The 547,036-nt window shown below is 32.9% G+C and overlaps 1 protein-coding gene across 11 annotated transcripts; it reads left to right on the top strand.

The window, feature by feature from the left end:
- The first annotated feature begins 206,889 nt into the window (after window positions 1-206,889).
- On the top strand, window positions 206,890-514,318 carry LOC118190257 (muscleblind-like protein 1). Of its 11 annotated transcripts, XM_085813180.1 has the most exons (10): window positions 206,904-207,047; window positions 260,319-260,377; window positions 313,240-313,295; window positions 393,807-394,015; window positions 449,792-450,058; window positions 460,647-460,844; window positions 462,241-462,468; window positions 476,762-476,827; window positions 485,737-485,872; window positions 492,329-492,474. In XM_085813180.1, exons 4-10 carry the CDS (start codon window positions 393,836-393,838, stop codon window positions 492,457-492,459), a joined length of 1,206 nt encoding a protein of 401 aa, XP_085669306.1. In that variant the 5' UTR covers window positions 206,904-207,047; window positions 260,319-260,377; window positions 313,240-313,295; window positions 393,807-393,835; the 3' UTR covers window positions 492,460-492,474. The 11 variants fall into 11 exon arrangements, 10 of the variants coding, with proteins under 10 accessions (XP_085669310.1, XP_085669309.1, XP_085669307.1 ...); XR_015040246.1 differs by lacking the exons at window positions 260,319-260,377; window positions 313,240-313,295; window positions 492,329-492,474 and adding exons at window positions 505,296-505,380; window positions 514,182-514,318 and having other exon boundaries at window positions 206,890-207,047; XM_085813178.1 differs by lacking the exon at window positions 313,240-313,295.
- The last annotated feature ends 32,718 nt before the right edge of the window (window positions 514,319-547,036 follow it).

Below are 547,036 nucleotides of genomic sequence, written 5' to 3'. Positions count from 1 at the left end.
TCATTCATCAAATTGAGAAGGAAACTTCGCTTCTTCGAAACTTCAAACAGCTTGTTCTCTGTTTATATCAACACGAGAAATCCAAAAAAACCCTGACACGGAATATTCATATAAGTAACATTCTGTTCTCTATACAATATCTTATTCTCTATCACTAATGTGCCATTAAATTTCTTTATTTATTATTTTCATAAGATTCTAGCATTATACAATAGTTAGTAATAGTAGTAAGTCATGTGGTTCTTTTCTTCGTAACTATTCCGTAGAGACGCCACATTCCTTATCAGTAGTCCGTTCTTATCAGCACTTCACACCCTTCGGAGGGGCCGATGCTATTCGCACCACCGGTGCGATTAGCCGCTTAAGCTATTCGCACCAACATTAACCAAGCATGCGCATTGAGTTGTCAGATCCGTCAATTGAACCCCATCGAAAGGAATGGATTCTACGTACGCGAACTGTTGTAGTGAATCTTTTCTTAAAAAACAGGCGGGTTTCTACCTTGGCGTAGTTTATCATTTTTTAAGCGTTGGCGACTTTCAAAAGTTTAGAAAGGAAAACGGGTTCCTTTCCTTATAAAAAGAAGGAACACGTTTCCTTTTATTAAAGTATATATAAAAAAGAGCAGAATTTACGTTCGCAATGTTTATTGTTACAACTCGAACGCGAAATGAGCGAAAGTTTCTCTTCAGCCAGTGGCAACGTAGAGTCGAAAAACGAACTTGGAAGAGAGCGGTCGCTCACTCGGTTTTCTCTCGATAGAATTTGATACGTAGGGGGGATAATCCCCATCTTTTGATTTGAAATTAATCTCAAATTATGTATATATTGTAATATAAAAGATGCGTGTAAATAAAAGTCATTAAGACTTAATTGAAGTAGTGATTTGAATCGAATATAGAAATCGAAAGCTCTCCCAAATAGAACTATGGATTATAGAAATGACATATTTTAATGGTGCCTTAGCTAAAGTTTGCTTCTTAAAGACACTAATTTTTGCAAATGAACTCCTTTTAACTACACTCATGAACATAATCGTATTTTAGGATATTTTCTACTTCTTTTCCTTTTCTTTCTATAGACCCTTTCCCCCCTCTATTTTTTTTTTGGCCATTTATTTTAAATTTTATTTTGTCCCATCTTTTCTTTCTGGCCTTTTGAACTCGTACAAAATGTGCGAAGTTCCTTTTTACTTTCCTCAAATACGAAATTGCCCCCCTTTCTATATACCTTTCCTTCGCATCTATGCTTGATTTTTCGCCCATCGGTGCAGAAAGACTTAGCAGGTGCAAAACAAGACTTCTGTCTGTCTGTCTGTCTACCGCAGAATTCAACGAATTGAGAAAATTTTGTATCAGTATAATTCTTACATATTTCTGACACTGATTTTCTTCATTGAACTGGAGTATAATATTTCACACAGTGGAGCATTATTTGACAGTACTAAAAATCTCAGAGATATGTTTTAATATATGTTCTCAGTGGTATGTTACATTACATGCCTATATATTATTTTAATTTACAATATGACTGTCAAGCATGGAATATGATTGTCAAGATTTGGAATTCACAGTCAGGCTCACTGCTGTATTGCGACTGTTAATGTCAACTGTTAAGTGTGATGACTGATAAATGTTGCAACTGTTAATGTCAACTGTTAAGTGTGATGACTGATAAATGTTGCAACTGTTAATGTCAACAGAATACCTAGTCAGGTTCTTTATATATATATTACTTTAAAATCGCAGAAATGTATTAAAAAGATAAATTACTCACACAATACTGTAAACCCTTGCCAATGTAACGTTCCGCTTCTCTAAAGAACACTTGGTCACCCACCCTAAAAAGCAGGGATAGAGAACCCTCTTCTTGCCTCGGCCGGAAAGGGGGAGTGGACTTTTCCCCCTGGTCGCAGGTGGGAGTAAAAAGAGGAGAGACTGAGATGTGAAAGAGAAAGGAGAGGACGCTAGTTTGCGCGCTCTACTGTAATGAAAATGTATTTTAAAGTATTTTCTAAATTGTAATCTGTACATAGTTGTATATAAAGAAAAATATTTATCCTAGAACAGGTCTTGTTCATTGACGGCGATACGACTATGGTATAACTGGTGGCAGCGGCGGTGGGATTTTAAAAGGCCCACTAGTCAAACGAAGAAATGATGTTTAAATTCGACAGTGTTGAGTAGAATCAGCCTGATTCTAAGAAGTTTTGACAGCATTCTCGAGATTCTGTGCAGTTTAGAAATCTGCTCAAGTTCTGATGTTGATCTACATAAGTTGACGGAACCAAAATCATCCTGATTTTCACGTCGTATGAATCACCCTGATTCCAGTTGCTTTTGGTGGTCGTGTGTGCTTAATGCATGATATAATTAAAGAAAATAAGAGTAGACAATCTCCTATAACAAAAAAATATATTAAATACTAAATTACAATTTAAATTACATTGAAGAGATCAACACAGAGCTCGGAACACAGTTCGTGCAAGCGTCGCGTACACTTGTCCGACGAGAAGTCTGAGTGAGTAAAGATATCGCTTTGCTGCTCCGATTAAGAACTGGATTTTACACGTGGCGCCATCTCATGAATAGAAGTTGAATTATCTGTCGGAACGCCACAGTACTCCCCCCCAAGTACCATCGGTACGTTATAAGAACTTTGGGTTAAATTTAACCTTTCTTCCAGATCTGGTAGTTTTAGGTCGCTCTTTAACGGGATGTAAGCTTTCTTCCGGGAGTGATGTTGATGAGGAAGTTGTTGGATCTTGCATTAGAAATGCTGGTTTGAGACGATCGATTCCAATCACTGATTGTTTGCCATTGCAGATGATGGTGAAATGTTTCGGTGTTCGTTTGACAACTTTGAATGGACCATCATATGAAGGTGTTAAAGTTGGCTTAATTGCATCGTTGCGCACGAATACGTGCGAAGATGTCTCAAGCGCAGGATGTACAAAATAGCTTGGCTGGTTATGCGAAGATGCTGGGGTTGGGGAGATATTGCTCATGGTCTCACGTAAACGTTGAAGGAATGTTGGAGGGTCGATTACTGGAGTAGATTCCGGGTGAAAGAATTCACCTGGCAGACGGAGGGTTGCACCATATAACATTTCGGCACAAGTGCTACCAATGTCTTCTTTGAATGCTGCGCGAAGACCAAGCAAGACTAGGGGTAATGCTTCTGTCCAGTGTGTGCTACTGTGGCACTTCAGACCTTGTTTGAGAGATCGGTGAAAGCGTTCCACCATCCCATTTCCAGATGGATGGTATGGTGTTGTGCGAATATGGCGAATGCCAAGAAGAGAGGTGAGGGCTGCGAACAAGTGACACTGAAATTGTCGACCTTGGTCAGTAGTGATGGTGGTAGGCATGCCAAATCTTGAAAGCCACTGGGAGATGAATGCTCGAGCTACAGTTTCAGCGGATATATTTTCAATAGGAATGGCTTCAGGCCATCTTGTGTACCGATCAATACAAGTGAGGAGGTAAGTGTAACCATTTGAAGGAGGCAATGGGCCAACCAAGTCTAAGTGCACATGATCAAAGCGTCTTGCTGGAAGGTTAAATTGTTGAATGGGGATGTGAGTGTGACGGGATACTTTACACCGTTGACATCTAATACATGAACGAGTCCATTCTGTGATGTCTTAATTCATTGCTGGCCAGACAAATCTGTCTGCGATCAGCTTTTTGGTGGCACGGATTCCAGGATGTGCCAAATTGTGCAAGGCATTAAACACTTCACGTCTAAAATTGACAGGAATATAGGGACGTATTCTATTGTTCTCTATGTCACAGTAAATTTTAAGCGTTGGATCAATGTGCAGCGGTTGTAACTGAAGGGAGGTTTGTGGATTTGAGATTAGGTTCTTGAGTTCCTCATCATGCAATTGAGCTTTTGCAATTTCAGAGAAATCTGGGGTAGTGAGGTTGATATTGTTTACCCGAGACAAGGCATCAGCGACACAATTATCAGTACCAGAGACATATCTGATATCTGTACTAAACTGGGCGATGAAATCCAGATGTCGAAGCTGACGAGGAGAACATGAGTCAGAGTTTTTCCTAAAAGCGAAGGTTAATGGTCGATGATCGGTGAAAATGATGAAGTCGTGTCCTTCCAAGTTGTGCCGGAAGTATTTAACAGCACAGTAGACAGCAAGTAGCTCCCTGTCATATGTGCTGTATTTCCTTTCTGCAGTAGTAAGTTTTCTGGAGAAGAATGCCATTGGGGAAAGTCCTTTAGTGGTATGGGCTTGAAGCACTGCTCCTATGGCCGTGTCAGATGCATCTACCATAATAGAGAGCTGATCACTAGGTGAGTGATAAGAAAGTGTGGCTGCATTTGCCAGATCGTGTTTGCATTGCACGAATGCTGCAGATGCAGATTCAGTCCAAGGGATAGCTCGTTGATCATTTTTTTTTTGCTATTCTTCAGAAACTCATGTAGGCAGGCTTGTGTTTTTGCGGCATTTGGCAGAAAGCGTCGGTAGAAATTTAACATTGCTAGAAAACGCTTCAGTTCAGAGATGGTTTTGGGCTGAGGTATGTCGTTAATTGCTTTGACTCTTTCCGGTAAAGGTTTGACTCCGTTCTGGGTGATAAGACATCCAAGAAAGGAAACTGAGGGTTGACCAAGTACACATTTGGATGGATTTAGTTTTAATCCATGATCTTTAAGGCGAGTGAAAATCTGACGCAGATGTTTAAAATGTTCTTCCGCATCTGTAGATGCAACTAGGATATCATCAAAATATGGGATGCAGAAATCGAGACCAGACAGTACTTGGTGTATGAAACGCTGAAATGTTTGGCCAGCATTGCGAAGGCCAAATGGCATATATAAGTACTCAAAGAGACCAAATGGTGTAGTCACTGCGGTCTTGGGCACATCTTCAGCATGCACTGGGATCTGATGATATGCTCTGGCAAGATCGAGGGTAGAAAATATGTTTGTTCCATGAAAAAGATGGGTACAGTCTTGGATATGTGGGACTGGATATCTGTCAGGGACTGTGACGGCATTAAGTCGACGATAATCTCCACAAGGCCGCCAGTCACCATTAGACTTTTTAACCATGTGAAGTGGACTGGCCCATGGACTTTTAGATGGGCGAATGGTTCCCTGTGCTAGCATGAATTCAAATTCTTTGCGAGCAGCTTTTAGCATCTCTGGAGAAAGACGACGAGGCTTGGAAAATACAGGTGGGCCATGTGTTTCAATGTGATGATACACTTCTGGCTGATGAGTATGCTGCCCTGATTTGGATGGGTTTAAAATGTCAGGGAATTCTGCTAATAACCGATGAAACCGTGTGCTGCCCGATAAAACACTTATGTTGGTAGGTACGTTTGATATGTGAGAAGCTTGGCCCTGCGATGTCAGCTGAGTTGTAGCATCAATTAAGCAATTATTCTTGACATCCACTAGAAGGTGGAAATGTGTCAAGAAGTCGACACCAATAATTGCTTGAGTTACATCCGCAATAATAAAAGGCCAGTTGAAAGTCCGGCGCAAGTTTAAATCAAGTGTCAATAGTTTGGTGCCGTAGGTTGCAATTTGGGTACCATTGGCTGCATACAGTACAAGTTTATTAAGTTGGTGAGCATTTGTTTTAGTTCTCGGGAGCACTGATATGTCAGCTCCGGTATCTACTAGAAAACATAACTGAGTTGAACGATCAGCCAGTACTATTCTGTCGATGTGGCGGACATTCTGTTGGCCAGCAGAAGACCGCCCATTTAGTTTCCCGCTTGTTCAAAAGTGCATGGAGGGGCACACTTGCGAGCTTGAGAGCCAAAATGCATATGATAAAAACATATGCCACTTGTGGGTTCTTTGTACTGCGTTCGAGTATTAAGACGAGATGGACTCCTGCTTCGGGCACGAAATTTATTACGTGGGCCCTGATTTGATCGATTGTATCTCCGTGAAGCATGAAGACTTGCAGAGAGTTCAGATACTTTTTTGGTCAATTCAGCCACTTGTTGTTCGAGGGATGAACTGGAAGGTGCAGCATTAGCAGCACTGACATAAGCTGGAGTAACAAGTTCATTAATTTTGTCAGCCATTGCTGCTAAACGGGTTAGATCTTCATTGGAAGCAGCAAGAATTATTTGTATGTTATTAGGGAGACGCGAAAGCCATAGTGACTTCAACAAGTCGTCACTAAAATGGCTTCCTGCCAGATCACGCATTCGTGACAGCAAGTATGAAGGTCCCTGATCTCCAAGTTCAAGTCCTTGTAGTAAAGTACGTATTTTGGAAGATTCACTTTCTGAATAGATTTCAATGAGCCGCTGTTTCAGTTTGGAGTAATTATAACAATCAGGTGGTTTGAGAATTAAGTCATGCACTGAATTCAGAATATCAGACTCAATTGCTGCAACTACATGGTTGAATTTTGTAGAATCCTCACTAATGCGAGCGATAGAAAATTGTGCTTCGATCTGAGCGAACCACAATGAAGGATTATTTTTCCAGAAAGGCGGTGGCTTCACCGCAACGCGTGTGATTTGTGGCTCTGGTGGAATATCGTCGGGCATACTGATAGATAATTTTCACTTTAAATAATAAACACTTAACAGCACAAATATTGTAGCATGAAGATACACTATTGATATTTTACCATGATAACAATAAATATTTTAACCATGCAGAAAACATTTACGTAATGATACACACACAAATAATACAGGGTCAGCAATTACACACACAAATAATATTTTACCGAAATGCATTGGAAAAGAAACCCTTATTTGAGAAAAAAAAATGATGCGTTCATTTTGTATTGCGCGCGCAGAAAATCACCACTTCACACTGCTAAGGCACTTTCGAAGGAAAAAGGAAATCACTCCTGTAGCACATGGGAAAACAATTCACTACATTCGAACACTGAGAAAAGAATTTTGCCGTAGCACGTTGCACAAAAGTTACTGATGTGGCACATTTAGCGAAAATCACTGTTGTAGCACATTTGTCGTTGAATGATCGAAGAATTATTGCACGACTGGCGAAGTCAGCGGAACGGAACAGATCACATTGATGATTTGCTGAAGCTCCTTGCGATGATATGCACGACTTTGAAAAAAAAACACAAGCAATATATATCAATACTTCTAGAAATAATTGAAGGGGTACGTTGTAGCATACGTTTAATGTCCATATTCGTTGTTATTTTTAGTCAGTTCTTCAGAATGCACGTGGCTTAGGGTCGTTGAAAATCCATTGTCAGTAGCGTGCTCAGTCAAAAGGTCACCACTTTTGGTGGTCGTGTGTGCTTAATGCATGATATAATTAAAGAAAATAAGAGTAGACAATCTCCTATAACAAAAGAATATATTAAATACTAAATTACAATTTAAATTACATTGAAGAGATCAACACAGAGCTCGGAACACAGTTCGTGCAAGCGTCGCGTACACTTGTCCGACGAGAAGTCTGAGTGAGTAAAGATGTCGCTTTGCTGCTCCGATTAAGAACTGGATTTTACACGTGGCGCCATCTCATGAATAGAAGTTGAAGTATCTGTCGGAACGCCACATGCTTTCATCAAAAATCATCCTGATTTTTGTGTTGTAATCATATCAATTGTATTTCTTCGTTTGATCTAAGTGATATTTTAGAGAACCGCCACGGTTCTGCAAAACGAGTTTTTTTTTCATCAAAAATCATCCTGATACCTATGATTTTTGTGCTGTGATCATATCAATTCCAGTTTCTTCATTTGATCTAAGTGATATTTTAGAGAATCACTACGGTTCTGCACAACGAGTTTTCTTCATCAAAAATCATCCAGATTTTTGTGTTGTAATTTTTCCAAATTTAGTTTCTTCGATTGATCTAAGTGATAGTTTAGAGAACCGCCACGGTTCTGCACAACAAGTTTGCTTCATCAAAAATCCTCCTGATTTTTATGCTATAACGTTAAAGTTCCATGTTGTGAAGGAAGAGTCAGCACGCTCTACAGAAGTTGATCACGTAAATTCTGTGTTTGCGGGAATCTTGTGATTGCGAAGATCGTGTAGAATAGGTATAGTGTCAGTGAATCTTCATCTAACAAGTCATCAAACGGGGTAAGTACCTTGATTTTTTTCATTAAGGCAGTGACTTATCCTAAGTAGTTAATTTTGTTAAAAGTATATACATTGTCTTCCTTGCTATGCATTTTAACTCGTATGTGTGCGTATGTTATGGTGTTAGTTCATAATGATTACTCATAACAATTTGCATAATTGTTGAAAAATAAGGTAGAAATTCAGTAGCATACAAAGTACTGAAAGTCTTTTTACTGTTGTTATTCATTAGTCCTGTTTTAACATTTTTGAATGTAAGATCCAACCAAAATTAAATATGTTTGGAATTAATGTATATTGATTTTATTGTTATTTAACAGTATAAGAATTATTGACAATTTTATATTGGTTTTTTTAATGTATAAGAAAACACATTAGCACTACTGTAGTTGTGAAAACTGAGATTTACTAAATTAAGTACAGTTGAAATTTATTTAATTGGATTGATACTGATGTAGGGTTTATTATGTACTAATTGTTATTGAAGTTGTGATTGAATTACTTACTGTTTTTATTAGTATGCACTCAGGTAAAAACTTACTAAAACTCAATGCATTAATTCTGTAAATGTTACCATAGTGTGTATTAGATTTTAATAATATTAAGGAATTTCAAGCGTTTTGAAAATTGTAGTACTGAGTATACTGAATTCTTATTATATTAAGATTCAGATCATTTACGATGTTTGTAAACTCACTGTGCATTAATGGTTACTATTAATAATGATAATCTCAGTAGCATTGTATTTTTGATTAGTGTGTGATCATTTTAAGTACAGAAATTGAGTGTGGCACAAAGCTTAAAGATTTTGGTTAAAATGTCTTTCTTGGGAAAGGGAAAAAAGATTGACTTATATAACCTAGCGATAGAATTAGGAGAGGAGGCTACAATGAGTCGAAAGATTGTGGAGCTAAACTCTGATTCAAAAAAGTGCAGCGTATGACGAAGAGTTCGTTAAGGGTGTCTTCGAGAGAATAGTAAATGATAGGTTGGAGGAGGAGAGACTTCGAGAAAAAGAAAGAGAGGAGAGACTTAGAGAACAAGAGAGAGAGGATTGCCGGGCTAGGGAGGTAAGACAATTTGAATTAGAAAGGCTAAGGATCGAGGCAATGGGTAGATCGTCATCTGCGGTATCGGAAAATTCAAGATCGAGTAATAAGCAGTTTCATCGTGAGATACAAAAAATTATTCAAAAATTTGATTCGGATAGTGGGGATATTAGTTTGTATTTGACAATGTTTGAGAGACAAGTGAAGAGGTTTGGTATCGAGGAGAGTGACTGGGTAGCTGTTTTGTTAGCACTATTGCCCATGGAAATCGTTCAACTTATATCTAAAGAACCCGAAGAAAAGGCTTGCGATTACATATTTTGCTCTTAAAAAGATTCAAATTTAGCCCCGAAAAATTCCGTCTTAAATTCATTCAGCATCAACGAAAATCAGATGAAACATGGAGGGATTTGAGTTTTGCTCTGAGAAATTATTTAGATGGATCGTTAAGCGGTCTGGAGATAAACGATTTCGAAAAACTAAGGATTTGATGGTTACCGATCAAATGAAACGTCGAGTCGGCAGCGAAGTCAAAGAGCATCTCTTGGACGACTGGGTAAAAGTTACTTCGGCAGCTAAGTTGGCAGATATGTTGATGACTACGAAGATGTCAGAGGGATTCGGAAGAAATCAGCTCATCCGGGGTATCAAGACCGAAGGAAGAATGATAGGAATTTAACTGATCCTATAGATAAAAAGGAGGGTGACGAGAAAAAAAAATGTTTCATCTCGAGCAGAACAAATGAAGACCAGCCGAAACAAAGCATTTGAAAAAAGAAAGGCTTCTATGTGTTTCGAATGCGGCTCAGAAAATCACCTTAGGCACCAGTGCCCAAAACTCATAAAGGATAAATCACCAGCCATGGTAAATAACGTATACACATATAAAAGCGCAGAAGAATTGTTGTCTCCGTTTATCACGGACGCACGAGTAAATGGTCATTCTATTAAAGTGCTGCGGGACATCGGAGCGAGCCTCGATTTGGTGAGTCGTAACTATATCACCCCGGAAATGTTTACGAGAGAAACAGTCCTTTGGATATGGAAGCGAAATGTCTACCATTAGCATGCGTAGAGCTTGAGATGAATGAAAATGGGCTCATCCAAACTCAAGCCGCAATCGCTGGAGAGGATTTAGACAGAGGTATGTATATTCTGGGAAATCAAACCGCAGGAAGATTGCAATCACTAGTTCCAAATTCCATAAACGCCGTAGAAACGCGGGCTATGACACGAAAGAAAAATCAAAACCCACAGGAAGTGGCGGATCGGGTTTCGAGAAAAGCGACTTTTCGGAAGACGGGGTCAGTGAGTCCCCCACTCCAATCGACCCTACCATGGAAACGGAAATTTTGCTACCGCAAGCTGAGAACAGCGGGGGAGAAATTTCTCTAATAATGACTGACCGAAGGACATTTAGTGACTCCCAGAAAAGGTGTGAAACGTTAAAAGCGATTTACGACTCTATTAGTTCAAGAAATGGAAATCAATCATCGAAACATACTTACCGTATTGAGAACGATCTTTTGTTTCGAGTCCAAAGAGATCGTTATGGAAATGAGAAAAAATGCTGGTAGTGCCAATAGAATTTCGGAAGAAAATCCAAACATTATGCCACGAAAGAACTTCTGCTCATTTGGGGGTTACAAAATCGAAAGATAGGCTTTTACGATATTTTTTTTGGCCTGGTTGTTATAAGGAAATTGAAGATTACGTTCGTTCCTGTGACAAATGTCAACGAGCCGGGAGACCAAATGAAATTAAAAAAGCCCCTCTGAAACTAGTACCTGTCATTCAAGAAGTTTCTAAATTAAACATTGATGCAGTAGGCCCCCTGCCTGTCAGTTCAACGAGAAAACGTTACCTAATAACAGCCATATGCTTGCCGTCTAAATACTCTGCCGCTGTTCCAGTGAGTGATGTGAGTTCAGTTTCTGTGACGGATGCCTTGATTAATATTTTTAGTCGTATGGGTTTTCCGAAAGAAATCCAATGTGATCTCGGAACGTCTTTCGTAAGTGCACTTACTACGGAATTTTTCGATAGGTTTGGGATTAAGGTTAGTCATAGTTCGGTTAGCCATCCCCAATCGAATACGATCGAACGTTCTCATAGAACAATCAACCGACTCTTACGAGCTCTATGTCTGAAGCTGGAACGGATTGGGAAAAACACCACATCGGCGTTGTTTGCCTTAAGAACGGTAACCCATGAAAGCACCGGGTTTTCACCTGCCAAATTAGTGCATGGTGAATTTAAGGACACCCGAAACCTTATTATTTGAGCATTGGACGGAGAAGCAGAATGAAGAAAATCCAGTAACTGAATATGTTTTCGAATTGATTAATAAATTAAAACGGTGTCAGGAGATCGCAGTGCAAAGAATGAAAGAACTGCAAATTAAACGTAAACTATGGTATGACAAAAACGCCGTGAAGCTTGAATTCAAAAAAGGGGATTTAGTGTTGGTTTTCGCTACATCGAAACCGAATAAGCTGGCAGGCCAGTGGTTGGGGCCGGGAGTTATCGAAAATAAAATACTGGATACAAATTACATTGTAAAAATGTCTGGAAAGAAGTCTCATATTTATCATGTAAATATGTTAAAACCCTATTATAAAAGACCTGAGGAAATCAATGCTTTATCATCTGAAAGTAAGAATGAAGAAGGTGTGGATCAAGAGGCAGATTTTCCGTATCTAGATCCAAATCCTAACATTTACGATTTCGAAGACATAATCCAAACTAGCAGCTTAGAAGATCGGTTGGAACCTCGCCATGTAGATCAATTACGAGATTTACTAAAGAGATTTTCTAAGAATTTCTCCAAAGAGCCAGGAATAACGGAATTAGTAGTGCATGACATTGAATTAATAAGCGACAAACCAGTCAGATCTAGACCCTATAAAGCATCCCTAAGGCAAACGGAAATTGTGAAAACGGAGATTCAGAGGATGTTAGATTTGCACATAATCGAGGTAGGGGAATCGGACTACACTTCGCCTATGATTCTAGTGGAGGAGCCCGGGAAAGACCCGAGACCGTGTATAGATTACCGGCGCCTAAATGAAGTAATAATGAGTTCTTCCCCCTGCCAAATATAGAGGAAAGAGTGAAGCTTGTTTCGTCTTCCAGGTATATAACAATTCTAGATTTGGCAAAAGGATACTGGCAAATTCCTCTAAGTCCAAGGGCCCAAAGATTGGCCGCTTTTGTCACGACATTTGGGACATATAGACCACTGCGTATGCCATTTGGGTTGAAAAACGCTCCCTACTTTTTCAGTAAGTTGATGGCTGAGTTATTAAAAGGGTGTGAAGGCTTTGCTGTCCCGTATTTGGACGACGTTGCTATTTTTTCCAATACTTGGGAAGATCATATGAAGCATTTAAATTGCGTTTTGGGAAAAATAACTGCGGCAAATTTGACCATTAAGCCGTCAAAATGTCGTTTTGCTCAAAACCGTGTAACGTATCTGGGGCAAATCGTAGGACAGGGAATCAGACGACCAGCTGAGGCAAAAATTAAAGCAGTAGCTGATTATCCCACTCCGAAAACAAAAACTCAGATAAGGGCATTTTTAGGTTTGGCAAGTTATTACAGCAGGTATATTCCCATGTTTTCGGTTATAGCTTCTCCACTGACAAATGCCTTAAAGGGGAAAGCAAAGAAGGGGGAAATTCTTTGGACAAAGGAATGCGAAGACGCATTTATTCAGTTGAAGGAAAAATTAACGAAGGAATCTGTGCTACACGCACCAGATTTTAATAGAGAATTTACGGTGCAAACTGATGCTTCCGATTTAGGGATGGGAGTGGTATTAACACAAATGGATAAGAACAACACCGACCATCCCATCTTGTACTTAAGCAAGAAGTTTTCAGTAACGGAAGCTAAGTATAGCACAAATGAAAAAGAATGTGCATGTATAGTTTTTGCTGTAAAAAAATTGCATTATTATTTGGACGGTCCAAAATTTACTATAATTACCGACCACAACCCCTTGGTTTGGTTAAAAACTAATGCAGGCTCTAATCCCAGGCTAATGCGGTGGACGTGATCCCTGCAGCCGTATAATTTCCAAGTTATTCATTGAGCTGGGAAGAGCCATAAAAATGCTGACAGTCTAAGCAGGTCTGCAACTTAAAAAAAAGTACTTTAGCTTGTATTTATCTCTGTATTCTTTTGTGAATTTTATGTATTTTAATTGTGTCACTGGCCTTGATGTAATATCACGGTACTTCTATGTGATTTTTTTTTCTTATGTATGTGTGTAACTAACTCTTTATCTCAAATATACTTAAACATTTTGATGAGCAAAATGTTTCTTCGAAGGGGGAAGGAGCTGTAACGTTCCCCTTCTCTAAAGAACACTTGGTCACCCACCCTAAAAAGCAGGGATAAAGAACCCTCTTCTCGCCTCGGCCGGAAAGGAGGTGTGGACTTTTCCCCCTGGTCGTAGGTGGGAGTAAAAAGAGAGACTGAGATGTGAAAGAGAAAGGAGCGGACGCTAGTTTGCGCGCTCTACTGTAATGAAAATGTATTTTAAAGTATTTCTAAATTGTAATCTGTACATAGTTGTATATAAAGAAAAATATTTAGCCTAGAACAAGTCTTGTTCATTGACGGCGATACGACTATGGTACACCAACGCAGACTTTCGGCACGCGATTTTGTTCATACACGTTTTCTTAATTGTCTTAATTTAATTTGTTCACAGCAAGAATTTCAATTATACGTAGTACAAAGACGCGTTTAAGTGTTTCAATTTAATTTGTCTAAAGCAAGAATTTCAATTATACGTGGGACGCTGAAGAACATAACTCATAACATTGAGCTGTATTCTGCCAGAAAACATACTGATAAAAGGACTTGGTTTGTCTCTCCGGCAAATTTTGGTACAGGGTTGAATCCCCTGGTGGATCCCTCGCTATGAACTGTGACAGATGCACCCAGGCAGCCCTCTCCGGCTTTCTTAGTGGCCATTTAAGAAGCCTTGCCTTTCAGAGAGGTAAAAAAACACACACGATTTGTCCGAAATGTAACAATGAGCAGGCTTCTCCGGCACATATTCTTAGGTGTCTGGGTTTGTCCTACGACGACTTGGCTAAGTTTTCTATGCTAGTCTATGACCGTTTGAAGGTGATTAAATTCGTGGATCTCGTCTAGCAGAAGCTGGACTTGAGGATTAGCAATAACAACAACGCTGCAGAACGTAGGCCGCGTTGCGACACTGATGACCTGCAAAATCCTGATCTTTAAAGTTCTAATTCTCAATAATGCTCCAGGACAAAGCTTTCATATCATTGCATCCAGATGCACAGGTTTTATTCCGTCCATGGAACAGCATTTCGAAATCATGGAACACCCAACCAGTGAGTAGAGGCATCATGAAAAACTTTCGAAGCATATTATGTCATTCATGTTTATATGTCTGCAAATGGAAATGACAAAGAAAAGAACAACAAACTTTGGAAGCAATTCTGCATATACTCATTAGAAATGATTAAACTCGCATGGGAATAAGTGAATTCATCGACAACGAATTCTTACTGGCATCAGCGCTGCCAGAAGCTACCAACAATGTTAAAATATTTTATCGATCGAAAATGAAGCCAAAGAAATCGTACAAATTGCAAAACCAACAGGAGGCGAAGGATTTTTAGGCATGGAAGAAGGAGAATAGAAACATTAGTCGGAAATGATGATCGTGAAATAAAGAGTTTAATGATTTTGTAACTCCAGCCGAAGGTGAAAGCAGATATAACGAATAGGATACAGAGCCTTTACATCATAAGAAATTAAACTAAATATTAAAAAACTTGATGTGTATACCACATGACTTCCTTGTACGGAATATTAATTTATACGCATTTTTTCTTGCATTTCATTTAAACTTATTAGATTGAATTAAATCTACTTCGTCGATACCGCATAAACCACAACAGAATAAATGCACTCTTTAAAATTCACTATATTTATTTACCATAGCGGCAATTTGGCGCTAGGTTCACTTAACAGCGCTATATTTCGTTCATATCATAACTTAGAATGTACAAAATTTATATCATTTGAAAAATTATCTAATCGTTGCCACATGTTCTATTCAAATACTATAATAAATCTAAATCGATGTATAAAAGAAATTAAGCAAACAAAACAAAAAAAAAAGTTTTTCACAGACGATTTAGTATTTCTCTTTCAATCAATTCAGTTCTCACTTCGCGACAAAAAAAAAACATATAAAAACTCATATACGAAGTAAACCTTAAGCACTTATTTCCTCGAATGAATTCCAGAATGGATTAAGCATTATTAATTTTATAATTTGCAATAATAAAAGAAGACGTTATCTTTGTTATTGCGAAGCTTAATTTCTGTAGATTGGCAATACATCCGTTATTCTGCCAAGTTTCAAATGTAAATAAACAAGGCAGCCATTGCAAAAATAATTAGGCTTAACCTCTCTTAAACAACTTTTAAATTAAGATACAATAACACGCCGAACAAATATTAATTTAGAAGTCAAACAAAAAAAAAAAAAAAAAAAAAAAAAAAAAATCAGCGTTATATTTTCAAATTTTTGCAGGACTAATTTCGATGGCCATTCAGTCTGTAAAGTCATTTGTCAAGTCTGACGGGACCATTAATTCTGGCTTATTTTAATTTTCCTCATTGTTCCTCCCCGGTGCTTTAGAATACTTCCATCATGCTTTGCCACATTTCTAGATGCACCGATTTCTTTTTGGACTACAGACCGTATTTGTGAAAATGAAACAATTAAAATATGCGTTCGGCATATTTAGGGGAATTTAATTCGAAAGTAAAGTAAAATGTTTTTGAAAATTCACTATGTACTTCAGGTTTTTGACACCCAAATTGTGTGATAGACAGTATTATGGGGCTAATATGCAGTTCTGCATGGGTTTTATACTCACCGAATATGAAGCTGTGCCTCTAGAAAATCTGCATACTATCTCTTCTTTTTCCTATAATTATGACAAACACAATTTCTCCGTACGCAACACAGATACCAAAAGGAAGGGGAGGCAGTGGAAAGTGATTTCAAGTTATAGATATTTAAAAATTTTAAAAAAAAATGAGAAACGACTAACTTCAAGATTTAGAATTGGATTAAAAAAAAACACATTTTGCAGCTCTGTTTACAAATCATTTCGTTGAAAGTTAAACTTGTGTAAATACTTAGTAAAACTACTATGCCTAGGAAAAAACTGCAAAACTTTCAAAATTTTTAAAAAACAAATAATCAGATTTAAACCTGAGCTTTATAGGACTTCTTTTGCTTTTCCACTGAGGACACGAAAATTACATTGACAGTATTTTTATGACAATGTACTATGTCTTCCAGAAGCCCTTGAAAATCATTAAATTGATACCCATCACTGGTATTCTTTGGTATATCATCTTCAGCTACATGTTCGGCTTTTTCATTCCCGCAAATTCTGTAAAGTCCACTCACATAGGTAAGGGGAATTTGAATGTTTCTACTCTTGAGGGAAGTCAAAAGTGATTCAAAGACTATCTTTTTTGCTCTCGAAATATTCTTCAATAAGCGTCGTGAAGAAAAAAACAACCTTTGATTATGAAATTTTGAGCCAGGGTATTGTCTATTTTTGAAACCATTTGATTGCAAGATACATACCAAGAAGCTCCACCTGAAAAATAATGCATCTATTCCATTGACGATATTTAACACAGCAGTGCTTAAGTTCATCTTCGACAATGAAAAAATGTGCAAGACAAATCTTATCATTTTTCTTACTGCCTTCGATAAAACAAACGTTTTCGAAGTACTTTTCAGTGTTTTTCTCATAACTGATTAACAGCACTGGTTTTAAAGCGACCGGTAATGGGAAATTTCGAAGCGATAATTTTCATCGATGTACTCTACAAAGAATTACTTAAAAATGAAGTAGTAGGTAAAACTTGCCGAAACAGTAAGTAAATTTCTTCCAATAGCAAATAATGCTTCAAAATTCAAACGCAGATCCAACTGCAGTTTTGTACCCTCTAAATAATATGCAAAAGGATTCGCAAAGGACCTTTATCAAGGAAGTATGCTTGTCAGTACTGCTATTCCTTCTAATCGCCTTGAGAAACATCTAGAAATCCTGAATGGGAACAGGGAGCTTACTCAAGTTGTGTCCGTGTGTGTGTGGAATAGACAACACAAGTAATAAGGTTTAACTTTACCCTTTATTTCTTACAACGTACAGGAGCTCCAGCACTTCGTGATACAGTGATCAACACTTTTGGTCTAAAACGTAGAAAATAAGAAATATTCACTTAACAACTAACTTAACTAAATAAGAATTAAACTTAAATTCTGTACAGGGACTATTAACGCGAAGATTGGCCTTTTGACACTACGTATGTAGAGAGCGAAATGCAAAGTACTACAATACGTCCCGTATATCAGCAGGAACAAAGTTCTGGCCTTAAAGGCAAACATGAACTGAGACAGACATGCACACGCGTAGCAGGGCAGTAGGAAGGCTCTTATTCTCTCTTGGCTAGAAGTCACTTCCTATACAGTTTGCAAACTCATTAACATAAAAATCCTACTTGAGCTTATTCTGGAATGGAAAATGAGGGAGGATAACAAAGTTTAAAATAAAATAACTTAAACTAAATAACTTAAAATCCTTATATGCTTAATGATTTTTTTATTAAGTTGTAGAGACATTAGGTTAATTGTAAAAGCCGGAGAGATGAAAAATTAGCAACCGCCTTCGCCGGGAATCGAACTACGTACTTCTGGAAATACCGGTCCAGCGTTCATTACCACTACACCACGAAGGCACGCTAGGAAAGCGGGAGAAATTCTTAATATACTTCCCCTTTTAAAGGGCGACTGGGGTTTTTAGGGGACCCAGTGGCCAAATCCTGGGTGTGAAGAGTCATCATCCATCATCCTTTTGGTTCGGGCGCCACTGTAGAGACATTAGGTTAATTGTAAAAACCGGAGAGATGAAAAATTAGCAACCGCCTTCGCCGGGAATCGAACCACGGACCTCTGGAAATACCAGCCCAGAGTGCAGAACCACTACCCCACGAAGGCACGCTAGGAAAGCGGGAGAAATACCTTATGAAGTAAATAAAAAAATTAACCTTGAAGCCATAGTCAGTATTCGTATTTGAATCAATGTGTCAGCAGTTATGCGCATGTATGTTTGCCTAGAGATGACTGAAAACTGAAAGCACTCTTCCGGCAAATGAAAGAAAACCTTATTAAAATTGCATTTTTAAAACAAAAAATTACAAGATTATTCAGTAAAGATGATTATTTTTTCAATGATGGTGATAGAATATTGCGATCTCAATTTGATTTAATTTTCAAGTATTTCGATAATCCATTCAAAGTTATTTAAATAATATGCAAAAGGATTCGCAAAGGACCTTTATCAAGGAAGTATGCTTGTCAGTACTGCTATTCCTTCTAATCGCCTTGAGAAACATCTAGAAATCCTGAATGGGAACAGGGAGCTTACTCAAGTTGTCGTCGCTGTTGTCTCCAGCAGTACGCTCATTTTAAAGCTTCGAAGAAAAGAAAAAGCATACAGATCGAATTTTAATGTTGTTTTAAATACAGGATGGCCATAAAAAGACTTCCTTGACCTATGAATCTCTAGCGGTCTATCCGCTCAACCAATCGAAATATTTTTATTTCAAGGTATGAATTTAAGGGTGTTATGATTTTAAAAAATACAGTACTCACGGTTACGGTTACAGAGAAAAGAATTTGCAAATACCAACATCCACTTTTTTAAATTCATGAATTGATCAACACATTAAAAAACTATAAATGGCATTAGTACGATACACGTATGACGAAAATTGCCGGCTTAAAACATTTGTAAAAAAGACCAATGATAACACATAGAGGAGGGGCATTGACGTACTTTGAATAATTTACAGAGACAGACGGTAGAAGCATCAGTCACAGAACACCATGTGCAAAATACAGGGTGTTTATAAAGTCCCGGACCCATTTTGATGTTTAATAACTCATAAAATAATGAAGATATAAACAAACTTATGATATTTATTGATGGAATAACATATATTTTCCTTTTCAGGTTTGAATATCTTTACTTTTGTAAATATCGTCTGCTTATTAATTGCATTTTTCTCTCTTTTGGCTCCTTTCATCTTTCTGGCATTGTTAATCGCCATAATGTGCGCATATGGGTATTTGAAAACCCCCATGAATACCGTGAGGCACAAAGGAATTCCCAAAGGCTAATGTGTGGTGTGGACTAATGCACGACCGAGTCACTGGGCCTTTTTTTTTTACAGAAAAGACGGTCTCATCAGTCGTATACTTAGACATGTTGGAAAACTTCGTATTTCCACAACTAGAAGAGCTTCAGCCACACGTCTTTTTGCAACAAGATGGTGCACCACCTCATTGGGGTACCATCGTTCGTAGTTCTTTGAATGACCATTTTATAGGAAGATGGATTGGGCGAGGAGGTCCAATTCCTTGGCCACCCAGATCACCTGATATAACGCCGCTGGACTTTTTCCTTTGAGGATTTGTAAAGGACAACGTTTACAGGAGGAGAGTGTCGAACATTGATGACCTAAACGCTAGAATTACAACCGCAATAACCTCTGTGGATGCCGACATGCTTGCCGGTACCTGGTGTGAAATTGAATATCGACTTGATATTTTCCGTGCGACGAAGGGAGCACACGTGGAATTCATTGACAAGGGTCATGGAACTTTTTGAGTTTATCTAACCATTTATGTTATTAATTTTAATATATCTTTATTATTTTATGAGTTATTAAACATAAAAATGGGTCCGGGACTTTATAAACACCCTGTATTATTTATGAGAAACGTTTAATAAGCAGTGTAGCAAAATTGTTTCTTCAGTCATGATAACAGGATGACACTTATAGGAAAATAACGAGGTGAACTGACAAAGCAATTTTATCTGAACGGGAAAATTGCTGTCGAAGTAGTCCGAGATTTACGGCGAAATCATAAGCTAAGACAAGGCCAATGTTCCGTTAAAATTGTACGTGATTTGGTTTGAAAAAATTAAAGAAACTGGATGCATATACGATAGATGGATGTACACGATCATGATAGACCGCGATCCAAATAGAAGAGATAGGTTTTCATATCTGTTCAGTTCAGGGCTAAATTTCTAAGATTAGAAATGCCGGAGCCCTATGGAGGACAGTCAACAAAGAGGAACAAGAGTAAATAAATAAATAAAATGACAATTAAACTCATTTATAATTTTAAATTAAATAGTTAATTATTATCAAATTAATTAATAGCTATTTAATTATTATGTATAAATTGTTATTTAATAAATAATTATTACACAATTAATTATAATTTAATTGATAATTATTAGAAAATTAATTATTTTATATGAAAATAATTAAAGATTAAAGTAATTAAATAATTAAAATTAAATAAAACGTAAAGATATAAATTGAAATTTAATAAGCGATTTGTAATACAATTTTATTATTAAAAAAAATTTGCGAGATAAAATTTCTACTGAAATTGTTATTCAATTACATAAAAGAAGTGCCGCAGCCCTCTTATTCAGGGCTCCGGTGCGTTCCAGCTAGAATTATGATTTATTACAAAAACTAAGAATCTCCGGAGCAGAGATCCTGTGGGCTCTGGCCCAATTTAAGTTCTGATCGTAGGGGGTGGGAGTTCTTTTATCATCACAAAAATTAAATGTACTTAAAGTATAGCTCATGAAAATTCCAGGGCGAAACAGAATGAGGGTATAAGTCGGTGGAAACAAAAAATGAGGGGAATCGTGGTAAGAGAGAACTTTCTCTTTGACCGCGGATGAATGTAAAGTTGTTGGTTACACTTTTCGCCCCCCCCCCGTATTTGGTTACATTAGTGGATACTGTGGGAAGACGATGTATAGGACGTGCTTGAGCAGTTTATCTCAGTATTTCACTCTTATTGTACTCGCTGTCACTTAACGCACATTTAAGAACACAAATGTTTCTTCCTGCGAGGATACGATGGCATGGCGAGAAATTTACGCGTTCCTAAACAAACTCCCATAAATTTATTGCCCTTCTCAAAGGGAAAGGTTTTCGCATGTGAGTGAGGGGACTTTACTTGAACGTCTCATGTTCTCATGAGTTCGTATTTATAGGAAAATAGTGTATTGCAAAGTCTGCTTATTGTTAAACTAAAACGTTAGGAATTCTAAATTTTTTCCCTTTAAATTGTGCTTCAGTTTTATAAAAAAAAAATCTGATGTGTACACCACATGACTTCTTTGTATTGGAATATTAAATTATACGCATTTTTTCTTGCATTTCATTTAAACTTATTGGATTGAATTAAATCTACTTTGCCGACAGCGCATAAACCACAATAGAATAAATGCATTCTTTAAAATTCACTCTAGTATTTGTTTACCATAGCGACACTCTGGCGCTAGATTCACTTAACAGTAATAATAATTATATAACAGTTAACTTATATAATAATTTTATAACGGAAACTGACTTAACTGTTATATAATCCAATAATTATATAACAGTTAACGTATATATTTCGTTCATATTATAACTCATAATGCACAAAATTTATATCATTTAAAAAATAGAATTATCTAATCGTTGCCACATGTTCTATTCAAATACTATAATAAAGCTAGAATGATGTATAAAAGAAATTAAGCAAACAAAACAAAAAAGAAACAGTTTTTCACAGACGATTGAGTATTTCTCATTTAATTAATTCAGTTCTCACTTCGCGAGAAGGCAAAAATACATAAAAACTCAAAATTATCTATATTAAAAATTACGAAGTAAATCTTAAATGCTTATTTCCTCTAAAAAATTCCAAAAAGGATTAAGCATGATTTAAATAATAAATGAAGGCGTTATCTTTGGTGTTGCGAAGCTAAGTTTCTCTAGATTGGTAACAAATCCACTAGTCTCCTGTTTCAAATGTAAACATCAATGGCCGCCATTAAAAACAGGCTTAGCGGCAATTAAACAACTTTAAAATTGCTGATAATTCTAAAAATATTGCACACAGATTTACTAAAGGCATAAAATCCTTGACCGGAAGATAAATACAACATAATTCAATCATTTTTAAAGCAAAAAAGGTACAATTTACAAACATATAAGAGTAAAGAAACTGAGATCACTGAGCCGGGTAGTAGAGTGGATATATATATAAATATATTTATATACGTTTGGTGCGGCCGATTACAACCAAAATACGAGGTGCACATCTACATGTTATAGTAGTCCTATATAAAAAATTTCAACGTTCTGAGGCTACTCGTTTTTGAGTTAAGCGCGATACGTACGTACGCACGCACGTACGTACATACGTTCGTACAGACGCTACGAAAAATTCTCTTCAGAATTAATTTTAAATCAGTTTTATATTTTTTTTGAAGGAAAAGAGTCGATACGAGGTGCACATCTACATGTTATAGTAGTCCTATATAAAAAATTTCAACGTTCTGAGGCTACTCGTTTTTGAGTTATGCGAGATACGTACGTACGCACGCACGTACGTACATACGTTCGTACAGACGCTACGAAAAATTCTCTTCAGAATTAATTTTAAAGCAGTTTTATATTTTTTTTGAAGGAAAAGAGTCTTTTATTCTGTCCTTACGTACAGATATCACACAAAAACATCGTTAATTGCATTCGATAGCGGTCAAAATGGATATTTTCGTTGAAATATGCTGCCTGAAACTTTTCGTGATTACAATACTTCCATTTTACTTCGTACAAGGAAGTAAAAAGCACCGGAGCTCATCTTATTTAGGGCTCCGGTGCGCTCCGGCTAGAATTGTAATTTATCTTAAAAATTGAGAAGTACCGAAGCCGGGCTCCGGTGGTTTCCGGCGCAATTTAAGCACTGGTTCAGTTCGTAAAAGTATCCTTATTTACACATACGCGACGCATATTGCTTTCCAGTTAAAGTCCAATCACCTCTGACTAAATATTCTTTGTGATATATGTTTATAAAAGGAACTAGAATTTTAAGTCGAGCTCATTTTTTTACTCTTGATGCATACGAAATCCCATTTAATAAAATATATAATTCGTTGTAATTTCTTAAAAATTTATCTTTGAAAATAACCTAGATGATGTTCTTAATGAAATTACGAAACTGATAAAAATTCTCTTGAGCGTTGACATGACTACATCAGAGGCAGAACGCTGATTTTCAACATTGAAAAGAATGAAAACTTTTCTAAGAAGCACTAGGAATTCGGAAAGACTAAATGCGCTTGCATTTCTTTCAATAAAAAAAAATTTCCTTCGTTGTCATCCAGAGATCAATGAGAAAATTACTGATCTTTTTGCGCAAATTAAAACAAGAAGAATGGATTTCATTTTTAAATAAATAGATATAGATTGAACTGTAACAGTTTAGGTTAAAGTAATTAAGAAATGTTTGATTTTTTTCTCGTAAGCTTTCATAATAAATTTTCTTCTTATACATGTTTGTTTCCTTTTACACAATTTTAAAACAAAGGTTAAATTTTTTTAGAACAACACCCACACTAATTTTAGCTACGAGCCGCCACTGATGTTAACATAAACTGCAGTAATAAGTCTATGAGCAATGGGAAATATTAAGATCATTTTCAGATTAAGCAACCAAAAATTACAATTAAAAATTATAATTAAAACGCAGAATAAATTCCCAAACTTCTTTTTTTTTTTCTTCCTTTTTTTAATCTTTCATTGCTTTATAGTATCAGATCGTATATTAATTCATTCATCTGAAAAGAAAGACAAAAAATGAAAGAGACCTATTTTATTCAAATTTATCCTGGAAGATGACAATACATAATCGGGTTTAAAAAGTCATTAATAAATGTCATGCAAATATTTAACCATCTGGCTCCCCGTTAGTGACAATGGAGTCTGTATAGCAGCAATTTCCTTGTAACACACACTTGCAAAATTCAGACGGAAGTTAAAAAGGTTTCCTCCTATTTCAAGCAAAGTGTTATTGAGATTGCAATAAAACAGAATTATTCGAGATATCGGATGTTTCTATTATCCGGAATTGCTCACTATTCTTTCTAGACCAAGAAAAATTAAGTTTTCTGGTTAATTTATTTGCTTATTTTTAAAATTTTACTCTGTTCAATTAATGTAAAAAAGGGTAATGTGTTACCTCAGTTGCAAAGATTTAATTTTATATATAATACCTACGGATAGGACATCCAAATTCCGAAGTTCCACAAATCTTGAAAAATATTCAAGATTCAAAAACTCAAATATCTTCGCTTTATTCGTTATTAATATCTTTCGAATTGTAACCTTAAGAATCTCTAAAAGTTTTAACTCAAAACTTTAGAAACATAAATATTATTGACGTCCAATAGATTTTATTACTGAAAAAAAAAAATGAATGCGATTGTTCCAATTTTAGCAATTTTAATCGACGTAGATGACCATTATGGCTTCATAGAGAGCCTGAGTGCCACACTGTTAATATTTTCTGGAAAGAATTTAGCGCTCCATTTCGAATATTTATCTATCTGTATTAACTCTCTATCCTCTAGATTTACATTGATTTAAAAATTATTCTAGTCAAAAAGAAAGAAAAAAAAAAAAAAAAGAAACTGAATTGTTGTACAAAATTTTTTTAATAAATTTCATTGAGAAAATGAAATTTGAAGTTCAAGTTTTAATTATGCATTTCATTTCCTAAATTTTATTTGCGCCTCTTTGATTATTTTAGATACATTTTTAAAAATTGTATTCTTAAATAGTTTCCACGAAGGAAGGAAGGAACAGATTCCAGATTTGTTAGCATTCATATTCGAGAAAATTTGAAATTCATCCTATTCTAATCACATCATTCATTATTTTGCAGGAGTTAATAGAATAGCAGTGCATTACGCGATTTCTTTTACGGCAGTCAATAGTCATTTCTTCAGTTAATTTTATTATAGAAAAAATAAAAGTAAGATTAAGTCTTATTAAGTTTTTTTAAGTCTTATTTAAATTTTAGTGATAATATTTGTGGGCTTAAGCAAATTTGCGTTAGATATGAAAAAACTCAATAAACACCCATTTGTAAAAATACAAATGTTCAGCAATCTTATCCACTTGACAACTGGCAGAGCAGACTTTTAATACAGGACTTTAAGCAGAGCAGACTTTTAAGACAGACTGATGTGCAGTAGAATTCTAGTATATGTGCAAACTGCTATTTTTTTCTTTATAGTCAAACAAAATCAAATCTTTATATCTTAAAATATTACCTCATCTAAAACTTGAACTTCTAAATCTCATTGATTTAGAAGATAATATAAAGGATAAAATGAATAATATACATTTTTAAGAAGTTATGCACATCTGCAATGTATTTGTTTAATTTTAGGGTAATTTAAATAGGTTATGAGATTTATTTTACATAAAAGAAAAATTATTTTCTTTAATGTAGTGGAAATAAAAATTTAATTTGTTTAGTTTTAGGATGCTTGCGAGTGAAAATTAATTTCGTCGTTTAATTTTGCTTATAAAGGAAACTGGCAGTATGTTTAAATAAATAAAAAGTTCCTTATTTACACTCATGTCCATAAATTAAGGATAATTCGGAGTCACGCGGAAATCGAACTCTAAAATAAATATATCACCTGTAAAATCATTACACACATCTTCAAGAATCATATGCAAATTTCAGGAAGTAACCAGATGACACCGATGGTACGTCACAATGACGAGAGTGTAAGAGAGTGATATATAAGGAATACACGCAAAGAAGTAAAATTGTTCACAGGAGCTTTATAAGCATTCCAGTGCAATAACCGAATAGTTATGACACAAAGGATGCATTTGGATGATTTTTTACGTGGTAGAATTATCAGCCGTCTGGAATGTGGGCGTACCCAACTGGAAGTATCAGACGAACTTGGAATTGCCCAGAGTGTCATCTCCAGGCTTTGGCAACGATTCCAAGATGATGGTAATGTGAGTAGACGTTGCAGCACAGGTCGCCCCTTAGTTACAATGCCGAATGAGGACCGGTATTTGGCAGCTACTGCCAAAAGAAACAGGCGGAGCACAGCCTCAGACCTGTCTCGTCAGCTCTCTTCAGCCACTGGTACGACAATTTCAAGGCAGACCGTGTGCAGACGCTTAGTGTAGACTGGTCTATATGCTCGTAGACCTGTCAGATGCGTTCCACTTACTGCAACCCACTGTCGCCTGCGGTTAGCCTGGAGTAGAGAGCATGCATTGTGGACACCGCAACAGTAGGCTTGTGTGATGTTTTCCGACGAGTCCAGGTTTAGCTTGCAGTCTGATTCTCGCCGGACATTCATATGGAGAGCTCCAGTTACCCGTTACCACCAAGAAAATATCATTGAACGACACCGTTACGGTGGTGCAGGAGTGCTCCTTTGGGGTGGAATTATTTTGGGTTCCAGAACTGACCTATATGTTCAAATTGGAACCATGACAAGCCAAATCTATCGGGACGTCATTCTGGAACAACATGTACGTTTGTTTAGGGGCGCCATGGGCGCACAATTTGTGTTTATGGATGACCACGCCCGTCCTCACCGTGAAAACATCGTAAGCGAATGCCTTCAATCGGAGGATATCACCCGTATGGACTAGCCAGTATTCTCGCCGGACTTGAATCCAGTAGAGCACGTGTGGGATATGCTTGGCCGACGAGTTGCAGCCCGTCAACCTCCTCCTAGATGTCTACCGGAACTTCGGAGAGCATTGCTTTTTGAGTGGTATAATATCCCCCAAGATCAGATCGATAATTTGATTCTCAGCATGCCTAGGCGTTGTACGGACTGTATTGCATCGTCTGGGAGACATACAACGTATTAGTAATCATATCAACCATGTAATATTGGTTTTTTGTAAATAGTTTTTTTTTTTTTTTTTTTTTTTTTTTTTTTTTTTTTGTAATTTGCTCCAGGGAGAAAAAATCGCTAATTTTTTAATAATATCGAACATATAGCATCTTGTTTTCCTCTTGACGTTTTGCTTAATAAATAAGCTTTACAAATAAGTCAAATTTGTTTTGCTTCTAACTCTTCCTTTGCCTGATTTTACATTATCCTTAATTTATGGACATGAGTGTAATTTAATTGAAGTAGAAGGAAATGCATCTTTTACTCGTTTAGAGAATAAAAATACTCTTCTGTCTGTATAATCTTTTTAAAACAAAATCCAATAACAATAATAATGTTATGTCGCGAATTTCAATTATTAATATGTGTTTCAAGTCATTATTATTCTAATAATTTTATTTGTATTCATGTGTATTTTAATCTTAAAAAAAGTATTCTTAAGCTCTTAAGGTTTTATTTAACTTGTTATTCTTTGAGTAGGAATTGTAACTAAGGCGGAAAACGGTTGCAAGAGCCATCTGGTTTATGGCCTTTTTACTAACATTGGAGGCGGTTAACATAAAATTCCGGCATTGGTAAGATTTAATTTTATGATTTTTTTGAAAGCCTATGAACTCACAGAGGCTGAGAAACCGAGATTTCCTGGGCGCTTGCACCAGGCTAGAGATCATTCTGATTCTGACTTTCTAGAAGAGTAAGAGGAGAAAAAAGTGGGGCTTGACCCTTCGGGTCTTGCTCCCGCGAATGCCGTGTACCAGCGGGCTGCGGACTTGAATTTCTGTCGGCTTTCAGCTGATGAGAATTTTGCTCGAGTTGAGACTAAGTGCTTATGCAAAATATAGCTTTGCTGCTTCTTCGTTATATTTTCCCAAGAACTTTAATTTGACATTCTCGAGGTTACCTTAATACAGGTGTTCGTCCCGGATCTCCACACCTTTTTCTAATACCAGTATTTTTTTTCCTGGGGGTCTTGAATTTATTGAAGTGTTCTTGATTTAAAAGAAGCATCCTGATACCTGTGTTTTCCTTGAGTCTTGATTTTGCTGAAGGCGTAGCGTTCCTGATTTAAAGGCAGCTGGACTATCTGTTAACTATCTAGAACTCCGTATTAATCAGTCGATGATGGCATTCCCGATTTCTTCGAAGGATCAACAAAATGAGTTGAACAATCTGTTGAACTATTAACACTCCATAGTAATCAGTCGATGATGGCATAGGAGTTTAATGTATGAACTTCACCCTGTGAATGATTTTTCCTTTTTTGTCTTTTCTATTTAAACTAGTGAGTTATATAATGTAAAAAAAAAATGTACACCTAACATGAGTGTAAGATTTAAAATGATATATATGTTAAATTGCATCTTAAAGTTAAATTATAGGGGACTTAATCAGTTTACCTAGTTATCATATGTTTGAATATTCTAGAAATTAATAAATGTGTTTGTTATATATACTATGTTTCTTTTGTTCAATTTAGTGCATAATTTACTGTGGTCTGTCATGGCCCTCCATTTGTTTGAGCCGGGAGGCTTTTAAGAAACATGGAGTTTAATTGAATTTGGAGTTATTGATATTTCCTTTTGCATAGGTTACTCACAACGCAAACCTAAAAGCTAAATTGTACTGTACTACTATACGATTGATTAATAGATATGATATACGAATGTTTATACGATTGATTGATAGATATGATATACGATTGTTTATTTGATTCATCTTTTGATTATTATGAATTAGATTTGTTTTAATGTTTATAAGAATTTCGATGTTCTTATGAATGTTTTGAATTATTTGATTTTAGTTAGTTTGTCCGGCACAACAGTCAGTTAAGTTAAAGTTATAAAGGAATAAGGTATTAAAACACCAACATAAATTTTTTCTATATAACAATAATAATAATTTTTCAATTATTTGCAGTGCAGTAATTGCGTAAAATACAGTCCAGTTATCCGGATCTTTTAATTATTGTCTCGGATTTTAGAGATATTTAGTCGGGATCACTGTAATTCTAATGTAATTATTTTTAGAAACTTCTATAAATCAAAGTTATCTATTGGTTTCAATTGCGGAAATATACATTTTGCTGAAAGCAAAATTCTTGAATATAAATTCCCTTATTTGCATATAAAATCCTTTATCCGGATTTAAAATCTATTATTTCCGCTTCTAGACGTTGGAATTTCTATTTCATTAGAATAATAACGAATGCTTTCAATTGTTACTCTTAAAATCTTGGAACGATTGTCCTTGGATATTTAAATCACCTGTGCCCATTTGGAACGGATCCAACAATTTAAAGATTACTTCAAACTGCACTGCGTGTTTTAAATCCCACAGAATTAAGATTACACATTATCGTGTGTAACATTTGAATCGTGTGTAACATTTGTTCCCTCCTCCTTTTGCTGCACGGCAAAGTGTTTCTAGAAGAAGGATAACCTTAGATTAATCAGAGAAGTTAGCAGACTTTCTGACGTGTTAATTACCTGGTTAAATATTATTTCTAATTAGAGGAAATGCTTTCATAAGTGTTAATTTATTTTTACTCTTTTTGCCAATGATTGCAAAAAAGTGTCAAAGGATTTGGGAGCTTGTTGTTATAAGAGTAATTGAATTATTTAATAACATTGGTAATTTTTTTTTTAAATTTAAAAATCTGCATTAAAAGTTAAACTTACATTTTTATCATAAAATAATATGCGCGATTTAATTTACTTATTTTTTATGATTGTTTTTTAAATTTTGATAAAGATTAATTAGAGCTAAATATCTGTTCTTACTAGAGTGTTATTCTTTAATTAGATTTGGACTCTTTCTCCCTGAGAAATTCTTTCTCTCTTAGAAAATGGCTTCCTTCCTTACTGAATTTTTATTTCAAAAGTATTTTATTTAAATTTTTATTTCATTTTTTATTCAAAATTAGATTTGATTTTAGACAAACGTTTTCATACCAATTGCTCTTTTTATAATCATGAAAATTTTATAAATCATTTTTTGTAAACGGCAATTTAACTCAGAAAAAATGAAATAATGTCTGAGAAAAACAGTATAGTCATCAACCTAATGAAACAAAGATGCACTTCATGCGTGACAAAAATAGGAAATTTGTTAATTTAACTTAGAAAAGCTGCATTATATCTGATAAAAATAAGATATTCTTTGCTACTTTCCCAAATATAATTTTCATTTAATTTTGTGTTCTGCCAGTTTTAATCTCTTACCAATATTATATAAATATTTTAATTGAATATTTAAATTCCTTGTGCAACAAATAGTATAACAAAAGGCTTACAGAGGTTAGTAAACCAATATTATATTGTGAGAAGAAATTTCTAGAATATTATAGAAGTCCTCTTTCTTGTTGTCTGCTAAAGTATAATGGAATTCTTGAAACGCATGATATTTTGCATTGCCTAAATAATTTTATGAAGCTGCTAGTTCATAACTTCCATAGAACTGACGATACTACTAGAAGCCGCTCCTTAAACAGTGTACCAATTAATGCAGCTTGTAATTCGAATTCTGTTATCTGCAGGAGAAATTTCTTTCTTCTTCGCCTCAGTTTTCAATGTGTATTTACTGCATGGATTTGCGGTCCAACCGGGACAGTGGTTAGCGACGCTGACTGCCGCATCGAAGTTCCCGGGTTCGAATCCCGAAGAAGGCACGGATGCTTGTAAATGTATAGTATCTGTGCGGCATGGGAGCACTCCAAATATGCGGCGAGGCGAAAATCCTCTTAAGAGGTTGGTGGCAGGTTGGGAGATCTCCGGACTCGTCCTCCCGAAGTGCTCTTCATCAAAATTTTAGGGCGGAACTGAGCGAAGTCGTACTGTCGCCTATATGGTGTGTTCAGGGTTCTTGTCAACTACAAGCGCAATCTTGCACTCCTTGCCACGAAGAATTTCGTGGCTAATATTACTGTCAGACAAATGAGATAAGCCACAACAACATACTTCTTGGATTTTTCTCATTTTAATCTATAATAAATGATTTTTAAGCTCATATTCATTGCCGCTGGTTGTTTTCTAAACGTATTCTATATAGCACTCTTTATTCCGTAATTTAGAGAAGGTTTGAGATTGAAAACAAAGAATAGATACACAGCGGTTTCTTGCTAGATATTTCAAATAATAATAATGAAGTTGAATCCAGATTGTCTGCATAAATATATATCAAGCAAAATAAGCGAATAAGTTCGCCAATTCATTCGAAATATAAGTATTATGAAATGGGTTAATAATGCAAGATAAATATTAATTAAGATAAATATATAAAGTATAATGCATAACCTTTCTGCAAAGTAGTAGTCTTCAATATATTCGAATTCAGTCACGGATTTAAACATTTGAAATTTTAATCGATGAATTAATATGGACCTAACTTATTCAATTGTGCTCTATTTAAATACGTATTAAAGCGAACGTGCGTTAGGCTTCAAACTACCAGTTTACCACAAAAGGAAAGCTTATAGAATTTATTACACTTTAACAAACGCTACCCAATCTCTATGAAGTCACGTTCATGTGCTATCGCTCGAATACAGTGCGATTTACAGTTTCTCCTTAAGTTATTCAAGTGGAATGCCACAAATTCTCAAAATGTAAGTTTGCATTTTTCCAGTGGATAAACATGAATATTGATTTTTTTCATTAACATTATTCCCTTTAAGAATATCACTCAAACAACACATTGAGACATATTTAGTATTTCATGTATAAGTAAAAATCCTTTATTTATATGTGGACAATACATATTTACATGACTTTTATTTCTCTTATGGAAAAGAGTATTATAGGTTTTTATAAACTTTACCTAAACAAGGATTTCGTTTCTTGAAACATGAATTCGTAGAGCTCCTGTTATAGCTTGTGATACATTCGATTATGTTTTTAAGCGGCTCTTTTATTACACGACATTGGATTTATCCAAACCAAAACTACTACAACATATGACTACATTAGAATAAGAAAAATTTTCTTTTAAATTCTTGTATTGAAAATGTGCTGTTTAAAATGACAAAAGCAAATAGTAAAAGAAAAATTTGATATGATATTATTTCATTATAAATTAAACGTCCCGTGTGCTTATTTGATAGAGAATCAAATAGTCAAGACGTAGTTGCTGATATATTTCATTGGGTAGCTTACGTATTGCAGTAAATGTTGTCCCTCAAGTGGCAGTACTTTCTATTTTGTGAGGATGTGAAATCCACCAAATGACAACAGAAAAATTTCGAGAAGGTTTCCTTCGAAGAGTTTAAAAAAAAAATATCTCTCGCTCTTTCTATGTCTCTTCTTTTCCCTCGCAATAATGCCACATTATCCAAAATTAAAAATTCTCTCTATTCATTTTTGGAACGTAATTAATCATATACCAATTTTTAACATTTTTGATTGGGTAAAAAATTAAATAACTTTCTGTTTTTTACATAAAGTTACATAGCAGCAAACACATGCAAATAACTTCTTGTCTAAAGGAAAAAATGGAAGAGAAAATAATATTCCCTTTATTAAGTTTAAAAAAGGAGTCGAAAAATCTCTTTGAATTTTCCGAGTTTTGCATACGCACGCAAAAAAAGCTTGTTTTATCAAGATCTTGATGTCTTCAATGAAAATGATTACTCAAACAAATATTTCTTTTAGTAGAATTAAGATCCAAGTTGATGAGACATTTCTGCAGTATCATCTCTGTTGAATCTCGCTAAAAAATGAAAAATGTTTCTACATTTTAGTTATACTTTTATATTGCAGATTTTTTTTTTGTTCTACATATGTGAAATGTATACGTTTCATTCCTGGATAGATCACTTTCGATTCGGTAGCGTAAACGCTTGTGAAATAATAATTAATAATCAATGCAGCGATATGAAGATACACGCAAAGTTAAGTCACAGCTGTTGCAGGAGGAGAATCAAAGATGTCATATCCCTTGTTTAGGAAGCATTGCTAAGCCTTTCCCATAGATTTTATGCTCAAATTTGAATTACGAATCCTGTTAAATTCCACATTTATTTATCTTTTAACAGAATGAAAGTTCAATAGATTTCTGGATTTTGGGAGGATAATCATTCTATTCTTTGCTAGGAAACCTGTATTTTCATTTCCGTGTAATCCGCAATGCGCTCCCACCCAATGTAGTTCAAATGAGTTGGCAAGACTGTTCAAAAGGTATCTGCATTTATAAATACGTTTTGAGTCTCAAGTTCTGCTATTGGCAAGAACTTGATGAACAGATCTAGAGTCTGAGGATAACGGCTTTGAAGAAAGAAGTCTTACAACAGCAAAGCTATCGCAAGACGATATGAAATCTGACACATGTACTTAAACACCCATTTAAAACGTGTACCATATATAATCTGAAACATAATTTCACTGGAATCGGTTCCGGAATACTGTCGTCTTACTGTAGAAACCACTCACAGAATAAAAATTAGAACAACTAAAAATTTGAAGAAGCTCGGTAAAGTTTAGAAAGTTAGCTAGCTTCCCGTTTCCCATCTAAAGAGAACTTTGATTATGTGACGTTGATAGAAATTCCTAACGTGCACTCTATTCTTCAATATCCAAAATGATGTCCTGCAGTTTTCTGATAGCGTTGTTAGGTTGAGTTGATCTAACTAACAACGCTATCAGAAAACTGAAGGACAGTTATCAGAAACGCTATCAACGCTATCAGAAAACTACAGCCGAGTGGATCCGCGTAGCAAGCCAGCGTTAAATTGTAATTTAATTTTTAACGCGGAAAGTCTGCGATATAGAAAAGATAAAGCACGAGCCTGAAGCACAATCCTTGCGTAGAGCCTGCTGCAGTTTGACTATAGGTTGAATAAACATTTCTATAGTTCACAGTGAAATATCGTTGGATAAGATATGATTTCAGCAGTATGATAATTTCTGGTGAGAACTTAAATATGATCAGGTTGTATGTAATCCCCTTATGCTAAAGATGCGCTCGAAAGCTCTCGCTGTGTCCAGCGTAAGGAGTGCATTCTAGCATTTCTGTTGAAGTTCAGAACCCATAAATTCCATTCATCTCACAAGTTGCTTGGTAATCTCACAAATTGTTTGGCTGTGGAGAACTCATTTAGAAAACCGATATTGTTCATCAAGCAATTGATGTATAGAAGGTTGGAGACGTATCAAAATTATTCTGTAGAATATTTTACCATTTGACGAAAAGAGGCTGATAGGCCTTAAGATTTATACATAAGTATTGCATTTGAGTGGCTTTTGCAGCAGGAAGATTTTTAAAAGCTTCCAGCGCGTTGGAAGATAGCATTACGTGATACATGCGCTGAAATATGCTGGTCAGATGGGAGATGATATCGACAAGGTGGAGATCCCATCAATTTAGTATTAAAATTTCCTGATGATCATGATAATCTCAGCAGGCCTAGTGACATTTGATGCGTTCAATACAGTAGGAACGTTGAGCCAAGCATTAACTTCCATTTTCACATCGTTTATAAAGGTGGAATTCATGGGAATAATATTTGGAGTAAATTGCCTTTCAAGATGGTAAGCAAAAACACGGCTTTTTTTCCACATCTGAGTGTGTAACAGTATTGTCCGATTTACCAGTCGCACGTATTCCTTTTTATAGACTTCTGAAACATTGAAATCCACGTATACGTCTCCGCGCATGCAATGTCGCATGTATGCTCGAAAATATGCTATATATGCCAAAAACACAGCAATTCTACAGAATATTGAAATTGCGAAATAGTGGATAATCAGAGAGTACCTACTTTTCTTACCAATGTTCCTTTTCTTTCCTTGAACATGTTTTAACATTTTCTTTGATATGAATTATAAGCTTTGCCAATTTCTGCCTCCTCACTGATAGTTCCATATCTTTTGTGACTAAACTTCTATGCTCACGTTATGTTAATAATTATTATTTTAGCCATATTGTTTACTGCATCTCAATGTATTTTTATTGCTGTCCTCTAATAACAGAACTAACAGATTCACCAACCTTTGTATTTCTGACTTGTTACATGAGGTTTTTGGTCTTAGCAAATACCGTTCTCAGTTTTCATCCTCTTGCATGTATAGTCTTGAGACATCAGTTTTTTGTTTCAGTTATTTTGTTCTTTAAATCTCTTTCATATTTTTCATAACATGTTTTAATATGTGGGAATTAATGCTTCTAAAGTATTATTGATTGAACATTCAATAATATCTTTAGCCTGTGCACGTTTTCCTTCCATTCTTGTATTTCCTTTATATCTTGAAGTGGGTCCTTATTTGAAACATCTTTTAACCCTTTTTAATGCGCCAATAAAGTTCAGAAAGTGGTCTTTTTTCTGCTATTTTTTTTAACTCTTTATATTAACTCAAAACTCTTTTAAACTCTTTCTTTGTTTTAACTTAAAATTGTAGAGGATATATTTTGTTGTATTTAAACCTGAAAAGAAAATCTTTGCTCGGGTGCCTGAAATAATTTATTTCCATGTATACCCGCGTTAACTCGGTTGAGCGCGTTAAGAGGTTAAAATTTCACTTTCAAAAACTTTAATTTTACTGACGCGCATTTCACTTCACTTGAAACCTTTTATTACAACAAGAAAATCGTTTGATTTCTTGAAAAAAAAAAAAAAAATACAGTGAAATTTTTATGACTCAGCTTTGGTAGCGGCAGTGAGTTAGATTTAACGGTACTTTTCCGTTTCGCCGGCGCAAATCTCGCCAAGCAGACTTTATTGGCGACAACATACAGCACAGGCATAAAAAATGTTAGTTCTAAGAATTTTTTATTTTGAAGGCATAAGCATTTTAATATCGTTTAAAATTTTGTAAAAAGCCAATAAATAAAGACCATAAATTTGTAAAAAGACATTAAAGTTAAGAATTTATTATGCTTTCATGGTTCAACATCCTGATTCCAGGTTCATATCACGTGACCCTAATTGATCTCATCTCACGTAAATTACGCTACAAAAATCTAATTCTCTTAGTAATTATCTACATTAATTTCAAGTTAAATCTTAATTTTGAATGCAAGAATTATTTCAATTCGTACGACTAGCTTACTCAGAAATTATGTAAAACCGTAGTGCTTTGCTTCGCTAATGCATTCTCATTAGAATTGATGAATTTAACCCTTGACTTTGCCTTTTCTATATTTTCGCCTTCGGGTGAGCGGTGGGATTGCATAATAATTGACTTAATTACCACGAATTGCCTTAGAGCATAAACTTGAACTATCTGATAAAAATTCTATGTAATTGTATGTAAGTATTGAAAGAAAGAATCAATCTGATAAGAAATGGCTGCGATTTGTTTTAAAAATGATGCGTAAAAGGTTACCAGCGAGGATATTCCGTTTGGCATCAGTTGTACCATTATTGGCGACATTTTCGCCTGCGCCGGCAAAACGGAAAAGTACCGATTTAACATTAAGTTCGTACTTAATGATTCTCGCGCAATTTTTCAAGTGTGTTTTTTAACATTCTAACATATGTACTATAAACCCACTGTTGACTTCTATATACTTAATTAATATAGAATGTACGGTATAAACATAACACATGGCACATCAACAGCTAGTTTACCCACATCAACTTTATTTTCTCAACACAGCATTCCAACTTCATGCAATCCGTGTTGCCATATTATTAAAACACAATAATCTACAATTTAAACAGGAAAACTTAAAAAATGTTATAATAAAATTATTCCACAAATACCCATATTTTTTAGTTTTTCGGAATGATATTAGATTATTTATTTAGTTTACATGACAAATTTTGCTCGGTTATTCGAACAGCAGACTTTAAATTTAAAAAAAAAATATATATATGCAAAATGCAGGAAAAATAGTCTTTTTTGCACGATATCTAAACTGTAAAGTTTATAAAATTCCTCGTTATATAAATAACTGTGTAGCATAGCGGTATTTTAAATTTAAATTAATAAACATAAGAATACATCAATGCGAGTGGACTGTAGTTTAACTTTTATTTTTGCGATTTCAACTTTAGAACACAACACAGCAAAAAGTACAGCCTGAAAGTTACAGTTAGCTTTTGCAAGAATGCAAAAACAAAATGCGAGCTGCGCATGCGAACTGCGCGTTGCGAAATAAGATCGCACACACATGCAGACCACTCTGATGGCCGAAATAAAATTTTCTTTTCTCGTTATCTAAATAACTATAATGATTCAATGATTGATAATATTAAACGTCTTAAACATTTCTGATTTTATTCACGTTTTTGTGTATTTATGATTTCCTATTTAAAAGAAATCTTATTCCTTATCTTTTAAATGGATAACATTTTGACCGATACAAAAGTTTGTCGTTTTCATAAGTTATTTGATTTAATGAAAGTAGACAAAGTTAGTAGATGCTCTACAATAACTAAGCGCATATTCGTCGGAAATTATTCTAGGAAGTTTTGTAAGGCTGAATTAAAGCGTATGAATTTTCACGTCATTTGCATCGGACAGTGCGATAAGTGCATTACAGACCAGCATACAATATGCCCTCTGGACGAGGTACTTCTAAGACCCTCTTTCAAATACAAGGCACCTACAATTATACATGATGGCACATTATGTACAATGGGGGTAATTGCTTTCGACAATGAGAAATTTCCAATTTATTGTTACTTCAAAGAAACATCAGATTTCATTCAGAAATCACTCGCTTCATCCTGTAGAAGAAAAATGCTGATAATTTCAAAACACGGTGAGAGTAGAGCATTAGCTATTGTTTTGGCCTATCTGATGATAAAAGAAAAATATACCTGGGAAAATGCTTTGAAACTAGTTGGAAGTAAGACAAAAATTCGTTTAAATAACGGTTTTATGGAATGTTTAATTCGATTGGACAATAGACTTCGCTGTAAATTATTTCCACAACCAGAAGTGAAGTTGAAAAACCTATTAAATAAAACACCTTTGAGAAAAGATCCTATCAGCGATATAACTTATACTCGTAGGAGTTCTGAAATACCCAAAAGAATTTGCTGTGTAGCTCATTCATACAGATTTTACGAATGCATCAAGAACTTTATTTACCCTGATGAGAAATTTGCAGTATCCGATAATTACAATTTATACGAAGGAATAGCTTTGTTAAAAAAATCACCTAATAGACCTAAACAAAGCATTTATTTTGAAATAGATCAGATTGCTTAAATAGAGCTTATGTTACAAATTAGGTAATTAAAGAGTAATTAAGAGCAATAAAAGTGTTCATCATTAAGAAGCTAAAATGTTCAAGTTGTTAAAAAATAGTGTTTAACTTTCTTGTTTTATAAACCAATAAAGGAAAAAAATAATAAAATTATTTGCTTTTTCTCAATGTAAATGATAAATGTTACTGGAGTGAATTATTTCTTTTCATGACAGTGGTTGGAGGACTGACTAAGAAACTACCAAGTAATAGTAACAATGATTGGTCCTTGTTACTTATCTCGGGTCATATCTTCTTAGCGACAGATTTTTTTCGACAAGAAACAAAGCATCAAAATACACGTAATAAAGTTGGAAATAACAACAACAAAAAAAAAAAAAAAGAGAGAGAGAGAGAAGCTCAGAAACTCAAATTTACTTTAAAAAACTGCATGCTGTGTAAAAAACAAAATACGATAAAAAGAAAGTTAGTAAGTCGCATGTGGTTGCACAAAACAGAAGAAAACCATGCTAGAACTCTATTACCCGAATGACAGACTATCAGTGGCATTTCTCGGGAAAGAAATGAGTATTTTTTTAAAGTGTTAGAAAACAAAAATGCAGCAACAGAAAATATGGTCAACGGCTCAGCAGCATTTATGGATTATTGGATATTCGATGCAACAATAGATAAGATACTAATTCAATAGAGAATTCGGCTTTTAGAGAAATTATGTTTTAGTTCTGGTTTCGCCAACAGATGGCGCCACTTGCTTATTCTTGTCCAGGCTTTCTTATCTTATCTAAACATTATTTCCTATCTTGTTCATTTGCGGTTTTGCAGCTGAAGATGATGGTTCGGTAAAACCATCGAAACTAGTCCTGTGAAAATTTTGTAAATTAACGCTGATTTTTGTTGTTTGACTTCTGAATTAGTATTTATTCGGCGTGTTATTGTGTCTTAATTAATAGATAAGTTACCTGCCTCTCCAAAATTTTTGGCACAAAAAATTATTGCGAAAAAATGTGACAGAGGATAACTGATTAAGTACATAATACTATCATTGAAAAATTTTCCTTCTCTTAAATACTTTGGTACTCGTCTGTTACCCTGACCGGATTCAGAAATGTATACATGTATGCACATGTGTATGTAGGTATGTGATTATTTATTTGTGTATAAATACACACATACAGTGTCTCACAAAAGTGATGGGACACTTGTGCTTTACGAAAGGAAACTGTAGTAAAATAAATTAAAAAAAAACATGTAAAAAATTTTTGTGGGTGTGTTTCATACTTAAATTTAGTAACAATTGTTACATAACATACATTTTCTCAAAATATTAAAATATTAATTTAATAAAAATACAATTGTTTAGAACGGAGCAAAAAATGGCTCACGTAAGTGATGGGACACTTACTTTTCCATCAAATATTTATCTAAAAATTTTACTTTTTAAAAGGTTTTAATATTTTGTTGATTTCCTCTTACTTTTAAAACATGATTTAATCTTCTTGGGATGGATTCGACTAATTTTTTTGTGATTTCTGGAGTGATTTTACCCCATTCTTCTTGAAGCAATGATTTTAATTGTTGTTTTGAAGAAATGGCGTGTTTGCGAATTCTTGATTCCAATTCTTGCCAAATATTCTCTATGGGATTTAAGTCTGGAGATTGTGGTGGTGTTTTTATTATTTCAGGACAGTTACACAGCAGCCAGAGTCTAACGTTCAAAGCAGTGTGCTTGGGGGTACTTGTCCTGGTAGAATTTAAAATCGTTATGAAGGGTCAATTTTCGTGCTGAAGATTTCGAATTTTGATTTAAAATTTGATTTTCAATATACTTGTACTGATCCATTATACTGTCAATAAAAACAAAATTACCAACTCCAGCGGACGACGTACACCCCCATATCATAACTCCTCTTCCACCATGTTTTACTGTTGGCACCAAGTTCTGTTTGCGAATTTCTTTCCTGGGTTTTCTCTACACCAAGATTCTACCGTCAGAACCAAATATATTAAATTTACTCTCATCAGCAAATATAACTTCATTTCAGTAATCAGAGTTCTTATTTATGTTGGATTTTGCGAAAGCCAGTCTGAGTTTTCTATTCTTTTCACTTACGAAGAATTTTTTCCTGGCTGCTCTACCGTGATATCCAGCAGATCGAATTACTCTTCCAATAGTCTCAGAATTAACAATTACTCCATATAATGCTGGTAAACCAGCAGCAACTTTAGAAGCACTCATTCTTGGATTTTTTTTAATATTTTGAACAATAATTCGCTTTATTCCACTGGATAGCTTTGATGGTCGGCCAGGTCTTCTTTTATCCTGAATCACATGATTCTTTTTATATCGTTTAATGATATTGAAAACTGTTGAATGACTCATGTTAACTGTTTCAGCAGTTTCTCTAATAGATTTTTCACGTTCAATATGCAAATTAATAACTAATTTTCGAATTTCAGGAAAAGTTTCTTTTCGTTTAGCATTCATGCCTGCACAGAGCTAAAAAACACAAAAATTCCAAAACAAACTGGAGAGAAAGACTGCAGATGATTTTATAAATTATTGCTAATTGCTTTTCAGTAAAAATAAAAACTCAAAAAAATATTTTTATTGCAGTACGTTGTAGTATCTAATGGTGTCCCATCACTTATGTGAGCCATTTTTTTATCCGTTCTAAACAATTGTATTTTTATTAAATTATTATTTTAATATTTTGAGAAAATGTATGTTATGTAATAATTGTTACTAAATTTAAGTATGAAACACACCCACAAAAAATTGCTACATGTTTTTTTAATTTATTTTATTACAGTTTCCTTTTGTAAAGCACAAGTGTCCCATCACTTTTGTGAGACACTGTATATATACGTATACTGCGAAAAAAAAATCTGAACGTTTTCAGATTTTAAATCACGTCTAAAGGGGCGTTTTTTTAACATTTTGTGTGTTACCTTTAGTTATTAAATATCATGTTCTTCGCACTTAAACCATAAAATTCAGTTCAAGAGCAATATCGTAAAATAATTTTAAAATGAGCATATCTTTAGAATTTCCGATTCACGGTCTGCGCGCTGGAGATAAAAATACTTTTTCTGAACAACGCTGCCATTGCTCGCTTTGAAATTCTTGAATTTGTTGCTCAAAAATTCGTTAAAGGTTTACAAAATATGAAATCGATAATAAAACAAATTCCAAATTTCAAATTTGGGCTTCCAGACGCCCATATTCGCAATAAGATTACGTCATTCAAAATTGGCTGGCTCTAGGTATCGTTGTTTTATCACAATGCGAGAAACATACATACATTTATGAAGATTCTTCATTATTTAATTTCTTCAAATATAATACAGACGACAGTATTTTGTGGCAACAGTTTGAAAAGTGAAACGGACATTCAGAGTGATTCGACGCAAAATCGCAATACGAAAACAAAGCCCCTTTGGACTAAAAAATGGGATAGTTCTATATCTTCCGTTTTACTGGGCCAATTGGCGAAATTCAACTTGCGTTTTTCGTATCTGGAAAGTGCGACTTAAGGTATCTATTAAATTTACATATAGCGTTGTTTTAATATCGGTATTTTGACACAAAATGGGACTTTTTCTGAAATAACGTACCAGGTTTTTCAATGTTTATATTCTACGGCTCAAATTATGTCCAATATATAATTTTGTAAAATTTGGTGCGAAATTTACGGAGAAATTCAAAAATTTATCTTGGCGAATTTTTTTCAGTTTGCACCGCACATAATTCACTTGTCGAATTTCTTAATTTACAGCAACCTATTTTCCTTTCCGTTTTTTCATTGTACGAGCGGAAAAAAGTCATATTCATTGTTTCAAGTAATTTTAACAAAGTCTGTAAATCACATTTGGCGTTATTATCGCTTATAACAAATATGCCAAATTTCAAAATGAGCCAATATGTAAATTCACGTATATCCTAGGAAATTTTGAATAAAAAACTTTAATTTTTTGCAGGTATGCTTAGAAATAAATTTATTTTAAGATGATTGTAATAATTTTATAGATTATAATTCAAAATGTTTTTCGAAAGTTTTTAAAAATTATTTCAAAATACAAATTAAAAAAATAAATCATAAAAAATGGGCGAATTTTATTTGGAATGAGCCTAACTTTCGAATTCTGGAAGAAGGAATCAAGTAAGTTTAATAAAAAAGCTATATTAGTAAATATATACCAAATTCAATTAACACCGAGGAGCTAATAATTTGAGAGCTAATTTTTTAAAAACTACTGGAGCGAGTTTTACAACACTTGTTAGTTTGGCATAATTTGAGTCGTAGAATCGAAATATGAAAAATAAAAATGCATGTCGTTTCACAAAAAGTCCAATTTTGTCTCAAAATAAGTATATTAGAACAATGCTATATATAAATCTAATACGTATCTCAAGTCGCGCTTTCAAGACATGAAAAATGAAAGTTGAATTTTGTCAGTCAGCCCAGTAGAACGGGAGATGGAGAACTGTCCCATTTTTTTCCCTTTTCGCAATGTGCATGCGTATATGCATGCATGCACACATCCATCCACACATCGACACATACATATATTTCTGAATGCGTTCCCGATCACAGAAGAGTACCAATACTTTTGATAGACTAAAATATGAATTACCAGATAAAAGCCAATTCACCCAAACACGTAATGATAACTAATCAGAAACGAGTTCAGAGGTAGTATTTTTATTATGGGCCAGAGACCACGTGAGTTGACCTAACTTCAACTTTCTGCCACTTGTCACGTCAGTTTCAGATACGTTATTTCAAATGTCCAGTTTTTAAATGAATAACAATGCTATATATAAATCTAATACATATCTTAGAATAGTCGAGAATGAAGTTAAAAAAATGTTTCTGAGAAAAGTATGAAATCAAATGGAATAATCTTAATATAAAATTTTCAGATGATTATTAAAAATGTTTTTTAAGTTGATGCAGTAATTGAAGAATTATCTAAAAACATTCTCAAATTTATTAAGAATGATAAGCCATAATATCAATCGTAAATGAGATATGCTTGCTAATTTTTATATAATAATCTAAAGACATAGATTGTTACAAGAAAATGATGATAGATTTCGAAAATAATGACACATTTTTTATTTACCTCTAATGGGTAAAGATTTGGTCTCGACGCCAAATACTGGGAGCTCAAGTTCCACCAGTGGCAATGCTGTAAAGAAGTTGATGTTACTTAAAAATTACTTACGAAAAAGTTAATCGCTAACTTCCAATTAACAACATCATCACAAGGTTCATCATCATTAACAACATCAGAAGGCGTGGGTGTAATTTGTCTGTCCCTTCATAGGAGGGAACGGTGGCCCACCTATTAAGTGCCTCCATAATAAAGAGACCACCGCTTCTGACCTTATTAGGGGCTATTGTCTATAAACCTCTAAACCCCACTATTGAAAAAAGAAATATTCCCTTCTCCCTCGAACGCCCAAACGCCAAGGTTGTTCTTTGTTTCTCAGTTATTTAATATGTTGTTTGTTTAAATTTTTCCTATAATATATTTGCAGGAAAAATTCTTCGTAACAGTATTTTATACTGTATTATTATGCATTATTACTAAATTCAATAAACATGTGCAATATTACAAAATTTTTATTAATTTGATAACTACCCACCTATTTAAAGCATTTTGACGACTTCACGTAATAATTTTGTATAATACGACACTTGTTTAATTCGTTTGTTAAGAATTTAGATATTTTGTTAGAATAATGAACGCTTTGAAAACGCCAGAGAAGTAACTTTTTATTGAGACAAACATTCAAATTTCGGCAATTTAAGCAAACTTAAAGCCAAGCTATTTCTGATTCTAAAGAATTTTCCAAGATACAACTTAATGAATAGTTTTCCAGTTTGATTCTGGATAATTTCAAATACAGCTGAAGGGCTTCTAATGCATTTTATTGCTGCAGTACTATTCATCATGTGACTTGCGAATTATAATTTGACTTTATAACCATGTTTATTACATTGGTTTCTAATATTAGCTTAAAACGAAAGTATTCTTACGTGAGCTATCGGAAACCCTCCAATGACCTATTGGTACATCACGATCGAAAGTTTGGCGATGTTTATTCTAAATATTACGTAGCATAGCCTGAAGAGACAAAAATTAACCATACATATTTCAAGGATGAATAAATAATATAAAAATTTAGAAGATGAACGAGGATTTGATTCCGTATAATTTAAAACTGAATTTGAATTAAAATATCAATTAAAATCATTGAAGAAGATTGGGTTGCTGACATGGAAACTATCATCCTAGAAGACTGTCATCATGGAATGTTTTTTACTGGAAACTGATTCGTCTTCACTTTATATATGTGGAAAATTCCGAGTAGCAAGTCTTTTCGTTAAGAAATTACTTTGCATGAATATATCTAAATTTTTCTAAAATTAGGATTTTTAACATGTTGTTGCCTTAAACTGAGGCAGATGAAAAGAAGTTCCTAGTGTCCTAATTCATTACTAAAAGTTTTAAACAAAATCACACTATTCGTCCAGTAAAAAGTCCCTTCACCCTCCAATGAGCGAGTAAATAGAGATATTCGAAAAAATCTTACATTTAGCTATCAAATAGTTTATTTCTTCCCCCCATTAAGTATTTCAAATACCCACTTCCGAAATGTAATTCTGCACGAATTTCGTTTGACATTAAAAGAAGAGCTAATGCGAGCGGAAAATAGTGTCTTATTATTGCATGAAAGTAAGCATTATTTAAATGCAAGTGGAAGTTTAATTTGCGAAACTAATGATACTGTTACACTTATTTAATTGCTATCATTAGATGTTAACCAGTTTTTATTTATTTATTTATTTTTATTTATTTCTGCTTATAATCTAAAATTGGGTGTACTACGTAAATAAATAAATGTCTAAATACAGGGCTAAAATTGTTATATTAGAGTATTAAAACATTTTTCAGCTGTAATAAATATGTTACACAAAATCAAATAAAGTTTGGGAAATGCATATTGATATAACATAATTCTACTTTTAAAAAAACTTTATTTAACATTTTAATTCTAGACTTATAAATGAACATAGTAGCTCACAACACAAATAATTTTACAATAAAATCCCGATGTTTAATAATTTTTAGTCCAAAGGGGCTTTGTCCCTGAGGGACTATTGTTTTCGTTTTGAGATTTTGCGTCGAATCACTTTCTCCGTTTCCCTTTTAAAACTGTTGCCACCAAATATTATCGCCCTGTATTATATTTGAAGAAATTAAATAATGAAGAATCTGCATAAATGTACGTATGTTTCTCGCATTGTGATAAAGCAACGGTACCTACAGCCATTAAATTTTGAATGACGTAATCCTTCTGCGAAGATGAGCATCTGGAAGCAAAAATTTGAAATTTGTTTTTTATTATCGATTTCATATTTTGTAAAACTTTAAAAAATTTTTGAATAACAAACTCAAGGATTTCAAAGCTAGCAATGGTAACATTGTACAGAAAAAATATTTTTATCTCCAGCGCGTGAGACTGTGTATCGAAAATTCTAAAGATATGCTCATTTTAAAATTATTTTGCGACATTACTATTGAACTGAATTTTATGGTTTAAGGTAAAAAAAAAAAAGTCCCTTTGGACGTAATTTAAAATCTGAAACCTTTCAGATTTTCTTTTTAGTCCAGAGGGGCTTTGTCTCTGAAGGACTATTGTTTTCGTTTTGCGGTTTTGCGTTGAATCATTATAAAGGTCCGTTTCACTTTTCAAACTGTTGCCACCAAATGTTTGAGTCAAATGTTGAAACCAAATGAGTCCTGCATTATAATTGAAGAAATTAAATAATGAAAAATCTGCATAAATGTATGTATATTTCTCGCATTGTGATAAAACAACGGTACATAGAGCCATCGAAATTTGAATGACGTAATCCTTCAACGAATATGGGCCTGTGGAAGACCAAATTTGGAATTAGTTTTATTATCGATTTCATATTATGTAAAACTTGGAATTTTTGAAAAACAAACTCAACGATTTTAAAGCGAGCAATGGCAACGCTCTCTACGAGGGAAAAAAAAGAACTTTTATATCTCCAGCGTGCGGAACTGTGTATCGAAAATTCTAAAGATATGTTCATTTTAAAATTATTTTGCGACATTACTATTGAACTGAATTTTATGGTTTAAATGCAAAGAACATAATATTCAATAAATAAAGGTAACACACAAAACGTTAAAAAAAACGCCCTTTTGGACGTAATTTAAAATGTGAAACCTTTCAGTTTTTTTTATTATTATTGTTATTATTTTTATTTTTATTTTTTTAATTTTTTTATTTCATTTTCTATATTATAACGGGGATCTCCGTGCTTTATTGCCGTAGATCAAATTTCTGCATGATTATGCTTTAGAAGTTGGATCAATAAATATACATATAAAACGCACCGGCAGCCTCTTTTATTTAACCTGTAATGCTACCCTTCAATGTAATTAATAACTCTGGCTTTAGCATTTGAGAAATCATTCCAGATATTTCTCCAAAAGAAAGTAGTTAAAATTTAGAAATAAAATTATCGCTTTATTTATAATATTCTTTCATCTAGAATACTTGTCCCAATTTCTTTGTTGATGTAAATAATTTTCATTCATAATAGATACTTCTGACGCCATGTATTATGTACCACGGTGCAGAATAATCGTTTACGCGATACTTAACAATAAATTCTTAATAGTACAATCTTTCTAAAACTCACTGTATATGTAGAGAGAAATATGTAAAAAAAAAAGTGATACATGTATTTCTCCCATCTGGCACGGGAGGCTAAGATTAGGAGAGTAGTGGGGAAAATGCGGTAAGAACACTCCTCCAAAGAGGGGAGGAAAATTGGTCGAAACATCATTTGGGAGGAAAGACATATAAACTTTCTATTCGTATGTTTCTGCACTAGCCATCAGATCTAAGGCTTAAGATCCTTTTTTAAGTTCTTACTATGCATTCTGCCAGGAAGATGTTCGTATCAGTTTTGAACTCAGAAAAATTATTTTTAAATTTCAAAGAAAAGTAAACTTAACACAGAATTTTAATCAAGCAATATTATAATTAAAAAAAAAGTCTGAAAGGTTTCAGTTTTTAAATTATGTTCAAAGGGGCCTTTTTTTTAACGTTTTGTGTCTTACCTTTATTAAATATTATGTTCTACGTACTCAAACTATAAAATTCAGTTCAGCAATATCGCAAACCAATTTTAAAATGAGCATATCTTTAGAATTTCCGATACAGAGTCTCGCGCCCAGGAGATAAAAAAAAAAATTTTCGTACAGTGGTGCTATTGCTCACTTTGAAATCGTTTAATTTCTTAATCAAAAATTCGTTGAAGTGTTACAAAATCTGAAATCGATAATAAAACAAATTTCAAATTCAAATTAGGGCTTCCAAATGCCCATATTCTATGGAAGATTATGTTATTTAAATTTTGATGGCTCTAGGTACCGTTGTTTTATCACAATGCGAGAAACATACTTACATTTATGCAGATTCTTCATTATTTAATTTCTTTAAATATAAGACAGACAGAAAGAAGTACAGCGGACACCAAAACATCGCAACCAAACATGGGTAAAACTGGTATCGCCCCACTGCACTAACCATCTATGGAAGTGTACCCTGACCGGGCACGCTAACACCATGCTCGGGAATTTGATTACATTGCTACATTAATAGTACACAGTTATATATTAATGGTGCATAATTTACATTGCAGACAATATTGTCTAAGATATACTTTACACGGGTACTTTGCAGTTGAATGGATAAATACAATAATTACAATGGATAATTACAATAAGTTATTTACAGATGTATATACAAATTTCTTTTGTGTTTCGGTTTGGAGCTTTGTTGGAGGGGGAGTGTTTATGGTATGTGGTTCGTTTTTTTTTTTTTTTTTTTTTTTTTTTTGGTTACACGGTTCGCAGATTATAAGTTCATTCATAATGCTGTTCTTAGGTCAGCATACAGTTTATGAATTCATTTCATGGTAGTGTTGTTCCATAGTGTTCATTCCATAGTGTATTCATTCCATAGTGTTGAGTACGTAGTACTGGTGTATCTGTCACACATTGCACAGTATGAAGTAGTTCATAGTTCGTAGTTTGAGTAGTATGAGAAAAGTCATGGTTGTTTCAATAAATGGAGATATTTAAGTGTGTTTTCTAAAGGCACTCTTGTATAATATGAGAGTGAGAGTGGATATTCTTATTGTTGCGTTTTATGAACTTAAGAGGATTATTTTGGGTTGTAAGCTATGGATGACACAGGTCCAGTCCTTGGCGGTGTAGGAAATCAAAAATATTTTTGATGTTTTGGAAAACATTACTGTGCTTAATGATGAATCTTCTAAATTCTATTCCAGTATCGGTGAGGTGGCGAATGTGACGGGCTGACGTTAGTGGACATTGAAACATGTAATGTTCAGGGTCTCCGCTTTCCCCGCATATGCATCTATACGACGTAGCCATATTGCGATCATAAAAATACTTGGGGAAGGGACCGTGATCCGAGATGTACTGGGTGAGGAAGTAGGTTGAAATTGTGGTATTTTCATCAGCCCTGGGTAGTAGTTCGAATGTACGTCATTCTTTTGGTCCTTGTTCCCATTGACGTTGCCACTTTTCATCCGCCATTTGTTTTAGTTTGTACTTTAATGCTGATTTAGGCCATGGGATATGAATTTGAGATCCTGTTTGTTCTAGAGCTGCCTGTTTTGCTAGAAAATCGGCCCTTTCATTGCCTTCAAAGGCGTTGTGCCCTCTGGTCCATGACAGGACAAATTTCTTTTTTCTTGTGCTTATAATGTCTTAAATTTGCCGGGCTATAGGAGAATTTGTGTTCTGTTGTTTGATGGTATGTATGGAAGACTGACTGTCGGTGATTACGTAGATGGTATCTGTATTTAAGTCACTAAGTTGCATAATTCTGTTTAGTATGGCTATGAGCTCTGCTTGATATATGCCATTTTGCGGCCGAAGGTAACCTTGCCATTCGGAGTGGAGGCCTGTTTTTGTTTTTATGGTTACACCGCTTCCTACCTTATTTTCGATCTTTGAGCCATCCGTGTATGCAGTAAAATCAGTTGATGGAGGTGGCTTTTCGAGGTTGCAATGGAGATTGTGAAGACCCAGAGCGGGATGTCTGTTATATTTCGGTGGCTTTTCTTCATAGTCATGTGGATTGAAAATTACGCCGTTGTACGTGGAAGTTTTCTTGAGTTGTAGGATGATTGTGGACAGTGTGTCGATTTCTGTTTGAATTGGTAGTGGGGTTACCCCGGCTATTGTTTGTAGTGCGTTGGTGGAGGTTGTTTAGAATGATCGGGTCATATTGATCAAGAAAGGTCTTTGAATTGAATTAAGAGTCCGAATTTTTCTCGCTGTTATAGGAAAGGCCCAGATAGCAGCTCCGTAGGTGATTATTTTATTGACTACTGTCTTTAATAGAATTTTCATAATGCGATGATTAAGGCCCCGGGAATATCTTTTTTTCGCCCTTAACGCTTTTGCGATTTTGGCTGTGGTTAACTTCTTTTCCTGGAAATGCGGTATCCAATTGAGTTTCTTGTCTATGGTGAGTCCTAAGTACTTAATGGTCTTCACACATTTTATTTTATTGTTTCCAATTCGCAGCGTGGGGTTCCTGGTTATTCTTTGTCCTGGCTTGTGTATTATAAGTGCGTGCGATTTTATGTGTGATATTTGGAGTTTTATTCTATGACAAAGGTTGTTGAATATATTAAGGGTGGTGTTGCAGTTTTCCTCTAGTTGTCTTCGTGTAGATCCTTGGATTATGAAAGCAACATCGTCGGCGAAGGTTACAGTCCTTGTGTGATTTGGCCACTATAATGATCTATAATATTATTAAAGGTGATATTCCAGAGGTCCGCGCTCATACACGACCCTTGGGGACATCCTCTAGTTTGTTTTCTGGCAATTATGGTATTGTCTTAGATTACTACGCTTTCTCTGTTCTTGAGAAAGTCCGTAATCATAAGGTACAGGTTTCTTGGGCGCTGCATCTCCCTGAGGGCCTGTTTGACAGCTGGCCACCAGAGAGAATCGAATGCGTTTTGCAGGTCAAGACACAGAAGGGCCGAATTAAATATAAGACAGAACGATAATATATCGTGGCAACGATTTGAAAAGTGATACAGCTTTTTAAAGTTTTCGAGGCGAAATCTCAAAACGAAATTAATAGTCTTCAGGGCAAATTGCCCCTTTGGACTAACAAGATTCAAAAGTCTACATTTTATTTGCATTATTGATAAAGGTCAATATAACATTATTAATGTGAAATAAAACAGCAGAAAAATTAATACTCATATGCTCATATGATAATGCCTAAATTAATTTTTTTTTCAAATTAAAACATGCAGTGTTATTATTTAATTTAAAGAGAAAAGACAGATATATTTATTCAAAGGCTTTGGGGGGAGGAGAAAATATCACATTTAGACTCTTGAAGCTCTCTCCTTAGTTTAGCATGTCTGATTATGGAGAAGCACGCAAATGTTATCTACCTTTTGAGTATTTTCTAGATACTGTCTTTTTCTAGATAACTGAATAGGAAGATTCGCACAGGACATGAAAATTATGAGCATCGCTGCGCAGCATATTTCAATCTTTAGCCCTTGAAACTGTTTACAAAATCAAATTGTATCTGTTTATATTTACACGTTTCAGTTAAATTTCTTTGCCACCACTTCTTACATGATATCAACTAATTAGCTTCAGAAGAATATAGTGAATCTGAGCCCTAAATTCAGCCTTAAAGTTTTAGCTTTAAATTAGCCTTTCAGCCTTAAATTTTGAGTCGAATTTCCGGGTAACTGCCAAATTGCATGGTTTCACTCATCTGCTTGAAACAAGAGTTCCCAAACCTTTTTTTTTTTTTTTTTTTTTTTTGCGTCGACTCCTTTTAAAAGAATTGTTTTCTCCATCAACACTCTTACAGTTTTCTCTGTAATGTACAGTAAACAGTATAATTATAATGCAAATAATTGCATATAAATAATTTTGAGATAGCGGTTAAATTAAGAATATGAATAAAAGTTTTGAAAAAATATGTTTATTACTTTCATTTATTATTATTTTTGTGTTATTATTATTTTTAATTTTACAAACATAAACAACTTTTCAGAAACAAAATCATAGAGTTTAACTTCACAAAAGTTTTAATTAATATGATAGCTGCGCTTGATGTAATGACGCAGCTTCTTAGTGTTTGGCATAAACATTGCTTTGCATTTTGAATAAGATTTGTGCTTAAAAACCCTCCTTGAATGCAATCAACTCTTCATGATTCCCAGTATTGTATCCCAATCTTACAATCGTGATATCAGATATATCACCGTTTAGTGGTTCTATGGACTATGTTGGCACATTCAAATTTTCAGAGTCTGGAAAGTGAACATCAGAATCTTTAAAAATTTTCAAGTGGCTTATATATAACCATATATCTTGGAGATAGTATTGCGTTCTTAGTATTTTTTTGGATAATCCACCATTTTAGTGTTTTTATATTGAACTTACTATATAAAAATTCCTAAAACGATGTTATTGATGCTTAAAAGTGTATTAAATGATTTTTGTGTCTTTTTTCTCATATTTAGTTTATCTCTTTCGTATTGCATGTTAAAGCTATCTAACCATACGCAATTAATTATCAATTTTATTAAAATTTTTCAGGTAATCAATAGGATCTTGATTTTGCCAATCAACTGCTGGTGTATATTCTGCTATCTCCAATCGATTACTTGATCATTATTGATCTCCTTTGTAATTCCATCGACACCCGCAAGAAATCAGTACACACTCCGTTCGGAACCACTGACATAAAATAAATCAGAGGCCCATCATTTGAAAATTCATAGGTTGACCCCAAAGTAATTACGCATTTTAATATTTATAATAAAAAAAAGAACGAATTGTCGGACGAGAATGTAATTTTGTGCTAAAGTTCAGCCTTTTTTGGGCAACAGAATTATTTAATTAAACATTACTCTAAGTTTCGGATGACATTTAACAAAAGGAAGCATGCTTAAATGCTATACAGTTGCTTCATTACATCATTCTTTAATTGCATTAAATGCTGTATGGTTACATTTCTCATTGTCAAACGATCCATATGCCTTCCAACACAGGAAAACACATGCTGCAAACGTGTGATCACTCGATTCACTCATACACTACTGAGATGTCTTAAAAAGTCCATGGGCTCAAGTCTGACGGTCGAAGAGACCAGGCAGAGTATAGCATATGTATCTAATCATTTTCTCGAGGCCAAATGCCGTTATGAGGAACTGCTTCCCAGCTACATGAGGCGGGTCACCATCTAGCATGATTTTGACAGAAACCACGAACAAAGCTGCGGGAGAATGGCTCATATATAAAGTGAGTGAGGCATTTGTGACAGTTGAACTAGGAAGGGCATCAAATGGGCTTATAAATTCATAGGATCAAAACTGCCTAGAATAGACACTGCATAGAATCGGTACTGAGTAGCGCCACATGGCAGAGGATAGCCACTGGCATACTATACACATTTGTTTCCGATATACAATAGATACTTGTAAAGATTTATAATACAGTAAAAGCATACAAACAAAATGTCTAATATTTCTGTCTTAAAAACTAATGATCTAATAATTTTGTTTCAATAATTCCTTCACTCATATATAAAACGAAATTTTCCTTTTTTACTGAAATTTAATTGGTTTTATATTGTCACTATTTGCAAATAAAGTAGTTTAGGTTCATATATTTATGTGATGGCAAACAATCTGCATTTATATGTCTATTATTAAATATCATGGAAGTGCGGTCTTATATACATGACAAGCAGAACAGAAGACAGAAATCTAAGATAGCATCATCTTTCAGATTTTAAAATTATTATTGTTAGTTTTTGTTTGTCCAAGAATCGGCCCTATTCGTTTCGAATATCGTAACAACTATCCAGTCTCCCTAGTCTTCCACAAAAATTTGATTTGGCTTGGGTTATGTAATTAAAGCAAAGCCTCGAGTTCTATTTGCTCAAGGGGAGGGATGCCTTCGCGGAGGACTTTCTAAGGGAAACTGGTAGCTCGTATACACGTTACACATAAGGAAAACCACGAAAACGCCCATGCAGGCAGCCCGTTTACGGGATTCGAACCTCGGACCGAACTACCAGTGTTCGGCGACTTTACCGCTCGGCTGCAGGTGGGCCTTCCGCAAAGAACTTCGGTATATGATATAGTGATTTTAGTTAATTTCTGAAACACATGAAAAAGTTATGCAAAAATTTCAAGCATTCCTTGTTATCAAAACCTACTGAAAAATATGAGGTTTAAAATCTATTCACATAAAGAACACCGTTTTATTTCATTGACATAAAATGCAAGGCAGTTAAATTCTGACGTCATATCCGAAGATAGACTATTTCTCATATTAGAGAGCTCGAAAACATTGACGTTTCCTTTAACAGCAAATTAATTTTTATAGACCTTGTTAACACAGAATTTAACAAGACTGTACAGCAGCAATGTTGATTTACGTCCTCGCTGGCAGAAAATCAAATATCTCTGTAGAACCTAAGAAAAGAATTTAGTTCGAAAATACATTCTCTTATCACTTACCTATCTCCTGCATGTAGGAGGACATAAAAAACATAGTTTTTGTAAATAAATAAATAAAATAAGAAATAAATTCTCAGAGCCCGATGCTCCTAGGTTCGTTAAAAATAAATAGACAGCTGCCTAGAAATTGAAACCTCTAGAATCACAAATTCTCCACAGAGTTCAAAGCGTTTATCCAGAGCATCTGCTCTCCGTTTGTCACAAATAATGATAATTCTGCATTTGGTCTACTAAGGAAATTCAGCGTTATAAGAGTAAAGTGCATCTTTTAAAACCAAGCAATTAAAACTGTAACTAATTAAAATCATCTAGTCGTGCACTTATACTGAATTATTAAAGTTTTAATAATTTATTTAGATTTTAATTCTAGTAAATACTATTTCACTAAAATTAGAAAAACACAGCGTTAATTGCACAGCTAAGTACGAATGCAGCAGAACCTGCAAGCAAATTTTCAACGATACTTGAGTGACTCATCAATAGATGATTTTCAAGAAACACAATAATAATTACATGAAAAACGTCTTCAAAAATGCGAAAACACCGTTTATTCATTCTCTTATTTCTCTCTAATGTCATTTTTATGAAGAAACGTGTTTGCGGAAGAGAAAGCCTAAGAAAGGTTTTAAGGTATTTTCTCTCTCAATTTCTGCATAGCTTCGTGGTGTAATTGGTAGCATACTTAACGCGTATTAGAGAGCTCCGGCGAAAGCATTAGATATTTTTCACGTCTCCTATTTAAAAAAAAAAAAAAATTCTGAAAGGTTTCAGATTTTAAATTACGTCCAAAGGGGAGTTTTTTTTAACATTTTGTGTGTTACTTTTATTTATTAAATATCATGTTCTTTGCACTAAAACTTAAAATTCAGTTCAACAGCAATGTCGCAAAATAATTTTAAAATGAGCATATCTTTAGAATTTCCGATTCACGGTCTCGCGCGCTGGAGATAAAAAGGCTTAGTGTTGCCATTGCTCGCTTTTAAATCGTTGAGTTTGTTAATAAAAAATTCGTTAAAGTTTTACAAAATATGAAACCGATAATAAAACAAATTCCAAATTTCAAATTTGGGCTTTCATATGCCCATATTCGCAGTGAGATTACGTCATTCAAAATTCGATGGCTCTATGTACCATCATAGACGAGTCTATGTACCGCGAAGCAAAAAACTATCACTGAGAAGAAGACTTTTTATAGATGAATTAGTTAAAACAGAGGTAAAACCGTCAATGCAATTGATTTTGAGGCTATTGAAAAATCGATGTTTAAAATAGCTGCATATATGTTAAAGTTTAGGCTTCAGATTTATAGCAGATGCTTTTTAAATTAGAAAAACACTAATTTCAGGACTGCCGTCAAATTACCATTCGCGAAATATATATATATACATATATATAATATCCTATTTAATCACACAGTGATTTAAATAGGTCAAAGGGAATGAATTCACATAATTTTAATAAAATGTAGCCTGAATTTTTCCAACATGTTAAGTCATAAAATTTTGATAACTATTTCAGCGAGAATATTTGTAATGTAACTCATAAAAGTTTTACTATTTTTTAAGGTAATTTTCGCTTTAAAAAATTATTTTTTGTGTAAGGAATAATTTGCTTTTTTCATACACGACCAGTATAAAAATTTAATGAGAATGTTTTACAAAAAGTATCCGTAGCAATGATTGGTCGTAATCGGAAAGCCATTATATTGATGTAAATACAACTCCTTAATGAATTTTGTAATGAGTATAAATTACGGACTTGTATTGTATCACGATAAAATGCTTTTCTTCATCCTTCCGTTGATATAAATCTCTTAAATGAGTAAAAAAAATCAGCGTTAATCAGCTGGTTTTTACCGAAGTAGTTAATAAGACAAATTAACTTCCCCGGTTACGACTCAACATCATCAATTTTCTATTTTCCAATAACGAGAGCGCAAAGGGCAATAAATAAACTCTTTACATGACGTGAAATTGTTTTCTCTAACACAAAGAAAGAACTTCTTAAATCGTTAATGTCTATACTTAGTTACATGCGCGTGCGTGTGTAACTGCGACGAAAGTTCATATTTCAGAATGGGATTAGCACCATTGTTTTCTCGGTATATAGGAATAAAAAGTTTCCCTTTTAATTAGAGAATGATCCCCCCAAAAAACCTTCATTATTGTTATTTTTTGGAAGCCATCATAATGCATGAATACAAAGGATATTTGTTATTGTCCAACATTTTTTGTTGTATGATGTATTTCTTATTTCGAATATGATTTCCCTTTCTCCCCTTACTTTTGCATTTTTGTTTCAACAGAATTTATAATTTTAATGTGAAGAGAATGCTTTTGATTTTGTTCCTGGTATCCACTGAAAAGGAGTTTTAGGCTGCTACTTTTGTAAGACTCATTTTACAATCATAATCATTATTTGTCCTTTTATCAGCTGCATATATCTGAAATTTAAAGTTGATACCCTGTCCCTTAGTAGCCATGTCATAGCCACGGAAACCACCAAATCAGCCACTCATTAATTGTGACAGATCTTCATTTTTACTTCCATTTTGACCGCTATCGAATGCAATTTAACGATGTTTTTGCGTGATATCTGCACGTAAGGACAGAATAAAATACTCTTTTCCTTCAAAAAAATTATAAAACTGCTTTAAAATTAATTCTGAAGAGAATTTTTCGTGGCGTATGCACGTACGTGCGTGCGTACGTACGTATCTCGCATAATTCAAAAACGAGTAGCCTCAAAACGTTGAAATGTTGTATATAGGACTGCTATAACATGTAGATGTGCACCTCGTATTTTGGTTGCAATCGGCCGCACCAAACGTATATAAATATATTTATATATATATCCACTCTATTACCCGGCTCAGTGATCTCAGTTTCTTTACTCTTATATGTTTGTAAATTGTACATTTTTTGCTTTAAAAATGATTGAATTAAGTTGTTTTTATCTTCCGGTTAAGGATTTTATGCCTTTAGTAAATCTGTGTGCAATATTTTTAGAATTATCAGCAATTTTAAAGTTGTTTAATTGCCGCTAAGCCTGTTTTTAATGGCGGCCATTGATGTTTACATTTGAAACAGGAGACTAGTGGATTTGTTGCCAATCTAGAGAATTTTTTCAAGGAAATAAGTGTTTGAGATTTACTTCGTAATTTTTAATATAGATATTTTGAGTTTTTATGTATTTTTGCCTTCTCGCGAAGTGAGAACTGAATTAATTAAATGAGAAATACTCAATCGTCTGTGAAAAACTGTTTCTTTTTTTGTTTTGTTTGCTTAATTTCTTTTATACATCATTCTAGCTTTATTATAGTATTTGAATAGAACACGTGGCAATGATTATATAATTCTATTCCTTAAATGATATAAATTTTGTGCATTATGAGTTATAATATGAACAAAATATATACGTTAACTGTTATATAATTATTGGATTATATAACAGTTAACTTAGTTTCCGTTATATAATTATTATATAAGTTAACAGTATATAATTATTAATACTGTTAAGTGAGTCTAGCGCCAAAGTGTCTCTATGGTAAACAAATACTAGAGGGAATTTTAAAGAATGCATTTATTCTATTGTGGTTTATGCGCTGTCGGCGAAGTAGATTTGATTTAATTCAATCCAATAAGTTTAAATGAAATGCAAGAAAAAAATGCGTATAATTTAATATTCCAATTTAATTCCTCCAATACAAGGAAGTCATGTGGCGTACAAATCACATTTTTTTTACTTTTTAAATAGCCATGTGTTTTGTTACTGCACAAATTATTCTTCCAACTTTCCTATTTATTCCAATTTTTGCTTTAAAAAAATTCTATAACTCATATTTTTTATGCATGATTTTTGCATTTATAGGAGTTCTGAATATTAAATTCTAGAACAAAGATATGAACTTTTAATTAAATGGCATTAATTAAATGTTTTCACGGCGCTTCATGCAACTATATTTCATCTTAACTCTCAAGGATACATTTTTTCTGGACTATACTATTCCGAAATTAATATTCTTCACTTTGCTTATCTAAATAACTGCTTCTACAAGATATGGCCATACACCAAGATATGCCATATTGCTAGAAATGCTATGCTTGCACAAGATATGCTCATTTCTTTCACCTGATACATACACAGGGAAGAGCGATACCTAGGAATCTACATCCGTGACTTCGTCACCTGATCAGATAGAATAAATAAAAAATTCTATGAAAATTGGAGATAAAGTTGACTAACGGATTTACTGAGGTAAATGGTGGATGATGTACATATTTAAATTAAAATCACATTTACTCCAAAAAAAGTTTTAAAAAAATACAAGAAACAAAAATTATATACGTCATAATGAACTAAAATATCTATTAACAGATTATCTCAATTTCGGGTAGTTTAATCTGAAGAATATGTTCATTTGCACATAAAAGAATATGCTCATTTGCAGACTGAAGAATATAATCATTCGCACTAATTTTTAACACTAATTTCACTTACGAAACCAACGGTTCGCGAGTGAAATTAGTATTAAAAAAATCTGATGTATACACCACATGACTTCCTTGCACGGAATATTAAATTATACGCATTTTTTCTTGCATTTCATTTAAACTTATTGTATTGAATTAAACCTACTTCGCCGACAGCGCATAAACCACAATAGAATAAATACATTCTTTAAAATTCACTCTATTTGTTTGCCATAGCCACACTCTGGTGCTAGGTTCACTTAGCAGTATTATATTTCGTTCATATTATAACTCAGAATGCAGAAAAGTTACAGTGTCTCACAAAAGTGATGGGACAAAAGGAAACTGTAGTAAAATAAATTTAAAAAAAATGTAAACATTTTTTGTGGGTGTGTTTCATACTTAAATTTAGTAACAATTGTTACATAACATACATTTTCTCAAAATATTAAAATATTAATTTAATAAAAATACAATTGTTTAGAACGGAGCAAAAAATGGCTCACGTAAGTGATGGGACACTTACTTTTCCATCAAATATTTATCTAAAAATTTTACTTTTTAAAAGGTTTTAATATTTTGTTGATTTCCTCTTACTTTTAAAACATGATTTAATCTTCTTGGGATGGATTCGACTAATTTTTTTATGATTTCTGGAGTGATTTTACCCCATTCTTCTTGAAGCACCGATTTTAATTATTGTTCTGAAGAAATGGTGTGTTTGCGAATTCTTTATTCCAATTCATGCCAAATATTCTGTATGGGATTTAAGTCTGAAGATTGTGGTGGTGTTTTTATTATTTCAGGACAGTTGTACAGCAGCCAGAGTCTAATGTTCAAAGCAGTGTGCGTGGGGTCATTGTCCTGGTAGAATTTAAAATCGTTATGAAGGTTCAATTTTCGCGATGAAGATTTTAAATTTTGATTTAAAATTTCAATATACTTGTACTGATCCATTATACTGTCAATAAAAACAAGAGTACCAACTCCAGCGGACGACATACAGCCCCATACCATAACTCCTCCTTCACCATGTTTTACTGTTGGCACCAAGTTCTGTTTTCGAAATTCTTCCCTGGGTTTTCTCTACACCAAGATTCTACCGTCAGAACCAAATATATTAAATTTACTCTCATAAGCAAATATAACTTCATTCCAGTAATCAGAGTTCTTATTTATGTTGGATTTTGCGAAAGCCAGTCTGAGTTTTCTATTTTTTTCACTTACGAAGAATTTTTTCCTGGCTGCTCTACCGTGATATTCAGCAGATCGAATTACTCTTCTAATAGTTTCAGGTTTAACAATTACTCCATATAATGCTTGTAAATCAGCAGCAACTTTAGAAGCTCTCATTCTTGGATTTTTTTTAATATTTCGAACGATAATTCGCTTTATTCCATTGGATAGCTTTGATGGTCGGCCAGGTCTTCGTTTATCCTGAATCACATGATTCTTTTTATATCGTTTAATGATATTGTAAACTGTTGAATGACTCAAGTTAACTGTTTCAGGAGTTTCTCTAAAAGATTTTCCACGTTCAATATGCAAATTAATAACTAGTTTTCGAATTTCAGGCGAAGTTTCTTTTCGTTTAGCATTCATGGCTGCACAGAGCTAAAAAACACAAAAATTCCAAAACAAACTGGAGAGAAATACTGCAGACGATTTTATAAATTATTTCCAATTGCTTTTGAGTAAAAATAAAAAAAAAACCAAAAATATTTTTATTGTCGTACGTAGTAGTATCTAATGGTGTCCCATCACTTATGTGAGCCATTTTTTGCTCCGTTTTAAACATTGTATTTTTATTAAATTAATATTTTAATATTTTGAGAAAATATATGTTATGTAATAATTGTTACTAAATTTAAGTATGAAACACACCCACAAAAAATGTTTACATTTTTTTAAATTTATTTTATTACAGTTTCCTTTTGTAAAGCACAAGTGTCCCATCACTTTTGTGAAATCGAAATCGAGTCAATGGCTAGGCGGCAATTAGTAGGCAACTGCTACTTTAACCGTCTCTGTTGGTAAATTGCCCTAAGGCGTTGGTACTTAAGTTTTTAATTAAGGCGATTTACAGCGCGCCAACTAGGCGAAACTTGTCAAATTTTGTGAAATGTAGGTAGAGTGGAGGGAGAGGATTGGCAGGAGCCTGTCACGTGGGTGGTCACCCACCCAAGTTCAGACTCCGAGCAAAGCAGCTTACGCGTGCAATGAGAAATATTGGATATATTAATAATTACCAAGTTTTGAAACAGGTTATCCAGATTGGAATAATTAAACTAATATCGCGATCTAAATGAAAACAAATGGCATAAATAAGTGCAACAGATTAGCTAAACAATAATTCAAATTCATCCTTGCTGTAAAACACAGATTGGACAGTGGTAGTCACGCGGGGGTCACCCTCCCGTGAACTGTCCACAGCCAATGCATCTTGAAATAGTAGATATCACAATTCAGTGAAGTCTTGGTCTGAGAAATTAAACACTCAAGTTCTTGTACAACACTGAGGCACATGAGTTACTGAAACTATACACTATGTACATATAGGGACGGCGGTATTTGAGCGAAGTAGCAAATGGTGAAAAACATTTTACACTAGCAATAAATAATCAGAGCTTTGAAGATCCAGGTACACGGATCATGTCCATAAGTCCACAATATTACATTTGATATAACAATAAGAAGATTACGAAAATGACAAATATAAGATCAGTGCTTTGAAGATCCAGGTACACGGATCATGTCCATAAGTCTATAAAGTTTCAAAGACACTGGTAAAATGACACAATGAAGATAAAATAAAGATAATAGTACTATGTACAATATATACACATTTCACCATTTGCTGTTATGGAAGATGCCTCTTGCGCGCTTTGCTGCAATTTCTATAGTAGGATCATAATTTATCAGATCACGGATATGTTCGTATTGAGAAAGTTCTATTTTAGCATAGAAATTGTGGCTCGTGGTGAGAATTTGATCAGCTATGGGTTTTTATTTTTAGTTCTTTATGTATCTGCAGGTTACGTACGAACCATAGGGAGTCAACAATTTGTCTGAGTATTTTGTTATGAAAGACCTGTAGTTTGTGTCTATAAGTCTTGTACACAGTGGCCCAGATAGGCACTGCATAAAGTAGGGTGGGTCTTATTAAGCTAGTATAGATCTTCTTCTTGAGACTGATATTTAATTTAGCATTTCTTCTTATTAAAGGGTAAAGGGACATTTTAGCAGCGGTGGCTTTGCGCAAGGCATACTCCGTGTGTTCTTTGAATAACAGCTGTGAGTCGAAGACCACTCCTAGATACTTGGTACTTGAAACAATTGCTAGGGCTTGATCATTAATTTTTATATTTACATTCACAGGAGTGAACTTCCGATGACGTCTGAAAAGGAGAATTTGGCTCTTTGAGGGATTTACTTTTAATTTTCACTACTTTCCAGAATTCATCAATCGTGATGGGTTTGCTCATAGGAAAAACTCTTTTCAACAGACCAGCGGCACAGTAGTGACATAGATGAAACATGAGAGGCTTCCACAGGAATACGATGAAAAGTATATACGCAGTATATGTATCAGTCTTTATTTTTTCAAGGAATGTAATGGTCCTTTTCGAAGTAGGATTTGTTCTTTTGTATTTACAAAGTTTCGCTCTTTGAAAGTCAGTGGGATAAAAAAAATAAAACTTCTACAAATATCGGACATAAGACTTTATTTTGATAATACGCTGAGTTTAACATTTTCCCCTCATTCGTTTTACTTTTAATTTCTCATTGTAACAGAATCCTAGGACAATTATAAACCCCTTACTGAAACTTACTTTGCATTGAGGGAACCAGGTTTGTATGTTTTTTCTCTTTATTTTCAATGACAAATAGAACGTTTTTGTCGCAGTCATTTAGGTAAACTCATGCTTCATCAAGTTTCATAACGTATTTCTCTTTACCTCCTGCTAAATAGCATTCACACAGGGTTTGAGAAATTGTTCTGCGTTGAGCCACATGCCTCTGCAAAAGCTGGTGAACATTATGTATTTTAGTTTTTTTTTATTCTTGCTGCCACAGATATATTTAAAGACTCTGCGATTGATTTTTACGTCGGCGGATTTTGCCTTGTTAACAAAAGTTTAACATTAGAAATAGTACGTGCCTTTTTCGTGTATTTGTTTGGAATCTTCTTTCTCTGTAGAAGAAATGATCGACGGATTTTGCCTTTTACGATTAATTATATTGCTTATTTAACGCTTAGAAATTTTAATATTATGCATTTCGCAACGCTTCTGAAGTGTGGAATACGAATAATTATCTTTGAAAAGAATATACTTTGAATAATATCTTTGAATATACCCTTCAAACCACAACTTGTTTACCTGAGACATTTTGAAATGATAATAAATTTATAAGTAGCAGATGATATTTCTCATATCAGATAATAAGCTGCTGAAGAAATATTTCTCCCGAGAGATTTGTTTTCTTTAAATTCTTAATCGAAATCGTTCTAAAAATACGTAAACACCCTCTGGAAGTCTATAGTCACCGCTCGATTTTTGTAAGATGAATTCCAGAAATTCATGTTTTAGTTTCTTACAGGTTTAACAGTCATTAAATAAACTTTTTCGGCATATTTATATATAGTTAATTTAAAAGATATATTATGTAGTGTATTGAACTAGACGGGAACTACTGTAACTTCCATTTGTTTTCGGCGAACACTTCTATTTTTGAAGTTTATATACCTTGATCTCGTACTAAATGCTGAAATATAGAAAACAATTTTTTTTCCTAATGTAGTATTTTTCTCTGTTTTAAGCCTTGGCTTTTACAAGTAAATATCATCAGTATATTCCTTGTAATAAAATAATTTATTAGAAATGTATTAGAAAGTAACTCACATAATAATTCAGACACTAGAAAATTTGTCGAGATGTTTTGGCAAATGAAAACTCTTGTCATAATTTTTTATTTTAAATGAAAATATATCACAAGAATTATTGTCTGCATTTGGAAATTATTACTTGTTTAGCAAAATGTATTATAAGTCCCATACCCTGAGTTCCATAGCTAGATATGGTGCTCGTCAAAATTAAGGACTTTGACAGAAATAAAACTTTTCTGTTTTTACTTCCTTGTACGAAGTAAAGAAGTGCGCTAAAGTGTAAGTGCGCTAGGCCTAAGTGGCAGCTGTATTTACATTTGAAACTCATAGTAGTATAAGTAATTAAGTCAGCTTGTGCACCACTTACAGTATCGTTTTGCATAGTGGGACCAAACGTTAACTTTAAATTTTTGTGCATCATTAAAATTTTGTCTTGTTGCCTGTTGTCTAATTTGCAGGTTTTTGAGTAAACTAAAACTGTTTTTATTTTTAATGTTTTAAACTTATTCTGTTTTTACAATTTTTAATGAAGATGTTTTGAGTTTTTATGTATTTTTGCCTTTCTGTGAAGTGAGAACTGAAATGATTGAATGAGAAATATATCTCCGATGAAATTAGAGGAAATAAGTTTAAACGAAGCGCATCAAAAAGTGTGTGCATGTGGTGTCCGCATCAGGCATTTTTGTATTTGTCAAAAGATAAATACCCTTAGTTGCGAATTTTTACAATAAGTACAATTGCTTTGTTTGGAAATATATTTATATGTGAAAATTTTTTTTTCTACAGTTGAAAATTAATATATAAAAAGACAGGCTGATCAATATCTATAATTCGTGATAAAAATAATTTCTAGTTAACTTTTCTGCAAGATAACAAACTTTGTTCAAAATCGAAATGCCATGAGATGTTGTAGCTAAAAGCTGTACTAAGAAATAAAGAAGTTTATAATTATTTACATAAGAATATTTGTATTTTTCCTGTATGCATTTGGGTTGTCTTATTTATTCCCAAGTTTTGTCCTACATGGAAAGTTTTCGCAAATTGTTTTAGTAAGTTACTTAATGATTTATTCAACCCATTAGAATTATTTAAATGAATACCATTCTGAAAACTGAATATTTAGGTATCAGCACGTTTGAATTACAACAAACTAATATAACCAACAGATATTTCTTGCAAATCCAAAGCTTTAGATTGTAGACTGAAAATAAATATGAACTGCAATTTCATAAAATTTAAGATTTAGTTAAAAAATTTACATTTTAGTTATAAAAAATCGGCTCGTCAGCTGCTTTCAAATCGTGCATTCAGTTCGCATGCTATTTGATTTTAAGACCACCGATTTAACACACATTATATCAGAAGCATTACTTAATGTAAATTGCCATATCTGGCAGTTGATTAATTACAAATTGTTTAATTTATGGAAATTTTAAAATGATGGGAAAATGATCTTCCCTGTTTTTCAACAAATCTTTCTTTAACCTGTCTACTTATCTAACTTCTAAGTGAGAACTGTAAGAGTAGTAACTGCACAGGAGAAGGGATAAAAGTACCCTTTATTAAACCCTTTAAAATTTACAATGCATCAACTCGACGCTAACACACTATGCCTCCCTTGGGCGGTAACTGAAATCACAGAACTAAATTAAAAATTCGATGATGTGCACAAGTAGTAGAACTAAGCTACGGGGTCGGGTATTCCTGTTTTTTAAACCCGAGTCGAAACTAGTAGCAGCAAGTAAATGCAGTTATACCAAGTAAACCAGCAATAATTCCGGTAGTACAAGCTCAGGCAGCAGAGGTGACGGCAATAGCCTAACTCTCTATAACTTTCTTACTGAACCTCGGTTTTTAAACTCTTCCTTCACAAGGTACAATTTGCATTCCTTCACGCGCGCTACCAAATTTAAATGTTCTGGCATTGACAATTAGGGAAATGGAGGCTTATAAAAAATTTAAAATTAACCTTTAACTTGTTAGTTAAAATAAATATAAATCCCTACAAACCACTTAACAGTTTTCCCCAAACATCGTTCGGGTGCTTCGAAAGGGAACTTCCCTTATTTGCCTGTACACTGCTTGGGCAATGCATTTTCCTACACCAATCCGCTGTTTTGACCGGCTTTTTCACTTTTTATTCACTTTGCAATGTTTCTAATAAATGTCTCTAGACGTACAGGAGAGACTTGATTGTGAAACCAGTTTTTACTGCTTCTCGTTTAGGCGTTGTGTGTTGCGTGAAAAGGAATCACAGCCGAAAATGTGTCAGAAGAGAACCAGACATTTTTGTTCCGATTGTAATACTGGACTCTTATCTCCATGTTTTGAAATGTATCATACCAAAGCTGAATTCTGAAACGAAATAAAAATAAGTATTTATAAAGTACATGTTTTTTTAAAGTACATTTATAAAGTACATTATGACGTGTAAAGTGGTCTTTTCAGTTTTACACGTGCGTCAGAAAAACGCCAACTTTAAGTAAAAATGCTTTATTTTCGCCGTAATTAAAAATTGTCTTAAATTAATAAATGCAAAATTTGAAACAGTTTTGATTGCTGATTTAAATTCATGTAATAGGTTTGAATACAAATTTTTTAAATAAAAATATGCTTATTTTTGGTCACAGTATGGCAGAAAAATGAAACTGGTAAGTGGTTAATATAATATTTTTGTATGCTTATGGGTTCGTAATGGGCTGAACACACACAGAACCGATGCTAGTTTGATAGAATTTATTTTTGTAAAAGGACACTTTACAGTTTTTCCGCAAAAGTACTCGCACAACTCTTGTCAACATCACAGAGCACAATCAGTAGTTACTACCTCAAAATAAGAACGTTAAACACAGCACAATGGAAAGTGCATCTTAAGAGAGAAACTCGCACGAAGATTTCTCAGTACTTCGAAGTCTACTCTGAAGTAAAAAACCTGAGAAATGATGCTCTTTTTGGTCTTTTGTAGTGTTCCTCCAGTCGACGAGGAATCTCAAATACCTTCCTTTTCTCGAAATTAGTTAAAGTTAAATACGGCCGGATGCTGTTGCAATTACAGTTATTCAATTACAGTAGCAATAACAGTTATACAGTTAAACCAAAATTTCGCGATATGATCACTGTGTTCGGAGATTTTTAGTGACTTCTCGCCAGATTTGTCGACAAAAATCAGTCGTTAAAGCCAGCTTGGAGATAGCTATTTACCTCAATGTTAAATAAGCTTTTCTTGAAGCAATTCATGTTACACTGTAAAATCATAGCAATATTGATAACCTCTGACAGAAATGCAAATCTCACATCTTTATTTCATAGAATTTATCAAACATAATTTACTAATCAAGTATTATTTAGCACCACTTAATCCAGTGGTGTTATATTACTGGTGTTGGTGCTCAGTTGCAGCTAGAGTAGAGCACTAGGAGCTGGTATACTCACTACATAACTACTGCTATACTGCTATTCATTGCATAACACCACTAGAGCAGCTCAGCTGCTCTTGAGTCGGTTGATCAGACGAACATCAATTTAGACATTAAGTATATAACGCAGTTGCATAAAAATATAAAATAATCCCTAAGCATAAAGGATGGTACAAAAGGACGAAGTTACATTAAAAATAACGAAGAATGCAAATGCATAACAGTATTCATAAAATACAATACAAACGTTACGGAAGGGTAAAACATAGCCCATGATACTACGTAATATATAGCACACGCTGATCACTAGAATAGAATGTGGTAAAGTTGAATAAAAGACAAGTATTACAATGTTTCTATTTCAATAAAAATAACTATCGTGTCACGCAATGTGACCTAAGAAAATTATAACAGTTTGGATTATTATTTAAAAATATATAGAGAGATTATCGAATGGAATATTACAGGTCTTGTTACACTAGAAAAGGGAGCACGCATATATTCACTACATATTACACTACTTACTATGCAGTAATATACAATAAAAAGCGCAATAACAGTGCAGTACAAGATACACATATATTGTAACGCAGTGCAATACATAATGAACTATAAATACATAGAATTTGCAATACTACTATTATAATAATTCGCAGTACAAAATATCAATGTCTAGCACTCAGCCTGTAATCAGGCTGGGTGCTAGACATTTCGACGCCCGGTGCAATATCCGTGGTTTGTAAATTATGCTGCCCAAATGCCTGGCAAAATTTTAAAAATTTTGCTGCTGCTAAATCTCGCCGCCCGGTGCAGCAGCACAGGTTGCACTAGCTTTAGCGCCAGCCCTGACTTTGATGCCTAAAAAAATTATTTATACAATTGGAAGCATTGAAACAGCTCTATGAATAGTTACAGATGGAATAAATATTGAAAGAGTATTGCATTAAACAGAAAATTACAGTGAAAAGTTGGTTCGGTTTACTTGATTACAGCAAAGCACTTTAGGGCTATCTGCTTTGAGGAAGGAATGCCTTCCTGGAAAACCTTTCTAAGTAAAATTGGCTCGTATAAAAGTTACACATAGGGAAAACCACGAAAACATCCACGCAGCCAGCCCGTTGGCCGGGATTCGAGTGTTCAGCGGCTTTCCAATCACATGAAAACCGTCGTAAAAGACAGTTATTAAGATACTGCGACTATAATATCACACAAAATATCAAAAAATATCACACATACTATCATATCACACAAAATGTTTTACTAAGAAACGAATTGAACTTTTACTAGAAGACATGTTTAAAGCATCGAATGAAATGTTAATATGGACGTTAATCTACATAAATTTGAAAAATAGATAAATAAATAAAAAAATACGATGTGTGTGGGAGAGCACAGTCAAAAACATAATGATAAAGGGGTACCAGTATTTCCACAGTCATACATATTGCTGTTTCTTTAAGACAAATCAATGTAGATACTCAGGGAATGGCTCATTGCTAGTTAAGAATTGTGAAATACTGCCATTTTAATCAAGTCTTGTGAATTTGTTGAAAATATCTGTAAGTTCTTTTCCCAGTATCTGAAGTTGACCAGGTACTTTGACATTGCAGCATAGGTTGTCAGAAGATATTTTTAAAGTGAGTCATTGATTACGAAATATATAGATTGTGAATAAATAGATTGGAAGCAATAGCTTTTGCAAGCTCATCAGGCATATTATTGTCCAAAATACCCGTGTGTCCTGGTATCCAGCATAAATATGAATGACGCGTCGAAGACATTGCAAGAACTGCTGTACAAGTTGAATTTTCAACCAGTAACTGCTGCAATGCTTGATGCGGAATCTGTATACATGATACAGATTTGTTTTATACTTTGTGCATTAGAGACAGCTCCTGAAATTGCTAGACGTTTTGTCTAAAAGAAGAATTATATACACTTGGTTTACGTTACCACACATAAAAAAGGATTATAATTTTGAAAAGCACAAAATGCATTTCGAGTTCCGGAATCTGATCTACAGCCATCTATCTATATTGTAGTGTGAGTGGTAGCTAGTGCTTTTAGGAAGATATCTTCGAAATTTTTGAAGAGGGTAGAATGTGGTTGCAAAGGCACTTGGCGCTTCTCAGAATCCGAATGAATGAGCTGACGTTGCCAAATTTTAGTATTTTGATTAATGCAAACGACACGATTTACTGCTGCAACTCTTTGGACGGTTAGATATAGAAGTGGAATGGCAAAAGGCTTTGAAGTGCAAACGTGGGCGAGGTCCTGTAACCTCGTGCAGGAGGAAGGATCTGTGGGCACAATTTAATTGATTTTTCATAAAAACTGTTAGATTAAGTCCCCAGATAGAGACACCATGTGTTGCGTTTTCACTACGCACTAACACAATATGAGAAGTAAAGAGGCGGTTCCCCAAGCAGAAGCAGCTATTCTGGCAATTAAATTAGCTAAGTTTGCTTATAAGGTCTTCTTAGAGAGTCCTCGTGGTGTAGTGGTCAGCACGCTAAGCGCGTTATTGAGAGGTCCTCGGTTCGATTCCCGGCGAAGGCTTTGCTAATTTTTCATCTTGCCTGCTTCCCCCCCCCCAAAAAAAAACCTAATGTCACTACATGCTTTTAATTTTAGAATGTGCGGAAGCCAAGAGAGTTTGTTATCTAGTGCTATGGTTGAATACTGTAACTTCTTGACTGTTCTGATTGTTGAGTTATTTATTTGGGTACAGGGAATTCTTGATTGTTTGTGTCCATACCAGAACATGATAACTTGTGCCTTCTGAATAGCTATTTTTTATTTATGGTCTCTTGTACAGTTGTTAAAGTTGCTAAAGTGTACTTGTGCTTTGTCTTCCAAAAATTTCCTACATCAATATGTCATCAGCATACGCCTGTATATGTACATCTTCTTAATTATGGAAGATTTACAAGGTTGTGTCGGCGACTAAGTTCCACAGAACCGGACCAAATTTGATCGAGTATTGTGGACTGCACAGAATTCTTCTGAAATGCTCTTTTCAGATCTTGGAGGATCCGGAGAGACATTTCAATAGCTGCATTTGGGTGGCCTAAGGAAAAATACAGAGGTAAGTTTCAGTATGGCGAGTAAACTGGTCTATCAATTCGAGTGAATGTTTTGACATCACACATGTTCGAAATGGATGAATATTGTTATCCATTAGCAAAAATTTGAGCCAACAGCACCTCCAAAAGCCTTACATAAGACCTCGTACACATATCTCTGATCGGTTACAGAATTTCCGTCAAAGATATGCAATTCGGTGCAACAACGGCCATTTTCAATCATTCCACTCTAAATCATTAATTCACTTCCAGGGGAACAGGATCTTTCACGAATACGAGTTAGTTTTTCGCTTAAAATTCAATCTCATAAAGCCTTCTTGCAGTAGCAGAACGGAAGATTTGGGTTTCTATGGTAAACTGAAGGTCTTAAACAAATCCTTTAGTCGCTTCAAGGTTTTTTCAAAACGACAATGCTAGAAAACAATTTTCGGATGCAGTTGCTGCTCTTGGTCTCCTTGACCAGGCTGTCTACTACTTGATTCATTGCTTGAAACTGATGAATTCCACATTCACTTACAGTTCTAGGTATGGCATTTTGATGGATATTCAAATATGGTTGTTCTCCATTTGTTTTTGCCTCCTGTTCGTGTATGCCAATTAACTGCTACATTTGTCCTTCACTTCGCTGCCTTTAATTAATGAATGCTCTTAGAAACCACATTAATTTTAAACAAAACTATACATCCAAATGTCTATCGCCTAATTGGCATTTTTCATGCGCTAACATGTGCCAGAAGCAGAAATTTTGCATTCAGTTGAAGATAGTTGTCATAAATAACTACAACACTGGGAACTGTTTAAAAATTTTAATCAGCGAGCATATTTTACTGTTGTAGCTTTTTTTTTTTTTTTTTTTTTTTGACGAGTAGTATATACATGCGAAATATTCATACCATACACAAATTTTGAAATTTAACGTTTGCATAATTTCATAAAGGATAAATAATACAGGTTACAGTGTTATCCATAACTGCGAATAATAATTATTGACAAAATATTACTGAAACAAAATGTTGCGTATTTGTATAAATACTGAAAGTAGATTATTTAAATCGGCGAAATTACAATAATATTATTTTAAGTGCTTTAAAATATCAGCTTTGTGGATTATATTATGGTAAAGAAATGTAAATTTTTGCGTGGTACAGTTAGTCCTTTGTATTTAGAAGGCTGCGTGTAACCCTTTCGGTGATAAATATACTTACATTTACCTCTTCTTGTTTCATTCTGGCAAATGAAATAACAAAAACTTTTTCTCAAGTCATACATAACGTGCCATTTTCTGTTTTAACTTCACTGCTCCAGGTACTGCTTTCATTTCTTAGATATTTTTCATCTTTTCAAAGTTTTCTTATTTGTTCCTAAGATTTTTTTAAGATCCCATTGCCAGAGAAATGACAAATGCCATGAACTAGTTCGCTTTTGACAGTTATTAGCTTCTTCAGTACACTTCCTTCACCTGAAGCAATAAGTTGTATAAAATTATTATTTTTCTCATGAAAGACTTAAGTAAAATGTTTGTATCTTTACATTAACAAGATAAAGAAATTGTTAAAATAATTATTTAAAATAAGCGAACTATTTGAATGGCTGAATACAGTAAGAAATTACATCAGTTGGAAACACATATTCCATTAGAACATGAACTTTTAAACTCTCTTTCAAACAAAATATTTATTTAGAATCTAAAGGAATAATATTTTCAAAGTTAGAATTAAAAGTCCAATATCCATAGCTGCTATCTCACACGGAAACAAAGAAGATAAGACCGCAGCTTGTCTTAAACAAACGTAGTGCTCAACTTTTACGAATTCACAAATGACGCCTCATTTAATGGAAGAAACTTCACATCAGGCAAACAAAATAGCATATTGTGGGTTAAATATTCAGCAGGCGGCAAATTCAGACAATTTGCTAATTATCAAAGAAATCGTAAATCTCGTAAAATCTGAGCAAAATCAACATCGTTGTTCAAAAATAAAAATGAATTCGATGGGAACAAGATAAAATAGGCATACACTTAACTGCAAATAAACTTCTCAAAGAACACTGAACCATGATTCTGACTTGCGCATCTTATTAGATCACAGTCTAATCCAAAATCTTTGAGATCTCGATTCTTAATTAAGATTATTAATCAAAGTGTCATTATAGTTTGCGGTTAGTGAATTAATGAATGCGAAATTGTCTATGTGGCAGAGCAGTTCTCTCACGTACCGAAATCCGTATAAGCGATATCTTCTTGGAAAAAATAACAATAAGGTAAATATCCAACAAAAATATTGCGTACTAGAAAATGCACTAGTTCGGAAAAACAAAAAATATTAAATTTATAGCCGCTTTTATTTAACTTTCTTTAGGGCATTTTACGATATTATTGTCTTATTACCGTAGATGAATTCAACGTAAAAGTAGTACTGAATTACCATTTGTCCGATAAATATAAAAAAAAGTCAAGGCTCATTTTTCTGTAGTCCTTTAAAGCTTTCATTTTAGTTATTTCGTATATTATTTCTGTATAGTTATCTCATTTACTTAATATGTTCTTAGATATATTCTTACACAAAGAATACGATTGAAAACATTGATTTCATTATTAATTACATTATTATTTATAAAATATTTATTATTTATTAATTAATTAATTTATTTAATTATTAATTTATTTTAGAAGATTTTGCTAAATTAACAGCATTTAAAAATAATAAAATCTGTTGCTGATGAATACTTTGTTTTCCCCTTGTCAAAAGTCAAAAGCTGCAAAATTTGAATTTTGTTGTTATTCATCATCATTGCTTGGAATATTCTTTCAGATAAATGAGGTAGATAAAATGCAGTTTTAATTAATGTTGTTAAATTACAAAACATTTGCTTTCCAACAGTATTTTTACTTTCAAAAACATTATTTCTGAAAATCACAAATTTTTGGATGGATATTGGATTACAACAAAGCACGAGAAAGCTACCTGCCCAAGGGAACAGGTGTCTTTCTGAAATACTTTTTGAAGGGAACTGGTTTCCATTTACTCTACACATGAGGAAAATCACGAAAACTTTCATGATAACAGCCTGTTTTGCGGTATTTAAACCTGCTTCGAGCTACCAATGTTCAGCGATTTTACTACTCGGCCGCTGGTGGACCGAACCAAAGCTATTATGCTGTAAGGTGTGCTCTTGCATGACGTCACTGACTCCTAGTTTATTTAAAATCAACTTTTCCTCTTCTTTCTTTGTGTGTTCATTTCTCCCACTTATATATGTAGTATCTGTAAGTATGACACAACCACCAGAGGGCCTCACCGATGCGCCAGCAGCGAGGTGAAAGAGGAGTATGACAGAGACTCTTCTGACAGAGTATATTAAAAAACCTTGTGCTATCCCACGTGAAGGTGGTGAGATGTCTGTCTTCACGTGAAGGTGTAGAATAAGGAACTGTAGTTTTCCACGCGAAGGTGGTAAATTGGACTGTTTAATACATCAGCAAATGCGAGTAGGCACTAATCGGTTATGTGATAAGACTGGTAAAAGCTATACAGAATCCTCTCTGTATCAAACGGCACTTGTATTTAATCTAATTTGTACCTTTTCTGATTATCTTTATTAAATGTTCTGTGGTGTGGAAAACAAAGTTGGGATTGTTAATTAGCATCTTCAACTCCCCTACTACATATATTTAAGTGAAGTCAGCGTTGGGAAGAGCCTAACTTTGTTTGTCTACTGACCTTGGACCGAGTAAACTTCTGTCAGTGCTTCTACAACTTGTAATAAATACTGTCAAGATACATGGGTATTTTCTTCAGAAAGACTAGAAAAATTCAAAGTGTGATTATAATGTAAAATTTATTCGTCTTATACTTCTTTCTGAAACTTCACCCTAGTCCCTAGACATATGCCTATGCGCATTAAAATCGCACACTGCGTGACTTTTATCTTCTCAACTGGTATTCTTTATAAGAAACAAATACGTATTTCGTAAAATATTCCCTCATCACTTTCATTTTATTTCCTGCTGATGAAACTGGAACACGGAAGTGATATTCATTTTCTTAATAATCTAAATTTAGATTTACTTTTTTTGATAAGATGAATGTTAAGAAGAGTAAACGTATCTTAATAAGAGATTTTGTATAACGCAATTAAAACAGATTTGGCCTCTTAAATGTTATGTGGTACTATGCTTAAAATAAAGTACAAGTCCGGATGTTTAACTAATTTTGTTACTTGGAGGGAAGAAAGTAATAGATCTGATGGTAAAAATACTGGAACACTAAAAATTCATAACATATACTAGAACTGGTTCAAAAGTATTAGCAGTGTTCATCCTGGATAGCAAAGAAAATTAACGTAATGTATGCAAAACCGTCATGACATCTTGTTTAAACCAGTAATGAACCAGTAATAAACTTCCTATATGCAACATTAATTTGTTTTTAATTAATAATAAAGTTGTGATTAAACATGTATTATTTTATGGAATGTATTAACATTATGCGTTTTATTTTTTACAGCCGTCTTAAAATCGCTAAAAGGGCACTTTTTAAGCAGAAGAAACAAATGATACAGTATCATAATAATAAGAAGCCAAGTCACTTTGCGTATGAATTAACGCCTCGCTCTTATCCATTAGTAGGAAAGCTTTGTTTTTGAAATTCAAAGCAGAGTTATTTTGATATATTAAAGCAGTGTCTTCCCAACTGATGTACGCGGCACACAGGTGTACTAAGAAATATTTAACCACAAAATCCTAGAACCACTTCCGATAGGTGTTACAAAACTTAAAATGATAATAAACTAAATGATTGTTTCTCGTACAAACTTTACATCGGCTACGATTCGAATTTAATTGCTACGATAATCTGAATGCAGATCCACAAAACCTGAGGTCGGAATGAATTTAATGACCTTTTTAATAATTTACCTACACGTCAACATCTCTCGGCGGCTCCCTCAACAATTACTGCAAGCGGGGAGGGAGGACTTTTACATGCAAGGCGACAGAAACGCGGTGCAATATGTTCAGAGCAAAAATTATCCTACTTTTAAACTATGTTGGTTACCATTTAACTTGCTTAACTTCTGCTTTGAATTATTATCATCACGAGTGAACAAGAAAAGAATACAAAACTTAACTCTGTAACGGTTACATTGTAAAACTAAAGTTCAAATCCATATACAAGAATAACTATAACAATCCAGATTTGTTGATTCGGCAGGGATTAATGTTTTGCCTTTTTACAAAAATAAATCTGTCATTAAAAAATTAATTTAAAAAAGAATGGAATTACCGTAACTAAGCGATACACGACCGCTAAAATTATTATTGAAGTAGGAAAAGAGATTAAAGACAATTCCACTAACAGAGCTATAAAACAGATCAAAATGAAGGAAAAGCGAAGGTCAGAAAGAAAATTATGCTAAATATAAAAATATGCATATAAAAAAGAGTATACGAGAAATGGTCGAAAAGGCTACGTACAAACGCCCTTCTCAGAAAGTCATTATTGATGAAATGATGACAGAGGACACGGATTGATAAGGTGGTGGTGGTGGTGTATTTAATTATGGCAAAGCACACGAGGGCTATCTGCCTAAAGGGACGGATGCCTTTCGTGGAGGACTTTCTAAGGGAAACTGGCTCGTATACACGTTACACATGGGGAAAACCACGAAAACGCCCATGCAGCCAGCCCGTTCGCGGGATTCGAACCTCGGACCGAACTACCAGTGTTCAGCGACTTTACCGCTCGGCCGCTGGGGGGCCGGATTGATAAGGAGGCTATCAGAATCTCATGTTTACACTTGGATGTTTTAGCTTCGTTTCTCGTTTGGCAATCAAGCTGTCATTAAACGGCGGAAAATCTATTTGAAGTATTCTCAGTTTGGTAACCTTCATAGATATTATTTAATGCTTTCATTTCAACATAATCATGAATTGTAAATATTTGTAAAGCATCTTGTATTTTATATTTTTACTTTATGATTGTATCTTTATTATTAAAGTTTTTGTATTTATTTATGTATTTATGTATTTTGTTATTTCACACTGATGACTTTCACACTACCCGTCTGTCCATGATCGTCTCCTTGCTTGGTCTGCGATGTTGGCCCCCCTTATTACCACCTACCTCTCTAAACTGATGATTGTACTACTGCGATGTGCCTTCATGGCAATTTATGGAGCCGGACAAGCGGCCATGTGCTGCATTCTGGCAATATACAAACAGTCAGTCAGTCAGTCAGATCACGTTGCTTCACTTCGATGATAACTGACGTTCCGTAACTCCAGTTGATGGAAAATGAGACTATGGAATTGTAAAAAATATTCTCGATAAAGCCTTTGGTTGGACATGATTTGTGATATCTACTGCTGCAACTAACCCAAATCACTAGTTATCAGTGATTCCATTTTACGACTGAAAGAAATTAAATATCTTTCGTTGAAATAAGTCCTCATTTAAGAACAGTGTGAACAGAAAACAAAATATTATTCCTTATTTAACAGGGATACCAAAATTAAAATAACTTACTCAAAGCCAAATTGAATTCCTTGAATTGAAGCAGGTTATTTACAGAGTAGCTAACATAAAGTGACCACACGTCCCGATTTTGGCGAGACAGTCCCGCTTTTTAAAGGACTGACCCGCCGATTTTAAAAATGTCCCGCTTTTTAGAAAACATCTGCATTTCTTAGTTTAAATGTACTGTAAAAATTTATTTATTAATTATTATAGTGAATATAAAGAATAAAAAAAAAAAAAAAAAAAAAAAAAAAAAAAAAAAAAAACCACATATAATGCATGCAGAGTAAACTAAATTAGGCGATGTATTGAGTTAGATTTACTCGTGTTCGATCATTGTTGTTACGTCTTTTCAAGGAATATATATTGTCAACGGAGGAACAGCTAGCATTAGCTGAAGGGCTATTTGTTTCCCACACCATAAATCACAATCAAAGTTTCAGATCAATTGATTGTACGTCGCAAATTATCAAAACACTGTACGACAAAATATTTGCATGTGCAAGGACAAAACCGAAGCAATTATTTATAATGTTTTTTCAACATATTCGTTTTCACAATTGCTGAAAGAATTAGATAAATACACATTTATATCCATGTATTATGATGCTTCCAACCACAAAGATTTAAAATTATTTCCCAGAAGTGTTAGATTTTTTATCCAAAAACAGGAACTAAAATTAGAATATTAGATTTTGTTTCATTACCGGGTGAAACTTCATAAATATTTTTTGATTCAATAAGTACTATTTTAAAAAAGAATAATTTGAACAATAAAATTATTGAATATTGTGGGCATAACACTAACGCAAATTTTGTTGGAAAAGCTAGAAGAAGCATTAATTACGTGTTTACAAAACTTAACGAACGTTTGAACCAAAAAATTATTCCAGTAGGTTGTGCAGCGCACATTCCACACAATACTATTCAAACAGCATCTGACTTCCAGTGGATGTTGAAAATATTATTGCAAAGGATTTGTTCGTATTTTTATATATATACTGTGCGTGTTGAAAATTTGAAGGATTTTTGTGAAAGCACAGAAATCGAATATAAAAGAATTACTGGTTACAGCAAAACACGATGGTTAGCTCTTTTACCAGCTGTAGAAAATATTTTCAAAACATACGAACCATTCAAATCACTTTTTATCACAATATAAATGTCTAAGAATATTGCAGCTCTTTTTTGAAAATGACACATCACAAATTTGGCTTCAGTTCATCCACAACCAAGCTACATTATTTCACAATGCTGTGAAAATTATTGAAGGGGACAAAATCTCAGTTACGGAAGTGTCAAATGAAATCAATAATTTAAAAACAAAATTGCGAGAAAGAATTGATAACGATTACGTTCCTTTATTTATTCGAAAAGACATCACCAGGTTGGAAGAACAAGGTGCCATTAAACGACCAGATTTTCTGAAAGAAGTCAGAAATCTTTATAATAACTGCTTGGAATATCTTGAAGAACGGATAGTTCAATTCGAGGATATTAAAAAGTTTCATTGGGTGACTTTAAAAAAGAAGAGTTTATGGAAATATGTGGAAAAATCTTTTTAATATGTTAGTAACCATTTTCCGAAAAATAATATTTGCGAAAATAATATTTTTGATGAGGTGTCATTGTTAAAAAGATATATTACTGATGAAAAAAATTAAATGTTGACTGTCTGCGAATGTGAAAGCCGACAAAAAAATGGATGGAGTTTTTCCTTCATTTTAAACAGAATAATATTCCTTATGAAAATATTTTGAAAATCGGTGAACACGAGCTCCCCCCTTCTAGGAACAAATGCAGCAACAGAACGTGTTTTTTCTAGTATCAATAAAATATGGACAATTGAAAAAACGCAGTTGAACATAAAAACTTTAAAATCTGTATTAAGCCTAAAATATAATTTAATCAATTCATGTGAGAAATTTCAAGACATTTTATTAAATGATTCGAATCTGTTGCAAAGTATTCACTCGGATAAAAAAATATGACCGTGAAAGAAAATCATATTTTTTTAAAATAAAATATTAATTAAAAAACATAATATTCAAATTATTGTTTTTACAAATATTTTTATAGTTAACAATAGTTAATAATAAATATATTTTTGTATGTTTATAGACAAGTATATGAATGTATATAATAAAATACATTTTTTTTGAATTATTGGTCTGCTTTCATAACTAAATTATAATTCACGTTTCATTCCATTTGTCCCGCTTCGTCTCCATGAAAATGTGGTCACTTTAAGCTAACATCTTTATTAAACGGCATCAATTTTTTTTTTTTTTTTTTTTTTTTTTTTACGTAAATTAGCAAAGAGCTACTTATTACCGAAATTTAACGCATTTAGGTCGCTGGGCTAATCGATGACGGGATCAATCGATCGATGATAAGTATTTCAGAACAATATTAATTTTAATAATAATAAAAATTGGGCTTTTTGCAGTCATGGATGTGTGTAAACAATACTATATAACTGCCGCTGTATCAAAAATCTGGGTCGTGGTCGACCTGTTGGCTGTATACATTTATATTATATTAATTTCATAACTTTTAAAGTCCTAAAGTTGAAAATTTTGAAAATGAAATCCAAAGTCAAACACTTTGAAATCATCTAAAGCTTTATTTTTATTAAATGTTTCAAATAAGGACTTACAAACGCAAGTTTAACTTTCTAAATTAACTAAAGGTGCTAAGAAACTTCTAGTTTTCATTTTATAATCGCTTAACATTAGTGCAATTTGCATGCTGTTAAAATTTCTGCTTTCTCTGAGCTGTCATATTATTGATATTTCACTGTGCATCTGATCCCTTAAACCACTTTGCAGAGGCCACCAATGACGCTACTTGCTCATACGCAGTTATGGTGCGCAGGCTTGGCGACGTCAGAAAAACCTCGATCGCCACATCGAAGCCGAAATGTCTCGGCGGGCGAAAGGTTGGCAATGAATCTCCCTTTCCTTTCCCAACGTTAGTTTCGATTGCTATTTGGCGCCGCTGGAGGGCGCCATGCGTCTTTTTCGTTATTATTTTTGCTGCTATTCATCCGCTTTTCATAACGGGTTTGATGGCTCGAAACAAAGTCTGCGGAATTCTGTCACGTATGAAGAGTTAGTCACGTGTTTTGTTATTATTGCGTTAACTCTTTCGCTGTTCTCACCCGAAAGAGAGAAGGAGGGGGATGGTCGAAACTGAATTTTTCGTCGGGCTATTAATTTTAATATTGTGCCACACGAAGTGGTCGAACAGGAATTAACACTAGTCACGAATTAATTGGTAGTGTATTCTTTTTGGAGAATATGTGTTTGAAAATTATTCATATTACGTCGTTAGCTGCGCTGAACATTCGCAGTTCCCGTGCGGGTCAAATGCTTCGTATCCTGCATTAATTTTTGTAATGTAATGTAGCTTGCTCAGCAATACTGCTCCAACAGAAATTTCGCATTTTCTATGATTTTAAATATTAGGTTTCTGATTATTAAGCAGTTCAAAAACCTTAACCACCGACACGAACAAGCAACTTTAATTCATACGCAGTTGTGAAATATGTTTTTAATTTGGTGGAGTTTTTAAAGAAATGAGTTATATCGATGCTTAGTTTAAGATTTTTGTGCTAAATGTCTCCAAGGTTTGCCGCTCATTTTCGCTATATCAGTGATTCTAAGTTTCTTTCTTTCTCATACCATGTTGTCAAAAAATAATAATAATGCCGCCTTATAAGGTATTTTCTCCCTCCTTTCTGCATGCCTTCGTGGTGTAATTGGACGCATAAACATACTCGTCGCGTATTTGAAAGGTCCAGATTTCGAGTCCCGAGGAAGGCACTGCACATTTTTCACGTCTCCATATATTCTTCCCTAAAAAGACTACTCTGTAATCCATTGAGATTATTAAATACGTTTATTCGTGACCATCAAAGTATCTTAATTTCAGTAATAACCTAAAATATTTCTGTTTTTTTCCTCTTGGAGATAAATTCCTTAAAGCAAACTATGAAATTTGTTTGGAACAAAAGAATTATACTTTTATGTAAAACGATTTTTTATGTTTTTCTCACATTTCTGGACCATAAGTTTTATCCTTATTTCAGCATAATGTAATTAATTTACCCTATATGTTCATGTATGACACAATGTACTTTAAATTTATCATCATATTTCTAAACTATTTACACTAATTTTTCATTCCTTGTATGTGTTACAAACAACTATAACAAATCAATTTTACGTTGCGCCGAAGTAATTCATCTGCTTGCGGTCTTGTATTTATAATGTCGTAAATAATTCAAATGTATGCAAAACATTAGTTTAAATACATTTAGTTTAAAAACGTAAATGTAATAAAAGTAAATATTATAAAAGTAAATACATTTAGTTTAGAAACAAGATTAAAAATCGTTGAAGATGTTTCCAAAAATAATAATACAAAAGGTTTTCTGTCAATTAGCACTAAGGAAATTGACAGAAAAGTGAGATAAATTATTTGTATGTGTAAGATCACTCTGTGATCTTAATAATTTGATTTGTATCGGACGTTTGGCAACATTCGTTTCTTCCTTTCTTTTAAAATTTACATCTGTCATTTAGTAACACAGACCAATTCCATGACATTCTTCAGAATGGGTGTGTTCTATTAGGCATTAACTGTGGGCGATAAAATGTTCGCTGCGTCATTAAATGATGTTTGTTATTAGTTGTCTATTCATTTCTGCTTACCACTACCTTGCATCTGTTGAGTTGATTTGCGTTATGGAGTTCAGAAAATTGTTTGAGAAGGATGATGTATAGTTTGATTTACTTAATTAATGGCAAAGCAATCGAGGGCTAACTGCCTAAAGGAAGGGAATCCGTTCATCGAGGACTTTATGAAAGAACTGGATAGTATACATGTTACACAGGGGCACGGAAATGCCCATGAAGCCAAACCGTTCTCCGGCATTCAAACCCCGGACCGAACTACTAGTGTTCAGCGATTTAAACGCTCGACCTCTTTGAAAAAAAGAAGTAATTGTTACGGATTAAATTAAATAGTTAATGTTAGTTGAATTGTAAATTAAGTGGTTTTATTTCCCGCGCAGTGCAGCGCGTGACGAATATTAAAAGAAAGCTAAGCCGGAAAATTGAAAATACAAGAGCGCGTGCATGTAACATTTAATAAATATATCTTTTTGATTTCGAGAAAGTTCCAGAAAGTTCTCGCGCGCGATTTAAAAATCTTATAAAAAGGAGGAAAACCTCTCAATTCAGTTAAAACTTCAAAAAATAATTCCCCTGATATCAACTTAGAAAATTTCCCACCTCTGCCAAGAAGAAACATAACCCAAAATAGCAGTGAAAATATTAATGAGCAGAATGCTTCATCCACCAATCAGGACGCAGGTGTCGAAAGTGAGAACTTAGGCTCCGTTTCCGATTTCATACTTTGGCTGAAGAAATTATTCCTGCAAGGAAAAATTCTCTTCGAGCGATTCTTGAAATCTAAATCAATATTGGAAAAAATCCAAGTCGGCTGGGAAGCCTTTGAGCTTTTATCAAGCATCAATTATGAATTTTAGCCACATTAACAGTAATTCAAGAACTCACCTCACTGCCCCCAGCAGTTTAAACCTAGCATTTTTTAACGTCAACGGTATTCGCCACAAGAACGTTGAAGTTGCAAACTTCCTTAATCACCATAATATTGATGTGTTTCTAGTGAATGAAACTTGGCTCAGACCTAATGATAAGTTCAAGATCAATGGTTACAACACATTCAGGACGGACAGAGACCATAACAGGGTCGGCGGTACTATGATATTAATTAAAAGGCATCTGCGCGCCAACGAGTTAATATTCCCAATAGTAGCAGCATTGAAACCATTGCGATCGTTGTGCATTCGCGCACAAATGAGCCGATTGTCATCATCTCGGCTTATAATCCCCCCCGAAACATTCTCACCAACAATGACTTGCAAATTTTTAACAATATCACTCACCCTGTTATTATAGCAGGGGACCTGAATTCTAAACATCATAGCTGGAATTCTCAAAGAAATAACACAAATGGCAACAAACTTTATAGCTATGCTCTTACGAATGACCTTAGAATTTTTGGAACAACGGAACCTACAAGGTATCATCATACAGGCAGCTCGGATGTTCTCGACATTGTTATTACAAAAAATATCCAGCAAATCCCTTTCCTACAGGTGATTAATCAATTAACCTCTGACCATCTCCCTGTTAAATTTACTTACCATGGCTTTGAGAAGACCTTGCCTTTAAAGAAAATTATAAACTGGCAGAAATTCAATAATTCTCTGGAACAATTACCTGCACACCCGGCTCTTGCCGATATTGTAGACATTGAGTACAATATCACTAAGATCAATAGTAAAATTAAGAAAGTCCTTGATGATTCCACCAAATTCAAAGATTATAAGAAAGACAAGCTCTCCGACCACATCATTGAGAAAATAAAAGACAAAAACCGCACAGCAAAAATCTGGTGAAGAACAGGCGATCCCACTGTTAAAAGAAATCCTAACAGAAAAATTAGGAACGTCAAGACCCTCCTCCTAGAGTACAGATCAAATTGTTGGGACGATTTCTTAGACTCCATGGATTTCTCTCCGAATACAGTCTGGCGTATTGGAAATTCCTTAAGTAATACTAATAACAGAAATATTGGTCCTCTCCACACCAGTAGTGGAATTGCTTATTCTGAACATGACATGGCTGAAGCCCTTACGCAGCATCTAGAAAAGACTTTCACCAATCATGCCTCTAATAATGATGAGACAGATGAAGAAGTCTATAATTTCATTAACCACCTAGCTGACAGAAATTGTAATAGTCATTTCAACCCAACTTCTCCAACAGAAATAAGTAATATAATTAGCAACTTAAAGTCCAGGAAAGCTCCCGGCTACGATAGCATCACCAATACGGTTCTCAAAGCTCTCCCAAGAACCTACATAGTCCTCATTACAAACATAGTCAATGCTTGTATGAGGCTCAATTACTTTCCGCAACAGTGGAAGCACGCGCAGATAATTACGTTTGTCAAGCCGGGGAAAAACCCAAAGGACTTAAACTCCTACCGTCCGATCAGCCTTCTCCCTAGTTTGGGAAAGGTACTTGAGCGTGTGCTCCAAAAGAGATTAACTCAACATCTAGACGATAAGCAAATTATATGTAAAGAGCAGTTTGGTTTTAGAGCCGGTCATAGTACCGTGCACCAACTACTGAACGTTACAGAATTTATTGCAGACTCCTTCGCAAAAAAGAACACAATCGCCAGCTGCTTTCTAGATCTAGAAAAAGCATTTGACAAGGCATGGCATGAGGGTCACCTCTACAAGCTGCACCTTGTTCATCTGATCATCAGTTTTATTAAGCTCATGAAAAGCTATCTTAAAAACAGGACCTTTCAGGTAAAAATTAATGACTCTCTCTCTCTTCAAGAAAAAGAATTAAAAGCGGAGTGGCTCAAGGAAGCGTTCTGGGACCGCTTCTGTTTAATATCTACACGAATGATATGCCGGTTCCTTTGAATGCAAAAGTAGTGAAATATGCCGACGACACAGCAATTTCAATCAAGTTGCTAAAACAGCTCGCTGTAGATAAACTTGAAAGCGCAGTAAATATCATAGCACACTATTATGATTCACGGAAATTAAAAGTAAATCCGTCAAAGAGCCAAATTCTCCTTTTCAGACGTCATCGGAAGTTCACTCCTGTGAATGTAAATATAAAAATTAATGATCAAGCCCTAGCAATTGTTTCAAGTACCAAGTATCTAGGAGTGGTCTTCGACTCACAGCTGTTATTCAAAGAACACACGGAGTATGCCTTGCGCAAAGCCACCGCTGCTAAAATGTCTCTTTACCCTTTAATAAGAAGAAATGCTAAATTAAATATCAGTCTCAAGAAGAAGATCTATACCAGCTTAATAAGACCCACCCTACTTTATGCAGTGTCTATCTGGGCCACTGTGTACAAGACTTATAGACACAAACTACAGGTCTTTCAGAACAAAATACTCAGACAAATTGTTGACTCCCCATGGTTCGTACGTAACCTGCAGATACATAAAGAACTAAAAATAAGACCCATAGCTGATCAAATTCCCATCACGAGCCACAATTTCTATGCTAAAATAGAACTTTCTCAATACGAACATATCCGTGATCTGATAAATTATGATCCTACTATAGAAATTGCAGCAAAGCGCGCAAGAGGCATCTTCCATAACAGCAAATGGTGAAATGTGTATATATTGTACATAGTACTATTATCTTTATTTTATCTTCATTGTGTCATTTTACCAGTGTCTTTGAAACTTTATAGACTTATGGACATGATCCGTGTACCTGGATCTTCAAAGCACTGATCTTATATTTGTCATTTTCGTAATCTTCTTATTGTTATATCAAATGTAATATTGTGGACTTATGGACATGATCCGTGTACCTGGATCTTCAAAGCTCTGATTATTTATTGCTAGTGTAAAATGTTTTTCACCATTTGCTACTTCGCTCAAATACCGCCGTCCCTATATGTACATAGTGTATAGTTTCAGTAACTCATGTGCCTCAGTGTTGTACAAGAACTTGAGTGTTTAATTTCTCAGACCAAGACTTCACTGAATTGTGATATCTACTATTTCAAGATGCATTGGCTGTGGACAGTTCACGGGAGGGTGACCCCCGCGTGACTACCACTGTCCAATCTGTGTTTTACAGCAAGGATGAATTTGAATTATTGTTTAGCTAATCTGTTGCACTTATTTATGCCATTTGTCTTCATTTAGATCGCGATATTAGTTTAATTATTCCAATATGGATAAGCTGTTTCAAAACTTGATAATTATTAATATATCCAATATTTCTCATTGCACGCTTAAGCTGCTTTGCTCGGAGTTTGAACATGGGTGGGTGTCCACCCACGTGACAGGCTCCTGCCAATCATCTCCATCCACTCCACCAACATTTCACAAAATTTGACAAGTTTCGCCTAGTTGGCGCGGCGTAAATCGCCGTAATTAAAAACTTAAGTACCAACGCCTTAGGGCAATTTACCAACTGTAGTAGTAAGTACTGCTACAGGTTAAAGTAGCCGTTGGCTACTAATTACCGCCTAGCCATTGACTCGATTTCGATTTCAATTTAGTTAGTCAGTTATTTTAGTTAGCTTGTTGTTGTTTTAAGAGTTTGTTTAGAAAACTGCTCTTGTTGATTGTAGCGAATTCGCAGATTAGCTTTCTTTAGCTGTTTTGAATTAACTTCTGTTGAACATTTGAGTAGTTAAGATAACTACTGTGAGATATTGTAATACTGAAAGAATATCTGAGGAAATTTCTGTTGTGATAGTAATAAATTTTGTCCATTTTTTTCATCGACTTGTGCATTCAATTCAAACGAACCCGTACGCACGCAACATAATTAACAAAAGAGAAAAGTCAGGCAGGGAGACTTCGTCAGATGAATATTTTAGTAAATTGGGAGTTTTTGAAATTACCAAACAAAACTCATAACATGACGTTATAAAGTATTTCTCCCACCTTCTTCGCAAGCGTTTGTGGTGTGGTGGTCTGCACGCTGGGCGTGTATTCCAGAGGTCTGTAGTTCTCCCCCCTCCCCCCCAGCTTAATGCATAAAAATTTTTTTTCCGTATTTCAAACCGCCTCTTGGTTAAAGTTAAATATCTGACAAAAATGCTTCTTTTAATTCATTTTGCTTGTTAATTAATTAATTATATTTTTTTATTATACCTTCCGCACCTTTATGAATTCATACACAATATTGTAATTATAACAATATTAATAAACTACGAAAAAAAAAAAGAAATGCAGTCAACTCTAGGTTTATCAGTAGGCGGATTAACTGCGCTCTGTTTAAAAAAAAAAAAAAATAAGTTGTTTTATTGCACACTTGCAAAATCGCTATCATCGTAAAATAGAGACGAAAAAGAAAATGCATGGGCTATTTGCTGTGATAGCGGGTGGTGTCACAGCATTTGGGAATTGTTTCTTTCAATAGCAGTAAATTATTTAATTGTGCGTAGTTCGAAATACAAATGCGTTGTTAAATACTCCTTAAAAATAAATTACCTTTTATTTCGAATGCTGTTTTAATTTACGTAGCCAAAAAGTCATTCTCCGGACTAAACTTCTAAAAAATGCGTATAAATTATTAACAACATTTTGTATGTTAATTATTCACCTTTCCTGTGTTTAACTATACTCGGATTAACTATGATTTTGAGTTAACGGAGGGCACCAACCATAGTACACCCTACAGAATTCGGGAGTTAATTCAGATAAATGCTATGTAACAAATTTTATTTAACTGCACAAAAATTTCACTCAGATTTAGAAATAACTGTTTAAGAATGCAAAAGTAAGTTGTTGTAATGGGTTAATTAATTGTCAAACTTACAAAAACGAATTGGCGTGCTTGTATAAAAATAAAAATCCAATAAGAATAAAAAAATAAGAGCTTTATGTAGCACAGGAAATGTATAATAATAACTCGAATGTGTCCCCAAAACCCAGAGTCTAAGAATCGCAAAATAAAAGTCTGAAAATATTCTCAAACAATAACAGTAGTTAGTAATAAAAGTAAGGAAGGAATAAATACTCATAATATGATCAATTCTAATCTGAAGCAAAATTCCGTGTAAATCATTGAAAAAATTCTTTAATACCACATATAAACTGCTCCAACTCTAAACGTTTTAATTTAAGATTTTAAGAGCCTCAAACAGACTAAATCCATTATTCATACTGACAATCGCCATCATCAAAAATCATCTTCTTTAAGACAGCTCCATAGATGTTTCCACAGACCTATTACTTTCGGTATTGTTGCTGTTGTAATTATTTTCTAAATATTATGGAATTGACTGTATTGGTTTTGCATATAATTTACACTGTATTAAACATAAGGCTAGTAATATAGACTAGTAATTCCCAAATATTTCTTAAATTGTGCTTCTACTTATTGGCAACTAATGAACTAAAACCTCGTGAGACATTTAGCAGCACGTAAGTACACAGAACGAACAGTGTTTTAGTTCAGTTTAATCTGAATCTTCCACTAGAGATTAAAGACTGAGCTACTCATTATATTCTTGCACATTTATTTGCCTTTGTTTTAGAGGAGTTCAGATTTCAAGAACTAGCTAAAACAGTCTCGCTCTTCTTCAGGATGGACCTGTATAGTTAATGCATGACATTTTCACTGTAAATTTGGTTACTTTGTTTATCTCAGCTTATTAGGATGCTACTTCTTAACTAGATCTGAACTTAATAAGAGGGAAGAAGTTCTATCTTACCTTAAATAGGATATGATAGAACTTCTTCCCTTTTATAAGTAAACAAATGTTCGCTTTAATAAATGTGAAAAGTATAAATTCTAATTCTTTAAAAGGTCATTGATAATTGCAGAAAGTATGGAGAGTCTGTCTAATTTTCCTAATTTTCTCCTTAACAACAGAAACTTTCTTCTGACCTTCCTCATGGTTCTGATAAAAAAAAGGGGTTTGCTTTAATGGTGATAGAGTATTAAAAATAAGTTTATTTGTACCTTCTCTGCTAGTTGTCCTTGTTTATGCACGTACTATTTTTTACCATTAAAACAGAAAGTAAAACAAATTTAGTTCTATGCAGGGTTAATATGTGATGAAATCACGTGCAGTTTGAAATGTAGGATCGAGTTCCTTAAGGGGGGATACTTTTTGTTTTGCATGCGCATTCTGTGTACCAGAGGCTCGTTATGAGTGGCACATGTTAAGAAGGCACTATTGCATTTGTTTTAAAAGAATATCAAACTTAATTTCATGTATACGGAGCATGAGAATTGGGTACACGTCATTCTCAATTACCCATGTTAATTAGTGCTTATCATGTATGCAGCACAGACAACCGGAAATTTTAGGGTATACCGAACTGTAATCTACAGTATGCCGTTTATATTCAGTTTGGTTTGGTTTATTTGATTATGGCAAAGAACTCGAGGGCTATCTGTCCAAGCGGAGGGATGCCTTCGTGAAGAACGTTTTAGGGAAACTGGCTCGTAAACACGTTAGATATGGAGAAAACCATGAAAACGCTCACGCAGCCAGCCCGTTCATGGGATTCGAACCTCTGACCGAACTACCAGTGTTCAGAGATTTTATCGCTCGGCCGCTGGTGGGCCTCTATCCGTTTATTTTCGGAGTACTGCAGAGAAATGATAATTGATGTACACATACCGTGAAACAGCTCTCATCAGAGGTTTTTAATGGATGATATGCAGTTTATTGTTTCAAAAGAGATTTAATTAAAATAATAATAAAACTTACGTAGATTTTTTGTTTTTTATTTTGGAGAAAAAGCGTATTACACATATATTTCTGGGAAGCATAGAAGAAAAATCAGCTTGCATTCGTCGCAGTTGAGACTGAAAGATTACAGATGAAGATAACACAGCATGAAGTTGAAGAATTTCCAGTCTTTATTTCCACGTATATAAAATCAGCTCCATAGATGTTTATCCAATCAATAATGAAATCCGAGACATTTCTATGAGTCTATTATAATAAAACACGATAATACATTGATTGCAGGCAGTTTAGACGGGGAAGCAAAGCGAGGAGCTATTAGCAAGGTAGAAGTTAGCAGAAGAAGATGATGTAATTAGTTGTCAGGGGTATTTATACCAAGTTAGATGTACAAGTACAGCTAATGTATGATTGGTTAGTTATTAGCGTTACATAACTTCGAAAAATTTCGAATTTGGGAGAAAAGATGAATTTAGAGGAAGAGCACCAAATTTAGAATGTTAATTTTGAGGTCGCCAATTATTTTTTTAAGCAGCTATTGTATTTTGTTACATCTTATACACACACACACACATATATATATATACATATATAGAAGATTAAAACTTAATTTTAATTTTAGACACCTTAATGTCATTCATAAACAAATTCGCTCTTTGACTTACATTAAGTTATTGCATATGATACGCTTTTTTACTTTTAAATGAAATCTAACTTAGTCATTACCTTGTGGCTTCTTTGGAAATATGCTTAATTTAATGAAAATATTTCTAACCGCTGTATAACTTATCCTTGTCATTTGACGTTTTACTTCTACGTGAAAAATACATAAAAATTTGAAGAAGTGACACCAAATCTGTATATAATCTCTCAGAGCTGACAAAATTAATAGACAAAAATATAATTTAGTAATAACATTGTCTAGTAAGAAAATTAAGAGGCTTACATATACTTGCAAAATTTCAAACTGAAATCATCTGTCTTCTTACGCCTGCCTACCCCCTCTTCTCACCGCCAGTTAAAGATGTGAAACTTAGCCAGAAAATGTGAAGTAACGGGCGTGCCTTTCCTTTTTGTACGTCAGTTATGTCAGTTTTATGCGCTTCTCTTTACTGAGCTTAAATTATGTCAGTTGCGTTATAACTGCATCTTCATTTTTACATCAAAGTTATGTGGACTTATGTAGTGTATATATGACAAAGTATGTGTTAAGTTTGGCTTAAAATAAGAGACGTTTCAACAAAGTGTATACAACTGCTTATTATGGAGAACGAATTTCAGTGCACTGGTCTTCATATTCTATCTCATATTATCATCATAATAATTAATACAGACTGTTTTGACATCCATGCTGGCATTTCAATGGAAACAATGTACAAAGTTATCGTTAAATTTTAGCTCAATTTATACACTTAAAGAGTACGAAAACTCATCTACAGCTTCCAGTAAGCCATCGCGGTCATATTTATCATTTCGTTTTCATTCTCCTTATCCTTTTCTGGTTCTTCTGCTGGCTTTCATGTAAGAGAGAAACGGCCACTCACAAAGTATTTCCTTTTTTTTTTTTTTTTTTTTTAGATGAGAATAGATGAGAAACTTATTTTTATCAAAGTTGAAAAATTATATGTTAAAAAAAATATTTCATTGAAGAACATAAAAATGTTCAGAAAATATTAGTCCTGTACACAGGGAAAATATGTTCCAGGAGTTTTAAATAAAGAATACATTTTGAATATCGGAAATATTTAAAAGAAATACAAAAACATAGTTTTCATTGGATATGCTATTTTGTTTATATTGTTCCACTTCAGTTCACAGTATAAGGATATAATAAGAATATTTTCGTAAGATTTTACACAAATATTGAAGTTATTTAGTGTAACACTGTTTATGTTGAAAGTTTATGACAAGTAATAATTAAAAAAGTAATAGGTATTTTGCGCAAGCAGGAGAAGTAAAAATGAGCAACGCCCTCACCGGGAATCGAACAACGGTCCTCTGGAATACACACCCAGCGTGCAGACCACTACACTACGAGCGAGAGAAATACCTTATATACTTCTCCTTTTAAAGGGCGACTGTAGTTCAGGGGACCCAATCGACAAATCCTGGGTGTGGAGAATCATCATCCATCAGCCTTTATTTCGGGCGCCACTCTAGAGTTATTAGGTTATTTGGAAGCAGGAGACGTGAAAAATGAGCAACATTTTCGCCAGCAATCGAACCACAGACCTCTGGAATACGCGCCCAGCGTGCAGAACACTACATCAGGATAGCACGCTAAGAAGATGGTAGAAATACCTTATAAATTCGAAACTGAGATTTTAAAATTAGCGATCAAAATGCTGACTTTTAACTACAAAAGCATAGGGCAGGGATGTTTCCAACTCCTTGTAAATTTTGATAATAGAAAATTGTGCATTCACATCTTGCAATAAGATTAAGATTTAAGATAAGTGTCAATCTATCTTAATGTGCTTACACTTACTTTATTCCGACAATTTTTATTCACAACTAGCCAGTGTCTAATTGAATTTCAAAATAAAACATAAGAATTAAAATTCAGTTGAAAGATTTATTTGCAACAACTTTTAATTAAAATTTAAAATAAGCAAAATAGTGTCCTTCACTATTTGAGAAATTTCAAAATATTGAAAATTACATTTGATCTTGACAAAAAGGTCACTACACAACCGCTGTGTTCGCCCCAACATGCACGTCTACTACTACAAAAAATCCAGTGATCAGTTTTAATGTGGATGAAAGAATAAATAATTTCTTAAGCAAACTCATACAGGTTGCTAAAAGTGCAAGATTAAAAACCACTGAGGAAAAGCTTTCGCTTACATTTAAGTACCGTAGACATGACAGCTGAAGCATAATTTTAGATTTTTAATTCTTTGTAACAAAAAATTCTTTTGAACAAATTCGAACTTTCATTGGACATTTTCTTCCTATCATTTCAGATTTCCCACTGAGAACTTATCTGGCGAGCTGCCCACCAGCGACCGAGCAGCGATAAAGTCGTTGAACACTGGTAGTTCGGTTAAAGGTTCGAATCCCAAGAACGGGCTGTCTGCATCTGCATTTTGCCCATGTGTAAGTTGTATACGAGCTAGGTTCTCTTAGAGAGTCCTCCACGATGGAATCCCTACCTTTAGGCAGATAACCCTCTATAGTGCTTTGCCATAATCAAATAAATCAAAACAAACTAAACTATCAGACGAGCTATCTACGAGAAGTTCTCAAGTGTTATTGTTTTACTGTGCCGGACTTGTCGCGTTTTACGTGATATTTTAGGCGACACTTTAATAGATAATACCAGGCCAGCTAGCTAAGCGTGGAAGACTTATTGGGACTGGGATGTCATGCTAGAAAGTTGTAGCATCTGTTGCTCCCGGTAAGAATACGTCGAGTACGTTCACGTGCAGCTGATTTGGTAGCTGCTTTCTTCAAGGAAACGGGAATCTCTAACACACTTGATAAATCTGAAAATCACTACATGTGGGAAGATAGAATGAACGATGAATAAGGCGCTGACAACAGTGATGATGCTGACGACCTGCAAGCTGTAGCAGAAGAAAAAACACCAGACCAAATCCATCAGTACTAAATTATTTGTAGCCTAAAGGAGTAAGAGTGGCCAAAAAGAAGAGCAAGACGAGATTCAAGATATAGGCAAGTATAGAAATGAAGATATCTTATTAATTATTATTATAGATATCTTATTAATGTCTAAGATTATTAATTAATCTTAGACATTGTAATGGTAATATTACTATGCGTTTTTATTATTATGTATGTTTCTTTTAAATAAATAATAGAGTCACCGGTTTAATCAGAAATACTTTTCTTTTATTTTGCTCTTAGTGTAACCGCGTCTTTCGGAAATAAATTACTCGCATATTTTTATCGTCTCGATTTTACTACCATAAAATCAACAAAAAAGGGGGCAGACACGCGAGTAAATACGAAATATCAAAAACCTAACAAGACTCGATTTAAAAATTGGATTCCACCATCTAATCCTACTCTTAGACAGCAAAGAAAAATCGTTCATTGCTTTATCGGACAGTTTCATGGTTTCAGGAGAAATAGCTGATTAGATTGTTTGCCACAGTATCCTCAACTAATTCGCATTCATTTTCTTTTTAAGCTTAGCTTAATCTACATTCTAGTGTAAGTCGATTAGACAAAGGAAATTTCAAAATGAATTAACATAAAATAGTTTGTTATATAAAAAATAAAAAATAAATAAAAAAAAAAAACCCTTTAAAAGATATTAATATGTTATCGGTACATTTATTTTTGTTTATTCTTTAACATTATATGAGGCAAATGGGCCATTTTTGTGTTGCTGAATAACTGCTTTTACTGAGGAATATATTTATCTTTGTCTCGGTCTAATCACTGATAATTTTTCATTGCCTAGTAAAATTTATTTTCTGCAATTTGCATTTAGATACCGAATGATCCAAAAGTAACAAAAAGTAAAAATTCATTCTTCGAAGTATATATAGTAGTACGATACGATTTTCACATAAATGCAAAGAAATATATTATATTTTTTTAATAACTAAACATTTTATTGCTATAATAATTACATTTTTTTCTGATAGTTGATGCTGTAGTAATCCCAGAGAACTGGCGTTTATTACATGATTGTGTAACGATCGGTCAGTATCATCCTTATTTGTATCCTAACAAACTCGGACACGTACAGGAATTGAAACCTTTCGATTTCGAGAGATGTCTTGAAATTGCAAGCTGTTTTTTCAGCTAATGGAAAAGAATGAGGACTGGTTTCTAACATCTTATGAGCTGACGAGGCATACGTTTCCCATAATGGAAGTATAAATGTACCCAACTTCAACATCTGAGTGAGATAGAAAACACATGCGATTATGGAAACTTATTTGTGTCCGTCAAAAGGTCAGGATTTGCATCATAGCCGAGGATTATGCAGCGCTTTTAAGAAACAGTATCATTCTTTCCTTTCAAGAGAGGTTAAGTGCTGCATACATAATGCAAAATAGAGCGCCTCTGTACATGGCTTGCCAACACTTGCTGCAATAGATATTTGACCATGACTGTGTCCTTTATAGTGGCTATTTCCTACGCGAATGGCTTCCAAGTCCTCCAGACCTTAGAAATTTTGGTTGGGCTCTTTAAAAAGAGGTCGGCTGACGTTATTTGTCATACTGGAAGAAGTTGTTATCCATCATGTGATAGAAATCACAACCTCTACGATGTTGCGCAAAGTATCATGTGGTGATTAATGGCTTTTCTCATGAATGATGGCTATCACACTGAATTCTAGCTTCATTGGGAACAATGTTGCTCTACTATATGAATATCTGCCGCCTAGCTGACATGGTAGTTAGTGACCCTGACTGCTGTAACGATGGGCCCGGTCTCAAATCCCGCTAAAGGCAAACGAATAGTGTCTGTGCGGCAAGACGAGTTTAAAGTGCTCTTGAGAGGTTGGTGCTAGAGGAAGAGATGAGGGAGACCCTTTGACCGTCCCTGTGTTTACCTAAGGCACTGGGGTGGAACTGAACACTTAGGGCGGCGAGATTATACCTGTACGATTAACGGTGAATTTCTGGTGTTCCGCCGACTTCTGCCTGTACCTGTATGAATTTCTGCAGAATTGAAACATCACTTATCAGAAAGAAAGGAATTATTCTAGGAATAAAAGCTTTCAATATTAAAAAAAATACTACGCTTTTTTGTGCATTTCTGTGAAAATTGCTTCATGCTACTGTCTATACTTTTAGAATTGCTGAATTTTTACTTTTTATGATATTTTTTTGACCAACAGATACGTATTGTATAAAATCCGTAAATCTTTTCAGCGTGAAGGATCACCAACTTAAGATCTCAGAGACTGACAGCCGTCGCTTTGTAGGGGAAAAAAAAGAAGGGGAAAAAACGGAAGAAAATGAAAAAGAAAAGAACACAGATTAACAGAATAATCTTTAAAAAATCTAACCTCTCAATATTTTTTCGCCTTCAATCAAGAGTATAAATATTTCAGAACAATTGAGAATTCTATTTATGACCACTTCAGAAACAGTCGAAATTATGGCTAGTAACTGATGAAACGTTTTGATTACTCAATGATAATTTCCCAGAGAATCAAATGCTAGTCTTGTCTCTTCACATCCTTGAAATTTTCAGTGTCATAGCGCTTCCTTCCGCTCGCTAATGGTCTTAGAAAGAGTACAAAAGATCTGCATGCGAAGGACCTCAAAGCCAGCGCTTAATTTACTTAACACGACCTTCGAACTCTGAGAAATTTCGTAACTTCTACGTAAAAAGAAACATTTGAATTGAATATGTTGTTCAAAGTGCTTTTCCAACGAACTAGAAAAATATAAATGGACTTTCTTATTACCTTAAGCAAATATTGTGTCATTTTTTAATTTCTCGAATGTCCTAAAGATTCATTTGTACATTAATGAATTTAAATTGAAAAGGTGTTTTAACTGTTTATTTGTAAAAGGCATTGTAATGTCCTCGTAAATTCTTAAAAGTTTTAGCAAATTAAGTTTGAAAAGTCTAGAAAATTAGATTAGAAGATTATTATTCTTTTATCAGCGGAAAAAATGAACCTGTATTCTTAGAAGGAAATTTGTCAAACTTGAAATCTCAGTATTTTTAAAACACATATGCATGTATATAAAGACATGAACGTATAAATGTACTTATATAAAAGTATATAAAATAAATAGTAAAATGCTGTAAATAAGCAAATAAAAATATGTAAATGATAATGACGTTAGGCGATGCAACGCTGTTTGCATCGTCATCGTCTAACATCACCTTAGCGATTTTCCGAAATTTAAAAATGATATATTCCATATCCGCAGACAATCGATTCTCAGAACGAAAATATGTACGAGAGACTTACTCGTACTTAGAGAATAGATACATGAAGAACTCTAATTTGTGTGCATTTGTTCATACATGAACTTCATTAAATTGTAATCTAGTTATAAGTTATGGTAAAGAAGTGGTTTTGCGCAATTTTACAATAATTTATGGAAGAAAATACGCTTTTTTTTTTTGGTCCAGAGCTAACTAACTTAAAGCAAAAGAGAAATTTAAAGTTTGAAACCTGCGGCCAGAACTTAGAGAAATGTTTTAAATCGTCTTTTTATGGGAAAATGAGTCATACTGCATTTTATGCTGAGAAAATCACATGCAGTTCAACTGAGTTTCAGTAACTTGATTATGGATTATATATAAAGAAAAAAATAAGTTACAGTCAAAATATAATCAACAAAATAATATGTCCTACAACAATGATCTATACTACTAACTCATGCTGAGAGTTGTAAAAAACTGCGGTTGCATGCCATATGCAGATTAAGCAATGCAGCAGTTTGCTTTTTTTTACGTGAACATATTTATCCAAGATAGGAAGAAACATGTAGAGCAAACTCCTGATTTCAATCGGCAGTAGTCCGTTCTATTTTTCATTTTACTTTTGTGTATTTCTCCTTTTTGGCCTAAAAATAGTAACTGCTTATAATATATCAACTTAATGCAATCTTACATAACGTTGCAATGTAGGTGAGTTTTAACCATCGATTAAGATTTCAGTTGAAATCCGAACATATTTTGGTGAATCAAATCCTTCTGAAGCTCTCTCAAGCTATCTTTGAAATGAGTCGCACTTTCGCTTGCTTGCGTGAAGCTATCGTAACACTTCTGTCTGTCATCCATTGTGTGTTTTAAAATGTAGTAAACTTCAAGAAATGTCATGCATATTGGAAGCAGAATGCACTGATATTGATGTGTGAATCGGAATTTTCGGTAAAAGCATTTTGTCCAGAAATAAAATGCGTTGAATCTACAGCTATATTCAATCATTTTACTATCCAATACGCATTCACCACGCCACGCAATCTACAGTCATCGGCCATGATTAAAATTATTTGTCTCCTATCGCATCCTAAATTATTACATACATTAGAACTAATAAGCAATCACTGACTGAAATAATGTGTAAACAATCGGATGACTTTCTCTTAAAGTATACATTGCAAAATTTGATGAAACATCAAGAAAAATATTCGGATAAGTAGCGATATTATATGCATAAATTAAAATTCTGTGAAGTGGATCAATACGTAAGAAATACGGATAAAACTTGCAAACTTTTTTATTCATACAGAAGTACACAATACGAAAAAATAATTTAAAAAATAAATGAAAAATTTTAGATTTTATATTATGCCCAAGGGGGCGTTTTTTAAATCTTTTGTGTTCCACTTTTGTTTATTAAATATCAAGTTCTTCGCACAAACCACATAAAATTCAATTCAACAGCAATACCGCAAAATATTTAAAAACAGCATATCTTTAGAATTTCCGATAGACAGTCTGCCGGGCTGGAGATAAAAACTTTTCTTTCCCCGCACAGTGTTGCCATTGCTATCTTTGAAATCGTTGAGGTTGTTAATCAAAACTTCTTTTAAGTTTAGAAAACATGAAATGGAAAATAAAACAAATTTATTCGGATGGAGGACTACGTTATTCAAAATTTGATGGTTCTAGGTACCATCGCTTTTTCACAATGCGAGAAACATACATACATTCATACAGATTCATCATTATTTAATATCTTTAAATATAATACAAGGCGATAATATTTGGCGACAACAATTTAAAAAAATGATTCGCCGTTTATAGTTAAACGCCACAAAATGCCGGTTTGAGACTAATAGCCCTTCTGAGGTACCGCTCCTTTGGGCTAATAAAAAAATTATAAAATCTGAAAAATCAATTAAAATCGAAAATTAAGTTTTGAAAAAAAAAATGTCGAAATGATGCTGCTTCGGCAACTCCCGAAATTAAAAAAAAAAAAGAAAAAAAGAAAGCTGAATTTTATTAGAAAGTTTCCTTTTGTAATCAAAAACTCTATTTAGTCATTTTAAAGCATTTTTAATCAACTACCTAAAGCTGCATAGCAACTAAATTTAGCTGAACATTTTTTTTTTATTGTACAGAATCGTAGTATTTTTTCAAACCAGTCAAGAGTAGAAGGTTAGCAAACCTTTCTTGTTGGTTACCAAGCTTATTAGTAGACGTCCAATAAAGTTAGCTTTCCTACGCAGGTCTGTTTTCCTCCGTCCATGAAAAATGTGAAGGTCAATAGCAGCAATAAATTAGATACTGTCATGTAAATCAAAATAATGCTATATTTTATGTACTGCATATATCAAAATATGAAAAACACAGTCACTTGTATCAAACCTTAAAGAGTTTGCGAAAGTGTTTACATATTCACTAATATTATGCTTACGCAGATCCATAATAAATAACATATAAATAGAACTCACAGATTTTTCGTCTGGCATTTCTATAAACTATCCCTTACGCAGATCCATAATAACTCACATATAGATAGAACTCACAGGTTTTTCGCCTGACATTTCTATAAACTATCCCATTTTCTTAAAGGATGATCACGCACTATGTTTGGATTCAACACAGAAGTTTTAATGAAATTTAAATTTGAATTAAAAAGTAATAATTTTAAAACTAAAAAAAAAAAAAATCAGAAAGTTTTCAGATTTATATTACGCCGAAAGGGGCGTTTTTTTTTCATTTACAAGTACATAAACTTTGCGAGAGCATTTAGGCTAAAATATTTAAAAGCAGCATATCTTAAAATTTCCTATAGACAGTCTCGCGCTCAGTTGAAAATTTTTTATCCCGTACAGTGTTGCCACTGCTCGCTTTGAAACTGCTGAACTTTTTAACTAAAAATTCATTAAAGTCTCACAAAATATGAAATAGGTAAATAAGAACAAATACCAAATTCAGTCTTCCAGGTGTCCATTTTCGGACATATTCAAAATTTGATGGCCTAGGTACCATTGTTTTTTCACAGTGCGAGTAACACATATATTTATGCAGATTCTTCATTATTTAATTTCTTTAAATATAATACAGGGCGACAATATTTATTGGCTACAGTTTCAAAAGTGATTCGACTTTTAACAACTGCTTTTGGTGATTTGATGCAAAATTCCGTTTCGAGACTAATAGCTGTTCTGGGCTAACGCCACTTTGGAATAATAAGCGAAAATCCAAAAACTAAAATAAGTAGAATTTTCTTTTAAATATTCCATTATTTTCGATGTATCTGTAACCATAATTGTTCAAAACCGAAGAATTGAAGAAAATATTCAAATTAAGCCTTTTAATGACGCATCCAATTAATTTCTGAATACGAAATGATGCAATACTCGAGCTAAATATTTAAAACGTTTGAAAAACAAGAGCTTATTTAAATACCCGTAGTAGTAAAACTTGTCTTATGTTGTAAAAGTATTCAAAATAAAAAATAAATAAATAAAAAATGTTTTGTTTTTAAATTGCTGCAAACTCATTAAAAGATTTCGATGGATTTTTTTTGCGCTTTTATGAGAAAGGTTATTTTCTCATCTTAAAATTTTCTGCGTAAAAAAAAAGATATAAGTTTTATTAATTCGGCTACATATTTCATACCTAAATTTTATTCTTAAATTTAAATATTGCAGAGTAAAATATTATTTCAAAGTATTCTTTTAGAAACATTCTTCTTTTATTCCACTAACAAATTATTCACTCTTAAAAAATTCATAATATATTAAAACAATGTTTATCTAAACTGATATGGAACAAAACAATTTTGAATAACTATTTTTCCTCCTGCTTCAGTTCAGGCTCGTTTTCTCATAAAGTATCGAAAACAGGTAATATCTGTGCCCTTTTTTCATACAAAAACATTACTTTTAATGTATTCTGCATCAAATGTGCATAATTTTCAAAATTTCAGTCTTATATTTATTTTCATAAAAATGGCTTAAAGGATATTTATTTGCAATTAGGAAAAATATTAAATTTTGTTGTCACTTATTAATTATTAAACCATGGACGAAATTAGAAAGCGCATATTATAAAATTTGATTGCAAAAATATTTGCAAAAGATACAGGTTTTATAAAATGAAGTAAAAAAAAATAGTGTATAGTGTCTCAAAAATAAAGGAATATTCTCAGATTTAAGAATCTTTTTTTTATTGATATATTCTCAGCATGAGCTATAACAGGTGGCTGACAGATTCCTTCATATAAGAGCAAAATTTCATATCATATTGGTTAATTTTTTTGTTAGCCCAAAGGGGCATTTACCCGGAAGGACTATTAATTTCGTTTTGGAATTTTGTGTTGATTTACAGGCGTTGTTTTACTTTTCAAATTGTTTCCACCAAATATTACTACCCTTTATTGTATTTAAAGAAATTAAACAATGAAGAATCTGCATAAATGTATGTATGTCTCTCGCATTGTGATAAAGCAACGGTACTTATGGCTATCAAATTTTGAATGACGTAATCCTACTGCGAATATGGTTATCTGGAAGCCCAAGTTTGAAATTTGTTTTATTATCGATTTCATATTTTGTAAAACTTAAGGAAACTAAGGAATTTTTGATTAACAAACTCAAGGATTTCAAAGCGAGCAATGTCAACGTTGTACAGAAAAAACATTTTTTATCTCCAAAATGTGTATCGAAAACTGTATATCGAAAATTCTAAAGATACGCTCCATTTAAAATTATTTTGCCGATATTGCTCTTGAACTTAATTTTACGGTTTACGTGCGAAGAATGTGATATTTTAATAAATAAAGGTAGCACATAAAATGTTAAAAAAAAGGACCTTTGGAAGTAATTTAAAATCTGAAAACTTTCAGTTTTTTTTTAAATAAAAATACTTTTGTTTCTGATAATTTCTCATTTCTCGTGATGTTTCACAAGAAATAAAAACTGTCAAAACGATATAATTTATACTAATTCATTAATAACTGTTTGTTGTCAGTTAACGATTTCGGATTTTACTGCTTTTGTACACGATATACTGAGACTTTCATTTATACTTTAAGAAATGCGTTTACCTTTATGAATGAAATGCATAATAAGGTAACGAATGAAACAAAAAGTTAATTTGTGAAAATTATAGGTGATTAATTTTCATATTCAGTGATTGAATGGTATTTTCCTCCACCATTTCCGTTAAATTTAGATCGGTTAAGATGGATTTTACTATAACTAGGAGTTAAATGCTGTTAGAATGTTAGAAGAATTTGATATTTTTGCATATTGAAATCGAAAACTCGATCAAACTTGGTCCAGAAAGTATAAAGTTGGCGAGAGAAGACTAATTCAGCCCTTCTTCCATTCTACCATATTTGCCATCCTATTTTTACTTTCCTGTACGAAGTAAAAGAAGTATTTTAATGCGAAATATTTCGTGTATCATATTTTAAAAAAATTATCCAGTTTGACCGCTATCGAATGTAATTTTAACAATGTTTTTGCTTGAGATCTGTACGCTAGGACAGAATAGAGGACTTTTTTTCCCAAAACGGATTGCAAAATGGATTTAAAATGTATTCAGAAGAGATTTTTTTCGTGATGGCCTTTACGTATGTATCTCGCATAACTTCAAAACGAGTAGCCTCAGAAGGTTGCAATTATAAATATAGGATTGTTATAACATATAGTTGCGCACCTCCGTTTTTGGTTGCTATCGGCTGGACCAAAAGTATGTAAATATATATATACACTCACTCTGTTACTCGGCTCGGGGAGCTCAGTTTTTTCTATTCTAAGTTGGTAAATTGTGCATTTTTTGCTTTATTATTATAAAAAATTATTGAATTCTGTTGTTCTTATGTTCCGGTTAAGGTTTTTGTGCCTTTGATTAATCTGCATACAATAGTTGTATAATTATCAATAATTTAAAAGTTGCTCGAGTGAGACTAAGCCTAACTTAGCAGCCATTTTGTTTACATTTGAAACTTAGCAGAATAGTCAGTTTCTGCACCTTCAGCGTCTTTTTGTTGAGTGGGACCAAAAGTAAACTTTTAGTTTTGTGAACCAAAAAATCTGCCTTTTTTCCACGCCGGCAGAATTGCTTGTTTTTGCGTGGAAACTCTAATTTTAATTGTAAATTTTTTAATTGTTTTAATTGTATCTGGTGTTTTATGTTTTAATATACTTCTCAAATTTTAATGAAGATGTTTTTAGGTTTTACGTATTTTTGCCTTGCTGCGAAATGAGAACTGAATTCATTGAATGGGAAATATATCTCTAATGTAACTCGAGGAAGTAAATTTGAATGAAATGTAGCAAGAAATGCGTATTATTTTAATAGGCAGTACAAGGAAATCATGTAGTGTCCGCATCAGATCTTTTGCTTAAATGTTCCTAATACAACTACGGATTATTAAGTTGCTCATGTGGCCTCAGAAGAGGCTTGATAAGCTATATAAGAAAATAAGTTACTAAGGGCATATGACATATAATGAGCAGGTGAAACTCCAAGAAAGTGGGGACACCGTTGTCTCCTGTACTGTATGTGTGGCAGTCTAATGGAAAGCGATAAGAGACAAAAGTCACGCCGCGAAAAAAAAAAAAAAAAAAAGTAAACATTTGCAGTCAAAGCTAGGTTACTAAATTGCGATATCTAAGCATGTGAACGGCAAATGGCCTGATCAAATTATCTTCCGGAATGATCTGGTAATTAAGAACTTCTGAAAATTTTGCATCTTCATAGCTGAGTCCAGTTTCGAAGAAACGCTTATTAAGTAATGTGGTTTCACTACATAGGGTCGATTTTCATGTCGTCATGAATAAGTTCTTTTCTTAATGAGGTAATCAGCATTTAAAATTCTTCTCAAAATCTCACTTTAAATATTCCCTGTAGCAAGTACGCGGCCTAAAAAAATGATATGTTTGAAAGGACTGAATTAGTCTACGTAAGTGTCTTTTAATAATTTAGCTTAGAAATTCATTACAAATGTTTCTAAAGTTTCAAATTATTTTGCCCACTCAATCTAAGCAATGCTTCTTTCTTAAATAAAGATTTCATGTTTATTATAACCTTTGATTCTATGTACAATTGCAGGAGAATTTCTTAATCAAAGCCTTAGTATTGTGTTTAATGTTTAAATACACACATATAAGATCCCTTAATTCTAGAATACCTCTTAAAACATTGCTTTTTAAACAAGGACTACATGTAAAAAACATTTAATAATAAAGCCAGGACTGGTTTTAAGTTTTTTAATAAACCTACTTAAGAATTTCCGATTAAGAAATTTTTCTCGTTTAAGCTGTATTGCAGTTACATTGTATTGCGTTACGATGTGTCATTTAATGCTAATTTTATTGTTCGTAATTATTTGAGGACACTCAACCCGCCTAAAAGAGCTCTTCAGCGAAGATAAAAAGAAAACCTTTTTTTTTTCTTTTCAAACCGACAGTTTTATTGTTGAAAATTCAGCTACAAACCAAGGTTGGATTATTTAAGTATGGCAAAGCAGATTAGAACTAATTAACAACACAAGGAAAGGGATGCCACTAAATTATGTATAAAAGTGTAGAGAATTCAATGTTTTTCGGGGAAAAATTATAAGTTCAGAGATAAAATATGGATATTATTAAGAAGGTATTCTTCAGTGGCTAGAGGGTTCGTTTAAAAATAACCTTGCTGTTTCCAGTGGTGCGAAGAATGGTCCGTTGTTCTTTTGAAAAGATGCTGCGAGAGATGAAAGCAATAAGGAAGGCTGATGAACAGAGAGAAAGAAAAGAGATAAAAGACTCATGACGCCTTTTATTCCCCTAACCCCCAAGAAACAAAAGTTCTGAACACGTCGTATGATACAGAACATGACCATTTAAAAGATAATGCTAAATTACATAATATGATCGCATTGGAAATTGGGCTAAGTTATTCAGATCAACCGAAAGTACATTATCTTTTGCATAGTTTGTGTAGAACTACGGAGTAGCAGAGTCGCGTCCAAGAAAAATAACAGCAGACCTTTATAAAGCTTTGACCAAACTTAATAACTGACATAATATAGTTCAGCAGAAAACCTTTATTGAGCTATCTTCAAATCCAAATTCGTTCGTCAGACTGAAAGACTGTTAAGCGAAGTTATCTAGATAAAAACTTCCAGCCGTCCGCAGTCCAAATGTGACGAGCTAAACAGCAATCAAAATGACGTCTTCATTCACAGATGTGTGTTCAGTTTGTGTTCAGAAAGTCTTATCTGTCGTAATGAAGTAGCACATATATTTATCTATTAGTAGTTGCGAACTAATCCATCATAAATATTTTGACGTCACAAGCATTTCTTAAACCATTAGCAACAGAAATGGCAAAAGAAGAATTGAATTTTTTAGCATTTCTTATCTCGTTTTTCTGTGTTACATTTCGCAAGTTCCCAAACTTCCTGAATGCTGTAGTTGCATCCTGTTTCATATCATGCCGACATCATATAATATCGATTTTGCTACATTTGCTTTGCTACGATATACCGTACAAGAACGTCGCTCATGTGACATCCTGTGTTACCCGATAATGAATGCAGGAAGTTGACATTTATTCACCTATCACCGTTTAAGTTACTGATCATACGACAGAAGATACATTTTTGTGTACTTATACTTCCCATTTAATAGTTTATCTTCCGTGAATTTTTTTTTTGCTTTTATTCAGATCTTTAACCATATCCGAAACTTTATCTCCATATCCTTTAAAAGTATAGTATACCTAAGACTATAGTATCCATAGTATCCACAGTATACCTGAGAGTAGCATAGTATTAATAGTATATGCAAGAGATTCTTTGGCGTTTTACAAATTCTGATATTCTAGTTTACATTTATAGGAGTAATAAAACCAGCCAGTATAGTATACTTAACTTTTCAGACGCTTTTAAGATTTCTTGATCGGAACTAGAAAAAGGGGTGGTGTTTTCTTAGATCGAAAATCATTAAAATGTTTCATACTATAATGTTGCTCTGAAATTCTTTTCCAACACATTTTAATCAATAAAGGCAAAATCAGATTTTCTTATTCAATGAATGAATGAAAAAGGATTTCGTATTAAACCACTCCAAATATGCAATGGAAACATGTAACGGAACTTCACATGTAACGGCAAAGTGCATGAAATAACGATAATTATTATTATTCTGTAATTTCAATAAAATATATATGCCTGGTGCTTGCATTTCCTCGAATATCTTTCTTTCTCGAAATTTCAAAAATTCATGCAGCAACGATTAATTTATTTCTGGAGATTCGATATTATCTTTCGGAAATTTAAGGATATGGAGATAAGAAATCTGAAGATGCTGACCCTCAAGAAGGTATTTCATTTAAATTTTCACGTATAAGATTTGAGAGAACTTGGGATCCAGAATTGAATATTTGTTGTGTTGGTTACAAATGGAAAATAGTACTCTTTGAAAACCATTAGAAAAGATGATATAATCAAAGAAGGATTTACACTTTTAATCACAGTTAGCTCGTTTGCAGTTTAAATGATTAACTTGACACCAGAGGAACACCAGAACTCTAGCTGAACTACCATCAAACCAACCAGGGCTTTCAAAAGTTTCCGGACTTGCTAAAAATAAATTATGTATGTGTTTATTCTGTTTCTCTACTATATCTTTCACGACCATTTTCTTGCGAACATATGCAACGATTTCATCGATTCTTTCATGCCTCAAAAGCATTGTTAAAGTCAGTTTCTTTGAAGCTGCCATTTGTTTAAAATTTCCGAAATAGTTCCCAAACATCACTTTTTGAGTTTCATTTTCACCTGAAAGACAATGCGAAATCCCCGAGCTAAGTCGAGTATGTAAAGATGGTGATAGTACAGACTAACGATAACCGTATAGTTAAGTGCCAAGACTTGCGTGATGATCAGAGATGTGTAGCCAAAAGGAAAAACAAACTTCGGGATCATACGGGGTAGATTCAAAGGGTGTACTCCAACTGCGCAAACGAAAATCTCCCCTCGTCCTGGTATAGTCCAACTGCGCGAATCAAAATTTCTTCCCCCCCCCTTTGCCTACAGGGTTACAATTTTACTTTTCGAAGCCAGTTGTAGCCAAGAGGAAAATAAAAATAAAGAAATAGAATTACATATCATAATCACAAGAACAAGTAAAGAATATCTAACAAGCAGGCTAATTACTTGAATAAAAGTAATAAATGCGAGAGCTAACAGAGAAAATAAAAGGTATTGGTAAACATACATATTAGCATTACAAACATCTTTCATTAATTACAATATTAGAGGAAAGAGTATTACAATAATATTGTAAATCAAATAATTGTAAAGCATACCAATTATATTTTTTATAAATTACATCAATAATAGTCAAGATGTCTGAATTAGATTGGAAAATTTAATATAGTTCACTGGCGTGCAAAAGATTATTCTGTATCAAAGTGTGTTAAAGTGTGCTCGAAATATTTTTTGTTAATTAAAGTAATCATGTAAATATTTGCAGAAATTAATAGTTAAATTGAAAAAAAGCTTATCATGAAATCTATTATAACGACTATTATAATTATAAATCTATTATAAAGTATTTCTCCCGCCTTCCTAGTGCGCCTTCGTGGTGCAGTAGTTCTGCACGCTGGGCTGGTATTCCAGAGGTCCGTGGTTCGATTCCCGGTGAAGGCAGTTGTTAATTTTTCATCTCTCCGGCTTTTCCAATTAACCTAATGTCTCTACACTATTATAACAATCTATTCTAACAAATTATATTATTATTATAAATCAATTCTAACAAATTATTATATTATTATAAATCTATTATAACAACATTACTATGCGTTTGAACATTGACTTATAAAGAGTAAATAAACTTAAATTATTATGCTAAGACGTTTTTTCTAAAATTTATCTAGAAGAAAAGAATTAGATAAACAGTACTGCAAATTAATATAATCAATCAGGCCCCTCAATAAATAAAAGCTTATTTTTTTAAACCAAAAATTAAAAATTGGGATGCAAAAGTTTGGAAATATCTGAACATATAATTAATTAGAAAAGTATAATTAAATTAATAATAAGCTAATTAACAGCAAGATTAAGCTTAATTTCATTCAATCTAAAACAAGCAATTGATCAACTGCTCCGCATAACTGAAGCTTTATTTCTGTTTTACATAGATTTGCGTATAAAATGAATATTTGCATTTGTGAAACAAGTGAATAATGTACTGATAGTCAACAGCAATTAAAATAACAATGGTTAAAATAATGACTACTTGTCAGAAGGTATGCAAAGTTGCCATGGCTAGAGAAATTGAATGATTATAGAAAACTCATAAAGTTAAGCGCTATAGTGTGAAAAGAAAATTCTGGAATAAACATGTTAAGAAAATTAGATGGAGAAATAATCCTTAATTTATCGATATCCAATATAAACTCTATGCTTTTGGAAAATGTTACATATTATTTGCACCGAGGTATCAGTCACCGAAACCGAATTAATTTCTTTCCTTATTTTCTCTTATTAGAGCGATTTGTAAAAAGCTATGCTAAGGTAAAGATGAAAATTTTTGTAATATTTTTTAAGACTAAATTTAAAAAGTATTTTTATTTCACGAACTGAAATTTTTACGCTACATTTTTACACAGTAAATAAGTACAAAAAAGAAAGTGCTGGGGGATCAGTGGGACTAAAAAATCGGGTCGAACGACCAATGTTTAGTGACTTTTCCGCTTGATCATAAGACCTTTTGAAATTAAGCTGAACAATATATTAAAGAAAATAGAAGATACAGCACACGTAAGAACAAAAGTGGGCTAAATTAGAGATTTACATGTTTGGTGATTGAGTTAAACTTACCTGTATGCCATTATGAAATATTAGGAATGTACGAGTAGCATAAAAGCATCAGTGAAGAAGGCAATGGCAATCTAAATCATTGTAATCTAAATGTATAACATTATCAGTACCTGCTATTAATTTCAATACTGAAAAAATTATAAATGAATTATATTATAAATCATATGAACTCGTTGCATTATAAATTACAACAGTTAGAAATATTATTAGCGTGATTTAGCGACCGTCTTTGTTAACAAATAATTTCAAATAATTAATTTTACAAATAACTCAGCCTGAAACTAGGTTGGAAAATAAGCTGCATGCTGAAGATTCAGCTTTGCCAAGGTGTTAGAAACATCTTCATAACAGAGTTGCGATGCAAGAATTTGTAAAAATTATCATTTAAATATAAATTGGCATAAATACAATACAAAATATATAAATTCTACATACATGAAAACTTGAATACAGTGCAACAACTCGTTGCATTATAAATTACAACAGTTAGAAATATTATTAGCGTGATTTAGCGACCGTCTTTGTTAACAAATAATTTCAAATAATTAATTTTACAAATAACTCAGCCTGAAACTAGGTTGGAAAATAAGCTGCATGCTGAAGATTCAGCTTTGCCAAGGTGTTAGAAACATCTTCATAACAGAGTTGCGATGCAAGAATTTGTAAAAATTATCATTTAAATATAAATTGGCATAAATACAATACAAAGTATATAAATTCTACATACATGAAAACTTGAATACAGTGCAACAATATGTGAAAAAGGAATGGATTAAAAGGGAACTGAAAATTCCAAGATATGAATATAAGGGAATTCGATTTTTTTTGTTAATTATGAAAATCCTGCAGACGCTCATAATTATCAATTTATTAATTAAATGTGTATTAGAAATTAAATGTATGCCAAAGTACATGAGATAGAGTATTTGGTAAAACAGAATAAATATTTACACGTTTCTAGTATTAAAATATGGAATTTATAAGAAAGTTAAATAACCTTAAAATAACTTCAATGACTGAAAATGGAAAGCTTAATACGGGAATATATTGCAATAATATTAGTGTGAATTTAGAACGACTTCTTAAGTTCAATTTTTAGATTTAATAAAGAGAATTTTTTTGATTAAATTGGAACTGTTTACCTAAAATGGTAAATTTGAAATCAAAAACATTTTGCTATCTAAGAAGGTTTATTAATAAACCTAGACAAGAAACAATCTATCTAGACAAGAAACTTATTTAAGGTGCGCTACAAATCCGATATTTAATAGGCTGATTATGTATCCGTTTTATGTATGTCATTAATCTATCAATTTTATTATTCAAAACTGATATATATATATATATATATCAGCGACTAAAGTCTACAACTTGGAAAGTTTTTAATTCTTACAGAGAATAAAAAAGATCTGTCTCATCATTCTTTTAAGCATCATAAAACTTTAAAATGAGTGGAAAAGAAATTCATTTTTACTTTAGCGCACGCCAGACTTTAAATTAATATTTGTTTTGCATGCACAATTTTTTCAATATTGATAAACGAAAAGGCTTGCAGTCTCAATAAAATGTTCCATTAATGGCGGTAAATGACTTTTTGTAGCACACAATCTTCTTGTGAAAGAAAGAGGAGACAGGAAACGTCGCGCAGTTCGTGGATTAGATAAGAGGGGAACGGGGATCTTCGATCAAAATTCGCGCAATTCGTACCCTACCGATTCAAATTTGCTTCTTAAATCGTTTGGTAAACTTCTTACCCAATTCCTTTGTTGTCTGCGAATTCATGGATTTTCAGTCTGTGATATTTTTTAATTAGTTTCCCAATTTTTTTTTTAATTCGTTTTGCTCAAGTGTAATGGCCCTGAACACTTATCATCTTGAAATCGAACATAATTGTCTTTGAAATGTGAAGTCCATTCAGAATCAGTTGTTCTGTTTAATATCATCTCCAAAAGCCGTACAAAAGTGGAATGAGTTTCAGTAGTAGATTTACTAAGTTTCGCACTACATTTGAAGATAACATGTTTTCACCTATTGCCGATACCGCAAACAAAATAAAACAAGAGTTTAAAAAAGAACTCACTTGAAAAGTTTCTTCACCATTAAACCTCGATGTTAAGAGGTAGAATGTTGCAGGAGGGTTGCAGATTTATGATTCCGACTTATTCATGTCTATCTGGGCAGCCTTTATTAGTAACGTATACCTCGTGGGCAAAATTAAGAGAGGGGTTTTAAGTGATCTGGGAACTCGTAATTCTTCACGACATTCGCCGCTTGCTACAGAGCTCAGTGTAACGTTAGTTATTACAGAACCTAGTGTCGTCTCCAGTTTGTGAAAACAGTTTCAAGACACTGGATCCACATAGAGAAGAGTTACGCAAGATTAACTAACATCAAAAACAACGAAGGTGGATCGTTACTTGTCACTTTTAGCTCAGCGACACAGGACTTCTACAGTTTTACAACTCTCATGTGAGCTGTATGCTGCTACTAGAACCCGAGTTTCGCAGTCTGCAGTTGCTCGAAGACTTGATGAGATAGAGCTGTGTGCCAGAAGATCCGCTGTTTTCTTCCAGTTCAGTGCAGTATGCAAGAGAGATCTTTTAGCTTAGTGCAGATAATATATTATTACGAATTTGGTATTTAAAAAGCTAATGTTAGTTCAATTATAAATTAAATGGTTTTATTTCTCGCGCAGTGCAGCGCGTGACGAATATTAAAAGAAAGCTAAGCCGGAAAAATTAAAAATACAAGAGCGCGTGCGTTAAATAAATAAATATCTCTTTTTGATTTCGAGAAAGTGCTGGAAAATTCTAGCGCGTGATTTTAAAATCTTATAAAAGGAGGAAAACATCTCAGTTTGTAGTAGTTGCTTAATTTATTGTTGTTTAGAAAACTGCTCTTGTTGATTGTAGCGAATTCGCGGATTAGCGTTCTTTAGCTGTTTTGAATTACGTTCTAATGGACATTTGAGTAGTTAAAAGATAACTACTGTGAGATATTGTAATACTGCATGATAATTTGAGAAAATTTAAGCATTTTTGTTGTGATAATAATAAATTTTTGTTCATTTTTCATCGGACTTGTGCATTCATTTAGTAACGAATCCGTACGCACGCAACAATTTTTGGTGTCAGGAGTGGGGTTTGAATGCCAATAACAAGAGCGATGGAAGAGCAGTTAAGGCAATTGATAACAGCCTTTGCCTCGTTTAAAGAAGAAATGAAAGAAGAGATGAAATCAAGCCAAGGAAAGATGGAAGGGGCCGTCAACTCCGTTAAGGAAGAAATGAAATTGGGCCAGGAATCCGTTAAGGAAGAGATGAAATCTCTTAAAAATGAGATGAAAGCAGGTCAGGACGAAATGAAAAGAGAAATTACCTGCGTAATAGAAAATAAATTTGAGGCTATGGAAGGCAGAATAGACGCGGTTGAAACTAAAGTTGGACAAATAGAAGAAAGAGTTTCTTCGGTAAAAGAACAAGTAGAAGAAAGAATTTCTTCTGTAAAAGAACATATAGAAGAGAAAGTTTCTGCCGTCGAACAACAAATTGATGATAGGGTTTCTGCTGCCGTCGCCAAAGAAGTTGACAGCCTAAAGAAGTGCATAGCGACGGTAGGAAACAATTCTGAAAGTTTCAAATTTTTATCGATGCCTGCTCGTTCCGTTCTGAAACTATCTACATATGATGGGAAGACCTCCTGGCAGGTGTATAGGACACAATTTTCTATCGTTGCGGATGCGAATGGATGGGATTCCCAAGCTAAGGCCTGTCATCTCGCCGCTTCTCTGAGAGCAGACGCAGCGGATATCCTGCAAACGCTTCCCGAAAATCAAAGGCTAGATTTCGAAGCTCTATCCGGCGCTTTGGAGCTGCGCTTCGGCGAGAAGTGTTTAAAAGACTACAGCAGGCTCCAATTAAAATCTCTTCAACAGAAGCCTACCGAAACACTTCAGGAGCTCGCCACGGATGTTGAAAGGCTGTCTCATCTCGCCTTTTCGGAATGCCCGACAGAAACAAGGGAAATCCTGTCCTTGCAATACTTTATCGACGGCATCCGGGATCCCGAAATACAGAAGGCTCTACGAATGGCAGATGTGAAGGATGTAAAAAGCGCTCTGTTGTACGCCTTGAAATTGGAGGCAGCCCAGCAAGCAACTCTTAGAGATCGCTACCCAGTCAGAGCTGTGCGAGTCCACGACCCAGGGGACCAATTGATGGCTCGTTTAGATGATTTATACAGACAAGTCGATGCTTTGATACGGAGTAGCAGTGAGAACAAAGTGGCTGTAAGATGTTGGAGATGTGGTTCTGAAGGTCACCTACGACGTCATTGCAGAACACCCCAGGGCACGGATAATAAAATGGATGAGTTGACACGACCATTGAATGCTTTAAGACGGAATAGTGGTGAAACAAAACCGACCCTAAAGTGCTGGAATTGCGGTGTTGAAGGCCACCTACGAAGGAACTGCAGAACTCCCCAGAGCACGGAAAATAAGGCATACGATTTAAACAGACAATTAAATGCCACGGGAAGGAAAAGGACTGACAAGAAACCAAAGTGCTGGAACTGTGGAGCTGAAGGCCACGTACGAAAGAATTGCAGAACACCCCAGGGTACGAAAATTGAGAAAATTTCTGAGCAACGACGCAGGAAACAAATTAATGACCATATCAAGGAACGGAGGTTGCCAGATAATGAAAAACCTTGTTTTAAAGCACTTAAAATTTATACAGTGAGTGGCAACAGTAACGGACTGTCCATTAATGGGAATATCGATGGAGTTCCTTGCAATATGATCATTGACACAGGAGCTAATGTTACCATCATTAGGAAAGATTTCGCTGAACAGTTTAAAGATAAACTTATTTGGACGCCATCCTGTGTTACCCTTCAGACTGCGTCTGGTGATAAGATCGACATAACTGGGAAGTTAAACGTGAAAATCACATTTGGATGTGCCGCCTACCATCACACGGCATATGTGGCGGATATTACAGATCCATGCATACTCGGATTGGACTTTTTAAGGAAATACAATTTTTCCTTAGACTTGAAAAACAACGAACTGCTTTCAGGATCTGAAGACATGACTATCCATCCTAAGAAGGGATCTTCACCTGGAAATGCCGACGCTTTGCCCGAAAGAACCAGCTCGAGAAACAGCCGAAATCATGCTAGGGTCGAAAAGAAACACCAGACTACCAGCTATTCTCCATCTCATATGCTCTTCGGTCGAGACCTTCGTCTGCCTTGTGACCGCCTGTTTCATCGCCGCACGGATGCGCCTTCATCGCCTGAGGAACACATCCAAGATGTCAAGGCCCGTTTTGAAGTGATGCACCGTTCCGCACGAAAGCGAGTGAACTTGGCGACGGAGAAAGTGAAGACCAGATACAACGCGAGAGCTACTGGACATAGATTCAACAAAGGAGACAAGGTGTGGTTGTGGAACCCAATTCAACGAAAAGGACTGAGTCCTAAATTACAGTCACCTTCGGATGGTCCATATACAGTGCTGAACACGAATGACGTCGTGGTTCGGATCCGTGAGTCTTCGAACTCTTACGACAGGTTAGCTTATTACTATGGCCATAGTACGTAATGTAAATGATTGTAAATAGTATCAGACCATGGTCCTTTTTGTTTATAAGTGTGTATTTTATTTGATTTGTATTTAGTATTTGTTTTGTATTTAGTATTTGATAGCATTTGATTTGTTTAAGTTAGTTATTGCATTTATTGTTTATATTGTTTGATATTGTAATGTAATGTTTATGCCACAGTTGTAAGTTTAGCTTCCTGTCCAGGGATTGTACTGCCCGGGACGTGCAGTCCTTGGGAAGGCGGCAGTGTTACGAATTTGGTATTTAAAAAGCTAATGTTAGTTCAATTATAAATTAAATGGTTTTATTTCTCGCGCAGTGCAGCGCGTGACGAATATTAAAAGAAAGCTAAGCCGGAAAAATTAAAAATACAAGAGCGCGTGCGTTAAATAAATAAATATCTCTTTTTGATTTCGAGAAAGTGCTGGAAAATTCTAGCGCGTGATTTTAAAATCTTATAAAAGGAGGAAAACATCTCAGTTTGTAGTAGTTGCTTAATTTATTGTTGTTTAGAAAACTGCTCTTGTTGATTGTAGCGAATTCGCGGATTAGCGTTCTTTAGCTGTTTTGAATTACGTTCTAATGGACATTTGAGTAGTTAAAAGATAACTACTGTGAGATATTGTAATACTGCATGATAATTTGAGAAAATTTAAGCATTTTTGTTGTGATAATAATAAATTTTTGTTCATTTTTCATCGGACTTGTGCATTCATTTAGTAACGAATCCGTACGCACGCAACAATATTCTTTCCACCAGACTTAAGTGGAGCACCGTACTTTTTACAGATGAGTCCAGATTCATCCTGGCATACTCTGTGTTCGGCATACCTGTCTGTCTCCTGTTCAGTATGCCGTCACGTCTGTATGGTAATGAGATGGGACCATACCCCATATTAGGCTTATTTTCAGTTCGTCATCACAACATGGATTTTGGACGTCCCTGCATTATGAGCTTTACTGATAATCATCCGTACATAAAATGAATTGGGAATGGTACATGTCTTTCTCTGTTATTATACATTTTCTTAATTTTGCACACGAGTGTAGTTAGCGATGTAGAGTTGGGCCTAGTTTTGAATCCTGCTAAAACCATGGAGTTTTGTCGTGTACAGTGTTTGCGCAGCTTTAGAGTACTTAAAATACTGGCGAACTGAACATCCTTTAGAAAGCCTTGGTGATAGGCGAAAAATAGTAGAGGCACCTCGGTTCCATTTCCAATGTGTTTATCATCAAAACTGAGGCTGAGCAGGGCAGTTAAGACGGCGGAAACGCAATTCTCTAGAAACGCAATCCTGAAATTCTGATTCCCGCCAGCTTTTTATATTCTTTCTGTTTAACAAAGAAGCAGCTACAATAACAGTCCAGAAAATTCCGATATATATAGTATAACGTAACATATATGTTTAAATGTAAAAGATGAAACTTAACTTTTTTGCCGTAAAACTCAACTGAGCATGTAGAAAGACTCACAGAGCTAATATGAGACAATAAACCACTGTATTGATCGTCTTTTGTGTTTAGCGAAAAAATAAAAAATAAAATATAAGGCTTCTCTTAAAATGTTCTGAAATCATAACAACCTGAAATCTGAAATGTTTCAACTTTGTTCAGTAAAATATTTGACATAAACTACAAACTTAAATCTTTCATCACACGAATGAACAAATTTCAAAAGTTCATTGGCAATTCTAAGAAATGTTTTGAAGAGAGGGGAAAAAATTTTAACGACATTACCTACACATATAAAAATGAGCAGCCGTTGCGATTTTTGATAAATAAAAATTCTGATTTACATATTTTAATCTCTGGATCTGCAGAGTCATCTTTGACTGACATCTATTAGAAATGCGATTTTTCCATAAAAAAAAGAAACTGAAAAAAATTGGGGAAGTTATTTAAATAAATGAAGAAAATGTAAATGATACATATGCGTTATAGCGCTCAAGTAAAAAAAAAGCTTTCCAAGTAAAATTCCCAGGATAATTGGGCGAATAAACAAAATTGTCTTTTAACTCTTCCTAGTTCCTCTGCTACAGACCCTTGCACTGAAATGAAAATCTAGTAGAAAGAAATGTAGAAAAAAACTAAACTGAAAGTTCATTCACAGTACGACTTCTATAGTTACAACTAAGAATTTAACAGAACCTATATTTTTTCCTTGCGTGGTCTTGCAAGGTAAAATGCTTCAATAGGTACAACACAGTAAATAAATTTATTGACTACTTAATGTGACACTATATTATACGTAACCTCTAATCATAAACACTATTAAATGCAAGAATCACTCACCAAAACCAGTGCAACTAATAATAAGAAGTGGTTTACGAGAGAATCAAATTTTCCTGGTACCCTGTCAATACTCCCTTCTAAATTTACACCTTTGTCCTCTGTTTAAATTCACTTAATTTACATTCTGGTGAAGCTGACATAAGAAACATAAGTGCTGAGATAGAATTAACATAAAACCAACATTTTAATTGAAATAAACGCTACACAAATGGGATTAGTTTGACTTTACATTGAGAATGTAATCTGTTGGTGCTCAATACGAGATGTTTTTAATTTTAATCTATTCTCGAGTAATTCAAAATCGGAGATATTGTCAAAACCTTTGTAACTTCTGTGTCTAATATTAATTAATCAGTTATTCCAATTTAAGTTTCTATAACTTCTCCTTTTTGTATTCTTCACCAGAATGCAAATTAGCTTTATGCGTAGATAAATGTTTTAAATCTTTAGAGCTTCTGGCAACCGTATTTTGCTATTAGTATTTCTCATCAGCTCTGCTTAAAAGTGATATTCCGTTTTTAGCATTCCCGGTAGCCGATGTTTTAAATACTTTCGATAAAATATTTAAGTCAGCTTGTTTTAAGTCTGTTTAATCTTAATTTAATGTTTAAACTGTTAAGTCTGTTGTAGTCTGAAACTACGTTATCAACGTTTGAATTTAATTCTCTTTTGTATTAATCTGGCAATCCACAAACTGTGGAAATTTCGTTTCCAGCACAAATTATGTCTGCCCTGTTACATTAAGACTAAATAAAAGTGCTTATTTTAACATTTCTTCCGTCTCTTGTATGTTATTTGAAACGTAGCTGTAACTCGTTATTTGTATAATTGAGTCTGCAGGACTTAAACTTGCAGCAAAAGCTTTACAGCTTGAAGTGTCTGGTGTGCAAATATAGAAAAATAACACTTCTCTGACTCCAATGGAACCAATATTTTATTCCTTACGATGTTATAGATTCTTATTCATAAGATTTATTTACATTTTACATGCACGTAGCATCGCGTGACAAAAACTCGAAGTTTGTTTACTTCGTTCTTCGCGGAGACTAGAAGGTGTTGCCATTCCGCTTTAACTAAATTTCATTAGAAACTTAACGGAACTGAAGCGACACTACACACCCCCTTCCTAGTGACAGCGAAGATAATCTTTAAAGTGACTGGGGAACTTCACATGTCTGCCGGTTCTAGTAGTCTTGGTTTCATGATGAGTTTCTGAATTTTCTTCAGTGTTCTTGAGTGCAGGTGTTTCCCCAAGTTCCGCTTTCTTGGAATGGGATTTTTGAAAAGGAGTATCAGAATCTTGCACTAGGAAACATGGCTTTAGTCTGTCTATTGAAACTCTTAACTTTTCCTTGGATTTCAATAGCGAAGTACTTATCCTTTCTTGCTCTTACAGGATACGGTCCAAGATAGGCTGTAGCGACGAATTATTAATGTTGTTGTATAGGAATACGTGAGAACAGTTGGAAAGATGTTTAGAAACAAAGACTGTTCTATTTCCATGGGTGGTGGTAGAACTTGGCTTCATAGCTCTTATTATTTTCTGAAGGTTTTTAGAAAATTCAGACTGTTTCATATGAGGTACTGTTGAAAAGAATTCACCAGATAATGCTAAAGGAGTTCCGTATACAAGTTCTGCGGATGAACAACCTAAGTCTTCCTTGATGGCAGATCTTATGCCTAAAAGAACGAAAGGCAATGCTTCCAGTCATGATTTTGATTCGAGTAGATGACATTTGAGACTTGCTTTTAAAGTTCGGTGTTGTCTTTCGATCAGGCCATTTGCCTGTGGATGGTACGCAGTTGTAGTGTTTGTATGAAAACCAAAATATTTTCCTAAAGCTTGAAAAAGTTGGCTATCAAATTGCCCACCTTGGTCAGATGTTATGCGATTCGGAATTCCAAAGCGTGAAAACCAAGTATAAATCAAATCTTTAGCAATAGATTCTGCTGATTGATCTTCTAACGGTACCGCTTCGATGCATCGTGTATAACGATCGATGATGGTTAGAAGATATTTGAATCCCTTGCTAGGAGGTAGCGGACCCACCAGATCTATGTTTAAATGCTGGAATCTGTGTGGAGGTACTTTGAATTCTCCCAAAGATGAATGTGTATGTCTGTGAACTTTAGATCTTTGGCAAGATAAACATGCTCTAGTCCATAGTTGGCAGTCTTTATTCATATTGGGCCATATGAAACGTCGTGTTATCAATTTTATCGTGGATCTTATTCCAGGATGAGATAAATTATGGATTGAAGAAAATATTTTCTGCCGAAACTTTGCAGGGATGTATGGTCGATTATAATTTGTAGAAGTATCACAGTAAATTTTCTTGTCGCTGTCCGGTATAGGGATCTGTAGGATTTTTAAGTTTGGGTTGTTTTTTAGTGTCTCCAAGTCGTCATCTTCTTGACAGTCTACTATAGTTTGTATGTCTATTGCAGATGGTACAGAAATGGTGTCTATGCGAGAGAGAGCGTCAGCGACGGTATTTTCATGCCCTTGTATGAATAGGATATCGGTTGAGAACTGGCCTATATATGATAGTTGTCTAGCTTGTCGTGGCGAAGCTTTTTCCAAATTTTGTTGGAAGGCAAATCTTAGTGGTTTGTGATCTGTGTATATTGCAAAAGTTCGCCCTTCTAAGATATATTTGAAATGTTTTACTGCTGTATAGATGGCTAAGAGTTCTCTGTCGTAGGCATTATATTTTTATTGTGCTGATGTCAAATTTCGGGAAAAGAAACTTAAGGGTTGTTTTTCATTATTCACAATCTGATGTAAAACGGCTCCAATGGCAGTATCGGAAGCATGAGTTGTTAGCGATATTTCAGCCTTTTCGGATGGGTGAGTTAAGTTTGTGGCATGAATAAGTGCATCTTTTAAGATCTGGAAGGCGTTTCTTGTTTCTGCCGTCCAGGTTATTTCTTTTCTTCAGTTCTTTTTAACACCATTGAGCAATGTTGATAAAGGTTGTTGCAGTTTCGCACAATTTGGTATGAATCTGCGATAAAAATTCACCATACCTAAAAATCGTCTTAAACTAGTAAATGAATTTGGTTCTAGGAAATTTTTGATGGCATCAACTTTCGTTGAGAGAGGTTTAAGTCCTTCAGCTGACACTTCGTATTCCAGGAATGCAAGTTTTGTTTGACCAAATTTACACTTTGCCGCATTAATACACAAACCATATTCGTTTAGTCTCTCGAGGACTGCTCGTATATGTTTTCGATGAGTTTCTTCATCTGGAGAGGCTATTAGAATGTCATCCAAATAGCAAAACACGAATTCTAGTCCATTCAACACACTGTTCATGAAACGTTGGAACGTTTGGGCCGCATTTCGTAGGCCGAACGTCATGAATGGGAACTCGAATAAGCCAAAGGGAGTGAGAATGGCCGTTTTCGGTATATCTTCTTCGCGAACTGGAATTTGTTGGTACGCTCTAATGAGGTCTATGGATGAGAAAACTTTTTTTTCCAGCTAAAATGGAACTACAATCTGTTAAAAATGGGAGAGGGTATCTATCAGGAATCGTGACGTTGTTTAACGCTCGATAGTCTCCACAAGGTCTCCAATCACCTGATTTCTTCATAGCGAGATGTAGTGGACTCGACCAGTTACTTTTGGATGGCCTGCATAAACCCATTTGGAGCATAAATTCAAACTCCTTTTTAGCCGCTTTGAGTTTCTCAGCTGATAGTCTCCTGGCTTTAGCGAAAACTGGTGGACCTCTGGTTTCGATATAGTGTTCGATGTTATGATTTTTAACTTTATTATTAACTACATTCAGTTTTAAAAAATCCGGAAAATCGTTAATGATATGTTTATATGGATCATTTACGGCATTTAAAATCGGAATATTATTATTGTTATTTTGAAAACAAGGAGTTCCATTGGTTGTTAAGAATGTAGTACCATCAATCAACTTGCGATTTTTAGAATCTACCAAAAGGTTAAAATTTGCAAGAAAATCATGCCTATTATCGGTTTGTTTACGTCCGCAATTACAAAAGGCCATGTGAATGATCGTCTGAGTCCAAGATCAAGCTTGAGTAATTTTTGGCCATATGTTTTAATTTTCGTACTGTTGCAACTCAACTCTTGCTGAGATCCGATGGCTGAGTGACGTCATCTCGAACTATGAACTCTCGCTTAGAGATCACGAGAACTCGGGACTGAGAAGTTGCACGCTGCGTCTTGTGAACATTTAAACCTTTTCATTATGTAAATATCCTGTAACCGTTTGCGTCTTCATTAAATATGTTTGTGTTATGAAAGTTTATCATTTATGGATTATCCCTCTCAAGATTTTGAAGATGCACAACACAGAGGAATTTCAGCCCATTGGCCCTGGCCGAACCCATTGGAACAAGGTAAGCAGTTTTGTTTTACCTTGATTAATTAGTTAGAAGTAAGATAAAGAATATAAAATAATAATACGTACCATTTGCAGCAAAGACTTCTAATTTTGAGATGTTTTTTTTATTTGCAGGCAAGGGAGGAATGACAGAAATTTCTGCCCCAGTATCTATTAAAAATTGGGTAGCCGATTCTTTGTCGCTGATGAAAAGACGACTCAGCTGCACCCCTTGTCCCTCCGTCGTCAATGAGAGACGGGGAGCTGGTTTTCTGGACTATTTGTCTGTGATGTTGATGAGTAGCTGCAGGGTTGTTTACACTTAAATGACTTATCACCGAATTTTTTATGATAGTAACAAATATCACTAGATCTGTTACCACTGTAACTCCTATCTCGTGATTTGGATCGGTTACGACAATAGGGACGACTGTGGCGTTGCTTGTTTAAAGCAGAAACTTGTAAGCTAAGTTCACTAACCTGTTTTTGTAAACTTTCAATCGCTTCCGTTTCTACCGTTATGGATGATGCAGCAGCTATTTGGGGAGTAACAGGGTTTAATTCCCAAATTTTATCGGCCATTGTAGCCACTTTTGACAAATCTTCACTACTAACAGATATAATGCTACGCATATTAACGGGTAAACGTTTTTAGGAAAGTATCTGTTACTTTATCGCCAGCCAAATTACGCATCTCACACAGTAATTGAGATGGCTTTTTGTCACCCAGTTCTAACTCACTCAGTAATTTTTGGGTTTTTTGAGTCTCTGAATCAGCATATAATGAAATTAGTCTATTTTTAATTGCCTCATATTTATTATCTTGTGGTGGACTTGGCAAAATATCAGATACCTGTGACAAAATATCGGGTTCAATGGAACTTATAACATAATCATAGTTTGTTTGATCTGCACTAATTTTTGCATTTCTAAATTGTGCTTCTAGTTGAATAAACCATATTTTAGGATCTGGCTTCCAAAAAGGAGGAACTTTAACGCTTACCTTGGCGACAGATGGAATTGTTGCTTTAATTTCGGTTTCGTCTTCGTCAACCATTGTAGAATTCGATCACGCCGGGATACACCAGTGAAGTGTCTGGTGTGCAAACATAGAAAAATAACACTTCTCTGACTCCAATGGAACCAATATTTTATTCCTTACGATGTTATAGATTCTTATTCATAAGATTTATTTACATTTTACATGCACGTAGCATCACGTGACAAAAACTCGAAGTTTGTTTACTTCGTTCTTCGCGGAGACTAGAAGGTGTTGCCATTCCGCTTTAACTAAATTTCATTAGAAACTTAACGGAACTGAAGCGACACTACACAGCTTTAATAAAACGTTAACAACAACACCAGTGTCAGAAACGATAGGAATTTAACGTTTTATTAGTTATAGAATTATTTATAAGCGGCGTATATGTATACAGTCTTACATTTTTTGAAAATTCAGTTTGTCTGAATCTTTCCGGACTTCCACTGGAAATAGGGGGGATGGAAATAACTAAAGAAGCTGTCTTTTTAGATAGATTTAAAAGCTTAACATAGGCATTCTTGCTGAATTAAAAAAAGTAACATTATATCATTATTACAGAATGGGAAGGCAACAGCTTCCCCAACGCTCGAACGTATCTTAATTTCGAACGTGAAATTCGCAGAAAAAAGCAGTGTTTTCAGCAGCAGAAAAAAGCGAGTAATGCATACACCATCCCAGCCGGGTGTATCACTTTCACCGGCCCTACGGTAAGTACTGGAGTTTCGGTAAGTACTACGCTTTAATTCAGAAAGTATTTAAGCAAACATATGATGGGAAAATCTTAAATTAAATTTCCGAGCTAATTTTTAAATTCGCAAAAGAATTTTGTATTGTGAATTCTTTACTGTTTTTAATTGAGAAAAATTCAGTTTTGTGGAACAGAACAAAAGTAATTTGAATTTTTTGGAAATAGAGAAAATTGCTTTTAAGTTACCAACTGAAAATTAGTCCATCCGAAAGGAAAAGAATAAATTATAACATGATACCCGTGAAATGAACAAAAAAAATTTATTAAAATTTTTAGTAAATGTATTTTTATTTGATTAAGTACGTATTTTATTAAGTATATACTTTTAGTAAATATATAGTATTAATTAATAAATAGTTTATTAAATAAATGTTATTATATATTAAGTTTATATTATTATTATTAATTATGTATTATTTAGAAAGTACGCATTACAGTTTATTATGTGAGTATTAATTAGTAAGTATTACTTTAAGTATATTAGTAAGTGTTATTTAATAAGTATTTTATTTTCAATACTTTAAATATTTTATTAAGTATTGTTTACGCTATTTTATTAAGTGTATATCTACTTTTAATGAACCCGCACTAGAGTCAGATTCAGCTGTAGAATTGTTGAAATATAAATACTACAAGCTAAGAAGCTACAAATATTTCTTTTTCAGTCAGAATGAGCTTTAGAATTACTTTCGAATGATACTACTCAATTTCCGATTATTCTAAGTTTGAAAGCGATGTAATCAAAATCACATTTCTACTTGAAATGCAGCCAGATTCCTGAAGCGAAAAATTTCCATTAACCTAAAATTCTCTGAAATTATTTCGGAGAAAGTTTTAAACGCAAATACGCGAAAGGAAGAAACGTAAAAGATCAAATGTAACAACCGCATAATGAAAAATAAATTTTGTCCCTCTCGTTCATTTCTTTACGAATAAAATATTTCCTTAGATTAAAGTTCAATTAATTTACTTTCTCTCAGATGGATAAAATGAGCCCAGAACGATTTGTAATGTTTACATTTCTCATTTCATCATACCTGCATGAGATAAAAGTAATAAATATGAAGATAGAAATAATTATCTCGTGTTTATCATAGGAGGTAATCAAAGGCAGCTATGCATTTTTAACGCATTATTTAATCGCAAATTCCCATTTGTAAGGCGAATTGAATTTAAATATTCTCTTTTCCGTCTGAATGGAACTAAATGTTCTTCGGATGTTCAATTATTTTGATACATATATTTGGCCACATTCAGCAACTCTGTAATGATATACAATTTCGCAATAAAATTCTTCGTGATTGTAACTTTACCTTCGAAGAATAACTAAAAAATTAGAAGTTAGGAAAAAAGTGACAAAATTTAATTTCGATGACTAATTTACAGACGTTTTACCCATTCAAAATTATTAATGCAAACTCCTTTATTATTTTTGATAATGAGTAAAATGTTATTTTTTATCATCATGTAATCGTAAGAATTGATTTTATTCGTGGGAAAAATATATATTAAATATTCTTCTATCGATCAGTTTCCCAAGACTACCACTTGACTGTGAACAATATTCTGAGATCATAAACAAGTACCAGCATTGGACATTATCTCTCTATGATGACCAGCTTTACAGAAGAATCAAAATCATTTGTAACCAGGGGTGGCTGTCACTGAAAGGGTTCATTATATGCGATTAAAAATTCTACTTATGAAATCTAGTTACTGGAGGCTTGAGAGACAAAAAAACGCAAGATTTATTAGACATTCGATGATACAAAACAAATTATTCATAGAACTAGTTTAGATTAAGGAGTACACTTAATGACGTTAATGAACTTACCAGATAAGTTTTTGCATTTTTGTTGTTGGTCCTCGAAATCCTCGAAAGAAAATTTCGAATTATCCTCGAAAGATCTGACATATGTCAGATCAGCTCCAGAAGGTTGTTGACCGTCAAAAAGTCAATAACAGTTAGGGGGTCGGATGTTAAGTCCTCCTTAGAAAGTCCGATGCAACCCAGTATGAGATCTGGAGGAACTGGATAGTCACAACATTTTTTACAAGCGAGGTAAATTTTTCTGCCACTTTTAAAGGAAAGATATTTAAGGTGGCCACTTGTTAGTCTAGCCAGAGAAGTCTGGGAGCCACGATCACATTTGATTTCCAGTAGGGAGCCAGGGGATGTTCCTGTGTACCATTGGTGCGTAGATAAAATGCGCCACATTATATTAAGTTTAAATTAAAATGTTAGATTTAAAACTGACTTCTTTAAATAGAAAAATACAAAATCTTGAATCTTTGCGTCATTTAAAATATTTTTGTAGCTGGAAGTATATGTCTACCCCCAACTGTTGCAAAAGTAAAAGCCGCGTAAGGACTTTTGTGGACACGGTCCAATCCTCCATGCCTTCTCCGAGATTCAGACTCACGCACAAGGTTAGTTGCAAAGAGATAACAGCAGTGAGAGCTTGTTGAAATCCTTTCTGATATTCAGTTGCTGTAAGCGATGAAATCATAAAGGCGTAAAAGAAATGATAAATGATGCAGAATTTTATCAGACCAAATCGCTTATGACGGGACAGAAGCTAGTAGAGAAATGCAAAGAGAGAAATGACGGTGCGATTACATAAATTACCATCGAGGGGTCATTGGAATGCTTAAACAAGCTGTTAGATATAAGTTCTTCTGTAAAATTGATTATCTGTGTCTGCATTTTGTTCCCCTTTCCTGCAATTCACGCTTGAGAGTGTCTATAGTGCTTTATTTTCTTTACAGTGGGGAAATGCATGTGACCCGCAGCAATATTATTATTAAAAAATTATGTGTTGTAACGAATGAGAAAGGAGTATATGCAGGAATTAAATAGGATGGATTCAGAACAGACCGTAATAGTAATTTTTCTAGCGATGATTATTATCCGTAACGTAGGTGCCGAAGGCAAGTTTTAATGATCAACGACACGCAAAACCAACAGTTCCAGCAGCCAGTCATTGATTTTGAGCAGCTGAAAGGACTGATTTCATAAATTCTCGTGGTTTTCCCCATGCACAACATAAATCTGAATCAGAATCATATTCGAAAAGTCCTTTTGTGCTTGGGGGACTTTTTACACCATGTCATAAATTGATTGGCTTAATGAATTAGCCTCACCTTATATTGTAAGGCTAAAGTTTTTCTTTTTAAATTATATTTAGGCATGGTACTCTGATAAAATTCAGAAGCAGTACGAACACTGCAACCATTTATATGCATAATTTATTTTCTAATTTTAAATAGCAAAAACTTAGCAACTGTACGTATTATTTTAGTTCAAAATAAACAGTAAGATATTTGCAAGATTCCCCGCTGATTTTTCTTATGCAGAATCTGGTTTTTCGAATTAGGAATATTTACCATTTCTGCTTAATGTACTCATCAAAAGAAATTTTAATTTAAATTATTAATCTCATTAATAATCGAAATATTTCTCATCGGGGAGAGGATTAAATTTTTTAAAACTCCTGTGTTATTTTCAGGTTGGATAAAATCACGTCCCATATAAATAAATATTACAGCGAATCGATGATTTAATTTAGTCCAGATATTCTCAACAGAATGTTAATCTGTTCATTTGAAGTATCATTTTATTTGAACTTTTTAATGTCAATTTGCAAAAATCTCTTTCTACAAAATAAATGTTATAATTAAAATCGGTTTCTAATAACCTGTAACAGTTCAACTACAAAATTTCTAATTCTAGTTCTTGTGTACTGTATGAGATTTGTATTAAATATAAAATTTGAAGGTTATGATGAAATAATTTAGAAACAGAGATTGCAAGCATCTTCAAGTCTTTAATAATACATAATTTTAATGACAGGGCGAAGAAGATGAAGTAGGTGATACTGCATGCTTGGTGATTATTTTTATTTAGATATAATATAGCAATATAAGCAATAGAGACTGAGGTACCCGATGCTCAACAATTTTACATGCGGATATCACATATGCAGCTCGACAATTGGAGAGAAAGAGCATCAGCAAATAATTAGCAAATTAAGTTTTTGTTTTCATAGTTTGATGAAAGTTCTGGTTCGCAAAATTTACTATTATTATTGGCTAAAAGGTGATTGCGTTATTTGCGTAAATTTAATTTGTAATATTCTCTTAACTCCCCATTTTAATTTGGTTATTTTCCCTTTCCATCCTAAAAACCAGTAACTGTTTACAATAAAGATCTCTAATCTGCTCATTTCAAAATTAATCTGTAACATATGTTTCTTACATAACGCTAATGACTTAAATATTTACTTAAGACTTCAAGGAGTAATAATTTTAGAAAGTTATCATCAACAACCAAAAAAAAAAATAAGCTCATAAATTATTATGAACGAAGATTTCATCATGAACAGGTCTCACTCTCTCTTCGTTACTGCCAACTTACTAATACTTACTGATGTTGCTTCAAACGTATTTCAGAAATCTAGTATATGGTATCGATGCAATTCTTCAAAAACAAGCGCTATTTTAACGCCTAGTTATTTGTGGCTGCATATGTCTGAATTAAACTTCGTATTTATTTATTCACTAGCGGAAGTCCCCGATGCTAGTTATGTTAGATTGAGAGTAATGCATCTAACAACACAGAGAACGATACCGCTGTAATCCTTCTCTAATAACGATGCAAAAAAATACGATTGATATAAGTTTGACCGTCTCAAGCGCAACCCTGGTTGGCATTCTGCCAAAACACTCGCCCAAAAGGGGCGTATTACTTGCTGCGACGTGAAAGGTCTTCTCTTCTCCGGAAAGAGCTATGCTGGAGGGAAAGAAAGTCCCCATCCTTCCGCCTTATTTTGAGAATAATTCGGTCCATGAATAATAAATTAATGAATAATAATTTGAGAATAATTCGGTGCATGCGTGTTTGCGATCATGGTCGCGGATGAGCTGACGCGATATGGAACCAACATAAAAAACTTAGATAGAAAAATAAGAAAATTCTCTCTTCTTATATCAGTAACAATGGCACGCAGTTTATAATGATATTCGCCTTTCTAATCAAATAGTCGTAAAAGCTTACGTTCCATCCTAATTTCCAATATTTCACCAATATTCAATTTTAGCCCATTAAATATGGCAAAAAAATTTTCATAATTGATCAGAAATCAATAACGCGAACAAAGAAACAAACACACGAACAGACATTCTACTTTATATGCATAGATTTTTTAAAACTTACAAATTTTTGATTAACCGACTCTACGATTCGAAAGCGAGCAGTAGCAACACTTTTCGAAATAAAGCATTTTTATCTCCAACGTGCGAGACTGTTGCTACGCGGAAAATTGAGTGCGAAAATTAGCGCTTTCAGATTTTTCAATTAATATTTCGGCTGATTAAAGTCGTACGAAGATGGGAATAGCCGAAATGGCTTCCCAAGAGTTTTTGGAATCAGAAATAATGTATTTAATGTTTGGCAATGCTATTTTTATTTCATTGCAAAACTAAGAAATATTTTATTAACAAACTCTAGGATTTTAAAGCGAGCAGTAGCAACAACGTTTACAATTAAGCAGTTCAGCAGATTTTCATCTCCAGCTTGCGAGAGAGGCTGTTGCCACTCTGAAAAATGAGGGCGAAAATTATTGTTTTTCCGAGTTTTTAATTAATATGATTTTAGTTTTTTTTTTTTTTTTTTTTTTTTTTTTTTAAGTGGACTTCGACTTTTGCCAGGACCCAGACAAGAACTATGCAAAGTTTGGTGACGATAGCTATAATAGTGACTGAGTTATTAGAGGATACACACACAGACTTTCCTCTTTATATATATAGATGAAATATAGTTAATTTCATGATTTTTCAACAGTAGGTATTATTTTTATTTAAAAACAGATGCGAAATATTTGACCAGTATTTAATATTTACATTTTTTTATGTATTTTAATTTTTAAACAAGTTTTCATGTTGCAGTTTTTTAACTCTGATGTCTCCAATTTTTTAAACGATCATATATCTTAGGTTTAATATTCGAATTTCTATTACAGTGAGGAATATTTATTCGTGTTTGGAATTATATACTCACATATATGTAAAATATAAAAAATACGATGGCTTTGCTCTACGCGAACAGGCAACCTCTAATTAACTTTCCCCAATTTCAGGATCTTGCCCCTAGACCAGTACTTTCGAGAACATTCTGGCATGTTATGTAACCGCTACTATAAACGCAGAGTTCGCGCCATTTTTAGTCAGACCGCTTTCTCCTTCTTACTGCTATAAGACCTTTGCTTCCGCTCTTACCATCTGTCTTCCTTTGGCTGAACAATATGACGCAGTAAATTTAATCCTATTTAGTTTAAATTACTATCGCATATGTAATCTTGGAGAATCTGAAAGAATAATGATTGGCTAATTGAATAAAGATGTGGAATCAAAACAGCTAACTTCTTCTCTGTCATCATTAGATGCCTTGCTTGCCACAATAATGTCCGAATTTTGATGCCAAGCTTCATTATTTCTGTGTTTGACTGCCACAGTATGACATATATACTATCTAATATTTACTCGGTGCTAAATGTTTCTCCCTCTGAAACAAATTTGATTTCAATGTTTCATAGCTTTTACATTTCATACTTAATGTGCCTGAGCAAGTTTTCTTAACCAAGGCGGGGGGAGTGGATTTCATACTTTCAGGAGTGGAATATGGTCAACCTTTTATTTAGCAGTTCAGTATTTAGTTTTAGTTTCGGAATGTAAAACAAAATACTTTTATTCAAGTACTTCTATTTGATTAATAAAACAAGTTAAAAAATGATATAAATATAAATAATTGTATATGTATTTTTCAAGTTTTGGAAAGAAGAAGGGAGAATGAACTTCTAACAGTGATGAAAGGGGAGCACGGGGCAGAAAGGTTGAGAAACCCAGTGCTGGTACAGAATATCTTTTACATGTTTAACCGGAATCTGATAGAACAGACTTCAGGATTGTCTACATATTTATCCATTTAGCTTCTAAATTTCGATGTATGCTTGTAAAGATTATGTTAATTTTATCAACAGTTACATTTTAAGTTAAAGTTCCTTTCCTGTCAATTCTTAAATTGAACTTACTACTTCCGGCCAGAACGTAGTTTTAGAATCACATCTGAATACATAATGAAGAAGAGAGGTATTTAACCGCGAAGGTCTTCGGTATTGGTGAGAGAGTTACCAGGTATGTTGTCTACACGCGTCCGCCTTTTTAGGCTACTCTCTCATAAGCTATTATTACGCTCGGCCGTACTTTAGGCCCTTGATAGCTTCGCAGCCTATTAACGTTAAGGGGCCAACTCTGGTAGAATCTTGATAGTTTCAGCTATATCTCTTTAGATTAGTTTTAGTTTAATTCTTAGTCTCTTAAGTTCAAGCCCAAGTGTCGGCTTTTATTGTACACTCCAAGACGGAGTTCTGTTAAATCTTATTCGAATAATAAAGGGTTATTTACACTTCCATCTTGTTGTTTCCTGTCACACGAACTCAAGTGATTATTCGCTTATCAGTTTTTAAGATTCTTCACGTTCAACAGTAACTCAGTATTACACTGTGAGGAATTCTACATGCTACATAAATTAAACTACAGATATGCATATTCCGATTAACAACATTATGGGCACAATGTACATCTCACATTTTTACATTAAACTTAACATTAAACTTAATTTAGAAATCTTAATATATAGATGCTCTACTCTATATATTTATATATTTAGTTGGTTGATTGACTCAACTAAGGCAAATCCTGCACAGTTTGTCTAACAAGAAAAGGATATTTTGTAGAAAACTTTTAAAAGGAAATAGACTTGTAATCGCAGTATATATACAGGTGACAACCACAAAAACCTCTGTTCATCGGGATCCAAAGCCAGGTCGAGTTACCAATGTTTATTGATCTTATTCCTTTGACTAATGGAGGGCATTTAAATGTATTAAAGGTATGTATTTTATCATTTGCAGTGCATTAATTTAATCATTGTAATATTTATATATTTTAAAATTGTTAATACATTCATGGAAGTGTTTGCTTACCCGTACGAACTATTCACACCATTTATCAAGAAACAAAATCTTATTTTAATATCCTTCTTCATAATCTTCAAGTCAGTTTTTAAGTGATTTTTCACCTTTTGGGCAATAAATCCTATATCTAATAGTGAGAAAGTACCGTGAAAAAATTCTTACCAACTTATAAACCGTTTTGGATCTAACAGGATGAGAAAATTTCATAAACTTCAGTTAGGAAACGAAAGAAGTTAAAATTCTATTATTTTCAATTAAACAATCATATGACATTGATACAATTTTGTTATTTATTATCGAAATCCGGAAGAAAGGTCTGGGGGAAAAAATCTAGACTTTTACAAAATGTTGTTTCTGATTTTATATATATATGAAATGGATTGAGGAGATTAATTGTGCAGACAAAAGGAGAAAACTTGCAAACAAACTTAGCCTTAGCTACAATACGTAAGATATAAAATATATAAAGTAAGCTTCCAATTTCCACATTTTAATTTGCGTACTTCCCTTTGTTGTCCTAAAAATTGTAATTGTTTATATATTAACTATATTAACATAACTGTTTATAACATACGGTCTAAACTGCGTCATTTCAAAATTAATCCGCATCTTGAGCTCTTACGTAATGCCGCAATGCAGACACTTCTCATCAGTTCACTGAATAAGATTTATCTTAAATCCAAAATGTTTTGATCCCTCTAATGCTTCTGAATGCTTAGTTACTTTATCGCTTGCTTAGCTACTGCTAACATGTTGTGGCTAATTTCTGTCTATCATCCATTGTTTTAAGATGAGCTAAACTTTCAAAGAACTGTTGGGTACATATTGGGCCCATAATGATGAGTAAAGAACAGTACTACGCGGTAATAAAATTATGTGAATACAGCTACGTTTGTCTGCAAGTCGATCATACTATCTGCGTCATAAATCACCTCCAATCCCTTACAGCTATCTAGCTCATATATACAGGATGTCTCAAAAGGTCTTTGCCCAACTTAAAATGCTGGTCTGTCATACCATGACAGACAAGATTTACATGGGAATTTGTGTCCGAAAATGCGAACGGCGACCTCTAGAGGGCAATGTTCGCAAGCTTACAGGAGAGTGGGAAGTGTGATCATTTCAGGCGAGGACGTTGCTCGAGAAATATGAATCGGTTTACTAACTCAGTTCTTTATGAACATTTTGTGTGACATTTTGTGTGACATTTTATGGAAAGAGTCTTGCTTGATCTCATGGTTGACGTTCTAGCAGCTACACGCCGAAACATCTGGTTTCAGCATGATGAAGCTCCTGCACATTTTAGCAGCACTCTGCGGGAATATCTCAATAGGACATATCCGGAACGCTGGATTGGCAGAAGCGGCCCCTTCGTACAGTCACCACGATCCCCAACCTGATACCCTTGAACGTCTACCTGTGGGAATGCATGAAGTCTACGGGGTACGAGAAGAACATCGGACATGTATCTCGTCGCCAGATCGAAAGCGTGACCCATTTTGACGGGTCCGTTAATCCATGAGTGGACGTTATGAAGCATGCATTGTAGCGAATGGAAGTAATTTTGAACATCTTCTGTGATTAACCATGTTCTTTAATAAAAGTCATATTAACACCTCTTCCCACATCCTTTCCTTTTTCTCCTCTACACTTGCGAACACTGCCTCCTAGCCATTCGCATTTTTGGACACAAGTTTCTGTGTAAATCTTGTTTGTCATGGTATAACAGACCAACAGGCTAAGTTTGGAGACGATCTTTTGAGAAACCCATATATATATATATGTATATATAATAGAATGAAAAGGTTTATTGCATCGATAGAAGGATGAAAGACGCATATTCTGATTCACATCATTATTGGCGTAATATACATCTCACATTTTTGGAAACATCTTCGGACAATGGGCCGTATGTTTTAGTTGCAGGCAAGCGGAGAATTACGTTACATTCAGAAGAAAAGCTGAGAGAGAGTGAGTAAAAAAGGTTTTAGTTTTTCGGCGATCGGCAAAAAATGTACTTGTATTGCACCGTTATGTAAGATCGTATAATGCGGCTTAGATTGATATATCATAAACAGTTACTATAGTTAGGACAGAGAGGAGAAATACCCAAATTAAAATGAAAAATAAATTAGGTTATTCCCAACTAAAATCAGACGTTTGCTTTAGATATTTTATCTTACATATTAATTAAATTAAAATGCAGCTTTTGCCATTTTTAATAATTTATACCCCTAGTTTTATTTTACGGATTTTTGTTATTATTTGATTTTTCAAGAATTCTTTTGCCTCTTTATAATATGCAGTACCATTAATTGCTCAAAACGTTTTATTGATTATTCTTTTACTTGTTTTTATGTTGCCTGTTTAGTTTAATTTTAACTTAATCAACATTCTTAGTAGCATTATGGGCGGGAAATGTTAAGTCCATATTACATAAATTTTCTAATTTAAGTATATGTATATTGAAACACTATAATTATCATTTAGAAGTTAGATACTCCTTCCATTTATAATAAAAATATTTACTGATAAGCTTAGTAAGAATATGCAGCTGATCTTTAAAAATAAAAGTAGTATAGAATAAACCTGTTAAATTTTTAAGGATATCATCATAAAATTTTGGTAAATAAAAAGAAAAATGCCTCCTTCATTGGAGTATTGATAACGGCTAAAATTAAATTTTAGTAAAATAGTATATTAAGTTAGTTTTTACAATTTACGATCATTTCTCAACTCCCGTAAAACACAAAACGTTTTCATTACAAAGTTGCAATTTTCTGACTGTTGAGAAGTTGGATATTAAAAATACTGCGCGGAAGATTTAAACTCATAAAATATTCCATATTGTGATTCAAATCTAGAAATATTAAGAAGCGAATCCACTAAGGGACTATTAGGCACCGGTTGTGCCTGATAGTATATGCATGGAACTGAGACCTTCGAGTGTGTTATACTGTCTTTAATAATCATGGAAGAGCAGATACTCATACATATGCAAAGGAAGAGAAAAATGAAGTATGTTGCAAAGATTTCCTTCTGATATGTTTCATAAGGAAACTGAATCGGATAGAAATTTGTTTCAGTAGCTCACTATTCAAAATGCACATACTGCTTATCCAGATATTCAAAAAATTTGGATAATGAGGTAGACGTTTTATTAACAGTTAATATCAGTTGTAAATACATGTATTAACTGTAAACAAAATGATCATTTTTTTCTTTTTCCTGCACCGTAATTTTACTTCAGCAGTTAAAAACTGAAATCTTTTGTATTTCCATAAAGTAAAATAAAAAATACTTTTTCTTCTGTAAAATTAAGTCATAATGTTTTTTAGTTGCCTAAACGAACAAGCAATTTCTATTTCTACTAAATTAAAGCAATGGAATTTATTTTTCTCTTTCTAATAGAAAAAAAGGTGATTGGTCACAAACTGGCTGCCTGAGGAACACAAACGAAATTTTACACAAAGAAGTTTTACACGGCCTGCGAATGTATTTTCAATTAATATTATGTAAATTAATTAGCCTTACTATGATAAGAGTTTTAGGAAATCGTTCGAGATTTTGTTTTAATAGTTTGGAGTCCAATTTTATATAATTTTAATTACCGAAAACGAACATGACGCCCCAGAAAATTAATTGAGATATGAATTTAATCTGTGTTCAGATATTTGAATCTGAATTTTATTAACTTTTATTCGTACTTGTCAAAAGATAAATAACCTCAATTACGAATTTTTGCAATAAGAATAATTTCTTTGTTTCGGATATGTGAGCAATTTTTCTTCTGAATTTCTTTCTAAAAATTACTAAGTCTAAGAAAAGACCCAGATTGACCAATAAGCATTTATAATTCTTGATGAAGATAGTTTCTAGTAATTTTCCCCCGAGTTTGCAGACTTCATCGCCGAAATGTCATGTGGTTAGAGCTGAAATTTGCAAGAAATATGTTTGTAATCATTCATAATTTTTTTGTACGTATCGAGAAAAAGTTTAATAAATAAAACAAAAAATATTGACAGATTGTGTTCTCGCATTGTGATAAAGCAACGGTACCTAGAGCCATCAAATTTTAAATGACGTAATCCTACTGCGAATATGGGCATCTGGAAGCCCAAATTTGAAATCTGTTTTATTATAGATTTCATATTTTGTAAAGCTTTAACAAATTTTTGATTAACAGACTCAAGGATTTCAAAGCAAGCAATGGCAACGTTGTACAGAAAAAACATTTTTATCTCTAGCGTGCGAGACTGTGTAGCGGAAATTCTAGAGGTATGCTCAGTTTAAAATTATTTGGTGATATTGATCTTGAACTGAAATTTATGGTTTAAGTGCGAAGAGCGTGATATTTAATAAGTAACGGTAATACACAAAACGTTAAAAAACGCCCCTTTGAGCGTAATGTTACGCCCAAAGGGATTTCACATTACCCAATCTGAAAGCTTTCAGATTTTGTTCCCTTTTTTGATAAATATTTAGTAAATAAAATTATTAATTTAGTTCAAAAACTTTAATTTTGTTGAAAAAAGTCTATTTATTCTGTTAAAAAGATTCCGGACTACCTGCTTTCAGATCGTGCATTGCGCCCGCGTAAAATTTGTGTTTGAGGCCAGTGGTTTATGTCATTACAAAAACATTCCATTTTTCCGGAACTCACGTGACTTCACCAAATTTGTTTATTCTGCCTTTTGAAAAAGAGCATTTGTTACAGCTGAGAAATGACTAATGCAATAAACAAAGAACAATAAGGCTATGCATAAAATGTAATTACATTTTTATTAATGTTTATAAGCTGCATATTTGCCGAAAGTTGTAGATTTTTTTTCGATTATTTAAATCGAATAAAAATAAACACAATTTTACTTAGCCTTGAAAGAAGAATAATCGATACTGATAAATGAATGTCTGATTACCTCAAGTCCAAATGAGTGGCGTTCGAATGACTGGTATTCCGAATGTCTTAATTCAGATGAACGGAATACAAGCCATTAAATCCCGCATACCTTAAGTCTAGATGAGTGGATTGAGATTAAATTGTGTTCTGGATACATCAAATCCAGATAAGTGGAATCCGCATAACTGGAGTTTTGTGTTGTCGAGAGATTCTCTGCGTAGCTGAGAGATTATAATCTCATAATGCAGAATTTTTAAAGAGGATAGTTAAAAAAGCGGAAGTAGAAATATAAAGAACGGTCAAAGAAGCAAATTCCAGGAAGGAAATTCTCGGAAGAATACTTCAAGGATTATTACAGATCAAAATAAATTGAAGTAAACCTCAAGGGATTGCATGCAAATACCTCATCATTTTCCATGCGTTCTGGAAAATTTCCAAGATATAAGGGGGAAAAAAAGAGATTCCTTTTTAGTAGGAAAATTCGCTGAAAAATGTCAAATGAATCTTCAATCGATTCAAATTAAATTATGGAAAATATTCCCAATTTAATTTGTATTCACGCAACTGCGAGTTTAAGACACGCTAACTAAGTGTAGTTTCGTACTCGTTTTCATGTGATACCGTAATTGCTTTTAGCTAATATATTACTTAATTGCTTACCACATAACAACGTCGAATGTTATTAATAAAATCCCAACATTTTTTCTCCCATAATTGTTAATGTCACTTTTTAAATTTGAGTTAAACCAAGCTAAAGATTTACCAAACTGTGTTTTACAGGATATATAAATGAGAAAAAAAAAGCAAATATAAAAGCCACATATAAAATAATTACATCTGATAAAATAGAAAACTGATTCAGTATGTGTATAAAAATAAGTTGCTTTCAAAAGAGTCGTAATAGTAGAATTTTTAATTAAATCTTAACAAGTGATTTTCTTTCATTTGACATTTTTCCTTTTAAAAATATTTTAATTTTTATTGCTGTTTTATTAGTCAATTTATTCAAATTAAACTACGTGTAGGATAATTCAAAATGAATGACACATATCAAAAAATACCCCTGATCGTTGTAATAAATTTATTTTTTAAGTAAAGCTATAACATTATCAGGTTAAGTGTTCCTCCTTACTTGCTTAGGGAACATTAACTGTCCTGACTCGGAACAGGGAGCTTACTAAAGCTATGTTCAATAAACTTGGGAAGTAGACAATACACACAGGAAGGGTATACGAAACCCTTTATTTTTCTCTCTTTACAATAATTTCCGGTTTTCGGAATACAGAGACCAACCACATGTGGTCTGAACGTAAGAATATAAAAATATTAACTAAACTAACTTTGGATTAATCAAACAAGTGCCTAACTCCAAGATTGGCCGTAAATTAACAAGAAGCCGTATGTAGTACAGAGAACTGCTAACACTACGATACGTTTAAAATTATGAAGAGGATTAAACCTCTGGCCTTGAAGGCAACCAGCAACCGAGTAAAACTACTATGGCAAGCGGCCTGCTTCTAATAGCTCCTTCCTCTCTCTTGCTTGGCAAAAAGCCACAACTTAAGTACTTGGCGTTCGCAAGACAAATTTGCATAAATAAGTTAAAGCTTTTAATTCTGGCCGGAAGTAGAAAATAAGAAGTGATAGTAAAGATTTAAAATAATTTGGTGTATTTAATTATGGCAAAGCACACGAGGGCTATCTGCCTAAGGGGAGGAATGCCTTTCGTGGAGGACTTTCTAAGGGAAACTGGCTCGTATACACGTTACACATGGAGAAAACCACGAAAACGCCCATGCAGCCAGCCCGTTCGCGGGATTCGAACCTCGGACCGAACTACCAGTGTTCAGCGACTTTACCGCTCGGCCGCTGGTGGGCCCTGATTTAAAATAAAATAAACGTTAGTAAAACTTAGGATCCTTACATACTTTCCGCCAGAGTTAATTAGTTTGAAACTGAGGTCTAAAACGACCTTGTTGAAAACTTTTAGCTCTAGAATCTAACGCGAGGCCAATCTTTTACAAACATTTCTCACTAGAAACTAGAAATTAAAAAAAAGTCGTTTTTACATTATCAACTCCATCTACAATTACTTTTCATCTGTACTTGCATCTAAACAGGAGTTCTTAGTTGAAATCTGGTTCCTTGCAGAGATCTGGAAGGAAAACTAGTTTAATGAAATGTTACACAATTAAATGGCAAGTAACATGAATACTTATGTTTCTGTTTTACATTCTTATTTCATTCATGACGTTATTTAATTATCTCCCCGTGCTCTCTGACATGTGTTGTAAAGGAAAACACCAAACACGAACGTGTTTATGTACAAGTATTCAACACTACCGCCTGCAATCAAAACACTAACGTGTTAAAATTCAACATAACAAGACCTCATAACACACCTTATATTCATCTCTAAACCCTGAGGTACTATTCTGAAAGTGGCTAACTCTGAAGTGTAGCGTCAGAGAGCCTAATTACATTCATTCAACCTTTAACACATATTCACAATAATTTGCTCTTTTTACACGAATAAGTTAAAATTTTTTGGCATTACTTTCACTTTTAACATATCACAGTATTTCTTAACGTTTAAAATAACAGTTCACATTGTATATAAGGACATATTAACATGCCGTTAATTTTACGCATTTTAAAACATACATTAGTAGTACATTGTTAACTTCTATTCTTTTCCAAGCAAGTGCCAATTCTTCTACATTGAAATACTCCATTTCAAAAGTCTTTCAGACTAAAACTTCTTTCTTGCCAGAATCTTTTAAATAAAATTTTATACAATAATTTTTACAATTTTCTTAAAGTACCTTTCTCAAAGATTATCAAGGCTTTTACAATATTCAAGTATTTACACATTCCTATTATACATTAATTTTAGTTTTACTCGCGAGTAATTGAAAAACATAATACCAAAATAGGTAACAACTCATTTCTCGCGTTTTTGGCGATAAAGGTAGACTTCACATGAGGTAAAACGTCTTGAATTCTGCCACTTGCAGTAAGAATGAAAGCTTAACTTAAGGTTTCAAAGTAACATAAAGTTTTACTTATCTTTGTGATAATCGGACATCCTTTTTTCTGCCCAGTCCTGGAAGGTAGCGAAGATTACGGTTTGGTTTATCTTCCTTCTTGTGCGGGTTCGCCCTTCAGTTCCTTCCTCCATGAGCTTTCTTTTCCTTCCAGTTTGGTCACCCTTGAAGACCTTCTTTTTAGCCTCTGCCTGTGGTCTCGGCTGTTTGATGGCAGCTGGTCTTGGCGGAACCGGGACAACTCTCTCTCGTTCCTGCTTGGACCTCGTTGCTGGCTGTTCAAATTTTCCTTGTTTCTTTGCCTCCGCAGCTGGTGTTCCTTTATCAATTCGTCGACATTTGCTGCGTAGACTCCTGTCCGATGGGTAGATCTTACGTTTGGGAGCCGGGTTATAGTTGCCGTTATTTCTCCTGGCTCTCTTTGCATTCGTCGTACTTCCCCCTTCTTCATTCTGGGGGTGGTCGTGCTCTCTCTTTTCTGGTCGGTGGAACGGCTTCTTTTTCTTGTTACCTTCAATTTTCCAACGGGGAAACTTTCTTTTCAATTGCTCCTGCCTCCTAATGGCTTGCCCTTGTGATTGTCGTTGTTCCACCTCTGGAGCTTGTGCCTGCAGTGCCTGCCGTGCCGGATCCTGCAAAAGATCTTTAAATATTGGCATTTTATTACAATTATAGAATGGTTTTATCGGTGTCCGCCGATAACATCGCGTACGAAAACGTCGCGGAGAAAACAACGCAAGGCAAAAACGTCGTGGTACAAAACTTCGTGGGAGAAAGCATCGCAAAGAGAAAACATCGCAGTTCTAAAACATCGTGGTACAAAACATCGTCGTCGAAAATAATGCGGTTCAAAAACTTCGCAGTTTAAAAACATCGTCGTCGAAAATATCGTGGTAAAAAATAAAGTATCTACAAATCATCGCATGACAACTTCGCAGACATGCTATTTTCAGGTTTTAATAATTGTAAAAGGATGTTCCCATAATGATTTGTGAGCGCAAGATGTAAAGAAGGATAATTTTTATTTTCACATTTTTTATTAACCAATAAATTTTTGCTGAAAAAGTAAGAAGGAAACTTAAGCATAAAAAATTAAATGCAAATTATAGGTTATACTTTTCATGAAAAATTACCAGTAAAAACTTCATAAAAATGATTTATTAATGGCATTTGTTAGTTAACTATGTCGGTTTAAAATTCTATTAATTCTATACGTTGCATTAATTTTCTATGCTTAAGTTTCATTCTTATTTTCTCAGCAAAAATTTATTAGTTAATAAAAAGTATGAAAGTAAAAATTATCCTTCTTTACATCTTGCGATCACAAATCAATATGGGAATATCCATTTACAGTTATTAAAGCCTGAAAGAAGCACGTCTGCAATGTTATCGTCATGCGATGATTTGTAGATACTTTATTTTTTACCACGATATTTTCGACGACGATGTTTTTGAACTGCGAAGTTTTTGAACCGCTTTATTTTCGACGACGATGTTTTGTACCACGATGTTTTAGAACTGCGATGTTTTCTCTTTGCGATGTTTTCTCCCACGATATTTTGTACCACGACGTTTTTGCCTTGCGTTGTTTTCTCCGCGACGTTTTCGTCCGCGATGTTTTTGCCGCGATGTTTTCGGCTGTAACCGGTTTTATCTGGTCAATGTTTGCGGAGGTTTCACCATTCCTGGCTTTTAACACCACTACAGCCTGAGTTATCTTTTCTATGACATATGGTCCTTCAAATCGTGGAAAAAACTTGGCAGTTTTATCTTCTGGTGCTGAAGAAAGTGAATGCTTAATTTTTAACACTTCATCTCCTACTTTATAAGTTACTCCTCGTCGTTTCATATCATAATAAAGTTTCTGTTTTCTCTGTGCTACTTCAGTGTTCTTTTTTGCTTCTTGAATTAATTTTTCTATATCGCCCATTTTAAATTCTGGGTCTCTTTGTTGAACATAAAATAATTTATCTAACGGCGTTATAATCTTTCTGCCTAAAAATAACTCAGCAGGAGTTTTGCCCGTCGTATCATGTTTTGCGGTCCTAAGGGCAAAAGCTAATTCATTGACATAGTTATCCCAGCTTTTATGAAAATTTTTAACATAACTACGGATAATTTTCACTATATTTCTGTTGACCCGTTCCGCTATATTTGATTACGGCCGATACGGGACCATTTTTAAATGACGTATGCCCAGTTTTTGGCACATGTCTTCAAATATATTACTTACAAATTGAGGACCATTATCCGATATTACTTTTAGGGGCGCTCCGTATTTTAAAATATATTTATTTAAAATAGAATCAGTAACTAATTTCTCGGAGGCTCGTTTTAAGGGAACAATTTCGGTCCACTTACTAAAATGATCAACCATAACAAGGAGATACCGAATTTTATTTAACTGACTTTTTGGGAAAGGGCCCAATAAATCGATGCCAATTATTTCATTTGGAAATTCAGATTTAATGATATTTAGAAACCCGGCCGGGCGGAAATTAATATAATTAACTGCTTGACATGTTGGGCAGTACTGGACATACGTCCTTGTTAACTTTTGCAGTTCAGGAAAATAAACTGCTTCGCGTACGCGTTGGATGGTTTTTCGAATACCAGCATGAGAAGCTAATGGGCAGTCGTGTAACTCCTGCAGTATATTTAATCTAAGACTAGCTGGGATAACAGGTCGAAATTCGTTGTTGGAATTCGTAGTTTTTGTATAAAATAATAGACCATCTATTAGTTCGTAATGGGTTCCACAATTCTTGGTGGCTAAAATTTCCACAATATCTTGGTGGCTAAAATTTTCAGGATCCTTTAAATACTCATAAATGTTTTTAAATTCAGGATCCTTATTATTTTAAATTCAGGATTACAGTTTCTCGGGAATTTATCGTACATGCTGTGAGCATTGCCACCTTTACAGTATTACCTTCTTCATCTATTTTTATTCTGGATAGGGTATCTGCTACGATATTTTCCTTTCCGGGGGTGTGCTTGATTACCAGATTATACTCTTGTAACTTGAGTGCCCATCTTATTAAACTAGGGGATAAGTTTTTCCCTGAGTACAATTTAGTTACCGCCGCATGATCAGAATACACTGTTATTGGCGCCCTTCCAAAATAGACTCGGAACTTTTGCACTGCTAACAGAACTGCAAGTGCCTCTCTCTCAGTCGCGGAATAATTTCTTTGTGTTTGATTTAAAGTTCGACTGAAAAATACCACGGGCTGCTGATTTTGCGAAAGTACCGCTCCTACCGCATAATCCGAAGCATCCGTTGAAATTTCTAAATTCTCATCATTTTCAGGAAATTTCAAAACAGGGGCTTGCGTTAATGCTTGCTTTAATTTTTCGAAAGCACTATTGGCTTCGGCCGTTCACGAGAATCTTGCCTTTTTCCTTTTTAATTTTAACAATGGTTCAGCAATAGCTGCAAAATCTTTTATAAAGGACCTATAATATGAACAAAGTCCTAGAAAAGAAGAGAGCTTTTTCGCCGTATTTGGTGGCGGATACTTTTGCACAGCGATTATTTTTGATTCGTCTGTCTCGATTCCTTTCTGAGCTATTTTGTAACCTAAGTATTTTAATTCAGGGGATGCAAATTTGCACTTTTCGACATTAACTTTTAGACCGGCCTCATTTAATAATGAAAACACCTGTCTTAAATCCTGCACATGTTGGTCCAGATTATCACTAGTAATAATGATATCGTCTAAATAGATAAATGTGGACTTTCCAAGAACAGGCCTTAGCACAATGTCCATACATCGCTGAAATGTTGCCGGTGCCCCTGAAAGGCCAAACGGCATACGCAGGAATGCATAAGTGCCAGACTTGGTTATAAAAGCAGTCTTAGGCACATCTTCCGGTCTAACCCCTATTTGAAAATAACTAGTCGTTAAGTCTAACGTAGTCATATATTTCGTAGAAGTTATGTTCCTTAGAATTTCTTCGATAATAGGTAACGGATGTACCGGATATTTAGTCATGGAGTTTAATTTACGATAGTCAATTGCAAAACGCCACCTTTTTGGATGTGTTACCGGATACTCATTATTTTTCTTACATAACACAACCGGGCTAGCATAACTACTTGAGATGGACGTTATGATCTTTTTACGAAACATATCTCGAATGTGCCACTCTATAATCTTTTCTTTATTCTTATCATATCGGTATGGTTTGTGACGAACTGGCAGTGAATTTCCGGTGTCGATACTATGGTTAGTAACTTGAGTAAATCCGGGAATATCACTAAATAACGAAGCAAATTCACTTACCACTTATCGAATTTTTTGTTGCTCTTCCTTAGGCAGGTGGTCGAGGTTTAACGTTGGTGGTTCTGTTTTTTCTTCTCGAACTGGTTTCATCGTCAGCTTAAGGGACGCTTCGTTAAAATCCAGGCTTGCTTCTGCCTTTGAAAGAAAATCTATCCCTAAGATGACATGTGCTTGCAAATTCTTTACGATAAAAACATAATCTTTACTTGGTCGTCCTTGATACGAATGTATAACGGTAATTTACCTATGCACTTGCATCTTTCTCCCTGCGCAGCTAACACTGTCGTATTATCCGAATTATATATGCGGTATTTACGGAAATACTTCCTAAAAAAATCTTCTGCCACACAGGAACACTGCGCGCCTATATCCAGGAGGGCGGTGGCTGGGATGTTATTCACCAACACTTCAATCTTTGGAAGAGTCAAATTTTTCACCATCACTGTATTTAACTTGTAGGAAGAGGGGTTTTCGTGGCCTTCGGATTTCCGCACCCTCTCGTCAGCAGAAATTCGTTTTAGTTTAAATTATTTTTCCTTTCCGTGCTTTCCTTCTTTTTCCACTGGCCTTCAGACATTTTTTGTGGCTTACTATTGAACTGTCGACGTTCGCCGGTTGTTTTTGGATACTCGGGTTTCCTTGCCCACTGATTCGCTTTGCTTCCGTAGCCGTGTTCTTGACTTTGCTGTGGTCTTGGCGCACCAAATTGGCTTCGTTGCCCATACTGGCGTCTTCTTTCAATGTCCGCCGTTCTTCTACTTTCATACTGGATTGCTAGCTCAAATAACTTTTCCAGTGTAGTCGGATTCCTTAATTCAGTAAAGTCTTGTACTTGGGGAAGTAACCTCGGCAAAATCACTTGAATTATCTCAGGATCCGGACGGTTTCCATACAAGAGTTTGAAGACGTGAATTTTTCTTAAAATAAAGCTTGAGAGATTTTCAATTCGTTTCTGGTATATGCTGAAGAGTTCCGTTTCTAAGCTTGCACGATCTCTTACGACAGGGAAGGCTTTTACTAAGACAGTCTTAAAATCTTCGTAAGTATAGGTGGAACTTCCCGCTTGACCCAAGAGGCTTCTGCCTATACATTTGAACCAATTAAGCGCTTGGCCCCTCAAAGCGCTGGTAGCTAAGGTGACTTTCTGGAACTCATGCACTGGATACAGCATGAAGTGGTCATCCAATTTTTCCAAAAAACTGGTTACCGGTGAGTTTCCATTAAATGTTGCTTTGGTTTCATCGATGCGCGCATGGTCTGGGCGATGTAACCAGGTCCTTCCAGGGCGGCAGCTGGCATTTCTGGATTCTGAGCCGCTTCTGCAGGCAGCACAGGTTCTTCTTGAAACTTGGCCATGGTTAATTCTTCTTCGTTGGGCGCCACTATCAGGTTCTGTGTTCCTCCTTACTTGCTTAGGGAACATTAACTGTCCTGACTCGGAACAGGGAGCTAACTAAAGTTATGTTCAATAAATTTGGGAAGTAGACAATACACACAGGAAGGGTATACAAAACCCTTTATTTTTCTTTCTTTACAATGATTTCCGGACTTCGGAATACAGAGACCAACCACTTGTGGTCTGAACGTAAGAATATAAAAATATTAACTAAACTCTAACTAAACTAACTTTGGATTAATCAAACAAGTGCCTAACTCCAAGATTGGCCGTAAATTAACAAGAAGCCGTATGTAGTACAGAGAACTGCTAACACTACGATACGTTTAAAATTATCAAGAGGATTAAACCTGTGGCCTTGAAGGCAACGAGCAACCGAGTAAAGCTACTATGGCAAGCGGCCTGCTTCTAATAGCTCCTTCCTCTCTCTTGCTTGGCAAAAAAGCCACAACTTAAGTACTTGGCGTTCGCAAGACAAATTTGCATAAATAAGTTAAAGCTTTTAATTCTGGCCGGAAGTAGAAAATAAGAAGTGATAGTAAAGATTTAAAATAAAATAAACGTTAGTAAAACTTAGGATCCTTACAACATGAAAGTGATTTTATTTGGCAAGCTCCCCATTTACGAAATGGTGAGTAGAGACGTTAATATCCAAAAGGTGACCTCAGCTAAAAAAGAAGCGTAAATACGTTATACGTTTTATGAACAAATTTCTTCGGTAACCGTTGTTCGAGATCATCCAGATTAACATTTCATAAAGTAGAAATTCATCTAAACAACATGATAAGTAAGAGAATTTGAAAAAAATAGGCTGCTTAGGCCTTTCCATCTTTACAGAGTTCACATGATATGCTCCTCCGACTAGATGTTGTCTTAGTTGGAAGAAGATTTCATTTTGCAGATACTAGATCGCCATTCAATGCGACTGATTCAGCATCTTCCAGATCGCTAGACTGGCCATACTGAGTCGAATGATATGCCTTTGATATTCTGATTTTCCAGGCCACGCGATTTAACGTTTGAGCTTTTTTCTTTTGACATCTGCAAAGCACAATATACAACATGTAATATAACATTAAATATTTAAAATAACTGAAATAAAAAGCCATCCAGATATTAAAAAATCCGAATAGTGAAATTGTCGTATTCCTTCTTCCACAGGACTTACAAATGTCAAAGCAGATGCTAGGTAAGACAGTCGATTTTGTTGATCAGGAATATTAGACTACAATATAGGTATACAATATAGATGATCAGGAATATTAGACTACAATATAGATCAGGAATATTAGACTATATAGATAGATGTCTGCGGACCACAAAGAACGTCTTATAGAAATTCTGTGAATGTCCATAGAAATTTGGAGAGTAAAAATTCTCATTTTATATATTTATTTGTAAATACATTCCTTCTAGTTATATTTTTACTGAAAATTCAGACTATGCTTTAGAACAGTTTAACAAAAGCGTTGCAGTTTTTTTATAAACTGAGGACCTTCATAGTGTTAATAAGTCAATAAATTAATGAAGCGGGCCAAATAGCCTGAATAATACACAGGCTAAAATAATACACAGTTTTTCTGAGAGAAAACGAAATTTCAGTAATGTTAGCATCTACAGAAAATGGAACTTCTAAATATATTATTACTTTTCACTGAGCTGTTGGAAAATGGAATACTTCTGCAGCGACCGTATTATCTCAGTTAAATTTATTGCATATTATTTGAATTATCATTGCGCAGAGTTTTGACATTAAAAGTTACACATGAAGCTTACCTTCAACTGATTTCTAAAATAAACTTACACTATTAGAATAAAGGTATATCAGGCGTATTATTATTTCATTTAACTCTGTTTGAGCATAATTTATATTTACGATATACCGTAAAGGTCTTCGTAGTATGTAAGTCCTCCTTAGTAATTCTGAGAATGTAGATGGACATAGTAATTGATAATCCTTCTAAGATCGCTATTTCCAGAGAATACCAAAATCATCGGAAAGCGTAGATAATTGTCTTTCGCTATAATAACAACTCTTACGAAACATTATCTGATAGATGAGAATATTAATGGAATTTTTTATCTGCTTTTTATTTTAATATTTTTAATTTTTATAAACATAGTTATAAAATATTGCCGTTGAGAGGGATTGTTTGAATACCTATTATTACTTAAACCTTTGCCAGCGGAGTTCTGCTTTACGTTAGTAATATATGGAATATCCTTCGTTTATAGTAAGTGGTGGGCGTTTGCAGCTGATGAAAATATGACATACTAAGCTAGCATAAAGCTTTCTCTTAATCACAATTTAGTTCGAAATGCTTTTTTAATACAAAATTCTTAAGATATAATTCCAGGAGAAACAAAATTTTATAATAATGAATAGGTTCAAAATTTTAGTTCTGATAACAAAATACTTACTATAAAAACTAATAAAGTATTCATTTATGAGTTTTTTGATATGCATCATGAATTTATTAAATCCATTTAAGAAACGTGTTGATCCTGATATTCATAAACTGTTCTGGCGATCTGGTCATTAAATTTAATTCAAACTAGTCTTCACAGCTGTTAGTATCGTACTAAATCATTAACAAAAAAGCTCAAAACGAGTCCTAATTAAAGTTGTTAATGTTACTAAATTTGTCAGTGTTATAAGACTTGTTGCTTGATATTTTCTAAAAAATATGTAAAAAAAATAACTGTGAAATACAGTTAGTGTGTATCAAAAGGAAAATAATAAAAAAAAAAATGCTTAATCTTTTCTAGAGGGGATTTTTGAAGCTTGAAACTAGGCTTTATTACTATTAATATTCGAAATTTAGCGTCCTTGGGGAGAAATTTCGCCTGCATGAGACATTTATTGGAAATCTCTCATGCAAATGATCCAGAGTTTGTTTGCTTCACTAGATATAGTAAAGCACGTGAGGGTTATTTGTCTAAGAAGAGGGTTGCTTCTATAAAGAATCTATGAGAGAAACTGGCTCATTATACGTAGGAAAAAACAGGAAATCGCACGTGCAAACAGCCCATTTGCGGATATTCAGACCTGGGTCAAACTACCAGCGTTCAGTGATTTTAATCACTCCATCACATAGAGCAAGCTGTACAGTGTAAAAAAGTTCCCAACTACATCTTGAATAATTATGTACTTTCTTTGTCAAATAAGTACAATAGTCTTCTGTGGCGTTAAATTAAAGTAAAGTAGTATAATTTTTTTCTAACTTTCGGTACTGTTATTTTGAATATGTCATTTTAAATAAATAATTTTATGCTTTAAATTTCTAATTTCTCAGAATTAATTCTCAGGCTAGTAGACTTACCTTAAGATTTTAGTTTAAAAGTGCTTCAAGTGTTAAAATTGAGTCTAAATACAAGTATCTGATTGAACACTTTTTTAGAGAAAGTTTAAATAATATTAGCTGGTTAAAAAAATTTATCAAATTATCTTATGTCGTTTCAGCTGAAATAAAAACTACATTTTTTATACCATTACTTCAAGAACCAGTACATTACTTATCTATGCATACTGTTTAAGATAAAAACTAATAATTTGATAAAACTGAAAGGAAGTATATTTCTAATACCTAAATTATATGCAGATATTATTTATGATCTCACATCCATTCCCAGAGTCTTCATTCTTTATATGATTCAAACATTAAAATGCATATTAAACGTAACATCGTAATAAAATTTAACATGCCCAGCTGTGGGATCATTCAGTACACAATGAATTTATAAATGAGTACTGTGAATAATTTAATGTCACTAAATAGAATATAACACTAAATACACAATTATAGATCCCAAATAAATGAAACAAAATCAAACAAAAAGTGGAAAATGAAAATTGTCATAGTAAAGAGTAATTGATGATAACAAGTTTGTAATTGCAAGCTGCTACTACAAAGCAAAAATTAACAGTTTGCATTACATATGATGAGTTGTTTCATATACACAGTGCATAATTTATTTGTAGAATGAAACTTTAACATGCCGTAAGTTTTGTATTTTGTTTTATTAGTCCAAAGGGGCATTGTCTTTGAAGGACTATAGTTTTCGTTTTGCGTTTTTGCGTTGAAAACTTTAAAAAGCTGTATCACTTTTCAAATCGTTGCCACCAAATACTATCTCCCTGTATTATACTTGAAGAAATTATATAATGTAGAATCTGCATAAATGTATGTATGTTTCTCGCATTGTGATAAAACAACGGTACGCTATAGCCATCCAGTTTTGAATGACGTAATCCTACTGCAAATATGGGCATGTGGAAGCAAAAATTTGAAATTTGGAATTTGTTTTATTATCGATTTCATATTTTGTAAAACTTTAACAAATTTTTGATTAACAAACTCAAGGATTTCAAAGCGAGCAATGGCAACGTTGTACAGAAAAAATATTTTCATCTCCAGCGCGCAAGATTCTGTATCGGAAATTCTAAAAATATGCTCATTTTAAAACTATTTTGCGATATTACTGTTGAACTGAATTATATGGTTTAAGTGCAAGGACCATGATATTTAATAAATAAAGGTAACAACACAAAACGTTAAAAAACGCCCCTTTGGACGTAATTTAAAATCTGAAGCCTTTGAGATTTTTTTTAAAAATTATACTGTTTTAGTTTATATTTTATTAAAAAATATCCAAAGTATGATGTTGTTTTTGGCAATAGGAAAATGAAATTATGGATCTGTGTAAGTGCGCTTTTGAACCTCTGCAAATGCATCAGAGATAGTTTCAAGTTTCTATTAAATTTTTGAAGTTTTGCATTAAAATTAATAACAATGAAGACTGGAAATATATGTTTTCTGTTATTAATGAAAACGTTTATTCATTGAAACTTAAATATGATTCATGAAATTTGTTTGAGTGTGATTTCATATTTCAGACACAAATAAATTTATATATAATACTGAGCTCTAAACTTCCGAAAACCCACTGCAGAGAAATTAGGTTTATTTTGAAGCAGGAGTCGTGAAAAATGAGCAATGCCCTCACCGCGACTCGAACCACTGACCTCTCGAATACGCGTCGAGGGGTGCTGACCACTACACCACGATGGCATGCTCAGAAGGTGGGGGAAATACCTTATATACTCCTCTTTTAAAAGACGATTGGGGTTTTAGGGGACCCAATCGCCAAATCCTGGTGGTGAAGAATCTTCATTCACCACTTTTTCTTAGTTCAGGCGCCACTGTAGAGAGATTAGGTTCATTTTGAAGCAGGAATCGGGGAAAATGAGCAATGTCCTCGCCGGGACTCGAACCACGTACTTCTCGAATACGCGCCGAGCGTGCTGACCGCTACACCACGAAGGCATGCTAAGAAGGCGTCAGAAATACCTTAGAACACAGACACAAAATATTTTTTATGATTTTTCTATGTTTATATATGCATTATTTCTTCATCAGATCATTATACTATACAACATTTAAAACTTAAGCATTAAAATTTATTTAAATCATCTAGATAATTACAACTTTCCTGCTTCTAGCAACTTGTATCTAGACTCTTATTTGAATATAATTAGCAAATGCCCCTAAATATAAACATTTGAATGTAATGAGTGTTATTTCACGTTTTAGACACAAATATACTTACGTTTAATACTGAACTGCAAAAGTTTCCTGTAAAACGAACACAAAAAATTTTTTATGCCTAGCTATGTTTATATACACGATATTTCTTCATCAGATCATGATAATATAGTACATTTAAAACTTAAACATTAAAATTTATTTAATACATATAAATTATTACATCTTTTCACCTTCTAGCAATTCGTATTTAGACTCGTATTGGAAGATAATTAGAAAATGTTTCTAAATTTGAATGCGCCCATTTGAAGGCAATATTATGCCTCTAAATATAAACATTCGAATATATGAGTGTGATTTTATATTCCAAACACCACAAAATTCTCCTGAAAACATATACAAAAAAAATCGTTTATGACTATCTGTATTTATATACACACTATTTCCTCATCCGAACATTATTGTGTAGTATATTTAAAATTTAAGCATCAAAATTTATTTAATATATTTAAATAATCCTGCTTCAAGCATCTTTGCTGCTTTTAGGAACTTATATCTAAAGTCATACTTGGATATAATTAGCAAGTGCCCCTATATATAAACATTTATTATAAACTGTTTGCTTAATAACACAAAATAAATTATACATGTTTTTTAAAATTTAAGTAATAAGAACAATTTTAATAATAAGAAGGAAAAAAGAAAAGAAAATCTGAAAGGTTTAAGATTTTAGATTACAAAGGGGCGTTTTTTAACATTTTGTCTGTTAAATTTATTTATTAAATATTACGTTCTTCGCACTTAAACCATAAAATTCAGTTCAAGAGCAATATCACAAAATAGTTTTAAATTGAGCATATCTTTGGAATTTCCGATACAGAATCTCGCGCATTGGCGATAAAAATGTTTTTTTTTTCTCTGCAGAACGTTGCCATTGATCGCTTTGAAATCCTTGAGTTTGTTAATCAAAAATTCGTTAAAGTTTTACAAAATATGTAATCGATAATAAAACAAATTCCAAATTTCAAATTCGGGCTTCCAGATGACCATATTCGGAGTAGGATTACGTCATTCAAAATTTGATGGCCATAGGTACCGTTATTTTATCACAATACGAGAAATATACATATATCTGTGCAGATTTTTCATTATTTAATTTGTTCAAATATAATGCAGGAGTCTAACATTTGGTATCAAAAGTTTGAAAAGTGAAACGGACATTTATAGTGAACCAACGCAAAATCGCAGAATTAAACCTTGATAGCAAGTGATTTAAATGCTAAACATTCCTCTTGGAACTGTAGAGTCACAAATAGAAAGGGAGAAAATTTAAACAACTTCATCCACAATAGTAAATCAATTTCATTGCTCCCAATCCACCCAACGCACTATACGCACAACGGACTGGGAGATATTTTAGATATAGTTTTGATGAAAAACCTTCCTAATATTCGTAATCTTGATGTTCTCCCAGGACTTCCGTCTGATCATCTTTCAATTTCTATAGATTTTATCCCCCTCTCTCTAAAGCTCATATAAAAATTAATTGGTATATGGTTACCGAACAGCTAAATTCTGTAAACAGCAGAGCCATACTTCATTATGACTGCGATATTGAGCTGGAAATCACCAGATTTAACTCCAAAATTCAAAATGCTATCAATAATGCTATCTATACAGTCAAGAGTAAAAATCCCTATGGCATCCCAGAAGAAATTAAATCCCTTATATAAGAAAGAAATAGACTTAGGAAAAGATGGCATATTACTCGCAATCCCACTGAAAAACGTCATATTAATTATTTGAACAGAAAAATAAAAGAAAACATAGCCACCCACCGATCAAATTCATGGGATAATTTCCTAGAAAACATGGATCTTTACTCAAATTCTGTTTGGAAAGTAGTTAAATCACTCAGAAATGTTTCACCCAATCAAATTCACCCCCTGTATCACGTGGGAAAATTTCACCACTTCGAAGACCCCATTGCTGAAATTCATGAAAAAGAATTAGAAAATATTTTTAAACAACATGAAAATTATAATTCTGATCACTAAAAAGATATTAATTACTCTGTCAATAGCATCCTCAGCAGTCCCAGCATTAATTGTTTTCCGCCTGCATCTCCAAACGAAGTCCAGCAAATTATTACAAAATTAAAGAAGCGCAAAGCTAAAGGATATGACATGATTTCTAATGAAGCGTTGCAAGCTTTACCTAGAAGATGCATAGTCTTAATTACAAATATTTTTAATGCTTGTATTAGACTCAGCTACTTTCCATCGCAGTGGAAACACTCGATCATTGTTACCATCCCGAAGCCAGGAAAAGATCCAAAGCTAGCAAAAAATTAAGACCCATCAGTCTTCTGCCAGCGCTTGGAAAAGTTTTCGAACGAGTACTTAGTGCTCGGCTCACCAATCATCTAGAAAGCCTTAATCTAATCTAATAGACAAGCATCAATTTGCAAAGGCAACAGTACCACACATAAGATACTAAATTTAGTTGAATTTATTGCCCAAAAATTTACAAAAAAGAACGGAGTAGCGGTATGCTTCCTCGATTTCGAAAAAGCTTTCGATCGAGTGTGGCATTCTGGCTTACTTCATAAGCTATCTAACTTCTTTTTACCAAACAGATTTATCAAACTTATGCTTATGCATTCTTATTTTAAACGTCATACTTTTCAAGTGCGCTCTGGTGAAGCAATCTTTTCAAAAAAAGTAATTTACAGTGGAGTAGCTCAGGGCAGTGTTTTAGGACCGAAGCTTTTTACAATATTCATAAATGATATGCCTCTACCTTTTCATTTTAATATTGTCAAATATGCCGACGACACAGTCATCTTCACCAGTTCCTTAGAGAAACTTCAGCTCCAAGTCAACATTATTGACAAATTTTGTCAAGACTAGAAAATCAAACTAAATACTGATAAATGCTGCGTAGTTCTCTTCCGCAGATACAGGAAAACTATCCCAGTGAATATAAATATCCGACTCAATAACCAAGATATTCCTGTTGCCAACTCCTATAAATACTTAGATGTCTATATTGACAAAACCCTAAATTTCAAAAATCATATTCAATATGTTACAAATAAGGCTAACGCTGCTTTCATTGCTCTCTACTCATTAATTGGAAGAAACACTTAAGTGAAACCTCCGTACCAAGAAAAATATCTCTATCTCACTCATTCGTCCAATAACCCTCTATGCAGTTCCAGCCTGGGCTACTGCCCGAAAAATAGACAGAAAAAAAATTAAATGTTCTTCAAAACAAATTCTTACGTTGCATAGTGAACGCACCCTGGTTCGTGCGAAATTCTGAAATTCACAAAAACCTGGATATTAACCGAATTCACGACAAAATCCTAATTTCTGCACACAACTTCTTTGAAGATATGAGAAATTCTCCCTATGAAGCTATTAAATCGCTTACAGACTATGACCCTGCTATTGAGCATGTAATGAAAAGACCTCGAATGATCCACCACAATTCTAAGTGGTGCTAGTACAAAAGTTTTATTTAACTATTACTCTTCAGTTACAATTCAAGAAAGATGAACTTTGCAAAGTTAGGACTTTATTTTTCATCTATTAGATGAATTCTTCGTTTTACTACTTATTTAACCAAGATTTTTACTTTTACTTTTTATTTTTACTATTTCGTATCGTGTGCTTTAAAATCAAAGTTCGTGGTCAAAACCAAGTGCTTTTTCTCACCTCATTGGCTCTAGTGAGCCACATGACCTCATTTTTGCCTTTTACAGTTTCTTATTTGTTTAATGATTATATTGCAAGTTTAGAAGATTTTCAAGTGTTTCAAAAGACATAGGAATCTTAAATTCACAGATAGATGTTGCTTCTACTATGTTCGAACTTTGTTTATTTCCAAAAACTACAAAAAACTTCATTTTTCGAACTCTCACTCCTCGACCCATCTTAATGCCGGAGGCTGATCACGTGTTTCTGCTCTTTTAGACTCACCCAGAAACTTAGACTTTCATTTCGCCTCTCGCCGCCATTGATATAGTCACCCATGATATGCCATGATATGCAATTTAGCAAAACGTATTTTATGAGTTCTCTCATTTATTGATCTCGCCTTCGGGCGCGGTGTATTTTTAAATTTATCTCTTAAATTTTTAACTTTAATGGCCTATGGTATAATGATAATATACTGGTAAGAGCTCCTAGTATCTAAAGCCAGCAGTAAAGATATGATCCATAATCCAAGCCATATTTTTAAGTACTGAAGTCTACTATACCCGGTAAATCAAGGAGAAATATCTTACAATTAGAAACGATCATAGTAAACATTGTAATTGACACATATCTACCTATGATAGACTTCAACTATGCAACCTTATTTATCCAAATTTCTTGTCACATATCTTTAGAGGCTCTACAAGAAGTCCTTTGTTATCTGACACACATCCACTCTGTAGTCCAAAGGAGCAAACAAGAATGCCTTTCTCATCTAATTTCCATAACAATCGGATCAATTTCATTTTTGGGGGGGAGGGGGGAGTGTATGTTGAAGATATTATTTTTGTACTACCTATATTATCCGACCTTAAAAACTCAAAATCTGTATTATTCATGCCATCACTTTAATCACATCGTATATACTTCAATATATATGGACTGAAAATGAATAAAGACTGGACGTATATCCCGTGACAAAAGGATCTTGAATATAATATCTGCAATTTAAATTTTAAAGTTTAATTTAATGCATTACAGGTAAATATAATGAATTATTTGATATATATATATATATGTAGCAATATGATTCTTTTTTTTATTTATTTACCTTGCAGCATTTACCAGTACCAGTTTGCCTGAAGATATATTTGGTCACCCTAGATAAATCGAACCCAAAGCAAATCAAGTCTGTCACGTCCGGTTCAGTTTATCTCAGCCACACAATATAATCACTCTCAGACTCTAATTTATGAATGATATATGAAATTTTACGAGTAAAAAGGAGTTGCGATTTGTCGCTTGATGTTAAAGTTGTGTTGGAATCAGAATAAATGTTATGCAGTTATATACTATAAAATACAGCTACGAGCAAACTCTGCTATTCAGAAGCTGGAATATGTATATTCTATATATATTTCTTATATATATATATATAGGATGGATTGCCTTAATATTTTGCTTAAAAGAAGACTTTAACATTAAACTTTGCATAGCGAAAGGACTTATAAGCATTATGTTTGCAAGAGTAACTACAAAACAGACCAAAATTTCCACAACAAAACAATTCGGAGTATTAGGTTTTTATTTTATTCGAAGGAAATTCCCATATTTTTTTAAGTCACGAAGCGGTTGATCACTAGATTTTCTTACTAAATCAAGTTTATATTCATAGAAAACACGAAGAAGATGTTGCAGCCAAAAACAGAAAATAAAATTCAATAGGTTATAAATAAAATGCAGTCAAATTTTCATCCGTCTAATGTATCCGAGAGTGATTCAGTAACTTTAAAAAATCTTGATTGGGAAACATCTGATATTTGCAAACTAAACTACTACAGGATATGTTAAAAATGCTTTCTGTTCGAGGATCTTGAAATATTTGCTTTATCTTATGTTTCCCTTTTTATGGGCTTTCCGCGCTGATACGGCTCGAGTGTTTCTCTTTTTATCGTCATATAAATTTCTCCATCGGTACAGTACTTTCGATATTAGCTTCATGCACGTGCCGCGGAAAGATCTTCGATTATCTAGAATATTCCATCTCGTGTATAAAATTGTTAATTTTTTTTTTATAAATAGTGGCAAATTGTTAATTAGAAAGATAAGTATATATTTTATTGGCAGGTGATATATTTTTGTGTCTGTGAAATAAAGCTAACAATTCATCTATCTGCAGAAATATGCTATATTTAAGACAACATTAACCTGAGGTAATGGAAAAAGGCACAAGCGGTATATATATCCACTAAGTAAAACAAACACAAAAGCGTTTACAAGAAAAGATTTTATTGTAAGTCATTTAAACAACTTTTTATAAATAAAAACGAAAAAATAAACTGAAGATTAAAAATCAGTTTTATGAATTTCTTTATCATTTTAAGTTATTTTGACGCTAGAAGTTAACCAATAAAAATTTTAATTAATTTACCTGGCTGAAAATTCTTTATTAATTAATTTATCGCTTTCTATATTTTTTCGAATCATAATCTTTGGATATTTATAACGTAAAATTTAACTACTAATATTATTACTAATATTACGTAAAATTTAACGTATGCAGAAAACTCTTTTTATCATTTTTAATTAAATTCTCTCTCTCTGTATTCCTTCGAATCATAACCTTTGGATATTTATAATGTTGCTGTTAACAATATTACGTTTACCATCCAAATAAAAAACCTGAAAGTTCTTAGCCGTTCTAGTAAAACTGCTGTTATTAAATATAGTCATCTTTGCTTTCAAAATTTATTGAACATAATGCACCTATCACCCACAGGAAAAAGATTTGGATGGGCTCGGCCAAGTAAGGCACACGAAAGATATCTGCCCAGTCCGAGACATGCCTTTGGTGGAGGGTGGAGAAAATAGTTTGTATTCACGTTACGCATAAGCAAATTCATGCAAATGCCCATGTAACTTGTAAGGATCCTAAGTTTTACTAACGTTTATTTTATTTTAAAACTATACTATCACTTCTTATTTTCTACTTCCGGCCAGAATTAAATACTTTAACTTGTTTATGCTAATTGTCTTGCTAACGCCAAGTACTTAAGTTGTGGCTTTTTGCCAAGAGAGAGAGAGGAAGGAGTTATAGGAAGCAAGCCGCTTGCCACTGTAGGTTTACGAGTTTTCACTCACTTGCTGGTTGCCTTTAAGGCCAGAGGTTTAGGCCTCTTGATAATTGCAGACGTATCGTAGTTTTAGCAGCTCGGTGTACTACATACGTACCTTTTTTAAATAAAGGCCAATCTTAGTGCTAGGCATTTGTATACTAATTCAAAGTTAGTTTTAGTTAGTAGTTTTTATATTCTTACGTTCAGACCCCAAGTGGTTGGTCTCTGTATTCCGAAGTTTCGGAAAATACCTGTAAAGTATTGAAAATAAAGGGTTTCGTATACCCTTCCTGCTTGTGTTGTCTATTTCACACCTTCCTGAACATAGCTTGAGTAAACTCCCTGTTCCTGTTCAGGACCATTCATGTTTCCAAAGCAAATCAAGAGAAATACAAGTCCTGGTAAACTAACTCGATTCAAGAATTTGCACTCGGATCAAACTACCATTGTTGATCGGTCTGCTGCTGGTGCTCCCCCCCCCAGCTAAAAAAAAGGCAGAGAGAGAAAGATAAGTGACATAAAACGATTCACAATGAAATTTTCCCTCCTTCTGCTTATTGGTTACGCGACTCACACTATGGAATCCACCACTCTGCTATAGGGAAGGATGCCCCATGGAAGGCCTTTAAGGGAATGTGGCTCGTATACCATTACTCATGAGGAAAACGCCCCTGCAACTAACCCGCCTACCGGAATTCGAACCTCGAACCGAACTAGTGTCAATTACCGCTTGACCACTGGTAGGCCTCATCTAAACTTTACACTGGAAGGTCAATAAAATAGCAATGAATAGCCAAATGTGTTACATCGGTTTATAAAATAACGCAGAAATATTAGAAAGTAGCAGTAAATCTGTTCTTCTGGATTTTTCATTGTTGTATGCTAACTATTTGGCAAGTAGCTGTAAACACATTTTATTTTGTTTTGGGGTTCTACGTGCTTCTCCGACCAGTTGAAGTACGCATTGCATGCAATCTTCTTCATTTTTTTCCCACACACAAAATTAATACAAGTCAGCTTCCTTTTGAAAGACCTTCACAAAAGTATTTCTTCCCAAAGAAAGATACTAGCTTGTACTGTGTTTTGCCATAATAAAATAACCAAGTTTGATTTAACTGCCTCCAATGGAATTCTGCAAATCTCTAAAACAGAGTGGAAAATTATATTTCTAAAATTTAAACGACATATGACATTTTTAACGAAATGAAAAAAAAGAAAAAATATATTTGAACGATAAATTCAAAGTATTAAAGACAACTATGTATGACATTTTTCAGTTTCTTACGAGAGCAAATAAAGGGAAGTAACAAATAAAACAGAAACAGAAAATTAAATGAAATAACTTACAGTGATAGAACTGTTTGGAAACGTTGTCGAATATATGTATGAAATATTTTACACTTTTCTTACAATCTCTCAAACAAACTCCGAGAGGGTGTTATTTCTCGTAAATTATTGCTTAGATGAATTTTAACAATTCAACAAGTAGTTTTACGAAAGGAAAATATGTTATGACTTATATCTCTTTCAAGTCTCGCTCAGAAGTTTAAAACGCAGTTCGTCACATTTGGTATTCTGAATAAACCTTTTAGAGAAAAAAGGATTATCAAACCATAAAGTATTTCACGAGCTCATTATTATGCTTACTTAATATTCATAAGTTTATTACTTTTCTTATTATTTTTATTGCGCAATGTACTTAACTGAAAATAAATACGTTTTCAGTGATCACTTTATTTAATTACAGGAAGATAAAAACTAAATTTTATGTATATTTCAAAATTTTCATGAGGAACCTTTTATCAAATATTTTCACACAGTATATTTTTCAAAATATCAATCAGTGCTGTAATTTTGTTAGTTCAGTATTATTATATCTTCACTAGGAAGAGTTGGATGAATTATTACATTTTATTGCAGCGATACTACCTGTAATGCATGATTTTGACCGAATTAAGGCGACATTTTATCTTAATAAGCTTGTGACGATTATTTTAAGTTTCATCAATAGTAAAACGGAATTAATAAGGCACTGTGTTTTCTTGATTTCATGTCATATATATGCTTTCAGACCAGAAAATTATGCAAATTAAGGTCTTGGCAAGAAAGTTTAGAAACTAGCAATGATCAGCTACGACTCACACACTGTTGCCAAAAGAACCCATTACTGTTCATAGGTTCCCCTTACTGTCCCTTATTTTTCGTGTAAGATTAAATTGTGTTTACCCCATCCGTGGCAAAGTGGTAAAGGCTGAAAACTATTAATGTACAGTTCGACCTGAGTTCGAATTGAGGCGAATGAGCTGGCTGCATGTTTGATTTCCGTGGTTTTCCTTATGTAATTGTAGAAAGGGCATTAAATGCCTAGGTGCCTGGGTACAAGATCCTATCCCGAAACCAAAACAAATGGACTTTATTATTACCAATGAATAACTTATACAGCATGCAAGCAATAAGTTTATAACGCCGAGAGATTGCACAAAGTTCACAAAAGTTTTTTCAATAGAAGCGGTGTAGAACTGATGAGTAGTGGCTAGCAAATGGTGAAAACAAAAACAGAAAATGTTACAGAGAATATCGGTACATTGCGATAGAATGGTACCAGAAGCTAATTAAAGTATAATGGATTAGAAGCACAAAATAATAATAAAAATATAGAACACGAACAAGTATATTAAACAATTGTTTGGATATTAAGAATAACCTGCAGCCCCTTGCGGTTTACAGAGTCGTTGTAGTCGTAGCTACAGCTTCTAATTCCTGAGTTATTAATTTTGCCTTTGCTGTCATGAAACGTTTTGGCTAAAGGATAGTAGTATATTCATAACTGGAACATTTTTAATTCTTTGTGGATTTTCTTGTTACGAACGTACAAAGGAGAGTTCGTAATTTGCTGTAAAATGCATTTCTGAGCAGTCTACAATTTGTGTTTTATTTGTTTTACAGGAATACGCCAAGAACTGGACAGGTATAATACAACATGGGACGCAAACACGGTTTTGGGCAGTTATATAGTGGAGTTTAGCCTTACGCACTTCAAACCTCTGAATAATACATGTAATGTTTGAGGTCCATGTGAAAACATTTATAAGATATTTATACTTCAAAGATAAAGGATTTCCAGAGCCGAGAGAGAAGGGTATTCCATAAAACTTGAGGTTTCAGCCGTTTTTCGACCTAGTGAACAGGAAAACGACAGTTTTTTTTTATGTTGGCCATAATTTCCCATCTTTCTAGCCAAGTCTAAAAGTGCTTGAATGTGATTTTGCGAATGTTGGATGACTGGAATGAGAAACGCATTTTGAGCAAGAATCGCTGTGTCATCAGCATACACTAGTTGTATGTAGTGTTTGATGTGTATGTAGTATGTATGTAGTGTGATGTGTATGTAGTATGTAGTGTTTATGCAGTATGTATGTAGTGTTTATGCAGTATGTATGTAGTGCTTATGCAGTGTGTATGTAGTGTTTGATGTGTATGTAGTATGCAGTGTTTATGTAGTATGTATGTAGTGCTTATGCAGTGTGTATGTAGTGTTTGACACAACAAGTGTAGTGTTTGATGTTTCTGGAATGTAGTTCACTTAAACACCAAATAGAATGGGACCTTTGTGGTATACGTGTTTGAATAACATGGCGTGTAGAGTAGGTATCTAAAATCTAAACGATGAAGTGTCTGCTTGTCAGGTAGGCTTAAAATGTGATCTGGAAAACTCAGATTTTGTAAATACGTTCGTCCAGCCAGACCCGGTCGAAAGCTTTGGCGATGTCGAAGAAGAGGTCTCATGTGAGCATCTTCTATTGCAAGCCCTCCGAGATCAGTTCAACGACCCTGTATAATTGGTTTTTGATGTTGAAAATTTCTTTTGAAACCCGTACTGGTGCAGTATAAGAATATTGTTATTCTTCAGGCGGTCACGAATTATTTTAAATAAGACTGCTTCCATGATTTTTCTGAACGATAGCAGTAAATTAATCGGCTGATAGTACTTCGATGCATTTGGTGTTTTGTTTCGCTTAATAATATGCGTTATTGTCGCTGTTTTCCACACCATCTGGAAAATATTACCATTTGAGTATTAAATTGAAAATCTTGGTAATCTTGAATAATCAGCATTATTGAAAACAACTTGATAATTTTATCCCTTATACGATCAATACCTGAGCCTTTTCGAATCTCGAGGTTCTTGATACATCTAAAAGACCTGCGATGGAAGGACAGGAATGATGTTGTTGTCTGTGCATGGAAATGTTATGTAATGTGAATTGAAGTTAGGAACTAAGTGTTTTGTACTTACTAATGATATACTCAGCTAAATATTCTGTTTTCTCAGTTTGTGTAGTTTATTCCTTAAGCGCCTTTAAAAGGTTGAATTTTGTTGCGGTATTTCTTATACCTGGAAATATACGGTTCTCCATATGAAATTATCCCCCGTGGAAAAGGAGTTTAAGTATTTATTTCGAGTCGAGTGCATGTAACAGTAAGAGACTTGACAGTATTATTTAAGCAATTGAACCGTTGTTCGTCATCCAGGTCTTTTGTCCGTTGTATCTGCTTCCTTACCGCATTTCGCAAGTTTATTTGCTTCGTTAGGCTTTAATATTTTTTGCTTCTCTGGTAGCACTTTTGTGAACATTGATAATACATACCTTAAGCTCCTTAAACAACTTTCAACGTCACTCCTCGATTAGACAGTTGGTAAAACGTAGTAAATATTGTTTAGAGTTTTGACATATTTCGGCCAATCAGTCGTAACAGTTCTTTTGTCTGACGTGATATAGTAACTAATGTCCATGATAATGCGGATTGAGTTACGGTCAGATGATAATTCATATTAAATAGAAATGTTCTGAGTGTCGTTGGTATTCCCGAGTAAGAAGAAATCTGTAAAACTGGTATACTCTAAACCATACCGTGTTGGAGATTTTGGATTTGCTATGCATATTACAGCCACCATGTTGGCTAAATTATATATAACGTATCCAGTATAATTTGAATTGTAGCATTCCCCACGCGGTATCGTGCATTTAAGTCGCCTCTTTGATGGCATGATTGCTTAATGGAAGTAAAATAGAGTGACAGATGAAGTGTTACGATATGTAGGAATATAGTTGAAAACAAATGTATATGTAATTAAGACACAATAACACGCCGAACAAATACTAATTCAGAAGTCAAACAACAAAAATCAGCGTTATATTTTCAAATTTTCACAGGACTAGTTTTGATGGTTTTACGAACCACCATGGTCAGCTGCAAAAGCGCAAATGAAAGAGATAGGATATAATGATCAGATAAGATGAGAAAGCCTGGACAGAAAATAAGCTAGTGGCGCCATCTGTTGGTGAAACCAGAACTAAAGCATAGTTTCTTTAAAGGGCGAAGGCAAAGATGGATTGGAATTAGGATCGTTAACTAGAACAGAAAGATTTTTTTGAATGTGGAACGCCTCCAGAAAATCCAGTACTCCAATGGAAGATGTTTTTTGAATAATTTTGGCAGCAGAAAAATTGAAAGTGTGATTTTCGGACCAACAATGTTGGGCAACAGAAGACTTTTGTGTTTCCTTTTTTCTAACATATGCCTCATGTTCCTCGACGCGAAATTTTAAGGCTGTCTTAGTTTGGCCAATGTAAATTAAACCACACTGGCAAGGAATCCTATAAATACTCCAAGAATTCATATCCGGAATCGGGTCCTTGAGTATGGAACTCGGAATTTTATCGATGGGAGAATAAACGATCCGAAAGTTAAATTTATGCAAAATATGTGCAACTTTATAGCTAATTGATGGAAAGAAGGGAATGACAACATAATTTTTATAATCTCCTAAAACAAGAGTGTGTCTTTTAGTGTGTTGAGATGAGAATTTTTTAACTGCTCGATTAATAATGTTGGGTGAATGTGTATGTCCTAGATGTGTTTGTTGGGAGTGTACTAGCTGAAGCTTCAACGGCTGAAAGCCTGCGGTATTATAACTGGGTAATGGCGAATGCAACCACCACCTCTGAATCTGAGTCTATTCATTGGCCTGCTTTCACAATATGCATTATGATTAGGACCATAAGTTGCGGTTCGTGGGTTCAATTTGTGTTCTTGGTGAAACATTAGATCAGGAGAGTACTCATTTAAAAAATTATGAAGTTCATTAATCTTACGGAACAATCCATTAGCATTCCACATAATTATAATTATAGAATCAGATTATTAGGGATTATTTACATTATAATCAGAACTGAATATGTCTTCGAAAATAGCAAATAAAATAAACAATTGATCAATGGCGATTTCATTTCTGTTATTCAGGCACTTTATCAGCAGTTTTCTCGTAATATTAATTAAGTAATATCCTTTACACAATCCATTCAATTTCTTCAAGAATTTAACAGTTTCAGAGAACTCATTAAGTCCGGTTCTTCAGACTGTTTGATGATTGTTCACGTTTGTTCTGCTTCATGCTTTTCCCCCCTATATGTAAAGTGAATACGAGCTAGCTGCCCTCCCCTTTGGCAGATAGTCCTTGTGTGCTTTTTCATAATCAAAATAACCTGAATAACCTTCTGCTCATCACTACTACCGCCTATCCAACCGCCTACGTTGGAAGGAATTTATTATTGGTCGGTGGCGCATCGAGTCATTGTTTTCATTGCTATCCGAGATTGGTAAATTCTGCAGTGATTATCTAAAGATAAGATCGTATGTCTCATTAAAAAAAATAGTTTTGATATTTGTACATTTCACGGCAGGTCGCCTAATTGCTGCCAGTTATTGCCGATAACTTATTGAAGCTTTAATTTGTACATTCTTGCTTTAGTTGTAATCTACCAGAGAGGTAAAATTAAGTTTGTTAAATTTTAATCTGCGTTTGTATAAATTTAATCAACCCTTTGGTTCTAAATTTTCGCTTTACCTTTAACATGGCAAGTTTTATCAAATAAAAGTTTGTTGAACTGTCTAATTTGTACTTATGTAAGTTGCATGTTGTCAGGGTGATAACTTGCGGACTCTTAGAAAGTAAAACTTAGCGAGGTATTGCTATTTTTTGTAATAGAATTATCAGCTCACCTTGAGGGCTTAAGTTTCATTTATTTGAAAGAATTTTTAGAAAAAAAGTGACATAACCTAGCCTTTAATAAAATTACAATGCTTCCAAAGTAGATGTGATTTGTTTCACAAAATCTATAATATATATCGAATTTTAGCATTTTCATTTTGAATATTGTAATTTTATAAATTTGAAAGATACTCAAACACAACATAACGCCCATTTTTCTTGCCTTATATTGAAATGTCCATATCAAAAGTGATTTAACTATATATATCATTTTAAGATTTTTATAAGAGGAAACAAAATAAATTTCTTACAAATACACGTGATGTTTAAAGAACAACAGTTTAACAAAATAAGGAAACATTGCAATTTTGTTCGCATTTACTGCTTGACATTTAGTACTTGGAATGCTCGAAGAAAATCTATTTTACGTCTCGTCAGTAGTATCTTAAAATAGAAGTTCATATATTCGGCGCTTCCTGTTTTCGGAAACGCATCTAATTGGATTTAAAATTTGCAATCAAATTTTGTTCACGCGTTCTAAGACTGTTTCGAATTATTCATTTCCCTCTAAAATATTTAATTTAATAGTTAATAAAATTGCTAGTCTACTAATACTGGTTTTTAATAGGAACTACTAGTTCTACTAATAGGAATTCGTTTAATTATGTCACATAAATTTTACCATAGACGCGCATCACTATTGAATTTTTAGTTAGGATATCTCATTATTGATATTCTTATCCTAATTAAGAAAAAATTTATATTACGCATCACAAACGCTATGCAAAAGCCAGAACCATAGAAGAAACACAAGATCCAACTGACAAGTCAGGACAGTATATGACATTGAAACCAAACAACGCTGAAAAATATTGTACTGCATTATAAAGCGAAATGACTAACAGTATGCTGTCGCTACCGTAACTCAGATTACTGGCTTTGTAAATAAGAGGTCTTGAGTTCGATTCTTACAGGTGGCTAGAGGAGCTGCCATATTGACTGTTCCACTTTCTACTATGCATATGGCTAACATTTGTAATTAGCATATATCACTATTTTTTTCATTAAATAATAACCAAATGCTGAAAAATTATTTTATTTTTTAGAACCCTCTTTCTGAATTTGTTGCATTGAGCTTCCGGTCAAATAGCTAGTAAGACACAGCCGTGGACGAACACCCATCTTGTATGCAAGCATCTGAACCCCACCGCCATCGCAGTTTTTTATGTTATTTAATCTGAAATGGACTTGATGAGCGCAGACGAAACACTACTATAGTAGAATTAGGAATAGATTGGTTTATTTTCTTTTCCATTTACAAGCGAGTTGTCCTTGTTTTTTTAACATTATTCTTGAAATTCGTATATATTTTGTGTGCAGGATTTAGAAGGGTTTGCATGTATTTTTCTTCTTCACAGCCCTACATTATAAAATAAAAAGGAATACCACAAAGAAACAGCAAACCTGACTCTCTAAGTAAAACTTAAGTTTTTTCAAATATAATTTTTATTTACTTCGCTAATCAAAATAACAAATCAAAAACCTTCTTCAATAGTTATACTTCAGGAGTTGTTTGGTGACTTTGCGCACACACAGACACAAATAAAGAAGAATAGTATATAATTATTGCAAAAATTATTCATTGTATGTATGCATATTTTGTATTTTAATCAGGTATTTATCCCGAAAATCAATCAATTAACCTATTTACTGGCAGCTTTTAGGTTTCATTTTAATCTGTTGAAAAATTCATGGTAATCACTTTAAGAATGGATTGAAACACTTGTTCTTTGTAGTGATTTGGGGGTAAAATACTGTATTTCTGCAGAGATTTAAAAGCAGTTTGTTCTGTTGCAGGCATATTCAGCAAAATCATAATTTAAAATTGTGTTTAAGACAAAAATATTACGATTTGTATATACAAATAATTACACTTTAAAATACTGCAAAAATTCAACAAAAAGAACGCACACAAAAATGGCTGCTTTCCTTTCTAAAATCTGAAGTGTGAATCTGGTTGTCTGAATTTGACGTACTTTGAAAATTTGGCGACTTCTACTAAGGCAATTGAGATGTTGCGTAATTGTCGGTTGTTTTATAGGCATTGTAAGTTGATCTTCGTAAGGGGTAAGACCCTTAAGAACACGATGAACCCTAACGAACGTAGACCTAACGAACGCAGTCTTAAACCCTTATGAAGTGATTTCGTTGTTACCTGTCTCCTTTTACTGCCTTATTTAGACGGAAGATGAATGATATTAGTATAATAAACACCAACTGATGTACTTTAATCAACGTATTGTTAAAAAGAACTTAAATGTTATGCTTTTTTGACTTGTTAATCAACCTCGAAGCAATATTTCCACACGAGGAGTTGGCATTTAGCATTTTTATGGCAATTTATTGTATTAATAAAATCACCGTGCACTCTCATTGCTTTATGGCAATTTATATTGTATTAATTATTCACCATGTTATGTGTGTGTGTATTTAATTATGGCAAAGCACACGAGGGCTATCTGCCTAAGGGGAGGGATGCCTTTCGTGGAGGACTTTCTAAGAGAAACTGGCTCGTACACACGTTACACATGGGGAAAACCACGAAAACGCTCATGCAGCCAGCCCGTTCGCGGGATTCGAACCTCGGACCGAACTACCAGTGTTCAGCGACTTTACCGCTCGGCCGCTGGTGGGCTTCACCATGTTATGACTTCTGTCAATTCGATTTTAAAATTTAAAATTATAGTAAATAGTTTTTTTAAAATCTGTATTTTTTTCAGACGTTAAGCGGAATTTAAGGTATTTAATAAATAAATCTGAAATAATCTTTAATATATTTAATAAACAAGTTTGAAATAATAAAAACATAGAGAGAAATTTTATTTCTTATAGAATTTACGTAATTATATTAATAGTTTAGCTAGTAATAAAAAAAGTTAATTTAACTAAGCTAATAAAATATTTATTTTATTCGCATCTCTTATAATATTATGTACTATGTGGATTAATGAAAACAACAAAGAAACTTATTTTGAAAATTTTAAAGAAATGAGGATAACACGATCACGTAATAATTATAGATGCATTTAAAATTATAAAATCTGACTACTGTGATTTAATTGAATAAGTTAAACATAACCATAAATTATCTTTGATTATCAAAATCAAATAATTTGCATCCAGCTCAAAATAATGTAATTAAACTTCAGAAATATTAATGCATTTTTAAAATTAATTGTTAAATAGGCATGATATTTAATAGATTACCCACGAAGCATAATTATTTCTAATTGGTTAATGATCTCACAAAGAGTTTTCACGAGGGTGTTATAAGTATTTTAATTTCATTATTGTTCACAAATGCATCTGATGCGTCTCTTTCTGTCAGCAGTGACATCGATGCTTATAGATTTTTCAGGTTTTCTCAAATGCTTAATACTTAGGATATATAGCATATATTTCAGAATTTAAATGGCTTTACATCATATTCTTTCACTATTTGCCAGATACATTAAACTATCTCTTTTTACAACGTTCAATCTCCAACTCTAATCTTTTCTCCATTTCCCAAGACGGCGTTTCTTACCCTATTTATACAACAAAGAGTTGCGATTATATGCATCAAGACATCGTAAGTCGAAATAAATTGCATACCATTGGCATACTAAACTAGAATAAAGAAACTGTGCTTTTACGACGTATCACTCGGCTGTTTTCTGAAGTTCTCTCAAAACGTCATAAATTTTGTAGAATACCTTAGTTACAACTATGAAGTTATTTTTCTTTTCATGGCTGATCGTAGATAGTAATAATGAAACTGAACCCTGGTGATAAAACTTGATTTCGCTGCCATAACCCTGCCATTAGTGATGTGAAGATGGATATTTTTTAATTCAACGGAAAAACAAAAAGGGTATCGAATAATTTACGATAGTCAGTTATGCACATGTACTTTTATCACTAGACTATAACTTGATATTTTTTAACTTTAAGAAAAATTAACCCTCTCAGTGGTGGTAAGATTTGTGGGCTTAGCATAAACTGATACCATACGGGAAAGATATACATATTAAGAATTGGATAGGTTACAGACTTTCTTCCGAACCATTGTTCGAGATCTTAAATAGCTACATTAGATCTAAACATCAACATTTAAAAAGTGAATTATTTTTTTTAACTGTAGCCAAGGGCAGCAAACCTCTAAGATAGGGATTCTCAACCGGTGAGAAAAATAGGAGGTACGCAAAGAAGCAAAGTATTTTTAATTATTAAGTTCAAAAATTAAAACTCTAACATCCTGATTGAGGTTTTCCTCTAACACTCGCAAATTTATGCGATCTGAGCTTTGCTCAAGAGTGGTGGTGGTGGTAGTAGTACTTTGTAGTGGTGGTACTAAAAGTTTTCAATTTTTGCTTAGATGGTACGCGTTAGTCAAAAGGTTGAGAACCGCTGCTTTAAGAGAAGCAATGTATAGAAGTCACTTTAAGGGAAACTGGCTTCTATCCGCGATATCCGAGGGGCAAAACACGAAACCTCCCATCAAGCCATCCCGTTCATCAGGACTTAAATCCGGATCAAACTACCAGTGTTCAATGACTTTACTAATCGATGGCTGTTGGGCCAAAACGTAAAGTTATATTCATATTCAGAAAGAATACTTTTAACTTTCAAAACTTAAGAAATTAAATGATATCATTCACACAGGCGAATTCAAAATTCTTTGTAAAACTTTCATACACAAACAGTCCGTACTCTTATATTAACACATGTTCAAAAATGCCATTCGAAAACATGTTTCGAATGTTTGATGATAGAAATAAAGAAATAAGGAGAAATAAAGGTCTACAAGAAGGTGCTTTGATTTTTTTTTAGCCGTATGTTTACAATATGACAGAAAGTTGTACGCATACACAATCACGTGAGAGATTAAAAGCTTCTATCACCAGTAGTAATAACTCACAATATCGATGCCCATGTTCGCCGACAAGGTATCCATTACAAGAAGAATTAAGATCTTTGTGAATCAGTGCTGAAATGTGATGAAACCACTTGAGGCGATGAACAACTACAGAGAAATCACGCGGCATTTCCGAAAAGATCTTCAAAATCAGCTCAACGAGTCGTAGGGGTAGAGCGCTTGATCTTATGGAAAAATCTCGAACATGGCCTAGATGTTAATGATTCTGCAGCGTAAAGGTTCCAGATTTGTCATGTGCCCACAGACTTCAATTATTAAATAATAAAAAAAACCCTCACGGCTTTATCGGTGAACAGAATTCATGCTAAAAAGGCTGCTTCAAGTACTAATTACATATGCTTTGGGTGAATTCTCCAGTTACTGAATGTGAAATCGTATGGAATCGTAAATGAAATGGTCCACTGAATGTGAAATGGATGCAAGCATTTCTAATATAATACTCGCCATACGTTAGGGCGAGAAAAATATCTGGTGTAGTTCTTGTACGTGAATGGTGTTCGTAAACGACTCATGATTTGCATGAAACAGTAAGTAGTTGAATACAAGCAAAATGAAACTTCGCATTCGTGTTTCGGCGCCATTTGATTATCGGCCATACTTATGGATAATTTCTGCTTCCTCGAAGAAATTTCACTTTAAAAGGCACTATTTTAAGAGCTATTAAGGTATCTAGAAATATGGAGTGAGGAAATTAAACAGTATTCTAGCAGTTGATTTCTACAAAGGTATTTAAAAGTTCTATAAACATGACAAGATGGTGTAAAAAGAATGAATCCAGAAAAAAATATATATATACAGTTTGTTCAAAGTTTTTTCTTAAAATCTTTATTATTTTATATACAGAGTATCCAGAATTAAAAGATAATAATTCAGAGCAGCCTACAGGCGAAACAAGTCATAAGAAACTTGCGAAATTTTGTGGCGGACTAAAGGAAGGAATGGGAATGTTCTTTCAGAGAAAAAAAGTGTTGCCACGAGAGGGCATTGTATGAATAAATCATACGTTTATCCACACCTTTGCAATAGTTTTACAGTTTTACAAGTTTTATTACAACAAAATCTGTTCCACTTGATGGTCATCATTTTCAAAAATGGAATGTTACAGTTTATGAGGTATTTATCTCGCCTTCTCAGCATATCTTCGTGGTATAGTGGTCAGCACTCTCGGCGCGTATCGAGAGGTGCCTGGTTCGAGTCCCGGGAGGGCATTGCTCATTTCTTTAGTTTCCTGATGCCGAAAAATTCGAAGAGACTCTACAGTGGCGCTCGAACTAAAACAGTTGGTGGATGGTTATTCTCCCCCACCAGGATTTGGCGAATGGGTCCCTTAACCACCAGTCGCCCTTTAAAAGGTGGAGTATATAAGGTATTTCTCCCGCTTTCTTAGCATACCTTCGTGATGTAGTGACCAGAACGCTCGACGCGTATTCGAGACGTCTGTGGTTGAGTCCCAGAGAGAGCATTGCTCATTTTTCATGTGTCCTGCTTCAAAAATACCTAATGTCTCTACAGTGGTGCCCGAACTAAAAAAGGTGGTTGATGATGATTCTCCACCACCAGGATTTGATGATTGGGTCCCCTAATCCTCAGTCGCTCTTTAAAAGGGTGGAGTATTCTCCCGCCTTCTTAGCATGCGTTCGTGTTGTAGTGGTCAGCACGCTCGGCGCGTATCGAGAGGCCCGTGGTTCGAGTCCCTGCGAGGGCATTGCTCATTTTTCATCTCTCCTGCTTCGGAATAACCTAATGTTTCTACAATTTGACCGAAGTGTGTGCTGCATAATGTTGAACACATGACGTGAAATACTGGCTTTATGATTAGGTAAAGTTCTTGAATTGTCACGACTCATAAGGTGTTTCAAATGCCCCAAAGCCCAAAATTGCAAGGACTGAGGTCTGGAGATCGGGAAGGCCACACTTTACGAGTGTTGGGGAGCCTCCTCTCCACATACAGTGCCGGCTGATGACACGTTATTCTGTAAAATGGCGTTTAAGAATATTTGTAACAAACCATGCAATGTGTGAAGGGACTCCAACTAGTATTAAGATCCTGTCGAGCTTGCTAATGCACATATCGCTGCCTGGTTACTGAGCATGTAACTGGACCTGTAGAACCTCGTAGAAATACGATCCGAGAATAAATGACGTATAAAATCCAGCCCATACCACCACTTTTGGTGAATGCAACAGAGCCTTTAAGATAGGGTGCAGTTTTTCTGGTTCTCAAATTGTAACTCTGTAAAATTTTATTTCAGATAAATACCGCTGATAGCGGATTGTAGAAAAACATTGTAAATGTTTCAGGGAATAACAAAAATACCACCAATGCTGAAAATATATTATGAAAAATATTTACATACATTATGCGTGTTCATATACTCACATTGTTTTAGCTCCATTAGGTCTCCATTAGCTCCATTAGCTCCATTAGGATGGTAGATAGTTTCGATCAATAGAGCACAAAAGTTGAAAGTCGTAATGATGGTGCAGTTGCTCTGTTGATGGTCTCCTGTCTCCTGGTTCTCAAATTCGGCAGTTGTGAGTATTCACTGCATCGTGAAAATGAAAATGCGTTTCCTTTGTCCAAATGATATTCTAAGGCCATTCAAAATCAGCCTCAAAGCGAGCAAGAAACTAAAGTGAGAACCGCTGTCAAGCGTCAAATTCGTGTGGAAGCAACCGCTGCACCGGTGAAAGTTTGCAAGGATAATATTGGAGGAAATTCTGCACGATATTACGTCCGGCGTGTACTAGAGGCCTATCTAACGCCTCTAGTATACGCCGGACACTGGTGCTAGCCTGAAATTTTGAAGCTGTATCCTCTGCCTCTTGAAGCGTAACTTCCTAAACTGCTTCTACAGAAACGGATTTTCTTCCTCTTCCAGGATAAACAGAAAACAATTCTACTGCTACTTCAAATATCGTTAAAATTTTTTGAAGGTTTTAAAATTCTTTGGACCTCTTCGAGTTCCCTTTCAAAGCCCGAAATTTCCGTATAGCAGCTTTTGCAGAATTATTTTTTTGGTAACACAGTTTTACTAAGAAATCGCCATCTCGTAAATTGTCACTGTGAGCAACTCGCACATTGAAAACAAAATCTCCGCGAATACTTCTAAGTTTCAAAATAGCTGCTGCGTAACGTCGACAAAGATCTACATTTTAATTACAAGTTTAAGTTTAAACGCCCTTTGGTTATGCTATTGTAGCTATTCGTTTTCTACTGGAAAACATTCCCATTCCTTCTTTAAGTAACGATTTTCTGATGATTAGTTTCGTCTGTAGGTAGCTTTGAAATAAAGTTTTTCATTCCGCGTACCGTGTTTCATTCCGCGTAACCTTCAAATTTTTCAGATACTTTACGTATTAGTATAAATTAACAGAGTTGTAGATAAGCTTACCATGTGGTTAAAACTGCAAATTTTGAGAGCGTCACACATTTTTCAGTAGAGTGGTATGTAGAGCGCAGTTAGTGACAAAAAAGCATTTGCTGTGCCAATCAGCCATATTGCTGCTGTTGCCGTTAGTTTATTGTGGGAATAATAATCCAGTTTCAAGTTCGCTCTAAAGTAGAAAAACATTGTAAATGTTTCAGGGAATAACAAAAATACGACCAATGCTGAAAATATATTATGAAAAATATTTACATACACTATGCGTGTTCATATACTCACAATGTTTTAGCTCCATTAGATCTGTCTTCTCTGTCCTTCAGTGAAGGAAGAAGACTCAGTTGTCTTTGATTTCCGGGATTCGGGTTTCAAAAATTTGTTTAAAAGAATTCTCTCCTCCTTCATCAAGATGGTTCTGAAGTAGTAGTACATGGCATTGTCATTGAACAGAATCAGCCACTCTATTTATTTCACTTAAACAGTATGCCACTACTTTTAATGTGGTCTGAATTTCTTCCCACTTCTTCAGAAGGTTCTTGATAGTTGAAGTAGACGAGAACTCTTATTTTTCTTCTGCTCCTCACGAAAAGAAATTTCGATATGGTGTTCTTCATATTTTTCTCAAAGGATTGCAAATCTTAGGTGGTAACAGAATGTTAAGATCAATCTCTCTGTTAATCTTATGTTAAATGGCATACGGCTACTTAGCTGTGGCCTAAATCTCTTCTCACTTCAGGCGTTCTTGCTGGTTGCATGTGGCATGGATCCTATGTATTCTCCTTCCTCTACTCACTAAAAAACCTTTCTCTTAAGTTTCTTGTGTCTTGTTCATGGAGGTCTTACAGGTCTTCAGTGATATTATAATTTAAAGAAATTGCCCACTGTTCTGCTATTTGTTTAAGTGCAGACACGTTTTTCCCTGTTTACGCTTTGCCAAGACAGAAATTAAATATATATATATATATATGTAATAATAAAAGCACAAGGAAAAGACGGAACACTGTAGATGCGTGCTTAGATCCATATTGAAGAAGAATTTTGATTGCGTAGTATGCTAGTAATGCTAACTTGGTAACATCTAAAGAACTTGGCAGTCGAAGCAGTTTTAATTTCATTTTTATTTCCAATTGATATTTGTGGCCACAATCACTTGGCACTCTAGTCGTGCCTTTCCACAGAAGATTTACATTTTAGATATTGTTGAGATAGAAAGCAAGCCAGCGAAATTACATCTTAGCAGAGTAGAGGCAAAAGCTGAAGTGCGTAGTTATGAAAGATGGAAGCACGCGAAGAGAAAAGTTTCGGTTTGCAATTTGGTGATTAGTCGACAGGGGTCTGCATTAACGGTTACGTAAGATCGCATGATTAATTTGAATGACGCAATGCAGATAAGTTATTACGATTTTAGAATAGAGAGGAAGAATTAATGTTTATAGTTATAATTCTGATTCATATATTTTTATCTTACATATATATAACTCCGCGTTTAATATGTAATGAAATTCTTATGCACTTGTACAGTATTGAGTCCATTATGTGAACATTTTTTGCTCCGAATGTACGTTCTTTATACTACGTGCCACTCTATTGGTCCAATAAAAGGTAAACAAAGCGTTGTCCTTTATTACTCAGTTAAGAATTCTTCCTATCTAAACTTTTATCAAATAAATCTTTCCTAAAACTTAATATTTTTGTTTTATTTCTTCACGATGAAAATAAAACAAAAGACCGATGAAAAGTTTGGAGCACTAAGGGCTAAAATTGTAATATATATCATGTTTATATATTTGCGAAATATGATAACAAGATGCGAAATGAAAGAATAGTACATAGCTTTCTGGCTTGATGAAAATCTTCATTCCTTAGAATTTCATCGCTCTAGTATTGTTTATTATACAGCATTCCCTTTATTATTTCGGAAAGAAAGCGATGTAAATGCCAGAGTGTGAAGAACAGAAGTGCAGTGCCTACATTTATTGAAAATACGAAAAAAATACCTTCTTCGGGTTGTCTATAATCGATGAGGGTAAAGGAAATAAAATAAAAAACCTCGAATCTTCTGAATACATTTCTGCTCATGGCTTTTTCATTCATGAAAAGTGATCTGTCTTCCTTCAATACAAGCATATATTGATTTTGAGGTAAATAGGCCGTATTTTTAATTATGTATATTTATTAATAGTAAATGGGTTCAGCTTTGTAAAACTTCCCAAATTTTTTACTTGCATCCTCTGTGTTTTTCCGGGGTTTAAAGAAAGATGGAAGGTATTATCTTAGAAGTGTTGTTATATCACCATGACATTATTATATGAACGGAAGAAAATGGGCTGAATTAGGTTGTATGAAATACTGAACATTTTTTTAGAATGTAAGTATTAAGTTTTCAGTAAAATTATATATGGAGTTATAAATAAGACAATATTATGTATTTTTAACACAACGCGTGGAATTTTATTAATTCGTTTTTGAGGAAGAGGAATAAAAGGAAATTACTGTAGTTTCCAGACAGAACATTTTGTCATTACAACATGCTAGAGAGCCAAAAGGTGTATAAAATATGCAAGTAAATTATTAAATCATATAATCAGATTAAGTAGTCTCTTTGAAGATTTGTTATACAACAAAATAATTTCATTTCTATGAAGAAAATGACGTTTGGATTTTCAATTTCCAAAATGCAGACTGATTTAAATCAGTTGCCATAGGATTGATCAGAAAATAATGCAGAATAATAGCTTGCCATAATTCAAGCGCATAGAAGTATACTAAATTTATTCTGAAATTGAAATTCTCCGAGATTAATGTAATCTTTACAGTATGAAATTTCTCCTCAATTCACTGAACTAATACTTCAGTCACCTTTTCGCACGTAAATGATGTCATACAATAAGCTGCATATTTGTCATTCCGTGTTTTATGAGTTTCTCTTCCATGAAAATGCTACAGAATCTACTCAAAAGATCTGTTCAGTATAGCCAAGTGCTATCAGCGAATATCAGCGCAAAAGATGATATAAGGTGACTCAAAGTGGAAATTTTAATCGTGAAAAAGAGCCAAACCAAATTGTCAAGACAGGTGGATAATGATTAACTGAAATCACTAGCAGCAAAACAGATAAAAAGGCTTTTCTTTGAACAGTCAACAACAGTAGAAAAGGAATAGAGTAATTTCTTCTTGGCTTTTTTGGAGTGTTTCTAATGAACTCATAGCTCAGCAATGAATTTCTTTGTTTTTTCTCTAATCACAAAAAATGAAGTGAAGCCTTTCTTAAGACGTATTTGACTGGAGATGAATGACATAGTTTGATAAAGCTACTTGAAAAGTCAATAGTTGACCCAAAGAGAAATCTATACTAGAGAAGCGGGGATTGCATCTAAATATAACTTTGTCCTGCATATAATACAGTGGTGGCCAAAATTGTGGACACTTTTGGAAATTTTTATGTTTTTGAACTTTGTATGCTTATAGAAAATGTTACGTTTCGCAAAATGCAAACTTGTATATATCATTTTAAAGAGAATTTATTACTGAATTCAATACAAAACACAAAATTCAATTATTTGCAATACAAATAAAGTTATATGTACTTTAATATAAATAAAAAACATAGTTATGAAGTGGTTTATAATGTCTAGCTTTCCTGGCCAATCACTGTTCTTGTTCTGAGAAGCAATCAAATGTTAGTAACTGTCAGTAGAAGCTGACATCATGTTTACACTTGAAACAATTCATTATTTTGCTTTGTTCTGTAGAAGGAGGACCTGTTTCTTATACACTGCAATTACAAGTAGGAATTTTTGTAAAAATTTTAATATTTAGTCAAGAAGCAATGACATCAAATAAAAGAGTAGATTGGACACCTAGAAAGAGATGTAATATTATTGTGTTACGAGAAAGTGGTCTTTCCTATGCTGAAATTGCAAGACAGGTGGGTGGTTCAGTGACTACATCTGGAGTTCGAAAGTTTTGTTTACGATATCAGGAGACAAATTCGATAAAAAACAAAGAAGGCAAAGGCCGAAAAAGGTGCACCACATCTATTGATGACAGAAGAATAAAATGACTATGTCTCCAAGATAGAAAACTGTCATCAGCGGCCATCAGAAGTGATCTGAATGATGCTGGAGTTTCTGTCAGTTCAAGAACAATCAGAAGAACATTAACACATGTTGGACTGAGAGTTAGAATTCCACGAAAAAAGCCTTATCTTAATTTTCAGCAACGAAAAAAAAAAGACTACAGTGGGCAAAGGAACACATTTAATTGGACAGATGATCAGTGGTCTCAAGTTATATGGAGTGATGAAACTAAGATATCGTTATTCGGTAGTGATGGGCGAAAATATGTAAGACGTAGAATAGGAGAAGAGCTACATCCTGACTGCATTCAAGCAACTGTAAAGAACACAGTTAGTGTTATGATTTGGTCATGCATGTCAGCATATGGTATTGGTCGCCTTCATGTCATCGATGGGACACTGACTGCCAGAAAATACATTGACACTATTCTAGAACCAAAACTTCTACCTTCCATCAGAGATCTCTTTTCCAACAATGCTTCGTTTATTTTTCAGAAGGATTCTGCTCCTTGCCACACGACCAAAATATCGAAAGAGTGGTTTAGTACAAAGAGCATTAAATTGTTGTCATGGCCAGGAAACAGTCCTGACCTCAATCCTATCGAAAATTTGTGGCACCGTTTGAAACCTCTTGTCCGAATGAGGCGCCCATCAAATAAAAGGGAACTAATTGAGGCTATAATTGTTTCCTGGCATCATGTAATAACGAAAGAAGAGCTTAAAACTCTTGTTAGCTCAATGAAACGTCGATGTGAAGCTGTAATCAAAAATAAATTGTACCCTACTAAGTACTGATAACTCACTGCAATCATCACTATCTAATGTATATCGATAACTATTATCGTTTAACTTTTTTGTATTGCAAATAATTGAATTTTGTGTTTTGTATTGAATTCAATAATAAATTCTCTTTAAAATGATATATACAAGTTTGCATTTTGTGAAACGTAACGTTTTCTATAAGCATACAAAGTTCAAAAACATAAAAATTTCCAAAAGTGTCCACAATTTTGGCCACCACTGTAAGATAGAATATGGAATGTATGATTTATTTTGAAGTTTTAGAAAATATCTTAAACGTCAAATGTAGTATATATCCACTGTTATCAGTTAGATCATCTGAAACAAGCTTTAAAGATCAAAATCAAACGACCTGCATTATCAAAACAGGCGATATGGTTGTTCAGCAGAATAACGGTAAATTCCACGTAGCTAGAACGGTTTGACAAAAATAAATAAATAAATAAATAAATATTAAGTGATAAATTCTTCTTCCTCCGCCTGAAAGCCGAGACAATATCCCTCTGATATTCAGGTCAAGGACAAAATTTCTTACTTGCTAAAACAGAAACAGTGACCAATAAACCGAAGATTGAAAATGTAATATGCTAATAATTTGTAGCAAAGCCAAATGAAAAAAAAAATAAAGTTTGGAAAATTGCCGGGAAGATCACCAGAAGTCATTGCAAATAGTGACTCCATTCGTCATTAAATTTATGCAACAAATATATATGTATTTAATTTGAGGTTCTTTGTCTCTATTTGAGGTTTCTCTGTTCTCTTCATTACTCTCCAATCAGTCCGTTAATTTAGTAATTTATGTGTATTTCTCTAAATTAAAATGAAATAACACACCTTTATATATATATAAGCGGCTAAAGTGAGTGTCGCCGATAATTTATTGTTGCCACTCGAAAAAATGAGCGTGGAAATTAACGTTTCCTCAGTTTTTAATTAATATCTTGGCCGATTAAAGTCGTACGAAGATGAGAATGGTATCGATGGATTCGGAGAATTTTTTGGAATCCGAGGATACGCGTCTCGAATTTCAACTCGGCGCCGTTCTATATATATTCGAGAAAAAAGAATTTGGCATGTAGCCAAATCCATTTAATAGGGAAAACCCAAGAAAGAAAGTGGAAAATTTAAGGAAAATGTAGGGGAAGATTAGTTTTTAATTAAAATCTCGGCTAATTAAAGGCCCACGAAGACGCGAATGGTCAAAATCGCGTGTCACGGACCTGTGGAATCCAACGGTGGACTTCGCTAAGCTCTGGAGGCAGCCGTTTCGGAAGTGATGATGTTACTTCACCCCATATATATATATATATATATATATATGTGTGTGTGTGTGGCTTAAGTGACTGTTTATCGCCGACAGTTTATTGGTTGCTTGCGTAACTGTATTAGCCAATGGGATGAAGTTGCCACGGCACATGGTTGCCGTTTCGATTGAGACGTAGACAATTTCCTGTAAAACTTGCCTTTGCTATGACCATCAATAAGTCTCAGGGCCAAACGCTTAAGCGTGTTGGCATTTTTTTACCTGAGCCTGCAGCATTTGGACACGGTCAACTTTATGTTGCCTATTCAAGAGTTCGTGAAAGAACGGACGTAAAATTAAAAATAATGGATGGTCCTCTGCAAAGCGAGCTTAAAAATGATGGAAAGATTTACACAATAAATGTTGTGTACAAACAGAATCTTTCATCATTTTACTCGTATTATTTAAATCCCCTTTATTTATTGAGTTAGCAGTGGCTCTTAAAAAATGTACCGCCAGTGATTTCCTTCATTGCACTCTACTTTAAGTAATTAAGCAAGTAGAAGGAGCAAACCCCGTGGGGCAGTAAGCAAAGGAGCGTTCTCGCCGCCTGCCCTGGGTAATTCAGTTTGAATTAGCAGACATCATTGCACAAATCATTTTAATTACAATTTATAATATCTAGAACAGCAGTCATTTCGTATGACCGCCGGGCTTTATAGTTCATTTATAAGCGTCTTATTTATTAATAAAAATATTAAAAAGGAGGAATCTTTCTTTCGGAAAGACTGTAAGGCTCATATTTTAAATTATCAGTAGCCCCTTACTTTTTAGTTTACTTAATCGTATTCCTTTTAGTTCATTTTATTCACATCACGTATCCTATAAGACATGCAAATTTAGATAGAACGAAAAGCATTTTTTAGTTTCGGGTATTCCTATATTTAATTGTTGGACCTATAACCTAGCCTATTATATAGGAAGCTTTCTGAACTTATAACGTAAAGCTTAAACTAAAATAATTTTCATTAAATTTTTGTCATATGAAACTGTACCCAAGTCGATGTATTATCTCCTAATAACTAATGAAAGTATAGTTCGACTCATGTAATAACCAACTAAAGTTTTCTTAGTTCGATTTACGGTCTATAGGAATTAAGGGAAAGTTAATTTTTATAGGCTATTTGTACAATTTAATCAAATAGTTTCTAGTCCCGGTAGTTTTTCAGAGGCGCAAAACAGGGCATATGAATAATCTAAATTTTATAAACGGAAAGCAGAACCTCACTTTCCTCATGCTAAATATTTAGAAATTATTCTGGATGGGAAATTCATGTTCAAAAGGTATACTATCTTTTACACTAAAAATAAGAGTCATGAAGCTCTAGTATTTATTTGCAAAGACGGAGGAGGTTAAGGCAGAATATCAATACTAAAAGCAGCTTCATTTAACATTAATTAAATTGATTTTGCTATACTCCTTCTGTGTAGGCAATTTCCATCAAAAACGACAGAAATCACAAATTCTTCAGAATAAGACTTCTCAGAATCCTCACTAACTGTCCATAGTTCAGGAACTACGTAATTCAGAAGTATTTAACAATTACCATCAATAACGATATTTTTTAGTTTCAAAATTATGTCAGAAATACGAGAGTCATCATTCTAGCTACCGGAAGATATGACCTAATGGTTATAAATAACAGTAGGCTTATCATAGTATTTTTCGCTCAAACCTGGAGAGTTTTGAGAAAATATTCATAATAGAAAATAAAACCTACTAGGATAAAGAAGTTCTTAATAGAAAACAAAAATAAGTTAAACGAAAATTTTAATAAGTCAACTTTTAATTTATCTTATTGTTAAAAAGTTGTTAATACTTATGACAGCTTCAAGTTTTGTTCTTGCTAGTCTAAACTTCGTTTCAAAGAGTTTAAATGAATTTAAGTAAAACATCGGCTGACATAAAGCTAACAAGATTGTGAATAGCAACATGAAATGCAATAGTTGCTTCTTTAATTTTTATTAAGAATTATTTGTCACTTACTAAATCTGTACCTTTAAAATATAGTAGTATATTTGAGGAAGTTCCTGCCGCTGCTACTAGGCTTGTATTATATTTCGCACATTTAAAGTGATTTGTAATGTTTCGAATGCCCACCATGATCAAATGAAAACCCTGAAAAGCACAGTTCATATTCCCATTTGTCAATAAGATCAGAAACAATTTTCAAAACGGATAATCCTTTTTAAATTCATCAGTAAACACGCAGCATCTGTCTAGTATTTTTAGATTCAATCAATTTAATGTACAGTAGGAACTAATCTCAAATGCCGGCTTGCAGTATAACTAAATTAAGATAGAATATATGCAACTATGACCAGGCCAGTGTAATTTACAGTGTTTTCAACTCTAATTAAAAAAATACCTAAAAATTGAAATAAAAATATCTAGACCCCATTTGCTACATGTTATTATAGTATATTCCGTGAAAACATATCTGAATGAAAAAATAAAACGTCGAAATTAATTAGGCCACATGCTATAATTTTGGGAAGAGCCAACTAGACAACAATAAAAGTATTCAAAGCTAGATATGAAATATTTAGAATGGCAACAGTGAGTGTACTAGAGAGAATATTTAACCAAATCGCCGTTTTCCGAAGCTGCAGTGTTCTTGCAAATTCGGAACTTATAAAATTTTACCAAATAACTGGAACAAAATGAAAAACTGGCCGGAAGCAGGAACCAGATCATCAAACCGGAATAGTCTCGGTCAAAGCTGGACGTCTGCTAAGCCTAAATAAGTGGTACCGAGAACATATATAAAAAGGACTAAGGAATGTTTTTCATTTCGAAAAATGGTAAAGGAAAGGGCTCCCTATAAGGGCTTTTAAGAAAACAAATATTGGTCCTATGGATTGGAACTTGCCCCAAAATGACTGATTTCTGATTCTGATCAATGATAAATAGCAAGAATATTCTACAGATTTATACTTTGCAAATCAGAATGCTTGATATTCAATTCTCTTGATTACAATTGTTTTCTTGTGATAATGAATACATTTTTCTTTAAACTGTATGGAGTTTTTTATTTGTAGATTAACCATTAAATCATTTGATTTACTAGAATAAGATGCTTCTAATCTGATCTAAATATAATTTTACCATTTGATTCAGTGATAGTCACAATTTTTACGCTTTGCTGTATTCTAGTCCTTTAATTGAATGTATCGGATAGCAATGATGATGATCTAACAGAGCGAAGGTGAGCCAGATTAAAGATGCCATATTTTATAGTTACAAGCTAATTCATTACATTTCTAGAAATATCCTGCTTTTGCTGTTATTACTAATCCTTCTGAGCTGAAATTAATATTGATCCGATTCACGAATTAGTCATTGACAAGAGGAAGAATAGATCACCCAAGGCCTTGGATGCTTTGGAGGTGACAACACTGAGTTGTCCAGCTCGGTCCCAAATTGATAGGGGACACCTCGCAAAAAAGATCCAAGAGTATGTGACACTCTTCCTTCCTTACCACCAATCTGTCTAAGGTACGGCATTTTAAGTGCTCCCCAAGTAACAAAGACACTATATGTTTACAAACATCCGTTTCTTCTCCGAAATATGAACTAACACCCTGAGATATGGCAATCGACACTGCTAGCCAACATACTTGAATGAATTATTGAACTTTTAGAAGTTCAGTTATTCTTTAAAGCATGTTGATGAAGTGTTAGATATTAGAAAAGTACTTTATCCAGTATAAAGTTTATTTTAATAAAAATAAAAGTATTAAAAACTATTTTATTCATTAGAAAGTATCCTGTTCATAAATCCATTGGGTAGGACCCTTTTATAACAAACTTCTCGTTTAATTTGATTTATTTACTTATTGTATGGGCATCAAAATAAACGTAAACACGCGCTTAAGCAAAGGTGCTATCTAAGATGCTTACTTTTTTTCCCGAAATATTAAGAACGTCCTTGGTAATTCGATAATTAAATTACCATGCGGATGTTGTTAGTGATCTAATAATATTAACCAAACTATTTTCAGCAGTTATTCCCCGGAGTTGTAATTTATCTAACATAATAAATATTCTGTTTATATTACCTTCCAAAGCATAGTATTCTCGTGCATGAAAGTCCCACAGGATTTCTGTTTGGAAATGTCCTTTGTGTTCTGCGTTGGAAATGACTTTCATTGTTATACAACTATGTATTGAGGCACTTGTTTTTTAACTCCTAGATGATTTAAATACTTTAGGGTCATAAATATTCGAGGAATTTCTAGTAGAAATAGCTTGTCAATTCAGCTTACTTTCCATGTAAAACATCGTTGTGATTTTAATAATTAAAACCTAAATACTTTTAAATATGTGTTGCCAAACTTCAATAGTGTGCTTATTTTTCGAAGCGAAGGCGTTGCTTATTTTTCATCTTTCCTGCTTCCAAAAATACCTAATGTCTCTACAGTGGCGCCCGAACTAAAAGGGTGGCGGATGATGATTTCTCCCCACCCAGGATTTGGCGATTGAGTTCTCTAAAAACCCCCGTCGCCCTTTAAAAGGGGGATTTTATAAGGTATTTCTCCCGCCTTCTTAGCGTGCCTTCGTGATGTAATGGTCCGCGGTTCGATTCCCAGCGAAGGCGTTGCTTATTTTTCATCCTTCCTGCTTCCAAAATACCTAATGTCTCTACAAACTAAATGAGTTTATTCTCTAGATTAACCTGCATGAAAATACAGGTAAATTGTTAATAGTATTTTTCCATTAATTATACTGATTTTTTTAAATACTGAGTTCGAATTATCCATGACTTTAACAGTCTCCGGCCAAAGTCAATAATACCCGGTAAATCAGAAGATGGCTGTACTTCTATACAGCTAATTATTTCTATCTTTACTTCTTTTTATATATTAACTGAAGGATTAAATTATAGAGCAGAAAGAAAATTTAACCGAATTTAAAGCAAATGCTAATTGACTAAATTTCACCACCTGAATAAAAGGTCACGAAATCCAGGGACTATGCTATCCTTTTCAGCACGTTTGTTCCCTCTCCAGTCAGGGATAAAAAAGGTCAATATTTACATCTCACTTTTAATCGTAGATGACAAATGGTTTGAATTTACCTGTCGTAATACCAAGCGGATGAGAACTTTCGTGTAAGTTATCATCCATTTCATTAAGTTTCAAAGATATTTAAAATTAAAAACAGGAATTACTTTTATTTAAGTATCAGATAGCTTGTAAGGGCTACTAATATTCTCGAAAGCGGGAAGGGTGAGAAAACCAACTTTGTTCTGACCAGATTTGAGCTACGGATCTTCCAGTTTGCTAGCTAGACATAGTAACGGCTTAACCAACGACAGGACGCACGATAATGCAGCAATTTCTTATATTTTCCCCAGCTTGAAGGATGTCTGGGAAGAAGCACATCACCTAGTCGGCCAAAGCCAGATCAATCTGCTTAGACAAGCTATGGCGTCGCCTCCTTTCTATTATTTAATCAATGTAATTCCGATTTTCATATACCCCACTCTTAGTTCGGGTAACAGTATAGATATAGTTTCAATTTTCAGAGACGATAAGCGTGTGAAATTAACTGTATTATTGCCAGGATCACAAATCTTCCACTTGCTAGCTGGATGTCCTAATCCTTTACACCACGACAGCACGCAGGGGGAATGCAATAGTTGCTTACAAACTTTAATTTGAGTTACTGTCTTTGAAAATTTTAGTTGAACCTTTATGTTGCTAATGACTTCCGTTTCGACTTATAACTTGTAAATCTTAGTAAATACTTTAGTTTGACTTTGTTTTATACTAGTTTCCATTTTGCCACAGTTTACTTTACGCCACTGAGACTTCAAGCCGGCTGATTAAATTGAGGAAAACTATGTAAAAGTATTAAAAATTGGAAAATTTTAGAAAATCAATATCTTGAAAGGTGACGCAGATATAAAATATGACCAGTATAGGATTCATATCACTGATCGCAATGTCAAACTAGCAGGCGAAAGGATGCAAGTGTAGGTATTAAAACTATTATATATTTTCTGCAGAATGAAAAAAAATTATTGTGTACCTTATTAATTATTTTGACCATCTTAGTTTTAATACTGTGTAGTGTTCCTCCTTTTATTCTACTAAACTAAGTGTTGCGGAACCTAGTGAACTACGAAGCGAATAATCTCTTACGTCCAAGAACAGAAACGTAAACTCAAGAAGGATTAATTACCCTTTATTTGCTCCAAATAAAAATATACAATCGGCCCCTTTCTCAGGGCGTACAACAAAGTCTTCACTTGCGCTTAACTTAAAATGTAAGAAATAAGAACTATCTAATGACTAACTAAAGAGGTTTAGCCGAAGCTAACATATATTCTATTCTAACCTAATTGGCTCATAATATTAAACTAGCCAGCGAAGTTATCAAAAGGCACGTAATATGACGCTCTCTCTCCAAGTCAGCGGAACTTCTCATTTGCATTTAACGCGATTCTAAAATCTCATTCTGATAAGGAATTGTAAGCTGAAGCTAGAAGAGATGGGAAAGATTCAAAAACTTAAAATAACTGTTATAAAATTAGGATATACCTTACAAATGAACTAAACAGAATGATACTGGAAGAAAATGTTGTTCTTGAAAATCAAGAAAAGTATTCAACAAGATTTAAAAGTGCCTCAGGAAAACTGAAATTTCTATTCGTTAGTGATATTCCAGAAACTTCAAACTCTAGTCTTATCACCAGATGCTCTGTAGCTTGAGGAATGTGATCTAGAAACGACAATCTCTGTGACAGCTCTGAATCAACGAAACAGCTCCAAAATCAGTTTCAATTACCGATGTCAATTATATACCACTATCGATCCCACGCTGATGTCGATCCTGTGCAAAGACATTAAAAATAATAATTGAACCTAATTCTTTCTTTCTTAAGTATGGGTTGTTGCATAATCGATTATGCATAATGTTGCATAATCTCTCGATTATGGGTCATTATATAATCAAGCATAAAGAGGCTTCATTGTTTTGTGTACATTTTGCCAATATCCACTCTGTGCGACTTCGATCCTATACCGATGTCTACAATGATGTGCAAAAATTAAGGACGAAGTCGAAAAATTAGCATATCAGCTGAACGAAGAGGCAGAGCGGACAGAAAGACCAATCAGGAGATTAAGTAAGGTGATGTACGGTAGCACATGCGCAGATATGCAGGTAGACGTAATGGGGGAGTGTCTGAGTAGTATAAAGCATGTTGTCGGTGTAAGATCAGTATTTCTGGCAAAGAGATTGCACGCTGTATAGCAGTTAAAATCACACCGAGTTGCTGCCTCAGCGAGAAATGGCGAATAATCAATCTGTTGGACGACATCTGGATGCTTTTACCCGAGGTCGAGTCATTGGGAAGTTGGAGGAAGGCCGCAGTGTGACAAGTGTGGCTGTAGAGTTCGGAATTGCTCACAGCATCGTTTCACGACTTTGGAGACAATTTCAAACTACAGGAACAGCTATCCGGGGGTTTAGAAGTGGTCGTCCACGAGGAACCACACCCGCAGATGACAGGTATATTGCCTTACAGGCCAGAAGAAACAGGCGGCAGACAGCGGGAGAAATCGCTAGACACACGACACAGGCGACTGCACGACCGATATCGCGTTTTACCGTGGCCAGAAGACTGCACGGTAGTGGTCTGTTTGCACGACGCCCTGTACGGTGTGTACCTCTAAAGCCTGCCCATCGGAGACGTTCTCTGTGGTGCCGGGAACACCGGAATTGGAGAGACAATGAATGGGGACCAGTACTCTTTACAGATGAGAGCAGATTCAGTCTGAGTAGCGATTCTCATTGCATACTCATCTGGAGAGAGCGGGGAAGCCGCAATCATCCCTCGAACATCATTGAAAGGGACAGGTATGGAGGTGGCGGTGTTCTCGTTTGGGAAGGCATCATGCTTGGTAGTCGTAAAGACCTTCACATCTTCGACGCAGGTTCAGTCAACGGGACCCGTTATTGTAACGAGATTCTTCTTCCATATGTGCGTCTTTTTAGAGGCGCTATGGGTCCGCAGTTCCTTTTCATGGACGACAATGCACCATGTCATCGCACAGTAGCTGCCGAACAGCTCTTAGAGAGTGAGGATATTGAACGTATGGATTGGCCGGCACGATCTCCGGATCTCAATCCCATCGAGCATGTATAGGATTTTCTAGGCAGACGCTTAGCAGCTCGTACCTTACCACCAGTAACGATTCCGGAGCTTCGATTGGCGCTGCAAGACGAATGGGCAGCAATGCCTCAACAACTAATTGACACCCTCATTCTCAGCATGGGCAGACGCTGTGAAACCTGCCTAGCAGTCAGGTGAGATCATATCCACTATTAAAGACCGGATGTTTCTTGCTGGACACCCATCACAGGGATGTTTCGGCCTTCAGTCGCATTGCGCTCCATGCTACTTTTTCAATAAAGCTTCTTTTTATCCCTCTGATTTCTCTTTTAGTAAGTGTTGCTTACATTACTCATGTCCTTACGTATTGGGGATCTTACGGTATTAAATGTGTTGATTTGGAAAGCTTTTGTACAAAGTTATATTGAAAAAACCGTCTCGTCCTTAATTTTTGCACACCAGTGTATTCTGCGTAATAGCAGTTCTAAGCTGTGTGCATCTTACGCCGTGCTCTGTGTCGAAGATACTCCGGTCTCAGGTCCTATGCAGTGTCAATCGTATGCGCAAGGAATAAATATTTACTAATCATCTGATTCATTGTAACATTACTACCAACATTTCGTTTTCATTGGTTCAATCGTGTGCTGGTGATTGGTATCCGTAATATGTTGCTGTTGATCTTGCGCAGGAGTGCACATCAATGCAACGACATATCGATCTTATACACATAAACCATTGCTTGGGACAGTTATTATTCCAGGTAGGTTAACAGTTAGTATGTTAGTAAAAGTAAAAAATTATTTATAGATATCAAACTTAGATTTAAAAAACATTACTTGAATTATATTTAGGTAATTATTTATATTTAAAAAAGATTTAATTAAAATTAATTAATTAAATCTTAATTAATAGATTTAATTTAAATTCACGTAGTTTAGTTTAAAAAAAAAAAAAAAACTAAATACACTTACGGGTCTGCAAAGTATTAATCCATGTTCTTATGTAATCGGCTTGTTTTATGCCAAATCGATTTAAATAGTTACTGCAAGAATAAATCGATTTAAAAGGTTAGTGTAAGAAGGCAATACTTACGCAGCATAAGAAATAACCGTATTTCTAAAACTATTTCTTTTGCAGAAGATAAATCTTCAGTAGCAAGCCAACATCAGTAAAAACTAAGGTTTTCACGTTAAGACTAAAAATACCGAAAGGAAATTGCAAAGTTTTGATCTTGTAGATACGAAATATTAGTTGTATACTATATTTTTCTGTATGAAACGTAAGTAAAAAAATCTGATGTGTACACCACATGACTTCCTAGTACAGAATATTAAATTATACGCATTTTTTCTTGCATTTTATTTAAACTTATTAGATTGAATTAAACCTACTTCGCCGACAGCGCATAATAAAAGGCATTCTTTAAAATTCACTTTGTTTACCATAGTGACACTCTGGCGCTAGGTTTACTTAACAGTATTATATTTCATTCATATTATAACTCAAAATGCACAAAATGTATATCATTTAAAGAATTATCTAATCGTTGCCACATGTTCTATTCAAATACTATAATAAAGCTAGAACTATGTATAAAAGAAATTAAGCAAACAAAACAAAAAAGAAACAGTTTTTCACAGACGATTGAGTATTTCTCATTTAATTAATTCAGTTCTCACTTCGCGAGAAGGCATAAATACATAAAAACTCAAAATATCTATATTAAAAATTACGAAGTAAATCTCAAACGCTTATTACCTCGAAAAAATTCCAGAAAGAATTAAGCATGATTTAATTTTCAATAATAAATGAATGCGTTATCTTTGTTGTTGCGAAGCTAAGTTTCTCTAGATTGGCAACAAATTCACTAGTCCCCTGTTTCAAATGTAAACATCAATGTCCGCCATTAAAAACAGGCTTAGGGGCAATTAAACAACTTTAAAATTGGTGATAATTCTAACAATATTGCACACAGATTTACTAAAGGCATAAAATCCTTGACAGGAAGATAAAAACAACATAATTCAATCATTTTTAAAGCAAAAAATGTACTTTACAAGCTATAAGAGTAAAGAAACTGAGATCATTGAGCCGGGTAATAGAGTGGATATATATATATATATATATATATATATACGTTTGGTGCGGCCTATTGCAACCAAAATACGAGGTGCACATCTACATGTTATAGCAGTCCTATATACAAAATTTCAACGTTCTGAGGCTACTCGTGTTTGAGTTATGCGAGATACGTACACGAACCTACGGACGTAGTTAATACTTTTAATAATAATTAGCATAATTCTTTTATGCACGAACGTACGTACGTACGTGCATACGTTTCCCCAACCCCCTCTTTTTACTTCCTTGTACGAAGTAAAAAGGTAGTATTGTAATCGCGAAAAGTTTCAGGCAGCATATTTCAACGAAAATATCTATTTTGACCGCTATCGAATGTAATTTAACGATGTTTTTGCGTGATATCTGTACGTAAGGACAGAATAAAATACTCTTTTCCTTCAAAAAAATTATAAAACTGCTTTAAAATTAATTCTGAAGAGAATTTTTTGTGGCGTCTGTACGAACGTATGTACGTACGTACGTACGTTCGTGCGTACGTACGTATCTCGCATAACTCAAAAACGAGTAGCCTCAGAACGTTGAAATTTTGTATATAGGACTGCTATAACATGTAGATGTGCACCTCGTATTTTGGTTGCAATCGGCCGCACCAAACGTATATAAATATATTTATATATATATCCACTCTACTACCCGGCTCAGTGATCTCAGTTTCTTTACTCTTATATGTTTGTAAATTGTACATTTTTTGCTTTAAAAATGATTGAATTATGTTGTATTTATCTTCTGGTCAAGGATTTTATGCCTTTAGTAAAGCTGTGTGCAATATTTTTAGAATTATCAGCAATTTTAAAGTTGTTTAATTGCCTTTAAGCCTGTTTTTAATTGCGGCCATTGATGTTTACATTTGAAACAGGAGACTAGTGGATTTATTGCCAATCTAGAGAAACTTAGCTTCGCAACAACAAAGATAACGCATTCATTTATTATTGCCAATTAAATCATGCTTAATTCTTTCTGGAATTTTTTCGAGGAAATAAGCGTTTGAGATTTACTTCGTAATTTTTAATATAGATATTTTGAGTTTTTATGTATTTATGCGTTCTCGCGAAGTGAGAACTGAATTAATTAAGTGAGAAATACTCAATCGTCTGTGAAAAACTGTTTCTTTTTTGTTTTGTTTGCTTAATTTCTTTTATACATAGTTCTAGCTTTATTATAGTATTTGAATAGAACATGTGGCAACGATTAGATAATTCTTTAAATGATATTCATTTTGTGCATTCTGAGTTATAATATGAATGAAATATAATACTATTAAGTAAACCTAGCGCCAGAGTGTCGCTATGGTAAACAAAGTGAATTTTAAAGAATGCATTTATTCTATTGTGGTTTATGCGCTGTCGGCGAAGTAGGTTTAATTCAATCTAATAAGTTTAAATAGAATGCACGAAAAAATGTGTATAATTTAATATTCTTTACAAGGAAGTCATGTGGTGTACACATCAGATTTTTTAGACTATGTGATAAGAAAATAAAAGAAATTCTAAGAATTACTTAGAGATTATGCAACATTCGCAATCAAATATTTATTGCGAAGTTTTCAAATTATGTGAGCCTTTACTAAGTTATATAAAGTAGCAGGAAATCATATCAATTTTTTGTTTCTGTTTTTGAGCAAAAATACGTCTGTTGTTGCCCCATACTAGCGTTAAGTCATTTAGTAGTGATAATACTTAAATAGGCGCCCAGACGCGAAAGTGGTTAGGGACTTTGACCCGGGTATCGAAGGGCCCGGGTTCGAATCCTGGGGAAGGCATAGGCGTAATTGTCTGTCCCTTTATAGAAGCAACGATGGCTCATCTATTAGGTGCCTCCCTACCAAAGAAGCCACCGCTTCCGGCCTTAGTAGTAGTCAATTCCTATAAGCGGTTAGAACCCGCCATTGGAACAAGAAAAAAATTTTTAAACTTAAATAATAATATAAAAGAAACACACAGATGACTGCAAACTTTATGTTGCTAAAGAACGTTATTTTTATAATTATTTGGTTTTATCTTTTATTCAGAAGATGGTAGAGATTTAGAGGAAGATTCAGTATAAGGTCTACAGAGATTAGTTTTGTTCTTAATACTTAAATTCTCCACTATGAGTCAATGGCACCTCATACCCGGCTACGCCTTAATAAGTATTTTGCTTAAAGCTAAAAGCTAAATTAAAAAGTTAAAAGCCAAATTAAAGGGAGATCTGCAGTTATAAAATGTTACATTTAGCGACGTTAATAGGAGAAAGGACGAAAATTAGTACAGCAAACTGGCGATAACTACTTACTGTCTTTTTTCCAAATGAACTTCTTCTGCCGAGTTCGCACTTTTATTGGGTAAACTTGATTTAGTTTTCTCAACAAAACTGCTTCCCTTCTTAGAGAAGCGGAAAGTTAGTGTAAAGGTAGAGAAATTTAATTGTGGTTTCAATAAATATGCGATTAGTACCTGTATGGAGGAAGATGATAATACTGATCAGTACCTTCAGTATTATTCCCGATTCAAGGCGATGAGAAAATGGATCTCCAAATCTAATCACTGCAAATCCTAAAAAAAGAAAGAAAGTTTATTTTAATGTAAATTTTCTTTTACAAAAGCATTCAGGCTTAGACTATGAAAAGCACATAGATTGGACCGAAAGTGGTGTTTGAAAGAGATCCAGAGGTAAAAAAAAAAAAAAAAAAAAAAAAAAAAAAAATTCTTTTAAAATTTTTTATAACAGACAGAAAGTTACTTCGTCATTTATATAGCCCGTGACATATTCTAAATTATTTCTGAATATAGATATTGTAATCAGAATTACCAAAATATAGATATTAAGAAAAGTGGGTAAATGGGTGAAATTCCAAAGGCATAAGGAATTTATATTTATTCCTTACCTTTTCCTTGCCTTACCTATTTAGTTCTAGTTTATGAATGTAAAAGACTACTTTTATTCAAGTTTTGGTATTTTATCAGTATTTTTTTAATATTTTCTTGTTTGATTTATGAAATACAATAAACAATTATCTAAATTTAAATAAATGTATATTTATTTTTGGAGTTAGGGGGGATGATTGTCTAGTAATGTTGAAAGAGGGAGGTGCATGGGGCAAAACGTTTGAGAACCACTGGTAGAAGAGAAGCATGATGAATAATACGGTATATTTTTAATCTTTATAAGGTATTTCTCCCGCCTTCTTAGCATGCCTTCGCAGTGTAGTGGTCAGCACGCTCGGCGCGTATTCGAGAGGCCTGTGGTTAGAGTCCCGGCAAAGGCGTTGCTCATCTTTCATGACTCCTGTTTTAAAAAAAAATCCTAATGACTCTACATCTTAACATCACGTCTTTTAATGGTGGGGGGAGGAATCAAGCGGTTTTAAATTGAGGGAATGTCCTGCCCATGATCATGTTGTTCTGTGTTGAGATATTTGTAATCGCATTCTTACTGGTTAAAAGGAAGTATAGCTTTCTGTCAAGTCCGAAACATTCATTAGCTTTCAGCCAGGTCCGAGTTATTCTGAAACTAAATCCCATTTTGCATGTTACTTTTGATTGGTTATTTATTGTGTCTTGTTTATGATTTGTTAAATCATGATCTGTTATGAAGTTATATATATGACCTTTGTAACCACTTATCGCTTCTTCTGCTATTGTAAATAGTCGCTGCGCTCCTTGTTCATTGCTTCTTTTTGCGCAAAAATTCAAGCTTTGGAGTTACTGTGAGCTGGTCGCTTGGTGAAGTGTTCCTGATCGATCGTGCGCGTAAGTAGTTTTCGAGTTTGGTTTTTGATTTTTGCAAGTGTTTTCATGATGGACTTGCCTTTCCGTTAGGGACGGTAGGCTTTTTGGACTGTTGCAATGAATCCAAATTTAGAGTACATTCAGACTTTAAACTTAATGATAAAAATGTTATCGAAAATCTTATTGAAAGTGGTTCAGAAGAGGAATTAGATGCTATATCTACCTATTTGCAAATCCAAAAAAATCTTATTGATAGTGGTCAAAAAATAGTTGATCCAGAAGTTGAAAAATTGTTTCAGGTTATGGTAGCCAAACTCTTCAGTAAACGGCAATTAAAAAATGTTAAATCTTCAAAGGAAATTGATGAGATTGTAGGAATTGGTCAGATTCTTACCCAACAAAACATGAATAATGTCAATGTGCAAGAAAATAACTCTCTTAAGCAGGGCGAAACTTGGATTAAACCCAAAAAAACGCACAAGCGTACTTTAAGTGATAGCAGTAACTCATCTGTTACAACAATAAAAAATAGATATTCTACCCTTAGAATAGATGACAGCATGGAAGTCAATCAAACGCCCAACACAAACCCTCAGGATATGGATCAATCAGAAGAAGGTGAATTCATAGCCCCTAGAAAAACTGCAAACCGTGTACCGCCGATTATAATATCTGATTTTACATCTTGGAAGCCCCTTAGAGATGAAATTAAAAAATTTACCACAGCTATGGAGTGCGTACAAAAAGGTGGAGACATCCACATAAAAGTCAAATCTGACGATGACTATCGCTCAGTCACAAAATTTTTGGATAATAAGGAAATACCTTATCACACTTTTCCCCTACCAAGGGATAAGCCCATTAGAGTAGTAATAAAGAAGCTTTCAGTGCATACTAAACCTGAAGAAATATTAGAAGAACTCCAACAATTAAAAATTCCAGTTAAAACGGTTAGACAGATAACCAAAAAGATTGACAATGAAATTGTCAAATTGCCAGCTTTCCTTGTAGAAGTCCCACGGACTGTTGAAGGAAAAAAGATATTTCAGGTAACACATACCTTGGACCTTGCGGTCAAAATTACCTCTTTCCAACCAACCCCAGGACACAAACAGTGCCATAACTGTCAGAGATATGGACATAGTCGCTCCCACTGCAAACATAAACCAAGATGCTTAAAGTGCGGATTAAACCACATCACCACTAGATGTACAAAAGATAGAAATCTTACAGGAAAGTGTTGCCTTTGTGGGGGACCCCACGTCAGTTCGTACAGGGGTTGCGAAATGCATCCTGACAATATTAAACGTAAGATTTCTGAAAAAGAAAATCAAAGAGATGCCTGGAGAAAGACAAGAACAAATCCTCCAGAAAACAACTTAGAGAACTTCCCCCCATTACCGAGTAGGAGAAACACTAACGAAAATGTTAATGAAGCCAGTCCCTCATCAGCCAACCAGAATGAATCTCACGAAAGAGAACAATTAGGCTCCGTCCCGGATTTCCTGAAATGGATCAAAAATCTATTTACTCAAGGCAAAGCGCTATTTGAACGCTTTTTTAAAGCCAAGTCAATAATGGAAAAGTTTCAAATAGGGTGGGAAGCCTTTGAACTTTTAGCAAATTTAAATTATGAATGTTAATATTGTAAATAACTATGCAAGCATCCAACTTACTGCCTCCAGCAGTTTAAATTTCGCCTTCTTTAATGCCAACGGAGTTCGCGGCAAGAACACTGAGATCATAAACTTTCTTAATTGCCATGACATTGATATTTTCTTAATTAACGAGACACATCTTCGAGCTAGTGATAAATTTAACATCTAAGGTTATAGAACCTTTAGAAAAGACAGAGAAAATAACAGGGTCGGTAGCACCCTGATTCTCATCAGAAGACACTTGCAGGCCAACTACTTTAATCTCCCAAGTTCTAGTAATATTGAAACTACTGCCATCATAGCTCACTCTCGCACTAATGAACCTATTGTGATTATTTCTGCTTATAATAACCCGGGACATAATATCAGCAACAGTGACATGAGCATCTTTAGCGGCATTATGCTTCCCACAATACTAGCCGGAGACTTAAACGCGAAGCATCACTCCTGGAACTCTCGACGTGAAAATGCAAACGGGAACTTCCTTCATAATTATGCCCTTACAAATGATTTAAGTATCTTTGGACCAACGGATCCCACCAGATACAGCCATCCTGGCAGTGCTGAAGTTCTTGATATTGTTATCACAAAAAATATTGCACAAATTCCCTTCCTACAAGTTTCACACCAGCTAACTTCCGATCATCTGCCTGTCAGATTTACTTATTACGGCTTTGAAAAAAATATTCCACTTAAATCACAAACTGGGATAAATTCATTCATTCTCTGGAAAAACTACCAGCGCATCCTGCTTTAGCCGATATTACTGACATTGAGTATCAAATCACTAAGGTCAATAATTGTATAAAAAGTGCTCTTGACAAATCTACTAAATATGAAGAACATAAAAAAGAAAAACTTCCGGATAACATTATTGACAAAATTAAGGACAAAAATCGCACCGCTAAAATTTGGCGCCGTACTGCTGATCCTAATATCAAAAGAATTCTTAACAGAAAAAATAGGAATATTAAAAATCTTCTAAGTGAATACAGATCTGATAGTTGGAATAATTTATTAGACTCAATGGACTTCAACCTTGATACAGTTTGGCGTATCGGGAAAGCGCTCAGAAAAACTCATAGCGACAACATTGGACCGTTGCACACCGATACTGGAATCGCATATTCTGAAAAAGATATGGCAGAAGTTCTTGCAACACATCTTGAAAAAACCTTCACGACAAATAACTCACAAGATGAAGATACAGAAGAGGAAGTTTTTAATTTCATTATTCACCTTCCTGATAGAACAGATGGACAGCATATTGGTTACACCTCGCCCATTGAAATTCAAAACATTATAAAAAATCTGAAAAATAGAAAGGCCCCCGGCTACGACGGGATAACAAATAAAGTGCTCAAAATTCTCCCCAAGGGATATATTGTCCTAATTACCAACATAATTAGTGCCTGCATAAGGCTTAACTATTTTCCGCAGCAGTGGAAAATGGCACATATCATTACTTTTGTTAAACCTGGCAAAGATCCAAAAAATGTTAACTCTTATCGCCCAATTAGCCTGCTTCCAAGTCTTAGCAAAGTTTTTGAGCGAGTTCTACAGAAACGGCTGACCAGACACTTGGAAGATAGAGGGATAATTCAAAATGAACAGTTTGGTTTTCGCCCACAGCATAGTACAGTACATCAACTTCTCAATGTTACTGAATTTATTGCCGATTCCTTTTCCAAAAAGAATACTATTGCAAGCTGTTTCCTAGATTTAGAAAAGGCATTTGACAAGGTGTGGCATGAGGGACTCCTCTTTAAGCTACATCTTGCTCATCTGCCTATAAATTTTATCAAACTAATGCAAAGTTATCTAAAAAATCGCAATTTTCATGTCAAAATCAATAATACTTTATCCTCAAGAAAAAGAATCAAAAGCGGCGTCGCCCAGGGAAGTGTTTTGGGGCCAATTCTCTTTAATATCTTTACTAATGATATGCCAATCCCACTAAATTCAAAACTTGTGAAATATGCAGATGACACCGCTATTTTTACAAAATCTTTAAAACCACAGTTTGCAGTAGACAAATTAGAAGAAGCAGTTAACATCATCGCACATTACCTCAAATCTTGGAAACTTAAAGTCAATCCGACTAAATGTCAAATTCTGCTCTTTAGAAGGTATAGAAAATTTACTCCAGTAAACGTAAATATAAACATAGAAGATCAGCCACTCCCCGTCGTCAATAGTACTAAATACCTGGGTGTCATTTTCGATTCACAACTCTTCTTCAAGGAACAGACTGCATATGCCTTACGGAAAGCTACAGCCGCAAAAATGGCTTTGTACCCCTCATCAAAAGAGACTCAAAATTAAACATCCAATTAAAGAAAAGAGTTTACATGATGCTGATTAGACCGACACTACTTTATGCAATTCCCATATGGGCTACAGTGTTCAAAACGTACAGACACAAGTTACAAGTCTTTCAAAACAAGATTCTAAGAGAAATAGTTAATTCTCCTTGGTTCGTTCGAAATTTGCAAATACACAAAGAATTAAAAATCAGACCAATTGCTGACCAAATTATTTCAACCTGCCACAACTTTTATAGTAAAATTGAACAGTCTCAATATGATCATATTAAGGAACTAATCAATTATGATCCAACACTTGAAAATGCTGCTAAGCGTCCTAGGAGCATTTTTCATAATCCAAGGTGGTGAAACTTGTAAATAGCTGTACATACTGTAAATATTTCCCCACTAGAGACTTTTGTGTTTTTTTTTTCAACTTATTTAGGACTTAAAAAAGCTCAGTGGATTATTACTTTATATCATTATTTTCAAGAATTTTATATTTTATTAGTGTTCCTATAAAAAGACTTTGTTAGGGACACACAAACTGAATTACTTATGTGTGTTTCACCATCCCGCCTTCTAAACTGTGACTTATGCAGAACTTTGTACAGTGTGAACAGTTTGTGAATACTGTTAATTTATATGACTTTAACATTTCTCGTACGAGAACTCTTGAAATTCACCAGAAATATGTTACTGTTGACTTATTCCTCATTTGAGCCACTCCCACCAGTATAATTACGATCCATTTCATTCTGAACCTGTTTCAAAAGCATACTTAATTTAAATTACTTAATGTTTATTTTTTCAAATGCTTTATTAAGCATACTTTTCAGCTAGTTATATCTTTTGTCACAGCTCGAACAGCTCCCAGATGCTTTTTCACTCTACATACCTTTGTATTTGCTTCAGCTTCGCCTAGTAGGCGCGGCGATACACGCCCATTTTTTCAATTATATATACCAACGCCTAAGGGCATCTTTTTCAAAAGCGGAGGTTAAAGCAGCAGAGGCTGCTAATTGCCTCCTAACCATTCAAAAGACAAGACAAGACTTATCGCTTCTTAGTATTATTCTGTTATTCTGTTCTAGTATTATTCTGCCTGTACTTATTTATCTTATTTATCTGTGCTGTTGCTTGTACTTAATATTATTCTATTATTCTGCTTGCATGTAACTCTGCGTATTACTCTGCGTATCTCAGTAATAAATATTTGTTTTGCGAACCACGGCATTTTCTATGTTTAACAGCAGAGCGTGGTTCCTTCAAAAGTTATAATTCGCTGATAGTTTCCCTAATTGAACCTTCAGTGTAATAATTTCTCGTTCGCGTGATTTTGATTTGGTATATTGTGAATGATGGCTTTTTCCGGAGGTGAAAGGGAAGCTTTTAGCGCCATTTGACGGTGTTAATAATTTTACTGTTTGGTGTCGAAGAGTTCGAGCAGTATTTACGGCAAGGGAATTGGATACGTTTTTGGAAACAGAAGCAGTTGCGGACAGAGTTGCAGATGTTTTGAAATCAAAAAAGGCTTATGCCTTAATACTAGCCCTTCTAAGTGACAATGTTATTGCTTCTCTTCAACGTGAAGACACTGCATGTAAAATATGGAAGAAACTACAAGCTACGTATAGCGCTAAAGGTGCAGTGAGTCAAATTTTAACGCGTAAACGTCTAGCTACCATAAGGAAATCCAAGGATGTGTCAATGAGACAGCATATCGACAGCATAATGAACCTGGTGAGTAGTTTACGCGTCTCTGGCTCTGAAGTAAGCGATTTTGATATTATTATTTACATTTTAATGTCTTTGCCAAAAGAATATGAAAATATTAAGGCATCTCTCGAAAATCAGCCAAGCAATAATTTGAGTTTAGATTTTGTTACAAGTAGACTTATTGATTGTGAATCTCTTATGTTTGATTATAAAAATGAAAATAAGTATTCTAAACCAAATACAGATAACTCTGTTTTTATTAGTGCTCGTAAAGAATTGTTTTGTACTTATTGTAAAAGAAAAGGACATTCTGTTAAATTTTGTAGGAAAAAGAACTGCGTTTGTCATAACTGTGGGAAAACTGGTCATTTTAAAAGTGAATGTTTTGATAATTCTAAAAAGCAGGCAAATTCAAATAGTAATAAGTATGCTTCCCCTGCAATATCTTTTATGGCTGGAAATCTTGTGCATGATCAATTTGTTATTGATTCTGGTGCAACTTCTCATATGTGTTCTCACAAGGAATGGTTCACCTCAATTAAGCCTAAGACTGGAACTGTTAAGTGCGCGTCTAAGTCGGCGGTTTTACAAGTGGAAGGAATTGGTGATATTTGCGGTAAAACTAAGAATGGTGTTGAAATAATGTTAAAAGATGTTCTTTACGTTCCAAAATTAAACGGACAATTAATTTCTGTTAAAAATATTGAAGCAGCAGGTTTAAGCGTAATTTTTAAAAATGAAATAGTTTATATTGAAAACAAAAACAAGCGTTTTAGATTTGGATACTTGGATAAATGCGGACAATATTTTAGTGATTTTTCACCAAACTTTTTTACAGCTTTAGCAGTAAAAAATGATGATTTATGGCACAGAAGGTTAGGACACTGCTGTGATCAAAAATTAAAACTGATGAATCTTCCTGCAAAAGAATCCTTTTGTGAAGTATGTGTTCGTGCCAAACAAAGTGCTTTGCCTATAGGAAAGGGTCCTCGCATAAAAGAATCCAAACCGCTTATAACTATACACACTGATATATGTGGTCCAATAGAACCTCAAACACTCCATAGGGAAAGGTATTTCATGACTATAATTGATGAATATTCGAGATTTATGGAAATCAGACTGCTCAAAAGAAAAAGTGACATTGCTGATGAACTCAAGCTATTCTTTAAATTGGATCCAACTGTTGCAAAACTGCGCTGTGACAATGCCAAAGAATATGTCAGTGGAGAATTGCATGAAGTTACTAAAAGAGCAGGTGTAAAATTATATCCTGCACCTCCCTATACACCTTTTCTAAATGGTGTTGCTGAACGAGCAAATAGAACTGTACTGGAAAAAGCTAAAGCAATGATACTTGAGGCAAAATTACCAAAATTCCTTTGGGGTGAAGCAGTACTTACGGCTGCTTACATAAATAATCGACTCCCAAATAGTTCAATTGACAATCATGTTCCTTATTTTCTGAAGTATGGTGAAGATCCTGATTTAACAAACATGCGTGTATTTGGCTGTGATGCTTATACTCTAGTGCCACCATCGCAAAGAAAGAAACTAGATGAAAATTCTGTCAGAATGATATTTGTAGGTTATTCCACAATGGGATATCGTTTAATGATTCCAGAAACAAGGCGCATCATTGTTTCCAGAAATGTTAAATTTAATGAAGAAAAGAAGAAAGTAGAAAATCAAAAATATATTTCCGATAGTTCTGATTTGAGTGAAAATGACAATGATGACATTAAAATTGAAGACAAATCAATTTGAGACACTGATAACGGCGAATTAAATGCTGCAAATAAGAAGAAGGAACAAAGAAAATCCTCAAGAGAAAAGAAACAGCCAGTTAGGTATCCTGATCCTGAGATTTACCAAGTAATGTTTGCACAAGACACTCTGACATTTGAAGATATTGTAAATCTACCACAAGTAGAACAAGAACCATGGAAAAGAGCTATGGACGAGGAAATGAAATCTATGGAAGATAACGATGTCTGGGATCTACAAAGTTTACCCCCTGATAAAAGAGCTATTTCCTGCAAATGGGTTCTACGTAAAAAACGAGATGGAACTTACAAAGCGAGGCTTGTTGCTCGTGGCTTTATGCAAAAAGAAGGCATAGATTATACAGAAACGTTTTCTCCAGTGATAAGTATGTGCTCTTTACGTTTAATCCTGGTAATTATTAATAATGAAGGTCTGCAAACTTTTACTTTAGATGTCAAGACAGCTTTCTTGAACGGTAAGTTAGATGAAATCATCTACATGGACCAGCCAAAAGGATATGATGATATGAGTGGTAAGAAATGTAAACTTAAAAAGAGTTTATATGGTCTTAAACAGTCTCCTCGACAATGGTATCAGAAATTTCTTAATTTTGTTATTAAATTAGATTTTAAGCAATTGGACTCTGAACCATGTATTTTATCAGAAATTTAAATTGTAAGAAAGTAATTATGGCTCTTTATGTGGATGACTTATTAACTGCAGGTTCAGATGTAAAAGAAACAAATATTATAATATCATTGTTATCAAATGAATTTAAAATGTCAAATCAAATGAATTTAAAATTTAAAATGTCTGATTGTGAAACAGCCCAAACTCCCATTCAACCAAAATCTACAGCAGCTGATTTTCAGAAAGGAAATGCATTTCATGGCCCATACAAAGAATTAATTGGATCTTTACTTTACTTAGCATATATCACAAGGCCAGATATTATTTTTGCAGTAAATTGCTTGAGCCAACTGCAGGAGCATCCTACTGATGTTGCCTGGTGTGCTCTAAAAAGAATTCTTAGGTACTTGAAAAACACCTTAAATTTAAAATTGATATACAAAAAGGTTGATTTGGAAAGGGCAAACTTGTGTTTGTATGTAGATGCAGATTGGGGGGGGGAGATACTCAAGATAGGAAATCAATTACTGGTTATTTTGTAATGTTTTCAAACTGTCCTATTATGTGGTGCTGTAACAAGCAAAAGTGTATTGCACTTTCATCAACAGAAGCTGAAATAATTGCTTTATGTAAAGGTATTCAAGATGTTTTATGGATAAAAAATGTAGTAAATGAAATTTCCAGTGTTAAAAATGTTTATATTTTTGAGGATAACCAGTCATGTATCCGCTTTTACATACACCTACAATTAACATTTTCAACCATTTTGTTTCACACTTTAAACGTACTATAGCTGGTCTTTGCCTTGACTCTTTTTTACAATCTGAATATTTACCTTTTTTTTTCAATCTCAATCTGAATCTGAAGGGGCAGAAATTCCCTTTAAAACTGCAGGGAAAATAAATAATCCGCCCCCATCGAAAAACTTTGGCGTAAATGTTAATAAAATAATCAGTTATCGGTAAAAGTCAATAATCTGTTTGCTAGTAAAAATTCCTTTGTTATGAAATTACAGATTAATAAATATTGCATTGTTTATAATACGGAAGAACAATTAAGCACCGTATGCCACGAATATTGACAACAACTTTCTATTTTATTAGGAAGTGGTTTTCTTCGCAAAGAGTAAAGACGAAAAAAAATTCCTCCTAGAAGTGTTATGAATTTTAATAAAGAATTATGAAATTTCTAAGAATATTTTCAGAGGCTTTAGTAGGAAAATTAATGTAACTGTTTGCTCATTCTTCCTTTTCTGATAATTAATAATATAACCTCGAAATTTAGCTTTATGCTCTTCTTCTCTTAAAGCTGAATGCCAGGATATATTTTTCAATTTGTGTTAAATAAACATGCAACGCAATTAAACAGCGTAAAATAAAAACTGCGCATTAGAGATGATAAATACTTTATTTATTCTGCTTCCATTAGCACATTATTGATTGAATGATATAGACAAATAAATGTTGGTGGTTTCGCTGTGTATTTTACTTCTTTTCCGTATTTTCTCGTAATGAATTCCTCCTTTCGCCATTATTCTCTGTTTTATACTCCGATTTTCTTCTTGTTTTCTTCTCAATGTAGAAAGTAATATTTCTTAATTATGTACATTTCGTTGGCCCACTGAAGATCAAGCTTATATAGCTGTTATATTTCTAGTATTTTCTATCGTGGTTATCTTCTATTAGAGACGGAGACGCCAGAGAAGGCATGTATGTTCGTAAATGTATAATATCTGTGTAGTATAGGATCACTTAAAATGCTGACTAGCCGAGAGTTATCTCGAGTGGTATAGTTAGTAGGGAAAAGAACGGTCGGAAAACTTCCGATGTGTTCCTCAATGAAAAATATTTATTTGATATAATATGTAACGTATTTTGTGCTACTAAGCATATTTTATAACATGTTTTAACCTATGCCATTGATTAGTAATGTGAATAATAAGTAGATAGTGAAGAACTTCAATAATTCGAAATTTTCCGTGAATCCAACCGAATACGTTTCCCAGCCAAAATGTACTGAAAAATTGCTGTTATTTTACTTGTTATGTCAAATATCTTTGACTTCAAATACTCCTATGATCAAGAAATTTGTGAAAAAAAATCTTGCAAAGCAATTATTTTTTTCGAAATATAAAAATCATTATGTAATCACTATGGATGTAACATTCCATAAGAGCATATATACCTTCTCTAGTGCTCCTGCCATTCTTTGAATTATTGGGGAATGTGCCACTTCTGTATTTATTAAAGGCTGGTTGTCAGAACATTTTGAATTGATTTAAGTATATGAAAATTTGATCCTGTAGAATTATACTGGCAAAAGAGAACAGCAGAACAGAGACTGGGATATCTATGAAATAAGTGGTTGTGGTATGGCAGAGATATTTTTGTAGAAAGAAAAGAAAGCATTTTTATTCAAACGTTATTTACTCAAAATGCATAATTGCGTCAAAAACTCGAAAAAGGTTTTAATTCTATTCTCTGTATTACAAGAATGATGCTACTTTTACGTTTCATCTATAGAGAATATGAGCCATTATGATCGATGCAGTCGTTACGATCCGTATCGATAGTCCCGGGTTTGAATTAGAGACGGAGACGCCAGAGAAGGCATGGATGTTCGTAAATGTATAATATCTGTGCAGTATAGGATCACTTAAAATACTAACTAGCCGAGAGTTATCTCGAGTGGTATAGTTAGTAGGGAAAGAAAGGTCGGAAAACTTCCGATGTGTTCCTCAATGAAAAACATTTATTTGATATAATATGTAACGTATTTTGTACTACTAAGCATATTTTATAACATGTTCTAACCTATGCCATTGATTAATAATGTGAATAATTAAATCATTAGGGATATTCAACAAACAAGAAATGTTAACTGCTAAGTTAAATTAGGTTATAACAAACGACGTTACGATAATTAACCCCCTACCATAAAAAGATTACTGGAATGTATTGGTTGATTGGTGGAATGTATAGTATATGTAAAAATCTTCGTGTGAACTGGAGGTATGTAAATCTGTGTGTATATGTAGGCTTGAAATATTTTGCAGAATTCTTAAAAATGCCATCTGACCTGCTGGCTCTACCCACAGATAAACTCAGTTGATAGCAAATGGCCAACATGGCCAGATGACAATACACCGACAGATTCGTCAAGTCCTAGGGTCAATGGTCATCATGGTAGTGTTTTTGAGATGTTCCCCATCAAAACTGGGGCGGAGCTCCATAGTTAATGCAGCAGGACCAATGGACCAATAGTGGGCAATATGGCCAATGGGGATAATTCTAGTATCCCGCTTGCTTTTACCTGTACTTGTACAGAATTTGGAGCGTCTCGAACAGTAGTGGTTAGCGATACTGGCTGTTTTTTCTTTGGGTCTGGGTTCGAATCTCTGAAAGACATGGGTGAAGATAGTGTCCATGCGGCATATGGACACTTTAAATACTAGCAAGTCTGAAGTCCTTTCGACTGCTTTGGTAGTAGGAGAAGAAGGGTAGTAAGAGACTCTCGGATCCATCCCCCCCGCCATGTACTCCATAAATATTTGAATGAAGCTGTACGATTGAGGAAGTGAGACTATACCTGTGTAACCAATGGTCAAATTTTAGTGTTCCTCCCACTTCCTGTTATCCTGTAGAAAAGACAGGTGACATGACCCTTCCGTAAACATTTTGAATTAAGGGGCATCTCATAATTGAACTTTATTCGAATATCACTGATTTCTCTTTCATAAAAAGCCATCTCTAAACCAGGGAGATTATGCTCCAAGCAATCAAAATGTTCCTTAAAACTATAGGTTTTTAGAAACACAGTCAATAATTTTATTTGGAATGAAGCAAAATTTTGGCTTTGTATATTGTTACTTTATTCCTTAAAACATTTAATAAATTATTTTAAATATCATAACAACGTCTTTTGAAAGTTAGCTCATGTTTCATTTTTTTTTCTCTCGATGTTTTCGAGTAATATTTCTGATGTTGCGAAAAGAGATTATATTTAGGAATTCAAAATATAATTTTATTAACTTTATTATTATTTTTAAATTGGAATACTCCATCTAATTCCTGTAATAATTCCTAATAAATAGAACCTTAAGATAATGCGACTCAGTTTCTTAGAGTGATTGTTTCGAAAGAATGTGCGTATCGGAGGGCTTTCATTACTAATTTATATAATATCTATCTTGTTTTGTTAAATAAATCTATAGGTATATAGCATAGCATTCTTTATATGAATATCTAGTGTTTAGGTTCAATTAAAAAAATATCATTAAGCAGAATTTTTTTCTGCCTTCAGTTTTGATAAATCAAATTTCTATTGTATGAATTGCATAGCAATAATTAAATGATTAAAAGTTGCGACGTTTTTCTTACTTTCTGGTCATCAGCTACATATTAATTTCATTAAGCCTATTGTTGGCCAAAACAATTAATTTCATTAAGCCTATTGTTGGCCAAAACAATTAATTTCATTAAGCCTATTGTTGGCTATATTTCCCACATATTCGACTGCTATCATTTTAAAATCCATTAGAACATTACACTTCAGTATGAACTTGTGAAGTCACAAGCGTCCGTGTCTGCGAACCTCAAGTCATCGGTTCGCTAACCAAAGTTTCAACCAGTGTGTCCCAAAATATGGGTGGCTTCATTTTTTCCCCTGGTGTTTGTTCAATACGCTATGAGAAATCGTTTCTGGACTTTCTATGCTTTTGGAAAATCTTCCTTGAAAGGCATTTTGAATTATAAGGAAAATAATATATTACCTTCAAGAGATTCACTTCGGATTATCGCTCACGGCGAATTTCTGAAGAGCAACACGCTGTTTTAAGTTAATAAAACGTTGCTAAAATGTTGCTCATTCGGATCTTTGGTAATCAGTATTCTACCACATTCATATTTCGTATGTTCTACAGCCATGTATTCTGACAAAATAAGTTTTAGTTAGAAATAAAAATATAAGAGAATCGTTCACAACTTGAGACTGTCCTTAACTAAACACTCGTAAGGTATTGGACGTATGTTTGAGAAAGATCGTCAGTTACAAAAAAAAAAAAATAAAGCCTCCAGATACTTCAGTGCCTTGAAGAGATGATAGTTACCACTCTATACGATGGCTCAATGGAACTAGAAACTTTCATAGTGTAGGAGAAACAGCGCAGCTGAGACACAATTGAAACGCAGAGCACGTGTTTCACGACGGAATGGTTTAATTAACCAGAAGCTCAGATTCTGGCATGTTAATCTGGAATTCTAGTCATCAGATCCAGATTTGAGTCTGACTACTGAAACTACTCAGAAGTTTAGAACCCGGAACATCATACAATTTAATACGGGAATGATCACATATATGATCATATTCAGTAACTACACAGAAACCGAACCAATAAGTAGAAGACGATGGATGGACTGTACAATCTGCCATCGATTCTGTTAAAATATTTATAAATGTATGACATCGCATTTTTTAACGTATAAAGTATTTCTCCCGCCTTCTTAGCATGCTTTCGTTATGTAGTGGTCAGCACTCTATTCACTCGTATTCGAGATGACCGTGGTTCGAGTCCCGGAGAGGGTTTTGCTCATTTTTCATCTCTCCTGCTTTCGAAAAAAAACCTATCGTCTGTACAAAAGTCTTAAAAAAAACCCCGCATATACAAACTTTCAACAAGTTGGTTTAAAGAAAGTCTGGTTAAAAGATTTTGCTACTGTTATAAATGCATGTAAAGCCCTTTTAAGCCTTAAGCTGATCTCGCTACAAAGACCTTTGTTTAAAATACTTGTTTTTAAAACACTGGCAAAATCTTTTCTTTTTATTTCATATAAAGAACCTGGTTGACCAACTTGAATTAATCTGCAGTGCAGTGGAGAACTAACGACAAAATTAGAGAAAGGAAATCCATTAAACTACTATAAAAAATTAAGTATTGCAGTCCATTTGGAATCAGGTTTTCAAATCCATCTTCGATTTATTCTTAAAATAGACTATTTCTAATTTTCCCAGCTTCTCTGTTTTGCAAATGAAAATCTTTTTCAGTGTGGATTTATTTTTTGATTGAAATACATTCTACAGTATTACAATCGAATATAATACCAGAATATTAATATGATAATAGTATAATACTAAAACAATGTTTACGATATAGTATAAAAACATTCAGTTATCGTAGTTCAATTTATTAAGTCTTAATAACCAATTCAAATAGTTGTTAAAAATGTTGTTAAAAATAAAATGTAAAAGTTGTTAAAAATGAAAAATATTTTTAAAGATTATTTCCACACCCATTTTATTATTTCCCAGCATAGAGACTAGAATGAAATGATAGGATGTGCCCTTTATACATAAAATATTGTGCATCAATGCTTTACATAAAAATTTAGTATATATTTATTACGGGGCCGCCCTTAACGAATTTTATTTTGAGACTTTTTGCAGAAGTTCGCTATAATACATAATTTGTTCTTTTCGCTTGCTGATAAATGGATTGAATTAGATATGGTAAAGTGCACTAGGGCTATCTGTCTAAACGGAGGTATGTTTTGATAAAACCTTTCAGTGAAGATAGTGAATGGAAATTCCCTACGTTTTTATTATCCTCCCACACACTGGCTGATTTATGAAGTGGTGGAACCACTTCACTTGAATTTTTGGGACACTTCCTCTAAGAAACAGTGAATGTTCATGATTCCTTTTAATTCGGGAATCGATTAGAGGATTCACTGAAGTGCGGAGCCCCTCAAGACTACGCCCTGCGCAACTCCATAAACTCGCCTGTGTTATCACATCATTTTCTATCACATGTTAATGAAAGTTTGAAAAATTGCACGGAGTTTCTTTGCTTATTCAGTGCTATGATGCAAAAGCATAATTTTTATTTTCCTATCATCCTTTAAAATCATACATGATACCGCGGTTCCAAAACATTTTAATTCGCGGGGCCCTTTTTAGAATTTACTTCTTCAGCTGAGTTTCCAGAAATTCTGTAGGATAGAGAAGCTTCTCGAATGCACAATTTCAAGCATCGTCTGTTTAAGAAGATGTGAAACTCGGCGACTTCCCGCGTTCAGAGTGTAGTTTTTAATTTTTTTATTTTTATTCTAATTTTGTTTCTTGTATTTTAATTTAATTCAGTTTTTATTCTATTTTATTTTTCTGGAGCGGCCGAAGAACCTCTGGGAAGTGTACACGGTTGTCTTAGGGCTGCAGGGAGCACAGAGCCGCTGCTTCACAGTATAGGTATTACGTTTCTTCACTAGAGTATTCTCTTCTGATGTTTGTAATGAAACGAATGTCCAAGAAAAGTCCTTTTGACAGAGACGACATAGTAAATGTATAATCTGAAATAGTGCACTTTATTTCAGGTCTTAAAACTAATTATTATGGAAACGGGGCCACAGTTATATGAAAATGTTAAGAACGTAATTTATATTAAATATTCTTACATTTGCTGTTAATGTGGTATTATTTATGGTTTAGAAATTTATCTATCGATTTCACATCGTTCCTCACACCTCTGAGAATTTCTTTGAACTCATCACTTGGAGACAGCAAGACGCGTATCGATTACTTCTAATACGTATTATTTTCAAAACACTAAAATAAAATTGAGACGAAAATGTTACCTATTTCCGACGTTTTACTTTCTTACTCTTAAAATCAAATTTATGATTGTTGAGAATACAAATATTTTCATTATTAAACAATTCTCTCAGTCACCTTATCTCAGAGTGTGTTTCAATTGCGAAATTCAAACTTACTGATCAGAAAATATCTCATTTGTAACAACGAAATGTTCCCCGATTTGCAAAGGGCGTCTTGGCGACGCTATCGATATGGCAACCCTTCTCCGCATGACGTCATGCGTGGGGCTTGGCGCCACTACTTGTGGAATGGAGCACCCACATCTCGCAATAAACATACGCTAGAAAGATGGCGGTGGCAGTGTTAAGCTCAGACGATCGTCGCAAGACTTGAACGCTAGCATTTCAGTCCGCCTCTCCGCTCCAAAGCCAACACCTTCGCAACACGCTGCACAAAAACCTGGTAAGTCGGTTCTCTCATTCCTGATTCTGCCATCACTAACCTCTATAACGGTAGGGAAGATGTGGGATGCAACTTCGGTATCCTGTACGGGACCCCGGGAATTATAGATGTGGGTGCGCTGTTGGGTGTGGTTTAATTTTTAACGGAAACGGGCACGAGGTTTTCAGCCGGAGTTGAGTTGGGGCTTAGCCGCTTATTTTCTTTTGCGTTCTCATATCGGCCAGTTTATATTTCATATTCCCGTAACAGCAATAATGTCAATGTTTGCTGTTTTCGGTAGTATTGATTTGAAAGTAAAAACGGCTGGAAGCTTTTTTATGAGTCTTACTTTATCAAAATTTTTCTTGAATATATAAAAAGTGCAAACTGAGTTAGTGTATTAAAATGCGTAAACGGTGTCAAGAAATGACAGTTTAATAGAAAGAATTGGTATTAATAGTATATGTAGTTTCGCAACATATTTCAGCTGAAGTCTTCATGTTGTTAGTGTCCGAGTGGTTAAAACCGTTGAATGCTGATAATTTGATCTGGTATGGATTCGAGCTCAAACGAACGGGCTGCCTGTCTGGTAGGTTTTCGAGATTTTCTGTTATGTAACGTGAATACGAGGTAGTTTTGTCTCAGAAAATCCTTTACGAAGGAATCTGCCTTGGCCAGATAGCTTTAATGGCTGTGACGATCTTATGTCTCCAAAAAGTTTGAATAATCATGAAAACGGCTTGCTAAAGTAGTAGATTTCTTTGTCAGATCTCATTGTGAATTTTTGTGATTATAGATATAAATCTGCATTAAAATACGCTAAAATTCTTTTTGTACGGTCAGCAGAGACGGTTCCAGTGTAAATGAATGCATTGAATTTAAAACGGTATAATGGAATGTACGGTGTAATTGAATAAATTTCTATCTAGCTAAAAGTTTTAAGTCTATAGGGCAAGAGACTACTGTCATCTGAATTGAAGGAGTTAAGATGACACAGGGTATGCAGATGTACTAGCATTGAATAGTTATGTAGAAACTCTTGTTGGGGTTGTTAACCAAACTGCTGGAATATGAATTCTGAATTGAAAGCATAGATACAGATTTTTGTAAAAGGAGTCGGAATTATGTATAATCTAAAACGAAGAAAATTTATGTTTGAGTTCCATGCATAAATTAACATTTTCTTTATGAATTTAGAATTTCATTTTTCATAATGTATGTCAGCCTTGCTATAGGGCGAATGTCTGTATATCGGTGTAGCTATATCAAAATTCAGAATGTGTAATTAGGTGTTAATTTCCATCAGCCCGAGAAAGAAATATAAATGATACTGCCATAAATTATTTCTGAAATATAAATGTGTTAAAAAAATATATTTTTAAGGTAGCCGTTAAACAATGCAATTTTCATTTCGAATTACCATATTAGTAACATTTTCACATTTTCTAGAAATTTTAAATGAATATCTTGGATCCTTTTAATATGTTTTGAAACTGTATTACAAATGATCTATTATTAATTTAAATAAACATTAACTTAATAATAGAATTAAATATATTTTATTTTTTAACAATAAAATTTATCAAACTATTAAATATAATAACTGCTGAATTATGAAACGTCGTAAAACTGAACACATCATACTCAACTGCGGCTAAAGATATTTATTTACCTTTCATACCGAAGTGTACATATTGCAGAAAATTTCTATATTTTCTAATTACGATTTATTTAACGTATTATAAGTAGAAATTGGAAAGAAATATTTTCATTATTTTAATGAATATATCTTTTAATGTTATCGTATAAGATTTATTTTCCCTCATATTTAATCTTATTTTGAGCTAATTTTTATGTTGTCTGTACCCATATGGGTAAGTAAAAACCGTGAATGCAGCTGTTAAGGGTTTTAATATTCACTAAAAAAATGATTACGTGATCGCAGAATAATATCTATTTTAAATATTAGAATTTCTCCCTAACTTTGATTTTAGCTGACTATTAATTATGCATTTTTCGAAGGAATTAGCAGTAGAAGAAGATGCTTATGTAGTAGTTGCTCCTTACGTTAACTTCAAATTTCATATCCGTTTCGTGTAAATAAGTTTTTAAAAGATCAGTATAGAAACAATTATCCGGGGAAAAGAAATTATATTTTACAGCGGTTTGATGTTTTCCCATTCGTATTTGGATAGAAAAAGCACTTCAATTAGCGCAGTGTAACAAACATTGTTCAATTTTTTTTTTTTTTTTTGCTTAGCCAGGTATTGCATTTTTTAAATTTAATACTATATATCATATAGTTAATCGATTGAGATGCAAATTGCCGCAGACATTCATTTAGGTAGAGAACTTCTAGACAGTGTATTCTTAACTGTTTGGTACAAATTTAGTAAATGGTCATATTGTAAAATCTGAACTTACTGGTATCTTCATTGACAAACGAAATTTTTACCATGCAAAATGTGTAGTTTATTCTCTTGAGGCATTAAATATATATCCTCTCTTGATTCGCTTTTCTTAATTGGAGAGTGAATTATCCCTCTTTATCATTACTTAATGTAAACGTTTCAAGCAACTGGTTCTACAATTTTCTGAAAATTTGACGTATTTTGATATTTTCCCCATAAATGAACTAAATTTTAAATTTATACAGGGACTAGAACATTTTCAAAACAGAATACTAACTCCACGTCAAAAATTTGTCCTTAATTTGAACTAACGAAAAATTGAAATGAGTAGAGGCGTTAATGGAGTAATAATCACTAGCTGCAGTAGCAAATTTGGGAAGTGAAATTTCATTTGAAAATAAGGAAATTATAAAGTAATTAAATTCTTACGCACTTTTTAAAAATGTAACTTTGTCGAACACGATTCGAAAGATTACGCACTAGAAAGTCAGAATGACAGCTGATGAAAGAAAGGAAAAAAAGTGGAAGATTATCGGGGTAGGAGACAAAAAACTGAAACTGTTGATGTGAAAAATAGCGAGGAATTACGATACAAGCTGGGAAACCTCTGCTGCATCTATCTGATAGAGGTGGGAAAATAGGTTTTTATTGCGCTTAAGAAACACGAGAAAGTATTTTGTAAGCTTGTTTTATTACAGATGAACGTTTCTACTTATTTTTTATTCCCCGTCTTTAATTAATGATGAATTTTCCGCGCTTTGATTAATGTGCAATTTTTGCTAAGAGTAATATTCATTTCTTGTTAGAATATTACTTTACATTCTTATTAATTTTTTATTTCCTTTTCTAACTTTTCTGTTGAACGCTCTTTAAGTAAATTTGTGTCTCTTAAAATGAACTTAGGTGGAAGAAATATTACTTTATTTTTATAATGGTCATTTGTGAGATGTTTTTAAGAAACCGACATTTTAATTTCCAATGAAAAATATCCTTATTTAATGCGCGTATTGTATTTTACTTAGTGAAAATTACCTTAGAATAAAATTTTGAAAGATTTCAGAAAACATTATGTATCAGCTGATATATTGAGGTTATTTTGAGCAAATAAAAAAATTTTTTTTTTCTTGTAGGGATTACAAATATTGAACTTCATGATGTTATTTTCGATCTGATTACTGAATGAATTTACTTGTGGCATTGTTTCAAAGAAACCGACGTTTTTAATTTCCTACGAAAAATATCCTTATTTTTATATGCATGTTATATTATACTTACTGAAGATTACCTTAGAATAAATTTTAATAAGCTGTGACATATTTTACGTAATTTCATAATTACGTAATTAACGTATTTCAGTATTCATTAATATGTTTGGATTCAATTTACATTGTGATGCTCAAATTCCCTTAAAAAAAAAAAAAAAAAATCAGTGCTCTGTAGTTCTCAAGAGCAGTATAATTCCCTCTATCTAATTATGTGTGTTTTGGTCATTTGTGAGATGTTCATTATTACGTTTTGAAGGAAGTGCTTGCATAAGATTGAGACATTTTCGTTAGTTTCAAATTCAGAGTCAGCTATTAAAATCATTCAGAAGTTTTAATTGATCTGTTATTTTGGCCGAACGTTTTGTAATGTATAAAGTGCTTTAGTTTTGCCATTTTAGTGTTTCCGGGAGTTGACGATATCTAACTACTTTTGATAAAGTCTGATTATTCTGTTTAAAGATTTTTTTTAAATTACAGTCAACATATGTGGAATTTTATAAATTTTCAAGACATTTTTTCAGACATTATATTTTCTTTAATACTGTTTGAAAACGATTGTGAGAAACATGTGTGCAATTTTAAATTAAAAAAAAATAGTTTTTGTTATTAAAAGATATTTTCATTATTGTTCGTATAAATATACTAATGACGAACAACTGATCCAGTAGTAGATACTCTCTACTGTCTAAAGTTTAAACGTTGTAGACTAGAAGTTCTTCAACGTTTTTCGCCCAATGCACTCTTTATACCATTGAAAGATCATCCCCCATTTTCTAAAACTCGAAAACTCGAAAACAGATTTAGATAATTTTTTATCTATAAATTAAAAAAGAAGGAGTGTACAAAATATTGATAAATAACCAAAACTTGAATAAAAGTAGTTTTCTGTATTCATAAATTAAAAGTGAATACTTACGGCATTAACCCCCCGCAACTATGAAATTTCCCCCAAAGAGGAATTCTCCCCTCCTGGTTGAGAATCTCTGCTGTAAGCTTTCGAACTAATGCAACATTTGTTGCAATTAGTTTTAAAAGTTTTAGTATTGAAAGTTTAAAAAATTTCAGTTCTTGATTTAGTTGCAATCTCATCATGTCCCCAACTTGACTGTTTTCTACTACAGAAACATTTACCGTTATATTTGAAATTCTTCTGTTTTGGGAGCTCAGAGATTGCCAACTAGTTAGGAAATTTTCAAATCTCATGATGTTAGCTTTATAAGCCAAAAATAAATTTGTTCAGGCTTGGCAAAGAGGGATTTTTTTTAGATGGGCAAACCTATTAGATATTTTGGAATAAAGTTCATAATTTTCTCCTTCATTGATGTCTTTCATTTTCAATGGTAATTACTACTAATCAGTTTTGAAAAGATAGCAATATTTTTGTGATTGGTACCCCTTTTTGTACTATCAACGTTATCCAATCCAAGAAAAATTCTATGGTCGAGCCAGGGAGCTGTATCCTGGACAGCTTAGGACAGATGTGCTTTATCGTTAGGCTTCAAATTCTCGTTCTCATAGGATTAAAGAAAATGAAGAAAGCCCTGTAGAAGCCGCTGGTACCCCTGCGCCTTTCTATGGATGTGCTACACTTGGACCAGGTGTAAACTAAATCATTTAAAATATGATAGCGCCGATATTCAATAGGGGGATGGCAGAAAATTAGTGTTAAACAAAACTAAAAAAACCAAGTGCCTAACGAAGTAGGAAAGCGAAATTGAGTATAAATTTACACATACCACCCACATAAATGCACTACCAAGTTTAAGCGCGTCTTCTTCGAAGCATAACGAAGGCAAGTAGGCAGAATTAGCCCTTTATCAGGTAGGATCGCTCTGCTGCTGAGAATAGAAGAAATGTTGTACCGAAAACCCATAACGTAACGATTAAGTCATGTTGTCTCAGCCAATTAGAGTACGTTTTCTTCGCTCGTTGTTTACCGCGCTAATGTGCTTGATGAAGTTCGTGTTGAAGGAGAAAAGAGTTGTATGAAGGAAGAACGACTTATCGGGCCTTTGTCATCTCCACACGATTCATCACGAGAGAAAACAATTCGCCTCTGACATCTATAGTGTGAAGACTCAGTAGCGAAAGGGCTTTTGAATCACTCAAACTGAGCGGTTGGATTTTAGGAAATGTTCTGGAGGCAGTTCAAAAATGTGTCAGTACTAAATAACCTAACTCGTCTTGTCCCCTCCTTGTATTTTGAAGAATTAAAAGTTAGTTGTTTTTCACGAGGTTTCTTTTCCTGACAACGGTGTGAAAAATTAGTTCAGTTGATATTGTATTAGCGAATTAGGAAACTCGAACCGAAAAACGACCCATAACTTTGTTTGTAATGCAGTAAGCTGTAGGGAAAGAATTCTTCATGTTGGTTTTATGTTTGGAAATACTTTATTTATTAGATTTTACTTCGTATCGGTTTTTTTTTGACCAGTTTGAGGCAAAGCTATTTTTTAAAAGCAAATCAGGCAAATTTATAGTGTTACCAGAAGACAAAGGTTTTATAGTAGTTTATAGATTCAAATACGAGCCTATATTTATAGATTCAAGTACGAGACAGTTTTCTTCATAAAGTTCTCCACAGAGGCATCCTTCCCTTGAGATAATCCTGGAAGACTTTGTCGTACCCACATAATGCGTTTTAATCTAAATTAATGCTTTAGTTATTTGTATTATTGCTTCGTATGTTAGATCAGTGCTCCGCAACCTTTTCTCACCTGCGACGCACAAAAAATCTTTCTGGAATTTCGTGGCACACCAAAAGCTAATGTATATATGTATTGATTTATACACAAAATTTACAATAAATTTTTGTTTTTCATTTGAAAAATATACAATTATAAAACCATAACATAGTTATTTATATGCAATCATAATAATTATGAATGTGATACCTGCGCTTAAAAAAAGTTATATATTTTTGAGTTCCGAGTTATCAAGGAAGTGCCGAAAAAATTCAAATGCTGACACACTTACAATCACACGCACAATCACACAACAGTGAAATATATAGAAACATTTAAAATAGACATTATTAAAGAAAAAAATTGTCATTGTGTATTAAATACATGATAAAAAATTGCAAAATGTCAAATACATGTATTTGATTGCGGTGCCGCGGCACACCGGTTGCGGAGCACTGTGTTAGATGTTTCGGTAAAAGGTAATGTACCGGTAGTATCTGGTAGGCAGTTTTTGGAAATGATGTTAATTCTGGTCTGCTAAATGCTCGCAATATTTTAGTGATTTACTCTGCAACTACCCTTCGAATTTTGCAATTTATTCTTCCTGCAATAAAGTTAGTGCGATGTTCATCATTTATCAGTTACAAAGCGTCTGTTTCATTACTCTTATCTGCTAGTTTCGTAAAGTCGAAGTATAAAACTTTTGACAGTATTTATGAGTTTTTTTATTGCACAGAATGTTAATATAAAATTCTCGAAACTTCGGCATTAGGCTTTTAAAGGAGTGTCAAAATTAGTTGCAGTCACAAATAAGGTTAGGTTATTTAATTACGGCAAAGCGTCGAGGGCTATCTGCCTAAGGGGATGGATGCCTTCGTGGAGGACTTTCTGAGGGAAACTGGCTCGTATACACGTTACACATGGGGAAAACCACGAAAACACCCATGCAGCCAGCCCGTTCGCGGGATTCGAACCTCGTACCGAACAACCAGTGTTCAGCGACTCGGCCGCTGGTGGGCGCAGTCACAAATAAAATTAAGTGGTTGTGGTCAAGTAGAAAAGGCCGCCGAACTATAAAATCAAATCCCTATGAGATGCGTTCGTGTTTTTATGTTTTTCCCCAGGCGTAACGGTAATACGAGACAATTTCCCTTAGAAAATCCTCCATGAAGAATCCTTCTCATTACGGAAGTTGCTCCTGTTTGCTTTTTCGAGTTTAAATAAATGAAAAAAAATACTATACTATAGCTACTGAAAATTTCAGATTTTAGAAAACATGTTTTTCGGAGGTGTGGGCGGTTGCAGTAACTTTTTTTATAATGAATCTTACGCTACCATGCGCAGATTCATTAAAGAACTCAGAAATCAGTTTATAGAGATACAATATGACGGTTGGAGTAATGTACGTAGTATAACCAAGTATCACTTTTAGTTAGTTGTATACATTGAGGATCATGATAATTTCAATGTACGTAATATAATCAAGTATCACTTTTAGTTAGTTGTATACATTGAGGATCATGATAATTTCACAAATGGTAGTTCACATACCCAGTGCCACGAGTTCTGATTTTTGTTAGCTTGATATGCATCTTATTGCGCAGATATCTATTTATATTCCTAAGATTATTTAACCAGCGCTTTTAATTTAATGTAAAATGTGAAGAAATAAGTGTGCTTAAAAATAATAAAATGAAATAAGTTGGAACTAAACCTTGAATTAAACAACGTGCTAGAAGCTGCAGTAGGATTAGTACAATTAACATAATGATAAAATTCTTTATAAACTTTTCGGAACGTGAAAAATGCACTGAGTAGTGAACTGAAATCGAACGAGAATCTTGATTGTATCTCGCTGTCCATTACAACACAAAAGCTTCTTGTAAAAATGTTCTTCTAAAGCATACAGCAATCGCGAACTTTGCTATAATCCAAATAATTCAGTCCAGCTCCTTCGTAAATCCTTATATATCCGTACTTAAATTTCGACTGGGGAAAACCAACCCAGTCGGCCATTTAAGCCTGCTGACGCGTTATCATATATGGGTTTTTAATTTTGGTATTATCATTTATTATTATTTAATTCTGGCACTATTGTTGAGAGAACATTGAGGAACACAAGAATTCGTGAAATTAACAGTACTCTCGACGGATTACTAGATTCACGCGCACTACGTTGATAGAACGCATGGGAGCATGTCACTTCTTACAAATTAGTTTCGGCTCTTGTATATTCTATGTAAATGTACCAAGAGTGGCCATAGCGCAGATCTTATGCAAATGAAATACATGCATATAAACTGAAATTGCTCAGTGTCCAAAAGAAGGTAATTATTTCATTTCTCTTTACAAGTATTATTAAAACTTAAATTGATCAACGTCCAAACGTAATTATTTTCATTTCGTTTTGGTTAAAAAACTATATAGTGCATTCAGAAACATTTAATATCATGCGTAATTTTATACAAGTAATTTAGAAATGATTCGTGTCTGAATTAATGAGATATGTATGGCAACTGGAAGCATCGGAAATTTCTAATAAATGCGATGACAACCAGAACAGAGAAAGCCAAGTTACCTTTAGATAATTTTGATAATCCGTACTACAGTTTGAGGGCGTGACATATACGGCTCGCTTGTCTCTGAACGAGTGTACAGGAGAATTATGGGATAATTTTGAAATAGCAGAAAAACAGCTTGCGTGTTTATAGTGCAGATGTAAGAAGAACACGAAATTTTATGGGCATTAGAAATCGATCAAAATTTACAAGGAGGTATCGTGGAAAGAGTATTTAAAAACTGAAAATGAGTACATTTTACCGCATCAAACTGTATTTGGAGAATACAGGCACCACAAAACTTCGTGTTGCCTTCGATGGAGCATCACATGTTGAGGGCAAACTAGCATTGAATGATTGTTTAGAATCAGACGTTTCTTCCCATATGAAACCTGTTTCTCTACTTTGAAAATGATGTAAATATGGGCTTAACGGCTTTTGAAAAATCTTGTTGCAGCTCTCGAGTTTTCCTGCATTCCAAGAATCGGCTCATACTAACGTGAAGTTTGGCTACCCCTGGTACCTCTGTGCCCTTATACAAGTGATATCTATTTATAACAGATTTGATTAATTTTGGTCTATCAAACTGTTAATTTGAACCTCATGCAAATGCTCTCTGTAGATTTCATGTAAAGTAAATATTGCTACAAAGACATATGTAATTCAAGAGAATGTTTTTATTTTGCTGATAAAAATAGGAAAAGAATTTAAGAAGGAGCTGCTAATGCTTTTCTTTAAGAAATACATATAACGCTTTCTTTTAGTTTCAGAATGTTACAAAAAAGTGGTTAATAATAATTAACATCGCAGCAAAATCGTATAGTAAATTTAGAAACCAAATTACGGTATAACTCAGATACTCAGTTCAATATTGAAGTGTCAGAAAGTTTTATTGAAAAAAATGAGAAAATATAAAAATGCAAATTTCAGTTTAACACCTGAAACTGGTTTAAGCTAAGGATTTAATAGGCTTGCTGATTGAAGGATGAGTTTCCTAGAAATTAAGGATATAGAACAAAAAATCTTATTTAATGTAGCTGTTCAAAATGGCAAAGGCAGATGGTAGGAAGAATTGCTATGATATTAATTCATTTTAAATTATACGCCATTAGGCATTTTAGGCATTTCTTTAATTCAGAAAAGGCCTAATAGTGTTTTAAACTGGGCATTTATTTCGCTGGATCACTAAATTATTTTCTTGAACTGAACACTAAATTATTTCTACTTTGCCGGAACAGGAAATTGTTGGCAACATTTCAAAGGGTTTTCCATGTGTTTATTTTATTTATTTTTATTTTTAAAAGCCCTATAGTAACTATGCTAGGAAAGTGCATATCATGAAAATTGAAAAGTTTCACGTTCCAGTAAAACATTCATAGTTCCATTAGCGACATAAAAATGTTCTATTCGTTGTGTTCTGATATTCCTCGTTATTCTTGTTAAATGGCATGCGGCTGATGCTAAAAGGTCGATACATCTCATGTATCTCAACCTTTCCAGATATAGATATATATGCCTATCGTTGAAAGATGGGTATGAAGCTAATCTCCTTCTTTCTGAACTTTGATCTTTTATGTTCCAGACGTTCATTTTCGTTACAGTGCGTGTATTTGTTTTTTGAGAAATGTAGCTGTGTTCGGGTATTTTTGAAAATTTATGTGCGAAGTCTGGCATATTTTATATTTCAAAAACAGCTTGTGCCAGAAATTTTTCAACTAAAGTAGCAGGAGAAGAATCGGAAAAGTCGCAAAAAGTAGCACCTGACATCCGAGGTCACGTGATTTTTGTGACGTCGTAGTTACATATATTCGCATAACCTCTGACGTCATCACAAATTCTGTTTTCATTGGATCTTAAGTTACGGACAGTAATTCGATTTTTCATCATTTCAATTACGCATCGTTGTTTTAACGAAAATTTTAAAACTATGTTACTAATTTTGCATTGTTTAAGCATGCTTTTTTCCTTTTAATTAATTCTCAGTTATTTAAGTTTATATTTTTTAATTAATTTGTTCGTGTGCATTATTAAGTGCTTCCTCACTTTTGGATTGTAGCATTTTCGTAATTGATTGATTTTAGCACTATTTTAACTGTTAATGCTTTTCAATGAATTTTCCTTTCTGCTTAGCTGATTCTGATTATTAATAAAATATCCGTTCATTTGTTGTGAAATTTAAATTGGATTGTTATTTGGAAAAGTGATTGTGATTTTGATTTGATTTTGAAGTCACCTCGATTGTTTAGTTTTGAGCTATTATAATCAGGAGAATGAATTTCAGTACTTTTTCTATTTGGGTAGCCCATATATGGTACTCAGGCTGCAAAGTGTTTGATTCAGACTTTGGGTAATCAGGTGAACGAATTAGAAAAATTCTAGTCAAGATGTTGCACGTACAGATTAAGCATATAAGGCATTTCTCCCGCTTTCCCAGCGTGTCTTCGTGGTGTAGTGGTTCTGAACGCTGGCCCGGAATTCCAGAGGTCCGTGGTTCGACTCCCGGCGAAGGCAGTTGCTAATTTTTCATCTCTTCGGCTTCCAAAAAATCCTAATGTCTCTACAATTATTAAACTGTGTAAAGGTTATTGTTGCAAAACCATTTTTTTGTGAAAATCTTCGATTAACATTTGTGTAAGTGAAAGAACGAGAAGCATTTTAGTTTCCTTGTTATCAGTAGTATATTTTTTTTTCGCTGAATTTCCTACTTCCATTTTCTTTGGTTTTTAATGATTAAAATCGTTTTTAATATTCCAGATCTCTCTTTCTTTATCATTCATTTAATTGTGTTACAGAATATTAAATTCAAAATAAGGCAGAAATGCGCTATTAATTTTGGTCTAGCTTTTTTTTTTCTTTTCCTATTATCACGTAGTCACTGTATTAAAAGGTTTGCTTCTGTGTGTTTGAAGATATAATGAAATGAATTAGAAAACACGTCACGCTTTTAAATAATGTATGTAAGACACGAACTTTAATGGTAAACGTGTGAAAACTTTCTAATATAAGCTTTTGTTTATTTAGTAATTAAATCTTTCAACTCTTTCCATTTGAATCATATGCATGGCATAATAAAGCTATTCCAACCCATTTTTTTTCATGTCTTTTTAATTTAAAGGTTTTTGACTTTAACGTATTATAAATTGTTTATTTCATGTTATGCTTCATGTATTATAATTTTAATGGCTTTCGAACGCTTCGGTCTGTTTTGTTTTCCCTTGAATAAAGTGTGCTACAATAGGCGCACTTACTTCACGTTTGTCCACGACTATTTTGATAACATTAAATGAGAAGAAAAAGTGTCCTTAAAAATGGCGATGGAATTTAAATAATTTAATATAAATACAACAAGAAACATATAAATAATTACTTTCAGAGAAATTATAGCACAAAAATTTGTAGCTGAGGTTCATCTATGAACTATTCTTAACATTTCAAGAGGTTACTTGATCAATCCTGTCCGTCTATCGAAGGGCATCCATCGTTCACTGGAAAAGAACTTGCAAATGTAAAGCTTTAAATTAGGTTAAAAAGCAACTTTAATAATCCCTTCCCGGCAGGTGCAGGAGAAAAAAATTTTCAGAAACTTTTTGCTCCTGAAGAAAAGGACCTCTGTCTAATCAACGTCAAAATCGATGGAGTTTTTCAAAATATACGCCAAAGTAAGGTCGCTTTTTTCCTTAATTTTTGACTGAAATCAACAACAAGCTGTGTTTAGCTTGTTGTTGATTTCAGTCAAAAGTGTTTATTCAGTCAAAAAGTGTCCAGTGTTTTTATGATCTATTTTGACCTTGTTAGCGACTTTACTTCAGTTAAAAAATTATTCGATAATATTAACTGAAATTTTTATCACAATAAACGATGTATTTTCCATGTGTTTGTATACAAACGGGCGGGACATCGGCAGTTCGATAACAATATCCGAATGACAGCATTAACCGCGATCAAACTAAGTAGCGTTTACTGTATTGAAGGTGTGAACGTATCTGAAATAGCTTCATTTTTGTTTATGGGGATTAAAATATTTTCGAGCATTAAAAAATTTTTGCTTTTGCAGTTCAATGTACTTGCGTATTTGAACCTAACGGATCAAATATGCAAATGACGTCTGAATAAAATTTTAACGAAATTGTTAAGTTTTCATCCGAAAACTTCTCCTTTTTGCGTAATTCCTGATTTCCGTGAAACGCTTATAGCTGTCTTTAAAGCTAACACTAGTCTTGTTGATTTTGTTGAAATTTTTCTGTATTCGGTGTGGCCAGTATTATGACGTTAAGACAATTGTTCTGCATGTTTTTAATTTAGAAGAGTGGTTCTTAACGTTTTATGTAATGCCTACTATACTCTTAGGAGTCTTGATAAATATTTGCATTCCCAACAAACGTAATATAGTTGGTGCTTATTAAAATCATCATTTGCGTAAGCAAACATCATAGTGAGAGGTCACGATAACGAATGTGAATTTAATATAGTCTCCTGAAGCTTCATTTTACATCATTCATTATCATCAAACTAGCGCTATAAATGAGTACATGTGATTCTTTGCTAGAACACATAAGCTGTTTTTTGAATTGTCTGTTAAATTACATATCGTACTCACCGTGAGAATGGAAGTTCCCCACGTTAAGAAACCGTGACCTAATATTAGGCATATACATGGTTTCAGAGTGTTAGGGATTATGAATGGCTTGATCACCGTACATGTCCAAATGGCTCGATGCATGAAACTAAAATCATGTTTTAACTACTATGATCGTGTTTTCTTCACTTACAAAAACAAGTGTTAGGACTTCCTGAGTGTTCCTGAAGGAGTAGTGTGCCTTTTACTCTCCTAATCGGGTTCAATTGTATCTTAAACTTTTCATCGCCTATGGCTTGGAAAATGCGTAAAGATGGCTTTTTTAAAGATATATAACCCATTATTTTGCAACAAGGTAACTGCTCAAAAGTTTATTACATGACTAGTAATCGACTAGTGCCAGGTGTTCTGAACGGCTGGATAATTTCCCATCTTAATGGTCTCCTTAAATCCCGCCCCAAAGGAGGAATTATTCTATCCTTGGTTGATAGCGCAGAATGCAAGAGAAAGCTGACAATAAAGGTTTGTTAAAATCACTTGTCTCAAAAGAATTGAAAAAGTTAAAAATTAGGCATCATGTAAGCATAATGCAATTAAGAGAAAAGTTTTCATGATTACACTTACTGAATACAACAGTAATGCGTCATTAACATATGAAGAATACATATTTAAAAATTGAAATAAACCTTAAATTTTCTCAGTTTTTCATACTAGCTTAAAGCGTTGCAACTTTAAAACACTTCAAGCGGGAGTACCTAGCCACGTGATGAGAACGAGATATCAAGAAATAAAAATTTAAAATTACTGCCCTGGTATGTCTAGTGCATGTGAATGCCACTAGATATACTAGGGCATATGAAGAGAAATAATGACAGTTATCCAAAGAATCAGGCTGAATCGAAAGATGTAAAAGTGGAGAAGAAAAAAATTCATAGTAATATATTTGCAATTTTAAATATACTATGAAACGTTATTTTTCAAACAGCGCTCGAATCTGAGATGACATCTCATAGAAGAATCGATGGATTTCGGATGTTATTCTCCGCTAGTTAAATATTTTAAAGCGAAAATAAACTTACGAGCATAGATAGCAGACATTTTACTTGGATAAGTTCATGGTATTTTAACGTAATGCATCTAGAAAAAGCATAAGCAAAATGACACATTTGGAATCTAAAGGTCCCATGATTAAAGTTAAATACTTGAGTAAAATTTAGTTGATAGTTGAAGAGCGTTGCTTTTATTAGAATTCTTAATTTGCTTATCTTATTAAATATTGCGAGAAGACTTACGGTCTCTCTTTTATGTATTCCAAGAACCTCTTACTTTACTTTCCCCTCCGGCCTTTCAAAATTTCCTTTTTAGTGAATCTTTAAAGGTCATCGTCATTATTTCGAATCTATGCAAAGCGGAAACCATCATTTATTAACGAATATTTTTAGAACAACTTCCAATGACGTACTTAATCTTCTTCCTTTAACTTCGTAGATATCCTCCATCCCCATTTTCTTTTTTATTTACTGTTTTATCTTCCGCAACGATATTCTCAATTCGTCCGCCATTTGCAAGGTTTAGAAACGACACTTCTGTGCGAATGAAATAAATTGTACCTTTTGGAGAAGTCACGAAAGTCAGAAACGTCAAAAAATAAAACCTGGTTGGGAATGAAACGTTTTAAGAAAGTTGTATAAATCAATCAACCTATTTCTTCTTCCTGTGGTTTTGATTATCATTCTGTTAAAAACTAGTTTTCGATTCTGAGGATGATGTAACTGCTGGCTCTAGAACATTTGAAATCTTTTTTTTTTAACATAAAATATGCGAAGTGGTCATCATTTGATTATAAGATGAACCTTGGAGCTAATATGAGAAGCTGCTAATCTGCAATATAAAATCTTGAATATTCGAATATTTTATTTAATTCCATAAATGAACTCTATTAATAATCTTCTTCATTATTCCGTGTAATTTTTTATACATCTTTCATTTACGATCCCTTTTAATTTCAGCAGTCAGGTTGTTCTGTTTCTGGTATGTCCTCATTTGAATGTAGTCGTAATTTACCGAAATTCCATCGTATTTATGTAGTATTAAATGGATTACTTAAAATACGGAATACCATTTGAAAGCTCATTACAAACCACTCACTAAAACCTAAATTAGCAAAGTGAGCATATTGATATATAATGCAAGACAACATGTCCGTATCCCATACTTGAACCCATACTCTATGACACTACATTCGTGAAAGCATACTCTGTGACACCTGTTTTAAGACTGTGTCTAATTTTTAACCTCCTAAAGTGACCAGTGTTTCTGACGTCATTGTATCGTGGTGACACTTTAAATACTGTTGATCCGTGGTGGAAGAGGGGTGAGAAACTTTCGGTTCTATCTTCCGAGGAATTCTCAAATTTGGCAACGTACTGTCATTTTTAAGTTTCAATTGTCATTATTTATAAAGTGTCGAAGGGCTAAACCAACGGCCGCGCATTGTCGTTAGTAACGATTAATTCGTTGATTTGATTTGATGTTAGCCAAACACGTGAGATCAGTCACAACAACAAGTATTTGCATGCCATCGTAAAACTAATGAAAAACAAGTACTAAAATTCTTTCGCTGTGTTTTTACGTATGCCATAAATTAATATTAACAGGACAGTGAAGAGATGTTTTAATTATGCGCGACGCTGTTTGCAGCACTTTTGCGTAATGTTCTGGGACAGGTCAGGTTAACTCACTTTGTTTACTAATTAGTTACTTAGAACGTAGCGCATATCACTTGACATACAGCTTTATATGTGCCAATAGTTTTAATTTTTCTCAGAGAATAGTGTAATTGAAATAAACCAGTTCATCTCAAGTTAAGCAGATTTAATGATTAAGATAAGGAAGAGAAGATAACTGTTAGTTAAATGAAACTGACCAGGAAACCGTTGAAATATTTCCTTTAAATTATTTTATCTTTCAATTGCTTGTTTTCTGAAAACATAGCTGTTTAGAACATTGTAAAATGTAAATTAAATCAGAGTAACCCATTTCTTAGAATAGTGTTTGTGTAGGTTGATTCAAATGGATAAAATTAATGTTATTATTCAAGAGATTAATAATTAATAGCTTTTATTCCATTGCTAATCTGCCACGAGTTTCCGTTCTCCCCATTTTTCAAACGTGCTTCTTCTGCGATCCCTTATGATTTCAGCGATCAAGCTGTATTGTTTCTGGTACGTCCTTATTTGAGTGAAGTCGTAATTTACCGAAATTCCATCATATTTATGTAAGGAGTGAAAGTGCATTACATACCGCTCTCCAAATCCTAAATTAGCAAAATGAGCATGTTGATTGTATATAAAGCACGACATGATGTCAATATTGTGAACCCATACTCTGTGACACCTTTCTTATAACCTGCGAAAGAAACCAGTATTTCTGATAACATAAATAAACATTGGTACTAAATAGGCTCAGTTAGACTTGATGGCGATAATTCGTCGGAATATTATAGGGTTTTGATAGTTAGGATGCCAACTTGGAATTTTGAAATACTTCTGCAATCCTGTATATAGTTTTAATGCGATTTACTCGCAGAAGGTTATGACTCCCTACGTTAAGAATCTATTTTTAACACTAGATCCAAAAAGCACTACATTAACAGTCGTTTAACTGATTGTAATCTAGCAATGATTTTAACCAAGGCAATTGTTAACTAGAAAATGTTTTGTCGTGTCTTGCTAGAGCAGCATAACGAAAAATATTATAACTGGTCAGCTATTGGATTAGAGGTTCTGAAACGTAATGAAGAGAATTTTCAGTATCTCTAAAAATATATTTAAAGGAATGCATACCTGTACGAGATAGCTTTCTCTAGCCCTAGTAATAGAATACTGAAAGCGAATGTGAGACTATTTGTGTAGTTGCGTTATTTAAACTAGGTTATACTGTTTAGTCAAGTTTGACTGGTTGTGTAACAATCGTCACTCATGCGTTACGAACTTGACTTCTGATTTGGAGTCTAATGGTGACTGCTTTCTTAATCTGCCAGTGTGCTGTAGAACTGTTCAACCTGTCACTTCAATGTTTTTAAGCGTTACGTATCGGTGTTTGCTGTTATTGTCTTTTGGATGTTGATCTTTTGTCATATGTGAGTGAAATTCGGAATAATTAAAGGATGAAATTATTTTACTGCTGTTTGATAGCCGTCATTAACATGACACAAATCATTGTCATTACTATCTCAGTAACGCGTGATATATACCGTACTTGAAAGAATAAATTTTCTAATTGTTTATGAGTATAATTTTAGTATAATTTTCTATAGTTTAATATTATTAATTGTTTATTAGTATAATTTTCTATAGTTTAATAATTGCTGCCTCTAGTTATGTTATTTCTAGTTACTTGCTAATGCAAAATAAATTAAAAATAAAGGAAAGGTTACTTTTAGTGATACGTCATCATACCGAATAAAAGGTATCCATATTTTCATTAAATCACCATATTTTGTATTTATTGGTCTGCAGCATTAAACTTAGCATTTAATAGAAAAAGAAAGGCAGCGAATAAGTACGTTGGGATTAGATTTCATAGATTACAAATGTGAATTGTAATGGAAATCTCCCTGTATGACACGTAGAGATTCCTATAAGGATTTTTAGCCGATGGTTGGTAGCAGTTAAAAAAACAGAATAGCTTAAAATTTTGGACTTCTTTTTTAATATCTTGATCAAAACATAGCTGCACACGCATACAGAATATTTTATAGTATACGAACTACCTCTTAAAAAAGAAGTCATTGTTGTCAATATTTCACATGTGCCCTCTTTGGGGTTTTTATATTAGTAGTATAGTACAGTTTTTTAAGTAGTTAAGCAATAGTAAATATTAGTTCATTCTGAATTTTACGTAACTGCATTCACTCTTTTAAGATAATTCTACTAAATTAATCTTAGGAGATAATATAATCAATATTTCTTTAGTAAATAAATAAATTACTGTGCAGCAATTGCGCAAGTAGTAGAATAACTCGATTTTGCACAAAGTGAATTTAAGATCATACAACATTTGATATGCTAAATAGCAGCTATTAGCGCTATTTATCTCTTACTTAATGAACGCACTATATATATTATCTCCACCTTTTATTTTTTAAGTTTTAAGTTTGAAAGTTTTTCTACAAAAACTTTACTAACTATGAATTTACTCTTTTAAGATAATTCTATTAAATTAATCTTAGGAAATATTTCTTTAGTAAATAAATTATTATTAACTTAGGAGATAATATAATTAATATTTCTTTAGTAAATAAATTATTATTAACTTACGTTGCAGCAATTGCGCAAGTAGTAGAATAACTCGATTTCGCACAAAGTGAATTTAAGATCATACAACATTATATATATATATATAAATATATATTGAATTTAAATACAAATTTAATTAATTCTTTGCGCCATTGATGCAAGGAATGAAATTTAAATTTTAACAAACATGTATATACGTAAAAAGCAAATTTAATAAGTTATTAAAGTTAAAATAATTAAAAAATGTGCAAACATATAAAAGATTTAATTTTCGAACTAATCTACAATATCATTTATAAATTCAGATAGCATAAGTAAAATAAGTGCAAAACCAAACCATGAAAATAAATTCACCAATTTAGCAAATTAAAATTAATCTAAAATTTTTTTTAAAAAATGCGTAAGTGAATGACTGTTGAGCAGGTAGGAGACAGACTTATAAAGGGGAAGTTGCCTCCAAACCTAATTCTACAATCATTTAATTCGTGTTTCGTCATTCATGCAGGCAAGGGTAAAAGTCAAAAGCAAAAGTAAATACATAGTCAAGAATGTCCAAAAAAAAATACCAATAAAGTGGTACCTTGATAAATTAGCAATTAAAATACCAATAATGAAGTATATGAGAATTACGCAATGTAAAGTCTAGTATTAAATTAAATTTAAAAAAATTTTTTTAATTAAATTTTTTCAGAAAAATTAATTTAGAAACCAATGCATTTTAGAAACTCTTGTCTACAGAAACCTTCCCGAGACGAATATATAAAGAGAGAGAGAACTAAATTATATTTCTTTGTAAAATTCTAAGATTTTCAGTAATAAAACAGTTGCATGGAAAATTCTTCAGTATTTGAAATTCACTTAGTTAAATAATTGAATGTTTAAAGTAATGATGGAAATGTTACTGTTTGAAAGTAATGTACGGCAGTCGCTTTTCTTCTCTGATACTTGCAGTAAGATGTAGAAGTGCCTTATTTCCTATTTTAACGAGCCTAGCTGTACCTCGAGTTAGTGAAGTCTCATGCAGAGATCACACACCCCCTTATTAGTAAGACCATTAGCCTCTTGTATTCATTTCGCCACGATCAGTTTCGCTACCTCCCTCTATGTATCCTTTGCATAACTAGCTATTCATCTAACTGTATATATATCTTCTGATGACAGCTTTTTTCTGCAGTTATAGTTTTACGTTCTTGGTCCACTAAATGCGTTCCTGACTGTCTTTTCACTGTAAAGTGTGAGCTCAAGCATTTCTTAAGAAACTTTCTTAAGTAAAGCTAGTTAGTTCTTTTTTTTCTTTTTCTTTCTTCTTTAGTTCTTTCTTTTCTTTAGTAAATGTATGAAATCCAGATCGTTCAGTGGTTTTGACCTGGATTTATAAAGTACAATAATGTGTTTATATTATTCCTAAAGTTCCTGAAGCGAACACATTTAATTAATCAAAATTTCATTTGCTCCTAAATTTCACTAGTCACATCAGAAATAGTTTTCTCATGAAGATTATTTCTGATGTGGTAATGCAATTATAGCATAATCGAATTACAGCATTATTATGTAAGAATGCACGATTTATTTATTCGAAACAGCAAACGATGTTCGGAAAACATCCGAAATCGAACGTCTGAATGATATACAGTGTACCACTTGGATTGCTGGAATGTTTTACTTCGATATTAACAATAATGAAGCGTGGGAAATAAGTTGTTTCACACATCTGTTTTGAAAACTCAAATCTTTGAAAAGCGCTTTGCTGAAAGAAATTATCTTCTTTTTATGAATTTTGAATTCAGTAGTGAACTGCACGATATATCAGTTTAATAATTAAGGTTTCATAGAACTGTACTGAAGAATATAAGGCATTTGAAAAGTAAATGAAATAAAAAATATAAGTAATATTATTTGGCTTTTTGATTATATAGACCAAGAACATCGTAAATAGTGCGTAAAAACTCAAACGTGTTACCTAAATATAAAAACGAACTTATTTTATCAAAAAATAAGTAGTTAAATAATTTATGTGTGTGTGTGATTATGATAAAGCCTTGAGGGATATTTGCCTAAGGGAAGGGATGCCTTCGTTCTAAGGGTAACTGGCTCGTATATACGCTACACATGGGAAAAAACACAAAAACGCTCGTGCACCCAGTCCGTTCGCAGGATTCGAACCTCGGACCGAACTACCAGTGTCCAGCGACTTTACCGCTTGGCCGCTGAATCATAAATACATCATAAGAAATCTGCAAATGCAACTCTGTACTAAAGTATGCTATCAAGAAAATTGCGAGTACTAGTTTCTAATGTGATTCAAATTTATGGTATTAAAAACTATACTTAAGCCACCTTTTGACAGTTTTATACAAGACGAGTATAAGTTTATTTAAAACATCCTGACCAAGATATTTTACATGCAGTGAAATATAGGTTTAATAAGTCGCAGAATATTTAAAATTGTTCTTTGTTTTGTAATATTGGCAAGCCAGAAAATTTAAAAGAAAGCATAGCCATTAAATAATTTAACAACTGTCAAAAAAATTTGTTTGTTTTGCCTTTTCAATTTTTTGCATTTATTATTATGAAACAAGTAGTTGAATAGTTTGGAACAAGTAAACTACTTGTACAATAACTGGCACGCACGCGCGCAACCCCCCCCCGGGAAAAAAAAAAAAAAAAAAAAAAAAAAAAACGCTTGCTAGGTTAGCACTATAGTTTGCAATTAGATAATGTTATTGACGTCGAACCACGACGAGCCGAAATTGAAAACAGCAGAAAAGAATTCCGAGAAATCTAACGCGACTTACCGAGAAAAGCAAATTTACAGTAATTTCGAATTTTGCTTTTCAACATTCAGTTCGAAGTTTCGACTTTTCAACATTCAGTTCGAAGTTTTGACTTTTCTTATGATCTTAATTCTATTATACATATTATATATTTATTTACATTATAGAGTGAGCTACCGAAAACCTGTGCGTATGAATATACAAGTTGTGTTCGGAAAGCTCGGTGAATTTTACCATAAAAAAAGGAAACGAGAGAAACAAGCAAAAAAGCTTTATTGGCCTTCAAAGTATTCGCCATTAGCAACAATACACTTTTGACATCGGGTGTACAATTGTTGGAAACTGTCTGCAAACGCTTCGTTCGGTATGGCTCGAAGCACCGTTGTCACATGTTGTTGAATCTCAGTAATGTCGGAAAAAGTGTTGGCCTTTCAGAACTCCTTTGAGGCGGGGAAACAGGAAGAAGTCCACGGGAGCCAGATCTGGAGAATATAGAGGGTGATCCAAAACTGGAACCTGGTGCCTGTCGAGGAATTGGGTTACACGGATTGCAGTGTGCGGCCGGGCGTTGTCATGGAGCAGATTTCCTGACCGTAAACTTTCACTAACATGTCATGTGTCTCCGTCGCCGTTTTGCCTAACTTGAAGCAGCACTTTATGTTTATGCGTTGCTCCATGTCACACTGACAATCTTTCTCACACTGACTGTGTTAAACTGCTCATAGCGTGCGCTTCCTCCTATCTGTCGTAAAATGGCCGTTAGATGGCTTTAGATGACACTTCTCCCCCTGCGTCTGCCTGAGTGCAAGATCCTAACAGGCGCGGTTTTTTAATTTTGAGACCAATCACCGAACTTTTCGAACACACCTTGTAGATGCTGCAGTATTAAGAACTACAGTTTATACCAATAAATCGTTTATTCTTCAAAAGAAAAAAATGTAAATCAAACACCATTTCAAATGTAATGAAAATATTTGGATGCAAATTTTAAGCTCATGTTGACTAAAAAAACATCTAAAAGTGCATAAAGTCATTTAAAATAATTTTTACTTTACTCGTATTTTTCACATTTAAAAATTATTTCCAAGTTTATTTTATGCAGTGAAATAATGTTGAATAATGTAAAATGTGAATTGACATTAACTGTAGAACTTCCTATAAATTATATTGGAAGGCTTAAAAAAGTAGATGTCCATTTATTTATGAAATGTATTATAAACTAGGTATTTATCTAAAATTTTAACTGATTTTTTTACTTCAAGATTGTGAAATGTTTTCATATTAGTCTAAAATGTATAATATTTTTAATATTCTGAATTAAAAAAGACGTACAAAGAACTGCGAATTTAAAAACATTTAATAAAAGTCTACCATGTAGTTGTTTAGTAGACAAGTAAATCCAGAAATCAATTTTATCTTTAATTTTGATTTGTTGGGGAGGGTCTACTTCAGTTTTATGCTGATAAAACACCTTAAAATTGGTAGCTTTTATTTTTACTCCCAATAACATACTGTCTGCTACGGACGGAGGTTGAATGACTAAATGTACTGTATTGTATGTAGATACATATATGTAAATCTAAATGACAAGGAACCTTTCGAAAATCAAATCTGCGATGTTCAGAATTAATTTTATATCACGAAACAAGTTTAATATGTGTGTTAGGGACATCAGCTACACAAAATTTTGAGGAATGTGCCTTAGAATAATATACATGGATCATTTTGAATAGTAGGAATATGTGTTTCAGTTATCTTTATTAAAAAAAAGAAAAACATCGGGATAAAAATTCTTTTAAGCTTTCGAACACTTATGTGATTTATATCACCTGTTATTTGTCCCAGCCATCGTGGGTGGACATTTGTTATGTAAACGGTTTATCCGAACCTGAACCTTTTCGTTTGCGATATATTTCGTTCGCCTGTATAAAATTTAACTATTGTACACAAATCTTTGTCTCGTTTGTTATGTTACTGAAAATCCTTGTTACAGATGCATGCATATGCTTAAACAGTTTTATCGTGAGATGGAGAAAAGTGCCTAATATATCATTCAGTTAATACTGTACCATGTCTCCAAATAAACGGTGTACGTGTAAACTAAGTAAGGGTAAATTAAGTAGGGAGAACCAAGCAAAAATGTAATTAAATTATCTTAGTTGCTGTCTACATATAAACTAAGCTAGGGTAAACTAATTAAAAAGATAAATGATAAAATTAAAAAGATAAATGATAAATTATTAGTTTATTTTTAAAAGTTAGGTTGCATGGAAAGAGATGTATAGAGTTTCCAAAGTTTTTAGAAGTCATTTTCATAAAAGCATTTATGAAAAGAAAACGGGTTCTTATATTTAATCAAAGTGGCGTTAATGAATTTATTTTAAGTCTATAAGGTATTTCTCCCGCCTTCTAGCGTGCTTTCGTGGTGTAGTGGTCAGCACACTGATTCGGTATTTCAGAGGTCCGTGGTTCGATTCCCGACGAAGGCGATTGCTAATTTTTCATCTCTCCGACTTCCAAAAATCCTAATGTCTCTACAAGTCTTAGTCACTTTTCGCAAGCTTCAAAATTATCTAATTGTTAAGAAAGTATTTATTAATAAGATACAGATAATCAGTTAATTGAAAAATCTACAAGAAGATTTAAGTGAAGTTTACGTAATTATGCGAATCCACATTGTACTGTTATGTACCGTATTTTACGTTGGTCGAAGGAGGGGATCGTGATATCAACCTACAAATTCGATAAATTAGTTTTTGTATGCCCTACTCGGACACTGTACACAGGTACTATGCAGATATATTAATTATATTTCTATGGTGCGTTAGTAACCCAAGAAAATGGATATATTATCACCAACTAAATCATCAATTTATTTTTGAGATTCACGAGGATCGAAGATACCGGTTGGGTGGCAGCAGTTAGTGTCCTCTGGTGTACTTAAACAGTCATCTGAAGGTACAGAATATCTGCAGAATTTATATATAAAAAGTCAGAGATTTTTACATCCCTTAATTGTTCATTTTTTTTTAAATTTTTTAATCCTGTAATGCCTGCCTTCATATCGAATTTTGAATCAATAAAAAAATAACTTTTACAGTTATTTGGAATTTACTGTTACCTGCATAGATTGGGAAAAACAGTGTTACGTATCATTTTATCATTTAGTACACTGTTATTTCAAACATCGTATAAATAAATGGATTATTCTTATTTACGACATAATAATTTTTTTTAATTATTCCTCAAAACGCTCCAGGGAAGATAATAGCTATCTGGGACAAAACAACAATTATTCCCTTGTTACTGTGCGCATTTTTACTGTTATATTTATCTAAGAAAGGGCGTGAGTTGTTATTCTTCACAGTACAATTGTTCTATTTCGATTAAAATGATAACAGTTACTCGATTGGGTTTCCATGTTATTTCAGCAACGAACTATTATTTTTAAAATTTTAAATGATGATTTTGCGATTGTCATTAGTAAAATTAGAACGATGTTTTGATATTATTATTTATCTTTAAAAAGAACTATGAGCGTATTTTCTAAGAAATTAAAAAGTTTACCTGGCAATTGTGTTATTATGTACGAGATATAACTTTAATTGTAGGAAGGATAAAATAAATGTAACCAAGATATTTCTTTTCAAGAAAAGTTTTTCCCTAACTGTTTTAATAAAATGTCAAATTTTTGCGTAACGTAAATAATTTGTCATGATTATTTTGCTAAGTTACTAGATATTTAGTGTCGTCTGTTAAAAAAAATTAAAAATTATTTTATTTAAATGTTAGTTAATGGAAAGAGTTCTTGTTAGCATGAACATCTAATATGATGCAGAAAGGTGTTTTGTCAGATATATGCTTGATAGCAGTGCTTAATATCTAAAACTGGAATTTCTGGAGCCTAATGGAAGACTATTAGGAAAGGTGAAAAAAAAAGAAAGAATAAAGAATCTTTAAAATTAACTGAAATATAAAAAATTAAATGAAAAATTAACGAATTAAGTCAAATTAATAATATAACGAATTCCATTTTATTTGAGGCTTTAGCTGGAATTATGAAAATCAAACCTTGAAAAGATCCGGGTTCGGTCTTTGGCAGAATTTAAACAATGGCAGTCATAAAATTTGATTTTCATTTCGAGAATACTGTATTTAACAAGTTTTGCTGTTGTAATAGTTTTCAGACTTAGATTTTCTTTTTGACACCTTTTGAAGTTATTTCATTAATTTTAATAGTTTTATTTATTTATTTATTTATTTGCATAATGCTTTCTACAGTAGAGCCTAGATTATCTTGAACTGAGAGTACCAAAATGGGTTTAGGATAACTGATTTTCGTACTTATAAAGATAATCATTTAAAATAAACTTTTATTTAGAAACATAACATTATTTAACAATTATAAGTACTTCCCACCCCGTTACATTCTAAGACATATTTCGGATGCATAAAGCACGACTAACACCGAACACTTTTACACTGCGATGTTCGCGAAATGTGCCTATGTAAAATTTAATTGATAAGCATAGTAAGACATTACCGACATAACGCTATACGTATGCATTACATTTTATATTTACAAAGTATTTTCTGTCTTTTTAAATGTAAAGAAGCCTGGTAATATAGCTTATCCTTTAGAGTCAGTTAAAATCTTTTAAAAAATCAGTTAAAATGCTGTGGTGTGGTATCATGTAGACTTATGAGTGAGAATGACAATACATGAAAGGCTAAATAAGTAATGAAACATCCCACTAAATCTGCCATACATATTAATCGTGATTACATATTAATCGTTTACAATACATATTAATCGTTTAATCGTGAACTTCTGTATCTCGTCATATTCAGAATTGTTTTTGTTTATATTGCCTTTTTACAGCTTATAAAACATTTATTTCTTAGTATTATTTTAGAACATCGGTAAACTGCTAATGATTGAGCCACGGGTATGTTTTCAGTTGAGTTGAATTATTAAGTATAGAAATATGACTGTATATATTTTCAAACATGAAATATTTTATTTCGGCAATTAATGGCATTTTCTCAACAAAACGAGAATGTGATACTTCGAAAAAATATCAGTAATTGTTGATTTTCCTATGTAGTCGTTCAGAGCTAAGGCTCTTCTCTTTAAAACGACTGAAATTTTTAGCTTATCTTTAAATCAAAACAGAGTTTTTCTTCATTCAGATGTTTCATTTGGTAATATTGCAGAGTGAGTCACATCGGTGGAAGTAAATGTGGTGTGTTACAGAATACTCTAGAGCAGCGGTCTTCAAGCTAGGGGTCGGTAAAAAGTTTTTTTGAGGTCGCAAATTTGCTAAAAAACTGCATAACAGGAGTCCACACATATAATAAAATACATATTTCTGAGAATTTGGGGGCGCAATAAGGCTGGAGCATCTAAAATGGATTCACTATCCTAAAACTTTTGGGAACCACTCTTTATAGAAGATTCAGTATAAAATAGTATATTAAAATGAATGGTATACGGAAATATTATTTATTTTAAATTTTAAATAAGAATCGCGTACCAAATAAAGAGTTACAAGTTTATACCATTAGCCACGTGCAGCGGAAAGTTACAGTTGCAGCGATGGCGATTATATACTAGAATGATGATTGGAGAAATGTACTTTTAATGTAGCATAGTTGCAGCCCATTTGGCAATTTGATATAATAAAGTAACCTGATTGGTACCGTTGTGTACTGTACTTCAGCTTGAAGACTCTCCAGTGGCACTATCTCACCTCCCCTAATCATACCATTACGCAATGCAATAGTACGTGTTTTTAAAGGCATCTTGAGTAAATAAGCAGGATATGTATATAAGAAAAATAAAGAATATGTAAAAGATTAAAATTAGCTGCGTAAATTAATTTCCCTTCTCTATTCTAAAATTAGTAACTTCTCTCTGCACTGCGTCATTTCTCGAAAACTTTGTCATAAGACACTTGCGTAAATCTGATGATGTAAATGGAATTAAACCTCAAGCAGCCAATAGTAATTTTACTGCAACATTAACTATCCAGTCAAAATGCATTGAGACTGAAACTAAGTCTGAATTAAGATTTCAGTGCTGATATAAAAAATGAAGATTTAATCTCCCTTCGCCTGCAATTTCCAATTTATTATGGATCATTATTTCTGCGCCATCAAAATTCTGTTAAAAATTCGTTATTACTTCTAAGTTTGTTTTTATCACAAATATATATAGCTACAGAAATTCACTTCACATATTTATAGATACAGAAATTTACATATATATAGATACAGAAATTATAGGATAGATTAGGTGAATACAGAAATAGTAATTGTTCTTGACTCTGATGAAATGTCCTAGAGATTAAAAAATTTCGTTTTTTAAGGTAAGAATCTATCGGCGCGAAGTGCATTGCTTTATTTGGGAAAATCCTAAGAGATCCGGGAACTTTATGTTTAAAGGAAAAAGAGTGTATTAGAGTGGATTGCTTTATTTGGGCAAAATATGTAAGGGGTGCTCTGTTCGCTCGCTTTCGTTCTGGCTGCTGTATCCATTTTAAGGGCTATCTGTGCAATTGCCTGTTGGGAAGGGGGAAGGAAGATATTTATCTTTCTGTTATGCTGAAGGATGTAGCAACGAAAAGGTGCATGTAGCGGCTAAACTGATGAAGTTTATGAGCGTAACAGTCTGCATCGCATTCTTTCCATGTGCTTTGACACACATAAGAAGCTTTCGTAGTTTCTTTCTACATATGATTTGGGAAGAAGGTTGTCCATTCTTAGTTGCTTTTTTAGCAGCCGCATCTCTCCCTACATTTCCAACAACACCGAAGTGTGTATGGATCCAGTGTAATGGAGACTGTATATTTCAGGAATTATCCTAATTCTTCGTATTTTAATTTTGGAGATGGTTATTGTATAGTTTTGAATTCCTTTGATGCTTGACATCTGCCTACATCCTCAGTGTCAACCGAGGGGTTCCCATTACTCCATTGGATGGGAGGGTTATCAACAATAAGAAAGTCATGAAAAATCTCTAGTCAGTGCTGGACTAAGGAACGGATTATATTTGTTGTCATTTGGGGGCTTAAAGGGCTCCAAATGTGTTAAAAATTAATTTGAGTGTTTCCTCAAAATGTTAATAGCATACGAAAAACGTGTTGGAGAAGACTTTTGCCAGGGGCACAAACATGTCTTTGTTGAGCACTATCCCTATATTAAGTGTCTGTGGCCTTTCAGATAATGGAGGCTGTACTAAAGTACTTTCTACAAAGTCATGTGACTGCAAAAATGAGAAAAATAGAACTCAAAATGATTTTAGGCCAGTTGTTTTTAGAATTAAATAAGGTTTTAAGGATAACCTTATGAAGGAAAACCTTATGAAGGAAAACTTTATGAATAACCTTATGTTTGTTAAGGATAAACATTGTGAATGTTATTTACCTCAACTATTCTGTGATTTTGGAAATCGAGAATCACTTTTTTAACTCGCCAAAGGCTGGAGAAGCTTCCCATTTAAGTGCCCTCTTTGGCTATGTAAGTACCGTTACAAATTCCCATGCCTTATCCAGGATTCGAACTTAAATTCAGCGTCATGAGAATCAGTCTGTGACATCTGCAGCTGTGTGATCGAGTTTATAAGAGAGGTCGATCCCGTGTTACACATCAAGACTCTCAGAGCATTTGGAGAAGGCAATCTGTTCCTTGACTGGAAATCGAATTCAAGGAATACCAGTGTTAGCTGTTTTTACTAAGAACCCATTATTACTCTCTACCTTTTTTATATAAAGGGTAAGAATTAGTTTAGAACTTTTAAATTAATTCGCTTGAAAATGTAATTTTGAGTTTCATTATTTTCATGTTTAAAGATATCTTGCCTCAAAATCAGTAAATGCAGTGCACATTTTTCGCCCGTTATAAAGCTTAATTCTACTCTCTTACATAGGATGTTTGTGTATTTCTAGATTTAGAGTCGTTTCCTAAAACCAGTTTCAATTATATTGTTTGTTAGACCTTGCGATTGTACACAAAGTAGGTTGGTTGCATGCCAAATATTTTTTGAGCGTAGGAATAAATTTCCTCCGTTGCAATTGCAAAAAAGGGTCCATTAATAAATGAACACAAAAAAATGCCAGAGCCCTATTTCCCAGTAATTGAATTAGAGCTTTAACTACTTACAAATTAATGAGACGAAACATTTCCTAAGTGAGGTAGGTAGGTAATCCGTTTAAATTCTATTTCCGAATTTGTTTTTCCCTCAAGCGTGACCGGGGAATTAATTTTCTGTAATGTGTATGTATCATCATAAATGGGATTGTGTTTACTTTCTTGCATATTTTTGCTGTCATCACGAGTGAGTTCTGTTCATTATCTGTTGTGTTTTTGCCCAAGTGACGAGTTTGTCATATTAGCGGATTCCACTTCGGGAAGAGAGGAAGTGAATAATGAAAATGGCAAACATTGTCGAGAGTGGGTGAATGAAATTCATTGTCTGACCTTTTATTTTATTGTTTCTGAAACATTATACGACTCTTCAATATGAAATATATCTATTATACATCTCATGAATTGGATTTTGCTCTGTAAGCGATTATTTAATTTGCGTTCTATCCACTGTAAAATTACAACATCTAGGCTTAAGATGAGTTAAATACATACAGTCACACCTCGCATAACGAATGCAAACTGTTCCAAGATAATGTTTGTTATAATAATCATTTGTTAAAGGGATGATGTTTTTGATAGGTATGGGAGTAATTTTAATCCATTTTCAAGATGGGTCCCAAATCCAACATGGTAAAAAAAAATCAAGAAATAATAGAAATACTATCAAGAAATCAGTGTGTGTACAAGCATTAAAAATGTTTACATACAGTATGTATGTTAATACTCTTTTAATTTTTCAGTTCACTTGAGGCTGAATCTTTTCGTGTCTACTGCTGAATCATGTCTTTACTTTGTGGAAGGTTAGAGTGTCAATAACTTGAGAAATTAGTTGGCTTTTTTTTTCAGGATGGTCCGAAATAGTGTGTGAGATTGTCATCGAAGGGATTTAGCCATTCTACTAATTTAAAATTAGACAAAAAAGCAATTTTAGAACTTAAAGCTTAGCCGAAATGGATATATTTATACAAAATATATCAGTTATCACACTAAATATTTGCAAGAAGTTTCCCTGATATTCCGCTTAATTTATGAAGATAATCAGATAGTGGAAAAGTAATAAATTGATTGTTCAGCAGTAGCTGTGAAAAAATACCATGTCCCATAAATTTAGACACTTTTCCAAAATCATAAAAAAAATCAATAAATAGAGTGCGGTTTGCACCTAGAGCCTTGTCTTAGAGGCCGAATTTTTATTTCTGCCGGAAGATGAAATTTAGTGTAAACCTTCACCGATGTATAGCACTATTAGTATTTCACTAGAAATGTAATAGTAGAATGAGAAAAATACCAAAAAGAGACGAGTAGAATGAGACAAAAATAAGATGAAGGATATATTCATTTTTTTTTTTCGCGAGTATGTTACAAAAGCCATCCTGAGCTTTCAGTCACACATTATATTTTTTTGAAGGGATTTAAATTCGTATACTTTTGTAATATTAACCGTACATCCCCATTAATTGATGAAAATATGAACTAAGACGTACGTTATGTATCCCCAACCACCCATATGTTACACATAAACCATACCTTTATGTGTAAGCTACTCTCTGCACATTTCTTAATTTTATGTGATTTTTAAATATATCCATATTTGTTGAACGGTCTGCTATTTATTGAACAGAAACTTATTGCATAGAATAGTTTTTCGGAAATCTCTGCAAAGCCAATACACAGAATGAAGAAAAATGACTTTGGTACTCGTAACCGGAAAAAATAATCATCATACATTTAGTATTTTTCAAAAAATATATTGTTAAAACTATAATAATCATAATTTTTTTAATAATTTTATGGAAATCACTGTTGTATATTGCCAACCTTACTCTCGTATTACATTGCGTATATTTCATATTTGTTAAGTTTCCTTTCTCATGGCAGTGTTTCCTGCTGTTTTCTCGTAATAGGCATTATCGTGTAATATTCCAGCTGAACTAGAGATCCTTGGAAGCTAGAATACTGAAAAACTGTGTAGCGACTATTCGCTAAATTCTTACCCTTTTTTAACTCAAAATGAATTAACAGATGGTCCATCTCGAGCATCATCAACAGTGTTGGTATTGAACGTTATATCTCTCTAAAACGACTGCTTCCACGAGAAACCAAAATCATCTAAAGCTGCAGCTGATTGATTGGCTTAGAGGTATTTCAGTGTCTACATGAAGAGAAACATGCCGGTGTGAAATTTTAAATTATGCAAAGAAAAGAAAATTTACATTTTTGTAGGTTTGGTTTAAATTATGCAAAGAAAAGAAAATTTACATTTTTGTAGGTTTGGAATAAAAGTATGGATTTCAAGAGAAGTTAGACACTAATCGCTGTTCTTTAGGAGTCAGTAAATGCTTTTTTTTCCAGAAATGGAAAAGAGTGGTAACCATTTTGTATGGAATTAGTGAGGATTCTAGGTATGATCACCATAGAAATCGAATTTATTCAAAATATTGGCCAATCTAATGATGCCTTCTTTCTCTGATTTTAAATTAGCATCCCCTATATTTACTTACTTAATTGAATGATTGTTTAGTATGGATTTCAAAAGTCTTACGTATTAATAGACATCTATAATTTTAGCGTGAAAATGAAGATTTTAAGAAACGTACGCTGATTTGCATCTATCCCAAAGTTTATCTTCGTATTGTAGTGTATGTAAACAAATCTTTGTGAATCAGATTAAAAATGTGCAAAAGAGTTCTTATTCTTAGTATTTTATATATTATGCAGTCTTAAACCTTTTCAAAAAACAAAAGCACTCTTTTTTTCGTTGATTTCAATATAATTGAAATAATTGTGGTCTCTATGCCAGCAGCTTCGTTATACTTGCACGTTCCCTGTATTACCAGTGATTAAATACCGACTTCCAATTAGGACGGGAACTCAATCATGGAACAAACATTTGACAGGAAATGAAAATCTAATAAAGAGCTTCCTTCATATTCTTTGCTTGCACTTTTAAAACTCTCCAATAAAATGCTGCGAGCGAAAGCGTGGTTAATTGAGAGGAATAATTCATGCTTTTGAATGGTGGCGGCACATTTTATTAGATGCATAATTTATGGCCCTGCTTTTCTACACTCGCTTTTCTTTTTCCGGGCAATGCAATTTTTATAAATTCCGATTGTAGGGATTTTGCTCCGAGAGGAATGTATTCATCGTGGATTTAGAAGATTAGTTATTCTTCCTCGGACGCTATTTTCTAACCAAGCATGTGTAGTAATTCTCAGGGAGTTAATAGAATGTGCATATTTAAATTGTTATGTAGTGATCATCTAGAGTGCTGTAAAGTATTTATAAATTCAGTTTGTGAACTATTTAAAATAAATTTTGTGTGACATTATCTTTAACAATTAAGGTTTTAAAAATTAATTCATCCGAATTTTCGTGAATAGTATAATAGTAAACTGTCGTGGCTGGAAGTGTTCAGGAACGGATACCTATATCTTAACTAGGTCATCTAAAATCTTTATTTTTATTACTCAAACGTTATTTGAAAACAAGAAGGGGCTTACTGAACTGAATCGCTTGTATTTTAGTGTGCATATGAGATTAAATTTAGGGTACTGAATGATTAATAATGTCTTCAGAGTTTTATAAAATTTATAATAATAATAGTAAATGTAACAAAAAGGTGATATTATTACTAGATCTAACTTTCTGCCGGCAGAAAAAAAAGTTTTTTGGTCTTCCAAGTGGTAGACATTGTTTAGAAAATGGAAATTAAGCGAGAAAAGTAATCAAATGAGAACATCTTTTGAATGCAGGTACTTGGAATGCAAGAGTACGATTTGAGAAAAGGAGAAATTGTTCACGGAGTCCTTATTTCTTACAGGTAGGTTTTCAGTTTAAATATTACGGCTTTTGGCGACTTACGTAACTATTCTTCACGTATATCTTACGTAACTGCAAATTTATGTCGCTTGTTACATATGTCGTTGTATCCCAGATGTACATGTAAAGCAGTTTAATCAAACTATCTGAATTATTGAAAATAATTATTACTACTGTAAGCTAATTAGCACCAAATAAAAGTTAGGTGCAAAGGTAATTTGATTCCAACTGAGTTCTTGAAATTGCTTACATTTTATGCTATACACAGTTTCCGATAAGTTATCAGAATGTTTAGGCTGCAGGAAATCATTTGATAAAAGTTTCTAAAGTCATGTGATAGGTGATTGAGGACCTGAAAACCAATGTAGGTGCAACTTATCTCACATTTTGCTGTTGTGTCGTCGGTTTTTCAAAATAAGAATTTTCTTACCATTTAGTTTTTTCGAATGGCCGACGTTTAAAAAAGTTATAGAATTTCGATAAATGCTGAATTTATCTTTCATTAAAATAAAATCATATCTGTATATTGAATTTATCTTTCATTAAAATCATATCATATCTGTATATTCAATTTATCTTTCATTTAAATAAAATCATATCTGTATATTGAATTTATCTTTCATTAAAATAAAATCATATCTGTATATATATGTAACTGCGAGGATATTAATTACTGATTACTGATATTCTAAATGCTCATTAATTACTGATAATTCTAAATGCTCATTCCAAAAGAATATGGTTTTGTAACTCCGAATAGCTTTAAGCTATTTACCATGTCTAATGAAAGATATGTAGCTGCTTTAAAATTCTTAGATTTTCTATTACAAAAAGACTACGGGAATAGCATCACTGTTTATGTTTCCTGTACTTCTATTGCCATTTGTTACACTTCTACTTTCTAATTGACCTGAGACTAAGTAAATTAGACATTTTATTCACTGCGTTTCGACTGTAAAACTTAAAAAATTATGTTTTAACAAGTAAAGCTCCTGTCGGAGCTTCTTCAGACGACGTTTCTCTATTTTTAGATTTCTAGTCGCAGTTAAGGAAATGAAATGCGAATGTGGAATTTTTTCGACTTCAATCATTTGCAGTGGCAGTTAAAAATAGGCACTTTTTTATTTGCAAAAATTAATTAATTATTATTTTATTAAAAATTCACTTTGTGCTAACTAATTACATTTTCTGCATTTAAATTCTTTTTCTATCTGTAACCCCTTTTGGATGTCTAGTATAAATATCACTGGTGAATCTAAACATGGCACATATTTATCACTATCTGTTATCAGTTTTCAAGAGAGAATGCGAAGGAAGGAAAAGGAAATATGCGAAGTGAAACCTATGTTGAATAGTTAGCATTTATCATTTTAATTAGGGTATTGAAATTAAACTGATCGTAACTATCTGCGGCCCCCCAGCGGCCGAGCGGTAAAGACGCTGAGCACTGGTAGCCAATGAAAATTAAAAATGAAAGTGCTTTTCTATTAACGTAGCGTGCGTATGTATTTTTGTAGTACTTGTGCATAGGGACAATACTTGATGAAAAGTTTGTTGATGCTCATCTAAAAGTAGTTTCTAAAGTTTCGAAAAAGTCCAGATGTAACCGAAAAAAATTCCAACTTTAGTGACATATTGTAGCATGGTGCTCAGCAAGATAAAAACAACTTTCGCGTGTAATTATCACAGCCCTCAGACTCCCCTCCTCGATGTTGTTGCCAGTTTTTCGAAATGAATCCCTAGCTCTTTTCTTAGTTTAATTTAATCTATCCATAATCCAATTAAAACTTCCACGATTAGACTTGTTTATGCGAGGATATTTTCTATTTAAATATGAGAAGAAATTTCCTGTTTGTGTTGACTCATTAATTCGGGTCCTCTTACCAGTGTGGAGCCTTTAATCAGAGACAGTCGTTTCAATAAGTGAACACTTGAGCATATGAATTCTATTAAGTCTTCTTAATGTAAATTTACTCTAGTGTTGGCAGATATTTTCCATGTTTACAGCAGAGGCAAGAACAGTAGAGGGAAGTGCATTCGCTTTCGAAAGCACTTCTCTGAAGTTATTCTGGATGAGTCTATTAAAAGTTTCAGTTTTTCCATTTATAACGTAGCATAAGTTTAGCCATCATCGTTAAACATCATGATGATAGTTACAGATCGTATAAATTCTAAATTGGCTTGAATCTGAATCCTAAAAAAGTAAAAAAGTTCTAGAGTCTCTTATTTACCAAAGCCATCGTACTACTTAATATTGAAATGTTTCTATAAGGACAAAGTTTGAAAACGCCATTTAATCAGAAACAAATTTAAGAATACAGTTTTCGTTTGTTTATTGATGCAAATAAAGTTAAGTAAAAGTAGTACATAATTAAAATTCTTGAATTTAGAATTTAAGATTTTTTATATACATTTGGCAACATGTATTTGAAAGTAGCAATTTGAATCTTTCAAGTTTTTCCAGAATTTTGTTTTCCAAATCGAAACAAGTCTAGTGTGGATCTGTATAAAGTGTTAGCGGAGGTGGACATTAAATATAGAATGATACATTATCTTTATAAAATTGTGAGTGGGGAACTCAAGGTCACTAAGATGGAAGTTTATTTAATTATACACAGGCAGGTATTTGTGATTAATTGTTTACGAAATACTGATGGAAACAGCTGCATATGCATGTAAAGTGCGAGTAGTACAAAAAGTTACAGTGCGGTGTAGAAGTGGGAGAACGAATGAAATGGTTGCCAACGCAAGAAAGTGAAAAGTAAATGAAAACAAATTGCCTATTAGCGGGGCAGTGAAGTGGCTTCCAAGTTTCGAACGACAGTCATTCCTAATAGCAATGTTTCCGTCGATATTTACCAAAACTTCATATAGATACTGGATTTTGTAGTGTTTGTATAACTAATCATAATAATCAGATTTTTAATGTGAGCTAAAGATAAAAAATTTGTTCTCTTAACGCATGCTTCATTTGCTTAACATATCTATTAAAAACCTCTTCTAAAATGCTAGCTGATTCTGCATTTTTATCGCTACTTTCGGAGTAAAGGAGGTATAATTTCTGCAGAACATTCATCGGTTGCTTAGGGATGATTTTGCTGCGGAACTTGTCGTTATTGCATGGAAAGTAATAAGAAAGATTGTAAGACAAACAGAAGGCGAAAACTGTGTTAATGAGGCCATAGGTGTTTCCACATAGCTGATGATCATGTACTTGAACGAGAATAACGATATAATTCATGGGATTATATGCATGTAATTTTGTCATCCGTGTTTCCGAGGGTGAAGTATTTTAGTATTTGACTTTTCCCTTCCCCCCCCCCCCACAAAAAAAGTGTTAATACGTGAATCAGAAACTTATCCGTATCTTTACATTATCTAAAATAAAACATATGAGACATGATTAATTTTTAGTTGATGAGTATTTTGGTGCGGGGTTATATTAATTTCGGTGGAAATTTTTTAAGCACCTTTTATATGATTTAAATATAATAAATATAGAATAAATATATGATACATAGAAGAGAAGTATTTATATAACACAATTAAAATAACATATTTTTGCGTGAAGCGATATATAAACTTACCTTTTCTTATTAATGATTTGATCTAATTTAATGTACATTTATTAATTAAAACCTAATTAGATGCAAATAAATCGCATGGTTTTTTCAGAAAATTTACTGTTGTTTTAAACTGTACATTTTTTAACGAATAAAATAAAAGGATGTACCGAGTATCACATCTTTTCCGTAAAAGTGACATTTCTCATTTTGAATGATGTGGAGTTTTAATTTATTAGGAGTTAACAAGTTTCATCTTTATTTATTTAATTAAATTAATATTAGAAATGCCATATTCTTTAAAGTCGGGCAACGTTTGAGCTATGTTTTTATGAAGAAGTTCTTTGCTTTCAGATTCCTACGCAGAATGCGTTGAACGTCTAAACCGTTCTTATCTTTTTTTTCCCAAACATCGGCTGAAATAAGACTTTCTCATTAAGTTTCAGAGATATTCAGCTTGTTTCCGCAGCAGCATAGAAAAAGCATACAACAGCATAGATTAAATTTTTAGGGTTCCAATTTGGCTTGTAATAAATATAAAGTTATGCTGTTACTGAATTTGACGTTCATAAATTTTAAGTTCTTGAATATGTCGCTTTAAATTTATAAAATAAAATAAAATTTAAAAAGAGGGCAGAACTGCTATAAATTCCCAATGACTTTAATTTGCTCTCTAAATCCAGCTGTTCACATCGCAAAAAGTACAAGTTTGTCATAAGCTAGAACAGACGAGCTGAACATGGGGACAATTTACCATTAGGTTCTATTATTTATAAGTAATTTTTATAAGCTGACTCGTTTTTTTCCCTGAAAGGGGAGAAAACAATTAGGTGAGAATTCTTGATTTATACATGGAAATATATGGTTATTATGTTGGACGTACAGTTCCAAATATAGTATTAAATTTTTCTAGATATCTAATAGAATCTTTTTCAGTCTTTAAAACTGAATAAATATTTGCTAAAAAAAAAGAAGTTCATTAAAACAATTCGTCAACTTAAAAACAAAATTGCAAAATCTTAGTTGAAAACTTGGGATGTGTGACTGCCTGTTCATGGATTATCAAGTGACCTTAGTTCAACTTGTACTTGACCCCTTCCATTAGTAATCGAGTGCTTTATCTCCGATACTAAATTTGGAAAAATATGTGGTCAAAATGTGACCCACTTGCAGGTCGAAAGTCGAATATGGGGAAAAAGGCAGCGATGCGGGGATGTTCATTTCACTTCTCCGAGGCTCGTCACACACCCTCTTATTGCGGATATATGAAAACACCGGTTTCTCATTTGTACCTCCACGCTTTTTTTTTTTTTTTTTTTTTTGGTCTGCCTCCCGCCCCATCTCATGTGCCCTCGATTTTCTGAACTCTGACCTACAGCCTTGGGCTCAGCTAGTGAAAGAAGTGAAATGAAATTTAAAAAGATACCTAACCCGTTTTTCCCGCATCGTGCGATCTAATATTAATAATGAGCAAAAAGAGGTTAAAAGTTTCCTCCGAGCTATGTCTGGTTGCCTGTAAATAAAAAAAGATTCAGCTTTAATTAGTATGCGAACTGTGTATTCTGCAGCTGTCGTTTACTGATAAATCATGGTATTGTTATTTATTATTCAACAATCTTCCACCACTTCTCCGCCACTTGTAAACCTGTCGGTATGGCTGGTTACTTAAGTGAAGGAAGTACTCTACGTGCACACTGCGTTTTAAGTTGAACACGGAAAATTGAACTCATGGCAAGAGAGATTTCTGCAGCTGAAAGGAGATTGATTAGTGGCTGACCGCTGTATAATAGCTGAAAAGGGGGAGGAAGGTCGATAGTGACCTGCATTACAATTACAAATTCACTAAATAGCTGGTTGCGAAGCAATACTGGATTAAAAATGAGTGGACAGTAATTACAGTAATCATAGAAAGACAGAACAGAAAAGAGTGGTCTTGTAGCTTTAAAAGAATACCGTTTAACGTCGACTTAACATTACTTTTTAAAATGAAACCCGTTGTTGTCTTGAAAAATTTTAATTTTCCTCCCCTCATACTGCTTTAAATATAGTTATATACTTTTTTTTAAATATAGTTAGTCCCCCCCGAAAAAAACTTATTGTCTGTCAGTATTTATTATCAAAAATTTTTCTCATTATATTGACTATACGCAAAGATTTGTTTGAAAACTAACATGTTAAATAAATTTACGATCAGTATATACATTTCAGGATTTTACTGTGCTGTAAGTAGGTGATATATTTGCATTTGTTGGTATCTACAAATTTTCCTAAGTATCACCAAACCTGCTTATTTTCCAAAAATATATGTCAGAATATGATGATCAGACTCAGTATATTTAACGTGAAGGGAAAATGTATAACATGTCCATTCATTATCAGAAGTATGTAAGAAAATTATTGTTATAAAAACATTAAAAAAGTAGCTATTATAATTGTATAATATAATTGCATTAATAATTTGAAAAACTTAAGATTTGGGCAGCTAGGTTTAGCAGTGAAAACTAATGCAGAGTGCATGTTTCAGTGGTTTATATATTACTGGTAAAGTGGCAAAAGCATTTTTGAATGACTTTTTTAAAATTAAATAATCATCGGATGAAAAGAAAATTAACATGGAAACAGTCTCGTAAAATAACAACCACCTCTGGACCACTTATAATGCAATGGGACCTTCTAAGGATGAAGCATTCGAACCCCATGTATCTTGGAAAAGATTCGGAATTGTGCTTTTTTCATCTTTGAACCTAACCTAGAAAACCGTTTTCACTACTTTGCAAAAATGAACAGGAAATTTGAAGCTTTTAGTAAGGGGGAAAAAACTGGATTGTTGCAATTTCTGTAGACCTGGATCACGAAAACCACTTCATAGAGGCCCTCTTAAATAGTGTCACGCACTGAATGTTTTGAAGAAAATATATCATTCAGAATTAGTTCTTGCTCATATTAACTCTTGAAATAATAATCTTCCATTTCTACTTGTTTTGATTAAAAAATTTCAGAAAATACACTGAACTGTCACACAAATATTATTTGATAAAATCTTATTGAAAAAATTAATATCAGGACTAAAGAATATTTATTTCATTTACTAAATTTCACGTATAGTGTTTTAATAAACTTAAGTAGATGACTTTTATTTATGGAATATGTATTCTTAAATTAATTTTCATTAAACACGATTAAAAATTTTGTTTTAATATTAAATAAATGTTTCTTTATTTTTTTCTTCTGCACATTATTCTTACATGAAAATTTCGGGATTCAAAATCCTTTTAAATTCGGATTGGAGAATATTTAGTATACGTACATCTCTAGTATTATGTATTTCAAATTATTTTCGACCGGCGTATTAATAAGTTCACGGTGTGTTCTTAAAATGGTATTTATTTAGTCTGTTTATATTCCATTTACTTCTTCTGTTGAAATATAATTCTGAGCTTATGTGGTCATCTACATTTATTATCATTCAGTTATGTTCTTCATATGTAAATATGCCTATTTTTTAACAGAATTTTGACTCTTGTCCCCAATTTTAGGGTCACCATTTACTTATTTCTACTCTGTCGATCAGTAATACAGTTTGTAAATTACAGTCGATCAATTGCAGTTTGTAAACTTAACTGGTTTCTGTGTTATTATCACCGAGTTTTAGGGCTGCTATGGGGTATTCATCGCACATCATATTTCAACAGCAGAATTCCACAGTTTTAATGATAAAGAATTCTTTCTCTAATCGTAGTCGCGCAATTATACCCGTAAACATTATTAGGGCTCAGCGCGTCTTACATGCTTAAACATTAATTTCTCTCTGTCATATTATATTTTATTTGTAAGAATAACGTAGTCCACTTGCATAATTATTACAGTACAGCCGAACTCCCTTGCAACGAGTGTGAAGGGAACGCGATATTTGCTCGTTATATAGCTGAGTGCTCGTAAAAAAACGGGTTCGTGAAAAAAAAATCATAAAGATTTATACATACGTACTATATTATAAATACTGTATTTAGTTTTCATTTCTATACAGGACAAAAGAAGTTGGTTAATTTTCTTTGACCTGCCTTATTATCTTTTTCTTTTGTTACTGTTCTTCGAAGAACAGTCTCATGGTCCGAAAAAATTGTCATTTGCAGCCCTGTCTTCGAAAAAAATTTGAAAGATTTTCTGCGCACTCAAAAGCCATTTGGATGTGTTGTGGCGGTTCAGCTTCAAATTCTTCACATTCGTCATTATCGTCGCCACTTTCATTATTTTTTGCGTCTACTTCAGCTTGATTTCAGCTATAGTATCCTCCGGAGTAGGTATCTCGGAAGTGAAAACATTGGTTAGCAGATATAAATTTTCAAATTCCTCTCTACTCATTTCCAGATATTCCGAGACGTTTACTACTACTACTACTACTACTACTTCCTCAGTGATATGCCTTTCTTGAGAAATGGCCAATCCAGCTATACGGAAGCAATTGGTAATGCATGTTGAAATTAACGTTTTCCAATGCATAGTTCATTAAACGTGTGGAGTTTTAGGGCATCGTTTAGCATTTGAGGTTTTTCCTATTTTTTCCTCTTCTATCGAAAAGCATCAGCCATTAAGTGCTTACGAAAGCTTGATTTAAAACTTCTGATGAACCCTTAGTCCAGGCTAGATAACACTTGTAGAATTCGGTGGTAAAAATGCAATCCTGATAATTCGCCAAGATAAAAAAGGCCGCCGCCACATATGCTTATGACTCATCACTAACTATCGGTTGACTTCGATATGTTCAAAAGAAATTTTTCTAAGAAAGGATTTAGCTGAGCTGGTAGATGTGGAACTCTGAAATTTAATATTTTAATATGTCTCAATACAAGAGTCTTTGTGTTGAGTCATTTTTTTAACACTCAGACATTTAATAAGACATTTTAACGCATTTTTAAGAGCCTCAACTTTAAAGCCAGATTGAAAAAATAAGAACAGTAAGATAACACGATATAAATAATGATCCAGTTCTGTTGCAGTGTAAGTTGACACTTTATTTTACGTTTCCACATATCAATTTTAACTTCATTTACTGTAACACGACATTCTTATACAATACGCAGAATTTCTTTTCCATGCGTATGAAATCAAAACGTTAAAGGCCATTAGTTACAGATATTATAAACATGCATTTCAGCTACTGTTCCATATGAATAAATAAAATTTAAGAAATACAAAATATTCTTGAATTATGAAGAATATAAGAAGTCAATTTACATCCGTATCAAGTAACCCAAATTATATATTGAAGCTAGTTCTTTAGATTTAAGGCAACATTTTTAGAATTTTCTTTTACAAATGAATGAAAATAAATGAAATAATACTTCAGTACAAATGAATAGGAAGGAGCTCATATCAGGTATGTATACCCACTGGTTGAACATTGAAATAATACTTCAGTACAAATGAATAGGAAGGGGCTCATACCAGGTATGTATACCCACTGGTTGAACATAAAACGACCCAACATTTCCTTTTGTGTAAATCTACATATCGTACTTGAGCATCCAAATGTTAAAAAGGTTACTACCCTTTTTCTTTTAGCTATTAAATTTTACTTTAAATGAAAACGTATTTCACCTTAGTCCAGCGAACCCCAGTTTTTCGGTTGATGTCCTTTCAGTTTGACTCGCCACATATATATCGCCACATAGTTATTTGGAATTATTATTATTGGAAATGTTTTTGTTACTGATACAGTAATACACGCGTAATTAATACGTAACGTGTGCGTTTATTCCACTGAGAGTAGGAATTAATAGCCTGTGGATGTTGTAGCCTGAGGAATTAATAGTCTGTGGAAGCAATCGTTTGTGAGTAAACTTTATTCTGAAAACTTCGAACGCACGTCGAGCGCAATAATTTACCCTCCGTAATTAAAGATCATCAGAAGTCCGATTCACCCCTCTTTCAGAATTTCCAAATCCTGCATTTTATTTCCTGAACGAAATTTTTTTTGTATTGCATGTTTGCATTTCAATATATATGTGCGTGTGTTGTCCTGAATTTTAATGGTATATGGTGTGTGTGTGTGTGTCTTGGCATATCTAATTATAGTGCGAATACCATCTTCACAGAAGCAGTTAAAACACTTACCAGCTGGTGAGCATGAATATCAGAATCGAAATTCAAAACTTACTGATTAAAACTTTTTACTCAAAAACATATCAAAGCGAAATGCTTAAAGCTATGGAAATTTCAGTAGTAGCTTTTTATAGTGACCGAACAATGCCGTGTCTTTTTTGAGAAAATATGAAATATATCTATTTTCTTCCTTGTCTTTTTTGTATTCGGAAGGAAAATAAGAATCTTCGAACCCATGGCGAAATAAATTGAATCGGAAAAATATCCTGTATGAAACTGAAAGTAGACTGCAGGCTAGCCGCACATATATTAAGAGCAACTTCCCTTGTTTCTGCTTCTAAAAAAAATAAACGAGAGATCTGTCCAGAGAACGGTAAAGGTCTTTTTTTAAGTTTCCATTTTCGGCGTTTCCTGATCGGAGAAATGCTTCTTTCATAGAGCATACTTTGCTGCCGGATGAAATCGTTACAAAAGTTACTTGTCGTTCACCTTTAGATGTATAGGCGTGTATGTTTATGCGAATATACGTATATGCGTGTATACATATTATAAAATGGAAAAATGACCGGTTGTTTCTTCTTTACAAAACTTTAGAAGAATCTTTTTTTTTTTTTTTTTTTTTTTTTAATTTAAAGAAGATCGATACAAAAAATATTAAGTAGATAATTTATAGATTCTTATTTTATTTATTATTATTTGCTATTTTTGGACTTAGTTATCAACACTGGGAACAGCAAAGGAAATTAAATCAAAATCAAAATTAATTAATAGGCCTCTTGACCAAAGCTGCGAGAGGCTGATAGATTCAGTCTGGCAATGCAGTATAGGCTGGCTGCGCGTAGGTCACTCCTTTGTATAATTTAAATAAAGCTATGTTAGATCCTTAGAGGATTTTCAGCAAATGATCCCTTCTTAAATAGGAATCTTTCACATGCTTTACCATAATTAAAAAACTAACTTGACATTATTTAATAGTGGATAACATAGGTTTTGATATAATAGCTCAGGGATTCTTAAAATATGTAAATCATATGCAACATTTTAATGTTTATGTTGCCTATTATTCGCAGTATTTAAAATTTGAATCTTCCCATACATGGGATGAATTCGACTCTGAGTCTTTTGTATAAGTTCCCTGAATGCTTCGTATAAGGTAGAGGAGGAGGACGAAAGCTTAACATGTCCCAAACCTCTGATAGACGTAAAACAACTAATCGCTATGTCTAAAAATTACGTACATGAGCTTGAAAAGGATGTAACATACCCTTTTATTTTAAATTGAAATAGATGAATAGAAGCGCACGTGGTGCATACAAATTCGCCATCAGTTATGGCGAGAAACTCAAAGTAGGAATACAAATGTAAAGCTGAATTTAAACATCTGATAGCCAAAGGCTACACATAGCAATTTAATCACGAAGTTGGCTAGGATTTCACGGTCAGAAATTTTAACTACCGGCAAGAATTAATGCAACGCCGAAGACAGGAACTCTTACTTGGAAATAGCAAATCTAGTAACCGTGGCCTTCAAGAGCAGAATATGCTCTGACTTCAAAATCTCTAAATCGTTACTTGTATAACTACTTTGCATTATGGCGGGAAAGCGGAAAGAGAAAAGTGACAGTAAGTATTCCAAACGTAAAATAAATGGTTAAACAAATTAAAAAAAACCTCACAGGTTTTAATATTGAAAGTTTTTAATCAAAATGAAATTTGAAATTTTCGTTTAATGAAAAAACAAATTTATGAAAACATTTTTTAAAAATATAGCTATTTTATTATGATGATGAAAAAAAATTAGGAAGTAAAATTAAAACTATTTCATTTTGAGGTCCATTTATTCAATATAAATTTTAACCTAATAATTAACTTTAGCCCAAAGTAACAATTTAATTTTTGCACTTTTTAAAATCGTTTAAAATCACAATAAAGACGGTAAACCTGGAATGAAAATTTCTCTTTAAAAACGTTTTCAAAATAGAATGCTCTAGTCTAAGTCAACTGTAATTGCAACAGTCGTATTTTCTTTTCGATGATGCTTCTACTAGGCTTTAGTAAAGGCATTCTTTCCGATGTTTTAAGTTAAGAAATTTAACAAATTATTAAGTTACGATTTAATAGATTCGAATAACTGAAAATGCCCGTAGGTTTGAGTTTTCGAATCTTTTTTTAAGATTTGTGGTATTCGAATATCCTAACATCCCGCAATTGTAATTGCAAAGTAATTTTTTATTGCTCAGTTACAGTTAAGCTGTGGAACATATAAATAATATGTAATGAAGGCTAGATTTTGAATAAATCTGTATATATTAAAAGTAATACTTTTTATAGTTTTTAAAACCGATTATAAAAAGGAGATTTTCTATGTAATATTAATTTGTACTTGATACGTATAATTAAATAGGTTTAGGTTAACTAGGTCAATAAATATATATATGTAAACCTTCGTGTAATGGTAAGTAACTAAAATTATTTTTTTCTCAAAATTTTTTAGAATATGTTCTGTTACTTTAGAATATGAAATATTTTATTTGTTCCGTTTATAAATCTTCATGCAAACTTTATTATAAATATTTCAGTCTCTGTTAAGTTATTTTGAATCAAAGAGGTTATTAATTAAAGTACGAAATTAATGAACTTCCCTCTTATTTTCTTCCATTAAAGTTAACGATTAAGAAAGTTGCACTTTTGAGTCTTATTTATTTATCATACGTTCCGTTCATGCCTCGAAAAGAAGGTGGTAAAAGTAATAGAACCCGAGTAAACATTAAAAGTCATTTGCGACTGTATCCATTTTATAAATACCTCCCGTATTACTTGTAGCCTTTTTACGTTTTGTTTGAAGCGAGTCCAAAAGAAATATCGAACTACATGTGGAGGTGTGTGGCTATATATAACTTATCGGCCTTAGTTAGTTATTTGCAGTTTCTCGCTTTCTTAACGCCGTAAGAGATGACTGTGATCTTTTTCTTGTGCCTACCCCCCTCCCCAGTCACTTCCATATTAATTTTGCTCTTCCTGCTTTAATGTTTCATTGTTTACCCTTTCATTTTAAATGCAGTTCAGGATTTTCCCTTTGAACTTTATACGCCATTAATTCTTTTGCGCAAGGTATTGAAATTAGGTATTTGTTACATCATATTTATCACGTGCGTTTGACAGATTGCTTGAACGAGTATTGGAAGATAATTCTTATTGTAATTATTTTATTAGAATTGAATTCTGTTTGATCATTATTTCAGTTGATTTTTCCCCTGAATTAATTTCTGTTTTGTTAGTATCGTCAACTGAAAGTGAACATGATTTCGATTAGTATGGTTAAATCTAATTAACCATTAGGAATTCAAAGAGCACAAACAACAGTTAAAATGCTTATTAAAATCTACCTCTTACAGTAAAACTAAAATTTAAAAAAACCTTAGCAACCTTAGCCACTAGTACTTGTGGAGTAACAGAAATACCAACATTTAAATGTGCAACAAGTAACTGGATATCTAGCCAACTGGGGCTCCAGTTCTTGGCTCCTACGAGTATTTAATAACTTGAAGTCGTCATATAGGTGAACGGCTTGCGAAATAAATTCCTTGTTTGGATATTGCCAAAGTTGTCTTCTTAAATTACACATTCGCTGGCTATTTAAATCAATCTAATTTTGTATTCTGCTGTAGATTATCATAAAAAGAAAAGGAATTGCAGGAAAGAAATAACTTAATAACTTGCTAGCTAAAACAAGATTTTCGTATAAGCTAAATAAAAATAAAAAGCTTTATTGTATAGCTGAAATAAAGATCTTTTATCTTAGAACCGAAACCAGCCCAAAATAGATAAAACATTGAGAATGAGTAAATTATAGCGACGTATCAGCAGCTTTATTCCATACTCATCTGATGTGAATTAACGCTTTACTGATATAGTTTTATTGTTTCGAAAGAAAATTATTAAAACTAAACGGCTGTCATTGAAACGCAGATCTGGTGAAATAACTATTTCTTACCATACGGACGACCGGTCTTCAAATTTTTAAACTTGACGAGCCTAAAATTAGAATCTACTTTTGTGAAACCTTTAAAATTACAAACAAAAAACTAAAAACATTATTTTGGTGGCCCGTTTTACTTCTTCAAATATTTAAAAAAACGGATAAAAAATATATCTGTCTTTCTGGTAGTTTGCGTGGAAAATGAAAATCGTAAATTCATTGTGGGCTCTCTGCATAAGCGGAGGGAAGCTTTCGTAGAAGACATTTTCCGAGAAACTGGCTTAAACGTTTCTTTATGTTACATAAGAAGAAACCTCGAAAATTCACATGGTATATTCACATATCTGTTCGACGGGATTTAAACCCAATTCGAACAAATGTGTACATTTGGTGGCGTCTTCGGAAAAGAACTATACGATCATTTGCTAGCATTACACTTATGCTCTTGCCAAAGTTTGTACCAAAACTAAATATTCTCATTGACGACTAGCATGCTGTTAGCGGTAAATCTATTGTTGCGTTCTACGGTTTCGTGGATTTGGAATAATTGATGATAACACTTGATGAAGGATCAAAACACAATTTATTCGCTAGTAAGCACTATTACAGCACAGTTCCAACACACATTTACACTCGTCGAAAAACTATGATAAACATGCTAAAGCAATCAGCTAACGGTGAAGTCAGCTTCACACAGCAAAGCACTAAAGTGCAGCTCTCAACTCGGTCGATCGCTCTCAAGCAAATCTCTGAATTCAAGACACACTACTTTCTTTGCACACAGGCAGATTATATATAGCTTTAACTTACCTTCAAGAATATTCTTGAGAAAACCGCAAAGAATACGTTCTAGATTCTTCTCGCTCTGTCTATGGCATGCCAATTTTGTCGCCAGATATTGTCATATGGGCGATTTCGCGACAAATCTGACCAACCTGCATTTCCCTGCCTTCCCTGCATTCCCTGCTTTTTGGCAACCCTAAGCTCGCTTGTTTTGCGGAGAAACTATCTCACCGCAGCTGGGTATTTCGGAATAATATTAAAACGTATTAATTCAGTTACTGCCTTTTTGAGTAACTGAATTAAATAAAAAGAACTTTCTACCCAATTTACGTATTACATAATTAGCAGAAGTATTATAATTTCACTATGCATTCCTAAAGACCCTAAATATATTGCATTGCTAGAGAAAGAGTTTAATAATTTGTTTATGTATTGTAAGAGAGCTTTTGTAATTAAACAACGGAAGGAGGAGGAACATTCTTTTTCTGCAGCTGTGAAATGCCCTGCCTAAATATCCAATCCATTCACTTTGGTACACAGAAATAAAATGATACACGAAATTACTTTTTAATTACGAAGGCCATATAGTTAACGATAAAATAATATGTATTTTTTAAAATAAGCTAATAAATTGTTTTCACTAGCTATGTAAAACAGATGCTTATTAGTTTAAATCATGAAACATTTACGTTAACACGTTAAATAAAAGCAGTGCTAAATTTAGACATATGGAACGTGTTTTCTAATTTACGTATTATATTCATTTGTGTTACGCCAGAGAAACTCAAAATCGGTATAAAACGAGGGCTGCAAAGATCACAAATTTACTGTAATTTTAATTTTGTTAAATATCATTTGATGAATCTGTTTTACATTTCTTTAGCTAATACATGTGTTCTCTCTTTTCAGGTATGTACAGAAATTCATTATTTGAAAATATTTCCGTCTGATTCAAAGGAATGGGTAACATAAGCTATGTTTTTATTTCATGCCTAAAAGTGTCATTTATTATTTATCTTAATAATTATTTTAAAATGAGTTATAGGAATCAAATTTAAAAATTAGTAAAGGGAATCCATACAACAGTAAACGTATTTCATTAAAGTGTATAATTCTGTATTTTTAACTAATCGTTTATTAAATATTTATACTACAGTCGTTAAATATTTTTAACTCTTTCCTTCATATTGTATTTGGAAAATGGACAGCAAATTAAATGCATTATCATTATTATTATTTTTTTTTTCATTTTAAACGGATTCTCGAACTTTTCGAAGTGATTATAAAAGAAAGAAATCATAACTTCCAACGGAAAGTATTTTAAGACCGAAAGACGAAGATTAATTATTTGATAGCAAACTATTAATTATTTGATAGCAAACTAATTAAAATATTACAAATAAAATAAAAAATTACAAATTTTTATATTTTTAAAAATTAGTTCAGTGTAAAATATTATATTTCCGAGTATAAAACTGGAATTGAGAAAATGAAATGAAATTTTCCTTATAATCAGACTATCATGTTTCTCTCAAATTTGAAAGGTTAATAAACCGTATAACATATTTCTGCGCATTTGCGAAATATTATGGGCGAGTCTCGCATAAAGAAATTTAATTAGCGATTAAAATATATATGCTTATATTACTTTATCTTTTTACGTACTTTAATAGTGTTTTATGAGAAGGATGCTGAAATTATGCCCCTAGTGAATTGTTTCGTAACCTTAGTTTTAATTCAGTTGTTTATTGACTAGTTAACGTGTAAAAGTGAATATAAAAAATATATACAGTGGACCCTCGCTACGATCATCTTCGTTTCAGGCAATTAGATCTTGTGAGGAGATGGTCGTCTTACAGAAGCGAACAATCAGTGACGGCTATTATTGATTTATTACTGTATTATCAGAATAACTGGTGATTAGGTTGAGTGTACAAAAACAAAATATAAAAATTAACGGAAAAAAGGATCCTCCCGTAGCTTTATTAGGAAAATTGATTTAGTAAAAGATCGTAATTATTTTCTTGGGGGAAAAAAGCAAATGAATTTAGAATATCGATTATTTACGAATGGTATAAATGCGACAGAGCAGAATTTGAGTCCTGGTTTTAGCAGCATTACTAACGACTTTGCTGTTTGTTCGTCTGGCACTTTTACGTTTTTGAGAACCATCGAGCTGTAAGGTTTTTCTGCTAACTTCCGTAAAATATTAGTTATGTTAGTGGTATGTAGCATCAGGTTCTGAAATCAGAAGATAGGACCAGTACATACAAATTGATAAGATGATTTAGAAATCAGCAAATTTTTGCTTGTTGTCATTCTCTTATTTGTCTGGCAGAATATAAGTATGGTAGGACTTGTAGTCTCTCAGTAACCTTGTTCAAATTTTGAACAAATGAAAATGTTCGCGTACTGTCTATTGTTTCAATTTAAGCAATTTTTCATTCTCTGTTATTAATTCTTCTAACTTGTTTTCTCATTTGAAATAAGAAAACAATAGACCAAATCCATCAATCTATCTCAATGAATGTGACTTGAGAAAGTAACTTAAGGTATATACGGTCGACGGTTGTTATTTTAATAAATTGGTAAAAACAACTGAAGATTCATCTTAATAGGTTCAAAATCTATGAAATAACTCAAAGAATGCTTTTTTTTTTTTTTTTTTTTTTTAATGAAGAGTAACAATTAATCTTTGATTTCAGTAGGTAGTATTTTTAGAATGCGTAATTGTAAGAAAACTTATGCCCTTCCATACAGTTTTCTAAGATTTTTCAAATTCTGAGACATTGTGTATCCTTCCTAATTATTTACGATGTAGATACCAGTAGTCATTTTGGGCAAGGAATTATAAAAAAATTTTCGCTGCTTTTTCGGATGGCACAAACCGTCTTTCACCATCGATAGATTCAAATAAATAAAAATCAATGATTCTTTTCCTCATGGGCTCTACCATATCTTTCATTATTTTTTAGACTCCTTACTTACCATGTACAATTGTTGGTTTTTTATGATCAACAGAACTAAACTAAGCATATCAATACTTTTGATCATTGCATCAGCAATATGAGCCACTTTTTGTTCATTAAGACCTTTATAAAGATTTCATGACGAATTAATTCGAATAATGAAAACTACTGACTGTATCATAGAGATTTATTCGCATTGCCTCCAGTCTCGTATATAACAAGAAAAAAAAATTAATATGAAGGTAGGCCCTTTTCCTTTCTGAAAGATTTGTTATATGCAACTTTACCACAATTCCACATAAAACGTAAAGGAAACATCCAGACTTCGTAAATAGTTACGAAGTGCAAGTATATCGGTTATTCCCCATCGATGGTGAAAGGACAGTCTGTGCCATCCGAAAAGGCGGCCCCCTCAAAAAAAAAAAAAAAAAAAAAAAAAAAAAAAAAATAAAATAAAATAAAATAAATAAATAAATAAATAAATAAAATAAATAAATAAAGCGTTCCTGATTGGTAATTGATCAGCGATCTTGGCTGCTCCTACTGTATCGTTGAGGCTGCGGTTCGAATCCCGAGGAAGGCATGAATGTTTATATGTTTGTAAGTGTCTAATGTCTGTGTGAAATTTGGGGTCTCAATCTACATGGCGAGCCGAAAATTTTTTCGTGTCGTTTGGTAGTAAGGGAAGAAGGGTGGGAGATCCCAAGACCTGTTCCCTGAGTTCTCTCCATTAAAACTGCGAACAGAACTTATCCGTTCTCGCGGGTGTCAGACCGTCTAGGGGGAGTTGGTCAGACCGGTCTCTCTCTGTGGTGCACAGCTTCTCATTGCTGAGACGGCTAAATGACCTAAACCAGTGGTTTCACACTGGCGGGCCGCATGTGAAGCAGTTTTATGCGATCCGCGAATACATTTCCCGTAAATTAATTAAAAATATTATGACAAGAATTTGAAAAAAAAGCTTTAGGATTTTAATGCTTTGAAATCATTATTTTCATACCGAAAACGAACGTAATTCTACTGAAAATCTAGAAATGAAGCTAATTAATTTACACTGGGATATAAATGTTATTGAAAGACTTGAAAATCCAAGTTTGATAACTTTTATTAATACTTATAAAAGATAAATATCCTCAGCTACGAAATTTTGCAATAAGAATATCTGCTTTATTTTGGAATACGAAATTTTTAAAATTCCATTGTTTCCTTAGATGAAACGTCTTTCATTTACTAATTTTATTGAATTTCTTGTACTGATATTTATGCAAAGATTTCTTGCTATATTATTATTATTATTATTTTGTGTGTGTGTTTGTGCTAGAACGAAAGTACTGCATTTACTCACTACTCAGTTAGTTAAACGTCTTTATTGAGTCCATACATGATTAATACGACTACTGCGCAAATGACCTTTGACTTAGATTACCCTTGGCAAATAATGAAAGACCTTTAACCTTCTTAATTTGAGGAAAATGCACTGCATTCAGTCATATAATTTATGCAGCAACACAAAAATGTCAAGGACAATATGTCAGATATTTTTTGAAATATTTAATTTCTACGAACAGTATTTCAGAACGCAGTTTGCTTTTATAAGTAATGCCAGAAATGTCGGTTATCTGAAAAAATAAAATTCATCAGCTGCACTCTGTAGTAAAACTTCTGACTGCTTAAAGGAAGTTGATATTAGCCTTTTTAAAACTTATTCTGATGCAAAATAAGATATTTTCCCGAAATACTATACTGAGTTTCAAGTTAGCTCTTTTGACAAGGTGCTGATCGAATGTCAAGACATCGCATATTGCGGACATATCTTTTTATTATATTGAAAGAAAAGACCTTTGTTCACTGTCATGTGACTAATCTTAGTCACGGTGACTGATTTCGTAACGGTAGTTGGCCTCGGAATCATGAACAAGCATTCGTGTAGCCTTTTCGCTGGAGAAATGAGAAGACCTTTTGCACATAATTTTTGTTCTTCATTTCCTAAGCTCTTGTTACAGACTTTTCTGAGAACTGAGAAACTTCCCGAATGCTACTAACCCAGTTCAAAGCCAGAATTTCTAAGAGACTCAGAGACCGTTAGAACCTGTTGTTATACTTGTTCTGTGTCACTGTGCCCACTCTTAAGTCTGGCCTTTTTTTAAAAAAACTTTATGTTAGACGGTACCTTCCTAACCTTTTTCATTGTGGAAGTTGCTGAATTCATCCTCACATCGCCGTGAAATATTTCTTTGTCGGCGCGTATTCTTTTTTTTTTTTTTTTTTTTTTTTTCTTTTTGTAGATATATATGTATTCCGCTGTTATATGTGTGGAATTTTTCTTTTTTTTTTAAAATTTTATTTTAATTTTAGGTATTGCAAATTGAACTAAAGCCGTATTTGGAAATAAGAAGAAGAAAAGAGAAATTCAGGTTTAATTTTGTATAATAAAGCATCTAAACTTACGAACCTATATTATTGTATTTTCTTAGTTGCTAATTTTTTACGCATTTTTATGTTAAATATGATAGGAAATAGTTCATAAAAGAAATAAAAGTATGAGTAAACCTGTTCTCAACCTGACTACAAGGCTACAAGGAGAAATCTGCCGAATGTCAATTTATGTCTGTACCCGAAGAAATGGAAACCAATGCTAATTAATCAGAACATACAAACATAGCTTTTTTCAGCTTCGTTTGTTCAGTTTATGCATATTTCGGAATTTACCAGTATGTTCACGAGTCAAATTTTGTAATTTATTATGAGTCAAATTTTCCGTGTAGTCGAGCTATTCAGCATTTGGGATATGACTCATAAGCATGTTACATTTCTTTGCTTTTAAGTCCAGCAAAAATTCACTTTTAGGAAACCTGCATTTGAAATATTTCAGTTTTTTACATTTTTGACTCTTATGCCTTGCACGCATGCACAGCATGATACAAAATCCTTGTAGCACTTCTTGTAAATATGCAGCCTGAGAATTTGAACTACTGCGATAAAAGTATTGATAATTTTGAGCGCAGTTATGTAAAGAAATTCTGAATATTTTCATGTATTTAAAAATCTCCGTATTCTGCGTATTTTGGTAAATGACAGCAAGGAAAGCTAATATGTATCTTTTTATATAGTTTTATAATTGTCGTTTATTTAATTGCAAATCGCTGATATTGGTTATGTGTACAGATGATTAATATTCACATGAAGAGTTTTTTAATTACGTACATATATCGTATGGGTATATGATTGTGAAACGTATAGTTGGTGATCATCATCTCCGAAAATGAATTGTATTTTGAAAAATCTAATTCAATGACAGATGGTTCTCGTTCTTGTTTCTTTAACCATTGCTCGCTCTTAATTTATTCGTGTTTCTTAATTATGTGGAGGTAATTGAAATTATTTTGCTAAGGTACTCCGTAACCAACTAGCCTTGGTCCTTTTTCCAACGTACTGATAGTCATGGAGTTGGCAATTTATGAGATTTACCGCTAAAATGAAGCCCCTGTTAATGGAGGTTCGTTTGAATACCTATAAAGGATGAGAACCGCCTAGTACTGTTAGTGGTCATCTTGAGGAGGTTTCTTTGTTTTTGCGAGTTTCGAGAATGAGTATAAAATTGCAACTTCTTTCAGCTGCACTTCATTTTTTCGATTTTATACTCTCAACTTTCAGATACATCCAGAATTTTCAATTCGATTAAGACATAGCTGTTGTAGAAGCTGTTGCTGTCTTTGTACATATTCGGGAGACAAACCATCTATTTATTACTAGTGCCGGATTGGTGGTCTTCATGATGAAATTGCTATGAATTTGACATTTTATTTTTAATGATAAACAATCTGCCTGGTCTGTGCATAAAATAAAATCGGAAAGGCTGTAAAATATTTTACGCTTTAAATAGTTCAGAGCTGATTAGAACGTTGGATAATTTTTAACTAATTTTTTCCCCATATCAAGAATTAGATTACTACTTTTATCTCTTAAACGACTGCCCTGGAAACTGTCGCTCTTCCTTTCGAAGTCCATTCCTTTTAGTCTACTGAAATCCATGCACTGCCGAATTCTAATGTAGTTTTTCGAATTTTATTATTAACGTATTATATATATATATACAAGTACTGCGTTTCAGATAAATATGAGGACGGTTCGTCAGTCGTTCAACTTTGTTCTTTTCATTTTCCGCCAGAGAACGTCCTCGGTTGCTCCGTCATTTGTAAGTAAACGTTACAACCTGCATACATTGATGGTGAATATGTGTACAGCCATGCTTTCTGTATTCATTTAAATATTCAGTGAATTTAATGAAATACTCAAAGCATTATTTTTTTTAAAGTTAAACTCTGTGTAGAATGAATTTGCATGATTTCTGTATTTATGTCTATCTACTTATCTTTAAGGTAGTATAAGTTATGTTATGGTATTCCGTTATGACCGTTTAATATAATAACTATGTACCTACATATTTGTAAGAAACATAGCGTAATATTTTGAGGTATTTGTATATAAAGTATGCATATGTAAGAAATGTATAATATGTGCACATACGTAAGAAACATAGTGTAATCGTTTGAGCTATTGTTACATGGTGTAATCCGAGGCTTCACATATGATGCCGTGTGTTTGTAGAGCCATTAAGTTTTTTGAACTTGCAGATGTAAAAAATGTGTAATGCCCTCACTGGGACTCTTTAACTGCAGACGTACCGAATACGCGTCGGGTATGCTTCCAGTTACTCCACGAAGGCATACGGAAAGAAGAGAGAAAATACCTTATATGCTGGCTTTTTAAGGCGACTGGGGATTAGGGGACCCAATCGCCAAATCCTGATGGTGATGAGTTATCGCCCACTACTTTTTTAGTTCGGGCGCCGCTTGTATACTCATTAGGATTTTTCATGCTGGAGACGTGAAAAGTGTGCAGTGCCTTCGCTGGGATTCGAACTTCGTACCTCCCGAATAGGCTTTGAGTATGCTTCTAGTTACACGACAACCGCACGCGAAAAGGGAGGGAGAAAATACCTTATGTGTTTTTTAAATTTTTGTTGTCTTTTTTGAATTGTCATTAATTTATGTATTCGCATAAGGGAAAGAACTGTTTTCACTGAACTAGATTGTTCACAACATACGATAAGGAACTTGTTGTCTTTCACACACACACACACACACCAAAAAAAAATGGCCAAAGGGATTTTTAGGTGCTGTCTCTTTTGTCTGAATAATTCAACCTTCCCTGCTCACTGATCGATCAAAACTGAATTAGGGAAGAGTTTCCCGACTGAATTAGTGATGAACGGTCAACGAATAACAAAGCTGATTGAAAATGGCTGTTTCACGACGCAGCAAATGCGCGTATTTAACCGACGGCGATTTTCGTCCCGCCAACCTAATTTTTAATTCACGATGCCTTTATTCAAAACTCAGCGCAGCGTGATTACATGGAGAGAGCGACTTCAATTATTTTTAATTAAAACCTAGAGTTTTATTTTAAATCTCCCTCCAGCGAACGGTTCTCTCTTAAGTTTCCAGGAAGCACGCCATAATCAAATTAGATCCTCTCTTTCTCTCTTTTATTAGTATTATTATTATTGTTGTTATTCTTACGTCTCGTTGTGAGGAGGAGAGCTGGATACCGTCCAAGATGGTTTTCCACCCCCCTATATCAGTCTTTTTGGCAAGACTCGTGAAATCTTCTGATTCAGTTTTGTGGCACGTTCGCTTCGTTTCTGTCGCCCCTTTTTTCCTTATATCTATCCTCCCCTTTTTTTAATTTTATTTTTTAAATCTTTGGCTATGAATCTTGCTCTGCTTCTCTTTTCTAGTTTTCGAAATTTTATTTCGAAGGCCTTTTTATGAGATTCTAAAATTTTCTTTTCTGATACATCTCATCTTTGACTTCTTTTTTATAAATGTAGAATAATGAGAGGATATATAATAATGAATTCGTTTTTATACTTTTTTTATCTTTTTCCCCTCAAAATGTAACTTATGTGCACCTCTTTTATTATAGGAAAATTATTTGGAAACTGATTCAAATTAAGTTTTATTTTGAATCTTTTTATCTTTGTGTACCTGCTAAATTCACTGAACTTTAAGTCTCTTTCGATATCTTCCTTTATATAGCCTTATCATAAAAAATATACTCCCATGTGAGCCATCCACCTTTTTTCTCAGAAAATACTTTTCTTAATCTTTTCTCTTTTCTTTCGAGTATGCTTCTATATCATTGTTTCCATTGTCATTGCCAAAAAGATAAAATCATAGAATCAGAATTGTAGGATTGTATCGAAATTCAGAGGTATTTTGACAAAAGGAGAATTGCATAAGTTGTGCCTTTGTTCAGTACTTTTTTTTTCATATTGTTTCATATTTTTTAAAAATATATCGGTGATTTATGTGATTTAAATGTTCCGTAAGAATCGTCAAGAACTTAATGTATCAATAACTTCTCTCTCTCTGTGTTTCCTCTTTAATTCGAGTTTCAGTCAACTGTAGACTAACCGGGGCTGGATTAATCAAGGCCTGTCTGTAGAGTTGTTTGCATATTGCATTATGACGAAAAGCGCTTTTTTACAAACCATCAATGAAAAACAAAATTGTGTATGGAAAGGCAAAAAGAGAGATAAATGGGTGGAAAACAGCAGTAATTACCAAATGAGATTATAGTACTTGTGTGCTCTTTCATCCACAACGGTACGAAATCTAGAATATAGAACGTGTTGCAGTAAAAAATTAAATGTACAGTAAAAATGAAACCTACACTTTTTACTCAAGTTTAAACTGTGACTAGTTTTAATTCTCAAGTTCTATTGCAAATATTGTTTTTAATGGCTTTTATTATTGTTTTCATTTTTAGTAATAGTTTTTTTGTTACTTATAATGTGTTCTTTTTTTCTTAATGCTGTTTTAATTTACGTAATCCTAAAAAGTTGCTGTTCAGGTTAGACTATTCTAAATCATAGGTAATATGTTAATAGTACTTTAATTTTGCATTTCTTTTTAAGTGGGTGAATAATAGTTGTCATCTGTGATATTACCTCGGTAAATTAGGAGTTGACTATAATTGTTTGCGTAATTAAAGGGAAATTTCCCCAATATATTGCTTTTTTCTTTAATCAGAGTTCCGCATTTTTTATTTCAAGATTACGTTTTGATATGCTATTGTAATCGTGTAAAACTTTAAAAGGTATGATGTTGATTAATCTCTCTTGTCTGAATTGGAACAAGCCCACGAAATTCATCGTGGCAAGGAGTACAAGATTACACTAGCCTTGTAGTCTTGGACTGCATGTAGTCTGTTGGTCTTGTAGTCCTGGGCTCCATGTAGTCCATTTAGTCCTTGGAGTCTTGTGCTGCATTTAGTCTGTTGGTCTTGCAGTCTTAGGCTCCATGTAGTCTGTTGTTCTTGCAGTTTTGGGCTCCATGTAGTCTGTTGGTCTTGCAGTCTTAGGCTCCATGTAGTCCATTTAGTCCTTGGAGTTTTGGGCTCCATGTTGGCAAGATTCTTGGGCTCCATGTAGGTGATAGTACGATTTTGTCCATTATCCACCCTAATTTAAGGTTCGGGGGATGGGTTCGAAGGACTCCCACGCCTCTTTTCCTACCAACAAATCGCACGAGAGGACTTTCGGCTCGCCGTATATGTATAGTTACACCATGTCGCAAAGACACTGTACATTTACAAACATCCATGCCTTCTCCAGGATTAGAACTCTGCCTTTCGGTGCGGTAGTCAGAGTCACTAACCACTATCCCGTTTAGGCGGCTTAAAAGGTGTAATAAGATAGATCTTTAAAAGTGCAGTCAGGTAATATAACATAATATTTAATTAATTAAGGAATAAAAATTATATAAATTCATTGGATGATCAAAATCCAATGAATTTTGAATCATTTATTTGCTACCTTTTTTAATCAGTTAACGTGTGTTATCTTAGTCATAAGTCTGATATTTTGGAGCTTCAGTGTGCTTTTCATATTTAATTATATTCCACGCATATAAGTGAAATTATCAACGACCGTGGAACTGTCATGCTTTCCTGTTTCTGTGAAAGCTGCTATGGAAACAGCAGCAACATTTATCAAAACAGTTCTAAAAATAGAGGGAGATAGCGAACATTAAGAAAATAATGACTTTTTACATTTCTTGCTATATTCCCTGAAAGAACTGGTAAAAAATTCATGGAAATGTCGCTGCCCCTGCTTCAGACTGCGTCTGTTTTAGTTCCGTGATACTTCTTTAATTGAAAATATACAAAAAAAAAAAAAAAAAAATTCTCTGAACTTTCTTGGAAAAATAATTGGTAAATTTTTCGTTATCCTTTCAAAGATCATTTGAACTTGAAGTAAATTTGCAGGTTATGGCAATTTAAGTAACATTTATTTGACGGAGAGCATCGATTTTAGGGGTTATGTGAAGTTCATTAAACGCAAAATTTAGAGTTTTTATCATTTATTGAAAGAGTAGTGTGAAAATAAAACTATGCTAATAATGCGGATGCAAAGCCGGAGGCCATGTTCGAAGGGTTATTATATATATAAATGTGTTTCCAGATTCATAGTTCCAGAGGCAAGGTAATGTAAATAGAACTACGCATAAATTCCCCTCCCCGAAATGATTTATACTGTAGACAGAGTAGAAGGAAATGATTTAACGATGATTATTAATGTCATAAAATGATAGTTCGAGGAACGATGGATAGAGGAGCAAATAGTAATATTTATGTCGAATTCCACCTGGAAACAAAAATGGCGAACTATGTATGCGGGAAAATGATCGTTGCTAGATTGATAGATTATGTTGTATTTGTTCTTGTGAAATGTAATATGAAATTGAAGTCAATTTTATTTGTTGACAAGTAAAATCTAATTAAACGTATTAATTAAGGATCTTATATATTTACCGGAATAATTTTTTTTCGTTAATAACATACTTTGCTAAGGTATCCGAATATTTTTTACTTAATTCTTTTATAGTCGAATACCTGTAATGGTGACGAGACATTCTGCTTCTTTCAAAAATGCAAATGATGGCTTTCGGTATATCTTTTCAGACATTTTAGTAATACATTATATGGATTCGTACCTTTTCTGAAAAAAAGTCATCGTATTAATCTAATAAAAGCCTGAAAGTTGAATTCTTCCCTGCTGCAAAGTACAGACATTTTTAAAGTGAAAAGTAACTATTAATTTTTACTGCACAAATATAAACTATTTTAAATTGTTTAATTTTTAAAGGAAGAGGTAACTAACTTTTCGTTCTGTTGTGATAACTTCAATTTTCTAGGGTGTAGAGACATTAGGTATTTTTTGGAAGCAGGCAAGATGAAAAATGAACACCTTCACCGGGAATTTCTGGAATACGTGCCCAGCGTGCAGACCACCACATCACGAAGGCATGCAAGGAAAGCGGGAGAAATACCTTATAAGGTTTAGTAAAAACGGTTTCCTAGAAAAATCGTAATTAAATGAAAAACATGCCTTTTTCCAGAAATGCAAAAATAAATACTGTTATAGCAGCATTTTGAACACAAAAATTTGAGAGCTTATATTGGAGGTAAAACTGATAATATGCTTTCAAATAAGAATTGGGAGCTTGTAAAAATAATAAGAAATTAGTATTTACTCTCAACAATACTAGCTTGATACTAAATATCAATGGAAAGAGAACACCAGAAATTAATCGATACCGCAGAACCGATAACTTTTTTGGCTGGTATTTTCAATTAATTATATTTAAAAATTAAATTAAATTAACTTAAAAAAAGGAAAAAAAAGTTATCTTTCATCGTGGAATGTTTATGCTGCAAAGTAGTAGTTTAAATATTAATATATCCACTGAGTACTAGAAGGAACAATTAAAAATATTTTATTTACCATACTCTTTTTGTCTTTAACAGCAGAAAAATGTACTTAAAAAAGTGCGTGTATTTTAGCTGCCAATTAGTGACTAAAAATTTGACGCGTGGACAGTTTCTTTCGCTAGAATTGAAGATTCGAAATAATTTACTTTGCTCGCTTTTTGGAAGGTCAAATGGTGTTTTTACTTCTCTGCCAAGAATACTTTTTTCATTTGTTATTTGCTGTTTTTCCTGCCTCTCTCTGCATCATTTTCCAAATATGTTTTAATAATGTATGTCTTTTTTCCCCTAATCTTAAAAAAAATAGAAAAGTGCTTACACACTCAGTGATCAGAGCAAGGAAATCTCTCTGGGGTTACTTGGCATCTAAGTACCAATGTATATTAAAAAATAAGTAAAAGAGGAAAAACAAGTAAAGCGTTATTTCGCTTGCGTTCAAATTTTTTTCCTCTTTTATTATAATTATTAAAAAAATCTAAGTTACGCTATTTTGTATTGCTATTTATGCGCTGTATTATTAAGTGAATTTAAATGCCCTAAACAAAAATTACAGTTTAAAAGGAGTTCTTCCTATTTTTATTATATTCTCTTGCAGGTCTAGTGTTCATAGCGAATTATCAGATTATCATCATAACGCTGTTAACACATTTGGGAAGTTGCCATTCTTAAAAATATGATATTCTCTAAATGTAAATAGTATCTGCTTCAAAAATAATCTGATGCTTCTCTTTCCATGTGCTTTGAAGTATTAAAACTGTTTTAGCAGTAAATAAAAAGTTAATTTTTAGTGTCGCATGTTTTTATTAGTTCCTTTTGAATTAATAAAGTTTAAGATCGTTGGAATATAATTTTGCTAAACGCTGAGTACCAGAGTTGTTTGTACGAACTTAACGTACTCTGTACTCTCTCTGTTCAGAGAAAGTTTTGTGCATATCTGTGAATATAAATACTTCTAAAATTTTGGCAAGCGGTTTTAGAGTCTTGTATATAATACAGCTTTCCAGGTTTATTACACTATCGAGAAAAACAATATCTATATAGAGAGAGAAAAACAATGTCTATATAGAGAGATTACTTAAAAAAAAAAAAAAAAAAAAAAAAAAAATTTCTCTTCGACAACTGTTGCAGCATTCTGTTTTTAAAAATTGATGGCTGACCTCCAAACACTACTACAGATTTTAGATTACAAATTGTATTTTATATGTAAGTGTACAAAGGGCAATTTGATAAAGTCCACCTTAAAAAATACGCTAATGTTAGAAATATTGATATATTAGAAACATAGCAGTAAGCATGGTAGAAGTATGTGTAGGCGAGAGAAATGCTGATTTAGCAGTTACTCTGACTTATTTATTTATTTATTTATTTTAAGACCAAAGGGGCAGTTTGCCCAGGACTGTTAATTTCGTTTTGGCATTTTGCGTCGATTCACGATAAGCGTTTCACTTTTTAAATTGTTGCCACCAAATATTATTGCCCTGTATTATATTTAAAGAAATTAAATAATGAAGAAATCTGCCTGAATGTATGTTTCTTGATTGCGATAAAAAAAGGGTACCTGGAGGCATCAAAATTGGGATAGCGTAATCTTCCATAAAATATCGGCATGTGGGAGCCTTAATTTGAAATTGAAATTTGTTTTATTATCGATTTCATATTTTGTAACCTTCAACGAAGTTTTGATTAACAAACTCAACGATTTCAAAGCGAGCAATGACAACACTGTACGGAAGAAAAACATTTTTATCTGTAGCGCGCGAGACTCTGTATCGGAAATTCTAAAGATATGCTCGTTTTAAAATTATTTTGAGATAATGCTGTTGAACTGAATTTTACGATTCAAGTACGAAGATGATGATATTTAATAAATAAAGGTAAAACGCCCTTTTGGACGTAATTTAAAATCTGGAGCCTCTGAGATTTTTTTTTTTTTTGGGGGGTCTTCGCGTTCTATGCGATATATACATACGCAATATTGAATAAATGTATATGAAAATGTTAGTGCTAGAAATAGTATAATAAATTTCAGAATGTGTGTAGTGCTAGAAATAGTAATAATAATAAATTTCAGAATGTGTGGGATTTCAGGCATCTGGTCGCAGATTTATAAGTATGCATGGTTATCATTTTCGCTGAAGCGGAAGCTGATTTACTATTTCATTTGCATTTTCGTTATAATCAGTTCCCGAATTTTCTGCTTAATATCAGGGATGAAAATACCTCTTTAACATGAAGTCACGGTTAATCCGAGGGCTGAACCGAAGAATTACTGATATTAACAGAAAAATACTTTTAACAGAAAATTACTTTTATCAATTTACGTGTATTTCCAAGCGGTTTAATCTGGAGGATAAGCGCATTTGGTTACTTGAATTATATCATTATTCAGGGTGAAGAATGATGGGAGAATAAATATCAAAAGAAGCTAAATTATGGATGCGTATGATATCGTCTGTTATCACTCATGTTATCCCACGCATATTTCTCTGCTTTTTGTATTTTATGTTGATGATAATTTATGATAATAATTTATCCAGAAAATAAATCAAAACAAATTTATTCTTTCATACAAGACTTAATTCATCCCCCAATAAATCTCGAAAACCTGAATCTCCCCTTTTTAATTCTAATTTCGAGTGTGAGCAAAGAAGCCGTTTACTTTTCAAATTGCCAGCTGTCATGCAGTCCCTTCCTTTTTTCTCTCTCACTTTTTTGAACTGTATTTCGTCTTTTTGCTTTTTCTATAACATTATTCGTTTCTCTGTACAGGATTTTTTTCAGCATAAGAAACTGTTTTGAAGAGAAATATTGTTTTTCCAAGGTCTTCTCTATGCAAAAAATTTCCTCAACTCCAGTATTAAAAAAATACCCCAAAGGAAAAATTTGACCTAATTTTTTGCGTATGTTGTGGTTATGAATATCGGTACTTTAAAGTGTAAAGAATTTAAATCCAGTACGAATAATGAGTTCACAAATTAATCTGTGCCTATATTTCGTTTGGTATTTGTGATGGAGAATTAGTTAAATGTTGAAAAATTTGGTTCAGTCTAACAATGCTTTTGATTTGATCTAAAAAAGGATATTTTGGATGAGTTAAGGTTTTGGGGTCTTCAGGAATTAGTGAGTGAGAATCTAATGGCTCAGAAAGAATTTTAAAGGTGAATTATTTGACGACGTTTGTTAAATTTTAAGTCGAAAGCATTTTTTTAAAACAAAGTGCAGGTCTGTCTTCAGTGGTTGAGTCAGGCGCATTCTTGTTCTGAGGAAGAGAATTTTGAGAAAGAGTTTGCCAGTCTGAATCATATAACCAAAAAGCCAATCTTTTAAGAAGCCGATAGAAGTTATTCCCCAGTTATCAAATCATGTTTCTTAAAGTATATGTTAAGAAGCAAATCAAAGTTGCAATTATGAAAATTCGCAATGACTATATATATTTCAGAGAGAAATTTTATATTTCAAGCGTACATTATTGGTGGTGCCGCATTTGAAAGTGGTATCGTATTTGAAATTCTATAACTACCGTATTTGAAATCCTATAACTGAGTTTATATATGTTTTTTTCAATAGTATTTCGGGACTTACAAAAATAATACATATAGCTTTTATTACATCTTTCAACTTTTATGTTACATGTGTTCTTTATATCATTTCCTTATAATGGCCATATGTAATGTTCTTCTAAAAGAACACACCTACACGAGCGTAAAAGTTGTTTCTTCTTCCCACCACATTTCGATCGTTAAATAAAATAAATGCGCTTTAACTTAAACAATGATGTTTCTAACGAAAAAGGATGAATCAGCCGTAAAATATTATATTTTTAGCATAAATAAGTTTTTATTTTATGTTATAGTAAAAATCCTTTCCTTATTTCAATATAATGAATATTGAATCTTGTAGGAAGAATAAAGCTAATTTTTTAGAATAAACAAAATACCTTTATTTAAATTTTAAAACAGAACCAAAAAAAATAAATACTGCAGTTCTAAACTATCAAAATTTTAAACTCTTAATTACTGCAGTTAAAACTCTTACAACTATTCAAAAATACTAAAAAATCTTCAACTCTCTAAAACAAAATATATATAAAAATCTTTCGAATCCTCTTCTTGTTGCCACACCGTAAAATGCAAGTTCTTGTCCTATTATTTATATTTCACGTTCTCTTTAAGTCACGATCTTCACAAGTCATGATCTTTACAAGTCACGATCTTTACAAGTCTCCCCACAAGAAGCACATTCGTCACCGTAGAGACAATGTTGCTCAGAGTTCATTGAGAGAGAAAGAGTTAACAGCTAACCTTGACAAAGCATCAGCATTCCCATGTGAACTTCCTTTGCGGTATGTCACAGTCATGTTATAACGTTGTAACGCTAAGGCCCAACGAGACAGTTTAGCACCATGAGGGGCGCTTTGGGTCAAGTAGGTGAGGGGATTGTGATCAGACACAATCTGCACTTTGGCACCGAAAATCCATGTGTCAAATTTTTTCAAGGCTTCGATGACACAAAATGCTTCTCGTTCGATGGTTGACCATCGTTGTTGACAGGGCGTTAATTTCTTGCTGAAAAATGCTATGGGCATTTCTTTGCCATGTTCGTCGTTTTGAGCTAAACACGCTCCAATTGCGAAAGCAGATGCATCCGTATAGAGTTGAAAGGGCTTGCTGATGTCCGGAGTATGCAGAGATGGCATTTTAATCAACTCTTCTTTAAGTTTGTTAAAAGCTGCTTCTTTTTCAGAGTCCCATGGAATATTATTTGGAACACTCTTCTTTGTAAGGTTTGTTAGAGGTAAAACAATCTCAGAAAAATTTGGGATATAATCCCTATAGTAGCTTGCTAGCCCTAAAAGACTCCTGACTTCTTTTTTAGTGGTAGGCTTAGACAGATTTCTGATGACTTCTACTTTCTCAGGATCTGGAGAGTGAGTGCCAGAACCTATTACATGTCCTAGAAACTTCACGTGGCTCTTTCCGAAATCACACTTTTCTAGATTTGCGGTTAGACCTGCGCTTCTCAGTGTCTGAAACACTTGGTCGATGTGATAGAGGTGGCCATCCCATGTTTCAGAAAATATTGCCACATCATCAATATATGAACGGCAGTAGTTCTTATGGTTTGCAAGCACCTTATCCATCGATTTTTGGAAGGTACTTCCAGCATTTTTCAAACCGAAAGGGAGAACTTTCCCATTGGTAATGGCCGGAATGAGTGATAAATGCTGTGTAGGGTTTAGCTTCTTCTTTCATAGGAATTTGCCAATATCCCTTGGTTAAATCGAGAACTGTTATGAATTTGGCTTTCCCTATTTCGAATAGTAAATCTTTAGCAATCTTCATCGGATAGGCGTCCGGAATTGTGAAGCTATTTAAAAGCCTGAAGTCTATGCACAGTCTAACGCCGCCATTCTTTTTTGCAACACATACTATAGGATGTGCCCAGTTACTGTCACTGGGTTCTATAAGATCCCATTCTAACAGTTCTTTAACTTGACGATCGACTTCCTCTTGAAGTGAAACAGGAACACGGTAGGGCCTCAATCTTTTCGGATTACATCCTTCTGTAACCTTGATGTCATGACCATCAACATTGGCTTGACCAGGTTTGCTACTGAAAACATCTACATAAGATTTTAGTACTTTAAATAGTCCTTCCCGTTGGTAATATTTTAAGTCACCTTTCGAATTTTGTAAATGGGTCCAGATATCATCAGCAGATTTATTCATAAGATCTGCTGGTGCATAGTGGATATCTCCAAACTCTTCATCTTGGTCAAAAATGATACCAACGTGATCTACACGAGCAATATATGGCCTTAACTTATTTATATGGAGTTCCCTAATACTTCCGTTTTCCATTTCGATTTTGGCAGAGTGTGGCCTGGTAAGTTTGATCACGGTAGCTGGTCCTTGCCACGTGTTGAGCAATTTATGTGATGATGATGGCATTAACAACGAGGACTTTGTCCCCAACATTGAAAGTCTTTTCTTGAGAACGTAAATTGTATCTTGAAGTGTACTCTTCTTGAGATATTTTGGAATTTGCTGATGCAATGTCATGAGCTTTTCTTAATTTTTCTAAAAGGTCTTGTAGATAATTTTCAATTGAACGGGAAGCTGTAACTGGAATGCTACGTTCACCTGTCCATATTTCTTTCAGCAAAGATAATGGTCCTGGTGGTATTCTTCCATATACCATCTGGAAGGGAGACAAACCAGTGGTGCTATGTGGCACTTCTCTGTAGGCAAACAGGAGATAGGGAAGATTCAAATCCCAGTTTCTGCCATGTTCTTGGATATTTTTGTTCATCATCTCTTTTAAGGTTCTATTCCAACGCTCGACAGCACCCATACTCTCGGGGTGTCCTGGAGTGGAGAATCGTGGAGACACACCAAGTAAGTTCTCAAAGGTTCGGGTGAGTTTGGCTGTGAAATTAGTTCCCTGGTCGGAACAAATCACTTTTGGAAATCCAGTTTGAGTAAAAAACCTCATCAAAACGTTGCATGTTGTTTTCGCACTTATGTCTTTGACGGGGGTGGCTTCTGCCCATCTGGTGCATAGGTCAACTGCACATATCACAAACCGATGACCTCTCCTGGATGGAGGTTCTAATGGCCCGATACAATCCACGCTCCATACTTCAAAGGGTGTTTCCGGCCTAACAATAGGTTGAATTGGGATTCGATCTTTGTACGTAACTGTTCTCCTCAATTGGCATTCTTTACAACTTTCACAGAATTTTTTAACATCTTGCTTAATAGTAGGCCAAAAGAATGAGTACTTGATTCGTTGAATTGTCTTTTTCTCACCGAGGTGGCCGGCAAGAGGGATTTCATGTGCCATTCTTAGGACTTCCCTTCTTTTTTCTAAAGGTAATACAACTTGCTTAATGTTTTCACCACAGATATATTCGGAATGAAGTAATATGCCATCATCGAAAGTATATGAATTTTGATTTTTATTTGCCCATTCAAAGCATTTTTTCAGAGTTTCGTCTTGTTCTTGATGTGTCTTGAATTCTAGTCTTACCTTGTTCGTTGTTTTCAGAGACTCTATGTTTTCTTGGGAAATCTGATTAACAACAGCCAAATTTGTAGTAATGTCTTCAACTGGTGAGGGTTTATCATCTGTCTCTTTGTACTCTAAGGGGGATGCATCCCAATGACGATCACAGTTCCACAGTTCGATATTTCCACAGAGTGTTTCATAAGCTGAAGAACTCAATAGCAAGTCGGTAACTAGCTTTTTTGAAACAGCACACGTAATGGACACTCTACCGTGAAAATCATCGTCAATTTTCATCTGGAAAATCTTTAGTGGAGTAATTTCGTTTTCACCAAAAGCAGAAGATATCTCTATTTTACTTTCTCCTTCGCAAGGTATGTTGTCAACCAATTTCTCACGGACTACTGAAATTTGTGCTCCCGTGTCTACGATTCCATTTAGAATAATATCTCCACATTTAACTTTGACCAGTTTTAATTCATCTATGTTTCTAGATACGTCTACTGATTTTGAGACAGGAATAGAGATCTTGGCAGTTAGCACTTCTGGTTTTTCTTTTTCTGCTAGGGGTGCTTGTGTTTGTATTAAGTTGTTTTGTGCTGTTGCAGAAGCACTTCTTGGTATCCGATTTTTGGTACATAACTTAGATGTATGACCTTCTTTTCCACAATTATAGCAAGTTAATTTGAAATTAGTCTTTTGTGGTTCGTCACTCTTACGGGATGGGTACACTCTTGGCGTGTTTTCAGCGTACAGCGATTTATTTCTGAAAGCTCTTTCTGGAAGTGGAGAACGAGGTTGCCATTTTTTATTAGTTCTGTCTGCTGATGGATTACCACCATTCTGTTTTGAGATATTACGAACACTGTCATATTCGTCAAGTTTATCAGCTAATTTGGTTGGAGAAACGAATTTCGCCCAGTCGTCCAGAAGATGGTCTCTTACTTCATAGGGTACTCTTTTCTTAATTTGGTCAGTAATAATCAAGTCTTTTAACGCGGCAAAATTTGTGATTTCAAGACCATTGATCCATTCTTCAAAATAACTTGTAATTTCGTAGCAAAAATCTCTCCATGATTTTTCAGCGCTCTTTTGGTGCATCACAAATTTTTTTCTAAAGCTTTCAGGATTTAATTTAAATCTCTTCAATAAAATGGCCTTAATGTACTCATAATCTTCAAAATTTTCTTCAGATTCCCTACCAATTAATTGAATGATTTCAGATGGCATTAAAGTCAATAAACATGAAACCCAATCTTTAGGATTAATCTTTGTCCTTTTAGCTTGTCTTTCAAATAAGGATAAATAAATCACAATATCATCGTGTCTTAAATTGAATTTGGGAATAAGCTTAATTAAATCAAAATTATGATGTCCATTTTCATTTGTTGGTGGAGTTTGTGTTAGTCGAACACGAGATTCAATTTCGAGTTTCCTCAATTCAAACTCCATTTGCTCTCTTTTCTGCTGTGCTTCTAATTCTTCTTTCCTTCGCCTTTCCTCAAGCTCTTCTTTCTCCTTTCTTCGCTGTTCCTCAATCTCTTCTTTTTCCTTTCTTCGCTGTTCCTCAATCTCTTCTTTCTCCTTTCTTCGCTGTTCCTCAATCTCTTCTTTCTCCTTTCTTCGCTGTTCCTCTTCTTTTCTTTTCCTCTCTTCAATAATCGTTAAAAACACTTCTTTAGCAAATGCTTCATCATATGTATCACTTTGAATTATTTCATTTTTTATCGCCACGATTTTCATACTTGGATCTACTTGAATTTCTAATTCAGCAGCTAAAGCCAGCAAATCCTCTTTTTTCCCACGTCCCATAAAAGCCATGTCTCGATTTTATTCAGCCAATAGACTCTTAGTTTTATGAAAATCTATTTTTTTTCTTTTCTTTTTCTATTTAAATATAATTCACAATGAATTTAATTTTATTCGACACGAAAATCAATCAGTAGAATCAATACTTAATGTGTTGTTCACCTACTCTGGCGAGTCAAACGAAATTACATTTGAACACTGGCGTATTCATTACTTTGAAAATTACATTTGAACACTGGCGTATTCATTACTTTGAAAATTACATTTGAACACTGGCGTATTCATTACTTTGTAAATTACATTTGAACACTGGCGTATTCATTACTTTGAAAAGTAAATAAACTAAGATTCCATGACGGAAACAATAATTAACTTTCCATAATCTTAATTAACTATTTTACGTTTCCAAGGTAAATTGTGCTCTCACCTGAGTTATTTTGGTTCGTAATTATATGCGGGGAAACTCCGATCCTGTCGACTGCGCCAGTAAAAATCCTTTCCTTATTTCAATATAATGAATATTGAATCTTGTAGGAAGAATAAAGCTAATTTTTTAGAATAAACAAAATACCTTTATTTAAATTTTAAAACAGAACCAAAAAAAATAAATACTGCAGTTCTAAACTATCAAAATTTTAAACTCTTAATTACTGCAGTTAAAACTCTTACAACTATTCAAAAATACTAAAAAATCTTCAACTCTCTAAAACAAAATATTTCTCTGCTTTTTGTATTTTATGTTGATGATAATTTATGATAATAATTTATCCAGAAAATAAATCAAAACAAATTTATTCTTTCATACAAGACTTAATTCATCCCCCAATAAATCTCGAAAACCTGAATCTCCCCTTTTTAATTCTAATTTCGAGTGTGAGCAAAGAAGCCGTTTACTTTTCAAATTGCCAGCTGTCATGCAGTCCCTTCCTTTTTTCTCTCTCACTTTTTTGAACTGTATTTCGTCTTTTTGCTTTTTCTATAACATTATTCGTTTCTCTGTACAGGATTTTTTTCAGCATAAGAAACTGTTTTGAAGAGAAATATTGTTTTTCCAAGGTCTTCTCTATGCAAAAAATTTCCTCAACTCCAGTATTAAAAAAATACCCCAAAGGAAAAATTTGACCTAATTTTTTGCGTATGTTGTGGTTATGAATATCGGTACTTTAAAGTGTAAAGAATTTAAATCCAGTACGAATAATGAGTTCACAAATTAATCTGTGCCTATATTTCGTTTGGTATTTGTGATGGAGAATTAGTTAAATGTTGAAAAATTTGGTTCAGTCTAACAATGCTTTTGATTTGATCTAAAAAAGGATATTTTGGATGAGTTAAGGTTTTGGGGTCTTCAGGAATTAGTGAGTGAGAATCTAATGGCTCAGAAAGAATTTTAAAGGTGAATTATTTGACGACGTTTGTTAAATTTTAAGTCGAAAGCATTTTTTTAAAACAAAGTGCAGGTCTGTCTTCAGTGGTTGAGTCAGGCGCATTCTTGTTCTGAGGAAGAGAATTTTGAGAAAGAGTTTGCCAGTCTGAATCATATAACCAAAAAGCCAATCTTTTAAGAAGCCGATAGAAGTTATTCCCCAGTTATCAAATCATGTTTCTTAAAGTATATGTTAAGAAGCAAATCAAAGTTGCAATTATGAAAATTCGCAATGACTATATATATTTCAGAGAGAAATTTTATATTTCAAGCGTACATTATTGGTGGTGCCGCATTTGAAAGTGGTATCGTATTTGAAATTCTATAACTACCGTATTTGAAATCCTATAACTGAGTTTATATATGTTTTTTTCAATAGTATTTCGGGACTTACAAAAATAATACATATAGCTTTTATTACATCTTTCAACTTTTATGTTACATGTGTTCTTTATATCATTTCCTTATAATGGCCATATGTAATGTTCTTCTAAAAGAACACACCTACACGAGCGTAAAAGTTGTTTCTTCTTCCCACCACATTTCGATCGTTAAATAAAATAAATGCGCTTTAACTTAAACAATGATGTTTCTAACGAAAAAGGATGAATCAGCCGTAAAATATTATATTTTTAGCATAAATAAGTTTTTATTTTATGTTATAGTAAAAATCCTTTCCTTATTTCAATATAATGAATATTGAATCTTGTAGGAAGAATAAAGCTAATTTTTTAGAATAAACAAAATACCTTTATTTAAATTTTAAAACAGAACCAAAAAAAATAAATACTGCAGTTCTAAACTATCAAAATTTTAAACTCTTAATTACTGCAGTTAAAACTCTTACAACTATTCAAAAATACTAAAAAATCTTCAACTCTCTAAAACAAAATATATATAAAAATCTTTCGAATCCTCTTCTTGTTGCCACACCGTAAAATGCAAGTTCTTGTCCTATTATTTATATTTCACGTTCTCTTTAAGTCACGATCTTCACAAGTCATGATCTTTACAAGTCACGATCTTTACAGTTATGTCCTTTATTTATTCAAAAATTTTAGCAAATAAAATATAAATATTTTTTTAATATCTAAATATGTGAGAGAATACTTCTTAAAACGGAAAAACGCTCTTAATGCTCAAGAGGGGGCAAAACTTCGAGCGGAATACCGTTTAATGGGGTTAGACAGTTGTCTGTATTTTTAATACAGACAGACAGTTTAACAAATTTAGCATTTTGTAGGGGTTTGAATATAAATGCATTATATACATCACTGATTAAGTAAATTTTTTAGAACTGTGAAAGAGAAGCGTTAACATCGAACCAGCTTTCTCATCGGAGTTAATATTAAGTGAAATCTAGATAAAATAAAATTTGAAAATGAATGACTTTTCTGGAGTTTAATTTAATCCGTTGTCTACTGTTCGATAAAGGTTATGGTTCGGTGAAGGTTATGGTTAAGAGAGTTCTAATACTTCTAATATTCTTTTTGATCTTCAAACTAGGAGCCGCGACCCAATTTGAGAGTAACGAATTTTTTTTTTTTTTTTTTTTTTTTTTTTTTTTTTTTTTTTTTTGGGTTCGCAAGGTTGCTGAAAATTCATCTTGGAGATCCAAGCATATTATGATTACTCCTGAGAATTTGGATTTTCATTACGGCCCGAGTACCTAAAATTGGTTGCAATCTTAAAAATTTGGGAACCACTTCTCTGTTGCTCCCTTCGAAATTATTATTTCTTTTGCAATCAGTAATGTTTATTAGTGAAGTTGTGAGGTTATTGTGTTACCGAATCGTATTGCATGCTGGATTTGGGAATGTTTTCCTCTCTCCTTTTTTTCCCCTTTTTTTGAAGTTTTAGTTTGCTTGTTCATTTATCAGTTATTTTATTCATTTAGTCCATTAAGCATCTGAAATATTCGTTACGCACAATCTACGCAAAGGACCAAATTTCATTATGCCGAAATAGCAGTAACATGCATTTGTCAGCAATGCATTCACAAATATCCAACCATTGCTGGTGCAGAAGACACCCATGTGTCATCGTGAGGATTTACATTGACTTATTGGAAAATTAGCTGATCCACACTTTGACTTATTGGAAAATTAGCTGATCCACACTTTGACTTATTGGAAAATTAGCTGATCCACACTTTAACAAAAACAGCTCCTTTACTGCGTGCTACCGCATAGACCATTATCAAGACAATTTAGGAGAATATTCCAGTGAAATTGTACCACTAAGATACAATGGACTTGCAGGCCGCAGATGATGCTTTAATGCATCATTATTCATTTTCAAGCGCATAGATCAAAATTTGACGCAAGGGTGAATAGGACACAGACGAAGCAAAGATCATGCACAAATTCAGTGGCCATCTTTGTCTTCGGATTGATTTTCCATGTGATTTTTTTTTTTGTGAAGGTTTGCTGGGAACATTCTATCTGTGACCCAGTAATCTCCATGACAGCCGTTACCGTATTACCGATGTTGTGACTGTAGTCTGTCATGAAATACTGGCTGTGACTATGGTCTGTCATTGGCACGCATGTGAGATGAAATTGATTATAACAGGGGTTCCCAACCTTTTTGTCCCTAAGAGCACATTCTCGAATATCTGTTGGACGGCGAGCACCATTTACTTTTTAAAGGTGAATTAATAGTGGATAGAGTTTAATACATGCATGTAAAAAAAAGAGATCGGTCACATGACGCTTTGTGCTGATATCTGTGTTGGACGCAATTTCTATTTCATTAAAAATGAGAAAACTTTCACATAGAATTTTATTGAAAGATCAAACATTTTTATTGTGATCGTATAGCGTCGGGCCTACCTTAAACGATCAGCGGGCGCCCCGGAGCCAGCAGGGCATAGGTTTGTAAACCCCTGGGTTATGGCATAAATGCGATGATTTAGCAAAGATGATCACATTGGGCATTTGTGATACACGGATTATCAATCTCGATATTGGTTGCATAATTTATTTGTAGTGAATTATTAACATTTTTCTCGGAATTCTGAATAACTCTTCATTTTATTTTTTTATCTTACCTTGCCGTGAACAAAATTTCATACTGTCTGCGAAATTTTATAAAAATTTTTAAACAAATTTTAAATTAGTTTTTTATTTATTATTTACTTATTTAAAACTTCATAGCATTTTTTCTGGATATGGTAATGCCAAGGAAGGAGAGGTACAAGACTTTTTCACAATGATCTGGATTTTTCTACGCTACGCTTTGCAATCAATGTGTTATTTTTGACTGCTTGCTTTTATCTAAGAGATCATTGCAAATTTTGTTGCACTAAGCTTAACAAAGTTCTTTTTAAAAATTTTGTGCTTATTTCTGTGGACAGATCCTAATTTAGAAAATACAGTTCTAGTTGTTTCCCGGCTGAGCAAAGTACGATTAACTGTTTTCTTTGTTCTTTTTCTAGTATTTAGTAATTATATCCTGACGACGATTTTTCTAAATTATATTGTATTATAGTATGATCTCGAGGTGTTGAAAGTTCTCCCCGTAGAATATATGGTAATGACATTTCTTTTGTCCTTTCTTTTTATTTCTTCTCGAAGCTTGGTCAAAACGCATTAGTATGGAACCATAGTATCGACACAGCATTGCATCGAGAGGTCGTAACAAAGAATATGCCTTGTAGATGTTCTTTGGTCGTGCTTCCAAATCGCGCGATTTTTTTCGAAATTTTGCTATTCCATTATTTCTTCTTACTACTTTTTTTGCGACTTCAAAGATTTTTTTAATATATCATAAAACGTTTCTAAGTTAAGATAATGAATCTATTAAAATAATTAATAATAAAAAATTATTTATTTAGGTTTAAATAGAAGTTGTTAGCTGTCAATCCTGAGACCATAGAGCAAGTGCAAAACGTTATCAACACTAATCTCTGGTATTTTCATGTGTTTATTGATTGCTTTGAATCTTATAGCTTCAGTGTTAGTTAAAAAGTGAACTATGAATGACGTGAATAAATTCAACACCATCTTTCACAATGCTTGACTTAAAATACCCATATGTGATTTTTAACGTTTCTTGCCTTGTAAAACCCTAATGCTTTCTATAATAAAAGCTTATTAAAAATTTTGGAATAGATTTTAAAGATACTCTTTACAAGTAATTCTGGCTGACGTTCAATTTAAAAAAGGGGGAGAAAAAAGAAAAGAATGGCTTGAGATACAAAATATTAATTCTTTTAAACATTTAAAAAGCTTCTCGAAATAGAATATAACTTATAGAATTTAAATAAAGCGATCTGAATGATTACAAACTAACAGATTGCTTTCTTTCGTCAGGTTGGGATTTGATGTAAATTAAAATATCTGTGAAAAGAAATAAGTATCCCCAAAGGGGCTTTCAAATTATTACAAATCCTATGAAATGTTTCGTTTTCGTGGAGGTGAAAATAATCTGTTTTGATCAGAATTTCATATTACATGCCGTAAATGCAACTATAAGGGTTGAGACTTTCGCATGAATAGAATACATAAGCCAATTATGATGGGAAAATTTAAAATGTACTTCCGTCTTATGGAATGGTAAGTAAAGAATTATTCACAGAGTTGCTCATTCTTTGTAATTCCATTTAATGTCGTAAACCGATACCCCCATGCACGTATTTTGGTGGCAGTGTAATAATCTGTGTCATCATCGTTACTCATTTATGTGATACATATGACGTTGAGTGACTTCAAAAAATAAGGAAGAGAAATAATTGTGTTCTCTTCTCGATTTTCTGAAGAATTGGATTTTCGCAAAGCATTGTCGTAAAATTTTTTAATATTTTTTTTTATTTAGACGTATTTATTTTTAGGACATTTTTTATTTATATGTTTTTTACTAATTATTTTATATATTTAACATACTAATTTTAAACATAGTTTATGTATCTTTGTTTAATCATAATTATATATCAAATCATAATTATATATATGTTTTGTTTTTAAGTTGTTATTTCTTTTATTGTATTTTAGATCGTGCTTTTCTGAGTAGATAAAGTTTAAATTGTAAAATTAATTCGATTAGAACCTGAGATAGGGCAGGAAACCTTCTTTCAGACCTTGGCGACAAATTTTTGTTGCCAAATTGTCCACATTTTGGAAGTTTTCAAGAAACACATTTTCAGAAAACATTCATATTTTAAAGACTTTGAATAGGATTGATTTTTCTTGAAGTTTCTAGAAGTGCCCGGTATATATATATATATATATATATATATAGCCTTTGTTGGAGCTGTGAGGCCATTAGTTCAATTACTCGATTCAGATGGTACAACTATATTGAGCACCTGCTTTGTTGTTTTTCGCGTGTTAAGGAGAATTTATCTTACTTCTGTTTTTGTTCTTGAATTCGTAGTGCGAAATAATGCGCCAGTAAGCGCTGAATGAATGAATGCACTACAATGCATTGTTGCGTGAAATTTTATTTCAGGGAGTGGTAACGTGAAATCGGAAAACTTTTAAGATGTCGCAAGTCTAAATTAAAACTTGATATGGTGCTCACGTACTCCATCTTGTTTCTCGTTTCTCTGCTGTTTCATTTTTTAAACAAACGTAAATAATCCATAATTTTTTATCTATTTGAGTATGATTTTGTTATCAAGTAATATCCTAACTTTATTTAATTGTTTTACTTCTAACACATTTATTTTGTTTATACTACTATATTTTTAAAACCATCATATTTTCCGTCCTTTCCTACTTTTGAAAGTATTTTTCATTGTTATCCTTTTTACTCTGAGGGAAATGCTCGCTCGAGTGCTTCTGTAATTTGTAACTCTTTTTTTTTTTTTTTTTTTTTCCCGTAGTCTCAGAGTAGCCATGAATGTCCATTTTCCTCATACCGCTTTCCCTTCCCGTTACTTTTGTGGAAGAATTTTGTTCTCTGTTGTAATATTCTAAATATAATCATATTATACATATATTTGTAATTAAAATCCATTTTCTGATTATAGAACTTGGATAAAAGTAAGTATCGTTAGAAAAGTATTTTTATGCATTAAAGACGAATATTAGTTTTGTCGCAAAAAAGTATCATAGAAAATTTAACTATAAAACAGTAATTTCAGTTTCTTCCCTCTTTATTTTATTTTTTGTTTATCGAAGAAATCTAATTTCTGTATTTTGGTTCGAATTCTTACTATGCGGTATAAAATATTCTTGGTTTCAAATTCTTAGTCTTCCATATGCGGCGGCATTGTCAATCACTGATATATTTCTTCTTCCTTGTGGATCATATGTATCTACAAAATTTCAAACCCCTAGGTTTTGTGAAGTTCCAAGGCTTTCTTTTAAGATTATTTATTGTAGCAGTAATGTTCTGTAATTCATTTTCTACTGCATCATTTGTAAAAACCTTTTAAATAAAGAGTTTCTAATCCAGTAAAATAATTTCATATTTTGAGTTTTCTTCTACTACGGCTTTTTTTTCATATTTTCGCAATTTTCGGAATGTCCTTTCATTTTCGTTTGTTTACGTTTTTCTCTTAATGGAGCTTTAGAAATTTCCTATTGTAGAGTGAAGCATTTGTGAAGGTCTGCGTTGGATCTTGCGCTTTATACAGTAGAAGAATTTATTAGAGTTGAAACTTTATTAGTAGAAATTATTTATTTAAAAATAACACAAAAAAGTGATATCGATATAAACTTTTGAAAGGTTTCTTCTGAAGTTGTAAAAAAGCATTACCAGCGAAGTGGAAGTCGTAATATATCATAGGAATACATGTACTAGTGGTGATTAAAAGTGGAACAGGTCATTGTTTAAATAAATTTATTTTTGTGTGGAAAAGTTCGGAAATAAAATGCCCCAGAGTCATGTCTTCATCGTTAGAATTAAATCGTAGCCATAGTATCATGGATAAATTATATAAATTATATCTTAGCTTCATCAAGTGAACAAAATCAACTAAAGGTTGTACTACATTATATTTGAGTATTGTCCTGCAAATTGATGGGAAGATTATATCGAAGTATCGTCACTAGTTTTGCAACACTGGTCGCAGATAAGTTACTAAAATGAATATCAGTGCTTCATAACCACTGAATAGCAATACTACCATACCACTGAACTGCCCGTATGAAAGCCCCAATCAATATAAATATAAATAGATCTCAAATCTTTTCGCACGTTCATCCATCCTCATGTGTTTAGTTAGTATAGAATTTATGCCACTTCGAGGTTCAAATGCCTCAAATGGCAGGGTGCCCCAATAAGCTTTTTAGCATTTTCTTCATTAGACTCTATTTAAATTTTAATCGAGCGTATTTATTTTGACAAGCCGCTTTACAGAGAAACCGCCATTGTATGTGAATGTCCTAATTTATGAGAGATTCGCTGATTTCCAAGCGTAACAAAACTGTGTAATACGGCAGTCCTATTATATAGACTTAGTTATGCAACATATAACTGTTTTTAAACGTGATGTTTAATATTATTTTTGAATAAGAGTTTGAGATTTAAAAAGCAGAATTCATTTTTTGTTTGTTTGGCTATTTGATTCTTAACATAAAAGTGTTAAACGTTTTAAGTTAAAGCATTGGAATGATTAAGACACAAAAATTAAGACACAAAAACACGCCGAATAAATACTAATTCAGAAATTTGCGGTTTTGCAGCTGAGGATGGTAGTTCGGTAAAACCATCGAAACTAGTCCTGTGAAAATTTTGAAAATATAACGCTGATTTTTGTTGTTTGACTTCTGAATTAGCATTGGAATGATGTTTTACCGACATCCGTTAATTAAGCATTTAACTGTGGAAAATCCAAAAATGAGTTTTTGCTTTTCTGAATTTTGTGAAGCTTCGCGCGTGACCAAGTGGTAGATACGGGAAGTTCGATTCTAGCGAACGGTTCTGCTGTATGGTTGGTTTTCATAGTTTTTCCCATGTGTAACGCCAATATGAGCCAGTTTCCCTCAAGGAAAGTCCTCCATGAAGGCATCGTTGCTTTTAGTCAGATAGCCGTTTTGTGTCATATTTAAATAAATTAAATTTTTTGGAAAGAATTTAGCTTTCTACGTTTAATGTTTTTCCAAGTTAACTCCTGAAATGACACTATCTTCCGTCTTATACATTTTCTCTGATTTAACATATTCCGGAATAATGTTAACAATTGAGCAGTTACTGATTTTTTTTAATTATATCCAAAAAATAAACCTGAAAATTCAAGAGTTTTAATTTTGTCGTTTATTTTTTTTTAAATATCTTTTGTAGCTTATCAATAAATGTAGGTATGTTTTTAAAAATTTAAATTTAAAATTTTTTTTCATTAACCACAGGTATCAGATCTTGATTTTAATTTAAACTTTTAGCATAAAGAAAAAGTTATTTTTCTTGTTCTCATTATTTTCTAAGGAAGGGAGTAACATGCACGTTTTCTTCTTATTGGGGGGGGGGGGTTCCAAAAATTCGAGATTTAAAAGATCTCTATAACCTAATCTTTTAAATCTCGAATTTTTTAACCTTTTGAGATTCGAGCCAGTTTCGAGAATGTCTCGAATTTGGCATTTGTCTCACCTCAAATTTTTATCTTTATAACAATCCTTTTTTTTATTAAGAGATTTATTAAATAAATTTTACCATATTGTCATAATGCGGGTCACCGTTTTATTCAAACTCATTGCCCACTAGTGGCTGAGTGGCCAAGATCGTTGAGCACTAACAGTTAGACCCAAGGAGGTTAGAATAGAAGGAGGGAGGGTTCGCAGTTTCCTCCTCTAACGGGAAATGAAACTCCACCGAGCAAGCGGCGTCCATGTTTGTAACTTCAAAACATTGCATTACGGCAGTGAAACGTACGTGTTTTTAAGCTGTTCCGTGCATGTATTTTCCACTAAAAATATGTAAAATTTATAATGAAATACTTCGCTATTGTTAGTTTTTTGTTTTAAAGTTATAAAGATGATATCCGTAATTTACTACGTACAGAAAATCATTAAGAAATAGTTCGAAATCTAAATGCATGTGCATAACATTAAAGCCTTTAAAAATAATGTTTCTGCATATTTCAAGAATTTTTTTAGGTTTTATTAGCAACCTGTTGGGTGTAATTTCCAGTTTTTCCTTTAAGAAGTGATATTTCTGATTTATTCACAATATTGTAATTTATTAAAGAATCATTTAAAATATATTTAACCTGAAATTAATAGCAGATAATTATCTAAAAAAAATAGTCACAGGTTTTTTTAAATGAAAATTTTAAATAGATTCTTTTCACAACCAATAATCTTATAACAACAAGAAAATAAATATTAATAAAATAAAACAGATGAATTCAGTGATTTCAGTTTATGCGCGTTTCATATTTATGAACTCAAAGAAATTGCCTTGAATTAAGTTTATCTTGATGAAATGCCCAAATTATATTCTTACCAGTTAAAAAAATTAAAAATGAATAATAATTAATACATAAAGAAAAGCATTACGTTATTTAACACTTTTACAATTCATAAAAATAATAACAATTGGTGTCTTACTTTTCATGAAAACTATCAAACGTATTACCTAAAACGTTCAAATTATGCAGTTTAAATCCTAGCATACATCATTGTATGATAAGGAACAAAGATGCCAGCTATAAACAGAAACATTAAAATGTGTTTAACATATTTTTATTATTATTAAGCACTTTTTTTCACATCTGGAAATAAAATAACATGACTTTGTGATATTTTTTACCATAGTTATCAAATTACATAAAAAAAAATCAATACTTACGCGTGAAAAGTAATCCCAGGAATCTTTTTTTCGAAAATTTGTTTGTGCATCCATACACAACGCAAGCTGACATGCTTGAAAAAGAAAAGAAAAAAAAAAAAATATTGCCATTACAGACTTCCTTGCACAAGTCACAGCGATAACAGGAACATGGCCGCCAAGCTTCACCGTTTGAGTTGAACCTTCCCTCCTTTTATTCTAACCTCCTTGGTTCGACCCAGTGTTCAAATATCAATGATCGGTCTGGCTTCGGGAGACGTTTTTGTGATTTTCATCGTGTGTAAGGTGTTTGAGTGGCTAAGATCGTTGAGCATTGGCAGTTCAACCCAAATTTCAAATATCAGTGATCGATCTGGCTTCTGGAGAAGTTTTCGTCATTTTCCTCGTGTGTAAGGTGAATACGAGCCAATTTTCTTAAGTCTTAAGAAACTCCACCCATCCCTTAAAGACATCCATCCCTTGGGCCTCATCATTCAACCCTAGTGTGTTTTGCCATATTTCAATAAATTTAAATCCAATACTCAAGTTATGAATGTATATTACTTTTTAAATGCAATATGTAATGAAAATATACCCCCTGCTCATGCATTGTATATGATAGAATCGATAATTTCTGGTATTCCACATTCACATCACAGTTATTTAGTTCTTTATTCCGCAACGCAGACGTTTCATTTATCCCCCCCCCTTTTTTTTTTTTTGCTGATCGAAAAAAGAACAGTGTTAAAGGAACTATATCGTCTGTAGTCGAACAGAACTTTTTATTTTCCTTTGAAGTACTCCTCTTGAAAGAAGCGGCGTGAAGAGGAACCTTCAAAGGCCTGTCAAAAACAAAATCAGAAACGTTTCCGTTTTGAAGCCAAATACCCTGAAAAGAAAACAAAGAGGGTTTTATCCCTTTTTTTTTCCTTTTACCTCTGACCAAATAGAAAAATGATGTCCCTATTCCAGGACTTGGTCTATACTCTTTATATCGTCTGCCTACAAGAATGTGAAGGAAGGGCATTGCAAAAAAGAATTTTATGCATCGAGCGAGATATTTCATGAAATCTTGCTTATGTCCTGGCATAAAGCCAGTATGTGTAAGGAATAAGTCTTTAACATGTTTTTCCCCAGCTGAATTTATGGATGGCTGTAATATCTTAATTTCATCATGTACTTCATTAGTGCTGCAAATCATACTTTGTGAATTGACTTTGTATATAATGCTGATGATTTATGGAAGCTTGGGAGGAAGTAACATTAATATTCATCTTGTGTTTTCACACATATTTCATTCAAAATTCATAATGCTTCTGCTGAAACATTTTTGGTGAAAATGGATAGCCATGTTTTCGGAAGCATCCAAGTACCATTTGCTAATTTCCCAAAGGTATTTCTGTGTGAAGTAAATGGAGAAATTAAGCAGAACAATGGTTATGAAATGCGTATTCTTGTTCTTGTATTTGTTTTGAATCTAATGGCTCACGTACCTAGGAAAATAATTTCTGATAACCTACTTTTCTGTTGTCAGCTGTTAAACTGAATCGAATCCGAATCACATTCCTGCAACAGACTGCATGGTACAGATATCATTATTTTCATTAATGAATGTTTAATTGGAGCGTTCTAAAATTCCACGATTTAGTATGCCATTGTTTCTTAATTTCACAAGTTCACAAAGATCTTTCTTTTGAATCTTGTTTTACTAAATCGTTCAAGGTGCACAAACAACTTAATGAATCTGTAGACGATATTACATTTTCTGGAGTGAAACTCTAAACATCAACTGTATTTTTGCTGGAATTCCATCCACAGATTGATAGTTGGATATGCTGACCGTTTCCGCTACGACAGCACGCACTGGCAATGCAATAATTCTTTAACATTCTCGCGTACATAAAAAAATCAGGGAGATTGAGGAAAGACGCGAAACAAAGTAGATCTAATCCAAGCGTTGAACAAAGAGCGCCAATGTAGAGAACAGTAATTTACGATTGATTCTGTGTCAAATATGTGTTCGTACGTAATATTTCGAAAGCATGGGCTCAGGCTTAATAAATATGAGCCAGTTTAATAAAAGCTACAGAACATAAAATGGAGTACTTAAAAGAGCAGCTCAAAATGAAAAAACTAAATGGTAAGACATGTACAGTGTCTCACAAAAGTGATGGGACACTTGTGCTTTAGAAAAGGAAACTGTAATAAAATAAATTAAAAAACATATAAAAACTTTTTGTGAGTGTGTTTCATACTTAAATTTAGTAACAATTATTACATAACATATATTTTCTCAAAATATTAAAATATTAATTTAATAAAAATACAATTGTTTAAAACGGAGCAAAAAATGGCTTACATAAGTGATGGGACACCGTTAGATACTACTACGTACTACAATAAAAATATTTTTTGGGGTTTTTTTTATTTTTACTCAAAAGCAATTGGCAATAATTTATAAAATCGTCTGCAGTATTTCTCTCCAGTTTGTTTTGGAATTTTTGTGTTTTTTAGCTCTGTGCAGCCATGAATGCTAAACGAAAGGAAACTTTGCCTGAAATTCGAAAACTAGTTATTAATTTGCATATTGAACGTGGAAATCTTTTAGAGAAACTCCTGAAACAGTTAACTTGAGTCATTCAACAGTTTACAATATCATTAAACGATATAAAAAGAATCATATGATTCAGGATAAAAGACGACCTGGCCGACCATCAAAGCTATCCAATGGAATAAAGCGAATTATCGTTCGAAATATTAAAACAAATCCAAGAATGAGTGCTTCTAAAGTTGCTGCTGATTTACAAGCATTATATGGAGTAATTGTTAAACCTGAGACTATTAGAAGAGTAATTCGATCTGCTGAATATCACGGTAGAGCAGCCAGGAAAAAATTCTTCGTAAGTGAAAAGAATAGAAAACTCAGACTGGCTTTCGCAAAATCCAACATAAATAAGAATTCTGATTACTGGAATGAAGTTATATTTGCTGATGAGAGTAAATTTAATATTTGGTTCTGACGGTAGAATTTTGGTGTGGAGAAAGCCCAGGGAAGAATTTCGAAAACAGAACTTGGTGCCAACAGTAAAACATGGTGGAGGAGGAGTTATGGTATGGGGCTGTATATGTCGTCCGCTGGAGTTGGTACTCTTGTTTTTATTGACAGTATAATGGATCAGTACAAGTATATTGACATTTTAAATCAAAATTTAAAATCTTCAGCGCGAAAATTGAACCTTCATAACGATTTTAAATTCTACCAGGACAATGACCCCAAGCACACTGCTTAGAACGTTAGACTCTGGCTGCTGTATAACTGTCCTGAAATAATAAAAACACCACCACAATCTCCAGACTTAAATCCCATAGAGAATATTTGGCAAGAATTGGAATCAAGAATTCGCAAACACACCATTTCGTCAAAACAACAATTAAAATCATTGCTTCAAGAAGAATGGGGTAAAATCACTCCAGAAATCACAAAAAAAAAATTAGTCGAATCCATCCCAAGAAGATTAAATCATGTTTTAAAAGTAAAAGGAAATCCAACAAAACATTAAAACATTTTAAGAAGTAAAATTTTTGGATAAATATTTGATGGAAAAGTAAGTGTCCCATCACTTATGTGAACCATTTTTTGCTCCGTTCTAAACAATTGTATTTTTATTACATTACTATTTTAATATTTTGAGAAAATGTATGTTATGTAATAATTGTTACTAAATTTAAGTATGAAACACACCCACAAAAAATTTTTTTCATGTTTTTTTATTTATTTTACTACAGTTTCCTTTCGTAAAGCCCAAGTGTCCCATCACTTTTGTGAGACACTGTATTTCTGCGTTTAATAAGGTAAAGAAGTTTATGAAAAAGTTTTAAGACTGAAGGGTTAAAAGTCCTTTTTTCGTTAACATAAAATTTTAACTTTTTGTAGTGTCCCATATGCAACAAAAATGACTTATCTTAAAATGTCCATTATGCTGTAATAAATTAAATAAATTTCCCACATCATTATATAGAAAATAGGGGATAGTCAGAAATAAATTTGCCTGAAATTCGTATTTTTCCAACCAAATTTGGAAACAACTATTCTACAGCAAGTAGCGATGAATGATTCCATAGTTTAAAAATAGTACTGGTTATTAATTTTGTAGCTCATCCCATGAACATATTAACTTCGCATATGTCTTTGAATTTTACCAAAACTTGTCAAACTGACTTGAATTTATTTAAAGCATATTTATTTCAACAAAGATCTCCTAGAACATTAAATTCCTTTTTGTGGAATTTGAACCATCCACAAAAAAGAAAATGTTAAAAAAGCGTTGGAAATATATATATGTAATAATAAAATTCCATAGTCAAGAATACAATTAAAATTCTAACTGTATGTTCTTTTCATTTTTAATGGCGACGTTCTCTCATTTGAAAGTACGTGGAATTAAATCCACAGCCCCGTAGTCAAGTTGTTTTTCCCGCCTGAGCGGACAGTACACAACGGCATTCAAGAGATATCACCAAACAGTAATTGTAGTAATATATAAGTACTACTACAATTAAACTCGTGCATCATGATGTCCTGAAAAACAACTTGACTACGGGACTGTGGATTTAATTCCACGTACTTTCAAATAAGAGAACGTCGCCATTAAAAATGAAAAGAACATACAGTTAGAATTTTAATTGTATTCTTGACTATGGAATTTTATTATTACATATATATAAGGTTTTGCGCTTATTTTAGGTGGATAATGAAAAGAAAATCATTAGTGTATTGCAAATTTACACATAAAAAACAGATGTAGACATTATTTTAGATAATAGTTACTACAGAATAAAAAATATTATCTAGTCAATATAATTTTTAGGTGGTTAGTTTTATGGTCCATTGATTCTCTATGGGAATTAGTTTTGCAATGCCTTTAGAACCGGAGCTAACCACCCTTGTGTTCCGGGGAAAACATCTGAAGCCTTTTTGTCGTAGTTATTGTAACAAAGCTTCCTAACCGTTTATTATGTTATTCCTTAGCACTGCATTAAGCCATTGATGCGTATAAAATTATTAATTTTTTGTAATGAAACGTGTAAATCATTGTTGTTATGAACCGTTTTTAATCAAAATCGCATTATTTCTGATTTTGTACTTTATGTTATTATTTTCTTATTTAGTTTATTATAATTATTTGCTGCATTAATATTTATTTGCCTAAGACTCAATTCCGAATGCGAATAATCTCATAAAATTGCAAGATAATCTTGAGTAGGTTATTTCATAAATTTATTTATTGTAAAATAGCTATGTAAAGATGAATATCTTATACTTTTCCTTAGTGCTAGAAGAAAATATTCTGAATTCTTTATTTTAACCCCCTTCAGGTCGCAAATTTAATTTACTATATGGAATTATACGCGTCGAAATAGGATAAAAAAAAGGAATGAAATTAAGTAATTATTACTCGACTGCTGATGCAACTCAGTAGTGCAGAGCTGCGATGGTGAAAAAACATTTGTTTGTGAGAGTAAACAGTTTCTTTTTTGGTTTGGCCTTTTAATTTTCCATTGTTGTTATAATTTCTTTTTTCGCGAGATTATAGGTGATTAATCCAAAAGTTAATTAAGTCATAAATGCTAAAATAATGAAACAGGAATTGATTAAATATTTTACTTTTCTTATTGTTTAAATGTAAATTTATTAAAAGTTTATTTTAAATGTCATAATTTCATAAATTCATGATGTATTAAAATTAAACACGAGGCATACCATATTTTTTTTTAGAATCCGAAAAGGTTTTCTAATGTTTGGAACACTGTATTTCTTGATCTTTCTTAAGAGAACAAGAAAGTAGAAAAAAAAATTACTAAAACATTACTGAATTTCAAAAGTATTTGATTGAAGTAAAATTTGAAATCGGAGTTGGCAAATAAGATTTAAGAATACAATTGTAAAAATACTCCTGTATTTTTAAGAAGATACAAACGAAACGTATAATTAAAACTCTAGAACTTGAAAATAATTCGAGGGGGAAAAGTGCAACAGCTCATATTTTTACAGTTTTCCGTATTCCATTTAAATCAAAACAAGTATAGAGAGTAGAGGATTATTTCAAGAACTTACATAAATAAACATTAAGCATAGAACACTAAATTTTGTATAGAAAATTAAGAAAATTCCTTAAGTTCTTCTAGAGTTCAAGAAGGCACATTACGCAATGGGACGCCCTGAAATTCTGACATTTTCGCTCCCTGATGAACACTTTTATTGGTCTCTCAATAAATTTAATATGGGAAAACTTTGTATTAAATTGTTTCTAGGTTAGGATTCCAAACATTCCAATAAAGAAAAATGCGCAAACGATTTACATGCCTCATCCTTTATTAAAATGGTTTGGTTTATTTGATTACTGCAAAGCAGGCGAGGACCAGCTGCCTAAGAGGAAGTTGCTGTGCCTGTCTGCCTTGTATCCATGTATCCAAGTTACACTTAGCTACGAAAACGCCTATTCAGTCAGCCTATTCCCCGGGATTTGAACCCGGGTTGGACTGTCAGTGCTCAGCAACTTCCTTAATTAAAATGATATACTGACTATAGTAAATAATACTCAGCTCTTATCGTATAGTCTGTGCATTGAAGAACTCAGGAAAAAAAGAGGAGTATTTTTCGTATCCATTCATTCTTTGTTGACATTGTTATTTGCCTAATTTTGTGGAAACTAATATATTGTTACGAAATGTCCAGCTGCGGTAAGATAGCTTCCCCGCAAAGCGGGTTTACAGTTCCCATAAAATCTGCTGGTTACACGGAGAGTCAGTTAAGAGCCAGTGAGCGAGTATCTCTTAGTCTAGTGCCGAGTTGGTTGTCGAGTGTATCGAGAGAGTCTCTTAGTGTAACGCGAGTTAATGCATCGTCGAGTTTCATCTTAGAGTGTGTTGAGCTCCGAGAACGACCAAATCGAGTCGGGAGCTGTACTCTGGTGCTTTGGTGTGAAGCTGTCTTCACCATTATAACCTGAAGGCTGTTTCGCTGATTGTTTCAGCGTGTTTGTAGTAGTTCTTCGACGACTGTAAATGTGGTTTTGGAGTTGTCCTGAGTAATATTGGATGATAAATTGTGTTTCGATACTTCATCAAGTGTCGTCCTTATTCACTCCAAATCCACGAACCCGTACGTAAGAAAAACGTAGCAATATAACCCTTTTTGATAATAAAATTATTTTCTAAATCTGTCATCAGCAGTAATGATTTTAAAAAACAATCTTGTGAGGTAACTTCCTTATTATAAAATAATGTGAAATATGATATTAATAGTTAATACAGTATTAATTAATAATAATAATTTTAGTTGTAGTTAATAGTATTCATATCTAATATTAGTATTATATCTAAAATAACGGAATTATGAATTCAAAATTGCAGAATAAGAGTCGTAAAGCACCGTTTATCTGTCTTCTTAGGATTTTTTTTATTACAGTAGCTTAATAATATTTTTTACGTCATTTAAGTAAAGAACATATTTTCGAAAATCCAAATATAAGAATATTGCTTAATTCATGTATAAGCATTTTCCATTCTCGGTATGGGATGATTCCAGTCCCGTTCCTTAGGGGACGATAATGAACTGCATTTAAATCCCATATAGATGTCAACAGGAAAGATGTACAGTTGAGTGAGGGGGTAAAAAGTAGAAAAATCTTTAACTTGAATTGGGAAATGAGGTGTTTGATACAGGGAAGTTGTGATATTTTTAGTAATTTTAAAACTGTTTGGAAACTTAACGTGCGTAAAACCGAGACGTGTCACTGAAAACAAGTCTGAACTTTAGTTACTTACATACGTTACGGAAAAAGAAATATTATTCGAAATTGTTGCACCTCTGTTAGTTAGGTAGACAGTTTACTGCAAAGTTCTTTGTTATTTTATTTCATTAATATTTAAAAATTTACTGTATTTTTTATATAATGTTTTTATTTTTATGTTAAAGTAATCATTTTACTGATATTATTCTACTTGTTTCTTAGAATTGTTATTCTATTTAATACATTTCTTTCCTGTACCTATTTTTAATCGGAAATTTTCCGAATAAATAATAAACTATTAAAGCTACACATTTTAAAAACTCTGCTAGGTTTTCAATATGGGCGTCTTAATTAGTTTATTTTTCGTTCGTTGAATATATTTCAGCTAGAAATTATGAATTATTACTCAGCTATCGTCTTTACTTCTTCTCGTGAATCTGTATTTTAGATTGAGTGTAATGTATATATGCATGTTAAATGTATATTGAGTCATGCGTTGAGTTAGCGTTAATGGTATTCCAACGCATTTTAATTTACAGACTGTTCTAATAACAGACAATTAAAACAAATTATCCGGAATCCAATAGTTCGGTCCACCGACTATCCGGGCCGGATATATGCGATAAAAGTACTATCTGATGAAACTGCGAATGTATCATTTAGATGTAATAGGAAGTGTTCCGCATCTGTTTAAGTACTGCATCATTATTTATAAAAGTATGCCGAAGAAAGCAAAAATTAAGATAGTCGTACAATAATCCACTCTAAGCTTCTGAGTTCAAAGCATTCTTTCGAATAAATTTGTAGCCACACTTTCTGAGGACGAAATTTTCTGAACGAAATAAGGAAAATTAAAACATTTATGAGAAATTTACAAAACATAATAGCCGCAAAGCATTATACAAGTAATGAATCTTCATATTCTTCTCAGAGATATTTTGATAAGAGAAGTTGAAGAAAAGCCTTCTTGCAGCGTCAAAATTAATTCCAAAAAATAAATTTATAAAAAAAATTTGCGCTGTCTATAGTTAATTTTTTAGTATGTTTTCATTCAGTTGCTATATTAGAATACTTCATATAAGAGCTTCGTTTAAACTTTTTGCATTCGTATGACAGGTTAAACTAAATTTACAAAATTATTTTCGTTGAATTGACAAATTTTGGAGTCAGTATTGCTGGCATGTTTGATAATTCGACATTATCGAAATTTCAACCTCACTGTATTATCGAACTTTTACTGTACTATGAGTTTTACGTATATGCGCATTGCAGTATATAAGGAATCTTGTTTGCTAAAAGAAATACTTCCTTTTTACTTTGTACAAGGAAGTAAAAACATTACATTCCGTCACTTCTACAAAACTGCACCGTCGTGCATCAACCAACAAATTCCTCAAATGACGTTAGTAGCACAAATTTATTAGCTGAGCGTGATGTAGATGCTCACTCCCCCACACTTGCTGGGTACGTGACACGTTGACTAATGTAGCACAACGGCATCCATCCCAGTGATATGCTGTAAGGCTGTAAGGTCGAGAACGAGCCTCAAGTCGTTGTCCACCCCTCCCCTCCTACACGCGAGCAACTTCTAAGACTTCGTGAATCCATTTGTGGGGTTTCCTAGATGTATGTCCTCTCGAGTGATTTTGATTCCATTACCGGGTCCTCCTACTTCTGGGCCTAAACAGTTTTTAGAAGGAAGCTTAAGGGGGGGGGGAGAAGAGTGTGGGTTTCTGAATGACTCTTACTGTGTTAGGAAATAGAGAAAATAACAGTATGCCTTGTTTTTGTTTTGGAGTTTAGTTATTTTTAGGAAAGCGAATTAGGAGGCCTATTGGAGTATTATTTAGTATTCATGAATTTCTTGCCCTGCTGTAATGGAAATTACCGTTTACAGTTCTGGTGCATTGTTCAGTCTTGGGTATAATTGACTAAATGTGATTGACTAAATTGACTAAATGTGATAAAAATGTATCTCTGCGTGTGTGTCTTGTCATTAAAACTGTTATACAGTTACATGTTAGAAACCAATAACTGGGATTTTTTACTGGGGAGCAAGGCTGCCCCGACGTCGCATTATATCTTAATCATGTAATAGTAGAATAAATTGCAATCGATTTTAAAATAAATTTCACGTCTGGCATTCTGCTAATAAAGCTGGATGTTCGAAATCTGATTTGATATTCGTTACACTGTTAGTTTCAGTGCTAGATAATTAATATATATTCAGATGCAACCCTAATATATATTCAGATGCAACTAATAATATATATTCAGATGCAACCCATATAAACTTCAGTTAAAGGTGCTGAATAAAATATTCTCATCAATTTCATTGTTATGAGCAGTAAATTGAACGCGCACCTTGATTAAAAATGTAGTCCAGTACAATTGTTGCATCCTTACAGGTTTGTAATAGATTGAATGCTGATAAAAGTTATTTTATCAGAAGGAACACTCAAAGAAGTTCCGGAACTTTCTACAAAAATACTCGTACAACTCTGCACAGTATCACAGAGTACAATCAATGAAAAAACTAAGAATGTTAAGCACAACGCAATGCAAGGAGCACCTAAAGAGCGAAGCTCACACAAAGATTCGTATGCAGTATTCTCCCGGTCGCCGAGAGCTTTCTAGTACCTTCTACTTCTCGAAATTACAGGAAAGCAGTATATACGATTGCAGCTACGTTATAGCATCAATTACAGTTATTCAATTACAATACTCCTTACGGTTTGTTATAGAGGGTTCCGGCCAAAATGTCGCCAAGTTTGGTGACTTCTGGCGATTTCTAAAAATTAGTCGCCAAAACCACACAAGCTTGGCGATATTTCGCCAGTTTAGCAAGATAACCATTTACTGAATGCTTAAATGGACTTGCCTCTGTATTCTTACTTTTCAGGCAAAGTTTCGCTTCTTTAGATTTCCAAGTTTTATTTTATAAAAGATACTACAATTTTATATATAATTTCACTAAAATTATCTACATTTATGCAAAATCCGAAACAGTATTGTTCAGTATTTCGAAAATATTTGTGTTTCCAGTCACATCAGAATCATGAATTTCACCGTAAGGAAAAGATTCGTTGTTCTTCTACTTATGTTAATACATTCTAAATTAGACCATTTCTCAAGTTTTTAGTGATTATACGCATTCAAGTAAGAAGTAGATGTGCAAAAAATTAATTAACTTTTGGAGAAATAGTTAAAAGTACCACCGTTCTAGCTAATCAAATAAATAAGGTTTAAAAAACATATCGAAGCCAAACTAGCTGTACTTTGAAACTTGCACAGTAGAGTATTAGCTATTTACCCCTCTTAGGAACGGAAATTAATAACTATTCCAGCTTTAGCTTAATACATTTAGTATGAAATCAACTAAAATTCCTGTCGAAAGTACGAAAGTTACGACAATCAATTCACGCAACTTGCTCTCTGGGTTTTATCAAGACTCCTGTAAAATAGCCAAATTTGTATTCTTCTGCAGTAGATTGAATTAGAATTTCGTTCTCATGACATCCATGAAAATCAGTTTTAAGCAGGACATTTCCGCACACTTATTTTTGATGAATGAGAACGCTTATTTTTAATTAATGTTTATGACTTTCTGGTTCATTCTGTTATTTTCTTCGAAACTTCCTTGAAAGTCGAATTATTTGCTGCTACTGCAGTCGTAAAAAAAACTTGCAGATTGATTATTCAGAATGTATAAGCGGCTATTTTAGTCGAATCTTAGCGGGACTTTAGCAGTGTGTTATTGCTTTTTATTTTTGGCTATTTTAAAGATCTTGGTAACTGTATACGCTTTCGTAAGCGGTATGTATAACTTCTGTACTCGTGTTTTGACTTGCAGATACGGCAATAGTGATCCTGTTACTTCGCTCATGCAGTGTTTCGGATTCTTTCGTAATGCCAGCCGAGTTTTTGATGTAGCGGCAACTGGAGCGGGGTCAGGCCATTGGGAATAACGAGACTTAGTTAGATCTGTAGTGTCAAATAGCCGGCAAATTTATTTATTTGCTTCGTTGTTTATATTTAGTTCTTGCGCCAAAGTAGTTGATAGAACAATGAATATTGTGCGTTTACGTGCTGTTCCCATTTTTCATCGATAGTGCTTTAAATGCTTTCTTAAAGATGTTATTTTCTCCACAATTTCACCAGTTTTCAAACTATGCTTCTCAGATACTTCACTTTGAGCGACTGTAATTTTCCATGACAGATTGATTCTCGTAGGCCTTCTTACTTTTGAAAGTATTCTTGTTTCCTACATTGTTTCGGACGCATGAAAATACGGTGCTCTGATGTTTCAGCCTGATCGTAAAGAGTCGATGGAACAATGATAACTGCTAAAGTTTTACTGTATGATACCGTGTGCAATTTGAAGGAAGGTCAGAAAAACAGATAAAAATGTCATGCTATTTAGTCAAAGCACTACGTAAACAGTGAATCGTCTATTAGAAATTTTACTTGCGATTTGTCGTATATCCCACGTTCGTTTTTGTCTTTTATATTTTACAAACAAATTTTTTAAATTTATTAAAAACTGCTTTAGGTCGTGATTCCGTGTAAGGAATTATCACATTCCTAACCTGTGCTCTTGTTCCTAAATCATAATGGGATAAAAATCGTAATTATTTTGCTAAAGAGTTTTTAACATCAAACTGATCATGAGTGATTTATAAACATTTTTAATAATTATGCATTCCTCCAACAATATATTTTCTTTGCTACAAATCTAATCCCTTTTCAAAGACAGTAATTTTTTGTATTCCGTTCGAGCTTGTTTATTATAGCATAGCCTTATTTATCAGATGTACTTATATGCTTTTTGTTACTTTCCAGTAAATTCGATTTTATTGATTTCATAGGTAAACCATCTTCTCCTTTCTATACATGGAAATCAGAAATTAGTATCTTGCGTCTTTGAAACGAATTTAGCAAAGACGAGGAATTTTTTACTGCAGAAATATGTGATGCTATTGTTTTAATTTTTTTTCAAACTTTAACTCTTTTCTGTTGTTTTTATTTTAAATTTTTTTAGCGTGTGAAATTAAAAATATTAAAACATTTTTCAATTTGAGCAGTATTTAGTTCAATTTTCTAATTATTTACACAAAGTGTATTTTTACGCACAGTTTTTATGAATTTATCGTGTGATTGGCTACTTTAAAAAAAAAATTGAAAACGTCTACACATTTTTAGAATGATTTCGATGAAGAATTAAAAAAGCGCGAATGGTTTGGAATAAAAAATTCTGGCAGTACGTTATTACTTGAAATAATAAATGTCGTGTACTAGTTTTAAATGTATTCTTATTTTAAAATGCTGCATATGAATAAGCTGTAGATAGACGGATAAGATTTTGCGCTTTCCGGGGGGGGGGAGATTCATAATTCAGCACGTTGTGAAATGCGTGGTATTAAAATTTCTAAATTTAAAATAAGCAAAAGTAATTATCTGGAAGGGAAAAACCGTCAATCATTAATATCTGCATGGTAAAAAGGCTCCAAAGGGTATTGGTGTAATGTTTCTGAAGTTAAACCATTGGTTACAAGAAAAGATCTGCCGACCCTGAAATCAAAAGCAGAGACTTTAAATACATCTGTTGCAACAAGAAATAAAATAATGAACCAAAATTTACAAATAAGGAATCTTCGATTATAACAGGATTCTCTTATAAGAGGAAATTAAATAAAAATTATATCTTTACTACAAATAGTCTTCGGAAAAGTTTGAATGATCAACTAAATGTTGATTCGGTACCAGGATAGGGTAGTATGTAGTGTTACGGTCATTAAAGTTATCCATCATTTAGAGATACATTATAAACTACATTAAATAAATGTGTCATAAATTCTATCATAAATCTGTCATAACTTCTATCGTATATTGATTAAATATGGCGTGCATTATATTTTTAGATACAGCATTTAAGATAAAACTATTAAGTTATTAAGAAATATTCTAATTTTTTTAAATTCTAATTTTTATGTTTTATTGTTACAAGTAGTTGCAATTTGAGAGAAAAATTAGAAATGTTATGCATGGCGATTGCTATTTTCCGTATACATTTGTATAGACATTAGATATTTTTGAACCAGGAGAGATGAAAATAAGCAATGCCCTCGCCGGGAATCGAACCGCGGACCTATCGAATACACGTCAAGCGTGCTGACTACTACACCACGAAGGCATGCTAAGAAGGTAGGAGAAACACCTTATATACTCCCCCTTTTAAAAGGCAGCTGGGGTTTAGGGGACCCAATCGCCAAATCTTGGGGGTGGAGAATCATTATCCACCATTTGGGTTCGGGCGTCTCTGTAGGGACATTAGGTTATTTCGAAGCAGGAGACACGAAAAATGAGCAATGCTCCCGCTGGGACCCGAACCACGGGCCCCCCGAACACGCGCCGACCACCACACCACGAAGCATGCTAAGAAGGTGAGAGAAACATCTTATAACCTGAAAGTTTTATTGAAGCAGTAACGATAGCTGGATTGTTAGGTCAGCATATTAAGCAGCATTAAAGTCAACATGAATGATAAATATATTAGTACTGTAACATAACGGACCAGAAAATAGGAAAAAACTCCATTTTCCGACAAAACACCGCATAGAGTGCAATGAAAAGAAGCTTTATCTTGGCCTGATGAGCAGCTAAACAATGATGTTGATTAAGAGAGGGGGACTACTGTAAGTTTATCAGTGGTATTATGTTGGTGAAAACTTCTGAGTATTAATGTTGTGTTCTCGATTTAGAATAGATAACATTTATTCTTTATAAATAAAGACATTCATTCAGCTAAAAGCCTTTCCTAGCCTTTTGGTCAGTAACAAAGCTGCACTTAATTAAATATATTTTATTTTGTAAATTGATGTGATCTCAGCATTAGCATTTTCGCAAACATACTGGCATAGTTAAATTTGCATTTCATTTGGACCAGTTCGGACTTTTAGTATGAGTTTAAAAAATATTTGTTTTCCTTTCTTCGAACGTGCCGTCATAATTTTTTTAATCCGCTTTCTTCTGGAACTCCAGGGACGTAAATGTTCATGCACCCCGGTTCCCACGGTCAAGAAAGCAGATATCAAGACACTGCAGACCATGGCTGTCTCCAAGGGCCGTTGCGCCACTGAGTTTGGCTTAGTTAGAATATTAAAAGCAAGGATGCCAAAAGTTATTTTTTGGCTGGAAGACCCCCCCCCCCGAGTCCTAATTTCAAGTATGTAGACCCTCATATACGAATATTTAATATAACTGAACGAAACATGTATATGTAGAATACTAACAACTAGTTATTAAACATTTAAATAATTGCAATATCAACCATGTAAATTAAAAATTTTGAAAATCTTAATTGATAAAATTGAAACATACCTTTACTTGGTAAAGAAAATAATAATAAAATAAATATACTATTTTAAGCAACATATAAAAGTTTATTCCTAAGGCTATTAAGTAGGATCCCATTAAATACGCAGGCCGTACTAATATCCTTGTAGCTGTGGTTTTGATATTTTTCTCAAGTTTTGCAAGAGTAATCTTAATATTGAGCATTTGTGCAATTATCCTGAACTTTAAGCATCAGGGATGGAATATTAAAAAGCAAATTTTAAAACAAAAGTTTTAAAAGAATTTTAAAAAAAAAAAAAAAAAAAAAAAAAAAAAAATGTACTGAAAGTAACTGTTTTGTATTTTGTTTTGCGGAGAGGACTGAGCAGCATCACTGTTGACCTGAGGAGCCGCTGCCGCTTGTGGGTACTTACGAAAACATAGTGCACTAAAACAATATGTTTCATCACAACGGAGTAGCCTCGTTCGTTAGGCGGGATGGACTGCGACCAATTAATCAGTGTAGAATGGAACGATTACCTTTGACTGACTGACATTTTCTAGACTAGTTGGTGTTTAAATAATGATTTCTTCTTCGAGCATTTTCTATGGACAGAACTTTCTTTCCATTAACTAAATGAGCTTTCAGAAAATATAGATATTTTCTAAAAGAAATTTCTGTAGTTTTGTATGAAATTAGTTTATTTCATTATTATTTTATTAATAATATTCTATTATGAACCCCACGAAGTACATTATTTTCTTGTTGACCCGGTTGGGTACAACTAAAAAAAATTTTAAAGCAGTACCCATAGTTAAAAGGTATATGTATGTCATAATAAGAGCAAAGAGCAAAGGAAAAAAGACGGAGCAGTGTCGATGCTTGCTTAGATCCATATTGAAGAATTTTGATTGCGTAGTATTTAAAGAACTTGGCAGTCGAGGCAGTTTTAATTCCATTTTTATTTCCAATTGATATTTGTGGCCACAATCACTTGGCACTCTAGTCGTGCCTTTCCACAGAAGATTTACATTTTTGATATTGTTGGGATAGAAAGCAAGCCAGCGAAATTACATCTTAGCACAGTAGAGGGCAAAAGCTGAAGTGCGTAGTTATGAAAGATGGAAGCACGCGAAGAGAAAAGTTTTGGTTTACAATTCGGTGATTGGTTGTCAAGAGGCATCTGGTATTAACGGTTACGTAAGATCGCATGATTAATTTGAATGACTCAATGCATATAAGTTAGTACGATTTTAGAATAGAGAGGAAGAATTTATGTTTATAGTTATATTATAATTCTGATTCATACAATTTTATCTTACATGTATAACAAGATTTCATTATCAGTTAGCATTTCTTGTAGCATGACAAGCAATTTTTTATAACTTTGGAACGTATTAAAAGTAGTAATTACTCCTATATTCAATACTGTAAAGATTATGTAAAATAGCGACTAACATAATAATACAAAGAAATTCTTTTATGTTTTCTTCAGCGCTGAATAACGAAAACTAACGAAAGAAAAATTTTGTATTTGCATACAACAAAACAATTTAAACTTCTGTATGTTCTAGGTCGACAAAATTCTTAACTTAATAATAAGCGGATAAATTTGGTGCATGGTTAAAACTTATGTTTGAAGAATAAATTAAAGTGAAATGCTTCGTTACGTACAATTTGCATGCGAGTTCCGTCTTATGTTGGAATCTAAATTCTTTAACTAAGGGAAGCATTTAATGTGGTAAACTTAGGAAGGGTCAATTAAGGTTTTGGATTTTACCATCGGACTCGGAGGAGGGAGCAACAATACCGGAGGAAGGAAAAAACCCGCGAAACATTTATTTAATTCTTAATAAACGGCTCTGCAAAACAAGGTATTTTTGCTGTTTCTCTCTCTCTCTTTTCTTTTTTTCCTTGTACGAAGTAGTATTGTAATCACGAAAAATTTCTGGTATCATATTTCAGTGAAAATCTCCATTTTGACCGATCTCGAATCCATTTCAACTATGTTTTTGCGTGCCATCTGTACGTACGAACAGAATAAAGGACTTTTTTTCTCAAAGCGGATTGTAAAATGGATTTAAAACGGATTCACAAGAGATTTTTTCCCTTGACGTCTGTCTGTACGTACGTACGCACGTAGGTATGTGTCTCGCCGAACTTAGAAACAAGTAGCTTCAGAACGAACGCTGGAAATATGGGACTGCTGTAACATGTAGCTGTGCACATCCCTTTTTTGGTTGCAATCGCCAGTACCAAAAGTATATATATATATATATATGTGTGTGTGTGTGTGTATGTTACCTGTATGACGCAGTTTTCTTCTTATATGTTGGTAAATTCTGCATTTTTTTCACTAAAGATACTGAATTATGTGGTTCTTATGTTCCGTTTAAAGTTTTTATGCCTTTAGTTTTATCTGTATACAGCAGGTGTAGAATTATCAACAATTTAAAAGTTGTTTAGGTAGTACTAAGCCTATCAAAACTGCCTTTTGTTTGCATTTGATGAAAATCATAGTAGAGTAGTGAGTTAAGTCAGTTTCTGCACGAACTTCAGTGCTTTTATGCCTAGTGGAACGAAAAGTAAACTTTTAGTTTTGCGCACTGAAAAATCTGTCTTCCTGTCCGCTGGGCGAATTGCTTGTTTTTACGTAAAAACTCTTAATTTTAATTTGGGGTAGGTGTTTTTTTTTTTTTTTTTTTTTTTTAACTATATTTGGAATTTTTGTTTTCTGTATTAAACAGTTTTTAATGAAGATGTTTTGATTTTCTATGTATTTTTGCCTTTGTGCGAAGTGCGAACTAAATTATCTGAATAAGAAATATATCTGTAATAAAATTCGAGGAAATAAATGTAAATGAAATGCAGCAAAAATGTGTATAATTTAATAGGCCGTGCAAGGTAATCATGTGGTGTCCACATCAGGTTTTTGAATCTTGGACAAGGATTGCTATTATTGACCTTTCAGGGTAAATTTGAAAATCTGAAATTAATATTGTGATAAAGAGTAATTTAAAATTTACGTGTCATTTCCTAGTACTGTCATTTATTTTATTTTTATTTTCTTTTGTTTTATTCTTTAATTTTTAGGAAATCTCAAAGGCATCAAAAGAATAATCATTTCATCGTTCTAATCTTTTAAATCTTAACCTTAAAACATTTCATAAAAATTATCTGAATTGACTTCTAATAGAAGCATTTGAAAGAAAGAAAGTGAATACTAGAAGCATTTGGAAGTGAATAATGCTGTTTCTATGATAGCGTGATAAACCATATCACCTTCTATTCTAAAAGTGATCAGTTTTAATGGTGTTAAGAACATTTATTAAGATAAATAAGATTTTGAATTTCTGAATTTTCTGAAAAAAATTAGTGCTGTATGTTTAGGGTTTCTCTGTGTTATCTCTTGAAGTAATCCCCTCCCCCGAATACGCAGATTTTGTTTTCCGCCAGTTTTGCTTTAAAACTTTTAATATGGAATAATTCTTCTTATTTCTTCTATTATTTTTATATGAAGAATATGGGAGATTCGAAAACTTCATAGAATTCGGATTCGCATTCTAGAGAATTTAGAATTAATCACAAATTTAAAATGAACTAATTACGACTCACCGTATGTTCTTTTACACCTCTTTCTTTTTATTTTCCCCCGTAAAAGACAGGGTTTTAGTATATTCACAACTAAACTGCTATAGTTAGAAATCCTGTCTGTGAAATGTAATTGCTGAAATTATGACATAGCTATGTAATGTGCTTGAGAATCTTTCATAATTCCTAGATAATAAGTTCAGAGAGAACACTTTTAGAGGAAATTAAATTCATGAAAACGGTTTATGTAAGTATATATTTTGAATTCTTTGAGCAAAAGCTTTAGTTGAATCAGATGATTGTATACTAGAAAGAAAAGAAGCACTTTGTTGAGTGCGCAACATCTTGCAGATTGTTGCTTCAGACAACCAGCGTAAATTTCTCAAGTTAAATGTTATTTCATATAAAATTAATCGCCGACGAAGGACATGGCGGTGAAGCCCGATGAATGCTAGTAATTCGATCCAAGTTGAAATTTCAGTGAACGTGTTGGTTGTACGAGTGTGTTCTTGGTTTATGCGTTAAGCAAATATGAACCAGTTTTCCTTAAAAAAGCTTTCGCAGTCCTTTCTTTCAGCAGGATAGCCTTAGTATGCTTAGCTACGTAGAATGGAGCAAACAACTGCTAATGCAAATTATATTATCGCAAATGCTTTATTTCACTTGTTTAATTTTAATACTCCCCATGGCCGGACACTTGCTTGTTAAGCATTGATCGGGAATAGCCGGATCCGTCAGTTATATAATAGTTTTATCACGAAGAACGTTGCTCAGGGTGCATCGCCAGTGGTAGATTGATATTACATCCGCAAGAAAGGGGGTCAAACATCTAGAAACATCCATGTCTTTTCCGAGATTCAAATGCGAATCCAAAATATGGTAGCCGTGATCGCTACCACCATGTCAAACAAGGCGGCTGCTTTATTATTGTAGCTTTATCGAAATATTTTAGTCGCTTTTGCTAAATAAAAGAAATGCTACAAGGCTCAGAGATATTATACGCGTGAATATTATATGTAAATATTAACATAGAATAAGGATTTCACTGTTCAGGTAGAATTTTCCAGATTTTATTCGTTAGACTATCGAAATCAGTTAGAGCCTATTTACGATCGCGAATATGTATGTATTACCTATTCGCACTTCTGAATATACTTGTTTTGTTACGGCGTTTGTCATATTCTTTTCCTTTCCTGAGATGATATATTCTTCTGTCTTCCCTTCACGAACCGTGCTGAAATAGGGCGATTTTCATATTCACAAAGAGCAAGTTCCGAGGCTGTATAAATTGTCGTTTAAATTTAGTGTGATGGCTGAGACTGGAAAATGCGTGTTCGAAATTTTTTCCTTACATTCTTCTTTGGTTGGGGGTGGGGGAAGGCATAGTTTCATAAAGCCGCGTTGGCACAGACCCATCGCTTTTTCATAATGTATAAATATATGTATAATTTAACTTCTTTTTCTTCCTTGCGTAGAGGTACCAATTTAATAGGCGGAGTCTTTAAATGTATCTGGTGGTAGAGTGTTCACGGAAATTCGGAATTGATTGCATGTTGTCAGTAATATTCGCGCACTGCGGTATGAGTATGAAATTTTGGGCGTAGTACCACTCATTCGCTTAGTTTCAGACTGCAGTGTTTTTACCGCATGAAGTATGCTTGCATGCAAGTATATATGTCAGAACGAAACATTTTAATATTTCCTGAAATTGAATAGTTCATTGTATTATACGAATGTAATTTTCCTGTTCAACTTATTTCTTGATATAATCTAACAAATGTAATTTTCCTCTTGTACTCGTTGTTTCTTGACGTTATTAAACTCTTTTATTACTTTTTGGGATATTGCAAATTATGTGTTAGTTCGTACATTAAAATGAATATTGTAAGAAAAGCAAATCATACGAAGTCACTCGCTTTTTTACAATATAGTATTTTGTTATTCATTCGGAGCATGTTTTATGCTAACCGAGATCTAGTATATGCTAACCGAGATCTAGTTATAATCAAGTAGTAAAGCTTTCTTAATGTGATATATATTGCTTCGTACCAAATTGTGAATTATGAATCTCAGTAGAGCGTCTCGCACTTCAGGATATGTCTCGGCTCTAAGGAACAAAGTGCGTAATAGTAAGAAGAAGCCATTTTTTCCCCTTTAGTCTTGTGACATTACTTATAATGGGGAGGCAGACAAACAGAAACTGGTTTACGGTAAATAGTAAGGCTGAAATTAGATTCATTGCGGATTATGAGTATATCAAAGATGGGAAGGGAATTGTCAGATTAAGATTCGTAAGTGAACTGGATGGCTGAATCAGTCGAATTTATGGCAGATAAAATCTGAGATAAATTTTCTTTATTACCATCAAAAAGCATGTAGACGATACTCTGACAGCAGGCTGTTGTCGCCAAGACCGTATAGTGGTTAGAGGAGCCTGCTACGGTACCGAAGGGCCCGGGTTCGAATCCCGAAGAAGACATGTATATTTGTAAATGTATGTTGGCGGCATGGCGGCACTCTAAATATGCGGCTAGCCAAAAGTTCTCTCGTGTGGATTGGTGGAAGGGGAGAGGGTGGAAGACTCCGGAATCTGCCTTCGAGTGCTCTCCCTCAAAATTGGGGGTGGAAAATAGAAGTCCAACCTCTCTTCGGAGTCAACTGTGGCAACCATTGTTTCATGTAATATGAACAAGACAACAACACAAGGTTGTTTGTTGCTTAGCCACATACGCCACAAATATGCGAAAAATTAAAACAGGTATCTCAATGTAAAACTGAAATTGAGCGAAATGGCGCGAAGTTTTACCCTAATATGAAAGTCGCATTTCTTTAAACTCTGTAACATTAATAACTAAACTTCAATTACTGGCTTTTCAAAAGCTGTCTGTGTGAAGGAGGCATTCCTTGCCTTAAGTAAATAGCCGTCGTTCCCTTATAGCAACCACTTTTTAATATGGGCGGTAATTTTGTTAACATGAAGAATCACTATTACTGAATAAGCGTGATAGTCTTAGTTCTGTGAGGACCATCTGCACAGAAAACAAAAATTGCTTGGAACCGAAGCGTAATTTGTGATGGTTTCACATTAATATGTGAAGGTTGGATGGTAATTAGAAATAAAAAGATTATGCTTGAAATTAAAATGTTTATGCTTGAAATTAAAATGTTTCTCCCTTCCAAAGTCGCCGAAATTGTCTTACTCTCTATTAGTTTCCCAAATTTCTTGTCTCTCTATGCTAAAGGTGAGAGTTCCTTAAGGGGACTCATACACCTTAAAACCCGTAAGATGTTTGAATAGGTGACTGTTGCGAGAATTGGGATAACTTATTTATTTTAAAAGCAATTACTACCAACTTTTTACAGCTGGCTACATAATATAGCTGCTTTCTGAAATAGTAATCAGAAAGTTTGTGTTGCCACAAATATTTTTATAATTTAACCCGCTTTGAGACAACATTTTTCGTCATGTTTCCAACTTGCGCGCACCGTTTAAAACATTCTGTTTCATAATTTGATTCCATATTTAATATATAGCTTTTATAACATTTGGAAACTACTGTGAACCTAAAATTCTAAAAATTTCATGTTAAATTTTTATTTTATTTTGAGTTGAGATTATAAAATGTATTTTATTAAAATTTTTTTTAACGTTTTCGCCCATAAAATTTTTCAATATTAAAATATTCATCAGATTGTTGGTTCAGTTAGAAAATAGTGCCCATATAAAGAATTCCATAAAATTTCAAGTGTGTACCATTAGCCATTTTTAAAATATCATGCGCGCAAGGTGGAAACACGGCGAAATATTTTGTCACAAAGAGGATTAAATTACAAAAATATTGGTGGCAACACAAACTTTCTGGTTACTAGTTTCCAAAGCAGCTATATTATGTAGTCAGCTGTAAAAGGTTGGAAGTAATTGCTTTTAAAATAAATAAAATATCCAAAGTTTTGCGACAGTCACATATTCGAAGATCATGAGAGGTTTAAGGTTTATCTAGCGCTAAACCAACCGAATTCATTTGTAGATTTTTATAAAATATATTGTTGCGTTCTACGGATTCGTGGATTTTGAGTGATTGATGTCAACACTTGATGAAGAATGAAAACACAATTTATTTAGCCAGTGTTACTCAGGACAGTCCCAGAATCACGTTTACAGTCATCGACAAACACGCTGAAACAATCAGCAACACAGCCATCAGACCGTCAGGCTATAACGGTGAAGACAGTTTCACGGCAAAACAGCTCCCGACTCGGTCAATCGCTATCGGAGCTCAACTAAGGATAAAACTTGACGATACACTATTACTCCGCGTACAGGCAGGATTTATTTAGCTTTTGACTGGGGTAAACCGGTTCCAGAATGTTCTCTCTAGGTCTTCTATGGCATGTCGCCAATTGGGCAATTTCGCGCCAAGGCAACCCTAAACCTGCCTTGCGGGGAAACTATTTTACCGTGGCTGGGCATTTTCGTAACAATATTTTAAAACTCCCATGGTAAGAATTTGTGCTATTGTCATTGCTACTCTTCTCAACATACTTTTTAATTCACAGTTGACTTTGGATAAACGTAATTTTATCTTGCATTACTTTTTTAATTCACAGTTGACTTTGGATAAACGTAATTTTATCTTGCATTCAAATGATAAATTATGTTTCGAATGTGGGACGGAAATATCAATAAATGTCTAACCATTCTATTTCATAGGCATAAATGAACAAGAGATATGTCATTGTTGGGTCTAGGAGTTTTTTGCCTTTTACGTAAGTACGTAGGAGCTGTACATAAGAACGACAGCCGTTTTCATGCCATAACCACAGTAATTACTTAAGCGCAGAATGTTTAAATACATTATTGCAACATTTCCGTGCTGAAACTCGTCTACACCCTGTGTTCATATGTCTTTTTCGAATCCCAAAGGAAATACATACGTATTCGATAGCACAACAGAGTAAACCAACCGAATTCATTTGTAGTCATCTTCAACCAATTAAGTGAGAAAGTAAGAGTCGTAATCTCAGCTGGGGGCAATAGACTTTCCTCTTTTCATCAGTGGATGCCGGAGGTAGAACTTTATATTGTATGTTTATTTGGGTTTGGATTGTTTATGGCACTTTGTCATAAACAGTTTTGTCATCTAAAAGGCTTTTATGAAGATAACTTCCTAAGGAGCAATGTCTGGTATCCACATGAAACATAAGAAAAAACACGAAAACGCCCATGCAGCCAACCGGTTTTCCTGGAATCGAACCCAAGTCGTACTACCTGTGTTTAGCGACTTTACCGCTCGCCGTTGAGTATTTGTGTTTTAAGAAATAAAAGTTTTCTAGGAAAGTAAAATTTACGTTTATTTTTAAACATGTTGTACTTGGTGAAAGAGGATTATATATGTAAGTAAATATATATATTTTTTTTTTGCGGGTAGTGAATAATGTTTTACGTCATGCATCTTTTTAGTGCTATTATATGAATGCCAGCAAACTTTATAAGAGAAATAACGAGTTTTCCTTTGTCTATTAAAATATACCGACAACATGTGAATGCTTTTAACTACCCAACGTATTGCAAAAGCTTTTTCGATACTAAATGCAGTGCAAATAATAATGAAATCAGTATTTTTACATCTTTATAAATAAATAGTATGCCGTAGAGCGAGATTAAAAGAGGGACTCACTCCAATGCATGTGTAATTAATTCATTTGATAACACATGTATGTGTACTTAATTCATTTGATAATACATGCATGTGTACTTAATTCACTTGATAACACTAAGATAGCTAATACATTTAGTAGTGAGACTCTTTTGATTATTCTATACATTAATTAATAGAAGAAGAAGAAAAACTTCAGAAGTTGAGTATCTGGGATAAGAAGCAAGTATTACATACAAGTATGCTTTTGAATTTTGTGTTAGAAATATAAACAGATGCCACGTGCTTGGATTTTTATTTCGTATTGTTATTTCTCATTATTAGATCTAAGTGAAACTGAAAATCTTGAATTTATTGTTTGGAATATCATCCATATCTTTTTTGGGGTTGATTGTGCTACAATCACAGAGGCGATCATAACATTTCAGTTAAATTATAGAGGTGACCATAGAATTTCCATTTCGTGTTTATTTATTAGTTCTTCAGTATTATGTAGAAATTTATTTTTCTTCATCTTAAAGCATGTATGCATATGTAATTCCTGATATTTTTTACGCATATATATGTATATATTATGGGTCTCAAGAATGCAAACTATTTATCCGGTTGCAAGACGCATTATTTTAATCGAAAATTGTAATAGAATTAATAGTAACGGTCAATTTGAAGGATCGGCTGAGAGATTAAGACTGACAGAACTGTTATATTCTGCTTGTCACAACCTGTGCGGCTATTGAATAATTCCTTTGCAAATTGCAGTCCGCTTTTAAGCATGCATATAAATAATTATTATTTTAATTTAATACAAAAATAAATAATTTCTTATTCATTTTAATCGTACCATACTTCTATTGACTTGGTTTAATTAAATAAAAATAGTATATTCTTAAATATGTGGAATATGTTCCCACAATGACGTTATAATATCAAATTCATTTTACGTCTATTCTTTTTACGAGGCTACTTTACTAGCACAACACCGGTGTAAAATGAGCGATAGCTGTATTTTATTTGTAGTCTTAGTTTGCATAGCTATTATAATTAATATAATTCTGATGTATCTGTTTTTGTTCATATTTGTTCTAATACCTGTCATCTCTCTTTTCAGGTATGTACAGAAATTCTATATTCTGAAAATATTTTCGTCGGAATTCCAAGAATTGGGTAACATTATGCTATGTGTTTTAAATTCGTGCCTTTAATTGGAACATATATTTTAATATCTGTTGTATAATTGTTGAAAGGTTTAACATATAGAAAACTTAGTGCACTAAAGTGAAAAAAAAAATATTTATTGAAGAATCATATATTGAATTATAGCGTGTTTCAAAAGTTTGGAAACACTTTAAAAAATTTATTGTAGCCAAACGAATTGCATTACAAAGTAACGAAGTACATAATTTTAGAGAGTAAAATAGTTTTTTTTCAACAACACTCATTTCACAAATACTGTATGTAGGAACTATGTGCTATCCTAAAACGTCGAGGCGATAATCTAACTCTAGCCACACACGGCACACAAAGTAGCTTCCAAGACTGTGGCTGTTACTTGTTCAGTTCTCCTTTTCAATTCCATAACATCACGTGGAAGAGGAAGAACATAAACAAGGACCTTTACAAAACCCCATAAAAAGAAATTACAAGGAGTGATATCCGGGGACAAAGGAGGCCATTTTAGCAGACATTGGTTTTTTGCTCCACCACGACCAATCCAACGATTAGGTAGCTCTGTGTTCTGATATGCCCTGACTACACGGTTAAAATGTGGGGCTGCACCATCTAACTGAAGGACAAATTCTCTGATTCAGTTTGCACAATGCCATTAACCAGGTCTACAACATCTGAAGGAAGGACTCACCAGTAACAGTTTGTTCTTCAAAGAAGAAAGGCCCATAAAGTTTCTTGTTAAGATATGGCACAAAAAAAAATTGACTTCTGGAGAATCTCGCTTGTGTTCAACAATGTTATGCAGGCTTTCTGTTCCCCAAATTCTACAATTGTGCCTGTTTATTTACCCATTTGTATGAAATGTTGTCTCGTCCGAAAAAATTATCGAATTCACAAAAGCATTATCTTTGACCTGCAATGCACAGCAAAGCTGGAATCGCTAGTCTTTAGGATTTAACTTTTGCATTTACGCAAAACACGCCACACAGCCGTTGTTGACATTTCTAACTCATGCGAAGCTCTGCGTGTAGATTTTCTCAGACTTCTGTGGTAGCTTCTCACTCGTTTAGTGTCATTTGCATTGCCGACCATATCTCTTCTTGGTACACAAGCAGCCAGATTAGATTGCGTGTATGGTTGGTGGCTGCGTTCCCGTATTTCCTCCTACATTTCCGCTGCATATATCCGCTGCAGTCTTTGTTTTGTCAGTCAAAAGCGTTCTCATCTCCAGAAAGTGCCATATTGATTATGATCTCACCTAGCGACGATACATGGAACTACACGTCACACTTGCAATGAGAAAATAAAATTACAACTTTATTCTTTGAAATGATATACTTCATTTCTTTCCAAAACTACTCATTTTGCTACAGTAATTTTTAAAAAATATACGCGGAATTTTGAAACACGCTGTATTTGTACTACACCCGTTCAATATTATTAAAATTATTTCCTAATACTGTTTGGTTGAATATTAAGGAAATATCCATAATTAATGCGTTAAACGTTTGTAGCAGTTAAACACTGCATATAAGATATTAATAGTATTTAAAGATTGAAAAATTCCCGCATTGAGTTAAAGATCAACAGTTTTTGATGGCTAGGTTATTATTAAAATCGAAGATATTAAATTTTTGATGTTTTAAAATTGTAATCACCATGTGAAAAGGAAACATTTGCGGAATTAAAGAAATTTGTCAGCATTTATTGCTTTGACATTAAGGATGACTTAGCTAGAGGGGGAAATGAACAGTTTTGCCCCTTTCGTAATTTTAATTTTTAAATATTTTGATTGTGCGTAAAAGGCTATTTTAAATTCTTTTTTAAAAGAAGGCATGAGACATTCAAATTTTGGAATCTCATGAATCTTGCGAAAAACTTCACTGTTTCGTCGTCTTTCAAATCCTTAACCTCAAAGACTATTAAACGCTTTAACTGAAAACTTTAGCAATATTTATTTAATTGACATCCAGTTAAAGCATCCCACTTCTTCCAAAAATCAAACACGCAGTTGTTGCAATTTTAGTGGACCTGGATCACCAGTATGGAGGCCGAGAGTATCACACTCTTGAGTTTTAAAAAGGAATTTAGCATTCTCCGTTTGTGTCAACTCTGGAAATAATCTTGCTTCATCTACACTTGTTTTAAGAAGATTCTAGAATAAATTGAAAAACACTTGAACTTATCTTGTCAAAGTGTATGGAAAAGAATTAACTTTGATATTCAAAAGTTTTAATTTTGCCTTCATTTGCTAAATTTCATGTGTATTTTCTTAGATGTATTTTAACAACTGTATTAAATTTACTTTCCATCGAACACACGCAGATCTGAAATTTTGTTTTGCTTAAATTTAGGGTGAAGGGTATTTGAGTTTTAATTGTTACTCTTTCCAGAATTTTGCACGTTTTCAATAAATTTAGTGTGTAATTCATAATACATGTATACTTTCTTTTTCAAAATTAGTGAATGAAAGCAAATTGAAATTAATTAGCGTTTCTTACATAATCATTATTATATACTCAACCAAAACAACTTTGTTCAGTTCAGCAGTAAAAGAAAAAAAAGGGGACAAGAATTTTAATGCGATAATTAGCACATATAATCAAATTCCTGCAGAACAATCTTATTAATGACGCAACTTTCACTCATTTCTGTCAGCTGGGTGTGAAACCTGATCCGAGTCAGAACCCCACCTTTTTTCTTCGATCAAGCACTGCAACTTCCATGTCAAGCACTACAACTTCTACCATATTGATCAACAACTCTTTGTAAATGTTGCATAAGCTCCAACAAAATTGCAGACAGCGATAAATTTCTATCTGTTTTCGCTAATTGTTACATTGAATGCATTGTTTACTGTTATTACATAATTGCTGGAATTGCATCTTCACTTTAGTAAAGTCATTGCTGTTTGAATATGTGCTCTACATGAACTGCAATTGTCATAAAGCAATTGACATTTCCAGTATGGTAATAATTTATAATGTAACTTGAAAGGTAATATGCTGTATTGTAAAGCATAAGTCGTTGACAATTTACATGATTAATTTTAAATTACATTTACCTGCACAAAGAGCCTGTAGTTTTTTTAATCTAACAGATTTGAGGCTTTGTAATAAATACCTTTCCTTTTCTGTCTCCATTTTTTTCACGTTACAGTATTTTCTGTTTGTTTTGAATGTTAAGGGATTTATGTGAAACTTTAATATGCGCATGGATATTCAAAATAGGCGCAACGAAGGCAAAAAACAGTGATCCTAATCAAGCAGTTTTATCTGATTTTTTTAACACAAGCTATTATTCACGTTGTACATATAAAAAAACGAGAATTGAGGAAACTGAAGCAGAAGATAATCAAAAGTTTCTCCTCTGAGGCGTATCCTTGCTATTCCTTATTCTTTTTATTGCTTATTCTGCCTAGACTTCAGTAATAGCCTTCCTTCTCTTGAGTTTTCTACAATTTTTGTAGACCTTCTGTACCATGATTAAAATCGATATGGTCCTACAATGCCGTAACCTCTTCCTGTGTTAGGAAGCGTAGTTTCGCCTTTTCGATTCTTTTCTAGTTTTGAACATGATCGGTAAAAAAGGTTTATTGATTTATTTTGGCATTTGCTAGAAAAAGGTGATGTAGTATTACAAAGCATTGTGTTTATTGTTAAAAGGAAGGCGGGGGGGGTCTGTGCTCATCATTTCAATGTGTAAATTTATAGCTGAGATAAATTGTTATAGAATTTATCTACGTTACACATGTTAAAATGAAAGTGTTGCTTCCAGATAACACATTACTGGAATTGTAAACATTTGTATTGAGGTGTTTAATGGAATACGAATTCAAATTCTAAAATATTTTTAAGTCTTCCAATTTTCGATCTTTCGAATACTTTTTGTGAAAATAACAGTAAGAACAGAACAAAATGGAAAAGGGCAGAGCTTCTACACGATATTAAAAGTTTTAATCAAAGCAAAATTTGAAATTTTGTTTTAATGAAAAATAAATTTAAAAAATAATCAAATTTTTATATTTATTTTCAGAACTCTAATTATAAATTTTAAAAAAGTTTTGAAAATATTGCGACATTTAAAATAGGTTAAAGCGCTGGTAGACTGTTTCCGTTAATATTGTGTTTATTTTTTTATTATTATTATTTATTTATTTATTTTTTGCTTGTATTTTAATTTTTTCAGACTAGAATAATTCCGTTCGATAGTAATGTTTCCGCAAAATGCGATGTGATTTTATATTTACGTGTAACAACACGCAAAAATTCAGAGCCAGAAAAGGTAACGCCCCTTTGGATGAAAAATATGTAAAAACAACATAACTTTAGAATTTCCGATAGATAGTCGCGCGCGCTGGAGATAAAAGGATTTTTTCCGTACAGTGCTCGCTTTGAAATCATTTTATTAATCAGATATTCGTTATGTTTTAAAAAAATATATAAAATAGGCAATACAACAAATTCTATATATTCCATATTCAGGCTTCCAGTGCCCATTAAAATCCAGGACCTTTCAGGTGGAAGACTGCATTTTTCAAAATTTGATGGCTCTAGGTATCGTTGTTTTTTCACTGTGCGAGAAACATTCGGATACAGATTCGTGCAGATTCTTCATTATTTAATTTCTTTGAATATAATACAAAACGATAATATTTGCTGGCAGCATTCTGAAAAGTGATTCAACACTTTTAGTGATTCGATACAAAAAAGGCCGTTACGAGACTAATATCCATTCTGGGCTAACAAAAATAAAACTTGCAAAGGTGTAAGAATGTATTTTTGTATTCAAAACGACCTGGATTCATTAGCAAAAGCCAAAAAGCAGTGTAAATCAAAAGGATTCGAATTTTCGAGATTATTCGGTAAAATTTGAAAGGAAACTTATCGTCAAAATATAGAACATGGGGGGGGGAAGCCAGGTTTATAAAAACTTAAGTCGAGATACGAAATTGCCCACAAGCTCCCAAAATTATATACATGTCGAAATGTATATAATTCCGACTATTAAACGGGTAAGAAACTTAATGATGTTTTCTTCTTTATTTGTTACATTGCAAATCTCGAAATTTTGTCCGAACTTTATCCAAGATAACTACATTTCGGAATTAAATTAGTGAAGTTTCCTGCTGTTCTTTATTGTAGGTGGTGAACATAATGAGTCGTATGTGCGCCTTCATACATAACATTCTCGGTTTGTTCTAAGAAGTCTCTAAGTGAAGGGGAAAAGGTTGGGACCTCTCAGCAACAGCTCAGCTTATCCGATTTAGACGTTGGAGCATTTCTGTGATTTGCATCCTTATTTCACATACATATGAAAACCTTAAACTGTTATTTTGTCACGATTTTAGCAGAAACGATCGATTTTTGATAGTTTTGGAGCTTTGCTTTTACATATCGCCTCCTGTCTTTTGCCCAAAATACTACTTGCCATGAGGAAATTACTTTCCCTTAAATCCGGGATTTTTTTTTAGTACTCCACTTTTTTTTTTTTTTTTTTTTTTTAAATACTTTATTACAAAAATAAAGGAAGAAGAGCAACCGTAAAAAATTTCGGTATCATGGTACAACGCATAATTCAAACATGATTAACTGTAGATGGGATTGCTGCAATAGTTATGCACCTCCCTGTTTTATTGCAATGAATAGTATCAAAGCGTAAAAACATCTCCCTTTCAAAGGATATGCTTTGCTGCGTCACTTTGCAGCATGTTACATCACTGTTTCCCTGCTATTTATCTGCACTGTGACATCTTTAGCCCAAACGCTGATTAGGTTAACACAAAGACTTTTTGGCTCTAAATACAACCAGTACAACAATACAAGTTATACAAGTTAGTACGCATTGCTTTTTCTAGCCCGCTGCTGCTTAAATAAACCACGTCTCTCGCTTCGCTTTTTTTCCTTACTATCTGAAACATAAGCTGCGTATGACGAAAATTTTCATATTCTGCCATTTTAAAAATTTGAAATAAAAAAAAAAAAAAAGTAATTTTTACAAATAGCGAAATCTAACTTTTAATGCGGTCTCCCGATGCCTGTACGTACTTTGGAGAAGTTTTATACTCGTTATGAAAAAATAAAATGAGAAGTTTGACATCCGTACATCAAAAATTGATCGGTATATTTAATTTCAAAATTTGCAGTTTTTGATGACATTTTCATCTTTACTTAAGGAATCTGTTAATTAAGTTAGAAGATTAATTTGAGAAAGTACCTTTCAATGAAATGAAAAGGAAGTCGTGTGGTGTCCACATCAGATTTTTTCCTTCTCTCCGTCGCTTTTAATTTTGCCCTCCTTCATATATAGAGAGAGATAGATTTAAAATTAGCTATTTACTTGACTTTTATTACAATAAAACAAAACGTATTGGGCGGGGGCTGTTAGTCTCGGAGATCTTGAAATCGTTATGCTATAAAATACTTTGGCCCTTTTTGGTAGTATCTTTCACCTGTACCCTCGATATTCTTTAGCTTGAACTTTTGTTACAATTTATTTACTTTTAACGACCTCAAGTCCAACAGTTCTCTCATTTCCACACAAGCTGAGAATTTTACATCGACTGAGAACTTTGGCATAGCTGCCAACTTTCCAGTTTTGCCAGGAGACAGCCTGCTTTCATTACATCTTCTGGTTTCTCGATAGATCACCGAATTACTCGATTTTTGTTTTTTAGCTTTTACTGAAGGAAACTACTAATTAAGAGGTTTCCCAACAATTAATGTAATTTCTTGGAAACTTAAATTGCTCAAAATCCCTTACCCCAGTGATTTTTAGCATAAGAATTTTCTTATTAAATTTTATTTTATCTGAATTCTGTTACCGACCGTAGATCTTTATAGAGTGTTTTATGAAAATTCAACCAGTCTTTTTACTTAGTTAATATCTATAATTAATTTTATTTCAAATCAGTAATACGGTACATTAGTAGGTTTATCCACACACATGCACATTAATTATTAATTTTCATCATATTTAAAAGTATTTTGATAAACAAAATTCGCCTTTCCTACTCACGAATCGTCAGAATGTAAGAAAAAAAAATGAAATTAGCCAAAAACACATAAAATTTTGAGCACCTAATTAAATATTAAACTATTTTACACCAGAATCAAGCTATAAATAGTTCAATAACCTGAATTAGGCATTTTGAAGTGAAATTAAAAAACAAAAACTTCTTTTGAGTTCTTTTGAAATGGTGTGCTGTGCATCATGAGAATTTTCCAGGCAATTTCGGTTTTCGTGCGAGAACAACCCGGTTTTTCACATTAACAAGGTGTTAACAGTTGGGTCTTTGTAGAGAAATATATAGTATAAGGTATCCTTCCAAGTGTCTAGTTTTGCTTTTGGATGAATTTACGCTAATGTGTAATTGTGATACCTTCTTTGTATTGTTATCGTAGCATTTTTGTACAACGATACTGAATGTTTATTTGCATGGTATTGTTGTACAACCTAAATTGTTTCATAACTTACATGCTTCACATTCCACGATTGAAGAAGTTTAAGGAAAATTTAATAGTCAGGCTTTCATTTCATCCATTTCTAAGTGAACCGTGAAAACATGCTTAATGTCTTGGAAGAGAAGAGAATATATGCCTTTTATGTTCGCACAGTTTAGAAAAAGTATTAAATGAAGTTATTAAATTTCGAATTGCCTCGAAATTTAAATTATTTTTTGTGTAACATTGCCTACTTATTAAACTGTGCTAAATATTTCTTTGAATGGGAAATCATTTAATACGTGCGTAATATCTCGCAGAGACCCACATTTTGGAATTTGTTCCATTCGAAACATTCTAAAACCAGTTATGAAGGGCAAGCAATCTGGGTCGCAGGTTCGAATTAAAGGGAAGAAATCATCATGTAAAAGTCTTTCAGCTTCTTTTTCCGCTTTTCCTTTTTAACGCGGCTATCGGCGATTCTAAACTGGTTTAGGACTACACTGCCTCACGCTTTAAAAATAAGAAAGAAAAAATGATTGACCGTTGACCATTTTTGAAGCTCATCGGTTGTTGTCCTTCTCTCTCCAAAGATTAAATAAGAGATTTTTAATAATTTTTTTCTTGCCGGTAATCGTATAGAGACTTTTCGATCCTGTGAAGTAATCGATTTGATTGAGCGCTCTCGTAATTCTAACTGCTTGTAGCTGCTTAAAGGTAAAATTTCTTTTTCATAAATGTAGCAGCATTGCAAAAAGTTAATAATTGAATAAATGTCTGTAGTTATTTTTACTTTCCGCGAAGAAAATAGTAATTGTTAATGTTCTTTAATGACGCATGCATAAATTAATTGCAAGATTACAAAAATATCTGAACGCATTTAAATTATTAGTTAAATATTATTTTCTTAAATAACTGTGTCTTAATATTATTGTAGTAAACCTAAAATCGGACATTAAATGCTTTCCTTCCAATGAAAATCATAAAAAATTATCAGCTTTCCTTGAAAGCACATGGAGATCAGTTAATGATAATTTTAAAATATTTTCCGAAACTTTTGAATTTTTCAAAACTAAGCTATCACTGGAAATTTGTTCAATATAAAGTAAAACTCTAGAAAAATTGTGTGATAAGATTTTAATAGAGGGAAACGAGACTTAGCAATTATTGATGAACCGATCATTTCTTTCTCTCCCATTTTTATAAGTATTTTAATTTTGAAGAGCATTCTCACAGTGCATTGTTTCTAAGCTGCATGGCACTTTATACGTTGTTCAGCCATAACTATTTAATTATAATGGTAGGTATTTTTGGTTTTAACGGTTTGAAATTTGTCGATTATATTTTGTTTTCAAATAATCCTGTATTTTATTATTTCAGTGTAATAAGACTTTTAACTTTCAGATTTTGAATTATAAAGTACAATTTTGAGCATCAAAAGTTTCATACTCTTATGTGATCGACTATATATTGAAGTTATGAGTTTTTATCTGCAATAAATTTTAGAATTTAAAGGTATCATAGAGGCTAAATTTTTCTAAAGACGCACCCCAAATTTATGAAACTTTTTTTGGGGGGGAAGGGAATTTACGTATTTTATTGTGCAGAAATATTTACCGATTCTTTATTTTAAATTTATTGTTTCCATTAACTGTGCCAGTAACCGGAATGCGGCACGCACCGACACCGCGTAGCCTTCCTGCTAGCGCAGGGTCGCCAAGGCAGCTGGCTCAAAAACCGGTTTTGTCTCGATGTCGGTTCTATGCTTCTATGCATCCTAGCAAAAAATAAGAATCCATATACTAAGAATTTAATTAAATTCTTTCCTTTTTGATTATGCGCTGTTCTAATTGTAATCTTTGGCTACTTAGTGCTGTCTTCATTGTTTGCCGGTGTCGACCATACTCTGTCGATCGTGTGCTTATGACATCTCAGTGAAAGTGACCTATGCGTATCAGTCCTCTTACTCATTATTATATTAGCATCATTGTAACAATTTCTATTTAATTGTGTTGGCGATCGTATATCCTTAGCCATTGTAGGTTATAGTCTACATTCAGTCCTGTGCCTGTTTTGACTTCGTGTCGCATCTATCTTACGATCTCTCGGTTCTATGCAGTTTCGGTCAGCATATCCTTTTGTACTGTTCCAGCACATTACTGTGATTGTCTCTTCGTTTACATTTTGATGAATTTTTCATTCGAGCCGACAAACTTCAAAATTCTCAGTCATTTCATTATTCCTCCTGTTGCTGTGAAATCATGATTAGGCTATGTCATACATTCCACTCTTGTACTAAAGTTTAACAGTCATCTCCAGATTAATCGGGGCAGATTAAATTGCGGATTAAACCGGGCCTTGTTTAAAAGTTGTTCATTGCGGTAATGGTAAAATTATACTCACAAATCATCAGAATAAAACTAATTTTCCACGGGAAGTACAAAAAGAGGAAAAAACTGGATAGGAAACAACAACGATAAATGATGCTTAAGCGTATACGAATTATTTTTATCCCCAACAGTACTTAATATGATTAATTATACTTAATCCGGAGTACATAAATATTGTTAAGTAATTCATTAAAAATAAATTGCTAAATTGCAATAATAAGTTAAGTGCACAGCTCTTTATCTCCAGCATCTCATCGACTCCAATTGAAATTTAAGAGTAGTATAAACAAAAACAGCGTTCTTTCGTTTTTGAAGTGTGTTGCTTTAAATGTTGACTTAATTTACATTACATATTCTCCAAATTAAACTGCTGTAAAAATACCAGTAAAATGTCAGTCGTATTTTCTATTGAGTATAGATTATTCCTCCTTAGTGCGTGTTTTTAACTGCTGTCGAAATTAATCGTGATTTTGGATTAGCTGTGGACATCTTCAGCTATATTACTCCACTTAATCGGGAATCTACCGTACTTCTGAAATCATAAAATGGTATAAACCTTTATTTAATATATATATATATATATATATATATATATACGTTATTAAAATCTTTTATTAATCAATTAAATTGTTTACTTTTATTCTGTTAGTATTGCTTGAATATACGTTACATTTATTTGCTAGTGAACGTACAGTATTCCATAATAAACATGCAATAAATAAATTATTATATTTCATATTCCAAACATAGATGAGCCAGCCAGTATGGAGCCATACAATATAAGAGTTGCATCTTCCCTTCCACTTATTCTGACGTTCTGAAACTCCCTAAGACAATCGCCCACTTTCCAGATGATTTTATTCTTCCAAAAATTTGTCGCCTTGTAAAAATGACGCTCTGTATCATTGTCTGTTTATATTCTGAAAATTAATATCGTTTTCAGAAACATGATTGTTAGGAGAGGTTTCAGTGTATGTTTCTCCTCCAACAAAATATTATTCGAAATTTATTTGTTGGTTATATACAAAGTAATACTTTTCTCCTTTAACATACTTTTATCTTTATGACCAAAATCGGAATTAGACGCCATGGATTTTGGAGTGGTTCTGTATTTTCTCTGAAGTCTGTCCCAGCTGATGTACATCGCTGTAAATTTAATTGAAATTCACTGCTGTTAATCTCTTGTAGTTATAGCGTAGCAGAGAACGTATAGTGATAGCATTATATCTAAAATGTTAAAAAAATAAATGAGGATATGCATAAATAAAAACTTATATTAACAGTGCTGGTCACGGAACATGGACTTCCGACAGGAGGAGGTCAGAGATTGACCGAACAGGCTTGGAAGTACTACTGTATAAGATCCGAGAAATAAAAGTTTGGTAAGTTGGCTAGAGCCGAAGAGATAGAAGGGAAAACTGAAGACTTTATGCTAACTTGGCTTGAAAACATGAAAGCTAATGAAATAACGGTGGAAAAAATTTTTGAAAATTTGAGATGCATAACAGTAAAAGCTTGTTGAATCTAAATTAGAAGGGAGCTCTCTCAAATAATATTTTCGAAGCTTATTATATAAGGAACAGATATTTTAAATATTTAAAAGGTAAATATGTCAAAACTATTCTAGATATATAATGCGCAGTGAGAAACAAGCAAGGCCATGAAGTTGATACATAAATTACTGACACTACAATTAATTCCATGTATCATCATAATCTTAACTGTTGAAAGTCTTGTTACCTGTGAGAAATGAAAGCAAATTCTGCAAGCTGTCGTCTGTAACCGATTATTTCAAAACAGTTCAAAACCGATTCAAACAGTGGTGGAGAAAATTAGCAATTTTCCCTAACCTTTGATTTATAAGAAGACAGAACTTTTCTGTGTCTCCATGAGCGAGCAACCAACTCTTAACGCATTGCACCCCTTCACCACTTCTCAACTCAATAAGCAGCTGCGTCCTTCAAAGAATGACGTCATGGATGAAATTACGTAGAAGGTCGATTCCATTGCGGTGATTCTTGCTAGCGATCCTTTTTGAACAACGCCAGTGGACCATTATTATTTACTGGAAACCATTATTCTCTATGCCGAAGAGAGAAAGGAAAAATAAAATGAAATAAAAATAAGTTTTTGTTCAAGCATCTGAATAAAACTTCAAGCAGTTATTTTTTTACAGCATATCTTAGCTCGCGATCTCTCCTTTTTTCCCTTCCTTATGCATTTGTAAAGGCACTTTTTTGTTTTGTTATGTTTGTTTGATATCATGGTGCTGTCAGTCAAGCGTGTGACACCATGACAACGAGTGAAGCGTTTAAGAAAGTTAACGGCGTTAAACCTCTTAACACGTAGCTGTGTATACATTGGGGGGGGGGGGGGGAGTAAGCGGAAAAGTATATTTTTTTTTAGATTTAAATGTAACGAAATTTTTTTTCTTCTTAAATTCCAAATTTTCAGAATGAAATTCAAAGCCTTTTTTTTTTTTTTTTTTTTTTTTAAATTATAGATGGCTGACTGCTGAAATATTCACTGAAATCTGGTCTTATTTTCCTAGCTATAATTTTTTAGCTCGACAAATTATAAAAGATTATAAACAGCTGTTTGAATCAAAAGTCTGTATGGGCATTTTATCGTATTAAAGGTTCTTTACGTTGACAAATACGAAATCGTTTTCGTCGTCGTTGTATACAACGATGCTTACAGAAACAGTCAACTTCTGATTATCCAGAGTAATATCGGGAAAGAATTTTCTAACTGCAGATTGTTACACAATCGTGGAAGGAGCTTTTCACATCGGGCCATTGGGTAGAATTCTTTTTGAGAGTTCAGTTGTTTCGCGAGAATTTTGCCACCGATTTGTAATCAACAAGAAAATTTTGATATTTAATTTTATTTGCGAAATATTCAGATAAAGAATGATATATGGGAAAATTTCAGTACTTCATGAATCGAATTTAAAATGGATATGTAAATTCATGTTAGATGCTTCAGAGAATGAATATACTTTTTTTCCCTTTTTCACGAAACATCATGTGAGCCACAAATGCCAAAAATAATTCGCCATTTGTGTTCGTCTGCAGATTTTTTAGTCTGTTACATAATTTTTTATCTCATAGTTCTAAATTTCGGATTCAAATTTAGACCTTCAAAAGTGCCGTTATTTTGATGTTGCTGGTTAATTGGGTGCTGGTTGTAAGATATTTATTTTACCGTATTATTTTAATTTTATGATGATTAGGGTTTTATTTTATTTTTTTTTTAAACCCTGTAGTCTTGTCATACTTCTGATTTTCTTCGTCGATTTTGCTTTGAAATTTCAGAAAGTCATTGTACGTAAGATTCTGATTATGGAAATTCAAGCTTTCTATAGCATGTTCAGCGTCAGCTTTTATTACGTTTTGCATAATTTCGTCTCTCGATATTGTGGCCCAGTCGTCCAATGATTGTGTGACTGCATGCAAGATACCGAAGACCTTTTGCAAGGTGCTTCACTGCTGCATTCTGTTTCCTGCATTCTTTTTTTTTTAATGGCTGAATTTAGACTGGCGGAAAAACGTCGGGCGAAACACGCAATCGCTTCTTGACCTATTGATTGAAGCAAACAGGTGGTGGTCGAAAACGAAAGACAGCTTTGCTCATGAAGAAAAAAACGAAATTCAAGGCTTATCGACCAGGAGTTAATCAGTAATTAACATCCGTTATTATAGTTAAGTTTTGAATTCGAGGATAATTCTCAATTTCATGGATAAATTAACGGATTCAAAACGCGTAAAAATTTCCTTTGGACCAGTCGAATCAAAGTAAGTTGGAACTGTTTCTAAGTTGATTATCCATACGTATTAATATATTGGCATATTATTTTCTTTGTCTTAAAGTGTTATATAAGGCCTAACATGTGTGAGTTGTACACATGATAAGGTTAAATATGTTTTGTTCAAGGAAGAAGAGAGGGGATATTTTTCATGACGCAGTTTATACTAACTTCCAAACTTCTTTCTTATTTTGCTCCCATTCTAAAATAAATACACCGCCGCAGTTGCAATATTACTTCACATATTATCTCTCGTTAATAGATGTGAAGGAAATTTGTTAAATAGTACCGATAATTGGAATTCCAAAGATTGTAGAATATTTAGCTCTTGTATTAGAAATCATAATTAAGCTTATACTCAAAATGGAAAAAGTGTGAAGTTGTAGGTTTTTCTGGTAACAAAATTTCTCTTAATAATAATAGCAATTATTATTTTTATTTAAAAAAATTAAAAAAAAAACTTCGTGGGGGAAAGAAGACAGTAACTGTGAATACGACCACTTAACTGATGAGCTTATTAAAGTGAAAGAATTTCGTAGCTTTTAATTTCGTATGTAGTTTCTTCTCACGGTTGAGGTAGGAAGCCATAAGGAATTGACGCATCTCTCGTATTTGCCTGCCTCCAGCTGGCAAATTGCGAGGTCTTTGGTTCTAATTCCGACGGAGGTACAGTTGAGCTTTCATATTTTTACTAAGAAAATCTCAATTATTCTATATAAAGATTATTATTTTGGGAGCAGTTTTACTTTTACCAATCATCAACAGATTTTTCATTTATATACACATTATAATCATTAAATATGCTATAAGCTTATTTAATGATCTATGTGTGTATGAATGTGTATATAATATATGTGCATAAAATTGCAAAAAAGATTTTTCAGTGCTTTTAATACAAACTTGCAAGATATTTAAGATTTCATTGAAGTCTGGATCAACTCTGGTGTTACTTTGTAGATGCAAACATATGCCATGAAGTTTTAGTTTTTAAAATCCAATCATACTTAAAGAATTATTTGGTAAATAATTATTTTAAATATTTGCTGGTGCGTAAATAACTAGTTTTACTGTCATCTTCTTATCTTTTTCCAATTTCATTATTGATAAATGTTTATATATCTTGTAATTAATTGTGTTTTTCCGTTTGATGTAATTATGCAGCAACCAACTGTCTGACGTTCTATTCTGTTCTAGCGCGTGCGCCGTGCCGTCTGTCCAATTTGGCGGTGGCTCGATAAGTTATCCACTTCAGGCGCCATCTAGTGAGCTGTCGAAGAACAATAGGCGAGGTCATTGCATTGTGCACTGCGAATAAAAACCCCGTATTGATCGCGCCCCCGTTGCCTAGCTTGGCGGGTTCGCACCGAGTGTCTATTCTGTCCCCGTGTCCATGTCTATCCTACTTCACCCCCGCCCTTCTGATGTCCCACCACTTAATTAATCGATATCTTCACATTAGAACCAGAGGAACTCCTCCCTCGCAACTGCAGGTGGTCTGGTTGGCGCCAAAGACAGTTTAGTGCCCTTTTAAAAAGTTAATTTCCTGGTCACTTTCGGTTGTTTTTAGATTGAGTCTCGACTTCCAGACTTCTTCTGCACAGTCCTCATTTCATTTTGCAAGAGCGGATGCAGCTATGTGTAACTGGCAATTATCTCATTTATTTGATGCTTCTTCCTTCTCCCTCCTCCTCATTCAGTTTCTGAAGCAAGTGTTAAAGATGTGGGATTGTTGTTTATTTCCATTCTTTATATCTTTGTTTACAGTTTGCGTCACTCTTAATATCCTTGTTTACCTTTAGCATTCACATTTAATGTCGTTATTTACTGTGTACGTTGAACAAATAAAGTCTGAGTGAAAAGGATTTTATTTGGTAAATTCTCGCATGTTGCCACCCAGACGGTAGTAGTTAGGGGAGTCTACTGCTTTACCGAAGGGCCCGGGTTTGAACGCAGGAGAAGGCATAGATATTTGTATATGTATAGTGTTTTTGCGGCATGGGGCACTCTCAGTATATGGCGAGGTGAAAATCCTCTCGTGTGGATTGCTGTTAGGGGAGAAGGGTACCGGGGGATGTCCCTCAAAATTGGAGTGGAAGTAGAAGTCCAACCTCCTTGAGGCTCTGGCAACCATTCTTCCATGAAATTCATGGACAAGACGACAAAACAACATCTCGTACGTTTAGTTTGAATGAATCTGAAAAAGAAGAAAAACACTCTTGTTTAATACTTTGCAAATTTCAGTATCAAATAAATGTTTTAGGTATGAAAGCAAACTATAGAGTTGTCCTTTGTTCGCTTTACCTGCACAGAGGTAAAACATATCTTTCCACTAGATTTGCATGGATTGGAATTTCGCATAAGGTTGAGAAATAACGTGCCTGTCCCCACTGCGACTGAGGTCTGTTATAAAACTCAGTCGCTTATAAACCTATTAAGTCTGCAGCTACTGCAGTGTTGTAACCTTTAGTTGAGAAGTAAGAGGAACAATTTTCTTGTATGGCATACTGTGGAGAATGTAATCATTGTGACTAAAACATGACGCTGCTATCCTCAGGGTTTGATGTTTGACTGTGTATGTGGCATGGGGATGCATAAATTACTGGCGAGCCGAAATCCCTTACGAGAAGTTTGGTGGTAAGATAAGAGAAGATTTTTGGATATTTCTGCGGGGTTTCTCCATCAAATTTGGGACGGAGTATCCACTTTCTCACTTGTGTAATTCGATCGTTTCCTATGGTTGTACTCTGGGCAATGTTCTCGATAATGAAAGAGCTAATGGACCGGCTAGTATTGGCCATTCCTGATGAATACGTCAAATTACAAGTGTCGGCCGTTTCGAACAACATCCTGAGTATTACATAGATAATCGTGAATAGTATATCTGAAATATGTGTACCTGAATGACGATCTATAATATCGTATGTTATCTCTCATCGTGGAATATGTGTCTGTGGTTGTCAGGCTATATTATTGTGTCTTAGTTTTTTTCAGCATGCAGTTATAATTATGCATTTTGAATACATGAAACGCATAACACCATAATTTATTCCTTTAATGTATTTTGGACTAACATTCTTGATGCTGAAACGGCCAAGGAACTGATGGGTCCTGCTTCGACTATTGGAGGGATGCCCTGTAAGTCGGAAAACTTCAAAATAAAACGAAATAGAAATAGATTTCTTGTGCAGCTGGATACAGTTACACATATATTACGAAGCGATTCAATAGTTCTCATCTTGTAGAAGTTTTAAAAAATCAAAAATCAGAATCTTCAGCGGGCAGGCACGCTAGTTAACCACAGCGCTGCCAATTCCGTTCCTATATTATTTTTGTGTATAAACCGCAAAAATGCGGGGCCTGACGAAATACAGCCAGCTTCTTTGATGTTGTTTTGAATTAGATTTTAAATTAGATTTTTTTTAATTAGATTTTAAAATTATACGGTGAAAGAAGCTGGCTGTATTTCGTCAGGCCCCGCATTTTTGCGGTTTATACACAAAAATAATATAGGAACGGAATTGGCAGCGCTGTGGTTAACTAGCGTGCCTGCCCGCTGAAGATCCTGATTTTTGATTTTTTAAAACTTCTACAAGATGAGAACTATTGAATCGCTTCGTAATATATGTGTAACTGTATCCAGCTGCACAAGAAATCTATTTCTATTTTGTTTTATTTTGAAGTTTTCCGACTTACAGGGCATCCCTTCAATAGTCGAAGCAGGACCCATCAGTTCCTTGGCCGTTTCAGCATCAAGAATGTTAGTCCAAAATACATTAAAGGAATAAATTATGGTGTTATGCGTTTCATGTATTCAAAATGCATAATTATTGAATTTGAATAATAAGCAAATAAATAAAATAAAGCATGTCGGAGATGGATTAAATTTAGAGAGAATGCTGCCCTAAGACTATTTGACGTACTTCAAGAATACTGATACCATATGTCTCACCGTAGCTGAATATTATTTTCCATGCGTAATTTCTGTTACGGTTTCATTGTGCATACTTTTTAAAGAGATCTCGGTTTTACAATTCTTTAAACATAATTAAAAAAGCAACGTGAAATTTTATTTTATTTTTAACTTTGTCTGTTTAATTTATTGCTATTTTACTTAGATTAAAAATTTCGAGGCATGATAGTTTAGCTTTTCTAGCGCTTTTTATACCTCTTAATTTTAGCATCACGAAATTATTTCTCTTCAATAACGCATTTTGTATTTCTTGAATAAAACTGTGAGCTGAAATATTTTTCAATTTTTATGTTGTTTCATTGATATTTTTTATCATAAAACATTTTAGCCATTCTCCAAAGTTTGTATATTTTATCAAAACTGTGTGTATTTTTTTTCAGTAAGCCAGATTTTGGGTCTTAGCAACTATCGTTAGACGTTCAAAAGGATATGATGAAGCAAAAGTCTTTATTATTATTATTATTTAATAAGTGAGAAATCTCCATGGAGTGACAATTTATCGTGAAATAATATCGTAGCAGGATTTTAATATCTTATTTTAAACATAAGATTTTATATTCTGTATTTTTAGTTTTTAGGATGCTAATTTTTAAGCTAGGAAACTTTAGTCTAAAATTGATTTAAGTGTTAAACTGAAATCTCCATATCAAGTTCCGATTGTACTTAGCATTTGTAAAATATTTTTTAAGAATTTTAATGGCAGACACTTCGAGGTGTTAGACTATTTTGAAGTTAACAGATTCTACTTTTTATTATTTTTTTAATTCTTTTTCCTCCAGTGCATTTTTTCTGGGACGTAGAACTTTATATGAGTTTGGACTTGTGAGTCACCCAGAAGTGTTCAATTTTGCCAAGTTTTTCCCACGCTTAGAGTGCAGGAGATCCGGCGAGTCGAGGCATTTCATTTTTGGCAGACTTTCAAAGAGCATTAATTTGCGAAACTAATTTGCAAAATCTTCTGTTCTAGAATATGTTTCTGTCGTAACGCACTTAGAATTTGTAACCTTTTAATACCGAGTTTGATAGTTGATATTGTTTACAGAAAATGCGTAAAGAGCATACCTTTGAATCCAAAAATAAGCCCATTTATTTCGCCAGAGATAATGTATCTAGATAAGAAAAGTAACAGTTTATATATACATGTGTTGAAATTATGATTGAATGTATTAGGAGCCTAATGTTCTATTTTAAGGTAATTAATGATATAAATAGTTGGATCATTGAACCTAAAGAATTGTAATTATGTTTTCAATGATTGGCGTTTGATAAAAAGCGTCACGAAATTTTCTGTTGAATTTAGAATCGTCCTATCCCGCAAATTTTGACTCGAAATTTTGAATTCGTCCCCTATTTTCTTTTCCCTTTTTAATGTGTGCCTTCTTAGTGTATAATTGGAAGCACGTCAGGCTAGCAGTCGAGAGGTTCAGAGTTCAGATCCCATCGAGGACATTGCACATTTTTTACATCTCCTGCTCTAAATTAAATGATTGCACATTTTTTACATCTCCTGCTCTAAATTAAATGACCAATGGCCTCTACAAGTGTCGCCCGAAGTAAATGCATCAGGATTCGGCGATTGGGTGCTCTCCTTCCCAATCCCACTTTAAGTGGAGGCGAATGTAAAGCATTTTCTCCCTCCTTACACTTCTCTTCCTGGTATAATTGGAAGCATATCCGGCTAATAATCAGGAAATACGGATTCGAATCCCGGCGAGGACATTACCTTATAAAACTGTTGGATCTTTAATACGAAATGTTGAAAAAGTTAATCTTATTGACATTTTATTAGAAAAAGAACACGATTGTAGTAACTCAATTAGACATACATTACCATTATGACTTTGTGCGGCCATCAATACCATACTTTTAATTTGCTGGAGGAAATTTTGCTTTCCTTATTTTTTTTGGGGGGGGCCTGTACTAGACAGTCGCCCAAATGGTATAGTGGTTAGGAGAGCCTACTGCGGTACCAAAGAGCGTGGGTTCGAATCCCGGAGAAGGCATGGAGGCTTGTAAATGGATAGTGTCTGTGCGGCATAGAGCACTCTAAATATGCGTCGAGCCGAAAGTCCTCTCGTGTGGTTTGAAAGGGAAGATGGGTGGGAAATCCCCGAACCCCACCCACCCGGGGTACTCTTCCTCATAAAAGTCTAACCTCTCTTTGGATTAGGCTGTGGCAACCATTCTTCTATCTAAGATTGGACGCGACAACAACAACAACAACCTATAATATACTGATTCCTGAAAAAACCCCACTCCTTGTTCACTTGTTTTAATCATTATAGAATTTGAAATAATGCAAAATGTATAAACAGCTACACTGATTTTTTATTTTATTTTATTTTTATTTATTTATTTTAAAGGTTATATTGTGAAAATACGAGCCCTGAATTCAAGAATTTTTATGATATACGTGATGTATAAAATTTCATTTGCATCTTTTTAATAAGTATAGGTGTATTGATGCGAAATAAGACTCAGGAGTAAGAGACTTTTGTAAAGATTATATGCATTCAATAATGGTGTTCTATATGTATATGTGTGTATGTGTGTATGTGTAAGATAAAAAATATTTAAATCAGGTTTATAATTTAATTAAGTAATAGCTTCTTAATTCCTCATTTGTAACTGGGGTATTTCCATTTTGTATTCTAAAAATTGCAATAACTTTCCAGGACCGCGTAATTTATAGATCAGTCTATGATACATAGCTACGTCACGCTGATGACGTAGCTGACTGGGAACTTGAAGCCAAGATTTCCAGAATTGAAACTTTTCTAACCTAAATCAAAAACTTCTTGGCGACCTTTCCGTATTGGATAAATGCGCATTTCGATTGTACCATGTATGCTGCTTCGCCCCTCTTTCGCTATGTTTTCCTACTTTTTGAATAGTATCAAAAATGTAAATGTTCTAAAATTAAGCGCGATTGGAATGCCAAGTAGATTGTGGCCCCAAATGTCAGTTTAAATAAAAGTGGAATTTAATCTGCCTCAACTGCCTTTTCAATATGGATCTACGTTATACGCCATCAACATTTGCTACTACGTCATTTCCTATTTTTTCCATAATGCGTGTGTGTGTTTAATTTTCTGTTTTAATTTGGATTTTCCCTTCTCCACACGCTAATAACATAGCTCTGATGTCTAAGATAATTTGCAAGCTGAAATTCAAACCATTACTATCGAAACTTTAAAACCCAGTGAGGGGATTTCAGACTATTTTTTTTCCTTTTGAACTAGGCCTCCATCTTGAAATACGTTACTTTTCGCTAATACTTCTTTTGCTAAAAAGCATGCTGCTTCTGCTCTGTTCAAAATTATATTTTTAAAATGTAACGGTACCGATGAAATATGTTTAGCTAACGAGGAATAAAAGTAGTATTCTAATCCGGCCACGACTGCAAGTTTCATTATTCTATTATGCATCTGCATGACGCTAACTTTTACTTTGATGGCCTACATATTATTGCAATGTATATAATTCCAGTTTTAATGGTGTATGGATCACCATTATCTCATTGTCGAACATGATGCGGTACTGTTTCAATATGGCTAGTGAAAACTGCAGGAATTTTCACGTAATTATTGCTTTGAAGTTTCACGGAGTTGTGCAAACTAACACTCGAATCATTTCGACGATTATGGACATAGTTAATTAATTAAAATCTTGATGTTTCTGACTACTCATGTCACGGTATATGAAGGCTACATCGTTCATGTAAGTAAAGTTGTCTACCAGTTTAACTATTTAGACATGCCCGTTGAAAATTTTCAGCTGTTAACTGAAATTTTTACTATCATTCACAATTCCTCATAGAACTGTCTGCATCATAAACAAAAAATGATGTAGTACATTCCAGATAATTTTGATCGTCTATTGAGGTGGTTATCTTAGAAAGGTGGTGTTTATAACCAGCGTTTTTTTTTTTTTTTTTTTTAAATGTTTTTTTAAGATACTGGTAGCTTTAATGAGATGGTCTTCTTGAAAGGACGTGCTGTGTACGTTAATCATGTTTTCATTTTTATAGTGGACGTCCTATTTTCTTTCTTACAGAAATTTTTCAGAATACTCATATTTGAAAGGTTTACTAAAAATTACTGCTTCTTTTGGTATCTATCAGACTAGCCATTTCATCATTTTGGGTAGCTTAAATTGGCCGAAAGTACTCTGAAAACTTATTGAACTTAACTTGTGGAAACGTTGAACTATGATAAGAGAAAAATGAAAGTTCAGAGAACGAAAAATGTGATGAATAAGGTGGTTGTGGCCAGACGTGTATATGCTTTCTGATCAGAGAACCACCGAAGGCTTCTTTCTTTGCCCAAAATATGCTTTGTTTAAAATGCGATATCATTCGATGCCCAAAATACGCTTTGTTTAAAATGCGATATCATTCGAATGACTCTAAAAATGCCTCATTTCTGTTTAGACCGCAACACAAACTGTGCTGTTCTTCATAGGATTTTCTTGTATATATATATCTTTTATGAAGAAGTATGCTGTAGCACTTCAGCAGTCAAATTCAAGTACTAAAAGTGAAATGAAATTAATTTTCCACGAAATTTTTTTAATAAAGGATTATACTTAAACTTGTCTGGAAAGAAGAGTATTTGAACTATAATTTGACCATAATTTGTCAGAATCGAATTATCATTTTAGTATTCCCGTTTCGTAAGTTTATATTATTTTAACTACTTTAATCTATATTTAAACATAATTTTTTCTATTTGCATTTCACTCTCTGTCTAAACATTAATCTGAATATAACAGTGAGCTTTTTAAAAGTATCTCAAAGTTTACTCAGATCTACGTGATTGGCAGTGATTACGCAAGGCGTATCTATTAAATGTTGTTCATTGTAATCTAACACGTAATATCAGTTTCACTGTTTTTGTGATAGCAATCACAACATACTTTCTCTCTGTCTCTGCAAGTCCGGTTTAAACCTTTTGAAAAAAATGACATAATAATTACGCTGTAATGAAAGGTGTAAAAAGCGTCATGGTCGAATGCGCCTTTGGTTATGCACGCGCAGAACCAGTTTATCCCGATACTCTGTTTTTATGTGTAGCCGCAAGGATAGTTTTTCTAGTCTTCAAAACCTGATTGTATTTTTATTGCCGTAAGAGATATACGAAAGTTTTCACCTCAAACCATTTGCAAAATGTGCTGATTTTGAGAAAACTCTTTTCATTTTGAGGTAGCCGGAAAAATGAAAGATCGTGCGTGAGTAAATTAATGCAGGTGGTCAGTTGCTTAAAAAAGAGGGGGAGAGATGAGAAATTTTAAACTTCTAGTTTGAGCTCCATCAGTCATTTGAAGAGGGATTAATTAATTAATATGTCCATTTTTAATATGTGAATATAATTATGATTAAATTATGTATGTGATGTAATTTTATTTATTAGTTACTGATTAATAATAGTCTCTTTCAGGAATTTCCAGCATCTTACAGGAATTTGCAGCATCTATTCTTTTTTCTTCATCATAGCAGAATCTTTTCCGTCCTCAACCCGCCAAACAATCTAGAAAGACACATTCTATTTTTCTTTTTTCTTAAAAATAATATTAACATGCGTATAGTAAATCTTTCTAAACTGCGTCATTTTGAAATTAATCATTCTCCCGTCATTATTCTTATGAAACGCTAGTGGCACATGCGTTTACTTAGCAAATTGTGTACTTCCTAAGATTTTTTTTAATCAAAGAATATGTAGAAGGAAGAGGAGCTGTTTCAAGTGTTATCACATATGAACACAATGGAGTGCTAAATATTAAAAAAAAATTAAAAGTATGGCATTCAGAGCCACCATTACGTAATATCGGTGATTCAAGTTGGTCCACTGGATTTAAAAGACTTACATCACGTATCAGTAAGCCTAATATTTCGAGTTAAAACTTTTAATGGTTTAGTGATTATCAACGAATGCAAAAAAAAAAAAAAAAAGTTTCCACTCTCGATTTTTTTTTAAAATTCTTGAAGGATCCGATTCCGTCCCCCCCCTTTTTTTTAAGGATCCAAATATCCCGTACCTTTTTCCTGCACTTTTATTTGAACTTGAAAATAGTGATAAAACGTGTCTGCTTTGAAAATATTATTCAAATTGCATGTATGATATTGAATTACACATTCCATTATATGTAAATCAGCACTTGATCTGTTCTTTTGGGGAAAGGCTCTCTCTCCTTTTAGAGGGGGGTGGGTTTTAAAATGCGTAAAATATTCATGTTATTATATTCATTCGAATATTGGTGTTTCATACTTATTGACTTTTGTATATTTCAGGGGGGAGGTGAAATTTTAGAACATATCAAAAGGTTAAAAGTAGGGTTGAAATGTAAATTTTTAACTGGTTGTGTACATACGGTAACTCTAAACAATGCAGAACTTGCTAGAACTAGAAATGCCGCTTGGTTATTCTAAACAACTAATAATTAAATATTACAGTCTCTGCTAATTTTTTAAAATAGAAGTTTGTACTATTTCTTTGTTAAATATTGCTTTTAAAATAGCATATTCATCTTTATTATTCATATGCTCTTTATAAATTAAGTATTAATTTAATATTTGTGTTACATCATGTCATCCTACTTTCTGTGAGTGCATGACTACAATTTGGGTTGTCTCCGACTTCCTATTTAAACTTCAAAGCCGAGCAAGGTCAGATTTCTTAAAGTGGATTTAAACCCCATTAAGTCCACATCGGAATGAAAATCGTCATTGTCTGCAAGGGATTTAATTGGCTGTGCTGTGGAATTTGTCTTGGTTATGACCTTGTCCATTGCAAAGAATTTCAGCGGTGAAAGCATACTGAAGATTTTCATATTACAAGAACGCCGCAAATGGGATCCATGGACTCTCATTCTTCTGGCAGATCTTTATTTTCTACGTAGAGTAGGGGGGATTTTCCAAGTACAGTTGTAGGAATGTTTAAACTGACACCAGTGATAAAATATATGAAAAATTATTTTTTGTTACACGGTTTTAATTAAATGCATCAAAACGTAATTAATAAGGTTTTTAGTTAGCTTAAAACTCTTCGTCATATATGAACCCCCTAAAATAGTGAAATAAAATAAATAAATAAAATCGAAGCGCTTCTGATAATGATTGTTTTCGAATAAAAATTAAAGAAATTTAAAATAATTTAATGTTATCTTCTTATACATGCCTTTTCTGTACTAAGACCTTTCTTCCTAAATAAGATTCTGTTAATTTTTTAATACAGCTCGGAGTATGGGGTCTCCACAATTTTATTTTCAGTACGGCAAAAAATATTAATTTATATATATATATATATAAAATTGTATGCTTACTTTTTTGTGCATTTATTCATTATGGTATATTTTTAAAAAGTCCCCCCTATAACGCATTGGCCACTCCTAAGGCAAGAAGTGGTGGTCATTTTACTTGTGAAGGCACCTAGCAGGCGGCCACCGCTACCTCCTATGAAGGGACAGACAATTTTACATCCATGCTTTCTTCGGAATTCAAACCCGGGGCCTTCGGTATTGCAGTCAGGTTTCCGTAACCACTACACCGTCTGGGGGGGGCTATTTTATAAAGTTATTCTATAGAATCCGGAAAAATAATAAAGAAAATGACTAATTGTAAAAATATTATCCTTTGTAACCAACATAGAAACGAAGTATGTGTTACGTCATCTTCCATTCCTCCCCCCCCCCCAAAATGCTGTCTTAAGTAAGAACTCGACGACATGTTGTAGAAATTCACAGTATTCTAAATTTTAAGGAATGCTGGTCAGCGATAGCTGTCAAAAGCTTTCTTTTGAATCCAAGTACTCTGATGTTGGTTGGAGTCAATGAAAATATAATTGCAAGTACAAACAGGAGAATTAAAATATAGTTAACTATCATGAAATCCCACAGTTTAAAAGTACTGTTTGATTCAATTGTTAAAACCATTTTTAGAATTGCTCAAAATCGTGGAACTGCTAACACTGAAGGATTAAACTTTTTGGTACAAAAAAATCATCATTGTTTGCAACCAGTAGCTTTAAAATAAATAAATAAATAAAAGATTTTTGAAAAATCAGCGATATTCCTTAAATTAAAACAAGAAATTCTGGAAAATCTTCATTTTAAATGATTATTTTTTTATTTAACTGATGCTTTTTATTTAACTCATGCTGAAGTCGAAATCCTGCGGTGATTAGTTTAACTGAATCTGTCATGGAATATTGTATTCTAATTCCAAGTATGTATGTGTGAAAACTTAAGACAATTAAGCTGGCAGAAGGGGGTAAAAAGTTAATTTCAAAATTTAATCCTACCAGAAAACCAACAGAAAAGTCAAATTTAAAAAAAAAATCACGTAAAAAGGGCATAGAACGTAGAAACATCTGATCTAAAATAGTCTAGCTCCCCTATATTGTCGTTTTTCATCCCCATTATTCATTGACGCATTTTTAATAGTCAGAAATAGGCCAGGTAACTCAACCATCATTAAATAAAGTGTAATTATTTTAGAATGCTGAGAACATTGTTTGCTCTTTCCTACGTTTAAGAATTAGGGATTGAAAATGCGATAAAGCAGAGAAAAATGTGCCTAGTATAGCGTGTTGTATCGTATTACACGCAATTTCAAGAAATGACAAATTACTAATAAATTTTCTTTCAAATCTCTACATAAACAATAAGACTGCTTATAACCACGTGTTTTTCCATCAAAACATTGTATAAATAATTAGATTTAGGTTCAGATCACGCACGCGCATTTGTGCTGTTAGTTGATACTGCCATGAAAAAATTGCAGTAAATCTCTTGACAGATGCTAATTAACGGATACGACAGAGTAACCAGATTAACGTATAAAATTAAAATTAAAATTTTAATAAGTAAGAATTCTTGAAAACATCTTTTTGATGCTTTGGTAATTTCTGTCTTGTTGCTTCGTAGTGAAATATACACTGAACATTGAATTCATACTCTTAATGCAGTAATTGATTAAAATTCGGATAATGAGCAATCTTTTTGTAACTTTCTTCTTCTTCATCGAAATTATTTTTTAAATCCAAGATTAATCCTGGATCTAAATTAATTTGAGAATCTATGTTAATCAGATTTTCTTTAGATAGAGCAAAAAATAAAAATTTCTGTGATTAAGTAAGGACTGAATCTTAATGGTATTCCTCCAGCGTTTGAATGTAGTTGTGTTAGCTGTATATGAAGGCTATGGACGGCTTTATGAAAAATCATAAAAGGCGCGCTAAAGAGTGAGTGGACACTGGCTTGAATACTGTCGGTGATAGTACTAATTTGCCATAACCAACTCTCGAAAAGGGCTTTTGGTCCAAAATATCAATTGCTCTACAATTTCAACAATATGCCTTAACGAGTTTTCAAGCTTTAGCCTAGCGACGAAATAATCAAGCTTCGTCGAATCTATAAACTTGGCTTGCGTTTGCATAATGTATTACAAAGTTTGTTGCTGTTTGATTTGCTTTAAATCACATTTTTTATGGATTGTAGCTGTCGCCGATGTGTGAGGATTCGCGTTTTTGTTTAAATCTGTTTTAGAAAGCTTTATCGTTATATCTGTAGAACTCAGCATAGAACCCTTAGAGATACGGTTGAAACAAAGTGCTGCATTTTGAAGGGTAAAACGGACCTGACGGCTTCATTGAGCTCGTAAAATTTATTTTTGTTGCTTATCAGTATTCCACTCGTTGTAGCTGTCTGTCATACGGTGAACTACTGAACCCTAAGGGTAAGTTTCGCATAGATTCACGATTAAATGTAACCTTTTAGTGATTAAATGTAACCTTTAAGTCAACCTGTGGGCGAAATCAAAAATTTTTTACTACTGCTGATTATTTTATAAAATGTTAAAATCAACTTTCTGTATCATTGTAATGGAGGAATGGCAAGTAACATTTAGTTAGCATAATTGGTAGCTTTATTTTTATTAATATTTTTTTTCAGTCTTTTCTCAGTTTATCCTATCAATGTTTAATTTTTTAATGTAAACTTCACAAGTTTTTTTTTTATCTTTTTAACTTTATTAAACATCACTTTCTTCCCACGTACGTCACTAAAATTCAACAACTAAATCCCACATATTTTAAATACAGCATACCTTTAGAATTTCAGCACGAGCGTTAAGAGTTGCCATACAATTTTTAAATATGAATTAGGATTCGAGAGTGCTTCCATCTACACCAATTTTATCTAACATTTAAGACTTACCGAAATTTTTTATTTATTTTATCGTCTGTGTTAGCTTTTAAATAATGTTTTTTAAAATTTGTCAACATTATTTGTAATAAATTCCATTATTTTCTACTTATGGGAAAAAAAAAATAATTGTATTTCTTCTTTGAAGTATCCAAATGCCTTCTATTTAACAGTACATTTGTAGAGCTGTAATACTTTTTATTAGCTACGCTGTTGCTGGGATTCGAACCACATATTTTCCTATTGCAAGCTGAATGTGCTATCACTCACACAGGGAAATACGAAAATTCTTTACAAATTAAATTTTTGCATTTAATTTTAGTAAATTAAAAATTTAAGTGACACGAAATATCCTTATAAATTGCTGTGTGGTCACTAATTGTGTAATGAATATTCATTTTTGTGCTTCTTATTTTTGTAAATATCATGTGGAAAGATAAACTTCATAGATGATTTAAATTAAAATTTTCTGATAATTTATACATTTAACTTCATACATGATTTAAATTAAATTTTTCTGATAATTTATACGAAAAATGTATAAATTATCAGACATTATTATTTTTCTTAAAATACTTTTAAGAAAACTCTATTAATAATGGTTTAGATGTTACTGTTTGCATGTGGAAAAGGCACTTACTTAACCAAATGTTTTGGTTCTAAAATAGAGTTCATTTTAGTTTCAAAATATAGCTGAGCTTTTAAAATGATTTTCTCAGCGCTGGTTAATGCTTTTTTAATTGGCATTTGTTATAAGAATCAAAGTTGAAGATGGAGATTTTTTAAATTGTTGTTCTGCTGTTGTTATTTTCAAACTTATAGTAAGAAAACTAAATTTGAGTAATTTGCATAATTGTAGCATCTGAGGTCATTCAGGCGAATTTAATTTGTATAAAAATATATTTCTTTACTTTCTTCTACTTACATAGAGAAAATAGAATTTAAATTAACTTGCATGAGGTTGCATGAAGCTGTTCTATAATTAATGTAATTTGCATGTTATTATTTTTATTTTATTTTTTCCCTCTAGTGTTTGTAAATATTGCAATGTAGCTAAAATAAAATAAAATTAATGGTTCCCATTTTAAATAGATCACATATGATTCAATGCAAATCACAAATTGAATGCCAGGCTTCAATTATCTGTATAAATCCCATCCGAAAAGTTTCTAGCTTATGAAAGCAAACGCTGGATAATAAAAAACAAAAAGAGTTGTGAAGAATATTCCAGACATATTCAACTGTCAATCAAAGAAAAGAACAAATACAAATTAAACTTAACAATCACGTAAGCAGTTAAAAAACAAGCTTAGCGTAAAGTGTTTTTACAAGGAAGACTATACTGGGAAAGAAAACATTGAAAATAACTTTGGATGCTACTAAAAGCATTACTCTGCCGTTAAGACGGCGAAGCCATTGCTTCCCATGTTTCCTTCCGTCTACCAGTAACCAATAAAAAGCTTTGTTCGGTTGCCTTCTGGCAATATAAACCAATTACCTTAAGAGACCTAAACCAAAATTTAGTTGCAAATGTATGAGAGAACATTTGCGCGGTTCTGTAGTAATTTTTTTTCGACATAAGAGTCGTAAAGATGTTTTGCATGCTATTTGAGTAATTACTGCTGTGACTATTACTATGCCATTTCTCCACATCTCTTTAGAAAGGAATTTAATAGTTTCTGTGTGTAGTTTGAAAAATGTGTTATAAATTTTACATCCACAATATAAATGTATTAAATGTCATTATTGCTGAATATAAAAATATTACTTTTCAGTTCGAACTTCGTGCTATGTGAAGTATTACAATAAGTTCAGAAATGTTATTTAATTAAATTTGCGATAGAAAAGTCGAGTTTCCAGTAACCCTACTAGATTCCTTTTGCAAAGAATTTTTATCTGTTTCTGATGGTAACACTGATATCACATAAAAGCAGATTTCAGATTGAATTGCCAAATCATTTGGTTTTTAACGGTGATTAAAACTTGGTATATTTTCAATTATGGATAAAAATTAAGTTCGAATGAGCATAATATTTTTAAATTTAGAGGGAAAACCTGCTATCTAAATTGAATGCTGTTCTTGAGAATTCACCATTTTCATTTTATCTTTAGTAATGTTTCTGGGTGTCGAAATTTAAGCATGGCCGCCCTCATACAGCTGATGAGCCGTGTTCAGAACGTCCAAGAACTGCTACCCAATAAAATATGGCTATGTCCATGCTGTGGTTTTAGCGGGTCATCAAATGTATGGAACTGAAGAAGCTATGAGCATCTGGTGTGAATAAGTGGCTCATAATTTGCACGAAGAATTTAAACTTCAAAACTTATTTTGCAAGATGGTTCCAGTATTTGCTTAATTCTGAGGAAAAGCTCGTTTGAGCGTCGAATCTCATTTTTTAAGAGGAATCTGTCAGATTTCAGAAGATGGTTTATTGCGGTGGATGAGATCTGAATTCACCACTGCTCACCAAAAACGAAATTCCAGTCAAAATTGTAGATTGTAAATGGCTAAGTGCATTGAGCATCGAGGAGATAATGTTGAAAAATAAAATATTAGTTGAATCACATTTGTTTTATATTTCATACCATTCTGGAAAGTTTTTCAATCCATCTACATAAAGTTTTCATAAATTTAGGTATTCTTGACGGTAATGGAGTTGAAGGATATAAACCGCCCCCTTTTATCCTTGAGAAAGAAAATAATGTCCTTCATCCTTGGGAAAGAAAGTAATGTTATAAAATGAGAAATAGTAATGTAGTAAATTATCTTTCATGTAGTTAAAAGGGAATAAATACACAGAGCCTGACATATCAGTAACATGTGCGCACAATTAAGTAGAATTATTTATTTAGAAAGCGTTATCGCTTGACATCGAATTTACCAAATTTTACCTAATATTTGCTGTTAAAAACTAATGCTTCAGTTTACAGATTTGTGGAGAAAGGATTTTAAGACATCAATAATACCATTTTCGAACACTGTTGTCTGTTATTTGAAACTGAGTTCTGTTGAAAGTACGAAGTCAAACTGTTCATCAGAGATCGTTTTAAGTTTTTTGATCTGTAAGTGAAAGCTAATCGTTCTTGCAGGTGAAAGTTAATCATACTGTACAGAGATGTATCATTGTTATCCGATAAGAACTAGTTAAAAGCAAAGTAGTTATTTTTTCCTGTATTTGGTGGCAATTTGTTCCAGTTGGTGGCAGTCAGTTCATAAAGTCTGAAGAGGGTTGAAATAAAGAGAAATGTTTACTGTTGTCGAAAATGCAGTCTGCACATTTGAATTTCATAATAAAATCAGATGGCAAATTTGATGGTGTTCCAGAGCTGGTAATAAGCTCCAAATAATATACTAATGAAATCTAGTGTAAATTTTTATTTTATTCATTATTTGTTTATTTTGAGCGTAAAAATGATATTAGATGCTATTAATTAATGGAATCACCTGAAGGTAAAAATATCTCAAAAGCCTAATTCTTTAAGTACTGTATAAAAAAGTATTCTCGCGTATTCCTCCTATTGGTTTTATGATGCTAAACACGTTTAATGCTTTTATTTAATAAGGCGCGTGTTTTGTTTTTCTGTTACACGAATATCTATTTCCCTCTGTGCATCTTTCAGCCTTTATATAAGCGGATTTATGGAATGATAATTTTTAAAGATATTTTATGTTTTAAAAATTTGATGGCAGTTGTATTGGTTTTCTGATGCTAAACACGTTTAATGCTTTTATTTAATAAGGCGCATGTTTTTTTTTTTTTTTTTTCTGTTATACGAATACCTATATCCCTCTGTGCATCTTTCTGCCTTTATATAAGTGGATTTATAGAATAACTTTTAAAGAACTTTTATGTTTTAATTTGATGGCAATTGTAATTTAATTTCTTTGCAGCCGGATTTGTTACGAATTCTTTGTAAGTTGAATGCAGTCAGGTTGCTTTGTGTTATTTTTCGTATAAATTAAACTCTTATTTGTGTAAATTAACTCCGCAGTTATGCTGTCTAGCATAACTGCGTGTAGCATAAGGCATGTAACACATATAACGTGTATCATGTAACATAATGCGGAGAATACTTTACGCAGCAGTATCTGTGAAATGTAACATTAAATAATATGTTCGTATCATACGTGCGATCTTGTGAGTGTATCATGTAACACAATGCGGAGAATATTTTACGCAACAGAATCTGTGAAATGTAACAGTAAATAATATTTTCGTATCATACGTGCGATTTTGTGAGGAAATATGCATTTTAGTCTCCGCACTTTTTACGAATACGAATATTTATTTTCTTGTGCCTAGTCAGGATTTTCCCCTTTCATTTGCAAAAATATTTATTGAACACATAGTAAAGTATGCTTGCGTTTGTACAAACATCGAATTTATATACAATGTGTATTATTACGAACTACGCGCTAGTTCCGAAACATGTATGGTTTTTTTTTTAATGCGATTCCCTTTCGAAAATTTCGATTTGACGAACTTCTTTTAATACATACGAGTTCAAAAACGGGAGAGTATTATTTTTTAGATATTTTTTATTTTATTTATTTAATTGGGAGACTAGATATAAACTTCGTTTACTACACCAGAATTTCAATGTTTTTTTAGCTCATTAATGATGGCAGCACTCCTTGTAATTTATTTACTTCTTTTAAATGTTTTTTAATGTTACGCTTATTGTACTTTCACTGTGCTCAAAGGAAATGCAACTATTTTGACAGTATGTCTTATACTTTTTTCTGTTAAAATAATTTGTTTATATTTTGAAGCTAATGTATGATTTGGTTTGTTAAATTATTTAACTTGACTTCAGTAGTGTTTTTGGAGCCAAATTTGGTTTCATTTATATATATTTTTTCCCCGGGTGTTTGGGGTAAATTATTCGGCTTGCCTTCAGCAGTCAACATTTAGTTTTTTTTTTTTTTTTTTTTTTTTTCCCCAAGAACATTTGATTTTTAAATGATTAATTAGCCTTAAGAAACTTTAACAGAAAAAGTATAAGACATACTGTCAACTTTTCTAAATTATTTATAATTATTTCAAAAATGAAAATAACTTTCTTTTTTTGATGAGAGAAAACTGTACTTGTTTTGGCGATAGCTTATTATTTATATTCATTTACGAGGCATGTGCATGATTAATTTTGTATCCAAATTGAAGCCAGCTCTTGCTTAGTGATTAAGACCTCTGAACAACGTGGAGTTTATTCCGACTCGAATTCTCGACGAATAAGAAGACTAGCTGTATGTGGTTGATTTCTTCTTCGAGTAGTTTGAAAAACTAGCCAATTTCCCCTAAAAGTCTTCCGTGGAAGCGTCTGTCTTAAGGCAGATGACGACTATATCCTTAACTATAATTGATTAACCAGTGAATTTGTCATTGAGTACACTTAGAAAACTTTTACTTGAATTATTCAGAAATTTTATAAGGTAAATTACTGCAATGAACTTTTTGTTTAAAACAGTAAAACTTTTGTTTGTGTAACTTTTGCAAAGTTATTTAACTTCTACTGCGTGCGATTTTATTAAAACAGTAAAACTCTGCTTATTTTCTTTTTATAAAGAGACAAAAATTTCTCTTTTATTTATTTACCCCCCCCCAAGAAAATGAGAATTTCATTTTAGTAAAACAGTAAACTGCGAACATTTTATTAAAACAGTAAAACTCTGCTTATCTTCTTTTTATAAAGAGACAAAAATTTCTCTTTTATTTATTCCCCCCCCCAAGAAAAGGGGAATTTCATTTAACAATAAAAACGTCTTTTTTTTTCCCTAGGGCAGGGATAATTGGGCTGTTGGTTGTTTTGGTGATAAAAACTTCTCTCCAATTTTGAAAATGTGCAACATGTTAGCCCATTAGAAGAATTTATGAAAAATGAAACTTATAGGTCATATAAAAAATTCTTTTACATTGCAGTTGTGCGTTTCCTACTTTTATTTACTTTTTAAACGCTTTATTGTATTGAATGTAGCTGGAAATGTGTTAACATTATAGGATTTAAATATGTAGTACAAGTTGCAATTAATTAAACCAAAATATTGTGATTCGTAATTTAAAAAATTTTGTCGTCATTGTAAAAACTAATTTTATTAATTTTGTAAAAGTAATAAAAATCCTCGCAAAATTATATTTTTGTAAATAAAAAATAATTTTGCGAAATAGCGCATGTTAATTTCCATATATGCATCGATGAGGGTAGGTTTTTATTCGTGAATAACAGAAATATCTAAAAATCGGAATTATTAGATTTTGAGCATCCAAAGAACGCCAAAATTGAGTTTACACAGCGTGAAAAAAAGAAAAAAAATTTGCGCAAGTCGTTTTTGTCGTGAAGTAGTCATGACGGAACCGCGGAAAATGTCATAATTTATTTTGTGTACCCAGTCTTTCGAGGCTTTTCCCCCAGCGGAAGTTTTATCGGCTATTAAATTTATGGCGCCAACTCACCACTATGACATTCAGATGTTAAGAGAAGGGGAAAGTTCGCTTTCACTTTTCTTTTTTTATTTTTGGGAATGGGAAGGGAGGTAGTTTTACCAGCAATTTATCCATACGGCCCTTCCCCCTCTTACAGTGATATAGATATTGTAGGCATCATTTGTGTCTGACAAAAGAAGCAGTCAGCTGATCAACTGGCGAATAGAAGAGAGGTTAGCAAATAAACTGACTGACTGATTGTCCTTTGGAAGAAAGAATTAAATCTGTTGGTTCGGAAAAGTATATTTTAAGACACTGGATAAGTTTCTCTTTAGTTTATATTTAAAACAAAATCTGAAAGGTTCAGATTTTAAAATTACCTCCAAAGGGTCGTTTTTTTAACGTTTTGTGTGTTACCTTTATTTATTAAATATCATGTTCTTTGCACTTAAACTATGAAATTTAGTTCAATAGCAATGTCGCAAAATACTTTTAAAATGAGCCTTTCTTTAAAATTTCTGTCTTTAAAATTTCCGATACGCAGTTCCGCGCCCTGAAGATAAAAAGGTTTTTTTTTTTCCTCCGTAGAGTGTTGCCATTGCTCGCTTTTAAATCGTTGAGTTCGTTATTCAAAAATTCGTTAAAGTTTTACAAAATGTGACATCGATAATAAAACAAATTCCAAATTTCAAATTTGGGCTTCCACATGCCCATATTCGCAGTAGGATTACGTTATTCAAAATTCGATGGCTCTATGTACCGTTGTTTTATCACAATGCGAGAAACATACATACATTTATGTAGATTCTTTATTATTTAATTTCTTCAAATATAATGCAGGACTCTTAAACATTTGGTGGCAACAGTTTGAAAAGTGAAACAGACATTTATAGTGATTCAACGCAAAATGAAAATGCCAAACCATGGAAAAATTAATTGTTGCAAAACACAGCGTAAAATTAAACTGGCAGCGGAAAATGCAAAAAAGAAAAGAAAATGCGTAGTATATTTGCTGTTACATCGAATGATGTCATAATACTTGATAATAGTTTTTATCATTAGTAACATGCAATTAAATCGTACGTTATATCCTGTATAGATAAATGTTGTAATTTTGAGGAAAAGAGTTGTTTGTAATTAGTTTCTTTACATTCGTCGACTGACACTGTTTTAATCCAACACAGCGAGATGACGCAGTGAGCGCGCCTTGTTCTTGAAGAATTACATCCATGCAGAGAATTTCGAAATACTGTATCTGAAGCGGTGTTGTGCTTAATGTAAATGCTTGGTTCAGAATGATTTAGCGTAGATTATCACCATTAGCTAGTTTTAATTTTTGATTCATAAACTTAAAATTACTATTTATTGCAGTATATTGTAAGTACACCTTCATCGTTGGCGTTATGTAAGAATCATAATTTAGGAACATAAATTTTGAAATCATATAGTTTAGAGAAATTTATTTAAACAATTACTGTATCTAGGAGAGAGAAGAAATAACCAATTTAAAATTGATATATAAAAGACTTCCGAATTAAAGTTAGAATTTTGATTTACATATTTTTATACTACATGAGCATTCTTAAATCATTCATTAAATGTAAATTGCTCAGTCGTAAAAATAAATCAAGTGTACGGCTGTCTGGCATTGCAGATAAATTGTTCATAGTATTTTTCTGTTAATGATAATATGGGCCATTCCTCTTTTTTGCGCTTTTTTAATTGCTCACCAATTAAACAGTTGATTGCTGTTTGAGTAAACCGTAAATGTCGTATGCAAATATCATACGTACTTAAAATAATGTGATCTTCTTTACACTTTACTATTGGATTCTGTTTTGTTAAAAAGAAAACCTTTATGTTATTTTCTTTCTCCATCTGCAGTTACATGTAGGAAAAATAAATTAGCAGACAAAGAATAAAAATCTCCTTAATGGTTTGACATTTTGTTTGGGTATCCACATGACGACAAGCTATCAGTTTATTCTAGTTTTGGAACCTGTTACCAATAAGCAGTTTGCATATCAGTTTACTGTTCTGTTTATCAGTAAGATTGTGTTTTGCTTAAAACGTTGCCATGAGAATATCCGAGAATTTGGAATCAATGATTTAATGGCGTTATGTTTTTATAGGTCTGTTTTTATTAAAAACAATAAAATACTTATCTTAATATAAATAACCTTAAGGAATGTATTCTTTAGTTAAACGCTATTTTGTTTTCAGTTACCCATGTCTTTAGAAACCTGTGTAGTAAACTTCCCTGCTTTTCAACTGAGCTTGCTGAATAAACTGCTGCAAACCGACAAACATCCCGGGAGTTAAATACAAATGTGTTTTCTCTCTCTTTGATGTACCTTTCAAGTTGCTACTGGATATCAACAATAAATCCAATGCAATAAAGAATTTTTCTGTAAAGATTTTAGTATAAATTATGCTTGCTGGCTAGTCTGTATTTGCATCTGTTTGTGTTTAAAATTTCTGTATTCTTTTCAGTTTCTCAGAAGAAAACTTTATTCTGTGTGTGTTTTGAAAAGTTTATGAAAAATTATTATATGCAGTTACAATCAACTTGGATTCTGTTGCAAATGTAAATTTAAATAATTAAACATTAATTGCTTCGTAATTAATTACTTCGTACTTTACTTAGGTGTCCTCTTTCATTTATTTTAAAAAAAAAGATAATTTTTATACATACATTTAAATAAAAGACAATAAATGTGCAAACAGTAAATAACTGATGCTTATTTATTTTAATTTATCTGTCATTCAAAACAGCAATATCTTTAGGCTAGAATTTACAGTATTTATCATTCATTATGTCGAGATTTAAAATCGTAAAAGTTTCCTAGTAGGTAAATTTTAATTTACACCTTTTTATGGCATTATTCTAATGTTTTAAGTGGAGTTCTCTGAACAGTATCTTAGTCATCGTCAGAAGAAACTTTGGTTGGATTTAAAATACTCTAATCATCGTCAGAATAAACTTTGGCTAGATTGAAATACCTTAGTCATTGTTAGAATTAACTTTGGTTAGATTTAAAATGTCCGTTTCATATTTTGTATGGATTGCTACATTGCATTATCTAAAAGAAGCTTACAAAGGTAATCTTTTTTTATAGCAAGGGTTTTAAATTAGTTGAATTTATTTGAAAAAAAATAAAGCGATATAACATTTCCCTTGTATGTTTTATTTGGAATGGATTTTACCGAAGCTGAATTTACGGAAGATATAAAGATTTGTGGTTTTAGGTTTTATATAAGACATTTTTATAATATATTTTTCTTAATGGTCTGCAGGTGGTCCTAGTAAAACTAAGTAGAACTGCTTTCTTCTCTGCAAAGGGTTAAGGAATACAAAATTCAAGCTGTCAAAATTTAGGGTCCTACCTTCATAAACAGTGCTATTGTTATTTGGTTTTGGATTGACGAATCGGTACTGAAGAGTAGTTTTTGAAATGTGATGGGTTATTCACGTAATTTTAGAATGTTTTGTAGTTGAAAATGACCACACAATTCTAGTAATCTATTAGTTACGTATTAAGTAAGAAGTAGTTCAGTAAATAATTGTTCTGTAAATACATCGCAATGCTGTTGTTATTAAGTTTTTGAGACACTGCTAGTTCGTTCTTCAGTCTGTTTGTTGCTGCTGAACAGAATGCCTGCACATGTTCGCGCAATCTTCTCTTGTGTGACTGAAATATGAACCATTTTCCATAAGAAGTCATTTTTGAAGCCTTCTGCCAGTTTTAAGAGAAGGCAACTCTGAAGTGATTTTTAATAATAAATGATCTAAAGTATCCCGCAAATGTGATTAATCAGTCATAGGCTTCGTTTAAAAATTTGTAAACTTTTATGTAAATTGCTGTAAAAACACGAACCAAACGGTATATTCCGACTATTGGAACATCATGTTTTAGTCATCTAGTACGGATGTGGAAGGTTTGCAATATACATTTTACTCGAGCACTGTTTGCTTGCGACATACCATAGACTTTAAAGCTTATTGAATGCTCATCCAATATTTGTAAAGATCGCAATAAGAATTAATTTATGAAAAATATCCACCTCTTACTTTTATATTGCGAACAAATTTTATGAAAAAACTGCATTTTAAACTCGGTTATTAATAAAGAAATAATGTGGGAATCGATTATAGTAAATATTGAGATGGTCCCTCTGCAACTTCATTTCAAACGCAGAAAAAAAAATGGACCACCTGTTGTCGGTAATATCTTTGCCTATTATGCTTAGTCATCTGATAACGCAATAGGCGGAAGGCTTTTAAAACCAATTTATGTACACGACATTCACAACATGAGGCTTCAGTAAAAGTCCCGTACCTACTTCGTTCCCCTTGTTTCTATTAGCTTTTCTCATGCAAATGGGATCCTTTTATTTTAACTGTCTTAATTCATTTTCTCTTTTTGAAACTTGCTAGTTGTGTAACCTGTTTGCATCCGTTTGGCATGCACAGTGATTACGTGTACGGAAATCCTAGAAAAATATTTATTTTTATTTTTAAATAAAAATAGCGTAGAGTAAGCACTATGCTATTAAAAAAAATAATAAATAAAATATGGTGTGCACATAAAGGAAAAATATACGCTTATTATGAGACATTAATTTTGGGTATTCTTATTATATCCTCTTATTACGCTTAAAACAAGGATTGTAAAAAATACAGTATAAAAAAATATTTTCCTTTCATCATATCGTATATTAAGTAGTGGCAGCTGCAAGATCAAAATATAATACTTTAGGTAGAATAGAAATAATGAGGCTCAGAGGTTTGACTTTTTATATCTTTGAATTAAAATCCAAATTGGTTCGTGCTGAACTCATCTGGTATACTTTTTAATAGTTTTAATAAATATGCGTTAAATATATTAGATGATTCGATAAATTGTTTTTAGATCTCATGGCTGACGATAAACAATAGTTATTTAAGTGAAAAGCGAAGTTGCTTATCATACGTGCCTTTTTAGCTTCATTGCTTTCAGTCAGTTGTTTATAAATGATAAAGTATTTTTCTTCTAATTTTAGATGCTTTACATTTGGACGGTTAAAGAACATTTCTGCAGTCCCTGCACTTTCGTTGTAAGGTTTTAGCGTGCGTTTGCCATTTGGCTACACTCTTTCTAATAAGCTATTACTACGGTCGGCCGTATTTCGAGTCCTTGATAGCTTCGGCATTTAGTTGAGATTTAGGAGCTAACTCCTGTAGAATTTTGATAGCTTCCGCTATATCTTTTTAGTTAAACATTAGTTAAGTTTGATTTTCTTAGTACTCTTGAGTTCAACCCCAAGTGGAGGCTTTTTTGTGCATCCTGAGAAAGGGCCATCTGTTAACCTTTATTTTGAGCAATAAAAGGTGATTAACCCTTCTTGAGTTTACGTTTCTGTTACCTGAGCTAGCGATTATTCGCTTACCTCAAGGTTCCACACACAGAGCTTAACTTTAAGGTTTGGAACCTTATAGCATATTTGGCAAATTATTAACATTGCTACGAGTTTCAGAGCGATAGTAATTTTACACTTAAAGACCAGTTAATTTTCCAGTTAATTTAAATTTAATAAGTATAGAGCCGACATGCTTCTGATTGTACCAGTGCATTCATATTTGATTACGTCAATTTTTTAAATATTATCACTATCTCGAAAACTAATTGAAAATGTTTAAAACTTGGCAATTAGTTCCTGACGGATATCCAAATCTTTCAAAGGCCCACTTTCTGAAATATAAATGCCATTTTCTGTTTTCCTGGCTTCACAAAATCTTCAGTATCTTCTCATATAATTAATGAAAGATGAAAACAAACTTGTTTTGTGAAGCTAAAAATATGCTTTTTCAAATAAAACAATAAAAAATTATTTTTCACCGAAATAGGCCGTTTCAACGCGTTTGGCTACCTGATTATCGATTCGTGTATTTGATTGAATTGATTCATTTTATTTGCAATATGAAAGCTTTGGTATCGCTTCATGACAAGAATAGGAACATTTTTAATCACTCCTTAAATAAAGTCTATTAAAAAAATTGACTTGTTTATCGGAGTAGAAGGTGAGGGGGGTAAAAAGATTTGCTCACTTAGCAAACGTTGCAGGCAAAGCAGATCGTCGAATCAGCCAACCGGCTGTTTGTGAAAAGGGAGAACTCGTTACGAACTTCTGCGCGTAATGATATTTGTTGGCAAGAAGACTGCAAAGCAACAAGAAAAACTAAAGTTTGTGTGTGTACTTAGTTGCAAAGGCTGTATGTAGGTTCTTATGCGTGTGATTTTCGACATGTTTGAGTACAGATAATATAGGACCTCCTTTTAGTTCCAATCTATCTTGCTTACAATTTAGACTCAGTCGAAAACAGATGTCTTTTGACTCACGACCAAGAAGAAATTGAGATAAGCTTGAAATAAGAAAGAGACATTGAAGTAAGTAAACGAACAAATAAATCGTTGAAAATGTGCCCTTTTCTATGCAACTTTATTTATGTAAAGCAATGAACATACATTTTGTGTGATTCTGAATCAGCAAAGTTTCGAATATTTAATTTGAATACTTTTACCAGAGAACTTAATAATGTTAAAATTTGTGTGCAGTGTATGGGAAAGCATAAACTAGTTGAGCTTGCTGATATGAGTTAAAGTAGATGACTTTTTATCTGCTAGTCCATATTTATCTGCATCTAGTGTAGATGAAGAAAATCTGTGTATGATATTTGTCGGTGTTCGATTTTGTAAGAAATGTATTAAATATTTTTGACAGGGATTATGAATTTTTTTATTTGTATTTTGTGCCTACACTCCAAGGTTTAAGTAAGATGGCGGGAAAATTTTATCGCTAATATAATATTTTAGACCTTATTTTTGTATTTTAAGTGTATCTCTGAAGATAGATTTCTGAAGTAAAGCATCAAACCTGAAGTAAAGCATCAAACATTTCTGCAGGGATTTTTGAAGTTAAGTATCAAACATTTTTGCAGGGATAGTCGCATTTAAGAACTTACATCGTGAATGTTTAAAAGATTTCTTTTGAAGACTGCGAATGGCAAAAAAGAAATTATCTTTATCATAAGTTTGATTAACTGGTGCAAAGAAACTAAGGTAAGTAAATGCTGTAGTCATGAAAATGCATTGTCGCTCCCGTAGAACTAATATATAGAAATTGTACTAGGCACCATTAAAATATTTGTTTCTAAACCGCTCCAAATCACCACCAAACTGCGTTTCAGATGCCTGTGTTTTTCAGCCCTGGAAATTTTGTATTCCTTCGTTCATATTGCGGGTTTTGTATTCATTCATATTCAAGGTTGCAGTTTCCAGAGATAGCCACTTGTTTCATTTCGTTAGGATCGTCCATTTGATGTACAAATCATAAGCTGCAAGAAACGGCAGCGTTTTCTACGTGTTCATCAAACCCTCATCTTGTCTAGTTTAATGATGATGCATCGACCCACTTGTCTCTATTTAGCAGATAAGTAAGAATTGTTAACATGTTTAGTTTTAGAGCTCATCCATAGAATGCATATGTTCTGCAGATCTGCATTAATAAAGAGTTGTAATGAAAATCAGAGCACATTTTTGCGATTTAGTGTGTCTGTTGTAAATGAGTACATGAACCAATAGTTGATGTATGTCGTCCTGTATATTTCCATATGTATTGCTCTTTCGGTTATTTCACAGTAGTTTTTATTAGTTCTGGCTCTAAATATTGAAAAGGCTCTTAAGCGCAAACGCTTTCAGAAAAATGTGAAACCAATTCCCCCTTTACTGATCTTCTTTGCCCAGACCAGTATTGGAGAGATAATAAGCGGGAAAGGCCTGTTCATTGTTACATTAAAGATTATTCGGAGAACAATTTTTGGCCCTACACAAGAAGGATGATCGGATGCGATCACAGAATTGGTAAATTGGAAATCAGCTTAAACAGTATGAAATTTTATACCTCAGTAGTAGCCTATATCCCTGGGATGTCGCAAGTAGTCTGTCACAAATTTTCACATCTGTTACTGTTCCATAGTAACCATATGAAGTCCTGGATATATCCATGAGAGGTTGATTATTAGTAGAACTTTTAAGTTCCCACAACATTCCTATACACTGTCAAAGATACCTAGCTTAAAGTCTCTTAATAATAAAGGTGGGATTGACATTTCCTTTGGTGGGTGTTTCGGGATTTCACGAGGATGTACGGAGAGGCCACGTGAACAGATCCTCAGTGTACCGTGTGGAGGTTTTTGTGAGGATTGATCTTAAAAGGGAAGGTACCGTTTTTCAGTCACTCGTATAATGCATTTCTTTGCACTAAAAATTTGGTGATAAATAAGATGGCCTTACAAAAGTTAGCCAGAAAATATTGAATGCCGGAAAATGTAAGCTTTGCACGAACACGGTTTTAAGACCTATTATTTCGTTACCTAGATGTATTTCCTCCTGGTGAAGAGAAGTGTTATTTTAACTTCTCTGCGGATTAATGCATGCATTTTGCTTTGCTTTAGCAACCTTTTCTTTGCCTGTTTTGTATATTATAATGGGTAGCAGAAGGAAATGTCTTGTAACACTTGTAGATTCTTATTGGTACATAAGAAAGATATATATTTTAGAGATTTCTCGAATTTCATTGAAGCAAATTGATTTATTACGTGGTGATACAACTTTAATTTAGGAAACTCTTTTTCATAGTTTGATGTATATGCATGGTCCAAGTCTATACTTTTTTGGAAAGGGGTAGTGCAGTAAGAAAACTGTTGTAATACAGCTGTGAATTTTGAAAGCTTATTTCAGTTTATAATTTTCATCAACTGTTACATCTTGATGTTTCTAAATTTGTAAACATAGATATTATTTCAGGATTTAAACTAGTTTACAATGTAGAGCTGTTAGACAGCTAAATTTATGAATATTAAATATTGATTTATCGTCCAAAGCATTTGAATATATAAAATTATTGAAATTTCTAAATGAGGAAATAAGAAGGGTCTAAATATAATTATGTCTAATACGTCTAAATATAATTTTGCGTGTAGAAATGTATATTATTACTCTGTTTGTTTTCCTGAAGGATGTTCAGTTTATATAAAAGATTCCAGATATTCAGCAACCTCCTGGTGTATATACAACGAAAGTATTTTTGGATTTTTTAAAATCATGATCTTCCGAACGATTTATGGTTGTGTTGAAATATTCCTGCTAAATATAAAGCCAGCGTTTTCGGTGAATCCCTTTTTTTCGTTAGGAAAAATCAGAATTGTCTGAATGTTAGCCAACTTTCCATCAAAATCGGAACGCAAAGAGGAAGAGTTTGAGTAAACATTTCTATCTTTCCTTATCAGCTTTTTTTAAGAGCGGTCCAACGTCCTGTGGAAAAAAGCACACCGATGCTTGAGTTACCCTCACTCCATCCATTCTCGTGACGTCATGGTGGGTCTCGGTAGACGCATTTCCTCTTCATGTCACATGACTTCCTTTTAGAAATTTGTATCAGTGACAGGATGTTACAAGGGGACTTAGTATGTATTACACTCTCTCCATTTGTATTGAATTTTCGCTGATGTGCTTTGGATTCATGATTGATGGAACTATATTTTAATGTAGAACTGTTATAAAGTTCATCGCAAGTTGCAGTTTTGTCTCTCTGAAATTCTCTTGTCCTCTTTCAAAGAGATTCAGAGCATTTTAAGACAGAAAATTCGGACAGATATGGAATTTATGTGTGGAATATCTGTTCAAACATATGCATTTCTCTCTTTCTCTTTTTTAATAATTCTTCATGGTTAAAATTCATTTAACAAGGATAATGGTCAACGTTTAAGTATTTATCGTTTTTAAAATGTATTTAACAAAGCTGCCCACCATTTTGTCTCTCTTGGTGCTTAAAATTTATTTAGAAAAGAAAGTAACAGCTCATTGTTTCATAACTCTTCATTTTTTAAAATTTATCTATCTAACAAATATAATAACGACTCATCATTTAATTACTTTTCATTCACAAAGCTTATTTAACAAAGACAACATCTGTCTATCATTTACTGTCTTTAAAATTTTAGCAATGGAGAAAACCTACCTATTATTTTGCCACTCTTCTTTTATAAAATGTATTTAGCAAAGAAAACATATGCACATTATTTTGTCACTGTTCATTCACTAAAGTTTCAGCATTTGAAGAAAATATTAGATTAAAATTACATTTTTTAATGAATAAAAGCTTGCTGGAAATATTTTTTTACCTTTTGGCCTGACACATCCAGTTAAGTGTTCATCAGGAATGGCCAGATCTGTAGATCATCTAGCTGTCTCGTTACCGAGAGAATTTCCCAGGATGCAGCGCAGGAGGTGGACCGATTTTATATACTAACGAGGAAGGATCATATACAGCTACAAATATTCATGCCTACTTCCGGCCCAGCGCTATGGAAGACGGCTGCCGATAACCGCCGTTCCGAATAGGTCATCTATGTTATATAGAATTTTGCTTAGTTCAGTATTTTTCATTTTTGGCAGATTAATCCATTTTTTTTTCATAAACTTAAAACTTTATAATATCACTTTAATCCTTTAGAAGTGTATTAAATTCACCGGAAACATGATAATTGCATTTGAATGTTGCTGTTTTTTATAACGGTACGTAGCTGCATCCGTATCAGGCACTGAAGCATATTAGACGTATAAATTCTCATCGCTTCATTCAAAGTACAGTCAGTTCATAATCTATCAGGGAAAGATTAACCAGGCCTTATCTAAAAAACGTTAAATTGTTAATTGTAATAGTACAAGCCACCAGAACAGAGCAAAACTACTACGGGAAATACAAAATGGAATAGACAGTGCATGGAATAAAAGCAGTGACAGCAGATAATATCCCAATATTTAGGAACTATTTTCATCCTTAACAGTGCATAATTTAACTGCACATAATCTGGAATATATAAACATTGTTAAATAATTCATTAAAAATAAAGTGCTAAGTCGTAAAAATAAATTAATTGTACAATTATTAATCTTCTCTTATAGAAATATAAGAGTAATATAAAAGAAATTATGTTCCTGACGTTTTGGAAGTATGTTCTTGTTTTGAATGCTGATTTAATTTACATAACCAAATGTACTTATTCCCTAAATCAAATTTATTAAAAATATGGATAAGGGCTTAATATTTTTTTGTTAATTATAATATAAGTTATTCCTCTTTTCTCTGTTTTTAACTACCCTCGGATTAATGAGTTAACCACAGACGTCGTTGCCGGTGTGTTGGATGCGCATAAATCTAGTTTAAATTATATGAATTGTTGAAGTATTTGAAAAGTTTACAGATTTCACCGGTACTTTCAAAATAAAAACGCATTCTGTATTGAAAAACAGATGTTAAAAAATGAATGTAGAAAAGTTTCACAGAATTTCTCAATCAAGTCTGGCAACTTGGAAAAAATCAGCCTATTCTTAACTGAAAAACGAACTGAATATCTAGAGAGGAGAAATAACAATCTTTTTTTCTTCAGAACACATTGATTCTTATGCTTTAAATATGAAATTTGCATCAAATTCGTTTTAAATACTGTGCTGAAATTTCGCGGTCAAAGTTTTAAATGTTAAGTTTTAGAATTCTACAGCTTTAGATGGGATAGGGATATTTAAAGGGTCGAGCAGATCGGGTTTAGAAGTTGTTTCTGTTTAAAATATATTACTGGGAAAAAATCGAAGTTTAGAAGCTTATTTGCAAACTCCGTGAAGAGTTTTCAGTAGCATCTTATTTTTTCCCCGGGAGGGGAGGCGGTAATTAATTTTTTGGTATACAATAAGAATATTCTGCCTCGATTTAAAAATTTGAGGATGATCCCTTATGTAAATAAGATGTGTATTAATTAGTTGTTTCAGTCTCTCTCTCTCTCTCTCTTTCCCTCCTTGTCATGTATCTCAGATGTCTGATTGGAGCAGTTGATATCTTTTTATTGTGTCTAGTATAGTTTGCAGGCAGTTAACTGTTGTATTGAAATTCACGCGCTAGAAAATGTTTTTCTTGTCATTTAAAATAAAAGTCTACTCATAAACCTAGCCTGTGATTTTAATGAGCTTAATATATTATTAGTATACTATTTGAAATCAATACCATGTCTAAGATCATTGTTTGTTTTCGTTGAATACTTCTTTTATTAAATATTCACGGAAAACTTGATTTTCTTCCCTTTTGCATATAATTAGAAGAATGCAACTTAAATGAATGTTAATAATAGAATGTCATTTTTTCTTCTAATAATTAATGTAACTAATAAATTTGCATATTATTATAATTTCTGTAACTGTTATCTTTAATTGGAACGTAAACATCTCATATTCTAAGTGCCTCTTTTTATTCCCCCCACTCCCTTTTTTTATTTTTTGTAAATCAAATAAATTTGCTTAAAAATTTAAAGCTTTTGTAGCTTGATCTTTAAAATTTCGGAGGAAATATCTATCATGCATGCTGTTTATCAAGCATTGTCATTTTACAAGACATAATTCTTAATTCTTTTCTTCTCATGTATCGCCTGGCAGCTTGCAAGCTCCGTGAGACTATGCCATGGGACGTAACTCTTTAACTTATTAGCCCGAATGGGTCAGCCCGAATTAGCCAAAAGGGCGTTAGTCTCGAAACGGAATTTAGCGTCGTCCACTATAAACGGCGAATCGCTTTTTAAATTATTGTCATCAAATATTATTTCTCGTTATTATTATTAAAGAAATTAAATAATGAAGTATGTATGTGTATCTACATGTTCCTCGCACAGTAAAAAAAGGACATTACTTAGGGCCATCTAATTTTGAATAGCGTAGTCTTATACTCGAACATGTGCACTTGGAAGCACGAGTTTTGAATTTCGAATTTTATATTTCATATTTTGTAAAATTTTGATAAAATTTTTATTAACAAACTCAGCGATCTGAAAGCGACCAGTAGCAACACTATACGCAATGAAACATTTTTATCTCCAGCTCGCGAGACTATTTTAAATTCTAAAGATATGCTGTAAACGTTTTGTGATTTTTGCTGCTGAATTGAATTATATGTGGGATAAGAGCGAAGAACTTAATATTTAATAAATTTAATGTACAAAACGTTAATAATAAAACAAGAAAAAAAAAGTTTTGCAAGCCGACTCAGGAAACTGAACATTGATATGATAAACTGAGAAAAGACTGAATAATGCATGCCAGCACTTAACTGCATCGGGAGTTCTAGACATGTGTTGCTTTAATTTTTTTTTATGATTTTGTTATTGAATTGTATTTGGCTTAAGTACGAAGAAAATTATGCTTAATAATAAAGCTAAGAAGATAAAAAATAAGTGGGTTGGTAGGAGTAAGTGCAACAGCAGCTTGGGTAGACTGTGATCTCAGCGAGAGCTTCCGTTTTGGGCAACCGTTAAAAGTCTGAACCCTTTCAAGATTTTGCTCCCTCCTTCAAGCATAATTTTTTTAAAATTTTGATTCGTTATTGTACTTTATAAAAGATGTTTCTAACGCCGAATATTGCGTGCGTGGCTGTAGAATAATTATTTGCACGTCGCCTAACAACGAATTTATTTCCTTCTTTAATAAAATGCAGTTTTACTGGAGGGCTTTTCCCCTTATTTTTTTTTACGGTTACCTGAGTGACATGATTTATTTACAGCTGATTACGGTAACAGTATGGGAGTATAAGGAAGAAGGAAAGCTTTTAGATGTGTGAAAAGATAAATTATGTTTTATCATCATCTCCAGCATCCTTTGTGCAACAGCGTATACACTTGTATCTTAGATTATATATATATATATATATATATATAAAAGTGGTGTAGTCGTTTTACGTAATGAGTAAATTATATGGTATTCTTTGAAATTTACGAAAGCTCGTAAACGTACGAAATTTTCGGTTTCAGAAACGGACGTTTCACATGAGAATTGCTACAGAAATCATCAGTGTAAAATATATTTTTGTAGACTATTTCCAATTATGGTAAAAGTTATATATATATTTTTATATAAAATAATATATTTATATATATTTTTATATAAAATAATATATTTCGTATTAATTTTGTAACCCCATTGGTAATAAAATTGAATGTGGGTTATTCAAAAATTTTAATAATTACTTTTTAAAGGGAATAAAAAAGGCTTTGAGTATTCTAAGCGAAAGAAATATTAATGCAAAAATGGTCCCTTTCTGTATTATTTACCATGTCATATATATATCAACCTCTTCATAATAGGTTAATAGCTCCTGCTGCATTGAAAATGTAAGAATCTTTTATACTCCCATCCCTTTTTTTAGACCTTTGCATCTTATGAGAATTTTTGTGCACTTTGTTCGTCCCAAAACAGTGACCTGCAGATATTAATATAATGGCATTAAGTAATGTATAAAATCATGTACAGTGCTGTCTTGAAAAAGGAATTTTTGCACAATGCAGTTACTCATAGTTTTTTTTATTGTAACTGAATATTTTGTCCATATTTCTGATAAATCTTTAACGTCTGCCTAGAACATTGACGTTCAATCATGCTACTGGTGCTGGTACCATGACGATCTGCTGCCATGGCGACCAAACAAATCTTCAGCACTATTAAGTCGATATTCTGCGTCACCTGTTGGCCATTACGAGAACAGTATTTATTGGACTGCTTATAATATATTTTTTTCATCATTATTATCGTTGTTTTGTCTGCACTTTCTTTTAAGAATTTCTACCAGAAGTTTTTATGAATTTATTCGAAAATTCAGAATTACTCTTGAGAAGTGTCGTTTATTTCTGAGAGTAGCAGCTGCATCCAATTATACCGTTCATCCACTGATAATGTGTATGTTTTACGGCCGCACGTGCAAAGATAGTTGGAAAGACATTTCCGAGAACTTTTTTTTCTTTTATAATTTTCCTTCTTGCCATTCGATCCGTAAACGATTTTTTTGTGTTAGAAATAAATTTTTTCTTTTCCTGTTGAAACTCCGTAATTGCTGAGATAGTTAAGAAGTGGAAGAAAAAGATTTAACATTGTATTAAACTTTTGTAAGTGTACTCATGAATGAAATTCAACTCCTGGTTTTGAAAGCTCAGACTTTTATAATCTTTTAAAAGCGCTGGATAAATGACTGATAAATAACATTGCATTGCAATATAACAACCATACAATTATGTCAAGATTCCTTTAGTGTTTCTTCTTTAAATTGTTCTGTGAAGGCCGTGATAAATGCGTATGACAGCCTACAATTTTGATGAAATTTATTTTTTGATGAATATTCCGAAATAATATTTGTCTTATAAGTCGTGTTTTTAGGGTGAAATGTCTAATCGACTGAAATGTCGTGGATGAAATATATACCATAATGATTTCTATGAACCTTTACTGACTAAATTAAATATTGTAGTCAATAAAAGTGATTAATTATATATTTGTTATTTCAAATAAAACATTAAGTAAAATGTGCATTTGTTTACAAAATTTGAAGGAAAAAAGTCATGAAAACTTTAATGAAGGGACAAGAAATTAATTAATTAAAATAAAATAAATAATAATTATTACGGTCGCCTGTGCTGTTGAAAAATTAAAGAAAATAAATTTGTGCAGATGAAAACTTTTGTTATTTCACTCATCTTAAAATGACTGACGCAAATTTGCAATCAGTCGTAATTGCTGCTGCTGAATTATTGTAATATATTGTTTTCTATGAATCGAAAACAGCAACTTAACAGAGCCCTAAAATCTGTAATTTTCAGACTGGATTCAGTTTCTCAAGACCACAAGGCATATTTTGTCGATTTTCGTAAAAATTCCTTTTCCATAGCAGCGTCAAATTCTGCTCTGTTCTAACATTTACCTGTTTTTAAAGTATATTTCAGCGTGCTTTCTAACAACTTCTCCACCCCTTTCGCTATATATACGATATACCAAATTTTCTACAACCCGAGTCGATTTTTTACGGCTAATATACGACATAATTTTAACGATTATTTGCATAAATCAACGGGTCGACGTATATGCTGCTCTGGAAAATACGGTAAGCATATAGAGATTTAGATTATCTTACTGGTCCGAACGTTAGACGTGTGAACGTGATCCTGCATTTCTGTGTGTGTGTTACGAAGGGAGAGGGTAGGCTTGCATATAAAATGGCAGGTAAATAATAAGTAAATATATAGAGAATCGTTTAGATGGGATCACCTTCTCAACACGCCCCTTTTGAAAGTGGAACATAAACACGAAATCGGTATCAAATATTATTACATTAAGAGACTATTTCCACAGAATACTAAAATAATCTGGAAACGCTGTTGATTGCTTTAATTAGGGTTTACTTCACTTTTATATCGTAAGAGTTAATCCTCTGTTTATTTTTTAAATATTAGGCTGCATTGATAAGACTGGTGAGAATTTTAAAAGGGAACTTTAAAATAAAAAACATTGTCTTGTATTCAGGCCAGTATAGTATTAAACAAGTTATTTAGGGAACTTTTTGTGGTAACTCTCGCGAATATGGTTATTTTTATTTTACTTCATCCAAACGAGATGCAGAAAGAGAATCGTTAACTCATTAAAAGGCACAAGAATAGCCGAAACAGAAGAATGCAATTCTGACATGGGTATCTGCTGCCGAAATGAATTTGACTGCGTGTGAAGGTTTATTAACGTTTTCTATGTATACCTAAATATTACCCAGTTTCCATCAGATTGTCCTCCTCTGTTATATTCCGCCATTTCGAACACTACTTAGTAACTATTAAGCTAATTCTTTTTAACTATAAAAATGAATTAGCCTAATAGAATTATCATTAATTATAAATTGAGTTATCATTTAAAAGATTTAATAATGGTGGCATAATAATCGATCCCTAATGAAAAGCATTATTTATTCCTCAGCTATTTTCGTATTGATATTTAAAAAAAGTGACATCATTAAGAATTTTGACACACTTGAAATTTGAGATTACAGTTTTTGAATGCGAAGAGGTCTGACAATAGCATGAAGGAGAAACATTTACGTTTCTCATCATGCAGTTTTCTTGATATTTTTTTTTTTTCAATTTAAATTTGTTTGTGCTCAGCGAATTACATTAAGCATCTATGGCTTTAAAAAGAAACTTTTACACACTGCATCTCGTTGATATAGCGAAGCAGCTATATCGACAGGAAATTCTGACGAAGTTTTGTTCAGTCGTCTGTTTCCTGTCGATATGATTTCGTGTAATGCTAACGAGATATAGCATATGCGTTTTCCGCTAAAGAATCTTTTTCTCTAATGAAGGTATTTTCTTGGGAGCCATTTTTAGTAGTTTTTATTTTAAGATTATCGAAAGAGGTTTGGGTTGTGTTTAATTTTTTAAAGGTATTTTTATTATCAGATTTTTTGAAAAGCATATTTTTTTGTTGAATTTCTTTTCTTAATATTTCTCGTGGGTGAATATATCTTTTTTTTTTTTAAATTTATTATATTATTGCTATCTAACTTCATATATGAATAACTACTGCGAATTATTTCAGATTATGGTCACCAGTATAAATTAAAACTATCAGTATGTGTTAAGAAGCATTATTTAAAAAGACCATTATTTAAGGAGTGTTATTTATATAGAGTATTACTTAAGCAGTATAATTCTTTAAGTAGTATTATTTATAATACGTAAAATGAGTAATTATTTATCTCTAAATTTATAATTTATAAAAATCATACATTAACAAACATTTTCTGAAGTATAACATATAAACAAAAATTTTAACTATGATAAATTACGTATTGAATAAGAAATTTTATATTTTTCAGTGAGCTTTGAAACTGAATGCTAGTTTTAAATATCTGTATGAGACAATTTGTAAGAATAAACCTAATTTCACTTCAGTTAAACTGCTGTTAATCTTTACTTGACCAGTGGCCGAGAAGTTTAATTGAATACTGGGAGTTCTGACAAAATTGAACCTCCAGTCTACTAATGTTTAAATGAAGGCAAACTTGAGTTTAACCTTACAGATAAATTTAATTACATACTGACATATTGAAATGAAAAATTATGTAATCTGCGCTTTGAGAAAGATAGTATACTATCACTGCATGAAAGACTATTTATAACTGCATATTATTTTCGTGAGGTTTAACATCATATACAGAAATTGTAACTAAATTAAATGAATTAAATGTTAAATATATTGATTACGTGGCAAATTTAAATATTTTTCGCATTTTAATTTTGATAAAATGTTTTATCTTTTATAAGGATAACATTAATTTTTAATTTCAATGAGCAGTTTTAAATTTTGCCTTACCAACAAAAATATATTATTTCCTTTAAAGTCGTCCGAGTCGTTTCCATTTTTTTCCCTTGTTTTAATACATTTCCCAAAATGCTGACTTCTACCGACGTCCAACTTTTTACGCTGTTAAAGCGACCGAAAAAAGAACGCCAATTTTGTCTGTTACGAAAATAAAATGTTTCCTTTTCGGTCGAAAATCTTTTACCAATCTTTTTCAACGTTTCTTGTCCAGAATTTCAAGGATTGAAAAAGATTTGGAGAGGGTTGTTGTAACCGAATAATCTGAATTAAATCTAGCAAAAGAATCGATTTATGTTTCAACAGAAGTCGGATGTAACCAACTTACATTCCGGGAAGTTTCTCCTCCTCCACTTTTGCTAATCTGATTTTCAACGCTACACTTTCAAGCACCCTCTTTCCATAAATTCACTTTCCAATTTCTGTTCTCCGAAAATGTTTAAGCTCAGTGGAGAAGAACTTTTCAGCTTTAGAAAAAATCTTTCTCCCTTCTTGATGCGATGAAAGACTTGGTGGAAAAATATGCGATTTGGGATGACGCAGATAAAGATGATGTTACGTCCTACAAAACTGGTAATCCAAATAGCGAAATAATGAATTGTTCTTTCTAGATCCTCTTCATTCAAACAGTTTTCCTCGCATCCCCCTTTTTTCATAAAATGTAAAGATTTTTATGTGAAAAAGTCTTGATACTTTCCTGGTGCAGTGTTACCTCGCACGGCTTTAAAATTTTAATTTTGTTGTTATTAAATCCTCTTGATCTGAATTTACGGTTAGATTATTAGCTCCACGAATTTTCCAAGACTCAGTGGTTGTGCCTGTTGCTGACTTAAATCTTGGACAGTATGGAATATGTTCTCCGCAGAATGGGCCCAATTGAGGTCCGGGGAATGGTCCCTTCGTGATTTTGAACGATGAGAACTAGGTACGAAGAAAAATTATATTCCTCTCTAAGGCGATTGCGCATGGATGGTGGTGGTGGTCGTCTTAGGAAGGTGAATTCTGTACCCTATCTTCAAAGCAAATCAATTTTTCAAAAATCTGTAATAAAAATCTGTAACATTAATTCAAACTTTCCTGTCCGCTGTAGACAATATGAGTTTGTTTCTCTCCTGGAAATGAATCCTTCATGATTTTAAACGAAGAGGACTAGGTTGCAAAGAAAAATTATATTCTCGTCTAAAACGATTGTGCATGGATGGGGATGGTGGTCGTCTTAGGGAGGTGAATTTCACTACCCTGTTTTCAAACCAAATCGATTTTTCAATCTGTAACATCAATTCCAGTTTTTCCGTTCATCTCAGACAGTATGAGTTTGTTCTCCGGGGAATTGGTCATTCATGTTTTCTAACGAAGAAGACTAGGTACGAAGAAAAATTATATTCCTGTCTAAGACTATTGTGCATGGATGATGGTGATGGTTGTCTTAGGGAGGTGAATTTCAATACTCTTATCTTCAAAACAAATCAGTTTTTCAATCTGTAACATAATTCAGCTTTTCCGTCGCTTTCTTCATCGTCAAAATTCCCATTTCACCGAGTAAGACGCGACGTTAAGTTACTGTTCATTTCCTTTTTAAATTCCTTTCATCTTCTCTCGAAATATTTTTATTTTTATATTTTATTTGATTTAATTAATGAGACGAGCGTAAGCGTTTTTACAGTATAAAAGTAGTTATTACAATATTGCTAGTGCTCTTCACCACCATCACTGCATATCTTCTATTCATCAGGAATCCGAGTTGCACACGAATACAAATATCCTCAGAAATTTAACTTATGCGAAACTCTGAGACCGTCGATATTCACGTTTGTTAGAAAACCATTAAATTTCTGATATTCTTGCATTTCTTCCCCAATTTATATTTCGAGGAGCATTATGGTTTCACTTCGTACAGCGAGCGGTATTATTACTGTAATTTTTGAGAACAAATGACTTTTACAGTTGACGAATATTGCTTTGTTTTGTGGTGTTGTCAGTTTTTGCAAGAAATCATTTAGTTGGCGGATGAAGAAGCAGTGTTCCCTGAATAAAGGCATGACAAAAAGAGTGCTCAGATTTGAAATGTTACTGTCGCTTTTGACATTCTTGATTACTGGTTAGCGATTATATGAAATGAAACTGTGATTTCATTTTAAATCATTGTAATTATTGCTTTGGCAAAATGCGTCTGATATGTCTGACTTTGTTCTATCTTGCCTTCCTCTTTTCTGTGTAATTAACATCGAATGCCAAAAACTTGCGAATGTTGTCAATCATTCTCATAACTTTCTAATGAATTAAAAGAAAAATGAGGGGTTTTAATGAATATTTTCCCGTTTATTGCCGTATGGTACTCAAATTTAGCAGTACAGCTATTATATATAACTGAAATATAAAAAAATTATTTAACTTTTCCTCCTCGCTTTATGATTTCATCTCTTTGAAACAGAATTTTTAATTCCACTAATGAAAGAACAGACAACGATTGACTTATACTTGTTTAAAGATTTATTAAACAGCGAACCATTATCAAACGTAACGTAAATAATATAAGTAAAGTAGGGGCTATATTAATTGGATAATTCAATGATTGTGAAGTTTATATAACTCATTAAAATTCGTTATGAATTATTTATAATTAAGGTTAACTGATCATCGAATAATCCGATGATAAATGTTAGCGAATATCTTAATGAAAGCCTGGAGTTAAAATACAGATAGGAAATAAAAATTTTTCAAAATCCTTCGGTCGATTTTTCCTCTAACGTCCGATAGTTTAGGTTCTTACACTCTTCATAATTACCGTTGTAAGAGAGGTAGTCAGTACGTTTGTGGAATGAACTTTAAGAAATAAAGATAGGAAAACAAAATATTTTGTTCAATATTATTTCTTCAGTGACAACGCATTTTCCCCAGTATTTCTGAAATGCATTTAACATAAAAGAAAAATTCATCATGCTATATAAAAACCATTGATAGTCTGCATTTATAACATCATCGTATGAAAAACGCCTCCATTGAAAGACTTTCTTCGATTTGTAAGCAAAACAAAAGTTACAGGATCTGATAAATTTGAAACATAAAATAACACTTGAAATTCTGGTGCCGTTTTAATAGAAGTTCTAACAGAGGTGTGTGTCGCACATCGTCATGGCAGTAAAGAATTCCCTTCGACAATTTTCCTCTTTACTTTCTTCTCACAGATTTGCTACTACTTGTGCGTAATTCTACTGTGTGACTGTTTTCCACTCTGCAAATAATCAGTCGCTAAAAATCCCTTTGACACTACAGAAAACACTAGCCATAAATGCTGGCATTGGTTAATACTGACCATAACTTTGGCTGATGATTTTTGACACACAAAATTATTTACTTACTGGAAAAAAGGCATGTTTCCAGATTTTGCAATATTATTTACTTTCAGGCTCGAAGTCGTGTCCCTAGTTTCATCCATGGACATATATCTGTGCAAAACCTTTTCTCGATCTTGCAGAAATATTGTCAGAAAATTCTCCGCTGGATTTAAAATGTTGAGATATTTTCTTAAAACTGATTCTGTGGTACCAAATGGAATACCCACGGACTCTGCTACAAGTCTATGAGTCACTCATCTGTCATGACATCACGGGTTTTAAACTTTGTTAATCATTTCTATTATGATTTCTGTGGATAGGGGATCGAAGCATGGATAATCTTCACAAGAAGTTGTATAGTGGCAAAATTCTGTTGCCTATTTGGAAAGCGTGAAGTCGGGGCACTAAAGGTCTAGTGCCTCATAAAAATCCTAATGATATCTTAATACTTTATCACAATTCGAACTTTAATACCTTTCGTTTGGAATTTGTAGTCTATTATTCAGACTTTAGCTACTTAAAAAAACAGAAAATAAGCAATAAATATCATTTTTTCATCGAGTATGGTATATAACATCAATAAAAAATTACATTTAAATTTACCCATTTTTTACATTCTTTTTTCCACGAACCTTATATTCATTCACCCTTTATATTTATTTATCCTGTCCGCTCTCGATTTGTTTCTTTTATTCATTAGTCTATTTTCTGAGTGCATTTATTGCAAACTACGATATCTCACCGCGGAAGAATTCTGTTTTCAATTAAAATTGTTTTGACAATAATAGCAAGTTGTTAAATAAATTTTTAACAACAGTTACGAGTAATTTAAACATGTGTAATCCGCAGGAAGTACGTAGCTGCGAATTATAACGCTGAAAAATCAACAATTATGACAATTTCTTTACATATAATTGCTGAAATGTGGACTTCAGTGGTAAAGCATTTAATATTTGAAAGTAAATTTCTGATTAGTTAAAATGAGTACTATAATACTCCAGAATAATTGCTTTACAGGAAGTCGCCTTTTTATTTATGAAAATTGATTTTCGTAACCCTTTTTCCTTACATTAAATTCAGATAATCGAGGTTCCTAGTGTACTTACTTTATATTGTAAAGGCGAAAATACTAATACCCGTTTGGTCGCTTCAATCGCGGTATGATATCTCGTTGTATGTTATATGAAAATGCATTTATCAGCATTTCTTCAACGAGTATAGTAATGTTTTGCAAATAAATATCATTTCTGTTTTTATTAATATATTTGCATTGTAAATAATTCATCCTTGCCATTATGAATGAAGTTGCTTGGTTTCGATTTTGCGCTATTGTTTAAATGAAATGAAAAAATCGTAAATACTTCACAATGCCATTACGATATTGGTTTCGAGATTCCTTGAGGTAATATATAGTTTCCTCTCTTTTAAGATTTCAGACAACTCCTTGACCTTCATTCTTGCAGCTTCGTCGTAATCTTATCTTCTGAAAATACTTAGAAGTGATTCAAAAGAAGAGTGAAATCAACTTACGCAACTCAGAGCTGAATGTTATGGTTGTACATTTTTGATTACGTTAAGATTTCAGTGAATTAATTAAGTTGTTGTGGTCGCTTTTTACCATCAAACTACCAGCACTAAAACTTTAAAGGAACGATTTTAATAAAAATTCCCGGGGTTATGGCAGTTAGGTATATTGATTTGTATTCTGATGTACTTTGTATATTGGAAACTTTTGGCATAGGATTTATCATCCAGTGCAGTGTCTCGTACTAAAGGGGTAGTCTTCTGATAAATGAAAAAGCTTCAGTTTAAACAGCTGTAGTTTTAGTCTATAAATCATAGTATATGTAGAAGAAATACCATATCTCCTTGCATATACTATGCCATATATCTGCCTTGCATAAACTGTGTCATATATATGCCATATATCTGCCTTGCATGTACTATTGCCATATGTATAACACAGTGTATGCAAGACAGATATTTGATGATATAGATATAGTTATAAATGATATTAAGAAGAAACGTTGTTCATGAGCCGCATCTTTAAAAACGCTGAAAATTAATTCATTTTCATGGTTTTAATAGTGCAATTTACTGGTACAAATGTGAAGTGTACTGTGTCTTCCTTATATATATACAGAAATTGCTTTTCACTCAAAATTATATATATACAGAAATTGGCTTAAATGCTTCATAGGAATAAGTTCTTTGAGTATCAACATTGGTTCATAATCCCTTCTATTCGCAGAAATATTTGGCTTGACTAGTATTGCTGGTTTGGCTTAACCTTATTACTCGAGTAAAGACGAAACACCTTCGTATTTACGTATTTATTTATTAATTATTGTTCATTGAACGGGAGTTGGTTTGTTCCCCTTGAAAAGTCAACTAATTTCCAATCGATGACAATGATTACATGCTTTTAATTTATTTTTTTCCTTTTACAATTGAAATTTTGTTCTTCATGATAATTTAATTCCAGTCCCCGTTAAAACATTACTTTCAAGTTACTTCAAAACATCTTTCAAAATATAACTTACTAGTGTGGATTCACTCTTTTAAAATAATTCTACTTTAATTAAATTTAGAACGTAATATAATCAATTAATCAATATTGTTTAGGAAATAAATTATTAATAACTTACTTTGCAGCAATTGCGCAAGTAGTAGTAACTTGTTTTCGCACTAAATGAATTTAAGATCATACAACATTTGATACATATATATATATTAAAAAAAAAAACCTCTTTTCGATAAATTGCGCTCGCTCTAATATATCAAATTGTGAATTATACGTATTTTTAAATGCGTCCAAATTTATGGGCCTATTATATATATATATATATATATAATATATATAAAATATTCAAGTGTTTGTATTGTTTATTTTATCTTTATAACACATTTCATTGAACCTTATGTTACTTATGTTAATATTTTCACGGAACCACAGTATCTAAGAAACTTTTTAGCACGAACGAGGAAATTTCTTTTAACTTTTTCCAAAATTTGCAGCTCAATGCGCAAAGTTTTTGACCACAGAGGTCTTTTATCGTTTGTTCTTTTTACTTTAATTATGTATATATATATGTATGTATGCATGTATGTATATAGCTGCGAATTTGCTAAATTAGTACTTAATTTTAGGAACCGTTTTTAAATTCGTTTACATATGTAATTCGTTTTACAGTTTTTTAAGCTATATAAAAAGACAGGGAAAGAGAGGTTTCCTTTTTTTAAGACAGGTTTAAGTGTGCAATGTAAATGATATTCTTGTTATATACTAAATTGTATACAGTCAAAAGTTGTTAATTCAGACACCCATAATCCGGAATGATCTATAATCCGGACCTCAAAGCTACAAACTTTCTGCGCATGCGTCGCATTGACGCATGCGCATAGGCGTTTACGCGTGCGCGTAAGACCTTCACGGCTGCGAATATGCGTGTACGCATGCGCATAATACGTTTACGAATGCGCGTTTAATGTATAACGGACGGTATAAGCTAAGCTAAAATTATCTAATTCAGTTAAAGTTGCAAATTGCGTTGTTCCGTAATCTTTGGGTTGGATCCGGCTTATTATTTTTTGCAGACTTTTAGAGCAAATTTATAAAAGTAAGCTTGAACTTTCGATTATGTCAAATAGAATTTCCGATATATATTTACTAATATGTGAAGGATCTACAAAGCGAAAGTATGTTTCGAAGTCCATTAAACAGAAAGTGGAATTGCTGCAAAAACTGGATAAAGGCCATATCCTTTGGTTATCTAATCATTCCTAAATATGTTTATCAATTTCACGCTGCTCTGCGGGGGAAGGGAAACGACGCGGCGCGCAATGAATTGGAAGTTGATATGTCAGCACTATCCTTATCTTCAGGGCAGTTGTTTTTATTTTATTTGGCTTATAATTCCTTACTAAATGTAGTATTTCATCTCGATGTACTCCGTCTTTGATATGATTTAAATCAAATTCCTCGTCATTATAATTCGCTTCCGATAGTGAAGAAAGGGACACAGAGCTTATTGAAAACGAAAAAATTTCGATTGACAAATTAGTCGGTATTCTCAACTCAGCAATTATAGGACTTGAACAGCGGAACTTTGTAACTGAAGAAGAAATTATGTCTGTTTATAGAATTAAAGAGAAAGAATTATCACATAAAACGAACAACTTAAACAACTTACATTGAAAGAAATTTTTAATAAAGTAAACAAATAAATATTAAGCTTTTCCTTTTTGTAAATTTTGATACCCTTTAGATCATAATTGTTCTTTATTTCATAAAGTACGGTTTCATATTTTTAATTTTGTAATTTCTGCATGCAATCCTACCAGATTTAAACTGATGATCTATAATCCGGAATCGCCGAAGTCCCGACGAGTCCGGATTAACGACTTTTGACTGTAATTGAATTTTTATTCTAATGTCGATTTCTTCCCCTTTAAGTGTTTGTCCAACAGTAAATGATTTCTTTCTTTAAAATATATATCTACAACTAGAGTTACTTCATGTGAATTTAATAAATTAATATTTTTTTAAATATGAAATTCTTCATTTTCATAATGGTGTTTTTTCACATAAAATTAATTTCTTGATTCAATTTCTTGTACGATTGCAGAATTCCGTGGTTCTGCATAGCAAATAGAGTTTCTGGAGTATTTTCGAAAATTGAAAATTGTAATAGATAAAAAAATGTTTTTTTCGGTCTCATAGTTGTTACTAGTAACACGTGTGCACTCCATTTAATTAACCGTTAATGTACCATATTGCTTAGCCCATATTGCATATTCTTTGAAGATAGTATGCAGGCGGAACACTTATGATTTCGCGACATGGTGGTTTATAGTAGGTTTTGAGTATGATTCTTCTAATTAACACTCTAGTAAATTTATGTGAAATTTGCGTTTGACGCATTCGACAAAGTGTGTCAAGTAGTCTAGACAGAGTCTGTCTTGAAATAGAATTTGTCTAGAAGTAGGCTAACTTTCACTGACTCGAAATCTTTTGAAAGCTGTATGAACTTGTTCCTCTGTGTAGATTTTGCTATTAATTTTGAAGAAATTCGATTCCGTCAAACATGATATTAAACAGAAATGCAGTTTTCACTGTATTGCTTGAGTCTAACGGTTCTGACTTGACGCATAAATCCAAAAGGGTGATATTGAAAATTGCGTCAAAATTTTGCTTACGTGTCAGAATCTCTTGACGGATCTTAAGACAAATCTTGGGACTAATGTGTTAACAAATCTTGAAGGGGAAAAAGTAATTTTATCAGTGATGTTCGAAGGATATTTCTGTGTTTCGTGACTAACATTCTTTTTGTGTGTAAGTAATTTGATTTTCGGAATTTCCAGTGTGGGAAATGCACAGTAATGCCTGGGATGGGGGGGGGGAAAGTTACTCCCCTGCCCAGGTCTTCAATTTTCTTTGTGGCTGAAATAATATTTTTTTGGGGGGGGGGGGTTTCATACATATTGGGTTCAAAGACCTTATATATTGAAAATATCAGTGAAAAATGTTAAAAAATTTAAATTTTATGCCAAAATCATTCCATACTTTCTTAATAGTAAAAATACATATTTAATTTTATTAATGGCATTAAAATTATTCATATATTGCTGGAACATATATCGATTCATTTTACGGGACTTTGTAGCACACTCTGTACGAAATAAATTTTCTATTCATTATCTTAATTGTAAGACAGTGTTTTGCTTACTTGAACTGTACTTCTCAACACTATGCTTGACTTTAATGCGTTACGTAATATTTTACAAAATATATTTTATAGGGATGGAACACTGGAAACTTTTGATTACCTGGAATCTTGAAAAAGATTGGTGAAGAAATGTTATACTTAAGCAAAAGCTGTGCTTGATTTTTCTTTAATCATAGTTTATTTATAAGTTTACTGTTGTTTTTTTTTCTTTTATGAATAGTTGCTACTTCATATAACAGGTAATCTCGGTTGTTAAAGGATTGAATGTCTTATCACAGTAAATAATTATAAAAATACTTCGCAGAGATATTCCATCTTAAACCTACTATTCTTTTTAGATTTTATTCCTGATTTTTTTTAAAAAAAAAAAAAAAAAAACAGTCTGACACGAAGAACAATGGGATGACGACATTCACCCGCTGCCTTGAAAATCTTCGAGCATGAAATAAAGGAAATTCCCCGGATGTAGACTTTGTTTTCAAAACCGGAGACAGAGTGTCTTCCTACATGTTCCTCTAGTGCCGCATGAGATGATTTTACTGATCCCAGTCGAGGTCATCAGTTTCAGCTGTGTCTCATGCCAGTTGCCAGTTCATCTGGTACTTATTGCATCTGTGTTCTCATATAAAATGGAATAAAATTTACGCAGCGAAAGAATGCTGTTCAAAAAACGTTTGAAATCAACTCTCTCTCATTATTTGAAAGTACTTTTTGTGCATTTCTAAACTCTTTTATCGGTTTCAAGAACTTTTCATCCATTCTTTATTTGATACTTGTATTTGAGATTTGATTTTATATTCGCCTTTAAAAGTTCATTAATATGTAGAATAAGTATTAAAAAATTATGTCTCAGGTTTTAGTTGAGCTGAAATATCATAGACAGCAAAATAACGCAAATGACAAATAATTAAACTTTCTTCAGTTTCATAACAGATAATCTTTGCGTCTGATACCAAATTTCATTTGTACTGAAATTGAGATATACTCCTGAAACTTAACAGCGTGAGACTTTTTTCTTTTACGGAATATTAAAAATACTTGCAAATGTAATTTGTGCTATATTTATCCACAAATTCACATAATCTCAAAAGTGTCTAGCTTGAAGATAGCAGTTAAAAAATAGTATGCATCGAGCATATCAAAAACTTGACTACCGGTGGATGTAGAAAACCATATAGTAATTGTAAGTAAAATTTAGGCAAAGGACTTGCCATTTTGTATTTACAATTTTAGAAAATAAAAGCATTTGGAATCGAACCAGTTATTTCGCATAGTCATGCCGTTTGGAAGTGCACTTAGTCTTCATATTTATATGAAAAACATAAAATGCATATAAATAATATTTTCGTTTGAGCAAACCAAAAGCATGTCTGAGTTAAAAAATATCAAATTATTTTTGAAATAAAATAATAGTAGTACTTCATTGTTTTCAATGTTAATGTAGTTTGAGAATTCGATGCTCTTGGAAAGAAAAGAAAAACAGCCATTTAAAATGCTTAAAAGGTCCTGACTATCCATCTGTGTCTCTTTAAAGAAGAAGAGCGAACGTTTTATCTCTTGTTTACTGCCTTCTTAGATTTTGTTTTATTTTTGGAGTCATTAATTATTGCGTCCTCTAAATTCGTTTGTTTCGCTGCGACCGTAGTTTGTCGGCTTGTCTTGCCTGTGTTGAGGGCTTCCTCCAATTTGAGATACTTGAGCAAATTGAGCTGTCATCTTTGCCGTTTAAGTGGCGGCGACTGAACTTGATAGAAATAAATTGTACTGTAGCTTTTGTTTTGCATCCCGAATGGCCAGAAAAATGTGTTAAAATAATCTCTTTCTCATTTCTGTTGAAGAAAAAATGTTATAATTTGACGTAATAAGTGTTATTAAATTCGTTAAGTGCTGTCGTAACCAGTATATTATTATTATTATTTGGTTTTAAAAAAGAATGGTTTATCAAATTACTAATTTGAAATTTAACAGTATTTTTTAGATGTCTTCATCAAATACATTGATATTAAATTTCGTTATTTCATCTGTTCGTTGATTAATTTTTATGATGGTATTTTTTTACACTTTTTGCAGTATTAACTGTCTTCTTTTTGTCTTTCATTGTTTTTTCTGTCATTGATTTTGCTATTAAAGATCTAATATCATCTAGTAAATTTTAAAGCTAATTGGCAACTAAATTCAGAAATATGGTACTTAAAAGTATCATAAAGTATTTATTAGATAGAACAAAAATGTAAAAATATCTTATTTTCCTTATTTATAAATAAAAAAAAAACAACTTGAATTTATGTCATTCTTGTTATGAAACCTATCATTGGATTAACTCAAAATGAAGGAAATATAGTTGTTCGATTGAATATGTTAAGTACACAGAGGTTATCTGTATAAAAAGAAAGATGAATTTGTAAGGGATTTTCTAAAGAAATTAGGTCGCATTATTGTAACAGCTAGAGAGATTCATAAAAGCACTCATGAAATCAGCTCGTTCACCAGGATTCGAAACCAATCGAACTGCTGTTGTTCAGTGGTATTATTTACACGTCCTTTGCTGGGCCAAGTATAATGACCTAGAGAAAAGAGCGAAAAAAAAAATTGTAGCACAGAAATTAGGTAAATAAGTACATTTTTCATGTCCGACTTCTGTCTTCAGTTTCTTCAGTTGTTAATGAATTGCAAGAGGAAGTTTTTATTTTAATCAAAATAATTTTGAAAATTTTATATAAAACAGTTTTTAACTAAAATTGCAACGAGTATCACAGAGTATTCAGTATCAGAGTACAATCAGTAGTTAACAAACACTAGTAAGAACGTTAAATTCAATGCAATGCAAAGCGCATCTAAAAGGTGAAGCTGTCGCGGAGATCTCATTACTCCATAATCAGCTCAAAATTAACAACTGAGAATTCATTCTCTCTCGGGTCTTATATAGTTTTGTCCCGGCCTCCGAGGAATCTCGAGTATTTTCGACTTTTCGGAATTAATGGAAGGCATATGAAGGCCGCATACGGTTACAGCTACGTGTAAGGATCAATAACAGTTATTCAATTACAATACCAATTATAGTGATAGGGACCGAGCCCAAATGGTCGCCAAATTGGCGATATCCTGCCAATTTAGTGAGATAGCCATTTACTCCATGTTAAATAGACTTTCCCCTATTTTCCTATCTTTCTGACAGAGCTTCGTCTCTTTTAAGCGTTTCTCGTTACTTTATACAAAAAATATAACTATTTCACACATAATTTCATTAAAATTATTTACATGCATACAAAATTCACAGCAATGTTATTGGCTGGAAATCGTTTTATACGAGTCGTGACAAAGTGGGAAAGGGAATGGCAACATACACTGAATAGCGAATCGAGAAATGTAAATAATGTGAGTGGGGCTACTTATAACCAATTCATCGTTTTCATACATTTTCGTCAGTGACGTACACATTGGAATTCCTTGCAATTATTTTCCCTTTTATTCAATGAAAAATTTAAACTTTCGAAATATGCTTTAACTTATAACTCGAGTAAAGACGAAACACTTTCATATTTACGTATTTTTATCATTACGTATTATTGATCATTGAACGGGAGTTGGTTTGTTCCCCTTGAAAAGTCAACTAATTTCCGATCAATGACAATAATTACATGTTTTAATTTTTACTTTTACAATTGTAATATTATTCTTCGTGATGATTTAACTCCAGTCCCCGTTAAAACATTATTAACATTTTGCTTTCAAATTACTTCAAAACATCTTTCAAAATATAACTTACCAGTATGGATGCACACTTTTAAAATAATTCTACTTTAATTAAACTTAGGAGATAATATAATCAATTAATCAATACTGTTTAGGAAATAAATTATATATATATATATATATATATATATATATAAATCAGTATAATGTTTTGTTTTAATTTATTATTACTGTTATATTTATTTATTACTGATATTTTTGTTTGGTACCTCGGAGTACGCCGTCATGTATCCTCAGGAGTACGTTATACCACAAGTTAGGAACCTCTGCATTAGATACTACAGACTTCGCCTTAGAATAAGTACACTTTTTTAATTTATTCATGTTATCTCTTAAACACTTTATCACGCTGTGTAGTTATAACACACATTAAGAGTGTTTTTGTTTTGCTAAATAATATTCCCTAGGAGATAAATGTGTTCCTTGTCTCATCATTCGTTGTTTGTAACAGAACTGTACTGTAATTAGTCTCAAGCACCTGAGTGCCAAACCGGAAAGCTCTAGATTTTATTTTTGACTGTCATCATTAATATAGACGGCGCATTTTTTTATCCCTGATGTTTAAAGAGAGGAAAAGAGCTATGATTATTTTGGATATGCTGAAGTCCAGCCTTATGCTTCTTTGGCAATAACTTATCCGCCAATTTGTTTGCTTTGATCATTATCTTAAATTTATGAGTGTACGTTACTGGGCCGTCTGGAAAATTTCGGCGGAACAGGATGTTATTTCTTAGCATTCTTTGCTGTAAAAAAAAAATGGTTCTTTCACTTGAAGCTAGCCAGATAACGTATTGAATGTAGAACGTGGCAGTACGTTAAGTGGTGGCGTGATAATACTGATTATTGATTTTTATTATATGTTACTTTTACATTTTCTAGAATCCGAATGCTAAAAAAAGATTCTCGATGAATCCTTCACATAAGAATAATAACAAGAACATAAAAGAAGAAAAACATTTCCTTAATATTAAGAGTTAAGAATTAAAGCAAAATTTAAAATCTGCATATAATGAAAACAAATTTAAGAATGCTGCTTTTAAAAATGCACCTATATTTTAGATATATGTGAAATCTAGTACAGATTTCACAGTTCTGAATCATGGCTTTCATTTTCTTAATAAAACTTCGCAAAAAATATATGAACAGCAACGCATTTCCTAAAAACAATTGGAGTTATTCAAAATAAAAATAAGAATAAAGGAGAAAGGAGAATTTCGAGAGTTAACACTGATAAATACGGCATGGAACGGAACGAATTAGTTCCTCCCAAAATATTAAGAGTATGCAATCTGAGTCATCTAAAAGTGATACTGGTAATTAGGTTCATTTTTTAATGAACCCTTTCATTGGAGATCAATAAGTCTATGATTTCCAAAGTTTCTAGTTTAAAACGTTTAACGCTTTTACAAGCTAGAATTCAAAGACGACCAACACTAAAAATGGACAGTGGTTTTGGAAACATGGAACAAACAGTTCGTATTGAATCTCGCCGATAATCATATTCTTTAAGGTAGAGAAGTCAGAAGAATACCTTCAAAGGAAATCGAAATCGTTTGGAACTATGAAACCCGTTTAGATGGTTTCTCTCTAGCATGTGAAATTGGCGGGGGAACAAATTAAGATTTATAAATTGTCTGAACTTATAAAATTATGCTTCAAGCCCCTGCCCCTCGCTCCGAAAACGCCGAACTTATTTTGTTCCGCTTTGGTTTCAAGAAAATCAGGTGGCCTTTGCTTAAATAATCAAGGTGTTCTTTTCTTTACTATAGAACCAAATTAATATTGCTTATATACATATTACTTGCAGCATTTAGCCGGAAGTTGAGAAAGTAATGACTTATCCATTGACAACTGACATAACCTTTATTATCATGCTAAGAGGGTGCTGATGGGCCAGAGAGAGAGAGAGCGGAGATTTCATCTCAATCAAATAACGTTAGGGAAGCTATTTCTATTGACCCGCGCATTCTCACCTCATCATTGTTTGCCCACCTTCCACCCACATCTTTCATCCCAGAAACCCGTAATTGGAAAGGGTGAAACCCATCAGGGCGGAAACGGAATTCCCCTCTGTCGCCCTTTCACCCCCCATCGCAGGAACGAAGTGGAAAATTATTCTTGCTGACGTTGCTTTGAAAGTAGGGATGGGATGGGTTTGGGAGGGTGAGAAATGTTCTGGAATAGGACTTCGATTTATGTGAAGATGTGTGATTCAGAAGGGTCCAGTTTTCAAGCATCTCTTTGGTTCTCTCTCCTTCTTTTAGGTATTCAAAAAAATCATATGTTTGGAAAATAAAACCGGAACTAACTGCGTAGTTGATAATTTCAGACTTCCCTGAGGAAAAAGGAAGACTTACTGGGATTTACCTTACTGAGATTTACCTGATTTTTTTAATGCCTTGCACGCTTTGTCAAGCTATTTCGATCGTAATATGAACCTATCAGTAAGGATGTTGGGCGTTTAAAATGTACAGTCTGAATAAATAAATAAATTCCTGTGTCTTATGTGCTGATAAATTTGCATTGAAGCATTAATACATTAATCAGCATTCTCAGCTGTTCGTACCTCATCATATATTCTTCCGTTTGGAATTTAATACACCACAATACACATGAGTTTTCAATATAACTCTTATGTCTTTATACCATGTCTAGATTTTAGTGAAACCACCTATAATGTATATAATAGTACTAGAGTTGTATGTTAATAATCTTTCCTCACCCACAGCCTGTCCTGAGAGGGTGAGTTTTATTTTCGTTTAGATTTCTCTTGTATTTCATAGCTGACTTGATGATGTATGAAGAAATTAAATCTGCTATTTCTATTCGGATATTTCTGTATCTGACTGTCTGCAATTTCCCTTTGTACTTTTTTTAGCTTGTCTTTCCAACAGTGTGTGGGTTTCTCATTATATTTGATGTATCATAATTACTTGCTTTATTCTTGGGCATAAGTTCTGACGTAATACTTTTATCTAGAATTTAATGATTATAATTAGCTTCCTTATTCACTCATACCCCAGCTAACAAAATAAAAGTATTGATTATATTTAACATAGCTTTTAATACAATATTGCTCTGGAGCAACAATTTATAGCCTTCAAATACTAAAAGTTACGTTTATTACATCTTAGTGATTATATTACAGGCTATATTTAATTAGTATTTTTAATGTGAGTTTCTAAGAACTGCATCATTAAATGATTTATTCATGATGCTTTTAATTAGGTGAAAAGTACGTACTATTTATAAATTATAGTCTCTTTAATTTTGCTCTTTTTGCATTTATTTGTCTTAATTACTGATTTTGCTTCTAGGATATTCGCAACTGACATCCTAGGAGCTATGTACTAGGATATCAGCCGGAAATATTCTAGAAAGAAAATCGGTAATGCTGTTATAAACATCCATTTATGCTAATATGGGATTTGTTTGAATCATTTCATATGTAGAACCTTATAAAAGTCCATTTTGTCACTGAATTCTATATCGTTTTAAAATTTTGAATTAGTTAATTCTTTCATAAGATTGAAAAGAATGCTGCTCAGACGAATGAGAATGTTTACATTTCCCACCATGACTGAATGTTTTCGATTTGTAAATGAAACCTTTCCTATGCGCAAATTGCCTTCAAGTTTGATTTTTAGGAAGATCTCAGTTGTAGTAATTTTTGAAGTGCGATAATTTAAAATGAAAATTATATTTCATTTTTACCTTTTTTTTTATAAATTTATTATACTTTTTGTTTCAAATGTTAGGTAGCTAAGCTTTTGTGGAGCTTATAAAAAATTCTGATTTTGATATTATGAAATTATTTCCTCTTTAGTTCTGTTTTACGTTTCTTGAATGAATCGCATATCTTGAAGTATCATACTTTCTTTTCATTTGTATTCATCGTCTGGTTTTATTCAGTTATTTTCGTCACAGTCCAAATTTTACATTTTACTAAGTGCCTTTAAAAAGTGTTATTACATACATATTTGATGTCCTGGCAAAATAAAAAATATTGCTGCTTGAAGGAAAAATTTTCTGCAAGCCTCTTGTAAGCGATCGAATGAAATAATGCGTAGCTATGTTTTTAATAAATAAGTCTTTTCTTCGTTAAATAAGGGGAAACGCCTCCATGTTGCATTAATTTATGATGAAATAATATCCTATCGAATGCATCACCTTTCCATGTGGCACTGCTATATTAAAATTCGATTGTAAACAAACGATTTTTTATTCTGTATCTTGAACATCTCAAGATCTAACTTTTGAGCTAATAGACAGACCTTCACAACTTTAATGGTACATTTTTCAAGGTGTTAAAATAAATATGAAGTTTTCAGATTGCAGTTTCTTTAATTTGTGTCTAGAGAGAAGGGAAACGTACGTTAGACTAAAACAGACTTCATGGCTGTGCTCAAGTAATTAATTTAATTTTTCCTGAATTCTACCGAATTGTAATATTTAAACTGCTTAGGTATGTTGAACTGTTTTTCGTGTGTGATTTTATTATCCGCAAGCTTCGCTAAGATGTATTTCCCATCCACGCTTAATAAACTAGACTTGGAAATGGGGAAATCATTCTTCTGTTATCTCAGACCATCTAGGAATAAGTAGACGAGGATTATGTCTTAGCCAAGTGTCTTGAGGCAGAAAGTAAATGACGCAGAATAGCATGTAGGAAAAGAAGAAATTGATACTGCAATGTAGTTACGCCACTGAGAAAATGTACTTTATGTGTAATATAACTTTCTTATGCTTAAAAGAAAAATTTATCGAAAAGTTGGTCAAATAAGCCATTTAATTTTTTGAAGTTATGGTTATTATAGCTTAAATATAATTTTATTAATAGTCATTTGAAAATTATTATTGGGTGTGTTAGGTCTGGTTTCGTTACTTGCTGGAAATATTAATAATCAGATATTTGGTACGTTATAATTTAAATAACGGTTAACATTTCTTTTTTCATCATTATTTATTTTTTGCCCTTCATAATACTGAGTACAATTTATGGACACAGATTTTAGTTATGTTTTGAAAGTAATATTTGGGAAATGTTGTCATGACCTTTCTCTAGAACTGCTCTTCGAATATTGGCTTTAAGCTGTTGTATGATTCGTGGCTTATTTGCATCCTCTTCTCCTTTTATATAACTCCAGAGAAAACAGTCTGCTGTTGCTAAATTTGGAGATCTCTTCTTTCACGATCGTGGTTTCCTGATATCCGTGTTTTTCGCCGAATTGGTTCGGTGTATTGTTTATCTTCTTTCCAAGAATGAAAATATATTTACGTAAGCGCAAATTTCTAATCCTGTGCTCTTAACATCTTTTCCGATGTAGAAGCCAAAAGTGGTACCTCCTGCCCCTTATATATCTGCTTTTCTAACTCGTATAGGTTCATTAAATGAGATGAGAGGCTGAGTTTTTCAGCTGGAGATGTCAATCGAATATCGTATGATTATCTGCCCTTTATATCGCCTTGCTGACTAAGAGGGTTATTGCTATTCATGGGAAGTAATTCGTCTTACGAGGGAAATGCATTGCCTAAGTTTATTTGTCTGAGGTCTTGCGGAATGTAAGAGACGTTTCCATGCTGAAATATATACATTCAATACCAGTCTGTCTGAAGGAGAAAGCTCTATACATGAAACTCCATAAATATATTTTATAAATTTTAAAACCTTTACATGCTGTTGGATCCAGTGTCAGCAGGCATATCTCATCCAGTAGTATTTAATTGATGCTTGCCTTTTGACTGTTGTCAAAATTCTGGTGCGTAAACGCTTAGATTATTTATTACACAAAACGAATATGAGGATTAAAATGAATAACAATTTCTTTTGTTTTGATAGTTAGTACTGATAAAAGAATTATTAAGTTTTTCGAGAATTTGCCTATTTGGCTTATTTCAGGATAAGTTTTGCAGTTGTACTTTAAAGTGATCTGAATTGCCATTTCTTTAAGTTAAATTAATTTATAAAATATGAAAATACTTTATTTTTATTGTTGTTTTCTTTAAAAGTTTCGTATCTGTTAAATCGACACTTACTGTAAATTCAAATTGTAGAGATCATATATTTTTATGGGATATATCGGATGACTTGAATTCATCCGTCCCGCTTTCGTTACATGATTTAATATAGCATCGTTTAGTTTAGTTAATGCAGCAAGTTTAATTTTTACAGAGAGAGGTGTGGCAACGACGTTTGTTTTATAGGAGTGAGTGTTAGCATGTAGTAATAATTGTTACATATTTACACTAAACTTTATTGCTGTAGGTGGAGATTTGTAATTTAAATTCAAAAAATACAATTTTCTGAATCATAGAACAATAGATTGTAGATTGGCTGAGCACTAAGATTTTATTTTGTGTAATTTTGTAGTAGAACAATATTGTGACTAAATGTAACATTGGATAAAGAAAACCAAAATGCAAATTGGGCTTTTTTTTTTTTTTTTTTTTTTTTTTTAAATATGTTTAAATCCTTATTTTTAAGATTTAAATATGTAACTTGGAAAAATCAACTGTACTCCCAATGAATATTAAACTGCATATCCTCTTTAACTGGATATGTCAATTATTGCACCAAAGGGTATACGCGGGAAAGAACACGGTACTTCTTTGCATTCGTTGGGTTTAGCTTTTGCATTCGTTGGGTTTAGCCTTGCGAGGTCGACCGCTAGATTCGGCTCATGACGAATTACCGTCCACCACATATTAGCTCGGAAGCTGAATGGGTTTGATCGTAGTATGTGTTATTTTCATGATTGATTCGTTTGTTGCTAGAATGTCTTGAAGACGTAGAAAACTGCACCATTACAATGAGGTCATAGAACTGCGTATGCGAGCGAATAGAGAAATGTGGTCATACCCTTCTTGTGTGAGTTCCAGGCTATATGTTGCAACTGTAAACACGGCGCGCGATTTGTGGCCGTGTCTAAGCAAACCCATTAAACAATCTGGCCCTGAGGTATATCGCCTCAAATAAGGAAATGTTTACAGACCAGAGATGCTACATTCATCAGCAAGACGTCAACAGTCCATCTTGTTTCTCCGCTAAAAGTCGGGATAAAGCCACCCCCATGTTTAAAAATAGCGCAGTTGTCTTTCCATCTTTCTGGAAAGATTGCGTCCCCTATAAATAGACTCCTTTCGAGTGCGAATGTAGCCAGCTAATAACTCGCTTGGGAGGAAATAAGAAGCTGTGGCTGTCTTCCAAATTGCATTTTCAAACTAAGCCAATTTCTGCTTGAAATTCTGAAGAACGGTCTGCTTAGCTGTTGAAATGGATTGTCTAGATACATAGTAATTAAATGTGGTGAAACCGTTTTGCTTGAAACACTGGAAAAAAAGTAATGGTGAATTAGTTACCCAGAAGCCTAAAATTATCATCTCGACCATGAGTGATCTCAACATACTACGCTCAAAAAGAGGAAGATTATGATTCTTTTTCCAGGCGATAGTTTTCTGGTATTTGCGTTCATTGATGGATTATGTTAATCAAAATAGCATTGTTTTAAAATAATCTGTTAAAGCTTAAGTGAAATAAATTGTAATTATAAAGATCACAGTGAACATATATAAAATTAGTATACATCCCATGAAATAATTGAATTAAAATTATTTCAACATGTATTATTTAGATAATATATATTTTGAACAATATTTTGTTGCAGCACGATGTGTAAGAAGACAAAATACTGTTATTTTAAGTTGCTTTACACCAGGGTTTCTTAAACTGGGGGTCGCCAAAACTTTTAGCAGTTTTTTGGGGTCCCACAAAATTTTTGTAAGTATTATGGGATCCTGGGGGTCTCGAAAAAATCTTAGTGATAAAAGGTGGTCGCAACTGGAAAACGTTTAAGAAGCCCTGCTGTACATTGAACAGATTACTTTAAACATCATAGCATTCATCAAATGGTAGATCGATATAGCGGCTTGCTAAGTTTGCAGGGAAGGATAATGTGCAAATTATTTTAAATAATATGAATATTGGAATATACAGAAACCATTTTTTGCGTATAGGGTTTATATTTATTTTATTTCTAGCTTTTAAATGCCGAAACCAACTTCCGTGTATTTGCCGAAAGATGTGCTACCCGGCATATAACCAGTCCTTTAATTTAGATAAATGAAGTTCTGTTTTATGTTAATTAATCATTTTAATTTAGGAGGTTTTCGAAAATACGCTTACAACATTTACACCTGAAAGTTTTTGCAAAGAAAACGAGTAATAATAATTGCATGTTTTCCAGTCGTTAAATTTTGAATGTAACATCTACCTGTGTAGATAATCTTCAGATTATTTTTCAACAAATGTTATTTTACGTTAGTAACAAAAATATTGTACAACTTACACTTGTGTTATTAACAAAAAGTCTAAATATAGTTTTGTTTAGTAAATGTAATATATATTGCTTACATTTAGCTGTTTGTATCAAAGCTTCGAAGTATAGGTTCTAAACCCCAAGCTTATAATATTTGGGAGTTGGATCATAACGAAAGGGTTCACTGTACTTTTGAAATGGCATCGTGAAAACATTACAACGCATTGGTATATCAAGAAAATTAATTTAAAATTGTTATATGCTACATTAAGTCTGGTAAAAAACTTAAAAAGTTCTGTTTATAATTTAACATATTGTCTGCATATGTTTTTCTGTTTTTAAATTTTGATCTGATAAATTTTTTCGCTGTCTAATCTGATTTTCAAGGAGCAAACGCAGTCTCATTTTAATTTTGTATAGTAGCTATCAGGGTCGTAGCTAGAGGGGGGCAAGGGGGGCCATCCGTCCCCGGGCGTAGAATACAAGGGGCGCCAAACTGATGTTACGACATTTTAGAATTGTTTTCCATCCTTGGCAAGCAGTAGGACGCGAAATCTTCAGTTGTCCCTGAGCGCTGAAAACTCTAGCTACGACTCTGGTAGCTATTAATATGAATTTAAAGCTTATGATAATAATTGTTTTTTTTAAAGTCCTCCTAAATTGTGCCTGATAGAACTTGTAAACTTGTTTGATAGGAATGCAAATCCGAAATTCAAAAAGTTACGTTATAGGCTGAAATTTAATTCTCTCCGTTTGGTTTAAAAATTGAAAGAAGTATTTTAAAACTAATGAGATTATTTTAATTTGCATTTATTAAATTTTTCATATTTTCATCAAAGATAATGTTAGTGAATTTATTTCAAAAAGTGAGGGATGAGATTTTAGATGTTTTGCGAAAGCAATTTAATACTGGTGGTATAATAAAAGTGCAGCTTGAAACATAGTAATCAAATGGAAAGTAATCAGTTTTCCTTTCTAAAGTAATGCATTTTATTTGAACATGAAAGTTGATTAAATTAATCTGAAATAATGAAAATACACCACAAAGAACTGCACTTAAATAATTTTATTCAGAAAAATATGCCTCTTGTTCTGTATTCTGAAGCTAAATTTAATTACATTTAGGTAAAGCCCATTGTAGTTGTTTTATTATATTTATTTCAGCGTACAAGCTAACAGACTAGCACTTTTATGGTTATTTCTTTCCTGATATTTTATGGTTTGATTTCTTCGGATCACTTCATGACGTATTTGTCGTTCTTCAAAATTAAAGTAGTCTGTGCCGCTTTGGTAGAAATTCATTCATTTAAATGGAAGAAATAAATATAGATAAACAGTTGTGATGAATGAACAGAAGAAAAGGAATTTTGTGAGATAAAAGTTTTTAAGCAGTTTAGATAGAACTGTGTTAGAATTAAACTACTAACTATAAATTGAAGATCTGAAATGAATTGAGGAAACCTCAGTTAGTGTAATCTTACTTGGAACTGAAAAGAGAACGAAGCTTTCTAAATTTGCGTCAACTGGAATCCGTGAGGAATTTCTTCATGAATGTGTTAACGATAAATCTTATTTCCTTTTCTCAAAAGCGTGCCCGTCGAAATGCCTGAAATTTAAAGCTCAGCTGCTCTTCGCTCAATTGATAACTTTGTGTGCTTAAGCATAAAAATAATATATCCGAAGAGATATGAAAATAAACTCGTGACGTTTCTGAAGTTATATTTAGCTCTGGCTGATAGCGGAAAAGTTGAGGGAGGGGGATATTTTTTTTCTGCTATAAATAAATTCCTTCCGAATTGGTAACTTCATTAGTCATTATTGGTAGAGATATATCTGATTCTAATAATAATAGGACATATTGATATTTTTGAGTTGTTTTCAGTAACTGGCTGTGATTTTTAATATGTAAATTAATGGAATAATTGCTTTTCCTCATTGTAATTATATTAGTGCTGATGTTCTTTAAACCACAAATAAACACTAGTTAAATATTAACTAAATGGACCAGATGGTCTCAGTTACTCGATGACGTTACTTACCAAAAACCGAAAGAAATTAAAACTGTTTCTTCTAAATTTAAATGATATCCAATATAGAAACTCGTTGACGTAATTTGTGAGTTGAAACTCAGGTAGTTAAGTTTAGAAATAAACATGCCAACCTGTTTGGAGCATTTCTGTTCAAGGTTAAATTGAGGCAGTAATCGGTAAGACTAGATTTAGATTAAGTACGCCTACCGTTTTAAATGGAAAAAATTAATACATTTGGACAATGTGTAATAATTTCATTGAAGGTGTTTTATAACTGGTAACTTTTTAAAAATTCTTCATAAAAATAATAAATTTGCTGTTTCCCTCAAGGGATGAGAGTTGGAATTTCTTTCAAGGAGGGAAGGAGGCGCGAGGGTTTGTTTAATTTATTACTGATAGTGAGAGATTTCTCGAAGTGTGTTTAGTTTTCCCCCTTTAGATTTAACGGCTAATTAAACATTGTTTTCTGCAATTTGTGATTGAATTATTCATCTAAAACTATAAACTGTTCCAGAATATTCAAGTTTCGAAATGTGAATACTTTACTGAATTTGACGATATAAACCGTAGTATTTTTTAACATCTTGATTGTAGTCATTGAAATCAAGTAACTTCTGATCCATTTAGGTTAACGTGTAGGAACTGAGTAGAAATCTAAAACAGTTCTGTCAAAGTAGTGAACGAACTAAATGTTCATTTAAACACAGGAAAATTATGCATGATTTTTAAATAAAAAGGTTGGGATCCTTAATGACTTTTTGTTAAGTTCTGTGCAAATACAAGTAACCCATGTTTTTATTGTCCATAAAAATATGTTTATGGTGTTACCAGAAAGGTGTATGCAATCATGTTATCTAACCTCGATTTATCTCACCATATAGCTGTGACGGATTTATCAGGGGCGAACTATCTTTGGCCGATTTAGTAACACTACTAAGCATGGTCGCCCCACCTTCGGCTCCCGATAAACGAAATGGCTGCACACAAAGTTTCATTTAAGCCAAAATTTTATTTATTTATATAAACCAAAATTCTAACTTTAATTTGTATTAGTCCCTTAACTTTCATTTTAGGATAATTTGGCTATTTTCTCTTTTTGTCATACAAGTAGTAACTAACTTTGCAGCAATTGCGCAAGTAGTAGTAACTTGTTTTCGCACTAAATGAGTTTAAGATCATACAACATTATATATATATATATATATATATATAAGTCGCTGTGTCTGAAGTAGCTAAAGTAATAAGTATGTCTGAAGTAAACAGAATTTAGCACATAAACGTACTCTTATGCTAACAATATGAGCACAGCTCATGGTGGTGCTACTAAAGGAATAGTAAAATTCAAGTTAAACGTGGAACAGTAGTCAAAGATTACACAATTCAAATATTACTCGAAGCTGGCTCAGTAATTCTACTGGAGCGTCAAAAATTAAAGTATCGGCAGCAATATAACGCGACGCCGAATAATTACAACCATCACAGCTGGCAGGAAACTTAACACATAACGCGCACACGAGGAAAGAAACACACTCTGTCTTAAAATCCCAAAACCTCGGTTTAAATACTAGATACCTTATTGACATTCTGGTGATGACGCCCAAAAGGAGAAGTTATAATAAAGACCGTTATTATGAAATAACTGGTTAATTTAAATAATAACTTTTCAAGCTTAACTAAAAGCTGCTGTTGCCAATTTGTTAGCCACTACTGCTTCAAATATATTTCAGAATTCAATTATCCGCGATACTGATGTACATCTTCAACATGCGCTCTTACTATGCCATTTACCTATCTTTCTTTAAAACATATTTGTCAACGAGAATAAAGAAATATTTAAATAGATCATGACTGCAACTACTACGTTATGCCTCAGGGTGCTACTTTGGTAGACGGTTGCACGGATTTTTGGCGATTTACGTTGGCGCGATTTCTACAAACGTCAGCCATCTTGAAAAACGCTGTTTTTACGCATAGTAAAGTATTCGACACTTAAAAAAAAATAAATATCGTTAGAAATAATGGATTAATTTTTTTGTTGAAAATGTCGTTTTTTAAGATGGCAGGCAAGTATAAATAAATACATTTACTATGAGTATAAAATACTAAAGTAAGGTTATTATTACTTTCATATAGCAAAGAAAAGAATAAAAACATTGTGCCAACGTTTAATTAGATTAAAATATTACTGAAATTGAATATCGAAATAAAAAACATCATCCAACATTTAAAAGAATTAGAATATTATTAAATTTAAATACTTTAAAATACGTTATATAGATACATTTACTACGAGTATAAAATACTAAAGAAAGGTTAAATTATTACTTTCATATAGCATAGAAATAGAATAAAAATACCACTATAAAAACATTGCGCCAACGTTTAATTGGATTAAAATATTACGTAAATTGAATATCGAATTAAAAACCATCATACCAACGTTTAAAAGAATTAAAATATTACTTAAATTAAATACATTAAAATAAGTAAATAAGAACGCTTCGTACACTAGAGCTAAAATGACAGCAATTAGTTTATTGTTGGTAGGAGGAATGTCTAATAACTTCTTACCGTTACAGCGCTTATTTCTTCCAACATGACCACAATATCATATACGGCCGTCTCAGAATCGGCTCTTCTAACGGTCTTCATCTGTGATCTACATTTTCTCACTTCATTGAAGAAACAATTAGCGACGTTTCCTTCAAAAATTTCAAATAAATTTCCTCTGACCCTTGTAAGAATTTTAAATAAATCTTTGATTAGGAAAGCCAGGCTGGCGAAAATAAGGTCTCAAAGGACAATTTTTTAATTCCGAAACCAAAAATTCTTGGTACTTATCAAAAACAACATTCATCTTTGAAGGAGACATTTTTGAAGGAATTCGAAGATATGAATTAAATTTTAAAATGGCGCGGTAATGCACAAATTTTCAGCAACCTATCAGGGAGCTAGCTGATTACAGCTCATTAATGCACAAATATTCTATAACCAATCAGAGAGCTGATTACATCACGCCTAGAATTAAAATTATTTAAATAATCATACATAATAAAATCATTTTGAAAAAGAAATCCAAAATTAAATTGTATTTTAATATTTAACAGCCATAAATAATGTTTAAAACATTAAATTTATAGATATTAAAACCAATTACTTTTAAAGTAAGGTGACGTCACTGATTACATCATCCACAGCATAAAATTTCATAAAATATGATAAAGAATAAAATTTTTATTTCAAATAAAAATGCAAAATTAAATTGATTTTTAATATTTAGAAGCCATAAATAATATTTAAAACACGGAATTTATGCATAATAACACGCATTATTTTTTAAATAAAATGTCAACAAAGTATCGGTTACCATAAAGAACTTGTCCAGCAATGGGTTTACCATAAGTCGTGTTACTCGCCAAAAGAAAAATTGCCAAAAACTCGCCAAAATCCGTGCAACCGTCTACCAAAGTAGCACCTGCCTCAGTTCTCATCGTAAATAACTGTGCCATCGACATCTGTCTTCAACAGTCCATATTTTTTCATATACATAATATATATATTTGTGATTTTTCTTATGTGTGACTTGATTACAAGCCAATTTTCTTTAAAAAGTCTTCCACAGGTATATCGCTTTTATGCCAGATTATCTTAATCACTTGATAGCATCGCGTTGTATTATTTTTATTTTAATAGTTAACTTCTTAAGAGGTAAAGCAGTAGTAGTGACCTTTTTCAGACTATTAAACACTATTTTAATTGAAGGATTGTAGTGCGACTTTTAATAGCTCTTAAATTTTCTCAAGTATTTTTTTTTAGTTCACTTGTTGTGTATTTTTAGCTTGTTGTTTTTATAGTAACGACCTTTTCCAATGCATGTTTTAATGCACTCAGGATACATTATTTTTGAATGCCTACTAGAAAGTTATCTTAATATCTTTAAAACGTGAAGAGTGTACTTAATTCTAATTTTTAAAAGTTCTTCTGAGTGTGTACTCATTATCTTTATCTCTGATGTAGAGTGTCTTTTGAAAATGCATTATTGCCAGCAGTTTTAACGAGCTTTTTAAAAGTGTTCTAATGTTCATTGCTTTCTGCCTACTTTTCTCTGTATTGGAACTATTGACGTAAGTGCATTTTTGATAATGCCAATGGTAGTGTCATCATTAAACGCCTTCTTTGGCTGAATTAATTTTGATAATTGCCAATACACTGTTCTGCATATACCTTCTGTATCTGCACAGTACTTCTGCTTCCAATCAGTTAGTACGGTGAGCAAAATGTTAATTCCATTGTTCAGAAAAACAACGGGAAATTGCTAGAAATTTGCCGTGCTAGACTGGAAAGACTGGAAAATGATTGATAATAGTTAGTAGACAGAAATATGAATTTAAAGTCATGGGTAAAAAACGTAATTTGGCGTAGATTTTGAATACATCTCTATGGGTTTTGAGGGCAATGAGACGTTAAGACCTCTGTTCTTCAGAAGCAAAAATCTTTTGCTCCTGACGAATTCCTTGAAAAATCTGTAGCATATTTTATTACTTTTTTGGGGGGGGGGGCATGTATCGGCTAACGCATAAACAATATGGATCCTCTGTTCAGAAAGGATTAAATAAATCTTCGACAGCTAATCATAGTCGGTCATTTACCATACTTTTAACTTCAGAATTCTAATATCCTTTTTCATGTTTCAGTGCTGTTTTTCTTGATTTCGCAAAACTTTTCGAGCAAAAGTTTTTTATTGAAAAGAGAAATGGGATTTAAGTCAAATATGTGAAATCATTTTTGTTTATGCTTTAATTTTCTGAAGACTGTTTTAACTTAAATTTTAATTTTAATTTTCAGAAGTGACCTCGTGCTCCGTCCGTCATGACATGGCCATGGTGAGCAGCCTGGCAGCCATCAAAGACTCTCGGTGGCTCCAACTGGAGGTCTGCCGAGAGTTTCAAAGGAACAAGTGCTCCCGCTCCGATACTGATTGCAAATTCGCCCATCCCCCTTCCCATGTAGAGGTCCAGAATGGAAGGGTTATTGCTTGCTATGATTCCATCAAGGTAAGAATAACTGTAATCCATGCATTCTTTCCTCGCACATAATTTGAGCTTTGTTCCTGGAAACATACTAAGTGAATATATATTTCATAGATTTTTTTCTATATGTATTTATGCAACTGAGTGCGGTTTTATATTATTGAATTTTTTATTAGCATTCGATTAGTCGTGATTTTAAAGTCTGTTTGTTGCATAAGCAGCAGACAGTTTATATTATGCCAAACAGTTGAGGGAAAAATTTGCTGAATAATCTGATGAGCTATCTCATTCTTATAGTAGTAAAACATAATACTTTATTAGCTGTCTTTTCGCTTTTAATTTTATTAATTTTAAGGACATACATTTCATTTGGTAGATTTAGCTGTCTTATAATTTAGCTTGTTGCATAGATGACGTCTCGTCCGAAAATCACACCTGGCTTCATGGTTAAAACATCATTTGTATTTTGAACAGGAGCAATTATTCAGAAGTGCAATTTTGCTTTAACTAATATCACACTAGTAATGCTAAACATGCCCTACAATTTCAATGTACGCAGTTTACATTTTAGACAATAAAGAAAGGAGGGGGAGGAAATATTTTCTATCAGAGCTGAAAGGGGCGCATGAGGCAAAAAAGATTGAAAACCATTTATTATTACATGCTATTATGATCATCATAGATTTCAGACGGTCGACGTTTAGTCTCCCTCCCCCGAAGTTGCGTATCCATCGTTTATTAGCAGTGCATGCTCTGTTGTTGCATTTCTTTCTCAGTAAGGTCAATTCAGTTATTAATGTTATTCATTTAGAAGTAATATAATTTGTGAAAACTGGGAATATCTCTTCTCAGTTTAAGTTTGGTATTTGACCACTGGTTTCATTTTTCAGCTACTAGAAATCTTTATAAATGAAACATTTAACTGAGTATTTAACACTTAGTAACACTTCTGTTAACAGTAGTTAACACTTCTTCGTTAAAAAGTTCTTTTACGAACTCGACTTTTCCAGTTCTGCAGTGATTTTCAGGATGGTCATTAGAAATTTTTCAGGTGATTTAATCATACTGCCTGTTCCCCCCTCCAAGTTTAAAGCAGCTGGAATAGAAACTCAAAATTTTATAACACTTTTTGGACTGCGAGAGGTGCCCAAAATATGTACCTAGAACGAATATCTGGAACCCAAATGTATATCTAGAACGCAAAATTAGCCGCAAATAGATTTCGTTCTGTTATAGCATTATACAAAAATCTTATTGACCACCACCCCCAGTGCACAGATGCGTGTGACTTCAAGTAATTGACATTAGTTGATCTTTTATGCAAAATTATGTGCTGCGATATTCTATACGAAATTTTACGAAGCATAGACTTCGCTATTGTGTGTACTCCAACTGCGCGAATGAAAATGCCCCCTCCCCCGGATCCTGCCACCATCAAAATTTCTGTTATTTTAGAGTGTATAAAGCTTTAAACTGTGTGCTTAAATTTATTATGGCTAAATGTGTTAAAGAAAGCTTTGTAATAAAATAAACTTAGCATGCATTGAAATGGTATTTAAAAGAGTCATGTCCGTTTTATTCAGTGACGTATATGTTTTACAGTTAGTTATTCAGCACTTCTTTCTAAATTGAGGTAAAAGTAACTTTATGTTAGTTTTCGAGAAAAAATATGTGCATTTTTAGAAGGAGGTGTTCTTAACAGCTATTCAGCGTTTCTTATTAAATATCTGCAAAACTTATATTGGTTTTTGAGGAAAGCTGTATGTATTTCGAGAAAAAATTTATATCGAATTCTATAAAAATAAATCTGACTGGATCCAAATTATTTTCTTTCTAAAAGAAATTTCAGAGTAAGACAGGATTTTGCCTAATTTTTAACTTCAGATTAGCGTGCCTCTGTTACATCTGTCATTTCTCGTTAATTACTTTTCGTGTTTTACGTTTCAGCTTATCTGCTATAGTGAATGAAAATATAAAAAGTTTTATTCCTAGACTAAGATTGTGGCCCTTTTTTGAAGCAAAATTGTCGTAATATATGAGAAAATTTTCTGTATTTAAGTATCTTTAGATCTTCATTATTTTTCATTTGTCATTTTGGAGATAACTGTAGATTTTTTACCGTAATAAGACCATTAGATATAGCCGTCATTTATGAGTTTTGTGAAACATTCGCCCAACGTTTTACTGATCTAAATAGAAAAACCCGAAGATGAAAGATGAAATGCTGATCATATTGGAGAATTCCACTTCCATTCACGGCCATGCGCAGTGTAAGTTTCTTCTTCATGATATTTCGTTAAATGTTAGTCTTCGGTTAGAAATCCATATTCGATAAAAAATGTGTGAAAGATGTAGGTGAGCTCTTAATTTGCCAGTGAAAGATCAATAAAAACAATTAAGGTGTGATGAAAGCAGTTGGAGAGTTTAATAAATATACAAGCGTTTCGAGCTTTTAGGTACCAGAAAGCTGTCGAAATGCCACTCATCACTCACTCTTTCTTTTTTTTTAACACCTTCAAGATGTGTTTATTGTTTTCAGAGAACGGATTTTGTGTCCTGGCAAAATAAAAATTATTGCTACTTGAGGGAAATATTTATTGCAAGCCTCGTATTTAATCCATCCGTAAAATAAATGTTCACCTGTGTCTCGAATAACTGTTTTCTTTTCTAAATAAGTGCGCAAGTCCCCACGTGGCGTTAACTTACAGTGAAATAGCAGATTTCTTTGTCATTTTGCATTGCAGATTTTAACTATTCGCTTTAAATATATAATTTTATGTTTTACGTCTTGAATTTCTGGAGAATCAATTGTTTAAAGATAATAAACGTTAAAAAATTTGCATAATTTAGGTTTTTAAAAGTGCAAAATTTTTATATTTTTAAATATTCTTTGATAGGCAAGCTTTTTGAAGTGTTAAACTGTGATTTGAAAGCTTCAGATTGCAATTTTTTGTTTATTTTATAGGTCTTGTTAGCGTATTTTAGGTACCGGAATCCATAAAATAACTCATTCTATACATTATATTTGATTGCAAAAAACTTGTGCATGGGAGTTTAAGGAACACCTTCTCCGGAAAAAATCAATAACGTACTTTTTATAAACAAAAATGCAATAAAATGAACAGAAACGTACTTTGAACGTAAAAGAACGTATTTAAACTTACGGTTACATATGATAAGAATTCCGACATTTTAACATCATTAGAAATGTGTAAACATTTTAACATCATTAGAAATGTGTAAATGTCGAAATCAACATTACATTAGTTTTGGAATTCATTTACTTCATTTTACTTTCACTAAATATTTAATACATTTTTAGTAAATTTTTATTAATTTTTTAACTCTTAAAATTTCAAAACATTGTTGAGAATTACAAGATGTATTCGTGTACAAATTTGCTGTGTAAAATTTTAAATGTAAATTTTTCTGCTCGATAGTTCTAAGAAAAAATTTTTTTTTAAAATCTCACAGTCACTTCTGTCTTTCTGCTGCGACATACCTCGCTTAAGGGCATCCAGGTGTTTTCCTTTTAAAATCTTGGCGAAATTTCCTCTTTGATGTGTAATTTATTTATATAATAATGTTTATTCCAGTGACAACGCACTTACCACACGCATGTCAACGCTGACACGGCAGCGTTCATTAGCACCCGATAACAATCCTTTCAGCACTTTTAGTTTAGCAGCAGCTTAGCTCTCAATCTTTTTCCTATGTCTACTCTTGCGAAATCTTATTCTGGGTGTTAAACAGCATTCAGATGGAGCAGAGAAACCTTTTCGTGGATGAAATTAGTGCATCTTGCTAAGATTTTAAAATATCCACCATCATTTTCATTTGTTAAGACTGATCAGCAAAAAAGTGATATTTTGAATATTAATGAAATCAAATAAAGTGTATTCCATATTGCTTTCACTTCAATTCAGAATTATTATTGAAAGTAGGAGGATTTGTAGCTCACAATAATAAACCCAATTATTAATACCATACCCGTATTATCTGTTCAAATCACTGGATATCTTTATCTTTTCCCTTCTTTTACAGACGTGCGGTTTTCCGCCTGATTAGTTAATATACTGAAGGAGAATGTTTTTAACGGAAGTTGTTTCCGAAAATTCGTGAACAGAAATCGTTATTTAATGTTTGAGTCATAAGGAGACTAAATGATTTCCCTTTGCGCCTTCATATTCTGAGCACTAATTTCAGAAGTGGACTAAGCTTCAAACATAGAGACCAATTTTCTGGTAGTCGATGTAAAATAGTGGATATGATACTTCTTGCTATATTTCCATTCTTTTAAAGTCTTGAGAGATCTAATAAGTAGTTCTCCACCTTTCTTGCCACATGCTTCCTTTTTTACCATTGATAGAAGACAATTCCCTCTGCCTTCCAAAACTTTTAAGTAAACGCGTATGCTAAAACTTGACTAAGTCTAGTTTATATTAATAAACTGAAACTGAATACTTAACATATATATATAAAAGGCTGACCGCATTCTCCTCCTGAAACTATGAAATTCCTCCTAGAGAGAACCAAAACTGGTATAGATGAAATGATAATAGTTTCCCCTTTAAAGCTTCCATTCTGGTGTAGCCAGTCCATGAACTTCCGAAACAGCCCTCATACTCGTAATTAGGAGCGGATGGGGTTGATCTGATCGGCGCGGTCAGTTTGCAAAAAGAGTCTGCCACTTTTTTGCAAATCGGCCATTGTTTTCCAAGATACAAGTGTGCCCCGACATAAAACACAAGGGTACACGGTAACCTTATGAAGCTCGGCGTATATCATGAATGCAGCCTTCGTCAACAAGCCCGGAAGCCTCTGTGAATGTCTTTGCGTTGAAGTCACCGACTTCGATTAAGGTATTGGCATCTTTATGTAAGGGCACATTATGAAATCTTAAGGATGATGAGACATGAAAATTACTGCTTTTATGCTATGGAGATCCAACAATTACTAATTTGCTATTACAATTACTAATTTGCTAACGACGACTAGTTTAGGATGGTGGCTTTAGTTCTCATACAGTTAGTTTAATTTTTTGACGGGAATGGTATTAAATGCTTTTTTTCCAATGAATTACTGTTTTTCTATGCATAATTAATGTTTCGTCTGTTTTTAAATCATCTATATCAGGTGACAATATGGCGCTATGGCCACCGCCATCTCGGGAAATTTCCTAATTAGCCCCATGCAACCCTAGTCGTGATAATGGCGTTATTTTAACAATGTAGTTTTTCCTTTTTATTCTTATGTCTTTACTTGTATCTGCGTTTGTTTCATTTGTGTTTCATTTTAGTAAATATTTGGCATCATTGGACTCTCCAGAATAATTAAAGACTTGTTTCACATCTATTCAGTGGAGTGGTACAGGAAGTGTTCTTGCTTCAAATTAAATGCTTCTGCATTTTTTAGACATGAAGCATAACATTTTTACTCTTTTGTAGCTGATTTCGAAAGCCTTACTTCAGACACCTTTTATGAATTAAGATTACAGCCGGATGCTAGACTTATTTATACGAAAATATCCAAACTGCATAGAAAGAAAGTGGAAGCTGGTTTAGGGAATATCCATCTCTAATGTTAATTTCAAACTAACTGCATCTTTTATCTGAAAATATTTCGTGTCGTACGTTTAGTATGTAAAGTAGATTCATATTCGCGAGATAGTTTGCCTCAAATCTGAATGTGCAAATAAATATCAATCACTAAAATGACCGTTTTTAATGTAATTAAAATCTTAGTTATTGGAGCGAACAGTTTGAAATAACTTACTGAACTTCTATTTCTCCAAAATTTCTCTTTACCAATTAATCAGAAAATGATAATGACACTTTCGAACTTGAACACAAATTCAAAGAACGCTCCGGAAAGTGTTGATATTGATCTGCTATAACTTCGCACTTTCCCACTCCCCTCCATCCTGAGTCTCAGTTGGTATTATTCACTCATGATCATTAAAAAATGCTCAATAGAATATCTTTTATAACAAGCCTGTATTTTTTAACGTAAATTCAGTGATTAAACATGAAACGTTTTCTGAAAACCTTCTTATTGGCCTTTAAGAGGATTTGAACTAAAGTACTTTCTAAGCAACTGAATAGAATTAAAATGTTAGGATTGAACTAAAAGTACTGAATAGAATTAAAATGTTATTATGCATATGGTGCATTTAAAAATATGAAAATATTTAAAATACCGAAATATTTTGCAATAAATGTATATTCCCAATGTTAGTCTTCTTAAGCTCAACAGTGACTGTCTTTGTAAACTGTTAAAAGTAGTATGTTTAAATTTTAAAAATCAAGTTTCGAATGGTCATAGCAATTGCTTAATTTTAGCAAAAATATTATGTCTCATATTTTCCCTTTAACTGGAACTGACTTTATGTAAATAGTGAGTACAAGAGCACTTCAGTCTAAAGTATATTACATAACAATATGACTTTAAATTCATAGCTAAGTATTTTATGCAATCCATAATCCTTTGCATATTTGGCTAGAATGGAATGATGGTGATGGTTACATCTAAGTGTATTTTAGTCTGTATCGGTCATTTAATATTATAAAGTAAATATAGGTAAGCAATTTTACGGCGGAGGCGTCTTTGTATTCACTATTTATTTTTGATATGGGAATAAAAAATGCATTAAAAATTTCTGTACAGTTACAAATTGCATAGTTGTGACAGCACTTTTTATTATTCACAGTAATATCCTTATTACTTTGAATAATAAAAGGTATTGTAATAATAAAAATGTGCTAAATACTCTATAAAGTAACCTGTTTTAAATTATCGTATATTCCGACGTATAACGCTTTCTTTTAGTACAAGAGAAAAGTCGAAATTTACGGGTGCATGTTATACGCCAGGTATAAAAATAATGGATTAAAAATAAGAAAAGAATCAGCATACAAAAATTAGATTTTTTACATGTTCCTAAATGTTGTTTATTTAGAAGAGATTACATGACTTGCAGTTTAAAAATGTTCATTATTGGATAACATGAAAAGTTCGTCTTCTGTTTTATCTTCAAGCACATCAAGGAATTCTGTTTCATCTTCTCCATCATTGTTACTTTGATTCGTGAATAAATAATAATCACCATCCGTTCCAACTTTCACCTACACCAACATACTTGCTGCAGCAGAATTTCTATTTTCTTTTGAAAATTGAACGACTTTGCATTTGAAACCAGCACTGTGTTGTTTCGTTTGGCCGGAGCCATATTTACTATTAGAAGGAACACTAGATCAACTGTATTTTAAGTAAAGCAAATGCGATTCACCAAAGCTCTCGATGTTAATTTCAAAATCACATCTTAAAAGAAAAAGGAAATATCTGACTCCTATTTCCTCAAATTCATTCAGGTCTGAAGGACATTCTTACCCCAAATGTTGTCCGCTTTCTCTCAAAACCCTAGAATAACATTCTCATGCACACCTGCATTGAATACAGCCCACCCTCTTTGTTGAATTAGTTATTCGCGCAAGCATTTCCACACGTGTTGTTCCCCTTATCGTAGTTTTAAATTTTAAAAAAATTAATCCATTATTGATAGTTTGGTCAATTCAGTATACCAGTGTTCGAACGAATGGGAAAAAATCTTCGAACGAATTACTTCAAAAGTTAAGAACATCTCACATGTGTCTTTCAGGTTTCTTCGCAAAGAAAAGGTTACGCGTTATATGGCGAATATACCTAAAAATTAATAAATGTAGTTTAAAATTACAGTTGCGTGTTATACATCGGTGCACGTTATACGCCGGAATGTACGGTATATCAATTAGTTACGTAAATAAAATTAAATTGAGCAGCCACCGATAACATACAATTTGGTGATTACTTATGTATTGCTGACTTTTAGTGTCAGGCGGGGCAGTTATTCATTGATTACTTCTCTTGTTTTTAAATACCCCGCTTTATTAAGCGCTTGTAATTAGAATTTGAAACATAATAAAATAAATTTTGTACCACGTCGAATAACTCATAATTACGCTTTGTACCACGTTACTCAAAATAAATCGTGTACCATGTCGAGTTACAGTATTCTGTAAACTAGCCATATGTCAGACCGCGTTGATGCTAAGTTTAAAGTCTTATTTCTGATCTAATTGCACTACTCGACATATCGCGTTTTTATAAGTATGCTAGCATACTGTACTTATGACATGATTCATTAGTAGAATAATTGAAGATGCTTCGCTAAAGATGCCTCTGGTATCAAAATATTGATTGCCTATCAAAAAGTGCGGATTTCTGAGTTAAAAGCTGTAATTTTTATCCATATAAGATTGTTTTGGTTTATGTCGTCAAGGCAAAGCCTCGAGGTCTATCTACCTAAGGGAAAGGCTGCCTTTGTGGAGAACTTTCTAAGGGAAACTGGCTCATATATACTTACTTTACACACGGCGAAAACCACGAAAACGCCCATGCATTCAACGCGTTCGCGGGACTCGAACCTCGGACCGAACTACCAGTATTCAGCGACTTTACCGCTTTGCGGCTGGCTGGCTTTTGTCCATATAAGGAATAATTAGAAGTGATAAGAGTGAGTTTGCTGCTGAAAATAATCGTAATTTTGATTTAAGTCATGCAGCTTTCATCTAGACGGCACTTCAGTTGAATTAGGAATCAACCATTTAAATTTTGATAAGGGAGGTTCAGACCTATTTTCTTTAGATTAGTAATGCTACATATCCGCTTAAGAGACAGATGCCGCAAAAAAAGTATTTTGCTTCGTTTGAAGCTTATTTTTAGAAGGTGTTCAAAGAAAGTGATTGTGCCGCTAACTAATACTGATGCATCAGAAATATAAAAGAAGTAGCTAAAAGCTAAATAAGATTGCAAAAAATTATCTTGAATAAAAAAGAGCTAAATAGATTAAAGAACTATTTAAAATTTGACGGGATTGTGTGCAAGTTGTAATTAACATTCAAACTTTTGATACTCTTCTCTTTATTCCGATGTGGCTTCTGTCTGTTTAGGTAAATTTGTCGTTGAGAAATAGTTGCGCAGTTCCTGTTTTCGAAGACCTCATGTTAACCCACTCCAGCGTATCCAAAGCTCCATTCATCGTGACAGTACTATTGTTCAAAGAAAATGTAAAGGTTTCATTCTATCCAGTAATGTAAGAGGAGAAATCTGATAAAAAATAGCTTCTAGGCGATAGCATATCTCTCTGGGAAGAGGTAGCAAAACAAATCAGGTATATCAGAAATTTTTAAAAAAATTCTTTCTTTTTTTTTAATTTTTCTTTTTTTCATTTATTTTTTATTCCTCTAACTCTTAGTTGAAAAGTTAAATAATTCAGTTATTTAATTTGGCTTCTCTCTCTTTTTTGTGGGGGGGAAGGGGGCATAAATCCTGAAATTAATTCATTTTTGATTAAGTCTTTTACCGATTCGATTATCTTGAAACTTTTCATACATATCTACGACGAGTATACCACTATTCTCCGCCCCTCAAATTAAGTATACATAATATGTAGTATTTGTTAATGTATATATTAATGTGATAAGTTTATACAGTGTGGTCATAAGATTCTGAGCGCATTTCAGTGATATGTTGTTGAAATTTACCATTGCAGTAAAATTTACTGCATAAGATTTTTTTTTAACTAATTCGCTCTTAAAGAAATTTTGGATAATGTGTGTATTAATTTCTTCGCAGCTGTATCTTCTGATATAGCATTTTCAGACTTCGTCATTTGCGAGTGATAAAATGTTACGTTTTTGCAATTAAAAGTGCGACACTACTGAGTTTTAAGTAATGAATTATGGAAACAATTTAAACGATGTTCGAAGTGATGGGCTACACGACGCTAGAATTTGAAAATATAATGCACAACTCAAAAGGAGTACTTCTTAAAGTGTTTTAAAATTTAGTATAATTTTATGATATAATTATAATTTTATAATATTATAAATATTTATAATATAATTTTATGATATTTTTTATTATAATAACTGTGTGGCGTGTGTGACGGAAACGTCTGGAATTCCGACCATGCATCTTGATGGCGTTAAAAACCTTCTGACAAAGCGTTGCGTAAAGCTTTCTGTGAGAAATTACAAGTGGATTTCTATGAGAATTGCAAACTTGCGAATAAACTTATATTTAGATGACACTATTTTTCATGTTTCTTGCAAAGTTAATGTCAGTAATGTACAACAATTTTGGGGCTTGGAAGTCCACATGGTGTAATGGAACACGAGTGTGGTTCTCCAAAAAGGCGAATGTTTTCTGCGACATCTCCAACAGTTGGTGTTTTTTTTTGGGGGGGGGGGTCTTTCCTTCTGAGTGGTTGTTCCTTCCATTGGAGAAAGCGGTTGCGGCTTCATTCTGCAGCAAGTCGATCCTCCATCACTTAGGCGTAAAAACCTACACCCGTACCTGAACGACAGTCTATCCCATCGCTGGATTGATCGTACTGGGTCAAACGATATGCCATTGCTTTCTTGACCACCGAAATCACTTTATCTAAACCCTGGTGATTTTTTCCTACAGGGTTTTGTTAAAGACAAAGTGTCCGTTCCTCCATTTTCCCAGGACTTACGCAACTAAAGCAGCGGATACCTGAAGTGCTTGAGTCATTAACAAAGGGTAATCATGAGTGTGGCAGGAACTGCAATACTGCATAGATACACTGACGTTTGTGAAAATTGCAACACCAAGAAGGAATCGTCATAATTGAATGCAATTTAATACACAGTTGAGTGGTAGTGGTACAAATAAATGATTAAATGTTCAAAGCAAACAAACAAGAACAAGAGATCAGAATCAGTATTTTGTGTGGCCACCACGCGCCGCAATAAGTGCTGCTGCACGACGCGGCATGGAGTCAAACAAAGTTTGAATGTCTGACTGAGGAAGAGCATTCCATATCGTTTGTACGCGTACCCAAAGTTCGTCTGCAGACGCAACAGGACGAGGATCACGAGCAAGACGCCGACCAATGACATCCCACACATGTTCAATTGGCGACATATCCGGGGAACACGCAGGCCAAGGAAGAAGCTGTACCTGCTGCGCTGCAAAGAAGGATTTAACAATCCGAGCAGTATGAGGGCGGGCATTGTCCTGTTGAAATACAGCGCCTGGCAAGCTTTGAAGGAAGGGAACAGCTTCGGGCTGTAGAACTTCACGGATATACCGGTTGCTGTTCAGATTGCCCACAATTCGTAGCAATTGAGATCGTCTATGATATGCTATGGCGCCCCAGACCATAACTCCGGGTGTTCGTCCACTGTGGCATTCGATAATGCACTCCGGAAGGTGGCGTTCACCGGCATAGCGTCTGACACGAATGCGGCCATCATGGTACCACAAATTAAAGCGGGATTCGTCAGAAAACACGACATGCTGCCAATCAGCACGCCAGTCTCTATGCTGATTGGCCCATTGTAGCCGCAGGCGGCGATGGTCGTGCGTTAGGGGGATCCTGTATAAAGGAGTCCGTGCGCGCAGTCCACACTGCAGCAGACGTCTACGAATTGATGAAGCACACAATGAAACACCTGTAGCTATTGACCACAGTGCTGCCAATTGTCTAGAGGAAGCTATACTGTCCGTCCGCGCCATGCGGACCAGGTGTCCATCATCGCGAGCTGACGTCACATTTCGGGGTCCACTCCCGGATTTCCGAGTTGTCCGACACTCGTCCGTCCACTGCTTCCAAACACGCATCACTGTGCTGCTGTTACGCTGCACACGAGAGGCTACTGCACGATACGACAATCCAGCTTCACGAAGGCCGATGATTCTCCCTCGTTCAAACTCTGTAAGTTGTTCAAATCTCGCTCTCTTTCGTCGACGAGGCATAAGTACAGATTGAGTTAACGTTTACCACTAGCAGATAACCACCGATAACTATACACGCCTCGCTACAGCCATCTATTTATTCGGATCCATCAGCCGTTCAGAGGGCGCTGCTCAGCATACGCATGCGCTACGGATTTGCAATTCTAATCATTAGCATATCATGCGCTACTTTGCATTTCCTGAAAATTTCAGCTCACTCGCGTAAGTCCTTCATGGTGTTGCAATTTTCACAAACGTGAGTGTATTTGCCGTGTCACCGGATGAGCAATGTATAGAAACTTGGATAACTGCAATTTCACTGTAAATTTGATTTATCAAAATAAAATAATTACAGCATTCACAGGAATGCTTTCTTTTTGTCCTGTTCATTATGAAACATCCTGTATATAGATATGACTAAATTAAGGCAGTTAAATTGTGCATCAATTCAGTTATCAAAGATAGGAATATATAACAGAGCATTAAAAGAATTTAGCTCCCTTCCCAGATTAGAAATAAATATTTCTTCTGATGAATCATTCCGTGATATTTCTGCCCTGACCATCTCAAAAAATAATTTTTTAATTATTAAAGTCGTGTGATCCCGCTTATTATGAATCATATAGTCCATAATTTTATGGAAAAGATTTTAGTTCTTTATATTTATTTTTCAGTAACATCAAGGCTCAGAGTTAGATTTTTAAAGAACGGCATAAAAAGTAAAATACGATGTTTAAATAATTTAAATCCGCATCTAATTTTTTTAAAGATCTAAAATTTAAAATTGCAGAGGAAAAAAAAAAACGCATAAAATTTTACGTATTGTAATAGGATGTGGAGGCTACTTGAAAAATGCAAGTCTGGGCACCTGCCCCTTTTGTCCCTGTGTAAAAATTTTAGAAGTACCGATTACATATAATTTCATTGGTTGGTCAAGTCGGAATGAACTCTTTTATGCGCCTGTGATATTTGTGCTTTTTCGCCTTGTTTTCTTCATTTTCGTCGATGCGTAAGAAAAAGAGTTGTGCAAAGGAAGAGGAAAGACCAATATTGCCGGAGACGACTGGCGCCGTATGTCGACCGCTTGCCCCTGATTGGCTGGTAGCGTACAGACTTTTCCACAAGCGGTTTTGATATCGATTCATAAATTACCCTTGCTTTTCTAAGCATTTGTTGAACTTATCTTTTGTCATACTTGCCCTTTTTCCTTGCTGCTTATGCTTAGTACCGTCAAGGATGAAATGTATTCATATTTAATGGTACTTAACTTTTGACTTCTCCGGAAGAGAGTTCCAAAAGCTGTGTAGTTTTCTTTTAACTTTTTAAGACTCATGACTCGTGCATCGGGAAAAGCTTATGGGTCGTTCTTAATGAGAAAGGAAATGATGCTTACGATTGCAAAAAAGCAATTTATCGAATTTTCATACAGAAAATGAGAACTTTTCGTAGAATATAACAACTTATTTGTGGTATTCTAGATGCTCAGAAAATATTTTTATTTAAATGTTTTTGATGTGGTGTGAAAAAATAGTCAAATACTGTTCTGTATATTTAACTAATTTACTGATTGTTTTTGATGTATTATTCATATTTTGTTTCTTTATGAATATCAGAAAATGAGAACTTTTCGTAGAATATAACAACTTATTTGTGGTATTCTAGATGCTCAGAAAATATTTTTATTTAAATGTTTTTGATGTGGTGTGAAAAAATAGTCAAATACTGTTCTGTATATTTAACTAATTTACTGATTGTTTTTGATGTATTATTCATATTTTGTTTCTTTATGAATATACGCATAAGTTACGTTGCTGTAATGAGTAGAATATTTTTTAACCTAATATTAAGAATTTATGTAATACCTTATTTAAAACGATGTCGTTGAGATTTATAAATGCATTTTTTTATAAATAATGTAGAAATAGTTTTTGGTGTAGCCCTTTATATATGTTATTTTAATCATTAATTAGTAAAGAACTGCGAACCATTCTTAAGATTGTCATATATCACTCAGGCAGTGCCGGATTTACGTATAAGCTGAACAAGCTGTAGCTTAGGGCCCCCAGTTTCTGCTCCCCCCCTCCGAAAAATTGTAGCATATCCCATATAAAAAAAATTGACTCATATCTCTCATAAAGGGAACCATATCTCGTCAAATCTAAATCCCGTTCTGCACACAGGGTGATTGATATATTATAATTAAGGCAGTTAAATTGTGTATCAATTCAGTTATCAAAGATAGGAATATATAACGGAGAATTAAAAGAATTAAGCTCCCTTCCAAGATTAGAAATAAATATTTCTTCTGATGAATCATTTCGTGATATTTCTGCCCTGACCATCTCAAAAATTTTTTTTTATTTATTAAAGTCGTGTGATCCCGCTTATTATGAATCATACAGTCCATAATTTTATGGAAAAGATTTTAGTTCTTTATATTTATTTTTCAGTAACTTCAAGGCTCAGAGTCAGATTTTTAAAGAACGGCATAAAAAGTAAAATACGATGTTTAAATAATTTAATTCTGCATCTAATTTTTTTTAAGATCTAAAATTGAAAATTGCAGAGGAAAATTCAAAGAGTTGTTAATTCAGAGAGAGTTAGAGAGTTGAAAATTTAAAACCTTTTAACTTAAAAATTACCGGTCAGAGGGACTTGATATTTTACCAGAACAATTGTGAGGAACTGGAATTTTGTTCGGCCAAGGAAAAAAAATACTTCCAAAATGTGCTGATAGATGGCGCTGTCAGGGTTCACATTGCTGTTGTGGATGCATGCACATTGTTAAGACGTGATAAAAATGCAGAACACTAGCGGGGCACATAATGCTTTGCCTCAATGCTTCATCATGACTCTGACAAAGACGTATCGTGCTCTGCTCGTGAAGCTTTTCTGTCAGAACGGTAACTGCATTAACAGCCATAAGGAAGTTCCGGACATTAAAAGGCATAAAATCCGGCCCGGTGACCACTTAAGGCCTGCGGAAAATGATAGATCAATTCGAAGAAAACTGTTCATTTGACGTGAAACGAGGTAGAGGGTGAAAACCAATTTTGGCGGCGGCAGTGGAAGATGTGGTTACAACGTAACAAGCACGGGAATCAGCAATGCACGGGGAATGGTCTACTCTACAATTTCAGTGGAAGTGGACGGCTATAGAACATGCTATGGTCTGGTAAAGCCTATTTCCATTTGCAAGGTTCTGTAAATACGCAAAATTCCAGGATATGGGTGACCGAGAATCCGTTCCCGCTACAGCCATTACCTTTTCAGTTTAAAAAGGACACTGTATGGTGCGGAATAGCGGTAGGGTTTGTCATTGATCCATTCTTCTTCAAGGAGATCACACCTACGGGTCCCGTTACATGCACCGTTACTGGCAAGCCGTAACGGTATTTATTGAAGCACTTTTTCTTAACCATGTCCTTCCGGCATTTCAGCAGCATCAGTGTGTGGATCGCACAGTTCATGCAATACTACTTGTGTGAAGCAAATGCTCATCGCTCATTTCGGAGATGATAAAATCATAAGCCGCCATTTTCCAACAGCATGGTCTCCATGTTCTCCTCCAACTCATGTGATTTTTGGCTTTGGGGATACCTGAAGAATGAAGTTTAGAGTAGGTGAACAATATTTTGACTCTAATATTTTTGTTTATAATATTTTTCTAACTGCAGCTTCTGAGTAATATTGCACAAGCTTCAAGCAGATGTAATCGTTTTCTTTATAGGTTTTTTTATTCATTATCTATTCATATTATTATTATCTATGTTTTGTAACAGTTTATGTTTCAGAGAATGACAACATACTTTGATGTTGTTCTTTTTAGAGAGTTAGTGTAACTTTTGTTTCCATCATTTGAGAGTATGAGTAAAGGAATTATTTAATTATTGTAGAGTCATAAATAACTAAAGAGATATAGATAGTTATTTCCGAGTAATAAATAGTTCTTGAGGTAACAAATTTGGTGAGAATTTTTGAACATTTGGCGTCCGCTGACTGGACTGTTATCTGTAAGTAGAATTCTTTCGTTTATTTATAATGGATGTTTTGAAGTGAAAACGATCTCAATTTAGGAGATTGTTTTCAAAAGCTTTAAATGATTTTGAGAAGCATGAAAATGATTTATCTTTAGACGGAAAAATTTTGAAACTTAAATTAGTTGAGGACAAAGCAAAACCTATGATTGAAATAGAACAGACTTATAGAAAAGAACTGATTAAAATTGAAAAAGATGAAACTGTGATAAATAACGAGTTTGATGAGTCGAAATGCTATATTTATAAGTGGAGAATGGTAGAAAGTAGATTAGTTTCGCTTTTAGCTGAAAAGGAAAAGGTTCTGTTGTTAATGAAAGCTTAACTCAAAATGCTACTATTCGTTATCCTAAGCTTAAACTTCCGATTTTTGATGGGAATATTAAAAGCTGGTTAGGATTTTGGGGCCAGTTTAAAAAGATCGATAGTGATCCCAATTTAGATGATCATGATAAATTTGCATATTTATTGCAGTCTGTGGAAAAAGGGTCATCTGCTGAAGAGTTAATCAAAAGCTTTCCGCCCGGTGGCGAAAGTTATAGTAAAGCTTTAGAACAACTACAATCGCGTTTTGGGAAAGAAGACCTTCTTATAGAAGTCTATGTTAGAGATCTACTTTCGTTAGTATTATTAAAAAACTCTCAGCAGAAATTTTCATTACGAAAACTCTATGATAACTTAGAATCGAAACTAAGAGCGTTAGAAGTTCTGGGTGTTGCTAGAGATAAATATGCGGCGATATTATATCCTCTAGTCGAATCGTCATTGCCGGATGATACATTAAGAGCATGGCAAAGATTCCGAGTTATTAATCGCAGTCAGAGAGAATCTGAAAGTAGTGAGCAAAAAGAGAAAAATGTGTCAACAGATCGCATGGATTTAGATGGTTTGCTTTCATTTTTGCTCGATGAAATTGAAGGTGAAGAGAGAGTACCTATAGCTACTCAGTGCTTTACTAAATATCAGACACCTAAGCCTGGGAATGCTAAACACTTTGGTTTCAAAAACCGTGGAGAATTTTCCAAAACACCTTCTGCTTCTACTCTAATAGCAACATCTGAACAAAATTCAACTGGATGTATTTTTTGTGCTAGAAATCATGCATCTGGTGATTGCGTTAAAGCAAGAAAGATGACGTCTGAGGAAAGGCAAAAAGCAGTCTTAAATAGTCGCAGTTGCTTTTTATGTTTAGACAGAAAACATGTAATAGCTAAATGTAAAAAACGAACATCGTGTGTGATTTGTGGGAAGAAACACCACATACTTTTATGTAGAAATATCCAAGCTGAATCAAAATCTCCAGTTCCTGTTAGCACGAATAAGGATGAAAATACGGATGCAGTACCCGAACGAGATGAAACCCTCGCCAATTTGGCGAGAACAACAAATGTGTTTTTGCAAACTTTAACGGTGTACGTATCCAAATGATCAGAAGGTTGTTGATGCTTGTTCCTTGATCTATTGCACCAAGATATTTTACTGTACATTTATTTACAATTTATTTACAAGTCGTATGCCACCTGGCATGTTTACAAGCGTTATGCCTCCTGGCATGTACATGATAGACATATTCTGCCACCTGGCATGTGAATTGATACATCATACTAGTTTTCTGCCACCTGACAGATACGATGCAATTACCTCAATTAGCGGTAATACGCCCGACATTTTGGCGTGTCCGCTTCCCTTACGTTCTGTAACGCAACTAACTTTTTGTGCGGTGCGCCCTCTGGGCACAAATCACCGCAATCACCGAGGAGGCCAAAACATCCTCTCCCCCCCCCGATGAATTACATTCATCTTAATACAATCTTCAATATATGCAAACAAGTAAATGAAAAATATAGAAACTGAAAACATACAAAAAACCTTCAAAAAGTATAAAATTACATGTTACACTTACCAATCTTCTAGCAAAACATCTTATATCTTACTATATTGAAACGTTAACTATGAGGGTTAAACTAGAACAAACAAATAAAATTATTAGTACAATAAGAAATGAAAATAATAATAAAACATATTCAATATAAACCAAACACTTAAGTTAATGTTCTTCAACTGGTAAAAGACACAGTTTGGTAATAGGACGTTTAATGTCCCCGTGCACAGTTTTTAGTCTAACCACTCGGACATTATTGTCTCTTCCAGGAAACACTTCTATTACTCGCCCGAGTTTCCAACGTAATGAAGGCATATTATCTTCTTTAATGAGAACCAAGTCATTTAGACGAATATTTCTGCTAGGCTGTCTCCATTTGCTACGCTGCTGTAGTCGGCACAGGTACTCTTTAGACCACCGCTTCCAAAACCCTTGGAACATCTGCTGTGTTAGTTGCCATCTTTGCAATGGAGACACTCGTACTTCGGTTAAATCTTGTTCCGGAACAGCTGTTAAAGAAGTCTCTATAATAAAGTGTCCAGGAGAAAGCTATCAAATCATTGGGATCACTGGAGACCGGTGTTATTGGCCTCGAATTTAAGCATGCTTCAATTTGAGCAATTAGAGTTAGAAACTCTTCATAAGTCAAAATTTGAGTTCCAACACATTTCTTTAGATGCAGCTTCATAGATCTAACAGCTGCCTCCCATATACCACCATGATGTGGAGCAGCAGGCGGGTTGAATATCCACCTTATGTTTTCATTTGCTAACCACCTTTGAAATTCTGAAGCCTTCCGTAACTCATAGGCGGTAAGCCCACCAGATTGCTTTTCACGAGCGAATTTACAGTTGTTCACGAAGCGCAGAACATAAGCCATTATTCCCAGTATTTTGTTTAAATTTCCGTACAGTTCAAGATTTAGTAACGGTTCTGTAGATTCCACAAGTGTTTTCAAAGTAATACATTTACGTTCTTCACTAACGTTTTGCAAGTCAGCTTCGGTATTCATTTCGTTTATGTGATGTCGAATATCTACTTCTGAAAGCCAGGGTGGCCCAGAAAACCAATCACTATCATTAATTAGAGCTTCAGCATCCATCCCCCTCGTAAGTTTATCAGCAGGGTTTGTCTTCCCACTACAAAAGTACCAGTTGTTTAAAATTGTTTTCTCCTTGATTTCTACCACACGATTTCTAACAAATTGTTTCCACTCGTTGGCAGATCCCTTGATCCAGTGAATGCAAATTTGGGAATCAGTCCAGTAAAATATATTTCCCTTATCCAACTGCGGAAATATCGATTGCAAATACGAACCTAATCTTGCAGAAATTAATGTTCCCAAAAGTTCAAGCCTAGTTTCAAGCCTAAAAGGGAGTGTTACCCTTTTTAATGGAGCCAAACGGGATTTCGACACTATGAAACTTGTTTTACATTTATTTTTCTTCTTAAATCTAAAATATGCTACGGCACCATAACACTTGGGACTGGCATCAGAAAATATGTGAACTTCTATTAACTTCCAACACATATCACTGAAGTACTGTCTGGGAATTTCGAAAAACTTTATTTTTTCAACTTCTTTTAACCATTCCTGAAATATGAATTCTGTATCAAGGGGAACACTTTCGTCCCATTGAATACCCTTTTCCCACATAGTTTGCATTAAGAGTTTAATTCGAACAGTAAATGGATTCATAATTCCTAAGGGATCAAAGAGCATACCACATGCTGCTAAAATGATGCGTTTAGTTACTTTGAGATTTTGTAACTTCTCAAACTGAGATACATCTATTTTCAAATTATCATTGACATTGTCCCAGATAAGACCTAAAACTTTCAAAGGTACCAAAGAGTCTTCAGATGTTTCACGAGAGTCAATTCCATTAAGTTTCCATAGTTCATTCAGCTCAGGTGAGTTTGAAACCTATCTACGTAAATTCATACTGGCCTCGCTAAGAATGAAAATCATGTCCTTGCTTAAATGTAAGGCCTTTGCTACATTAACTGTCCCAGAAATTAAATCATCTACGTAAAGCTCTTTTAACATACTGCATGCCTCTTCGTAGGCATCTTCATACTTTTTTAAATGCAGTCTTACTGTAGCTGTTAATAAATAAGGTGAGCACTTGACCCCGAAAGGAATTCGATTGTGTTGAAGAACTTGTAAGTTGGAATTACTGTGATCGAGATTTGACCCTTCTTCATTTATCCACAAAAACTTTAAAAAATCCCTATCTTCTTTAGCTAAGCCTACCTCTAAAAATGCACGCTGAATGTCGGCACAAAACGCAATTGAATGTACCCTGAATTTAATGATAATCTTTAGCAAATCAGGATTTAAATTAGGTCCGCTTTCCAAACAATCATTAAGTGATAAATTTCCCTTACTTTTAGAAGAAGCGTCAAAAACTATTCGAACCTTTGTAGAATCCTTCTGCTCGCGCACTACCGCGTGATGAGGCATGTAATACCCCGTTTTCAAACTACTATTTAAATACGTATCTACCCGTTCCACTATACCATCTCTCAAGTGTTCATTAATTATCTCATTATATTTTAAATATAGCTCGCTATTTTTCTGAAACTTATTATTTAAAAATTGTAAACGCTGTTTCGCGATTTCATAATTGTTATTTAAACCTTCAACACCCTCTTTCCACAATAATCGAGTTTCATACATTTTATTCTTGTAAGTTGTATTTCGTTCAAATGACTCTAAAATTTCTTTATCCGATAGAGATATTTCTTTATCCGAATTTATCCCAATTGCTTCTAATTCCCATAATTTTTTAACTCTTTCATAATCTAAGTCCTCATTTACAACGGTTATATGATTAACTCTTGCGTCCTTACACTTTGATCCTTCGTCCCTGCCTTGAATCACAAAACCGAAAGTGCTTTCTGTTGCGACTAATTTTTTACAAATCTTCACGTTTCGTTCTCCTAAAATTTCCCAAATATAATCCGAACCTATTAATACTTGAATTTCGTCACTCGTACCAGTATCTGCTAAATTCTATTCCCTTCTCAAACGCCATCTTTCGTATCCACCGAGAAGGAACTTTTACTTGCCCTAGTGTTATAGAATCAATGACTATTGCGTTAATTTTTATCTTTTTACTGGGATGGCTTACATTTTGCAATACGATTTCTACGATATCATACAAGCGCTCTTTTGCATCCAAATGTGAAAATAATAAGCGCTTCTTTATTAATAATTTTCAACCCCAGTGAATCAACCACTTCTCGTAAGATGAATGACTTTGTTGACCCTGAATCTAGCATACAACGTAATACCTTTTCGTTCCCCCTTTTACACCTAACTGTTGCCGAAAACGTCTGTAAAAGAACGGAAGTCGGTGGTTTAATTTTGTTATTATTTTCATTACATAAGAGCGAAAGAGAAGGTTCAAGGATTGGCGTTTGTTTTGTCTGATTGGAAGTATCCGTCTCTAAATCTTTCGATGCGGCGTCACATATTAACGAATTATGTAAACCTTGGACATTGCACAGTCTGCATTTTTCATCTTTATGAGCACAGAAACGCCTTGGATGCCCTTTCGAAAAGCAAATAAAACATAAACCTCGAACCATTAATGCCTTTCGGCGAGCCTTTAAATCAAGTGCGGCAATCATGATTCATATGACGAGCAGATAAACAAAATATGCAGACATTTTGATTCTCTTTCTTAGGCGGGGTAGAGAACTTTCGATTTGGATTAAAATGTGAATTTTGAAAGTATTTAGAGGGAGTTTCACTTTGACTAGTTAATACCGAAGCACCTTGCTTATTCGTACTGTAATCATTTCTTTTAGAATGCATGTAAGATTTATTTTGATAACCTTGATGGGAACTTTTGTTTCGTATTGATGTTTCATTTACATCAAAATTCTTAGAACGCGCTAACATCATTGATGTTTCCCTACATTCCACTTCAGTTTTCAAGAACGTTAGTAGTTCATTAACATCAAAATTTTGTTTATCACTTCTTTTCCTAGTGAATTCTAGAGTTAAATTCTCGGGTATTAACTTTAACAAAATAGGGGATAATAAATGTCCATAAGAACCACTAGTAACATTTAAAGAATTTAAATTCCTTATTTGTATTTCTATATCGTCATAAAGCTTCCTCAAAGAAGCCGTATTTCCGGAATATTTTACAGGTTCTAAACTCAACAATTTATTCATATGCGCATTAATTAGCAAATCATCTCTGCCGAAACGGTTTTTTAGTATATCAACAGCCACCGTATAGTTTTCACTAGTAAATGTTAATCCACTAATAGCATTTAAAGCTAAACCTCCCAAAAGCGATTTTAAATAACAAAACTTGTCAACTGAACTGAGACTTTCGTTTTGGTGAATGGAATTACTAAACTGATTCCAGAATTCAAGCCAAGAACAAGGATCACCGTAATATTTTGTAATCGTTAATTTTGGCAATTTTAAAATATTAACTTCACAAGTTTTCAACTTCGGAGATATAGTTTCCTCACTAGAATTTCTAGATTCAACTTTACACGCGTTTTTTCTTAATTTTTCCTGAATTTTACATTTAAAACTTATAATTCTTTCCTGATATTCCTGCGCGGAAATTACTTCTGTTTCTAACTCCTGTTCCGTAATTATAAGTTTTTCAATCTAAGAATCGTATTGTTTCAACAACTGCGATTTTTCAAGTAACATTTCGAGTAATTCTTTTAATTTCTCATCCGCGGTTTCACCCTCTTCTAACAATGCAGAATCTATTTTACTCATCAACTTGGTAGTTAAGTTACGCGTCACCGTACGCAACTTCTTTGCCTTATTCATAGCCTCCATTTTACCATTAGATTCTATCAACTATAATAATCACCAAGATTTTTATTCAACAATTCTATTAAAAACTGGAAAAATGAAAAAGGGCCTACCTCGAATTTCTTCGCGTTAAATCCTGGCTTTTCAGTCATGAACTCACTAATTTTCTTCGTCCATTCTTCATCTCCACAAATCACGTCCGGGTCACCAGAAAAAAATGTACGTATCCAAATGATCAGAAGGTTGTTGATGCTTGTTCCTTGATCTATTGCACCAAGATATTTTACTGTACATTTATTTACAATTTATTTACAAGTCGTATGCCACCTGGCATGTTTACAAGCGTTATGCCTCCTGGCATGTACATGATAGACATATTCTGCCACCTGGCATGTGAATTGATACATCATACTAGTTTTCTGCCACCTGACAGATACGATGCAATTACCTCAATTAGCGGTAATACGCCCGACATTCTGGCGTGTCCGCTTCCCTTACGTTCTGTAACGCAACTAACTTTTTGTGCGGTGCGCCCTCTGGGCACAAATCACCGCAATCACAGAGGAGGCCAAAACAAACGGTTACATTGAAAGGGCGAGATAGAAAGCGCCAGGCCCGTGCTATTATCGATTCAGCTTCACAGAGATCTTATGTTTTAAAAAAGCACTGCAGATGAAATGAAATTTGAGAGTACATCTAAAGAAAGATTGAGCCATTCATTATTTGGCGGGTCATGTACTGATGTCATAAACCACGATGTTTTTACAGTGTTTTTTGTCTAAAACGGATGGAACTTATCATTGTAACTTCAAAGCTCTTAGCCAAGATATTATTTGTGGAAGTATACCACCAGTTGCTAATGGCGAGTGGATTCAAGAGCTTAAAGAGAACAATGTATCCGTATGCGACGATAGTAATGGACCAATAGAAATACTTATTGGCGCTGACATTTCAGGGAAGTTGATGACCGGAGGATTTAAATTGCTTACTTCAGGCCTTGCTGCTATAGAAACAAAACTTGGTTGGACTCTTTTCGGGAAAAGTGGTATGCGTGAGATCTCGGACAATTCCGCACTGCTCGTCACATCCATGTTGAATAAGGAAATATTGATATCCGATCTATGGTCTCTAGATTCACTTGGAATTCTAGATCCATCAGAGAAGAAAAGTAAACTGGAACTTCAAGAAGAAGCAAGAGATCATTTCTTGTTTACTGTAAAGGTGAACGAAGAGGGGCGTTTTCAAGTCAGCTTGCCATGGCTTGATAACCATCTACCGTTAAAAGATAACTATGACTTAGCTGTAAAGAGATTAGCTTCTACAGTAAAACGACTAAAAGCTGAGAAACTTTATGATGCTTATGGAGAAGTTTTTAGTGAATGGGAACAAGAAGGCATCATAGAAGTACCAAAAAGCGAAATTGATGTAACATGCCAGTATCTACCACATCGACACGTAGTAAAAGAAAACAGTACTACACGAATCAGGCCAGTGTTTGATGCCTCGGCCAAACAAAAAGGATCTCCTAGTCTCAATGATTGTCTAGAAAAAGGTCAGAACCTTATCGAACTGATTCCTTCAAATCTTCATAGATTCCGAATGAACAGAATAGGAGTTTCTGCAGATATACGAAAAGCATTCTTACAAATATGTCTCAACCCTAAGGATAAAGACTATCTAAGATTCTTATGGTATAGAACTGATGGAAAACTGAAGTATTACAGGCATTGTAGGGTAGTATTTGGAGTTACAAGCAGCCATTTCTTGCTAGTTTCTGTAATTCACCATCTTCTAGAATCCACTTTGAAACAACTAAATGGAAACCCAAAGTATAAAGTGGATATTATTGAGCAACTGAAGAAGAGCTTTTATGTAGATAATTGTTTAGCGAGTGTGAAAAATGATTTAGAATTGCAACAATTCATACAAGTTGCTTCAGATACTTTAGCTACAAGAAAGCTAGAATTACGTGGTTGGGAATATAGTGACCCAACAGATAATTCCTCTAGTACCACAAATGTATTAGGAATGATTTGGGAACGATGTGGAGATTACCTTTGCCTTAATATTACTAACATCACCTACAATCTACCAGAAATTTTGTCTAAAAGAGAGATTTTAGCTACTACACACAAAATATTTGACCCTTTAGGAATAGCTTGCCCCGTAACTCTTGTCCCGAAACATTTACTTCAGCACCTATGGGAAGTTAAGTTATCTTGGGACCAAGAAGTTGATTCAAATTCAAAATCACAATTTTGTAAATGGTTGAATGATTTGCAGTGTCTGGAAAGAATGAGAATACCAAGATGGTTAAACTGTGATCGTGAGATTGAAAATATCTCACTTCATTTCTTCAGTGATGCGAGCAAACTTGCATATTCAGCTGTGGCTTTTGTTCGAGTACAAACAAGAGATTCGGTTCAAGTTCATTTGGTGCAAGCTAAAGCGAGAGTTGCACCCAGCGGAAGGAAAAAGACCAATAGCTCGATTGGAACTTCTTGGAGCTACAATATGTGCACGTTTAGCATCCAGCATAATACCTGAATTTCAAGCTGATGATATTTATTTTTGGACAGATTCGTCTACTGTGCTAGCTTGGATACAGAGAAATGAAGTATGGGACGTATTTGTTCACAACAGAATTAAGGAAATAAAGCAACTGACTTCTATTGAATCCTGGAGGCACATACCAGGATCACTGAATCTTGCTGATTTACCCAGTAGAGGATGCTCTGCTTCTTATTTAATTAAATCCAGATGGTGGGAAGGACGTAAATGGCTATATTTATCACCTGAAAAATGGCCAAAAGAAGATTTTAGTGCTGATGAAGAAGAAATAGCCCTTGAGAAAAAGAAAAGGATTATTTCGTCCTTAATAAATCTTAATGCTAGTGAAATAGTTGCTACTAGATTCTGAAGTTATCGTAAGACAATCAGACTGGTAGCGTAGATGTATCGTTTTGTTTACAACTGTAAACATCAAAACAAGAAAAAGGATGAACTTACTGTACCTGAGTTAAATGAAGCAGAGAATATCTTGATTCGTTTAATACAAAATGAATCCTTTAATAGAATAGAAGATAAACGGATTTTAAGTCTTAATCCATTCATTGATTGTGGGATCATCAGAAAACTAAAACAGCAATATTTCAAAGAGAAAATACATCTGAGTTCAGAACTCGTGCTATTTTGCGAAGTGATCATCTTCTTATAAAAAGTTTAATAATGGAAGAACATAAGTTGAAAGGACATGTTGGAGTTTCTCACGTCCTAAATTCCTTAAGAGAAAAAGATTTTGGATATTAGCTGGAAGAAGAGTTGTGTCATCCGTTTTGAAAACTTGCATAACATGTAAGCGTTATTCAAACAAAAATGTTAACCCACCAGCGCCACCACTTCCTAGAGATCGGGTACAGGATGCCTCAGTATTTCAAATAACTGGCATAGATTATGCTGGACCTATATTTCTAAGAGACTGCAAGAAGGCATGGATTTGCCTATTCACTTGCGCAGTGTACCGTTGTGTTCATTTGGAACTGGTTACATCCTTAACGACAGATACATTTCTACAAGCGTTTCATCGTTTTTCTGCTAGACGTGGGGAGCCATCCATAATTTATACTGATAATGGAACAAATTTTGTTGGAGCATGCAATGCACTTGCTTCAGTCGATTTCAATGAAATTGCAAAAAAAGGAGCTAATGAATGTATTATTTGGAAGTTCATTCCCCCAGGCGCTCCATGGTGGGGTGGCTGGTGGGAACGCCTCATAGGAATGATGAAAAGAATATTAAAAGTTCTTGGGAGAACCTTGCCTTAGTTATGAGGAAATGTGTACCGTTTTATGTAACTGTGAAGCTATCCTAAATGATAGATAGACCTTTAACAGTTGTATCGGCTGATTCAAGTCTCACTTCCATAACACCTGGAAATTTTTTACGAGAAATACAAAACTATTCAGTGCCAATTGTGAAACATGACTTCAATTCTAGCTTTTATAAACGTAGATTGCGTTATATCCAAAATGTTAACCAGGTTTTCAAGAAAAGATTTCGCCAGGAATATCTAGGAACTTTGAAAACAACAAGCAAAAAATTCGCTAGAAGTTGTAAATTAAAAGAAGGAGACATTGTCTTAATTGGAAGCGATGACAACAGGAGATTAAATTGGCCTCTTGGTAAAATCATACAATTATTTCCAGGTACCGACGGTGAAAGTCGACGAGCCAGAATTAAAGTGCAAAATGAAGAAGTCATAAGAGCTGTACAAAATCTTTATCCTTTGGAATTATCGACTGCCGAGGAACTTCCATCGAAATTCAGCGGAAGTGAACGATGCGAAAATATTTCGGTAGAGCAAACTCCAATTGATGATGTACCTGTAGAAACAAATAATCCATACCCATTTAAAATCGCCCACGATAACCAAATCAGGAAGGATAATTAGAGTTCCTCATCGATTGGACTTGTGAGAACAATGTTTAATTTTTTATTATTTTGGAATACTCAATCCCGAATTTCATATTGTAAGGTGGGAGGATGAACAATATTTTGACTCTAATATTTTTGTTTATATTTTTCTAACTTCACCTTCTGAGTAATATTGCACAAGCTTCAAGCAGATGTAATCGTTTTCTTTATAGGTTTTTTTATTCATTATCTATTCATATTATTATTATCTATGTTTTGTAACAGTTTATGTTTCAGAGAATGGCAACATACTTTGATGTTGTTCTTTTTAGAGAGTTAGTGTAACTTTTGTTTCCATCATTTGAGAGTATGAGTAAAGGAATTATTTAATTATTGTAGAGTCATAAATAACTAAAGAGATATAGATAGTTATTTCCGAGTAATAAATAGTTCTTGAGGTAACAAATTTGGTGAGAATTTTTGAACAGTAGGAATCTGCCCGATATGAAGGCAAGACATCAGATTCAGAGCATCTGCACAGGTAATCTCCGAGAACTGTTTTAGAAAATGCCGTTTTCCTTTTCCAACTAGTAGCTGAACAAGGCATATCGAACAACTTACGCGTTAATCATTCGTTAAGGTGTTTGTTTCATGAAGCTCCTCTATTTCTCTAGTCACTGTTTTCGCTGTAAACCATGCAGTATTGTCTTTTCGCTCATAAATTTGTCATAAACCCATGGAGTATGTTGTTTCCTTTTGGCTGACAACATTCCTGTATTTAACGAATTCATTTATGTCCCTACTTCTGAATGCGCCATCTATTGGCACGTTTTGAAACTATTTTTCCTCCGCCAAACAAAACTCATATTTACTCACGATTGTTCTGATAAAATGTCAAGTCATTCGGACTGGTAATTTTAAAGTTAGAACGTTTTGAAATCACCGTTTAGTTCTGTCATCAGTTTTGAAATAATCACTCTGTATGTATCTGTCTGTGCTTCTACTGTGCACGCATTATGGTTTGAAAGCCTCATCTTCACTTTAGTTCCGAATATTGAATTCCCTTGCCTCCGTAAGCGCGGATGTGTTGTCATACATATCCTCACAACCACCTAGCGTCCAAATTGCGATTTATTGCTACTTCTGAGCTTAGGTCTTCTTTAATTAACTAAAAGTTCGTATTTTAAAAATTATTCAGCTCCAATGCATATTTTTCAAACGTGAATTCTGAAAGAAAGTGTAAAAAGTAGAAAATAATTAATTTAAGCTAGTCGACAAACTTTAGATAAGTATGTTATGTTTAATTTGAAATATATTCCAGAGCGACAAATAGTTCAGTCATGATGTGCAGCCTTGGCAGGATCACAAGCTGGATTATAAATTAGAATGTATTACGTTTAACCCAATAATCAAAACAAATCCAATTAAAGGAAGAATTCATAGTAGAACAAATTCGAAAAATAAAATGCGAAAGGGAAAATATACAAAATTATACAAATAAAAATTTATCTCCTTTTATTAAAACTCCAATTCAGAACTCATTATGGGAAAGTGAATTAAAGCTTCATAAAAGTCGATTAATATGTTTCGAAAATATGCTTCGTTCTCCTGGTCTATTTGAGATATATATATATATGTGATATATATGTGATGATTTATTTAAACTAGCGTCTACGGAGAGAAGGCAACTTGCGTAGGAGGAATCCGGATACGTTAACAACTTGCTGTCTTAGATGGCTGAGTGAAAAGGCGAAAAGATGACACCGACACAAATGAATTATGAAAAAGTCCCAATCTTTTATTTTCACGCATATGAAAAACCATTTTGACATTTATCCAATCATAATGAATTACAATAATTCTTATACGTATACATATATGGTACACAGATAGAAGGATACGACGTCATTTTAGGCAAGTGGGCTTAGCAGCGGCCATATGTTAGCAGTGGCGGAAGCTACGAAAAGAATGACAATGTCTTGCGAGCGGTATTTATACCGAAGTAGATGCAATTGTAGATACCAGCTATTATTGGTTAATTTTAGGTTGTTATGTAACATGGAAGGATATAGAATTTGAGAAAACAGATGAATTTAGGGGAAGAGCACCAAATCTAGAATAGTTAATTTTTAGGTCGCCAATCATTCTTAAAGCAGTCGTCTTATTTTGTTATAACTTAGATATACATATGTAAATATTGCCATAGTTTACGTGTGTTGTCGTTTGTTTATCAAGGAATTAAGAAGTATATCTTTGCCCCAAACAGATCGAGTCTGAACGTTTTTTTTTTAAATCGTGACTGTAGCTGAAAAATATATCGTAAATTAAAGAATCAAACTAGTTTATACTTTAGAACTGGACAAAAATCATGAATATTAGACAGGCATTACATTTTTATGCATTTGGGGAGATAATCTGATACTGGTTTTTTTGTTCTCATAGTGATCTGCCACCTTGAACACAAAGCGAATGTGGTATCAGCTAGTTTATTAAGTATAATGGAAGAGAAAATAAGGAAAAAGAGGAAGGTAATAAGAGAAAAGTGTTGAAATAATTGGGATTAAATTCACAAACAAAATAGATTTGGGGACATTAAATTGATTTTGGATATTTGGTTGCATCTTTCTTTGTAAGGATCTTAAGTTTTACTAACGTTTATTTTATTTTAAATCTTTACTATCACTTCTTATTTTCTACTTCCGGCCAGAATTATAAGCATTAAAGTATTTATGCAAAATTTGTCTGGCGAACGCCAAGTACTTAAGTTGTGGCTTTTTGCCAAGCGAAAGAGAGGAAGCAGTTAGTCGAAGCAGGCCGCTTACCTTAGAAGTTTGACTCAGTTGCTGGTTGCCGTCCAGGCCATAGGTTTTAATCCTCTCGATAATTTTTAAACGTATTGTAGTGTTCACAGTTCTCTGTACTACATACGGCTTCCTCTTAATATAAGGCCAATCTTCCACATTTATTATTTTAAAGTTAAATTAGAGTTTAGTTTTATTTGTATACTTTTACGTTTTGACCCCAAGTAGCGGGTCTGTGTATTTCCGAAGTACGGAAGTTATTGTAAATAGAGAAAAACAAAGCGTTTTGTATACCCTTCTTGTGTATCCTGTCTACTTCCCACAATTGTTGAACATAGCTTTAGTAAGCTCTCTGTTCCGAGTCAGGTCCTTGCATGTTCCCGAAGAAGGTTAGACGGAACATTGAACCTGATAGTGGCGCCCAACGAAGAAGAATAACCATGGCAGAGTTTCAAGAAGAACCTGTGCTGCGTGCAGAAGCGGCTCAGAATCCAGAAATGCCAGCTGCCGCCCTGGAAGGATTTGGTTACATCGTCCAGACCATGCGCGCTTCGATGAAACCAGAAGCAACATATAATGGAAACTCACCGGTAACCAGTTTTTTGGAAAAATTGGATGACCACTTCATGCTCTACCCCGTGACGAATTTCAAAAAGTTACCCTAGCTACCAGCGCTTTGAGGGGCCAAGCGCTTAACTGGTTCAAATGTATAAGCGGAAGTCTCTTGGGTCAAGCAGGAAGTGCCACCTATACTTACGAGAATTTAAAGACTGCCCTACTAAAAGCCTTCCCTGTCGTAAGGGATCGTGCGAAATTAGAAACGGAACTTTATAGCATATATCAACAAAGAATCAAAAATCTCTCAAGCTTTACTTTAAGAAAAATTCACGTCTTCAAACTCTTGTATGGAAACCGTCCGGATCCTGAGATAATTCAAGTGATTTTGCCGAGGTTACTGCCCCAAGTGCAAGACTTTATTGAATTAAGAAATCCGACTACACTGGAAAAGTTATTTGAGCTAGCAATCCAGTTTGAAAGTAGAAGAACGGCGGACATTGAAAGAAGACGCCAATATCAACAGCGAAACCAATTTGGTGCGCCAAGACTACAGCAAACTCAAGCACACGGCTACGGAAGCAAAGCGAATCAGTGGGCAAGGAAACCCGAGCATTCAAAAACAGCCGGCGAACGTCGACAGTTCAATAGCAATCCAGGAAAAAAGTCTCAAGGCCAGGGGAAAAAGAAGGAAACCACGGAAATGAAAAATAAGTTAAACTAAAACGGATTTCTGCTGACGGGAGGGTGCGGAAATCCGAAGGCCAAGAAAACCCCTCTTCCTTCAAGTTAAATACAGTAATGGTGAAAAATTTGACTCTTCCGAAGATTGAAGTGTTGGTGAATAATATCCCAGCCACCGCACTCCTGGATACAGGCGCGCAGTGTTCCTGTGTGGCAGAAGATTTTTTTAGGAAGTATTTTCGGAAATACCGCATATATAATTCGGATAATACGACAGTGTTAGCGGCGCAAGGAGAACTATGTAAGTGTATAGGTAAAGTACCGCTATATGTCCGTATCAAGGACGAACAAGTAAAGGTGATGTTTTTTATAGTAAAGAATCTGCAAGCACATATAATTTTAGGAATAGATTTTCTTTCAGATGCACAAGCAACGCTGGATTTTAATGAAGCGTCCCTTAAGCTGACGATGAAACCAGTTCGTGCAGAAAAGGCTGAACCGCCGATGTTAAATCTTGACCACCTGCCTAATGACGAGCAAGGAAGAATCCGACAAGTGGTAAGTGAATTTGCTTCGTTATTTAGTGATATTCCAGGATTTACTCAGGTTACTAACCATAGTATTGACACCGGAGATTCAATGCCAGTTCGCCACAAAGCATACCGGTATGATAAGAATAAGGAAAAAATTATAGAATGGCATATCACCGATATGCTACGTAAAAAGATCATAACGCCCATCTCAAGTAGTTATGCTAGCCCGGTGGTTTTATGTAAGAAAAATAATGACTATCCTTTAACACATCCAGAAAGGTGGAGATTCGCAATCGATTACCGTAAATTAAACTCCATAACTAAATATCCGGTATATCCGTTACCTATAATTGAAGAAATTCTAAGGAACATAACATCCACCAAATATATGACGACTTTAGACTTAACGACTGGTTATTTTCAAATAGGGGTTAGGCCTGAGGACGTGCCTAAGACTGCTTTTATAACCAAGTCTGGCACTTATGCATTTTTGCATATGCCGTTCGGCCTTTCAGGGGCCCCGGCAACATTTCAGCGATGTATGGACATTGTGTTAAGACCTGTTCTTGGAAAGTCCACATTTATCTATTTAGACGATATCATTATTACTAGTGATAATCTCGACCAACATGTACAGGATTTAAGACAGGTGTTTTCTTTATTAAATGAGGCCGGTCTAAAAGTTAATGTCGAAAAGTGCAAATTTGCAGCCCCTGAATTAAAATATTTAGGTTACAAAATATCTCAGAAAGGAATAGAGACAGACGAATCAAAAATAATCGCTGTACAAAAGTATCCGACTCCAAACACGGCAAAGAAGCTCTCTTCTTTTCTAGGACTTTGTTCATATTATAGGTCCTTTATAAAAGATTTTGCAGCTATCGCTCAGCCATTGTTAAAATTAAAAAGGAAAAAGGCAAGATTCTCGTGGACGGCCGAAGCCAATAGTGCTTTCGAAAAATTAAAACAAGCATTAACGCAAGCCCCTGTGTTGAAATTTCCTGAAAAGGATGAGAATTTAGAAATTTCAGCGGATGCTTCGGATTATGCTGTAGGAGCGGTACTTTCGCAAAATCAGCAGCCCGTGGCATTTTTTAGCCGAACTTTAAATCAAACACAAAGAACCTATTCCGCAACCGAGAGAGAGGCACTTGCAGTTCTGTTAGCAGTGCAAAAGTTCCGAGTCTATTTTGGAAAGGCGCCAATAACAGTGTACTCTGATCATGCGGCGGTAACTAGATTGTACTCAGGGAAAAACTTATCCCCAAGGTTAATAAGATGGGCACTCAAGCTACAAGAATATAATCTGGTAATCAAGCATAGCCCCGGAAAGGAAAATATCGTAGCAGATGCCCTATCAAGAATTAAAATAGATGAACAAGGTAATACTGTAAAGGTGGCAATGCTCACAGCATGTACAATAAATTCCCAAGAAACTGTAATAACCGAACTGGGTAAGGATCCTGAGTTTGGAAGCATTTATGAGTATTTAAAGGATCCTGAAAATTTTAGCCACCAAGATATTGTGGCGATAAGAAATAGGGCGGCCCATTACGAACTAATAGATGGTCTATTATTTTATACAAAAACTACGAATTCCAACAACGAATTTCGACCTGTTATCCCAGCTAGTCTTAGATTAAATATCCTGCAGGAGCTCCATGACAGCCCTTTAGCTTCTCATGCTGGTATTCGAAAAACTATCCAACGCGTACGCGAGGCAGTCTATTTTCCTGAATTGCAAAAGTTAACAAGGGCGTATGTCCAGTCCTGCCCAACATGTCAAGCAGTTAATTATATTAATTTCCGCCCGGCCGGGTTTCTAAATAGTATTAAATCCGAATTTCCAAATGAAATAATTGGCATCGATTTATTGGGCCCTTTCCCAAAAAGTCGCTATCTCCTTGTTATGGTTGATCATTTTATAGTAAATGGACCGAAATTGTTCCCTTAAAACGAGCCTCCGCGAAATTAGTTACTGATTCTATTTTAAATAAATATATTTTAAAATACGGGGCGCCCCTAAAAGTTATATCGGATAATGGTCCTCAATTTGTAAGTAATATATTTGAAGACATGTGCCAAAAACTGGGCATACGTCATTTAAAAATGGTCCCGTATCGGCCGCAATCAAATATAGCGGAACGGGTCAATAGAAATATAGTGAAAATTATCCGTAGTTATGTTAAAAATTTTCATAAAAGCTGGGATAACTATGTCAATGAATTTGCTTTCGCCCTTAGGACCGCAAAACATGATACAACCAACGCAAAACTCCTGCTGAGTTATTTTTAGGCAGAAATATTATAACGCCGTTAGATAAATTATTTTATGTGCAACAAAGAGCCCCAGAATTTAAAATGGGTGATATAGAAAAACTAATTAAGGAAGCAAAGAAGAATACTGAAGTAGCACAGAGAAAACAAAAATTATATTATGACTTGAAACGACGGGGAGTAACTTATAAAGTAGGGGATGAAGTTTTAAAAATTAAGCATTCACTTTCTTCAGCACCAGAAGATAAAACTGCCAAATTTTTTCCACGATTTGAAGGACCATATGTTATAGAAAAAATAACTCACGCTGTAGTAGTGTTAAAAGCCAGAAATGGTGAAACCTGCTCCGCAAACATTGATCAAATCAAACCCTACTATGATCGTAATAAAATGAAAATTTTCAAAGATCTTTTGCAGGATCCGGCACGGCAGACACCGCAGGCACAAGCTCCAGAGGTGGAAAAACGACAAGTACAAGGGCAAGCCATTAAGAGGCAGGAGCAAGTGAAAAGAAAGTTTCCTCGCGGAAAAATTGAAGGTAGCAAGAAAAAGAAGCCGTTCCACCGTCCAGAAAAGAGAGTTCACGAACACCCCCAGAATGAAGAAGGGAGAAGGACGACGTATGCAAAGAGAACCAGGAGAAATGACGGCAACTATAACCCGGCTCTAAAACGGAAGATCTACTCATCCGACAGGACTCTCCGCAGCAAATGTCGCCGAACTGCGGAAGGGCCACCAGCGGCGGAGGAAAAGTTACAAGGAAAATTTGAACGGCCAGCAGCGAGGTCCAAGCAGGAACACGAAAGAAGTTTCCCGGTTCCGCCAAGACCAGCTGCCATCAATCAAACGACCAAGACCACAGGCAGAAGCGAAAAAGAAGGTATTCAAGGGTGACCGAACTGGAAAAAAAAGGAAGCATCTAGAGGAAGGCACTGAAGGGCGAGCCCGTACAAGAAGGAGGATAAATGAAACAACTATCTGCACTACCTTTAAGGACTGGGCCCAGAAAAGAATGTCCGAATATCACAAAGATAAGTAAAATTTTATGTTACTTTGCAAACTTAAGTTAATCCTTCATAAGAAGGAGGATAAATCAAACAACTATCTGCACTACCTTTAAGGACTGGGCCCAGAAAAGAATGTCCGAATATCACAAAGATAAGTAAAATTTTATGTTACTTTGCAAACTTAAGTTAATCTTTCATTCTTACTGCAAGTGGCAGATTGCAAGAAGTTTTACCTCATGCGAGGTCTACCTTTATCGCAAAAAGGGCGAGAAATGAGTTGTTACCGATTTTGGTATTATGTTTTTCAATTACTCGCGCGTAAAACTAAAGTTGATGTATAATAGCGTTGTGTAAAGACTTAAATATTGTAAAAAGTTATTGTATAAATATTATTTAAAACATTCTGGCAAGAAAGAAGTTTTAGTCTGAAAGACTTTTTGAAATGTATTATTTCAATGTAGAAAGAATTGGCACTTGCTTTGAAAAGAATAGAAGTTAACAATGTACTACTAATGTATGTTTTCAAATGTATAAAATTAACGGCATGTTAATATGTTCTTATATACAATGTGAACTGTTATTTTAAATGTTAAGAAATACCGTGATATGGTAAAAGTGAAAGTAATGTTAAAATTTTTTTTATTCGTGTGACTGTAAAAAGACTAAATCATGGTGAATATGTGTTAAAGGTTGAATGATGTAGTTAGGCTCTCTGACGCTACACTTCAGAGTTAGCCACTTTCAGAATAGTACCTCAGGGTTTAGAATTGAAATTAGGGTGTGTTACGAGGTCTTGGTATGTTGAATTTTAACACGTTAGTGTTTTGATTGTAGGAGGAAGTGTTGAATACATAGACATAAACACATTCGTGTTTGGTGTTCTTTTACAACACATGTCAGAGAGCACGGGGAGAGATAATTAAAATAGTCATGAGTCTGGAAGGAACCAGATTTGAATAAAAGCTCCTGTTTAGATGTAGTACAGATGAAAAAATTGTGTCCTGGGAGCTGCTATTGTAAAAACAAATTTCTTTCTTTTAAATTTCTAGTTTCTAGCGAAAAATCTTTGTAAAAGATTGGCCTCGCGTTAGATTCTAGAGCTAAAAGTTTTCAACAAGGTCGTTTTAGACCTCAGTTTCAAACTAATTAACTCTGGCGGGAAGTATGTAAGGATCTTAAGTTTTACTAACGTTTATTTTATTTTAAATCTTTACTATCACTTCTTATTTTCTACTTCCGGCCAGAATTATAAGCATTAAAGTATTTATGCAAAGTTTGTCTGGCGAACGCCAAGTACTTAAGTTGTGGCTTTTTGCCAAGCGAGAGAGAGGAAGCAGTTAGTCGAAGCAGGCCGCTTACCTTAGAAGTTTGACTCAGTTGCTGGTTGCCGTCCAGGCCAGAGGTTTTAATCCTCTCGATAATTTTTAAACGTATTGTAGTGTTCACAGTTCTCTGTACTACATACGGCTTCCTGTTAATATAAGGCCAATCTTCCACGTTTATTATTTTAAAGTTAAATTAGAGTTTAGTTTTATTTGTATACTTTTACGTTTTGACCCCAAGTAGCGGGTCTGTGTATTTCCGAAGTACGGAAGTTATTGTAAATAGAGAAAAACAAAGCGTTTTGTATACCCTTCTTGTGTATCCTGTCTACTTCCCACAATTGTTGAACATAGCTTTAGTAAGCTCTCTGTTCCGAGTCAGGTCCTTGCATGTTCCCGAAGAAGGTTAGACGGAACATTGAACCTGATATCTTAACCTGATTTTCCAAATACCAACAGATTCAAATGAAAACTGAAACAACGCATTTAGAGTGAACGACGCAAAATCGTATTTCAAGATTAACAATAGTTCTAGACTAATAAATACAATAAAGTTCAAGCAGTTATTCATGCTCATTCATTCAATTTATCAAGCAGAGAAACATTTTTGCGTAAAAGAAATGGGAGAGGCGAGGTTGAAAATTGTCTGCAGTATAGTTCTTGATAAAATTGATAAGGTGAAGGGAATAAATACCATAGGATGAAATGGCTCCAAGAACGATTTTATACGTTGCATTTTTTCGTTATATAATTGCCACTGTTGAACAGAAAATTGTTACTCTCCATCCAGGTATTGTTGAAATATGGGAAACTGATATGATAATAAGTAATGTAAAATTTAAAAACCCTTTTCTGCTTGAAACAGTTGCCTTTAAAAAAGCACTCATCACAAAAGCTGCATGATTTTGACTACTGTTGGTTCTCACAAGCCCCTCATTCGAAGCAAATGATATGAATAATTCAAGCATCTGACGCCATGAGGCGTTTAGGTCATTTGTTGAAGAAGGTTACCCCCATAAGCTATGACATCATTTTTTTTTTCTAATTTTAATTTCTAACGTCATGTGATAATGCAATGTATTTGATAATGTTACATAAATAACAACAAAAACAAATTACGGCAAAACCGAAATCTGTTAATGTTTTACGTGAATAAGATTAAGCCATCATGTAAATGTAATATGTATTATGTAATATAAATTATATTATTTTATGTGCAACTAATTGTAATATGTGTAGTGTAGATAACCCCCCCCCCGGTAAGAAAAGCTCAAAACTTTTTTGCTCTTTTCATGGCGTGTTTAAAAAGGAAGGAAAGCGATTTTGATTTCTTTCTCTTTGTGTTGATTCAAACAGAAAGAGAGGGAATCTAGTTAATGTCAACTCTAAGAAAACAGAGCTTAAGCTTTAAAATCTGAAATGTTCAAGCCATATGGAAGGCCATCAGAAACGAGCTGCACGCCTTTTTTCTGCATATTTTTCTCTTCAAAAGAAAAGTGAAGTACAGTCTGTTTTCTAAATGTTTTCAAAAATTCCATTAATAATAGGATTTCTAGTTAAAGCCGGCTGTGTACTTATTGGGGATTTTGAGTGGAATTATGATTTCCCTCAAAAACTGAGGAATAAAACCGCTATTAATCTTGATCTAATGACTTTCATACAGTATGTTATTTTTTGTTTCATGTTAATTCTTCAGGTTATGGATGGTGTTTTATTATATATTGTTGTCATAGTTTGGTAAAGGGAGGGGGGAATCTGAAAGCTTTCAGATTTTATATTACCCCCCAAAGGGGCGTTTTTGAATGTTTTGCGTGTTACTTTTGTTTATTGAATATCATAGCCTTCACACTTAAACCACATAAAAATCAATTCCAGTATCATAAAATATGTAAAAACATCATTTAGAATTTCCGATAGACATTCTCGCGCGCTGGAGATAGAAGTTATTTTTCCCGTACAGTGTTGCCATTGCTTGCTTTGAAATCGTTGAGTTTGTTTATTAAAAACTCGTTAAAGTTTTACAAAATATGAAATAGATAATACAGCAAATTCCATATTCCAAATTCAAGCTTCCGGGTGGCCAGTGTCGGGTAGAAGATTACGTTGTTCAATATTTGATGGCTCTAGGTACCGTCGTTTTTTCACTATGCGAGAAACATACATGCACTCATGCAAATTCTCTAAATCTCTTTAAGTACAATACAGGGCGATAATATTTGGTGGCAGCAGTTTAAAAATTGATACGCTATTTATAGTGAACAGACTCAAAATGTGGGTTTCTGAGCTAACGTTCCTTTGGGCTAAAAAAAACTGTCTATCACAATTTTTAAAATAATATTTTCATAAGAGTGGTTCTGAATTAAAATTAATGGAAATAACATGGTTTTGAAATTTGTACAAAATCTCACACTGATGGCAATAACGGAATTCTATTTTGAGCGCATTATATTTTAGCCGTCAAACTGTCATCAACATCTTTTACTTTGAAGAACAGAGTTTCATGATGTTTAGACCAGTACGCTAAAGGATTTTGTGGAATTAGAAAATAATATTTTTTTAATTTTTAATTTTTTTTTAGGGGAGCGGATGATGTTATGTAATCTGATTTTTAAGGAACGTGAACAAAAAGTTATTCAGTGTATTTAAATGAGCAGTTCATCAGCGCTCTTAAGAACCGAAAAGCTGATTCAAAGTAATTTCTCATGGAGACAGTGGAATAAAAGGTGAAGACTGATATTTAAACGTTAAAAGTAAAAGTGTTCTTTGCAGTAATCGTTTTATATTTCTGCTCTCTCTTCCGTCAAAATTTAATCTTGTTAGGGAGGAAATAGAAAATTTTGATAGCTAGATTGTGCATACAGAATGATTTAGATTTACTTGTGCCCATAGTGTGCCCGTGTCAGGTCTGTTCATTTTTATGTAATATTTTAATTCTGATACAGGGGCGTAGCTAGAGGGGGGCATCTGTCTCCTGGCGCAGAATCCAAGGGGAGCCAAACTGATGCTACGACATGTTGGAATTAAATGTTTTCCATCCTTGGCAAGCAGTAGGGGGCGCGAAATCTTCAGTTGTCCCTGGGCGCTGAAAACCCTAACTACGACTCTGTTCTGATATGAAGTTGCTGTCTTCACGGTAATTTGATAATAAGTTTAAAAGGGGGGAAAATTAAGAGAAACTTCGAATTCCCATCCGCTGCTAGCTTCATTGAGATAAGATGAACGGCCCAACCTTCGTGGAGCCGTACGATCGTTATGTAGATTAAAAGTCCGGCAAGCCAATCCTGAATTTAACTTGAAATCCTCTCGCCTGTCACGACGCCGTCGTGTCTGGATCAGCATTCCAGCTGCTTCGTCCGGGTGTCCATTATGAAGAAGCTGGGGCGTCCGGCCGTCGCGGCTGCATTGCGTGCACCGGACAACCGATGGGCTTGAAGAAGATGGCGGACCTGTGGCGCCGGGCATCCGCGCGCCCAGACGGATCGATTCCGGACACTGTCACGTGACTGTATCGGATCAGCTGATGAGGCAACCACCGCCCCGTTCGTAGAGTGACTAAGACTGCATCCAGCTGTAACAGCAGTCCAGTATCGATGAATTTTATAGCTTAAATTAAACTGTTACTAGTTCATTTATTTTTATTTATAAGAAGTTTATATTTTAAATGTGATTACAGTGCTTATTGCTAGATCTGATCTGGAATCTTGTTTCTGTAAACCGGCTGGAATAATGCGACACATTCACCGTAATGTAGTCACAGAAACTGCTGCTATAAGTTATACACAGAATAATTTTTTACCAAGTGTAATCAATCTGATACTTATTTATTACCTATGAGGTTTAGAAAATGATAGCAACATGAAAATCCAGATCATGTTTATATAAGAGATAATTTCCTATCATTAGCAAGTAGGAAAATTACTGAGTTTATGAGACTACAGCGCAATGAGTCTTACTGAATAACAAAACAGATTTAACATCTTGTTGGCTGATTTATAAGCTAAGAATCTTGATATGGTTATTTATATATATGATTAATGTAAATAAATAATCATAGCAAAATTCAAGTCTCTCTTTTTTCAAAGTGGTTATGACAATTATATTTTTGGTTTATTCAGCATTATCATTAGCACTTATTAATTATCTAAGTAATAAATAAAGTGAAAGTTCATGTATGGAAGTAAAATTGTTCAGGTGAAAGAATGACGTCCTGAAATATAGCTCTTAAATTTAGTAATTGTTTCATATGTTCCAGGCAGTAATTCGTGTTCAAAAATTTTGTGTTTAGACATGTGGGAATACTTACAAAATTCAGCTGTTAAAAGATCAGAAATTGGATGTGCAATAAAATGATTATTAATGTTTGTGTCTTGGTGGATGAGCAGTTTTTCAGCGACTGAAGCAGTGATTTTTATCTATCTATTTAGTACATACTGTTGTAACTTGTCCTTGTAATCTTGAGGTCCTTATTCAGATGAGATCTAAATTAATCATAGCTAAGAAGAAAATAGCACCTATCGCTGGCCAATGACTTAGGTACCCTACTCGTGATAGTATATCTTCTGCCAATCTCTGTTTTAGTTTTAATATTATAGATCCAAAGATTTCCTGCTCCTTTCCTCTATCACCTATATCTCGAGGAGATTTTCATCTTGATGTTATCTTAAGTGCCCTTATACCGCAGAAACTTAACTTTTCCCAGTATTCTGCTTGGAATACGGGAAAAGGATACTATTATAGCTGGCCTCATTAGTCGCACTACTGATCATAACATTTACTGCACATATTGTTATATGAAGTGCGAAATGTTAACGTTTCGAAATGCAGTCTCCTATGTGACTTCATAAGTACACTCGAATTACGTGACTTACATATAGAAGTCTTTTAACGTGATTAAAAACCTTATTAGTTTTTTGGAGGGGAGGAGAGGTCAGGAAGCCCTGAAAAGTCAGTAGTGCCTTGCCTCGAATCCTTGTCAATCGATATTTAGCTGTTGTATCGTTCTGCTTACTATTTTATATATTCTTTATATTGCTTTATCTTCCAGTACAGTTGTTCCATTGATACAGGGCCCACCAGTTTCCCTTAGAAAGTTATCCACGAAAGCATTCCTCTTCTTACGCTGATAATTAAATATACCATTGTTCGAGTATTATAGTAGAACTTGTTTCCTTGGTTACTGCAACGGTCCAGATTTCTAGAGGAAGTATTGAATGTGGAGCAAAAAGTGCAATTTTATAGTTATTTTACCTCATTATGTACTCGGTTTTCAGTTTATAAATTTTTCATACTTTTCTGCTTTTCCCGTTGCTAAAAGCCCTATATATTTTTTAAAAAGCCTCGAAGCATCTTATTCAACGTCACTCGGTTTTTGGTTAAATTGTGCATCCTTTAGAATTTTAGTAATTAAATCAACAAGCATTCCTTCTGAAACTTATCGTCGCTTAGTTTTTAAAGAATGATTATGATAAATAAAAGCAGTATATGCTTTATCCAGTAGTTTGACGAAGTGTTTAGCAATTCTAGTTTTATATGTTATACTGTTGTATCAATAGAAAGTTTTCACGAATTCGTTATATGTATATTTTTGCCTTGGTGTGAAATGGAAAAAATTCATCCACATTTTATTAACTTTATAACACTTTTTATTAAAAGTAAAGCTTTTTATTGTTTTACTTTTCCAAAGACAAAGGGAGCAAACATATTTGTCAAACCCCGTAGGACTTTCAAGCATTCATTTACCTGTCATTTACAGATGTCACAATTAATGGTATTCCCCCCCCAATTGCCTTGGTGTGAAATGGAAAAAATTCATCCACTTTTTATTAACTTTTAAGCTTTTTATTGCTTTACTTTTAATTAAGACAAAGGGAGCAAACATATTTGTCAAACCCCGTAGGACTTTCAAGAGTTCATTTACAGATGTCACAATTAATGGTATTTCCCCCCCCCAATGGCGGGCCTATAATGGCATTGGCCACTCCTAAGCCCAGAAGTGGTGGCCATTTTATTATGGAGGCTCCTAATAGGCGGCCACCGTTATCTCCTATGAAGAGACAGACAATTTTACATCCATGTCTTCTCCTGGATTGGAACCCGGGCCCTTCGGTATCACAGCCAAGTTTCCCTAACCACTCTGACCATTCATATATCCATTTAATTATTTTCTAGCATGACACGTGTATGTACAAACAGAAGAGAGGAATCTTTATTCCAAAACAGATTATGAAATGGAATCAAAATGTATTTATTCATGATTTCTGTACATACATGTGTAAAGGACCTTACACAACTAAAAAATGATTAGCCATAGAACATTGAAATTTTGTATATGAGACTGCTACAACATCTAGTTGCACACCTCCCCTTTTTATTGCATTTGGCAGTACCAAAGTACATACATATACTCACCCTTTGCCTAGTTCGTGACTTTACCTGTTCCTGGACTGGACTTTATTTTTGAAACCGCTGTTCATAGTTATATAATTCCAGTTACATAAATGTTTTAAATGGTTATATTCATAGTTTGGCTCAGATTAAATAATAATTAGTTTTGGGCAAATAGCAAAATCTAATTTTAAATGCAGTCTCCTAGCTCCTATACTTATATTTGGGAAAGTTTTAAGCTCTTTATGAAAAATTAAAAATACAAAATGTTTGACTACCATAGACAAAAATTGACCAGTTATTTAATTTCAAAATATACAATTTCTGAAGTCATTTTGAACTTGGCTTGAGGGATTAGTTAAGTTAGAATAATTTGAGGAAATAAGTTTAAATGAAATGCAGAAAAAATTTGTGTAATTTAATATGCCATATACTGAAGTCATGTAGTGTCCACATCAGATTTTTTGCCCGACAAGACACTGCAAAATTTGAAATCAGTACAAATATAATAGACTTTTGGATTCATAAGTTTGGTGTGTCATATCAAACACACATTAGGTTCTAACAATGCCAGTACTAAGCATATTTCTCTCAGAATCAGACATCACACCTTCAGTATGGCATATTAACTCTTCTTGAACTGGCACATTTATTAACCTGAAGACAGATTACTTGCTCTGCAAAGCATACACGTCAAAACTATATACGCCAGTTCAATATGCAAATAACAGAGTTTTTAATATGTCAGTTCAATATGTGACTTCGTATTTATGCAGGGCCAGGTTTTCGTATACAAATTTTGTACTACTTGTGTATCTGAATGCTGTGCTGTATCTGTACATGTTAATAATCTTTTTTATGGTACCTAACCTATACTAAGGATAGTATGTTTCATGTAAACTTTAACTATCATGGTAAAGTATATGTATAGATGTATATACATGAGCGTATGTATACCTTTATTTGCTTCGGAGTATATATGTATATATGTGTGTATCTGTATCTGTGTTGGTATTTATGTGTTTATGTATATTTTGATTGTACTGTTCTTCAAATGCCTTATATACACATGTATATTTCTTTTTTGACATTTAATAAATATCATCGGCTCTGCCGGGGCGGCACAGGGCTGGGTTTAACTCCCGCTGAGTTGGTAACCAATTCTGCAATGATATATCAAGTATACCCGGGTCGGAAGCCAACTCAGCAATTAACCTCCCCTAACCACTATACCGTCTGGGCGGCCAATTAATGGTATTTAAATTTGAAAGACATGCTTATGGATTTCTTTCCTGTCAATAGCATAAGTGCAAAAAAATTTCGTATCTACTATGTTGCAGAACTGTTTTCAAGCAAATTTTTGATGAATGCGTAATCAAACGCCTCTTGCATTTTAACATATGTTCAGGTTTTTTAAATAAATTTTGCTTAGATAAAGCTCATAACTAGAAATTTTTTATGTACCATTCCTCATTATTGTAAGCGAATACGCATCAACCTTCGTCCTGAAGAGAAGGCTAACTTATCCAACGGTAACCAAGCGGCTGTAAACTATTGCTGTAGTGTAGTAGGACCTTAACACTGTATTGCTTAATAGTATAACATATTTATGGAAAAGTAGCTTTCAATATTACCTTCTGCATTGTTGCTGTAAAAAATAGTCTTTATTGAACGCCTACGGGTTAGGCTAGGTTATTCGAATGTGGCAAAACGTGCTAGGGCTGTCTGCCAGAGGGACGTCTTCACGGTGGACGACTTTTCAAACACGCTGCACATGGGGGAAACCACGAAAAATAACTGCAGCTATTTCATATCATCCTTGAAATAGATCATTATACTGTATATTCAGGGCTTAAATTCATCAGCTGCAGCCTGGCTTCACTGTTTCTCTGTTTTAGAGTGAAAGTGGAATTCCAGCCGGGGACTCAAATAAGACGAAATCCAATGTTTTATTTATTATTTAACACTGTTTATCGTTAATTTAATAATTTATTAAATTTTATTTATCTCATAATTAGGTATAAAACCTTAATTTGGCTTAAGCAGGAAAATTTTTTTTTCTCCTGAAGAAAAGAGACTTGTCGCCCTCGAAATCAAAAGAGTTTTAACCGAAATAAGGTTGCTGTTTTGCTTAACTTTATCGAGTTTTGCTTCCAATTTTTATCACTCTATATATTATTTCATTTTAATTATTTTATGACCATTTTTTTTTACTACTCTCTTAATAATTATATATATTTATCTTTATTTTTCTTTCCTCTTTCTTCCAGACCGCTCCGGCACTTGTAATTTCAGAAATTAGGCCTGTCTAAGGAAAACTATTATACGTAATCATACATATTCCAGATTTTAAGCACATATATGAATTGGAATATTAGGAAAATTGTGAAGTATTGCAAAATGCATTTCCTTCTCCTCTTTTAAAACTACAAGAATATTGTCTTTCATGTAGACGTAAAAATATAAAAACGAAATTAAATAGATAATAACATAGTAATGATTCCCCTCTCAATACATAAAATATATATACAAATTTTATTATTAATTAATAATTAAGTAAGCTGTTCAGTTGACAGTAAAATTTTTATGATTTGTAGAACATTCATATAAAAAACTTTTATTATTCATTAGAAGTTTGTTAACTGAGTTGTTCAATCAGTAATAAATTGTTCAATATTCATAGAGTATTTGTATAAAAAAAACTGAGGTATTCAGAAAGACAGAAATTAGTAAGAATTTGTTGTATTGCATTGTGTAATACTAGTAATTAAATATTAAACTCTTAACTGGTTAATTTGTACAAAATTTATTTCTGTATTTTTTGGTTGTCCGATTCTTTTTTAATCCACCGTAAACAATCTTTTAATGATGAAATCTGTAATTTCTGGCATCCGGTGGGTATTGTTTAGCACTTTTATTCTAAGTTGCATCAAAGAGGTTGTTTATCAGCAAATAGCTGCCACAGTTAACACTGATGAATGAGAAGACAAGTGATCGAAGAGCTGTACCACTTGTTGATTATTCCTCCATTTTGGTGATACCCATATGTGTTGATTGTTCCGTGTGTGGACAACAGTCTTGGGCTTTAATTTGACCTTGAAATGTAAATAAAAAGAAACTCTCAACAATTAAAGGCATAGGGGCTAAAGTTCAGAATCGACCACTTATTTGTTTGGCATTTGTTTGGTGCTTTTTACAAGATTAAGAAGAATTGGATTTTCGTCAATTTTCTTTCACTTTTTAAGTGAAAATAGGTTGATGTGTACGTGGATAAAGTCAAGAGTGTGTGCAATGCCATTTTTGTGCAATTTTGGGATTTTTTTAAAGTGAAAATACGTGGACGTGTACATGTATATCGAGTAAGTGCAATTCTTAAAAACGCGCCAAGCAGTGGGCAATTCTGCACTTTCCCCGGCATAGGTAATATTTTTATGCATTTAGAAATAGGAGGAGAAGCACTGCCTCTTCAGTCTCTTTTTTAAAGTCCCCCCACCCCGGATTATATTGACAGCCTTGTAAAAGGCTTTACTTTGTGGTATTTTTTCGATAGTTAAAATAAATAGTTGAAATTTTTATTGATGGCCAATTTTATTACGCTTGCTTATCTTGCAAAAATTTTTTAAAGTACTTCAGATTATAATTTTGTTATCTCCTCATTTAATTAGTAAAAAGTTAAAAGTTTTTCACAGCTGTAAAATCTGCCATGATCATTTAGCAAGATATTGAACTCAGGTAATTTGATTTTGTGTTGAAGCCTAACGAAAAGACTGTCTGCATAGTTTATTTTCGCGATTTTCCTTATGCGTTACGCAAATGCGATCCAGTTACTTCTTAATACATTCTCTTCAAAGGTGTCAATCGTCAGTCCGATTAGACCAGTAGCTTTTATGGTATTTAGTTAGATAAGCGAACAAACAAACAAAAACAGCAGAGTTATAAAGGTAACTGAAATTTTATTATTATTAAATTTAAATTTTATGGATAATATAGTCTGGATAAATTTTTAAAAAATATTATATATATATTTTTAACTTCAAAGATATCTTATGTTCGAAGAGTAGCCCTGGAGGCGACGTTTGGTACCTTTAAGGATGTAAGCAACATTTTATTATGCGAAAAGTTAATACCATGTAAGGAATAGCAACTAGGGAAAAGTATTTTAAGAAGTGTTTATTTCTGTTTGACAACTTATTGCTAATTTGGCTCTGTTGCCTAGCTAAATTAGTATTAAAAGTCAAGTAATGTGCATTTATGATCTCCCCCCTCCCGAAAAAAAAAAAAAATTCTGAAAGGTTTTTGGGTTTTAAATTATGTCTAAAGGGGCGTTTTTTTAACATTCTGTCTGTTACCTTTGTTTATTAAATATCATGTTCTTTGCACTTAATCCATAAAATTCAATTCAACAGCAATATATTCGTTAAAGATTTACAAAATATGAAATCAATAATAAAACAAATTTCAAATTTGGGCTTCCACATGCCCATATTCACAGTAGGATTATGTCATTCAAAATTCGATGGCTCTATATACCATTGTTTTATAACAATGCAAAAAATATACATACATTTACGCAGATTTTTCATTATTTAATTTCTTCAAATATAATGCAGGACTCTTAACATTTAGTGGCAACAGTTTGAAAAGTGAAACGGACATTTCTAGTGAGCCAACGCAAAATCACAAAACGAAAACATATGTAAAAAAAAAGTCCTTCAGGGACAAAGTCCCTTTGGGGGGGGGGGAAGAAGACAATTTTTTTTTGGGTGTGTATTAATTAATCACATTCGTATTTCCTCTAAAAAATTTCTGAATATATTGTATTTATGATCTACACATGTATTAAATGACAAGCTGTTCTTGATATTTATTTCTAAATGTTTACCATTTTACTATGTTTTCTGCTTATGAAAATATAAACATGTGAAATTTACATTTTAGAACATATATCAGAAAAAGCTTTTGATAATAGAAAAGAAAAATATATGATTTTAACATTAATAATGCAAAAAACCTTGATCTTATTTTTTGTTAATGAGGTCGGTTAGAGCCTTTCCTCCATAAAATAATAACCTCCATGAAATAATAACCAATGGTGGATAATCAATAAATACCATTATTCTTTTAACAGGTAAACTGAAAAACGAAGTTAAAAAATATTTGTAGTTATGTATTAGTGCGTTTTTAATTGTTAAATGAAGGCTGCTATTAATATGAAAATAGAACAACAGGTCTTTGAAGAATTTGGCTTCTAAGGAATTGCATTGAACTGCAGAAAATGTTAAGAATCTCCTGTTCGCTAATTTTACATATATCTTTTTGTATAATATTCATAAATAGTCTGTAGTTTGACATATAATAATTCGTAAGGAAATTTGTCCGCAGCAGTCCGTTTAAAGCAGGGTTTCTTAAACGTTTTGGTGTGGGGACCCCCTAATATTTACAAAAATGTTGTGGGACCCGATAAGTATTGCGCAAATCAGACACAAGCATGAGTGAAACTATCAGTTTCTTCATTTTTCTGAAATATACTAATGCAGTTTTAGGTCATTCATTGAGTTTAATTTTTAAAGTAAAATGAACGTTTCTATTATTTAAAAAAATAATAATAATGCATTGAAACGTTTTTGTTTTCTTTGTCTGTATTGTCTTATCTTTATCTATTTTCAGATACATTATGTAAAAATATTTGGTAATTATAAAATTATTATAAGTCAAAGAAATATAAAAATTGCTAAATTTTTGGCAATCTCATCGGGGTCGCGACCCACAGTTTAAGAAACTCTGGTTTAAGGCAAGAATTTCGTCATGGCATGGCGCGAATTTCCTTATTTCAATTTTTTTACAATTTTCTAAGATTACGCAGAATATCTGAAGACCGAATAAATATCTAAAATTTTAAATTTTTTCGTATATCATTTTTTTAATGTTTGCTATAACTGTTGGATTAGTTTCATATTTAAATAGTTTTTAATGACACATTTCGTTAGAATTTCATCAAAGTGGCAACAAATGAAATCCAAATTATTATTTAAGCAACATTCCCTGGGCCAAGCAAGTCCTTTATCTAGGGGTGATCCTCAGCAATACTCTTACATGGTCCCAACACATCACTTCTATTATCCAAAGGTTCTGAGTTGGTAAAGTGCAACTCAACCCCTTAATTGCTCGGAACAGTGTGTTATCTATAGACAACAAGTTACTTATTTACAAGTCCATTCTCAGACCATTACTCTGTTATGCCAGTCCCATCTGGGCCCACACACGTAAGACAAACAGAGGCAGGGTGCAGGCTTTCCAGAATATTGTATTAAGACAAATCACCAATGCGGAGTGGTATATTCGTAATAATCGAATACACGAAGAGCTGAGCATGGAGCAGCTACGATCATTTTACTACAGGCCTGCCAAAAGGTTCCATAATAGGCAGCAGATTATTGATAACCCCTGTATTAAAGGTTGTGATTACGATTACAATGATCTTGTAAATATGGACCGCCCACTTGCTCAATTTAATGTGTATATTATATAACCCACTCTCACTCCTACGCCTGCATTATGTTTACTTTTATCTCTTTGTACCTGCCTCTGTTGTGATGTATGTTATCTTACTTTTTCATATTTGTTAACTTTTTGTGTAATATAACTTTTTCATGTATTATATACTTTATATGGATCCAGACTATTAACTTGCTCACTTACCTTGTCATACTGTAGTCATGGCTCAACAGCTTCTCTGGGCTCTCACCTTAACAGCAATACCCAAAAAACCTATTAAAAATTAAAAAAAAAAAAAAAAAAAAAAAAAAAAATCCACTTAATTCATCTTTATTTTGAAATTTGCTTATATGCTTTTATTGAAAGGCTATTTGAGGATACAATGTTAAATGGAATCAGAATGTTCTACAAGGGGTAAGGCCTCTGGCCTAGGCACCCTGGTGTTGCAAACACCGCTCTACTGGGGAGCGCAATGAGTCAGTTTTTACTTCCTTGTACGAAGTGAAGGAAGTGTAGTTGTAATCACGAAAAATTTCAGGGAAGTTGCATCTCCGTTCTGCGAGGTTAATGTTTAACGCATGCGCAGTGTTATGTTTCGCTAGCGTAATAGGCTGGCATCTGTTGTACACCTGAAAGGTATATTTCAACCGTACCTGAATCTATTTTGCATGATATCTGTACGTACAAACAGAACAAAGGACTGTTTTCCAAACTGGATTTTTTTTGTGACGTCTGTACATAGGTGTGGGCTCTAGTGTAGAATTGGGTGTTCCTTCGATTAGCGACCCCCCCCCCCCCCCCAGTGAAACCTCATTTCTGGTGAAGGTTCTCGGTAAATAATGAAATCTAACTTTTAATACTGTTTCTTGATTCCTATAGTTATATTTGGGAAAGTTTTATACTCATTGTGAAAAAATAAAATTTAAAAAAGTTTGACTCGTGTACAGTAGAAGTTTATCGAGATATATAATTTCAGAATATGGAATTTGTGAAGTCATTTTCAACTTTGTTTAATTAAGGTAATTTCAGAATATGGAATTTGTGAAGTCATTTTCAACTTTGTTTAATTAAGGTAGAATCATTCCAGGGAATAAGTTTGAATGAAGTGTAGCATAAAATGTGTACTATAATTTAATAGGGCGGACAAGGAAGTCATGTAGCGTCCATATCAGTTTTTTAGCTCAAAGGGGCAATTTACCCAGAAGGGATATTCATTTCGTTTTGGCATTTTGCTTTGAATTAACTATAAACGGTGAATCCCTCTTTAAATTGTTGCCACTAAATATTAGAGTCCTGTATTATATTTAAAGAAATTAAGTAATGAAGAATCTGCATAAATGTATGTATGTTTCTCGCATTGTGATAAAACAATGGTACCTAGAGTACCATAGTACTTGAACCATAATGCTAGAGTACTATAGTGCAAATTTTGAAGAACATACGTTTCCATCTGAATATGGGCATCTGGAAGCCTAAATTTGAAACTTGTGTTATTATCTATTTTATATTTTGTAAAGCGTTTTTGAGTTTTTGATGAAGAAACTCAACGATTTCGAAGCGAGCAATGGAAACTCTGTACGGTGGGGGTTGGGGATTTATCTCCAGCACACGAGACTGTGTATCCAAAATTCTAAAGTTATGCTCTTTTAAATATTTTGTGATATTGCTGTTAAATTGAATTTTATGATTTCAGTTCGAAGAACATGATATGTAATAAATAAATGTAACAAAAAAAAAAAGTTCCCTTTGGGCGTAATATAAAATCTGAAAGCTTTTAAATTATTTTTTATTTTATTTCATTTTTGAGTATGAAAAATTAGTAAATAAAATGTTAGTTTGCTGAATCCTTATGCATAGTTTGACACCCATCACATCTTCCTGATAAATCCCAGAAGGAATTTCCCAGAAGTTTTCATGTTTTACTAAGAATATGTTCCCTGACAATAAATGAAATTAATCGAATTAATTAAACTTAAGTTGAACAAAATTCCCTTTCTCCACACATGGTGATTTTCAGCACATAATGTATTGTAGACATTTGTAGCACTTTTATGAAGGAACAGTTAATCTTTAGTCATTAATATTCGTATCTTAGTTTTATGTTATATTAATATATGGTACACTATTAAATTTATCCACAGAATAATAAGTATATTATTTATTAGGCCAAAGAGGAATTAGACCTAAAGTGGTATCACTCTCAAAACTGCATTTTTGCTTCCTTTCAGTTTCTGCATTTGTTCACTTTTCAAACTGTTGCCACCAAATATTATGCTATACCAAACAAAATGTTTTTCACATTGTGAAACAAAAGGGCCATCAAATTTTGAATAATGTAGTCCTCCAACCGAACATAGGCACTTGGAAGCCTGAATTTTGAATTTGTTATACAGTATAAAGACCATAATCCGGAACGATCTATAATCCAGACCTCAAAGCCACAAACTTACACATGTGCATAAAACCAGTAAAGCGTTTACCCATGCGCGCTTCCGATAGTGAAGAAAATTACATTAAAAGAAATGTTTAATAAAGTAAACAAATAAATATTACGCTTTTTTTTTTGGTAAATTTTGATGCACTTTAGATCATAATTGCTCTTTATTTCATAAATTACGGTTTCATATTTTTAATTGTATAATTTCTGCATGCCATCTTACCAGATTTAATTTGATGATCTATAATCCGGAAAAAAACCCTAATCCGGAATCGCCGAAGTCCCGACAAGTCCAGATTATGGACTTTGTACTGTATTACCTAGTTCAAATTTTGTAAAACCTTAACGAACTTTTGATTAACAAACTCAACAATTTCAAAGCAAGCAATGGCAGCACTGTACCGGGGGGGGGGAAGAATTTTATCTCCAGCGCTCGAGAATGTGTGTTGGAAATTCCAAAGCTATGCTGTTTTTAAATATTTTGTGATATTGCTGTTAATTGAATTTTGTGTGGTTTAAATGTGAAGACCATAATATTTAATAAATAAAGGGGGGTGAAAAGCCCTTTTAGGTGTAATATAAAATCTGAAAGCTCTCAGATTTCCCCCCCTTTTTTTATTTATTTATTTTTACTTTAGTTTCCATCGTATTTAAAAGTACTTTAATAAGTATCACTTTCCTGTGCATAAAATCGCAAGATTATAAATTGAAATTAGCAAAGAACATGAAATTTAGGATATCTAATTAAGTATTAGCATATTTAATATCTAATAATAATTTTTTATCTAATAATATTTTTAGAGTTTCCAATAATTATTAATATAAGGCTCGTGTTATAAATAATATTTTAGTGACACCAGTCATTCATCATAAAGTGAATTTAAGTCAGTTTGGAATTCTTTTGAAATGGCGTCACGGCTCAGCGAGAAAAACTTTTTGAAAACTTAAAAGAGTTATCTTATTTCAGGGCTGCAGCTGTACCTGTCATTCTTGTCTTCTTTAATGCAGGATTATAGATGTTAAATAGTGGCGCAGACATAATGTGAGCAGAGAACTTTCTTGATTTGGAGTCCGAGATTAAAATGCACTGCAGAATTTAAAGTGCTCTTCCGAAATTCAAACTAGTTCCTAAATTAGTCTTCCTAGGGTATTGAAGTTCCTAAATTTAACTGAATTTCAGGAATACAAGAAAAAGCTGTTTTCCAGAATTACATAGATTCCCTTCCATTGGCTATTACTGCTGAAATTAATTTTGATGCCAATCTTTTTATGAGTGTGATACTTATGAAATCTGTGTATATACAATATAAGGTATAAAATTTTTCCAGTTAAGTGGTAATCTTGATTTAAAACATAGTCGTTAAACTCTGTTGCACCTAAAAATATAACTTTTCCTTCACAGAAGTCCTAAAGCTGTAAGTGTTTTGTAGAAATTCCCTAACTCATCACACAGAAGCTGGAATTTTATGAAGGAAAGTTACATTAAATAATTTAATAGAAAAAAATCATTTTAAAATTTCATTTTTTAAAAATTATAGTATGTGAAGCGGACGTCAGTAATTTGATGTTAAGTGAAATTTCTTCTAATTATGTAGTAGTCTAAATATGATCGCCAGTAGTTGATCAAAAAAATTTTTAGATACATATGTATTATCCTGTCGCCCTTACCATCATGGCCTACTATCAAACCATGAAAGTTTGCGCAGATCATGCCGATGTGCCAGCGGCACTACAGAATTTTCAAGGAACATGCCTGTTTATGTAAAAAACAATTAATATACAACCCGCTTCAATTTTGTGTTTTGTAAAAAGACTTTAATCGATTTCCACTATTTTGTTAAACCCTCTGATTTTACCTGTTTGGAAACAGAGACTACAAATTTTCCGCAGTAGTTGTTCCAGTCCGTTACTGTTATGTCAGCCATTATCAATTGACCGTACCATGTCCATTAATACACATTTTTTTTATAGCTAATATCCGGTTTTTATAGCTAGTATATTATAGCTAATATCCTGCTTGCTGTTCTTTGGAAGGCAGTACTTAAATGTTAATATATCCCCCCCAAAACTGGAATGAAGAAATACATAACAGGAACAGTTAATTTATATCCTTGTTGATAAAAGCAAATCTAACTATATTAATCCGAAGGCCAAATGTTATTTAGTGCCAATTATGCTTATCCATACTTGGCGCTGAATCTCGCTGTTTCGTGACAGTTGAATCAAAGAATATGTATTTGAGTTGAATGGTATTACCATATTGTGGTGAACTATTATTTGTTGTATGATAGATATAGATGTGATTTTTTAATATTTTAATCATTATCGTAGACAAATGAAAAAATTCATTATAAATGGTAACACAAATAAACATAAAATTTATTGCTGATTACCTTCCCCCCCCCCAAATTCATTTGAACTTTGATGTAACTGTTTGCATAATTAACCAAGGAGATTAGAATAGATGGAGTAAGCCTTCCTCGTATGTTCATTAATTCATTATCGCTGTTGCCGGAATCTTGTTGTTACGTAATGTGTCCGACTCTTGACACTTTAGCCCAGAGGGCGCATGACTGTATAATGTCAGGACCAGGTAGCAGGAGGATTGGAATTGGGAAGAAGAGGGTGACTACATCACAAGTGAGAAAAACGAGCAGATTAAAGCCAAAGACCATGAGAGACGAAGACAAAGTTGGTAATCTGATTTGTTAAGTGTTGTTCATGAAGAGTTGATGGGGAATAAGGAAAACACAATACATAATACATTTTATTAACTACAAGAAATACTAAGATACATAATATGAATACAAATCAAATATGAAATACATTGCAAAATAAGTAAGATGAGATAACATAAAGACACCTATATGTACAATGATGTTGCACTGTTAATCTGATTAAGTTGAAAATTAGAGTCACGGGTGAGGAAGGCCGCAAGTAGTCTGATGTTAGAGTCCTCAGCAAAAACAATCTTGCTTTATCAAAGAAAGTTCTGTTCGATCGATGTAGAAATTCTTCCACACTTTCAATATGTAGATCCCTATGAAGGGTCTCATTTGAAACATAAAAATGCATATTGGTAATTATTCTGAGAAGTTTATTTTGCATTATTTGGAGCTTCTTATCATTTTGTGAGTAGGTCACCTAAGCAAGGGATGCATATGAGAAGATTGGCCTTATTATCGCAGTATAAATGTGACATTTTCTTCTCAGGTCTAATTTTGAAGATTTTCCTATAAGCGGGATGAGGTTTTAAATTGCAGCAGCGGCTTTGCATTGGGCACTTTGGATATGATCCTTCCAATTGAATCTGTTATTTAAAACCACTCCAAGGTATGTGGCCTTTTTAATTATGGGGACTTCCACGTCCAAGAATTTGATTTTCCTGTCAAGAGGTATTCTAGAGTGTTTTTCCCCAATAATAATTAGCTGTGACTTTTGACCGTTAATTGCGATTCTCCATTTTGTACAACAGTGTTCGATGGCTGGTGTTTTTTCCCGAAGTTTGTCTAATGCATGTTCTTGACTGCGACTTAATGGCCAGTGCCGTATCGTCGGCATAATAACCCAGGTACGAGTTAATACCTTTACACATATTAGGGAAATCTGCCACATAAAATAAGTACAAAATGGGTCCTAGAATGGATCCTTGAGCTACCCAGCATTCAAATGCTTAGCTTCTGAGTACTTGTTTCCAAAACTAACGAAAAACTTGCATCTTCTTATAAAGGAGTTAAATCATGTCTCTGCTATAGTCAAGAGAGATGAGCTTGAAAATTAGCCTCTCATGCTAGACGCGGTCGAAGGCTTTCGCCACGTCTAGCATGAGTAAGGCGACACTTTGATTCCTAAACAGTGCAGATCCAATAAACTCACAGAGCCATACTAATTGCTTTGTCGTAGAGATATTTTTTTGAAATCCAGACTGCTTCGGAGGAAGTTTTGTCATATACGGTTCATTTCTTTTACCAGTATGTTCCTTGCAATGAAAATGAAGCCATGATATGTGACGATGCATGACATCACGCAGGAACAAAAAAAATAATAGGAACAAAAATAAATAAATGAAATATAAAGATGTAAATAAACTACTATATTAAATAAATAAGAAATACTTAAACAATAAATTAAAATATCAAAGCCTATCATTGGGTCTGGTTAAAATAAACACCTTGCATGTGTCCAAACTACAGTTAATGTCAGGGGGGGAAGTTTGTAAAAATTAAAGAGCATGCAATAATTAACAGAGTTATTTTGCAAGCTCAGTGGTAACTATCATGGTTTTTTTTTTTTTTTTTTTTTTTTAAAAAGTAGTAGTTTACATTAATGTTCTATTTTTCATGACGAGTAATTTTTTTTCTTTTCTTTTAGGGAAGATGTAACCGTGAAAAGCCACCGTGCAAATATTTTCACCCTCCACAACATCTGAAAGATCAGCTGCTCATTAATGGTCGTAATCACCTTGCCCTGAAGAATGCTCTGCTGCAGCAAATTCCTCTACAGCCGCTTCTCACAGGCCAATTGCCTACTGCAGTGGTAAGTGGTCTTCTGTACAGTCAGCTGGCACAACAGCAACAACTGCAGCAGCAACAACAGTGCGCTGCTGCACTGAATCTGATGAGTGCAAATGCACTCAAGGTGAGTATGGATCATGCACTCTGCTGAGCAGCTTTTCCCTTTGCATCATGGGAAAGTCAGTTCTTTAGGATGCTCAACAGTTATCAGAAAACTTGCTGCTTGCTTAAAGTTCTGTAAACGGACAAGAGGTATCACTTTCCTTAAATTTTATATGATGAAACAAGATTTATCGTACTGCATCAGAGAAAAGGGAATAAAAGGGGGCATACCTTTAAAAATGAAAACTCCTTTACCATTCAGTGATTTCGAAATTATGCATGTATAGTGCAGTGTTTCCCAAATTGTGTTGATTATCATCTTTGAAACTGGAATGTGTGTATTAACCTTCATGTTGACCAAGAGAAATAGGCAAAGTTTTTCTGTTACCCGTCAGTGATTAATGGATAAGAAACCGACTTTTGGCCAGAATGAAGCCACATGCTTGGATACACCCCAAAAAATAAATACAAGAAGATATATTGCCAATAGTATTTGGAAACATTCAAGCTTGGGTGGCTTTCAGAATTTATGTTAATTAATTTTGTTATGTTATTTTTTAATATATGAAATAACAAAAAATTGTTATTATTACAAAATATGATTATTTAGGCCTATATATATCATTCTTTACATATCTCTAGGCTGCAGCCTCAGGTCAAATTATAGCACCATATTTTATTTTAAAATAAGCTGAAAATTAAGGCATTCTGAGGAAATAAAAGTTATCTTTATCTTGCTGCAGTGGATGTTGTTATAGAAAATATTCTGCTTGCTGTAAACAGTAGTAAGGAAAAATTGAAAACTGTAGTACTTTCTGATTATCTGCAGCATCCATCCCCCCCCCCAAAAAAAAATTGATATCCCATTAGTGACTAACTTTCTCTCGAGATAATATGCAAATGGCTACAACCATTTTGAAAATGGTACTGCCCTAAGAATTCCATAACATTGCAATAAATCAGTAAAATTTAAAAAGCAAGAAACATCTGTGGTAAAGCACTTGCCTTTCTGAAGAAATCATTGTGTAATCTTTTTGCACTATTGTTCTCCCCATGTACACTAGAAAAAAATCAAAGTTACTCAAATTTTGCTTTCTTTTTCATTAGCTTGCAAACTCCACAGTCCCATTACAATTACAGTACAAAGTCCGTAATCCGGACGTCCATTATCTGGAATGACTATAATCCGGACCTCAAAACCACAAACTTACGCATGCGTGTAAAGCCAGTAAAGCGTTTACCCATGAGCGCTTCCGATAGTGAAGAAAGTTACATTGAAAGAAATGTTTAAAAAAGTAAACAAATAAATATTACTCTTTTTTTTTTTTTTTTTTGTTTTTGTGTAAATTTTAATACCTTTTAGATCATAATTGCTCTTTATTTATTTTTAATTTCTGCGTGCCATCTTACCAGATTTAATTTGATGATCTATAATCCGGAAAAACCCCTAATCCGGAATCGCTGAAGTCCTGACGAGTCCGGATTACGGACTTTGTACTGTACTTATTAGGAGAAAAAATACGTTCATTACAAGAAAAACAAATGCTAATAGCTAACGAATTTGGAGATGGAAATCTGTGCTTCCCTACTGTGCAAGTACACATACCTGGGTTGCAACATAAATACATTTTGGTGATCTCCGCAGTCGACTGTAGACTCTTTGATACTCTATGCAGTCTCAATGTTTTATTAAGTTCTGCTGCCCAGTACTTTCCTAAATTCTTTAATAATACTAATAATTGCTGGGCCTAACTACCACCTCTGTTGCAGCTGCCATCCCTGTCAATGTCATAGTCTACCTGATTTAGAAACATAGCATATTGTTTTGTGAATACTTTTCACGTTTTCACTTTTCAAGTGAGGATAATCAGAAACAAACTTTATTGTGACCATTTGTGGATTCTAATTTTAATTCATATACAAACTGAATAACGCACTACACTAAAAATGAATCTTTGTTATTAGGTGCTCATATCTACTGATGATGATGGAAGGTTTATATCATATCTGACATGCTGATGATCTTGAGCCAAACTGAAGTATCAGTGTATTAAAGAAATAATATGGACTAGATATTATAGAAAACAGTACCAGAAGCCGACAAACTGGGATAGCAGTTAGTGGCGCTGACTGCTGTACCGAAGGGTCTGAGTTCGAATCCCGGAGAAGGCATGAATGTTCATAATGTATCGTATGTGTGGTAAGGGGGCACTCTAAATATGTGGTGAGCCAGAAATCCTCTCGAGAGGTGGGTTGGGAGGCTCTTGGACATGTGCCCTCTGGTGTGCTCTCCATCAAAATTGGGGACAGAATTGAGCAAAGCCGTACGGTCACCTGTATTGTGCGCTCAAGGCTCTTTCCAATGACAGGAACAATCTTGCACTCCTTGCTATGATGAATATCATGAGATTGTTCTGATGTTACTCTTAGGCAAGTAAGATAAGTCACAACAGCAACAGTACCAGAATGTTGTTATTATTACTTTAAACTGTTTAATCATTGTGCCATGAATGAAACCAGAAAAGCACTTCCTGAAAATTAATAATATGTTATTTAAATGTCTAAAGAAATTGTGAATTTCCAATTTCAGAAATCCTCTTCTGGTATAACATTAGTAGTTGCCATTGATAAGTTTTTTTTTTATTTTATTTTATTTTATTATTATTATTATTATTATTATGAAATGGCTAGAATTTACTTAGTTATTCTTCTGCAGAATGTTTTATGCTTATCTTTTATGTTTTCATTGTTAGTAGTATTGCAGTTAAGTGTTTTTTAAGTACAGTATAAATTTTAATTAGTACAATTCATTAATGAACACAGGTATGTGAAGTCACCTTTTACACTGAGTATTATTCGCTGTTTTGGTATGCAAGATTAAATGTTTGGTAGCTTATATATTTTCATCATAATGCATGTATGAACTCTTTAGGTCTGTAGTTCTCAAATTTTATGTGGTGCAAACACTTTCTCCTTTAGGGAAAAATTTCTCATTAATTGAAAATCCTTGCATTAGACTGAAGCAGTTGGAGGGAGAGCAGGGAAAAGTGATCTATTTAAAAGCATTGAAAATAACTGCTTTTCAAAATCGAATGCTTCAGTAGTTTTTTGCATCTGTATTTTATTTAAGCAAGATTTTACTGCACCGCCATTACACATAAAAATTAAAATTTAAAAAAATAAATTATCTGTATTTAGCAGGTAATAAAGAAATATATGTTGAAATGTGTTTTAGCTGTGTTTTGAATATAATGACTGGATAAATAATGAAATAATATATTGACAATCTTCAAATTTTTTCCCTTAAAATTAGTCTTCAAATGGCTGCATATAATTGAGCTTTGTAAATTTTTATATACTGATGGGCCAAGGTTTTAATTTTTTTTTTTTTTTACCTTAGTGGAAGTATGCCTTTATGGAGGATTTTCTAAGAGAAACTGGCACATATTTCCATTTCACATGAAGAAAAGCACCCACACAATGAACCCATTAATCCTAGGTTCAAACCTGAGCAAAACTACCAGCATTCGGTGGTCTGAATCACAAAGTCACTGGTGGGATATGCTTGAACAAGGATGAAAATTGTATTTTTATGAAAAATAATCATTTTAATAATCATGTACATTCTAATCTTGCACATGAATGAATTGCTCAAATGGTAAGATCACGTAAATGTGCTTGTTATGTTGATACAAAGCAGTATTTTCCAGTGTGGGCTGGACTGCTTCCAAGAACTAAGGAGATCTAGCAATCACTACCAGTAGATCTTCTCAGATCCGAGGGACAATAAATGGGCATGAGACACAGTTGAGCAATAAGAGCAAGGAAAATTTGATTTGATAAACGTTTAAACATTTAACTTGATTATATATACATTACAGTCCTGCAGCTGTAAAAAGTCATACAATATTGTGCCAGTCAACCCTCCATACCTGTTGATCCAAGTTGTAATTTTTTTTAATAAACACATTATCAAGCAAAAACATTTTTTTGACAAAGTAGAATTTTCTTTCCAAGTTATCAATTAAAAATCCTAAAATATAACCTCTTAGATGACGAAAACAACCACTTAAGGAGCTGGTTTTTGGAACATCCCAGATAAATGTTCTTTCAATGGATAATTAAATGGAGATATATTTTCCAACATATATTTGATTCCAATGTATTGATTGCTGAGATGCTGAAAATGCTAAAGCCCCGAGCCTGTACAAGTCTGTACGTACTATATTAAGCAGGTCTGTCTGCAAGCATCATGCTTTTCAATTTGTACCACTGACTTATTTGTGGGAGGTGTCTTTGCATATTTTATTAACTTCATTACGATAAAAGTTTTTGAAGTCTTTAATCAATACCATTCTGTTTCTGTATTTCAGGATGAGTTTTAATTTGAGGTAATGTAGGTGCAATAAATTTTTATTATTAAAAAGAAGCATAAATTGAGAAAACCAGGATTAAATTATGAATGCATTATATTCTATCAAGTAAATCGAGTTGTTGTGATCTTATACTTACTTAGCTGTTGTAATATCACTAACATGTATTAACTACAGCTTTACATTAATTGTTTTTAAAATTCACGAGTAAGTGCACAGTTGACATACTAATATTTAACGACTATGTTTGAAACTAGTTATGATTCTTATATAGCATCTTGTTTTTAAAAGGAAAAATAATTTTCACTCAGAGAAAATAGTAGACGAGTTTTAACTGTTTTTAGTTATCTTGTGTTATTTATTGCAGTTCTAATTTAAAGCTTTTGGTAGGAAATGTGTTACGTGTTTATGTGTTTTCATACACACCGTGAACACTGCATTTGTGAAACACTGCATTAATGCATTTAACACTGAAGTAACTGAAGTGCATGAAATTCCTATATAAAAATAAAATTCTGTTTACTTCTTTGAATGTGGGGATAATTGTAATAAAATACATTATTTTATAGAGTGCTATCCATATATTTACATTTTCTGTATAGATGATATATATTTGCATGCTGTTAGTTAATTATGTGCTGTTTTTGTTTTTGACTATTGCTTCTTAAAATCTCTGATGTGTATCTTTTATGCTGTCAGACTATATTATATTGAATGGGATTTAAAAAATTGATAAATAAATAATAATAAAAACTTTTTATTAAAAGCAAACTTTGCTGAAGTTTTTTGCAATTTTAATTTGATACATTTTGAGCAGTAATTTTAATTGCTATTTAATATTAATTTGCTGTAGATTTATGTACTTTGTAAAAGTTTTGAATACATATTTATTACTCATAAATATTTGTTTTCATTTTGTTCATTCACACAATATCTCATTTATGTTCTTTTAGATAGTATACTGAGTATTTTTGCTTTATAAGTGTTCTTTTATCTTCTTATGCTGTAAGAATTTTTTTTAATAAATGGTTCCTAAAATTGCTTATTGAGATGTGTCTAAGCAAAAAAATAAGAAATAATTGTGCAAATCAGTATAAAATTGAGTAATTGAGCATGCATAGCTTATTAATACAACAAATATTTAAATAAAATCTTTTAATATTATATCATGATAGACCTTACAGGGCTTGAAAATTAATTTGAAATTCAGAACAAAACTGCACCCCGCTTTTTTTTTTTTTTTTTTAATATATATATATATATATATATAATAGATTATTCATATTAGCTTGGTAAAATGCTTTAGGCAAAATAGCATGTATTTTTTTAATTTCTTCAATATAAATAATTTCTTTGAAATGTTAATAGAACCCCTCTTCCCTTTCTAAGTATAGTGCTAAGATTTAGCTCTGCTACTTTTTAACTTGTGATTAACGTGAATACATTATGATAAACATTTTATCTTCATTGCATCATTTAATGCACTTCCTTTGCTTTTAGCTTAATTATAGAACCCGTCCAGGCAGCATAAATAACATTTCATGGTGGAAGTTTGTTATATCTTTTATTTCTTCCTTTTCTTTTTCTGTTTATATATATAGGACTTTCATCAGCTGTATAACACTAGCATGCTTTTGTTAAAACAATTTTAGAGCTATGGTTTACGTAATTCCCTTTTAGATAGGTGTAGCTTGTAAACATTATTCTCTTGTCCACCTATTGCTTTAACTCCCTTGATCCTGTTGTAATGATGTGGTATTCACAAAGAACTGACTTTTCTGGTTTTATTTCCATTTGCTTTTATTTTTTAACATAATTTGCTGGATGGCATTCTGTACTTTAACTTTGCACAATACGTGATTAGATTACATCCCATTTCTTCCTTTTATTTATTAATTTTTTTAAACTGAAAAACTTCTGCTTTTTGCTGATTTTAGGTACTTTAGAAGGTAATATTACTGTTAGCATATTAATTTTAAGAAATACATGCTGAAAAGTATATTTTGCATGCAAAAGAAAGCAGTTTACTTAAAAATTACAATTAATAGTTTATTTTAACGGTACAATTTTAAGTATTAAAATTGATGTCCCACAAAATTTCTTTTCTTTATTAAAATAATTTTATGCTTTTGCTTTTATTTTTGTTAATGAAACTATAATTCAGTCAGTTTAAGAAGGTCTTTGATTACATATATATGTTCAGTTTTTAATCAAAATTTTGTGTAAGGTATCAGAATAATTAAAAAAATGAAATTTGTTAACCATTATGCTGTTATACATCTGCACATAAGCTTGCCATCTAGCAAATAATTGCATGCATTTTTATTTTTATTCTGTTGGTTTATTATTGTGTTTCCTGTTCTAATTTTACAATTGCAGAAGTGTATTATTAATTTTTTTTGCATTATTATTGTTAACATGTTTTGCTTTATTAGCTATTTATTGGGTAAACTACTAATTGTAACAGTTTTGCATAGTGCATGTTTTAACTTTTGCTGTAGAAGTAAAGTTTTTCAAGTTGCTAACTACTGCATGTTTTGAAACTAGTGGCCACTTGAATCATAAAAAGTATTTTTTAAAACTATATTATAGAGCCAAACCCAGCTGCTGTGTTTTTCTAATTCAGTAGTGCTCATTCCTATTCTCTCAGATTAATCAGTAGTTTATTTGATTGATGTCTGTTGTGTGGTTGCACTAAAATGCATTTTTATTTCTAAAATCTAAAATATCAAAAGCAGTTAGATCTAAAATATCTAACTGTTTTAGATTCAAAATGTCAAAAACAGTGTTAATTATGTATAAGTACTTTAAATACATGTATTATATATATATATATATATATATATATATATATATATAGTAGAATAACTCGATTTCGCACTAAGTGAATTTAAGATCATATAACATTATATATACAATATGTATATGTATATATATATATGGTGAATCTTCTCATGGTTAACAAACATTTCTGAAAATGAGAATATATCTGGTAGTATAAATGGACATCAAAATTGAATATCATATTTCTAAAATAACCACATTCACAGAAGGCCAAATTCATTTGGAATTTTGGGTGACATCTTAGAGATTTGTTACCTGTATATGAAAATACTTGTAATGAGTTAGCAATTAATATAGATGCTGCTATTATTAATATCACAAAAAGTTAAAACAGTAAGAATATGCTTGTAGATGCTGCTAGTATCATAAATAGTTAAAATAGTGAGAATGATAGATTGGGGTGGAATGATGGCCCAGTAAAAAAATTTAAAAAATAATAATAAATAAGTGATAAGAATTGGAATAAACACTGAGTATAATATGTAAAAAAAATCATGCAGGGAAACTGTGTTGGGGCAAAGTACTGGTTAATACTCAGCTGTGTGATTGATTGGGCTAAGCTATTGGTGCAGTTGCAAGGACCAATCAGTTTGGTGTATATAAAAAATATGCACTGTGTGATAGAGAATTTTATGAAAATTTTTTTGGTGCTTGAAGAAGAACATTTTTAAAATGTAGAACTTGACATTTTGTATGATCTGCATAAATCAAGAAGGTTCAAATAACAAAATATTAGCAATGCTTTAAAAAACTAAATGCTAGAGAGTTTTTTCAATCCCCCCCCCAAAAAAAAGTCAACTTAGAACTGTGGTTCTGAACCTGTTTTGTTCCATGCATCCCTTTCACCATCACCAGATCATCTCCACCTTTCTTCCAAAATGTGAAAAATACATACATTTATTTAGATTTACATTTTTTAATGTGTTTTATAAACATCAGAAAGTATAAAAAATGTTGATAAATACAGGAACTTGGAAAAAAAGTAGCTTTTTTAGATATGTAAAAAACTAAATACTTAGCTAAAAAGGCTGATTGCATTCTCCTGAAACTATGAATTGCTCCTGTAATTGAGAAACCTTCACTAAAACATCTCTAAACCTGTTATGATAATTCAAGTGTCATTTGTACAGTGATTATAAAATTCAAAATTTTGTCTTCTTACTAATTTAATTTAAAAAAAAGAAACGTCATCAGCTTTAAAATGTATCTAGCTGTTTATTTTTTTTAGGGGAAAGAGATAAAAAATTAACACCAAACTTATGAATCAAAGAGTCTATTATTCAAATTTTGCAGTTTCATGTCGGGCAAAAAATCTGATGTGGACACTACATGACTTCATGGCATATTAAATTACACACATTTTTTTTTTCCCGCACTTCATTTGAACTTATTTCCTCAGAAATGGCAAATTTTGAAATTAAATATCCTGGTCAATTTTTGTGTATGGTAGACAAAATTTTCTTACGTTTATTTTTTTATATTGAGCTTAAAACTTTCCCAAATATAAGTATAGGAACTGGGAGACTGCATTTAAATTTTAGATTTGCCCAAAATTAATTATTATTATTATTTAATCAGACACATCCAAAATAATTCATTTAAAATTTTCTGTAATTGGAAGTATATAACTATGAACAATGATTGCAAAAATAAAGGACTACCCAGGTAAAGGGTGGGTATATATATGTGCTTTTGGTACTGCATATATATGTGCTTTTGGTACTGCCAAATGCAATGAAAAGGGGAGGTGAGCAACTAGATGTATCAGTCTCATATACAGAATTTCAATGTTCTATGGCTAATCATTTTTTTGTTGTGTGAGATACTTTATACATGTATGTACAGACATCATGAATAAATACATTTTGATTCCATTTCATAATCTGTTTGGGAATAAAGATTCCTCTCTTCTATTTGTACATACACATGTCGTGCTAGAAATGGATGGTCAGAATTGATACTTCTGTTGCAATCTGATAAAAAATTTTTCTGATTATAATACTTCCTTTACTTCATAGAAGGAAATAAAAAGCAGAATTAAAGCAATGCATGTCACGGAATATTTATTTTAAGGAAAAGTTTTCGCAGGAAATTGCACTAGTGAAGTGACTAAAAACATCATTATTTGAGTGTTTTCATCTTTTTACTCATGCATGTACATATAAATTTAAGTAAATAGTTTTAAGTGATTATTGCATATTTTTTGTCATTTTTCCTTTGGTTATTTAGATTATTAATTATATTTGCAATAATAAATTTTAATTAACATGGAATTTTTTTTTAAATTTTTATCCTGGTCTTTTAAGAAGTTTGGGTGCTTTCCTGTTATGCCAAGAAATGTCTTACTGAAAAATGGAAATTGGCATGTTCATCCTTAACAAGAAGGGATGATTTATCAGTATACATGAGCAACTTATTCAGTAGCTATCTGTGTTACACAGTTTATTTAATATTAGCGTGCAGAAGCAATTTCAATTTGTATTTATTATTTTAGTTAATTGTTATTTATTGTAAGTGTATTGTATTGTTTATGTATTGTAAGCAGTTTATTTAAACCTCTGAGCATCATAATCGGCTTTATCCGGTCATCAGAAGTTTTGCTACTTGGCATATATTAACTTATAATTTAAAATTATAAGCTAAGAACTAAAATAATAAATGCTGTTTAAATACCAGCCATCATGACGGATCTAAACTCATGCGTCGCTGAGAGGGCTAAATAAAATAAATGGTATTAAGAAACATATCTGAAATTCATTGCGAAGAGACACTTTCTAGTTGCCTTAGTTCAGCAGTTGCTGCTAATAATTTGTGAAAAATATCACATCCGATCTGATGCCCGATCATAAATTCTTCTAGCTAGGTAAAACTCCAGATGATTTCAAGTCATTTTTCTGTGCTATTTGTCCATCATTTGGCTGATTCCTAATGATGCATATGTGCAGCAACTATCTGTTTCTTGCCAAGGCTGAAATGTGCCAATTCCCATTTCTCACATGGCGATTGTAAAAAAAACTTACCTGAAGTTTGTTATATTGTTAATGCCATTGTTATATTGTTAATGCCATATCTCTTTCAGAATCAGTATTTTCATATTTTTGTTTATATTTAATAAGCCACTTAAATTTCTTATTGTTTAGCTATTTTTATTTATTTAGTACTTCCTTGTTAAAGTAAAGACTTCATAAACCTAAGGGACATTTGAAATTTTCTCATTACAAATTATGCGGTTAAATTTATCAGTTCGGCAATTAAGCCTGAAGGCCACTTTAACAAGGAAATACCTAATAGTTTATAAACTAGGTTCAGGAAATAAAAAATTTGTTCAATAATTTTTTTATTGTATTTGTTTTTAGACTTATTTATAAACAAAATGAAAATTTTTCTTCACAGATGAATGGTTTTTTACAGGCTACAACTACACCATATTTACCAGCAATGGCTGCAGCATCTACCTTCAGCCCATATCTTGGGCACACTCCTATGATGACCGGCCTTATGCCAGCAGATGCACTCACTTCACCGTTGAGTTTAGTTCCCTCACCTTTGGTGACTGCTGCTCAGAAATTACAAAGGACTGACAGATTAGAGGTTTGCTTTTTAGAATAGTTTTTGCTGAAGAATTGATTTTTATACTATGAAAGAGGCATGCCCCCCCCCCCCGCAATTTATGCCTGTAATTCAAGCTGAACATCTTATCGTAGTATATGTATAATTTTTCTGATGTTGTGGTTCCTTTACCTAGTTTATGCCTACTTATTGGAAATGTTGTTATTAATCCAACTTAATGCATGCTATCTGAAATATAAATAATGAATTAAAAAATTTCATATTTTTATTTCTGAAAGTTTCATAAAGTTGACTGCTTATTTAACAGACTATCCTCCATTTCCCTATTCTTTGTCATATATTGAAATATGTATTTAAAGGAGATTTTAAAATTATATATGAATTTATCTGTGAAAATATTTTTGTTTCATTTGAAGAAAAATATTCAGAATTCTTCCCTATTTCCTCTCATTTTTTTAAATGGAATATCGTATTTTAAAATTAAAGGGAGCTACTTCCTATCCGTGAAAATAGATGAATGGTGTTGTTACTAATGAATGTAACTGCATGACACCAGTTAATAATTTTCCATTTAAATTTCTCATTTTCATCAACGTCGTTGGAGCTAATAAATCTCCTTTACAGTGCTGATCTTTAAATTTTCGTGGGACAGTTTTCTTAAGTTTAACAATATTATCATATTGCAAGAAGCTTTTGTAATAAAAACTTTTTAAATTCACTATATGAGAAATCAGACAGTAGCTGTCAACTTTTGCCTTATGCATTCACATAAATTTTTTCCATGAACAACATTTTTAAGAGAAAATATTCAAACACTTAAGTACTTGAAAACATTTTTATCACCTGGAAAAAGTTTATAATAATTCCTTTAGCCTATTATTAAGACAAAAACCTCACTAACCTCACTCGATGTCCTTAATCCCATAGAGAAAAATTTGCAAAAGGTTGGGAATTTTAGTCTATTGCTAAGAAAGTAATTTTTTATTAGAAACCAAAAGCTAATTTTATAAAATTTATATGTTATATTAGAAATTTTTCATGAACTTTGGATAGAGGAAGTAGTATGGAAGTAAACATTTTCATTCTTAGTGTTAAAATATATGTATTTATCAGAAGTTACGTATTGCATAAATTATTAGAATTTCTGTTAATTATTACAGTATTTGGCTGAAGTCTGTTGCAGTAGTTTATTATTTTAGTTTTTTGTATCACTTGCACATTTCTTTATGGTAATTTCTTCATTGTATGTTTATTACTTGCTGTTGCTATGCATGCAGTTGTGTTTTTGTGCAATAGGCTGAAACTGTGCCTTTGCTTAAATCTTGGTAGCCCTATTCTTATATGTAGATTGTCGGTGCTATTCAGCTTTCTAGCACAGCCTTCTGAATGGTGGCTTCTGCTTTGCTTTCTCCTTCAGGTGTGTCGTGAGTTCCAACGTGGCAACTGCAAGCGCTCCGAGACAGAGTGTCGCTTCGCTCATCCTCCTGAGCATGTGACTGTGGACAGTAGTGAAGGCACAGTGACGGTGTGCATGGATTTTGTGAAGGGGCGCTGCACGCGAGACCAGTGCCGTTATTTCCATCCACCGGCCCATTTGCAAGCGCAGCTGAAAGCCGCTCAGACTCGTGCCAGTGCGGCTGCAGTGGTAGGCTTTTCTCCCTCTGCTCAGTCTGCTTCAGAAAACACACTGCTTAACATTTGCTTTGGATGTAACAAAAGTTTCTGGAATGGCTCTATTAAATGACTGAAGAAAACTAAGTTTAAATTTGTCCAAAAACATAAGTCTGTGTATATATATGTTTTCATTATTTTAACTTTATGAAGCATTTTATTTGTCTCTTAAAGTTGAGGACCAGTTGCAAATGATATAATGTAAACAAAATCCATTGTTTTAATTGTCATAATGTGTAAAATAATGTAAGCAAAATTCTTTAGTTACCACATGTTACACTGGAAAAACGAGTCTCAGATTTTCTGAAATTATTAATATAGTATAGTTTCTTAATATAATTACTCTTATAATTTATTTAATAATTATGTTCAGCAAAATAGAGGTCATACTTTGCATGTTGCTGTTAAAAAAATAACGCTTCTTTAATGTGTAAATAGCAAGTGTATAAAATGAATATAGTTAGTCTATTTTATTTATTAATTCTATTAAGATATATATTTACATGCTTATGTATAAAAATGAAGCTTCTTTATATTACTTTAAGAATTACTGTGCATTACATTTGCATTTACTTTGGTTTAGGTTTTATTTGCTGTAACAAACTGACTGACTGTTAGGTTAGAGAGCTTTCTTAAGTGCTAATCTGGAAAATAATAATATTTTTCTGGAAGTATGTGTTATAGATATGTTTGTAAAAAAAGATTCTAAATAAATGGGGTTGCTGTGTAAGTAATTCATCTGAATGTGAAATTTGATCTGATTTAGTTACAGCAGTTTTGAATAACTCTTAATAATTATTTTCTGTAGTTAAAGGTGTAACTGCAGAAAGTAGTGAATGATCATATTTATTTATATCTATTTATTTATTATACTTACATTATATTTATGACTATTACATGTCTTAATGGTAAAAATTTACATATTTAATTTATAATTATGAGCTTTTACTTTGATACTTACTAAGCAGAATTACTCTTAAGTGGGCTGTATATTGGTGTAAATTCATCCCTACAGGTATAAGGTAATATGAAATAAGTAATTCTCCTTGTTTAATATGATGGGAAGGAAAAGTTGGATCCTCCTAGACTCTGCCTTCTGAAAGTTAAGGAAGAGCATGTTTTTCAAAGCTCACCATTACAAAAATGTCAGTAACGTTTAAATTCACAGTTCATATACATGACAGTAATGAAGTTTAAGAAACTAAATGCAAAAACAATAGCTACAACTTTTATTTTAAAGAAATAAATTCTTATATAGAAGTTGGAGAAAAAATGCAAAAATTGTAATTTTTGTTTATGAGTGTTGATCTTGAGTTGTTATTACAATTCCGTGGACAATATCCAGGAAATTCATTTACCCGATTCGTGCGGGCAATTGAATGGATGGAAACGGAGATATCATTGCTGCTAGACATTTCAGTGTCTCTAATAGTGTGGTCCATCGACTATGGAATAAATTTGAATCCCAGGATTCTGTGTCTAGAAGACATGTTTGGCGTGAAGAAGGAGTAACATTACTGTGCCTCAGCTCATGGCAGATCATTTAGTGAAAACAGGAACAAGAATCTCTAGCTACTACAGTACTATTGTGCAGATGCCTGAACAATAAGGTCTGTATGCAAGATGACCAGTTGTTTGTGTCCCCTTGAACCGAGGACTCGGAGGTGCCCATTTATGTTGGGCAAGAGAACACATCTCCGGGACCAGTCAACAATGGACATATGTTCTCTTCACAGATGAGTACAGGTTCACATTGAAGAGTGATTCAGGTTGTCAGCTGATCTGGAAGAAATAACGCACCAGATATAACCAATCCCACATTGTGGAAAGATGCAGTTACAGAGGTGTTGGAATAATGGTTTGGGCTGGGATCTCTCTCGGTGGTCACACTGACTTGCATGTGCCATGGAGGAACTTTGACTGGTGTGAGATATCAAGACGAGATATGTGATCATTATGTCCACCCATATGCCACTGCTATTGGTCCTGGATTTCTTCTGATGGATGACAATGCGCATTGAGCCCGGGTTGCTGAAGAATGTTTTGAGGGTCACAGCATGGAGTGGAAGGAATAACCAGCTCAATCCCCAGATCTGAATCCTATAGAGCATCTTTGGCACTACCTTGCGAGACAGGTTGCTGCTTTTAAGTACTCCTCCGGGGTCGTTAGATGAGTTTGAACAAGGATTACACCATGTCTAGTCGTTGCTTCCCATTTCACTGACCGACAACATCATTGACAGCGTGGAATGTCACTGCCGCCAATGTATTGTGGTTAAGGGTAGACACATTCCTTATTAGAATCCATTTTTGTAATGTTACCACAAAGTTTTTCCTCGAAAAACTGATATACTGTTTCTCCAAGACTGGATTTCTCTGCCAAGTGTAAATTTTTTGTTGCAATTCATGTTTGTGTTGAAATTTAAGAACATTCTAAGTCAGATTCATTAAATAATTGTTTAGTGAACATCTCCTGTAAATTTCTTGTGTCGATGCTGCTTCATTTTTAAATTAGACAAAAAACAAAAACAAAAACAAAAAAAAAAAAAAAACCCCGCTCCTTAACGTTTGGAGGGCAGTGTATTTTCCTTTTACTGCTAAGAAATTTGACTATTAGTTTCTAGTTTTAGTAATAGTCTTCTGTCTGGAATACTGCCAAGTAAATCGTAGGCCATTAGCAAACCTTTTCCATGTTTTCTTTATTGAAATTTCTGAGTTGCTCTTTCTGTGTAATATAAACTTAAATAGTTGAAATGTGTCAATTAGCATAGATACTTGAAATAATCTCCTGAATTGTTCTGTTCAGTGTCTTTACTTATAATAATGTGATCATTTAGTTTTGCTGTAAAATATGTTATTTGTTTCTGAAGAACGGAAGAATGTAGAAAAGTTGGGCATGATTGGTTTACAATTTTACTGTAGGAAATAGACTCAAGTTCTTTTGAAAGTTATCTATGATTTCTGCATTACAAATTCACAAAATATGCACTTATCTTCTTTTTCCTTTAAAAAAGGGAAAAAAGATTTGAAAAGAAACTTTTGAAACTTGAGTATTTTGTTGATGCAATTTTATATCTGGTTAGATCTAAAGATGTGACTTGTGAACGTCACAGTATAATACGAATTTCTGCAATTTTCTTTAATTTTGATTTCTGTAATTTCAGAAAATGACATGCATTTTTTTATTATTCTTGTTCCTTTGTTCTTAAATGTAATTTAGGAACTTTTTTATAGACACTGCTCTCTCTCTTTTTTAGTCCTAGAAATGCTTATAGTGGATTTTGAAATGGCATTATATTATCAGACGATTTATCATCTGTGCAAACTGGCAAGTGAATGGTATAATTCATAGCGACAAATTTCAAATTATAACAAAAAATTGGGAGTTCTTAAAGAAAATAATTAATTTATTTACATTTTTGTTTTAATTCTGAATAACTTACTGACATAACCTAAAATATATTTAATCTGTCATAAATTTTGTGGCATTTTTATAATTTATAAGAGATGTTTCTTACATCATATATTATGTACCTCCATATGGAATATTTGAAATTGTTTAATATTGCTGTGCTTAAAATATTCATTAAACTTTAATGAGGTAAAAATTCCATGTAGTAAACCCTTGTTGAATGTGGACTTGCTTGATACAGTTTCGCTTGTATGCATTATCTTAACTTTCTCTATTTAATTTGTCTAACATAAGAATTTCAATCAAATGCAGTACACTGCTGAGTGTAAGCCCTGTTGTATAGTCCTCTTTAATAATTGGTTTGAAAATTCATTCATTGAAGAAGTCAAACATTACTTAGAAAAGCATAACTTGAGCTTTAAAGTTCTTCTAATTCTTAATAATGCTCCAAAGCACTATACTGAAGCCCTAACAGCGTTGCATCCAAGTGCAGGGGCTTTATTCAATGATGGATCAAGAAATCAATAACATTCACAGCCTACTATGGCAGGCATGTTTACTTCCCTGCAAGTAAAGCACTAGAGGAAGAAAAGCACAATACGCAAATTGCATTTTGGAAGTTATTAAACATAAAAAACTGCATAGAGATGATTAAACTTGCCAAGGAACAAGTGGAGTCATCCACAATGAATGCTTGCTGGCATCACGACTAGCCAGAAGTTGTCAACAGTTTTTAAAAAATTTCTGCTTTAATGTGAAGCCAAGGAAATTGTAAAAGCAGCAGGCACTAAAGGATTTCAGATACATAAGAAGGAAAAATTAAAGAATTAATCAAGAATGACAGTCATGAAATGACAAATGAGGAATTGGATGATCCTGCAACACCACTCAACAGTGAAAGCAGCGATAGTGAAGAAGATAAAGACTTTTTAAAGTACTAGAAATTAAACAAGTTGTTAAAAAAGGTAAAGGAACTGGCTGATTTTGTAATGGAGAAAACTAAATGAAGAAAGAAGAGGACATTTTTTGAGAGGCATTGAAAAACGTATCACTTCTTATTATGAAATTGTTAACGAGTTGCGTCAGACATAAAATGCATCAGCAAAAAATGCTATTTAAAACAATAATTGTATCATGTACCTATTTAATAAGCAGTAATAGATATCTTTTCTGTTATCATTTGGTTATTCCCGTTTTTAATTATAATAATATGTATGTTTATATAAATTATACATGCTTTCTTAATGTGTGAACTTATACCTAACCTGTTTTGTCATAGAAAGCTAACTTAGCAGATTGCGATTTTGCCATAGGTGCTGTGTGTTAGTAGCATAACTCCTGCATTCAGCAGGAGTTTATATTAATATGAAAAATTCCAAATTTTTTATGAGAGGTTTTGAAAACCTTTCTCCTCTTACTGCAAAATTTTTAATGAGTTGCATCAGATGACCAGCTATTTAAAAAAATAATTGTATCATGTACCTATTTATTAAAAAGTAATAGAAATTCTTTCAATTAAATTTTTTTTTTACTTTCCGTTTTTAATTATAATAACATTTTTGCTGCTATAAATTATACATGCTTTCTTAATGCAAAGTATACCTAACTAGTTTATTCCGTAGAAAGCTAGCCTTGCAGATAACGATTTTGCCGTACGTTCTGTGTGTTAGTGATGTAACCCCCACTTTCAACAAGGGTTTACTGTATATTAATATGCAAAATTTGGAATTTTTTATGCCCAAAATTAGTTATAGTTTTTTATTTTTATATTAATAGTTAAAGTTCTGAAATTTATTCTTTTACTTACAAGAATTTTCCTTGTGTATCTTTCATAAAATAAAGGCAATGGGCAAAAATCAAGAATCACTTGTAGTTTGTAGATTCTGAACATGGTTTCATGTGATATAAATATTATTTTATTTTATTATTAAAAAGCACCTTTGATTGATGGATTAATATTAGAAGGAAAGAAGTTCATCTAATGATGTAATCTTGTTTTGTGTGCTAAGAATAATTAATTAAGCATTTTCTTTTAAAATTCAGTTAGGTTTCCTATTTTCTTTATTATTACTATTATTATACACTTAGCCTTTCATTTAGTACCCTTGGCTTAGGGAAAGAAGGTGACTTAGTTATGTTACTTTCTTGATTCTGATTATTCAAATTAATTAATCCAGTTCATGATTATCCAAATGTGGTTCCCCCCCCCCCTTTTTTTTTTTTTTGACATTCTCTGAACTGACAAGATTCCAAACTTTAGTTTTCTTTGTGTATTAATAAATATGGTAGTCATGTGCACTGAATTTTTAAAATGGTTTTGTTTTACCACTTTCCCCCTTTATCTTGTTCCTGTTTCGTTTCCTTATTTGTTCCCATTTGGATATATTAATGTTATTATCCAGATATAAAGTTGAATGTAAACAATTTAGACTTCCTTGATAATTTGTAATATTGTACATTGAATCATTATATTACAAAAGAATTTTCGTGGGCAGATTCTGTTGATCTGTGAAGAAAATGATGTCATAATGTGCCAGAATTTTAGCTATGAATAATACAGTTCTATGCAAGAATTCTTTATTCTTTATGTAAGGCAGTCTTGGTTATGTGTTTGCCTTGATTTTCAAGAAACATGATTTATAAACTTTTCTGTTTTATTTTGAAAGACTTCATTATCTAAGTGTTTATGATAAAAGGATGTTTTTAACTTTAATACCTAACATAATCTACGTTAGAAAGCATAGTCTTTTATTAAATTATTTGAGAAGAATATTTTTTATTTCTATATTTTTCTTTCTATATAATTAGTAGATTTCTTTCTGAAACATTTTCACTAGTAATAAGTCCTAATAAGGAAAATGTAGCTATTTCTCTGTACAGCACTAAACAGTTAGCAAATACTGCATTTTATCATGAATTCTGAGTTTAAATTTTTTGGTAATTTTTTTTTTTTTTTTTTAACTGTTATGTCAGTTTTGTAACCATTTTATTATAAACAAAATCACATTTACTTCATGAACAACAATGTGAATGTTTCAGTTCGCTAATTGTGAATTGATTGTATTGCGAGTTTATGAATGTTTGAATTCACTAATTAGTGGTGTATTTTCATGTTTTCATACTCAAACAAATTCCTTAAACATCGGAGAGAGAGAGAGTGAGTGAGTGAGAAGATTTGATTTTGGAAAGTGATTCAGGAGAGCACAAGCTGAGGCATTAAAAGCAGCTTGCAATGAAAGAAATTCTGTTGTAAATTGATGAACTAAACTAGAATAATGTAATGTATAACTGTGCTTCTCTAAGATTTTTTTTTGTGTGTGTGTGCATTAAAGGTATAAAAAAAGTTTTTAAAAAAATTATATATACGGGGTGCATCATAAATTCGTACAAAGTTCAAAAATTCGTAATAAAAGAAGGAATGCATTAAAAAATTTTCTGTTTGCGCCAGTCATGGTCAGAAAGTCATTGGATTTTTTTACATGTAAAAAAAATTTTTACAAAAGTGACCTACAGAGGGTGCTCGCACGTCATACTGAGATGTTTTATTCAAATCACACAAACAGAAACAGACAGTCAAACAGATCACAGTAACATGACACTATGCATTTATTTTATAGTAACAGATGTTCAACATTACCACCACCAAAGGGTAATAGGAAGTGAGGCACGTCACTACACCTATTACAGCCGAGTGTAGCATGTCGCCATCGATGGCAGTGATGGTATGGCATTTTTCAGTTCCACCAGTGTGGTTGGGGAGCCCCGATACACATCAGACTTTAAGATCCCCACAACCAAAAAAATCGGCTGGGCTCAAGTCTGGTGATCCTTGAGGGCCACTGAATCTTGCAACCGGGACTTATCACTCGGTCTTCAGTGAAAGATGACGTCAAGTGCAATGTGTGGTGGAGCACCTGCATGAAGGTGACAACAGGTAACGCATGTCTTTCCTGCAATGCAGGTACAACGTGGCCACGCATAAGCATAAGATACCATGCTGCAGTGACTGCAGGTTTTCATGCCGGATACAGGACAGGGTTCTTCAAAAAAAAAAAAAAAAAAGGGCCCAGAGTAAAAGACGTGGTTAAACCACACCAAACACATAAGAAGAATGCAGTTGCTGGTTCTGGTACTCATGAGAGTTTGACGTCGCCCAAAGATGACTGTTTTGTGTATTGACATCACCATTCAGTGAAAAGTGGGCTTTATCCGTCCACATGATGTTCAGCAACCATTGTGGGTTATGTTCCATTTGTGCCAGCACCCATGTAGCAAACTTTTGTCTTGCATCTGTATCTGCCAGTAATAACTGGTGAAGTCGCTGGATTTTGTACGGATACAGATCCAACATTCCGTACAGAATACGTTGAATAGACGCTTCTGGAATCCCCATTCTTCTTTCAGCTTCACGAGCACTGCTACTCCCCGTTGATGTCTCGGCTGCCATATTTTTCATGACACTTTGTACCACATGGGCATGGTCTGCTCTCAAGGGTTGTCTGCCACTGCATTGACCATCATCCAAACTTCCTGTTTCCTCAAAATGTTCTATTAAATTCCGTATCCCATTCAATGAAATAGGGCTTTTTAGCACCTTCAGTTCTTTCTCCGTGGGAAATTTTCGCAATGTAACAGTTGTGGATGTAACTTGGCTTCACAATGTAACTTGTAGGGCAATTTAACCACCAATGCCCGATCTTGTAAAGAAGCATGCTGACGGCTTTGAATGACAAATCCGTTTCCAGCCAAGTGTTTTACTGATAGCGTGATTTGCATAAAACATCTCAGTATGACGTGTGAGTGCCCTGTGTTGGTTACTTTTAGAAACTTTTTTTTTTTTATATGTTCTTCAGATTTTGATCAGTACATATTTTATTCTTACATTTCAGAAGTTTTTCTTATTAATAATCAATTTTAGAATTTATTGTAATTTTTATATAAATTCCAGGCTGTAAGTGTTTTTCAGAGATGTGATGCTTTATATTAATTTGTTTATTTTTATTTTCCTAAATGTTTGCATACTTTTGATACATTTTCTTACATGAAATTTCACTAACATTCATTCATGTAACTGTTCTTCATCATTTATTTTCTTGATAAAATATGTGTTTATGAAATAAAAAGACTTTTTATAGTTTTTAAGTAAAAGCTATAGTTAAGCATATTGTTACTTTAATACATTCTTCTATTTTGACCTAATGCCTTTCCAGAAACTTTTTTTGTATTGACTGAGACAAATCACAATGCAGTTTTGTCTTTTTTATAATTTTCTAGATATTCCACTTTAAATAGGGCGAAAACATATTTTTTGACAGTCATCTTGCTAAGAGTTTTCTTTGTTGTTGTTATTTATTTTAAAAATTTTTATTACGATAATATGATCTATGATGAATCTGTTTTTAATGGATGTGCTCATTTAAAAATATGAGTTTTTTCTTTAAAAAATTGTAATGTGTGTTAAAATAGAACTGAAATTATTTTTGTATACTATTTTTGAGAAATTTGCTGTTAGTTTTTTGGCTGAAATGCATTTATTGTTTTATTCTGTTAGAAGGTATATTGTAATTTAGATATGTATGAGCATGAAATTATAAAAGAATAGTGTATTGCAGTTATTTAAAACATAGAACTTCATAGGTGACATAATCAGATCTTTTGTGTAATTTGATTCTATTTGAGATGATAAAGTGTTTTTTCTATAACTGACTTTTCATGTGCAAATATTTTCTGATAATTTGAGCATATTAAATGTGCTAATTGCAGGATGTTTAAAATTCTTTAGGATTTAGATGTTCATAAGAACAGAGGAGATTAGTTTAGCTAAAACATAATAGCTAGGGACTTTAGTTTTAAAAGAAGTAGTCATTGTTATCATGTTTTTAAATGAAAAGCTAGCTGAATGATAATTTTTCCCCATAGTCTATTCCCCCTCATAGAGAAGCTTATTTTCCCCCATAGTGTGTCCCCCTCGTAGAGAAGCTATTTTTAAAGCTTATGATTTTGTGAAAGTAGTGTTAGAGAGGGAAATAATGTTTTTCTGTTCAGTCTTTATATAAGCTTTGAAGAACTTAGCTTAAAATAAATGGAGTATTAAGTCATTTGACTGAAACAAATTAAATTGATGGAATTTGATGTGGATAATTTCTTTTACCTAATACCTAATCCTTTGAAAACCTTGCCTTGACTTAGTTTGACTGCTGCATGATATAGTACAGAGTCTGAGACCTAGAATCATTGGGATTTCACTGATTCTGGATTTCGAAATTTTCCAGATTTTTTATCATCAATTTAAATCTAATAAAATGACACCGAAATTTAAAAAGAAGTATTCTCTATTAATATTTCTTTAAGAAAGTTTTTTTTTTTTTCCCTGAATTACCATCATGTGAAATTAAATGTGACTTAAGCCAAAACGACAATAGTTTTTCGTGCTTAAAACCTTACTAGAAGTATACGCCATTCTGTTGATTGATGCATTGTCATTGTAATACAAGACTTCAGTTGTGTCTTCTGTATTCTTTCTCACATTCCATTAATCGGGAAATTTTACATTTTCGTGTGATGTTCGAAAACATTAAAATTCATGGCTCTCTTCATCATCATACAATTTAATAGCTGGCTAATAAATTATGCCTAGCATTTTAGAAAATGTCTATAAGTATCTCTCGTGATCTTCCATTGTCCCATACATCATATTTTACATTAAAATATTTCTAAAATTCGTAGCTGCTCATAATGTTGCATCTGATACTAAAAAGCTATTTTATATCTGCGTTTCAGTATGCACAAAATTCTGATATCCATTAAGTGATTTATGTATGCACTGTTTTGAGAAAAGGGTAAATTAGAAATGCTGTCATTTACTATAAAATTTATAATAATAAACAAAATAATAAGCTGCTTTAAACCAAATAGTTAAGGGAAGAATGCAATGAGCTATGCTAACTGATCGTAAATTCTTTGGAATCTTAATTCTTTCTTCCTTCCTTTCTGCTGTGTTAACAAAACAAAAACAGTATGAGTAACATTCCATACCAAATAAATGTGTCTTGAGATTTTATTTATGCCCAACAGAAAAATGCTAACGGCCCCACCTTCAACAAATCATTCAAGGGTTGTAAGTATTGTCTCGGCTAACATCAATGCAATGTCAGTTGATACATGGTCATTGGCATAGTGCGATTCCTTGGCCAGCAGGTGTTTGAAAATAACATAAGAAATCTTAGGTAGGAGAAAAATCACTTCTATGGCATACCTGCTTTTCTGAAGTACAACTTTCTCCATTCCTACACTTTATAAAAGAAAAATTCTCAAAAAAAAAAAAAAAAAAAAAAGGTTGGGAAAATACTTTTTTTTTTTGGGGGGGGGCTAGTGGTGTTTGGTACATCCAAATATTAGTTCATGTTGAACTTTGGACTGTATTAGATTGAAAATAAAATGACTGTTTAGAATTATTTGAATTTGATGACTACTTCAGCATTTGTGCCATTTCTAGATCATTCCTAAGCTTAGCCCGTATTCATTACATTTGTGCCATTTCTTGATCATTCCTATGCTTAGCCCATATTCATTATATTTATTATTATTTTGTTTCCTCTGGATTTCGTTTTGAAGAGTGTAACAAGAAATTTGAAATCCTACTTCATTAATTTAGATTTTTTGTTCTATGTTTAGGATTATGATTGTGGGATATCTTGATTGCATTAACCAGTAGTTATTATGGCATGTGCTTTTTATATATTACTGTCACTATACCAAAATCGGGAATTAGCAGTTTTTATTATTTCCATTTACTTGCATTTTACACTGAGTTATGCTTTGTTTTATATTGTGCTAAAGGAAAAAAGTGAAACAAATATAATGTGTTATATCTTCAACACATAAATATATAATGTGTTATAACTTCAACACATAAATATATTATATATTGGAGTTATAACTTAACTTTTTTCTAATTCAACTGTATGTCAAATCTTAAACGTGTTTTTCTTAGAACAGTGATTTTTTAGACTTCTGGCTTTGATTTGGCATTGACAATATATTATACATAAATACCTTAATGTTTCTGAGTGGTTTAAATGTGAGTTGAAGAAAGTTCACTAATTTAAGTACTTGTTATTAAAAATGTGATTATATCACGATAGTGTGTTCACGATATTTTAATAGTGTGTTCTTTTTCTCATTGTAAGTTTTTATGTTGCGCTACTTTAATTTTGTGTAATACTATTAATATTTAGTTAATTGATACACTTATACCCTTATTTGTACACAAATGTGAGAATTTTTTTAAACGAGGAAGTGAAATATTTAATAATCTCCAATATTAAAAATAAACTGAACCCCTTTAAATTTACCATGAACATTTAATATGAAGAGTAATAATTAATTTAACTAACAATTTAGAATAGTTTGTAGCTGAAATACTTGTTAATTTTTTCATTGAAGCAATTTTTATATTGTTTAGCTAAAAATGTGCAGTTTAGCATATTATATTTGCTAAGAAGCATACGGACAATAAGTAAAGAATTATTCATATGTAGAAAGTAGTTTTCTGTGTACCACTATGCTAAGGGGAGGGGGAAATAGCTACTTAGTTATTTGTAAAATATTAAATATTTTGTAATTTTTAGTATAACTTGAGCTTTGTCACTTCATTTTACATATGCTGCATTGTGTTTTGTCTAGATGTCTATTACCATTTAATTTTAATTCTCTTTTCTATTGGCATGAAAAGTGTATTATTTATCACAAAAATATTCTTGTTTTTGCATTGAATCATGCTGTACTCTATTGGCAGATTTTTGGTGATTCTACATAAAATATGTGTATAATTTTTTTGGTTGTGTGTAAAATAATTTCAGTTGGCAAGTCTGAATGAGGAAACTAAATATAAAAACACACTTATGAATACAAAAACGTAATTTCCAAAACTTTTTTTTTTTATTTAACTAAAATTTGACTTAACTTTAAACATTTAAAAAGAAAGTTGTTTCATTGTTTTTGTATTCATTTTATTAGCATGGCTGAAAGGAGTAAGATTGCTCTTAAATTTTAACGATTTAATTCGCATGATAGTTAACATGAATGTCAGTCTTGATGTTATCAAGTAGAACTTTTATTTTCTATTTAAAAGCATCACTAGCAGTTTACTTTTATATTTTATTCTTTTATTATGATGTGTTAGCTTCAAGTTATATACATTTGAGGATACTAATATAAATGCAGTTTTGCTTTTGTTTATGCACTACTATCAGCAACATTAGCTGTATAGTCATCTGACCCCCCCCCCCCGGTCTGTTAATATTTAGTAAATGTATTTATTTATGCATGCAAGTATTGCTTAAATTATTTTTATTTTTCAAATGCAACCCTTGTGAAAAATAGGTAGCATTATGTGATACATATTTAAATTATTTATTTTCAAAAAATTTACATAATATTTGTATAAAAACATATTTCAGAGCTTTATTGCTTGTGTTTACATGTATGTATATGTACTCATATGCATATAAATAGAACCAAGTATTAAAAACTTGAATGCATAATATAAATTAATTAGTTATCCAGGAATGTGTATAATTATGTGTAAATAGGATAGCTCCCCCCTTTTTGTGGCATTCATCACTTAATAACTGTAGAGTTAAATGTTTTGATAGCATGAAACATCTGTTGCTGGACTGTTACCATACAAGTGCTTTAATTTTTTTTTTCTTTCTTACTTACTCTCTATTATTATGTATCAAAGTAACCTTTCAGCCATGAATGTTAGTAATGTAATTATTGATTTTGTTTATTGTAAGCTTGTTATGCTAGTGCACTGCATGAAGTATTGGGATCCGTATAATTTATATGTTTGGACATGTCCTCTGTGCTGCATGTCCCCAATCCTATAGTTTTAGTGTTATAAACTTGAATCTTCTCTTTATTAACTAAACTTTACGTATTAACATATAAAATACCAGTTAGGTGACTTACTTATTGCCTTTAAACAGGAGATCCCTACAAGCACAAAGATTTAAAATTTGTTTAAATTTAGCAAAAGACTTCATTCTAGCATTAAAGTATTTATTTTGGGTTTTGTGCACTTTGAGAAAGAGTGTATTCCCCATCATCTAGATATATATATATTTATATTTTTTAATTTGCCACAATTATGTTTTCTAGATGCATGTCTTTTTTTAAAAACATCTGTGTGGACTACAAACTTTATTTTTTAGTAGTGAAATCATTTTCATACCTTCTTATAGTGAACTATTAATGTCTTTTCATTGCAAAACTTATGGATTTGTGATGAGTTAAAATTTAAATTTTATGAAGTTTACTTTTAGTTCTTTGTTTTTAAAATTCACAATTGGATTGTTTACTGGCTTCATTTAGGCTTGAAGATGCATTTGAACTTGTTAAGTGCACAAAATCCTATAAAATATAGATCTGATATGATTTAATTTTTTTTTTTTTTTTTTTTTTTTTAGTAAAGCATATCAGTAAATGTATTAAAATGAGTTTTGTTAATAAAGTGAAAGAACGAGCAATATTTTGGGTGAAAGCCTCTTTTATTTTCTGCTGCCAATGTAAAGATAACACTAAAACGCTACTAAAGCAGTCTGTAAATATTTTGCATATAGATACGACAAAACATTTATGAGCCCTTTAAGCGGCTACAGAGGACAAGGCCTTTTATTTACTTTTGAGTGGCTCTCAAACTGCATGCATAGACATGGTGAGCTGAACTATAATTGTTGCTCTCTTTTTTTGTTTCTCTCGTCGCCTTGCCGCTTGCTGTGTCGTGCTGCCCACTCCTGCCACCTACCAAACAATCGGCCATACACCACGAACTGCTGTGCATACTAATTAGCCGCACGTGGTCGAGACCTTGATCGGCAAGAAGCGCCCTCGTGACCCTGCTGATGACCTCATTCTGGTATTGGCCCTTACTGCTTTTGCATGAAGCTCTCTTTTAGTATGCTATTACAAGCTCACTGCAAGGCCAATATATATATCTCTTCACTAAATTATTAACCTCCTCAGAATCTCATGCCAGCAGTTTTAGTTGTTTACTAAGCAGTGAGTAGATTTTAGTAAAGTTTCATATTTACAGCTATGAAGAAAATAAAAAGTAATAGCTGTAATTATCTTATTTTTAAATATCATTTAGTAATAACATTAATAAAACCTTTCCAGTATTTATATGTAACATTTTATTTTTACTTAACACCAGACCTCCCCCACCCCCTAAAAAGTATGAAGAGGAGTGTAATCTCGCTGCTTAGTATGATTTTTTAAAATCTTTTTTAATGGCCATATTTTTAAAACTAAAATCTGACACCTTATAATAATCCTTCCTTAAAACTTATTTTGCAATAGTTCAGCTCTAGATTTTCTTCATTTTAACTCAGACTTTAAAAATCTTTATTAACTTATTTCTAGACCACTAAATACTAAAGTATTCTACAAATATATATAGATGCTGTTGAATTTTATTTGGTGATTACATATCATAATTTGCTTTGAAAAGATCATTACATTACAATGTTTAATAATTGTATATTAGAGATAGATAAATTTGTAATTAGAATTCATTTTATTAGTAATTAATGTGCATAACTAAATAACAAATAAAAAAGTTGCTCATGGTTATGCACAACCTGTTTATGTGTTGCTAAGTATGTGGTGGTCTTGAAAAAAGTTCTACCTAGGAAGGAATGGAAAGGTTAGTCAGCTTATTTAATTCATTAAAAATGTATCAATTGTACATAACAGATCATGGCTGAAAAATATTTTGCTGATGATGCCGTATATATTTCAAATTACTTTTATTATTTCATATTTTTAAGTTTAATTCAGCAGGCAAATTCCATTTTAATAATATGCTAAATCCTTCTAGAGGTATGACTTAATATTGGAAATAGTATGCTATCTGATACAAAAAGTTATTTTAGTGCTATGATTATGTATACATTTTTATATGCACAAAAGAATTATGTCTGTTGAAAAAATAAAAAAATTTAAGCAAAGCATTTTCTTTTATTATACTTAGTCTACTGAAGAACAACTCTAATCCTCCCCAGCTGTGTACAATATGTATCTAATATATATTTAATAAATTATGTTGTTTGATTTGAAAACTTTCAATTGAATAGTATAATTTTTTGAATATATTCTAAATTTAAAACCAAATAATGTACAGCACTTTTTTATTCATTATAAAAAATTTTGTAAAACTAATAAAAATATTTCTCAGTCATGAATAAGTTAGTGTGCTATCATTTCTTTTGCTTCTTTGAAACTTGGTCTTGCAGTGAGCTGTTAGATATTAGGCAATATTATTAATCAATTGCACTTTTATTGGTGGTACATGGAATGCTCCCCAAACAACCTTATTATATTAGAATACTAAGCTTTTATAAATGTATTATGTTGCTACATTATAACTTATTTGATAACCCTTAAGATATAACTCTGTGATTTGCATTTTGTCACAGAGGAAATTTAATTTTCTCTTTAATGTTATTTTGCTTGTGATATATATTTTCAGCTCTACATAACCATGGCTTTCACACGAGTTTGTATTACCGTTGCCAATATATATAATTTCATGTTCAGTAATTATGCATAAATAATGATATGCTTTATTACAAAATGGTGGTTTACTGGTGCATTTTTAAAATGAATACAAATGTAAACTTGGGTAGTTTATAAAAGCCCTCTGATTTTGTTTTACTGTAGTCCCTTCCTACACAAATTTAAAAACCCTGAATGTTTGTTTGCATTCACACGTAGTGACATGTTAACATGTTTAATGAGGTACGCTTTTGAAAATTAAAGTAGGTTTGTAACCTTAATAAAAGTTAACATAAAGATAATATATGACAAGTTTAAATATTTTTTCATCCCTACAAGTTTTTATAAAATTAAGTGGCTAAATATTAAAATTTTCATTGTGAGGGCAGCATATTTTTTCATGGCTAACTTAAGGTAAACATCAATTGCTCTGTTCTTATTTGACAACTTAAATAGCTTCATACAATTTTCATTAGTGAGTTTTTTTTTTAATGTTTAATCAGTGAAGTGTGTATTAATCTGTGAATGTTAATTAAATAACATCATTGTCCTCCATTATGAAAAAATAATAAAAGCTTTTTAAACAAATATAGTATATACCTAACAAAACCTAAATAATAATTCATTGTTCCGCCCTGATATATAGATTAATCATATATATATATAATTTATAATCCAGAAATTAAAAAAAGAAATATTATTTCATTACTGAATCTACATAATAATTTAGGTAAAGATTTAAAAAGAAATCGAAACATCTCTTTAATTTTGTGTTTAGATTTGATTGGAAAAGCTTTCAGCAGATTTAGAAAACTGCATATGAAACAAAGCAATCTTGAAATTTATTTGTATATCCCTTAATATATAAAAAATCATGAAATAGATTGAAAAAAGGCTTGTAAAATGTGATAGTAGTTTTTTAATTATAAATGTGTTTAATATATATATACATAATCTTGTATTAGGGTTCAAAGCTACTTATGACACTTTTCAAATTGACGAATCTGTCTTTGGGGAAGGGTAAATGTGGACATGAATAATGATAGTAGACAACATATCAGTAATAGCTATTATTGTATTATTATCTATATTTTCAGCTATTCAGATACATTTTTAATGCTCTATTCTGAAAAAGAATTAAAAAATTAAGTATATATGCAGGTGTCAGTAGTTAATGTTTTGTACAGAGTTTAAATAAGACAATAAACATTTTCTTCCATAGCCATTAGAACCAGGTAAATAGAGCTATTTGAAATGCACTTTTTTTTTCCTTCCAAAATAAAAATTCAGAGCACTTTGATTGACATCATACAGTTACAAATATAAGATAGGTATTTTCCAATAAAAATATATAACTTAATGCAATGAATTTTATTATAAAAAGAGAAATTTTTTTTTTTTTTTTTTTTTTCTTTCTTTCTATATCTAATTCATTGAATATTTTTCTGCAGACTATTTCCTGACTGTGGGACTGCAACTTTATTTTATTGTTGACTGTGCTCAACTACTAATAGGATAGGGAACTAGTTCAACTACTGATAGGATTATAATATCTGTTAAAATTATCATCTGCTTTAGTGAAACATATTTCATTTATCATTTATACCCCAAATCTATTTGAAATGAAGGAATACATCTTTTTTCATGTGCTCTTGTGCATTTAGGCTTTGATTTGCTGCTTGTAGATTAATGGCAAATTTGTCAAAAATAAATTCCTTTCAAAATTAAAATTACTACATATAAATATTGTTTTATTATGTATGCATACAGGCCATGGTTCTGTAACTTCTAAAAAGGTTTCTGCCAACATTTTTATCAGAGTGGCATCCATGCACAAGTCATGTTTAAGAATCATTGAATGAAACTTGACATTTTATTTAAATCTCAGTATATCTTTTATTGATTGGCAGTTTGTCTTTAATTTGTTCCTGATAGTTAAATATGCTTAGTGCATAGTGTTTTTGTCCACCACTTCCATAGAAGAATCATCTGTCAGATCATCCCAGTTATATCTGAAGCAGATTGTTCTTGCATGTTTTGCCATGCTTAAATAATCAGTGACTTCTCCCATTGTTATTTTTATTTGGAAGTATTCAGATATCAAATTTTTAATATAATTGTGTTGTCATCAGGAATTGTTAGGAAATTGAAAATGTTCTGAATACATTGAGTTATTTGCAAGTAATAATAATAAAAAGAATTTTAAGTACATTTTGTTCTCGGTAGATATGCTTTTGTGTTCTTTATGTTTAATTTTTAGCTTTTCCAATCTCTTTTTATTATGTAAATTCTGTTAATCAAAAATATTAACTTATATGTCTTCAAAGGAACCTAGCCTCAGATTTTGATACATTTTCTAAACTAAAATATTATTTTAAACAGAATATGTAAGTTGATAGAAAATTGAAATAGGAAGCACAAGTCTTTCAGTAACATTAGGCTTAACATAGTTATGCAAGATAAATGTCTTGAATGATGTAAACCTTTTCTGTATAGTCCTCCTGATTTCATTGTATTTAGCATTTCAATAACTAGGCATTTAATTTCAGTGGAAAAAACTTTTTGTCACTTTTTAAAACCTTTGCTAAACAACATTCTCATGTTGTTATCACAACAATAGCATAAACCTTCAAATTCTGCTTTTGGGGGAAGGGAGTTTTTGCAGCCAGATTAACTGAATACAGTCAAAAGTCGTTAATCCGGACTCCTCAGGACTTCGGCGATTCCGGATTATAGATCATCAGTTTAAATCTGGTAAGATGGCATGCAGAAATTACAAAATTAAAAATATGAAACTGTAATTTATGAAATAAAGAACAATTATGATCTAAAGGGTATCAAAATTTACAAAAAGAAAAAGCTTAATATTTATTTGTTTACTTTATTAAACATTTCCTTCAATGTAAGTTGCTTCGTTTCATGTGATAATACTTTCTCTTTAATTCTACTAAAAGTTCCGCTGTTCAAGTCCTATAATTGCTGTGTTGAGAATACCGACTAATTTGTCAATCGAAATGTTTTCATTTTCAATAACCTCTGGGTCACTTTCTTCACTATCGGAAGCGAATTATAATGACGAGGAACTTGATTTAAATCATATCAAAGACGGAGTACATCGAGATGAAATACTACACTTAGTACGGAATTATAAACCAAATAAAATAAAAACATCTGCCCTGAAGATAAGGATAGTGCTGACAGATTAACTTCCAATCCGCCGCGTGAAATTGATAAACAGATTTCGGATTTCAAAACATACTTTCGCTTTGTAGATACAAATTACATATTAGTAAATATATACAGTCAAAAGTCGTTAATTCGGACACCCATAATCCGGAATGATCTATAATCCGGACTTCAAAGCTACAAACTTTCTGCGCATGCGTACTGGCGTTTACGAGAGCGCATAAGACCCTTACGGCTGCGAGTATGTGTGCGCATGCGCGTTTAATGTGTAACGGAGTTATACGCTAAGCTAAAGTTATCTAATTCAGTTAATGTTGCAGATTGCGTTGTTCCTTAATCTTCGAATTGGATCCGGCTTATTATTTTTTGCAGACTGTTAGAGCAATTTTATAAAAGTAAGCTTGAACTTTCGATTATGTCAAATAGAATTTCCGATATATATTTACTACAAAGCGAAAGTATGTTTTGAAATCCGAAATCTGTTTATCAATTTCACGCTGCTCTGCGGCAGAGGGGGGGAGGGCAGAAACGTCATTATTAGATTATGATAGATTAGAAAGATTATGTCAAATAGAATTTCCGATATATATTTACTAATATGTAATTTGTATCTACAAAGCGAAAGTATGTTTTGAAATCCGAAATCTGTTTATCAATTTCACGCCGCAGATTGGAAGTTAATCTGTCAGCACTATCCTTATCTTCAGGGCAGATGTTTTTATTTTATTTGGTTTATAATTCCGTACTAAGTGTAGTATTTCATCTCGATGTACTCCGTCTTTGATATGATTTAAATCAAGTTCCTCGTCATTATAATTCGCTTCCGATAGTGAAGAAAGTGACCCAGAGGTTATTGAAAACGAAAACATTTCGATTGACAAATTAGTCGGTATTCTCAACACCGCAATTATAGGACTTGAACAGGGGAACTTTGTAACTAAACAAGAAATTATGTCTGTTTAATAGAATTAAAGAGAAAGTATTATCACATGAAACGAAGCAACTTACATTGAAGGAAATGTTTAATAAAGTAAACAAATAAATATTAAGCTTTTTCTTTTTGTAAATTTTGATACCCTTTAGATCATAATTGTTCTTTATTTCATAAATTACGGTTTCATATTTTTAATTTTGTAATTTCTGCATGCCATCTTACCAGATTTAAACTGATGATCTATAATCCGGAAAAATCGATAATCCGGAATCGCCGAAGTCCCGAGGAGTCCGGATTAACGACTTTTGACTGTATCGGAAATTCTATTTGACATAATCTTTCTAATCTATCATAATCTAATAATGACGTTTCTGCCCCCCCCCCTTCCGCAGAGCAGCGTGAAATTGATAAACAGATTTCGGATTTCAAAACATACTTTCGCTTTGTAGTAAATATATATCGGAAATTCTATTTGACATAATCGAAAGTTCAAGCTTACTTTTATAAAATTGCTCTAACAGTCTGCAAAAAATAATAAGCCAGATCCGATTCGAAGATTAAGGAACAACGCAATCTGCAACATTAACTGAATTAGATAACTTTAGCTTAGCATATAACTCCGTTACACATTAAACGCGCATGCGCACAAACATATTCACAGCCGTAAGGGTCTTACGCGCTCTCGTAAACGCCTGTGCACATGCGTGAACGCGACGCATGCGCAGAAAGTTTGTAGCTTTGAGGTCCGGATTATAGATCAGGCCCAGTTCGGAATTGCTCACTGCATCGTTTCACGACTTTGGAGACAATTTCAAACTACAGGAACAGCTATCGGGGGGTTTAGTAGTGGTCGTCCACGAGGAACCACACCCGCAGATGACCGCTATATTGCCTTACAGGCCAGAAGATACAGGCGGCAGACAGCGGGAGAAATCGCTAGACACACGACACAGGCGACTGGATGACCGATATTGCATTTTACCGTGGCCAGAAGACTGCACGGTGGTGGTCTGTTTGCACGACGCCCTCTACGGTGTGTACCTCTAACGCCTGCCCATCGGAGAAGGCATTCTCTGTGGTACCGGGAACACCAGAATTGGAGAGACAATCAATGGGGGCGAGTACTCTTTACAGGTGAGAGCAGATTTAGTCTGAGTAGCGATTCTCATCGGATACTTACCTGGAGAGAGCAGGGAAGCCGCAATCATCCCTCGAACATCATTGAAACGGACAGGTATGGAGGTGGCGGTGTTCTCGTTTGGGAAGGCATCATGCTTGGTAGTCGTACAGACCTTCACATCTTCGACGCAGGTTCAGTCAACGGGACCCGTTATTGTAACGAGATTCTTCTTCCATATGTGCGTCTTTTTAGAGTCGCTATGAGTCCGCAGTTCCTTTTCATGGATGACAATGCACCATGTCATCGCACAGTAGCTGCCGAACAGCTCTTAGATAGTGAGGATATTGAACGTATGGATTGGCCGGCACGATCTCCGGATCTCAATCCCATCGAGCATGTATGGGATTTTCTAGGCAGATGCTTGGCAGCTCGTACCTTACCACCAGTAACGATTCCGGAGCTTTGTTTGGCGCTGCAAGACGAATGGGCAGCAATGCCTCAACAACTCATTGACACCTCATTCTCAGCATGGGCAGACGCTGTGAAACCTGCCTAGCAGTCAGGGGAGATCATATCCCCTATTAAAGACCGATGTTTCTTGCTGGACACCCATCACAGGGATGTTTCGGCCTTCAGCCGCATTGCGCTCCATGCTACTTTTTCAATAAAGCTTCTTTTTATCCCTCTGATTTCTCTTTTAGTAAGTGTTGCTTACATTACTCATGTCCTTACGTATTGGGGATCTTACGGTATTAAATGTGTTGATTTGGAAAGCTTTTGTACAAAGTTATATTGAAAAAACTGTCTCGTCCTTAATTTTTGCACACCAGTGTATATTTGACTATATTTGAAAATGGATAAACAGTTGTGAAGCATGTGAAAAATTATGGCAAAGGATTTAAGTTTTTTTATGGGCAATGTAATGCAAGTTTGGCAGGTTCCTGTTGACAGGATTTCATAAGTGGGTTAGATAGATATATTACTTTCATATCTTTAAGGCGTACAAAAGTATTTTGCGTGTTATGTCGGGAATCCATTTTTAAAAAATTTTTCTTAAAGTTAAATGTATTTTTTTTTAAAGTCAAGCTAAAATAAATAAGATTACTGTTCTTCTAATTTTAGACTGAAATTTCTTTTTCCATTCATTTGGGTCTTCTGCTACTTTTAATTCGCTCAACTATCAAGAATATTCACTTACCTGGCATTCAGCATTTTTTTAGCTTTCTGGATATTCAAGCTTTTGCTGAATTATTTATAATTTTTTATTTTATAAAACAATTCTTTTGAGTGCTTATGTCAAATCCTATTTGAATAATCTGTATATATTTGCTAAACTAATTGTAGATGTATCTTTAAGTAGTTATGAAATTTAGTGTCTTTTGCAATTTTATTTATTTATTGGGCCCGCATGGTAAAGCTTATATTTATGTTTCTTTATTTCGTATTAAAAGAAATGTTTTAGACATTGTACTAAACTAACTAATCTATGAGCTTAAGAGAGAATTTAAGCACTGTATAGTGAGCTAAGTCTATGATCTTATAGAGGGGGCTATGCTAATGTAAATGATACATTCTTATGCATGTGTTAATGTAGACTGGCAGTTCTTTGAACTGATGTTTCACCCTTTGATGCCATAAATTATTGGTGTAAATATATGGACTGAAAGTAATTTTATAAATTTTATTTATTGAAGTACTTACTTTTTATTATTTAAATTTTCTCCCATTCAATTTTATCATCTAAATTACATCCATGTACAGATCATCTTTAAAACTAGATTTTAGCTATTGGTATGAGTTTTTACTATAATTAGCAGAAAATGTATTACTCTTTGATGTGTTGTTCATTTTATGTTTAAGTTATTGGCATAAATTTAAAATTAGAAATAATATTGTCTAATTTAGTAAATTTATTTCTTCAATTTTGCTTCCCCCCCTTGTTTCTGTTGTATTGTTATTCTCCCCTTTACATTTTTATAAAAAAAACTTTTAATTACAAAAACTGAATTTAAAGTAATTTTATTGGCAGACATTTCCTGGAATAGTTCCATATGCAAAACGAGCTGCTGTTGATAAAAGTGGCCTCCCAGTTTATCAGCCAACTGGTGCAGCTTATCAGCAGGCACTTGCCATGCAGGTCCAACAACCTTTTGTGCCTGTAACTTGTAAGTACAGAATTTTTTTCAATTCATAATGAGGGTATTTTATTTTGTTTAAAGTATAGTTATCATTTAAACTTAATCCTAAAAGTTTGATCAGGTTCGAAAAAAGTTTGATGTCTAGATGTTTTCTAAAATGTACATACATCGTTAGATTTATGTTTTCAAATGATAGCTTGAATTGGATGCCATATAAATATCCTTTGCCACACACATTGGTAAAAGAGGATTCTAATCATCTAGCTTCTTTCAGGTTTTAACTCATTTATTGACAGATGTTGGAGTAAAAATTTGTGCATGGTTATTTTTCATCCAACTGGTTCTGTGAGCACACATTTCTAAAAAAAAGTTGATAATTGCCTATAGTATGGTATCTAGTGTGATAGGACTTTTTAAGTAAATAATTTTGAGAAAAAAATAATTTATTAATTTACTGAACAGTAACAATATTTTGCTACCTAATTAGGTACCTATATTAGTTAAACTATATGAAAAATAGTACGAAAATCATAGTTTGTTTTATAATTTTCATATTTTATATACAAAATGCTATTTGAAAAACCAGTAACATCATTCTAAGTACCACTACATAATTTTTAAATTGGTTTGTTTTTAATTTTTTTCCCTTTGATTTTTGTTTATATTTATTTCATTAATTATGTTTTGGCAAGTTCATGTTTGTGTCTGATTCTTAATGAAATTCATAGATTTAATGAAATCATTGTTTTTATGCAACAATTGCATTGAGTCCAAGAATTTAATGCAATTAGTGTGTAAGAACTTGTATATTAAATTTCATATAATTAATTTTCAGATTAAATGAAAAGTAAAATTATGTAATCCTTCTGATTTGAAATGAATCCATTCTTGATAATTAATTTCTCTGTAAAAGAACTTTATTCTTTGGGGTTTGTTTCAAATATATAATAATATAGAATTAAAAATCATTTAAAATAACATAATTAATTCTCACCAAAATATTATAATTTAAATTTTAAAATGTTTTGTGTTATTCACTTTTGCTTGATAAACATGACTGTATGTCAGTAAATAGAGTTTTAATTAATTCGCTAGTCATGAATATTTATTAGAGTATGTGTGGATTTGCACATTTAAGATTCGAGTAAGTTGAAATGTGTGTTGAAGTTTCAACTGATCTTTTGCGACTGTGATCAAGTTTGTGCAATTCTTTGATTTATTTTATATAATTCAAGTTGAAGAAGTCCTCATCAGTACACAAATAAATTAAAGAAAATTCATAATTTAATTTGTACTTCTTTATTAGCTGTAGAAGTACCAATGTAATTTTTATGGCTAAATTTCCTAAAATTGGATTGTTATTAGCTAAATTTTGAATCATAACTGTCTCTTTCTCAGTCAGTATTTTTATGTACAGGGTCTTCCGTAAATCTGTTAATATTTTTAAAATTCAGAGGAATTGGTAGAACTGAACGCAGTTTGCGATAAAATTGGATTTTTTGGGGGGAGGGATAAAGAAAAAAAAATAGTTAACATTTTCTTTGATAGAGGTTGTTGTGTGAGATTATTTCACACATTTCAAGGAATACTATATTTATTTGCATGCAGGCAAGTGTTTACACTTATTTTATCTGTCTGCCATCACCACAAATTATAGTTCTCAAGTGAGTTACAACACTGCTAGCAGTAGCATGTAGCATATCCGAATAGATGCAAGAGATTTTTTTGATGAATGACATCTGTTAATTGCACCAAAGAATGTGGGTTATTGTGGTGCTCTCTGGACTTGACTTAACCCCAGTGCCAAAAATCGTGTGGTGTAAAGTCTGACAAGTGAAGGGCCACTCGTTTCTACAGTGATAGTTATTTAATTGCTCTTTGTGAAAGTTCTTAGGAGCATTTTCACTTCATTTGGGATGTGAGGAGATGCCCCATGTTGCATGAACATTACTGTGTCAAGGACATTATGTTTCAATAAGTGCAGTATCACTTTTATTCCATGTAATGAAAAATGAGCCTTATCTGTCCACAAGGTATTGAGAAAGTATGAATCATCATCATTTTTACAGAATACCAATATCTTCAGTATAGCTTCGGTGTACCAGTGTTCAATGCCATTTCTCGTGTGCTACTTACTGCATTCATTGATTGTTCTGTTAGTGTCAGCCTGCAAAGCTACATCAGGATTATGGACCTTTTATAATCTTGGTGCACCACTACAAAAGCAAGGACACAAACTTCCCTTTCTTCGAAACATTGTAACAAAGAAATCAGTCTGGTAAGAGTGATTGGAGCTGAACCTCTCATCCATCCCTTCTGTGTCTGAAACCTTCCATTGGCTGAGGTAAAACAACTTCACTAATATCGCTATCCAATAATGTCAGCATCACAGTTAAAACTTTATGTACAAGCAAGTAAGAGAAAAAATAAGAAATGAACTGTTAATCTTAAAAACTGCAATTTATAGGACTCTGATTTACATATTTCTTGTTGTTGAGCTAGTGCCTGATTTACATATTTCTTGTTGTTGAGCTAGTGCAGCATCCTCTGTCGACAAAAATTTTAATTTTCCTGGATGCTTTGTTTAGAATGCTGTGAGTGCAAACTTCCCGCACTTAACTGTTCCAATCTATTGCTGTTTTATCAATGGTATTTGGATGTTCTTTTCCTATTTAAGAGATTTTAATTCTCTGTACGAGCCGTAAATGAACTGGAGATCACAAATGTGATTTTAAAGTTTCCAAACAACATCCCTTTTTGAATGGGATATTCATCACCATTTTCACATTAAAATTATTTATTAAAAACAACCAAAAAATTAAATACTAAAGAAATGAATAACCAATTTTTCTTAAATTCTCAATCATTTATTAATGACCTCATTACAATTGTAAACTCGTGGTATCTATAGTATTTCTTAGCAATATGGTGTAATGTACAGGATGTTCTCTGAACATTTAGTGGCCTATGCTGTCAACAATCGAAGTAAAATGATAGTTCAGTTATAATTATTTGAAGATACATGCTTGATATTGTGATGATTTAAAACTGTAGAGTTCTCATAGTTATGGTTGCAGTAAAAGAATTTTAGTCTTTTTGAATTGCAAATTGATCAGCACATTGGAAAACCATAATTGATGTTGGAACTATACATGTGTGATGAAAAGTAATGACCAATGGCAACACAAGAGAGCAGAGGGGAAAACGATTTTTGGAATTACAAGTTTTTAATGATGGTTATGGCAGATTGTTGACAAAAATGACATAAATAACATCACAGAGGAATCTGTATAACTTCGTACTTTCGTTTTAATTCTGACAAATTGTATGTATTTGATATATACACCCTAGATTTCAGATAACCTCAGAACCATCAGAGTGGTGTTGGGAGATTGCAATAGCCACAAAACTGCAAAGGTATGGGAGATGACTCTTATCTTCAGAATGCTGTTGTAGCATTTGCGTAACACATGTGGCGGCATGTAAAGGAGTACGATCTTGCATCCATACAATGTCATTTACTACATTTCACTGCTGCAATTCTGAAATTACATTATTCTTTAATATTGTTGTATACTAAGCACTTGTGATGGAGCATGTTTTCATTTTTCATACCTGTGGCAGTGGTGACTTTAAGATGTACAGACCAAGAATGAATGTGTTTGCGATACATCTCTACACAGTCACTTTAGCTTCATGTAAAGGTGCTGGTACCACATCCTGAGGATTTTCATCAGCCCTGTGAATGCTTTTGTCTATCCCTGTGAATTACACAAAGTGCATCCGTACACTTCCCCTCTGTTGTCATTGGTCTTTACAATGCTCTTCTTTGCAAATATTTTATGTGTGCAATTTTTATCATTCATATATTGTTACAGTTCCATTTATGGTTTTTCAATGTGCTGATCTTGCACAAAAATATGTGGGTGTTACAAAATTAAAATTCCAAAATTTTTTATGTAATTAAAAGTACTCTATTATTTTAAATTATCATGTTCTTGAGTTCAAATAATAATATCCGAAATTTGATTTTGATTGGTTGAGCTGATAGGCCATTTAGGGGTTCATGTATATCAGGGAAGTTTTTTTATGAGCACTGTATTAGACCTATGCAGAAAAAGGCAGATTTATATTATGATACTTAGGTCGATCATGTGTGCTATGCCTCTCCTGTTTGGGCAACAGCCTACATATGGGTTCATCTTTTTAGATACTTCTACTAAATTTGTATTAGGAGATAATATAATCAATGTTTCTTTAGTAAATAAATTATTATTATCTTACTTAGCAGCTATTGTGCAAGTTTTAGAAAAACTTGTTTTCGAACTAAATGAATTTAAGATCATATTACATTATATATATATATATATATAATCATATGTAATTGGTGAATTCTTGTGCTTTTAAGTGGTAACATAATTAATTTACCTCTTAGAGCAGCTAATGTCCATTACATGGATAGACTGGAATTTTCTTAAAACACACCTGGAAAAGTCAGGGAATTTCATTCTCCCGTTTGAGTGGTAACTCTGTTAATTGTACAGATGTATTTTTTCACTTCATTATATATATATATATATATATATATATATATATATAGCTCACAAGCTCAGGGGGTGTGTTATGTGTTCCTCCTCTGAAAGGACTAAGCTCTCCACATGGCCAATGGGCCCTCTTTACTTCCGTACTCCGATTTTCCAGCTGGTATTTAGTTGAAAATTTATAATCTGATCGCCTGAGGGATTAGATGAATAGAGCTTATAAAAGCCTATCAGGCTACATAAGCATAAGCATTTAAGCAGAAGCACTATATATTGGTCTACCAAGACTAACTTTAAATTTTGATCCAGACCATGGCATATTGAAAATTAATTAGATTACATCAAACTAAGGCACAGATATTATGAGTGTTTTGTGGCCTCTTGCATATCCATAATTGTTACTAAATAATGGTGCTTCGTAACAGTTTCACGATTGATAAGAAAATACGCATGTACCGCTAAATCTTCTACACCTGATCAACAATTAGAAATCTATTTTAGTTATGACTCTCATAGTATAAAATAGTATTTGTTATAGAGTATTGTTAAGAAGTTCAGACTAAAGATTTTTTAAATGATGCATGTAATTTGCATTGAGTAATACAGTTTCATAATTTTGAAGAAAAGAGAAAGGTTTTATTCATCATTGATTGGCGGCAATATCTGCTTATTATGGACAGAATTTTATCACAATTCGAAACTAATAAACACATCTAAGATTTGATTATTTGAAGTATCTAAAAAGAATCCTTAACTAGTTTTAAACTAAGTATGTCTTTAAGGTTATGAGAGTAGAAATATGTCTATAATAGTACAGTTTGTTATCAAAAGTTTCCAGATTACAGATTTGTGTTTACTTTTATAATTTATTTGGCTTGTTTACAGATGTATACATGATGTTACAACCAACTTTTTGTATTTTACTGTCTTACTTATTTTAAATGAAGTTTAAAGTGCTATTGTATTTATGCTTAAAATTGGATAACATGTAATGGTGGTCGTGATATGTTTTAAACTGTAATTATTTATATTCTGTGTATAATGATTACTTGTTCTTTAAAAATCTTCATATGTATCATTTCTAGTTTAAAAAAAAAATAGTGTTTTCTCATCTTAGTGGCCTGAGCAAGAAATAGGAATAGGTGTGTTCCACTTGGGTGAGAAACAAACAGTTATTGATCTGTATAAGTGCAAATGTTGTTTTCAACATTTCATTTGTGCACATAGTTTCTTCAGCTTGTGAAAAATTTCTCATTTTTCATATTTAATATGCTTATTATTACAATCTTCCATTGATGAAAAAAGATGTCATGTTGGCATAATAATTTGTTTAATGCATTATTAGTATCTGTTGCTAAAATGTGGCCTTCATAAAGTGTCTAAAATTATTAATTTTGATTATGTTTCTGTAAGTTGTTTATTCTGATCAATTACAGAATTTTTTTAATAATATAGTAAATGCAAATTAATGTTAAATTGCTCTTTTGTCTATATATTAAATAAACTGTGTGCTGAAGGCATTGAATAAATTTTACATGTATATGGGTATCTGTTTCTTGCCAAGGCTGAAACACATCAATTCTTATTTCTCCCCAAGGCTGCTATAACAAGAAAGTACTAAATATTCTGTTAAAGGAATATGAACCATTTTGAAAATTAATTTACTTTTTTTTTTTTTTTTTTTTTTTGAAGAACTAGAAAATCATTTTCAATTAAATGTGTAACTTTCTCCTATCTTCAGACTTTTCTCTTTCTCTTTTATTGTTCCGTATCTCACTGTTCTAACATATCTCATGTACTGAAAATATGTCCACTATAAAATCTATTTTTTGTTATTTTTTCCATGGCTGTGCTCTGCCTTGACTGCACAAATAACGCATCTGCTATTTTTCTGCTTGTCACCCCTCACACATTCCTCCTCACCCACTCTCCTGTAACCTAGTACCCGTGATGCACTCTGCACCTGTGGCCGATACCACAGCCTCTGCTGCCTCTAATTCCACTTCTGTTGCTTACTGTGACGACAAGGGTCAGGTACTGCTAGTTCTATTTCCTACAAAAGCACACCACTAAATTAGGGCTGAGGTTCTACCTGGTTTTAAAGTTTGCAAGTGTGAGATTATCTTGAACTTACTTTCCTCCTGTTTTTGCATATTAATTTCTAAAATTTTAATTATGTCTTATGAAAAAATGTACAGATGTTGCACCTAAAATATTGCTGTGATTTCACATTTAATAATATATGAAACTGTTTTATAACAGTGTATTGTATAGCAAGAGTAAAATAAAGAGACATTTTGCACTAAAATGTTTTATTTAATAGTATTTTCTTTTATTCAAAGCAACTGCTGTTTGGATAATGACATCGTTCCTGATTGAAGTTTATCAGTAAATACTAAGCCTTTTGGATTAGAGATAATTGCTTTTTTTAATGCCTATTTTTAAAGACTCTATTTATGAAAATAACCAAAAGAATTAAATGCTAAAGAAATGAATAGCCAGTTTTTTCCACTAATAAAATCCTCAATCCAGTCATTCATGATGCAGTTAAGAAGAAAAGTTATTCTTTTCTTTCTATCATTATCAAAGTATCACATCTTATCCTTCTGTACTACGAAAATTATTAAAATATTATCTTTAGCAAAGATTTGGATTTTTTGACGTTATTCGCATCTTTAAAAGTATTTCTATTCTGTTTAATGATTCCAGCTGTAATTTATATTTATGTCCTTCAAAGAATTTATGTCTTAGTTGCTTTTTCTTTATTTTCCATCAGCAAAGGAGATGTTAGTGTGTGCGTTCTATCATTCAGAACTACTTCCTATTCCCAAATTTCTTTCTGTTCACTTGTGCATGTATGTTTCTTTTTCATCAGTTTTACTTGAACAGTTAAGAAGAAGAAGAAGGCTCTACTAAGGCTGTTCACATATTTTTTAAAGGATTTTCATTCCATTTACAGAAATATTTTACCTAAAAATTTTGTGTTTTAAATGTTCCATTTGAAAACTCTTATTCCTCACTACCTTTTCACACTGTAATTTCCAAGATAATAAAGCTTTTTTTAATAGTGGAAGAGGTATTTTATCCCATTTTGTTGAACACCTTTCCAAAGTCTAAGGAGGTTTGTAGTTTGACGTTTGGACAATCCCCTTGTTAAAAGTCCAAAAGCACATAACTCTGTGGATGATACATCAGGAGATTTAGTAGTGGAAAGTATGGCCTTGATATGTTCCATTCATTTCAGAAAATAAACATTAAATTTTGAGGTGTTGTGTCCTGCTTTGTCTTGATGCAGTTATAGTGATCAATCACGCTAAGTGTAGAGAGAAAGTATTTCATATTTGAAAATAAAAAAAATATATTCCTGATAGTATGTAGATTTGACCTTAACAGTTTTCTGCAATCTCTCTAATTTTTATTTGTCATTATATCAAAAACCAGCAGCAATTATAAATCCCTTTAAAAAACTTTCTTTAGATTCTTTGAACTATGTTCTAAGTTTTTTTTTTTTTTTTTTTTTTGTTTAATAGTAATAAATGGATCTCTCTTTATTGCGGTCATTTAAAGATACCCAAGATTCATCTATTGTGACAAAATTATTTGTTTTTGTTTGAATAATTGTTTCTTATATAGAATTCTGCAGTACATTCTGTTTTCAGTGATATGTCATGGAGATCTAGGATGCGCATTATGTTTTAATGCCTTTTTTAAGTTTCAAATCATCATTAATCACTTTGTTTACAGTTAAATTAAGCGTTTTAATGAATATGCAACTCTCCTTATGACTTCAAAGATTTTATTTTAACATTAAAGTTTTTAGTTGTGTAACATTCGAAACATTCTGTTTTTTCCTAGGATATGTATTTTGAAAATTTTTTCTCCTTAAAGCCAAACTTTGACATTTTTCTCCTTTGTTATTGACAGATCTATCGTTGCTTTAGATACCAAAAAATCATGGCTTTCGCAGCATTTTTTAATAACTGAATACTTCCGAAAGAGCACAAACATAGCCTTCCATCTATTGCTTTTTTAAAAGTGACATTTTGCTTGAAAGACGATAATTTGCACTTTTAAAAATATAGTTGTAGTTTAAAATAATTTTACTGCCCATTGGCTAAGTGCCTAGCGCATCACGCAACTGCACTACAGGTCCGGGGTTTTGATCTCCAGGCTGGGCAAGGTTGACTCGTTAATGGCCTTTCATCCCTTAAGTGGGTCGATAAAATGAGTACTAAGTTCACTTGCAAACTAAACACCTGGGGGCCTGCGACAAACGGACTACTTGCTTAGGGCATATGCTGATCACTCCGTAGCCCAAAAGTCAAGAAAGCAGGTTGTGCCACTGAGTTTAGTTTAAAAATAATTTTTCCAAGCTGTCGATTTTTTTTTATAGCAAAGTCATCTAAAAAGTATGTGAACAGCTCCTGTATTTTGGTAATTGAAATTATCATACTTCAAGTTAATTTTCAGTACAAGTTAATTTCTGTTTGTTATTAGAATTTCTTTAACGTTGTTGGTTTCTCCAGCATCCAGCATGTTGTTTTGTAATATTTCATTAGCAAAAAATTGTCTTGTGTTTTTTATACTAAGAATTTTCAGGCTGTAGATTGTAAGAAACCTTAACAAATTCTGATCGATTTGCAGTTTTTCTTTCTTTTTTTGGGGGGGGAGGCTAGCAGTGTCTTTTTAATATTGTCATTTGAATTTTCTCCTTTCTTTTCTTTCCTAACTTTTGTGTAATGATTTTTTTTTTTTTTTTTTTTTTTCCCCATATTGAGTTTTGAATTCTCTCCTTCTTTCTTTTCTTTCCTAACTTTTGTGTAATGATAATGGGTTTCCCCCCCCCCCCATATTGAGTTTCAAGTATCCATTGTGATTTATTTTAGGCTCCAAGAACTTTACTGCTAACTAGAATTACTTTTGTGTATGATTTCTTGTCATCAAAATTGAACTCTTTTCATAAAATGATGTGCTGCAAATGATTATCATTGTTGTTGCAGTTGACTATAATAGCACTCATTTTATTATCTTTACTATTTTGAGGGACATATAAAAATGTAAACATTGTCTAGTAAGAAAAAAGTATGAGGTTTTATTATTAATCAAACCCCTACTACCCCTGAACATCAAGGCACTTCTTAGGATGGTAGATGTGTTGCTGTAATGGCAAAATCTTGGAATATATTATATGTTGGATAAATTTTAATTTGTGCATCAACTCTGCTACATTTCACATTGTTTTGTGAAATGTTTTTTTTAAATATGATTTCTTTTTTAAATGTTGTATGAAAGCGTGTGTTGACTTTATTTTTCAGTTAAGTATGGTAACATATCTTTTTTCATCAGTATAATTTTACTATTATAGTTTCTCCTGAAACTTGTGATTAGAAACTTTTATACAGACGATATCACTAATTCTAAATGATTAAGAAAGAGTGGTTATGCTCTAGTTGGAAGTAAATATGGTAAATAATTTAATATGTGAATATACTGATTACACCATGATCAACACTGATAGTAACAAAATTTAGTAGTTAGTAGGCCTCCAAGTAAGAAAAATGCCTATGATTTAAAAAAAAAAAAAACTTAATGCCTATGATTTAGAAGATGTATTTAGTTATTCTTTCAACTGCAGCAAACAAATAGTGATTTTTTTTTTATCTAATTTTTGCACTTGATAATTAGGTCACAATATTGTGTGCAGATTACATCTTAAAGTAATATGAAACAGCTGTAATGTAATTTTTGAAAAGTCTTTTCTTTCTACAGTCCCCCCCACCCAGTTTTTCTGAAGTCATAAAAGACTAATAATATTCGTAATTAAATACTTTCACGTGCTATCTTAACAGTCAGACATCTAGTTAGGGATGCTTATACACGACCAAGGCCTATCGAGATTATCTTTTAAATGAAAGAGTATTAGTCTTTTTTTATTTTTTCAAGAGCCTGTGAATTCAAAAACTGTTCATTGATAGGAAGTGTCTGTTACAGTCCCATTAATAGAGGTTCGACTGTATATTTTTTTTTAAATTCGAAACTTCAGGCAGCAGTCTTCTGCATATTGGCCTATCAGTGAATTATTATGTCAAAATTCTGGAACAAAATATGTAATATATGGCATTAAATTATATTTTATGATTATATTAATAAAAAATGTTATTATTTATATATTTTAGTAGGTAGCTATATATATATATCATATTGAAAATTATATACAGATGTGTATATATCATGTTGCAAGCTGTATTTAAAAGTAATAAGAAGACAGTATAATTTATTCATAAAAGTATAGGATTGTATTATTAGAATTATTTCAGTAAGGATGTTTCTTATATGAATTATTAAAATATACATATTTAAATGTATAAATGAGCTCTGTTTATGTGCCCAAGACCAAAGTTTTATTTCTTATATTAATATCTGAAGGATACCTTGATTTTTAGGTTAAAATTTTTTTTCAGAAATAGTTATATATATATATATATATATATATATGTATATGAACTTAAATCCATTTAGTGCGAATACAAGTTATTATTACTTGCGCAATTGCTGCAAAGTTAGTTAATCGTTTGCTTAAATAAGTTCAGTCATGTTTTATTGCATCTAGATATATGGTTGAGTATGAAATAAAAAGATTTCTGAGCATTTTATATACACAGTAATATGTAAGTTCTTGTATTTGTGTTGTGAGAAAATAAATTCATCTATGTTTAACCCAGAAGCATGGGTGCTCATATGAGTTGCACGAGTGTGTGCAGTAGGTCATTCATGTTTAAATCTTCAGAAAAAGTGTTACAGTCAAAAGTCGTTAATCCGGACTCGTCGGGACTTCGGCGATTCCGGATTATAGATCATCAGTTTAAATCTGGTAAGATGGCATGCAGAAATTATAAAATTAAAAATATGAAACTGTAATTTATCAAATAAAAGAACAATTATGATCTAAAGGGTATCAAAATTTACAAAAAGGAAAAGCTTAATATTTATTTGTTTACTTTATTAAAAATTTATTTTAATGTAAGTTGTTTAAGTTGCTTCGTTTCATGTGATAATACTTTCTCTTTAATTCTATTAAACAGACATAATTTCTTGTTTAGTTACAAAGTTCCACTGTTCAAGTCCTATAATTGCTGTGTCGAGAATACCGACTAATTTGTCAATCAAAATTTTTTCGTTTTCAATAACCTCTGTATCACTTTCTTCACTATCGGAAGCGAATTATATTGACGAGGAATTTGATTTAAATCATATCAAAGACGGTGTACATCGAGATGAAATACTACATTTAGTAAGGAATTATAAGCCAAATAAAATAAAAACATCTGCTCTGAAGATAAGGATAGTGCTGACAGATCAACTTCCAATTCATTGCGCGCCGTGTTGTTTCCCTCCTCCCGCAGAGCAGCGTGAAATTGATAAACAGATTTCGGAATGATTAGATAATCAAAGGATATGCCTTTATCATTTTTTGCAGCAATTCCACTTTCTGTTTAATGGACTTCGAAACATACTTTCGCTTTGTAGATCCTTTACATATTAGTAAATATATATCGGAAATTCTATTTGACATAATCGAATGTTCAAGCTTACTTTTATAAAATTGCTCTAATAGTCTGCAAAAAATAATAAGCCGGATCCAATTCGAAGATTAAGGAACAACGCTATCTGCAACTGAATTAGATAATTTTAGCTTAGCTTATACCGTCCGTTATACATTAAACGCGCATGCGTAAACATATTATGCACATGTGCACACGCATATTCGCAGCCGTAAAGGTCTTTCGTTGATGCGTGCGCAGAAAGTTTGTAGCTTTGAGGTCCGGATTATGGGCTGTCCTAATTAGCGACTTTTGACTGTATATCTATTCCAATAATAAATTTTATGATCAAAATTTAAAAATATGCGCATTAAAATTTTTAAATCCTTCAAATGCTTTTATGAAATAAAATTTCCCAAAGGCATAGAAAATCGTATTATATTTTAGCATAAAAAAAATAGTATACCTTTATATAGATTCTTTATTTTCTTTGTTAGTACTATAGACACAAGGGGAAAATACAATAAATGTTAGCATCATATTGAACAAAGTGTTGTCGTGTATTCCAAATACAAATATTTTTATATTTGGTGCAGCGCGTTTTAATTTTTCTGTGGTTTCGCTAGGCAAACACTGCATTCTTACCCCCCCTTTTTTTTATCATTTTGGATATTTTTTTTTTCTAATAAAGCAATTTAAGTCATTCTCACTCTTGTTTTCAGAATCTGTATCAGTTTCTGAGAATTAGTATCATGTGAACAAAAAATTCGGGATTTTTTTTCAATATCTTATTCAATATTTATTATACATTATTCATATGCATTATTCAATACATTATTCGCCAGTTGATGCATTTAATAACTTTTGCAGCATTTCTTCCTTGTAAGGTAAATTATGCGACATGTTTGCCGCTTTTCGATACTATCACATATCAACTATATAATAGTGATACAAATAGGAGCACTGGGTCTAAAAGACCCGATCTGATCAAAATCAAAACTCCAAATAAAAGTCCCAGCAAAACAACTTCGGAAATATAAAGAGATCGACCTCAGACACTACACTTGAGCTTTACAACTTGCCTGAAATAGAATGGGCTTTGAGTGGGCTAATGAACTTTTAATTCATAAAGTAATAAGTAATTTTTAAAGCTCTTTTGCTAATCTGAAAATTGACTTTTTCATTAAAGACCCGATCTGATCAAAATCAAAACTCCAAATAAAAGTCCCAGCAAAACAACTTCGGAAATATAAAGAGATTGACCTCAGACACTACACTTGAGCTTTACAACTTGCCTGAAATAGAATGGGCTTTGAGTGAGCTAAAAAACTTTTAATTCATAAAGTAATAAGTAATTTTTAAAGCTCTTTTGCTAATTTGAAAATTGACTTTTTCATTGCATTTATAATGAAGTGTTTATTTTTATTCTATGACATTTTGTATCTGATAGTTTTATTATTCGAGCTGAAGCAGCAAGAAATTACATGAAGCCTTCGTAAGTTAAAAACTAATAAGCAGTGGCAAGGTCTCTATAAAGCAGAAATCCAGTTTGAAAGTAGATCTACCTGAACAGCTTCAGTCAGTCTATTTAATGATTCATTGGCTTTACATTGGTCCATTGGTACCTTCCTAGGTTACATGAAGAAGTCATTTTTCAATTATATAATAACTAATAATGAAAAATAGACTTTTTGCAAATTAACAGTAAATTAATTTTTAAAATAAAAATATAAAATGTAAAAGATGAAGACAGTCACAATGAGAAATTATATGCATCCGCTATATTTTTTTGTCTGCCACTATCAGATTACTATACTTTTCAGTGCCACTTCAGTGGGAAATTAGTGAATGTGGAATATGGTATCTGAAGAGAGCTTAATTTTTTCTTTGGATTAATTGCAGGAGCATTTGCAGCTAGGGTTGTAAAAATTTTAAAAATAAGTCTAAAACAAATGGTTTGTTTATTTATTATTTGTTGAAACTTGTTCTTAAAAAGGCTTTATTGGTGGAATGGCCAATAAAAAGCAAAGCATTATGCATTATGTGACTATAAAGTATTGATTTATAGAATAGCATATGATATTTGTGTGCTTTGATGCCAATTTAATCTGTGAACTTCATATACCCAGTAGCATTTATTTCATACAAAGTGTGTGTGTTATATGGTGGTTGTTCGAAAGTTAGCGATCAAGGAAATCTTTTTATTTATTAATTTAATGAAAAAATGGCAACTTTTTTTGCTGATGAGCTCAGCAATCCCAATTTTAAATATGAGGTAAACATTGTAAGTATAATATTTGTAATAGTTTTTAACCCAGAAATTATATTCTTTTCATTAGATCATGCTTTTACATTTGTAATATGATCAATCCCATCTAAATATTTTAGTTACCTTTCTTTGACAAATTTCTAGTGCCAGACATATGCTGAATGATAGTCTTTCATATTTTTTATCTACCAGACAGTGTCATCAAAATGAATTTCTCAGAAAGCTCTAATAGCATCTAAACAAAATGTAATTTTGCTTTTGTCATTATATTGATGACATTGCAAACAGTTAGTTCCCATAAAATAGTGTTCGTATTTTACTGCTATAAGACGCACTTTTTTTCATAAATTTGGTCTAAAAAAAAGTCTTATATGTGAAGGACACAGGTTACAAAAACATAAACTTCGATGCCCAGCTCCATCTTGGCCTGAACTTGAAAATGCCGTAGAAATGTGGATGATAGATAAGAGGAAATCTGGGATAATGTTCCAACCAAAATGATAATCAATGAGGCCAAAGGATTTGCAGAAAAACATGGGACTCGGACCTTTTCAGGGTCTGAGGGCTGGTGCTACAGGTTCATGAAAAGGCAAGGCTTATCAAAGTGCACACAAAAACAACTATTGCACAGAAAGTGCCAGCAGATTATGAAGAAAAAATACTAGCATCTCATAGGTTTGTTATAAATGCACACAAGAAAACTTCTTTTGAGCTCGGTCAAATAGGAAATATGGATGAAATTCCACTCACATTTGATGTACCATCCAACAAGACTGAGTATTAAAGGGTCTAAATCAATAACCATAAAAACCACAGGTCATGAAAAAACCCGATATACGGTAGTTCTAACATGTTGTGCTGATGGCATAAAACTACCGCCGTTTTTCATATTCTAAAGAAAAACTCATCCGAAAAAAAAACTTCCAACAGGTGTAATTGTTCATTTTCATTCGAAAGGCTGGATGGCTGAAGCTGGAATGAAACTGTGGTTATGGAACGTATGGGCGAGGCGACCTGGTGGACTCTTAAGAAAACCATATCTTTTGGTTTTGGATCAGTTTAGCGCCCATATAACTGAAACCATAAAGAATAAAGCGAGAAAATTAAAAACCCAGATAGCTGTCATTCCTAGTGGACTGACTAGCCAATTGCAGCCTTTAGATGTATTGGTGAATAAGCCATTTAAGGAAAAAGTTCAAGAACAATGCAACAAGTGGATAGGAGAGCCACATCACACCCTCAGGTAGAATGAAGCGGCCCTCTATTTAACAAGTGTGCAAGTGAGTAAAAAGATCTTGGGAGGACATAAAGGCTGAAGTAATTGTTAAGTCCTTTAAGAAGTGTGGAATCAGTAATGCTCTTGACAGAACAGAAGATGACGCGTTATTCGAAGAAGGTGATACTAGCGATTGCAGAAACAGTAGTGATGACAATATTCTTGTTTTCGATGATGATGATGATGATAGTGAAAAGGATTTTTATAATTAAGTGATTAAAGTCTAATTTCATGATAGGCAATGTTTTCCTTCAATCTGTGTTTTTTGTTTGTTTCTGCTTTATTTTGTATTATTTTTTATTGCTTACCGTTCGTTCATTTATTCATTATCGAAATTTATATATCATGTTCTAAATAGCTTGCCGTAGTTTATTTGACTTTTACGAAACGTGAGAACTAAAAGAAACCACATTTTAAGTTATTGTGGTACCGCAAAACGTGAGAACTAAAAAAAACCACATTAGCGCGGACTATTGGAAATTTTTTTCCTTGTGTGTGGCTTTCTAAATAAGAGTGCGTCTTATATGTCATCAAATACGGTAAATCTTAGGATCTAAGCCTGGTCTTGTTTAGTAACTAGGCTTAATAGCAATGATTGCTGAATTGATACATTTTTAATTTCACTTTTTTTCTCTTTTTTTTCTCATGTTTGCTGTTATATATTCCTTCTAAGGAAGAATAACTGGTGCTATATCTTGTTCTAATTAAATTTTATATTCCTCCTTTAAACACAGCTTTAGATTCTTTAGATAATTTTGTAATATGTACAGGCATTGTTTTATATCAAACTTAGTAAAAATAAACTCTTGAAATAAATAAATGCTTGAAATTTATCATAGTTGTAGTTCCCTTGTCAGTGGTTAAGCACTTCGTCTTCCGAAGTAACTATTTTATCCCAGAGCATGTGACTCATTTAATTTTAGGCTTCTGTATTCAAAATGCCTAGAATTTTTTATTTTTATTTAAAAAATGACATATTGCATTGATCCTGTATGTAACTGAAAATTAGATTTTAATTTATTTTTATGTCTGTAATTTGTTTTTAATTCTTTCATATTAAAACTATAACATTTCTGCATAAAAAAGTACTCTCTCAAAATTTGGGTTTAGTAGTTTAATTTGTTTCTTTTTTCAATATAGCTTTTATATTGCTTGCAAAGTGATGGTATATCTTTTTATAATGATGACAGATTTTTCCAGGAGCAAAAAACTTATAAGTTTGTTGAAAACAATATTCATGAATTCTTTCACATACAGAACTTTGTATATTTAGTTATCTTTTATGTGTGCACTCTTCTTTGAACACTGTGTTGTATATTTAGTTTTCTTTTATGTGTACACTCTTCTTTGAACACTGTGTTTATAACAGTATCTTCATCTCTTATTATTTTTATTTCCTTTGCATTTATTCCTGCTTATCTGCATATATCAAGAGCATTTTTAATTCTGTCTAGTGCATTAACTTTATTTTCATTTCAGCATTTCTGATACTATTAACAATATTTAAGCTACCTGTTAATGTGCATATAAAATTTAACATTTTCTCAAAGGTTTCTATATAGTCATGTCTGGTTTCTGAATGCAGTTTTGATTTCTAGCAATATGTTTTTCATATGCAATAATGCCCTAAGCTTGTTTTAGTGTTTCGTACATCCCTGATAAAAATAACTATTGTAAAAATAATAAATTCCTAATAATTTATCTTTTTGTTTTTGTAAGTTACATGCTGTATGGTAATTTCATATAATTGAAGCCAACTTTTCCAACTGTTAGTGAGATTACCTTCAAAACTGATAGGCTGTAACATTTTTAATTTTCGGTTTTAAAAATTTCTGCCATAAAATAAGCAAATCTATGCCAAATCTGTTTATTCACTTCAAAGTTTTTCACAATTCTGCTGTGTGAATTGAAGTTCCTCTCTCTCTGTCTCCCCCCCCACACCATTCGAAAGACTAGAACTAGTTTTCTGAACATTTTTATGTAAGTATACAAACCTTGTCGTATGAATGGTACATACGTTTGTGATAAGCAAAATCTACTTCAAAATTCATCAGCTGTGGTGGTTTTAAGTTTTCTGTTTTAAAACTGATGCTGTATAAAGAGAGAAAGTTGAATTTGAAATAGATCTATGCAGTGATTTCAGATTTCTGTAAAATTTCTAATGGACTATTATCCCTTTTAAATTTATAGCCATCTTACAAAACTGTAGATGGTTTTATAGATAACTTAAAATACTTTATTGTAATTCTGGACTATTTTAAGATAGTGGTGGCACATATTCAGCATCTGTGGCATATCCCAAAAGGCAACATACTTCAAAAAGTTATGTTGTAGATCTTGGTGGCCATCTGCTATGTATGTCAAGTCGTTGGCTTGGCAGCACCAAAAAACACCTGATTTTATATCCTGTGACTTTTCTTCCTCTTCTCTTCCCTAGATAGTATGTCCAAGAGATTAGTTATGTGCTAATCTTATCTGAAGATCAACTGGAGGTATTGCAGCCAAATCATTGTATGTAATCATTGTAATCATTGTATGTATTAACAACATTAATCATATTATTTTAAGAACTTGATTACCATCTAGATGTATAGCATCTGACAGATGGTTCACTCTTTGAAATATAAATCTTTTGATGCAAGTAGAATTTGAGATTTCTTTTATTTCTAAATGCTATAGTACTTTCTCCACTCTTGAAAATAAATTTATACCACATGTGTAAAGTAGTTGTGGATTTCTGTAATTACCCTGTGTGTCTTATACCATGACTAAGACATCTCAGTGCATTGATGAACTCTTCTCTCCACCTTGTTTGTTTGTTTTTAGTTTGCAGCATTTGCGTTTATATCTAGAAAATATTTTCAGTAGTTATGTTAATTTGGGGATGATTAAATAGATGTATAGGTAAAATGATTTTTCTGAGAATTTTCGTGAGTAAATACTTTTTATCTATAATTTGATGACTTTTGTTAAATATTTTCTAGATGGAATCATCAAGATATGTTGTGAAAGTTATAATAGTTTCTTTTTTTAAAACAAAGGTATTTAAAACTAACCACGGAATATTGTCGTGTGTTTCGTCTAACTTTATATATCATGGGATAGCGCTTATTATGTAAATTTTAAGTCACTGATTGTTTGTATAATTACTTTAGAGGCTTAAAAGTTTTTAAATTATATTTTCATGCATTTGTTCTTTTCTGTCTGTGTGATGAAAACAAACATTATGTTAAGAAATAAAAATGTATTAAGGTAACTTATTTATGATTTCTTTCATATTGATGCATTCTTTACTTTAAATATTCAAACTTATATAACTTGATTCTCAATAATATGTATTTATTTATTTAGTAAATTCAGATATGCTTTAAATATGTAGAAAACTTACAAAATTCAAGTTCTAATGTTAGCTTTTTACAGTCTTTTTAAAAATTCTTTGCTGTTAGTTCTCTCTGTAGTTTTACTTTCTTTAAATCACTGTTGCAAAAGGCTGTCCAGGTAGAACCTCTAGTTGCTTTTTTATTTCTTTGGTATATTTTTTTCTTACTTTTATGATCTGTGCTTTTAACTAACTATCTATCTAAAACTTTCTCTTCTGTAGCTTTACTTTTATTGTGTTAAATTTCTTCCAGTATTGTACATTCAATTTCTTATGTATGTATACACTTAACATGCCGATGTGATTAAATATATGTTAGCACTTTTTTCCTATTATTAAAAGAAAAGTTAGCAAACATTTATTTAAAGACATCAGTGTATATATATGAAATTTTGAGATTGGGATATTTATTTAACATTATTAAAATATTCTGATATATTTCAGTTGCTGGACACCCTGCCACTGTGCCGAGATTTTAAATCCGGACTGTGTAAAAGGCCACAGTGTCGCTATGTTCACCTTTTAGAAGGTTAGTTTCCATTTGATTCTACTTTATATGTTTTCATTTTATGTTAATGCTGTTTAATAAATTTACAGATAGATTTATAATGAGACACTACTAAAATTATTTATAACATTTCTTGAAGTTAAAAATGTATATAGGAAAATTTGAAGTTCACTTTGATATAACAGAATAGTTGCTAGCTTCTTGCTACATGTTTTATTATTTCTCATTTTTTGCACAAACTTGTATTTATATTGCCTGTCTGTTATTGCATGTGGTAGACCAGAAGTAATCATTTCTTGTCTATTTAAAGACTTAATCAAATACAAAATAGAAATTTGCTTGTTAGCATTAAAATCATCTTAGAGCAGTGCTGTACATATTTCCTGAAAATGTGTATCTAACTGATATAGTTATACACTTTGTTACAAGTAGATAAAATTATAGGTATATGAGCAACTGGAAGGAAATAAAACATATGTGTTAAAGATTGCTTTAATGAATTCAGAGCTTATAATTACATAGGTTTGTCTTTCCTAATTTATATAAATTACTATAATTATTATACAAGTTAAAATACAGTGTAACAATTGAACAAATTTTGTAAAATTATGAAATTTTGTGAGAGGAAGATTTGGTTTATATGTAGAGAAAAGTTTGGTTGCACATAGGGAACAGCAGGAAAGATATGCATATATGAGCTTCAGCACTAGGCTTCATTACTTAAAATTTAATCACTTGTAATTTTGACAACGCAGTCACTTTGTTACTAGATCAAATAACTCAGTTTTTAAGAGTATTCATAAAAAGTATACTGCAGATCCCCAAAAGCATAAACATACAAGAAGTTGTGATCTGTTGCTTTAATGAAACTGGTAAGATGAACATACAATATTTAATGCATGGTTCTTAGAACTTTTTGGTATTCTGAGTCTTTTATAGTTTTAAAATTATTCCAGGATGTTTAAATACTTATTAAATTTTAATTAATCAAATAATAAATTTAGAAAGAAAGGAGTGGCTCTTCTTAAGAGTTAATTTATTTGATGCTTTTTATATTTAATTAGAGAAATAAATTTAAATTTCTTACATAGATTTGTGTTAAATTGAAATTCTATGTTTTAAATGTAAATTTTTTCAAATAACAGTAAAACAAATTCTTAATATTTTTCACGACTTTTACGGAACTTGGCATAATACTTTGTTATATGAACAAAAACAAGGGATTGTGGACGTCTGAAAGCAGTTGAATTTTCTCTAGACTATATCTAAAACAAAACCTTGTGAATCAGATGAGAATTTCTGCTTTGTGAGCGAGAGCATATGTATCCAGAAGCGTCGTTCTCCAGTTCTGCAATGGGCATCGAGCTCCACTGCGTGTCATCTGGCATTTATGAGCCAATGAGCACAAAGCAAGCTCAAGGCTGTTATTTGGATGTTCTTTCCTTATTTCGTTCATCTTGTCCTGAGTTGTGTGAGTGCACATGCCTTTGGGAAATAGTTTTAGAAATCATCATCTTTTGTTATGTCTGCGAGAAAGGTGAAATACTCGTGTACGTTTCAAAAATCGTACACAGTTGACTTTCCTTCCATTATTTCCTCAAGGAAATGTAATAAATTTGCGATGTGTACCATCCATCGTTGCGATTTTTCGATTTCGCATGGTGGAAGGGCGGATGTTCTTAAACGTGTGTGTTAAACAAAAACACAAGAACAACATGAGTTGTTTTGAAAAAAACGAAAAATTAAATTTTTCTTCGGAAACAAAGGACCAAAAAGTGATTAATGCGGAATGTCTGTTCTCTACCTTTTTACTGGAGCACAACTTGCCACTGAATGCATCGAATAACACTGCAGCTTTATTTAGAAAAATTTTTACCGATAGTGAAATCGCTAAGAAATACTCAAGTGCAAGGATCAAAACCGGTGCAATTGTTAAAGAACTGGGTTTAAAAAATAAATCTTCAGTTATTTATTACATTAAAACAGCTCTGTTCTGCCTCTCTATGAATGGAATCAAAAATACCGATTCAAAACTGTATCCAATTTTTTTTTTTTTTTTTTTTCTTTATCCAGAGTCTTCAGAAATTGAGTACAGTGTACTTTATGTCCCCACTTTAGAAGGACATTCGACAGGCTTTAATATAGCACAGCGAATTATTAAAACTTTAAAAGAAAAATGCAGGCCCTCTGGATAATTGCTTAGCACTTGGTGCAGATAATGCACCAGTAATGGTAGGCTTGAAGACTGGTGTTGCAGGCATCTTAAGAAAGGAAAATTCAGATTTGCAGATTATGAGATGCACCTGTCACCTCTTAAATTTAGCACCTGAAAAGGGGGCAGCTTCTTTACCAATAAATGTGGATAAACACATTGTTGATATTTATTATTATCTTGAAAGGAGTTCGAAAAGGAAGGAAAAATTGAAACATTTCCAACAGCTGCATAACACTGAAATGAGAAAAATTTTGAAACATGTGTGCACGCTGGCTGTCTTTAAAGAAATGCTTATCTAAAATCCTCGATCAATGGAACCTACTTCTTGCATTTTTTAAAGAAGTAGTAAATGCTTCGAGAGTTAAGATAAAAGGCTCTATTGAAAGTTATAAAATACCTAAAGTAAATGGAGATGTAGTTACTACTTCCATTGTTAAAAATAGGTTTGAGAAAAATAAAGTAATTTCTGCACCATTCAGCAATTCAACTGGCAGTTCTCAAAATAATACTGCAAAATATAAGCGTAAAGCTGTTACAAATTTCTCTCAAAATAATAAAAAAAAAAATTGCTCAACACATGAAACATTTTCCAATTACTGTAAGTTTATCTTGTGAAGAACGAATATTTGTTTTTTTCTTCGGACCTTAACAAAGCTTTTTGCTTTTTTTTTTTACAATTCATTTTGCCATCATTCGATGTTCTTAATACAGTTCTACAAAGCAGAGTTCCATTAATTCATGTTTTGCAATCAATGATTTATGATCAGACATTTTATCAAAGTTTGTAAAACCAGTCTGTGTTTTTTCTTGTAATTCTATATACGATGTGATTTATGGTGAAATAGAAAATCAGAAGAAAGATGAAGATTTGGTAATAGGAGCTGCAACTAAAAAAGTAGTGGAAGAACTTTCAGAAGAAGACAAAAATAAGTTTTATCTTCATGTTAGAAGTTACTTCTATCGAGTATGTGATTACATACTACATAAATTTCCAGTCAAGGATGAAATGATTTTGCATGCTAAAGTTGCTGATGTTTCTGCTCTAGCAAATGCATCTTTTTCTGATATAAGGTACTTTTTGAACAGATTTCCTGTGTTATTTCATTTAGTCATGAAAGATGATGATATTGATGTTGCCACTGATATATGCAGTCACAATTTTGCAGTTTACAGTTAGAAAACTTGGATGAAGTTATAAAATCAGCTAGGATTAACACCCATTGGAGTTTAATTGGAAAACTGAAAGGTGCTGATGGAATTTTAAAATATAGTGATCTGTCTAGAATTAAGTTGGCCATCTTGACAGTTTCCCATAGTAATACGGAGGGCGAGGGGATTTTCAGTGTTGTTGCGAAAACGAGGACTAAATTTAGATCTAATATTAATGATGACACATTAGAAAAACTTTTATTAGCAAAAGCAGGCCTATGTGGCAATTGCTATGAACATAATTATGAAGTTTCTTTCTTAACAAAGGCAAAATCTGCCACAGTTCATAACATTTGTACGAAAACTGTTAAAGTGTCTTTTTTTTTTTTTTTTTTTTTTTTTAAATGATGCAAGTTATAAAAATACTTTTTATGTGTAAGGTATTTTTGTGTTGATTGCATTTAAGCCTTAGTAACTATTTAAAGTTAATTCATTATTAAAAACTATATTTTTATCATTTAAAAAGTCTTTTTAACATTGTGAAAAATCTCCTGATTTTTGACTGTCATAGGTTGGCAAGTATGAATTCCAATTCCTATAAAAAACTGCTACTGATATCACTACAACTGCTCTCAATAATTGCGTAAAGTATACTAACCAACAGCAGTGTCTTTGCATTCTCGATACAAAACAAGAGAAGTGCTATCGCGCTGCATCGTATTTTTGGCATACGACAAGTGAAGAGCGATAGAGCTTCGCCGGACTCAAATGGTTAAAGTTATATCTATATCTGTCTATCAGTTTAACTATGTATCTGCCTATAAGGTATCAGTTCTTTTCTAGGCAGATAGTTCACATGTATTTGGTCATATTTGATCAAATAAAAAGTTGTCAATTCTTTTCAAAATTCACTTGCTTCTCTTTTTCCAAAAGGTATAGATAAAATTGTATTTGGGCCATATAAGAAGGTCTTCGTGCTTTTTTGGTTCATTTTTGAAAAAAAAATTTTCCTTATTGAAAATCAGTTTTAATCAAGTACATATTGACCATTATTATCTATGACCTTTTGCCATTTTTCAGGTAGCTTCATGATTCCATCGGTGTAGAACTTCTGTGGTTTATCGTCGAAAAACTTGGCCAAGTGATTTTCAGCTCCACTTTGGCCAGCCAATTTTTTTACCATTAAGAGAGTTTTGCAGAGACCAAAACAAATGGTAGTTTTTTTTTCATGACCTGTAATAATTAGCTCCAAATATGGTTCGATTTCATTGAGTTTCAGCAGCATTTCACTGATGGTAATTCGGTCAATCAAATTTCTTTGCGTTAATTCATGTGCCACCCAAGCATCGAGCTTCTTTTTGTAGCCTGCTCTTTCCAAATGATTCCAAACTGTCATGTTGTTGATGTTTATCTCCTCCGCTATTTTCTGACAGGTTGCATGCCGGTCTTGCTCCACCAGTTTAAAAAATTTATTGACTTTTACAGTGACTGGCCGACCAGAGCGTGGTGCATCTTTGACATCGAAATTTCCGGAACAGAATCGAACAAACCACTCCTGGGTCCTTCGTTTACTCACAGCATTCTCAACGTACACTTAACAATTTTTTCAGGATGTTTTTGCAGTGTTTTTACCTTTTTTTATAGCAAAAAAGCATCACATAGCATATTTCTTCAGATATTTCACTCAGTTTCAAATTCATATAACTTTTTACATGAGCAACGAATTAAAAAACTATCATTACAGACAATGAAAGCTGAATATCACCTTATATGCACATGTTTGTTTGAGACAATTGGGGTGAGTGTTGCCGGATATAAAGGACTAGATATATATAAAGAGACTTTTTATATTACCCAATATATACAAAACATCCTTCATCTCATCAGCAGGAACTTTGTCTACAGTGTACTGCAGTGGCAGTTGATATTAAACTGTGAAGAGAAGGATACGATTTCACAGCTACAGCCAAGTCTTGATTTCTGTCAGATCCACGTGCTTGGTTTCAGACTAATTGTCAATGCTCACTATACTATACTGTCCAGAGTGGCCAGACTTTTATTTGTTAAATACAGTCAAAAGTCGTTAATTCAGACACCCATAATCCGGAATGATCTATAATCCGGCCCTCAAAGCTACAAACTTTCTGACCATGCGTCGCGTTGACGCATGCGCGTAAGACCTTTACGGCTGCGAATATGCACGTGCGCGTTTAATGTATAACGGACTGTATAAGCTAAGCTAAAATTATCTAATTCAGTTAATGTTGCAGATTGCGTTGTTTCTTAATCTTCGGGTTGGATCCGGCTTATTATTTTTTGCAGACTGTTAGAGGAATTTTATAAAAGTAAGCTTGAACCTTCGATTATGTCAAATAGAATTTCCGATATATATTTACTGATATATAAAGAATTTACAAAGTGAAAGTATGTTTCGAAGTCCATTAAACAAAAAGTGGAATTGCTGCAAAAAATGGATAACGGCATATCCTTCGTTTCTCTAACCATTCCAAAATCTGTTTATCAATTTCACGCTGCTCTGCGGCTGTAGGGGGAGGGGAACACCGGCAGCATGCAATGAATTGGAAGTTGATCTATAAGCACTATCCTTATCTTCAGGGCAGATTTTTAAATTTTATTTGACTTATAATTCCTTACTAAATGTAGTATTTCATCTCGATGTACTCTGTCTTTGATATGATTTAAATCAAGTTCCTTGTTATTATAATTCGCTTCCTATAGTGAAGAATGTGACGCAGAGGTTATTGAAAACGAAAAAATTTCGATTGACAAATTAGTCGGTATTCTCAACTCAGCAATTATAGGACTTGAACAGCGGAACTTTGTAACTGAAGAAGAAATTATGTCTGTTTATAGAATTAAAGAGAAAGAATTATCACATGAAACGAAGCAACTTAAACAACTTACATTGAAAGAAATTTTTAATAAAGTAAACAAATAAATATTAAGCTTTTCCTTTTTGTAAATTTTGATACCCTTTAGATCATAATTCTTCTTTATTTCATAAACTACGGTTTCATATTTTTAATTTTGTAATTTCTGCATGCCATCTTACCAGATTTAAACTGATGATCTATAATCCGGAATCGCCAGAGTCCCGAGGAGTCCAGATTAACGAACTTCCAAACAAAAATTTCTAAAAACTGACCTTAGTGTTTGGCTTTTTAAAGTACATAAGGGATGCAGATACAGCAGGGTCTTTGGGAACTGCATAAAAACTGGGTTATGCTTTTCTGCTGTGTCTATCAAAAATGTCAATTAAAAAACAACTTGAATGAGAAACAGATACTGCATATGTTTTAAAGTCCCATTAAACTAGTGCTTCCAGATTATTATTTGTTGACTAATGCATATCCTAGTGAACGAAAAAATTTCAGAAGCAATTAATAAAAGAAAGAGATATGTCAAGGCCATCTGATGCCCTTTCACTCTTTCTTGAACTGGGAAGGGGAGGTCATCCATTTCATAGTTAGCTATGTAAAAGAAATCATATATTGCCTTCATGCTGCAAGCATGTGCTTATATTACTTAATAATTAATCCAGCTCTTCTAAAAACCATAATTATTCTCTTGGAAATTTTCACATTATTGTAAATTAAAGAAGGTCCTGAAGGTTTTTTCTTAAAGGCTCAATAGTTCTAGTTCCGTCATTTAAAACTGGGGGCAAGAGATTAGGCATCAACCAAATGATTTCCAGAAATATTATTGATATACCAGCTTTGTAAATGAACTTTTGCATAATAATTACAATCAGCTATTAATGACTTTTCCCTAATTAAATATATCATAAAAATGAGTGTTTATATGTTTAATCGTACTTTTATTAAATTAGTTAAATACCTTTGATGTTTTGTAGGATAATATTTTTATCGTTTAATGTTATTATGCAGTTAATTGTTATCGTCAAAATAGTCATCAACAAACATTGTCACATTAAATAGTGCCTATTTTAATATAACAATGGTGGTCATATTGTGGCTCTCATGCAAATAAAAAATATATATATGAAACACGGTAAATAAAAACTGCTCAGTGTTCAAAAGAAAGTAATCAGTTTATTCCATTACAAAGTTATTAGTAAAATGAAACTTATCAATGTCTAAAGTAATTGTTTTATTTCTTGTTAAGAAATTAGTCAAAAACATATAAAATGGGGAAAAAATATTGTACTGATTCTATCAAACAGTTTTGCAAAGAAAATCTTTAGTTAGATTAGCTTTAGATTAGATTTGCTTTAGATTAGGAAAGATTCTCTTGAATTCCAACATGCAACTCTTAGTGAAGTTTGGCCACTCTTAGTCTATAATAAAATAGACCTGAAGTTTTGTAATACCAATATTTTTTCCAACCTCAGCATTATATTTCATGATTAATTGCTTTCCATTTTCCTTTCATAAATTATATTTATTTTGTTTAATTTACAATTTTATTTATTTATCATATTTTGAATTTTTATTGGCATTTTTAATTACTGTTACTTTGTATGGGCTATTAAACTTACTGTTTATTATTACTATTATTTTTAACTTATTTTAGAAATTAAGTCCTGAAAAATAAATGTATTGAAAACTTCGTACAATTATTTAGTTGTGAGGATTATTAATTGTGAGACCAATGGAGTGTACTATTGGATATAAATCATATCATATGCTTTGACTTTTCTGTTTGTCTTAGAAGGTCCAGAACAACCTTAAAACAGCTGATTTAATAAAACTGCATTTCTTGCAGCTGAATAATTACAGTAGTATAATTGTACAGTTCTACTATAAAAGGTATTGACTGTGAAATGTACTTCTTGGGTGATTCTTTGAGTCTAATTATTAGAGATCAGTCTTTTGTTGTGCACCTATCACTACTGCAAAAATCAAGCAAGTTAAAAGTTTTATTAAAACCCATATAACATGAAAAGTTACTTCACAAAACTTCAGTTTTCAAAACATTGGCAGAAAATGCTGTAAGGTTGTATTTGATTTGGCTGTATTTGAAATATAAAATAATAATATCTAGTTACTTTCAAAGTAAAATCCTTGGGAATAGTATACATGCTGCAATGCTTCTGACATTCATTGAAACTATATAGTTGTTCAAACATTAACTGTAGCGAGTACATAAACGTAGTCCCAACAGGACAAATCCACCGAGTCTATAATGCTCACAACATGATTTTTACATGAACTTCTTAAATATATACTAATTAATCTCAGAATTATGGATAGTTCAAAGAAGATTATTTCAAAATATATAGAATATCATTACGGATGATTGTGAAAGAAACTGATATTTAACTAGGTAAGAATGATGAAGGTATTTATTTATGCATTATATGAAATTCTGCCATATGATATCTAACTTTAAAGCATTAAAAAGTTATATACATAACACATCTTTGTCATTTTCTAATGTTTTCTATTTAAATGAAATTTAGTATTTTTTTCTGTAGATTATGTAGAGGTACTGGATGGGAAAGTAACTGTTTGTCGAGATGCTGTGAAAGGGAAATGCAGTCGACCACTCTGCAAGTACTACCATATACCTCTACCAACTCCGTTCATGAACAGCGTACTGTGACCAAGAAAAATAATAATTATAAAAAGAAATTTGTTTGGTTTTTTCCATGAATGTACCTATCCGTTCGATATGCCCACTGCAAAGGATCTCATATCTTTGGGTGGCCTGAAGTGACATTACTATAGATCCTTCTGTGATAAACAGATTTATTTTCTTGCAACTATGGTGACTGCGAGACACTAGTCAATAGTTGGAGTAGCAGTCACTTTATGTGCCATGACTTCAAAATATTGAAAAATGCAGATCCCCCACTCACATTTTGCAAAAACACAAGAAAATACTGATATTATTTTCTTTCACCTGTTGAATTTTCAGATAATTATTCTACAAAGTGACTGAACATTTGTCGTGATGTTTGAATTCTTTGTCAAATTGTGTGAATGACATTTATAAAGTTTTTTGTGTACAGGTTAAATTTTATTTACATCTAATTTTACTCATCTCTTGGATTTATCTATTTGCCATTGTATTTGAATATGCTTCATTTAATGTGAACAATGTATTATCATGGATCCATATATGGCAGTACAGTGAAAAAACGTTTACAGAACATTTTATAAATTTCTTTTCTCAATAGACTGCATATGATGGTATGTTATGGAAAATGATGTATATGAAACTACAGTCAAGCAATATTAAAATAAGCTATTTTTTTCTACTTACCAGTAAAACTACTTTCCGGTTACTAATTTTTTCCCCTTTTATAGTACTAGTTACAATAAGCTCTTCTGTGCAAAATTATTTTCGTAGATGGATTTGCTCAATCCTACTGTTGTTTTTCTTTATCATGATTTTAAAACGTTTTCTACATAATTTTTTATGACAATAGAATGATAGCAAGTGTTTATTAATATAAAAATATATATGTAATTGAAGGCAGGTAATTATAAATAGGGGAAAATTGCTTTTGTAATCAAATTTAAATAAATTTCTGTAATCATGTATCTCTGTTCTTTTAGATAAATTTCCTTTAAAAAAAATAAGTAATATATTTTTTTTAATATCTGTTTTTATTTATAAAATGTTTAACTATTTCATTAGATTTTACTTTCTGGGAATAATAATTTTAGCCCCCTAAATGCACGATTTATGATAGCTTATTACATATAATTGATAAATTAAATTGCATGTAAATTAATTCTTTTATCTAACTTTTTTTTTTATCTTGGAAATTTAGAAAAGTGATCAATAGTTGATTGAAATCCATTGATGTGAAATTTTAGTTTTGCTTAAGAACGCCTCTTCTAATGGATTTAATATGCATTTTAACGGATTTAACATGCATTTTTTTTTCTCTTTGCTTAAGTATATAGCATATTTCAATACATTTAGAAAATTTAATTTTGTTTAATTTGGTATCTTAAAAAATAAAAAATATTTTCAAACTGTCGGTTAACTGGCCAACCTTTTTTTAAAAAGTGTACAAATTTTTGTTTTATGAAATGGTCATTCATATGCCATTGAAGATTTAAAATGCAGTCATAATTGCCTTCATTTGAATGCTTGTAATGGTTATAATGGCTTACATAACAATCATTAAGGTTGTAATGAAGGTCATTGCAACTTTAATGAAATTCATTTGAAGTTTTAGCATTATGCATTTATATATATATGATTTCTGTTTTAGTTTAGATCCTAATTGGATTTTGTTTTTACAGTACTGCTATGAGATTGTTATTCATAAAAATGTTATTGTTTTGTAACATTTGTTTAGTCTATATTTTATCGTTAGTGTGTGAATATATTAAAAACTTATAACTGATGTTTACCCTGTAAATACTGAAATTTGTATAGAACATTCAATGTAGAGTGTGCATGCTTCATATAACTAATATTCTTTTTCCCCAAAAAAAATTGCAGCAGGGACCAAAAGTATTCGTATAGTTATAATTGTCCTTAGAAAATACCAGTGTATGCATTTCCCGATTTTAATATTATTTTCCCCATGTTCAACAATCTATATATATATATATATATATATATATATATATATATATATATATATGAGTCAGAATATTTTACCTTAAGCATCCAGTTTTGACATTCTTTTTTGTGAGTATTTTTAACTTTTTTCTAATGAAATTCATGGTTGTTAAATAGCATTAAGGGGAATATTGCTCCAGCATTTTAAAATAATTTTAAGTGTGTTTGTGTGTAATTAGAATGAGAGATCAGTTTCTTATTATTAAAGTTATCTTTTTTATTTTAATTTATAATATTTTTACAAGGCCAGAAATACAGAGCTTAGTTTTAAGATTAAAGTGATTTAATTGAGTCATAGCTGCCAACTTTCCGGGTTTTAACTGGAGACTCCCGGTTTTTCATCATATCTCTGGTAAATCACCAAATCTCATGGTTTTTAGTTTTTAGTCTTCACTAAAGAAAATGTTTCTCATTAAAAAGTAAAATTTATTGAATCAGTGAAAATTAAATTGCACAAATTGCATTCCCATTCTCTAGTGATTTTCAAGATAGTTTTTCTTATTAAATTTTATTTCATCTGAATTGTACCTTTTTATTAATTTTTTTTACCTTAACTTTTTTGTATTAAAAATTTATTTGATCTGATTGTCTTAATCTACTTGTAATCATTTGTATATTTTTATTTGAAGGTTCAAGCAGTGTTTAATTAGTTAATATATGTTTAATTTTATTTTACTTATAATTACATACTTATATAACTTAAAATATATTTTTATATATATAGAGAGAGAGAAAGAGGGTACATTACTAAGTTCATTGACAGAATTAATGAGTGCATTGTTTGGGATTTTCTCGGTGTAAAATTGTAAGAAAATTAACAAATGAAATTAATTAAAGAACATATTTAGAATGTCTAATTAAATGCTACTGTATTTTACATCAAAATTGTAGTACATAGTTCAATAACCTAAATCATGCATTATTATAAAGTAGATTAAAATCAGCTTGAAATTAATTTGAAAATGATATCACTGCTCAATGTGAAAACCTCCTAGTTTTCTCACAAAAATCTCCTGGTTTCTAAGAGTTAAAGATTGGCAGCTATGTGATGTTAAATATCTTAATATGATGTTCTTCTAATAAAGCTTTTTGCCTCTTCCTTTTTCACCCTTTATATAGTAAAGAGATGGAATGAAAAATAACTAATATGATTTCTTATTTCAGTAGCATTAAAAAGCACAGTTTTATCCTTTTACATTTGACAATAAGTTTCAATATAGTTTTTAATGTTATGCGCTTAAAATGTGCTTCATATTATTGATTAATAATAAATGTATTTAATGTTAAAACATTTAAAATCAGTTCATATAATGTATGAAATATATTAAATGATCAAGCACTTTTAAGTCATAGCACTGTTTTACTATTAAAAATTGCAGATTTTACTTCCAAAATTAGATTTTCATCAGTATTTCATTAAATATGAATATTATTGTTATTTACGTTAATGAAAAATAGATATGCATTTCCCCTGCTGCATACTTCTGATTCTTAATTTCTCATTAACAAGTTTAATCGCTTAATAATATTCTTAGCAAATATAACACTGAAAGTGCACAAAAACGAGCACTTGGTGTTTAACTTGGCATTTACTATTCAGGAGAGTAAATATGCAATAACATTTCTATGCTAAATGTTTTGAAGTGGGTGTAGTTTTTCTATAATTAACTCAAAGTGTTTAAGAGAAACTTGCTTTGAATTCTGATTTCTATTCTGTAATGGAAATCCTCTGGAAGCCATTGTAATGAATCCTACAGCCCACAAGTATGAATTTCATACTGCCTTCTTTGTATAATATGATCTACTTCTATGTCCTTCCTAACCTTTTTTAATGCACATTTTAAAATGTCAAGAATTCGGAAGGTCCAGATATAATAGTTGTATAACTTGCCATTTACTTATCAATAGATAAATTACTTATGGTTTTAACTTTTGCACTGGAAATTGAGAGTAAGTGCCATTGCAGGGTTTTGTAGAAGTACCCTTCTTACTGCTGAGAATAATGAGTTGCACAAATACATATTCATTGCTGGAATATGAGTAAAATTTTTATTTTCTGTGTTGTATTCTACATTTATTCCAGGTGTAAAGAAAACATGTTATTAAATACTGAATTAAGTTCACATATACTTAAATATTGAATTAATTTGACATATACTTAAATACTGGATTAAGTAGATACATACTTAAATACTGAATTAAATGGACATATAAATTGTTGAAATTTTGAACAGCTAACTCAACACTCAATAAGACTATCTCTGTAGTATTGTTGTCACATTTTATTGGTATAGAACAACATAAAATATCTTTTAAAGCTTGTTGATTATTCTATAGCTTAAATCAGTTAATATGTACAATAGCTAAATGCAAAAAATTAAAGGAAAATTAAGATTAATATAAATGCTTTTGGGGGTTGGAGACCAATCAAAATATTTTTAAAAAATGCCTAAATTTATATTTAGAACAAAATTTGCTAGATTGGAAGTATTTAATTATGTGTTTTATTAAGGTTCATAGCTTTGTGTATGATTACATTTGGCATGCTTGATTTAAAGATGACACATTATATGACAGATTTTATTAAGTTTTTGGGTAGTAATCTAATATTTTTTTATTTCATATTATTAAATTAAGTCATATTATTAAATTAAAGGGAAAAAAGGGATTAAATAGGTTTTGTAACATGTCAGCTTTCACCCAAATTCATATGCAATAAATCATCTCTTCTTGGCAATTAAGATCAAAAGTAGTAAGCTACAAAGCAAGGCTTTGATTAGTAAACAGTATTTCTGAAATGTGTAATAAATGTAATCATATAAACAGAATTTGTTAATGGCATCATAATTGTTAGGTTAGCAGAATGAATTGTATTAGTTTTGTATGCTGAACTTTTCATAACATTAAAAAAGCCCAGTGTAATACTTCTTAGAATTCTTTGTTTTCATGCACATAAAATATCATTCTTTTAAATTGTATACATACAATTATTACTTTGCAAGTGAAGCTAGGATGAGTTAGTAATGAGAAACAGTTAATGAAATATAAAACTGAAAAATAAACATAGATTCTCATCTGATGTGTTGTTGAAATATAATTTTTGTATATTGTTTTTATTAGCCAAGCTTTATTAACATCATTAGTAAGACTGCAAAGTTTGAAATTCAGTTTATATATTAGTATTCTGTAAAAGTTTCCTAATTTTTTATGATGTGTCAATTGCTGTCTGCTTGGTAAAAATAGATTTAAAATATACAAGATATAATAGAAATTTTTAGTGTTTTTTTTTTGGGGGGTGAGCAGTATTTTAATTTTTAAGACATATCATTTAAACATAAGTTGTGTCACTTTTTTAATTCTATACTGCTATAGTTATATACTGTTAAACCTTGTTTATCCAAACTTAATTGAGATGCACTAGTTTTGGATAATTTGTGTTCAGGATTATTTTCATAAAAATTCAAAAAAAATGTTTAAAATTTCATTGACAGAAGTCAGATAAGCAGCACTTAGGAGTTTTATTTCTTTTGTCTTCTTAGAAAGCAAAAATTCACTTAAAACACACTGCAAAAAATTTTTTATAATCCATTGAAATCTTCTATGGTTCTGTTTTTTATAATGGAAAATCTTTAAATGCAACACAAATTTATTGATTTAACTATCATTCAACATAGTTAATCAGATGCTATCTGAGTGACAGATGTTTTACAGTCTTTGTTAAAATACTGACTGATCACTTATTTAAAATATATTAAATTTAGATTATGAGAAAATATCCCAAAGTTCATTTAAAAAAATTTAAATAACTGATTATCAAGCTTACAGCTTAGTTCACTTCAATATTTTAGTTAAGTAGGATTTCTGTAATCTTTAGTTATGAGAAAATATTTCCGTAGTCAAAACTTTCAATTCAGATTACTCAGTTTTTAAGTATAAATTGAGTGTATTAAAGTTAAAGAGAATTTATCAAATTTTTAGATGTATCATTTAATATCAGATAAAGAAAAAGTAAGTCTATATCTGTCATGTGAAGCTTTATTTTAAAAAATTGAGAAATATTATTTTTAATAAGGATTGATGCAGTGTAAGCTGCTTCAAAATTTTCTTGGTAGTGAAATTCAAAATTTAGAATGATGTTTAAAATCTTTTACTTGCTAATGTAAATTAATTTTCTTAAACCTTGAAACTGTAATGTATTTTATCGATTTTAAATGTTATCAAAACTTAAGACTATAAGCAATAGAAAAATCGAATTTAGCTTGTCTATCTTCAGCTCTAAAATAATAAAACTTTCTGTTGTAGCATATTATTTCGTTGATAAAGAGGCATGGAATCTGCTGGACCTGTCATAGCTTTTACATTAACTTATATACTATGCACTGTAATACACTGATCTATGCAAGTGATAACTCATTTAAAATTCCATTGTAATAGTCTCAGCCGGAGGCTTCCATTCGTATATGTTTAAGTATACAGTTAACAAAAAAAGTCATCTGTATCCTGAACTTTATAAAGAAGAAAAGAACTTAAAATTTGATGTTGAATGTGGGTTGCAATTTTTAATTGTTTATTCATTAAAGAATATTTTTAATAATGTTTTGTATTTGTACTATGGTTTTATTACAAGTGGAGTACTTGTAATAAAGTAAGTATAACTTGCTGCGTCAGTTTCATTTTACTTCAATTTACTGTGAAAAGCATTTTTATTAAAAGTATATTGTAGGAGATCACTGTTATCACCATGATTTGTCCGGTGATTTGAAAATGATATATATATATGTATATTGTATATGAAAAATTGTTATATATATATATATAAAAGCTTTTTTCAATATAATTTCAGTAACTATACAATTTCAAAACACAACCATTTTATTAACAATGCTGAACTTAGTTAACAAAAGGCGAAAGTGAACTAGTCATCACAGTATCTTGTTGCTTGGATTGTACTTGTTGGTACTACTGAAAATAAATTTACCATTAAGGTCTTTTGTTGTTTATTATGGCTCTTGGATTCATATTATCATTGATTCACTAATCTAATGTTTCTTCTTTTTCCAAGTGATTCAAAAATATTGTTAATATATATATATATTTAAAAAAAAAAAACTTTCATTCTATAACCTCTCTGCACATCTCAGACTTTCTCTAGTGACGATGTTTTGACTTGAAAACATAAAGCGTATAGTATAATAATTGCAGTAGAAATGAGTATAGATTTTGTTTAATTACTCCAATCTCATATGCAGAAATAATTCCTGACAGATTATATATAACAAATCTGATATTACACTCAGCTCTGCAATATTTTTATCTGTTCATTACAAATATCCACACTTTGGCTCCAGTTAATCTGTGGGATCAAATAGCTATACATATAATCATGTAAATCTGAAAGTTCACAGAGAGAAATTTTATATATATATACATTGTACTTTTAAAACTATCGGAAAATTTAAATTATTCATTAAAAGGAAATAAGTGCAATTTTAACTCTTATATTTAAATATAAAGAGTAAACATGTTTAGACTTTAAAATAAAATTTGTTTTGTCTTTGAAAATTAGATTACAAAAAACAATTACACTCTGCATTTAATCCAATTAAAAATATAAGAGTCATATTACATATGTCCTTTAAAGTTATTTGATGTATTAAATTAATTATAAAATGAAATGTGCATATGGAAAACTTAACTGCTTTTTCTTTTCTTATTAATGTTTACTTACAGATTTATAGATCAAATGTTAATGGAATATTGAATAAATTGTTATAAACATTTTACTGTGATGTTAAGACTGATGAAAAGCTGGGGAAGAGATATGCATTAAATCACATGTTTTAAGTACTGCTGCCTGATCATTATATCACTTTAGTAATTTCTACGTAAATAAACTGATTTCTCTTACCTTCAATACTTTTTTTTTTTTTTTTTAACATTTACTGTCAGAAAAACATATACTATTTATTTCCCTTTAATTTACTCGTATATAAAATCTTTCTAAAATGGAATTATTTGTAGCTGGTTAAAACTGTATTTTTCCAGATAATTTCTCCCATAGATAAACAATAAAAACCAGACATAGAATTCCACCTCATACAATTTACTGCATATTATGCAATAAAGATGGTAATATGTTTAATACAGAATATAAATGCATTCAAGAGAACAGTACTTAGAATGTAGGTTTCTTGCATTTAGATCTGGTCAGAATTGTTGTTTGGTATTGTTGTATAATGTTGGAGTGCAATTTTTGAAAGCAGCATTTTTTTAGGCTGTTTAAAGTGGCTACATTGTATAGACTACTATGATCTTTATTACAAAATGTACAACTATGCAGTAAATCCTAAGTAAATATATATACATATATAAACATGCATATTATGTGTCTCATGAAGCTGTTATAACCATGCAGTACCTTTATATAATAATAAAAAGTCATGTCTTAATGCACTGCTTTTTTGCAGGGCCACACCACTTTGAAAGATGTTGCTAACTTCAATTCCCTATCAAAGTATTGTTAAATAAATGCATAAAACATATGTATCATAAATTTGTGCTATTTGTAGTAATATATTGTTTGTATTGTTATTTTGCTCGGATACCTTGGTCACAAAATTTTTATTACTCTCAGTAATTACATCAAGAGACAATCTATTACTTGCTTAAATTCTATCAAATTTTTATTTTTAATTTATTTTAGTATCTTTGCAGTAAATTTTATAATTGAAAAAATATAAAAGAAAAAATCAGTGATGGTGAATTTTTATCATGTATTTTCGATGATTTTGTGAATTGGTTTCAAAACAAATTATATATTCATGTAGTGTTGATGCTGAAATGTAAACTGTTTGCTTTTGATACAACATCAGAATTTATTAAGTGAATTTAATTTAGTGCCTATATTGTTAATGTGCAATCTTCTTTCAAAAATTTAAATATGTATTAAATCTTATAAAAATCAAAATATTTTGAAATGTGTTTTATAGATAATTTAGTTGTTAATATTATATTTTAAAATGTATTCAAAATTCTATCATGTTTTAGATTGTAGAAACTGTATTTTTTTTATTATTTTGACATTAATTTTTACAAAAATAAAATTTGATGTGTTATTGTTGAGTGTTTTTTTTTTTTTTTTTTTTTTTTTTTGGCAAATACATGCACAACATTGTATTATTATTATACATGTTTCATACTTAAATGAATATTATAAGAATTTTTAAGAATGTAGAAGACAGGGTTTCATAGTTTGATGAAAAATATGACCTCAGGTAAATGATTTAAATTGTCACAAAGACAAGCTATGACCCTGCATTAGAGGAGACAAATTAAGTGGTAGGCATATTGCATCAACAGAAATGTTTATAATCACCAAATATAATAATAGTTTACATACTCAAACCTGTATTTATCAAAGTTCCAGTACTCTTAATGTAACTGCAAAATTATGTTTTTAATCATTTTAAAGCATGATATAATGCTAATAATCCAATAATTATATCTTTTATAGGTATGTGTGGCATATTAAAATGCACTGTACTTCATTGATATGGAGGAGATTTGCTAATTTTATTTTTATTATTTGTTTGAAACAGTTTTTACTGTCTCAGTATATTTTTGACAAGCCATAAGAAGCATCATATGCTGTACTGTCTTTAAATTATTGTAACTATTTTGCATTGTATCGAATGAAGTAGTCGTGTTATATACTGAAAGTCATGTAGTTCAGTTTCATTTACATCCTGTTCTACTGTTTTGCTACAATTTTTTTAGTTGACAGGTATAAAAACAACAATACCAAATAATATATATTACTAATTTACTATTAATATTTTTTTTTTTTTTTTTTTTTTTTTTGAGTTCTAAAATCATGCTGCCAAAATTTATCAAAATATCTTAATATATCTTAAGTAGTATCTCTGCTCATCTCGTAGAAAATATGCAACTTACGAGTCTTGAATTTTCTAATTTTATTTACCTTTTGGTTATTGAAGTTCAATTTTTTATTCGAGTAATGATTATCATTTGCAATCTCTGTTGTCTTGTAACATGCGGATGGCCTTTGTTTCACACTTTTAATGTATATTTTTTTAATTACACTTTTGTTACTTTTGACCTAGCATTTTATCCCTGACAAGACTTATTATATCACAAAGTTTCACTTTCATGAGGAAAAAATCATTTATTATTATTAATTTACCCAAGCTCCTTCAGCTATAACCATGTATCATTTAATGATTCACCTTCATATTTTAAATTGCCTTGCAATAATATTATCCATATAATCATAATTTTGGGTGAATAATTCAACTTTTGTGAAATAATTATGAATTGTTGCTACAGTCAGATTGTAATTCTACACTTTTGAAAGTTCAGATATACAGTCTTGTCCAAAAATATCTTTCCATGCACGAATTTATGAATTTTGCCTGAATTTGAATGTAATGATACATAAATACAAACGAAAAAATTTATGAGTACTGCATATAATATAAAACTAATATGAAGTAATAAAAATGGTAATAATATGTTGTTACAATGAAAGTTCAAGGAAGAAAAGTAATTCAGGAAAAAATGAAGACTTATGAATTTAATATACGAGAATGAGAATCGTAGAATGTGATCTCCCATGACACGACTATGTATTTTCATGTTGGGAATGACGTTGCTAACCGCACTTCAGGAACTCTGCCAGCGATGAAGTCTTGACAACATTTCTAAGAGGAGGTTATCCCATAAATTTTTGATCAGGTTAAGATCAGGAGGTTTGCTGGCCACAGTATTCTTTCAGTTATTCACTAAGGAATTCATCAGCAAGATTTGCTCGATACGGACAAATATTATCGTCCATAAATAAAGAGTAAGAACATTTTTAAGTTTTGATTCCCTCTATATGTAAACATGTTAAGAATCAAACATAAACTAAACCTCTCCTCATCAGTGTAGAGAACATAGGACCATTGATGTTAACTTGAGTTCTGGTATTCTTTGCACCAATTAAAGTGATCTGTTGTGAAGACAGTAAAATTCTTGGCTTTCTATCATAAAGTCCTTCTTTATTAAGCCTGCTGTATACATTTACCATGATACAACAGTTCCAGTGGTGGCTGCGAGCTAGGAACTTACCTGCCAAATAGCAGACTTCTTGTTCCGACAGTCAGTTACTGCCAGATATATATCTTCAGAAGCAGTCGTTATTTGTTAACTATCTTCGGCAGGAGTCCTTACTCTGGAACTGTCTTGAAATATAAGCATATCTCAATGCTTCCATAATTGTCTGCTGTATTTTAAATGACTGATAATTCACTTTCAGATTCTTCCAGAGCCACAGCAAATCATTTTGAGTCCTTACACACTGAAATTAAATGCTGTATTGCAGAAATTCATTCAGACATTAATTTTGTGTGGATCGAATGACGTAAAGTTTTGACTTGCATATCAGAAACCATTTGATCACTTTTGATTGAATAATGCTAATCAGATATTCCCTGCAAAAATGGATTACATTGACTGAATATTTCATAGAATATCATTATTTTTGAGTGCCTAAGGATAAATTTGGACATAAATGTATATTCACGTAAATGTATTCTATATGTAAATTAAACTCTCATTATTAATCTCTTCAAATTTTGCATCAACCCTTGATGCAATGATTGAAGTGATGTTCAGGAGAAGAAGTTTCTTATGTCCCCCTCACTTCCTGTTATTATTTGCTCATAGCATGATAGTGACTTTTACTTTTCTCTGCAGAACTCACTTCCTGTTATTATTTGCTCATGGCATTATAGTCACTTTTACTTTTCTCTGCAGAACTCGATAGTATTTCTCATATACTGCTAATTAATCATTTTGCAGCAGATACTGGCAATACTCTTAGTATGCTTAGTATGAAAAACATCTTACGGTTCTTGCATTTTCAAGTTATCTTTCCACCTGATGTTTATATCTTCATTTCTACCACAGATTAATTTTGCTGCAATCATTTATTGTATGCTTATTTTTCAAACTGCCTACTATATACCTGTCTGAAATTCAGTTAGCTGAATGTTGTAAATTTGTTTTTGATTTTTCGATTTCGCATGGTGGAAGGGCGGATGTTCTTAAACGTGTGTGTTAAACAAAAACACAAGGACAACATGAGTTGTTTTGAAAAAACGAAAAATTAAATTTTTCTTCGGAAACAAAAGACCAAAAAGTGATTAATGCAGAATGTCTGTTCTCTGCCTTTTTACTGGAGCACAACCTGCCACTGAATGCATCGGATCACGCTGCAGCTTTATTTAGAAAAATGTTTCCCGATAGTGAAATCGCTAAGAAATACTTAAGTGCAAGGACCAAAACAGGTGCAATTGTTAAAGAAATGGGTTTGAAAAATAAATCTTCAGTTATTGATTGCATTAAAACAGCTCTGTTCTGCCTCTCTAGGGATGGAAGCAATAATACCAATTCAAAACTGTATCCAATTGTTGTTTCTTTTTTTAATCCAGAGTCTTCAGAAATTGAGTGCAGTTTACTTTCTGTCCCCACTTTAGAAGGAAATTCGACAGGCTTTAATATAGCACAGCTAATTATTAAAACTTTAAAATAAAATGCAGTCCCTCTGGATAATTGCTTAGCGCTTGGTGCCGATAATGCACCAGTAATGGTAGGCTTGAAAACTGGTGTTGCAGGCATCTTAAGACAAATTCAGATTTGCAGATTATGAGGTGCACCTGTCACCTCTTAAATTTAGCAGCTGAAAAAGGGGCAGATTCTTTACCATTAAATGTGGATGAACACATTGTTGATATTTATTATTATCTTGAAAGGAGTTCTAAAAGAAAGGAAAAATTGAAACAGTTCCAAGAGCTGCATAATACTGAAATGAGAAAAATTTTGATTTTTTGTAATTTCTGCATCATTCAGCAATTCAACTGGCAGTTCTCAAAATAATACTGCAAAATATAAGCGTAAAGCTGATACAAATTTCTCTCAAAATAATAAATTAAAAAAAAAAATTGCTCAACACACGAAACATTTTCCGATTACTGTAAGTTTATCTTGTGAAGAACGAATATTTATGTTTTTTTCTTCGGACCTTAACAAAGCTTTTTGCTTTTTTTTTTTTACAATTCAGTTTGTAAAACCAGTCTGTGTTTTGTCTTGTAATTCTATATATGATGTGATTTATGGTGAAACAGAAAATCAGAAGGAAGATGAAGATTTGGTAATAGGAGCTGCAACTACAAAAGTAGTGGAAGAACTTTCAGAAGAAGACAAAAATAAGTTTTATCTTCATGTTAGAAGTTACTTCTGTCGAGTATGTGATTACACACTACATAAATTTCCAGTCAACGATGAAGTGATTTTGCATGCTAAAGTTGCTGATGTTTCTGCTCTAGCAAATGCATCTTTTTTTGATATAAGGTACTTTTTGAACAGATTTCCTGTGTTATTTCGTTTAGTCATGAAAGATGATATTGATGTTGCTACTGATATACTGCAGTCGCAATTTTGCAGTTTACAATTAGAAAACTTGGATGAAGTTATAAAATCAGCTAGGATTGACACCCAGTGGAGGTTAATTGGAAAATTGAAAGGTGCTGATGGAATTTTAAAATATAGTGAAATCTCTAGAATTATGTTGGCCATCTTGACAGTTCCCCATAGTAATGCAGTGTGAGAGGATTTTCAGTGTTGTTGCGAAAACGAGGACTAAATTTAGATCTAATATTAGTGATGACACATTAGAAAAACTTTTATTAGCGAAAACAGGCCTACGTGGCAATTGCTATGAACAAAATTATGAAGTTTCTTTCTTAACGAGAGCAAAATCTGCCACTGTCCATAACATTTGTATGAAAACTAATTAAAGTGCCTTTTTTTTTTTTTTTTTTTTTTTTTTTTTTTAACGATGAAAGTAATAAAAATGTTTTTTATGTCTAAGGTATTTTTGTTTTGCTTGCATTTAAGACTTAGTAACTATTTAAAGTTAATTCATTATTAAAAACTATATTTTTATCATTTAAAAAGTCTTTTTAACATTGTGAAAAATCTCCTGATTTCTTAAAAAAATCTCCTGATTTTTGAGTGTCATAGGTTGGCAAGTATGGACAGATCTTAAATGCGTATACAAATGCACTGCACGTCTTTCAACAAATTTCGGTAATAAAACATTTTTCAGTTTAGGAAAGATGAAATGCCGCCACAGAAAAACACTGCAAGTTTTCAGAACACTTTTGTAATTCTGCAAGTGTTAAAAAGCTATCCCAGTTGGAGGGGGGGAGAGACCCATAAATAGCTTTCTTCTAATTTTACTTCATTCCTTTGACAGCACATAGCCCTACTTAACCACAGTTTAGGAGCCTGGATGAAAATTACGATTAGTTTAAAACAAGTTAACAATTGTATAGGTAATGATTAGAGCATGGATGACTAAAATGCGGCCCAAACGCAAATTATGAAAGTATTTAAATTTATACATTTTTATTTAAAAAATAAATGTTTGAATTTGATGCATATATAATCGATATGTTCACATTTATTTTAAAATAAAAACACCTTCTTATCATGATGTATTAAACCTCTCCGCGATTTCCACTGGATGCGAAATCCGTCTCGTAATACGGGTCACGTGAAAATAGCGTGCATAAGTTTATTTCTCTTATTTTCAATTACGGATCCCGCTTTTTCTCTGTGTAGGCTAAGAATATTATAATATTCATATTTCCCGTCTTTGTTTTGCACCTAGGTGACGCTACAGGTTTATATCATTGTAAGGGAGTACTATCCGCGATTCCAGGCTTCTACCAATCTGACAGGAGCATACTCAAAATCATGTAATTTATAACAAAAACCGATCATGTTGTCCTTGCAAACCTTTATAAATGTTCCAAATTTTCTTAAAGATTCTTAATGATCTTATTATTTAAAAATGTGTTTATTGTTGTTTTTATATGAACAAAAGCATTTAAATATATCAATTTTAAAAATAACTGAAGTGTTCTTTTAATCAGTTTTGCTTTTCTAATGCTATTTTTAATTATTAACTTTATATCTAAACCAAAAATTCAAGAATAAGTCTATTAAAAAGGTCTGTGTGATAAGTCTATTAATTAATTACATTGTATGAACTTCAACATCTTTGAATATGAAACACCGAACTAACACTTTGAATATGAAACATCCTATATGAAAACACCGAGTCTATTCCAATCTAATAGAAGAATAAATTATACATATTAAAATTCACAGTACGAGCTTCTCCGTATTATATTACACAAAGATTAGAAACCAAGTTTCCACATACGAAATCTTGCACTGATATGATGGTCTTGTATTGAAAGAGAATTGTAGCAACATAGATGATATGAATTACATTATGCCAAAGAATTATTTCATCCTAAATAAATTATAGCATTTAGTTTAACCAAAGACACACAAAACAAAATTTCAGATTTGTTGTAAAATTGGTGTCATGTCTTTCCCTATGCTAATAACTCCACACATTATCTACATATTTCCTTGTCAGTCAAGAAGATTGATGGAAATATTGTCCTTTCAAAAATTATTCTAACAGATATTTCTTTTTAAGTTACATGATCAACAGAAACTATAGAGATATAGCATATAAAAAACCTTGAAAAATTATTTGTGGAAATTTGGGAGGAACAGATGCTATTTATTTGGTTAGATAATCAAAAGATAAAAGTGGTTTATTAAGGATTTCTCAGTGTTGTATGAAACCACCCAGAATTTATGAGTACCTTTTGATATCATGCTTATCTATTATTGGGGCTAACGTACATTGTTATCAGTTTTTGTTAGCCAAAAATGGTCAAAAGTAGAGTAAAAATATTAGGAGTTTGAAGATAATCATCAATATACCATAATGTAATTGCAAAGAAATATAATAAACAACAACCAAAAATAAATTAAACTTATGAAATGAATTTTAGTATGCAATAATGGTTTCATTGGAAAATATAACATACCTCTTAAACAACTACAATCATTATGTACAACAGCCATTTCATTAAAAAAAAAGGGTTAATCTTTAGATTATGTTAACTTGGCAATTTTTTGGCCAAAAATTTGGCGACCAATCCTGCTACAGCAACCTGCTAGTTTTTGTTTGGACGCCATTTTGTTTTTACGAAGTAAAGACATGTTTTTTTTCTTTCTTTTTTTTTTTAACTCAATATTTTTTTTCCAAGAATCTGCTAGCCGAATTACGCTTATGCTAGAACTTTTATGGAACAAAAGTGCCTAATCATGACGAAGATTAGGTGCGAAATTGGGAGAAAGTGCAGAATAACTACTTGCCGCGTTTTTAAGAATTACACATACACCGTATCCATGTACACGTCGACCTATTTTCACTTAAAAAAACATCCCAGAATTACACAAAAATGGCATTGCGCACACTCTTGACTTTATCCATGTACACTGCTAAAGTCCTAGCTAGTAACCCGCCTTACCAAAATGTCGCCAAACTACCTGTTACCATATTCCAAAGATTAGCCAAAAAAGGCATAAATTATATTAATCAGATAAAATTTGTTGTAAGAGCTTCACTATCTGGTTATAATTCTTAAGCAAACAAGAAGCCATTTCAAGTATCATAATATAATTTTCATAAGAGCTATCCCATTCCATCACAGAATATTAAAAGCGTTTTGGTAGAAACAAGAAATTTTATGGTAATTTTCCAACCATATTCTAATAATCAGATTGTAGATTTTAAAATTTTATCATTTAAAAAGTACAATTTCATAGAATGCAAATTTTGGTACTTTTCCGTTTCGCCCAAGGAGGTTAGAATAGAGGTCTATTCTAACCAAAGAAGCTATAGTGAGAAGAAGTCAAGCTTCGACTGCACAGCAACGCCACGGAGAAAAACTGAGTCTAAAATGTGTCTTTTTTGACAACTTTACAGGCGTAAATTCAGGTTCTCTGAAATTCCCCTAGAGTTTCTTTGGCTCCAGCGTGGGCAATTGCCAATAAGACGGATAGGAGAAAAGTAGAAGTCCTTCAAAACAAAATTTTGAGAGCCATCACTAACGCGCCCTGGTTTGTACGAAATAGCATCATTCATGCAGACTTGAAAATAAAGCCCATTCCTGAACAAATCCTCATGGAGGCACACAACTTCTTCGAAAAAATTGATAATTCTCCAGTGCACACGCTAAGAGAACTCGGTAATTATGACACGGTGGACAGCGTGGTGAAGAGAACTCGGTAATTATGACACGGTGGACAGCGTGGTGAAGAGACCTCGGTCAATTCACCATAATGCGCGGTGGTGATGTAAATATATAAATATGGAAGTTATGTTTTGTGCTCTATCTAACCTTATTTAACCAAGTACTGTATTACTGCCAAAATTGGCTATTTGCCTGGAAGCAGGCTAGAGACTCTGAATTAATTAATATGTGTTAAGGACTGTGTATTTTGTGATCTCACCACGCCCACTGCTGTGGTTCTACTCAAGGCCAACTAGATATCTACAGGCCTGCGCCACCGATTTGTGACGTCACAATCGAAGGCGATCGTTCCCCGGTAGACGCAGCCGACTGATTCATTTATGTAGTACGCAGCGTTTTATTTCAAACACAAGTCAAGTTAAATTAATTTTTACAACTAATGTTTCGAATTTTAGGAATAATAACGTACTATGTTACATCGTAATGATGGATATTTAAGTACTAAATACCGTTCTACCGATTTATCAAAAAGAAAATAAAAATAAGATTCGAGTGATATTGTAAATATAGTAGAGCTGATTTAAATAAACTGAAACATATCTGAACTTTTATACAGAAATAAAATGGACACAAAATTATTTATAAAAATTATACGGTATGTTAATATCAATGAAAATATAACATATGTAATGAACTAAACATGAGATGTTTTCATTTTGTAATAAAAAGAAAAAATATGTTAAGGCTCTCAGATGATTTTATATTGCTTAAATTATGAAGACTGATTTATACTGCTTAAATACTAAACATATATAGTATTTCATAATAAAATTAATATCAATTCATTAATTCTAATATAATAAAATATTGTTTTATAATTATTTTTCGGTGCAATGATATTGAAGCAAAATGAACTCTTTCTTTTCTTCATTCCCATAAAGATTTTTCAAGATTCAATCAGAGATCCTAAGATGCTTTTTAATAATAAATACACATGTGAACATTAAGTGAAATACATAAATCTTATTAATACATTAATATATTAAAAGTATATCTGAAGTTTAGTCTACATATTGAAAAAAAGGTTCATTCTAAAGATGTTTTATAGCAAAAACATTACACAGAATATTCAAAAATATATTTCGAATTCTCTTAAAAAAAGCAAGATCATAACTATGCAATCAATTCCAATGAGCATCATATCATGCTCCAAAAAATTCGTATGAAAGAAAATCTGATTAAAAATACACTCTTAATACATCTCATTAAAAATCACAATATTAAGCAATGAAAAATCCTGAGAGTCATTACGATAGTATAAGATACTGATTAGCTAGTTGAAATTATCATTTCACATCTGCAATAAGTTGTCATTTGAATTTTTTCAATATTAATAATGGAACATTATTATTGTAGACTCTGATGTGAGGTCCACAAAAATAAACTTCAAACTTGAATAAGTTTCTACGACTCACTGATATTACAATATATCATCTATATCATTCTATATGCCAACATGGATATAGTTTACAGATGCTTAGTATTCAATTAATTTAGACGTTCTTCTTTTTTTTTTTCTTCTTTTAAAAATATTTAAACTCTTTGTACACCACATACTACTACATTAATTTGTATTGCTTAAATTAATTAGATTGATTTATACTGCTTAAATATTAAAAAGATATGTAATATTTTATAACAAAATTCATAAACATATTAATTTTAATAAAATTTTGATTTACATTTATGATTTTATATGCAATCCTATTGAAGCAAAAGCCAATTTTTTTTTTCTCATAAGGACGTTTCAACATTCAATCTAATATCTTAAGGTACTTTGGTACTTACGTATTATCGCAACCAGGTTGACGCTATTTGTAAGTTTGAGTAAAAAAGTATGAATAGAAAGAAAATGTACATTTATTAATTACAGATAATTTTAATACAGTTTTTTATATTATTTTCTTTTAAAATATAAAATAGCAATTAAACCCTTCCGGTTTCGAATTTGAATAAGTTGCAGAATTATTTTTTCGACGGAAATCTTTTGGCTATTGCTTTTAGCACTGATTAAAAACCGTATTCGCCATAACCATGTACACGTCGACTTATTTTTACTTAAAAAAACATCCCACAATTGCACAAAAATGGCATTGCGCACACTCTTCACTTTATCCATGTACACTACTATTTTCTCATAAATTACAAAAATTTGCACGAAAATGCAGGAAAATTTTGTGAATCTCCACATGCTCTTTTTACAAAATTACATATAACACGTAGGGTTGCCGCAAGTAGAATTGCCAAATTTCGCAATTTATGCGAATTTTGATCTGGTTGCGATAATATGTAAGTACCGGTACTTTTTAATTATAAACGTACAAGTGAACATTTTGGGAAATACAATCAAAAGTCGTTAATTCGGACATCCATAATCCAGAATGATCTATAATCCGGACCTCAAAGCTAAAAACTTTCTGCGCATGCGCCACGTTGACACATGCGCATAGGCGTTTACGCGTGCGCGTAAGACCTTTTACCACTGTGCATATGCGTGTGCGCAAGCGCAAAATACGTTTTTGCGTGCATGTTTTATGTATAACGGACGACCATAATCTAAAAGTATCTAATTATCTATTTCAGTTAATGTTGATGATTGCGTTGTTCCTTAATCTTCGAATTGGATCCGGATTATTATGTTTTGCAGACTGTAAGAGCAATTTTATAAAAGTAAACTTGAACTTTCGATTATATCAAATAGAATTTCCGATTCTGGAGCTCCCAAAGGATCGTACAAATCATGTTTCGATGTCCATCAAACAAAAGTTAAATTGCTGCAAAAAATGGATAAAGACATGAAGAATGTGACAGAGAGGTTAGTGAAAACGAAAAAATTTCGATTGACAAGTTAGTCGGTATTCTCGACACAACAATTAACGGGACTTGAACAGCGGAACTTTGTAACTGAACAAGAAATTGTGTCTGTTTATAGAATTAAAGAGAAAGTATTATCACATAAAACGAAGCAACTTAAAACAACTTACATTGAAAGGAATGTCTAATAAAGTAAACAAATAAATATTAAGCTTTTTTTTGTAAGTGTTGATGCCCTTTAGATTATAATTGTTCTTTATTTCATAAATTAAGGTTTCATATTTTTAATTTTAGATTTCCTGCATGCCATCTTACGAGATTTAAGCTGATGATCTATAATCCGGAAAAATCGATAATCCGGAATCGCCGAAGTCCCGACGAGTCCGGATTAACGACTTTTGAATGTATATGAGAAAAAAAGTTTTATTTTAAAGATGTTTTAAAGCATGAACATTATACGAGAAATCGGTTAATCTTTGGATTATGGTAACTTGGCGATTTTTTGGCGAAACTTTGGCGACCAACCCTGCTACAGCAACCTACTAGGTTTGTTTTGGATGCCATTTTGTTTTCTCGAAGTAAAGGCATGTTTTTTTTTTTACTCAACATTTAATTACGCTTATATTAGAACTTTTATGGAACAAAAGTGCTTAATTATGACGAAGATTAGGTGCGAAATTGGGAGAAATTGCAGAATCGCCTTTGCAGAATCGCACGGTATCCATGTACATCCTATTTTCACTTAAAAAAACATCCCAGAATTGCACAAAAATGGCATTGCGCACACTCTTGACTTTATCCACGTACACTGCTAAAGTCCTAGCTAGTAACCTTTATCGCCTTACCAAAATGTTGCCAAACTACCTGTTACCATATTTCAAAGATTAGCCGAGAAATCTTGTAGCATATCCAAAAATATATTATAAAATTCCCTGAAAATAAAGTGAGATCATAACTATGCAATCTACCCCAATGAGCACCATATCATGCTATAAAAAATTCTTATGAAAGAACATCTGATTAAATATACACTGTAAATTTATTTAATAATAGACAAATAGTAAAAGATGCATGCAGTATTAAGCAATGAAAAATCCAGCAAATCATTACAATGTTATAAGATATTAATTATTAAGTTAAACATCATTAATTCACATCAACAAGAAGTTTGCCATTCAAATTTTTGAAATATGAATGCCAAAACAGGCTTATCATTGTAGCCCCTGATTTGAGGTCTACAAAAATAAACATGATTTAACCAGTTGTTTTGGCTTACGGCAAAGGATTTCGATTAATGTGCCTTGAACTACTACTTTGTTTTGGTTTTTTATCCAATCTATTAATGCTTGGAAGTGTGAATCTGATTTAAATCCAGGTGGTTGTTCCATGTAAATTGGTTTATTCAAGTATCCATTTAAATATGCAGTTTTTACATCAAAAATCTTATTTTGTAGTTTTCGTAAACATCGTAATTTTCTTATTGATGGATCTTTCAACTAATTTCCAGACTCCATGAGCCTCCATTGAACTTAGTTCTTCTATCATTTTATACATCATACTACATAATCTTTTTTCATTGTTCTCGCTCGTCTTTTCTTCTGCTTTAGTTTTGGTAAAAATTACTTTTAAATCGTGATCTACAATTTGTTTATCTTAAAGCTTATCTAATTGAAGCTATGTATTTCTCTTTATTGGATATTTTATTTATTTTATACGTGGAAATGTTCATCTTTGGAAAGGGTATATACTTTTTCGCGATCAGGTAATTTCATATATATATCTATGGCTCAATTATGCACAGTTTGCAAATACTAATTATTTAACTTTAAAATTACGTAAAAAATTCACCTAAATTCCAGAATTATTTAATTTACTCATTTTTCTTTTTTGGTCATTGGTTTCCTTTAAATTGTTATTTTTAACCTTACAGTAATTATTCAGCAATATACTGGAAATGCATGTGGCACAACTTTTCAACAAATCATGCAATGATTTGCCACACTCACAAATACTATCATCCCAAATAATCCTGTTTTCAACTTTCTCTGTGATGAGACTTATTAATATAGAACGTTGATTTTTTGATGAAATATATAATTTCTCATACATTTCAGATATTAGGATTGAAAATATTTTAAATGCAGAAGTATTAATGAAAAGCACAAATTCTGTTGGCCAAAATAAACTACCTCGATCAATAGCAGCTAAGTATGCAAAATCTTCACAATATTCAACTATTAATTCTTTGTCAAGAATTAATTTTTTCCTGCAAAGATTACAATTTATATGCTTCAATACAGATCTACAAACATATCCAGAAATGTAAATTAGACACATTATATCTTTTTCTGTAACATTAACATCATTGGATTGATGCAAAACATCAACAAATTGCTTATCAATAAGTTGATAATCATTAAAATCTTCAATATCATTACAAGAAAAATGTTGTAAAATAAATGAACCTTTCTCAGAAGACTGCATTTTAAGCAAACTAATTAATTTTAGTTTTCTTTCCGACTCTATAATCTGCTGTAAGGATACATTATATTATATACATTATAAACCTAAAACACGACCACTTTTATACGAAACTTGTGGTTTTATATATATCTCATCTAATAATAAATTGACAATTTTTTCAGACTCATTTAAAATTTCACATTTTTTTTTTTTTTTTTTTTTTTTTTTTTTTCAAATACATCCAGTGACTTGTTTGCAATCCAGAATCTGCTCGGCCAATTTTCAGAGATAACTTCCTTAAGTATGACGGATGAGGCAATATAAAATACTTACTGTTACGTATAATATTGTAGCTGTTTGGATTACAATAAAATTTATAACAAGACCAGGCAAGGAATCTGCCAATTCTGCACTATACGAAGGCTGTTTCATTTGCATTAATTGAATCTGTTCATACAAAAACTTAAATTTCTCAGAATGTGGGTTATTTTCTGTTTCTGCACATTTCAACAGTAGTTTTGATATTTTATCTAAATTTAAATTGCAGTCATCATGAATATTAGAAGCAGAAAAACCATCCAAATGGCTAATCATTGTCTCAAGTTTAGACCATTTATCACATAGCTTTTCTTCTCCAAATATCCATTTGAACTTTTCAATGGGAATTTCATTTTCATTGAAAAAAACTCTTACATTTAAATCTTCCAATATTTTTAAAGACACAAGCACTTTTGGACAGTTTAAAAATTCTAATTTCGATAGCCGAAAGATCTTACCTTTGGTAATGAATATTCATGAAGAGAGAAGATCTTTTTTTTTTTTTTTTTTTTTTTTTTCAAATTCAAAACTATTTATTAGGTTTTTTTCAAAATCGCGAATAATATCATTCTTTTTCCACTGTTCAAATTGTTTATCACAACAAATATCAATTTCTGCTTCTCTTTCTTCCGGTGTTTTTCTTTTTGTGGGAAGTTTCTTCGATAAATAAGATGGCTGGTTTTGAAAAATCGTTGAATAAGCATCTTTTTTTAAAGCTGGAATAGTTCTAGGAACTACTAATACTGTCCCATCATCACGAACAGCTTTATCTTCTCGAACGATAATTCGATTCTCGATTCTTCTTCGAAATGCTTAATGCATACACTACTGTGTTTGCCAGCTACAAAATCTTTGCGATTAATATTTTTTATCCATTTCTGAGAGAGTACAGGATCCGAAGGAAATTTGAAAGTGGACACATGTTCAGTAGTGCTGTCGTAATTTGATCGGCATTTAGGTACACTACACTTTCTTGGCATTCTAAAACACACTTTTTCTTATAAATTCGAATTCACAATATAATATTTTACTTTCTGGTAAAATACACAATTTTTCAGAAGAAAAAACACATGTAAACAATTATCTCACTAGCACTAGTCCTACGGCGAAGCAAGCTCAACCTACAAAATTGAAAGACTAAGATTATGACGTCAGATCATGTGATCATCAGATTGGAACAGGTCTGTAGATATCTAGTTGGCCTTGTTCTACTCCTGACTACCTGCTGGACTGCTCACCCTATCTCAGTAACTTACGCTACTATCCTGACCGAATACATCATGCATGGACTTGAATGCTGGATGATTTTGTTTTCCAAGTACTAATCTCCCAATTTTCGTATATTCAGCTTGACTTCGCCACGGAATGATTGCACCTTGTTCTAATGTCACGCCCCCGGGCGAGGTGCAGTAGCACCTTAATGTACTAAAAACCGTGAATGGCCTTCATAGGCTGCACAGATTGTACAGGTCAAAACTCAAAGTAGTTGTATACCTGAATCAGAAATAAATAAATAAATAAATAATTATCTACATTAATTTCAAATTAAATCTTCTTTCATTCTTGGCGGGAACTGTCTTTGTCATCCCAAAATTTCTGGTTTATAAGTAATAATAATAAGTAAGTACTAATAATATTATTAGCTATACAAATTAATTAGCATGTAGTTCAATTTATATTTTTGCAAATTACAGAAGTTCACAACATGTAAAATAATTAAATACATCCTAAAACCTTCCATGTATATGGAATGTATGTTGTATATTGTTATTTCCTTTTCTGACACCAGTTGTTACGTTATTTTCTTCCTTCACGTTCGTGCGGGGTCTGTAGATTTGGAGTGAATAACGACGACACTTGAAATGAAGTATCGAAACACACTTCATTTACCAGTATTGTCAGGACAGCTCCAAAACACGTTTTACAATCGTCGATGAACTACTATAAGCACGCTGATATGATTATCGGCACAGCCTTCAGGTTTTCAGGCTATCACGGTGGAGGCAATAAAGTTGATCTGCAGAGTGAAATTCTGCGCAGTTTTTAAATTGAATATTTTTATTACGCCTATTATTTCCTTTTTATTTCCAATGTTACAGGTAAAATGGCTGCGATGTGACTGCTGACACATTTTCTCAGAAGATTCTTAAAGTATCATAACATAGTAGCGTCTCGCCCTAGCATTGAAGTTGCTTCACACTTGCGCAATGACAAGCTTCTTTGGTGTTATTAGCTGCTGTCCGTTATACAGAATTTGCGATGTATCATCAGATTGGCAACTAAAGATATGTTATTCCATTACCTCAAACAAGTTGAAGATTTAAAAAAATTAATGAAAATGTCGCAGATTATACAATGAACACGGATCTATTTTTTGGAGAATTAATGATTTCAAAAGCTTTTTGGGCAGCCAATTATAAAATGCATGTTTATGGATACATATTTTCAGTCATTTCATTGAAAAATGCACTTTATTGCTCAGTTCCATTCAAATAATAGAATACATTTCCAACCATATCAAACACATCCACACAAGTCCAAAGAGTATTTTCAAAAATGAACGTGATATGGTTTGCAGAAAGAGGTAAAATGGCTGAACCAAAGGTAAAAAAAGCATTAGTAAGTTGCAAAATTAATAGTGAACAAAAACTGCAGTGAATTTTTCGATGCCATTAAAAATAACAAAGAATTTTTAATGAAATTTCACACTAATGAAAAATACTAATGATAATTACTACTGAATGAGGTATGTTGAATCACCAGAAATTTATTTTAAACTCAAACTGGCAAACTACTTGGCAATAATTTTTCGTCAAGCTAAAGCCGTGAAAGATAACAACCATTTTAAAAATGGCAGTGCAGCAATAAATTCATACAAAAGCAATCAATCAGTAAAATTTTAAAAGCAAGAAACATAAGCTATGGCATAAGATCTCTCATTTGATAACTTAGATCTTGTTTATCATGTATAAAACATGTAATACAACTGCTTCAAATTACTAGATGTATCACATATTTACACTCAAAATTTATAAATATTTCCACATTTATATGGTTTGAGTCGCTAAACTAAATAGTTCTGTGAATTTATAGATGTACAGTATGAAAAAGGTTCTTAAACATAACAACAACCATTTTCTTTCACTACTTCCAAATATTGCAAAATTCTTAAAATCTCCAAAGGACTGAAATCTTATTTTATTTGACAAGAACACCATGCAGAGATTGTAATGATTGTTGTTGCGAAGAACACAGAAAATATGTAAATCAAATATATTCAAAACAGTTCGTTCATTTGCGGGCTGCCTCTAACCGAGGCTGGGTGCATTATGAATAAAGACAAAAAATTCTTAATAAGCCATTCTTTATTTTCATCAAAACAGTCTCACTCTTCCGTAATCAGCTTTCGTTCCGTCTACAAGCAAACCATTCGAAACACTCAGCACGCAGGCTGACGTCACGAACAGCAGACGAGCGCCTGGCCCCAGCCACCACCCCAAGCTCTTATTGGACACGACTTCATACAGTGACGAAAAGAATTCTCCGCGGCATTATTGTGAGTCAAAAGCTTGAGCCCAAGGCCATTTTAGCGCTGAAACAGCCGAAGCGCTGGCCTACGATAGAATAATTTGCCATATTTGGGAAAAAATTACAAAAATGAAAAGCAGGTTCAGAAATATATTGTTAATATACATAGTATTAGAAAAAACGTGCAAATTGATGTGCAGACGATAACCGTTTAGCAGTATTTTTGTCATTAGATGAATATCGTTTGACAATAAAAATTTTTTATAAGATAGAAAGTGACTTAAGATAAAAAGTGATAACTTTTTATAAGTATAAAACACTTTTACGATAACACTTTTTATAAGATATAAAAGTTAAGAAACAAAACAATAATGCATAAAAAAACAGCATGATAACTCCAATTGACAAAGTCAAATAAACGAGCCAATCTCTCTTAAAAAGGCAAAGTCGTTAGTAAAGACGTTCCTTTCCTTTGTTAGACTGCCCTCTAGTGCTTTGCCATAGATCCTTAAATCAGGCTAATCAATTTTTAAAAAAAGGCCGAAAGCGGTGATCACTTTATTATGAGGGTAATAGATGGGCCATAGTTGCCTCCTAAGAAGGTACAGACAATTTACATCCATCTCTTCTCCGGCATTGGGCCCCTCGGCCTTTCGGCACTTGGGTCCTTCGGTACGGCAATCGGTCACTAACCACTTTCTCGTCTTTGCGGCTCTAATTAGAAATAATGTCGCATTAAGTTGCTTGGAAATATGGAGCAGTGCGGGGTATTAAGGCATGGCTGAACCATTCACTTATTTAATCAAGTTATAAAAGTATTCTATTAAAGTCATCGAAGATTTTAGAGCAAAACGTATTACTGAAAGGATTTAGATCCAAAAATGGTCCCATTAGTTAGTTCTTGACATAGAAATAACTATACTTTAAAACTGCAAAATAAAAAAATACTTTTTGATCTCTTACACTATTATATTAGTAATGAATGATGTTTATTGCTGTGCAGTATTACTTATTATAATAAGTAATAAGAATTTTATTTAACCCACGAAATGTTAGTTTACAGACGCAGTTAAAAACTACTTAAACTGTACGATGTTTATTTTGCTTTAATTTGAATTTACAAATAGAAGAATAATTTTACTGGGCTAAAAATTTCATTGCAGTTTTTTCGTTCATTTTCTGGCAAGTTCTAATGAGAATTAGTCTTTAAAAGCGACTGAGGTAAGAAGTAATTTATTTTTTTACCTCTCTGTAATAGGAAAATGAGGTTTAAGAATGGGAAGAAATAACATTAAGTTCTTACCCTCACTTTGCTACCTCAAACCTCACTTTGCTACCTCAGAGAGCAATTTAACCATACAAATATCCGGTCTTTGTTAAACAAAGCGCGTAAAAAATATATCCCGCATTCTCCAATCTTATACGTTATGCCGGCAATGCTACACAACTCCTCATAATTTAACAATAATTACTACCTTATTAATTTATTTGTAACATCCAGAAAATGCAGTAAACACGTTTCTTCAAGGGAAATAACACAATGTGAAATGTTGTTATGAAAACTCAAAATTAGATAACGGATTAAACAGATGTTCAAGCTTTAAATTAAAAAGATTTAATTTTCAAATTAAACGCATTCTTTAAAATCAGCAATTTTATTTCTTTATTTTATTCTATAAATAACAATTGAAGTTGAAAATCTTACATCTTTGTTTCCATTACTATCAATTTTCTTAAAAGTGCGGCGCAACTTTTCTTTGCTTTTGAGAAACGGAGCTCTGCTCAGAATGTAACACTTCTAAGCACTTTTTCTGTAGCCGATGACCCAGGAAGATTTCTCTTTTGTTAACGTGGCAGATTTATGGGGCAGACTTTCCCTTCTTTGTATCCGCCTACAAGGGAAACATCCATTTACGACAAAGGACGCAGAATGCCACCAACGGTGTTAATTGCTCCGTAATAGTGATACCATTGAGGAACCGCACAAAGTGGAAAAGTACACGTACTTACTTTCTGATTTCTAGAATTCAGCTATTCTGCTGAAGAATTGCCGTCATTCCAAATTCTGTTCCAGTTAAGAACTGACTTCTCAAACAAGCGTTACATTGAGAAAGTGCGAAAAGTAAGTTTTAAAATTTTTCCTTTAGTCTACAAAAATAATCAGAACTAAAAAAATTATCTCAGATATCTAAAAGACGGATTTATAGGAGAATAAATCAACGTATCTTATCGGATTCGTCAGAAGATGGTGTATTGGTGGTGTATTTAATTATGGCAAAGCACACGAGGGCTATCTGCCTAAGGGGAGGGATGCCTTCGTGGAGGACTTTCTAAGGGAAACTGGCTCGTATACACGTTACACATGGGGGAAACCACGAAAACGCCCATGCAGCCAGCCCGTTCGCGGGATTCGAACCTCGGACCGAACTACCAGTGTTCAGCAACTTTAACGCTCGGTCGCTGGTGGGCCCGTCAGAAGATGAAGTAGCATTTAATTATGAAAAAAGCCTGTGCCGAATTTTCGCGCTAGCAAATATTCTTTAAGTTCCATTTCAAACTGTGATTCGGAATATGAATTTTTATGTCTCAAGAAGAACTGACTGATGACGATTACGACAAAGGAATTTTAAGGAATATTCCTTTGGGCTTTATTATGGAAAACAGTATATTTCTCATAATGTTCACGGCCTACTGCATATTTGCGAAGATGTAAAAAAATTTGGGCCATTAGATAATTACAGTGCTTTTAAATTTGAAAGCTATATATCTTCTATAAAAAAATCGATTTGAAAAACTTCCGCTTCATTACAGCAAATAGCAAGACGAACTCATGAACTGTTCAATCATATTGTAGCCATCAATAATGATTCAATCAACGTAACTGACTTAAGTTCAGAATTTCAAAACTTACACACGTCTGATCCATTGCTTAAAGGTAATTAAATGCTTAATTTTATTATTAAATTTTGAATACAAATTAACTGAAGTCAGAACTGAATTTGTAGAATAATTTAATTATGAATATATTGAAGAATTCAGTTTTGGGCTATTGAATGGTTAAAAAAGATAGAAAGATTTTTAGTATTTTAAAGCAAATTTTCTCTTATAATATTTTGTATTAATAATTCAAGTCCCTTGCTCAGTTTCAGATATATTTACAAATTATTAAATAAATTGAAATTCAAATTAGAAAAATAAATTGTATAAATATTCTTAACATTTCTTATTTTTCCATAGTAACCCCAAATGGAGGACCTGAGCCTATCTGTGGAAAAATAGCAGATTTTAGGTTATCACACCTTCACACATTTTCACTGGAATATAAAGAAGATTCCTGGGGATATACTGGGATGTAACATTAAGCAGTTGAGAGTATGTATTTAAAAGGTTAAAGGGGTATTGTAACTAGTATTTCAAATCCTGATAACATCCCATATGCTGTCGGTGGTATCTAGATAGGATGTCCTAAGGATATACTGGGATGTGACATTAAGCACTCGGGAGGATGAGTTTAGGAGGAAACTGGGATATTACGAGATGTCCTGAGGATGTGGTAAGTAGGAGTTCATATCCTAATAACATCCCGTACGCTGTCGATGGGACTTAGTTAGGATGTCCTGAGGATGTACTGGGATGTGACATTAAGCACTCGGGAGGAGGTGTTTAAGAGGTTTGCGGGATATCCCAAGGATGTTTTTGTGCTATGTGGGCTAGGGCTATCTTGTCGTAAAACATTTTATAGCCTCAAAATTTCACAACAAATTAATAAAAATAGAGAGCAAAATGATTCTTCTTACCTTGTATCCAGCGCAGCATCAAGCGAGATCATACCTAATTAACTCGTAATCCAAAATAGGTGTAGACGGAAATTGTAAGATCACAAAACACATTCTTTATTAATACATGAAAAATAGATAAAAAATTCGTTAATATTCCATATACATATTGAAAAAGGGATTTACTATATTATAGAGAGTGTTATATCACTCTCCTTTCCTTAAGGAGTGAGAAAAAGTAAGTGTAAAGAATAAGAGTGTTACACAATTAACTCTTTTGCAGGGTTTCCAGTTCATACAGTTTATCGTGCTATTGGCGACAGTCCATCACTATATGCATACCAACATATCTGCCTAAGGGAAGGGATGCCTTCGTGGAGGACTTTCTAAGGGAAATTGGTTCGTATACACGTCACACATGGGAAAAACCACGAAAACGAGCACGCAGACAGCCCGTTCGCGGGATTCGAACCTCGGACCGAACTACCAGTGTTCAGCGACTTTACCGCTCGGCCGCTGGTGGGCCCCTGTCATTACCAATATTATATCATTGGTAACTTCCAGAAGCATAGAAGTTTAAGGCAGAGAAAATCTGTTTTAAATATATATATATAACTGTATAAATATATTAACAGATGGAGTGAAAAAATTGCAGTACATATATATTTATACCCTTTTTAAATCGATCCCACCAGCGTCCGGTAAAATCGCTGAACACTAGAAGTTCGGTCCAAGGTTGGAATCTCGCTAACGGGCTGGTTGCATGGACGTTTTCGTGGTTTTCCCCATGTGTTACGTGTATACGAGCTGCTAGTTTTCCTTAGAATGTCCTTCACGAAGGCAACCCTCACTTTAAGCAGATAGCCCTCGAGGCTTTGCCGTAATTACATAAAACCAAAACCAAGCACCTTTTTGATCTGAATAAATATACACAAAACTGATGTAATATCTAAAAGTAGACCACATTAAAAAATCTGATAACTAATTATAAATCTTGTATTATAATATTGACAATAATTTAACGGAAAATTACACAGGAATTTAACTTGTTTTATACAGGAGATTCTAGAAACTATTGGAAATTGACATTGATATCGGTACAGTTAAAACTACTTAAATAAAATTTTTAACTTAAAGCAATTTAATGTAAATGTTGAATTTAGGATGTGCATAGTTTGAATTATATACTGCATATTCTTTAATGCATGTCTAATGTATTAAATTTTTATACACTACAAATTCAAATAAAAGTAGAGGGAAATACATTATAATTTAAAACATAAAATTTCAAATTTTATAAATTACTCATCAAAACATGAAATTAAGCACATTGATATATACATTAGTTTAAAAATTACAATTTTAAATTAATAGTATGCACCCCTTCTTTATATGTGAAATAGAAAAACACCATATATATTTTTTTCACTAAAATTTAATTAAGGCATTGGTAATGTAGAATAAATAAATAATGTAGAATCGTCAGCATCAAATGCGTTATTTCTATAGCAAAATACTCGAGTTTTTTTACGAATCTTAAGAAATTAAAATATCTATAACGTACACTTTCAAAAACAATCCGTGACCTCCGCCGTCCTCAGTTTAGCTCTAAAACGACAGTCAGAAACTTATAAACGGCAGCTGTCCAGCTGACGGAAAAATTTCCGACGCGTCGATCTCTGTAATGATCGAGACGATGACACCAGACTCGCTCTCTGTCGAGTAGATCGCAAAAAGCGACCCGTTCTTCTAGCTCGACGGTGTCCAGACTAAGGCCCTCTGTTATCCACCAAAGGGCAGTGGTTAAGTCAGACCAGAAGGTAACTTTTAAATTGGGCAAACTGAGAGCCTTGATAATAGAATTTGCAAGTCTAGAACCTATGCAACAGGCCATTAATTCTAAGCGAGGAATACTTAAAGGTTTCAAAGGTGATACTCTAGACTTCGCCCTTACGAGATTTATTTTTACTTCAGAATTAAATACTGATCGAACAAAGACGCACGTTGCATACGCCCCCTTTGCAAGCATCCGATGTTGGTCTGTTGATTTACTGGCCAAACACTTTCAGGTTGAGAAAGCCAGCTAGGTCCCTGTAACCAAAGGGAACTTCTCACAAGATTAAAGGCATTTTCTTCTCGAGATAAAAGGTCAGCAGGGTTTTCACTCCCACTGCAGTGAAACCAGCATTCAGGATCAGTGAGTGACTGAATCTCTGAGACTCTATTTGATACAGAGGGTTTCCAGTTTCTTGCACATCCCTTTATCCAGTAGATAGTTATTTGGCTATCACTCCAAAGAAACTTTTGATGACACAGTTCAGGAAACAGCTTTGTCAAATACATAGACAATTTGGCGGCTACTAAAGCAGCCATCAACTCCAAACGAGGTAGAGTCATAGTCTTGAGTGGAGCTAGGCGACCCTTTGCGGTAATGAAACTGGTGCAAATAATATTTTTTGAATCAAGGTATCTAAAGTATGCTATTGCGCCGTACGCTTTAGGGCTAGCGTCAGCAAATACATGAAGGCTAACATTAGATTTTTCACTACTACCAAAATATTTTCTCGGAAGAGAAAAATCCTCCAATATCTTTA

Source organism: Stegodyphus dumicola, chromosome 3, assembly GCF_044657685.1.
Source record: "Stegodyphus dumicola isolate Sdum_Otavi_A_Nest chromosome 3, ASM4465768v1".
Classification (NCBI taxonomy): domain Eukaryota; kingdom Metazoa; phylum Arthropoda; class Arachnida; order Araneae; family Eresidae; genus Stegodyphus; species Stegodyphus dumicola.
Note: the sequence above shows the minus strand (reverse complement) of the source record. Positions and strands in the feature narration are given on the sequence as shown.

Bases quoted from the DNA above. Each gene is read 5' to 3' on its own strand.
- LOC118190257 (XM_085813177.1), top strand. From the start codon at position 393,836: ATGGCCATGGTGAGCAGCCTGGCAGCCATCAAAGACTCTCGGTGGCTC. The intron at 394,016-449,791 runs GTAAGAATAACT...CTTTTCTTTTAG, and splicing joins CTTGCTATGATTCCATCAAG to GGAAGATGTAACCGTGAAAA. The intron at 476,828-485,736 runs GTATTGGCCCTT...TTTTATTGGCAG, and splicing joins CTGCTGATGACCTCATTCTG to ACATTTCCTGGAATAGTTCC.